This window comes from Ranitomeya variabilis, chromosome 1 (assembly GCF_051348905.1).
Source record: "Ranitomeya variabilis isolate aRanVar5 chromosome 1, aRanVar5.hap1, whole genome shotgun sequence".
NCBI classification, from domain to species: Eukaryota; Metazoa; Chordata; class Amphibia; order Anura; family Dendrobatidae; genus Ranitomeya; species Ranitomeya variabilis.
In genome coordinates, this window is record NC_135232.1 from 1,028,008,314 (window position 1) to 1,028,557,626 (window position 549,313).

Below are 549,313 nucleotides of genomic sequence, written 5' to 3' on the forward strand. Positions count from 1 at the left end.
CGGGGTATGGTGAATAGGAGCAGAGCCGGGGTATGGTGAATAGGAGCAGAGCCGGGGTATGGTGAATGGGAGCAGAGCCGGGGTACGGTGAATGGGAGCAGAGCCGGGGTACGGTGAATGGCAGTAGAGCTGGGATATGGTAAATAGCAGCAGAGCTATAGCTGGAGTATGGTGAATGGGAGTAGAGCTGGGGTATGGTGAATGGGAGCAGAGCCAGTGCTGGTGTATGGTCAATGGGAGCAGAGTTGTGGTAAGGTGAATGGGGCTAGAGTCAGACTTGTTCACTTCCGGTATTACAGATCCTGTGGAGCGACAGCACACAAGATTCAGCATTGCGGGCCGGAGGAGCAGAGCTGCCAGCGGTGAAGCCAGGAGCTAGTGGCCTAAACACAGCAGCGGTGAGGAGAGAAGCGTGATGGTCGGTGACATGTTAGCTAAGAGGAGGCCGCACTTGTTTACCACTGATCTATTTGGATTGCCAAACATTGTTGGGGTCTAAAATAGACAAGACGTTGTATATGTAGTAACTAGTGATGAGCGAATATACTCGTTGCTCGGGTGGTCTCCGAGTATTTCAACTGCTTGGAGATTTAGTTTTCGTCGCCGCCGCAAGTGAATGAATTATGGCGGTTACCCAGCCTGAGTACATGTGGGGATTCCTTAGCAACCAGGCAACCCCCACATGTACTCAGGCTGGCTACTAGCTGTAAATCAAGCAGCGGAGTCAACAAAAACTAAATCTCCAAGTAGTCACAAATACTCGGAGACAACCCGAGCGTGCTCAGGAAAACCTGAGCAACAAGTACACTCACTCATCTCTAGTAGTAACCTATGTCTTTTATCTTTGTCTTTTTTTATGTATGGTCATGCCAATAAATATAAATGTTGTTGTTTTTTCTGTGTAAATTAATAAAAATGAAATTTCTTCATTTTCTATTCTCCTTTTTCATGTTGTCCATATATCGTATCTGAATGCTCATTATCGTGATTGCAAACAAGACACATGTACTTCTGTGGTGTAATCTAGTGTTGGGGTATGATCAGCAGCGTTTTTTGCAGTGCAGAAACACTGCAGATCCGCAATTGATTTACAGTACAATGTAAATCAATGAGAAAAAAAAAAATGCTTGTGCACACGTTGCTGAAAATCCGCTGCGGAAACGCTGCGGTTTAAGTACCATGTCACTACTTTTTTGTGAATCTGCAGCGTTTTTGTACCCATTCCATTATAGAAAACCGCAGGGGTAAAAACGCAGCAAAAACGCACACAAAAAACGCTGCAGAACCGCACAAAAAACCACAGGTGCGTTTTCTGCCAGGAGAGGCAGAATCCGCACCAGAAATTCCTAAGCCTAATCCGCAACGTGTGCACATAGCCTTATACCCCCTTCACACCTCCATGTCTCCAGGACTTGTTTTCACACCTGGAGATATGTTCACCCATATGTTCACCCATATGTTCACAACAGAGATCTTCAAACCCCTGTGTTTTCTCAACAAACATGTCTGTGTGAGTTAAGGTACCTTCACACTAAATGATTTACCAACGATCACGACCAGCGATACGACCTGGCCGTGATCTTTGGTAAGTCGTTGTGCGGTCGCTGGGGAGCTGTCACACAGACGATGCCGAAGTCCCCGGGTAACCAGGGTAAACATCGGGCTACTAAGCGCAGGGCCGCGCTTAGTAACCCGATGTTTACCCTGGTTACCAGCGTAAACGTAAAAAAACAAACAGTACATACTCACATTCCGGTGTCTGTCACACGTCCCTCGCCGTCTGCTTCCCGCACTGGCTGTGAGTGCCGGCTGTAAAGTAAAAGCACAGCACAGCGGTGACGTCACCGCTGTGCTGTACTTTACGGCCGGCACTCACAGTCAGTGCGGGAAGCAGACGGCGAGGGACGTGACACAGACACCGGAATGTGAGTATGTACCGTTAGTTTGTTTTTTTATGGTTACGCTGGTAACCAGGGTAAATATCGGGTTACTAAGCGCGGCCCTGCGCTTAGTAACCCGATATTTACCCTGGTTACCATTGTAAAACATCGCTGGCATCGTTGTTTTTGCTGTCAAACACAACGATACACGCCGATCTGACGACCAAATAAAGTTCTAAACTTTCAGCAACGACCAGCGGTATCACAGCAGGATCCAGATCGCTGCTGCGTGTCAAACACGATATCGCTAACCAGGACTCTGCAACATCACGGATCGCTATCGTTATCATTGCAAAGTCGCTTAGTGTAAAGGTACCTTTAGGCTGCTCTCACTCTGGCATTATTTCAAATACATGTCCATCTGTTTTGAAATGGATGCCCATGGATCTGTTATGGCCTCCCATGCTGTCCTATGGGCACGGATTGGTCCGGGTGTCTCCGTTTTGTCAAGGATTCATTGGTGTCTGTAATTTTCATGTACCCAAAAACGTAAACTGTTCTCTTTCTGGGCTTTCTCGAAAATCACGGACAGACATGGATCCATGTCTGTCTGTAAGAAATTAACATGGAGCTCAATGGTGGACGGGTCCCTGAAAACCAACGGATCTGTGAAACAGCATGCTCAGAAGCAAGGTAGGGATAGGGATTAGTGATGAGCGAGTAGCATTGTTGCTCGGATGATCTCCGAGTATTTGTAACTTCCTGAGATTTCGTTTTCCTCGCCTCAGCTACATGATTTACGGCTTCTGGACAGCCTGAATACATGTGGGAATTCCCTAACAGGCATTCCTCACATGTATTCCACCTGGCTAGAAGCCGTAAATCATGCAGCTGAGGCGATGAAAACTAATTCTCTGAGCACATCCAAATACTCGACCACCCGATCAACTAGTATACTCGCTCATCAGTAATAGTGATCTCTGATATGTCGGCTAAGGAGGCGCACGTCATGTCGGCTAAGAGGAGGCGCACGTAATGTCAGCTAAGAGGAGGCGCATGTAAAGTCAGCTAAGAGGAGGCACATGTCATGTCAGCTAAGAGGAGGCGCATGTAATGTCAGCTAAGAGGAGGCACACGTCATGTCAGCTAAGAGGAGGCGCACGTCATGTCGGCTAAGAGGAGGCGCACGTCATGTCGGCTAAGAGGAGGCGCACGTCATGTCGGCTAAGAGGAGGTGCACGTCATGTCGGCTAAGAGGAAGCGCACGTCATGTCAGCTAAGAGGAGGCGCACGTCATGTCAGCTAAGAGGAGGCGCACGTCATGTCGGCTAAGAGGAGGCGCACGTCATGTCGGCTAAGAGGAGGTGCACGTCATGTCAGCTAAGGAAGCATACGTCATGTCAGCTAAGAGGAGGCGCACGTCATGTCGGCTAAGAGGAGGCGCACGTCATGTCGGCTAAGAGGAGGTGCACGTCATGTCGGCTAAGAGGAAGCGCACGTCATGTCGGCTAAGAGGAAGCGCACGTCATGTCGGCTACGAGGAGGCGCACGTCATGTCAGCTACGAGGAGGCGCACGTGCCCAACCTCGTAGCTGACATGACGTGCCCAACCTCGTAGCTGACATGACATGCGCCTCCTCGTAGCTGACATGACATGCGCCTCCTCGTAGCTGACATGACATGCGCCTCCTCGTAGCTGACATGACGTGCCCAACCTCGTAGCTGACATGACATGCGCCTCCTCGTAGCTGACATGACGTGCGCTTCCTCTTAGCTGACATGAAGTGCTCCTCCTCTTAGCCGACATGACGTGCGATTCCTTTTAGCCGACATGACGTGCGCCTCCTCGTAGCTGACATGACATGCGCCTCCTCGTAGCTGACATGACGTGCGCTTCCTCTTAGCTGACATGAAGTGCTCCTCCTCTTAGCTGACATGACGTGCGCAACCTCGTAACTGACATGACGTGCGCCTCCTCGTAGCTGACATGACGTGCGCCTCCTCGTAGCCGACATGACGTGCGCTTCCTCTTAGCCGACATGACGTGCGCCTCTTCTTAGCCGACACGACGTGCGCCTCCTCTTAGCCGACACGACGTGCGTCTCCTCTTAGCCGACACGACGTGCGCCTCCTCTTAGCCGACACGACGTGCGCCTCCTCTTAGCCGACACGACGTGCGCCTCCTCTTAGCCGACACGACGTGCGCCTCCTCTTAGCCGACACGACGTGCGCCTCCTCTTAGCCGACACGACGTGCGCCTCCTCTTAGCCGACACGACGTGCGCCTCCTCTTAGCCGACACGACGTGCGCCTTCTCTTAGCCGACATGAAATGCGCCTCCTCTTAGGCGACATACCAGAGTTCACTATTAGTGATGAGCGAGTATACTAGTTGCTCGGGTGGTCTCCGAGTATTTGGATGTGCTCGGAGAATTAGTTTTCATCGCCTCAGCTGCATGATTTACGGCCTCTAGCCAGGTGGAATACATGTGAGGAATGCCTGTTAGGCCTCTATCACACTTCAGGTGTCTCTGGTACGTGTAGTGACAGTTTTCACGGACCTTGTTTCCGTGTTTTCACCGACCGTGTTTCCGTGTTCAAAACACGGAGACATGTCCGTGTTTCTCCGGCAGCACGTACAGCAATACAACATGCACACGGAGAACAGTGTGCACTCTCCTCTGTGTGCACGTACCGCCCACAGGAGAGACAGCGCTACAGTAAGCGCTGTCCCCCCTGCTGTGGTGCTGAAGGCGGCATTCATCTCTTCTCCCCCGCAGGAGAGAAGAGATAAATGATCAATTTTTTGTTTTTTTTTTGTTAAAAATAAAGTTGCTGGGACCTCCTGCCTCTCATCCCCAGTGTGCCGACCTGTCCCTTGCAGAAGAAATACTCACCTAGCTCCCGCGATGTCTCCTCTCAGCGCTGGCAGCCTGTCCTGTGTGAGCGGTCACATGGGACTGCTCATTACAGTGAGGAATATGCGCATATTCCTCACTGTAATGAGCGGTCCCACGTGACCGCTCACACAGGACAGGCTACCAGCGCTGAGAGGAGAAAGGAGACATCGCGGGAGCTGGGTGAGTATTTCTTCTGCAATGGGCCGGGCGGTCCCAGCAACTTTATTTTTAACATAAAAAAAAAAATTAATCATTCATCTCTTCTCTCCTGCGGGTCCGTGTGGTCCTCAGGTGGCAAACGGATGCCGCACTTGTGCCACACTGATGTGCCACGTGAGCACACGGACACACGTACACGGATAACTCCGGTACCGGAATTATCTGGACGTGTGAAAGAGGCCTTAGGGAATGCCCACATGCCCTGTCCAGAAGCCGTAAATCATGTAGCTGAGGCGAGGAAAACGAAATCTCAGGAAGTCACAAATACTTGGAGATCACCTGAGCAACAATGCTACTCGCTCATCACTAATCCCTATCCCTACCTTGCTTCTGAGCATGCTGTTTCACAGATCCGTTGGTTTTCAGGGACCGGTCCACCATAGAGCTCCATGTTAATTTCTTACAGACGGACATGGATCCATGCCTGTCCGTGATTTTCGAGAAAGCCCAGAAAGAGAACAGTTTACGTTTCTGAGTACATGAAAATTGCGGACACCAATGGATCCTTGACAAAACGGAGACACCCGGACCAATCCATGCCCATAGGACAGCATGGGAGGCCATAACAGATCCATCGGCATCCCTTTCAAAACAGATGGACATGTATTTGAAATAATGCCAGAGTGAGAGCAGCCTAAAGGTACCTTCACAGTAAGCGATGCTGCAGCGATATAGACGATGCCGATCGCTGCAGAGTCGCTGGAGAGCTGTCACACAGACAGCTCTCCAGCGACCAACGATGCCGAAGTCCCCGGGTAACCAGGGTAAACATCGGGTTGCTAAGCGCAGGGCCGCGCTTAGTAACCCGATGTTTACCCTGGTTACCAGTATAAATGTAAAAAAACAAACACTACATACTTACATTCGCGTCCCCCGGCGTCCGCTTCCCTGCACTGTGTGAGCGCCGGCCCTAACAGCACAGCGGTGACGTCACCGCTGTGCTCTGCTTTTACTTTACGGCCAGCACTCACAGTCAGTGCGGGAAGCAGATGGCGAGGGACATGTGACAGACAGCAGAAGGTGAGTATGTACTGTTTGTTTTTTTTACTTTTACAATGGTAACCAGGGTAAATATCGGGTTACTAAGCGCGGCCCTGCGCTTAGTAACCCGATATTTACCCAGGTTACCATTGTAAAACATCGCTGGCATCGTTGCTTTTGCTGTCAAACACAACGATACATGCCGATCTGACGACCAAATAAAGTTCTGGACTTTCAGCAACGACCAGCGATATCACAGCAGGATCCAGATCGCTGCTGCGTGTCAAACACAATGATATCAATATCCAGGACGCTGCAACGTCACGGATCGCTATCGTTGCAAAGTCGTTTAGTGTGAAGGAACTCACACAGACATGTTTGTTGAGAAAACACAGAGGTGTGAAGATCTCTGTTGTGAACATATGTGTGAACATATCTCCAGGTGTGAATACAGGCAACAAGTCCTGGAGACATGGAGGTGTGAAGGGGGTATACCACTAGATTACACCACAGAAGTACATGTGTCTTGTTTGCAATCACGATAATGAGCATTCAGATACGATGTATGGACAACATGAAAAAGGGAGAATAGAAAATGAAGAAATTTCATTTTTATTAATTTACACAGAATATAAAACATCATTTATATTTATTGATATGATCATACATAAAAAAGACAAAGATAAAAGACATAGGTTACTACTAGAGATGAGTGAGTGTACTTGTTGCTCAGGTTTTCCTGAGCACGCTCGGGTTATCTCCGAGTATTTGTGACTACTCGGAGATTTAGTTTTTGTTGACTCCGCTGCTTGATTTACAGCTAGTAGCCAGCCTGAGTACATGTGGGGGTTGCCTGGTTGCTAAGGAATCCCCACATGTACTCAGGCTGGGTAACCGCCATAATTCATTCACTTGCGGCGGCGACGAAAACTAAATCTCCAAGCAGTTGAAATACTCGGAGACCACCCGAGCAACGAGTATATTCGCTCATCACTAGTTACTACATATACAACGTCTTGTCTATTTTAGACCCCAACAATGTTTGGCAATCCAAATAGATCAGTGGTAAACAAGTGCGGCCTCCTCTTAGCTAACATGTCACCGACCATCACGCTTCTCTCCTCACCGCTGCTGTGTTTAGGCCACTAGCTCCTGGCTTCACCGCTGGCAGCTCTGCTCCTCCGGCCCGCAATGCTGAATCTTGTGTGCTGTCGCTCCACAAGATCTGTAATACCGGAAGTGAACAAGTCTGACTCTAGCCCCATTCACCTTACCACAACTCTGCTCCCATTGACCATACACCAGCACTGGCTCTGCTCCCATTCACCATACCCCAGCTCTACTCCCATTCACCATACTCCAGCTATAGCTCTGCTGCTATTTACCATATCCCAGCTCTACTGCCATTCACCGTACCCCGGCTCTGCTCCCATTCACCGTACCCCGGCTCTGCTCCCATTCACCATACCCCGGCTCTGCTCCCATTCACCATACCCCGGCTCTGCTCCTATTCACCATACCCCGGCTCTGCTCCTATTCACCATACCCCGGCTCTGCTCCTATTCACCATACCCCGGCTCTGCTCCTATTCACCATACCACAGCTCTGCTCCTATTCACCATTCCACAGCTCTGCTCCTATTCACCATTCCACAGCTCTGCTCCTATTCACCATACCCCAGCTCTGCTTACATTGACCATACCCCAGTTCTGCCCCCATTCACCATACTCCGGCTCTGCTCCTATTCACCATACCCCGGCTCTGCTCCTATTCACCATACCCCGGCTCTGCTCCTATTCACCGTACCCCGGCTCTGCCCCTATTCACTGTACACCAGCTCTGCTCACATTGTCCGTACCCCGGTTCTGCCCCCATTCACCCTACCCCGGCTCTGCTCCTATTCACCATACCCCGGCTCTGCTCCTATTCACCATACCCCGGCTCTGCTCCTATTCACCATACCACAGCTCTGCTCCTATTCACCATTCCACAGCTCTGCTCCTATTCACCATACCCCAGCTCTGCTTACATTGACCATACCCCAGTTCTGCCCCCATTCACCATACCCCGGCTCTGCTCCTATTCACCATACCCCGGCTCTGCTCCTATTCACCGTACCCCGGCTCTGCCCCTATTCACTGTACACCAGCTCTGCTCACATTGTCCGTACCCCGGTTCTGCCCCCATTCACCCTACCCCGGCTCTGCTCCTATTCACCATACCCCGGCTCTGCTCCTATTCACCATACCCCGGCTCTGCTCCTATTCACCATACCCCGGCTCTGCTCCTATTCACCATACCCCGGCTCTGCTCCTATTCAACATACCACAGCTCTGCTCCTATTCACCATACCACAGCTCTGCTTACATTGACCATACCCCAGTTCTGCCCCCATTCACCATACTCCGGCTCTGCTCCTATTCACCATACTCCAGCTCTGCTCACATAGACCATACCCTATCTCAGGCTCTGCTCCTGTTCACCATACTCCTGCTGTGGCTCAGCACCTAATCACCATAGCTCAGCTCTGGCTTTGCTCCCATTCACTATACACAAGCTCTGGCTCGCATGCTTCAGCTGTGCCCCATACTCTCTCTCCCAGCCTCCAATTCATTCCTCCATCTTACAATTTTTCCCTGTGCAGTGAACACTCGTGCTTAGCCATTCACCGCCGCAGCCCTGATGCTGCTACATTCAGTCTTAGGGCTCATTTCCACATGCGAGTCACACGACCGTATCATGTGGAAACCAAGCTCTGGAACCGGCACTTGGAGCGGAGCTGTGCAGCTCCATGTGTTCCTATGCGGCCGCACGCTCCGCTCTGGAGTGCCGGCTCCACAGCTTGGTTTCCACATGCGAGACACGGACGTGTGCCTCGCATGTGGAAATGAGCCCTTACCGAGTGACCGTCCCGCAATGTTCAGCCTGCTCGCTCTGTCCTCGTCTCGCCGCTGTATGTCTTCTTCTAAAATCCCTCACAGCTGGCAGCTCTGCTCCTCCGGTCTGGTATGTCTGTCATCACTTCACAGGATCTGAGGTGAATGACCTTCACTTCCGGTTTCAGATCGGAATGACAACAGGTAAAGCCCTGGGCTACAATACAATGGCACCCAGACACGCCTACACAACTGTGAAGTGGGCGTGCCCAGTTCACAGCTAATGTGGCTACTGTATTATAGATAGGGTCGGCGTCCGACCGCAGATCTCTATGCGCAGTGCTGCCGTATTTGCAGACTGAAAGTGTCGTGCAGCCACACTTACAGTCCTGCAAATCAAAATGGCGGCACCCAGTGGCAGAAAAAAAAATGAATAAAAAAAAAACCAATAAATATTATTCACTTGAAAATAACTTATAAAAATAAGGAATTTAAAAGTTTATTTTTTTTTTTTACAACATTAAATCACGGCACCCTCCCTTTAAGTGTCCATGGTTCTTTCCGAATGGTCGACCATTTATCCACTAGCAGATATAGGTCAATATAACTATCTGTGTGACTAACTGTATATAGTGTTTTACCTTTTAGTAGACATATATTATCTGCTTTGTACAGTACATGCTCTAATTATTTAAATGGGATGGGAAGGAGACAATGACTGACATATTTGTTATAGGTATATGTGTGGTGACAAAACATCAGGGGAGAAGCTGACAAACACCTGATGATGTTGTGGCAAGTGCAAGAAGTCTTAAAGGTACCGTATGTCTAGAGGTATCAATATGTCTAGAGAGATACAGTACTTTTCACCCAACATGCAGACCTTTATTTTTATTTCATAAAAGCTTTTAAAATTCTACGTTTACAGACGCAAATGTGTGTCCTTGTGTGACACTCACTATATCTCCAAAATTGGTTTCTAGTGTTACCCAAATGTTTGAAAAACAGTAAATTACAAATTTATAGCTAGGCTTTTGTGGCTGCCATTATCATTCTTTTCCACTGTAAGACATTTTGCCTCTTCTTGTCATGTATTTGATTACAGATAATCTGCACTGACACTGGTTTTAATTACTAGTGAGTTAATATGTGATGATTTTCTAATTAGCGAGAATGAATTAACCTTTAAGTGATACCTGAAGCTCATATTCCCTTTTATTTCTTGGTGGCATTTTCTTTCTTTCTTGCACAGTGTTCACATGTGCTTTGTACACGTGTGAGCTGCATTCTTCTCTGATGCGTGTCACACAAGCTGTGGTAGAATTACACTAAGATGGTATCCAGCATGAGAACAGGATGTTCTTCTCAGTGGGCAATCACATAAGAGCCAGTAGGGACATATCGACTCGCATGGCTTTTGCATCATCGTCAGTCTAAGAATATGACGTATAGGGGCCGTGAGGTTGTCATTTTACAGGTTGTAGGTATATGAGTTGCTATAAATAAGTGAACATTCTGGCTTTGTCTGAGAAAAGTAAGCTTCAAAGAACAGATGGGATACACTTATGCCAGTTTAAAAGATTAGTAAAAGAGATACGTTTTAGGCAGAATTTGGTAGGGTTGGATTTAGTTGGAAGTCATTAAAGGATCCAATCCTTGTAAACACTTGATTAGTGGTGAAGAGTAGATAGTGTAGATGTAATCGATCTCATGGATGCTTTGATCCTCAGCAGTTTTTTGCGCCGATAGAGGGAACATTGTTGTTCCACAAGGCAAAACGCCGTTATTACCTAGCGACATCTCTCAGAAGTACTGAACACTAAGCAGCAAAGTCTTCTGGAAATAGAAATATTGCTTTGCATAACAGAACTTTTTCATTTACACTTAAACGGGTGGTCCAAATGCCAAAGTAAATTTTATCTAAATCAATACAGTGGGGAAAATAAGTATTTGATACACTGCATATTTTGCAAGTTTCTCCACTTACAAAGAATGGAGATTTCTGTAATTTTTATCATAGGATAAAGTTTTCATGTATCCTTTAATAAGATGTGTAGTAGAGGGGTTACAAGGACACTAAACTTCAGGAGGGCAAATTTCCAATGGATGAGAGAGGATCTTGGTGCAATTAACTGGGACAATATCCTGAGACATAAAAATACACACAGAAAATGGGAGACGTTTATTAGCAACCTGGATAGGACCTGTGCACAGTATATACCGTATGGGAATAAACATACTAGAAATAGGAGGAAACCAAAATGGCTAAATAGAGCTGTAAGGGGTGCAATAAGTGACAAAAAGAAAGCATTTAGAGAATTAAAGGAAGTAGGTAGTGATGAGGCATTAAATAAATACAGAAAATTAAATAAATTCTGTAAAAAGCAAATCAAGGCAGCAAAGATTGAGACAGAGAGACTCATTGCCAGAGAGAGTAAAAATAATCCCAAAATATTCTTTAACTATATAAATAGTAAGAAACTAAAAAATGACAGTGTTGGCCCCCTTAAAAATAGTCTGGGTGAAATGGTGGATGAGGATGAGGAAAAAGCCAATATGCGAAATGACTTTTTTTCATCAGTATTTACACAATAAAATCCCATGGCAGACAATATGATCCGTGATAACAAAAATTCCCCATTAAATATCACCTGCTTAACCCAGCAGGAAGTACGTCGGCGTCTAAAAATCACTAAAATTGACAAATCTCCGGGCCCGGATGGGATACACCCCCGAGTACTGCAGGAATTAAGTACAGTCATTGATAGACCATTAGTTTTAATCTTTAAAGACTCCATAATAACAAGGTCTGTACCACAGGACTGGCGTATAGCAAATGTGGTGCCAATATTCAAAAAGGGGACAAAAACTGAACTCGGAAATTATAGGCCAGTAAGCTTAACCTCTACTGTGGGTAAAATCCTGGAGGGCATTCTAAGGGATGTTATACTGGAGTATCTGAAGAGGAATAACTTCATGACCCAGTATCAGCACGGGTTTACTAGGGACCGTTCCTGTCAGACTAATTTGATCAGCTTCTATGAAGAGGTAAGTTCCGGACTGGACCAAGGGAACCCAGTGGACGTATTGTATATGGACTTTTCAAAAGCTTTTGATACGGTGCCACACAAAGGTGGATACATAAAATGAGAATAATGGGGATAGGGGAAAATATGTGTAAGTGGGTTAAGAGCTGGCTCAGGGATAGGAAACAAAGGGTGGTTATTAATGGAGCACACTCGGACTGGGTCGCGGTTAGTAGTGGGGTACCACAGGGGTCAGTATTGGGCCCTCTTCTTTTTAACATATTTATTAATGACCTTGTAGGGTCATACAGAATAGAATTTCAATATTTGCAGATGACACTAAACTCTGCAGGGTAATCAATACAGAGGAGGACAATTTTATATCACAGGATGATTTATGTAAACTAGAAGCTTGGGCTGATAAATGGCAAATGAGCTTTAATGGGGATAAATGTAAGGTCATGCACTTATGTAGAAGTAATAAGATGTATAACTATGTGCTTAATTCTAAAACTCTGGGCAAAACTGTCAATGAAAAAGACCTGGGTGTATGGGTGGATGACAAACTCACATTTAGTGGCCAGTGTCAGGCAGCTGCTACAAAGGCAAATAAAATAATGGGATGCATTAAAAGAGGCATAGATGCTCATGAGGAGAACATAATTTTACCTCTATACAAGTCACTAGTTTGACCACACTTAGAATACTGTGTACAGTTCTGGTCTCCGGTGAATAAGAAAGACATAGCTGAACTGGAGCGGGTGCAGAGAAGAGCGACCAAGGTTATTAGAGGACTGGGAGGTCTGCAATACCAAGATAGGTTATTACACTTGGGGCTATTTAGTTTGGAAAAACGAAGGCTAAGGGGTGATCTTATTTTAATGTATAAATATATGAGGGGACAGCACAAAGACCTTTCTGATGATCTTTATAATCATAGACCTGAGGCAGGGACAAGGGGGCATCCTCTATGTCTGGAGGAAAGAAGGTTTAAGCATAATAACAGACGCGGATTCTTTACTGTAAGAGCAGTGAGACTATGGAACTCTCTGCCGTATGATGTTGTAATGAGTGATTCATTACTTAAATTTAAGAGAGGACTGGATGCCTTTCTTGAAAAGTATAATGTTTCAGGTTATATATATTAGATTCCTTGATCCAGGGAACTAGTCTGATTGACATATGTGGAGTTGGGATGGAATTTTTGTCCCCAATGTGGAGCTTACTCTTTTGCCACATGGGTTTTTTTGCCTTCCTCTGGATCAAGATGTTAGGGCATGTTAGGTTAGGCTATGGGTTGAACTAGATGGACTTAAAGTCTTCCTTCAACCTTAATAACTATGTTACTATGTTACTTCAACTGTGAGAGACAGGATCAAAAAAAATTCAAAAAAATCACATTGTATGATTTTTAGAGAATTAATTTTCATTTTATTTCATTAAATAAGTGTTTGACACAATAGAAAAACAGAACTAATTATTTGGTACAGAAACCGTTGCTTGCAATTACAGAGGTCAGACGACATTTCCTGTAGTTCTTGACCAAGTTTACACACACTGCAGCAGGGATTTTGGCCCACTCCTCCATACAGATCTTCTCCATATCTTTCTGGTTCCGGGGCTGTCACTGGGCAACACTAAGTTTCAGCTCCCTCCAAAGATTTTCTATTGGGTTCAGGTCTGAAGACTGGCTAAGCCACTCCAGGACCTTGAAGTGCTTCTTACGAAGTCACTCCTTAGTTGCCCTGGCTGTGCGTTTCGACTCATTGTCATGCTGGTAGACCCAGCAATGATCGATCTTTAATCCTGTTACTGATGGAAGGAAAATGTTTGCAAAAATTTTGCGCTACATCCATCCCCCCTTCAATAAAGTGCAATCATCCTGTCCCTTTTAGAAAAGCACCCCCAAAGTATGATGGTTCCCCCACCATGTTTCATGGTTGGGACAATGTTCTTGGGGTTGTACTCATCCTTCTTCTTAATCCAAACATGGTGAGTGGAGTTGATACGAAAAAGCTCTATTTTGGCCTTATCTGACCACATGACCACCTTTTCCAATGCCTTCACTGGATCATGCAGATAGTCATTGGTGATCTTCAAATGGGCCTGAATTTGTGCTGGCGTGAGCAGGGGGACATTGCATATGCTGCAGAAGTTTAAGCCATAACAGCATAGTGTGTTGCTAATGGTAATGTTTAAGTCTGTGGTCCCAGCTCTTCAGGTCTTTGAGTAGGACCTCACGTGTAGTTCTGGGCTGATTCCTGACCATTCTCAGAATAATCATTACCATCTTGGATACAGTTCCAGTGATGCTCTTTCAGGATCGGGGCTGGTCCCTGCGCTATGCATTTTGCGATGTGCACAGTGTCAGGATCCGCTCTCTAGTTGGATCAAATCTGCAGTAAGAAGTATGCAACACGGCGGTGTTACAATATATGGCAGAGACTACTGACGTCACCTGTATTGTAACACCACTGCGCTGCTGGCACAGTCCTGTAGACTGCAGACAAGTAATAGAGGCACTGCAGACAGGTAGCAGAAGTCCTGGAAGCTGCAGGAAGACAGGAGTCCTCCTAGAGACTGCAAACAGGTTGTAGAGGTACTGGAAACCGCAGGCAGACAGGACTCGAGAACAGAAACGTATTAATACTAAGATACAGGTTTGTTTCTTGGTAAGCCTTATATAGGCCCATACAGATGATCATATGGAATCATGCTGCCCATCTGCAAAGCACAGCATGAAGCACAACAGAATTTAGCGCACCAGGGAGATGGAAGCAAAGCACGGATCCGGGACAGGTGCGTAATACATTGGTTTTGCCTTTTTGTTGCTGTTGACAATTTTGACACAATGCAGTAAAACCTGGCTGTGAGGATATGGCCATTTACTAAAGACTATAGGACAAATGGACGTAGAGCCGAGTCCACAGCTCTAAGGGTACCGTCACACATTGAAATTTTCATCGCTGCGACGGCACGATTCGTGACATCGCAGCGTCGTATAATCATCGCTCCAGCGTCGTAGACTGCGGTCACACGTTGCAATCACGGCGCTGGAGCGATGCCGAAGTCCCCGGGTAACCAGGGTAAACATCGGGTAACTAAGCGCAGGGCCGCGCTTAGTAACCCGATGTTTACCCTGGTTACCAGCGTAAACGTAAAAAAACAAACAGTACATACTCACCCGTCGGTGTCCTTCAGGTCCCTTGCCGTCTGCTTCCTGCTCTGAGTGCAGCCGTACAGTGAGAGCAGAGCGCAGCACCGCTGCGCTCTGCTCTCACTTTCCGGCCGGCACTCAGAGCAGGAAGCAGACGGCAAGGGACCTGAAGGACACCGACGGGTGAGTATGTACGGTTTGTTTTTTTACGTTTACGCTTGTAACCAGGGTAAACATCGGGTTACTAAGCGCGGCCCTGCGCTTAGTTACCCGATGTTTACCCTGGTTACAAGCGAAGACATCGCTGGATCGCTGTCACACACAACGATCCAGCGATGTCAGCGGGTGATCAAGCGACGAAAGAAAGTTCCAAACGATCTGCTACGACGTACGATTCTCAGCAGGGTGTCTGATCGCAGTAGCGTGTCAGACACAGCGATATCGTAACGATATCGCTAGAACGTCATGAATCGTAACGTCGTAGCGATGGAAATTTCAATGTGTGACGGTACCCTAAGAGATAGAGACTTTTTCCAGCACAGAGCACCGATATTGTTGTGTTTTAATAGATATTTTCTTGCTGTGTTTTATTAGTGATTTAATTGCTTGTCAGTTCATCCTCAGGAATCAATGTTCTATTCAGTGGCAGCCAGCAGAGGAAGATGAGCAGGCTAGATCTATGTATACCTAAGGCCAGGCAGTAAATTGCTAAAGTTAAATGTAAAGCAATCATCCTATCAAGGATTCACACCATTGTGCTCCCACGCCTAGTCCCATTGTGTGGATGGGAATAATAGACCCAGGGGAGCCGTCACCACAGGAGGTCTCACATCAGACTCAGGTGATGGAATATGCTTTGTTCTGTCTGCTAAAAAATAATGTTTAAGGTGAGGGAGAAATTGACACAGGGTTAAATCAAGCAGTGGTTGGAGTGACTTCGATGTGAGAAGATGTGAGCTGGGATGGATGGATGGATGGATGGATGGATGGATGGACTATGGAGTTTTGGAGATCTCAGATCTCAGACAGGAAAGTTGTGGACTGAGGACATTGTATGTTGGCCATCTAAATGGATTTGTTGTTCAGCCATGGATTTTATCGAATAAAACCAGTTGCATCGTTAACCTGCCTAGGTGATTATTACAACCCACAACCTCAGATCTTCACACTGGCTTATCACACAAAATGTAGTGCGACAAACTTACCATTTAAAGTGTATGAGGATTTCTTCACTTTATCCTGGAAGTTAATATCAGTAGAGAATGGAACGAAAAGCCATTTTGAATTTAAAAGGCCCATCTTTTGGTTCTCCCAATAGAGTACAGACCAGCTTTTTGCTGAACAAAAGTCTACCTTCCTAGTAGCGGTAACTACCCTATCATATCATATTAATTTCTCTGTAACAGCGCTCCTGCAGCTACCGGGCAATCACGTGTGCTCGCAACTTAATAGAAATTAATATTCACCTCTTTCCACTCCCATGGGCGTGAAGAGAGGTGAATATTTATTTCTCTTAAGTAGCGGCACACGTGACCGCCTGGTGGCTGACACTGTGCGCGCTACTTAATAGCAATGAATACTCACTGCCCTCCACGCACATAGTTCCGGCGTGGGGAGCGGTGAGTATTCTGGCGGATGTGCTCTGCTTGTGAGCAGCACATGACGTCCCTGCCATGCGCTGCTTACAACACAAGCATAAAGTAGCTCCAGGCACTGGAACCAGACGCTGTGAGGGTGCGCAAGAAGGTAAGTATAATGGTTTATTATTTGTATGTTTTTGATGGGGGCCAATCATACCAGGGTAAGGATGGGGTCATGCATACATGGATATGGGTGGAGCCATACATGCAAGGATAGGGATGGGGCCATGAATATAAGGATAGGGATGGAGCCATGTATACAAGGATAGGGATGGAGCCATGCATACAAGTATAGGGATGGGGGCCAATCATACCAGGATAAGGATGAGGAGCCATGCATACAAAGATAGTGATGGAGCCATGCATACAAGGATAGGGATGAGGAGCCATGCAGACAAGGATAGGGATGAGGAGCCATGCATACAAGGATAGGGATGAGGAGCCATGCATACCAGGATAGGGATGAGGAGCCATGCATACCAGGATGGAGATGAGGAGCCATGCATACCAAGATGGGAATGAGGAGGCCGTGCATACCAGGATGGGGATGAAGGGACAGTGTATACCAGGTTTATACTAGAGTGATATAATTAGGTGCCTCAGTTTATACTCGGGTCAGTTTATACTCAAGTATATACGGCATCTGTAATCTTTCTTTATGGGATTAACCCTCATCATCTGTGTAAAATAAAAAAAAGTGATATTGTATTTTACATGTCCCCTGGCTGTACTACAAGGTAAACTGCATAAGCGAAACAACTACTAAATCAATAAATTCATCTTATTGAGTTCCTGTGACAGGATGACATGATGTCTATGGCACTTTTTTCTTGCCACATCCTGTGAAAAGAAGATGTGGTACAAAATGGGACCTTTTAAAAGTGGAAGTGATCATGTAAGGTAAGGACCTATATGAGCTACAATTTAAATTTATGACAGTCTTCTATACAGAAACTTTATGGTAATCTGCATATTAAAAACATGCCAATTTGTTGTTAAATTATTTTTTTCCATTAAAATGGTTATCCACTACTAGGACTACCCCTTCTTGATCTAAATGTTTGGCCTTGATAAAATAAAAAATCTTATACTCACCTCCTGTGCTGGCGCAGTTCCAACGGGTCTCATGTGCTTGGATGACACGTCGTGTCCGGCCCCCAATCAGCGCTGATGTCACTGCCTTTGCCTTCGAACGAACCTGAGAGCAGCATTATGTAGACAAAGGGACCCTCAATCCAACGATGTATCAGTTAGTTTACTGTGTGCAGCAGTTGTGATACAATCAGAGTTTTTAGATTTAGCATTGCAGCTGAGCTGAGAAAAAAGTGGCGTTGCCTGCACCAGGCTCTCTGTGTACATAGTCTAGAGACAGTGAGCTGCCTATCACAGAAGGGGCGGAGTCGGGCGAGTGCCCCCACACCAGCTAGTCATAACAATGATAATCACAAGGTGATTAAACCTTCAGTCTAAAGGTACCTTCACACTGAACAACTTAACAACGATATCGCTAGCGATCCGTGACGTTGCAGCGTCCTGGATAGCGATATCGTTGTGTTTGACACGCAGCAGCGATCAGGATCCTGCTGTGACATCGTTGGTCGGAGCTAGAAGGCCAGCACCTTATTTCGTCGCTGGATCTCCCGCAGACATCGCTGAGTCGGCGTGTGTGACGCCGATTCAGCGATGTCTTCACTGGTAACCAGGGTAAACATCGGGTTACTAAGCGCAGGGCCACGCTTAGTAACCTGATATTTACCCTGGTTACCAGTGTAAATGTAAAAAAAAAAAAACACTACATACTTACATTCCGGTGTCTGTCGGGTCCCCCGGCGTTCTGCTTCCCTGCACTGTGTCAGTGCTGGCTGGCCGTAAAGCAGGGCACAGCGGTGACATCACCGCTCTGCTTTACGGCTGGCGCTTACAGTGCAGGGAAGCAGAACGCCGGGGGACCCGACAGACACCGGAAAGTAAGTATGTAGTGTTTGGTTTTTTTTACATTTACACTGGTAACCAGGGTAAACATCGGGTTACTAAGCGCGGCCCTGCGCTTAGTAACCCGATGTTTACTCTGGTTACCCGGGGACTTCGGCATCGTTGGTCGCTGGAGAGCTGTCTGTGTGACAGCTCTCCAGCGACCACACAGCGACGCTGCAGCGATCGGCATCGTTGTCTAGATCGCTGCAGCATCGCTAAATGTGACGGTACCTTTAGTAAACCATAGCACACATCTTAATATGTGACACATCATTGAATTCTGTGTTTTAACCTCTAACTCATTCTGTCCTAAGCTATTGAAAGGAAGCTTTGCTTACTAGCCAGGCCACAAGTAAAGGGTTAAGGGAAGTTGGAACAGTATTAAAGGAACCAATTACCATCTAGATGGCCAGAGTACTGAGACAGGAAGGAAGTAAGAAGGTCAGCTGAGGGAGGCGTAATTCCCGTAGGCAGCTAGCAAGAAGTGAGCTACAGGGCAATGTGTCAAACCGGTCCTGGAAGTGCACGTTTTAGACTTGGCTTTCATCTCCCTCATCAAAGCCAAGGCAAAATGCGCATCGGGAACGTGCGGGTCAAACAAGGGATTTGTACAGCTTGGTCAGCACTTTATTTACTGTTATGCATTAGCACTCTCTATGCAGTAGCCCTTTTTCATTCATTAGTACTTTAGTATGCTGGTTCTTTTCTCTTTATGATGTATGACATTGGTCTATTATTATATTTGATGTTAACCTGCCTTGTATCTATAATCCCTATGGGGGCTGTATACTACTAATACTGTTTTATCGCATGGTGATTTTTTTTTCTGTGCATGAATCCAGCAGCTGACCATCCCATCATTAATTTTATATAAATATGTATGATATTACTATAGCTCTTTATCTAGACACATCCATGCATTTCTATATTATATATTTTCCTTAATACACAGTTACCTGTCTGGTTCTACATTATTCATTCATTATCACTATTTTTCTTATACCAATCAATTTTACTATTAGATTGTATTATTTATTAATTAATTAATTTACATTGCATGCTTGTTTTTCCTAGGTGCATTTTTGCATTATAAATACTATTATGACTTATACGTATATGTACCCCATTTTTTTGCCCTGCACTCTTTCGCCAACTGGTGGTATTTCTTCGATATATATTATATAAAACTTGTTAATAAACATTCTATTTTCTAAACTATTTGGTTGTGCATCATATTTTTAGATATTCTAAGTCTTAGGGGATACACAACATTTGTATCTATTTGTCTATTTGTATGCTAACTATAGTCACCTTTATAAAAGACTCCTGTCCACAGACTCAATTAGTCAGTCAGACTCTAACCTCTACAACATGGGCAAGACCAAAGAACTTTATAAGGATGTCAGGGACAAGATCGTAGACCTGCACAAAGCTGGAATAGGCTACAAAACCATAAGTAAGATGCTGGGTGCTGCAATAGTAAGGGTATGTGCACACGCTGCGGATTTTGCTGCGGATCAGCAGCATTTCTGCAGCTGCGGATCCGCAGCAGTTTCCCATGAGTTTACAGTACAATGTAAACCTATGGGTACCAAAATCCGCATTGCACATGCTGTGGAAAAAAACGCGTGGAAACACATCGGTTTATTTTCCGCAGCATGTCAATTCTTTATGCGGATTCCGCTGCGGGTTTCCACCTGCTCCAATAGAAATCTGCAGGTGAAAACCCGCAGAGGAAACCGCAAAAGAAACTGCGATAAATCCACAGTGAAAACCACAGCGGTTTTTCACTGCGGATTTCTCAAATCCGCTGCGGAAAATTCCGCAATGGAATCCGCAGCATGTGCACTTAGCCTAAGAATATGGAAGAAATACAAAATGACTGTCAATCGACATTGATCTGAGACACTGTGCAAAATCTCACCTCGTGGCCTATCCTTGATCATGAGGAAGGTGAGAGATCAGCCTAAAACTACACAGGGGGAACTTGTTAATGATTTCAACACAGCTGGGACCACAGTCACCAAGAAAACCATTGCTAACACATTACACCGTAAAGGTTGTAATCCTGCAGTGCCCGCAAGGTCCGCCTGCTCAAGAAGGTACATGTGCAGGCCCATCTAAAGTTTGCCAATGAACACCAGGATGATTCTGTGAGTGATTGGGATAAGGTGCTATAGTTAGATGAGACAACAATCGAGGTTTTTGTCATTAAATCAACTCGCCGTGTTTGGAGGTAGAGAAATGCTGCCTATGACCTAAAGAGCACCAACCCCCCGGGCAAGAAAGGAGGTGGAAACATTATGTTTTGGGGGTGTTTCTCTGCTAAGGGCACAGGACTACTTCACCGCATCAATGGGAGAATGGATGGAGCCATGTACAATAAAATCCTGAGTGACAAACTCCTTACCTCCACCAGGACATTAAAAATGGGTCATGGCTGGGTCTTCCAGCAAGACAATGACCCAAAATATACAGCCAATGCAACAAAGGAGCACATTAAGGTCATGGAGTGGCCTAGCAAGTCTCCAGACCTTAGTCCCATAGAAAATTTATGGAGGGAGTTATAGCTCCGAGCTGCCAAGCGACAGCCTCAAAATCTTAATGATTTAGAGATGACATGTGCACAAACTTCATCATCAACAACAAAAAATATCTGACTGTTGTGCTTGCCAACAAGGGTTTTGCCACCAAGTATTAAGTCTTGTTTGCCAGAGGGATCAGATACTTATTTCTCACTGCAAAATGCAAATAAATTTATATATTTTATACAATGTGATTTTCTGGATTTTATTTTTTATATTCTATCAATGTTAAAATTAACTTACCCTTAAAATTATAGACTGTTCATGTTTTTGGGCAAACTTATAAAATCAGCAAGGGATCAAATGCTTATTTCCCACACAGTATATTGTGGTGTACCAACTAATGGTTTATGGAGAAATAGGTGTTTATCGCACAAACAGAAGTCTGCTGCGATCTGAATCCAGGACAGGTTGCTTGGTCTTGTAGTCCCACAAGCCTCTATTTTTAGATAAGGGCTGGATTTAGGGTTAAACAGAAGTGATGGGTGGGACTGGTTAACCACACACCTCCCAAGATGTGTGATCCTATGATGTCAGGAAGGTCCTATATGTCTTCATGGTTGCACCACAGAAAAAAAATTCCATGTGTGAGATGGGAGCTTACTGGAGCTCCTGAAAGGCCAGGGAGTACTGAAGGTATAGTCTACTAACAGGATCTCAGTGAAACCAGCCTGTGAAGCCTGCAATGCTGCTAAGCAGGTATCCCAGAGCATGGGGAATTGTCTGAACTGACAGGAGTCAGTGACTGAACTGTGCAGAAGTAACCGTGGTTGAAATGGACTTTATGTCAGGTTGGTTCTTCATTGGTTAGAAGGCCTACACTGGTTTATGAGGTGTAATAAACCAGAGATGGACTTGTTTTAATGAAGAAACTGTTGCCATGTGTTCAAATACCACCGCCAAGTGAGTTTACCCCAACCCGCTTGTGAACACTACGTCACAATATACAGGGTGGGCCATTTATATGGAAACACCTAAATAAAATGGGAATGGTTGGTGATATCAACTTCCTGTTTGTGGCACAGTAGTATATGGGAGGGGGAAAACCTTTCAAGGTGGGTGGTGACCATGGCGGCCACTTTGAAGTCAGCCATTTTGGATTCAACTTTATTTTTTCCAATGGGAAGAGGGTCATGTGAAACATCAAACTTATTGAGAACTTCACAAGAAAAACAACGGTGTGCTTGGTTTTAACGTATCTTTATCCTTTCATGAGTTATTTACAAGTTTATGACCACTTATGACCAAAATGTGTTCAAAGTGCTGCCAATTGTGTTGGATTGTCAATGCAACCCTCTTCTCCCACTCTTGACACACTGATAGCAACACCGCAGAAGAAATTCTAGCACAGGCTTCCAGTATCCATTGTTTCAGATGCTGCACATCTTCACAGCATAGACAATTGCCATCAGATGACCCCAAAGATAAAAGTCTAAGGGGATCAGATCGGGAGACCTTGATGGCCATTCAACTGGCCCACGACGACCAATCCATTTTCCAGGAAACTGTTCATGTAGGAATGCTCGGACCTGACATCCATAATGGCAGAGACACATAGCGACCCTCACATATGACACCGGTCACTGCCTCACATACCCCCCCTCTGTTCAAACTTGTGGGGTTGAACATTTGTCACCATACAGGGAGCCCGTGACGGCATCCGCTCTTTCCTGTGATTTCCCCGCCCGATGTTCCACTGAGAAACTGAAGTTTTGTAGGGACAAGAACCATCTGATGACTCGGGTATTCCTCTCTTTTGCATTTCTCTTCCAGACGAGGAGTGAATGGTCCATTACCAACCGAAACTGACGCCCGAGCAAATAGTAGCGTAGGGACTCCAATACCCATTTAATCGCCAAGTACTGCTTCTCCACTATAATTTTTCTCTGCTGGGGTCAGTTTCCGGCTCAAATAGGTGACTGGATGCTCATCCCCATTCACCTCTTGTGGCAGCACCGCTCCTAAGCCTACCTCTGAGGCATCGGTTTGCACAATAAAGGCTTTCTTGAAGTCGGGGCTGATGTGGACCGGCTGTCCACACAATGCCGACTTCGGAGACTGGAACACTTCCTCTGCTTGAGGATTCCACCGTACCATCACCGTCTTCTTCCCTCTTAACAGGTCTGTTAGGGGAGCTGTTTTCCCAGCAAAATTGGGTAGAAACCGGCGGTAGTACCCAATGATGCCAAGGAATGCCTTCACTTGTTTGGTACTCAAGGGCTTGGGCCAGTTTTGAATGGCCTCAATCTTGTTCACTTGGGGCTTGATAACTCCACGGCCGATCACGTATCCTAAGTACCGGGCCTCAGTGACACCTATCGCGCATTTCTTTTGGTTTGATGTTAACCCCGTGACTCTAAGAGACTCCAGCACTGCTTGTACCTGGGACAGATGGGTATCCCAGTCGGTACTAAAGATGACTATGTCATCCAAATAGGCCGACGTGTAATCCCGATGAGGCACCAACACAATGTCCATCAGCCTCTGGAATGTGGACGGAGCCCCATGTAACCCAAAAGGCAAGACGACGTATTGATAGAGACCCTCTGGTGTTATAAAAGTGGTCTTTTCTTTCTCTGACTCTGTTAAGGGAACCTGCCAGTAACCTTTTGTGAGATCCAGCGTGGTGAAGAACTGGGCCTCCCCCAGTCTCTCAATTAGCTCGTTCACCCATGGCATGGGATTGAGGTCAAATTTTGACACTTCATGTAACCTCCTGAAGTCATTACAGAAGCGTAATGACCCATCTGGTTTTGGATTAGGACAATGGGGCTGGCCCACCCACTTGAGGACTCCTCAATGACTCCCAACTGGAGCATTTGCTTCACCTTGGCCACAATGGCTTGCCTTCGGGCTTCAGGAACTTGGTACGGTTTCATCCACACCCTTACCCGGGGTTCAGCGACAATGTCATGCTAAATCACTGAGGTTCTCCCCAGCAGCTCTGAGAATACATCCGTATTCTGCTGCACCAAAGCTCGAGCCTCCCGTCGCTGCTGTTTTGTGAAGGCATCATTTATTTTTACCTCACACCCAGCTGTGACCTTGGCCAATGCCAGAGGGACCCCCATTTGTATGACTGGAGTTGCCTCTGTGACCAAACATTCTCGGTCCTTCCAGGCCAGCAGGTTTACATGGTACAGTTGCTTGGGTTTCCTTTTCCCGGGTTTTTTCACTTTGTAATTCACTTCGCCCACTTTCCCCATATCTCATAAGGCCCTTGCCTCTTGGCCATGAGTTTACTCTCTTGGGTGGGTACTAGAACCAACACCTGGTCTCCTTTAAAGGTCCTGACCTTGGCCCTTTTATTATACGTGAGGCTCTGAGCGGCCTAGGCATCCAGAAGATGCTCCTTTACTATGGGCCGCACGACCGCAATCCAATCCTGCATACTTGCCACATACTCGATGACACTCTTATGTGGAGTGGGCTCCTGTTCCCACATCTCTTTGGCTACATCCAGCAGTCACCTCGGGTGCCTGCCATACAATAGCTCAAATGAGGAAAACCCCATGGACGCCTGCTGTACTTCACGGATGGTGAACATTAGATAGGGCAGTAACATATCCCAATCCCTCTCATCCTTGGTGACCACCTTTTTAAGCATGGCCTTGAGGGTCTTATTAAACCGCTCCACCAACCAGTTGGTTTGTGGATGGTACAGAGATGTATGCAACTGTTTAATCTGGAGCAACTTACATAGCTCCCTGGTCACCTTAGACATAAAATGGGTTCCCTGATCCATAAGGATCTCCTTGGGTAGTCCAAGGCGACAAAACATGACAAATAGTTCACGGGCTATTAGTTTAGCCGAAGTGTGGCGGAGTGGTATCGCCTCTGGATACCGGGTGGTGTCATGGTTCCCAATGGCAAGGGAACGTAAGAAACATATAAATAACGAACGAGCTCTCGGGTGATGGAAACTCGAGTTGACCGTGAGCTAAATCTACCACACAACTAATAGTAGCCAGGGAGCATACCTACGGCTTCCTAAATGCCACGCGCCAGCCGGAGGACTAACTAAGCCTGGTAGAGGAAGAAACAGACCTGGCTTACCTCTAGGGAAATACCCCAAAAGATGATAGCAGCCCCCCACATGTAATAACGGTGAAATAAGAGGAAAAGACATACACAGTATGAAAGTAGATTTAGCAAAGAGAGGTCCACTTACTAGATAGCAGAAGGATACAAAAGAGGACTTCACGGTCAACTGAAAACCCTTTCAAAAAACCATCCTGAAATTACTTTAAGACTCCTGTGTCAACTCATGACACAGGAGTGGCAATTTCAGCCCGCAAGAGCTTCCAGCTACAGAGAATTACAAAAACTGCAAACTGGACTAAAGATACAAAACAAAAGGACAAAGTCCACTTAGCTGATCAGCAGACTAGTAGCAGGAACATGCAACCGAAGGCTCTGGTTACAATGATGACCGGCAAGGAAATGACTGGAGAGCAAGGCTAAATAGGAAACTCCCAAACACTGATGGAAGCAGGTGAACAGAAGCAGCAAAGTGCAAACAAGTCACCAGTACCACCAGCAACCACCAGGGGAGCCCAAAAAGCGGATACACAACAGTACCCTCCCCTTAAGGAGGGGGCACCGAACCCTCACAAGAACCGCCAGGGCGATCTGGATGAGCCCTATGAAAGGCACGAACCAAATCCGAGGCATGAACATCAGAGGCAGTTACCCAAGAATTATCTTCCTGACCATAGCCCTTCCATTTAACCAGATATTGAAGTCTCCGTCTGGAAATACGGGAGTCCAAGATCTTTTCTACCACGTACTCCAATTCACCCTCCACCAGCACAGGAGCAGGAGGTTCAGTAGAAGGAACCACCGGTACCTCATATCTCCGCAACAGCGACCGATGGAACACATTATGGATAGCGAAAGATGCCGGGAGGTCCAAACGAAAGGAGACAGGGTTAAGAATCTCCAAAATCCTATAAGGACCGATGAACCGAGGCTTAAATTTAGGAGAAGAAACCCTCATAGGGACAAAACGGGAAGACAACCACACCAAGTCCCCAACACGAAGGTGGGGGCCAACACGACGACGGCGGTTAGCAAACTGCTGAGTCCTCTCCTGGGACAATTCCAAATTATCCACCACTTGTCCCCAAATCTGATGCAACCGATCCACTACCGCATCCACTCCAGGACAATCCGAAGATTCAACCTGACCAGATGAAAAACGCGGATGAAACCCTGAATTGCAAAAGAAAGGAGAAACCAAAGTGGCAGAACTAGCCCGATTATTAAGAGCAAACTCCGCCAACGGCAGAAAGGCAACCCAATCATCCTGATCCGCAGACACAAAACACCTCAAATAAGTCTCCAAAGTTTGATTAGTTCATTCCGTCTGGCCATTGGTCTGAGGATGGAATGCAGACGAAAAAGACAAATCAATGCCCAACCTGGCACAGACTGCCCGCCAAAATCTAGACACGAACTGGGTACCCCTGTCAGAAACGATGTTTTCCGGAATACCATGCAGGCGAACCACATTTTGAAAAAACAGAGGGACCAACTCAGATGAGGAAGGCAACTTAGGCAATGGCACCAAATGAACCATTTTAGAAAAACGGTCACACACCACCCAGATGACAGACATCTTCTGAGAAACAGGGAGGTCCGAGATAAAGTCCATAGAGATGTGCATCCAAGGCCTCTTCGGAATAGGCAAGGGCAACAACAACCCACTAGCCCTAGAACAACAAGGCTTGGCCCGAGCACACACATCGCAAGACTGCACAAAAACACGCACATCTCGAGACAGGGAAGGCCACCAGAAGGATCTAGCCACCAAATCTCTGGTGCCAAAAATTCCCGGATGACCTGCCAGAGTAGAAGAATGAACTTCCGAGATGACTCTAGTGGTCCACTCGTCAGGAACAAACAGTCTACCAGACGGACAACGATCAGGGCTATCCGCCTGAAATTCTTGCAAAGCATGTCGCAAATCAGGAGAGACAGCAGACAAAACCACTCCATCCTTAAGGACACCAGCAGGTTCAGAATTCCCAGGAGAGTCAGGCTCAAAACTCCTAGAAAGAGCATCTGCCTTCACATTCCTAGAACCCGGTAAGTACGAGACCACAAAATTAAACCGGGAAAAGAACAACAACCAACGTGCCTGTCTAGGATTCAGGCGCCTGGCAGACTCCAAATAAATTAAATTCTTGTGATCAGTCAAAACTACCACCTGATGTTTGGCACCCTCAAGCCAATGACGCCACTCCTCAAATGCCCACTTCATGGCCAAAAGCTCCCGATTACCAACATCATAGTTTCGCTCGGCGGCCGAAAATTTTCGCGAAAAGAACGCACAAGGTCTCATCACTGAGCAGTCGGGACTTTTCTGCGACAAAACCGCCCCCGCTCCAATCTCGGAAGCATCGACCTCAACCTGAAAGGGAAGGGAAACATCAGGCTGGCGCAACACAGGGGCAGACAAAAAGCGGCGCTTAAGCTCCCGAAAGGCCTCCACGGCAGCCGGGGACCAATTGGCAACATCAGCACCCTTTTTAGTCAAATCCGTCAGAGGTTTAGCAACGCCAGAAAAACCAGCTATAAATCGACGATAAAAATTAGCAAAGCCCAAGAATTTCTGGAGACTCTTCAGAGAAGTAGGCTGCGTCCAGTCGTAAATAGCCCGAACCTTGACAGGGTCCATCTCAATAGAAGAAGGGGAAAAAATGTACCCCAAAAAGGAAATTTTTTGAACCCCAAAAACACACTTTGAACCCTTTACACACAAAGAATTCTCCCGCAAAACCTGAAAAACCCTCCTGACCTGCTGAACATGAGACTCCCAGTCATCAGAAAAAATCAAAATATCATCCAAGTACACTATCATAAATTTATCCAAATATTCACGGAAAATATCATGCATTAAGAACTGAAAGACAGAAGGTGCAGTAGAAAGGCCGAAAGGCATTACCAAATACTCAAAATGGCCCTCAGGCGTATTAAATGCGGTTTTCCACTCATCCCCCTGCTTAATTCGTACCAAATTATGCGCCCCACGAAGATCAATCTTAGAGAACCACTTAGCCCCCCTTATGCGAGCAAACAAATCAGTCAGCAAAGGCAACGGATACTGATATTTGACTGTAATTTTATTCAGGAGTCGATAATCAATACAAGGCCTCAGAGAGCCATCCTTTTTAGAGACAAAGAAAAAACCGGCTCCTAAAGGTGATGAAGAAGGACGAATATGTCCCTTTTCCAGGGACTCCTTAATATACTCGCGCATAGCAGCATGTTCAGGTACAGATAGGTTAAACAAACGACCCTTTGGAAATTTACTGCCAGGAATCAGATCTATGGCACAATCACAATCCCTGTGAGGAGGGAGTGAACCAATCTTAGGCTCTTCAAAAATATCACGATAATCAGACAAAAATGCCGGAATCTCAGATGGAATAGATGACGAAATGGGCACCATAGGAGTGTCCCCATGAGCCCCCCGACATCCCCAGCTTAACACAGACATAGCTTTCCAGTCAAGGACTGGGTTATGAGACTGTAACCATGGTAATCCAAGCACCAAAACATCATGTAAATTGTACAACACAAGGAAGCGAATCACCTCCTGATGGTCTGGAGTCATACGCATAGTCACTTGCGTCCAGAACTGTGGTTTATTACAAGCCAAAGGTGTAGAATCAATACCCTTCAGAGGTATAGGGACTTCCAGAGGCTCTAAATCAAACCCACAGCACCTGGCAAAGGACCAGTCCATAAGACTCAGAGCGGCGCCAGAGTCCACATAGGCATCCACGGTAATAACTGATAATGAACAAATCAAGGTTACAGACAAAATAAATTTGGACTGTAAAGTGCCAATTGAAATAGACTTGTCAACCTTCCTAGTACGTTTAGAGCATGCCGATATAACATGAGCAGAATCACCACAATAGAAGCATAACCCATTTTTACGCCTATAATTCTGCTGCTCGCTTCTGGACATAATTCTGTCACATTGCATATTCTCTGGCGTCTCTTCAGAAGATACCGCCAAATGGTGCACGGGTTTGCGCTCCCGCAAACGCCGATCAATCTGAATTGCCATTGTCATGGACTCATTCAGACCTGTGGGTGCAGGGAACCCGACCATAACATCTTTAACGGCATCAGAAAGGCCCTCTCTGAAATTTGCCGCTAAGGCGCACTCATTCCACTGAGTAAGCACAGACCATTTACGAAATTTTTGGCAGTATATCTCAGCTTCATCTTGCCCTTGAGATAGGGCTATCAAAGCTTTTTCAGCTTGAATCTCCAAATTAGGTTCCTCATAAAGCAACCCTAAAGCCAGGAAAAACGCATCCATATTGAGCAACGCAGGATCCCCTGGTGCCAATGAAAATGCCCAATTTTGAGGGTCACCTCGCAGCAAAGAAATTACAATCTTAACCTGCTGGACAGGATCTCCTGAGGAGTGAGGTCTGAGAGAAAGGAATAATTTACAATTATATTTGAAATTCAGAAACCGAGATCTATCTCCAGAAAACACCTCTGGTGTAGGGATTTTAGGTTCAGAAATAGGAGTATGTATAACAAAATCTTGTAAATTTTGAACCTTCGTAGCAAGATTATTTAAACCTGCAGCCAAACTCTGAGGATCCATCTTTAAACAGGTGAGCTCAGAGCCATTCAAGGATTATAAGGAGAGAAAGGCAAAGGCAGTAATTAGAGCTGAAATACAACTGATCCAACTATGGAGCAAGCATAGGGAAAAAGAAAAAAAAAAAAAATTTACAGACTTCCTTTTTCTCTCCTTTCTTCTGCCAATAAGTTTAACACATGGCCGGTCATACTGTCATGGTTCCCAATGGCAAGGGAACGTAAGAAACATATAAATAACGAACGAGCTCTCGGGTGATGGAAACTCGAGTTGACCGTGAGCTAAATCTACCACACAACTAATAGTAGCCAGGGAGCATACCTACGGCTTCCTAAATGCCACGCGCCAGCCGGAGGACTAACTAAGCCTGGTAGAGGAAGAAACAGACCTGGCTTACCTCTAGGAAAATACCCCAAAAGATGATAGCAGCCCCCCACATGTAATAACGGTGAAATAAGAGGAAAAGACATACACAGTATGAAAGTAGATTTAGCAAAGAGAGGTCCACTTACTAGATAGCAGAAGGATACAAAAGAGGACTTCACGGTCAACTGAAAACCCTTTCAAAAAACCATCCTGAAATTACTTTAAGACTCCTGTGTCAACTCATGACACAGGAGTGGCAATTTCAGCCCGCAAGAGCTTCCAGCTACAGAGAATTACAAAAGCTGCAAACTGGACTAAAGATACAAAACAAAAGGACAAAGTCCACTTAGCTGATCAGCAGACTAGTAGCAGGAACATGCAACCGAAGGCTCTGGTTACAATGATGACCGGCAAGGAAATGACTGGAGAGCAAGGCTAAATAGGAAACCCCCAAACGCTGATGGAAGCAGGTGAACAGAAGCAGCAAAGTGCAAACAAGTCACCAGTACCACCAGCAACCACCAGGGGAGCCCAAAAAGCGGATACACAACAGGGTGGCCTAGTCTACGACTACTAATATGTGCTGATGGCCCCAGGCGGATTTTATTATTGGTCCTACCAGATCCATTGCAATTCCCTCAAAAGGTACCTCTACAATGGGCAGAGGCACTAAAGGACTCCGGTAGTTCGTGGTGGGTGAAATTAGTTGGCACTCCGGACATGTGTCGCAGTACCTTTTGACCTCAACGTCAAAAAACCTCTGCAATATGTGTTCTAGCATCTTTTTTGCCCCCAAATGCTCTCACAACATGTGAGTGTGAGCCATGTCGAGCACCGCCCGATGATAGGACTGGGGCACTACCAGTTGTTCTACCACCTCATCCCTGATTTTATCAACCCTGTACAGTAACTCCTGGTTGGTCATCATCCGGGGAAACTCCTTCTCTGCATCTGGTTGTTGAGCCACCCCATTCACCTCGATTACTCTTTCCCTTGCCCAGCTCAGAGTGGGATCCTGGAGCTGGACAGTCCCAAGCTTACCAGGTGGGTTCTCCTCCACTTTTCCTGCCAATACCTCTAGGGGAACCTATTGGGATTATACTCTGTCCCTATGGTGGCGACCCCTACGGCAGATATCCCTGACTTGGGATCTTCGGATTCTGCACCCGGAATAGATTTTACCCTGAGAGGGTTAACTCCGGTCTCCCAGAGGGATCAAAACAGGGGCAAGTCTCTTCCCAATACAGTCCCATATGAAAGAGTCTTTACCACTCTCACCACATGTTTTATCTCCCCACATGGGATGGTGTCGTGGTTCTCAATGGCAAGAGAACGTAATAAAGCATACAAAAGGACTAGCTCTTGGAAGATGGGAACTCGAGCTGACCATGAGCTAAACCTACCGCACAACTAACAGTGGCCGGGTAGCGTGCCTACGTTTTATCCCTAGACGCCCAGCGCCAGCCGGAGAACTGACTGACCCTAGCAGAGGAAAATACAGACCTGGCTTACCTCTAGAGAAATTTTCCCCAAAAGGCAGACAGTAGCCCCCACATATATTGGCGGTGATTTTAGAGGAAATTGACATACGAAGTATGAAGATAGGTTTAGCAAATTGAGGTCCGCTTACTAGATAGTAGGAAGACAGAAAAGGGAACTTCACGGTCAGCTGAAAACCCTTTCAAAATACCATCCTGAAATTACTTTAAGACTCTAATATCAACTCATGACACCAGAGTGGCAATTTCAGCTCACAAGAGCTTCCAGCCTCAGAAATATTCAATCACAGAGAACTGGAACAAAAATGCAAAACAAACTTAGGACAACAAGTCCAACTTAGCTGATAGTTGTCTAGGAGCAGGAACATGCAACAGAAAGGCTTCTGGTAACATTGTTGGCCGGCATAGAAATGACTGAGGAGCAAGGCTAAATAGAAAACTCCCACATCCAGATGGAAAACAGGTGAACAGAGGAGATGAAGCACACAAGTGCAGTACCACCAGAAACCACCGGGGGAGCCCAGAAACCAAATTCACAACAGTACCCCCCCCTCAAGGAGGGGGCACCGAACCCTCACCAGAACCACCAGGGCGATCAGGATGAGCCCTATGAAAGGCACGGACCAAATCGGAGGCATGAACATCAGAGGCTGTCACCCAAGAGTTATCCTCCTGACCGTAGCCCTTCCACTTGACCAGATACTGAAGTCTCCGTCTGGAAACACGGGAGTCCAAGATCTTCTCGACAACGTACTCCAACTCACCCTCAACCAACACCGGAGCAGGAGGCTCCACGGAAGGCACAACCGGTACCTCATACCTGCGCAACAATGACCGATGGAAGACATTATGAATAGAAAAAGATGCAGGGAGGTCCAAACGAAAGGACACCGGGTTAAGAATCTCCAATATCTTGTACGGGCCGATGAACCGAGGCTTAAACTTAGGAGAAGAAACCTTCATAGGGACAAAACGAGAAGATAACCACACCAAGTCCCCAACACAAAGACGAGGACCAACACGACGACGGCGGTTGGCAAACTGCTGAGTCTTCTCCTGGGACAACTTCAAATTGTCCACCACATGCCCCCAAATCTGATGCAACCTCTCCACCACAGCATCCACTCCAGGACAATCCGAAGACTCCACCTGACCGGAAGAGAAACGAGGATGAAACCCCGAATTACAGAAGAAAGGAGAAACCAAGGTGGCAGAACTAGCCCGATTATTGAGGGCAAACTCCGCCAAGGGCAAAAAGGCAACCCAATCATCCTGATCCGCAGACACAAAACACCTCAAATAAGTCTCCAAGGTCTGATTAGTTCGCTCGGTCTGGCCATTAGTCTGAGGATGGAAATCAGACGAAAAAGACAAATCAATGCCCATCCTAGCACAGAACGCTCGCCAAAATCTAGACACGAATTGGGTTCCCCTGTCAGAAACGATATTCTCCGGAATACCATGCAAGCGCACCACATTTTGAAAAAACAGAGGAACCAGCTCGGATGAGGAAGGCAATTTGGGCAAGGGAACCAAATGGACCATCTTAGAGAAACGGTCACACACCACCCAGATGACAGACATCTTCTGAGAAACAGGGAGATCAGAAATAAAATCCATGGAGATGTGAGTCCAAGGCCTCTTCGGAATAGGCAAGGGTAACAACAATCCACTAGCCCGAGAACAACAAGGCTTGGCCCGAGCACAAACATCACAAGACTGCACAAAACCTCGCACATCTCGCGACAGGGAAGGCCACCAGAAGGACCTAGCCACCAAATCCCTGGTACCAAAGATTCCAGGATGACCTGCTAACGCAGAAGAATGGACCTCCGAGATGACTCTACTGGTCCAATCATCAGGAACAAACATTCTACCTGGCAGTCAACGATCAGGTCTATTCGCCTGAAACTCCTGCAAGACCCGTCGCAAGTCTGGGGAAACAGCAGATAATATCACTCCATCCTTAAGGATACCTGTAGGTTCAGAATTACCAAGGGAATCAGGCTCAAAACTCCTAGAAAGGGCATCCGCCTTCACATTTTTAGAACCTGGTAGGTAAGAAACCACAAAATTAAACCGAGAGAAAAATAACGACCAGCGCGCCTGTCTAGGATTCAGGCGCCTGGCAGACTCAAGATAAATCAAATTCTTGTGGTCGGTCAATACCACCACCTGATGTCTAGCCCCCTCAAGCCAATGACGCCACTCCTCAAAAGCCCACTTCATAGCCAAGAGCTCCCGATTACCAACATCATAATTTCGCTCAGCGGGCGAAAATTTACGAGAAAAGAACGCACAAGGTCTCATCACGGAGCAGTCGGAACTTTTCTGCGACAAAACCGCCCCAGCTCCGATTTCTGAAGCGTCAACCTCAACCTGAAAAGGAAGAGTAACATCAGGCTGACGCAATACAGGGGCGGAAGAAAAGCGGCGCTTAAGCTCCCGAAAGGCCTCCACAGCAGCAGGGGACCAATCAGCAACATCAGCACCCTTCTTAGTCAAATCAGTCAACGGTTTAGCAACATCAGAAAAACCAGTTATAAATCGACGATAAAAATTAGCAAAGCCCAAAAACTTCTGAAGACTCTTAAGAGAAGAGGGTTGCGTCTAAATCGCAAATAGCCTGAACCTTGACAGGGTCCATCTCAATGGAAGAGGGGGAAAAAATGTACCCCAAAAACGAAATCTTTTGAACCCCAAAAACGCACTTAGAACCCTTTACACACAAGGAATTAGAGCGCAAAACCTGAAAAACCCTCCTGACCTGTTGGACATGAGAGTCCCAGTCATCCGAAAAAATCAAAATATCATCAAGATACACAATCAAAAATTTATCCAAATAATCACGGAAAATGTCATGCATAAAGGACTGAAAGACTGAAGGGGCATTTGAAAGACCAAAAGGCATTACTAAGTACTCAAAATGGCCCTCAGGCGTATTAAATGCGGTTTTCCACTCATCCCCCTGCTTAATTCGCACCAAATTATACGCCCCACGAAGATCAATCTTAGAGAACCACTTGGCCCCCCTTATTCGAGCAAACAAATCAGTAAGCAGTGGCAAAGGATACTGATATTTAACCGTGATTTTATTCAAAAGCCGATAATCAATACACGGCCTCAAAGAGCCATCTTTTTTAGCTACAAAGAAAAAACCGGCTCCTAAGGGAGATGACGAAGGACGAATATGTCCCTTTTTCAAGGACTCCTTAATGTATTCCCGCATAGCAGCATGTTCAGGCACAGATAGATTAAATAAACGACCCTTTGGAAACTTACTGCCCGGAATCAGATCTATAGTACAATCGCAATCTCTGTGCGGAGGTAGTGAACCAAGTTTAGGCTCCTCAAAAACGTCACGATAATCAGATAAAAATTCCGGAATCTCAGAGGGAATAGATGACGAAATGGAAACCAAAGGTACGTCCCCATGAGTCCCCTGACATCCCCAGCTTAACACAGACATTGCTTTCCAGTCGAGGACTGGGTTATGAGATTGCAGCCATGGCAATCCAAGCACCAACACATCATGTAGATTATACAACACAAGGAAGCGAATAATCTCCTGGTGATCCGGATTAATACGCATAGTTACTTGTGTCCAGTATTGTGGTTTGTTACTAGCCAATGGCGTGGAGTCAATACCCTTCAGAGGTATAGGAACTTCCAGAGGCTCTAAATCAAACCCACAGCGTTTGGCAAAGGACCAAGCCATAAGACTCAAAGCGGCGCCAGAGTCGACATAGGCGTCCGCGGTAATAGACGATAAAGAGCAAATCAGGGTCACAGATAGAATAAACTTAGACTGTAAAATGCCAATTGAAACAGACTTATCAACCTTCTTAGTACGTTTAGAGCATGCTGATATAACATGAGTTGAATCACCACAATAGAAGCATAACCCATTTTTTCGCCTAAAATTCTGTCGTTCGCTTCTGGACAGAATTCTATCACATTGCATAATCTCCGGCGTCTTCTCAGTAGACACCGCCAAATGGTGCACAGGTTTGCGCTCCCGCAAACGCCGATCAATCTGAATAGCCATTGTCATGGACTCATTCAGACCTGTAGGCACAGGGAACCCCACCATAACATCTTTAATGGCATCAGAGAGACCCTCTCTGAATTTCGCCGCCAGGGCGCACTCATTCCACTGAGTAAGCACAGACCACTTACGAAATCTTTGGCAGTATATTTCAGCCTCATCTTGCCCTTGAGACAGGGCCATTAAGGCCTTTTCAGCCTGAATTTCTAAATGAGGTTCCTCATAAAGCAACCCCAAAGCCAGGAAAAACGCATCCACACTGAGCAACGCAGGATCCCCTGGTGCCAAAGCAAATGCCCAATCCTGAGGGTCGCCCCGGAGCAAGGAAACTACAATCCTGACCTGCTGTGCAGGATCTCCAGCGGAGCGAGATCTCAGAGACAAAAACAATTTACAATTATGTTTGAAATTCTGGAAGCGAGATCTATCCCCAGAGAAAAATTCAGGTAAAGGAATTCTAGGTTCAGATGTAGGAACATGAATAACGAAATCCTGTAAGCTTTGAACCTTCATAGCGAGATTATTCAAACCTGTAGCTAAACTCTGAGGATCCATATTAATCAGGTGAAATCAGAACCATTCAAGGATTAGAAGGAGAGAGAGACGAAGGCTGCAGTAAGCAGAGATGCTAGTGAATCAACTAATGAGCAAACTCAGGAAAAAAAAAAAAAAAAAATCTCTGCAGACTTCTTTTCTCTCCTTTCTTCTGCCAATTATTTTAACTCTTGGCCGGCCAAACTGTCGTGGTTCTCAATGGCAAGAGAACGTAATAAAGCATACAAAAGGACTAGCTCTTGGAAGATGGGAACTCGAGCTGACCATGAGCTAAACCTACCGCACAACTAACAGTGGCCGGGTAGCGTGCCTACGTTTTATCCCTAGACGCCCAGCGCCAGCCGGAGAACTGACTGACCCTAGCAGAGGAAAATACAGACCTGGCTTACCTCTAGAGAAATTTTCCCCAAAAGGCAGACAGTAGCCCCCACATATATTGGCGGTGATTTTAGAGGAAATTGACATACGAAGTATGAAGATAGGTTTAGCAAATTGAGGTCCGCTTACTAGATAGTAGGAAGACAGAAAAGGGAACTTCACGGTCAGCTGAAAACCCTTTCAAAATACCATCCTGAAATTACTTTAAGACTCTAATATCAACTCATGACACCAGAGTGGCAATTTCAGCTCACAAGAGCTTCCAGCCTCAGAAATATTCAATCACAGAGAACTGGAACAAAAATGCAAAACAAACTTAGGACAACAAGTCCAACTTAGCTGATAGTTGTCTAGGAGCAGGAACATGCAACAGAAAGGCTTCTGGTAACATTGTTGGCCGGCATAGAAATGACTGAGGAGCAAGGCTAAATAGAAAACTCCCACATCCAGATGGAAAACAGGTGAACAGAGGAGATGAAGCACACAAGTGCAGTACCACCAGAAACCACCGGGGGAGCCCAGAAACCAAATTCACAACAGGGTGGAGAACGTGACCTCCGAAGTCGGGTACTCTCGGAGGTCCCCATGTATGCACACTACCTCCACCTTCCATCCATTAGGACTGTCCCCAGCAACCAGGGACCTGTGTACCAGGGTCACCAAGCTCCCCGAGTCCAAGAGAGCGTCCATCTGGTACTCATTAATGAGTACCTTGCACAGCTGAGGTTCAGTACCGGCAAGGTCTGTTGTTGCAATGCAGACTGGCTGGGTATACATTGATACATGATGGGTATACCCGCAGTCCATGGGTTCTGTTGTTAGGGGGCAATTTGTCAACCACATGTCCTGGCTTTTGGCATCGCCAACACTTAACGACTGTGGCATGAGGGAACCTTGGGGCCAATTTAGGGGACATGGGTCGGTGTCACTCTTCTTCTGAGATATCCCCTCGGTACGGGCATGATCCGTATTGGCCCCGGTGGAGAGCCGTGGACTTTTCCCCGACTCCTGGGTCGGCGGGGCCTTACGTGACAGCCAAAATGGAGCAGTGTCCTGTATAAAGTCCTGAGTGGCTGTATACCGCTCTATCAGTCCTACCACCTGGTCCAGAGTGCCCAGGTCTCCTTTCCCCACCCAACGCTGTATGGCTGCTGGAAGGGCCCTCACCAGCTGGTCGACCACCACCCTCTCTACCATCTGGAATGGGGTTAAAGTCTCAGGCTGGAGCCATTTTTTAACCAGTTGTAGTAAGTCATAGGCCTGAGACCGGGCAGGGTGAGACTCAGAAAAAAACACTGGAACACCCCTTGGGCCTGCACATATGTATTAACCCCGTGTCTGGAAAGGATCTCACCTTTCAGCTTCCCATAGTCCAGGACATCATTCCGACTGAGGTCCAGGCAGGCATTCTGGGCATCTCCCAATAGAAAGCGGGCTACCACTTCAGCCCACTGGGCCACCGGCAGGCCCTCCCACTCTGCAGTGCATTCAAAGACAGTGAGGAAGGCCTCCATGTCGTCCTCAGGCGCCATCTTCCTCAGTGCTGACCGGACTTTGTACCTGGTCTCCGACTGGTACGTGGTCTCTGGGGAGGGTGCCTCTCGCGTGGCCGCTATCTGTTGCAGAATCAGCTCATTAGTTTTTTGCTGCTGCTGATACAACAATTGCTGCTGATGATTGTGCTGCTCCTGCCGTTGCTGGCTGAGGACCAACTGCTTCAAAAGCTCCTCCATTTTGTCAGCCGGCTTGAGCTGAAGCATTTGACATGCAGCACTCTTTGGGGTACGCCTCAGTTCACACTGCCCACATTCTCCACCATATGTGGTGCAGCGGTGTCCACGCTGTGCAGTGATGAGGCAGTGACCCAAGCAAGTTCAAAACAAAATGTATTTAATGTACAAAAGACTCACACAGTGCACAGCAGCCGGAAAAACAAAAGACAATCCGGAACCGGTTGCTGTGAGAGACCATACTTCCATGTAGCAGGGGTGCCAGACCTTTTGGCTCCACTTGGCCCTGTGTTGCCTCACACAGGGAGTGCTCTGCAGACAAACTCCTCTGTCTGCTCGCAAGACCAAAACTGACTCATCCAAACTCTCTTGCAGGGATTTTTCTCTCCTCCAGACTCTGTGGCCATGAGCCACTTATAAAATCTAAGCTGGAGGAAATGGACCGGCCCCACTACCTTCCTGCAGTCCGTTTCAAAAATAAAAGCCCATACCTGGTTTTCCTGACAAATTTCTTGGTCAAATAACTTGACCAATTCACACTCACTTTTATTCTGCCTTGTGACTCACAGGCAACCTGCTGTGAGCACAGGGCACTCCAGCGGACCTAATACACTTCTGAGCACATCCTGGGGGACATATAGCGACCCTCGCATATGACACCGGTCACCGCCTCACAATATATATACAGTATATGTATATATATATATATATATATATATATATATATATAATATAAATACCCCTCAGCCCACTAGTATCTGCACACGTTGTCAAAATTGTTGGTACCCCTCGTTTGATGACAGAAAAAACCACAATGGTCACAGAAATAACTTGAATCTGACACAAGTAATAATAAATAAAAGATCTATGAAACTTGAACAAACGAAAGTCAGACATTGCTTCTGACATTATCACAAGAGATTATAGACTGTAAATACTATTGTGACACATATGTTGAATAGACCATTATCAGTACAGTGTATACATATACACTATTGAGATATGTTAACAAGTCATGGCTTCTACAATTTTTTCAATCTACAGCTCTGGCAAAAATTAAGAGACCACTGCAAAATTTTCAGTTGTCTGACTTTTCTCTTTATAGGTATATTATTTAGTAAAATGTAAATTGTTCTTTTATTCTGAAAACTACTGACAACATGTCTCCTTTGGCATGGTTAAGGCCGCTTTCACATTTGCGGTTGTGTCCGCAGCGTTTCTTCCGCAAATATCTGCATGCGTTGTGTATTCCTATCTTTAACATTAACGACGCATGCGTTTTTCTATGTTCGCGTTTTGCCGCGTTTGACGACGCATGCGTCGTCTAGCCGTCTGCGTCTTGGCGCGGAAATGCAACATGTAGTAATTTTTAGAGGCGTCAATTTGCCGCCTGGAAACATATGCGGCTGATTGCGCAAGGTTTGCACCCAAAAAACGCATTGTAGTCTATGTAAACGCATGCGTTTTTCAGTACATGCGTTTGCTTGCGTTTACCGACGCATGCGTCTCAATTGAGAAAAACATGTCTAGACACTGATAAGCCACCCCCCACATACAAGGTGATAAAGGGAGGTAGTGGACATTTGCAGGTCACTAGTCAGCAGACTGCCTTGCAGACGAGACGCCCCACAGCCCCTTGGATCAGCAAACAAGCCTCAGAACTATGTGAGTATATCCTATCCAATGCATTTCTTTTCTATAATCTGTGTCTATGTGCCCTAATTTCTGTCATTCCTTTCTTTCTGCACACATCAGAATGTCTTCTTCTTCTGATGAGGAAACGCCTGGGCCTGCACAAGGGGAACATGTCAGCGAAGTGAGTATTCACCTCCTCAGATTGTATTCACTGTCACATCTACACATATGACAATGTATATTTTCCCTTTCTCAGACCACTTCTTCTACAGCGGAAGAGACTGGGCAGGAGACTGGGCAGGAGCAGCGTAGTCATGGCCGGGCAAGACGGCGGCATCGTGTAAGTATAGCTGGCTGAATGTGTATTGTATCCTCACTTTATAATTCTTGAATCTTCATTTCTTTCTACTTCTCTCTTTCTTTCCCTTTTGCTTCAGCACCAGTGTTTTTTTTTACTTCAATATTCATGCCATTCCTCTGATTCTGTTTTCTGTCTTCCGTATGTGAATGCCTCCAATATTAATGTCCTTTTTGTTGTTAGGTTCCAGAGGAGGATGAGGACCTAATTGAGAATGAACACCTCATCTCCCTGGTTCACGAGCGAGTCGCATTGTGGGACACCCGGGATCCACTGCACGCCAACAATGTGACGATCCGGAGGCTTTGGAATGAGGTGGCCGCAGCGTTGTGGGATGGCTGGGCCAATGCCCCGGCTCGGGTCCGTTCTGCATTTGGTAAGTATCGCAATGCAGTGTGATGTAGTCAATACCTTGGCCATGCTCACACAACTGTGTATGATGTGAGAAAGTCATTACTTTTTCACAGCACATACAGTTGTGTGACCATGGTCAAAAGACCATTGTCCTAACTATTATGTTTTGTTTTGCCAACAGTGTCAAAAGTGAAAACACGTTGGAGATCGATGAAGGACCGCTTCAACAAGGACCTGCGCCAAGAGAGCCGGCTTCCAAGTGGTTCTGCAGCAAGGATACGCAAATACAAGTACCACCGCATCCTTGCGTTTTTGAGACCAGTCCTTGCACGAAGAACGTAAGTATATTGGTTAAAAAAGAAAAAAAAAATGGTGTATAATGCAATTTGTTGCTGGTCATTATTTCCCATCAGTATTTGTAATCCGAAACCTTGATTGATTGATAGATGCAGCAGTGGGGTACGTGTTCTTTGAATACTTTCCCTCACATAGTTCCTCTCCAGGTTTTGGCATACCAATACTGATTTGAAATACTGATCAAATACTGAGAGTGTGACGGCAGCCTGCACAACAGATCTATACTCAGCAAGTTAGGTGTCAGAAATAATGAATTCAGGATGCCAATGGCTCCTCAATTCATTTTTCCTGACACTTGTCCTGGTGAGTATACAGGAGGCTTGTATGTCCTCTGTCGTCAATTCGTATTTCCCATCAGTATTTGTAATCCGAAACCTTGATTGATTGATAGATGCAGCAGTGGGGTACGTGTTCTTTGAATACTTTCCCTCACATAGTTCCTCTCCAGGTTTTGGCATACCAATACTGATTTGAAATACTGATCAAATACTGAGAGTGTGACGGCAGCCTGCACAACAGATCTATACTCAGCAAGTTAGGTGTCAGAAATAATGAATTCAGGATGCCAATGGCTCCTCAATTCATTTTTCCTGACACTTGTCCTGGTGAGTATACAGGAGGCTTGTATGTCCTCTGTCGTCAATTCGTATTTCCCATCAGTATTTGTAATCCGAAACCTTGATTGATTGATAGATGCAGCAGTGGGGTACGTGTTCTTTGAATACTTTCCCTCACATAGTTCCTCTCCAGGTTTTGGCATACCAATACTGATTTGAAATACTGATCAAATACTGAGAGTGTGACGGCAGCCTGCACAACAGATCTATACTCAGCAAGTTAGGTGTCAGAAATAATGAATTCAGGATGCCAATGGCTCCTCAATTCATTTTTCCTGACACTTGTCCTGGTGAGTATACAGGAGGCTTGTATGTCCTCTGTCGTCAATTCGTATTTCCCATCAGTATTTGTAATCCGAAACCTTGATTGATTGATAGATGCAGCAGTGGGGTACGTGTTCTTTGAATACTTTCCCTCACATAGTTCCTCTCCAGGTTTTGGCATACCAATACTGATTTGAAATACTGATCAAATACTGAGAGTGTGACGGCAGCCTGCACAACAGATGTATACTCAGCAAGTTAGGTGTCAGAAATAATGAATTCAGGATGCCAATGGCTCCTCAATTCATTTTTCCTGACACTTGTCCTGGTGAGTATACAGGAGGCTTGTATGTCCTCTGTCGTCAATTCGTATTTCCCATCAGTATTTGTAATCCGAAACCTTGATTGATTGATAGATGCAGCAGTGGGGTACGTGTTCTTTGAATACTTTCCCTCACATAGTTCCTCTCCAGGTTTTGGCATACCAATACCTTGTATAGAGATATGGCTTGTATTGTCTCCATCATCTCTTCATAGTTTACATCAGTTTTTTTAATCCCCAAGGACTGGTCGATGCATGCAGAAGTATAGCATGTTGTTTTATGAAACTTTTATTCCTACTGTTGAACTCCTGGCTTGCAAATTCTGATGTAAAATTCACTACAAATAGTAGTGTGACCTTTCCCTATCTGAATGTGTATCTAACTGTTCAGTTATCTTTTTGTAAATGTTTTGTAATATATATATTTTTTTTTCCGCAGCACTTGGAGCTCCACTGTTGGCCCAGGTTCTGGAGCGGTCCTTCATCAGTCAGCCACGGACCCGTCCCAGCCATCCTCCAGCGCTGCAGCAAGTGGGCCTGCCACACAACCTGGAGACCAGGAAGCTGGTCCATTAGGTGTTCCCCTTCCCCAGTCCTCTGCCTCTAGCCAATTTTTTATGGGCTCCTCCCGGCAGCGGCAGAGGGCCGCGGACAGGTCACTCATGCCCGAGTTTTTGCACTTGAGCTCGGTCTTCCATGAGGGACTCAAGGCGATGGGTGACCGACTGGATACTGCCATTAGTCATATGAGCACACGTATCCAGGAGGTAACCACAGCCCTTGCCCAAGTGAAAGCCGACCTCCAGAGGCCAGCACATCATTTTTTTAATCAGATAGAACAGGGCATGTCGGAACACCTTAGTCCTGAGCTCCAGATTACTGTTATGCAGGCCTGCAATGCTGCTTACGTGCAGGCTATGCAGCAGAGTCGGTATTTTCAGCAGACAGTGGGGACATTTCCAACAGTGCCCACACTGTCACGCTTTACATCAATGCCGACATCTGCTGCATACCACTGCACGGCCACCTCCATTCCAAACACTTCCGGACCGTATTATAGCACCACCACCATGCCCAGTGCAGTGGGTCAGCCCACCGCCACCACCATGACAACTGCTGCTCCTGCTTGGGCCTCCTCCACTGCCACCAGCATGCTGCCGCCGCCGGACCCTGCCCTGGTGTTTCCTGGCACCACCACTACCAGACTGCCGCCGCCGGACCCTGCCCTGGCGTTCTCTGGCACCACCACTACCAGACTGCCGTTGCCGGACCCTGCCCTGGCGTTCTCTGGCACCACCACTACCAGACTGCCGTTGCCGGACCCTGCCCTGGCGTTCTCTGGCACCACCACTACCAGACTGCCGTTGCCGGACCCTGCCCTGGCGTTCTCTGGCACCACCACTACCAGACTGCCGTTGCCGGACCCTGCCCTGGCGTTCTCTGGCACCACCACTACCAGACTGCCGTTGCCGGACCCTGCCCTGGCGTTCTCTGGCACCACCACTACCAGACTGCCGTTGCCGGACCCTGCCCTGGCGTTCTCTGGCACCACCACTACCAGACTGCCGTTGCCGGACCCTGCCCTGGCGTTCCCTGCCACCACGACAACGTGCCCGCGCAAAACAAGGAAGGGGAAAGGCAAAAAAAAACAAAAAACCATAGCTATCCCTCCCCCCTCACCTCCCAATGTGTCTGTAATGTCTGGTTTGTCTCACCCTTCCAGTGTGTCTCAACCCTCTCATGTGTCTAGCCCTATCCCTGAATATCCTGACCCCAGTAGTTTCATAGCGCCTTCTCCTGCCACCCCTATGTCGGCTACAGTAAGCCAGACCTCACTACTCAACACCCCACAATATCGGCACTCAACCCCAAGCAGGCGCAGTTAATTTTTTGGTTTGTGTGTGTTTAATAAACCTGTGTTTTTTGCCCCAATAAGGTTTGGTTAATTGTGTATTTCGCCACCGTCACCACACAGCATGCGCCAATAACAAATTATGCGTCAAACACATTTTTGGGGGCCACCTCCAACCTCCAGTACCTACTTAGCAGAACACTGAAGCTTGGTGTGTTTGGTTGAGAGATATGAGGTTGCCCCCAAAAATAACACTTGTATTTTCTCCAAAAACAGTTCTTTCTGTTTACTCCGTGACTTTTGGTCGCACACAGAAGACAAAATGGTGGTAATACACAGCACAACTATACTCAACAGGTCCTTTCTTATCCGAAACATTATTTATGACCCCTGACCTGCTGATTTTAGAAATGCATTGTATTACCTCCATTTTATCTTATTGGTACATATACATATATTTCACACAAAGTGAAGGAACAATGTACATGGCAAATCTATACTCACCCGGACAAGTGTCAGGAAAAATGAATTCAAGAGCAAATAGCATCATGAATTCATTAGTTCAGACACCTGACTTGATGACTATAGATCTCTGGTGTAGGCTGCCATCACACTGTCAGTATTCGCTCTGTATTTTACAGCACTATTTGTAAGCCTAAACCTGGAGTGGAACTATGTGAGGAAAAGTACATTAAACAGATATGCACCACTAAAAGAATTTAACTACCGCTCCTGGTTTAGGCTTACAAATACTGATGTTAAGTACTGGACAAATACTGCGACAATAACGGACATCGTCTATACAGTCTGCGGCAAAAAGCTAATGGTGAACCAAGACAGGACTCACGTCAACAACCTAAGCCCAAAAACCCAAAGTGGTTTGTTAAGGAAATAGATAGGAGACATGGTGAAGAAAGTAAATCACAATTATTTTATTTGAAAAAACATTAACATTCCAAACATAAATTTGCAGACCCGAAACCAGCAGTACATTTTACACCATATTGTCCTGCCATGGCACACGTCCAATGTCAGAATCAAAAAACGCTGCAAATTGGTCCCGCATGTGGCCTACTTCAACTGTTGACCGCAGCGGGTGATGACGGTAATCAGGCAAAGGGTTGGCAACAGGTTCATCAAGTTCTATGGTGGGTCGCTCCTTAGCCAGAATGAAATTGTGGAGAACCACACAGGCTTTAACTACCTCATCCACTGTCTCCATTTTTAGATTTATTGCAGTTGCTAGAATGCGCCATTTGGACACCATAATCCCAAAGGCACACTCTACTGTTCTGCGTGCCCTGGTTAGTCTGTAGTTGTAGATCCGTTTTGTGCGGTTCAAGTCCCGACTTGAATAGGGCTTCAGGAGATTTTCACTCATCTGAAAGGCCTCATCCCCAACCATTACAAATGGCAGCGGTGGGCCTTGAGTGTAGGGGAGTGGTCGTGGCTGTGGGAAATTAAAATTTTTGCCATAAACACGTCGGCCCATATCAGAGGTTTTAAAAGTCTGTGAATCGTTGCCACGGCCAAAAGCACCAATGTCCACAGCAATGAAGCGACAGTCTGCATCGGCTATTGCCATAAGAACTACTGAAAAATATTTTTTGTAGTTGAAGAACTGTGATCCCGTTCTGGCTGGTTTGGTAATCCGGATGTGCTTCCCATCCACCGCACCCAAACAGTTGGGAAAATCACAAACAGTCCAAAATTTGTCAGCAATTTCTTTCCACATGTCCTCCGTGGGTATGGGTATAAATTCCTCACGGAGAATGGTCCATAAAGCCCGGCAGGTTTCAAAAACAATTCCGGACAGCGTGGAAATCCCAAGGCGGTACTGGAAATGAAGGGATGACAAGCTCTCTCCAGTTGCAAGAAATCTGTAGTAAGAATAAATAATTTACAAAATAGGCAAAAAAACATCAGACCTGCAAAAAATTTTGGTTAGCTTTTGTTTAGAATTATTACGTACCTTAAGGTAACCAGGAGACGTTCCGCTGGTGGAATGGCTCTACGGAGCTGTGTGTCCTGTCTCCGGATGGCTCCTTGGACACGATCAAGCAAATCCCGGAAAGAGTCTTGTGACATCCTGGTATATTCTGGGAATTTTTCTGGGTTCTCATTGAGCTCGCCATACAGGGTGTGATATGTACCACGGCTCTCCCGCAGTTCTACAATGGGGTGTTGCCAAAACCGCCTACGCCTTGTCCTTCTCTGTCTTTCCCGGTTTCGGTGTTGCTCCCAAGCAAACGCACATGCCAGAAAAATCTTGATGCTCAGATCTAGTTTAAAGTAATAGCTATCCATGTGAAGATCCATCTTCTCACAGGACACAGGAGCAAAATCTGAAGATTTCAGCTGTCCTAGGGTCTATATATAGATTTCACATAATACACGCCCTCTGTAGTCCCATTGGCTGGTTCTTGCATCTAGAATTTTTCTCTGGTAAAATTTTGCGACATGCGCACAAAAAACTCAAACGCATAGAAAACGCAAGCAAAAGCATGTAAACGCTGCGTTTTAATGACGCATGCGGTAACCGTAAGCGTTTTAAAAACGCTGCGTTTACACGCGTTTTCATGCGTTTTTCGTGTCCTTGCGTTTGCGGATTAAACGCTGCAGATTCAAACGCTAATGTGAAAGTAGCCTAAAAGTAATTTTTTCATAAGTAGAAAGAGGTGTACTCTGGCTGGAATTCAACTGACACTGGAATGGAATGGCTGTCAGACATGTAGAGAAGCTGATTTTTTATAAAACTGTGCAGTGGTTTCTTATTTTTGCTAGAGCTGTATATTCAGGCGCTTCTCACAAAATTAGAATATCATCAAAAAGTTAATTTATTTCAGTTCTTCAATACAAAAAAAATATTGTCATTATAAACTGAGTGATCTATTTCAAGTGTTTATTTCTGTTAATATTGATGATTACGGCTTACAGCCAATGAAAACCCAAAAGTCATTATCTCAGTAAATTAGAATAATTAACAAAAAACATCTGCAAAGACTTCCTAAGCGTTTAAAAAGGTCCCTTAGGCCTCTTTTACACATCTGTGTCCCTGATACCTGTGGTGACAGTTTTCACACATACCGGAGTCACTGACACATGTTGACCCATTCATTCTGTGCACATGTCAGTATGTTTCTACGGACCATCTGTCCATGTGCCCCACACGTAGACTTGTCAATTTTTTACCATCAGCAAGGGCGGCAAAACGTCCCGCACACATGCACATGGAGAACACAAAATAATGTAATCCGTGTGACACGCATCGGAACCAAGGAAGAGGCGCTACAGTAAGCGCTGTTCCCCGGTGGCAGGTGCTGAAGATGGCTCTCATCATTCTCCCCTGCTGTGCAGGCAATAGACGCGAGCAGAGGAGAATGAAGAGAGTTATATTAAAGTCAGAACGATGACAGCAGTGGGGGCTTTTGGGACTATTATTACCATCATATGACACCTGCTGCCGCTAATAACAGCGACAGCAGGAGCGGATGATTGGGGTATTCCTCAGCCGCCGCCTGTGATATAACAAAATAAATAAATGAAAAACCCGGCATGGGTTCCCCTCTATTTTTGCTGAACCAACCAGGCAAAACTCACAGCTGGGGGCTGCAACCCTCAGCTGTCAGCTTCAGCAAGGTTGGTTAACAAGAATAGAGGGGTAATTAACTTTTTGATGATATTCTAATTTTTGTGAGAAGCACCTGTATATAAACTATTGCAAGATTATGGCAGTAGATCTTCACCTGTAACTATCAGCACAACCTATTTACTTACTGACTAGGGGCACATTCTGTCTGACTTACTAATGGAAGATACGTTAACACTGATAGTTTCGAAAATTTCGTTATTTACAATAGAAACAATAATTTCCCATAATAGCAAAATAAAATACCTATTTTTCCGACCATAAGACGCACTTTTTTTCCTCCAAATTTGGGAGGAAAGTGTGGGTGCGTCTTATGGTACGGATGTAGCATGTGGGGAGGGGGGCAGCAGTGAGTGGGATCGCTGCCGGGAATCAGCGCTGGGAAAACCATGTGGTCCCAATGATTAAGTGCAGTGAATATTCATTAGCGGCTCCCCGCCCACCGATCAGCTGAGCGATGAGCCAGGAGCAGCAAATGAATCCTGCACTTAAGCAGGGACACGCATGGCTTCCTCAGCGCTGATTGCTGCAGCAGCTAGGGAGATTTGTGTGTCCTGGGGAGGAGGCAGCAGCAGCAGCAGGGGCCCGAGCGGAGAGGAGATCGCTGTATACCTGCCTGCCATACCTGGATGCCGAGTGCTGTGCACAAACAGGACCTGTGTAATGTCAGGAGTGGGCGGGCTGGAGCATCACATGGCAGAACAGAGCCCTCCCTCTTCTTGACATCATCACAGGTCCTTCAGGCTCTCCACTAGAATCTGCAGGCTTCCTCAAAACCTGTGCTGTGGAGAGGCAACAAGAGGGAGGGCTCTGTGTGCCGTCATGGGATGCTTTTACCTCACCACAGTGGCTGGCAGGCTGCCACAATTAAGAGGTTAGTCTTTACAATACACAATAAAGCACTCTGCCACTCCTGTGGTGAACTATAACTCCCAGCATGTCATAGGATCTGCTGGGAGTTATAGTTCTCCCATGGCATTTTAAAGCAGCACTCCAGTGCTATTTTGCAGTGCTGGAGTGGTGCTTTCAATATCAGCCCTGTGACCCCATTCTTATACTCCAGCATCTTCATATAGTACTGTACAGACACCACACTGGTCCTGCAGCTTCCAACATAATAACATACCATTATATGTAATAACACCACATATAATAGTATGTTATTTATGTTATTAAATATTTTACCACATTTGTTTGCTTCAAATATTTTTTTCCCCTATTTTCCACTTCTAAAACCTGGGTGCGCCTTATAGTCCGGTGCGTCTTATAGTCCGAAAAATACGGTAAGTTTTTCCCTCTGTAATTGGGAGCTCTTATTGCATGTACTGAGACCAAAGGGGCAGCACGGTGGGTCAAATCCCACCAAAGACAATATCTGCAAGGAGTTTGTATGTTCTCCCCGTGTTTGCGTGGGTGTCATGAGGTAACTGCGACAGTGTAGAGCCAGAAGACCACAATGTCTGATTGCTCCTACTCATTTTAAATGTGTTTATCCCTTCTGGCAGAACAGGGGCTAATCGGCCATGTTGGAAATGCCTATGATCACAGCTGAGCTCGGTTAGCCACTCCTTTTCCCTTTATAATCTGGGCTCTGATACTGATCTTTGTCAGAGCTAGCTTTATTACTACATGGCTAACAGAGGGAGAGGAGTTCGTATGAGAAGGAGAGTTGAAGGCTTTATTAGTGACTGTTGCTTGGTTTGTATGCGTGATAATTCCTTATCCTTCTCTGTTTTGGTTTATTCCCCTACCTTCATAGATAGATTCAGTAAAATGTCTCATTTTATCACGTTACCAGCTTTACCGAATGCCAAATCCATAGTGCAAGTTTTCATCAGAGAGATAATTAGATTACATCTGATCCTGACCAATACTGTTTCTGATCAGGGGATGCAGTTTGTCTCCAAGTTTTCGATGGCATTTTGCACCCATCTGGGGATCCATTTGCCATTTTCGTCTGCTTTTCACCCACAGCCTAATGGGCAGACTGAACAGGTTAACCAGAATCTAGAGATGTATCTCAGGTGTTTTGTTTCTGAAAATCGGGAGGACTGGGTTACCAATTTACCGTTAGCCGAATTCAATGTAAATAATCTTTGTCAGAAATCGACCAGTAAGTTCCATTTTTTCGGCTCATATGGGTTCCATTGTAAGTTAAGTTCTTTTAGTGGTAATCGCCCTTCTGGATTACAGGAGCAAGAACCATTTTCATCTTCCATTTCTACCATATGGCAGGGGGTTATGAATAATTTGAGGAAGATGGGATCCAAATATAAGAGTGTGGCTGATAGGAGACATTTGGTGGGTCCAGACCTGTGTGTTGGTGACTTGGAGTGGCTGTCCTCTAGGAACATTAAGCTGAAGATTCCATCTTGGAAACTGTGTCCCAGGTTTATCGGTCCTTATAAGATCATAGCCATTGTCAATCCCGTAGCATTTCCCCTTGCTTTACCACCTACCTTTAGGATCCATAATGTATTTCATTGTTCTCTCCTCAAAAAATATGTTGCATCTTCTGTACCACCACCTCTACCACCATCTCCTGTCATTGTTGATGGTAATTTAGAGTTTCAGATTGCAAAGATTTTGGATTCTCGTCTTGTTCATCGGTTGCTTCAGAATCTGGTATACTGGAGGGGTTACGATCCTGAGGAGAAGATATGGGTACCAGCATCTGTTGCTCTTGCTGCCTCGTCCTGAGGTTGTGGAGGTCCCTCGTAGAAGACGGGGTACTGTCACGGGGTTACCTCAACAGTGTGGAGCCAGAAGACCGCAACGTCTGATTGCTCCTACTCTGATGCTGAGAAGAAGCACTTAAGTCATTTTAATTGTGTTTATTCCTTCTGGCAGAACAGGGGTTAATTGGCCATGTTGGAAATCCCTGTGCTCACAGCTGTGCTCAATTAGCCACTCCTTTCCCCTTTATAATCTGGGCTCTGATACTAATCCTTGTCAGAGCTAGCTTTATTGCTACATGGCTAACAGAGGGAGAGGAGTTCGTATGAGGAGAGTTGGAGGAGTTATTAGTGAATGTTGCTTGGTTTGTATGCATGGTAGTTCCTTATCCTTCTCTTTTTCAGTTTATTCCCCTATCTTCACACCCCCGTGCATTCCTCTCTTACATGTGAGGGAATATTTTGTGTGCCTGGAGTTTTCTGCTAACCCTTGTTTGTGTTGCCTTGCTTGTTGGGTTGGTGTACTAAGGTGCACAGTAGCGCCCCCTCTTCCCTGGGTGGGGGAAGAGAACAGATGGAGGGCTCACTCAGGAGGTAAGGCAAGGGTGGAGACCCCGGCATCTTCGCCATCTGAAGTATCTTGGGGAGCAGGGCGAGCTAGGGCGTCCCCCTAGTGTTAGGGACATAGAAGGAGCATCTGGTCCTGAGTCACCCGACAGCTGTGTCATGACAGTGGGTTTTCTCTGAGTTCTCCCATTTCCTATCACACTCCAATGACTTATTGATAGGGAAATTAGCTTGTGAGCCTCAATGGGGACAGTGATGGTGTTGTCTATGAAGTGCTGTAGAATTATTGGTGCTATATAAGTGAGGAAAATAAATCTATAGTAAGGGTTGTGAGTAGTGTTGAGCATTCCGATACCGCAAGTATCGGGTATCGGCCGATACTTGCGGGTATCGGAATTCCGATACCGAGATCCGATACTTTTGTGGTATCGGGTATCGAAACAACATTAATGTAATAATGTGTAAAAGAAAGAATTAAAATAAAAAATATTGCTATACTCACCTCTCCGACGCAGCCTGGACCTCAGCGAGGGAACCGGCCGCGTTGTTTGCTTAAAATTCGCGCGTTTATTTCCTTATTTAAAGTCCCGGCTTGTGATTGGTCGCGTGCCGCCCATGTGGCCGCGACGCGACCAATCACAGCAAGCCGTGACGTAATTTTAGGTCCTTCAGTATTTTAAAATTACGTTCCGGCTTTGTGATTGGTCGCGTCGCGGTCACATGGGCGACGCGACCAATCACAAGCCGTGACGTCACGGGAGGCTGGACATGCGCGCATTTTAAAATGCGCGCTTGTCCTGCCTCCCGTGACGTCCCGGCTTGTGATTGGTCGCGTCGCCCATGTGGCCGCGACGCGACCAATCACAGCAAGCCATGACGTAATTTTAGGTCCTTCAGGATTTTAAAATTACGTTCTGGCTTGTGATTGGTCGCGACGCGATGCGACCAATCACAAGCCGTGACGTCACGGGAGGCAGGACAAGCGCGCATTTTAAAATGCGCGCGTGTCCAGCCTCCCGTGACGTCACAGCTTGTGATTGGTCGCGTCGCCCATGTGACCGCGACGCGACCAATCACAAGCCAGAATGTAATTTTAAAATCCTGAAGGACCTAAAATTACGTCACGGCTTGCTGTGATTGGTCGTGTCGCGGCCACATGGGCGGCACGTGACCAATCACAAGCCGGGACTTCAAGTAAGGAAATAAACGCGCGAATTTTAAGCAAACAACGCTGCCGGTTCCCTCGCTGAGGTCCAGGCTGCGTCGGAGAGGTGAGTATAGCAATATTTTTTATTTTAATTCTTTATTTTACACATTAATATGGTTCCCAGGGCCTGAAGGAGAGTTTCCTCTCCTTCAGACCCTGGGAACCATCAGGAATACCGTCCGATACATGAGTCCCATTGACTTGTATTGGTATCGGGTATCGGTATCGGATTAGATCCGATACTTTGCCGGTATCGGCCGATACTTTCCGATACTGATACTTTCAAGTATCGGACGGTATCGCTCAACACTAGTTGTGAGCTAAACAGAAGTGTGCTTTCATTTTAACTAATATAAGACACAAGAGATACAATACCCTACTGGAAACATGAACTTGTGCAGGGTTCTAGCAATTGTCCAGTTATACTGTACAGCAAAGTTGTACATGGCACCTCCCTTTGTCAGCACTCTGGCTGATTTTCGGCTGCTGATAGTACAATACTGTGACTAATGTGTTTTCTTTTCCTGTCTCTCAGGGAGAAAGCTTTACCTTCCAAGCCTCATAGCTGGAAAGGCCCAATTACAAGTCTCTCCTCTTTTTGTTTATCATAGCAACCCTCCACCCCTTTACTCTGGTGTCAGCTGCTCCGAGCCATTGAATCAAGACATAAACAGGCAGCTTTCTCCTTTCTTCCAGGATCACAGATATGCAATTTTCTTTCTTTGCAAAACCATTTTACTCATTTCCAGGATTTCTTCATTTTTGGACAACACACCTAAAGACAGATTTCTAATAAAATAAGAGAAAAACGGCTGAGCCAAACCCGAATATTACAATTTTTAATTCCCTTTAGATCTGTTTTCATCAGCTGCTATTTTGATCTATTTTCCTTTTCTAGAGAAGTCGGCATATATCGGGATGCACAGATTTTTATCAGCCCTTCATATTTGTACTACTATACAGCCCTTGAATTGCATTCATTAATTTTACTTTTAATCTTTGACCATAAAGACATGAAGGTTGCAGTCTTAGACTTGGGAACTGTCTTTGCTAAATTTTTTAAATCCTCCGTATCTCCTCTAAGTCCTGGGCCAACGAGTAACCCATTTCCTCAAAGTTCTAATGCAGTGAACTCTTCAGGAACAGCAGTCCCTTCCCTGGGCAGTAAAACACCATTTTTTCTGCTTTCCGCACCACCGTCCCCTCTTCATATCCTCAGTACTCAAACCACATTGACATCTTCCCTGTCCTGTATTCCCTCTGGAAAAGCTTTGACTCCTAGTCCACACTCAGGTGGTATTTCTGCACCCAGCAGCCCTTCTCATCTGGTAAAGCCCCATCCATCAAACTCAGTATCCAGTAATGTTATACAACTCAGGCAACTCAATGAAGAAACATGGATAATTCCACAACCTACTGCTTCATCTCCCACTCCACCAACAATACTGGTACGTCCAGCACCAACAAGTATCAACATATCTCCGACAATGCCATCTAACCACTCAAGTCGGTCACCGAGGCTTCTTCAAGAGACATCTGCTACCGGGTGGAACACCAAATCGATGCTCTTTACCCTGCCGGATATTGGGGAGGAGAGCACAGATTATGAAGACCATCTCTACAGCCATGGGTGAGTTGTATTTGAAGAAGAAAGTCACATCTCTCTATGGATAACACTGAATATTCTATGGTTTAAATTAACACTGAGACTGTTTGAATTACTGAGTATTCATGCATACACATGGCTTCAGCTAGTTACACTCTATTCATGTGCTCATTGTGTCTTTCAGCAACACCTACTGTTTCACTGCAGTCTTAGTAATAGTTAGTACAAAAGCAGCCAAATGTGATGATAGGCGACGTAACAGGCTAATAACATGGCTCATTGTGTGGTCGAACAATCATGACTAGAGTAGAAATAAAGACTCGGCAAATAAAAAATAAAAGATGTCTGAGTTACATGTAACAATTGTAACTATAGTTCCATAGTGACAATCACTATATGTAAATGGGAAAAATATCATTCATTGAATCGGAAAACCATCTAATCCAAAGAAAACATTCCTTATTCAATCATCCTATCTCTATGATTGCATCTTACAAAGAATGATGGAATCAAAATATAAAAAAAATGATTTTATTGCAACAGGAATAGATTTTACAGTAATATAAAAAATATGTGTGCAGATGATCAGCTGAAACCAACCTAAGGCTAGAGAAAATCGGTCCGATTATGCTAATCACACCCTGATCAAACTCTGAATGTGACCATAGGGTGATTCGATTTTCTTTGATGAAAAGATGAAAAAAACTATTTCTCCATCTTCTCCATTCTGTCAGTACGTGAAAATCGGATTGTACTTAGATATCACCGAAGTGCAGTCCGATTTTTTTTCCTCGAACTCATTGACTTTCATCATCGAGTGCGAACTAAATATCGGATGCAAATCGAGCAAGCTGTGATTTTTTTCCTTGGCAGACACTGTCCAAGGAAAGTCGGACACGTGCACCATAGAATAACATTGGTCCAAGTGCGATCCGACGTTTTCTTGGATTGCACTCGGACTAAAAATACGATCAACTGCACGAGCCCTAACAACGTGTGTTCATGCTGTCTGTCGAAATAGGACCAAAATCTGTCACTTTTACTACCACAGAAATTTTTTTTCCCAAAAAACATTTGTCAATGAATTAAACTGGTCTTAAAATGTTGTTTTTTAAAAATAAAACTACTGTATAATTTTTTTTCCTCAATTTAAAAAAATTGTGCCATTTGTCAGATTACGAAAAATATAAAAATATTTGGCACGTGGGGAAATAAAAATCAGAAATGGGAATGTGCACATGACGTACTTTCAAAACGCGATGAGTTTTCAAGAAGACGCTTCAGGAAAGACTATCTTTTTTTTTTCTGAAGTGTCTTTTTAAGCATGTTTGGTCATTACTCTAGCACCTTTTTGATGTTTTTGACCACCAGAGGGTTTTTTGAGCATCTTAGCAGCATTTTTGTGGCATAATTTTTTACTGCTCTTTTCTGGACATTTTTTTTAACTTTGTCCAACAATAATGAGACTGTTAGCAGTTCTTAAATTATTATTATTATTATTATCAAGAACAGTGAGAAAATGCTCAAATAGATGCCGGGCATTTTGAACCTTCCCATTTATTTGTGGTATAAAGTATAAAGCATCTTCAGAGCTGAAAAAACCTGAAAAATATGAAAGTCACTTCTTTGAACCACTTGATGTCTTGGAAACCTGAAACATTGAAAAGACACTCAAAACACTGAACATATGAACATTTCTGAACATAGAAATGCATATGTTTATTCTTTTCAGTGTTTTTTGCATACTTTTTCAGGCGTGCTTCATATCACACCCACCTGAAGAAGACATTGTAGACGTATACTCTAGATTCCATCCTCCTAGGTTAGTAGGGGCGCATGCATTCTTAATTTCCTTCTTGAGTAGTTGCTCATACCCCAATCTGTGCATGTTCTGCTTCTTCTAGACTTCTATGGATGCCATTGAATTTAGCCAGTTGCCGTACATTCTCAGGTGGCAATCTTTGACTTAAGGTACCTTCACACGAAACGACTTTGTAACGATATCGCTAGCGATCCGTGACGTTGCAGCGTCCTGGATAGCGATATCGTTTAGTTTGACACGCAGCAGCGATCAGGATCCTGCTGTGATGTCGCTGGTCGCTGAATAAAGTTCAGAACTTTATTTGGTCGTCCGATCGCCGTGTATCGTTGTGTTTGACAGCAAAAGCAACGATACCAGCGATATTTTACACTGGTAACCAGGGTAAACATCAGGTTACTAAGCGCAGGGCCGCGCTTAGTAACCCGATGTTTACCCTGGTTACCAGCATAAAATGTAAAAAAAACAAACAGTACATACTTACATTCGCATCCCCCGCCGTCTGCTTCCCACACTGACTGAGCGCCGCAAAGTGAAAGTGAAAGCACAGCACAGCGGTGACGTCACCGCTGTGCCCTGCTACTGCCGGCGCTCAGTCAGTCAGTCAGTGCAGGAAGCGGATGCCGGGGGACGCGAATGTAAGTATGTACTGTTTGTTTTTTTTACATTTTACGCTGGTAACCAGGGTAAACATCGGGTTACTAAGCGCGGCCCTGCGCTTAGCAACCCGATGTTTACCCTGGTTACCCGGGGACCTCGGCATCGTTGGTCGCTGGAGAGCGGTCTGTGTGACAGCTCTCCAGCGATCAAACAGCGACGCTGCAGCGATCGGCATCGTTGTCACTATCGCTGCAGCGTCGTTTCGTGTGAAGGTACCTTATCATGGGCTTATCTGACTTAATGTTGGTCTCCCCTGGGGTGATATATGCCACATGCCTTTTACTTTACTGCACTGAACAATTTTATACATTTGGAAACTACAAGGAAAATGTAGTAAATCATGGCCACTGTACGATATTGTGGCCAATGCATGCAATTATATGTCTATCTACTGTATACAAATATAGGGTAGTACATAGAGCCTAATTCATATTCAACAAAATATTGCATTGTTGTAACTAGAGCTCAATGGTCCCCAATGCAAAATTTGGACCTCGGCCCCCACCGACATGTTGGTCAGCTGTATTAACTCTTGTAGCGTTCTAAATTCTATAAAGATATACGTATTGCCCCTCCATAAGGTAATGTTTTACATTCTGTATTAATGTCACCCATCTTGGGCCCTTTCCTAGTATAATGTCCATCAACCTGGACCCCTTCCGGTAATGATGACACCCACCAGTCTCCCTTCTAGTAAAAATGTTCCCCACCTTGGGTCCCTTGCAGTAATAATGTCCATCATCCTGCACCTCTTCCAATTAGAATGACCAGGATGAGGAACACATTCCAGTAACAATATCAAACGACATGGGCCACTTCCTGCTATAATGTTCCCCCATCCTGGGCCCTTTCCAGTAATACATGTCCTCCATCCTGGGTCCTATCCAGTGTAATAGAGTGCAGGGTTGCGTATGTCACCACGGAACAGACAGACCAACTGTTGAAGGGGATTTATTAACAGGGGTAAAATTCTCCTCGCAGGGAGTAAACGGGGTTAATAGTCAAGTAAAACAGTAAACAGTTAAGCGGAATCAAAGGGTTAACGAGTGTTCTTGTAACTTATCAGCCCAGGGAGGTCCTGACTGGAGGGTCCTTTTCCCAATGTGGATACAGTCACCAGCAGGGCTTGGGATCCTGAAGTCTCTTCTGTGTCTCCTGGAAGGTCCGGGGTTAAGTCTCTCTGCAATCTGTTCTTCGCAAAGTGAAAGTGAAACCAGGAAATAGCACAGTCTCGTTGCTTCTGCAAGAGCCTCTATGCACCAGGCTGATAGTCTCCCTGTATTAACGCTGTCACACACACTCTGGGTAGTTACTTATCACACTCAGGGATTCTTTGCTTGTCACTGCGGTCACCAGGGATTCTTTGCTTGTCACTGCGGTCACCAGGGCTGCACAGTCACTGTCTCTGATTCTGGAGGCTTCCAAATCTACACCCTCACATCCAGCCATCACTCTGGTGGGTATCTCAGCCTCAGTGCCCTCACGGGGAGCACTCTGTCATGGGGAGCGCGGCGCTGCAGCCTGCTTTCTCTCTGGCACGCTGTCCCCTCTCTGGCGCGCTCTCTCTCCCGCACTTTTCTGACCACGCCCCTCTCTTTTCCCAGCAGTCAACCTGTCCCCTCTGTCCAGGGCAGAAAGTCTTCCCCCCAACAACCCAGCTGTCTGGCTAAGTGGTTCCAGGCAAGGAGCAGGGAAAGCAACCTCCTTACATTCCCCCTCTCTTAAAGCTCGCCATTCCACGGGCGAGGACTCTTCGTGCTTCTCTTTGTTCTTCGGAGGGGAGTCAGATACCTGCGATTCTTGCATCTCCTTCTGCCTTTCTTCTTGTAGATACTCCAAGACTAAATGGTTTAGGAGCTGCTCATCAGTCAGGTTGAGATATGCTTTCTCTGCGTCATCAACAACTGCTGTCTTCTTTTTCTTCTTCTTCTTCTTAGCTTTGCCGCTAGCAGATGTCTGCGTAGATGATTCATCCTCCTCCTTGTCGTTATCGGAAACTTTAGGGACTTCTTGTTCAGGCTCCTCAGTTTGGGGGCTTAGTACACGCAATTCTTCTTCACAGCTCCCCCTCTCTTTGACAGGAGCATTCTTGTCAAACCTTGAGTCAGATGAATTAAGACCATGCAGGCCGGACTCTTTGTCATCTGCGCCGGGCTCTGCGGGCATCACTTCCCAGGTATTCTCAGCCACACGCCCTGTCTCACACAGCTGCTCCATTTCCCTTGTCCGATCAGGAACTGGTGAGCTGACAGCCAGCACATTCTTCACCTCAGGGGACGACATCAGTGGTTCCTCCTCCTCATCGGCTCGGACATTGAAAACGAGTGTCGCAGGAACACTTGGCACTTTCTCTCCTTCTTCAGGAACTCGTGCTGGACAGGGTAGTAAAGCACTTTGGTGGTCTTCTCGAGAGAACGTCACTTTCTTCCTGCCGGTCTGAGTCTCACCAGAGATGCTTGACACCTTCTCCACCTCTCCTTGGCGTCTGACATTGTGGTACTGTCTTGTCCTAGGTGGAACTCTTCTCTTCCTGCCGTACCATTCCCTCCAGGGGCGACATTCCCTCCAGTTAGCAGGACCCTCAGAGGGGTGAGCGGATCTCTGCCACCGCTCTTCTCGGGTAGGGCAATTTCTGGACATGTGTCCCACCTTTCTGCACGTCCAGCACTCACGTCTGCGTCTGTCTGGAGGGCGCTTCAGTTTGGATCGTCGACCTCGGCAGGGGACATCTCTCATCTGCGGTTGCTCTTCATCCCAGGATACGGAGTTACACTCTGGGGCCGCCACCGAAGCCTTCTTTATGTGGCGCACCTCTCCTATATCTCTTTCTGGCGGCTTCCGCACGTTACCTCGGGATATGCCGCTGGTCCCCAAAACTGCAGTAAGGGCTTTCCCCAGACTCTCAATCTCCTCCCAGATTCTTCTTATCTTCAGCTGGGAATCCCGGGTCCACATTGCCTCCTCTTCATTTTGACTGGATGCTCCGCAGTTGTAGCATCTAGGCAGTCTTCTTCGCCGAACGGCACTAGTCTCACTTTGGAGGGCGGTTTCTGCAGCAGGGATCTTCTTATATTCAGCCACCTCCTCACGGACTCGCTTAAGCTCCTTCTTCAAGTCTTCTACCCATTGAGGGGCTGTTACCTCCCTGCTCCATACCTTTCCCACTGGCACTACCACCCCTTGCTCTTGCTCGCGTGTGCGTGCCTCACTCCCGACCTCAGAGAAAGTCATATCTAGCTTTACACGCATGCGCTCTCGCAGGGCCTGTTTCATCAATACATCTCGCAAGCCTGTCACCAGTTGGTCTCGCAGTACAACGTCAATTGACCCCACACCTATGCCGTCCTTCCGTATAATGGCAGTATGAAGCTCCTGCAGTGCATTCATATATTGCGTCACGGTCTCCCCCTCTCTTTGTACCCGGCGGAACAGTCGCATGCGCAGCTCCCCTACGTCAGTGGGGTCCCCATGCGTCTCCTCAAGTATACGTAATACTTTGTCCAGGGTATCTCTCGCCTGGGGGGGTCTTAGCATAACAGAGTCCCGGGCATCCCCCTCTAGGGCCATCACAGCTATTTCCGCCTGCAGAGCCGGTGTCATAGGATGTATCCGCATCATCCCTCGGATGCGCTCCATCCAACCCCACAACATGACATTACTCCCTGAAAATTTTGGTAGGTTAGCTAACATGGCTCCCAGGGAGATGCTAGACCTGGGGCCTCCCTCAACTGCTTGGTCTGCCCCTTCCATGCTACCGTGTGACATCCTGCCGACTACGCCAAGTGTAATAGAGTGCAGGGTTGCGTATGTCACCACGGAACAGACAGACCAACTGTTGAAGGGGATTTATTAACAGGGGTAAAATTCTCCTCGCAGGGAGTAAACGGGGTTAATAGTCAAGTAAAACAGTAAACAGTTAAGCGGAATCAAAGGGTTAACGAGTGTTCTTGTAACTTATCAGCCCAGGGAGGTCCTGACTGGAGGGTCCTTTTCCCAATGTGGATACAGTCACCAGCAGGGCTTGGGATCCTGAAGTCTCTTCTGTGTCTCCTGGAAGGTCCGGGGTTAAGTCTCTCTGCAATCTGTTCTTCGCAAAGTGAAAGTGAAACCAGGAAATAGCACAGTCTCGTTGCTTCTGCAAGAGCCTCTATGCACCAGGCTGATAGTCTCCCTGTATTAACGCTGTCACACACACTCTGGGTAGTTACTTATCACACTCAGGGATTCTTTGCTTGTCACTGCGGTCACCAGGGATTCTTTGCTTGTCACTGCGGTCACCAGGGCTGCACAGTCACTGTCTCTGATTCTGGAGGCTTCCAAATCTACACCCTCACATCCAGCCATCACTCTGGTGGGTATCTCAGCCTCAGTGCCCTCACGGGGAGCACTCTGTCATGGGGAGCGCGGCGCTGCAGCCTGCTTTCTCTCTGGCACGCTGTCCCCTCTCTGGCGCGCTCTATCTCCCGCACTTTTCTGACCACTCCCCTCTCTTTTCCCAGCAGTCAACCTGTCCCCTCTGTCCAGGGCAGAAAGTCTTCCCCCCAACAACCCAGCTGTCTGGCTAAGTGGTTCCAGGCAAGGAGCAGGGAAAGCAACCTCCTTAGACCAGTAATAATGTCCCTCATCCTGGCCCCTTCCATTAATATATGTCTCTCTTACAGGGCCCCTTCCAGGAATACATGTCCCCCATCCTGGGCCTATTCCAGTAAGAATATCCCCCATCCTGGTATAACGTGCCTATCCTGCCTTCCAATAATACATGTACCTCATCCTGGGTCTCTTCCTGGTATAATGTCACAGCTTCTGAGTCCATCCTGCAATAATGCTTCTTGTTATGCCACTGTTCTCTAACACATTTTAAAAAACAAACAAAAAAAAACAATTCTTCTCACTTTCCCACGGCATCCTCTCCTATAGTTGGTGCAGACGACGGCAGCTGACATCGGTGTCACTGCTATGAAGTCAGCTGCTATGCTCCGCATGTGACTGGTACACTGATCTCAGCTGACGGCCTCTGATTGGTCGGCGGTGTGTATTGCGGTGCAGGGACCCGGCGGGCCTATGCACTGCAGTACCAATCAGCTGAATGTGCATCCTCTGAAGCAAACCTGTCTAAAATAGGCGCTAGGGTCAGCGGGCCACCTTCATGCAAGGACGCGGTTGCAGAGGTTTTTTATCTGCCAGTTGGCAAAAAATAGTCACACATAGTCAATTACAAGAATAAAACAGCCACCATGTTGTATTAGTCTATGCCTGATGAAGAGGCCTGAGTAGTCTCGAAAGCTTGCAATTTGTTACCATCTTTTCAGTTAGCCATTCAAAGGTATCAACCACGGAGGACTCTCAATTCTAAATATTATTCTGTATGGGTATATTCACTATCAGTGGATATATTGCAGAATTACTGTCAGCATATCAAATAGGGTTTTGATTTTAAATTTGCAGCACGCGCTCAACTAGTAAGGCATAGGATCAAATCCACAATAAATCCGTAATAACATTTCATTGTAAAACAGGGTGACTTTTTCCGTCACTTCTGGATCACCAGCTAAAAAACTAGATTTTATTCTTTTCAAAATGACTAGAGAAGAGCAATTCAATTCACACTACTGTCAGTCTTCACTTTGGTGCTCAGCATCTTAAGAGCCTCTGGCACTTATTAGGCCCTGTCATGTCACCATGAAGAACAGATTCTCTAAAAGACCATAAAATAAGTTTATGGACCAGGCTTAGAAGCTGGCCTGCTCCACACACAACGGGTAGCGGCTTTGTTACACAACTGACATTTTCCTGCATTTGCTGGAATCTGTCAACCCTTTTCAGTGACGGGGTGCCGATGGGTTGTCATGGTAGCGGGGTGGGTGGGGGGCATCTAACAACGTCACCCTTGTCTGCCATGGTAATATTGGTAGTAATACAGACAGGACGCAGTAGAAAAGGTTGACAAGGTGATATACTGTAATGCAGAAGTATAACAGTAACAGTGTCAAGTATCCTAGTAGGACCAAAAAACTTTAGCCCCTTCACCCCTGGGCAATTTTCTGTTTTTCATTTTTTTTTCTCCCCTGCTTTCAAGAGCCATAACTTTTTTTTATTTTCCAGCCACATAGGCTTGTTTTTTTGTGGGACAAGTTGTACTTTTGAATTACACCATACATTCTGCCACATAATGTACTGGAAAATGGAAAAGAAATTCCAAGTTTGGTGAAATTGCAAAAAAAAAACCCATGCAATTCCACAATGGTTTTTGGTTTTTTTATTTACCATATTCAATATATGGTAAAACTTACCTGGTAATATGATTCCCCAGGTTAGTATGATTATGCAGATACCAAACATATTTTTTTTAATTTAAGTAGTGAAAAAAAAATCAGAAATTTGACAAAAAATTTTCTTGCCATTTTCTGAGACCTGCAACGTTCTAATTTTTCAAGATTTGGGGCTGCGTAAGGGCTTATTTTTGCATCCCAACTTGAAGTTTATATGGATACCATTTTGAGGTAGATATGATGTTCTGATTGTCTTTTATTGCATATTATTGCATTGTTGCTTCAACCAAAAAATCATAATTCTGGAGCTTTGATTTATTTCTCTTTATGCCATCTACCGATCAGATTTATTTTCTTTTATATTTTGATAGATCGGGTGTTTCTGAACTCGGCAGTAGCAAATATGTGCATTTTTTAATTGTTTTATTTTTAATGGTGCAAAAGAGGGTGACTTTAACTATTGCATTTTTTAAAATATTTTCTAAAACTTTTTTTACTTTTTACAGTATTTAATAGTCCGCTTAGGAAACTTGATGCTGAGATCGTCCGATCGCCTGTACTATACATAGCAGTGCTTCAGCAAACCCCCACTGTCATGACAATCCATCGGCCCTCGGGATCACGTGATGAGAATGCAGATGGGTGGGATCAATAACATGCTTCCTGTCTGCATGTGTTAAATGCCGCTGTCAGCGCTGTCAGTGATTGACAGCTGCATTTAACTGGTTAACAGCTGCGGGTGGTTCTCTGATCCACCTGCGGCTGTTAGACACAATTGATGGCTGATTAAATAAAGTACGGGGAACGGTGCAGGCTCAGCTTGTGAACCCGCTTCAAAGGCTGGGACATGGCTGATGACTTAAATATATGTCATCGGTCATGAAGGGGTTAAAAACATAAAAATTTTCATAAGAATGTTAAAAAAACCCCACAAAATATAGACACTTGAATCCCTCCTTTTTCTCTTTTATAAAAAAAATCAAATGAAATAAATATAGCTTGCATTTTTATGTCCATAGAAAACTACTGAACTGCTAGTTATCCTTTAAAAAGTTGTAGTTAAAGTGTAATTTTTACCACACAGAGAATGTCGTAAATACCAGTAATGGTCGTGAAAAGTATAGTCACACAAAGTCTGCAAAGTAGAAAGAAACCAGCCCATAATACACGTAGTTGATAAGAAGCATAAAACCGTGGTACAGATTGTAGTTTCTTCAATGTAAAATGGAGAATGTAGAGCCTAGTTTCCAAGTTGCTAATTGTAGATTAAAATACAATACTTTCTATTTTCATACTGTTAACATTCAGTGACACATGGCAAAATCCAAAAATAAGAAACCAACGTGTTTTGAACTAGTAAACGTTCATGTTCCTGGTATTTTACGTAAGAGCATTTACTTGTTGGTAACGCGTTGCTTTCTTATGCATTTTTTATATTGCTATGTGTCATTAAATTTTAATGGCATGAAAATAAAAATGATTGGATTTTAATGTACAAGCAGCATTAGAAAAAGAAAACACATCATAAAGGTTTTTTTTTCAGATCACAATATTGTGGATTAAGTAGCGTCTCTGAAAAATAAAACTCATTCTGTAAAAAAAGTAAATCTTACTTACTTGTCAGTAGACAAATAAAAAGTGTAAGGCTCTTAGAAAACAGAAATGAATAACGAAACTGAAAAAAAGAAAAATAGCTGTGGCAGAAAAGGGTTGTTAGTACCTATACCTATGTAATACCGTACCTATTTGTCATCATTGTTTTATTTTGCTATTAAAACTTATCAGCAGCTGAGGACTTTTTATCTTTAACATTTTAGACACATGAATAGAAGCACTTTAGTATGCCGTTAGCAAACAAAATAAAAGTCGTTAATAACAATGAGATGAGGAAACGGTTGCAGATTCCTCTCTCGCCCTGCTGAGTTCTCCTTAGTATTGCTGATCCCTGTTAGCTCCCAGCATGCACTGCCCTTGTTTTGTCCTTTAGCACTGAAAAGAAGTTCTGAGCCTCCATAATTATAGCCTGAGTGTCGGGAGAGGGTCAGACACTAGACTATGCCATGTATCCTGTCTTTTAATTCCACATAGCGCAGAAATGTCAAACTTAACTACACAGAGGACCAAAATTAAAAGATTGGACAAAGTCGTGCGCCATCCATTTGTAAAAAAAAAATGTCTACAATTGAGGACGTTTTTCCTTATCTTCAAATATGATGAAGCTATTCATATGGAAACAAACTTAAAGGGATTCTCCAACAAATAAAGTACATTTTAATTAATAAACCTTAGCACATTGGATTAATATAATATGTCATTTAAGAGCAGAAGGGGAAAACAATTGAGTAATGCAGATGACAAAGTATGATGCCAATAAAAATGCCCCCCAAACACAGTAAGACAACCCACACAGTGAGTTGCCCCACAGTACCCTCCACAGGCACGGTATAATGACCCTAGTGTAATCCCCCACCCTTAACACACCCGGCAAAGTATGGTGACCCCCTCACAGTATCATTCCAAAACTATTCCCCACACAGTCATCCATACATATAGTGGACCCCACATATCCTCCATACAGTATAATGAAATAAACCAAAGGAGGGGCTATAAGTTCTGCCATTAATATAAGTAGGGAAACCCAAAGGAAAATGGACACTAGAGCAAGTAAAATTTCTTAAAGTTTATTACCAAATATTAAAACCAAAAATTAAATACATATTATTAAAGACAAAAACAATTAAAAAATGAGAGATGACGTCAAAGTGCCACATCAAGGAGGGAGGTATAGAAAAAATTGTCAGTAATATGCGATAGTGAGCCAACCAATCAGATTTCACTATGAATGTATATTGAATGATTTTCATATATAACCTTTATCACTAAGATTACACTTTAGATAAATTATAATACAGTATACGCACTTAATTTGTTTGAGATATATACATAATCTGATTGGTTGGCTCACTATCGCATATTACTGCTAATTTTTTCTATACCTCCCTCCTTGACGTGGCACTTTGATGTCATCTCTCATTTTTTTTATTCTTTTTGTCTTTAATAATATGTATTTAGTTTTTGGTTTAAATATTTGGTAATAAACTTTTAGAAATTTTACATGCTCTAGTGTCCATTTTCCTTCGGGTTTCCATACAGTATAATGGGCCTCACATAGTCCTACATACAGTATAATGGGCCTCACATAGTCCTCCATACAGTATCATGGGCCCTTCATTGCCTTCCATACAGTATAAGGGCCCCAAATTCTCCTTCATACAGAATAATGGCTGCAACTGGCTTTGTGGGCCAAATATACTCACCCTGCATGCCAGATTTGGGCCACGGGATAGAGTTTAAAATGTGTGATATAGCGTATATCTTACCATTATGAATACGCAAATAAGGTCTTACCTAAAACAATTTATGTTAAAAACAGGATATGGTAACCTGATGAAGTAGAAAAAATGCTTTTGGGACAGCTGATCCATGGATCACTACACCAATTGTAGATATGGGAAGAAGGAATTGTGGGGGTTTTCAGCGCTGATGAGATTGAAGACAATCCGATTCCAAGTTAATAAATTTGATGCATTTAGATGTGGTTTCTTCCTGAAGAAGAAGTGCAATATAATTCAAACTGTGTTGAATAAAACCACATTTTTATTATCTTGGAATCGGATTGTCTTCAATCTTCAGCAGCGCAGAAAAAAACGCACAGATGCTCTTTCCCAAATCAAATATAAATTCAGAATTAGGAAAAAGTCTTTACATTTCCAGGGCACATTGAAGATAGGATTCCCTTTAAAATGAATCTATCACCCTGGAAAATGTTATTTACCTGCAGATATAGGAGTAGTCAGCAGGTAAATAGAGTAGATGATGTCTGACACTGTGGAATACTATGGCACTATAAGTAAGCATAAAAAATAATACTGGTACAATGTTGTCCAGCTGCCATGCTGAAAATGAAAGAATGAACTTACCATATATACTCGAGTATAAGCCGACCCGAGTATAAGCCGACCATCCTAATTTTGCCACCAAAAACTGGGAAAACGTAATGACTCGAGTATAAGCCTAGGGTGGAAAATGCAGCAGCTATCGGTACATTTCAAAAATAAAAATAGATACCAATAAAAGTAAAATTAATTGAGATATCAGTAGGTTAAGTGTTTTTGGAGTGGCCCCCAGACGCAGGACGGCGGGGTACTCGGTACCGGGTCTATCGGTTCTGAGGATGTCACGGTGGCCTGACCCGGTCCGTGGTCCTGCTAAGGGGCACCCAATAAAAGGTGTAGGTGGTGGTGTAGGTCGCAGTAAATAATGAGGACACAGGGTTGCAGTCTCTTTACTAGTGTTGAGCATTCCGATACCGCAAGTATCGGGTATTGGCCGATATTTGCGGTATCGGAATTCCGATACCGAGTTCCGATATTTTTGTGATATCGGGAATCGGGATCGGGATGCATATTCATGTGTAAAATAAAGAATAAAAATAAAAAATAGGGATATATTCACCCTCTGACGCGCCCTGGTTGTAACCGCTGCAACCGGCAGCCTCCGTTCCTAAGAATGAGCGAGTGAAGGACCTGCGATGACGTCGCGGTCTTGTGATTGGTCGCGTAACCGCTCACGTGACCGCTCACGTGACTGCGACGTCATCGAAGGTCCTTCACTCGCTCATTCTTAGGAACGGAGGCTGCCGGTTGCAGCGGTTACAACCAGGGCGCGTCAGAGGGTGAGTATATCCCTATTTTTTATTTTTATTCTTTATTTTACACATGAATATGGATCCCAGGGCCTGAAGGAGAGTTTTCTCTCCTTCAGACCCTGGGAACCACCCAGGATCACTTCTGATATTTGTGTCCCATTGACTTGTATTGGTATCGGGTATCGGTATCGGCGATATCCGATACTTTTCGGATATCGGCCGATACAATCCGATACCGATACTTTCAAATATCGGAAGGTATCGTTCAACACTACTCTTTACCTCTTTACTGAAGGCTTCGGCATCTGCAATCCAGAGCTCTGTTAACTGGGCTGGCTGAGACTGGCCGGTCCGAAGGCACATCCAGAGTTCCCTTTGCAGGTGGAAATCAGTGCCTACCTACTAGCGCCTGGGTGTTGTAGTACTTCCCTGCTGAGCACCACGGGATAGTCCTCACAACTATTGTGTATGTTTCTGTTCTTTCTCTCCGTCCCCCAGATGATATGGATAGGACGCACCCGTATGATGGGATAGGCCTGGAGTTATTTTATAGGGACCCTAGTGACGCCCCTCTCCCACAATTGCCTCCGATGTCTTCATTAGGTGATTTAGGTGAGGCAGCCAACCTAAAATTAACTGCCCTGCCATTGGTTTGAAGTAATGCGTGGAGCCCAATACTTCCTCGGCGTTTCGGCCACCGGCTACGCGCCTCAGTAGGATGTTGCCGATCTCGGGGCACGACTCCTACTGGTTCTATCGCCTTTGTGCTGTGATCTCGTTTCTCACTTCTCCACAATATACCTCGCTTCGTGTCCTTTCTTAAGATGCCGCCGCAATGAAGTGCAGGCGCGGCTCCGTAACGATCTGTCCTTTTCGCTAGGCCTCTGCCAGGATCCCACCCCTGACAGGGACCCCCCTGAATCTTCCCAAGCAACCTCTTCTCTCACAAGGTGTTACCTGGGCAAAACCCAGTCAGCTTCTCCCTAACTTCCTATCCAGCCCCCAGTTTTACCAGAGTGTGAGGAGTGGCCTAATACATAGAACCCTTTGCTCCCCCTGGCGGCCGGAGTGTGAAGTGTAATGTGTGACTGTGATACCTGGTCAGGTGAACTCCTTTAGTGCCATCAGACGTACCATCACTCCCCTTAGTGGCGGAGCGTCAGTACTGCTACGACCAGGACTCTGGGGCGCTGCATTTTTGAATATCCATATTGAATCAGGAGCCCCATATAATGCTCCATAAGGTTAATAATTGCCCCATAAGATGCTCCATAGAGATATTTGCCTCATATAATGCTGCACAAATGTTGATTATGGCCCCATAAGTGGCTCCATAGAGATATTTGCCCCATATATTGCTGCACAAATGGTGATTATATTCCCATGAGATGCTCCATAGAGATATTTGCCCCTTATAATGCTGCACAAATGCTGATTATGGCCCCATAAGATGCTCCATAGAGATATTTGCCCCATATAATGCTGCACAAATGCTGATTATGGCCCCATAAGATGCTCCATAGAGATATTTGCCCCATACAATGCTGCACAAATGCTGATTATGGCCCCATAAGATGCTCCATAGAGATATTTACCCCATATGCTGTTGCTGCGATTAAAAAAAAATGACATACTCACCTCTCGTCGTTCAGGCCCCCGGCACTTGCAATATTCACCTGTTCCCGTTCCACCGCCGGGTGCCACTGTGTCTTCAGCGTCCTCTGCACTGATGTTCAGGCAGAGGGCGCGCACTAACCACGTCATCGCGCCCTCTGACCTGAGCGTCACAGCAGAGGATGCCGAAGACGGAGCCCAGCGGTGGAACGAGGACGGGTGAATATTGCGCAGTGCTCTCCCTCCCCATTATACTTACCTGCTCCCGCTGTGGTCCCTGGCAGCTTCCCTGATGGTCTTCTCCAGGAGCTGACAGCTTCTTCCAGCTTTGAGCGGTCACCGGTACCGCTCATTACAGTAATATTCATTACTGTAATGAGCGGTACCATGTGACTGCTCAACGCTGGAAGAAGCTGTCTGCGTCCGGAGACCATCGAATATGTAAGGAACTTGCCAGGAGCAGGTGAGTATGTGACAGCCGCCGCTCCCCCTCCCCCACTGACCACCCTGGGACATTGACTCGAGTATAAGCCGAGAGGGGCACTTTCAGCCTTAAAAATGGGCTTAAAATCTCGGCTTATACTCGAGTATATATGGTATATCCTCCTTTCAGTGAAAGAGGCGTGCACCGAGCGGTTACAGTCATCGCTGACCCTGCTGTAATTACTCTCTGACACTTTGAATGACAGCTCTCCATAGATGCGCTGCAGTACGAGCTGTCCAAGTTCTGAGGCATGCTTACAGCCGCTGCTCACTGAATACTGAGCTATGACTCTTAACTACTCCATGCACACTCCTAAGACTGAAAGCTGGCTGTATGACGCAAGCTCATGAGGTGAGCTCGCCCTATACCCAGCAGATAATGGCAGTGACCCACAGCCAGAATCTGCCTCTAAGTGCAGAGACAGACCGCCGTATTTCTCGTGTGAGAATCGCATCGCACTGCACGAACTGGCCTGGCACCTTTCCTGATCTGAGCAAGACAGTGTGATGTATTTCTATGATGCGATTATTGTACGAGAAATACGGCCGTCTGTCTCTGCCCTAAGGCTGTAAACAGACTAGCGTGTGGCATATGATGTGAGAGCATCGGATGTGTGATGCTAATGACCCTCTGCTCCAGCTCTGCTGAGAGTGTGATCCGAGTGTCGGAGCTCTGTGCTCCGATCTTCTTGCCAGAGAAATCAGAGCACAGGTGTGGAGGACATAGAGAAAGTTATTACTCAATCTCTTTCATGGCTTGAATTGGCATATATCGGACTGCACTGGGGTGACATCCGAGTGCAGTCCAATGTCTCACACGCACCCATAGACTTGTATTGGTGCAAGCAAGTCACACTGTGATTGTTTTCTCATGCCGAATCGGCATGAGAAAATAATTGTACATGTGAGGTCCCCAACAAAATAACACTGGGCTGAATGCTATGGAATGTTTTATCTCATAGCACTCGGCCCTGTTACATGAAAGAGTGACCCCCGGCCTAACAGCCAGAGCTCTGATAGCAACTATTAACCTGCTGAATACCGCTGTCACATTCTGACAGCGGCATTAATAGAGCGCCAGCATGAGATATGACAGGTAGGAGTCTGTGGAAGACCTCCATGCTTGTTGATTTTTACAATATGTAGCAATACTGTGACATTGCTGTATATAGCACAAATGATCAGATAATTGTAGGTTCAAGTGCCCTAAGAGGACTAATAAATACAGTAAAAAGATTAAAAAAATTCTAGAAAACATGAAAAAAAAAATAAAAGACAGAAAAGTTCAAATCATCACCTTTGTCACCATTACAAATAAGGATAATAAAAAACTACATATAATTGGCATCCCATGTCCAGGAAAGTCTAATCTATCAAAATATAAGAATAATTACGGTAACCCAATCGGGAAACACGGTAAACAAAAAAAAATCAAAATGCCAAAATTGAGGATTTTTTGGTCGCCGCAACACCAAAACATGCTGTAAGAAGTGATTACAATTTTACACCTGTCGCAAAATTATATCAATAAAAATGTTGTCTCTACCCACAAAGGATAAGCCCTCACACAGCTCTGTCGATGGAAAAATGAAAGCAGTACGGGTTTCAAAATATGGCAACACAATCAAATTTTGTCTTACAAATTTCTAATTGTTTTTTCACCACTACGAAATTTAAAAAAACTGGACACGTTTGGTATTGCCGTAACCCTACTGATTAGCAGCATCATATTGCCAGGCTATTTTTACCACATGATGTACTCCATTAAAAAAATTCCCAAAAATCTATGTCAGAATTGCAGGGGGTTTTTTTTTCGCAATTTCACCGCACTTGGATTTCTTTTCCGTCTTCCAGCACGCTATGTGGTAAAATGAATGGTTTCATTCAAAAGTACAATTTGTCCCATCAAAAAACAAGCCCTTATATATCTTTGTGGAAAAATTGAAAAGGTTATGACTCTTGGAAAAAAACTAAAACCCCAAAAATGGAAATAGGCCATGTCGGGAAGGGGTTAAAATGCATTTAAAGGGTGCAAAATCATTGTAAGAGCTTGCCCACCATCCTCACATACAAAATTCTGCATAAACAGACAATGTTACATCCAGTAACAGAAATATATTGTTTTTTTATGCCACGGGGAAGACTGTGGTTGTAGGCTTTCTTGGTTAAAAGCTTATTGGCACCTGAAATCTCCACATTCCCTACTGCCCATACGACGCCTGCCAATGATGGAGTGGCACAATGCGTATATGGCCTTTTCATCTTGTTGACTCTGTGACTGTACAGTACGTGTCTGTTTTGACATTTCTGCCAGAAAACCGCATGCGTTTTTTTTCGTGTTTTTTCATGCGTTTTTTACGCGTTTTTCACGCGTTTTTTGTGCGTTTTTTTTGTGTTTTTCCAAATGCATAGAATTGCGGGAAAAACACGGAAAATCCGCAAAATTAATGAACATGCTGCTTTTTTTACCGCGTGCACAAAACATGCAGAATGCATTCTAAATGATAGGATGCATAATGTATGCATTTTTAATGAGTTTTTATAGCGTTTTTATAGCGAAAAAATGCTAAATAACCTGAACGTGTGCACGTAGCCTTAAAGCCATATTGTTACATTTAAATAAAAAAATATTGTGACATCTCCTATCTACGGAGGTATATGAAAGTGGAGCGCCCCCTTAGGGCAGTGGGGTACTCGGTACCGGGTCCTTCGGTTCTCGGCGGGGATGTCACGGAGGCTGACCCGGTCCGTGGCCCTAGGGGAACGTCCGTTGTTAAATAAGGGAAAGGTGTTTAAAGGGATAATGTTCGTGACGCCACCTGTGGTATTTGGTCAGGGTGACCGACGCGGCTTAGGGGTCCACTGGGGATGATGTGATGGCAGCTAGATGGTATACCTTCCCACAGGTGAAGTGTATCCCCAGGGCTGATGATGGATGATGGATGATGTAAGGCGCAGTGAAGAACGAGGACACAAGGTTGCAGTCTCTTTACCTTTACTGAAGACTTCAGCATCCACAGTCCAGGGTACAGACCACAGGGTAGGCAGAGTCCGGCCGGTCTGAAGGCAAATCCAGAGTCCCCTTATCCAGGTGGAAATCAGTAGCCTTCCTCTAGTGCCTGGGTGTTGTAGTACCTCCCTGCTGAGCTTCTCGGTAAGGTCCTCACAACTATTGTAGACGTTAAGTCTCTTTCTCTCTGTCCCCCAATGGATAGGATAGGACAAAACCCGTATGACTGGTGGCCTGAGGCTTTTTACAGGGACTCTACCACACCCGGGCCCCCACAAGTTGCCACCGTGCCTCCTGGGTATAAGGTCGGGCAGCTAACGTGGAATTAACTGTCCTGCCAGTCTCTGAAGTAAAGCGTAGAGATCCTTACTCCCTCGGTATGCTGGCCACCGGATTCTTGCGCCTCAGAAGGAGGCAGCCTTTCACAGGGCAGAACTCCTTCTGGTTTCCTCTCCTTTTTGCTATGACTTCATTTCTCACCCTCTGCAATACACTTCTCTTCTAATGTCTCTTTCTTAGGATGCTGCCGCACGTGGGGCAGGCGCAGCTCCATGGACCCTCGTCCTCCTCAGACCGCAGTCTGGATCTGGCTGGAACTTGCTCCAGCCAGCTTCTCCCAAACTCCGTCGGGTTCTGACTAACTTTCTATCCAGATCACCAGTTTTACCTAATTGTGAGGAGTGCCCTAATAGATAGGAGCGTAGCTCCCCCTGGCGGCCTGGAGTGTTAAGTGTGTTGTGTGGATTGTGATACCTGGTAAAGAGATCTCCTTTATTGCCTTCAGACATCATGTCACTCCCCCGGTGGAACAACGACATTACTGCAACGACCAGGACTCTGGGGCACTGCAAAAGCACTCCTGCATTGCATCCTTACTGATTTTCTGATAGCCATTTACCCTACTGATCAGCTTTTATTTACTCCCAAATGTAAACACTGAATGGAGTTATGAAGCTGTATGATATATTTGTTTTCTTTTATGATGTAGTCCCATCTTGCACTTTTTTGCCAACATTCAATGCCAGGTCTTTGTGGCAATGCTATCAAACTCTAATCACTGGTTGCCAATAAATAGAGATCCCTGACTGTTAGTATGCTAGAGAACCCTGGCAGCAGCACAAGTCCACACCCAGCTTGACATTAACATAAGGGTAGTGTTATGGCACTAAGCAGTGGGCTTTGGTATTGCTGTAGAGAAGGTAGCATGCAGAGGTCTTGTGTGTTGGTAGCAGAACTTGCTGTGTATATTACAGAGGCTCAGGCAATTACAGCTGCTATGAAATGACTTGGTGGTCAGAGATAAGAAACTGTAAGGACACAGTCATCATCTGAGAAGTGCGGTAAGAGGGTATGCCATTTGTGGATAATATAACAACAAAAGATCCCTTGCCGTAACCAGAGCACAAAAAACTGAATAACGTTAAATAGCCACAAAAGAGAATCCAGTATACTGTGCCACGTAAAAATACAATTTTTATTGGAGTAAACCAAATAGAATTTATACATAAATATTTCAAAATAAATCCAAGAATCAGTAAATATCACAAGTCAGGTCACTACTTAACCTATTGTGGGGAAATAAGCCAACATGAACCTGACCTACACCCAATATATGCAGTGCTTAGTGCACTCTTATCACATGGTCCCATAGACTGTCTTATCTCAGCTGTAAACTACGTGCTCATGAGACCATAGTAAAATCTATTAGCCGATAACACTTACATTTGGGGTGGTCTATTGTATGTGGTTACCCCCTAGCGCCCCAACGTGCGTTTCGTCCCTTCATCAGGAGCGAACGCTGAAGGGAAGGGGTGAGTACCTTAAATAGGAAGGGCAGCCAATGAAGAGCCTGGTTTCGTTTTGTATCGAACTGCTTGTTGTCATACAGAGTTCACATCCGGTATATTTCGCGCGTGCGCCGCTGGTATCATCCATCTATGCGACACCGTGGTTTGCGGCCGTGGAACGCAAGCTCAACCCGGGCCGTCATGGAGACGGTGCAGGCGTCCTGCCTCCGATGCCCGCTCCCCATAGCGCCAATGGACGTAGCAGCAGAGCACACATCATACCGGAAGGAACAAGAATCCCGACGTAATCACTAACAATTTAAATGAATGAATAAAAGTGCCCAGTGCTTGATAAGGTGCTAATTAGTATGTGTAAAATATCTTATTATAGTGTCACATTACACAATAGTGCAAGAGTAAAAGCAAAAAAACGAAACCAATAACTTCTATAATATCCCGAGTCTTGTACCCCATGGATATAATAATGAGATATGTGTATAAAAAGCGCATAACAGATCCTATCTATGTATTCATTAAATATCATTATCCTCTAATTAGGTGTCATGATAGTATATTTATCCATTTGTATCTATGTATATGTGCATATCCTATAAATCCTAATAGTGCAATCTATATATATAAGAGGCATCGTGATTACTCGCTAAACCCGCCCCCTCCACAGTAGCTCCGCCCCCACACATCACCACACACAATCCCGCCCCCCCACCACATTGCCACACACAATCCTGCCCCCCCACATCACCACACACAATCCCGCCCCCCCACCACATTACCACACACAATCCCGCCCCCCCACATTATCACACACAATCCCGCCCCCCCACCACATTACCACACACAATCCCGCCCCCCACCACATTACCACACACAATCCCGCCCTCCACCACATTACCACACACAATCCCGCCCCCCACCACATTACCACACACAATCCCGCCCCCCACCACATTACCACACACAATCTTGCCCCCCCACCACATTACCACACACAATCCTGCCCCCCACATTACCACACACAATCCGGCCCCCCACCACATTACCACAGATAATCCCGCCCCCTGCACAGTAGCTCTGCCCCCCCATCACAACACATAATAACGCCCCCCCACATTACCACACACAATCCCGCCCTCCCACATTACCACACACAATCCCGCCCCACCACATTACCACACATAATCCCATCCCCCACATTACCACACATAATCCTGCCCCCCACCACATTACCACACACAATCTCGCCCCCCCTCCACATTACCACACACAATCACGCCCCCACCACATTACCACACATAATCCCGCCCCCCACCATATCACCACACGAAGCTCCGTCCCCACACATTACCACACGAGGCTCCGTCCCCACACATTACTACACGAGGCTCCGTCCCCACACAATACCACACGAGGCTCCGTCCCTCACACATTACCACACGAGGCTCCGTCCCTCCACATTACCACACGAGGCTCCGTCCCCATACAATACCACATGAGGCTGCGTCCCCACACATTACCACATGAGGCTCCGTCCTCACACATTACCACACGAGGCTCCGTCCTCACACATTACCACACGAGGCTCCGTCCCTCCACATTACCACATGAGGCTGCGTCCCCACACAATACCACATGAGGCTCTGTCCCCACACAATACCACATGAGGCTCTGTCCCCACACATTACCACACGAGGCTCCGTACCCACACATTACCACACGAGGCTCCGTCCTCACACATTACCACACGAGGCTCTGTCCCCACACATTACCACATGAGGCTGCGTCCCCACACATTACCACACGAGGTTCCGTCCTCACACATTACCAAATGAGGCTGCATCCCCACACATTACCACACGAGGCTCCATCCCCACACATTACCACACGAGGCTGCGTGTTATGACCCCAATGGCGAGGGTCTCAGAGATATCAGCAAGTCTGCGAAGTACAAAAATCCAGCTCATAGGGCAGTGGTAACTGGGTTGACCATATATCTACTCCTAACGCCAACACTAGAAGTAGCCGGGGAACATGCCTACGTTGGTCGCTAGATGTCTCGCGCCAGCCGGAGGACTAACTACCCCTAGAAGAGGAAAACAAAGACCTCTCTTGCCTCCAGAGAATAGACCCCAAAAGTTGGATACAAGCCCCCCACAAATAATAACGGTGAGGTAAGAGGAAATGACAAACACAGAGATGAACTAGGTTTAGCAAAGAGAGGCCCACTCACTAATAGCAGAATGTAGTAAGATAACTTATATGGTCAACTAAAACCCTAACAAAAATCCACACTGGAGATTCAAGAACCCCCGAACCGTCTAACGGCCCGGGGGGAGAACTCCAGCCTCCCTAGAGCTTCCAGCAAGGATAGGATACAGATTATGTACAACATAGTAACATAGTAACATAGTTAGTAAGGCCGAAAAAAGACATTTGTCCATCCAGTTCAGCCTATATTCCATCATAATAAATCCCCAGATCTACGTCCTTCTACAGAACCTAATAATTGTATGATACAATATTGTTCTGCTCCAGGAAGACATCCAGGCCTCTCTTGAACCCCTCGACTGAGTTCGCCATCACCACCTCCTCAGGCAAGCAATTCCAGATTCTCACTACCCTAACAGTAAAGAATCCTCTTCTATGTTGGTGGAAAAACCTTCTCTCCTCCAGACGCAAAGAATGCCCCCTTGTGCCCGTCACCTTCCTTGGTATAAACAGATCCTCAGCGAGATATTTGTATTGTCCCCTTATATACTTATACATGGTTATTAGATCGCCCCTCAGTCGTCTTTTTTCTAGACTAAATAATCCTAATTTCGCTAATCTATCTGGGTATTGTAGTTCCCACAAGCTGGACAAAAATGCAAAACAAAAATAATAGCAAAAAGCAAGAAAGCAGACTTAGCTTAATCAAGCAGGAACCAGGATCAGTAGACAAGAGCACTACAAATTAGCTCTGATATCAACGTTGCCAGGCATTGAACTGAAGGTCCAGGGAGCTAATATAGCAACACCCCTGACCTAACGACCCAGGTGAGCATACAAGGGATGATAGACATACCCAGAGTAAAAACACTAGTAGCCACTAGAGGAAGCCAAAAAGTAAATTCACAACAGTACACCCCCCTTAGTGAGGGGTCACCGAACCCTCACCAAGACCACCAGGGCGATCAGGATGAGCGGTGTGAAAGGCGCGAACTAAATCGGCCGCATGCACATCAGAGGCGACCACCCAGGAATTATCCTCCTGACCATAGCCCTTCCACTTGACCAGGTACTGAAGCCTCCGCCTGGAGAGACGAGAATCTAAGATCTTCTCCACCACGTACTCCAACTCGCCCTCAACCAACACCGGAGCAGGAGGCTCAGCAGAAGGAAACACAGGCACAACGTACCGCCGCAACAAGGACCTATGAAATACGTTGTGAATGGCAAACGACACCGGAAGATCCAGGCGAAAGGATACAGGATTAAGGATCTCCAATATCTTGTAAGGACCAATGAATCAAGGCTTAAATTTGGGAGAGGAGACCTTCATAGGAACAAATCGAGAAGACAGCCATACCAAATCCCCAACACGAAGTCGGGGACCCACACCGCGGTGGCGATTGGCAAAACGCTGAGCCTTCTCCTGTGACAACTTCAAGTTGTCCACCACATGATTCCAGATCCGCTGCAACCTATCCACCACAGAATCCACTCCAGGACAGTCAGAAGGCTCCACATGTCCCGAGGAAAAACGAGGATGGAAACCGGAGTTGCAGAAAAATGGCGAAACCAAGGTGGCAGAACTAGCCCGATTATTAAGGGCAAATTCAGCCAACGGCAAGAAGGTCACCCAATCATCCTGATCAGAAGAGACAAAACACCTCAAATACGCCTCCAGAGTCTGATTAGTTCGTTCCGTTTGTCCGTTAGTCTGTGGATGAAAAGCGGACGAAAACGACAAATCAATGCCCATCCTACCACAAAAGGATCGCCAGAACCTGGAAACAAACTGGGATCCTCTGTCCGACACAATATTCTCAGGAATGCCGTGCAAACGAACCACGTTCTGGAAGAACACAGGAACCAGATCAGCAGAGGAAGGCAGCTTAGGCAAAGGAACAAGATGGACCATCTTGGAGAAACGATCACATATCACCCAGATGACAGACATGCCTTTAGACACCGGGAGATCCGAAATGAAATCCATAGAGATGTGTGTCCAAGGTCTCTTCGGGACAGGCAAGGGCAAGAGCAACCCGCTGGCACGAGAACAGCAAGGCTTAGCTCGAGCACAAGTACCGCAGGACTGCACAAATGACCGCACATCCCTTGACAAGGAAGGCCACCAAAAGGACCTGGCCACCAGATCTCTGGTGCCAAAAATTCCCGGGTGCCCTGCCAACACTGAGGAATGAACCTCGGAAATGACTCTGTTGGTCCATTTAGCAGGCACAAACAATCTGTCAGGTGGACAAGAGTCAGGCCTACCAGCCTGAAATCTCTGCAACACACGTCGCAGATCTGGAGAAATCGCTGACAAGATAACTCCTTCCTTAAGAATACCCTCAGGTTCAGCGACTCCAGGAGCATCAGGCACAAAGCTCCTAGACAGAGCATCGGCCTTCACATTCTTAGAACCTGGTAAATACGAGACCACAAAGTCAAAACGGGAGAAAAACAATGACCAGCGGGCCTGTCTAGGATTCAGGCGTTTAGCAGACTCGAGATACATCAAATTTTTGTGATCAGTCAAGACCACCACCCGATGCTTAGCACCCTCGAGCCAATGACGCCACTCCTCAAATGCCCACTTCATGGCCAATAACTCCCGATTGCCCACATCATAATTTCGCTCTGCCGGTGAAAACTTCCTAGAGAAAAAGGCACAAGGTCTCATAGTAGAGCAACCAGGGCCTCTCTGCGACAAAACGGCCCCTGCCCCAATCTCCGAAGCATCCACCTCAACCTGAAAGGGAAGTGAGACGTCAGGCTGGCACAAAACAGGCGCCGAAGTAAACCGGCGTTTCAACTCCTGGAAAGCCTCCACGGCAGCAGGAGCCCAGTTAGCTACATCAGAGCCTTTCTTGGTCATATCCGTCAGCGGTTTAACAACGCTAGAGAAATTTGCGATAAAACGACGGTAGAAGTTAGCAAAACCCAAGAACTTCTGAAGACTCTTAACTGACGAGGGTTGAGTCCAATCATGAATAGCTCGGACCTTGACTGGATCCATCTCCACAGCAGAAGGGGAAAAAATGAACCCCAAAAAGGGAACCTTCTGTACACCAAAGAGACACTTTGAGCCTTTTACAAACAAAGAATTTTCACGCAAAATCTCAAAAACCATCCTGACCTGCTCCACATGCGAGTCCCAATCATCAGAAAAAACCAGAATATCATCCAGATAAACAATCAAAAATTTATCCAGATACTTCCGGAAAATGTCATGCATGAAGGACTGAAAAACTGAAGGTGCATTAGAGAGCCCAAATGGCATCACCAAGTACTCAAAATGACCTTCGGGCGTATTGAATGCGGTTTTCCATTCATCGCCCTGCCTAATGCGCACAAGGTTGTACGCACCACGAAGGTCTATCTTGGTGAACCACTTGGCACCTTTAATCCGGGCAAACAAATCTGACAACAACGGCAAAGGATACTGAAATTTGACAGTGATCTTATTTAAAAGCCGATAGTCAATACAAGGCCTCAAAGATCCGTCCTTTTTGGCCACAAAAAAGAATCCCGCACCAAGAGGGGAAGAAGAAGGACGGATATGCCCCTTCTCAAGAGACTCCTTGATATATGAACGCATCGCGGTATGTTCAGGTACCGACAGATTAAACAGTCTCCCCTTAGGAAACTTACTGCCAGGGATCAAATCTATTGCACAGTCACATTCCCTATGAGGAGGCAGTGCACTGGACTTAGACTCGCTGAAGACATCCTGATAATCAGACAAATACGCCGGAACTTCCGAAGGCGTAGAAGAAGCAATAGACAAGGGCAGGGAATCTCCATGAATTCCATGGCAGCCCCAACTTGACACTGACATAGCCTTCCAGTCCAAGACTGGATTATGGGTCTGTAACCATGGCAAACCCAAAACAACCAAATCATGCATTTTATGCAGAACAAGAAAACGTATTACCTCCCGATGTTCGGGAGTCATGCACATGGTAACCTGTGTCCAAAACTGCGGTTTATTTTTTGCCAAGGGCGTAGAATCAATACCCCTAAGAGGGATAGGATTTTCCAATGGCTCAAGAACAAATCCGCAGCGCTTGGCAAATGACAGATCCATAAGGCTCAGGGCCGCACCTGAGTCCACAAACGCCATGACAGGATACGATGACAGTGAGCAAATCAAAGTTACAGATAGAATAAATTTAGGTTGCAAATTACCAATGACGACCGGACTAACAACCTTAGTAAGACGTTTAGAGCATGCTGAGATAACATGTGTAGAATCACCACAGTAGTAACACAAGCCACTCAGAGGTAAAGGGGAAAAGAAAAAAAAATGAGAGAGAGAAAAAAAAACAAAAAACTCAGAACTTTCTTTCTTATAATCCCGCTTCTGCAATGCATTTAACATTTAATACTGGCCTGGCAAACTGTTATGACCCCAATGGCGAGGGTCTCAGAGATATCAGCAAGTCTGCGAAGTACAAAAATCCAGCTCATAGGGCAGTGGTAACTGGGTTGACCATATATCTACTCCTAACGCCAACACTAGAAGTAGCCGGGGAACATGCCTACGTTGGTCGCTAGATGTCTCGCGCCAGCCGGAGGACTAACTACCCCTAGAAGAGGAAAACAAAGACCTCTCTTGCCTCCAGAGAATAGACCCCAAAAGTTGGATACAAGCCCCCCACAAATAATAACGGTGAGGTAAGAGGAAATGACAAACACAGAGATGAACTAGGTTTAGCAAAGAGAGGCCCACTCACTAATAGCAGAATGTAGTAAGATAACTTATATGGTCAACTAAAACCCTAACAAAAATCCACACTGGAGATTCAAGAACCCCCGAACCGTCTAACGGCCCGGGGGGAGAACTCCAGCCTCCCTAGAGCTTCCAGCAAGGATAGGATACAGATTATGTACAAGCTGGACAAAAATGCAAAACAAAAACAATAGCAAAAAGCAAGAAAGCAGACTTAGCTTAATCAAGCAGGAACCAGGATCAGTAGACAAGAGCATTACAGATTAGCTCTGATATCAACGTTGCCAGGCATTGAACTGAAGGTCCAGGGAGCTAATATAGCAACACCCCTGACCTAACGACCCAGGTGAGCATACAAGGGATGATAGACATACCCAGAGTAAAAACACTAGTAGCCACTAGAGGAAGCCAAAAAGTAAATTCACAACAGCTGCGTCCCCACACATTACCACATGAGGCTCCATCCTCACACATTACCACACGAGGCTCCATCCTCACACATTACCACACGAGGCTCCGTCCCTCCACATTACCACACGAGGCTCCGTCCCCACACATTACCACACGAGGCTCCATCCCCACACATTGCCACACGAGGCTGCGTCCCCATACATTACCACATGAGGCTGCATCCCCACACATTACCACACGAGGCTCCGTCCTCACACATTACCACACGAGGCTCCGTCCTCACACATTACCACACGAGGCTCCGTCCCTCCACATTACCACATGAGGCGGCGCCTCCTCACAATACCACATGAGGCTCTGTCCCCACACAATACCACATGAGGCTCTGTCCCCACACATTACCACACGAGGCTCCGTACCCACACATTACCACACGAGGCTCCGTCCTCACACATTACCACACGAAGCTCTGTCCCCACACATTACCACATGAGGCTGCGTCCCCACACATTACCACACGAGGCTCCGTCCTCACACATTACCAAATGAGGCTGCATCCCCACACATTACCACACGAGGCTCCATCCCCACACATTACCACACGAGGCTGCGTCCCCACACATTACCACACGAGGCTCCATCCTCACACATTACCACACGAGGCTCCGTCCTCACACATTACCACACGAGGCTCCGTCCCTCCACATTACCACACGAGGCTCCGTCCCCATACATTACCACATGAGGCTGCGTCCCCACACATTACCACACGAGGCTCCGTCCTCACACATTACCACACGAGGCTCCGTCCTCACACATTACCACACGAGGCTCCGTCCCTCCACATTACCACATGAGGCTGCGTCCCCACACATTACCACACGAGGCTCCGTCCCCACACATTACCACACGAATCCAGTTTGCTTTTGATTTTACACTGTGAATAAAATGTATTAGTATTATTCTGATTTTTAATTATTATTATTGTTATTAACTTCATTTTAAGTTAATTTACCACCTGCGTAAGCACTATTGAATGTTGTCATTATTTACTTTAGTTTAATCACTAGTAGCGTTAATTAGATAGCAATGAGCATGCCGAGCGTTAGCTGGCTGGAAACAGCTAGTATTATAATAAAGTGCAAAATGCATATACAAGTCCTTAGCATATATTATGCAGTCAACAATAAAAACCACATTAATTAGAAACATTCAAGTTAAAAGAGTCCATATGATCACGCATGATACTCCAGATGTCAAGGACCAATAGCTGGTTTGTAGATTGCTCAAATGAAAAAGGTGGTCCTTATAGAGGTTAATATCTTTCTCATATATCCGTTCAGAATCCCCTTAGTCATTATCAGATCCCGTGTTTAAGCACTAATCAAGACAAGACAAAGTCTACCTAGCCAAGAAGATAAGAACCTATGAAATAATAAATATATAACTAAAATAAGATTGAATGAAATAAAGAAATTGGTGGTCAGAGATAAGAAACTGTAAGGACACAGTCATCATCTGAGAAGTGTGGTAAGAGGGTATACCATTTGTGGATAATGGATCTCACTCTGGTTTGCTGGAGTTCCAAAGCTTGAGAAATTGCCTTTTAACCTTTTCCAGTCTGATAGATCTCAATTACATTCTTTTTCATTTTGTTCCAGAATTTCTTTGGATTGCGGAATGATGTCTAGCTTTTGAGAACCTTTTAGTCTACTTCACTTTGTAAGGCACGTCCTATTTCAGTGATTTCTTGATTGAGAACAGGTGTGGCAGTAATTAGGCCTGTGTGGTGTGGCTAGGGAATTTGATATCTGCTTCCCAAAGATGTGATAAACCACAGTTACAGTGGAAAAAAGTTTTTAGTCAGCCACGAATTGTGCAAGTTCTCCCACTTAAAAAGATGAGAGAGGCCTGTAATTGACATCATAGGCTGACCACAACTATGAGAGTCAAAATGAAAACACAAATCCAGAAAAGCATCTTGTCTGATTTGGCAAGATTTGTTTTGTAAATTATGGTGGAAAATAAGTATTTAGTCATTAACAAAAGTTCATATCAATATTTTGTTATATATCCCTTGTTGGCAATGACAGTGGTCAAACCGTTTCTGTAAGTCTTCACAAGGTTGGCACACACTGTTGGTGGTATGTTGGCCAATTCGTCCATGCAGATCTCCTCTAGAGCAGTGATGTTTTGGGCTTGTTGCTGGGCAACACGGACTTTCAACTCCCTCCAAAGGTTTTCTATGGGGTTGAGATCTGGAGACCTTCATATGCTTCTTACGAAGCCACTCCTTCATTGCCCTGGCGGTGTGCTTGGGATCATTATCATGCTGAAAGACCCATCCATGTTTCATCTTCAATGCCCTTGCTGATGGAAGTAGGTTTGCATTCAAAATATCACAATACATGGCCCCATTGATTCTTTCATATACACGGATCAGTCGTCCTGGTCCCTTTGCAGAGAAACAGCCCCAAAGTATGATGTTGCCACCCCCATGCTTCACAGTAGGTATGGTGTTCTTTGGATGCATCTCCGCATTCTGTCTCCACTAAACACGACAAGTTTGTTTCTACCAAAGAGTTCTACTTTGGTTTCATCAGACCATATGACATTCTCCCAATTCTCGTCTGCATAATCCAAATGCTTTCTAGCAAACTTCAGATGGGTCCGGACATATACTGGCTTAAGCAGGGGGATATGAGTCCCTGATGGTGTAGTGTGTTACTGATGGTAGCCTTTGTTATGTTATGTTTATAACGTAGAGCCATGAAAATAAAAAAAATCAAAAAAAAATCATATTGTTCACAGATAAATCTTTTAGCTCCAAATTTTATACTTTCATAAGGGTAAAAGGAGAAATTGTTCCATACAATTTGTTGTGCAATTTTTCCTGAGAGCGCAGATACCCAAAATGTGGAGGAAAACAACTGTTTTCCCAGTTTTCCCAGATATATCGCAAGGGTAACAGGAGAAAATGAACCCAAAAATTGTTTTGCAATTTCTCCTGAGTTCACCGATACCCCATATGTGGTCGAAAACTACTTTTGAGGCACAGTGCAAAGCTCAGAATGGAAGAAACGCTGTATTACAGTGCAGATTTTGCTGGCTGGTAATTTCTGAAGACATGAAACAAGTACGGCCATTGAATGAAATAAAAAATGTTTTCCAAACCTGCAAATCCGCCCGTAAACTTCTTGTTAACCGGATTTTATGACCGGGGAGGGTAGCCCCTCTTGTCGCTAATGACAAACGCCGTGAAAAAACTCTACCCACCAGCATGACTTTACAGGCAAAAAACAATAGCCCGAGTATGGATTGCATTTGGTGGAGTGTAATTTTTTTCATGGGACAAAAACCTTCAATCATGTACGTCAGCTTCTCCACTTTTTCCGCAGGTAAACGATAAACCATGTTCACAGTGTCGATTTCAATCCCCAAGAATGACAGGGTTGTAAGTGGACCGACAGTTTTTTCCACAGATAACGGGACCCCAAATGGGTGGGCTATATCCTTGAAAAAATTCAACAACTGCAAACAAACGGTTGAATCTTTTGTTCCCACAAACAGAAAATCGTCCAAATAGTGTGTGACAGACCTGTAACCATTTCCAGATCTAACAACCCAAACCAAAAAGGAACTGAAGAGTTCAAAATAATAACAAGATATGGAACAACCCATCGGGAGGCACATGTCATAATAAAAACCATCATCCACCTGACATCCTAAAAGGTGAAAACAATCAGGGTGAACTGGTAAGAGACGGAAGGCGGATTCGATTTCAGACTTCGCCAGGAGAGCACCGTCTTCCACCTGGTGGACCAAGGCTACCGCCCTATCAAACGAAACATATGATAGCGATGCGTCCTCTGGGGAAATTCCATCATTAACAGACACACCCTTGGGGTAGGAAAGATGGTGTATAAGATGAAATGTGCCAGGTTCCTTTTTCGGAATGAAACCTAAAGGGAAAACTCTAAAGTTCCAAAAAGGAGGAGTTTTGAATGGGCCCGCAATCCTGCCTAACTTCACTTCTTTGGCGATCTTCTCGCGCAAAACCTCGGGGTGGTCCTGGGCAGATTTCAAATTCGCAGCAAATGAAGGGGACCTGCTAAATTTGAAAGGGATAAAAAACCCGTATGAAAAACCGAATCGACATTAGCCCACTGCATCTTTATTAAAATAACAGTCTAGCCAAGGGCTCATCACGGATATGCTCACCGGGGTCCTTATGTTCCCTGCTTTCAATAGAGACAGGCTTGGCTGGAAGTTTGCTCATGGGACGGGGACAGCGGGCCGCCGGATGAGCTCCTTCGCAGGAAGAGCATTCATGCTTATACTTGCATAGCCCAAAGTAACGGCAGTGTCCCTCATTGAATAACCAGCAGGCTCCAGGTCTCCGAACGACCACTGAGTTGTGACCTGCTGTTGTGGGTTGACTAGTGGCCACTGCTAGAAAGGGGGGCTGTTTTGGGGAAATCATTTACCTGATTCACACATCCGTAGCTTTTACCCCCCCTTATTTCAGGCTACAGGGCCAACCGCCTCCGGAACTCCTCATCGTAGCACCACCAGGCGGAACCGCCGTGGGCCTTATAAGAAGTGTAAATCATGTCCTAATAAATGAACAAATCAGAACACCGTTCCAGATGTTTCTGGCCCATGACACAGCCCAAAACCGCAAAAGCCTGTAACCAATTGCTCATGGTTTTTGCGACCTTCTGCCTGTTCCTATCAAACGGCCTATCATTAAGTCTCCTTTCCTTATCGATCGTATGCTGATCCACTGATACTAATGACCATATATCTTATAATCGTTTGACCATATTTTCACCATGTAAATGAGAACCAAGTGGGCTAATCCTGCAATAAAGGGAATCTTTAAATATACTGGCTAGCGGTTGCTTGACTTTTTTCCCGAATTCTTTTGATTTACTAGTGTATCGCAAACCGGCATCGCAAATTGCTCAATCAAAACCTTAAGGGCTGGTAATAAATCAGAATTGACATTTTTACCCGCAAAAGAAAAGTTGCATTCACCCAAATCTGCCGCAAGAGGAGGGACTCCACTTGATGGAGGAACTCCAGCCCCTGGATCGATGGTTGGGTGAGTAAGAGCCAGGCTGGCAGCCCTGGACGCTGCTCTCGACTTGGCCAGGCTGGATGCCCTGGAAGCTGACCTTGGCTCACTTCTCTCGCCATGAGAACGAGGCTGATAATCGGGACTCGCCGATGCGCTCGAAGACTCCAATGACGACGGAGAGCACCATCTTGAGGACCATGACCTATGACCCATCCTGTGAGATCTGGACCTCCGGTGAGCATGCGTAGAACGCTTGCTACGCCAGCATGAGGAGCGGTGTCCATGGTGACGACAATGATGTGGTGATTCAGATGATGATGAACTAGAATCACGGCGTCTACGCCTATGTGATACAACCTCGTTAGATGTGGCAGTGGCCAAAATTGAAGAAGCCCTTTGAGGCACAGCAGGGGCTACAACCACCCCAAGATCAACATTACTACCAGCAACGTGCAGGGTACGGCACCTTCAGGCAGGGGGGGCCCACCAGAAGTTTGCTGCGTGCTTACTAGTAGTGGTTCAGCAGAGTCATCTGGAGAGTCAGTAGCTGGATTATATCAGGCCAGAAACCAGCCCAGATAGCATGTGATATTCAACTGAGAATACAGAAGTGTGGATTCGTGGATCGAGATAAAAGAGCAGCCCAAAGTTAAATAAGATATTTAATGGCCTTAACGGCAAATCACTAGACAAAACACTATTGACACAATGGATATACATTCTGTATACAGTGGTCAGATACAAAAGTCAGTTATGCATTTGTTGTTAGGCCTTGGTGCTGGCAGCCACATGGGAGGAGAGGGATGCCAGTGATTTCAGGTCTCTTCCAACTTGATACATGGCGTAACCTCCCTTAGAAGACAACATCAGCCACAGCCTTTCATAAGCAATTAATCCTTTGGTAGGTCACTCCCTTTTCCGCTCCCACGATGGTCCTAGTTTCTCTCCCCTCGGGTCAGGTAGCTGAAACTCCAAAACCTAGAGATGGGTCATAACTTCTCAACAAAATTTCAAAGGGAGGCAGCTTTCGTGCCATCAGATCTGACCCACGTTATGCTTGGAGACCAAACATGGTTTTGCTACCTGCCTTCAACTAGCTGTTCTACGTGGTTCTTACCCCAGGTTGCTAGAACTGGTGGGTGTTAAACCCATTCCTGAGTTTTCGAAAAAGTAACTGGCATACGGCTAGGATGTATGATAACTCCATGCTACGCTCAGCACACGTGGATTTGTGGACCCACTGCGCCACAGGGCTGGGCCTCCTTAGAAGGGGGTTGGCTAAGCAGCTACCTGGTATTCACTAGAGCTGCTGATGGTGGAGACAGACTGGGATGCAGGTAGCGACCAGGTACTACTCCTGGGCAGATCCTGGTACTGCAGCTGCTGACCCCATGGGTCAGGTTGGCTGACACAAACTCAGGCTCCTTGCAGACTATTAGGTTTAAGTTCACTGCACAATGGTTAGCTATAGGGAGACTCAGACTGGAACTTCAGAGATAGGTTCTAGCAGTTTGGATACTTGGATACGGAAATGTTAAGTCTCTCAGGTCTTGTACTGTATAATGATTCTGGGAAAGGCCACACACGGACAGGAGGACAATGTTCTGGCACTAGCCAATCTTGGAGCAGGGACTTCGGATTCAGGATTGGCTGCACCAGGACCAGGAGACTAAGTTCAAGCACTGGCCACATCGGGACCAGGGATTCGGTTTCAGGACCCTGGCCATACCAGGACCAGGGATTTGGGTTCAGGACACTGGACGCACCAGGACTAGGGATTCGGGTTCAGGACACTGGCCACTTTGTGGAATGCCACATTGGCAATGCTAACGTAATGTCAACAGTGCTGTAGAGAATAAATGAGCATTGCAGCTCATTCCAAGTAGACGGCATGAGCTGCTCAGAGCTGGTAAGCCCATTAATTGCCTTCAGTACTGTTGATGTGACGACAATAACAATTATTGGCAGCAAAGGCGGAGACTCGGCACTGGACCTGTGGAGGGTGAATAAAGCTAATTTTGCTTTTTCAAAGAGCCTCTCGACTCCGGAAACTTGAAAACACTTTCAATATTGTGTTTGGCCTTTTAATTATTGCAGACATTAAGCCCATGTTCACAGGTTGCGGATTTAATAAATCCGCAGTGCCAAAAGTACTGCGGATTTTATCGCGTTTTTTTTGTGCGGTTTCCACTGCGGTTTTAGACACCTGCGGGTTTCTATAATGGGGCAGGTGTAAAACCGCTGCGGATTCCACACAAAGAATTGACATGCTGCGGAAAATAAACCGCAGCGTTTCCGCGCGTTTTTTTCCGCAGCATGTGCACTGCGGTTTTTGTTTTCCATAGGTTAACATTGTACTGTACACCGCATGGAAAACTGCTGCGGATCCGCAGCGTCAAAACCGCTGCGGATCCGCAGCAAAAACCGCAACGTGTGAACATAGCCTAACCAAAATTCCCTGCTTACAGTCTGTCTGAAACAGGTGTTCTTTTCCTTCATTTGTGGCATCTTAGAAAGGTGCAAATATACAAATATATAACTATCACATTGTTTTACTGAGATCACAAAGCATTGTGAGCTAAAAAAAATCTGTAAACTGTACTTTTGGATGCTATAGACTTTTACCCATATTGTGTAGATGCACTTCTGATCTCCTGTTCATGTAAATAGTTTTTAAAGAGTGAAATGAAGAATACTGTATTTTGAGGATTAGTCTAAAGGTCTTGCTTGTAAATATTTAATTATTTTTCTTCTTCGAAATGGAAATAACTAAGCTAATTAATAAGAAGTTAAAGTAGTGGTGTAGCCTTTCCTCCATCAGCGCAGTATCTTGTTCCTCCTTCAGTGTCTTTTACTTTTCTGGCAATACAATACAGGCATTTGCAGCATGAATAAAAGATTGATCTGGCATAGTGCATACAAAAAGAAAATTAGTGCACGCTAATCATCTAACAAAAGTAACAGAAAAACCAAGAGTTACAGGGACTGATATTTTCTTTAGAGCTAAGCACTTTTAGAGAATAATAAATTAAGACCGGTACCGCAAAAAACAGTACAGGTGTCAACAGTGTTTTGGACCAGTGAGTCATCAGTGTTTTTCTGGTATGGCAAAAGAAAATAAATGACAAAGCTTCTCCTGTAGTAGGTGCCATTTGTGTGCTGTCTGTGTTTTACACGGATCTATAGATTTGTATTGACCCTTGTCATCTGTACTACCGGTACAAATTGGACATATCTCTATGTGGTTTACACAGACACATGGCCCATGTAAAAACACAGATATGTGCATAGCAGAATAGGTTATGATGAGTACATTTGGTATCCGTGAGAAAAACAGCTGTCACACGAACTGCAAACACCGACATGTGAAGGAGACCTTAAAGGTACCTTCACACTAAACGATATCGCTAGCGATCCGTGACGTTGCAGCGTCCTGGCTAGCGATATCGTTTAGTTTGACACGCAGCAGCGATCAGGATCCTGCTGTGATATCGCTGGTCGTTGAACAAAGTTCAGAACTTTATTTGGTCGTCAGACCGGCGTGTATCGTCGTGTTTGACACCAAAAGCAACGATACTAGCGATGTTTTACACTGGTAACCAGGGTAAACATCGGGTTACTAAGCGCAGGGCCGTGCTTAGTAACCCGATGTTTACCCTGGTTACCAGTGTAAAATGTAAAAAAAACAAACAGTACATACTCACCTTCGCGTCCCCCGGCGTCCGCTTCCCACACTGACTGAGCGCCGTAAAGTAAAAGTGAAAGTACAGCACAGCAGTGACGTCACCGCTCTGCTGTTAGGGCCGGCGCTCAGTCAGTGCAGGAAGCGGACGCCGGGGGACGCGAATGTAAGTATGTACTGTTTGGTTTTTTTACATTTTACGCTGGTAACCAGGGTAAACATCGGGTTACTAAGCGCGGCCCTGCGCTTAGTAACCCGATGTTTACCCTGGTTACCCGGGGACCTCGGCATCGTTGGTCGCTGGAGAGCCGTCTGTGTGACAGCTCTCCAGCGATCAAACAGTGACGCTGCAGCGATCGGCATCGTTGTCGCTATCGCTGCAGCGTCGCTTAATGTGAAGGTACCTTAACCCGTTGATCAGCGGGGGTCTGATCGCTAAGACCTTCGCTGATCATCATAACTGGAATGCAGGAAGGAGCGGCCATGCACATGCTCACCTGCTGCTGCATACATTTTTCTTGCAGCCACATAGGAAGTTAATGGAGCTGAAGTTGGTTGTCTGACCTACTGCTCTATATTATGATGGAAATAAAAGTTCCTCGTCAGGAATTAAAATTCCCTTTTTTGCTAATTGGTCAAGGTCCAAGAGGTCAGACCCCACTGATCAGCAAGTTATCACCCCTGTGAATAGGTGGTGACTTGTTTTCACTGGACAACTTCCTTTAACCCCCTTAACCCCCAAGGGTGGTTTGCACGTTAATGACCGGGCCAAATTTTACAATTCTGACCACTGTCCCTTTATGAGGTTATAACTCTGGAATGCTTCAACAGATCTTGGAGATTCTGAGAATGTTTTCTCGAGACATATTGTACATCATGATAATGGTAAAATTTCTTCGATATAACTTGCGCTTATTTGTGTAAAAAACGGAAATTTGGAGAAAATTTGGAAAATTTAGCACTTTTCAAACTTTGAATTTTTGTGCCCTTAAAACAGAGAACTATGTCACACAATATAGTTAATAAATAACATTTCCCACAAGTCTACTTTACATCAAAACAATTTTGAAAACATTTTTTTTTGTTAGGAAGTTAGAAGGGTTAAAAGTTGACCAGTGATTTTTCATTTTTACAATAAAATTTACAAAACCATTTTTTTTAGGGACCACCTGACATTTGAAGTCACATTTAGGCCGGCGTCACACTGGCGAGTTTTACGGACGTAAGAGCGCAGAAACTACGTCCGTAAAACTCGCATTACATACGGCACAATGCTTCTCAATGGGGCTGCTCCTATTAGCCGTATATTACGGTTCAGTATTATACGGCTTTCTACGGCCGTACAAAATCACAGCATGCTGCGTTTGTCAGCGTATTGCGCAAAAAAATCGCTAATGAAAGTTTATGGGGGCGAGAAAAATACGGATTCCACACGGACCTGCAGTGTGACTTGCGAGAAATACGCAGCGCTGTTAGTGAAAAGTCGGTAATTCAATTGCCGGCTTTTCATTTCTCCTGCACAAACCCGACAGGATATGAGACATGGTTTACATACAGTAAACCATCTCATATCCCCTTTTTTTTTGCATATTCCACACTACTAATGTTAGTAGTGTGTATGTGCAAAATTTCAGCGCTGTAGCTGCTGAAATAAAGGGTTAAATGGCGGAAAAAATTGGCGTGGGCTCCCGCGCAATTTTCTCCGCCAGAGCGGTAAAGCCAGTGACTGACGGCAGATATTAATAGCCTAGAGAGGGTCCATGGTTATTGGCCCCCCCGTGGCTACAAACATCTGCCCCCAGCCACCCCAGAAAAGGCACATCTGGAAGATGCGCCTATTCTGGCACTTGGCCACTCTCTTCCCACTCCCTGTAGCGGTGGGATATGGGGTAATGAAGGGTTAATGCCACCTTGCTATTGTAAGGTGACATTAAGCCAGATTAATAATGGAGAGGCGTCAATTATGACACCTATCCATTATTAATCCAATTGTATGAAAGGGTTAAAAAACACACACACACATGGTTTAAAAGTAGTTTAATGCAATAAACACAGCGGTTGTTGTAATAATTTATTGTTCTCTCAATCCATCAGGAACACCCTCGCTTTGAAAAATAATAAACGCACAAGATACATACCTTCTGGTGAACCGTCTCGTCCCACGAAGTAATCCATCTGAAGGGGTTAACTAATATTACAGGCAGGAGCCCTGCTAAATGCAGCTGTGCTCCGTGCCTGTAATCCCCCGGCGAATGAATGAAATGTAGGTCATTGACCTACATTTCCTTCAGTCGCGGTGATGCGCCCCCTGGTGGATGTCCTCATATGACCTGGAGCGTGGGAAAAAGTTCCCAGGCTGCAGTTCATGAGAACATCCACCAGAGGGCGCATCACCGCAACTCAATGTAAGTACAGATCCAGCTTTCCTTTCAGCACCCGGGGATTACAGGCACGAGCGAGTGGTTTATCGCAGCTCTGCCTGTAATATTAGTTAACCCCTTCAGATGGATTACTTTGTGGGACGAGACGGTTCACCAGAAGGTATGTATCTTGTGCGTTTATTATTTTTCAAAGCGAGGGTGTTCCTGATGGATTGAGAGAACAATAAATTATTACAACAACCGCTGTGTTTATTGCATTAAACTACTTTTAAATCATGTGTGTGTGTGTTTTTTAACCCTTTCCAACAATTGAATTAATAATGGATAGGTGTCATAATTGACGCCTCTCCATTATTAATCTGGCTTAATGTCACCTTACAATAGCAAGGTGGCATTAACCCTTCATTACCCCATATCCCACCGCTACAGGGAGTGGGAAGAGAGTGGCCAAGTGCCAGAATAGGCGTATCTTCCAGATGTGCCTTTTCTGGGGTGGCTGGGGGCAGATGTTTGTAGCCAGGGGGGCCAATAACCATGGACCCTCTCTAGGCTATTAATATCTGCCGTCAGTCACTGGCTTTACCACTCTGGCGGAGAAAATTGCGCGGGAGTCCACGCCAATTTTTTCCGCCATTTAACCCTTTATTTCAGCAGCTACAGCGCTGAAATTTTGCACATACACACTACTAACATTAGTAGTGTGGAATATGCAAAAAAAAAGGGGATATGAGATGGTTTACTGTATGTAAACCATGTCTCATATACTGTCGGGTTTGTGCAGGAGAAATGAAAAGCCGGCAATTGAATTACCGGCTGTTCACAGATATCGCGCTGAATGAAATCTAAATACAGAATATATATATATGTGTCTCAATGACATATATATATATATATATATATATATATATATACTGTATATATGTTTTCCCTAACATTTGAGCACATAAATCCATTAGATGTCGGTTTTGCAAGCCTGCGCGAAAATCTCGCAGTACGGATGCCATACGGATTACATACGGAGGATGCCATGCGCAAAATACGCTGACACACCCTGACTACGGATCACTATTTTGGGAACATTTCTCCGTATTACGGCCGTAGTACGGACGTAAAAAACGGACCGTATTGTCTTACGCCGAGTGTGACGCCGGCCTTAGGGGTATATATCACAGAAAATACCCAAAAGTGACACCATTCTAAAAACTGCACCCCTCAAGCTGATCAAACAACATTCAAGAAGTTTATTATCCCGTCAGGTGCTTCATAGGAGCAGAAACAATGTGGAAGGAAAAAATGAAAATTTTACTTTTTAGTCACGAAAATGATCTTTTAGCAGCAATTGTTTTATTTTCCCAAGGGTAAAAGGAGAAAGTGGACCAGAAAAGTTGTTGTCCAATTTGTCCTGAGTACGCTGATACCCCATATGTGAAGGGGAACCACTGTTTGGACGCACGGCAGGGCTCGGAAGGAAAGGAGCGCCGTTTGATTTTTTCAACCTAAAATTGGCTGGAATTGTGATCGGACACTATGTCATGTTTGACGAGCCCCTGATGTGCCTAAACAGTGGAAACCTCCCACAAGTGACCCCATTTTGGAAACTAGACCCACTAAGGAACTTATCTAGATGTGTGATGAGCACATTGAACCCCCAGGGGCTTCACGAAAGTTTATAATGCCCGGGCGTTAAAAAAAATTTGTTTTTTCCCCACAAAAATGGTTTTCTAGTCACCAATTTTTTATTTTCCCAAGGGTAACAGGAGAAATTGAACCTCAAATCTTGTTGTCCAATTTGTCCTAAGTATGCTGGTACCCCATATGTGGGAGAAAACTACTGTTTCGGCACACGTCAGGGCTCGGAAGGGAAGTAGTGACGTTTTGGAATGCAGGCTTTGATGGAATGTTCTGCGGCCATCATGTTCCGTTTGACAAGCCCCTAATGTGCCTAAACAGTGGAAACCCCCCACAAGTGACCCCAATTTGGAAACTAGACCCTCTAAGGAACTTGTCTAGATGTGTGATGAGAACTTTGAATCCCCAAGTGTTTCACAAAAGTTTATAATGCCTGGGCGTGAAAATAAAAAATCCTATTTTTTGCCTACAAAAATGATCTTTTAGTCCCCAATTTTTTATTTTCCCAATGGTAACAGGAGAACTTGGACCTCAAATGTTGTTGTCCAATTTGTCCTGAGTACGCTGGTACCCCATATGTGGGAAAAAACTGTTTGGGTACACGTTGGGGCTCGAAAGGGAAGTAGTGACGTTTTGGAAAGCAGATTTTGATGGAATGGTCTGCAGGCATCATGTTCCGTTTGCAGAGCCCCTGATGTGCCTAAACAGGAAAAAAAAAACACATGTGACATCATTTTGGAAAGTAGACCCCCAAAGAACTTATCTAGATGTGCCCCCTTTGGAACTAATCTGTTTCCTGTAAAGTAAATTAGTAGTGCATGGAGGTGTGGTACAATTTAAAGCAATCCTTCATACACAGGCCAGGTTTTTCGGGGCAGGTGTCGCATTGATAGATGGTGTCCTTGCATATTCCCCTTTTGTAACACACTCGGCACCTTTTTTGCGGCTTACCTTTTCTTCCAGTTGGCGGGACCAACCCCGGAAAATGCTGACCTGGTACGATACGAGCACCTTCAGGTCCTGAAGTACTGGGGCCCTCTCCTTCCGGAGTGCCAAACATCAGGGCCTTAACCACTACCACCTGGAAATGAAGGTATGACGTATCGGTGTGGCGTGCACATCATGACAGCAGGAAAGCGTTGAGCATTGCCAATTGTACAATGTGCACGGACAGCTATTTGTACCACACCCTGGCCTTTCTCAAAGCACTATACAGTTGGAGGAGTTGATCGGAGAGATCAATGCCCCCCATGTTTTTGTTGTACCCCAGTACACAGGTCAGTTTGCTGACCTCTGTAGAGGTACCCCGTACAGTGCTGAGGGCGCTGCCATCACCGTGTATGGTGGTCCATAGAAGGACATCCGTCTTGTCCTTGTACTTGACCACCAGCAGGTGGTCGCTACATTGGGCTTTGCCCTCACCTTTTCTGAGCATCTGCCCAAGTAGCGTCTTCGGGAGGCCTCTCTGATTTTTGCGGACAGTACCGCAGGCTGCGGTACCTCACGCAGAGAGGGATTTGTAGAGTGGGATGCTGGTGTAAACATTATCACAATTTTCCCACTCACTCCCAGGACAGGAGGACACTCAGGCGGTCCAATCCTGGTGTCCTTCCCATCGTAGACTCTAAAGCTGTAGGTGTACCCTGAGGTGCTCTCACACAGCTTGTAGAATTTGATTCTGTACCTGGCCCTCTTGCTGGGCAGGTACTGACGGAATCCGAGATGTCCCTTAAAATGAATTTAGGACTCATCCACGCAGATGTCCCTTTGAGGCACGTACACTTCAGCAAACTTTTTGTTGAAGTGTTCGATGACCGGCCGAACTTTGAACAGACGGTCAAAGTTGGGGTCATCTCGTGCGGGACACTGTTCATTATCGTTATAATGCAGGAACTTATGGATGGCCTCAAAACGCATCCAAGTTATGACCATTCGGAACACTGGAGTGTTATATGAAATATCAACACTCCAACACTGCCAAAGTTCTGGCTTCTTCAGGATCCCCATGTGGAGGACCAGGCCCCAAAACTGCATCATTTCAACTGCATCTACAGGAGACCAGTTAGAATATGATGAACTGAGTTTTGTTCCATAAATTGACGAGCATACAAATTAGTTTGCTCCACCATGAGGATAACAAACGTCTCAGAGAAAAAGACTTTGAAAAAGTCTAGTTCTGTGAGGCCGGTGGTGTCAAAATTGATTCCTGATTCTGCCACAAAATCATGAATCAGTGGCTCATAATTTTCAGTCGGCGAGGTCCATATGGGGTCCGCAGTGGGGTGCGCTGGTTCGTCTTCGGCAATGGTGGGCGCTGTTTCATCTTCATCTTTGTCAATGATGGGGGCTGCTTCATCTTCTGTCCTGCGGCGTCTGTGTGGCGGTTCCGCAGGTCCGGAGGAGGAAGATGAGGAGGGGGAAGAGGATGAGGAAGCATTGGAAAAATAAAGAAAAGTGGGATTCTCTCCCTCGCTATCAGTGTCGAAGGCAAGGAAAGAATATGCCTCCTCCAATGAATAGCGCTGTTGGGACGAACGGGATGAGCAGCGCATTTTTTTGTGAGTATGGTGCTTGGGTGTACTTTATTGGTAACTGTGTACGTGTGGGGGGATAGTGTTTGGTGCAAACTATTCTGAAAAGAAAAAACTAAAGGAAAAAAAGCAAATAGGAAAAAAAGCAAATAGGGAAAAAAAATACATGTGAAAGGAAAAGTCTAAAACAGCAGGCCCTAGCTCTGATAAGTGAACCGCGTCACTTATCAAAGTTCAGCGGCTGCTGGGTGTGCGAACGGGGAAAATAATAATAATCTTTATTTTTATATAGCGCTAACATATTACGCAGCGCTTTACAGTTTGCACACATTATCATCACTGTCCCCGATGGGGCTCACAATCTAAATTAGGGGATATGAAAAAAAAAAGAAAACGGCAGGCATGAGAGCTTTGACAAGTGAACCGCGTCACTTATCAAAGTTCAGCGGCTGCTGGGTGTGTGAAAGGGGATGGGAAAAAAGAAAAAAAAAAAAGGAAAAGGCAGGCACAAGAGCTTTGATAAGTGATCCGAGTCACTTATCAAAGTTCGGCAGCTGCTGGGTGTGCGCACAAGTGTAGTGCAAGGGGGGGTGAGAAAAAAAGGAAAACGGCAGGCACAAGCTCTGATAAGTGAACTGCATCACTTATCAAAGTTTGGCAGCTGCGGGATGTGTGTACGGAGTTGGCGCAAAGGGGGATCAGGAAAAAAAGCGAGCACGAGTGTTGAACTGCGTCACCAATCAACGCTCGGCGGCTGCTAAACATGTGCATGTAGGCGGCACAAAGAGGGATGGAGGGATGGAGGGGGGTAAAAAGAGGGGGAAGGGGGATGGGGGGATTGGGGTGGATGAAGAGAGATCGGGTAGGGATCAGGGATAACACTTACGGTTGTAGTCTCTCTTCTTCTGTCTTTTCTAAAGCAGGGATTGTGGTATTACACAGGCTTCTGTAGCACCACAAGGCCCAGCAAGAGGAGATTTGGCTGTTTGACCGCTCTGCATGAATCCTCAGCTAGAGTGAGGACCCCTGCAGGGCGGTCAGACAGGTCACAGGCAGGTAACAGGTCACAGAGCGGTCACACCGCTGCTGTGAGCTGTCATTGGTGGGATCGCATGATCACATCGATCCCACCAATCCCTGCAGGCTCTGGTGACCATGGCAACTGCCTAGGATCGCTCCGATCCTAGGCAGGTCACAGCCAGGTCACCAGCAGGGCACACAGCGGTCACAACGTGACCGCCACTGTGCCCTGTGATTGGCGCGATCGTCGATAACATTGATCGCACCAATCAGGTCCTGCAGGCCCCTCTGGGCTTGTCCTAGGCTCTGGCCTAGGATCGGTGCTATAACAGCACCGATCCAGGCCAGTACAGGCAGGGCACAGTGTGGTAATACCACTGCTGCGCCCTGCGATTGGCACGATCGATACAATCGCACCAATCAGGGGGGGGTTTTGCCGGTGCCTGGCATTGCCAGGCACCAGCCTAGAATCGAGTACATCGGTACTCGATCCTAGCCTGGGACCTCATTGTTTCAGCCAATCTGATTGGCTGAAACAATGAGAAAGCTGTGATTGGCTGTTCAGAATTGAACAGCCAATCACAGCGATATGGAGGGTTGGGGGGTGGCGCCATACCCCAGGATGCCGAGGCCATCTTCCGTGAGGTAAGATGGTGTCGGAAATTTAATGCGATCACCGCAACTTAAGTCGCGATGTCGCATTAAATGGCATGACGTACTATCCCGTCCCAGGTCACCTCGACGGGATAGTACGTCATATGGGATTAAGCGGTTAAATATCAAAACATAAAGCAGATTAAACCTTAAAGAGTAACCATCATTATAAATTGTATGTCATAAATCACTAGTACACGTGAAAATAAGCAACTTAGTAACATACAAATCTTATCAGAAAAAATAGCTTCTTTCTCTGCCAGAACCGATCAGTCATTATCAAAATTCTCAATTTTGAGGTAGAATCTGTATTCAGTAAAGACAGACATTCCCATTACAGAGATAGGAGATGGCAGGAGCTGCTGATGAGATTCTATGTAGGTAGGAGGGGGAGGAGGAGGGAGGAGCTTTGCCTCTAGCTCCTCCCTCCTCCTATCTACATAGAATCTGATCAGCAGCTCCTGCCATCTCCTATCTCTGTAATGGTGAGAATTTTGATAATGACTGGTTAATTTTGTCAGAGAAAGAAGCAGATTTTTCTGATAAGATATATTGCAAAGTTGCTTATTTTCATGGATATTATTGATTTATGAAATTAAAATGGAAATGAGGGTTACTCTTTAAATTCTTTATTGCAACGATGATAATGTTTATTTAGGTAGGAATGTGTTTGTTTTCCAGCACATGAAGTGCATTGAGTAATCAGCTTGAGCATGGGGGGAGTGATATACTGTTAAGAAGCTCTAATGGAGGATGCGTTCACACCAACTTTTCTATCCATGTGCATAACGGACTGTGCATACCTCACTCTGACCAATGTTAGGCAAAGTGCTCACACCCTTTGACAGTTGAGATATTGTCAAACTGTTCTGGTCCTATTGTGGACAATGCAGTGTTAGTTTCAATGGCAGACAGTTCCTGCACCTGTGCGCATTGCAGATATCTGCACAAAGCTGCTCATAGACCTTGTGAGGAGCTGGCCACGGACTAAAGACTATTGGACCAATGCCCGTAGAGTGGAGTCAACTGCTCTTCGGGACGCAGACTTTTCCAGCATGGAGCATCGGTTGCATCGATATTTTTGTCTTTTATTAGATATTTGCTTGCTGTGTTTTATTAATGATTTACTTGCTTGTCAGTTCATTCACAGGAACCAATGTTTCCATTCAGTGAGAGTAAGCAGAGGAAGACGTGCAGGCTAGATCTTATCTACTATATAATTGTCTAAGGGTCACTTCCGTCTGTCTTTCTGTCTTTCTTTCTGTCACAGATATTCATTGGTCGTGGCCTCTGTCTGTCATGGAATCCAAGTCGCTGATTGGTCTCGCCAGCTGCCTGTCATAGCTGCCGCCAATCAGCGATGGCCACAGTCCGATTAGTCATTCCCTACTCCCCTGCAGTCAGTGCCCGGCGCCCGCTCCATACTCCCTGCAGTCACCGCTCACACAGGGTTAACACCAGCGGTAACGGACCGCGTTATGCCGCGGGTAACTCACTCCGTTACCACCGCTATTAACCCTGTGACCAAGTTTTTACTATTGACGCTGCCTATACAGCGTCAATAGTAAAAACATCTAATGTTAAAAATAATTTAAAAAATTAAAAATCATTATATACTCACCTTCCGCCGCCTTTCCCGCTCCTCGTGACGCTCCGGTGACCGGTCCATGCAAGCGGCAGGTTCCGGTGCTAAGGATGGTCTGTGAGAAGGACCTGCCATGACGTCACGATCATGTAACCGCGACGTCATCACAAGTCCTGCGCGCCTGTGCGAGAAGGACCTGCCGTGAAGTCACGGTCATGTGACTGCAACACGGTCATGTCACTGCGACGTCATCACAGGTCCTGCGTGCCTGCGCGAGAAGGACCTGCCATGAAGTCACGGTCACGTGACCGCGACGTCATCACACCCTGGGACCGGAAGCTGCTGCCTGCACCCCACACAGGCGACAGAACTATAATGCGCCTTCGGAAGGTGAGTATATGTTTATTTTTTATTTTTTTAACTTGTGACATACGTGGCTGGGCAATATACTACGTAGCATACTACGTCGCTGTGCAATATACTACGTGGATCTGTGCTGTATACTACGTCACTGGGCAATATACTACGTCACTGGGCAATATACTACGTCACTGGGCAATATACTACGTCGCTAGGCAATATACAACGTAACTGGGCAATATACTACGTCACTGGGCAATATACTACGTCGCTGGGCAATATACTACGTGGCTGGGCAATATTTTACGTGACTGGGCAATATACTATGTGGCTGGGCAATATACTACATCACTGTGCAATATACTACGTGGACATACATATTCTAGAATACCCGATGCGTTAGAATCAGGCCACCATCTAGTGCATACATAAGAGGGATTAGAGTGAATTTCAGTACAGCACCGCAGAATATGTCGGCACTATGGAAACAAGAACTATTAAAAGCAAAAAGAAATATTCTGTATCAAACCACATACATTCTAATAGTTCTCCAATATCTTTCAGTCAATTTAAATTACCCATGTAACAACCAGCTTGCTGTCCAGTCTACCAGTGGGCATTTCCCCTTTACCCAATGCACATGTGTGCAAGGACATAGTTTCTGGTGGTTGGAACCATCAAAAATCATATGTTGCTCTTGTTTTAGCTTCAGCATTCATCTCTAGCCTGCACCAGGAAAGCCACCAGGGCAAAAATTGGCTACGGGGAGAAATGCACAAACGTGTTTATATACAATATGTTGGATATAATAAGCTGCTGATGAGTGGATGGATGGATGGACGGATGGCTGGGTGAGTGAGTGATGAGGAGACTGTCGTGAGGTGCTCTTGTTTGAATCTAAGATCTCTATATTTACTCACTAGTAGGCACTAATCTTAATGGATCCTACTCCGAAGGAGTGTAAAACTTAGTGGTCATACACAGGTGAGGCACAGTCCTTGTCAACAGCAAAAAAAAAATAGTTAAACCTCTTCAGCATTAATCACCTCTTGGCTAAACAACAGTTGTGGTGTCTGTTATGTAGGTGAAAAGGTTAAATGATTGCATCCATCCATACTAAGTCAGAAGGGCTTATTTTGTGGTTAGAGTCACTACCCAAAACACAGTGTGTAACAATGTCATGACCCTGGTATTGTCGACGGGGTAGTCTTCTAGGAAAAAGACCCACCCCCACCCACACCTCTTCACCCACCGTGACCCCCATCTATCATTCCTATAAACAATAAAGACAAGACATCATTAATTCTTTGGAATGATATAGGCCACAGTAGCCTTTTTTATTAAACATAAACAATAAATACATAAATACAAAGCAATCAAAACATTTTTAAAGGCTAGAAGGAGTCCTCGGAGCCCCAAGAATCTGGTGATTGACAACCCATACCGTGAACGTACATAACACCAACTTTACTCCCAGCCGTTCAAAACCCTGGCTCGGGAGCACCAAAAACCCAGCCAAGGGTTCCCTGTTCACGGTAAAAAATCCCAGGAGATCCGGCCACCCCTGCCGGAACTCCCCAACCACCATTCACCAGATTCAAAAGACACCAACACCAAAACAGAGGAGCCATAAGCCAAAATGGATCCCCAAACCAATTTATTACCAACTCCCAGGACTCCCCCCAGTCGCCACGGCCACAATGACCCAAAGTAAAACAACCTTGCCATTGAATGATTGAAAACATGACACAACTATCTCCATTTTTTTTTTTTTTTTATATAGAAAAAACAGCAATAGGGCGGGAGGGCGGGACTGCTCTCGATCCAAAAGTGCGGGAAGTGACTAATCCCACCCCCCAAACTCCCATAAACCCTCAGGACAAAAGACCTTCCCTCCCCTCTCGTTAACCCCTTACCTACCCCACTCCCCCCCATTGTCATGCAGGCCTTCGCCTACGCCGTGGGGGGAGGGGGTACGGCTTGCTCCGGCCTTTCCTTGACCCTGGTATTGTCGACGGGGTAGTCTTCTAGGAAAAAGACCCACACCCACCCACACCTCTTCACCCACCGTGACCCCCATCTATCATTCCTATAAACAATAAAGACAAGACATCATTAATTCTTTGGAATGATATAGGCCACAGTAGCCTTTTTTATTAAACATAAACAATAAATACATAAATACAAAGCAATCAAAACAATTTTAAAGGCTAGAAGGAGTCCTCGGAGCCCCAAGAATCTGGTGATTGACAACCCATACCGTGAACGTACATAACACCAACTTTACTCCCAGCCGTTCAAAACCCTGGCTCGGGAGCACAAAAAACCCACCCAAGGGTTCCCTGTTCACGGTAAAAAATCCCAGGAGATCCGGCCACCCCTGCCGGAACTCCCCAACCACCATTCACCAGATTCAAAAGACACCAACACCAAAACAGAGGAGCCATAAGCCAAAATGGATCCCCAAACCAATTTATTACCAACTCCCAGGACTCCCCCCAGCCACCACAACGAGAGGCCCTTTGAACACCTCAAAGGCCCGAGACCCCACCACTCCGAAAAAATATAGCCCGTTCAATGCCCTCCTGAATAGCGAGGGCCCAAAAATCCATGCCCACCGAATTCAAATGGACCCCATCGGCCAACCAAAAGGCCCCTTCCCCTTTCTCCAGCTCGAAATGCCGAACCGCCACACCTCCATTCCTGACCACAAAACCCGATACCGCCCGATTAACCTTTATCTGGGCTTTATTCAACTTGTCCAAAGACCTCATGTTCCTCCACCACTTGCGCGGCACAATATCTGACCAAATAATGGTCAAACCGGGGTACAATACCCACAAAAGCAAACAATCCTGCTTGATATCCTTTATCAAGTCCCTAAATGGTCGGGCACCCAAGTCATTACCCCCGACGTGCAATACTAAAACATCCGGAGCCCTGTCCAGCCTAACACTATTGTTAATTTCTTTTAAAACCCTATGCCACGTCAATCCCCTAAAACCCAACCAACGGATTACCGCCACCTCGCGACCGAAGCCCAATTGCCGCCCGTCGTTCCGCACGTCAGCCCGCTGCGCTCCCCAATGGACGTATGAATGGCCGAAAATCCACACCAACAACGGCGAGGAACCTGAAAAACACAAAACGAAAATCAAAACAACACGACCAAAAACAACAGCCATCCAGCCACCCACTGTGCAAAAACGCACCTCCATTTATGGGCGCACGTAGCTCCGATATCTATCAGAGCGCCACCTACCAATGCGCTGAATTATCGGAACCCCAAGGCCCCCCAACGCCGCTTCCGTCGCCGCCCCAATCCTGAAAGAGTGAGGAGCGAAACCACCTACCTCCAGGCCCAGCAACCCAATTGCCTTTCTAAAAATCGCTGTAAATTGATACCGGGACAACAAGGAACCGTCCATGTGGCATAACAACGACCGATCACGACTAGGCCGCAATTCCCAAAAAGTTGCTAAACAGGCAACAGGGCACATAACCGAGCCTGGAACAGCACCTAACACAATCCTGCTACCCCTACCTTCCTGATCGGACTTAGACCGCCGCAGCCACAACTCGACCGACCCTGCCGATAAAAACACATCGCGAGCCAATAAACCTCCCGTAACATTCTTACTAGGTGAAACCAACTCGCCAACCCGGAATGCCCCAAAAAAGGCTAAAGAAAAAGCTAGCCGAAATAAACGCAATTCAAAACCCGACACACAAACCGAAGGCAAACCCCCGCCCAACCTTTCCAACAAGCTGAAAGACACGGGACGTCTAGCATCAATACGCCGCGGCCGCCGCCGAAAACCCTTTACCGCTTGTTTTACCAGAAAAACCTTAGTTAAATCCGATTGACCACATAATTTAAAACCAAATGCCAAACCCGACATAACACGAGACACCTTAGCAGGGGACCAGCCCTCTGCAGCTCCACGACTCAACCAAGACAACAACACCCCAGTCTGCTCCTGCTTGCTTGGCCCACAACCGACAGCCCTCAACAACTCAACCCACTCCAGCCAAATAGCCTTGTAAGCCTCCCATGTTCTGGGAGCCAACGACGACTTGATCAATGCCTCCGCGTCTCGAACACCACAAGCCAAAGCTCTGCAGGGCATTCCAACCCCACGGCCTCCGCATCTGGAACCAGTGACCGAAAACGTTCGAACTGTGAACGAGAGAGAGAGTCGGCAATGGAATTATGAGCCCCAGGAACATGTGTCGCCGTTACGTGCGCGTTCAATTTCAAACACGATAAAACCAGCTGTCTCAACACACGCACCACAGGGGGCGACGAAGCCGACAAATTATTTATCGCACAAACCACCCCCATGTTGTCACAATAAAAACGGACACGCCTGTTACGAAAAACCTGTTGCCACAAATGCACCGCCACCAAAATAGGAAAAATTTCCAAAAGTGCAATATTCCGAACCAAACCAGCAGAAATCCACGAAGCCGGCCACTGTGCTGCGCACCATTGCCCCTGAAAATACGCACCGAAACCTGAACCTCCGGCCGCATCAGTAAACAACTCCAACGACTCATTGTCAACCACTCCCTCCTGAAACAACGACCGGCCATTGTAGCTCTGCAAAAAACTACTCCACACCGTCAGATCATCCGTATGGTCAGCCGACAACCGCACAAAATGATGAGGAGCACGAACTCCTGCCGTAGCCATAGCCAACCGCCTAGAAAATACTCTGCCCATAGGCATAACTCGATAGGCGAAATTCAGCTTTCCAAGGAGCGACTGCAACTCCCTCAATGACAACTTCCGCAAACGACAAGCCCGCAGCACCTCCTCACGCAAAGCCACAACTTTGTCAATGGGCAACCTGAACTCCCACTGAATGGTATCAATTACAATACCAAGAAAAGACAAGCACGTACTCGGGCCCTCTGTTTTACCCGGAGCCAACGGCACTCCAAAACGATGCGCCACGAGTTCTATTGCTCTCAAAATCTTCCTAAACAGTCAGACCCAGCCGGGCCGACGCACAAAAAATCATCCAAATAATGAATGACAGAATCACAACCCGAAACGTCACGAACCACCCACTCCAGAAAGGAACTAAACGCCTCAAACAACGCACAAGAAAGCGAACACCCCATGGGTAAACACCTATCAACAAAAAAGCGGTCCTCCCAAAAACAACCAAGCAGCCGAACGCTATCTGGATGAACCGGCAATAAACAAAAAGCGGATTCAATATCTGTCTTAGCTAGCAGAGCCCCTCTTCCGGCTTTTCGAACCCATTCTACCGCCAAATCGAAAGACGCGTAAACCATCGAGCAAAGCCCGGGGTCAATACCGTCATTAACCGACATACCTCTAGGATACGACAGATGCTGAATCAAACGAAATTTTCCTTCCTCTTTTTTAGGCACAACTCCTAAAGGGGAAACCACCAAATCCCCAAAAGGCGGTAACTCAAACGGGCCCGCCATCCGCCCCAAAGCAACCTCCTTTCGCAACTTCTCCGAAACCACATCAGCATGCAACAAAGCCGACCGCAAATTCTTCCTAACACAAGGGACCTCAAACGAAGGGGCCGGAATTACAAAACCTTCTTGAAAACCTGACAACAGTAACACCGCTTTTTCCCTATCTGGATATCTATTTAGATAAGGGACCATCTTTTCCCACATCACCGGTGTCACCCCCATGGGTATTACTGGCTCCTGACTTTCCTCTACCCTTCTTGAAACATTTCGCCGCCCCGTGTGTGGAGCCGCTACAGTGGGAACACAAGTGTTTAAACTTACAGTTGACCCCGAATCTACACTGGCCTTCATTAAACTGCCAGCAAACACCCAACTTTTGAGCCCCTGCCTGGCTAGCGGAACCAGAGGACCCTGAGGCACCGGACTGAAAACCCTGGCCGGACCCACCGGCCCCTCCTTGATAGGGATGGCCGAACTTGTACTGCGCCATCACCCGCAACCAAAGCCCAATATCTTTTTGGTCCCAGCGAAGTGCCGGCCGAACCGCTTTTCTCTGTCTGAACTGCTCATCATACCTGAGCCACGCCTGACCACCATACACCCTATAAGCCTCATGAATAGAATCCAAGTAACAGAACAGACCTGAGCGATTCTCGGGTGCCTTCTCTTCAATCACACTAGCCAAAATGGCAAAGGCCTGCAGCCAGTTAGCAAACGTCTGAGGAATCAAGCGCCACCGCCGCTTTTCCTCATCTTCCTTCTTACCCTCATCTTTCTTTTTCTTATCTAAATTAAATTTCTCTAACGGAAGTAACGAAAATATTTCAACATACTCGTCCTTCGCAATCTTTTCCTTAACTTCCTTCTTAAGATGCGCCCCTAGGGGGCCCTCAAAACACACATAAACTTCGCCGTGAGCCCTGTCATCTAAATGCACCCTACACTCTTTTTCTTTCTCCGTCTGCACTGAAACCGATATCGGCGCAGGCGCCACCACTGGAGCCCCAACCGCCCCAAAAAACCCCACCTGCGGGCTCGACCAAGCCCCCAAATGTCTCTGAGCGGACATACTCTGCTCTAATCTAGATAACAAACCATGCACGCTACCCAAAAGCTCACGAACCCCCGCAGAAGAACCGGCATCGCCTGCCACCCTCTCGACACTACCAACCCCCTGACTACCCGTAAAAGCTGGCGATGCCAAATTAGGAGTACACAGACCCGACACAGACATATACTCACCGGGCTGCAAGGGATCTGTAGTCCCCCCAGCCGAAGTGCTGGCATCCAAACGTCCACGGCTCGCCGCGTCCACGAACGGTCCGCCTGAATCCGACCGCTGATGAGATCCCAGGGGGTCTTCAGGGGTGCCCTGTCCAGGTACAGGCACCGCAGATAAAGGTGCCAGACTCTGTCTGCCAGAGTAGAATGGTGCCTGCGTGGGTGAACTGGCAGCACACCAGCTCACATCAGCTCCAGCGCCTGCCGCCAACGCCAGCGCGCCGTCCTGCCGACCTGATGCAGGAGAGGTCCCCGCCACTGAAGAAGGAGCCAGCCCGGATCCGTCCTGCCATGGGCCGCCCGCCCTGATGTCGCCGACCGAAGCCGCCACACTTCCAGATGTGGCCGAGGCAGGCCGCGCGGCTGGAGCCTCACCGCTGCGGCCTCCCGTTCCGACAGGCCCCGCACGCTGTCCGGCGCGCCGAAGCCCCGCCCCCGCTGCACTGCAGGGTGCAGGTCTGCCAACTGCCGCTGAGCCCCGACCGGCAGACGGATTCCTCCCAGGCCGGGACCGAGCCACCGCTGAACTTACCGGTGCCCGGCCTGGAGGGTCCCGCAAGGGGCTCCTGCGCCGTCTGGGGGCTCGAGGACCGGAGTCTGGGGAAAGGCGCTCGGGGGGCCGCGTCCTCCGAGAACGCCGCTCCAGCGGTGCTGCAGCGCCGGACGGCCCCGCACCGTCCGACATGATGCGGGCCACCTGCGCCTGTAACCAGCCAGGGGGATGCGATGCTGCAGCCGCCCTGAGGGCCTCAAGGATCGAATCCACGCCAGACATCACAGGTATGTCTGCTCTCGATCCAAAAGTGCGGGAAGTGACTAATCCCACCCCCCAAACTCCCATAAACCCTCAGGACAAAAGACCTTCCCTCCCCTCTCGTTAACCCCTTACCTACCCCACTCCCCCCCATTGTCATGCAGGCCTTCGCCTACGCCGTGGGGGGAGGGGGTACGGCTTGCTCTGGCCTTTCCTGGAGCTCTGTCACATTTCTGGTGGCCTGGCACCAACCTATTTCCCTATAATTGGAGTAAGGCCACTGCTTCACTTATCTTACCAGAGCTAGACACATTCAGTGCTCTAACTAATAAGCCACAAATCCTCAAACCCCATTTGGCACCTTTCACCTCTTTCTACAGCACCACCTCCCTTAATGCTTATGTAGCAGCATGTTACATACAGGAACCCTTTATTTTACAGCAAACCTGTCAGCAGGATTGTGCTGCGTAACCTGCAAACACTGTTAGGTTGAAGACGTTATACTGATTAAAATGATACCTGGGTTGATGAAATCCGTCTTGTGGTTGTTGTTTAATCTCTATTTGTGTGTTCAGTTAATGAGATTCTCATGCTCTGGGGCGGCCTGTGTGGGTTCTTTATGTGATGCTCTAGTTACTTATTCATCTGTATGGCTTATGGCAGGTCACTGATCCCTCAGCGACCTGCCTCATATTTTACATGCTGATTATACTATTGTGGGCTTACAAAAAAAAATCTACTTCATCAAAATGGCAGAAGCAGCGCCAGCGTTGTAGCATGAAATGTGCCTATATGCATTTATGCTTTATTCCTATACTATCATGGGGTAATATCTATATATATATATTTATATATCTTCATCAAAATGGCGCCAGCACATGTGCAGTAGCATTTATCATTTTTTGATAGATGCTACTGCGCAAGCGCAGGCACCATTTTGCTGCAGAAATGATTTTTTGCCTCCATCAAAGAGTTATATTCAACTGATAACATTGAGAGCAGGTGGCCGCTGATGGGACTACTACTACCATAAGCCTACACTTGCTGCAGCTGATAACAGTGAGAGGCAGCAGCTGATAGGAGTATTCATTAGCCGCCACCTATTCTATAAATAAATGAAAAATCTGTCATGGGTTTCCCTGTATTTTTGATAACCAGCCAGGCAAAACTGACATGGCTGCAACCTTCAGCTGTCAGCATTATCAAGGCTGGTTATCAAGAACAGAGGGGTCCCTATGCATTTTCTTAAAATAAATAATTTTATTAAACGGCATGGGGTACCCCCATTTTTGACAAACAGCTTGCTAAGGCCTGTTTCACATGTCAGTGGCTCCGGTACGTGTGGTGACAGTTTTCTCACTTACCGGAGACACTGACTCACGTAGACACATTAAAATCAATGTGTCTCTGCACATGTCAGCGTGTTTTCACGGACCGTGTGTCCGTTTGAAAGACACGGAGACATGTCAGTGTTCGTGGGAGCTCACGGATCACACGGACCCATTAAAGTCAATGGGTCCGTGTAAAACACGTACCGCACACGGATGCTGACCGTGTGCCGTGCAGGAGACAGCGCTACAGTAAGCACTGTCCCCCCAGCTTGTGGTGCTGAAGCCGCCATTCATTTCTTCTCTCCAGCAGCGTTCGCTGGAGAGAAGGAATGAAAAATCATTGTCTTTTTATTTTTTTTGTGGTTAAAATAAAGATCCTTGTCACCACCCCATAGGGGTGGAGCCACATATTCATCACTGTAATGAGCGGTACCACGTGACCGCTCATACAGGAAGAAACTGCGGCGCTGAGAGGAAGCATCGAGGGGGCTGGGTGAGTATTTTATTTCCAGCGGGCGGGCGCACAGGGGGTGGGAGGGGGTGGTGACAAGGATCTTTATTTTAACCACAAAAAAAATAAAAAAACAATGATTTTTCATTCCTTCTCTCCAGCGAACGCTGCTGGGAAGAAGGAATTAATTCCGGCTTCAGCACCAGATGCAGGGGACAGCTCTTATCTCTAGCGCTGTCTCCTGCACAGTCCGTGTGGTACCCAGTCGGCACACGGGTGGCACACGGCTGCCGCATAGGTGCCACACTAATGTGACGCGTGAGCACACGGACATACGGACACAGATAACTCCGGTACCGGAGTTATCTGGACGTGTGAGACTGGCCTAAAGCTGACAGCTGGGAGAAAAACCTCAGATTTGAATGGGTATGCATTTGGACTCTAGAATGACCCATTCGAATTCCAATCTGAGGTTTTTCCAGATACATGAACTCTTACCCACGAGTATATACAGTACGTAAGCCGAGTTTTTCAGCACATTTTTTTGTGCTGAAAATGAACCCCTTGGCTTATACACAAATTATTCCCAGGGGAGGGGGAGCGGCGAAGCAGTGGGTCACAGGAGGCAGGAGCCGGAGGCTGCGGCTGAAGCCTGTGCCCACTGCTAAAGAGAAATGAATATTCACTGCACTAATAATGAATATTTATTTCTCTTATAGCGTGCACAGAGTTGCAGCCGCTGGCTTCCCGCAGCTGCCGGGCTCTCATGTGTGCCTGCTGTTAGCACCACGCCGGATCCCTGCCCTGACAGGCAGGGTCTTCGGTGTCTCTTCACTCACCCATGCTGCAGACAGTTCTTCCCTTCCCCATGCTCTGCATGCTTCCAGCCGGTCCTCTAGCCTTGTCCTTAGGGCATGTGCGCTGGCACTCCCGCCCTCTTAAAAAGCAAGCATGTGCACTCGCTATTTCCTCCCCAGCCAATGGCTGTGGGACATTATGTATATATTGCTTCCTGTGCCTGAGCAACCTTCTTGTTTACTGTCTATGTTGTGCAAGAAGGCATACCAGTGCAAGTCCTGTCTGCTGCACGCTAATGCAAATCCTGCCTGCTGCACTCGGATGCAAATCCTGCCTGCTGCACTCGGATGCAAATCCTGCCTGCTGCACTCTAGTGCAATTCCTGTCTGCTGTGCTCTAAGTGCAAATCCTGCTTGCTGCACTCTGATGCAGATCCTGTCTGCTGCACTCTGACACAAATCCTATCTGCTGCACTCACTCTAATGCAAGCTCTGCCTGCTGCTCCAACCAGTTTGTCCTTCTTGGTCCAGCTGCTGCGTGACTGTTAGTCTGTCCTGGGGTGGCAAGTCAAGTGGCATCGGAAGCCAAGTCTAACCTCACCATCAGAGGTTCTAGTGAACAGTCAGGTGATTGCTTAGTCATGCCCTTCCAGGCTTTCCGTGGTCCTTGGCACAGTGGTTCCACAAACCACAACCTTGACACCCGTTCATTAAGGTAAAGAATATTGACCTCTCTCCACTTCCATAGGTTGGAGAGAGGTGAATATTCATTACCTTAGTGAGCGGGGACATGTGATCGCCCGCTGCAGGAGATTCTGGAAGCCGGAACGAGGTGCTCCGATGGAGCGCAGGGAAGGTAAGTAGGATTTTTTTTCTTTTTTATGCTTTTCTCACGTACACATGGACCCTGATATCTCCACTACTGTTTTTTCCGGTAACGGAAATTTCAGTATTTGTGAAAAGGCCTAAGATAGTGATACTTTCACTCCAAAGGATCAGGCATATCAATCCAAAATTCCTATTCATATTAGATCACCAATGCCAAGGCGCCCAGGTATCAATGCTGCAGGGGATGCAGCACACAGCAGCTGAGCAAGACGCCAAGTTACTAACCTGTACCCACGGGACCTTTGACATGAAACAGAGTGCACAGGTAATGAACAGGACCTTAGACCATGTGACAGAGTGGGAGGAGGTAAGGGGGCGGAGCCAGACACCAGGGAAACAGGGAAGGGATAAGCACTAAAGGATAATCAAACAAGCAGAGGTCGTAGCCAGGAGATTACAAGGTACCAAAACGGAGAGACAGGGGATAGTCAGAAGCAAAGACAGGGGATAGTCAGAAGCAAAGCCAGAGTTCAGAAATCCAGGAACACAAACAGAGTAAAGCACTGAAAGCAAGATAACACTATGCAAGCCGGACACACACCGCAGAAGTCACGCATACAGACAGAAACAGAATATATAGCTGACAGAGAAACCAGGTTAGGAGGGAGTATAAATACCCCTCCTATTGTGGAAAAGAGGCTAGCAACATTAACCCTGAGCGCACAGGACATTAACCATGTCCTGACCATGACAACCAGCTTGTCCTGCTGTTGATTTGGTTGAGATTTGTTTAATATATGAGCATCTTTTATTAGGGAGAGGACAAAAAAAAAGAGCAAATTGATTCCTAATGCCGGAAAATGTGTGTTTAAAAGGGAATGAATACTCAGAAAAGGTTCTATTATTTAAATCAGTTGTTTGTTGCATTTCCGGAAATATATTTTTTTATTTGAAGATCAGTTGAGAGGGACAAGAAGACCACATGATCCTGCACTGATTAGAAGAACTTCACCATCATATTAAACAGTGCAGGTTTCTGCTAGCAGTGCAGGGGTTAATCTGTTTAGTTGAGAGCCACCCGAGTTTCCCGCTTTGATAGTTGTACAGTGTTGGCCACTCCCCTCTGCTATAAATACTTGCTTCTGGCAATCAGGGATTGTCAGTGTTAATTTCATACTGCCTGGTTTTTGGAAGTGTTGGTTGTTTCAGTAGGCATTTGGTGTGTTGTTCTGAAGACTGTTGCATGGTGATTGGTATTTTCATTTATTCCTGAACATCTTGCCTTATTAGTCTGGTTTGCGTATTTTTATACTCTACAACTCCCCAGGAGAAATTGCACAACAAATTTTGTGGTCCATTTTCTTGTTACCCTTGTGAAAATAAAAACGTTTGGGTCTAAATTAAATTTTTTTGTGAAAAAAGTGAAATGTTTATTTTTTTTGCTTCAGTTCTTGTGAATCAACTGAAGGGTTAATAAACTTCTTGAATGTGGTTTTGAGCACCTCGAGGGGTGCAATTTTTAAAATGGTGTCATTTTTGGGTCCTTTTTTCATAAAGAACCCTCAAAGTCATTTCAAATGTGATGTGGTCCCTAAAAAAAATTGTTTTGTAAATTTTGTTGGAAAAATTAGAAATCGCTGGTCAACTTTTAACTTCCTAACAAAAAAAATTATGCTTCCAAAATTGTGCCGATGTAAAGTAGACATGTGGGAAATGTTATTTATGAACTATTTTGTGTGACATGACTCTGCTTTAATGGCACAAAAAATGAAAAGTTTGAAAATTGCAACATTTTCAAAATGTTTTGCCAATTCTCAGTTTTTTTCATAAATAAACATAAATCATATCAAAGAAATTTTACCACTATCATGAAGTACAATAAGTCACAAAAAAAACTATCTCAGAATCAGCGGGATACAATGAAGTGTTCCAGAGTTATTGTCACATAAAGTGAAACTGGTCAGAATTGTAAAATTTGGCTTGGTCATTAACCCCTTCATGACCCAGTCTATTTTGACCTTAATGACCTGGCCATTTTTTGCAATTCTGACCAGAGTCCCTTTATGAGGTAATAACTTAGGAACGCTTCAACGGATCCTAGCGATTCTGAGACTGTTTTTCTGACATATTGGGCTTCATGTTAGTGGTAAATTTAGGTCGATCATTTTTGTGATTATTTGTGAAAAAATCGGAAATTTGGCAAAAATTTTGAAAATTTTGCAATTTTCAATTTTTAATTTTTATTCTGTTAAACTAGAGAGTTATGTGACACAAAACAGTTAATAAATAACATTTCCCACATGTCTACTTTACATCAGCAAAATTTTGGGAAAAAAAAGTTTGTTAGGAAGTTATAAGGGTTCAAAGTTTATCACCAATTTCTCATTTTTCCAGCAAAATTTACCAAACCATTTTTTTAGTGACCACATCACATTTGAAGTCCCTTTGAGAGGTCTATATGACAGAAAACACGCAAAAGTGACACCACTCCAAAAACTGCACCCCTCAAGCTACTCAAAACTACATTCAAGAAGATTATTAACCCTTCAGGTGCTTCACAGGAACTAAAGCAACATGGAAGGAAAAAATGGACGTTTTAATTAAAAAATAAAATGTTCTTTTAGTCTCAATTTTTCATTTTTACATGGGCAACAGGATAAAATGGATCCTAAAATTTGTTGGGCAATTTCTCCTGAGTACCCCGATGCCTCATATGTGGTCATAAACCACTGTTTTGGTGCAATGCAGGGCTCGGAAGGGAAGGAGCGCCATTTGACTTTTTGAATGGAAAATTAGCTCCAATCGTTAGTGGACACCATGTCGTGTATGGAGAGCCCCTGTGCGCCTAAACATTGGAACTCCCCCACAAGTGACCCCATTTTGGAAACTAGACCCCCCAAGGAACTTATCTAGATGTGTGGTGAGAACTTTGAACCCCTAAGTGTTTCACTGAAGTTTATAGCGCCCGGGCATGAATATAAAAAAAATCATATTTTTTCCACAAACATGATCTTTTAGTCCCCAATTTTTTTTCCCAAGGGTAACAGGAGAAATTGGACCCCAAAAGTTATTGTCCAATTTGTCCTGAGTACGTTGATACCCCATATGTGGGAGAAAACTACTCTATGGGAAAACATCGGGGCTTGGAATGGAAGTAGTGACGTTTTGGAATGCAGACTTTGAGGGAATGGTCTGCGGGTGTCATGTCACGTTTGGAGGGCCCCTGATGTGCCTAAACAGTGGAAACCCCCAACAAGTGACCACATTTTAGAAACTACACCCCCCAAGGAAATTATCTAGATGTGTGCTGAGAACTTTGAACCCCCAGGTGTTTCACTGAAGTTTGTAGCGCCCAGGCATGAAAATAAATAAAATCATATTTTTTCCACAAACATGATCTTTTAGTCCCCAATTTTTTCCCAAGAGTAACAGGAGAAATTGGACCCCAACAGTTGTTGTCCAATTTGTTGTGAGTATGCTGATACCCCATATGTGGGAGAAAACTACTGTATGGGCAAACGTCGGGGCTTGGAAGGTGATGTTTTGGAATGCAGACTTTGATGGAATGGTCTGCGGGCATCTTGTCACGTTTGGAGAGCCCCTGATGTTCCTAAACAGTGGAAACCCCCCAATTCTAACTCCAACCCTAACCCCAACACACCCCTAACTCCAACCCTAACCACAAACCTAACCCTAACACAACCCTAACCACAAACCTAACCCTGACAACCCTAAGCCTAATCCCAGCCCTAATCCCAACCCTAACCCTAACTCTGGCCCCAACCCTAACCCTAATTTTAGCCCCAACCATAACTTTAGCCCAACTCAATTTAGCCCAACTCAAACCCTAATGGGTAAACTGGGGTGGAGGGGGCGATCACTGGGGCAGTGGGGCCATCACCAGGGCAGGGAGCCATCAGCGGGGCAGGGGGCCATCAACAGGGCAGGGGGCGATCGCCGGGGCAGGGGCGATCAGGGGGTTAATCAGCCGGGCAGGGGGTGATCACTGGTGCAGGGAGGGGGTGATCACTGGGGCAGGGAGGGGGTTATCACTGGTGCAGGGAAGGGGTGATCACTGGGGTGGGGAGGAGGTGATTACCGGCCGGGGATGGGGTGACATGGAGGGGGTGATCACTAGGGAGGGGATGATCACTGGGGCAGGGAGGAGGTGATCACTGGGGAAGGGAGGGTGTGATCATGCTGTCTCCATCCCCAAGCACTGGATGGGAATATATTACTAATATTACCCTGGATTGAGGAAAGCAAGATTTACTACAAGACCAATATTTCTAATGAAACCCATGGCCTGCTGGGGTAAGTGATGGAGTCAGTGACTTTGTGCTCCATCCCAACTCCTATCAGTATGGGTGTGCTGAGAACACAGATTCTGCTAACAATGTAGTAGACCAGGCAGCCCATGAACAGACAGGGCCTTCTGGCATTTGCCAGAATTGCCAGATGGCCAGTCTGACCCAGGAAATAGCTAACTGGTATAGTATATAGTTACATGTGTGTAATAAGCCTTTAAAATGTAGACAATAAAGAAAAGGGACGCAAAAAAACCTCAGCCCAAATGTATTATAAAATAGTGGTGCAAGGATGACCATAGTGTTAAATGCATTTTTACGCATTTGTTTGTTTCCTTAATTCTAGTGTCACTAAGGATACTTTTACCAGACACTATGTTCCAATGGTTACCACACAACCACTGTATATCATTGTGTAGGTCTTCTGTAGGGTCAAATCACTTGTAGAAGCTAACCTATATTAAGTATTACTATGGGCTTGTCTTTTCTAATACAGTTATTATCTGACTTCATAATTACAGAAAATTGTATGGTAATGTACCAGGACAAGGCAAAGCAATGAAGTATGCGGCTAATCTACACTGATCTGTTGCAATAATCTCTGAAGGCTGTGTTGACCCTACTGTATCCACTACAATTACAAAATGCAATCTAAAATTACTACAGCTACAAGGATTTACAGAATAGTTTAGTGTTTGTGTACAAAGCCGATCCTATAATACTACTTTGCAGTAAACAATAGTAAAGATTGTAACTATGGACACACATCGAGACCTAAATTTGTCTATACCATGGATAACTCTTATCAAACTTATGTTTGACTCTATTTGCAACCACCTTGAATTTTCCTGTTCCCCTGGCACAATAATTCACTAGAACACTGAAAATGGGGCCATCACCAAACATGCAATGAAGGAAACACCGGGAAGAGGAGGTGAATGGGGTCCTTATGGCAAGAGATGGGAGCCGTGGCACTGCAATAAGTGGTAAAGAGGAGGTAGTTACAGGATGTACAGAAAAGCATGGTTATGACCATGTGAATAACCAGAAAGACCGGTTACTGGTGCTGTGCTCTAATAGTAGCTTGCCTGATCAAGAGACCCCCCCCTGAGGTGTAGAGTAGAGGAGCAGTGGTGTTGGTAATAGTCAAGATACTTCTCTGTGGCAGTTGGGGAAGGACCCCTGAACTTTTTTGATTGCACGTAGATGACTGCTGTTCTTGAGAGAGGAGAAAAGCTACCTTTCTTGATAAAACACAAGAGTTCATCAGCTGGTGAGGTGTGTAGATAATTCCCTGGGACATAAATATTCCTCTTGAGACTCTAGAACCAATTTGTGTACAAGAATTAATGTTTGTAATATGGAAAATGCTCTGCTTCTGTAAATACTCTGTGCTTATGTAACAAGGTGGCACGGGGTGGTAGTCGTGGGCAGGTCCACTAAGCCACAGTCCACAGTCAGTGAGCACACCGGCCCGTTACACATGAAGAGATGAGTACTCACTGTTTCAGCTATAATCCTAATTCCAGGAAGTACCACAGAGTCGCAATCTTTCTTCCAACGATTAAACTTTACTAAACGGCAAAGCATCCATCACTAGCGAAACGGGTCGGCCATTTTCAGAAGTCGCCGACTTTTGGCAAAGTCGGGTTTCATGAAACCCGACCCGACCCCTGTGTGGGGTGGGCCATGAGGTCGGCGATCTTCTGAATCTGGTATCGGAATTCCGATACCGAGTTCCGATATGTTTGCGATATCGGAAATCGGTATCGGAATCCACATTTAAGTGTAAAATAAAGAATTAAAATAAAAAATATTGATATACTCACCTCTCCGGAGGCCCCTGGACATCGCCGCTGGTAACCGGCAGCCTTCTTTGCTTAAAATGAGCGCGTTTACGGCCTTCCATGACGTCACGGCTTCTGATTGGTCGCGTGCCGCTCATGTGACCGCCACGCGACCAATCACAAGCCGTGACGTAATTATCAGGTCCTAAATTCCTCATTCTAGGAATTTAGGACCTGAGAATTACGTCACGGTTTGTGATTGGTCGCGTGAGCGGTCACATGGGCGGCCGCGACCAATCACAAGCCGTGACGTCATCTAAGGCCCTTCACGCGCTCATTCTTAAGAAGGAAGGCTGCCGGAAAGAAGCAGGGCGCGTCCGAGGGTGAGTATATACCTAATAGGAATATACTCACCCTCGGCTTCTTTCCGGCAGCCTTCCTTCCTAAGAATGAGCGCGATCAGGGCCTTAGATGACGTCACGGCTTGTGATTGGTCGCGGCCGCCCATGTGACCGCCACACGACCAATCACAAGCCGTGACGTAATTCTCAGGTCCTAAATTCCTAGAATTAGGATTTTAGGACCTGAGAATTACGTCACGGCTTGTGATTGGTCGCGTGGTGGTCACATGAGCGGCACGCGACCAATCAGAAGCCGTGACGTCATGGAAGGCCCTGAACGCGCTCATTTTAAGCAAAGAAGGTTGCCGGTTACCAGCGGTGATGTCCAGGGGCCTCCGGACGGGTGAGTATATCAATATTTTTTATTTTAATTCTTTATTTTACACATTAATATGGATCCCAGGGCCTGAAGGAGAGTTTCCTCTCCTTCAGACCCTGGGAACCATAGTATCCCATTGCACTGCATTGGGTTTCGTGTTTCGGCCGACCCCGACCCCGACTTTTTTATAGGATCGGCCGATTTCGCTCGACCCGACTTTTGAGAAAGTCGGGTTTCGTGAAACCCGACCCGATCCTATAAAAATAAAAGTCGCTCAACCCTATCCATCAAATCCAGGGGTACAGTTCACAGAGGTCAACAGTTTCTATGCTTTCCCCGCCATCTCTATGAACCATTCGGGTCCCATCTGTTCATCAGCTCCCATCCTGGTCTCGGGCCCCATATTCTGCCTGGGGATGATCCCGTTGAGCCGATGCCTGTTCCCGCTGCTCTCCAGTCTGGAGCAGCTGTATTCCCCAATCTGTACTCACTATGTGCTGTATCTGTGATCACCGATGCACATGTCCTGCCCTGGGCAAAACTGCCCGGGCTTCTGACAGAACCAGGAAATATCCTGACTAAAAAGTACTCCTCTCTGTGCTGCCCCTGCCATCAGGTTAACCCCTGTGCTGCCAGTGTATTTATCTATTCTACACTATATTAACCCTAATCTTATACACAGCATATGACAGACACATTATATAAACATTACATTACATGACATCACAGTGTATGAACATTAATAAACAGCAGGGTGCCGCATGTGAATGTGCAAACAGTATCAAGGAGAGAGGAAACACATGAGGGTCCCGCCACCTCCGTACACTCCTCCCTCCTAGAATATGGTCATCCCTGACCATGGTGGCACCAGCAAACATAAAAACAGCACATATAAAAACATTAGCAAAGTTAATACAGTGTGATAGCAGGGTGCCGCATGTGAATATGCGAACAGTATCAAGGAGAGAGGAAGAACGTGAGGGTCCCTGCCACCTCCTTACACTTATGCAATTCTAAAAGAAACTATCATTACTTGTGTTGACTTGGACTGGAACTGAGTTTGCCCTGTTGGCCACAGTAAATTATCAAGTGCAGATTAAAGATTATGTGACAGGAATATTGCAGGTTCATAGCCATGGGATGTTTAGGGACTGTGAAGGGTAGGACTCATGGACCAGGAGGATTCATGGACCAAGTAACGTGAACTTAGGGTGAAAGTCTCAAGGGGAATACAGGCAGAACAGGTTACTTCAGAGGATGACTCTTGGAGTGGCAAGATGGCATGTTTCGGCAAACTGAAGCTGAGAGTGACTTGCACAGAACTAGACCTAGGGAAAACTACTGCAGAGTCAGGAATAAAGGGAATCCCTAAACAATTTATACAATCCAGCTCATCGTTATTGGCACCTATGAATTTCAAGCATATAATGTAGAATATTTCCCGAAAAAAATGAAACAGTGAAACCGTTTTTTGTATAGAGCACTCATGTTCAATACAAAAGAGCAAATGATAAACAATAATTTAAAACAAAACAACAATGGGAGGAAAAATTAGAAAAACAAAAAGCTTGCTGTGACACTGGTATTGGCACCCTTTGCATTAAATTAGTATGGAAACACATTTTGACTCGCCTGTGGTAAATCCCAAATGAAAATCACCTGCGATTAATTGCCGGTGCCCATGTGCCATGAATTTGCCAATGAATGATGACTTCAGTGTTTTTAAAAGCCACATGGTAGGCCCTGTTCCTTTGTCACAATGCTTTCTGAGAACATCATAACTGCTACTATTAGAATAAACACAAGACTTCCAACGGGTATAAGACCATCTCCAAAGTCCTTGGTATCCCAGTTTCAATGGTGCACAATGTTATTAAGAAGTTTGTCAAGCATGGAACCATGAAGAACCTCCCTGGTTGTGGGGGAAGAGGAAAATTGACAATTTTGGTGAGAATAGTGGAAAAAACACAACATCAAACATCCAAAGATCTGAAGGCCAACCTGGAACAGTTCGGTGTCATGGTTTCAACAAGTACCATACACCAAACACTAAACCAAGCAGAGCTTTATGGGCAAAGGCCTAAGAAGAAACCATTGCTGAAGAAAAGACATAGCAAACATAGAGCTTTTTGGCAATGCAAACCAAAAGTTTGTTTACAAATGGCACAATGAAGCTTATACGGATAAGAACACCCTACCAGCAGTTAAGCATGGTGGAGGATCCATAATACTGTGGGGCTGCTTTTCTGCGTCTGGTACTGGATGCCTTGACTGTATGACAGGAATCATGAAATTAGAGAATTATCAAGAGATTTTAGAAAGAAATGTCTTGTCCAGTGTAAGGAAACTTGGTTTGAGTCGAAGATCATGGGTTCTCCAGCAAGACAATGACCCAAAGCAAACATCCAAAAGTACACAGGAATGGTTGAAAAAGAAAAAAATGGACTATTTTGAAATGGTCAGCAATAAGACCTGACCTCAATCCCATTGAAAATATTTGGGTTGAGTGGAAATCTGCCATTGGGAAAAAGAACCCTGCAGCATTCAAGAGCTTGAACAAACTGCAAAGGAAGAGTGGGAGAAAATACAAGATGAGAAGTGCAAGAAGCCTATTGATGGCTACAAGAAATGTTGGAGGCTGTCATGAATGTCAAAGGGTGTGCAACCAAGTATTAATTAGGGGTGCCTTTATTGCCGCACATGCTGTTTATTCTGTTTCTGCATCTTCTGTACCTTCAAGAGTACTCCCAGGACAGGGATACTTAAGGTCCCAATTCCAGGGACAGTTTGAGGCCTCTCTCCCTTACCGAAGACCATCACAGCGTGACATTTATGGATGAATGGACTGACCATGTGAAGGTGTTGCTGGACTTGCCTTTGAAACAGCTACAAATCTAAAATAAATTGTGTGGGGTGAAATCCTGAGGATGGATTTCATTTAATGACTGATTAATGACTTTACTATAAAGCCAAAAGACATTCAATTTCAAAATGGTTGAACTGCAACATCTGTGGCTTACTTATGGACCTCTGGTACACATCATCTAGATATTTGGCCAACTTTGGACTCCGATTAGATGGATAGTCCGAGGACTCTTAATTAGAAACATTTTGATCATAAAAGTGAAAATCTTCAACTTGGGTAATAAGAATTTCTGCCTTTGGTTTGGTTTAAGTTTTGAACTTCTGGAATGTAGAATGGGAAGGCTATAGAGGAGGCTTTTCTGCTGTCATTTTTATAGAACAAACATTTTATACTGGCCTAATCAATAAGGTGGAATGGTAACAACATAAGAAATATAACCCCTTGAAGGCTCCCATATAAGTGTATGGGTGCCTCCAAGGGGTTACATTTGTATTGTAATACCCATATCTTATATATATATAAAAACGAGTGTATGTGTGCATGTATGTGTGTATCGACGGTTATGCCATAATGGTTGCCATAGTGACAAAGATGTCATAATGGTTGCCATAGCGACGGTGATGTCATAAAGATTGTTATGGCGAAGATGATATCATAATGGTTGCCATGGCGATGATGATGTCATAATAGGTTGCAATGGTGACGGTTATGTCATAAGGGTTGCCATGGTGACTATGATGTCCTAATAGGTTGCCATAGCGACAATAATGTCAGAATGGTTGCCATGGCAAAGATGATGTCATAATGGGTATATGGGCACGGAACTATGGGATGGAGGATGTGTGATGGGTATATGGGCATGGGACTATGGGATGGAGGATATGTATGATGGGAATATGGGCATGGGACTATGGGATGGAGGATATGTATGATGGGAATATAGGCACGGGACTATGGGATGGAGGATGTGTGATGGGTATATGGGCACAGGGCTATGGGATGGAGGATATGTATGATGAGTATATGGGCACGGGACTATGGGATGGAGGATGTGAATGATGGGTATATGGGCACGGGACTATGGGATGGAGGATGTCTATGATGGGTATATGGGCACGGGACTATGGGATGGTGGATGGGTATATGGGCATGGGACTATGGGATGGAGGTTATGCATGATGGGTATATGGGCACAGACTATAAGATGTAGGATATGTATGATGGGTATATGGGCAGGGGATGGAGGATAATCATTATAGTTTGTTATAACTAACCACAGTTAGCTACTATGCCCGGGCAACACTGGGATCTTCAGCTAGTAGGTATATTAGAGCCTCCAAGTGGTTACCATTCTTATATAATACACAAGTGTACATTAGATTGTAGTGCACCAAAATGGAGGGCTTGGACGGTTCAATTTCTACAGCAGATTCAGTTGATAATCTATTAACATATCAGGTTGTAGATATACTTAGAACTAAAGGCCATGTACACATTAGAGGGATTGATGGATAGTATAATGTGAATTGGGGCTTACGATTCTCTACAACCAATGATGATAGAAAGAAAAATATGGCACAACAGATTTGCAACCATAGATCCCTTCATTCTCCTGGAGATAAGCTGATGTCAGAAGAGTCTAGCAGCGACCCATTCATAAAGGACACACAAACCCTTAGCTAAGCCAAATGTTCCTTTGTAAGGGGTACTCAGAAAGCTATATGTCAGCTGAACGATTGTTGGGCTGACATCTACTTTGTATGGGGGACTTTAAACCATTTGGATATTTTTTACTGTGCAAAAGTTTAAGGCATATGTGGAAACAATCCTGCAAAGTAAGAATGCTTTCAAAAAGAGAAGTGTTAACAATGAGTGTCTGCAGATAACAGTGAAACATGGTGGAGGGTCCTTGCACGTTTTGGGATTCATTTCAGTAAATGCAGATAGGGGTTTAGTAAAAATTAATGGTGTTCTTAATGCTAAAAATGGAGGAAGATAATTATCCATCATGTGGGAGGCACTATCAGGGAGGCATTTGATTGGTTCCAAATTTATTCTTCATAAGGACAACAAAGCCAAACATACAGCCAAAGTAATTAAGAATGATCTTCAGCGTCCTGGAAATTATATACAGCCTCCCAGAGCCTTGATCTCAACATCTTCACGTCTGTATGGGATTACATGAAGAAGCAGAAGTATTTGCAAAAGTTTACATCCACAGAAGATATGTGGATACTAGTCCTCCAAGATGTTTGACACAATTTCCCTGACGAGTTGCTTCAAAAACTGTATGTAGGTGTACCTAGAATTCATGCTTTGATATTATACTGAAGGTAAAGGGTGGACTGGTCACAGCAAATATTGATTTAGTTTAGGTTTCTTTTTTCTCCAATAATAAACTAATGAAATCTATATTTTTAAATCATTCTTACCTTGCAGTATTTTTTCTACACCTGCCCAAAACATTTGCACAGTACCGTATATAATGTGATAAAATTATCCATACAGTTCACACTGAGCTTTGGGAGGGTGTCTCATATAACTTTTCAAACTTCCACTGACATTCCAGAGAACAATTTCCTCTTTGTTCCTCTGCTGTCTCATATTTGCATAGTGATTATTACAATCCCTTCATTAATACAAGCAACAGCAACAGTCTTGTTGTGTAAAGCTTCAATAAACAGTATTATCTCGTTCCCCTGGATGGCATACAATAGTACATGGTCATGTATCTCAGGTAGAATAGAGAGACTCAAACATATGAGTGTTGGGTTACCTGATGATAACAGTGCACTATCAATTATCTTACAGCTTCTTTATTGAACATACAGTACAGCAATTAGAACAAATACCAATATGTTGAAACATTATCTCTGCTTACATGGGCTGGGTCGCTCACAGGATATTGGTGAGGTTACACAACTGGGCTTTATGCTCTTTCAAAGAATATTCTTAGCCATTATCATATGGTGGCATCACCCAAGCTGATAAGAGGTTGGTACTCAGTAAAATAGCAACAGTAGGGGTATGTGCACATGTTAAAGAGAATATCCAGGACTTTAGAAAAAAGGCATGTAGTTGCTAGCAAAGGCAACCACCTGCCTGTTGCACCTGGTGCCGGTCACTGACCGCTCCTGCCAGAGATTCAGCAACTCCCTGTCAGCAGAGCAGCAGTTTCTTTGACTGTTGACAGGGCGGGACTAGTTGTGTCACGCTGATTGACAACATTCTTCCTCCAATAAGGCAGCATGAGCCGGATGCCAATCAGCTTGACATCATTAGTCCCACCCTGTCAACAGGAGCGGAAACTCCTGTTGTTGATAGGGAGTAGCTGAATCTCTGGCAAGAGTGTTCAATAACAGGCAAATTCTCATGATGCTAGCGGGGATGTCACTGAGGTGACGGAAGTTCAGGCCAGCTGGGAATGCAACCTCAGTGTAATGATTATAAGGGATAACTCAGGAGACTCTTTGCATGGAACAAGACAACTACAGGACACAGTTTTATAAGTGGTAAAGTCTATATTATCACACGGCGATTCAAACAGGTGCAGAGAGAAACTCAAGTCCACAACACTTGGTGTAAATATTAAATGCAGCTTAACAGTCTATAGGAAACTTCAGAGGAAAATGCAATCACGCAGAAAGTCTATGAAGCACAATTATTCTTGTGAGGATACTTGACACGAATAAGTCCTTGGTAGTCCAAACACAGATAGATATGCTTATAAGGCAGTTCAAATAATATCTTAGCACAACCAGGGAGGCCTGGGTAAAAGTCTCAGGTTTAAGCAGAGCAGCAACAGCTTACATGTACAGCAAATGCAGATGGAAACAAACACAAGCAGCCAGATGGAGGATTACTGGAAACCGATGTATGCAGCAGAAACTCAGAGCTGAGTAGCAGGATCTCCACACAGGTTCCCAGGAGCAGGTGCAGGTGCAGGTGCAAAGCCAGGGAGTCATCAGGAGCTGGATGCAAGGCAGAATACTCTAGCACAGACTGAAGGCTGGGGTGGAGTTTCATAGCAGGAAGACACAGTGCACATGAGACCAAAGACACCATCTTGGAAAAGGGCAGTAATGCACAAAAGGTAATCAAAATGTTCAGAGTCCTGACACTCAGTGACCGGAGGTAACTTTGATGACATAACCGCAGCAGTTCAGTCACCAGTGGTTCTCAGCCTGGACGGTTGCATTTTGGCACTGTCCAGGTTGAAAACTATTTCTCCCCAGACATGGTTTACAGCATGGGACAGAATGACCAACAGGTGAGGGATATTTTTATTTTTTTATTTTAGTTTTATTACAGGAGAATGAGGGCTTCCGTGGAATAGGCATTAGGAGTAGTGATGAGTGAGTATACTCGTTGCTTGGGTTTTTCAGAGCACGCTCGGGTGGTCTCTGAGTATTTATGACTGCTCGGAGATTTAGTTTTCCTTGACGCAGCTGGATGATTTGCGGCTACTAGACAGCTTGATTACATGTGGGGGTTCCCTAGCAACCAGGCAACCCCCACATGTACTCAGGCTGGCTAGCAGCCATAAATCATCCAACTGCGGCAAGGAAAACTAAATCTCCGAGCAGTCATAAATTCCCCGAGACGACCCGAGTGTGCTCGGGAAAACCCGTGCAATGAGTATACTCGCTCATCACTAGTTAGAAGAGTATAACTGTGTTTGCTATTTTTAAATAAAAAAGTAAAACTGTGTTGTGTTTTATTGTTAATAAAAGACTTTACTCTGGCTGTGTCTTTATTTGCAATACAACTAAAGGATTAGTAATGGAAAGGTTTCTTATAGACACCTCTCCATTACTAAGACGTTGGCTTGCTGTCACCTGACAATACAACGGTGACATCAACCCAACAAATATTAACCTCACTTGCCACCTTTTCTGGGCAGATGCGGGCTGCTATTTTAAGGCTGGGGGCCAATATCCATGGCCCCTTACCAGCCTGAGAATACCAGCTCTCTGCTGTAGCAAGGCTGGCTGTCAAAAATGGGGGGAACCCCATGCCGGTTTTTTTTTCTTTATTTATTTAAATAATTAAAAAATACAGTGTGGGGACCCATCTATTCTTGATAACTATCTTGCTGAAGCTGACAGCTGAGGGTTGCAGCCCTCAGCAGTAAGTTTTGACTGGCTGGTTAACAAAAATACAGGGGAATCCATGCAATTTTTTTTTTTTTTAAATATTTATTTACAGCGCAGGAGTCGGCTAATGAATATACCCATCAGCCGCTCCTGCTCTGGCTGTTTTTAGAGGCAGCAGGTGTCGGATGATGATAGCAGTTGTCCCATCAGCTGACGCCTGTGAACGGAGGTAAACTTTATACCTCCGGTCACAGCTGAGTGTGCACGCTGTCTTTTGACACAATCAGAAGCGGTGGTTTGCCATGCTGTCATGCACATGACAGCATGACAAACATCAGGTGTTAAGGCAGCCGAACTCAAACAGTAACACGGGCTTCCTGGTGAAGTCCGTGTTCGGTGTCCATGCCAAAGTAGGTGTTCGGTACGGACACCGAACCTTACTGTTCGATTTTGCCCATCTCTAGTGAAGACTCACAATTCAAGGTTGGATATCAGGCAGATTTTAAGGGACTCAGAAAGAAGATAAGAGGGATCCAATGGCTTGATGTCCTTAATGACAGAAATGTGAAGGAAGGATGGTACAGGAAAGATATATATCTTTGTACCGTGTTAGCCAGTAGATAGAAAAATATTTAGATTTGAGAGTCCTCAGTGGTTGATACCTTTTAATGGCTAACTGAAAAGATGGTAACAAATTGCAAGCTTTCCAGACTACTCAGGTCTCTTCATCGGGCACAGAATAATACAAAATCTGAAGAGTCACATATTTATACACAACAAAGCATAGGAATAATGCAATAGATAAGACAAGTGACGTGAAGCAGAACTATCATTATGGGAGTGGGATAAACAGTTTTGGCACTAAATATTGGAACAGTTCATAGATAAGGAGTGTGAAAGTTTTATTCTCCTCTGACTGGGGTCTAGTTCTGTGTTATGATATCTCCATAAGGTCTGAGGAGCAAATTCCTTAGTTGTTGTAGAAAAACAAAAATCCATGCGACACATTTATTCCCGCACTGAGTGTGTCAAAGTTTGTTATAAGTTTATACTTCCACATCTTTCTGTCTCTCTGAGATTAAGGAAGGATGGGAAAATTTGAAAAATGAGATTTTTAAAGCACAATCATTAAACATCCCTAAAAGAGGGAATAATAGGAAGCATTTAAGGAAATCAGGATGGATGAACACAGAACTTAAACACATGCTGAAAATGAAGAAAGAAATGTTTATCAGATGGATAGAGGGAGGCATATCTAAAGAAGAATATAATGCTGTCTGCACAAAATACAGGGAACGCATCAGATTATCTAAAGCTGATTATGAATTAAGGCTTGCAAGAGATGTCAAAAGCAATAAGGAAGTATTTGGGGGTATGTGAAAAGTAAAAGAAAAGTCAAAGATGCTATAGTATTTTTACAGGTTGAAAATGGTAAAGCAGTAAAAAATGATGTTGAGAAAATCGAACTTTTAAATTACTATTTTGCATCTGTGTTCTCTCAGAAAGTAAATGTAACATCAACTGATCTTCACTGCACTATTGAAGGAATAAAATAATCTGCACTATCTATTAACAGAGAAATAATGAGGGAATACTTAGCTAGCATAAATGAATTCAAGTCTCCAGATCCAGATGAATTACAACCTAGGGTACTGAAGGAGATAGCAGAGGAAATTATTGAACCACTCTCCATAATTTTTGAAAATTCTTGGAGAACAGGAGAAGTCCCAGAATACTGTAGAATAGTGAATGTTGTCCCTATCTTGAAAAAGGGGACTAAGGGGGACCCATAGAAATATAGGCCTGTGAGCTTAACTACTATATCAAGAAAGATCTTTGAACAAATTATTAAACAACATGTATGTAAGTACCTGGATGAGAATTAAGTGATTAACCAGAGTCAGCATGGGTTTGTAACTAATAAGTCATTTCAGACTAATTTAATTTCCTTCTGTGACAGAATCACTGACTAGGAGGATCAGGGAAACACAGTAGATATAGTAGACCTTGACCTCAGCAAAGCATCTGACAAAGTATCTCATACCATCCTTATTGAAAAAAATGACCAACTATGGAATGGACAAGACAATTGTTAGGTGGATTCATAACTGGCTTAGTGATCGGATCCAAAGAGTGGTCATAACTAACTGCACATCCAGTTGGAAGAATGTCTCAAGTGGGGTACCACAGGGCTCTGTCCTGGGCCCTGTATTGTTCAACATCTTTATCAATGATTTAGTTGAAAGCATTGAGGGTAATCTGATTAGATTTGCTGATGACACAAAGCTAGGAGGGATAGCTAATACAAGAGAAGAGAGAGAGAGAGAGGATTCAAAAAGATCTAAACAAATGGTAACTGTGGGAAGCAACTAACAAAGTGGTTTTTAACAGGGAGAAATGCAAATCCCCACATCTGGGCAAGACAAATTTAAAAAGCATATACAGAATGTATACATGTGAAAAAAATGTGGGCATACTAATAGATTACAGACTGGACATGGGTCAAGGAGTGTGATAACAGCAGCAAAAAAGGCAAACCAATTCTGGGTTGCATTAATAGAAGCATACAGTTTTCACCAAGTGAAGCAATCCCACCCTCTACTCCTCTTTGGTCAGGCCTCACCTGGAATACTGTGTCTAGTTCTGGATACCACATAAAAAAGACATGAACAAACTGGAGCAAGTTCAGAGAAGAGTGACAAGAATGATGACCGGTCTGCAAACAATGTCCTAAGAGGAACAGTTAAAGGATTTTGGAATGTTTAGCTAGCAAAAGAGAAGACTGAAAGGAGACTTAAAGGGGTTGTCCACTACTTTCAATTAACCCCCCAATGTATCCCCTCGGGGCCCCTAATGAATTTTCTAAATACTTTATGTTGGCGTTTTAGCCTGTGAGGGGTGCTATGGCGGCGGCTGAGTCTGGGTCACATGACCCCCAGGCAGCAGCCACCACTAATTTCCGCCGACGTCACGTCAATTTCCAGACTCTGGGTTGCATTATCTATCTATCTATCTATCTATCTATCTATCTATCTATCTATCTATCTATCTATCTATCTATCTATCTATCTATCTGTAAAGGAGTGTGGGTTGGACAAATGTCCAAAAAGAGGGAGGGGTTTGGGTGTGTTTTGGAGTGAGTGTGGTAGGTTCGGGCTTAGAGGCCAGTGCAAAGCATCATGGAACTTGTAGTATTAGAGGACAATAAGTCAGGAGAAAGGAAGTTGTCGATTAACCCCATGAGAGCTGGATCCAGCACTGAAGATGTGCTGCTACAGCATGATAAAAGGTAATATTGCTAAAATAAACTCAATAGATGTTTTCAGTGGCACATAATAGCAAGATTTATGAAAAAAAAAAGTTATTGTAGTGGCCAACTTCTTTAATAGCTGTCTACAAATATCTCAAGGGCTGTAGAGGGATCAGTTTTATTCTCATTTGCACAAAGAAAGACTAGAAGCAATGGGATAAAACTTAATGGGAGAAGATGCAGATTAGATATTAGAAAAAACCTTTTGACAGGGCAATCAACGGGTGGAACAGGCTGCCATGAGAGTTTGCCTTCAATGGAAGTCTTCAAACAGAGGCTGGACGGACATCTGTCTGAGTTGTTCTGCAGTGAGCAGGGGGTTGGACCAGATGACCCAGGTGGTCCCTTCCAACTTTCCAACTCCAACATTCTATGATTCTATGATGTAATTTGTGGGTGATAGGGTAAAGTTTTGCCTTGTGGAGAGCTTCAAGTAGAGAAACTTATAGACCATGCTATTACACCTGTCAAAAGCCTCTCATCCAGGCAACTAGCTCTCCTAGATTGCACTGATGAGATGCCAAAATTGATAAACAAACCTACATATTGATATTCTGTAGGGCTTTTTATTAGTGACCAATATTGACTTTTAGGATTGCTACTTCCAATAGGTGGCACTAGAGATACTCTACTGTTCTTCTCTTCTGTGAAGAGGCTATTTACATGTGTGATTTGTAGAAGCATGCTGCTTCAGCCTTAAGGTACTGTCACATTAAGCGACGCTGCAGCGATATCGACAACGATGCCGATCGCTGCAGCGTCGCTGTATGGTCGCTGGAGAGCTGTCACACAGACAGCTCTCCAGCAACCAACGATGCCGAAGTCCCCGGGTAACCAGGGTAAACATCGGGTTACTAAGCGCAGGGCCGTGCTTAGTAACCCGATGTTTACCCTGGTTACCAGTGTAAATGTAAAAAAAAAAAACCACTACATACTTACATTGCCGTGTCTGTCGCGTCCCTCGCCTTCAGCTTCCCTGCACTGTGTAAGCACCGGCCCTAAAGCACAGCGGTGACGTCACCGCTGTGCTTTGCTTTACGGCCGGCACGGACACATTCAGTGCAGGAAGCTCTGAGCAGCAGCGCAGACACCGGGGGACGTGACAGACATCAGAGGGTGAGTATGTAGTGTTTTTTTTTTTACTTTTACAATGGTAACCAGGGTAAATATCGGGTTACTAAGCGCGGCCCTGCACTTAGTAACCCGATATTTACCCTGGTTACCATTGTAAAACATCGCTGGCATCGTTGCTTTTGCTGTCAAACACGACGATACACGCCGATCTGATGACCAAATAAAGTTCTGGACTTTCAGCAACGACCAGCGATATCACAGCGGGATCCAGATCGCTGCTGCGTGTCAAACACAACGAGATCGCTATCGAGGACGCTGCAACGTCACGGATCGCTATCGTTATCGTTGCAAAGTCGTTTAGTGTGAAGGTACCTTTAGGCTTCATTTCTATTGCCTTATGAACATGCAGTCCATGTTAGAGCCACCTATAGTATTTAGTGCCCAAAATTGGATCCAATCGGATGAAAGCAGCAAAGCCCTACTGTTTTCCAAGCTATCAACTACCTTTACTGTATGGAATTCTGTGCTATTAATCTGGTAAAATACAAACAGTAAAATATACACTGTATAGTAGATTTATATAGAATATAATCCATGACAGCAATTTACTGGTTATTACATGCCTTAATCATCCATCTTTCAGACAGTGCCCACTGAATGATATCCGCTCAAGGCCCCACTCTCCTTTGTTCTGCCTTTCCCTACACCCTTTGTTATTTCCTTTAACTATTTTATTGAAGCACAAAAAATGTACAGAAAAAAATGCATGAAAGCTCCAAGGTTGGAAAGGATCCAGTGCTGAAGCATGAAAGAAGCACCTCCACCTCTTTGGTAATTACTGCCTGCTACTCCTGAGCAAAAGAAACCATATGCATGTGCACTGGACAAAAAGGACAAACAGGGTAGGACCATTGTTAGCAAAGCCGACAATTCATGTGATATTTTTGGATGAGTGAAAGGCTTCTATTAACAGCCTAATCACATGCTTGTTATTTTCTCAGGCTATGAAAAAAGCCCTACCCATTATATGCTGTGCTTTGCAGGGTTAGGCAGAAATAAATACATTTCAAAGTATTCTACTGACATAATTTACAAAACATATTAGACTCCAGTTATTTAAGTTGTAATTTTTTATCAGTGCTTGTAAAAAAAAATTTTTTATGACGTCCTTGATCTGCTGGCCCTTCTGGTGTTCATTTTATCACAGAGGCGCTAACTTTGTGCCATGTAATTTGATGCTGCTTATCCCCCCGGGAAAAAGGATGCATAGGCTATCTGACAAATATTTCAATGATATGAACACCTTCGGGAGGGAGGTACCTAAAGTTATCTATTTTAACTGAAACTATCAGTTTTAGACAAAAAAAATTACATGCATTTAAACCCCTCCCAACATGCGCCGTACATGTACTGCTCTGCAAACAGCAGTACATGTATGGCGGCACGATCGCACAGCCTCACGCTGAGCGCCATGGTGAGAGCTGACACCCCGCAGCTGTAGTGACAGTTACATAGAGGAGTGTCGCGCAGGGAATTAATTCCCTGCTCGCTTCCATCAGGACAACGTGATGCGATCGCAAAAAAAAATAATAATAAAAAAAAGGCAAAAAGCAATGCTTTATCATACGCCAAACAAAAAGTGCAGTAGAACGCGTTCAAAAAGATGAATGTAGATAGAAATGGTACCGCTGAACGTCATCTTGTCCCGCAAAAAATAAGTTGTCATACAGCTCTATCAGCAGAAAAATAAACGTTATAGCTCTGAGAATAAAGCGCTGCAAAAATATCTATAAAATAGATTTCATTGTGTAAAAGCTCCAAAACATTAAAAAACTATACAAGTTGGGTATCGCTGTAATCGTACTGACCCAAAGAATAAAGCTGCCTTACCAATTTTGCCACACGCGGAATGGTATAAAAACAAACAAACCAAAAAGCAATTCCTAAATTGATGTGCCACTGTTTAGGCACATCAGAGGCTCTCCAAACATGACATGGCGTCCCCAAATTATGTCAGCAAACTTTACATTCAAGAAGTGAAATGGCGCTCCTTCCCTTCCGAGCCCTGTCGTGTGCCCAAACAGTAGATTTCCCCCACATATGGGGTATCAGCATGCTGAGGATAAGTTGCACAACAAATTATATGATCCATTTTCTCCTGTTCCCATTGCGGGGGTATAAAAAAATTAGGTCTAAAGGAAATTTTTTGTGAAAGAAAAGTAATTGTTTATTTTTTCCTTCCACATTCCAAAATTCCTGTGAATCACCTGAAGGGTTAATATACTTCTTGAATGTGGTTTTGAGTAACTTGAGATGTGCAGTTTTTAGAATGGTGTCACTTCAGGTATTTTCTGTCCTTTAGACCACCCAAAGTCACTTCAAATGTGAGGTGGTCCCTAAAAAAAACGGTTTTGCAAATTTTGTTGTAAAATAAGAAATCACTGGTCAACTTTTAACCCTTATAACTTCTTGAGAAAAAACATATGTTTTAAAAATTGTGCTGATGCAAAATGGACATGTGGGAAATGTTATTTATTAACTATTTAGTGTGATATGACTCTGATTTAGGCCGGCGTCACACTAGCGAGTTTTACGGACGTAAGAGAGGCGCAAAAACAACGCATTGCACACGGACCAATGATTCTCTATGGGGCAGCTCCTATCTGCCGTATATTTCGCAGCCGTATTTTACGGGGTAAAATATCGCAGCATGCTGCGTTTGTCAGCGTATTGCGCAAAACATCCGCCAATGAAAGTCTCTGGGTGCGCAAGAAATACGGATTACACACGGACCAGCAGTGTGACTTGCGAGAAATATGCCAGACATCTCCAGGTGCCAGGAAATGTGCCAAGCCCTCAATCAGGAAGCGCAGACATGCTAATTAGCTGAAAAAGCCAGAGAGACATCCTGGAAGTCTGGCGCACGCCTCCACGGAGTTGCAAGCAGCATGGCAAACATAATCAATGTGGATATGCTCCTGGTCCTGGTCCAGGAAAGTCCCGAGATTTGGGACCAACGAGATGCCAATTATGCAAACCGGGCAAGGAGAGAGGTTGCTTGGAGGAGCATTTGTGGGATCCTTTTCCCAAATTTTGACCAGCGGCCACGTGAGGGACAGAGGCAACTAAGTAAGTACACTCCTGATTATCAAGTATTTCATATTGCAAACTGCTGTAAGAACAATATTTGTTCACAATTATATTTATGTTAGCCTGATTTTGAATGTATATTGCAGCATTTATGTAATGGTGCAGGACATGATAAAGGGGTTACGTACAGCATTTATAAATGTCGCTTACAGTTAGCAAATTGACAATGACAGACTGGTATAGAAGGGACAGGACCCTGTTCTTGCGTACTTACAATCTATGGTGTCCCCCTTTTATGGGATATTTGTAATTGTGTGTTTATTTTGCTAATTGCAGATATTAAATAAAAAATGCAGCTTAGAATAGGGCCTAGTATAATCTGTGAAATCACTGACACCTTGTGTTACCAATGTGTACAATGTCCTTATACATTATTTTCTTCTTTGTCATTACTAGTGTTGAGCGATACCGTCCGATACTTGAAAGTATCGGTATCGGAAAGTATCGGCCGATACCGGCAAAGTATCGGATCTAATCCGATACCGATACCCGATACCAATACAAGTCAATGGGACTCATGTATCGGACGGTATTCCTGATGGTTCCCAGGGTCTGAAGGAGAGGAAACTCTCCATCAGGCCCTGGGAACCATATTAATGTGTAAAATAAAGAATTAAAATAAAAAATATTGCTATACTCACCTCTCCGACGCAGCCTGGACCTCACCGAGGGAACCGGCAGCGTTGTTTGCTTAAAATGCGCGCGTTTCCTTCCTTCCGTGACGTCACGGCTTCTGATTGGTCGCGTGCCGCCCATGTGGCCGCGACGCGACCAATCACAGCAAGCCGTGACGTAATTTTGAGGTCCTGGATGCCTAATTCTAGGCATTCAGGATTTTAAAATTACGTTCCGGCTTGTGATTGGTCGCGTCGCGGTCACATGGGCGACGCGACCAATCACAAGCCGTGACATAATTTTAAAAATGCGCGCGTCTCCTGCCTCCCGTGACGTCACGGCTTGTGATTGGTCGCGTCGCCCATGTGACCGCGACGCGACCAATTACAAGCCGGAACGTAATTTTAAAATCCTGAATGCCTAGAATTAGGCATCCAGGACCTCAAAATTACGTCACGGCTTGCTGTGATTGGTCGCGTCGTGGCCACATGGGCGGCACGCGACCAATCAGAAGCCGTGATGTCACGGAAGGAAGGAAACGCGCGCATTTTAAGCAAACAACGCTGCCGGTTCCCTCGGTGAGGTCCAGGCTGCGTCGGAGAGGTGAGTATAGCAATATTTTTTATTTTAATTCTTTATTTTACACATTAATGTTGTATTTTACACATTAATGTTGTTTCGATACCGATACCCGATACCACAAAAGTATCGGATCTCGGTATCGGAATTCCGATACCCGCAAGTATCGGCCGATACCCGATACTTGCGGTATCGGAATGCTCAACACTAGAGTTGAGCGACTTTCATTTTTTTAAGATCGAGTCGGGTTTTGTGAAACCCGATTTTGTCCAGAGTCGAGTCGAGTGCAGTCGGCCGATTATCGCTAAAAGTCGGGGATCGACCGAAACACGAAACCCAATGCAAGTCAATGGGGAAGCATAGTCGGCAGTGAGTGGAGGCCAGGAAAACACCTACAGTGCCCATTTTAATGCCAAAAACATCCATTCTTGTTTCTGAAGCTTGTCAATCTTAATTAACTTTATAATAATAGTTGGGCATAGGGAATTGGGGGTCATTTGGCAAAAGTTGTGGGGGGAGTAGGGCCGGCTCAAGTTTTTCGTGGGCCCAGGAAATGTGGACTACGTCACGGCGGTGTTGCAGGGAAAGGTAAGTATTTCAACGTTGCAAGTGCTGTGATCCTGAGCAAGCAGGGGGGGCCCACTCGTTCGCATTGGCACTGGCACAGGGCCCCTCAAAGTACAGCGATGTGTGTTTGCATGGCGGGGGCGCCTCCCACCAGCAGCGACACTTTTGCGTACTCTGAGGGGCCCTGTGCCAGTGACGTCGCCAACGAGTATGCCCCCCCACCTGATGAAGGAACCTGCACTTTCATCTGCACCTTCCTCTCTGTCCCTGTGTAAGGTGGTATAACATGCGGGAAGGGGAACCTTACTTTCAGCAGGGTCAGATTCTGGCTGTGTAGAGTATAAGGGGAATGTAGTGGTCTAGGTCAATGTACCAGCAGACTCATCTAGCAGTGGCTGGGCAATGGGCAGGATGAGGAGGAAACAGATATAGGGCCAAAGAATAAAGTAGGCTAAATGCAGTTCAAAATTGGTAACAGGACTAAACAGGCGGCATTGCTTTGTTCAGTGGAGTAGCAAACCCAAGAGCAGCAGACACTGTTTCAAGGGCATAACCACACTAGTAGGCCAAATGCCGTTTAATATCTGATAGTATAGGGCGAAAGCCAGAATGTGGAAGCTCAGCTTTGTTCAGTTGAGGACAACACCAGGCAGGGGCAGACAGACACCTTTAGTAGGCCGGAACAGCCAATTGCATTTTTAAAAATGGTAATTTGGAACTGAAGGTTGAAGCTCAGCTTTATTCAGTTGAGGACAACACCAGGCAGGGGCAGACAGACACCTTTAGTAGGCCGGAACAGCCAATGGCATTTTTAAAAATGGTAATTTGGAACTGAAGGTTGAAGCTCAGCTTTATTCAGTTGAGGACAACACCAGGCAGGGGCAGACATTCACCTTTAGTAGGCCGGAACAGCCAATTGCATTTTTAAAAATGGTAATTTGGAACAGAAGGTTGAAGCTCAGCTTTATTCAGTTGAGGACAACACCAGGCAGGGGCAGACAGACACCTTTAGTAGGCCGGAACAGCCAATTTTTAAAAAAAACAGCAGTTAGTAAGAGGCAGAAGGTAGAAGCTCAGCTTTATTCAGTTGAGGACAACACCAGGCAGGGGCAGACAGACACCTTTAGTAGGCCGGAACAGCCAATGGCATTTTTAAAAATGGTAATTTGGAACTGAAGGTTGAAGCTCAGCTTTATTCAGTTGAGGACAACACCAGGCAGGGGCAGACATTCACCTTTAGTAGGCCGGAACAGCCAATTGCATTTTTAAAAATGGTAATTTGGAACAGAAGGTTGAGGCTCAGCTTTATTCAGTTGAGGACAACACCAGGCAGGGGCAGACAGACACCTTTAGTAGGCCGGAACAGCCAATTTTTAAAAAAAACAGCAGTTAGTAAGAGGCAGAAGGTAGAAGCTCAGCTTTATTCAGTTGAGGACAACACCAGGCAGGGGCAGACAGACACCTTTAGTAGGCCGGAACAGCCAATGGCATTTTTAAAAATGGTAATTTGGAACTGAAGGTTGAAGCTCAGCTTTATTCAGTTGAGGACAACACCAGGCAGGGGCAGACATTCACCTTTAGTAGGCGGGAACAGCCAATTGCATTTTTAAAAATGGTAATTTGGAACAGAAGGTTGAGGCTCAGCTTTATTCAGTTGAGGACAACACCAGGCAGGGGCAGACAGACACCTTTAGTAGGCCGGAACAGCCAATTGCATTTTTAAAAATGGTAATTTGGAACAGAAGGTTGAAGCTCAGCTTTATTCAGTTGAGGACAACACCAGGCAGGGGCAGACAGACACCTTTAGTAGGCCGGAACAGCCAATTTTTTAAAAAAACAGCAGTTAGTAAGAGGCAGAAGGTAGAAGCTCAGCTTTATTCAGTTGAGGACAACACCAGGCAGGGGCAGACAGACACCTTTAGTAGGCCGGAACAGCCAATGGCATTTTTAAAAATGGTAATTTGGAACTGAAGGTTGAAGCTCAGCTTTATTCAGTTGAGGACAACACCAGGCAGGGGCAGACATTCACCTTTAGTAGGCCGGAACAGCCAATTGCATTTTTAAAAATGGTAATTTGGAACAGAAGGTTGAGGCTCAGCTTTATTCAGTTGAGGACAACACCAGGCAGGGGCAGACAGACACCTTTAGTAGGCCGGAACAGCCAATTGCATTTTTAAAAATGGTAATTTGGAACTGAAGGTTGAAGCTCAGCTTTATTCAGTTGAGGACAACACCAGGCAGGGGCAGACAGACACCTTTAGTAGGCCGGAACAGCCAATGGCATTTTTAAAAATGGTAATTTGGAACTGAAGGTTGAAGCTCAGCTTTATTCAGTTGAGGACAACACCAGGCAGGGGCAGACATTCACCTTTAGTAGGCCGGAACAGCCAATTGCATTTTTAAAAATGGTAATTTGGAACAGAAGGTTGAGGCTCAGCTTTATTCAGTTGAGGACAACACCAGGCAGGGGCAGACAGACACCTTTAGTAGGCCGGAACAGCCAATTGCATTTTTAAAAATGGTAATTTGGAACAGAAGGTTGAAGCTCAGCTTTATTCAGTTGAGGACAACACCAGGCAGGGGCAGACAGACACCTTTAGTAGGCCGGAACAGCCAATGGCATTTTTAAAAATGGTAATTTGGAACTGAAGGTTGAAGCTCAGCTTTATTCAGTTGAGGACAACACCAGGCAGGGGCAGACATTCACCTTTAGTAGGCCGGAACAGCCAATTGCATTTTTAAAAATGGTAATTTGGAACAGAAGGTTGAGGCTCAGCTTTATTCAGTTGAGGACAACACCAGGCAGGGGCAGACAGACACCTTTAGTAGGCCGGAACAGCCAATTTTTTAAAAAAACAGCAGTTAGTAAGAGGCAGAAGGTAGAAGCTCAGCTTTATTCAGTTGAGGACAACACCAGGCAGGGGCAGACAGACACCTTTAGTAGGCCGGAACAGCCAATGGCATTTTTAAAAATGGTAATTTGGAACTGAAGGTTGAAGCTCAGCTTTATTCAGTTGAGGACAACACCAGGCAGGGGCAGACATTCACCTTTAGTAGGCCGGAACAGCCAATTGCATTTTTAAAAATGGTAATTTGGAACAGAAGGTTGAGGCTCAGCTTTATTCAGTTGAGGACAACACCAGGCAGGGGCAGACAGACACCTTTAGTAGGCCGGAACAGCCAATTGCATTTTTAAAAATGGTAATTTGGAACAGAAGGTTGAAGCTCAGCTTTATTCAGTTGAGGACAACACCAGGCAGGGGCAGACAGACACCTTTAGTAGGCCGGAACAGCCAATTTTTTAAAAAAACAGCAGTTAGTAAGAGGCAGAAGGTAGAAGCTCAGCTTTATTCAGTTGAGGACAACACCAGGCAGGGGCAGACATTCACCTTTAGTAGGCCGGAACAGCCAATTGCATTTTTAAAAATGGTAATTTGGAACAGAAGGTTGAGGCTCATCTTTATTCAGTTGAGGACAACACCAGGCAGGGGCAGACAGACACCTTTAGTAGGCCGGAACAGCCAATTGCATTTTTAAAAATGGTAATTTGGAACAGAAGGTTGAAGCTCAGCTTTATTCAGTTGAGGACAACACCAGGCAGGGGCAGACAGACACCTTTAGTAGGCCGGAACAGCCAATGGCATTTTTAAAAATGGTAATTTGGAACTGAAGGTTGAAGCTCAGCTTTATTCAGTTGAGGACAACACCAGGCAGGGGCAGACATTCACCTTTAGTAGGCCGGAACAGCCAATTGCATTTTTAAAAATGGTAATTTGGAACAGAAGGTTGAGGCTCAGCTTTATTCAGTTGAGGACAACACCAGGCAGGGGCAGACAGACACCTTTAGTAGGCCGGAACAGCCAATGGCATTTTTAAAAATGGTAATTTGGAACTGAAGGTTGAAGCTCAGTTTTATTCAGTTGAGGACAACACCAGGCAGGGGCAGACATTCACCTTTAGTAGGCGGGAACAGCCAATTGCATTTTTAAAAATGGTAATTTGGAACAGAAGGTTGAGGCTCAGCTTTATTCAGTTGAGGACAACACCAGGCAGGGGCAGACAGACACCTTTAGTAGGCCGGAACAGCCAATTGCATTTTTAAAAATGGTAATTTGGAACAGAAGGTTGAAGCTCAGCTTTATTCAGTTGAGGACAACACCAGGCAGGGGCAGACAGACACCTTTAGTAGGCCGGAACAGCCAATGGCATTTTTAAAAATGGTAATTTGGAACTGAAGGTTGAAGCTCAGCTTTATTCAGTTGAGGACAACACCAGGCAGGGGCAGACATTCACCTTTAGTAGGCCGGAACAGCCAATTGCATTTTTAAAAATGGTAATTTGGAACAGAAGGTTGAGGCTCAGCTTTATTCAGTTGAGGACAACACCAGGCAGGGGCAGACAGACACCTTTAGTAGGCCGGAACAGCCAATGGCATTTTTAAAAATGGTAATTTGGAACTGAAGGTTGAAGCTCAGCTTTATTCAGTTGAGGACAACACCAGGCAGGGGCAGACATTCACCTTTAGTAGGCCGGAACAGCCAATTGCATTTTTAAAAATGGTAATTTGGAACAGAAGGTTGAGGCTCAGCTTTATTCAGTTGAGGACAACACCAGGCAGGGGCAGACAGACACCTTTAGTAGGCCGGAACAGCCAATTGCATTTTTAAAAATGGTAATTTGGAACAGAAGGTTGAAGCTCAGCTTTATTCAGTTGAGGACAACACCAGGCAGGGGCAGACAGACACCTTTAGTAGGCCGGAACAGCCAATTTTTTAAAAAAACAGCAGTTAGTAAGAGGCAGAAGGTAGAAGCTCAGCTTTATTCAGTTGAGGACAACACCAGGCAGGGGCAGACAGACACCTTTAGTAGGCCGGAACAGCCAATGGCATTTTTAAAAATGGTAATTTGGAACTGAAGGTTGAAGCTCAGCTTTATTCAGTTGAGGACAACACCAGGCAGGGGCAGACATTCACCTTTAGTAGGCCGGAACAGCCAATTGCATTTTTAAAAATGGTAATTTGGAACAGAAGGTTGAGGCTCAGCTTTATTCAGTTGAGGACAACACCAGGCAGGGGCAGACAGACACCTTTAGTAGGCCGGAACAGCCAATTGCATTTTTAAAAATGGTAATTTGGAACAGAAGGTTGAAGCTCAGCTTTATTCAGTTGAGGACAACACCAGGCAGGGGCAGACAGACACCTTTAGTAGGCCGGAACAGCCAATGGCATTTTTAAAAATGGTAATTTGGAACTGAAGGTTGAAGCTCAGCTTTATTCAGTTGAGGACAACACCAGGCAGGGGCAGACATTCACCTTTAGTAGGCCGGAACAGCCAATTGCATTTTTAAAAATGGTAATTTGGAACAGAAGGTTGAGGCTCAGCTTTATTCAGTTGAGGACAACACCAGGCAGGGGCAGACAGACACCTTTAGTAGGCCGGAACAGCCAATGGCATTTTTAAAAATGGTAATTTGGAACTGAAGGTTGAAGCTCAGCTTTATTCAGTTGAGGACAACACCAGGCAGGGGCAGACATTCACCTTTAGTAGGCCGGAACAGCCAATTGCATTTTTAAAAATGGTAATTTGGAACAGAAGGTTGAGGCTCAGCTTTATTCAGTTGAGGACAACACCAGGCAGGGGCAGACAGACACCTTTAGTAGGCCGGAACAGCCAATTGCATTTTTAAAAATGGTAATTTGGAACAGAAGGTTGAAGCTCAGCTTTATTCAGTTGAGGACAACACCAGGCAGGGGCAGACAGACACCTTTAGTAGGCCGGAACAGCCAATTGCTTTTTTAAAAATGGTAATTTGGAACTGAAGGTTGAAGCTCAGCTTTATTCAGTTGCAGCTTCTTGGCAATAATATAAAGAAGACGAGACAGGACAACACTCGTTGGATGCCATATCTGTGTTTTCACTGGAAAAAAAACTGTCAGTTAACTACTTGTAGGAGAAAGTTTTTGTAGCTGGAGGCCACTTTTTGTATTGTACCAGTTTTCTGTTGTATGTTTGGAACTGAAGGTTGAAGCTCAGCTTTATTCAGTTGAGGACAACACCAGGCAGGGGCAGACATTCACCTTTAGTAGGCCGGAACAGCCAATTGCATTTTTAAAAATGGTAATTTGGAACAGAAGGTTGAGGCTCAGCTTTATTCAGTTGAGGACAACACCAGGCAGGGGCAGACAGACACCTTTAGTAGGCCGGAACAGCCAATTGCATTTTTAAAAATGGTAATTTGGAACAGAAGGTTGAAGCTCAGCTTTATTCAGTTGAGGACAACACCAGGCAGGGGCAGACAGACACCTTTAGTAGGCCGGAACAGCCAATTGCTTTTTTAAAAATGGTAATTTGGAACTGAAGGTTGAAGCTCAGCTTTATTCAGTTGCAGCTTCTTGGCAATAATATAAAGAAGACGAGACAGGACAACACTCGTTGGATGCCATATCTGTGTTTTCACTGGAAAAAAAACTGTCAGTTAACTACTTGTAGGAGAAAGTTTTTGTAGCTGGAGGCCACTTTTTGTATTGTACCAGTTTTCTGTTGTATGTTTGGAACTGAAGGTTGAAGCTCAGCTTTATTCAGTTGAGGAAAACACCAGGCAGGGGCAGACACCTTTAGAAGGACGGAACAGCCAATTTTTTTAAAAACAGCAGTTAATCAGAGCCAGAAGGTAGAAGCTCAGCTTTATTCAGTTGAGGACAACTTGAACTAGGGACTGCAGACAGACTTTGCAGGCTGTCCCCTGTGTGGACCATGCATCCAATACATTAACCCATTTAGCCACAAAGGACACGTAACCTTCCGTGGCCAGGCCTACAGGTCCATGTGTCTGTTGTCAGGTATACCTTTGGACTGACAAATTGACAGAATGCAAGGACAATGCGGTCTTTAACATGCAGGTGGAGGGGTGGGATGGCTTTTCTCGCAAAAGAATTGTCAACTGGGTAGCTCATAGCGTGGTATATCGTAGTTCATCCTGGCTTTATTAATATTAAATTAAATAAAAAAATAGGCTCTAGGCACTTTATTATTGGTTCCAGGGGTACACGGGCAGCAGTGGTCAGGTGAGTGGAGGCCTAGTGGAAGGAGGGACCTTAGACAGGCTTCGAAGGCCTAACATAATAAAATGGGCTGGCTGTAGGCACTTTATTATTGGTTCCAGGGGTACACGGGCAGCAGTGGTCAGGTGAGTGGAGGCCTAGTGGAAGGAGGGACCGCAGACAGGCTTCGAAGGCCTAACACAATAAAATGGGCTGGCTGTAGGCACTTTAAAATTGGTTCCAGGGGTACACGGGCAGCAGTGGTCTGGTCAGTGGAGGCCTAGTGGAAGGAGGGACCGCAGACAGGCTTCGAAGGCCTAACACAATAAAATGGGCTGGCTGTAGGCACTTTAAAATTGGTTCCAGGGGTACACGGGCAGCAGTGGTCTGGTCAGTGGAGGCCTAGTGGAAGGAGGGACCGCAGACAGGCTTCGAAGGCCTAAAATAACAAACAATAGGCTCATGGCAGTTTTACAGCTGTTACATGGATACACAGGCAGCTTGGTGGTGAGTGGAGGAGTATTTAAAGTAGGGACCGCAGACAGGCTATCAAAGGCCTAAAATAACAAACAATAGGCTCATGGCAGCTTTACAGCGGTTACATGGATACACAGGCAGCTTGGTGGTGAGTGGAGGAGTATTTAAAGTAGGGACCGCAGACAGGCTATCAAAGGCCTAAAATAACAAACAATAGGCTCATGGCAGCTTTACAGCGGTTACATGGATACACGGGCAGGCAGCTTGGTGGTGAGTGGAGGAGTATTTAAAGTAGGGACCGCAGACAGGCTATCAAAGGCCTAAAATAACAAACAATAGGCTCATGGCAGCTTTACAGCGGTTACATGGATACACAGGCAGCTTGGTGGTGAGTGGAGGAGTATTTAAAGTAGGGACCGCAGACAGGCTATCAAAGGCCTAAAATAACAAACAATAGGCTCATGGCAGCTTTACAGCGGTTACATGGATACACAGGCAGCTTGGTGGTGAGTGGAGGAGTATTTAAAGTAGGGACCGCAGACAGGCTATCAAAGGCCTAAAATAACAAACAATAGGCTCATGGCAGCTTTACAGCGGTTACATGGATACACAGGCAGCTTGGTGGTGAGTGGAGGAGTATTTAAAGTAGGGACCGCAGACAGGCTATCAAAGGCCTAAAATAACAAACAATAGGCTCATGGCAGCTTTACAGCGGTTACATGGATACACAGGCAGCTTGGTGGTGAGTGGAGGAGTATTTAAAGTAGGGACCGCAGACAGGCTATCAAAGGCCTAAAATAACAAACAATAGGCTCATGGCAGCTTTACAGCGGTTACATGGATACACAGGCAGCTTGGTGGTGAGTGGAGGAGTATTTAAAGTAGGGACCGCAGACAGGCTATCAAAGGCCTAAAATAACAAACAATAGGCTCATGGCAGCTTTACAGCGGTTACATGGATACACAGGCAGCTTGGTGGTGAGTGGAGGAGTAGTGCAAGGAGTGTCTGTCCCAGTACTCCCAAAATATAAATAGATGTTAATGTCTCGCAAAACAACCAAAACAAAAAAAAGGTGGCATACTTAGGTACAGGGGTGGGCTCATCTACTGAGTTTCTGACATAGTAATTTGGCAGTAACTATTTAATGGTGCCAATATAGGACACAGACACAGACTACTTTAAGTTGCATCATAGATGTCTACAAATTTGTATTGTCAGTGCCAGACATTGAATGATGTCAGCGAATAGACTAAAGATTGGTGGAGCTGTGCGACATAATTTTGCACGTGGTAGAGCACATTTTGAGCTGGGGTAGGGGGGAACTCTCTTGAGGCCGGCGGGACCGCCCCAGGGCCCCTCATGTTACAACGGTGTGTCTGACGTTGGGTGCGCACCACCACCGCCAGAGACACTACATTGTACTATGAGGGACCCAGTAGCAATGCCGTCAACCAAAAGCGAGCACACCCACCTCTTCAGACAAACAGCAGTCTCACGGGTGCTTGCGCCAAGTCGCGATACCACGGCCCCGTGTGGGGAGTTTTGCCATTTAGGGAGGTGTAAACATGTCGTATGCTGTACAATCAGCTGCAGCAAATTAGACATTAGAAAAGTAATTCACAGGCAAGAGCTTTTCATAGGAAAGCTAGGTGTCGGCCGGGCAAGGTGGGGCAAAAGATTTCGAAATCCAGTTGTGGTTCATTTTAATGAATGTTAGATCGTCAATATTTTGGGTAGCCAGACGAGTCCTTTTTTCGGTTAATATTGAACCTGCAGCACTGAATACTCTTTCTGATAGGACACTTGCTGCCGGGCAAGCAAGCTCCTGCAATGCATATTCTGCCAATTCTGGCCAGGTGTCTAATTTGGAGGCCCAGTAATCAAATGGGAATGACGGTTGAGGGAGAACATCGATAAGGGATGAAAAATAGTTAGTAACCATACTGGACAAATGTTGTCTCCTGTCACTTTCAATTGATGCAGCAGTACCTGTCCTGTCTGCGGTCATAGCAAAATCACTCCACAACCTGGTCAGAAAACCCCTCTGTCCAACGCCACTTCTGATGTGTGCACCCCTAACACTCCTAGTCTGCTGCCCCCTGGAGCTCGTGTGAGAACGATCACGTGCGCTGTGTGCTGGGAATGCCTGAAGCAAACGGTCAACAAGAGTTGATTGTTTGGTTGCTAATATTAGTTCCAAGTTCTCATGTGGCATAATATTTTGCAATTTGCCTTTATAGCGTGGATCAAGGAGGCAGGCCAACCAGTAATCGTCATCGTTCATCATTTTCGTAATGCGTGTGTCCCTTTTTAGGATACGTAAGGCATAATCCGCCATGTGGGCCAAAGTTCCAGTTGTCAAATCTCCGGTTGTGATTGGTTGAGGGGCAGTTGCAGGCAAATCTACGTCACTTGTGTCCCTCAAAAAACCAGAACCCGGCCGTGACACGCAACCAATTTCCTGTGCCCCCGGGAAAGGTTCGGCATTAAAAATATACTCATCCCCATCATCCTCCTCGTCCTCCACCTCCTCTTCGCCCGCTACCTCGTCCTGTACACTGCCCTGACCAGACAATGGCTGACTGTCATCAAGGCTTTCCTCTTCCTCTGGTGCAGACGCCTGCTCCTTTATGTGCGTCAAACTTTGCATCAGCAGACGCATTAGGGGGATGCTCATGCTTATTACGGCGTTGTCTGCACTAACCAGCCGTGTGCATTCCTCAAAACACTGAAGGACTTGACACATGTCTTGTATCTTAAACCACTGCACACCTGACAACTCCATGTCTGCCATCCTACTGCCTGCCCGTGTATCCTCCCACAAATAAATAACAGCACGCCTCTGTTCGCACAGTCTCTGAAGCATGTGCAGTGTTGAGTTCCACCTTGTTGCAACGTCTATGATGAGGCGATGCTGGGGAAGGTTCAAAGACCGCTGATAGGTCTGCATACGGCTGGCGTGTACAGGCGAACGTCGGATATGTGAGCAAAGTGCACGCACTTTGAGGAGCAGGTCGGAGAACCCAGGATAAGTTTTCAATAAGCACTGCACCACCAGGTTTAAGGTGTGAGCCAGGCAAGGAATGTGTTTCAGTTGGGAAAGGGAGATGGCAGCCATGAAATTCCTTCCGTTATCACTCACTACCTTGCCTGCCTCAAGATCTACTGTGCCCAGCCACGACTGCGTTTCTTGTTGCAAGAACTCGGACAGAACTTCCGCGGTGTGTCTGTTGTCGCCCAAACACTTCATAGCCAATACAGCCTGCTGACGCTTGGCAGTAGCTGGCCCATAATGGGACAACTGGTGTGCAACAGTGTCATCTGCCGATGGAGTGGTTGGCAGACTGCGTTCTGTGGAAGAGCTGTAGCTTCTGCAGGAGGACGAGGAGGAGGAGGAGGAGGGGGTGCGAACGCCTACAGCCAACTGTTTCCTAGACCGTGGGCTAGGCACAACTGTCCCTAAATTGATGTCGCCTGTGGACCCTGCATCCACCACATTCACCCAGTGTGCCGTGATGGACACATAACGTCCCTGGCCATGCCTACTGGTCCATGCATCTGTAGTCAGGTGCACCTTTGTACTCACAGATTGCCTGAGTGCATGGACGATGCGCTGTTTAACATGCTGGTGCAGGGCTGGGATGGCTTTTCTGGAAAAAAAGTGTCGACTGGGTAGCTCGTATCGTGGTTCAGCGTACTCCATCAGGGCTTTGAAAGCTTCGCTTTCAACTAACCGGTAGGGCATCATCTCTAATGAGATTAGTCTAGCTATGTGGGCGTTAAAACCCTGTGTACGCGGATGCGAGGATAAGTACTTCCTTTTTCTAACCAGAGTCTCATGTAGGGTGAGCTGGACTGGAGAGCTGGAGATCGTGGAACTTTCGGGTGTGCCGGTGTACATGGCAGACTGAGAGACGGTTGGAGACGGTATTGTTTCCGCCGGTGCCCTAGATGCAATATTTCCTCCTACAAAACTGGTGGTTCCCTGACCCTGACTGCTTTTGGCTGGCAAAGAAACCTGCACAGATACTGCCGGTGGTGCGGAAAATGGTGGCCTTACAGTGACGGAAGGGATGTTGCGTTGCTGACTAGCTTCATTGGCCGAGGGTGCTACAACCTTAAGGGACGTTTGGTAGTTAGTCCAGGCTTGAAAATGCATGGTGGTTAAGTGTGTATGCATGCAACTAGTATTTAGACTTTTCAGATTCTGACCTCTGCTTAAGCTAGTTGAACATTTTTGACAGATGACTTTGCGCTGATCAGTTGGATGTTGTTTAAAAAAATGCCAGACTGCACTCTTCCTAGACTCGGATCCCTTTTCAGGGATTGCAGACTGAGCTTTAACCGGATGGCCACGCTGTCCTCCAACAGGTTTTGGCTTTGACACGCGTTTTGGGCCAGATACGGGCCCGGCAGATGGAACCTGTTGCGATGTTGATGCCTGCTGCGGCCCCTCCTCCACCTCCGCTTCTGAACTACTGCCGCCTGCACCCTGTTCCCCCAATGGCTGCCAATCGGGGTCAATAACTGGGTCATCTATTACCTCCTCTTCGAGCTCGTGTGCAACTTCGTCTGTGTCACTGTGTCGGTCGGTGGTATAGCGTTCGTGGCGGGGCAACATAGTCTCATCAGGGTCTGATTGTGGATCTGTACCCTGAGAGGGCAATGTGGTGGTCTGAGTCAAAGGAGCAGCATAGTACTCTGGCTGTGGCTGTGCATCAGTGCACTCCATGTCAGAATATACTTGTAATGGGCATGGCCTGTTAAATGTTTCACTTTCTAAGCCAGGGACGGTATGTGTAAAGAGCTCCATGGAGTGACCCGTTGTGTCGCCTGCTGCATCCTTCTCTCTTGTTGTAGTTTTTGCTGAGGAGGACAAGGAAGCGACTTGTCCCTGACCGTGAACATCCACAAGCGACGCGCTGCTTTTACATTTACCAGTTTCGGAAGAGGAGGCAAAAGAGCTAGAGGCTGAGTCTGCAATGTAAGCCAAAACTTGCTGTTGCTGCTCCGCCTTTAAAAGCGGTTTTCCTACTCCCAGAAAAGAGAGCGTTCGAGGCCTTGTGTAGCCTGACGACGAAACTGGCTCCACAGCTCCAGACTTAGGTGGAATATTTTTATCCCCACGACCACCTGATGCTCCACTACCACTACCATCATTACCAGCTGACAATGAACGCCCACGACGACCTCTTGCACCAGACTTCCTCATTGTTTTAAAATCTTAACCAAAGTAACTTTATTTGTTGCTGTCAAACAACTTACACGGTGAGCTATAACTTCAGTATGATTTCAATATCCCTTAACAGGTTGGTGAGACCACAAGGAAAATCAGGCACAATGTTACACACTCTGTTTTCTGTGGCACAAAATCACAGAGATGACACACACGCAGGACTGTCACTCAAGCACTAATGTCAATATTAATCTCCCACCTAATTTATTTTTTTTTTTTTTTCAGGGAGACTTTAGAAACCAAATAATATTAAAAAAACCAAAAAAATAAATAGCCTTTCTATGGCCCACTGAATGAGAGAGGTGGCACACCCAGGAGTCAAGACTGGCACACAAGCTGAAAGGGCAATATTACTCTCCCACTGTTTTTTAAGTTTTTTTTTTATTATTTTCAGGGAGACTTTAGAAACCAAATAATATTAAAAAAACCAAAAAAATAAATAGGCTTTCTATGGCCCACTGAATGAGAGAGAGGTGGCACACCCAGGAGTCAAGACTGGCACACAAGCTGAAAGGGCAATATTACTCTCCCACTGTTTTTTTTTTTTTTTTTTTTTTTCAGGGAGACTTTAGAAACCAAATAATAAGAAAAAAAATAAATAAATAAATAGGCTTTCTATAGCCCACTGAATGAGAGATAGCACACACAGCAGTGGCACACAAGCCCTGACTGAGGCCAATATTTTTCTCCCACTGATTGATGTAGTGTTTTTGTGTTGAGGTAGATTTTAGAACACAAATCAAGGAAAAAAAAAAAATGCTTTCTATGGCCCACTGAATGAGAGAGGTGGCACACCCAGGAGTCAAGACTGGCACACAAGCTGAAAGGGCAATATTACTCTCCCACTGTTTTTTTATGTATTTTTTGTTTTTTAAGGGAGACTTTAGAATCCCAATAATATTTAAAAAAATAAATAAATAGGCTTTCTATGGCCCACTGAATGAGAGAGGTGGCACACCCAGGAGTCAAGACTGGCACACAAGCTGAAAGGGCAATATTACTCTCCCACTGTTTTTTTATGTATTTTTTGTTTTTTAAGGGAGACTTTAGAAACCCAATAATATTTTAAAAAAAAAATAAATAGGCTTTCTATGGCCCACTGAATGAGAGAGGTGGCACACCCAGGAGTCAAGACTGGCACACAAGCTGAAAGGGCAATATTACTCTCCCACTGTTTTTTTATGTATTTTTTGTTTTTTAAGGGAGACTTTAGAAACCCAATAATATTTAAAAAAAAAAATAAATAGGCTTTCTATGGCCCACTGAATGAGAGAGGTGGCACACCCAGGAGTCAAGACTGGCACACAAGCTGAAAGGGCAATATTACTCTCCCACTGTTTTTTTAAGTTTTTTTTTTATTATTTTCAGGGAGACTTTAGAAACCAAATAATATTAAAAAAACCAAAAAAATAAATAGGCTTTCTATGGCCCACTGAATGAGAGAGAGGTGGCACACCCAGGAGTCAAGACTGGCACACAAGCTGAAAGGGCAATATTACTCTCCCACTGTTTTTTTTTTTTTTTTTTTTTTTCAGGGAGACTTTAGAAACCAAATAATAAGAAAAAAAAAAAATAAATAAATAGGCTTTCTATAGCCCACTGAATGAGAGATAGCACACACAGCAGTGGCACACAAGCCCTGACTGAGGCCAATATTTTTCTACCACTGATTGATGTAGTGTTTTTGTGTTGAGGTAGATTTTAGAACACAAATCAAGGAAAAAAAAAATGCTTTCTATGGCCCACTGAATGAGAGAGGTGGCACACCCAGGAGTCAAGACTGGCACACAAGCTGAAAGGGCAATATTACTCTCCCACTGTTTTTTTATGTATTTTTTGTTTTTTAAGGGAGACTTTAGAAACCCAATAATATTTAAAAAAAAAAATAAATAGGCTTTCTATGGCCCACTGAATGAGAGAGGTGGCACACCCAGGAGTCAAGACTGGCACACAAGCTGAAAGGGCAATATTACTCTCCCACTGTTTTTTTAAGTTTTTTTTTTATTATTTTCAGGGAGACTTTAGAAACCAAATAATATTAAAAAAACCAAAAAAATAAATAGGCTTTCTATGGCCCACTGAATGAGAGAGAGGTGGCACACCCAGGAGTCAAGACTGGCACACAAGCTGAAAGGGCAATATTACTCTCCCACTGTTTTTTTTTTTTTCAGGGAGACTTTAGAAACCAAATAATAAGAAAAAAAAAAAATAAATAAATAGGCTTTCTATAGCCCACTGAATGAGAGATAGCACACACAGCAGTGGCACACAAGCCCTGACTGAGGCCAATATTTTTCTACCACTGATTGATGTAGTGTTTTTGTGTTGAGGTAGATTTTAGAACACAAATCAAGGAAAAAAAAAATGCTTTCTATGGCCCACTGAATGAGAGAGGTGGCACACCCAGGAGTCAAGACTGGCACACAAGCTGAAAGGGCAATATTACTCTCCCACTGTTTTTTTATGTATTTTTTGTTTTTTAAGGGAGACTTTAGAAACCCAATAATATTTAAAAAAAAAAATAAATAGGCTTTCTATGGCCCACTGAATGAGAGAGGTGGCACACCCAGGAGTCAAGACTGGCACACAAGCTGAAAGGGCAATATTACTCTCCCACTGTTTTTTTAAGTTTTTTTTTTATTATTTTCAGGGAGACTTTAGAAACCAAATAATATTAAAAAAACCAAAAAAATAAATAGGCTTTCTATGGCCCACTGAATGAGAGAGAGGTGGCACACCCAGGAGTCAAGACTGGCACACAAGCTGAAAGGGCAATATTACTCTCCCACTGTTTTTTTTTTTTTTCAGGGAGACTTTAGAAACCAAATAATAAGAAAAAAAATAAATAAATAAATAGGCTTTCTATAGCCCACTGAATGAGAGATAGCACACACAGCAGTGGCACACAAGCCCTGACTGAGGCCAATATTTTTCTACCACTGATTGATGTAGTGTTTTTGTGTTGAGGTAGAATTTAGAACACAAATCACGGAAAAAATAAATAGGCTTTCTATGGCCCACTCAGTGAGAGATGGCACACACAGGGATGGCACTGTAGCAGAAATGCCAATCTTAATCTCCCACAAAAAAAAAAAAAAACAGGGACTGTCCTACAATTACTATCTCCCTGCAGTAATCTAAGCCAGGTATGGCAGGCAGCAATAGGAGTGGACTGATGCACAAATTAAATAAAAAGTGTGGACAAACAAAAAAGATAGCTGTGCAGAAAGGAACAAGAGGATATGTGCTTTGAAAAAAGCAGTTGGTTTGCACAGTGGCGTACACACAGCAATACAGCTATCACGGAGCCTTCTAGGGCAGCCCAATGAGCTACAACGCTGAGGAAAAAAAAAAAAAATAGCTTCCACTGTTCCTGCACACCGAAGGTGGTGTTGGACAGTGGAAATCGCTACAGCACAAGCGGTTTGGTGGTTAGTGGACCCTGCCTAACGCTCTCCCTGCTTCTGACGAAGCGGCAGCAACCTCTCCCTAAGCTCAGATCAGCAGCAGTAAGATGGCGGTCGGCGGGAACGCCCCTTTATAGCCCCTGTGACGCCGCAGACAGCAAGCCAATCACTGCAATGCCCTTCTCTAAGATGGTGGGGACCAGGATCTATGTCATCACGCTGCCCACACTCTGCGTTCACCTTCATTGGCTGAGAAATGGCGCTTTTCGCGTCATTGAAACGCGACTTTGGCGCGAAAGTCGCGTACCGCATGGCCGACAAGCACAGGGGTCGGATCGGGTTTCATGAGACGCCGACTTAGCCAAAAGTCGGCGACTTTTGAAAATGATCGACCCGTTTCGCTCAACCCTACTCAACACTAGTCATTACAGTGGAAGATGTTATGAGACGTTGGAGAAGCATTCGGGACCAGTACCAAAGAGAAAGGCAGCAGCGGTCCAGGAGTAGCTCATCTGCTCCAGCAAAACAAAAATACATTTATTTTGACCGGCTGTCCTTTCTAGATCCCAGTATGGATCTCAGACCGTAAGTACAAACCTCACATCACAATACACATATGTTAGGAATGGTCATAGATGATTGTAATTTTTTTTTTTTATTTTTCGAATAACAGAACTCAATCCAACCTCACTGAGAGGGAGACAACAGGTTCAAATTCAGAGGCACTCATAGATCCTGTTGGTGAAGGAGAAGAGGTGGCTGGACCATCTATGGCTCCTTCTATGATTCTCCCTCTGGATCCATCTTCGGCTGCCCCTCATGCTTCCCAACCACCTGGTCCTGATGCTGCAGCACCACCCACAGATGCACCAGCTTCACTGATGCCCAAAGATACTGGCCACAGCAGCAGCCCCACTGTTCCGCTTGAGACCTCACCACAGCCTGCTGTGACCTCACGCCGTGGCCGCAGAAGGAGAGAGATTAGTGCAAGCCGAAATGTGGACACTGGTGTCTTAAATTATTTGGCCAGGGCTACTCAGGATGAGGGTGAGGAGTCACTTGCGCGTAGCGTGGCCCGGTATCTCCGTCCCATTCCCCGTGAGGTGCAGCTACGTGTGAGAGGGTGCATGCAGATCCTTCTTGATGCATGCACCCTCCCAAATGACCCTAATAATTTGTTTGAGTACACTGAGAGTTGGCAGATGTCACCATGTAACCTCTTACGTATGCCAAGAAATCAACCAGTGCATGCTCAAGAGGGATCTGAAGCACCTCCTCCACGTGAGCCTACACCTCAACCCTATCCCCAACAAAACCCACCAATGTCAACTTCACAAACCCTATCCCCAACAGAACCCACCAATGTCAACCTCACAACCCTATCCCCAACAGAACCCACCAATGTCTACAAATTACCAAATGGCATCCTTCCAGCAACCTTACCAATATGGCCACTTGTCTAGACCCAGTGTTGGAGGCTGGTCCCAACCTGGGTTTGGATGACATGGTCATATTGGTGGGGGTTATGACTCACACGACTTCTATTATCGTCATGATGCCCATAGTATGAACCCTTATGGCTAGTACTCAAGTGGGCAATCTGAGCAGGGCCAGATTTTGGGGCAGGGCCAACAGAGATCACACCAACAGGGTGAAGGGCAATTGAGCCAACAAAGGCCACAAGAGCAGCAACCTGAACTGCCGCCATCACCTCCACCAACATATCAGAATCTATAAAAACTGGTTGATTCTTGTTGCAAATTGTGTGTGATATACACATAAATTGCTAATCTGCTGTAATAGCAATGTGTTTTTGTTTATTATTTTGCTCTGGCCAAGTTTTAATGGCCACAAAAGCCATATGCTGGCAATATGTTTTTGACAGTTAAAAATTGGCTAAAAATATCATTTATAAAAACAAGTTTGAAAGCCAATTTCTTTGTGTTTTTCCAATCATTATGACATCATATACAATCATATTATGTCCATCTAAATCTATTAATTAAGTCAAATCAACACACATAGTTCAGTAAGTAAAGTAATTTTTTTTTTCCAGATAGTATAGTAATAAAGAAAACAATTGCAACTGAGATACAGCATAATCCTGCCAGGGAGTAGCACCCTGAGGAGAAACAAAATAATTTTTTAAAATATCCCTCACTTTTAGGCCAGAAAGGGGATGCCGCGGAGGAGGTCCATGTGGTGTAGGACTACCCACATTAGTCAACATGTCTTCACCACTAGCAACTGAGGAGCAATCATGATGTCTCGTAAAATTGTGTAAAACAACACACCCTTTTATCGCTTCGTTAACATTAGCCTCATTCAGCTGAATGGCAGCCTGGAGAACACGCCATTTGGCACACAGACTCCCAAAGGTGCACTCCACCAGTTGCCGCGCCCTGGAAAGCCTCAAATTAAACATCCACCGCCAGTGGTCCAGGTTGCGCCGGGGATTAGGCCTCATCACAGGCCTCGTCAATTGGAAGGCCTCATCTCCCACAAGAACATATGGCACTGCTTCAGCATTGGAACCTGGGAGTTGTCGTGGTGGGGGGGAGGTCAAACTGGTTTTCATGTAGCCACCGACCCATAATGGACGAATTGAAGACCCTAGAGTCTTAGGCCCCAATATCTACAATTATAAACCTGTAGTTACTGTCAACTACAGCTAACAGAGCTACAGAGAAAAACTGCTTATAATTGAAGAATTGGGTCCCCGAGTTCGGCGGATTACGCACCCTGATATGTTTCCCATCCAGGGCTCCTATGCAGTGAGGGAATTGACAAGTGTCATTAAAGCCATGGGCTATTTTGATCCAATCATCCATTTTGGGCTCAGGCATGACAAGATCGTGGAGTTTTGCCCATATTTCCATACATGTTGCACGCACAATGCCAGAAATAGTGGATCATCCAAAGAGAAACTCCAGATGTAGGCCGCCATAGGACAATCCAATTGACAGGAAGCTGAAAGCACAGAACAAATAATATTAGCTAAGTAAAAAAACTTCACCAAAACCAGAGTTAACACAAGTAATTTATACTAATCTACACTGGGTACGTATTGAACATTGTAAATACATATTTTGGACCAGCTTTGGCTATAATGTACACATATAATTTTATGAAGCTGGTAAGAAACAAAATAAAAATGAAAACATCATCAACATACAGTATGTGAGGATGGTGAATACATACAGTAAGGTAAGGAGAAGACGCTCCTCTGCGGATATGCATTTTCGCATCCTGGTGTCCTGAAATGTTATTCCTGGACGTAATGTCTCCAACAAGATGTCAAAGGTTGGTATTGTCATTCGACAGGATAGATAAAATGTTTCAGGATGTGCCAGCAGAGCTCTATACAGCCTCTGAAAATGTCCTTTAGTGACGCGTTGTCTCAAAAGTGGATGCACCCACATTCTTCTCCTCCTTTGCGGATCCACTATCACGGGGTATGGCTGGCCAAAGCGACGAGACAACACCCAGTTAAATAACACCCGCTGAGTTGGGGTGAAATGCAGCAGCTCAGACATGGTGGCAACGTAACAACAATACACCAACAGATGCACACCAACAAAATGGCCAGATGGGAGTGTGCCACCTGTTGTAGAGGCTTTAAATAGGGTTGGTGATGATGATTTAAATAAAATTCAGCCCTGAAAACCATTAAATGTCCATTTTGTAAGGTTGCGAGAAAAAAAAGCATTACGGATGTCATACGGATTACATACGCAGAAGTACATGTGCAAAATACGCTGCCACAACATGCCTACGGATGACATACGGATCACTATTTTGGAAACATTTCTGCGTATTACGCATGTAAAATACGGATCGTATTTCCATACGCTGAGTGTGACGCCGGCCTTAAGGGCATAAAAATTAAAAGTTTGAAAACTGCAAAATTTTCAAAATGTTTGCCAAATTTCCGTTTTTTTCACAAATAAATGCAAGTCATATCAAAGAAATGTTACCACTATTATGAAGTACAATATGTCATGAGAAAATAATCTCAGAATCAGTGGGATCCATTGAAGCATTCCAGAGTTATGACTTCATAAAGTGACACTGGTTAGAATTGTAAAAATTGGCCTGGTCAAACAGGTGAAAACAGGCTTCGGGATGAAGCAAAAAAAATGCCTCTTCCCTCCAATGCCCCCCGTCAATATCACCTTGGACATTTGTAGCATATTCACATGATATGCCATAAATATCTGATAAGTTTGAGTCCCATTTGCGGAGCCCACACTTATCCCATTTCACGGAGTGGAGTGCAGGCTGTGTAATGTGGCGTTTGATGGTAGCCATGTAAGCTGTGGACCGGGGTGGGCTACGCAGGATACAGTGAAGCTGTGTACAAGGAACGCTGTAAAGACTAAACTTGTCAAATTAATTTTTACTGTTAGACCGGGGTCACACTTCCGAGTGCACATGTATTTCTAGGCAGCTGAACGCTCCAGTCCCGAGTGACAGTGGCAGTGGCAATGCCGGGTATTGATGCGAACGACTCGCACGAGTTTCTCTCACTGCACTCGGAAGTGTGACCCCAGCTTTAGGGCTCCTTCTCACTTGCGTAAAATACCTACAAGTCTTGCAGGTTAAAACCCGGCTCTGTCTTCGGCGCTCCAGAGCGGAGCGTACGGCCGCACGGCAATGCATGGAGCTGCACCCTCCGCTCCCAAGTACCGGCGGCAGAGTTGGGTGTTACCATGCGAGACTCGGACATATTTCACTCAAGTGAGAAGGAGCCCTTAAAGTCAGACTGGTTATGCTTCCACCAGCCAACAAAATAATAATAATCATTTTATTTATATAGCACCAACATATTCCGCAGCGCTTTACAAATTACAGAGGGGATTTGTACAGACAATAGACATTACAGCATAACAAAAATCACAGTTCAAAATAGATACCAAGAGCAGTGAGGGCCCTGCTCGCAAGCTTACAATCTATAGGAAAAAGGGAGACATGAGAGGTGGATGGTAACAATTGCTTTCGTTGTTCGGACCAGCCATATTATAAAAATTGGGTGTTCATGTAATGCTGCATGAACCAGTTAACAGCCTAAGTATGTAACAGTACAGACACAGAGTGCTATTAACTGCATGAAATATATGAGAACATGAAGTGAGGAACCTGATTAAGGTTTAAGGTCTTTTTTTATTTTAATGGGCCACACAGGGATAGTTAGGTTAATGCGTTGAGGCGGTAGGCCAGTCTGAACAAATGCATTTTTAGGGCACGCTTAAAACTGTGGGGATTGGGGATTAATCGTATTAACCTGGGTAGTGCATTCCAAAGAATTGGCGAAGCACGTGAAAAGTCTTGGAGACGGGAGTGGGAGGTTCTGATTATTGAGGATGTTAACCTCATGTCATTAGCAGAACGGAGAGCAGGGGTAGGGTGGCAGACTGAGACCAGGGAGGAGATGTAGGGTGGTGCTGAGCCATGGAGTGCTTGTAACAGGTTAATTCACACACATCCGGTCAGAACTGATAGGGAATACTGTTCTGTGTCACTCAGCAGACACGGAAATGTTGACTATGTTAATATAAGTTACCTAGTTGCGCAGCACTGCAGATTACAAACTTAAAACAACTCTACATCACCTAGGTAGAACCCATTTACTGAATTATACACCATCGGGATGATGTTAAGGACCATGTGAATACAATGGACTGCTCCTCAGAACACCTATATATACTACGGTAGATCCTCTATAATACTGTAGCCTCTGTAAGTCAATAGTGGTTCAGCAAGCTGAGTCTGATGAGCACTGATGCATTCAAGTGCCTATATCTGCCTGTCTGTGTTTGGTGCCAAACTAACTATATGTGCGTAGACGCTGCCACCGTAATCTTTGTAGTGGGCCTGAGCTCAGGACTTACTATCCTGTGACTGGTCGTTGTGTCATTGGAGAGATGAGCCCACCTAGACAATGGCTGGTTGAACAAGGAATGACGAGTTCCTAACTGGTGTATGGTAGCACAGCTGACTTGCGGGAGGGCTCTCCGAGTGCATGACGGATGTCGGATCCTGAGGATTTTGATTCCGCGGATGGCGCTCTGTTAGCACCATGCCAGAGTCCTGCTCTGACAGGCAGGGTCTCCGGCGTGTCACTTCACTCACCCCTGATGCAGTCAGTGCTTCCCTTCCACATGCTCTGCATTTTTCCATCCAGTCCTCTAGACATGTCTTTAGGGCACGCGCGCGTGCACTCCCACCCTCTTAAAGGGTCAGTGTGTACACTTGCTATTTCCTCCCCAGCCAATAGCTGTGGGACAATATGTAAATATTGCTTCCTCTACACTTGGGAGGTGCCTGAGCAACCTTCCTGTTTTGAAGTAGAAGCTGTGTAAGGTTGCATACCTGTCCCTTCTGCACTCTGGTGCAAATCCTGCCTGCTACACTGTGATGCAAATCCTGCCTGCTGCACTCTGATGCAGATCCTGCCTGCTGCACTCTGATGCAGATCCTGCCTGCTGCACTCTGATGCAGATCCTGCCTGCTGCAGTATGATACAAACACTGCCTGCCCTGCTGCACTCTAGTGCAAATCCGGCCTGCTGCACTCTGGTGCAAATCCTGCCTGCTGCACTCTGATGCATATCCTGCCTGCTGCACTCTGATGTAGATCCTGCCTGCTGCACTCTGATGCAGATCCTGCCTGCTGCACTCTGATACTAACACTGCCTGCTGCACTCTTGTGCAAACTCTGCTGCATTCTAAATCTAACTCTGCCAGCAGCTCCCTCCAGTCTGTCCTCTGGGTCCAGCTGCTGTGAGTCTGTTGGTCTGTCCTGGAGTGGCACCTGGCGTTCATCGGGAGCCAAGTCTAACCTCACCATCAGAGGCTTTAGTGAACAGTCAGATGTTCGCTTAGTCACGCCCATTCTGACTTTCCATGGTCCGTGGCACAGTGGTTCCACAAACCACGTCCGTGACAGTTTGCTCAGGCCATGGATCCCGCTGGACCCCAGACAGTCTGCTTGGTTCAAGATCCAGTTCCCCGACTCGCAGCTCTACCACATTTTGATGGCAATCTGAAGCTCTGCCCCGGGTTCGTCAATCAGGGCCTGCTACACTTTGAACTCCTTCCTCATCACTTCCCTTCAGATCGAACAAAGGTGGCATTATGACACATCTTGGTGGTGAGGACCTGGTGTGGTTGAATCTATTATGGGAGAAAGAGGACTCTATCATCTCCAATTTGTCCATATTCTTGGAAGCCTTTTGCAAAGTATTCAACGAATCCGGGTGAACCACCTCTGCATCTTCTGCTCTTATTCGCTTACGCCAGTCCAAGTCGTCTGTGGGACAATATGCGGTATGATTCCGTACTCTGGCGTCCAAGCCTGGTTGGAATAATGAAGCGTTGGTGGCAACATTCTGGGAGGGCCTCTCTGGAAACATAAAGGATGAGCTAGCTGGTCGAGACTTACCAACTACCTTTGACAACCTGGTCTCCCTCGCCATCCGTATAGACCTTCATTTCCGCGAGCATGCCTGTGAGGTGGCACATGAAAGGACCGCGGTGCCTGGTTCTGTCTTTTCAAAGGCCGCTTGTTCCTTTGCCCTCCCTTGTCGAGGACTCATCTGGACCCATGCAAGTGCCTGTATTGTGGAGACATGGGTCACTGCATTTGAGTCTGTCCGGGTAAGCCGGAGAAGCTCCGGCATCTAGGGCTGGTTGGAGAGGCCTCCCTAGATGGAAAAGATATCTCCCTACCCCTAACCCTTACTGTGGCCGTGACAACCAGTGAATCCTAGTTTGTTGAGTCGGCGTATTTGGATTCTGAGGCAGCTGGAAATTTTATACTCCAGGCTGTAGTGGATCAGTTCCAAATCCCAGTTTATCCCCCTAAGAACCCCCTGGCAATAACATCTGTCGATGGGAGAACTCTTCGGGAGAAGGTTCGTCTGGCTACTGAACCGCTTGAGGTCCATATTAGGATGCTTCATACTGAGAGGATTGCCTTCTATGTTCTTTCCCACGTGTCTCTTTTTTTAGGCCTACCATGGCTACGGCAGCACGAAACTGTGTTGGACTGGAGAACTGGAGAGGTGCTCTGCTGGGGACATTCCTGTCATGAGAAGAGTCTGGCTCTAGTATGTCTGGCTAAGGCCCCGTCTTTTCCAGCATCGCTGCCCGGTTTGCCATCAGCCTATTGGTCCTTTGCCGATGTTTTTGACAAGAAAAAAGCAAAGACTTTGCCGCCCCACAGGGTGTATGATGCCCTATCGATTTGATTCCCGGACCTACACCCCCTAGAGGCCGAATTTACCCTCTGTCCCCAGCTGAGACTCAAGCTATGTCAGACTACATTCAGGAGAATTTGGCCAGGGGGTTCATTCAGATATCCTCCTCTCCTGCTGGGGCCGGGTTTTTCTTCGTTAAGAAGAAGGATGGATCACTCCGACCCTGTATTGACTATCGAGGTCTCAACCAGATTACGGTAAAAAATAAATACCCTATCCCACTGATTCCTGAGTTGCTTGACTGATTAAGAGGTGCCAGGATCTTCACCAAACTAGACTTAAGAGGTGCCTACAATCTAATCCACATTCGCCGGGGAGACAAATGGAAGGCGACTTTCAACACCAGGGATGAACATTATTAATACCGAGTGATGCCCTTTGGTCTTAGTAATGCACCGGCAGTTTTTCAAGAAATCATCAATGACATCTTCAGGACTTGCTTTATTCCTGCGTTGTCGTGTATCTGGACGATATTTTGGTATTTTCCCCGGATCTGACCTCCCACAGAAGAGCAGTTTGGCAGGTTCTTCAGCATCTGAGGGAGAATCGCCTCTACACCAAGTATGAGAAATGCATTTTCAAACAGTCCTCTCTTCCCTTCCTGGGTTACATTAACTCGGATACCGGACTCAGGATGGATACCGGACTCAGGATGGATCATGAGAAAGTCTTTTCCATCCTTAAATGGCTGCTGCCCATGGGAGTCAAAGCAATTCAGCTATTCCTTGGCTTTGCAAATTATTATCGGCAATTCATTCCTCACTTCTCTACGCTGACCGCTCCCATGTCGGCTATAACCTGAAATGGAGATGATCTGAAGAACTGGTCCTCCGATGTTGAAGAGGCCTTCCGCTCTCTTAAACGGTCCTTCTCAACCGCTCCTGTTCTGCATCGCCCGGATTTGAAGAAACAGTTGTTCCTAGAGGTGGACGCATCCTCGATAGGGGCTGGAGCTGTGCTCACCCAGAAGTTGTCCTCGGTTCGCCGCATGTCTCTTCTCTAAGGCCTTCTCCACTCCTGAGCGTAACTACTCTATTGGGGACCGAGAGTTACTCGCCATTAAGATGGCTATGGAGGAGTGGCGATACCTGCTGGAGAGCGCAGTCTATACAGTGGTCATCTACATGGACCATAAGAACCTGGCGTATCTCCAGTCCGCCCAGAGACTTAATACGTGCCAAGCTAGGTGGTCTTTGTTTTTTGCCCGCTTTAACTTTCTTTTACATTTCAGGTCCAGTGACAAGAATGTCAGAGCCAATGCCCTCTGTCACTCTTTTCTGTCCATGGATCAAGAGGAGGATCCACAATTTATCATTGAACAGTCCAAGATGGTCACTGTCGCTCCAGTCAGTCTGTAAAGAGTTCCCCCAGGGAAGACTCTTGTGGCTGGATCTGAGGAAAGATTTTTGTCTTGGGGCCACTCGTCCAAGGTGGCTGATCAAACAGGACAAAGGAAGACTCTATAGTTGATTTCTCACCACTAGTGGTGGGCGTCCATGAGGAGAGAGATATATGCTTACATAGCTGCCTGTCCGATTTGCGCCCGCAATAAAGTCCCCAGTCGACTTTCTGTCAGTTCTCTTCTGCCGTTACCCGTACCATCTGGTCCATGGCAGCACATAGCTATGGACTTCATTACGGATTTGCCAGTATCCGAGGGTTGCCCATCATCTGGGTAGTCGTGGATCGCTTCTCCAGAATGGCGCATTTTACCCCATTGTCTGCTCTTCCTTCCGCTCCTGAACTGGCTGACAGCTTTATTAAACATATTTTCCGCCTGCATGGATTTCCTCGTCACATTGCATCCGATCGAGGTTCACAGTTCACTTCCAGATTCTGGGGAGCTCTCTGTAAACATCTGGATATCACCTTGGATTTCTCATGGGTCTATCACCCCCAGTCCAATGGGCAAGTGGAGCGTGTCAACCAGGTCCTGGGCAATTACCTGCGACACTTCATTAATGCCCACCATAATGATTGGGTGAAATTGCTTCATTGGGCTGAGTTCTCGTACAACAATCACGTTGGTGAAGTCTCGGGAGAATCTCCGTTCTACATTGTGTTTGGTCCGCAACCTCTGGTTCCCCTCCCGGTGACGGTTCCTTCTGATGTCCCTTCAGCAGATGTCCTCTCCAAGGATTTTGTGAAGTTGTGGGAGGATACCAAAGCCACTTTAGAAGCGTCCTCCGCCCGTATGAAGATACATGCAGACAAAAGGTAGACGCATCCGTGCTTCCTTTCTGGTGACAAGGTATGACTCTCATCCAGGTACATCCGGCTGCAGGTTTCTTCTTACAAGTTGGGTCCTTGATTTATCGGACCTTTTGAGGTGTTGAAGTGGATCCCTGAGGTCTCCTATAAATTGAAGCTGCCTCCTTCTTTATGAATTCCTTCCACATATCTCTACTAAAGCTGGTCATCCTGAGTCCCTTCTTCAAGGATCCCAGTACCACGCCCATGCCAACAGCCTCTGATGATATTTTTGAAGTGAACATCTTGGCCATGAAGAAGGTGAGAGGCAAGACCTTCTTCCTCGTTGACTGGAAGGGATTTGGTCCCGAAGAGAGATCCTGGGAGCCGAAGGAGAACATTCACTCTCCGATTCTCCTCTAGAAATTCCTCGATGGCCTGAAGAGGAGGGGGCTTAAAGGGGGTACTGTTAGCACCACGCCGGAGTTCTGTTCTGACAAGCAGGGTCTCTGGCTTGTCACTTCACTCAACCGTGCTGTGGTCAGCTCTCTCCTTCCACATGCTCTGCATGTTTCCAGCTGGTCCTCTAGCCATGTCCTTAGAGCATGCCCTTGTGCACTCCTGCCCTCTTAAAGGGTCAGCACGTGTACTTGTTATTTCCTCCCCAGCCAATAGCAGTGGGACATTATGTATGTATTGCTTCCAATACAGGGGGGGGGGTGCCTGAGCAACCTTCCTGTTTTGCAGTCTGAGTTGTGTAAGGTTGCATACCTGTCCCAGCTGCACTCCGGTGCAAATCCTACCCGCTGCACTCCGGTGCAAATCCTGCCTGCTGCACTCTGATGCAAATCCTGCCTGCTGCACTCTCATGCAGATCCTGCCTGCTGCACTCTGTTGCAAATCCTGCAAGCTGCACTCTGGTGCAAATCCTGCTTGCTGCACTCTGATGCAGATCCTGCCTGCTGCACTCTGATACAAACACTGCCTGCTGCACTCTGGTGCGAACTCTGTCTTCTGCACTCTGATGTGAACTCTGTCTGCTGCACTCTGACGTGAACTCTGTCTGCTGCTCTCTGGTGCGAACTCTGTCTGCTGCACTCTGGTGCGAACTCTGTCTGCTGCACTCTGATGTGAACTCTGTCTGCTGCACTCTGATGCAAACTCTGCTGCATTCTAAATCTAACTCTGCCAGCAGCTCCCTCCAGTCTGTTCTCTGGGTCCAGCTGGTGCGCGTCCGTTCGTTTGTCCTGCAGTGGCACCTGGCATTCATCGGGAGCCAAAATACAATAGGAACAGCTGACAGCATTTCAGATATCAGAATACACGTTGAGAATCCATAGGACCCAATAGGAAAAATGTATACCAGAAAATCAAGAAGAACAACATCCAATCTGGGTGAAAAAAACAAAAATACCTCTTTATTTTGCCATAATGCGACGTTTCGACCAATTGTAGGTCTTTTTCAAGCATGCTTGAAAAATACCTACAATTGGTCAAAACGTTGCATTATGGCAACATAAAGAGGTATTTTTGTCTTTTCACCCAGATTGGATGCTGTTCTTCATGATTCATCGGGAGCCAAGTCTATCCTCACAATCAAAGGCTCTAGAGAACAGTCAGGTGTTCGCTTAGTCATGCCCTTTCAGGCTCTCCATGGTCTGTGGCACAGTGGTTCCACAAACTTTGTTCGTAACACGCTCAATGGAGACGTCACATGCTTCCTCCTTCCAGCTCACACCAAGCTCTCCAAAGATGGCCACCGAACCAACCCCTTCCTGTCAGGCACTTCCTCCCAATTGCTTGCACTGCCCCCTAGCCTGGGGCTTTTTCTGGTTCTGTCCAAATTGCAGTTCAAACCAGCAGAACAGAGTCTATTTAACATAACACCAGTCTCTGCCAATAGCTCTTTCTATTTCTTCTCACAGAACTGCAGTAACTGCCTCTGATTACAAATCCTGCACAAACCAGGTTAAGCCATAGTCATCAAGCAGTTACAGGGGAAACAGTGGCCTCCAGTGGCCGGTGTTCAGTATTGCAGGCAACAGTATTCTCAATGTATTCTCTATGTACATTACCAACAAAATAGAACAGCAGCTGCAAATTACATACAAACGATTAATTTTAGGCGACGGTCAGTGGCATATTATCTATCACCTCACAGCCATGGGCGAGGTACTCATCTCCTGCACCTCGGCATGTTATATGAAAGCAGGGGTCCTGGCTGGGTGTGTGGACCTTTGTCTTAGGGGCAGTGCTCCTGTGCAGGTTGCATGTAACCGATGATGCTGATTTGCCCAGACCAGATGTTAACTAGATCATGAAAGAAGACCGCCATTTCAAATTAAACTTCATTTTACTGAAGAATACCTCAATATGAACTATATACAGCACGTTTCTTTAACCACAAACGAAATGAACACACATGTGCTTCTTCTCTGAAAACACTCTTTTTTGAGCTTTCTTCCTCTACTCTTTGCATATCCCAGAAAACTATCTTGGGAACTTCCATTTTCCTCTGTGGGGACCGCACGGGACGAGGTGTTACGCTCATAGTTACTCTCAGTTTCCAGTCCACTAGAGTCATAGACTCCATCCTGTAGCAACGCGTTTTGTGATTTCTCCGTAGAAAACGATGTGTCCCAATATGATGATACCAGACTTTCTTTACTGTAGATGCTTAGTAACTACAATGACATACATGTTATCTTCCTTATTCTTTCCTTTACTTTTGCCTTCTGTAACATCTCTGACGAAGACTCCATACCATCCTGTTAGGCTTCCTGCCCCAGGCCATGATATTCTTTCTCTGACTTTCTCTGTCGCGATTCCGGACTGCCACTCGCTTCTCGTCTCTGCTATCTGTTCTCTTACAGGCTCTTATTAGCTGCTCTGCTAGTTTCCCACAGGGACACCTACTGCATGCCGCAATGCTCACATGAGACCCGAGGTCTTTACTCTGCACCCTCTGGGCTCTTTCTGACTAACTACCAGGAAGTCCTTTTTGATCCTGCTGTATTGTCTTTCCCTCTCTGGGCTAAACTCTGGACTTAAGTCTATCTTACTACTCACTGTCTGTTGCTGGGCAGACTATAACAGCGTTATTGCCATCTTGTGGCCATTATACTTAACATCACATAACCTTTATGTATCATACAGTACGCACCACACATTACACTGTACAACATTACATGAAGGTTTCTCAAGGGGCGTGGGCAATGTACCCATCCCCCTACAGCTGCACAAATGTTGTTCTCTGATAAATTCTGTAAGAGCTCTGAAATGTAAGCATTTACCCATGAAACTAATTTACGTCAAGCAAGCCTCATCATTTTAAATTTTATGCAGACATACCCCAACAGTAATGTAAAAAGAGTCAAGCAAGTATAAAAACAACAATCCAAAATATAAATGTAAAGATTCACTGCTCCTTATAATCTCATAATGCTTTACCAAAGATTCTGTCCTTAAAATGGGTCATCTATGTCAGATCTGTGGGGGCCCTACACCTGCTACAACCAGCTGCTTTTAGCTGTGGCTTTGGCCAGCTGGAAACAGTGAACTTAGCTGGAGCAACATGGCTTTATATTCCCATCATGCCAGATTTGGCTTGGGCAGTGGAAATAGAATAACACAGAGAAATCACAGAGCCCCATAGCAGTTTGATAGCTGTGAAGCATCCATACACATACACAGTGTGATGCACCCATAAGTCATCATGTCCCCCATGAATACTGTCAATACAAAAAAATACTATTCGCCGTCCACTGTTCCCTCAAAGTCTACTCCGGTAAGTGCACAGTGCAGACTATGGCTCCGTCTGCACAGCAGGTGCGGTCCAAGGATGCCAAGGCGCCTGCTTTGCTGAGTCAATCAGATGCACAGCCTGAATAAAACAGCACAGAGCTGATGCCTCCCTGTTGCATCATTTCATTCAATGGTATCTGCATAGTATGGATGCAGATACTGTTGAAATAGCAACAGCAGGCAAAGGTGAGGGGGCAGTGTCACTCTGCCGTGGTCCTCCCCAGATTACTGGACCCATAGGGGCCTCATGGTTTGCCGCTATGATGGTACACCCTTAGTTGGGAATGACAAATATCAGAACCCCACATATATGATATTGATGACAAAATATTAACTATAAGATTAGAAAAAAACAATGACAACTAAGACCAGTTAAAAAATGCACAATAAATATGAATTACCTCGCATCGTTTGACATTTTGGACATTTATTGCTTTACTGATTTTTTTGTCTGTTCGCTCCTGTCTTTTTCTATCATCTTACATGGAAGAAATTCTTCCATGTAAGATAATAGATTGCTAAAGGCAAGATTCAAATATATACTGGCACGTATGAATGTATATATGTATGGTTTAGCCCAGAGTGACATGTTTTGTCCATAGTTGTAGGCTGGTGGCCCAAAAGTGGCATGTATGGTAGAGTAGGACCCATCAGAGGGAGATCACCTTGCCGTGGTTGATGGACACACATGAATTAGCCAATTTATGCGCTAAGAATCTTGATTTCATCTATTACTGTAAGTTTTATGAAAAAAAAATTTTTTTGAAAAAAATTTGTGAAAAAATATTTTTGAGAAGTATAATTCATATTGAATATTTGTCTGTGTTTTCACATGGCCTAGATTCATGTACATGTGCTGCTGTGTTCTTTTTTATCTATATGATGCAGTTTGCAGCTTGCATTTGTTCACATTAGGAGTGCTGGTTGGTTTTTTTTTTTCTCTTTTTTTCTCTCTTTTTTTCTCTCTATATATACATACAGTTGAAACCAGAAGTTTACACAATACACCTTTTCCTTTTTAGGTCAATTAGAATTACCATAATTATTAATATTTGCAAAATGCCATTATAATGAGAGAGACAGAATGTTTAAGGCATTTTCATTACTGCAAAGTCAAAAGTTTAATACACTAAGATGCCTTTAAACAATTCTGGACTGCGCATATGATATCATGTGTTTGGAAGCTTCTGATTTTTTAGCAACATCTGACTTAATAAGAGACACACCTGTGGATGTATTTTAATGCACATCTGAAACACACTGCTTCTTTGTGTAGCATTGTGGGAAAGTTTCAAGAAATCTGCAAATATATCAGGAAGAGAATTGTGGACTTGCACATGTCTGGCTCATCCTTGGGTACAATTTCAAGATACCTGAAGGTCCCTCATTTATCTGTGCAAACAATTATACGCTAGTACAAACAAGATGGGAATGTCCAGCCATCTTACCACTCAGGAAGAAGACGGGTTCTGTGTCTCAGAGATGAACGGGATTTGGTCCAATATTTGGATATCAACCCAAGGAAAAAAGCAAAAGACCTTGTGAAGATGATGGCAGAAGCTGGTAAGATTGTGTCCATATCCACAGTGAAACGAGTACTGTATCATCATGGGCTGAAAGGCCACTGACAGGAAGAAACCATTACTCCAAAAGAAACATAAAGAAGCCAGATTAATGTTTGCAAATGCACACACACACAGACCTTAATTTTGGGAGACATGTCCTGTGGCCTTATGAAACTAAAATTGAACTTTTTGGGGCATAATGACCATCGTTATGTTTGGAGGAAAAAGGGAGAAGCTTGGAAGCTTAAGAACATCAACCTAACTGTGAAACACGGGGGTGGCAGCATCATGTTGTGGGGTCGTTTTTCATCAGGAGGGACTGGTGCTCTTCACAAAATAGATGGCATCATGAGAAAAGAAGATTATGTGGCTATACTGAAGCAACATCTAAAGACATTAGTCAGGAAGTTAAGGCTTGAGTGGAAACGAGTCTTCCAAATGGACAATGACCTGAATCATACTATTAAAATGGTAACAAAGTGGCTTAAGGATAACAAAGTTAATGTTTTGGAGTGGCCATCACAAAGCCCTGATCTAAATCCATTTGAAAATTTATGGGCAAAGCTGAAAAGGCAGATGCACGCAAGGCGACCTACAAACCTGGATCAGTTACACCAGTTTTGTCAGGAGGAATAGGCCCAAATTCTGAGCAACTATTGTGAGAAGATTGTGGAAAGATATCCCAAACATTTGACCCAAGTCATTCAGTTTAAGGGCAATAGTACCAAATACTAATGAAATGTAGGTACATTTTTGTACATTTTTGACTTTGCAGTAAGTATTAAAAATGCCTTAAAACATTGTCTCTCTCATTATTCTGACGCGTTTTGAACAAAGTTCTTAGTCATAGGCAATCTTTTCCTTTTATTAGCCAGTCTCAGATAAGGCTTTTTCTTTGCCACTCTGCCCTGAAGGAGAGCATCCCGGAGTCGCCTCTTCACTGTAGACATTGACACTGGTGTTTTGCGTGTACTATTTAATGAAGCTGCCAGTTGAGGACGTGTGAGGCGTCGATTTCGCAAACTACAGACTCTAATGTACTTGTCCTGTTGCTCAGTTGTGCAGCGGGGCCTCCCACTTCTCTTTCTACTTTGGTTAGAGCCTGTTTGTGCTCTCCTCTGAAGGAAGTAGTACACACCGTTGTAGGAAATCTTCTGTTTCTTGGCAATTTCTCGCATGGAGTAGCCTTCATTTCTAAGAACAAGAATAGACTGTCGAGTTTCACATGAAAGTTCTGTTTTACTGGCCATTCTGAGAGTTTAATGGAACCAACAAATGTAATGCTCCAGATTCTCAACTAGCTCAAAGGAAGGTCAGGTTTATAGGTTCTCTAATCAGCCAAACTGTTTTCAGCTGTGATAAAATACTTGCATAAGGGTTTTCAAGGGTATTCTAACCATACATTAGCCTTCTTACACAGTTAGCAAACACAAAATACCATAAGAACACTGGAGTGATGTTTGTTGGAAATGGGCCTCTATACACCTATGAAGAAATTGCATTACAAACCAGACTTTTGCAGCTAAATTAGTCATTTACCACAGTAACAATGTATAAAGTGTATTTCTGAATCATTTAATCTTAGCTTTATTGGAAAAAAACTGTGCTTTTATTTAAAAAATAAGGAAATTTCTAAGTGATCCTAAACTTTTGAATAGTAGTGTATATATATATATATATATATATATATATATATATATATACACTGCTCAAAAAAATAAAGGGAACACTAAAATCCCACATCCTAGATATCACTGAATGAAATATTCCTTTTGTAAATCTTTATTCATTTCATAGTGGAATGTGTTCAGAACAATAAAACCTAAAAATTATCAATGTAAATCACAACTAATATCCCACGGAGGTCTGGAGTTGGAATGATGCTCAAAATGAAAGTGGAAAATGAAGTTACAGGCTGATCCAACTTGAGTGGAAATGCCTCAAGACAAGGAAATTATGCTCAGTAGTGTGTGTGGCCTCCACGTCCTTTATGATCTCCCTACAATGCCTGGGCATGGACCTGATGAGGCTGTAATAGAGTGCAGGGTTGAGTATGTCACCACGGAACAGACAGACCATCTGTTGAGGGGGTTTATTAACAGGAATAAGATTCTCCTCGCAGGGAGAAAACAGTAGGATATAAACTAATAATATAACCGTGCAAATATATGGAAAGTAGTATAAGTTCCCAGACAGTCAAACAGTGTAACAGTAGTAAACAGAATTTCTTGAGAATACACTTATCAGTCTGATGAGGACTTGCTTGTAGGGTCGTCTTCTCCAACGTAGGTGCCAAGAAACAGCGGCACTTGTCGTCCCTCTGTTATTTGTGGGCTGTGTAGTCTTTGGGAACCTGCAACCTGGGGTTTAAGGGGTTACTGTGAGGGACAGAAGGGATGGTAGGCAAACGGGGTCCCCTCTGCTCTGAATCTTTTACTTGAACAGTACAGCCTATCCCGGGAGAACAATGCTCAGTCTATTATTGAGTCTCTCAACAGGAATCAAGGGCTCTGCACTAATACCGTGGGTCCCAGGGGCCACTATCTCTGCACGGGCCACTGTCTCTGCATGGGTCACTGTCTTTGCACGGGTCACTGTCTCTGCATGGGCATCAGGACGCACCTCTCCAGTCACAGCAGAGTCCGCTTTCACGTACCTACAAGATGCAGGCTTTCTGGACAATCTCCCTGTATTCGTCCTCCGACCTGGAGCTCTCTCTCCTCTCCGGAGCACAGCTGCATGCTGTTCTGATCACTGTACATGCTGCTCTCCTCACTGCACCCACTGCTCTCTCCGCTGCACACCATGCTCTCACTCTCGAGCGTGCACCTTTTTTCTCTCTCAGCCCGGCTTCCTTCCTGTCCCGGTCCCTAAGTCTGCCCCCATGGAAACCTGCTGCACAGCCACATGGTTCCAGGCACAGAGCAGAGAAGGTAACCCCCTTACAAGGTGGCGGATGGTCTCCTGAGGTGTCTCCTCCCAGACCTTTACTTAAGCATCCGCCAACTCCTGGACAGTCTGTGGTGCAATGTGACGTTTGGTGGATGGTGCGAGACTTGATGTCCCAGATGTGTTCAATCAGATTCAGGGCTGGGGAATGGGCAGGCCAGTCCATAGCTTCAATGCCTTCATCTTGCAGGAACTGCTGGCACACTCCAACCACATGAGGTCTGGCATTGTCCTGCATTAGGAGGAACCCAGGGCCAACCACACCAGTATATGGTCTCACAAGGGGTCTGAGGATCTCATCTCGGTACCTAATGACAGTCAGTCTACCTCTGGCAAGCACATGGGGGGCTGTGCAGCCCTCAAAAGAAATTCCACCCCACACCATTACTGACCCACTGCCAAACCGGTTATGTTGAATGATGTTGCAGGTAGCAGATCGCTCTCCACGGTGTCTCCAGACTCTGTCACATCTGTCACATGTGCTCAGTGTGAACCTGCTTTCATCTGTGAAGAGCACAGGGGGCCACTGGCGAATTTGCCAATCCTGGTCTTCTGTGGCAAATGCCAAGCATCATGCATGGTGTTGGGCTGTGAGCACAACCCCATCTGTGGATGTAGGGTACTCAGACCATCCTCTTGGAGTCGGTTTCTAACCATTTGTGCACACACGTGAACATTTATGGCCTGTTGAAGGTCAATTTGCAGGGCTCTGGCAGTACTCCTCCTGTTTCTCCTTGCACAAAGGCTGAGGTAGTGGTCCTGCTGTTGGGGTGTTGCCCTCCTACAGCCCCCTCCACGTCTTCTGGTGTACTGGCCTGTCCCCTATTAGCGCCTCCAGCCTCTGGACACTACGCTGACAGACACAGCAAACCTTGCCACAGCTCGTATTGATGTGCCATCCTGGATGAGCTGCACTACCTGAGCCACTTGTGTGGGTTGTAGAGTCAGTCTCATGCTACCATGAGTGTGAAAGCACAACCAACATTCAAAAGTGGCCAAAACATCAGCCAGAAAGCATTGGTACTGAGATGTGGTCTGTGGTCCCCACCTGCAGAACCACTCCTTTATTGAGTGTGTCTTGATAATTGCCAATAATTTCCATCTGTTGTCTATTCCATTTGCACAACAGCATGTGAAATTGATTGTCAAACAGTGTTGCTTCCTAAGTGGACAGTTTGATTTCACAGAAGTTTGATTTACTTGGAGTAATATTCTGTTGTTTAAGTGTTTCCTTTATTTTTTTGAGCAGTGTATATAAAACTGTGGCCAAAAGTATTGGCAACATTGAAATTGTTCCAGAAAATGAAGTATTTCTCCCACAAAATTATTGCAATTACACATGTCTTGTTATGCACATGTTTATCTCTTTTGTGTGTATTACAGCAACACAAAAAGCTGAAAAAAGGCAAAATGGACATAATTTCTTGATTTGGTTGCGCTCTGTGCTTAAAAGAACATCAAGATCTCTGAACATAGACTTGTAACCTTGAGATTGTTGATATTGTTCAGACCGTTCTCTTCTAATCTTTCTGTTCCCCATGCTTAGTGTGGCACACAGAGAAACACAATGCAGAGATTGAGTCAACTTCTCCCCTTTTATCTGGTTTCAGGTGTGATTCTCATATTGCTCACACCTATTACTTGCCACAGTGAGTTTGAGCGAGCATCACATGCTTCAAATAAAGTTGTTTACCTACAATTTTGGAAAGGTGCCAACTATTTTGTCATTTTGGGGGTTTTGTATGAAATGATTTTCAATTTGCCTGTTTTTCTATGTTGTTTTATTTTGTTCCAATACACACAAAGGAAATAAAGATGTGTATTACAGAATGTGTAATTCCAATAATTTTCTGGGAGAAATGCTTCATTTATGTATATAAAATATCAGAATATCCTCACATACAACCAGCGACAGTTTTACTCAGATTCCTACCTGTTGTCACAAACGGGCTTCTACCTATTCCTTTCTTAGAAAAAAAGCTGCAAATTTATTTTCAGAATAAAAAAAAAATCTCTTTCTCTATATATGTATGTATATATACGGATAATTATATGAAGATATATATATCATCAGAAGCACTCATAAGGTTGTTACATGTAGTCTATGTAGTCTAATTATGAAGCTAATGCGATATGCACTGTGTATTTTCAGTTCTACGGCACGTTAACTTCAGGTAGACTTGTCTGGACAGAAGCGCCACCTGCTGTCTATTTATTGGAAACAGGAAAAATATATATTTTTGTACCGTGATAGCCAGTAGATAGAATTTGAGAGTCCTCAGTGGTTGATACCTTTTAATGGCTAAATGAAAATATGGTAACAAATTGCAAGCTTTCAAGACTACTCAGGTCCCTTCATCAGGCATGGAAAAGACCTGAGTAGTCTCGAAAGCTTGCAATTTGTTACCATATTTTCAGTTAGCCATTAAAAGGTATCAACCACTGAGTACTCTCAAATACTTATTGGAAATGCATTTATTTACACATTCTTTCATTTTACTTTTTCAACTTTAATTTCAATCAATGCATCTTTTCATGAATATCATACTTTTTGCTATGTAAAAAAAAGAGAAAATGCCTTTTTACAATATAATGTTACTAAATGTAAAATTATGAAAACTCTTTGAAAATATCAAATTATTCAAGTATTATTGAAAAAAATTAGCAAGTAGTCTATAACAGTTTTAAATAGTTCCCAATATGCCTCTCTATAAATATTGCAAGGAATTCATTTTGATTTCAAACCTCATTTCTTGTGTTTTAAATGCTCAAAAAAAATGGAGAATTCATGTTATCGCTAGAGATGATGGTATCGTTTGAAATTCTAAATTCGCAGTGTTTTCGCTGCGTGGATTTGTCAAGAAACCTAAAGGGATTCCTGAAGCCAGCAAAGTGAATGAGAATCTTGAAATGTTATGCACAAGTTGCTTATTTTTGACTTGCAGATTTGAATTTGATGCAGATTCAAATCTACAGCATGACAATTAAGGAAGGGTGAACCCGAGCGGAAAAGCTGTCAACTTTATCTTGGCTGGTTAGATAAATGAGAGGAGTCCCACAAAGTTTTTTAAAATTATTTACATAAATAATGTTAAAAAATGGCGTGGACCACCCCCTTTTTTGATAACTAGTCACGCTACAGCAGACAGCTGGGGGCTGGCATTCTCAGACTCGGAAGGGGCACTGGATGTTGACCCTCTGGAACCTAAAAATAGCAGCCTTCAACCGCTCCAGAAAAGGTGCATCTATTAAATGCGCTAATTCTGGCAATTTGCCCGGGTTCTTCAAACTTGACCTGGTGCGGTGGCAGGTGAAGTAATAGTTTTGTGGTTGATATCAGCTGATTTATGTCTGCTGACACTAACCCAGGGGTTAGTAATAGAGATGCGTCCATCAGACGCTCGCATTACCCCCATTACTAAATCAATTGTCAAAAGTAAGAAAGACACACAGACACAAGAAAACGTCCTTTAATTGAAATAAACATAATAATGTAAAAATAAAAAATCACAGTATTCCTCACCTGACTGCCAATAACGAATATGTACAATGACGTTCTCCAACTCTGCTACATCTGAATGCATTGTTGAGCAGTGGCATGATGCGCCCGCTGAGCCCTGTATCCAGAATACACTGAGCTGAGCATGAGAACAGCTGCCTGTGACTAGCAGTAATCTTAATAATGTCACCACCAGTCACATGCAGCTGCGTTCTCATACTCAGCTCAGTGTGAGCCCGCTGGTGTGGTGAGAGGTCACATCACTGATGACCACTCACCAAACCATCTGGATCGGCATGAGACATCAGTAGTAAGGGTTATCGGCAGAGAGGTCAGGAATACTGTGATTTTTTAGGGTTTTTTTTGTTAATAAATGGGTAAAAGGTAATTATTGTGGGGGAGTTTTTTTTTAAATAAAGGACTTTCTCTGCATATGTCTTTATTATTTTTGACTATGGGGTTAGTAATGGGGGTATCCTATAGATGCCTCTCCATTACTAACCCCCTGGTCTTGATGACAGCTAAGAGAAGAGCTGAGTGTTATGTGCTACGCAAAGAGACACCGCAAGACTGGTACCAAACCAGCAAAAGCACAGCCACAGATGCACTTGGAGCAAGCTGCTCAGCTAGGAAGGCCCTTGAGGGCCAGGAATGCTCTTCACCCTGCTCCATGAGGTGGAAGGGGGACTTTGGCAGATCCCTTCCAAGGACCACTGTCGCTTGGCAGCTGGCATCTGTGACACGGTTGTTACCTAGTCAAGAACCACAAGAACCAGATGGGTACCTATGCAAGAACACCTTGGAATGAAGCACAAAGAGACAGGGAGAAAAATTCTAAGGAAAACCCTGAAAAGATAGCTACCAATATTGCCAGCACCCCTCACCTCCAAAGCACATAGGAACTGCAATAAACAGCAATAAACAACAAAGGCCTGAGTAGGTAGCAGGGTTAAATAGCCCGCCTGATGCTGAAGTAACTGATCAGGTGTTGTCTACCTCCCAATGATCCCCACCGTTCCCTGCTAACTTGCACAGCATAATGGAAACAATACCACCACTGTCTAGTACCAGATACAGCAGCGTCCTGCATTGCCTGGTGACCGGGGAACATAGCCGGGCAGAGAAATCTGTGGGAGATATGGTGTCCCGCATCATCATACATCCAACTACTCCAGAATGCAATGCTCTAGGAGATTGGAACGGTTTCTCTACATGCGTGGTAGCTAAGCTTCAAGGGTCAGTACAATGGTGGCACTTGTGACCGGAGTGGCGTAGCACTGGACCCGAACCATTCCCATGTGAGTGCACAGAACCACAATTCCTAACACCGAGGCTAAGTGCCTGATTGTGCGCATCTAATGGATGCGCCAATTTTGGGACTGCTGAAGGCTTGTGTTTTTAGTCTGAGAGGGGGCCAATATCTATGGCCCGCAGCGCTGATTGGGGTAACTTACCGGTAATCAGAACTGCTTTTCCCACACTGTCACACACATGATAGCATGGAAAAAGCTGGATGTTTGGGCCCCCCATTCACTTGAATGAGGTCCGGGTTCTGGTTCGAGTTTGGGTACTGTTCTGGTACCTGAACCACACTATTTTTTAAAGTTTGTCCAAACCCGATTAACCAAAACATTCATGAGTCTGTCCATCACTAATGTCAATTCTTTCAGCATTTTTGCAGTGTTTTTTCACCCATTGACTTCAATTAAATCAGTCAAAAAAGTTAAAAAAGAGCAGCATCGCCGCACCCCTTCCACCTCCGACCTCCAGAAGAAACGATCCTGCTTCCTGTGACCCCGCTCTCCTGCTGCCATCTCATAAGTAAACTACAATTAAGGCCTCTTTCACACGTCCTGATATTTCCGGTCCCGGTTTTTCCGGTACCAGAGATATCCGTGTCCGTATGTCCGTGTGCTCAAGTGGCACATCAGTGTGGCACACGTGCGGCATCCGTGTGCCGCCCGTGTGCCGCCTGAGGACCACACGGACCGTGCAGGAGAGACAGCGCTACACTAAGCGCTGTCCCCCCCGCATGTGGTGCTGAAGGCAGAATTCATCTCTTCTCCCCCAGCGTTCGTTGGAGAGAAGACATGAAAGATCGATTTTTTTATTTTTTTTTGTGAAAAATAAATTTTGCATGTGCCCCCCGCCTCCCCCCTCAGTGCGCCGCCTGGCCCCTTGCCGCAGAAATACTCACCTAGCTCCCGCGATGTCTCCTCTGTCCTCTCCACGCTGGCAGCTTCTCCTGTGTGAGCGGTCACGTGGGAGCGCTCATTACAGTCAGGGAATATTCACTGTGAGTGTCCTCCAACACACTCAGGGAGCGCTATCTAACAATATACTTATAACGGTACATTTTACCATACTACCTTGCTACCATTCACCCAGCAGTCAGTCACTGAGGACTGTCCCTATCCGTGACCTTGGAATGAAAAAGAAAGTTCGCAGCCACCACCCACATGCAAAAACATTAAAGGGGCACATTTCCAGTCTGCTGGTTGTAGAAATTATGCTGTTTAAGCTTGTGAACACGTGCGATTAGTTACTGAAGCAGCAGTATCCTGCTGCTGGGGCTCGGTGAGCAGAAGAGAGGGGGCCCGCGCTGATGGTGGCCCTGGTAACCAGCAAAGGTAAAATAGACAGCTGGGAGCTTACATTATCAGGCTGGAATGGTCCATGGCTATTGGGACCTTCCCAGTCTAAAAACACAAGTCCGCAGCCGCCTGAGAAGTGGCATAGATGAGCCAATTCTGACACTTCACCTTGGCTCTGCCCAATTGCCCTGGTACATTGGCAATCGGGGTAATGGGTCTTGGGATTGATGTCAGTTGTGTAGTGTCCAAAAACACAGCTGACATCAAGCCCTGGTGTTAGCAATGGAGAGGTGCAAGCCAGTAAGTAAGATAAAAACACACACACTCAGATCTGATGCAGTCCAGCGAATGGAAAACTGAACAACATAAACAGGGAGAAATTAAAACAAGACACTGTCCTTCGTTCACCATTTTATTAGGAAAAAAGTTCCCATACAGGTCTGACACAGTCCAGAATGCAAAGTGAGCAGGAACGTCTAAAGAGCAGTGATGTCATCACTCTTCATAGGCGCCGAGTCTCGCACAGCACAGCAGGAGCCAACAGTGGCTGCTTTCAAAGCCTATTAAGCCTCAGAATGAGGCTTCATGGGCCGTAGACAAAAGATTTTGGGACCTTTATGGGAATCGCTGGATTACGTTCGACCTGTGTGGGAACTTTTTTTTCTATTAAAAAGGTGAATGAGGGACAGAGTCTTGTTTTTGTTTCTCTCTGTTTATATTTTTCAGTTTTCCATTTGTGAACTGCATTGGGTTCCCTTGACTACGTTGGTCCTGGTGGCTTTTTTTTTACAAAAATGATGAACCAGGGAAAGTGTGCGTATTGTTTCTTTTTACTTACTGGGTTAGTAATGGGGATGTCTGATGGACACCTCTCCATTACTACCATGTGAGTGTTATGGCTCAGTTATAACATGATGTCATTGTGCTGCACCAGGACTCTGACGTTGTGTTCGGCGCCAGCGATATATCAGCATGTTGATCTGCAAGGCACTAGTCACGATCCTGGATTAGGGGAGTATATCATATTTTATTTTAAATAAAACTTGCACTGTGATTGTGGGGGGAATCATAAAGTATAGATAACTCTCAGGTGTGAGGGCTACTGTGGGGGACCCTGAAACAATGTTAGTGGCCTTCATAGTTTGTAGGGGGGTACTTAATAAAGTATGGGTGCCATTATACATTGTGAGAGCTAATACGGGAGCCAGTATACATTTTGGGGTCTCATGTGTGCTGTATTATTTATAGTAAATGTCTACAATCAACAAATCAGAAAAATATATTTATGTTATAATCTGCTATATGCGCCATGACCTTCAGCCTTGTTTTTCTGAAATCACTAAGGGCACAGGATATCCATGTGTGCTTGGTTAGCATCTGTTCCTTTTCTCTAGAGGCTTCTACAGGACCTTTCAGCAATTAGTTCCTTCTGTATATGTCTCCAGACACATTCTGTATTGTCACTAGTGTAATTGAGGGTTACCGAGCATTTCAAGAAAACTGCAGTTTCATCTCTTCCCACTACTAAGCATAAAAAAAATCATCCAGGGCAATTTACAATGGTAATTCTAAATATTTGTACATAATACACATTAGACCGGAGGTTGGCAGTGCAAGAGCTGGGAAGATTTTATCATTGTAATTTGGTAAGGTCCTAACATCCACTTAGTAAAGTGTAGTAAAAGGACCATTGGGTATTGGGGTGCACACTTGAGTTGAGTCTTGTAAGGAATGTGTTGCAATTTTTATTTCAATAATTATTGATTATATATCATTTATTTTTTAATAAAAAAGGAAACATACTGTTTTGATATTTATTTACTTTTTTTTCTGTAGCCATTGGGGGCTGCAATTTTTACTTTCTGGTGTGTAACTGACTAAGCATGACACTATAGGGCAGCCCCAGGCCATATGTGACTGCAGTCAGTATCCACCTCTCATATACTGTGGCTGCCTCAGCTGTAAACTGTGCACACTCCCTGGGCTGTTTAGTTCACAGCTGTGGGGGCAATCAGACGCCATTTTATTGTAGCCCAGAGTTGTGTTCTGAGCTACAGCTTTCTTCTGTCACCACTTGTGCAGTGTTCAGCATCGAGTAGTGACAGAAGGTCTGAGCAGTGGCGGTAGTATGAGCACCAGTGCAGTAGCAGTGAGGCATAGTTTGACAGCCTGGCATTGTACTACTAATACCAGTCTACCAAGCTGTTGTCACCGCTTGAAGAAGTCATCTCCGAAGTCCTCTTCTCTGTGGTGCGAGCAGGGCTGAAGTGGTGACTTCTTTAAGCCATGAGAATGGTTTGTAAGCCTGGTATCTGTAGTACAATGTCAAGTTGCCGACCTGAGCTCACCGCCACTGTCACTGCAGTATTCAAAGCACAGTATTGAAATCATCACACTGCTGTGCTCTCAGCACTCACTAAGCTCTGTGTAGTCAATGTAATGCCTCCATTGAGCCATGTATCTAATCCCATCACATGTGACACTGTCCACTGAGCTATGTACCTAATCTCATCATATATGGTACAGTCCACTGAACGATGTATCTAATCCCATTGTGAAATACAGCCACTGAGCCATGTATCTAATCCCACTCTGCGTAATAGTCTGCTAAGCCATGTATCTAATTCCATCATATGTGATGCAGTGCACTGAGCTCTATATCTAATCCTATCACATATGATAAAGTTTGTTGAGTCTTGTATCTAATCTCATCACATATGATACAGTCTATGTACAGTATCTAATTCTATTATGTGTGATACAGTCCAGGTATTTAATCATATCATGTGTGATACTGTCCGTGTAGCTAATCCTATTCTGTGCGACAGGTTGTGTATCTAATCGTATACAGTGCACTCAACCATGTATCTAATCCTATTCTATAGGGGCTCTTCAAACATAACATGATGTTCACTATCAATTTCAGCATTCCAAAAGTCAAAAAGTGCTCAACATATAGGATATCAACATACTCAGGAGACATTGCACAACAAACTGTATGGAATGTTTTCTCTTTTTTACCCTTGTGAAAATTAAACAGTTGTGGGGAAAATTATGATTTTTATTTTCTAGGCTCAACGTTATAAATTCTGGGAAGCACCAGGGTGTTCAAGGTGCTCACCACATATCCTGATATATTCCTTGAGGTGGTTAGTTTCCAAAATGGGGTCACGTGTGGGGGGGTATACACTGTTTAGGCACATCAGGGGCTCTCCAAACGAGACAAGGTATCCACTATCGATTTCAGCCAATTTTGAGTTTGAAAATGGTGCTCTTTCCCTTCCGAGCCCTGCCGTGCACCCAAGCAGTAGTATTCCCCCACATATGGGGTATATCAGCATACTCAGGATAAATAGCACAACAAATTGTACACTCCATTTTTCCCTGTTAACATTGTGAAAATACAAAATTTGCGGCTAAAGTAAAAAATTTTGTGAGAAAAAATAAAATGTTAATTTTTTGCGTTCATATTGCTTTTGTTTCTGTAAAGCAATTGAGGGATTAATAAACTTCTTGAATGTGGTTTTGAGCAGTATGAGGGAGGCAGATTTTAGAATGTCACTTTTGGGTATTTTCTGTCAAATAGATCTTCAAATGGGATGTGGTCCCAAAAAAATGCTTTTATAAATTTTGTTGGAAATTGAGAAATTGCTGATCAACTTTGAACCCCTCTAACTTCCTAACTAAAAAAATTATGTTTAAAAAATTATGGTCATGTAAAGTAGATGAGCTAAATGTTATTTGTTAACTATATTGTGTGGTATAACTATCTGATTTAAGGGAATAAAAATTCAAAGTTTGAAAACTGAAATTTTCTTTTTTTTCTCCAAATTTTTGATATTTTCATAATCACAAATAATATCGATCAAACTGTACCACTGTCCTGAAGTACAGCATGAAAAAAATTCTCAGAATCACTGAGATATGTTGAAGCATTCCAGAGTTACTACCTCATAAAGTGACGTTGGTCAGATCTAAAAAATAAAGCTTGGTCATTAACGTACAAAGTTGCTCGGTCCAATGTAAAAACCCCTTGAAAGAGAACCTGTCAGTCAATTCATGCTGACCAAACCGCAGGCAGCAAGAATTGCAGCCTGGCCGCACGAAATAAGCCAGGCATAGTAACACTGGAGCGTTTCAGAGAAAATATAGTTTGATGATATGGCCAGCTCTTCCCAGGTCTCTCCCTCGTCCGTATAAATGAAGAAATGAAGAATTCTGTCAATTACATCTCGCAGAGCTAGGAAGAGCTGGACAGGGCAGAGTCTGACTAATCTCCTCTCCGACTATGCTCTTCATGCATTTTAGAGAAAAACTTACCTGGCTGAAATTTTGCAACCAGGTTTTGGATTCATGCTGTTTGCAGATTGAGCAGCATGAATAACCCAAGGAAAGGAATGACACATACAATGTTTCTAAAGGTTCTGAGAATTGCAGATTGAAAAGATAATGTAGCCATCCCTGAGCAGGTATCACTGAGCATCCAAGCATCCTAATGCTCGGATGCTCGTTTCGAGTAATGAGCATAATGGGCGTCAATGGGAAGTCTGAATATTTTTCCGGCAGACCCTACAAGGAAGTCTGGGGGGCAGTGAAAATGTTGAAATGGATGGAAAAAGTGCTGAATGGAAGGAGACGAGCATGGGGAAGACCCCTGGGAGCATCTTTGACTCCCAGATCGCTGATGAGAACAATGGTGTCAGACTTTTACTCCACTTTAAGGACTTACAATTAAATAATTCAAAATCAAAAGAAACTTGGAGGTTACAGAAAAGAAAAATGTTAAGAACTATCTTTCCTGTATAATGAGTTGTGTATATAAGGCAAAATTTAAAAAGATTTAAAAAAAATAGACGTTTAAGTTAACCAAAATTGATTTTTTTTATTAAAAAAATTGGAAATTTCAGTGTAATTTATGAATGAAGCAAAAAGTGCCAAAAATAAGGAACTCAGAGGTACTTAGATACACCTTGTATTAGACATAAAGACTGGTCTATCGCCTCAACATACATATCTAACTATCCGTGTTTTGCCCATACAAAATTTTTGTCAAAACCAGGACCCTTGTATCATCTATTGACATACCCTACATGCACTTAATAGCCCTTTGTGTCCATACACATACTTGTTGGTGACTGGTTCATGCTGCAATACATGAACACCCTATTTATTATATTGATGGCTGGACCATACAATACAAGCAATTGCTACCATCCACATTTTATATCTCCCCTATTTCCTCACAGATTGTAAGCTTGCGAGCAGGGCCCTCACTCCACCTTGGTATCTTTTGATTTATGTGATTATTGTTATTCTGTAATGTCTTTTACTGCCTGTAAAAGTCTCCTCTAAAATCTAAAGTGCTGTTAGCGCTATAGAAAGAAAATTATTATTATAATCATAAAGGAGGGCATCATACACATTCTGTTTACATTGCCATTTGTGGTACTCCTAGACTCATAAAGGCTATGCACTAAGTGCAAAGCCAGGAAAAAATTACAAGCAGGGTCATCCATACACACTTCAAGGCACCAACTGTAGTACCTCATTCAAATATTAAGAAAGTGTAGTTGGGGAACCTCTACAATCGTAAAGGCTTTGAGCACAGTGTAAAGCCTGCCACAAACTAAAATCAGGGTCATCTGGAGAGCCCCAGACGCATGGCCGCGGGGTACTCGGTACTGGGCCTCTCTGTCTCGGTCCTGGGGTTGTCACGGTGGCTAGACCCAGTCCGTGACCCTGCTAAGGGGCATCCAATGAAAGGTGTGATGCTGGTGCGTGGTGCGATGAATAACGAGGACACAGGGTTGCAGTCTCTTTACCTCTTTACTGAAGGCTTCGGGATCCGCAATCCAGAGCACTGCTAACAGGGCTGGCTGAGACCGGCCGGTCCGAAGGCACATCCAGAGTTCCCTTTGCAGGTGGAAATCAGTGTCCTTCCTACCAGCGCCTGTGTGTTGTAGTACTTCCCTGCTGAGCACCATGGGATAGTCCTCACCACTGTTGTATCTGTTTCTGATGTTCTTTCTCTCTCCGTCCCCCAGATGATATGGATACGATGCACCCGTATGACGGGGTAGCCCTGGAGCTATTTTATAGGGACCCTAGAGACGCCCCTCTCCCACCATTGCCTCCGTTGTCTTCATTAGGTGATTTAGGTGAGACAGCCAACCTATAATTAACTGCCCGGCCGTAGTTTAAAGTAATGCGTGGAGTCTCTTACTTTCTCGGCGTTCCGGCCGCCGGCTACGCGCCTCAGAAGGATGTTGCTGATCTTGAGGCACAACTCCTTCTGGTTCTATCTCCTTTGTGCTGTGATCCCGTTTCTCACTTCTCCACAATATGCTTTGCTTCGTGTCCTTTCTTAGGAGTCTGCCGCTATAAGGCACAGCTCCGTAACGATCTGTCCTTTTCTAGGCCTCTGTCAGGATCCCACCCCTGACAGATCCTCTCTCAAGCTCTTCCCAGCTACTTTCTACTAACTTCCTATCCAACCCCCAGTTTTACCCAAGTGTGAGGAGTGGCCTAGTGGATAGGGCCTTTTGCTCCCCCTGGCGGCCGGAGTGTGAAGTGTAATGTGTGTCTGTGATACCTGGTCAGGTGAACTCCGTTAGTGCCATCAGACATACCATCACTCCCCTTAGTGGCGGAGCGACAGTACTGCAAGGACCAGGACTCTGGGGCGCTGCACATCCATACACCCTTCAAGGCACCAAATGTAGTACCTCATTCAAATATTTAGAAAGTGTAGTTGTGATATTTCTACACTCACAAAGGGAAAAATTATAAGGAGGGTCACCTAGTCTTCCATAGATTCTTGAAATCAACAACTGGCAGGCCTCAATAAAATATTTTTAAAGTGTAGTTGATGTACTCCTATACTCAAAGGCTTGCACATATTGCAAAGCCAGGAAAAACTTATAAGTAGGGTCACCCAGTCATCCATAGACCCTTGAAGGCCGCAAGTGATGGGCCTCATTAAAGTATTGAAGTTTAAAAATACTTTATGTGCTGCTGTCATCTGGTGGTGTGGAAAAGTTGGGGCTAACCCAGTCTTTACATATTTATCAAAGTTACCCCATATTGGAAACTAGACCCACAAGGAACTTATCTAGATGTATTGTGAGAACTTTGAACCCCCAAGTGTTTCACTACAGTTAATAACGCAGAGCCGTGAAAATAAAAAATAATTTTTGTCCCACAAAAATGTTTTTTAGCCCCCCAAATTTTTATTTTGCCAAGGGTAACAAGAGAAATTGGACCCAAGAAGTTGTTGTCCCATTTGTCCTGAGTATGCTGATACCCCATATGTTGGGGTAAACCCCTGTTTGGGCGCACGGGAGAGCTCGGAAGGGAAGGAGCACTGTTTTACTTTTTCAACGCAGAATTGGCTGGAATTGAGATCGGACGCCTTGTCGCGTATGGAGAGCCCTGATGTGCCTAAACAGTGGAAACCCCCAATTCTAACTGAAACCCTAACATAAACACACCCCTAATCCCAACCACACCCATAACCCCAACCCTTACCACACCCCTAACTCCAACACACCCCTAACCCTAATCCCAACCATAACCCTAACCCCACCTCTAACCCTGACACACCCCTAACCCTAATCTCAACCGTAAATGTAATCCAAACCCTAACCCTAGCCCAAACCCTAACCCTAGCCCCAACCCTAACCCTAGCCCCAACCCTAACCCTAACCCCAACCCTAGCCCTAACCCTAGCCCTAACCCTAACCCTAGCCCTAACCCTAACCCTAACCATAGCCCTAATCCTAACCCTAGCCCCAACCCTAATCCTAGCCCTAGCCCTAGCCCCAACCCTAACCCTAACCCTAGCCCTAACCCTAATGGGAAAATCAAAATAAATACTTTTTTTATTTTTCCCTAACTAAGGGGGTGATTAAGGGGGTTTGATTTACTTTTATAGTGGGTTTTTTAGCGGATTTTTATGATTGGCAGCTGTCACACACTAAAAGACGCTTTTTATTGCAAAAAATATTATTTTGCGTTACCACATTTTGAGAACTATAATTTTTCTATATTTTGGTCCACAGAGTCATGTGAGGTCTTGTTTTTTGCGGGACAAGTTGACGCTTTTATTGGTAACATTTTCGGGCACGTGACATTTTTTGATCGCTTTTTATTCTGATTTATGTGAGGCAGTATGACCAAAAACCAGCTATTCATGAATTTCTTTGGGGGGGCGTTTATACCATTCCGCGTTTGTTAAAATTGATAAAGCAGTTTTATTCTTTGGGTCAGTACGATTACAGCGATACCTCATTTAGATTATTTTTTATGTTTTGGCGCTTTTATACGATAAAAACTTTTATGGAAAAAATAATTATTTTTGCATCGCTTTATTCTGAGGACTATAACTTTTTTATTTTTTCACTGATGAGGCTCTATCATGGCTCATTTTTTGCGGGACAAGATGATGTTTTTGATCGTGTGCTATTCCACTTTTTGTTCGGCGGTATGATAATAAAGGGTTGGTTTTTGCCTCGTTTTTTTAAATTTTTTTTACGGTGTTCACTGAAGGGGTTAACTAGTGGGACAGTTTTATAGGTCGGGTCGTTACGTGGCAATACTAAATATGTGTACTTTTATAGTTTGTTTTTTTATTTAGATAAAGGAATGTATTTATTGGAACAATATATATATATATATATATTTTATTTATTTAAGAATTTTTTATATTTTTTTACACATGTAAATATTTTTTTTTTTTACTTTGCCCCAGGGGGGGACATCACAGTAAAGTGACAGATCGCTGATCTGACACTTTGCTGTGCACTGTGTCAGATAAGCGATCACACAGGCACAGCAGGGAGGCTTCCCGGCGCCTGCTCTGAGCAGGCGCTTGTAAGCCACCTCCCTGCAGGACCCTGATGCAGCCCCACAGCCATTTTGGATCCGGGGCCTGCAGGGAGGAGACGCTCGGTACAAGGTGAGCACATCGCCTTGTACCGAGGGTCTCAGGGAAGCCCGCAGGGAGCCCCCTCCCTGCGCGATGCTTCCCTATGCCCCCGGAACGCTGCGATCATGTTTGATTGCAGTGTGCCGGGGGGCGGTCCGTAACTGCTCCTGCAACATAGTGCCGGATGTCAGCTGCGAGTCAGCTGACACCCGGCCGCGATCGGCCGCGCTCCTCCCGTGAGCGCGGCCGATCGCTATGACGTACTATCCCATCGGTGGGCATACAGGCCCACCCCACCTCGACGGGATAGTACGTCTAATGTCAGAAAGGGGTTAAAAAAATGTAAATGTACAGTACAGACCAAAAGTTTGGACACACCTTCTCATTTAAAGATTTTTCTGTATTTTCATGACTATGAAAATTGTACATTCACACTGAAGGCATCAATACTATGAACTAACACATGTGGAATTATATACTTAACAAAAAAGTGTGAAACAACTGAAAATATGTCTTATATTCTAGGTTCTTCAAAGTAGCCACCTTTTGCTATGATGACTGCTTTGCACACTCTTGGCATTCTCTTGATGAGCTTCAAGAGGTAGTCACCAGGAATGGTTTTCACTTCACAGGTGTGCCCGAGTAAGAAAAAATGCAGCAGCACTCACCGATCCTTGAGGCCAGTCTCACACGTCCAGATAATTCCGGTACCAGAGAAATCGGTACCGGAGTTTTCCATGTCCGTGTGCTCATGTGGCACACGTGCGGCAGCCGTGTGCCGCCTGAGGACCACACAGACCATGCAGGAGAGACAGCGCTGTCCCCTGCGTGTGGTGCTGAAGGCGGCATTCATCTCTTCTCCCCTGCAGCGCTCGCTGGAGAGAAGGGATGAAAAATCAAGTTTTTTTTTGTTAAAAATAAAGTTTGGGGTCACCTCCCGCCTCCCACCCCTCCCCACCCCCCGCGCGCCCGCCCGCAGAGAAATACTTACCCAGCTCCCGCAATGCCTCCTCTCAGCGCCGGCAGCTTGTCCTGTGTGAGCGGTCACGTGGTACCGCTCATTACAGTGATGAATATGTGGCTGAGAGGAGGCATCACGGGAGCTGGGTGAGTATTTCTCTGCTAGCGGGCGGGCGCGCGGGGGTGGGGAGGGGTGGGGTTAGGGGTGGGAGGTGACCCCAAACTTTATTTTAAACAAAAAAAAACTTGATCTTTCATCCCTTTTTTACTGCAAGCGTTGCTTTCAGCGGAGCAGGACAGAAGGGATGAATGCCGGCTTCAGCACCACACGCAAGGGACAGCGGTTAACTGTAGCGCTGTTTCTCCTGCGGCGGTACGTGCACACGGAGGAGAGTGCACACTGTTCTCCATGTGCACGTGTGCGGGACGCTTTGCGGACTGTGCCGCCGGAGACAAACGGGCATGTCTCCGTGTTTTGCACACGGACACACGGTCCGTGAAAACACGCAGGCATGTGCATAGACCCATTCATTTGAATGGGTCTACGCGTGTCAGTGTCTCCGGTACATGAGAAAACTGTCACTACTTGTACCGGAGCCACTGACGTGTGAAACCGGCCTGAAGTTGTGTGGTTCCTTTATTCAATCATGATAAAAACAATATTACCATCCACGAGTAAGAAAAAATGCAGCAGCACTCACCGATCCTTGAAGTTGTGTGGTTCCTTTATTCAATCATGATAAAAAGCCTTCACGGCTCGGGGGTGTGCAATACAAAGAAGTGTGCAGGTACCGATGACGGCCATTTCGCGCCTGTCACAGCGCTTCCAAGGGTGCGAAACGGCCGTTGTCGGTACCTGCACACTTCTTTGTTCTTACTCGTGGATGGTAATATTGTTTTTTCCATGCAAGCACCCGACATCCGAAGGCGAATTCCTGGCAAACACCAAGCATGATTGATGCCCGATATCTGGTAAAGCTGGTGGTGCTACCTTCATTTTTTTTTTTCCCACGCTCGAGTTCATATGATGACATCCAGCAGGGGGCGCATCACCGCGAATCAAGGTAACTACAGGACATTCCCCTGCACTCCATTCATTCACAACATTTTACAGACAGGAGCGGGTGCATGGCCTCATAGAACCCATTCATACAATAAAAACACAAAACGCTTTAATTGTGGATAAAAATGGCCGTGTAGTTTATTTAGGGTTACATAAATTAATTAATCACCAATAAATAAACTCCATAAATTATAAAACCAAAGTACCAAACTTTTCCAATAAACCAATCCACCCAGACATGGGTGATTTTCCCACAAGTAAACTACACGACAGTAAAATTACAAGAATTCAGGGGAGGGAGGGTGGGGTCTTCTTTATCTTCTTCCGCTGACAGAATGACCAGATACCACAAAACAGGTGTTTATATATTCAAAAAAAGAGCGGCAAAGCTGCTAACAGCCAATAGAAAACCGTTACAATAGGCACCAAACATACCAGAAAAAACTGGATAAAACCAGTGTCACACTTTCAGAGATGACTGACCTGACCTTTGTTTGACCTTTCTTCTGACAGAAAGCCATATTAAATGACAGGGTCCATGAGGCCATGAGACCCCCGCTACATTTCTTTCAGGTTTACGCGGGGGGGCTAACATGGCCTCATAGAACCCATTCATACAATAAAAACACAAAACGCTTTAATTGTGGATAAAAATGGCCGTGTAGTTTATTTAGGGTTACATAAATTAATTAATCACCAATAAATAAACTCCATAAATTATAAAACCAAAGTACCAAACTTTTCCAATAAACCAATCCACCCAGACATGGGTGATTTTCCCACAAGGCCATGACTCAGCGAGACATGGCCCCCCCCAAACCACACAGCCATTTTTCAATGATAGATTGTAAGTCCAAATTAAAAATATCAAGGCCAATATCAGATAAATGAGCCAAATCAGGCCTATAAAGGCCCGGTAAAAAAAAACCTCCAAATCCAAATGCCAGAATGAAAACCCTGAAATTAAAAGAAAAAATTTTTCCATGGATTTATTGACCCTTCTCCGGATTTTATCTAAAAAAGAAAATTGATTGTCGTGCCACAAAAGTCTGGGAATAATCTTGAAAAAACGAAGTTTGAATCAGGCTGAATTTGCTTAAGATAAATAATATCGGATCGAATGGCCGATAATAAGTCAAGAGTCCTGATTTTTCCGAGATCATTCCCAGCTACATGAAATATAATGAAATCAGGGGAAGGAAATTTAATTAGCCATTTCTTCACTTCAGCAACCAGGCAATGCCATTTCAAGCCGCGAACTCCATGCCACCAGACCTGAATATCAGAAGGATTAAAGGATAAATTTTCAGTATAAGATCGTTGGCTGGCCCTCTTCCTGGCCCAGAAGATAAAAGAATGTCCGACTATCCAAATGACTAGCGGACCTGAAAGAAAACCAACAATTAAGGCCGGCCTCACACTAGCGAGTTTTACGGACGTATGAGCGCATAAACTACGTCCGTAAAATACGCATTAAACATGGCCCAATGATTCCCTATGTCCCAGCTCCTATCTGCCGTATTTTACGGATCCGTAATATACGGTCTTGTACGGCCGTAGAAAATCGCAGCATGCTGCGTTTGTCACCGTGTTGCGCAAAAAAATCGCCAATGAAAGTCTATGGGTGCGTGAAAAATACGGATTACACACGGACCAGCAGTGTGACTTGCGAGAAATACGCCAGCCAACGCCAGGTGCAAGGAATTGAGCCAAGCTCTCAATCATGAATCCCAGACATGCTAATTAGCTGAAAACGCCACACAGACATCCCGGAAGTCTGGGGCTCGCCTCCACAGAGTTGCATGCATCATGGCCAGTCTAATTAATGTGGACATGCTCCTCATCCTGGTCCAAGAAAGGCCAGAAATATGGGACCAGCGGGATCCAAACTACTCCAACCGGGCCAGGAAAGAGGCAGCTTGGAGGGCCATCTGTGGCCTCCTATTCCCTGATTATGCCCAACGGCCACGTGCGGACCAGACAAGACTAAGTAAGTACACTCATGTATTCCCCAGATTTGACTTTACAAGATGCTTTCCCTACATGATGACTTGAAGAATCATTTTTAGATATCTGTGTCATTTATGTCCATTTTGTCAAATCCCAAAGCTGATTAACAAGGCCAAGTGTTTATGTACATAGGTAATCTTGATGTTGCGCGGATAAATATTTCTTGGTACTCATACCTCGCCCAGAGGGGTGTTGCCCCTTGTCTTTATTTGTCCTAAATTGTCACATTAGGCTAATTCTTGCAGAAGGCATTTTTATTTCACATTCACAATCCGACCTAATGTATGTTTGCAAGAACAGGGTTCTCTCCCCTCCCAGTCTGTGACTGTAAAGTTTCCAACTGTGACCGATATATAGACCACTGCATGTAACCCCTTTCACATCTGCTGCACCATGTAAATAATGGTGCAAGAAACCCCCCCCCAAAAAAACAAACAAAAAAACAAAAACAATGACAACTGTAAGAAGCTATGTTCCTACTGATCTTGCTCAATATTTTTGAACATGTAATTGCAGTGGATGATGTAATGACACGATGGCGCAGCATCCGGGACCAATACCGGCGTGAAAGACAGCAGCGGGCAAGAAGTGGGTCATCAGCCCCACTCAAGAAGCGGAAATATATCTACTATGACCGTCTTTCATTTTTGGATGTCAGTATGAATCTGAGGCAGTAAGTAATAACCTCTCCACACATTTTGATTGATAATCAATCTTATCTTGTTATTTTTACGGTTCTTACATTGCCAATTACATGTAAGGATGTGTAAATATAGTGCAAAATATAATGTAAACAAGGCTAAATTCAAAAAGGATCCTGGATGAGAGAGGACTCTGCCCGCCAAACATCACTACCTACTACAAGGGATGGATGAGAAGGTAGTAGGCGAGATTAGAAATGTTCATGCAGTGGTTTGTTAGTTGGTTTGTTACTGGATGTTCTGTGATTGTTTGAAGATGTGGGTCTTCCTGTTTTTGTTTGAGCTTGAAATGTTAGGCCACATTATGATGTGTTGTGATAGTGTTGTTAACCTTTGGTGTGATCCCACAGAAAAATCTGGTATATTCATGTGTGAATTTGAGATAAGAGTGGAGTAGATGTTGGTCTGATATGAGGTTGTGTGTATGTTTTTTGACACAATATAGCTCACAGATGTGTAATTAAACAATGGGCAAAAACTAATCCCTTTTTTTTTGGCTTTTTATTAACAGAACACAGTCTAACCTCACAGAGAGGGAGACCGGGTCGGAATCGGAGGCTCTGATCGATCCTGTAAGTGTTGATGAAGAGGTGGCAGGCCCATCTTTCCAAGCTTCAGCATCCATCCTTGAGGACCCATCAGCATCATCATCACAGCAGGCAGCAGCAAGTGAGGAAGATGCAGCAGCACCACCACCCTCAGCACCACATGATGCTGAAAGGCCTGAGGAACATGCCCAGAGCAGCAGCCCTCCACACCCACTGGTGTCATCCCCACAGGCAGCTGGGCCTTTACGGAGAGCCCGCCGAAGGAGAGAGCTGCAAGCAACAAGAAATGATGTTGACGCTGGGGTCCTCAATTATTTGGCCAGGGCAGCAACGGATGATGGAGAGGAGGCCTTTGCCCGCAGCCTTGCCCGTTACCTTAGACCCCTTCCCCGTGAGGTGAGGCTACGTGTGAGAGGGTGTATGCAAATCCTGATTGATTTAAGCACAGCTCCAAATAACCCCTATGAGGTGTTTGAATATCTTGAGCGAAGGCAGCTTTCCCAAACCAACCTCTTGCGCCTTCAATTCCCTCAACAGGAGCAAGATCAATCAGGATTTGCAGCACCTCCTCCACGTATGCCTCCACCTCAACCCCTCCCACCACCAAATATACAAAGGCCATCAGTCTACCAAATGGCAGCCTACAACCCCCAATCCCAATATGGCAACTTTTCCAGACCCAGTGATGTAGGCTGGTCCCAACCTGGGTTTGGACAACATGGCCATTTTGGGCTTGGGTATGATGCAAGCCAATATGTCCGTCAGCATGAGGCACAGAGACAATTGGCTTATGGACACCACCCAACTGGCCAATATGGACAAGGCCAGTATTCTGTGCCACAAGCCAGTGCATCCTCACAGGATGAAGTCACATTGGCCCAACAAAGGCCCCCTGACCAGGACCCAGAGCAGGCACCATCTCCCCCGCCAACTTACAGGGATTTGTAATGTATTGTTGTTTTGTGGCCTAATCTTTATATTTGTGAGCTGCCTACCATGGTTTTGTGTTATTTTTGGCACCATTTAACCTTTTCTGTTTTTTCTGGTTTTAAACTTCACCCTAAAAAAGGAAAACTAACATATGAAAAAAATATGTTAACAGGGAAACCAAAAAAGGCTGGTTCTTTAAGTAAAATGTTTTTGAAAAAGCTAAATGATGTTTTGGTCAAAATCATTATTGCATCACACACATATTCTAGAAACATAAACATAGGGTCAATAAGGAAACACAACACACACAGTACTTTTTCTGGGGCATAAAAAATTATATTTCACAAAGACATCAAGAAAATAAGAAAATTACAACTGAGAAACAGCATAATCTTGCCAGGGAGTAGAACCCTGAGGAGATACAAAATAATTTGTCAAAACATCCCTAACTTTGACTCCAGAAAGGGGACGGCGCGGAGGAGGGCCATGTGGTGTTGGCCTAATTACACTACGCAACATGTGTTCATCATTACCATCTGCAAAGCAATCATGTATGCGGGTAAAGTTGTGCAAAATGACTGATGCTTTGATAACTTCAGTGACGGTAGCCTCACTGAGCTGTATGGCAGTCTGGAGGACACGCCATTTTGCCACCAGAATACCAAATGCACACTCAACCAGTCTCCGCGCCCTAGAAAGGCGCAAATTAAATATCCTCCGACGGTGGTCCAGGTTGCGCCGGGGATAAGGCCTCATGAGGTGTCTGGTCAGTTGGAACGCCTCATCACCCACCAAAAAAAAAGGCATTGGTTCTGCAGTGGAGCCTGGGAGTGGTTGTGGTGGTGGGAGATGTAACTGGTTGTCACGTAGCCGCCGACCCATTATAGACGAATTGAATACCCTAGAGTCTCCAGTTCGGCCATAGGCCCCAATGTCTACAATTATAAACCTGTAGTTACTGTCAACTACAGCTAACAGTACTACAGAGAAAAACTGCTTATAGTTGTAGAATTGGGAGCCCGAGTTCGGCGGCTTACGTACCCGGATATGTTTCCCATCCACCGCTCCAATGCAGTTTGGGAAGTCACAATTCACCTGGAACCCATGGGCTATTTTGAGCCAATCAGCCTGTTTTGGCTCAGGCATCACAAGGTCCTTGAGTCTATCCCATATTTGCCGACATGTTAAACGCACAATGCCAGAAATGGTTGATTGGCCAATCAAAAACTCCAGGTGGAGTCCCGCAAATGACAATCCAGTGGCCAGGAATCTGAAAGAGAAACACATACCAAAAAATTACATATGGGTCAAGAGTGCACACAAAACATTTCTCATAAAAAAATCCCAAACAATGCTGGGACAAACCAAAATTACAAAGGGAGCTTAACTAAAATATTTTATGATCTTTGTCACATCTGCTTGTGACCTAATGTACACATATTCTGGGTCAAAAATAAAGGAAACCCATAAATACAACAAAAGGTATGTGAGGATGTAGAATACATACCGTAATGTAAGGAGAAGACGTTCCTCGGCGGAGATGGCTTTGCGCATCATTGTGTCCTGAAATGTTATTCCTGGGCGTAATATCTCCAACAATCTGTCAAATGTTTGGATTGTCATGCGGCAGTAGAGATAGAACTTTTCTGGATGTGCCCGCAGAGCTGTATATAGCCGATGAAAATGGCCTTTAGTGAGGCGTTGGGTCAACAGAGGATGCACCCACATTCTTCTGCTCCTCCTTCGCGGATCCACAATCACAGGGTATGGCTGGCCAAACCGACGCGACAAGACCCAGTTAAACAAAACCCGCTGTGTTGGGGTGAACTGCAGGTGGTCAGACATGGTACAAATGTTAACCCAACACTCCAACAGATGGCAAACCACAAAATGACCATATGGGAGGGAGACACCTGTTGTAGGGGCCTTAAATAGGGTTGATGATGGTAATTTAAATCAAGTTCAGCCTCAAAAACCGTTAATTGTCCATTTTGTCAAGTTGCGTGAAAAAAACGCAATACGGTGGACATACGGATTACATACGCAACATTACCTGCGCAAAATACGCCACCACACCTTGCCTACGGAGTTCGTACGGATCACCGTATTTCGAAGCTTGAGGCGTATTACGGCCGTAAAAAACGGACCGTAATTTTATACGCTGAGTGTGAGGCCGGCCTTTGGAGTTCCATCTTCCCAATTCCTTTATCCCTGAATCGGAAAGCCCGGCCCTAGAGGCCTCTGTAGCTGCTCTGATTCTAAACGAATGAGATGTGATTTTAAGGTGTTTTTTACCCAAAAAGCTTAAACATTTCTTTAGGACAAAATTAAATTGAAAGACAGTAACCGGAGAAAAATCTCTATGAATGAATAATGGGCCCTGTCCCATAGGTCTGACCTTAATCCAATTTGCCATGTTATCAACAGGGCAAATGATAGAGACATGGATCGTTAGCTGATGAAATGTCAGAAATTGCAGCACTGTGTACAGCTGATGTGACAGCTGATGTGACAGCTGATGTGACAGCTGATGTGACAGCTGATGTGACAGCCGGGGGGGGGGGGGGGGGGAATAGCTTCTCTTAAAGTTTCAGCTAACACTTTCTTTATGATGTCTTTTAAATGTGAGTGTGGAACAGACAAAGGAACATTGAAAGTCTCACCCCTCGATGAATGCTGGTCGTTTCTCTGCTCCATACAGCAGCTGGAGCTCGAGCCCTCCATGTTGGGCAAGCTCATATGGGAAGCTGCTGTAAGCGGCGTTTCTTCATCCTCTTCTGAGTGTGACGACAGGGGGTCCTTCTGAACCGGTGGTCTGGACCGCAGCTGCAGAAGCCACCGCTGTTGTAGAATCCAATGACACCGCAGCGCTTTTACGGCTGCGGTGTGTTGAAGGCATCCCGGCCACTTCAGATGAAGCGGTCGGCGCTCTGTCATGACGCTGGCAGTGGAAGTCTCGCGCTGGGCTGCGAGACTTCTGAGGAGGGCGGCGCCGTGACTTCCTTCTTCCTTCTTGGACACTGCGGCTGGAAGCAGACAGCGACTTCGGAGAGTATGGGGTCCTTTGCCTCCTGCGCCTCCCTGAAGCGGTGGGTGTCGGCAGGACCGGAGAGGCTTGACACGGCGACCAAAGGGTATCTTCTGGAGGATGAGGGACAGCATCGGCAGGCGCTAAGATAGGTTTCATAGCCAGGCACTGCCTCAGCCAGTCCGCTCCATCCTCGCCGTCGGCTCTAGTCAGGAGCTGTTGCAGGAGATTCTCCATCCTGGGGTATGTGTCTTCTTTATCTTCTTCCGCTGACAGAATGACCAGATACCACAAAACAGGTGTTTATATATTAAAAAAAAAAAGAGCGGCAAAGCTGCTAACGGCCAATAGAAAACCGTTACAATAGGCACCAAACATACCAGAAAAAACTGGATAAAACCAGTTTCACACTTTCAGAGATGACTGACCTGACCTTTGTTTGACCTTTCTTCTGACAGAAAGCCATATTAAATGACAGGGTCCATGAGGGCATGAGACCCCCCGCTATATTTCTTTCAGGTTTACGCGGGGGGGGGGGGGGGGCTAACATTAGCACAGCTCCTGGCTGTAAAATGATTTAACCCCTTCAGATGGATTTACATCGTGGGACTGATGGAACGACGGAAGGTATGGAATATTGTTGTTTGTTTTGTTTAACTTTGTTTCAGGTGACAAGGGTCTTCAGGTGGATTACCAGTATAATAAAATTTTAAAACACCCTGTGTCTTTATTTCATTAAAATACTTTTAAATAATGTGTGTGTGTTTTATTAACCATTTCGTACTATTGGATTAATAATGGATAGGTGTCTTATTGACGCCTCTCCATTATTAATCTGGCTTAATGTCACCTTACAATAGCAAGGTGACATTAACCCTTCATTACCCCATATCCCACTGCTACACGGGAATGGGAAGAGAGAGGCCAAGTGCCAGAATAGGCGCATCTTCCAGATGTGCCTTTTCTGGGGTGGCTGGGGGCAGATGTTTTTAGTCAGGGGGGGCCAATAACCATGGACCCTCTCTAGGCTATTATTATCTGTCCTCAGTCACTGGCTTTACCACTCTGGCGAAGAAAATTGCGCAGGAGCTCACGCCAATTTTTTCCACGATTTAACCCTTTATTTTACAAGCTACAGCGCCCAAATTTTGCACATACACACTACTAACATTAGTAGTGTGGAATATGCAAAAAAAAGGGGATATGAGATGGTTTACTGTATGTAAACCATGTCTCATATCCTGTCGGGTTTGTGAAGGAGAAAGAAAAAGCCGGCAATTGAATTACCGGCTTTTCTATAGAACACCGCTGCGTATTTCTCGCAAGTCACACTGCTGGTCCGTGTGTAATCCGATTTGTTCTCGGCCGAGATACGCTGACAATCGCAGCATGTGTCTCTGTAGACCCATGCGCACACCCTGCAGTGTATCTGTAGACCCATGTGCACACCCTGCAGTGTCTCTGTAGACCCATGCGCACACCCTGCAGTGTCTCTGTAGACCCATGCGCACACCCTGCAGTGTCTCTGTAGACCCATGCGCACACCCTGCAGTGTCTCTGTAGACCCATGTGCACACCCTGCAGTGTCGCTGTAGACCCATGTGCACACCCTGCAGTGTAGATGTAGACCCATGTGCACACCCTGCAGTGTAGATGTAGACCCATGTGCACACCCTGCAGTGTCTCTGTAGACCCATGTGCACACCCTGCAGTGTAGATGTAGACCCATGTGCACACCCTGCAGTGTCTGTGTAGACCCATGTGCACACCCTGCAGTGTCTCTGTAGACCCATGTGCACACCCTGCAGTGTCTCTGTAGACCCATGCGCACACCCTGCAGTGTCTCTGTAGACCCATGCGCACACCCTGCAGTGTCTCTGTAGACCCATGCGCACACCCTGCAGTGTCTCTGTAGACCCATGCGCACACCCTGCAGTGTAGATGTAGACCCATGTGCACACCCTGCAGTGTAGATGTAGACCCATGCGCACACCCTGCAGTGTAGATGTAGACCCATGCGCACACCCTGCAGTGTCTCTGTAGACCCATGTGCACACCCTGCAGTGTCTCTGTAGACCCATGTGCACACCCTGCAGTGTCTCTGTAGACCCATGCGCACACCCTGCAGTGTCTCTGTAGACCCATGCGCACACCCTGCAGTGTCTCTGTAGACCCATGCGCACACCCTGCAGTGTCTCTGTAGATCCATGCGCACACCCTGCAGTGTCTCTGTAGACCCATGCGCACACCCTGCAGTGTCTCTGTAGACCCATGTGCACACCCTGCAGTGTATCTGTAGACCCATGTGCACACCCTGCAGTGTCTCTGTAGACCCATGCGCACACCCTGCAGTGTAGATGTAGACCCATGCGCACACCCTGCAGTGTAGATGTAGACCCATGTGCACACCCTGCAGTGTAGATGTAGACCCATGCGCACACCCTGCAGTGTAGATGTAGACCCATGCGCACACCCTGCAGTGTCTCTGTAGACCCATGCGCACACCCTGCAGTGTCTCTGTAGACCCATGCGCACACCCTGCAGTGTAGATGTAGACCCATGCGCACACCCTGCAGTGTCTCTGTAGACCCATGTGCACACCCTGCAGTGTCTCTGTAGACCCATGTGCACACCCTGCAGTGTCTCTGTAGACCCATGTGCACACCCTGCAGTGTCTCTGTAGACCCATGTGCACACCCTGCAGTGTCTCTGTAGACCCATGTGCACACCCTGCAGTGTAGATGTAGACCCATGCGCACACCCTGCAGTGTAGATGTAGACCCATGCGCACACCCTGCAGTGTCTCTGTAGACCCATGCGCACACCCTGCAGTGTAGATGTAGACCCATGCGCACACCCTGCAGTGTAGATGTAGACCCATGCGCACACCCTGCAGTGTCTCTGTAGACCCATGCGCACACCCTGCAGTGTAGATGTAGACCCATGCGCACACCCTGCAGTGTAGATGTAGACCCATGCGCACACCCTGCAGTGTCTCTGTAGACCCATGCGCACACCCTGCAGTGTCTCTGTAGACCCATGCGCACACCCTGCAGTGTAGATGTAGACCCATGTGCACACCCTGCAGTGTATATGTAGACCCATGTGCACACCCTGCAGTGTATCTGTAGACCCATGTGCACACCCTGCAGTGTATATGTAGACCCATGTGCACACCCTGCAGTGTCTCTGTAGACCCATGTGCACACCCTGCAGTGTATATGTAGACCCATGTGCACACCCTGCAGTGTCTCTGTAGACCCATGTGCACACCCTGCAGTGTCTCTGTAGACCCATGTGCACACCCTGCAGTGTCTCTGTAGACCCATGCGCACACCCTGCAGTGTCTCTGTAGACCCATGCGCACACCCTGCAGTGTCTCTGTAGACCCATGCGCACACCCTGCAGTGTCTCTGTAGACCCATGCGCACACCCTGCAGTGTAGATGTAGACCCATGTGCACACCCTGCAGTGTAGATGTAGACCCATGCGCACACCCTGCAGTGTAGATGTAGACCCATGCGCACACCCTGCAGTGTCTCTGTAGACCCATGTGCACACCCTGCAGTGTCTCTGTAGACCCATGCGCACACCCTGCAGTGTCTCTGTAGACCCATGCGCACACCCTGCAGTGTCTCTGTAGACCCATGTGCACACCCTGCAGTGTCTCTGTAGACCCATGTGCACACCCTGCAGTGTCTCTGTAGACCCATGTGCACACCCTGCAGTGTAGATGTAGACCCATGCGCACACCCTGCAGTGTAGATGTAGACCCATGTGCACACCCTGCAGTGTCTCTGTAGACCCATGTGCACACCCTGCAGTGTCTCTGTAGACCCATGTGCACACCCTGCAGTGTCGCTGTAGACCCATGTGCACACCCTGCAGTGTAGATGTAGACCCATGTGCACACCCTGCAGTGTCTCTGTAGACCCATGTGCACACCCTGCAGTGTAGATGTAGACCCATGCGCACACCCTGCAGTGTAGATGTAGACCCATGTGCACACCCTGCAGTGTCTCTGTAGACCCATGTGCACACCCTGCAGTGTCTCTGTAGACCCATGTGCACACCCTGCAGTGTCTCTGTAGACCCATGTGCACACCCTGCAGTGTAGATGTAGACCCATGTGCACACCCTGCAGTGTCTCTGTAGACCCATGTGCACACCCTGCAGTGTCTCTGTAGACCCATGTGCACACCCTGCAGTGTCTCTGTAGACCCATGCGCACACCCTGCAGTGTAGATGTAGACCCATGTGCACACCCTGCAGTGTAGATGTAGACCCATGTGCACACCCTGCAGTGTAGATGTAGACCCATGCGCACACCCTGCAGTGTCTCTGTAGACCCATGTGCACACCCTGCGGTGTCTCTGTAGACCCATGTGCACACCCTGCAGTGTCTCTGTAGACCCATGTGCACACCCTGCAGTGTATCTGTAGACCCATGTGCACACCCTGCAGTGTAGATGTAGACCCATGTGCACACCCTGCGGTGTCTCTGTAGACCCATGCGCACACCCTGCAGTGTCTCTGTAGACCCATGTGCACACCCTGCAGTGTCTCTGTAGACCCATGTGCACACCCTGCAGTGTCTCTGTAGACCCATGTGCACACCCTGCAGTGTCTCTGTAGACCCATGTGCACACCCTGCAGTGTCTCTGTAGACCCATGTGCACACCCTGCAGTGTCTCTGTAGACCCATGTGCACACCCTGCAGTGTCTCTGTAGACCCATGTGCACACCCTGCAGTGTCTCTGTAGACCCATGTGCACACCCTGCAGTGTCTCTGTAGACCCATGTGCACACCCTGCAGTGTCTCTGTAGACCCATGTGCACACCCTGCAGTGTCTCTGTAGACCCATGTGCACACCCTGCAGTGTATATGTAGACCCATGTGCACACCCTGCAGTGTCTCTGTAGACCCATGTGCACACCCTGCAGTGTAGATGTAGACCCATGTGCACACCCTGCAGTGTCTCTGTAGACCCATGTGCACACCCTGCAGTGTAGATGTAGACCCATGCGCACACCCTGCAGTGTCTCTGTAGACCCATGCGCACACCCTGCAGTGTCTCTGTAGACCCATGTGCACACCCTGCAGTGTATATGTAGACCCATGTGCACACCCTGCAGTGTCTCTGTAGACCCATGCGCACACCCTGCAGTGTATATGTAGACCCATGTGCACACCCTGCAGTGTATATGTAGACCCATGTGCACACCCTGCAGTGTCTCTGTAGACCCATGCGCACACCCTGCAGTGTCTCTGTAGACCCATGTGCACACCCTGCAGTGTAGATGTAGACCCATGTGCACACCCTGCAGTGTATATGTAGACCCATGCGCACACCCTGCAGTGTAGATGTAGACCCATGTGCACACCCTGCAGTGTCTCTGTAGACCCATGCGCACACCCTGCAGTGTCTCTGTAGACCCATGCGCACACCCTGCAGTGTCTCTGTAGACCCATGTGCACACCCTGCAGTGTCTCTGTAGACCCATGCGCACACCCTGCAGTGTCTCTGTAGACCCATGCGCACACCCTGCAGTGTCTCTGTAGACCCATGTGCACACCCTGCAGTGTAGATGTAGACCCATGTGCACACCCTGCAGTGTATATGTAGACCCATGCGCACACCCTGCAGTGTAGATGTAGACCCATGTGCACACCCTGCAGTGTCTCTGTAGACCCATGCGCACACCCTGCAGTGTCTCTGTAGACCCATGCGCACACCCTGCAGTGTCTCTGTAGACCCATGTGCACACCCTGCAGTGTATATGTAGACCCATGTGCACACCCTGCAGTGTCTCTGTAGACCCATGTGCACACCCTGCAGTGTATATGTAGACCCATGTGCACACCCTGCAGTGTCTCTGTAGACCCATGTGCACACCCTGCAGTGTATATGTAGACCCATGCGCACACCCTGCAGTGTAGATGTAGACCCATGTGCACACCCTGCAGTGTCTCTGTAGACCCATGTGCACACCCTGCAGTGTCTCTGTAGACCCATGTGCACACCCTGCAGTGTCTCTGTAGACCCATGCGCACACCCTGCAGTGTCTCTGTAGACCCATGTGCACACCCTGCAGTGCATGCTTCCGATCTGTCAGACACTGTCACCCCGGCCTAGTCTATTATCCGCAGACTGAGGGTGGGATCCGCTGCTGCATCCTGCGTCCATGTTGGCTCTGGGCCGATCCGTGCGGACGGCTGGGTGCAGGAGGGGACTGCTGATGGTGCCGGAGCGCCCTGACAGAACCTCAGCACAGGTAACCACCTCCTTCCTGACAGGGGGGATCCAGAGGACCAGCAGCCTCTCTAGTCACAGGCGGCATTAACCCCTTCCCCCCGCAGCCCTGGCTCCGGGAGTGGCTGCCTGTGCTGGCTGACGGCGATCACATCACATAGAGGGACATGAGCGCTGCCTTCCATTGTGCCCGGGCGGGGACCAGTCTGTATCAATGCCCACAGCTGCCCGCTGCTCCGGCAGAGTGAAGGGGGCACATCGCCGGCAGCAGCAGCCGCACAATCTCGGTCCTGACACTCAGCTGGTGGTCATTGGGTAAGTGACAGCGCCGTGTGCCCAGTGCCCGAGGGCTGAGCCCTGCCACCTGTGCTCCTGGTGTGGCAGGGGTACAAGCATGCTGCTGTTATCTCTGAGCAGACATTGCCTGGCGTGGGCATTGCTCCTGGGGTCAGATCTCTGCCACATATAATGAAGCCATGCACAGTGTGAGCAATGACTGATAGGTATCAAGTATCACCACAGTTAGTACATGTCTGCGCCAGGCTGCGAGATCAGCCATAAATCATTGCTTATTAGTCACTGAAATACCTTATTGTCTTCATTCACATTCACATAGTTACATGTAATAATTGGGTGTTTCCTAAACTGTAAAGCGCTGCGGAATATGTTGGCGCTATATAAATAACGATTATTATTATTATTATTATTATACACATGCATTGGCACATGCCCATAAAGTGTAGGAGCTTGTTCACACGGCTTGGCGACTCTGCAGGTTTCCCACCATGATGTTCTCCATGAAGCATTCCCTGCGTATTCTAGTGCCAGCTTTGTGGATGTCCTGAGAGACTCATTTGCCCAACACTGCGGATGGAGGATATTTCCAGATATTCCCACTGCGGACCGGCTGTGGAAGGTGTACAGGGCCGGACTGGCCATAGGGCAGTTCTGGCAAATGCCAGAAGGGCCGGTGGCAGTAGTGGGCCGCTCGAGTGTGCCGCTGTCGGCACACTCCCCACGCTGTCGCGGCACACTCCCGGCCCCGCATTCAACTATACCGGCGTCATAGACGCCGGTACAGTTGAATGCAATGATGGAGGAGAGAGCGTCTGTCTGCTGACGCCCCCTCTCCCATCATTCCCCGCTCTGCCTGCCGCTGACACTGCGGGTGCGCGATGACGTCATATCATCGCGCACCTGCTGTGTGACCGGGCGCCGGGCAGACTGCATCTGCTGAGACCGGAGCCAGGAGCAGCGCGGGGCACGAGGAGAGAGGTGAGTAGAGTGTTTGTTTTTTTTTTATCAATGAGTGATGACTGGATTGTGGAGCTGGGGGGGGGGCTGCCTGCCTGCCTGCCTACCTACCTACCTGCATTACATTTTATGGGGGCTGCCTGCCTGCATTACATTCTATGGGGGCTGCCTGCCTGCATTACATTCTATGGGGGCTGCCTGCCTGCATTACATTCAGTGGGGGCTGCCTGCCTGCATTACATTTTATGGGGGCTGCCTGCCTGCATTACATTCTATGGGGGCTGCCTGCCTGCATTACATTCAGTGGGGGCTGCCTGCCTGCATTACATTCTATGGGGGCTGCCTGCCTGCATTACATTCTATGGGGGCTGCCTGCCTGCATTACATTCTATGGGGGCTGCCTGCCTGCATAACATTCTATGGGGGCTGCCTGCCTGTATTACATTCTATGGGGCTGCCTGCATTACATTCTATGGGGGCTGCCTGCCTGCATTACATTCTATGGGGGCTGCCTGCCTGCATTACATTCAGTGGGGGCTGCCTGCCTGCATTACATTTTATGGGGGCTGCCTGCCTGCATTACATTCTATGGGAGCTGCCTGCCTGCATTACATTCTATGGGGGCTGCCTGCCTGCATTACATTCTATGGGGGCTGCCTGCCTGCATTACATTCTATGGGGGCTGCCTGCCTGCATTACATTCTATGGGGGCTGCCTGCCTGCATTACATTCTATGGGGGCTGCCTGCCTGCATTACATTCTATGGGGGCTGCCTGCCTGCATTACATTCTATGGGGGCTGCCTGCCTGCATTACATTCTATGGGGGCTGCCTGCCTGCATTACATTCTATGGGGGCTGCCTGCATTACATTCTATGGGGCTGGCTGCATTATATTCTATGGGGCTGGCTGCATTCCATTCTATGGGCCTGTGCTGCATTATATTCTATGGGGCTGGCTGCATTCCATTCCATGGGCCTGTGCTGCATTACATTCTATGGGGCTGTGCGGCATTATATTCTATGGGGCTGTGCTGCATTACATTCTATGGGGGCTGTGCTGCATTACATTCTATGGGGGCTGTGCTGCATTACATTCTATGGGGGCTGTGCTGCATTACATTCTATGGGGGCTGTGCTGCATTACATTCTATGGGGGCTGTGCTGTATTACATTCTATGGGGGCTGTGCTGCATTACATTCTATGGGGGCTGTGCTGTATTGCATTCTATGGGGGCTGTGCAGCATTACATTCTATGGGGCTGTGCTGTATTATAGTCTATGGGGGCTGTGCTGTATTACATTCTATGGGGACTGAGATGTAATGCTGGATACAGCTGTAATTATATGTTATATAGTCGTGTTACACTCCCCTCACTTCTTGTAGCCTACAAGTGTACAAAGATATTATACAGTCACCAGGCGACAAGTGGGCCTGTGTAACTGCAAATGCCAGGGCTGAATTTTAGTCCCAGTCCGGCCCTGAAGGTGTATATCAGATACGCCCGCTGTGACCAAACCTGAACACTGGATTTACAAATGCCGATTTCCAACCAAACCCCCTAGGTCCTTCGCTTACACAAATTGCACCAAAAGCTGCCTGTAAAATCTCCTTGTGACTTCACCCTTTGGGTATTGGCACACATTGCTTTGCTTTGTGGCATTCCTGCTGATGCTTTTTTAACAATGTCTTAATTCAACAAGCAATGCGTCCAGATGTCAGACTGTGTTCACATGCGCACAGAAACGTGTGCGAACAGTGCAGCTGCTGCTTTATGATGGCCTGTAAAATAATGGACGCCGTGGCACAAACCATACGGATCCCATTACGGCCGTCAGGTGTCACCGCTGTCAGTCAGATGATGGATTTTTACACTTCTTGGGCATCTTCTTTTTTCTCGGTGCATGAAGCTCTGGCTAACGGAATTTTTACTTCTGTTTATGACAGGGAAACACCGAAAATTACATATATGAATAAAACTTACCAAAAAGCTTATAAAACCATAGGTGACGTGTCTGTGTCAGAGATTCTTTGACAGCGGCTTCCATAATTGTGAGACCAGTAATATTACCGTAATAGTCTATAAAATCAGGACACCGTGTTATCCTGTATTAGCCACGGAACGGAAAATAGCACGATTGTCTGAGAAATGGAAATGCCCTCCATGATTATTATTGCACTTTGTGTTATTGTATCATTGAGTTTTCTAAGTGTCAGCGCTATGAGTCTGTTACTGCTCTATTACTCTCATTTTTCGTTACATATTGTGATGCACAAGCCTTACCTTAGGGGTTTTCTGGTCTAGGGGGCAATATTGGGCCAGGATTATAGCATGCTGGATCCTAACGGACGGGGTGTGTTCCACACACCATTAGGATTCAGCTCTGCATCCCAGATTGAGTGGTCTTCGATTTGCAAATTTGAGATCGATGTACATTGAGAGAAGCAGGAAGGGAAGCTCACAAGCAAATGACTACTAGTATGCAAATCACATACTTGCTCATGTAACGACCACTCAATCTGGCAAGCAGAGCCCAATCCTAAGGGCTCATTTCCACTGGCGAGAGACAAATCGGTCCGTAATCTGGACCAAAAAAACGGATGTAACCTATGCGATTGTCATGCGAGTGTCATGCGAGTGCAATGCGATTTTTAATCGCATCATCCGTATGACATCAGTATGACATCCGTATTGCTGTCCAATTTTTACGCACCAGTGTCCTTTGAAAAGCCGGCAATTCAGCGCCGTGTACAGTAAAATCACACTGACAGGTTAGAATAGAGTAGATATATGCACATAGAATGTGTATATATACATATATACATGTCAGTGAGACACCTATATATGTATATTTATATTTAATGCAGCGCTAGATAGCTTAAAAGCCTCTAATTCAATTGCCGGCTTTTTCCTTCTCCTTCACAAACCCGACAGGATATGAGACATGGTTTACATACAGTAAACCATCTCATATCCCCTTTTTTTTTGCATATTCCACACTACTAATGTTAATAGTGTGTATGTGCAAAATTTGGCCGCTGTAGCTGCTAAAATAAAGGGTTAAATGGCAGAAAAAATTGGCGTGGGCTCCCACGCAATTTTCTCCGCCAGAGTGGTAAAGCCAGTGACTGACGGCAGATATTAATAGCCAGGAGAGGGTCCATGGTTATTGGCCCCCCGTGGCTAAAAACATCTGCCCCCAGCCACCCCAGAAAAGGCACATCTGGAAGATGCGCCTATTCTGGCACTTGGCCACTCTCTTCCCACTCCCGAGTAGCGGTGGGATATGGGGTAATGAAGGGTTAATGCCACCTTGCTATTGTAAGGTGACATTAAGCCAGATTAATAATGGAGAGGTGTCAATTATGACACCTATCCATTATTAATCCAATCGTATGAAAGGGTTAAAAAACACACACACACATGATTTAAAAGTATTTTAATGAAATAAACACAGCGGTTGTTTTAATATTTTATTGCTCTCTCAATCCATTTGCAGACCCTCGCTTGGCAAAACAATAAACACACAATATACATACCTTCTGCTGACCCGTCACGTCCCACGAGGTAATCCATCTGAAGGGGTTAAAATAATTTACAAGCAGGAGCCCTGCAAATGCAGCTGTGCTCGTGCTTGTAATTCCCCGGCGAATGAAGGAAATGTAGGTCATTGACCTACATTTCCTTCAGTCGCGGTGATGCGCCCCCTGGTGGATGTCCTCATATGACCTGGAGCGTGGGAAAAAGTTCCCAGGCTGCAGTTCATGAGAACATCCAGCAGGGGCGCATCACCGCGACTGAATGTAAGTATAGATCACTCTGCTTTCCTTTCAGCACCCGGGGATTACAGGCACGAGCGAGTGGTTTATCGCAGCTCATGCCTGTAATATTAGTTAACCCCTTCAAATGGATTACCTCGTGGGACCTGACAGTTCATCAGAGAGGGTATGTATATTGTGTGTTTATTGTTTTGCCAAGCGAGGGTGTTCCTGATGGATTGAGAGAGCAATAAAATACTAAAACAACCTGTTTGTTTCTTTCATTAAAATACTTTTAAATCATGTGTGTGTGTTTTTTAACCCTTTCAGACAAATGGATTAATAATGGATAGGTGTCATAATTGACGCCTCTCCATTATTAATCTGGCTTAATGTCACCTTACAATAGCAAGGTGGCATTAACCCTTCATTACCCTATATCCCACTGCTACAGGGAGTGGGAAGAGAGTGGCCAAGTGCCAGAATAGGCGCATCTTCCAGATGTGCCTTTTCTGGGGTGGCTGGGGGCAGATGTTTGTAGCCACGGGGGGCCAATAACCATGGACCCTCTCCTGCCTATTAATATCTGCCCTCAGTCACTGGCTTTACCGCTCTGGCGAAGAAAATTGCGCGGGAGCCCACGCCAATTTTTTCCGCCATTTAACCCTTTATTTGAGCAGCTACAGCAGCCAAATTTTGCACATACACACTACTAACATTAGTAGTGTGGAATATGCAAAAAAAAAAGGGGATATGAGATGGTTTACTGTATGTAAACCATGTCTCATATCATGTCGGGTTTGTGAAGTAGAGAGCAAAAGCCGGCAATTGAATTAGCGACTTTTATGCTATCTAGCGCTGCATTAAATATAAATATACATATATAGGTGTCTCACTGACATATATATATATATATATATATATATGTATATATACACATTCTATGTGTATATATCTACTCTATTCTAACCTGTCAGTGTGATTTTACTGTACACCGCGCTGAATTGCCGGCTTTTCAAAGGACACCGGTGCGTAAAAATCGGACAGAACTCGCATGGTGCGAGTGCTGTGCGATTTTTTTTCTCGCACCCATTGACTTGCATTGGCGAGTCTCGTCCGAGACTCGCAGCAAATCGCAGCATGCTGCGATTTTTTTCTCAGTCCGATTTCGGCCGAGAAAAAAATCGCAAATGAAAAGACACCTATTGAATTACATTGGTCCGAGTGCAATCCGATTTTTTATCGGATTGCACTCGTCCGTTTTCCTCGCCAGTGGAAATGAGCCCTTACAGTGTGTATATGTTATGTACTGCTAGGATTCGACGTGCTGCTGTGCTTGCTTCAAATTTGCTTTGGCTGGGAAAACACCTTTAAGTAAGGGAATCTGTGAGCAGGGTTTCATCCTAAAAACTATTTATATGCGTATGTAGCCCTTTCAAAGACAAGTCCAGCAATACCTTTACATGTTCAGTCTGTTCTGCCATTACTGACAAATCAGTGTTTGAAATGATATGCAAATGAGGCTGTAGATCTGAAGCCTGTGTATGAATTGATATGCAAAGATGCTGAAGGACTATGGTAGATCTGAAGCCTCTGTCACTACAGCTCTTTTCCTCACCCATCACTTCCTCCTTCTATTTGACTAACTGCTTTTATGCTGTGTGACTTCAGGCAAAGGAATCATCAGTCACACAGGAGGAGGCGGCACTGAGCATTGAATAGAGCTGGAGTGACAAAGAAGCCATATCTACCATAGCTCTCATCTTTGAACCTCAATTTAATACCTGATTTCTCAGTAACAGAGGATCAGACTGGCCATGTAGAGATATTGCTGGACTTGTCTTTGAAGGAGCTACATGTGCATATTAACAGTTTGAGTTGTAAAATCCTGCTGACAGTTCCTCTTTAAACTCCAAGTAGCAGCGCATGTATTCCATTGTGTGCAATATTATGCCCCTAGTTTTTCATGCCACCATGTTTAGCTTTCTAGCTGTTACACAGTATTGACAATACTGATGTCATGGCGGCATTATTAAAACGTCACATCCAAAGTTCTGTATGTGACTCGTGGGTCATCACTATGGAGCGATGTGAGTGGATTCACATTTTTCCGAATAGTGCGAAAGAGAGCCAAACGTTTACCCCACCGACAGTCAGTATTCTTGAATGATGCGTTCAACAGGTCAAACTGAGCCAGTATTTGCCCTTAGTTTACGCCACTCCTTTGTCATAACCATCCTACCACCCCAAGTGCTTGGAACCATAGATGCCCTCACAAAAAGGGGCAAACTGCTGCCCCAGACCATATTAGTGTCCATCTTTGTACCTATCTCAGTAATAGTGACTCCTTTTGTGTCCCACACAGTAATAGTACCACCAACACAGCAATTGTGCTTTCCTCTCCTCACACAGTAGTAGTGCCATCCCCACAGACAGTGATAGGGTCTCCTCACACAGTGAAAATGCCCCCTAAGGCTGGTTTCACACTTGTGTTTTGATCTGCAGCGTTTTTAAAAAAAACGCATGTGGTGAAAAAACGAATGAAAATGCATGCAAACGGTGCGTTTTTTTGACGCATGCGTTTTTGCGCCCCAAAAAAAAAATCACGGCAAAACGCGGCATTTTCCCGTGTTTACATGCGTTTTTTCCCACGTTTGCGTTTTTGAAACGCATGCTGAGAAGTGTGTAACAGCTGCCAAACATCAAAATCAACTAGAAAACACTATTAATAGAATTAGCTAGGGTTAGGGTTAGGGTTAGGATCCCTAGGGTTAGGGTTAGGGGTAGCTTTTTATTAGAATGTCCTGGTCACCAGGTCACTGATAAGCCACCCCCCACCATCAAGGTGATAAAGGGATCCAAACCCTAACCCTAACCATAACCATAACCCTAACCATAACCCTTGGGATCCTAACCCTAACCCTACCCCTAACCATAACCCTGACCATAGGGATCCAAGCAATAACCCTAACCCTACCCCTAACCCTACCCCTAACCATAACCCTAACCCTACTCCTAACCATAACCCTAACCATAGGGATCCAAACCCTAACCCTAACCATAACCATAACCCTAACCATAGGGATCCAAACCCTAACCCTACCCCTAACCATAACCCTAACCATAACCCTTGGGATCCTAACCCTAACCCTAAGGGTTAGGATACTAACCCTAAGGGTTAGGGTTAGGATCCCTAGGGTTAGGGTTAGGGTTAGGATCCCTAGGGTTAGGGTTAGGGTTAGGATCCATAGGGTTACTAGGGATCCTAACCTTAGGGTTAGGGTTAGGGTTAGGGTTCGGATCCCTATGGTTAGGGTTAGGGTTAGGGTTTTCTTGTTTTCTGTGTGTTTTCTTGTGTTTTTCTATAAAAACACATGCGTTTTTAACGCAAACAAACGCATGTGCTTAAAAACGCATGCGTTTACATAGACAGCAATGCATTTTTTGCCGCGAAAAAACGCATGCTTTTTTTGCGGCAAAAAAACGCCGCTAGAAATTACTACAGGTTGCATTTCTGCAAATGAACGCATGCATCAAAACGCGTCAAAACGCATGCGAAAAAACGCATGCGTTTTTAATGTTAAGTATAGGAAAAAATGTGCGTTTTTTAGCGCTATAACGCAGCTTACAAAAACGCAAGTGTGAAACCAGCCTTAGTGTTTCCTCACTTTAACGCTGCACCCACACTGCCATACACAGTAATAGTATCACATCCATGCATGGTACAATTAAAATGCCTCCCCTTAGTGCTCCCATACAGAAAAGTGTCCTGAAAAAGGTTCTCCTCACTCTTCTGCTAGGGGTCTAGCTAATTAATACCATTGGTATTCCTCAGTGTTTGGCTCAGATGGAGCTCGAGTAGATGCCACACATTTTTCTCTGCCCCATGTGCCAAGCAGCTTGGTTTTCCTAGGAATTGAGGATCTCCTGCTGCAAGAGACCCACGTCCATCTCATCATAGTGATACTGCTCCAATGGAGAGCAGCACAATGGTCATACGGTGGGCATACCAAGGAGCCGATGTCTCCCTGCTTCTTCATTCTTTTCAGCTGCATCAACATCCAGAAGACGTGGATACAGTTGAAATGGACCCAAGAACTTGTTGTATCTGGATCCTATATATAGACAAGGATAATGATTAAACTTGATGAGTTATTTAGTGCAAGAGCTCAGTGTCAAATTGTGATTTTCATGACTATATCAGCCAACACGTTCATCATATGTGTTCATTAATTTTACATCACAATGGACGGCTGCCTTTCATCTTCAAGTGGTTATTTAATACGCCTTTATTGTAGACATCTGCACAATTGTAACTTTTTCAAGTTCCAAGTTCTTCTTACAGGATTTCCTTAATTAATATAACCTTCATTATTTATTAACACTAAGGATTCTGGCAGCTATTGACATGTAGGACATCTGTCTAACAACAAGTTTCTGCCCTGGGGCAATTTAGGACAATTGGGGACTAATTGTAACATGAATACACATATGTACAGTATATATTGCCATCCAATTTTTTTTCCAAATTGTGTCTGATCTGTGAATTTTAGGGATTCCATTAGTTATAATGTAGCAGGAACATGGCAAAAAAAAAAAACAGTTTTCCGTCACAAAAACACAGCTATGAGTGTGAGAAGTTGTTATAGAACTAGTGATATCATTAATGAAATCATCCCTGGCTTCTCAGCTTGCCCACTGACATTGACCCATATTCTGCTACTTTAAACATTGGTGTAAAAGTTTAAAGAATAAATGAAAAGAAGAAAAAAAATCAAGAACAAACTGTCACTTCTCTCATTCCATGTATGTCAATGTCCAGGTGAATAAAATGGAGAAAAAACTAAGGACACAGTCACACTAGGTTAAAGGGAACCTGTCACCATAAAAATGCAGATAATCTGTAGGCTCCCTGTTATAGAGCAGGAGGAGCTTGCCAGATTGATATACAGTTTTGTGAGAACAAATTCAGTATAATCTGTGTTTTAATCGTTTAAACCCCTGCTTTTTTTTTGGGGGGGGGGGGGATTTTTGGTCCAGTGGGCGGTCCTATAAATGACTGACAGCTTTCATTGTATAAGTGTGCGTGCAGATATAGCTGATAGGACCGCCCACTGGACTGAAAATCCAAGCAAGAGCAGAGGTTTAAATGGTCAGAACACAGAATATACTGGATCTGTTCTCATTCAACTATATATCAGTCTACTCAGCTCCTCCTGCTCTATAACATGCTGCCTGCAGATTAGACTGTATTTTTACGGTGAAAAGTTCCCTTTAAGCAATGATAGGACCTAGTGTATCAGTTATACCCCTTATGTTCTGCTGACTAGTGAGAATCTTTCTATATTCCATTAATTGTCCATTGTTCTGATGGAGATAGTTTTCAGATTTTAGCTATCTCCGTCAGTATAAAAAACAATTGCCCTTATTCATCATTGTGTTTGCTGCTGTTTTTTGTCTAATTTTGTGAGTTTTGCACATTTTTTTTTGCTTGCACCTAGTTTGAAATCTATTTTATATGTTCTTGGTTGTTTTTGTTCTCCATTTTATAGATAGAGTTTATTGATTACAAATGTTTTCACCTGATTCAACAGTTTGGCACAACTTTAATTCAGCCACCCCACATACCCTGGTTATTTGCACATTTTTCAAACAGGCACATCTTTTTCTTCAATTTAAAAAGATGCAGCATTTTGCAAAAAAGTTGCAAAAAAGGTTAATGACTTTTGACCGTGTGTGCAATTTTGATGAATTCAGCACAATAAATATCAGTGAATATTTCAAGACAAAAAAAGAAAAGTAACTTAAAAACCATCACAAATGATGAATCAGGGCTGAAGAACTCAGCAGAAGCCATACTTGCCAACAGTGTCAATTTTTGGGAGTTTTGAGGGAGTTCCCTTGTGTGCCCATGTACATGGAATAATTGTCCCAAATTAGGGCTAGGGTTAGGGTTATGTGGCGCCCCAGGGTCCTGGTTGTCACAGTAGCATTGCTTTCCTCACGGGGAGAGTGATGTTACGTTTGAAAGCGATGAAGGATATCTTTTATCAGGTAACCACCATGCATACAACATGTTCACACTCCAGGCCAGAAGGGGGAGCTCTAAGCCTAGTTTAGGGTGAACTCCCCTATAAATAAATTCTGATCTGGAGGGAAAGGAGTTCAGTTCAGAAAGTTACAGACAGAGAAGAAAGGTCTGAAGGGGCCGTGTAGTCTGATGAACTACAGCTTCTGGAAAGAGACATACAAAAAGCCAAACATTGTTCAGTGAGCCTGAAGGAGAGCGAAGCACAGGAGAGTAACATTAGGGGAGACCAGCTAAGAGCAGGCTGCCTCCCTCTTGAGGCGCAGATAACCGGTAGCCGGACCACCGAGGTTGTAAGGGACTCTACGACTTACATCAGAGACCGGCAGGACAGCTGAACTGCAAGTTACCTGTCCGCCACACACACCTGAGACAAAGTAACACATAGAGCCCGGGGCGTACTAGAGTCCCTGTAAAAAGGCTCGAGTTACCTGTCATGCAGTTATTGTCCTATCCTATATGGGGGATAGAGAGAAGAACTGTGAGAACCTTATCTGAAGCCATAGGCAGTAAGAGACTACAACACCACCGCGCTAGGGGAAGGCATTTAACTCCACCTGGTAAAGGGGACTCTGGATTCGCTTCCAAGCCGGCCGGACCCTGCCTGCCCTGTAATCTGGTACCCTGGACTGTGGCTGCCTGAAGTCTTTAGTAAACCAGGTAAAGAGACTGCAAACCTGTGTCCTCGTTCTTTACTGCGCCATTCACCATCTTCCATCTACACACCGGGAGCCCTGGGGATATACTTCACCTGTGGGAAGTTATACCATCTAGCTGCCATAACATCACCCCAGAGGACCCCTTAAAGCAGCGTCAGTCCACACTGGCCAAATACCACAGGTGGCGTCACGAACATAAACCCTATTCACTAAATCCCTTTAAAGACTTTCCCCTTTTACATGGGCGCCCAGGGCCACAGACCGGGTCGCCACCGTGACGTCCCGCTGTGAACACCGGACCCGGTACCGGGTACCCCACGGCCCTGGCGGGCGACACAGTTGCCATAATGTAACAGTACATGGTGTGTGATTTCCAAGCTATTCTGTTGTGGGACAAAGGACCCATGTTCTAATGATCGACTGGGCACTCAATGGACAGATATTTATGGGTTAGGACAATCACCTTTAGGCCATGTTCCCACATTAAGTATTTGGTCAGCATTTTACGACAGTATATGTAACCCAAAATCACGAGTGGAGAAATCAGTGGAAAAGTTTATTAGAAACATGTCACCTCTTCTGTATTTATCAGCTTTGAGAAAGAACAAGCTGTTGTTCGAAACACATAATCTGTTACTCATTATCATGAATTCATCCTACTGGACTTCATGTTTTATTCACAATAAATTTGGAATTTTTTTGGAAGTTGGATTTTCCCTTTTTTTTGCTACATCTGTATTTATCACCCACTCCTGGTTTTGGCTCATATATACTGAGGAAAAATACTGACCAAATACTGAACATGGAACGTGGCCTTAGTTTTGTGCTCCCAGCGGATAAAAGTTCATCTTTGATCAGATAAAGATGCAGTGGACAGTTATGATAAAGCCTTTGTTAGGTCTAGGGTTACACCATATTTTTGCTTCCTTCTGAGAGGTAGTGTGTCCTAAGTTGAGAAAAAACAGAATGTTGTCTAAAGCAGGGGTGTCAAACTGCATTCCTCAAGGGCTGCAAACAGGTCATGTTTTCAGGATTTCCTTGTATTGCACAGGTGATCATTTAATCACCTGCACAGAATGATTCCAGCACCTTGTGCAATGAGAAGGAAATCTTGAAAACACGCATGGTTTGAGGCCCTCGAGGAATGCAGTTTGACACCCCAATAGTACAGAAAAAGGAGCCCACATTGGTTTTGGTGTTCTGCTGCTTTCCGTTTTATCAATATAAATACGTTTTATAAATTAATTTGTCCAAAAAGAAAATTAGTGCCTTTCGGTTGGATGCAAAGACTTGACGTGAACAGGACCTGTGTATCCATCACATAACCAGTAGAAACTATCATCCAGTGGTGTAGTGTGGGTTGTCAGGGCCCTGTCTAAGGCAAGTGTAGAGCGTCTCCTAAGCCATGGAACTTCCTGTATGGCTTTGCTCTGAGTAGACCTCGGCCCAAACACACCAGAGTCCCTCCCCAAATTGTAATCTTCTAATATGATCCTGAATGCAGCTCAACAACCTCTCCCTACCCAGATTGTAATATTGGTCCTTTGCAAAGCGCATCAGCTAAGATGATTTTGTCACCGGCTGCTGTTCTCTGCACAGGCTGTGTCCAAAATGACAAAGCTCAGTTAAATGAAGTATTGAATGTGAACAGCGTGCGCACAATCAATACTTCATGATACTGGTTTCTTTTTCGCCGTCTGATCAGGGCACAATAGCCACTGACAAAGTCATCTCTACTGCTGCGCTCTGCATGGAAAGTGACCTGAGCCACCGGAAAAACTAGACATCAACTTTGCGACTCGCAGTGGGAGAAGTCCCAGTGTCAGTTCATTTGACAGAAATGTTGCGCCTTCGCCATCACACTATGCTACGTATATTATTTTCTGGAAATAAAACTGTAAAGTTACTACTGAATGACTGCAGTGCAGAGACCTTGCAGAGTGTAAGGCATTGAAGTAAGTAAGAATATAGAGAAATGTAATACTAATGTACCTTTTCATTATACAAAGAATAATACTCGTTTACTGAAATCATATATGCTCTGGATGTCATTACATTTATGGGTTACATTAACCAACAGGCAAGGACGCACACAGTCAGAAGAGGGCCCCTGTACAAGAACAATATATGGACTCTATGCAGTACAATAAATCATTATAGTACACAATTCCACCTGCTTTAGTGGTAAAAGGGGGCTCCACTAATTCTTGGGCCCCTTTGCAGCTGCTTGCACCAACGGTATGCCCACCTGGCCCCTGCCAACATTACCTTTCAGGATATTATACATAGTAGGTTGACTGTGGCTGAAAGGACTTTGGACAATGATTTCGTTAAATTTTGAAGGACACAACAGCTGTAAGCAGTTAATAATTCCTATTCTGGCTGAATTGATAAGCTGCTAGTAATGTTAATGATTGAGCTGGGGAATTTAGCGCTGCTGTTTATTTGGAGTAAATTACTGTTTCCCAGGCCAAAAAGTAGTTATCCTTAATGTTATGCTAAAAGCTGTAAAATTGAAGTATTTTTGATTATACTTGTGATAACTGAAAAGAATCTGTGCTGCCAGAATTGCTTTGACAGTGTTCACGCATGATGGTTTACTGCAGCAATCCGAATCACCGCCATTGTTACCGTGAAGGACAAATAAAGTGTGCACGCGGGCTGCTTTACAATTAATGGGAATATATAGTTTAACTTGATATAATTTTAATTTAATTTATTTATCTTGTCTTCGCTTTTTCAGAAGGGGATTGTCACGAGGAAACACAGGCCGTCGGCTATCAGCCAAAGGAGGCGATCCTCTACCAGTACATTTTACGCGGCCTGTACAGGAAGCCATCCATAACTACACCTGGTACAGTATGGGCTTTATTCCTCTAGTGATAAGATATCAAATGAGTTGTGAAAATAAAGATTAGAACAATTCCATTAAAGAAAATTAAAAACTAAACATCGCGAGTAGTGTTGAGCATTCCGATACCGCAAGTATCGGGTATCGGCCGATACTTGCGGTATCGGAATTCCGATACCGTTATTCCGATACTTGCCGCGTATCGGATACCGGAATCGGAAGTTCCCAGATTCAAAATGCACAAATTCATCCAATGAGAATGATTCCAAGTGTGGGCACATCCTGTTCAGCATGGAGGGCATGAAACTACTGGCATGGCTGTGATTGGCTGCTGAAATGATGTCATGATGCAGTTTAAAAGTCGCTGGCGCCATTTTGCGATCACTCTGCTGTGAATTCAGTTAGTGACAGGACGCTGTTTGCTGACTGAGGGACAGTTTAGAGATAGCGATTTGCTTCTTTGTGCTTTCCAAAGGCTAATTTAGCAACCTACTATTCACCTTGCTTTTGCCTTGTAGCGCTGTTTTCACAGCGATCTGCAAGGTCTGTGTGTGTGTGTGTGTGTGTGTGAGTGCAGCCCACTCTCTAGTCTGAGTGCAGCCACATAGGCCATCCATAGCTGGTTGTATTCAGTTCAGGGAGTTTGGTTCATTGCCTCATACTGTTCTTTTTTTTTTTTTTTCCAAGTAGTGTAGTCTGCTGCTAATTTTTTCAAAAAAATTCTATTAGTGTCTTTCCACCCGTCTCCAGCTAATTTGTGGAAAAACACTACATAGGATAACGTAGAGGAGGGTTTTTGGGCCTTGCAGCGCCGTTTACGGCTGTCTGCACGGTCTCCGTGTGACTGCAGCTCGCCCTGTAGTCTGTGAGCAGCCATAGCCTGGTTGTCTCCAGCTCAGGGTTCTTCACTGCGTCATACCGCCAAATCAATTTTCATTTTGTTTTAAGTAGTGCAGGCTGCTGCACATTTTTTCAAAAAATTCCTATTAGTGTCTTTCCACCCGTCTCCAGCTAACTTGTGGAAAAACACTACATAGGATAACGTAGAGGAGGGTTTTTGGGCCTTGCAGCGCCGTTTACGTCTGTCTGCACGGTCTCCGTGTGACTGCAGCTCTATCTGTTGTCAGTTCAGCCCCCCAAAAATAAATAAATAATAAAGTTCACCAAACACACCAGTGACACCACTTTACATTTGTGTAGGCCACATTAGCTCATATTAAAGTCTAGTCCACACTTTAGAAAATTAGTGTTTCTTATACCTGTTAGGAGGAGTTGTTCAGGAATAAGCACACAAATCCGTTAGTACTTTTCTGCTTATCTTTATCAGTCAACCAAGATGAAGAAGGCAGTGAGTAAGGCACGTGGGCGTGGGCGTGGGCGCGGAGCAGGGAGGGGACGTGGGGATTCTGTGCCTGCTGCGGGCACCGGTGACTCATCAGCACCCACTTTCACCAGGGAACAGTCATTCATGCACAGCTTTGTGGCAGAGCGCCGTACACCGCTGCTGCGTGAAGAACAAATTGAAGCCGTTGTCGGATGGATGGCAGCTAATGCATCAACTTCAATTAGTGCCACATCCTCTCAGACACAGAGCACTGGAGAGCAGCCATCTGTCTCTTCACCACCTGCCAAATTGCCCAGGCAGACAGAGAGCCCAGGACAGGAGCCGTCTCTACTTCTGTTCTCTGAATCTCTTGGCTTGGAAACAGGGGGCCAGCCAAGCAGCACTGGAGAAATGGAAGAAGAGGCAGGGTGCAGTGATGCCCAACAGCTTTTTCTCTCTTCCTCTGAAGAGGCGGGTGGGCCAGTGGCTCCGTTCACCACATCGCAGGCCGCATCAGCTGATGATGACACTCAGGTGCCACTTACTGGTGCGTGCTCTGCTGCTGAGACTACCCAGGAGGAGCAGTTGGGGGCAGAGGGTAGTGTAGATGATGAGGTCCTTGACCCATCTTGGCGTGAGGGACAGGAAGGTTGTGGGAGCAGCTCTGAGGAAGAGATTCCCCGTACGGCCCAAAGAGGGAGAGGGAGGGGGAAGACTGCGGATCCTGCAGCCTCCGCTTTGGCACCCGTTAGGAGCATGTCTCTTCCAAAAGCCAAAAAGGGCGCTCCCAAGACTTGCAGTGCCTGGTCCTTTTTTGACACAGTTGCAGATGACATTTGCTATGTCAAATGCAAGGTGTGTCATCACAAAGTAAAAAGAGGTCGAAATGTCAGCAACCTCAATACCTCCAACATGTGGAAACATGTGCGCAACAGGCACGCGGCGGAGTTACAAAAACACACTGAAGAGCTAGGCCAACCAACAGCGGCAGCTACCACCTCTTCAGCTCGTGTTGCCTCTTCCTCCAGCTCACACGCAGCTGGTTCGGCTTCCTCCCAGGATCCCTGTGGAAGAACCTCTGGCTCTGTTGTCCAGAGACCCGCTGTAATTCCACCCGCAGCACCACTTTCCCAGTCATCCACACACTCCCAGCCCAGTCTACAGCCATCGGTAGTACAGGCATGGGAGAAAAGGCGGCCTTTCTCGTCAAACCACCCACGAGCCCAGGCTCTGACTGCAGGCATTGCCAAACTTCTGTCACTGGAAATGCTGTCATTCAGGCTGGTGGAGACTGACAGCATCCGTGACTTGATGTCATTGGCAGTCCCACAGTACAATGTGCCCAGCCGCTTTTACTTCAGCAGGCAAGCCGTCCCTGCCCTGCACAAGCATGTGGAGGGACACATAAAACACGCGCTACTGAACGCCGTCAGTAGCAAGGTCCACCTCACCACCGATGCGTGGACCAGTCAACATGGACAGGGGCGATACCTTTCCCTCACTGCCCATTGGGTTAATGTCATTGAGCCGGGTACAGACCGTGCGAGTGGCGCAGGACGTGTCCTGCCCACTCCAAGGATTGCAGGAATCCATTCTGTACGCATTGACTCCTCCTCCTACACCAGTTCCTCAGAATCATCGCTGCAGGAGCCGTCACAGTCCACCTCCACATGGACCCGTGATGAACGTGTACCTGTTACTACCGACATGAGCACAGCCGTGGCCAAACGTCAACAGGCCGTCTTGAAATTAATTTATTTGGGGAATCGAAGCCACACAGCGCAGGAGCTCTGGAATGCCATCAAGCAGGAGAGCGATGTGTGGTTTGTGCCAGCGAATCTCCAGCCAGGCATGGTAGTGTGTGATAATGGCCGAAATCTGGTGGCAGCTCTGGGCCTCGACAACCTCACTCACATCCCATGTCTGGCACGTGCTCAATTTGGTCGTGCAGAGTTTTCTGAGGGACTATCCGGATCTTGATGCACTGCTGCACAAGGTCCGCCTAGAGTGTGCTCACTTGCGGCGTTCCAGCACGGCAAAAGCGCGCATTGCGGCTCTGCAGCGCCGACACCGCCTGCCGGAACATCGCATCATATGTGACCTACCTACCAGGTGGAATTCCACGTTACATATGTTGGAGTGGTTGTGTGAGCAGCAGCAAGCTGTAATGGAATACCAGCTGCTTCAGGCGCAAAGAAGTCGCAGTCAGCGCCGTACAGACTTCACAACCACAGAGTGGGCCACTATGAATGACGTCTGCCAGGTTTTGCGTCCCTTTGATTATTCCACGCGGATGGCGAGTGCAGATGATGCACTAGTCAGCATGACTGTCCCCCTTATCTGCCTGCTTGAAAAATCACTGCAAGCGCTAAGGGATGATGTTGTGGAAGAGGTGGAGGATGAGGATTCAGCATTTCCATCATCTTCTGGACAGTCAGCGCCACGTGGTTCCTCACAAACGCGTAGGCAGGGGACAGTTTGTGACGAGGATGAGGAGGAGTCAATGGAGGAGGAAGACATCCGTCCAGAGGAGGGAGTTACACAATTGTCCAGTACTCAGTGTGTACAGCGAGGGTGGGGTGATGACGAGCGGGCAGAGATCACGCCTCCAGCAGGGGACAGCGTTTCTTGGGCAGTTGGCAGTCTGCAGCACATGGTGGATTACATGCTGCAGTGCCTGAGAAACGACCGCCGCATCGCCCACATTCTCAACATGTCTGATTATTGGGTGTTCACCCTCCTCGATCCTTGCTACCGGGACAACGTAGAAAGCCTCATCACACCGTTGAACCGGGAGCGAAAAATGCGGGAGTACCAAGACACACTGGTGAATTCCATCATCTTCTCCATTCCAACTGAGAGAAGTGCTGCTAGTGCATTCCAAAGCAGCTCAGTGCGTCCAGGCAGTGGTGGAGGCTCTGCACAAAGAGGGAGCAGAAGCAGTGCCTCTGCCCAAGGCAAGACCAGTATGGCCCAACTGTGGCACAGTTTTCTGTGCCCGCCACAAAAGTCTACACCATCACAGACGGCTCCAGTCAGCAGGAGGCAACGGTTCCGTCAGATGGTGACAGACTACATGTCTTGCCCTCTTGCTGTACTCCCAGACGGCTCTTCCCCTTTCAAGTTTTGGGTCTTAAAGCTGGATACATGGCCAGAGCTAAGCCAGTATGCATTGGAGGTGCTGTCTTGCCCTGCGGCCAGTGTATTATCGGAACGTGTCTTTAGTGCTGCAGGTGGTGTACTAACTGACCGTCGCATGCGACTATCCTCCGATAACGTTGACCGGCTTACTTTCCTGAAAATGAACAAGGCCTGGATCTCGCAGGAATTTGCCACTCCTCTTCCTGATTAAATAATTAGGTGACCGTCTACAGTATCCAGGTCTCCTGTTGTGTTCATCTTTCTACCACCTGAACTTAAATTCCTGGGCTCCAACACCGCCAGTTGAGGCTCAGAAGTGCCGTCTGCACAGTCAAAACATACGACCCAGTGTTATTGGGTTTCAGTAACGTCAGCTGATCCCCAGCTGTGTAGCCGGCAATGTGTCCTGCGACCGCCACGCTGACACAACAACTGAAATGTAAGGGAACCTGTCCCCCCCCCCCCAAGGCGTTTGTTACTGAAAGAGCCACCTTGTACAGCAGTAATGCTGCACAAGGAAAAGGTAGCTATTTTTGTTTAGCTCCTTGCACACGCAGAACTTAACACTTATAAAATGTGTCCACTGATACCGTAAAACCGTCCCGGAGGTGGGACTTTCCTTCGTAATATGACGCAGCACAGCCGTCATTCCTACCCCCTTGGCGCCGTGCCCCGGCTCCTCAGCGTTGTTTGATTCCGTCCCGGAGCCTGCGCTGTTAAGTTATCCCTTGGCCAGGCACACTTAGCGCTGCCCGTCTTCTGACATCATTTGGTGTCAGGATGGCTGCACCTGTGCGGCCGCGCTGGCCGAGAGCCCGCCTCGCAGTGTCTTCTGATTTAATCCCACTGGGGGCCTGAGATCCATGGACATGCGCAGTGCATATCTGAACCTCCACCTCTCACTCATCTCCCTACGGCTTCTTCAGACTGTGCGGTGTCAGCTGGTCCCTAATAGCATGCCACGGCCGTGACACCGCACAGTCTGAAGAAGCCGTAGGGAGGGGAGTGAGAGGCGAGGATATGCACTGCGCATGGCCACGGATCCCAGGCCCGCGGTGGGATTACATTAGACGACACTGCGAGGCGGGCTCTCGGCCAGCGCGGCCGCACAGGCGCAGCCAGCCTGACACCAAATGATGTCAGAAGATGGGCAGCGCTAAGTGTGCCTGGCCAAGGGATAACATAACAGCGCAGGCTCCGGGACGGAATCAAACAACGCTGAGGAGCCGGGGAACGGCGCCAAGGAGGTAGGAATGACGGCTGTGCTGCGTCATATTACGAAGGAAAGTCCCACCTCCGGGACGGTCACACGGTATCAGGGGACACATTTTATAAGTGTTTAGTTCTGTGTTTGCAAGGAGCATCATGAAAAGAGCCACCTTTTCCTTTTGCATCTTTTTTGCTGCACAAGCTGGCTCTTTCAGCTACAAACGCCTTGGGGGGGGGTTAAAGGTTCCCTTTCGACTTTCTCCAATCAGGCTTCGGCCTACATTGTGTTCCTCTGCTTCTCCTCCTGTCCCTGGGCTCCAACACCGCTAGTTGTTGCCTGGTAGTGCTGTACGCACAGTCAACAGTCCCTCCTCTGTTATTGGGGTTCAGTAACGTCAGCTGTTCCCCTGCTGTGTGTGTGGCAATCCCTCCTACCTCCTACCTCCTGCACCTCCTCCTGTCCCTGGGCTCCAACACCGCTAGTTGCCGTCCAGAAGTGCTGTACGCACAGTCAACAGTCCCTCCTCTGTTATTGGGGTTCAGTAACGTCAGCTGTTCCCCTGCTGTGTGTGTGGCAATCCCTCCTAACTCCTCCACCTCCACCTCCCCCTCCTGTCCCTGGGCTCCAACACCGCTAGTTGCCGTCCAGTAGTGCTGTACGCACAGTCAACAGTCCCTCCTCTGTTATTGGGGTTCAGTAACGTCAGCTGTTCCCCTGCTGTGTGTGTGGCAATCCCTCCCATCTCCTCCACCTCCACCTCCCCCTCCTGTCCCTGGGCTCCAACACCGCTAGTTGCCGTCCAGTAGTGCTGTACGCACAGTCAACAGTCCCTCCTCTGTTATTGGGGTTCAGTAACGTCAGCTGTTCCCCTGCTGTGTGTGTGGCAATCCCTCCCATCTCCTCCACCTCCACCTCCCCCTCCTGTCCCTGGGCTCCAACACCGCTAGTTGCCGTCCAGAAGTGCTGTACGCACAGTCAACAGTCCCTCCTCTGTTATTGGGGTTCAGTAACGTCAGCTGTTCCCCTGCTGTGTGTGTGGCAATCCCTCCTACCTCCTCCTACCTCCTCCACCTCCTCCTCCTCCACCTGTCCCTGGGCTCCAACACCGCTAGTTGCCGTCCAGAAGTGCTGTACGTACAGTCAACAGTCCCTCCTCTGTTATTGGGGTTCAGTAACGTCAGCTGTTCCCCTGCTGTGTGTGTGGCAATCCCTCCCATCTCCTCCACCTCCACCTCCCCCTCCTGTCCCTGGGCTCCAACACCGCTAGTTGCCGTCCAGTAGTGCTGTACGCACAGTCAACAGTCCCTCCTCTGTTATTGGGGTTCAGTAACGTCAGCTGTTCCCCTGCTGTGTGTGTGGCAATCCCTCCCATCTCCTCCACCTCCACCTCCCCCTCCTGTCCCTGGGCTCCAACACCGCTAGTTGCCGTCCAGAAGTGCTGTACGCACAGTCAACAGTCCCTCCTCTGTTATTGGGGTTCAGTAACGTCAGCTGTTCCCCTGCTGTGTGTGTGGCAATCCCTCCCATCTCCTCCACCTCCACCTCCCCCTCCTGTCCCTGGGCTCCAACACCGCTAGTTGCCATCCAGTAGTGCTGTACGCACAGTCAACAGTCCCTCCTCTGTTATTGGGGTTCAGTAACGTCAGCTGTTCCCCTGCTGTGTGTGTGGAAATCCCTCCTACCTCCTCCTACCTCCTCCACCTCCTCCTCCTCCTCCACCTGTCCCTGGGCTCCAACACCGCTAGTTGCCGTCCAGAAGTGCTGTACGCACAGTCAACAGTCCCTCCTCTGTTATTGGGGTTCAGTAACGTCAGCTGTTCCCCTGCTGTGTGTGTGGCAATCCCTCCCATCTCCTCCACCTCCACCTCCCCCTCCTGTCCCTGGGCTCCAACACCGCTAGTTGCCGTCCAGTAGTGCTGTACGCACAGTCAACAGTCCCTCCTCTGTTATTGGGGTTCAGTAACGTCAGCTGTTCCCCTGCTGTGTGTGTGGAAATCCCTCCTACCTCCTCCTACCTCCTCCACCTCCTCCTCCTCCACCTGTCCCTGGGCTCCAACACCGCTAGTTGCCGTCCAGAAGTGCTGTACGCACAGTCAACAGTCCCTTCTCTGTTATTGGGGTTCAGTAACGTCAGCTGTTCCCCTGCTGTGTGTGTGGCAATCCCTCCTATCTCCTCCACCTCCACCTCCCCCTCCTGTCCCTGGGCTCCAACACCGCTAGTTGCCGTCCAGAAGTGCTGTCCGCACAGAGCCAAACACCTCGCCAATGTGTTAGTGGGGTTCAGCACCGCCAGCTGTTCCCCTGCTGTGCAGCCGGCAACGTGTACTGCGACCGCCACGCAGGCACAACAAGTTAAATTTAAGGGAACCTGCCCCCCCCCCCAGGCGTTTGTTACTGAAGGAGCCACCTTGTGCAGCAGTAATGATGCAAAGGGAAAAAGTGCCTCTTTTCGTGGTGCTCCTTGCACATGCTGAACCTAACACTTATGAAAAGTGTCCCCTCCTACCGTGATACCGTCCGGTAGGTGGAACTTTCCTTTGTGATGTGACGCAGCACAGCCGTCATTCTTACCCCCTTGGCGCCGTGCGCCGCCTCCTCAGCGTTGTTTGAATCAGTCCCGGAGCCTGCGCTGTTAGGTTAGCCCTTGGCCATGCACACATTTTGCGCTGCCCGTCTTCTGACATCATTTGGTGTCAGGCTGGCTGCGCCTGTGCGGCCGCGCTGGCCGAGAGCCTGCCTCGTACTGTCTTCTGATTTAATCCCACTGGGGGCCTGAGATCCATGGACATGCGCAGTGCATATCTGAACCTCCACCTCTCACTCATCTCCCTACGGCTTCTTCAAACTGTGCGGTGTCAGCTGGTCCCTAATAGCATGCCACGGCCGTGACACCGCACAGTCTGAAGAAGCCGTAGGGAGATGAGTGAGAGGTGGAGGTTCAGATATGCACTGCGCATGTCCATGGATCTCAGGCCCCCAGTGGGATTAAATCAGAAGACACTACGAGGCGGGATCTCGTCCAGCGCGGCCGCACAGGCTCAGCCAGCCTGACACCAAATGATGTCAGAAGACGGGCAGCGCAAAATGTGTGCATGGCCAAGGGCTAACCTAACAGCGCAGGCTCCGGGACTGATTCAAACAACGCTGAGGAGGCGGCGCACGGCGCCAAGGGGGTAAGAATGACGGCTGTGCTGCGTCACATCACAAAGGAAAGTTCCACCTACCGGACGGTATCACGGTAGGAGGGGACACTTTTCATAAGTGTTAGGTTCAGCATGTGCAAGGACCATAATTAAAAGAGCTAAGTTTACCTTTTCCAGCATTAGTGCTGTACACGATGGCTCTTTCAGCTACAAACGCCTGGGGGGGGGGTTAAAGTTTCCCTTTCAACTTGCTCCAGTGCAGGCTTCGGCCTACACTCTGCTCCCTCTCCTCCTCCTGCTGACCCTGGGCTCTAACACTGCCAGTTGGGGCCCAGATGTGCTAGCTGCACAGAGCCAAACACCAGCCAATGTGTCAGTGGGGTTCAGCACCGCCAGCTGTTCCCCTGCTGTGTAGCCGGCAACGTGTCCTGCAACAGCCACGCAGACACAAGAACTGAAATTGAAGGAAACCTGTCCCCCCTCCCACAGGCTTTTTACGTTTTACAGCCACCTTGTACGACAGTAATGCTGCATGTGTGCAAGGTGGTTCAGAAACTTATTCTCCTTGCCCATGTTGAAGTGAACACGTCTAAAAATGAGTCCTCTGCGACCATTAAAACGTCCCTCAGGTGTGATTTTCCTTTGTATTGACACGCAACAAGCTCCTTGGTAGCATCATTGTTTGGCTGCCTGCGCCTCTGCGGCCGCCTTGCCCCACACAACGCCCCTCGGTGTCTTATTTATTGGGACTGCGAGGGTGTGATTGATGGGCATGAACGGTGCATTTCTTCGCCTGTCCCTCATCTCCTTCCGCCTTCTTCGGACTGTGCGTCTTCATGGCCGTGGCATGCGATAAGGGATCAGCTGACGCCGCATAGTCTGAAGCGGGTGTAAGAACCCAAGCGGGAGGCGAACATATGTACTGCGCCAGGCCATGAATCCCAGCCCCGCAGTGTTTTAACAATGTTAAGACACTGGGGGGCTGGGATTCATGGTCATCGCAAACTGCAACGGCCGACATAACATGATGTCAGAGGATGGGCAGCGCTAACAGCGCAAGGCCAAGGGATAACACAAAAGCGCAGACTCCTGTGCAACAAATAACGATGCTCAGGAGGCCGCGCAAAGCACCAAGGTGGCATTTTTGCCAGCTGTACTGCGTCTCTTTACGAAGGGAACTCACGCCTCAAAATCAGTTTGACTGTGTAAGGGCCTAAATGTTATACGTGTTCCTTTCAGCGTGTGCAAGGAGCAAAATTAAAAGAGCAACCTTTGACTTGTGCAGCATTACTGCTGCATAAGCTGTGGCTCTTCTACTTTGTAACACCTGAGGGGGGTTAAAGGTTACCTTTGAAATTGGTTCAATTAGGCTTCGGCCTACACTCTGCTCCCCCTGCAGAGCCCGGGCTCCAACACCGCCAGTTGGGGCCTGGTACTGCTAGCTGCACAGAGAAAAACACCAGCCAATGTGTCAGTGGTGTTCAGCACCGCCAGCTGTTCCCCTGCTGTGCAGCCGGCAACGTGTCCTGCAACAGCCACGCAGGCACAACAGACCCAAAGCTGCCGCCAGTGCAGGCTTCGGCCTACACTCTGCTCCATCTCCTCCTCCTGCTGACCCTGGGCTCCAACACCGCCAGTTGGGGCCCGGTACTGCTAGCTGCACAGAGAAAAACACCAGCCAATGTGTCAGTGGGGTTCAGCACCGCCAGCTGTTCCCCTGCTGTGTAGCCGGCATCGTGTCCTGCAAAAGCCACGCAGACACAAGAACTGAAATTGAAGGGAACCTGTCCCCCCTCCCCCAGGAGTTTGTACGTTTTACAGCCACCTTGTACAGCGGTAATGCTGCATGTGTGCAAGGTGGCTCATAAACGTATTCTCCTCGCACATGTGGAACTGAAAACACGTCTAAAATGTGTCCTCTGTGTGACCATTTAACCGTCCCGGTGGTGTGACTTTCCTTTGTAATGACACGCTGCAACCCCCTTGGTAGCGCTGCCCGTCTTCTGGCATCATTGTTTGGCTGCCTGCGCCTCTGCGGCCGCCCTGACCCACACAACGCCCCTCGGTGTCTTATTTATTGGGACTGCGAGGGTGTGATTGATGGGCATGAGCAGTGCATCAGTTCGCCTGTCCCTCATCTCCTTCCGCCTTCTTCAGACTGTGCGGCTTCATGGCCGTGGCATGCGATAAGGGATCAGCTGACGCCGCACAGTCTGAAGCGGGTGTAAGGACCCGAGTGTGAGAGGCGAACATATGTGCTGCGCCAGGCCATGAATCCCAGCCCCGCAGTGTTTTAACAATGTTAAGACACTGCGGGGCTGTGATTCATGGGCATCGCGAACCGCACCGGCCGACATTAAATGATGTCAGAAGATGGGCAGCGCTAACAGCGCTAGGCCAGGGGATAACACGACAGCGCAGACTCCTGTACAGCAAATAACAACGCTCAGGAGGCTGCACCCAGCACCAAGGTGGGATTCTTGACATCTGTGCTGCGTCTCATTACGAAGGGAACTCGCGCCTCCAACACAGTTTGACTGTATAAAGGGCTAAATGTTATACGTGTTTCATTCAGCGTGTGCAAGGAGCAAAATTAAAAGAGCAACCTTTGACTTGTGCAGCACTACTGCTGCATAAGCTGTGGCTCTTCTACTTTGTAACACCTGAGGGGGGGTTAAAGGTTACCTTTGAAATTGGTTCAATTAGGCTTCGGCCTACACTCTGCTCCCCCTGCAGAGCCCGGGCTCCAACACCGCCAGTTGGGGCCCGGTACTGCTAGCTGCACAGAGAAAAACACCAGCCAATGTGTCAGTGGGGTTCAGCACCGCCAGCTGTTCCCCTGCTGTGCAGCCGGCAACGTGTCCTGCAACAGCCACGCAGGCACAACAGACCCAAAGCTGCCGCCAGTGCAGACTTCGGCCTACACTCTGCTCCATCTCCTCCTCCTGCTGACCCTGGGCTCCAACACCGCCAGTTGGGGCCCGGTACTGCTAGCTGCACAGAGAAAAACACCAGCCAATGTGTCAGTGGGGTTCAGCACCGCCAGCTGTTCCCCTGCTGTGTAGCCGGCATCGTGTCCTGCAAAAGCCACGCAGACACAAGAACTGAAATTGAAGGGAACCTGTCCCCCCTCCCCCAGGCGTTTGTACGTTTTACAGCCACCTTGTACAGTGGTAATGCTGCATGTGTGCAAGGTGGCTCATAAACGTATTCTCCTCGCACATGTGGAACTGAAAACACGTCTAAAATGTGTCCTCTGTGTGACCATTTAACCGTCCCGGTGGTGTGACTTTCCTTTGTAATGACACGCTGCAACCCCCTTGGTAGCGCTGCCCTTCTTCTGGCATCATTGTTTGGCTGCCTGCGCCTCTGCGGCCGCCCTGACCCACACAACGCCCCTCGGTGTCTTATTTATTGGGACTGCGAGGGTGTGATTGATGGGCATGAGCAGTGCATCAGTTCGCCTGTCCCTCATCTCCTTCCGCCTTCTTCAGACTGTGCGGCTTCATGGCCGTGGCATGCGATAAGGGATCAGCTGACGCTGCACAGTCTGAAGCGGGTGTAAGGACCCGAGTGTGAGAGGCGAACATATGTGCTGCGCCAGGCCATGAATCCCAGCCCCGCAGTGTTTTAACAATGTTAAGACACTGCGGGGCTGGGATTCATGGTCATCGCGAACCGCACCGGCCGACATTAAATGATGTCAGAAGATGGGCAGCGCTAACAGCGCTAGGCCAGGGGATAACACGACAGCGCAGACTCCTGTACAGCAAATAACAACGCTCAGGAGGCTGCACCCAGCACCAAGGTGGGATTCTTGACATCTGTGCTGCGTCTCATTACGAAGGGAACTCGCGCCTCCAACACAGTTTGACTGTATAAAGGGCTAAATGTTATACGTGTTTCATTCAGCGTGTGCAAGGAGCAAAATTAAAAGAGCAACCTTTGACTTGTGCAGCACTACTGCTGCATAAGCTGTGGCTCTTCTACTTTGTAACACCTGAGGGGGGGTTAAAGGTTACCTTTGAAATTGGTTCAATTAGGCTTCGGCCTACACTCTGCTCCCCCTGCAGAGCCCGGGCTCCAACACCGCCAGTTGGGGCCCGGTACTGCTAGCTGCACAGAGAAAAACACCAGCCAATGTGTCAGTGGGGTTCAGCACCGCCAGCTGTTCCCCTGCTTTGCAGCCGGCAACGTGTCCTGCAACAGCCACGCAGGCACAACAAACCCAAAGCTGCCGCCAGTGCAGGCTTCGGCCTACACTCTGCTCCATCTCCTCCTCCTGCTGACCCTGGGCTCCAACACCGCCAGTTGGGGCTCTAGGAAGACAAGCTTGAATAGGTCCCCATCCTGGTTCCAGCACCGTCAGCTGGTTCCGGGCAGAGCCTTTGGCTTAGGTGCCTCCCTCTGGGTATCCGAGTTCCACCAACGCCAGGTGGTCCTTGGTAGTGCTTTCAGGCACGGGTACCTCCTGCTTAGTAACCGGGTTCCAGTAACGTCAGCTGGTCCTCGGTCGTTCCATTGTCTCTTGGACCTTCGGCTACCCATCCGGGTTCCAGCACCGTCAGCTGGTTCTCGGCAGTGTCTTTTGCTCTTATACCTTCTGCTCCCCATCCTGGTTCCAGTACCGTCAGCTGGTTCCGGGCAGAGCCTTTGGCTTAGGTGCCTCCCTCTGGGTATCCGAGTTCCACCAACGTCAGGTGGTCCTTGGTAGTGCTTTCAGGCACGGGTACCTCCTGCTTAGTAACCGGGTTCCAGTAACGTCAGCTGGTCCTCGGTAGTTCCATTGGCTCTTGGACCTTCGGCTACCCATCCGGGTTCCAGCACCGTCAGCTGGTTCTCGGCAGTGTCTTTTGCTCTTGTACCTTCTGCTCCCCATCCTGGTTCCAGTACCGTCAGCTGGTTCCGGGCAGAGCCTTTGGCTTAGGTGCCTCCCTCTGGGTATCCGAGTTCCACCAACGTCAGGTGGTCCTTGGTAGTGCTTTCAGGCACGGGTACCTCCTGCTTAGTAACCGGGTTCCAGTAACGTCAGCTGGTCCTCGGTAGCTCCATTGGCTCTTGGACCTTCGGGTAGCCATCCGAGTTCCAGTTCCATCAGCTGTTTCTCGGCATTTTCTCAGCCTTCTTGTACCTTCTGCTACATTTCCAAGTTCAAGAGACTAAACACGATGAGCCGGAAGACCACCCCTAAGATGACGACGACACCAGAGGCGACAACCACCGTGATGACGACGACCCTGGAGACGATGACCCTGAAGACCACCCCGATGACGACGACCCCGGAGACGACGACCCTGCAGACGACGACGACCTGGAAGACCGAGAAGCAGAAGAACAAGAGGCTGCAGAACAAAGAGCAGAAGAACATTAAGCATAAGACTAAATATCAGAGCAAAAGATATTATCTAAATTATAAGCAGAAGAAGACTAAGCAGTGTATGGGGGTGAGTCCGTTCCTCCTCGTGGTGCCCCTGGATAAAGCCTGATGCTGCAGGCCAAACTGAACGCGGACAAATGTAACTGTTTTGTGACAGGCAGAACGGAAGGTGTAATCTTCAAACTTTTATAGATAACAACTACGGGAATGCCTGTCACAAATAAGAATATGATGAAGAAGTTGAATATGAAGAAGATAATAGTAAAATAAAAAGAATATGAACAATGTAACAAAAAAAATAATAGGTAGAAGATGAAGAAGAAGATGAATAAGGTGAAGAAGTTGATGTCAAAGAAGCTGATGATGAGGATAATGAAGAAGAAAGTGTGGGAGAAGTAAAAAAGAAGGTGAAGGGCGTGGAAGTAGTGAAACATCAATATCTGACAAAATAAAATAAAAAAAAATAACATAGTCAAAATCTTTCTAACGCCGAACGTCATAAAAAAAAATAAAAATCCTGCTATTCTATTTGATTGGGCTAAACCTCTGTGCCTTTAATGTCTCCGCCACCTCCCCCAATACATCCTACATTATTCTTAGTTGTTTTCCTTCATGTAGAATGAACCTACAAGTTTATAAAGGGTTTATTTTAATTCCGATATTTTCGTCCCATTGACTTGCATTGGGATCGGGTATCGGTATCGGATTGGATCCGATACTTTGATGGTATCGGCCGATACTTTCCGATACCGATACTTTCCGATATCGGAAGGTATCGCTCAACACTAATCGCGAGTGATATATAGAAGATCCTAATGTTCACATGCAGTACTAGCAATGTTCCAAAAAGACATGTCCCTTTAAATGGCAAAACTGCACACCCTAATAATTTTTTTTACACGGCTTTCCCTATTTATATAGAATAAATCTGTATTAAAACGTTAGTCACTTTGTAAAAAGATCAGATTGTGTGATGTTTGGGGCGGCATGTGGCCAGACTGGTAAACATGGACATTGGTATTAGTGCTGAGCTGACGCCATTGATAAGCTGCCCGTTATAGTGGCGCTGATTGATTCTCCTGCTGTATCTTGGGTATCATTCTGCTGTGAACCTTTCACATTGAGTATGCTGGCCGATATCCAGGCTGCAATATTTTTACTTTTTTTATGTTTCCACAGTGAATCAGTCTCGTCGTTGTCGTCCAGTGGACAAACTACTCCGACAGACTTAAATCATTCCTGGTCAGGAATACAAAGCTATACTACTGGACTGTCCACAGAAAGGAGCTCAGTCTACTCCTGGAGAGATGATGTATGATCCTTCTTATTGCTGACCATTAGTTTCTCAATCAATTTCCTCCCCCCCTAAACTCAAATGCTAACAGCTCTTAATGCCTGATGCTATAGGTCTTTATGGGGGAACCACAGAAAAACGTTTTTTACAGTTCTTTTTGTGAATTGTAACAGATGTGAATGGTCCTGTCAAGCATATTGATCTACATTGAAGTACATTTATGGCATATGTACCAGATATGTATGATACAGGTGCTTCCCACATAATTAGGATATCATCAAAAAGATATAACCGAAATAAACACTTGAAATAGATCCCTCTGCCTATAATGACTCTATATAATATGAGTTTCACTTTTTGTATTGAAGAACTGAAATTAACTTTTTGATGATATTCTAATTTTGTCAGAAGCACCTGTACATGTGGGACCCATGTCTGGAGAACGGGAGCCTGATATGAGGGGCTGCACATGTGTGGCTTTCTCTATTCACTTGTATTTGAGTTCACAAAATGACCAAGTGTGCCCTTTAATCAGTGCATATGCTATAAACTTAAGAGATGGGAAAATCAATCAGTTTATGACATCATTTTATGATTAGTGTGGGTTTCACCTCTGTGGTGTCCATCAATCCTGAGATCGAAGAACCTTTCTGTATTAATTCCTGCACCATGGCACCTCTGACCACCAGGTTATACAGATCCCAAATAGTTGGAAGGAGCTGCCCTGTGGTTCCCGGCCGGTGTCCTTGGCATCAGTGACCAGGGAAAGGCTGAACAGGCCGTGGCTCTGAATCATCTGTGTGGCCTCTTCATTTCCACAAATGCTGAAGAGTCCCAGAGGAAGGATCACCACCAACTATAAAGTGATGGCATATCCAAGGGACTGAAACACTACTTTAAAGTGATTCATTATTTTTGGTTCTCTACTTTCCTTATTTCCTTAAAGAGACACTAATGTAAATATTGATATTGTGTTGCGATGGTAGCATCAACAGACCAATTTCCTATTTAGACGAATTAATGATCCGCTTGTCTAAACAAGCTGGCAATCACCAGACAAATTAGCAAAATGCTAGATCGTCCGGGGCAATGATTTTATGTCAGCTTAAGAATACTTATTGGCAGCACATCATGTAAAAGGGTGATATGCTGCCGATAACATGATATTGTAAGTGCACAAAGCAACTGTATTAATGATCGTTCTGTGTGTATAGAAATGTGGACAATGATGAAATGATCTCCAACCAGTTTGTATACAGCAATTTCACATTTAGGTGTTTAGTAAAAGCTTATACAGACATTCATACAGATTGGTCCAAAATCGGACCGCTATGCACATACTGGATACTCTCCCGATCAGCATGAATAATTAAACTTGAATCGGCTGAGGCTCAGCTAGTCCGTGAATTGTGGTCTGATCTCATACCGATTTGCACAGACGACTGCATGAGTGCTAAAAAGGGGCATACCGTCATTCTTTTGTGGCCATACTATCACGTAATCTCCACTGTCTGTTGAAACTAACTACTGTGGCAACCTTACCACTTTTCAACCCTTTTAGTTTATTTATGACACCTTGCTATTACCCCGTGCCACTTTATCTGACACAAACCATAATTTGTGTTTAATTGTGTGTAATAGCATTTGTAAATCAGCTGATTAATATTCTAAACTGAATGTGTTCTGCCCTTTAGAGTTTTGATCAGTGATGTGGCTGATGAGGCTTTGTGTTAGAGCATTAGTCTGTATTTGATATCCTGTAATGTTGCACATTAATGATAAAAAGGGACTCCGAAGCGCTGATTTTCAGGGGATTTATGCTGTGGGTTCAGGTTGTTTCATATTCTGTTTAGGATATATTAAGTATTTGATTCAGACATTTCAGCCTCTCTTGGCAGGAAAAATGATGCATAGGTGCATTTTTTATGCGATTTTTACTTTTATATCTGCCCCAAATCTGCAAGGAAAATTAAGCATTGTGTGCATGAGACATTTAGGGATCTCATTAATTTTACTAGAATCAGTGCTAACCACTGACTCACTAAAACTCTTTTGGGAAGCTGATCCTCGGGCAAATTTGTCTGCCACAAATTGGCAGTGGATTTTGCTGCTAATATGTGGCAAATCCTTAGCTAAATCAGTATGAATGCCATATGGATTTGCTCTGGACTTCACCCCGGTGTATTGAAAGAGATGAAATCCACAGTGAAGATATACAGCAGAAATTGACATGATGAAGACTTAAAGGAGTATTCCCATCTCCAAGATTCTACCCCAATATGTTATAAATACAATAATAATAATAGTCGCAAATATCTCCAATTAGAAATGTAGTATAGTTGATTCGCTATGTCGCTTCCCCATGTGCATGGCATTGCAGTAGCTTAAGTATCCATTAATGGACATGAATACTTGTCTTTAGACAGTGCCACTCTTATGGGGAGGTAGACTAGCTAAAATAAGTCATCTATTTTCTAGGAGACCTTGAACCCTGAGAGAAAGCTGACACCACCCAAGTCTTATTAAGAGATTTCTGGTTGTATTATTTGGGAGCTAAATTGCAATCATACAGTATTTGGCACTATATGGTTGAAGAATATTGCACCATAAGGCAGTATTATCTTTGGCAATATATACTGTAGCAATATAACTGTCTTATATGGGTTGAAATTATGAGTAACTGAAATGAAGAAGACCTTGAGATTGATAGATACTATATTATATGGACAGAGCAGACAATGAATAAAGTGATTAAAATGGATGGCTAATAACATTGCTGTATACAAACTATACATGATGATAAAATAATTGACTCCACTCTGCGTTGTGAAGTAGAATAACAAAGCGAGACATTTCTCTTCCACACAAGATGCTATTCACACATGTCTGGTGGTGATGACTGTAATCATTTTCCCATTCTAACTACATCTGGCAGGAGTTTGATAAAGCCAACACACAGAGAGTGCACCAGCTATTCTGGGATGTGGACGAGATGCTTTTTGAAGGCAATGTCACTTCTCAAAACAAGAATTTACAAACAGAGTGCAAAGACTGGACCAAGAGATCTCTTCATCTTAGGTAACATGATCTAATAGCATCGTACCAGCGTCATGAGCTAAAAGTTGTTTCTTTCATTGTCACAATGGTCACTGTATGTTGTTGTGTTACGTGTTTTATATGTTTATTCTCCACTCACCTCTCACCTCTGACCTTGGTGTGGTGCCTGAGGAGGCACAAAGTCTGCTTCTGTCACATAAGAAGATGCTAGTATTACTCTGCTGTGTGATAGGTATATCTGAAACCCCTTTTAGCCTTCACTTGTCCTGGTGATTCTGGTACTGGAAAAATCAGTACTGGCCAGATCCGTGGTCCGTGTTCGTGTGACATCCATGTGTACATGTGTGACATTTGTGTGTCCGTGCGCTGTCAGTGTGACACGTATGAGATGAAATGTAGCGTATAAATTTAAGAGTTTTATCTATTAAAGATGTTCAAAGATAGAGATAGATAGCGATGAGGAACATGGTATATACAGTAAATAGATAGATAGAAATATGTCAGTGTGATTTCTAATCACTGCTTTGCGTGCCTTTTTTGTACTTGTATTTATTGTTTAAATAAATAAAATGGCTTGGGGTTCCCCTTAATTTTCATAACCAGCTGAGGGAAAGCTGACAGCTGGGGGCTGATATTAATATTCTGGGAATGGGCCAATAGCCATAGAGGTTCCCAGGCTATTAATATCAGCTCACAGCTGTTTGCTTAGCCTTTACTGGTTCTTATAGGGTGAACCCCCCCAAAAAATAAATTACATGGTGTCACCCCTATATTTACTAACCAGCAAAGGCTAAAAAGACAGCTGCAGGCTGATATTAATAGCCTAGGAAGGGACCATGGATATAACACCCCCTCCCAGTCTAAGAACATCAGCCCTCAGCCTCCCCAGAAATAGCACATCCATTAGAGTTGCCAAATCTGAATGCACCATTCCTAGGACGGCTGAGGGCTGATGTTCTTAGTCTGGGAGAGGACCAATATTTATTTCCCCTTCATAGGCTATTAATATCAGCCCGCAACTGTCTATTTAGCCTTTGCTGGTTAGTAAATATACTGGGGTCCCCACGTCATTTTTTGGATGCCCTCCCCTCTAATAATCAGTAAGGGCTAAGCAAACAGATGTGACCTGGTATTGATAACCTGTGAACCTTTATGGCTATTGGCCCTTTCTCAGAATATTACCATCAGCCCCCAGACAACAGTCTTTTCCTCAGCTGGTTAGGAAAATGACGGGGGATTTCACGCCATTTTATTAATTTAATACGCGCTATACAGTGGGTGATGACTACAAGTCTCATCAGCATCTCCTGGTCTCGCTGATCATAGGGAGACCAGGCAACAATAATTAATTTCATTCAGCGCCTGGCGCCTGGGAACAACAATAACTGTATTGCTTTTCCCAAATGTGGGAGCATGCCGCTGGAGCTTTTCATTCTGGTATATTTCAAACTGATGACACATGGATGTCATCAGTGTGTTATCAGTGTCCACATGTACGGCACACATGTCCGTGGTGCATGAAAAATATGTACATGCCTGCAGGTTTTTCACAAGATCACACGGTTCGTGTGAGAAGCCTGACATGTGCACACCACCATTGAATAAAATGGGTGTGTGTGTGTCCGTATTTGCAATCCTTAAACAACGGACCGCATACGGACATAAAAAAGGGACGTATGAAGAAGGCCTAATATGTTATTTAATTTGCCCTGGTTTATGCCTAATAAAAGGCTTGGTCCCTACCTCCCTACCTGATGATAGTCATTTAATACCAGATATAAAGAATCCATCACTACTCTGACTCTGCACTAGAGTATTACTACTGTCAAAATTTTCTGTAAGAGCTCTGTCCACACCTCCCCAACATACCTCAGACGGAAGACTAAGCTATCCCATATTTATGGCGAACATTCAACAAAGTGTTAACAGAGTCTCAGTTTGTCTTATACAATTCATTAAATACCAGTGTCAGTTTATTATTATGACCTCTACTTTTTGGTCAAATTTTTCATTTAAATTGTTTGTAACATTGAAAACTATAAAATAGAAGTTTATTCTAATTTTTTTTCTTACTTTTGTATTTTAGAATATTAGGAAATCAACTTATATTTCCAAAGGATGAAGGTTTCCAGCACTTTCAGAGTGGGACTTCAAGTTCCTCTTCAAGTTTTTCTACAGGTTCACAAAGTATTACTGAGAGCTCCAGCTCCTTGAGGCAGTAAGTAGAGCAATATTCCATTCTTCATTCCCTCCTTCCCCTTGTTCTTCAGGTGTCTCTTCACACACTGTTTATTAATCTTCATCCTTCTGTTTGGAGTGTGACCTTGAGAAGAAGAAGCTGGCCCCATAATTCTGTCCGGGTGACAGATCACTTGCAGTGAAGCATCAAGTATGAGTTATGGGACTACCATGAAATTTAATATGTCTGTGATATATATAGCCAAGACTACATAAATAATCTGCAATATAGAGCTTTGTACCGGAGCTTGCAAGGATACATTCAACTATATAGATGGTGCGATGCAGTAACCCATGTTACAGCCGGGGGCGCTGTGTGTGCGCTTCAGGATGCGCTTGGAGGCATAATTATGATGGTAAATTAGGGACTGGCATTATTGTAAATGGCCGATATGTGTCGCAGGTTCTCTGCTCTGTAAGCCCAAAATTATTTGGTTATGTTGGGACTTATCGTTCCACAAGAGTTTGTTGTGTTTACTTATAATGGGGGCTTATAGAGTTTGTCAAAGAGCTGGCTGGGAATTGGCTAACCACACATACACCTCCCACCATTGGGGGTGGTTACAGCTACATAATGTGACCAGGGTTTGGTCACATGGTGGAGAGTGTTTGGATCTGTATGGTCCATGTACAAGGTCCTGGTAAAGCCTATGTGTTGGGAGTGCTATCTCCCTGAATAGCACATGGTGGGGCTTTGGACCTGGTGGCCTGGGTGTTGGACGAACGTCCTGAATAGCACCCGGACAGGCCACATGTGTGTGTGCAGAGCCGGGGACCCCCCTACACTGAGAAAGACGCCGTCCTCTTGAGCACCTTGGACTGACGAGGAGTCAGTCTGTGGAGCAGGAGCTCCTGAGAGGTATGGGGAAAGAACTATGTGCACTGACAAAGGACAGTTCCTGAACTGTGCAGTCACCCGGTGACTGGACAGAGACATCCGTGACTAGTGAATGCTTTGTAAAGCCGTATCTGATTAAGTAATGGACTATGTGTAAGCTTCTGATGTGCAACCTGGCTTACAATGCGGTTTATGACTCTTAAATAAACCATATGGACTGTTTTGTGTGAAAAACCGTGCCTGACTATGTTAAGCTGCTGCCAAGCGAGTGTCCCCCAACACAAACAGTGGCGCAACGCCACAATGGGTTATATAGTGCACTGCCTGGTACCTTACAATTGTGGCACAAGTATACTGGCAGCTAATTGACTTGAAAAGACACAGCACAGCAGCATAATAAAAGTTAGCAGTTTTTAGCAATTTATCTTTATTATGTTCTTTAGCTTCTATAGTTAATCCCGGAGTAGAAGGCACATATCTCTTTATTTATGGATTATATTGTATATTTATTTATGAAGCAACTTTTACTATTTAAATGACTTGTCTATTCTTGGTAATCCTTACTTCTAAGGGCCTCCTAAAAATAGGCTGGTCACAAGGCATCATAATGCTGGTGCCCCCGTGGTCAGTTGGGAAGTGCAGGGAAACCTGACAGCATGTGCGGTGGTGCAGTTGCCGGTTGGAAAATGAAGCACTACATTAATGGTCTAGCTGTCCGTCACATGACACTACTGTCACGAACAGCGTGGGAAGACTAAGTGCCACACGAAGGGATGAGGGGAAGGAAGCCCAGACACTAGGGAAAGGGTGAGTGGAGACCACTAGGCAAATCCGATAACACCCTACCTGCCCTACCATCCCTAAATAGTTTCCTCATCACCGAGCAGGAACCTAAGCCCTGTATCTCCCTAGAGCTAGGGCCCTGGATAGGGAGGGGGATGGGAAGTGCAATGGTCAATCCCCACTGTAAACTAAAGACAAAAAGGTAGACAGACAAGGGGAATAAACTTAGCTTGAGCAGACGCAGAGAAGTAACACCAAACGTCCTCAAACAGCTCCAGAGAGGAAGTGAGTCGACTGCTATAGCTCCAAGCCTTCACAATGGAAAAATGTGAATATCACCGGCAACTCTTTGCAGCAGACTGGGGATATATAAACCCCCAGGTCCAGGTCTGTCAACTAGGGAGGTTGCCGCTGGGTCCAAGAATGAGAAGAATTAAGGAGGCATCTGTAATGCCAAACCCGGAGAACTTCTGCAGCCAAATGCAGAGCGACAGTCTGTTGCATCTGAATAATGATGACTAGTGATGAGCGAATATACTCCGGTACTCGAGATTTCGCGAGCACGCTCGGGTGTCCTCCGAGTATTTGTAAGTACTCGGAGATTTAGTTTTCAGCGCCGCAGCTGAATGATTTACAGGCAACCCCCACATGTACTTATGCTGGCTAAGAGATGTAAATCATTCAGCCGAGGTGAGGAAAACTAAATCTCCGAGCACTAAAAAATACTCGGAGGTCACCCGAGCGTGCTCGGGAAATCTCGAGTAACGAGTATATTCCCTCATCACTAATGATGACATCATGAATGATGGATTTTCCTTGTAATCAAAGGGTTTACTGAGATCAACAAAAAATTGCTTGGTTTTGTCTTAAAAAGAGCACAATTCTATTACTCTGCCAACTGCAGCACCAGAGTGATGTGAATTTGTGGATTTTCAGGACAATGGACAATTTGTTTTGAAAATACAAGTAGTAATGACAATGGGGGCTAAAAACATTTCAAAAATCTAATCTAAAAAAAGAAATCTTAAAGAATTCTAGCATTGACTTTAAGCTTCTGGTATTTGGAAAACTTGTAAAAGTCTATATATGGTGGCGCTAAGTATCAATGTGCTAAAGTCCTTGCAGCGACACCGACAAATCTCCACAAATGGTTAGTGCAAAGTACGTAATATTTAAGATAGTATACACCAAAATGTATACAGGTACGCGCTGAACAGTAGCAGATGGAAAAATAATAATATTAATATGGGTGTCTCTTATATATATAAAAATGTACTCAAATGCCAGAGATTATAGCCTATTATAATAACTACATAAATGTACTTGTTAGAGAGATCGTTTAGCTAAATTCCAGTGGCTGGAGGAGAAAAGAACAGAGTACCTACACGGAGATAGTCTGGCTAGATTCCAGTAGCCAGAAGGGAAAAAGTACATGCACGTGTGCCTACCTCCAGTGCTGAATCCTTGGAGCGCTGAAGTCCAAGCAGGTGGCTGCTCTGGCCGGTAGCAGCCGCCTAAAAACTAACCTCCAGGGAGAGGGCAAGATCATGTCGGTCCGGCCGCCGCGTGTGATGAGAGCGGTGAGTCCGGATTGTTTGCAGGACCTTTCCGACGTCACAGAACACGTGACCGCTTGCCCGAGCCCGAGAGCGAAAGTGAAAGTGAACGTGAGTACGGGGTGCAGTGAGAATCAGTCTCTACGCGTTTCGGAGACGCCTGTCTCCTTCCTCAGGAATGATCCCTGCTCCGTACTCTTATTCCTTATATAGATTATTGAAATCCAAAAAGTTCTGTGCCCATATTCAGGCCTCTTGGCGCAATAGTATCCAGCATAAAAATCCATTTTGTCTCAATTCTGGACATGGCTTTGATATAATCTCCGCCCCTCCAATGTCTATATACTGTGGCTATGCCAGAGACTTTCAATTGTCGTGACAGTCCTTTATGATGTTCTACGAAATGCTGAGAGAGAGGGTGACCCATGAAATTATTATTAATGTTTCTAATGTGTTCACCTATTCTTGTTTTCAACGGTCGCTTCGTCCTCCATTAACACTAACAGAAAAATTACAGTATACATTTTGGTGTATACTATCTTAAATATTACGTACTTTGCACTAACCATTTGTGGAGGTTTGTCGGTGTCGCTGCAAGGACTTTAGCACATTGATACTTAGCGCCACCATATATAGACTTTTACACGTTTCTTTCTTTTCCACTTCTTTTGGGTTGGCAGCAGTATCATTGAAATATGTGTGATCTTTGGACTGACAGAAAGGATAGGATCACCAATATCCAAAGATTTTTTAATCTATCACAACATACAAACACCTTAGACCCTGAGAAAGAAGATATTACACATATCAAAGAATCACTAAAAACTTTAGAACAGCTACTTTTGAAAGAAATGCGGGATATGTGGGAGGTGGCCACTCTAGAACGTTATATCACCTATGACTGCATTCCCAGGGGTCTTAAGGTGTTTAAAGCACTCTCAGGGGATATTGGAGACCCAGATACACTTTTACAGTGGAATGCTATGTTTAGATCTTTTTCAAAACAGGCAGTAGAGTTTATCATAGACAAAAGGAGGAAACAATTAATGAGCAATAAACATTCAATTTCCAAACTCTGAGACCATTAGACCTTTTAAAAATCACCCAGAAATTATCAAATTGTCCAATAGCATTCGGATTAGAATCAAACAGAAGGAACAGGAAATTATTGAGAGAAAAAAGAAAAAATTCGGTAGGGATGCAGTTCCTGCATGCACTTTTAGGGACACCCTACTTAATGAATCAGCTTTTGAAACCATTGATCAGATAGAGGGCAGTATTACGGAATCTAGTTCCGTTCTAGAGGATTACTCTATACACCCAACCCCCCCTTCCTCTCCCTCGCCAACCACGCATAATTTGATTCAGGATGATATCAGTCCCCCCAGTTCTCATATTGATATTCAGGAGGCTCAACAATCTCAGGCCATCTTCCCTTCCACCTCTACAGCCACCCTTAATCATTTTCAAACTTTGGCTGACATCTGCCAATCACCATCAAATGACACATGCAACTCCCCCATGGATGGGGGACAAAGAAAAGGGGCTAGCTCCAGAAGTGGTGCCAATCAATCGAATCAGAAACTTAGAAGTATGAATAATACTAATAACAACAAAAAAATTACTAAACATCCTTTTTTTCGTGTAGCCGGAAAAAAACAAGGAAAAGGGGCTGTAGAGGCGGGAAACTCGCCAAAAAGAAAAGGCCAGTAGATACATCTGATAGTAATATTCCTAAAATTTTTAGCTTGAGTAAACAACATTTGGGGGCGGATGCTCTATCACTATTACGGAAAGGTCTGAAATATGCTCCGGCAAGTAAATTCAATAAATTTGAGGCCTATATTGGCATCAAATTATTTATGAGAAAACTAGCCATTAAGAGACACTATATAAAAAATCCTGTGGTCAATAATATGGAATCTGCTCAAAACAGTATTTATATTCATACTAACCTTAAAAATCCATCAAAATTCCATCCTATAAATGAATACTCTGAACAAATGAACACGTTTCAGACCAACGTAACTGATGAAATCAGAAAAATTAGTGATAAAAAATGTGGTAAATTTAAATTTAATCTATCCAAGAATGAAAGGAAAGCTATTATCTCTCTACAACATAACAAGGAATTAATCATTCGTCCAGCAGACAAAGGAGGGGGGGTGGTTATACTTGATAAAGAAGCCTATCATAAAGAAGCACTTCGTTTACTCGGTGATTCCTTGACTTATAAGAAATTAAATAAAAATCCCACTGATGCTTACATTAAAGAAATGAAAATACTTACAAAAAAAGGCCTAGATATGGGTTTTATCAACAAACAAGAGTTTGATTTTATAAACTGTGGACCTCCTAGATTGGCAGTATTTTATTATCTACCGAAAATACATAAGGATGCTAATAATCCGCCCGGTAGACCGATTGTCTCGGGCATCCAATGTCTGACAGCCAATATGTCTAAACTTGTGGATTCACATCTACAACCTATTGTACCATCACTGCCATCACATTTGAAAGATAGCTCACATATCCTCCAACTTCTACAAAAAGTAATTTGGAAAAAAGAATATAATATGGGTACTTTGGACATAACCTCATTATATACGGTTATTGACCATAAGAAAGGTTGTGAGGCTGCCAAATATTTTTTAAATAAATTGTCTGTAGTTCCTCCAGAACAAATCGAATTTTTAGGTGAACTCATGCAGTTCATTTTAACCCATAACTATTTCTTATATGAAGAGGACTACTACTCCCAGCAATGGGGTACCGCTATGGGGACCAGGTTCGCGCCCAGTTATGCTAACCTCTATGTAGGCAGGTGGGAGGAACATCACATATACCCGGGGGGTCACCTGTGCGCGAACCTGGTCCTCTGGAGGCGTTTTATCGATGATATTATTTTTATCTGGTCTGGTGGTTGGGACACTCTTAATCAGTTTTTAATGGATATAAATAAAAATCAGTATTTTTTAAAGTTCACTTCCACCACCAGCACCACTGAGATCAATTTTTTAGATTTGAAAATTTTTATTGAGGATTTTAAAATTCACACATGCACCTTCATGAAACCCACGGACACCAATAGCTATATCCCTCTGGATAGCTGTCATCTCCCTAGCTGGCTGCTCAACATCCCGAAAAGCCAGTTTACCAGGATTCACCGTAACTGCTCTAGGCCCCAGGATTTTGAACTAGAAGCATTAACACTAACAGAAAAATTCTTAGAAAAAGGCTACGACAAAAAAATGTTAGAAAAATCGAAGGAAATGGCCCTTACTAAATCGAGAAAGGAGCTAATTAATCCAGCCCCCAGGCATATAGAAAACTTGGACTTTATTCCTATCATAACCAAATATAACACCAATTCTAACATTTTGCGCAAGATAGTCAGCAGATATTGGCACATCCTAAAAAATGACAAGATCCTGGGGGATAGGATCACGGATAAGCCCCGCTTTGTATACAAAAAATCTCAAAATCTCAGAAATCTGATTGCCCCCACTGTACAGAAAAAGTCCTCTCTGATACAGTCCTCTATATTTCATACGAAGTTACAAGGTTTTTTTCCATGCCTTAGATGCAATATGTGCAAACAGACTATCACACGGAAATGCACTGACATTAAAAAAGGGGATATGAAGATTCAAATTAAGGACTTTATAACATGTTCCACTACAGGGGTAATCTACACTATAGAATGCCCCTGTGGGAAACTATATGTGGGGAGGACGAAGCGACCGTTGAAAACAAGAATAGGTGAACACATTAGAAACATTAATAATAATTTCATGGGTCACCCTCTCTCTCAGCATTTCGTAGAACATCATAAAGGACTGTCACGACAAATGAAAGTCTCTGGCATAGCCACAGTATATAGACATTGGAGGGGCGGAGATTATATCAAAGCCATGTCCAGAATTGAGACAAAATGGATTTTTATGCTGGATACTATTGCGCCAAGAGGCCTGAATATGGGCACAGAACTTTTTGGATTTCAATAATCTATATAAGGAATAAGAGTACGGAGCAGGGATCATTCCTGAGGAAGGAGACAGGCGTCTCCGAAACGCGTAGAGACTGATTCTCACTGCACCCCGTACTCGCGTTCACTTTCACTTTCGCTCTCGGGCTCGGGCAAGCGGTCACGTGTTCTGTGACGTCGGAAAGGTCCTGCAAACAATCCGGACTCACCGCTCTCATCACACGCGGCGGCCGGACCGACAGGATCTTGCCCTCTCCCTGGAGGTTAGTTTTTAGGCGGCTGCTACCGGCCGGAGCAGCCACCTGCTTGGACTTTCTTCAATCCACTTGGATCCTTCTTAGAAGTACGACGGCATCCATAGAGTCCTCCAGCGCTCCAAGGATTCAGCACTGGAGGTAGGCACACGTGCATGTACTTTTTCCCTTCTGGCTACTGGAATCTAGCCAGACTATCTCCGTGTAGGTACTCTGTTCTTTTCTCCTCCAGCCACTGGAATTTAGCTAAACGATCTCTCTAACAAGTACATTTATGTAGTTATTATAATAGGCTATAATCTCTGGCATTTGAGTACATTTGGAAAACTTCCCTATACTATAATTTGTTGGTCGGTTGAGATTAGGAGCCAGATCATTGAGATTCCCATAGATTCAGGGGCTGAAGAAAGTTTATTTTGTTGGTCACGACTCACAATTGCTTAAAGAAACATAGTCAATGAAGAAACTTCCTTTTGTAAATTGGTTAATGTGATCTTGGGGTCCTTGTTATCCCGACAGGAGTGGACTCCAGAATTGAGAGCCTTACTCGTGTATGGAACGTCCAGTAGATATGCTAGAAATGTGTATGATAGCTATATCTCTTTAACATATGATTTATAAGTTTCCAACAGTGACCAGTAGTTTATTTGTGCTTTATAGTACTATATTGAAAAAGCATTAACACTTCAATATAATATCTAATTTATTTCAGACTGTGTGTATCTGGATCACGACTTGTCCCTACAGTATCACCTTTACAAAGAACTGAGGAGTCCACATCTAGCGCTAGTTCTTTGGGTTCTGATTCATCAGTTTATTCCTTCCTGGAGGAAGAGATCTATGATGTGGAAGGCACTATTGAGGAGTACCTTGCCTATGACAGCAGAGAGCAGTAAATAGCACATTTTCTTATATTAGTCAATAAGACTTTGACTATTAGCAAACATTACAAATAAAAGATCAGTTTAAAATGAACAGTCTTCAAATTGCTGATTACGGCAGGCTAAAGGGCACCATGCATACTAGACTAATGTAAGCTGAACCTGCCGATATCGTCAGGTTATGCCGACGCTATAATGTGTGCGGGGGAGATGTCCAATTTCGGACTGCCAGCCACCGTGTTCTCTTGGAAATAAGTCTACTGCAAAGATGTCTCATAGAGAACACGGGAGAGCTTAGCTGAGTGAGTACTTCTTTGTATGGGAGAGACAGCCAAAGTGTCTGTTGGCCAAAGCATTGTTCTGCCGACAGCCATCTAATGTGTATGGATATCTTAAACCGTCAGCACATAAACTTCATCTTTAAATCTTAACCTGCATATGAAATATTGATGTTTAAGAAATGTAAAATTAAGTCTTCTTCAACCATTAGTGATGATGAAGGTATGGATCAAAAGAAAACGCAACTTCATCAAAAGAGGACTAAGCGGGGCATTCCTCCTGTGTCGCCCAATGATTGCATGAAGGATACTATTGCTGCAGAAGTATTTGATGATACTTGGAGGACTATTGTGGAATCAGTGCAAGAGCTCCTCATTAAAACATGGGAAGTCACTTCAGGTACAACAATGAAGACAGAATGGGACATTACTCTTCTGTCGGAGTGTACAGTAGATTGTAAAATGTGTTTTGGGACAACTGTATACCCACTTCTGATATTTTCGTGCTTATGTTTTGCATATGATGAAGGTACCATGACAGTAAACCTACAATTCAAGTACATGAACACAAATTAAGTTATTATCTACAGGGAACAGTGGCAGGTGGAGAGTTTATCTGAGGCAGTACAACTTTCAAACCGTAATGCAGGTGTGCTAAGGCGAGCTCAGGGTGGCCAGAAACCTCCCTGTTCTCCAGATCTGGGCCAGGCATTATTTTCTGCAGTCAATCTGATGGCAGCTTGCCAATTCCTAACAGTGCAATGTGATATAATAGAACATTGAGAGGAGCACGAAAAGAGAGAGTTGGCACTTGACCGCCGTTCCAGCAGGAAAACAGAGTGGACTCCTGACTGCATATTGCATGCTGTTAAGATTTGGCAAGCTGCAGTCAGACTGACTGCAGAAAAAAATGTCTGTCCTGGAAACCCCTTTAATCTAAGGTTAGTCTTTTACACGGCAGTAATTATTTATTATTATTATTATTATTTATTGTTATAGCGCCATTTATTCCATGGCACTTTACATGTAAGGAGGGGTATACATAATAATAAAGTACAGCCAAAATGTATCTATGTGCAGAATGTCATTGTCAATGTAAAACATATAATTAGCCAATGTAAGAGCTGATCACCTTCTAGTTGACAGATACAACTGAATTTACATTTTGTTTCACATTATTTAACCATTTCTCAATATAGTATAGCATTAAACATGTCAAATAAAAAAAAACTCCCAAAAAACAGCATATCCACGTCCGATAGGCAGGACATTTCTTGTTGGGCTCATTATTCTTGCGGCATTGAGCATCTGAATTATATCACCCAACCTTAACTTACTTATTTAGTGGGGGAAGATTGACGCCTTTTAAGCCTTACCATGTATGAGGCAGTATTTTCGGCAATGTTTGGACCAGTTCGGCAACAGAGGATTTGTCAGGCAGGATTCCTTGATCTCAGGAGGTCCAGCATTACCATATTCTTTTACAGGGCTACAGTGGAAAAAACTTTAGTTTTCATTGTAACTAATGGGGAATCTCGAATTTCAGTAGAAATAAAGAAAGCAGGAAGGATCCATAATTCGACTAACCACTACCATCGGCTTCCGCTTCCACGGATAACATCAGGATCAACAGGTGTTCCTCCATCACGAGGCTCGGAGGCACGGAGCATTTCCTTTGGTGCTTATGTTTTCACATCACAGGTACAATCTATGATAACGCAGCTGTTCCTCGCACCGTCCCAGCCTTTATTTCTCATTGCATCTAATACTATGTCAAATGTCATTTTGATCATTTCCTACTGTTTTGCAGACAAGTCGTAACTTCAATAGTGACTTGAATGGAGTGATGACAATACAAGCCAAGCCTCTTCAGCACCGCCATGCTGGCCTAGTAGAGAAGACACAGTATGTATGCTTCATTACTTGGCACATTACTCTGAAAACATTAGACACACTGGAATAGCCAGGATGAGTTTGCCAACTGCATTCTTCTGTTGTGTTAGGCTACGTTCACATTTGCGTTGCGTCGGGCGCAGGTTCGGCGACGCATAGCGACGCATGCGTCATGCGTCCCTATATTTAACATGGGGGCGCATGGACATGCGTTGTCTTGCGTTTTGTGACGCATGCGTCATTTTTGGCGCAAGCGTCAGGGCGCACAGGACGCTACATGTTGCATTTTTTTTGCGTCCAAAATCAAGCCAAAAATGGACACATGCGTCACAAAACAATGCGTTTTTGCATGCGTCTTGCATGCGTTGTGCGTTGCGTCGCCGACGCAACGCCCAACAATGCAAATGTGAACGTAGCCTTATAAGTTAACTCACAGGAACAAAATATGTCAAAACATTTTGGCAGTGGGTCAGAACTTGTGTGTGCCCATTTGACTCTTAAGTTTTCCTAAAGTCGAGGCAAAAATTGTAGTGGTTATAGTCTATCAGTGAGGCACTGTCTTAATAGTTTTGTTACATGCGAAAATTGAGGCACTGTTTCACCATAGGAGGAGCAGTGTGTAAGTTTGGAGCTTAAATTTGTAGTTATACTAAGAGGCCCAGAATTTGAGGATTATACTACTAAGAAGGATGGAGATTGGTGGTTATACTACTACTAAGAAGCATGAAGTCTTGTAGTTATGCATCGATAAGGCACAGAGCTCGATAGTTGCTTCATAAGAGGAACAGTCTGTAGTCTTGGCGCTTGCATTTATCTGAACCACACACCTTGGTGGTTATACTTATAAGAGGCACAGAGCTTGGGAGTTACACTACTAAGAAGCATGGAGCTTGGTGGTTATACTACTAAGAAGCATGAAGGTTAGTGGTTATTGTCACGTCTCTTGATTCAAACCCTTGGTTCTGTGGTTGGAGTCGCTTTCTGCCGAGCCACAACAGAGTCACCTTTTCTTTGGGTGTTTCAGTTATGTTATCCTTGTTTCTGTCGGTTTTGAGTAACAGATGATTTTCATTTACTCTGTTTGTCTGCCCTTTACTCTGTTTGTCTGCCCTATCACCTTTCGGGTGTAATAGAGTGCAGGGTTGAGTATGTCATCACGGAACAGACAGACCAACTGTTGAGGGGAATTTATTAACAGGAGTAAGTCTCTGTACTGATACTGCGGGGACCAGGGGATCGAAGTCTCTTCTCTGTTTCCTGGGAACTGGAAACTCCGGGGTTAAGACTATTCTCCAAGTGAAGCTGCAAGCAGGAAATCACACAGCCACTCTGCGAGTCTCTGTACACCAGGCTGACAGTCTCTCTCTCTCTGCAGCAAGAATACACAGACACTGAGCAGTTTCCTTAGTCACACTCAGGGGTCCTGGCTTGTCAGTGCGGTCACCGGGGCTGCGCTCTCAGGTCACTGTAAGCGGATACGTAGTCTCTGATTATGGAGGCTTCCAAGTCCCCACTCTCACTCCAGCCTTAGTGCCCTCACGGGGAGCACTCTGTCATGGGGAGCGCGGCGCTGCAGCCTGCTTTCTCTCTGGCATGCTGTCCCCTCTCTCTGGCGCGCTCTGCTCTCCCGCACTTTTCAGACCACACCCCCCTCTCTTCCTCTCTGCTCCCAGTCATCACATGGTCCCTTCTGTCCAGGGCAGAACGTCTTCCCCCCGACAACCCAGCTGTCTGACTAAGTGGTTCCAGGTAAGGAGCAGGGAAAGCAACCTCCTTACACGGGTGCAGCTTTAAATATCTTCCACTAAAGATGTTTCATGTTGGTGATAGACTTTATTGGATTCATTCACTTTGCTGTAGTTTGTGTTGATTGCAGTTGTTTTGTGTGTGATTTCTTTATGCCTTAGGGCTTTTTCCTAGTCTGAACAGGGACTTGTCAGGGTCAGGTATTTGTCTTCCTGATTTCTACGTTACCTGTGTGAATGTGCTTTGGCAGTCATAACAGTTATCCTTCTTAGAGGCTCAGAGCTTGGAAGTTGCAGAATAACAGTAAATCTCTTCCACTCTAACAACAGACAATTCTCATCAATAACTATCTCAGCCAAGCTTTCTGGGGCTTACAGGAAACTGTCATAGCACAGCTTGCACTGCTACACTAGTTAATTGTATGACTCATTCTTACAAAAATTCTCTCTCAGCCCAGGTCTCCAAAAAAGACCACAGTTTCTGGTCTCCAAAAAAGACCACCGTTTCTGGTGTGTTTAATTTCTTTCCACAATTTTTTTTAAATAAAATAGTTATAGTGTAACCATGTTTTTAATAGGAAGAAAAAAAGCCATACTTATCACTAGAATCTGCCTGCTGCTCTAACAGTCTCTGCTGGACCAGAGATGATGACATCCCTACTAATAGTCACCTGATCCTGCACACAGTCAGTAGCCTCATCGGTTAACTCTGGTAGTCACTTCCAGTCTGGTGGAGACTGTTGGATCAGCAGCGCTGGAACAGAGGAGGATCTCAGTGGTAAGTATGACTTGTCTTCTTTCTTTTGTAGGCATCCCTACATTAAAATGAGCATAAACCTTCTAAGGGTATGTGCACACATTCAGTATTAGGCAGCGCTTTGGATGCAGCACATGCCCACTGCTTCCAAAGCGTTGCCGTCTTTTGAACGCAGGTAATTCCGCATGTGATCATTGAACCGTGCGGAATCACCACACCCAATACATTGTACAGGTGACACTTATCCTGCGGAGGCTCGCGTCTCAAGATAAATAGACATGCTGTGGTCTGGAAAGACGCACCGCATGTCCGTCTCCGCAGATAAGACGCCGGTGCACAAACAGTGGAGATGGGATTTCTTGAAATCCCATCCACTATGCTGTAACATCTGGCCGTTGCAGGTTGGACGCTGCGGATGTATGTAGCGTACAACCCGCAGCGTTTACTGACCGTGGGAACATACCCTGACTGTACAATGTTGCACTGTAAATAAATATATATGCTGAGTATGCAACTTATCGATAGCTGTAAAGAATTTGACTTTATGGAAACCACCATGATATATATGGTACTCCAGAACAGTCACACTTTGCCTACCATTCATTTACAAGGAAAGTGTATACTTTAAATTTCCCTGTTAAATGAAGTCACGGTATTTGCATGTATTGGAGAGATGTTGTTGTACAAAGCATATAGTTTCCAAATTATGTGTATACATGAGAAACTATGTGCAGTTCAAACATGCACCATAAATCCAATAGTTGAAACATGATTTGCTGATGTTTTTATGAATTAACATCCAGGAAAAATAACTGTCTATTTCCATTTTATTTCAAGTGATCAAGAAGATAAAAGTTTATCTGTTCTGCCGAGGGTTTTAAACTCTGCACGTAATCGACATGGAAGATTGAGTGACAACAGTATTTTTTCATCCTCTCGGATTCTACACACTCCTTCTAGGAAAACAGCCACTCAGCGAAGACTGCCTTCTCTTACATTAGATCCAACACAGGCCAAAGGACCCAATGTTTACAGTGATGAAGTCCTCAGGGGTACAAAGCTGTGAGTATGTGCAGGGAACATGCAGTTCTTGTTATTGGTGCGCGGCACATTTCTAGACGGTTTGTTTACCACCAGTTTTGCACTGGAGAACAAGACAACATGACATATTACTGCAGGTACAACACAGGTCCTATTCTTACTACTCACCACTTTAGCATGTAGCAGGTATCAGACACTGGCTGTATGCTCACAGCATGGTATATTTGACTCTGAAATACTTCAGCGTTTCAGAAAAAAAACATCCTAAAAGCCCCTGAACAAGCAGGTCTTCGGCAGCTTCTCCCCATTCGCTGATCGTAGTTGAGAAGTCTCTGCCTATATACGCACCATGGTCGCCCCCTGACGAAGGAATTTATTTCTGAAACGCGCGTCGGGTGTGTGTGCGTTTACAGGATGGTGAGGCACCCTAAGGTACTGTTCCATTAGTATGTTCCCCTGGAAGGTCCCCGGGGTCACTTTTTTAGCACATCGCACCTTGTTATTTTGCAGCATTGCACAGCTCCCAGGGGATTTCACTATGCACATGTGAGGATTCCTCCCTAAATCTATTTCTGCACTTAAGCACTTTATTTTTACTTTTTGCAATTTTGCACAGTTTCTGTGTGATCTTCATTCATTTTTATATACGTTGTTTAAATATTGCTTTTTATTCATTTTTTATTTTCTTGCACCATGGCACGTATATATATATATATATATATAAATAATTGTAGTATTGGATTATATTGTCTTTCACTTTTAAGAATAGTTTTAGGGAATTGTCCATATTCCTTAAGGGGGATTCATTACCTTGCACATGCCCATTGGTGGCACTTATATAAATTGTGTTTATGGGTTTACTTTTATCATACATACTGTCCTGATTCGCACACAGTCTGTTTAGTAATTACATTTTTATACTTTTCTGTATTGCCACTACTAGTTAATAAAGATATTATTCTGAATTACATGATCCAGTCTGGTCTCCCTGGTGTATCCATAATATTGGTGTTCGGGTTGTTTCTAGATTATATATAGAAAGTGTGCATGTATATGTTTAACTACATCATAAAAAAATATGCTGCAATCATACCCGCAGATTATATGATTAATACAGACCTGTTATTTGTGATTCAGTTCTAGAAGAGTTTGCTTTAAATCTCTATTGCCGGTACACAAGTAATTTTTTGATTTTCTATTTCAGACACACTGGACTAGACAGGCTATCTTCACCATCCATCCAGGCCAGCAGGAATAAATTACCACCTATTAGCTCATTGGAAACAGTGGATCAGCAATTATCAGTGCCCGGATCTCGGCATTCTGCTGTACGATTACAATGTTCTCTTGTTCTTAGAGTTTTATTCGATATACATGCCTTTACCTACAAAAAAAAAATATGGTGGCATTGTAAAGTACCCAAGCTAGGTAGTCGTGGGCGAGCTGCTGCTCCTTTTCGCACTGGCACTACACGGACAACACGTGTGCCCGTCCCAGTGCGCTGCTGTGTGGGGGGTGCATCACACTTACTTCTAACCCGCAGGCCTCCACTGGCTCCAGGTTTTCCTCTTCTGGGACCTTGGCAGCAATCAATCCAGGGGACACAGGATTCGTAAAACCAATCAAACTTTTACTTGATAACTGGCAGTCTTTACAAATAAGCATATAGGATAAGGCCCAACGGGTTGTCGTCTTTCTCACAGGTACCGGACATAAATTCAGCCCTGGCTCTCGGTCTGGATAGAGCATCTGTCTTGCTAACTTCTCTAGCACTAGGAATTCTTCTCCACCAGTAGCAGTACACCCAGATTGCATCACCTCCCGCCTCTTACAGTTTGAGTTCATCTTCCCTTGTAACTTCACACGCTGAGTGCGCCCAAGGGCCCCGATGTCCATCTTGAGGTTCCCTAGGCTGGCAGATGGAATCACATGGAAGGGTATTTTTGACAATTCACTGCCCCGAATATTAGGCCCATGTTGTCCCTGGCAGCCTATTATATGAGACTGCTGTTGTCACTTCACACTACTGTTCTCCAATGAACTATCACTTCCTGAACTCTCAGTTCCTCTTCTCCAAACTTGGCCGGCCATTACAGTTAACTTTGCCTCGGCTAAACTGCTGCCCCAGTGGGTGTTACCTATGACAAAATGCATGACTATAAACTACAGTTAACCCCTTAGAATGTCAGGGAGCAGACCATCAGCTCCACCACTCCTGCAGCTTTCACCCTACATGCTGGAATACAACTTCTGTTTATTCCTTCAGTGAAAATAGAAAAAATTGGCTCAACAGGACTGGATTTTTCTTTGCTTTTTTTTTTTTCAAAAGAACATATGGTGCATACAAAAGAAAAATGTACATGGTTGACATGATCCAGTCAACGCGTTTCGACTGCACTAGGCAGTCTTATTAATGAGTCACGTTGCATTCGGCGGGCACGTCAAAACGACGCACGGGGACGCATCCGCATACAACGAATGTCCCTGCGTACACAATGTTAAATATAGGTACTCAAGACGCATGCGGATCTTAAGGAAAGAAGAACGCAGGCCTACGCTGTGCACAGAAATGCTAATGTGAAATCGGCCTAATTCTAGACTGTGCTAGTGCACCGGAGCGATTTTACACATAGACCTCAGATCTGCGTGGAACAAATTGCAGCAGGTCCATTCCATCCCATAAATAATTTTCTTCTTTTCAGTAAATATATAGTCAAATAAAGGGTGTCATTTAAAACTTCTACAGATCATGAAGCTATGTACAGTAGATGGAAGAAAACAGGTAGTGCAATTGGCAGGTGTGGTGAAAAAAATGACAGCAAACTTGCTATGGGACAGGGATAACATGCCCTGATATAAGACAGACAACTGATTTTATAAGGGGCATTTATCAGGCTTTGTTTGCAAGGCTGTATATTCTGCCCATGTGGGGTCTGTAATATCCACACTAAGGCCACGGTCACACGTTCATTACTTGGTCATTTTTTTACCTCAGTATTTGTAAGGCTACGTTCACATTAGCGTCTTTGGGCGCAGCGTCGTCGACAGATACCGACGCATGCGTCATGAGCCCCTATCTTTAACATGGGGGTGCATGGACATGCGCCGGTATACGTTGTCAAGCGTTGTACGACGCATGCGTCATTTGGGCACACCAGACAGGGCGCGTCCGACGCTACATGTTGCATTTTTCCTGCGTCAAATTTCCGGTAAACAACGCATGCAACACACTTGCATCGTAAATGCGCCAAAAAACCACATTACTGTCTATGTAAAACGCATAGGGCGCAGGTGCCTGCGTTGACCCGCGTTGGTCGACGCATGCACCTTTTGAGTAAAAAACAAGTGATGAAGTATCTAGACAGTGACAAGACCACCCCATAGATATAAAAAAGGGTGATGGCATTGTATTTCACTTGCCTGCACGTCTGGAAACAGAGAGTACATGAGACACAGCTCTGCCTTCAAGAGATGTAAGTATATAATTTCTCTGCCCATTTTTATTTTTTGTTTGTTGTTTTTTTTTTTTTTTTTTATGTGTGTGATTTTTTTATTTATTTTTTCTTGCAGTTTATGGTGGTTTATTTAATTTTTATTGGGTTGTTCTGCGTTGACCGCATGCGTCAAAAAACGCTGCGTTGTGTATTGCGGTTTGGGTTGCGTCGACGACGCTGCACCCAAGGACGCTAATGTGAACGTAGCCTAAGCCAATACTAGGAGTGGATGAAAATTGCCAAAGTGGTGACTTGTTTCTATTATACTTTCCCTCTGATTGTTCCACTCCTATTTTTTTCCTTCAAATACTGAGGTAAAATAATGACCAAATACTGAACATAGAATGTAGCCTAAAAACACGTCTCTTCACAAGAAAGCAGAATCTATTTAGATTAGCAGTAAAGTACTGAATGTGGCCTGTTTTTTTAACCTTATGTTTATAAAGATTAAAGGGGTTTTCCACTTTTAAAGAAATGGTCCCCAAACCCTCCCCTTGGTTCAGCACCGGCTGCTGCGGTGATATATACTGCAGGGATTATGTCACTGCTGCAGCCAAAACACAGAGACCGGAGCAGCAACAGACAGCAGGCGATAGACCAGGGGAGGGTGATTACTATGTCTTGTAAGGCCGGCGTCACACTCAGCGTATGAAAATACGGTCCGTATTTTACAGCCGTAATACGCAGAAATGTTCCAAAAATAGTGATCCGTATGTCATCCGTAGGCAGGGTGTGTCAGCATATTTTGCGCATGGCATCCTACGTATGTAATCCGTATGGCATCCGTACTGCGATATTTTCTCGCAGGCTTGCAAAACCGACATCTAATGGATTTATGTGCTCAAATGTTCGTTAAAACATATATACAGTATATATATATATATATATATATATATATATATATATATATATATATATGTCATTGAGACACACACACATATATATATATATATATATATATATATATATATATATATATATATATATACTGTATTTATATTTAATTCAGCGCAAGATATGTGAAAAGCCGGTAATTCAGTTGCCGGCTTTTTCTTTCTCCTTCCCAAACCCGACATGATATAAGACATGGTTTACATACAGTAAACCATCTCATATCCCCCTTTTTTTGCATATTCCACACTACTAATGTTAGTAGTGTGTATATGCAAAATTTGGGCGCTGTAGCTTGTAAAATAAAGGGTTAAATGGCGGAAAAAATTGGCGTGGGCTCCCGGGCAATTTTCTCCGCCAGAGTGGTAAAGCCAGTGACTGAGGGCAGATATTAATAGCCTAGAGGGGGTCCATGGTTATTGGCCCCCCCTAGCTACAAACATCTGCCCCCAGCCACCCCAGAAAAGGCACATCTGGAAGATGCGCCTATTCTGGCATTTGGCCTCTCTCTTCCCACTTCCGTGTAGCGGTGGGATATGGGGTAATGAAGGGTTAATGCCACCTTGCTATTGTAAGGTGACATTAAGCCAGATTAATAATGGAGAGGCATCAATTATGACACCTATCCATTATTAATCCAATAGTACGAAATGGTTAAGAAAACACACACACATTCTTTACAAGTATTTTAATGAAATAAAGACACAGGGTGTTGTAATATTCATATGCTCGGTGTTACCAAACTTTACATGAACTTTAGTTATGTTTGTTTCTTTCTGTTACAGGAAATCTCTAATGGTTTATTTTCCATCCAACAGAACAGAGCAAAGCAACCGCACAGCCGGGTGTCCAGTGCCGTACCTGACACTACGGGACGGCGACCCCTGCGTGAGAGAACGGTGGTAATGGAGCAGTTCTCACGACCCAACACAACACACACCTTCAGGGTAAGTACAAAAGGGTTATAGATATCATTGACAGTACACAAATTTACGATGACGACATATAAGCCTACAAAAAACTCCAGAGCATCCAAAAAAAATCACAAAAATGCACAATGATTTGTTATAATATGAATGCCTTTGATAAAATCTATACAAAAGAAATGGCAAAAAAAAAAATCAGTTACAAAGCTCCAATAAGAAGAGGAGGGAGACTCACTCCACAAAGTGCACATATAATATGATGGACAGAAATTGCACCAATAGGCCACTAGGTGGTGCACAAGAATTCGATACATTGTAGAATACATAGTAGTTGGGCTAATCTGATGCCAGAATATATGACAATGCAGTAAGCCATACAGTGAGGGTTACCGAGAACACAGGACTGTAGAAATAATGTATGAAATGAACAAAAATATTAATCACCTGCTAGTGCGGACATCCTAGGCACGTGCTCACACGCTTCACCTCCTGGCATTGTGTGGAGGACACTCTATTATTATATATTATAGTTTTTTACAGTATTGAATAATTGCTCATGTGATAAATGTTTTATCCAGCTGTCATGTTAAACTAGTTTTTAGACAAACAGAAATAGCAAATGGCAGCATGGCAAGCGATTACTGCATTACTGGCATATATCATGTTCCTGTGGCGCCATCTAATGTGAAATCTGTGTATTGCTGAAGTTACCAAGCTTCATCTTACACTACTGTAATGTTTTTTCTGCATCATAACACATTGTAGTATTATTGTACATTGTGTCAGATCTCATCTCTCATACATCAATACTTGCCTATGAATATGTGACACATATTTATTAAAAAAATAGGTATTTCACCACTGGCATTCCTAAAGGGTTAGTCACTAAAGAAAGTTATCCACTAACCATTGATACGGAATAAATTATCTGATCCATAATGATATAGAGAAAGGGCTCTGGAACCCAAAATCAAGAATGCACAACCTTTCTTTAATGAAGGGGAGGTGCACATGCTCGATCTCTGCCCTATTCATTGTCAGTGGGGCAATGGAGAACAGGTGAAGTATGTGCACCTCCACTCCAAGAAGGGGTCTACATTCCTGGTTTCTGGGTTCCAGAGCCCCTGCATTAGGATCGATGGAAGTCCCAGCATTCAGACCCTCCGCGATCAGTATGTTATTCTCTATATATCGTGTAGGGGAGAACTTCGTATTTGGGGAATAACTCCTTAATTCTGTTTTGAAATAAATTTACTTAATCAGGATCCGTCATTAGATTCATGCTAGTCGAACCAAAGGTGCCATGAGTAAGAGACTGGATGCACAATTGCAGCCAGGTATGTTTGTCTCTGAAATGCCAGAGCATGTCTACATAGGGTGAGACCTGTCAATCAACTAGAGCATGCAGGGAATAGACGGCTCTTTAAACTTCCTTATTTTTTGGACTATAAGACACACACCGGACCAAAATGCGCACCTAGGTTTTAGAGGCATAAATCAGGAAAAAAAATTGAAGCAAAAAATGTGGTCAATTCTATACTAATGTCCCCAATCCTGGTATATTTGGTCTTCTCATCCCCATCCTGGTATGCATTGATCCCTCATCCCTATCCTGGCAGGAATAATCGCCTTCATCCCTATACTAGTATGCATGGCCCCATCCCCATCCTGGTATGCATGGCTCCTCATCCCTATCCTGGTATACATGGCTCCTCTTCCCTATCCTGATATGCATGGCTCCTCATCCCTATCCTGGTATACATGGCTCCTCTTCCCTATCCTGATATGCAGGGCCCCATCCCTATCCTGGTATACATGGCTCCTCATCCCTATCCTGGTATACATGGCTCCTCATTCCTATCCTGGTATGCATGGCTCCTCATCCCTATACTAGTATGCATGGCCCCATCCCCATCCTGGTATGCATGGCTCCTCATCCCTATTCTGGTATACATGGCTCCTCATCCCTATCCTGGTATGCATGGCTCCTCATCCCTATCCTGGTATGCATGGCTCCTCATCCTTATCCTGATATGCATGGCTCCTCATCCCTATCCTGGTATACATGGCTCCTCATCCCTATCCTGGTATGCATGGCTCCTCATCCCCATCCTGTATGCATGGCTCCTCATCCCTATCCTGGTATGCATGGCTCCTCATCCCTATCCTGGTATGCAGGGCCCCATCCCTATTCTGGTATGATTTCCCCCAACCCTGGTCCTGGTATGCATGATCCCATCCTTATAATTGGCCCCCACCCCATCCCCATCCTGGTATGCAAGGCCCAGTCAGAAAACATTTTAAAAAACAAACCATTACACTTACCTACCAGGCGCTCCCTCGCAGCATCCTGCTCTGATGCCAGCAGCTGCTTAATGCTTGTAATCAGCGCATGGCAGGGACATCATGTGTTGCTCAGAAGCAGAGCACTATTGCCGGAATACTCACCGGGACTGTGTGCTCAAAGAGTAGTGAGTATTCATTGCTCTTCAGTAGCACGCAGTGTCAGTCAGCGGCTTCCTGCAGCTGCCGGCGGTCACATGTGCCGCTACTTAAGAGAAATGATATTAAAGAGAAATTAATATTCATTGCCTTCCACAATTGCCATTCACTCATTGGCATGGAATTCAAATGAATATTCATTTCTCTTTAGCATCAGGAACAGGAGTTAGCTGCAGCCACCGGCTCCAGTCTCCTGTGACCCGCTGCTCCGCCGATGCTGTTCCCCCACCTCTCCACCACAGCCAGACTATACACCGTACATCCGGACTATAAAACGCACCCCCCCATTTTCCTCCACATTTTTGGAGGAAAAAAGTGCGTCTTAGGCTGTGCACACGTTGCGTTTTTTTCGCGTTTTTCGCTATAAAAACGAGATAAAAACACAGAAAAAACGCATACATATGCATCCTATCATTTAGAATGCATTCTGCAATTTTTGTGCGCATGATGCGGTTTTTTTCCACGAAAAAAATGCATCGCGGTAAAAAACGCAGCATGTTCATTAATTTTGCGCTTTTTCTCGTGTTTTTCCCAGTATATAATGCATTGGGAAAGCTCCGGAAAAAAACGCGAAAAAAACACAGTAAAAATGCGAAAAATAACGCATGCGGATTTTCTTTCTTGCAGAAAATATCCGGTTTTCTTCAGGAATTTTCTGCAAGAAATTCTTACGTGTGCACATACCATATTTTTCAGATTATAAGGGTATGTTTCAAAGAAAAACGTACCTGTCCGTAATCGTGCTGCCAGGCTCTGATATAAGGTGTGCTGTCTGTAGTTTGGGCAGCATTAATCGAGTGGCAGGTTTAATTTAATGTAGCACTGGCCATTGAGATGAATGCATGGGTAAACTGAGGGGCACTGACACAGACACAGAGACCAGGGAGGGCATACGGACCAGGGCTATCGTGATGAGACCTGACTGCTTTTACAGCAGGTTTTAGCTTAGATCTTCCCTGTACTGTAGCTTATATTTGTATCGTCTATGAGAGATGAAGCTCACTGTAAATGCAATGTGATCCGTTAATCATTAGCAATAAGTGCTGTATGTGACTCCATTATTGTCATATTTACTGCAGTCAGAGACATCGCACAGAAGATCCTTTACTCCATTGGATTTTGCTAACCACACGTGGACAGGACATTCTTTCCTGACAAGTAAGAAGCTTTTTCACTACCGGGGTCCATGGTAACACAAAACCCATACTTAATTAAAATAAAGACACAAAGCCTCAAATTGGAAATCAATGGCCGTGGTGTTTATTCAGGGTGACATGAATAAATTAATTGAATATTACCAATAAATATCTTAATAAATAAATTTAATACCAAGAATTTAATAAATTAATTAAATAATACCAATAAATAACTGAAACAATCCACCCATTAGTTGGGCGATTTTACCCTCAAATAAACAACCACGACAAGGAAAGGAACGCAACAAAATAGGGAGAGCGGGCGGGATCTTCTCTCTTCATAAACGATATGAGGAAAACTGAGGGAAAACTGCCTATTTATAGACAAGATTCTTCCCAGTTTTTTACAGCTGACCAATGAAAAGGCATAAAAAGAGCGCCAACAAAAACCAGAAATAACCAGCTCATGTTACCACAGCTTTACACATTAATCATTTAATCCTTAAAATTCATATCAGAAACCATCCAAATATAAAACAAAGTGATATTAAAGTAAGAAATGAACAAATAAACTGTAGGGTCTGTGTTCCCATGAGACCTCCCCGAATACTTGGCTTCAGGGGAGGGCTTCCATGACCAATGTCAACCTTTTTAGTCCCATGTAGTAGAGAAGAAAGTTCTATAAACTATGTTGCTTAAGGTTACTGTCACACAGTGCAATTTTGATCGCTACGACGGCACGATTCGTGACGTTGCAGCGTCGTATGATTATCGCTCCAGCGTCGTAGACTGCGGTCACACTTTGCAATCACGGCGCTGGAGCGATGCCGAAGTCCCCGGGTAACCAGGGTAAACATCGGGTTACTAAGCGCAGGGCCGCGCTTAGTAACCCGATGTTTACCGTGGTTACCAGCGTAAAAGTAAAAAAAAACAAACCGTACATACTCACCATCTGATGTCCGTCAGGTCCCTTGCCGTCTGCTTCCTGCTCTGACTGAGTGCCGCCGTACAGTGAGAGCACAGCACAGCAGTGACGTCACCGCTGTGATCTGCTCTCACTTTCCGGCCGGCAGACAGTCAGAGCGGGAAGCAGACGGCAAGGGACCTGACGGACATCAGATGGTGAGTATGTACGGTTTGTTTTTTTTTACTTTTACGCTGGTAACCACGGTAAACATCGGGTTACTAAGCGCGGCCCTGCGCTTAGTAACCCGATGTTTACCCTGGTTACCAGCGAACGCATCGCTGGATCGCTGTCACACACAACGATCCAGCGATGACAGCGGGAGATCCAGCGACGAAAGAAAGTTTCAAACGATCTGCTACGACGTACGATTCTCAGCAGGGTCCCTGATCGCAGTAGCGTGTCAGACACTGCGATATCGTAACGATATCGCTAGAACGTCACGAATCGTGCCGTCGTAGCGATCAAAATTGCACTGTGTGACAGTACCCTTACACTTTTCTAACTTCATCATGATCTAATCATGTACATGTAAGAAAGACCAAAGATAACTCTGCTTTTCTTCTGGAAACATCCATAATATCAGCATCAGATTGTGCAGATACAAAGTTAAGGTCTACATTGTAAACTGAGGAGTAAAGTGCAAGTTATGTGATTCTGAGCCAGGAGCCACGTGGCACAGATATGGTCCTTTGCTGCGTCCTATAGCAAAGATCACCCAGTTCCTTGCCAATACCAAGTCATCTAATTAATCCTAAATCCTAATTAGGATCCTAATCCTAATCTGTCAGCAGGTTTTTGCCACCTAATCTAAGAGCAGCATCCTGTACAGACAGAGTCCCTGATTCCAGAGATCACGTACTGGGCTGCTTGCTGCAGATTTGATAAAATCAGAGTTTATCACCAGGAGATTAGTACTGGAGGACCAGTAATAGTCCATCTGCTAAAAAGGACCAATGATAGTCCTTCAGCCAGGTAGTCCTCCATATTCATGTGTGCACTGTGCATGGGCAGAAAGCTGCCAATCAGTGTTGTGAGCGAGGCTATACAGAGCTTAGGCTTCAGAGAACTGCTAGATCTGCAGCAGAGGAAAGAAACAGGGATTTTATAAAAATGACAGCCACAAGCTCAGTAAGTGAAACAACACTGGAGTCAGGGTCTTTTCCCCTACATTGTGCTGCTTTCTGATGGGTTGAACCAACATAAAGAAAAGAGAAGTGCCAATAAGGTATAATAAAATAAACATTTTATTAATATAATTTAAAAGATTTATATAAATATTAGAAAAAATATATCCAACAAACAGACTACTCCTGTAAAGTGGTGCCAGAGCACATATGCAGTATGAGTCTCTCGCATCGATACCTGGCACTTGGGACCAGAGCGTGCAGCTACACGTTTCGCTCAAGGCTTCGGGGAATTGTGTGTTCGGGCTTTGTGGGCCAGAGCACATGTACCCTACCCCCCTCCAGATTGACATACTATCTCTATGTAAGTATTCATCATTTTTTTTCTTACTGAGACTAGTCACAGCATCATGTCTTTTGACTAAGGGTATTTAGTATCGGATCTTAAACCCCCTTTTTTACACTTTCTCTTAAACACTTTTATATGGTATATTGTTATGATCCGGTGACCTTGGAGTTCTTTCATCAAAGAACGAACAGAATTCCTCTGAGACAAAACGGCCCCTGCCCCAATCTCAGAAGCATCAATCTCAACCTGAAACGGAAGAGAAACATCTGGTTGGCGCAACACCGGAGCAGAAGTAAATCGGCGTTTAAGCTCCTGAAAGGCAGAGACAGCCGCAGAGGACCAATTCGCCACATCAGCGCCTTTTTTCATCAAATCAGTCAAGGGTTTAACCACGCTGGAGAAGTTAGCAATGAACCGGCGATAAAAATTTGCAAAACCCAAAAATTTCTGAAGGCTCTTCACGGATGTGGGTTGAATCCAATCATGAATGGCCTGAACCTTAACCGGATCCATCTCCATAGATGAGGGAGAAAAAATAAAGCCCAAAAAAGAAACCTTCTGTACCTCAAAGAGACACTTAGACCCCTTCACAAACAAGGCATTATCACGAAGGATCTGAAATACCATCCTGACCTGTTCCACATGAGACTTCCAATCATTGGAAAAAATCAAAATATCGTCCAAATATACAATCATGAATTTATCAATATAAGTCCGGAAGATATCATGCATGAAGGATTGAAAAACAGATGGAGCGTTAGTGAGCCCGAATGGCATCACAAGGTATTCGAAATGGCCTTCGGGCGTATTAAACGCAGTTTTCCATTCATCACCCTGCTTAATACGAACAAGATTATATGCCCCCCGAAGGTCAATCTTCGTAAACCAACTATCCCCCTTAATCCTAGCAAACAAATCGGAAAGCAAACGTAAAGGGTATTGAAACTTGACCGTGATCTTATTCAAGAGGCGATAATCAATACAAGGTCTCAAGGAGCCATCTGTTGTGAATTCCGTCTGGGCTCCCTCTGGTGGCCTTTAGCGATACTGCGGGTCTGGAGCTGGGCTCAGCTGCCTCATTTCCTGCTATGCTGGTTCCTATTTAACTCCACCTGGACCTTTACTTGTTGCCTGCTGTCGTTGTATTCAGTACTGGTTCTGACCTCTCCTGGATCTCCCTGGTGACCTGTTTCTTTCTGAGAAGCTAAGTCTTGCTAGTTCTTTTTGCTCATTGTTTCTTTGAATATGTTTCTCAGTATATGATGTGTTCAGTCCAGCTTGCTTATATGTGATTTTTCGCTTGCTGGTAGCTCTGGGGTGCAGAGTGCGCCCCTCACATCGTGAGGCGGTGTGGGGGTTCTTGTACTTTCTGCGTGGATAGTTTTTGATAGTTTTTGTACCGACCGCACAGATCCCTTGCTTTCTTCTGTCTATTTAGTGTTAGCGGGCCTCATTTGCTTAAACCTGTTTTTCATTCCTACGTTTGTATTTTCCCCTTAACTCACCGTTATTATTTGTGGGGGGCTGTCTAAACTTTGGGGTTATTTCTCTGAGGCAAGTGAGGCTTTGCGTTCTCTCTAGGGGTAGCCAGTTTCTTAGGCTGTGAAGAGGCGTCTAGGTTTTTAGGTAACGCTCCACGGCTGCCTTTAGTGTGTGTGGATAGGATCAGGATTGCGGTCGGTATAGTTCCCACATCCCCGGTGCTTGTCCTACAGTTCAGGTTTATCTATCAGGTCAGTTTTGTGATCCTACCACCGGATCATAACAGTACAGCAGGCCGGTAAAGTGTTATTGCATCGCAAAAGAGGGATAAGAGAAATCCTGAGTTCATTTTTTTTTTTTCCTCTGCAGTGTGTCTAGCCTCTCTCCTCCCCTTAATCTCTGGGTGGTTCAGAATTCAGCTGCAGCTATGGACCTTCAGAGTCTGTCTTCTAGTGTGGATCATCTCACTGCTAGGGTACAAGGCATTCAGGATTATGTAGTTCACAGTCCTATGTCAGAGCCTAAGATACCTATTCCTGAGATGTTCTCCGGAGACAGATCTAGGCTTTTGAATTTTAAAAATAATTGCAAATTATTCCTTTCTCTGAGACCTCGTTCCTCTGGTGATCCGGTTCAGCAAGTTAAAATGAGTATTTCTTTGTTGCGTGGTGACCCTCAAGATTGGGCATTCTCTCTGGCGCCAGGAGATCCTGCATTGCAAAATGTGGATGCGTTTTTTCTGGCGCTTGGAGTGCTTTATGAGGACCCTAATCTGGTAGACCAAGCAGAAAAGGTTTTGCTGGCTCTCTCCCAGGGTTTGGATGAAGCAGAGGTTTACTGTCAGAAGTTTAGGAAATGGTCTGTGCTCACTCAATGGAATGAGTGTGCCCTGGCAGCGATTTTCAGAAAGGGTCTTTCTGAAGCCATTAAGGATGTTATGGTGGGGTTCCCCACGCCTGCGGGTCTGAATGAGTCAATGTCTTTGGCCATTCAGATTGATCGGCGTTTGCGGGAGCGCAAACCAGTGCACCATCTGGCGGTATTTTCTGAGCAGAAGCCTGAGTCTATGCAATGTGACAGGATTCTGACCAGAATTGAAAGGCAAAATCACAGACGTCAGAATGGGTTGTGCTTTTACTGTGGTGATTCTGCTCATGTTATCTCAGATTGTTCTAAGCGCACAAAAAACTTCGCTAGGTCTGTCACCATTGGTACTGTACAGCCTAAATTCATTTTGTCTGTTACTTTGATTTGCTCTCTGTCATCCTACTCAGTTATGGCTTTTGTGGATTCAGGTGCTGCCCTGAATTTGATGGATTTGTCTTTTGCCAGAATTTGATGGATTTGTCTTTTGCCAGGCGCTGTGGTTTTATCTTGGAGCCTTTACAATTCCCTATTCCACTAAAGGGAATTGATGCCACGCCATTGGCCAAGAATAAACCTCAGTACTGGGCTCAAGTGACCATGTGCATGACTCCTGCACGTCAGGAGGTGATTCGCTTTCTTGTGTTACATAATTTGCATGATGTTGTCGTGTTAGGTCTGCCATGGCTGCAGGCTCATAATCCAGTCCTGGATTGGAAAGCAATGTCTGTGTCAAGTTGGGGTTGCCAGGGAATTCATGGCGATGCTCCTTTGGTGTCAATTGCTTCTTCTACTCCTTCTGAAGTCCCTGAATTTTTGTCGGACTACCAGGATGTATTTGATGAGCCCAAGTCCAGTGCCCTACCCCCTCATAGGGATTGTGATTGCGCCATAAATTTGATTCCTGGTAGTAAGTTCCCTAAGGGACGACTTTTTAATTTGTCTGTACCAGAACATGCCGCTATGCGGAGTTATATCAAGGAGTCTTTGGAGAAGGGGCATATTCACCCGTCCTCGTCCCCTTTGGGTGCGGGGTTCTTTTTTGTGGCCAAGAAGAATGGTTCTCTGAGACCCTGTATAGATTATCGTCTTCTAAATAACATCACAATCAAATTTCAGTATCCTTTGCCACTGTTGTCCGATTTGTTTGCTCGGAGTAGGGGGGCCAGTTGGTTCACCAAGATAGATCTTCGTGGAGTGTATAATCTTGTGCGTATAAAGCAGGGCGATGAATGGAAAACAGCATTTAATACGCCCGAAGGCCATTTTGAGTACTTGGTGATGCCTTTTGGGCTTTCTAATGCCCCTTCTGTGTTCCAGTCCTTCATGCACGACATCTTCCGAGAGTATCTGGATAGGTTTATGATTGTGTACCTGGATGATATTTTGGTCTTTTCTGATGATTGGGAATCTCATGTGAAGCAGGTCAGGATGGTATTTCAGGTCCTGCGAGCCAATGCCTTGTTTGTGAAGGGCTCTAAATGTCTCTTCGGAGTCCAGAAGGTTTCCTTTTTGGGCTTTATTTTTTCTCCTTCTACCATTGAGATGGATCCAGTCAAGGTCCAGGCTATTTATGACTGGACTCAACCTACATCGGTAAAGAGTCTTCAGAAGTTCTTGGGTTTTGCTAATTTTTACCGTCGCTTCATCACTAATTTTTCTAGTGTGGTTAAGCCTTTGACGGATTTGACCAAGAAGGGTTCTGATGTGACGAATTGGTCTCCTGCGGCCGTGGAGGCCTTTCAGGAGCTCAAACGTCGGTTCTCTTCGGCTCCTGTCTTGCGTCAGCCGGATGTCTCTCTGCCCTTCCAGGTCGAGGTTGATGCTTCTGAGATTTTTAGCAGGGGCTGTCTTGTCACAGAGAAGCTCTGATGGCTCTGTGATGAGGCCATGTGCTTTCTTTTCAAGAAAGTTTTCGCCTGCCGAGCGGAATTATGATGTTGGTAATCGGGAGTTATTGGCAATGAAGTGGGCATTTGAGGAGTGGTGACATTGGCTTGAGGGAGCCAAACATCGTGTGGTGGTCCTGACGGATCACAAGAATTTGACTTATCTCGAGTCTGCTAAGCGGCTAAATCCTAGACAGGCTCGATGGTCGCTGTTTTTCTCCCGTTTCGATTTCGTGGTTTCATACCTTCCGGGTTCGAAGAACGTGAAGGCTGATGCTCTTTCTAGGAGCTTTGTGCCTGACTCTCCGGGAGTTTCTGAACCGGCTGGTGTCCTCAAAGAAGGTGTGATTTTGTCTGCCATCTCCCCTGATTTACGACGGGTACTGCAGGAATTTCAGGCCAATAGACCTGATCTTTGTCCACCGGAGAGATTGTTTGTCCCGGATAGATGGACCAGTAGAGTCATTTCCGAGGTTCATTCTTCGGTGTTGGCGGGTCACCGTGGGATTTTTGGTACCAGGGATTTGGTGGCTAGGTCCTTTTGGTGGCCTTCCTTGTCGCGGGATGTGCGTTCCTTTGTGCAGTCCTGTGGGATTTGTGCTCGGGCCAAGCCTTGCTGTTCTCGTGCCAGTGGATTGCTTTTGCCTTTGCCTGTCCCGAAGAGGCCCTGGACGCATATTTCCATGGATTTTATTTCGGATCTTCCAGTCTCTCAGAAGATGTCTGTAATCTGGGTGGTTTGTGATCGTTTTTCTAAAATGGTCCATTTGGTGCCCTTGCCTAAGCTGCCTTCCTCCTCCGATTTGGTTCCACTGTTTTTTCAGAATGTGGTTCGTTTGCATGGTATTCCTGAGAATATTGTGTCTGACAGAGGATCCCAGTTTGTGTCCAGGTTTTGGCGGTCCTTTTGTGCTAAGATGGGCATTGAATTATCTTTTTCATCGGCCTTCCATCCTCAGACGAATGGCCAAACCGAACGAACCAATCAGACCTTGGAGACTTATCTGAGATGTTTTGTTTCTGCTGATCAGGATGATTGGGTGACTTTTTTGCCATTGGCTGAGTTCGCCCTCAATAATCGGGCTAGTTCTGCTACTTTGGTTTCGCCTTTTTTTTGCAATTCTGGTTTTCATCCTCGTTTTTCCTCGGGTCAGGTTGAGCCTTCTGACTGTCCTGGGGTGGATTCTGTGGTGGATAGATTGCAGCAGATTTGGAACCACGTGGTAGACAATTTGACGTTGTCACAAGAGAAGGCTCAGCGCTTTGCTAACCGCCGGCGCTGTGTGGGTCCCCGACTTCGTGTGGGGGATTTGGTATGGTTGTCTTCTCGTTATGTTCCGATGAAGGTTTCCTCTCCTAAGTTCAAGCCTCGTTTCATCGGTCCTTATAAGATTTTGGAAATCCTCAACCCTGTGTCATTTCGTTTGGACCTCCCAGCATCATTTGCCATTCACAATGTGTTCCATAGGTCATTGTTGCGGAGATATGTGGTGCCAGTGGTTCCTTCTGTTGATCCTCCTGCTCCGGTCTTGGAGTATGTGGTGGAGAAGATCTTGGATTCTCGTGTTTCGAGACGAAAGCTTCAGTACTTGGTTAAGTGGAAGGGCTATGGTCAGGAGGATAATTCCTGGGTTGTCGCCTCTGATGTCCATGCGGCCGATTTGGTTCGTGCCTTTCATTCGGCTCGTCCTGATCGGCCTGGGGGCTCTGGTGAGGGTTCGGTGACCCTCCTCAAGGGGGGGTAATGTTGTGAATTCCGTCTGGGCTCCCTCTGGTGGCCTTTAGCAATACTGCGGGTCTGGAGCTGGGCTCAGCTGCCTCATTTCCTGCTATGCTGGTTCCTATTTAACTCCACCTGGACCTTTACTTGTTGCCTGCTGTCGTTGTATTCAGTACTGGTTCTGACCTCTCCTGGATCTCCCTGGTGACCTGTCTCTTTCTGAGAAGCTAAGTCTTGCTAGTTCTTTTTGCTCATTGTTTCCTTGAATATGTTTCTCAGTATATGATGTGTTCAGTCCAGCTTGCTTATATGTGATTTTTCGCTTGCTTGTAGCTCTGGGGTGCAGAGTGCGCCCCTCACATCGTGATTCGGTGTGGCGGTTCTTGTACTTTCTGCGTGGACAGTTTTTGTACCGACCGCACAGATCCCTTGCTTTCTTCTGTCTATTTAGTGTTAGCGGGCCTCATTTGCTTAAACCTGTTTTTCATTCCTACGTTTGTATTTTCCCCTTAACTCTCCGTTATTATTTGTGGGGGGCTGTCTAAACTTTGGGGTTATTTCTCTGAGGCAAGTGAGGCTTTGCTTTCTCTCTAGGGATAGCCAGTTTCTTAGGCTGTGAAGAGGCGTCTAGGTTTTTAGGTAACGCTCCACGGCTGCCTTTAGTGTGTGTGGATAGGATCAGGGTTGCGGTCGGTATAGTTCCCACATCCCTGGTGCTTGTCCTACAATTCAGGTTTATCTATCAGGTCAGTTTTGTGATCCTACCACCGGATCATAACAGCCATCCTTCTTAGCAACAAAAAAAAAAACCTGCTCCCAACGGTGAAGAAGATGGCCGAATATGCCCTTTCTCCAAAGACTCCTTAACATAACTCCGCATGGCGGTATGTTCAGGCACAGACAGGTTGAAAAGTCGGCCCTTAGGAAACTTACTGCCTGGAATCAAGTCAATCGCACAATCACAGTCCCTGTGCGGTGGAAGGGAACTGGACTTGGGCTCATCGAATACATCCTGAAAATCAGACAAAAACTCTGGAATTTCAGAAGAGGAAGAAGAGGAGATTGACATCAAAGGAACATCATTATGAACCCCCTGACAACCCCAACTAGTCACAGACATAGATTTCCAATCCAACACAGGATTATGTACCTGCAACCACGGGAAACTCAGCACGATAACATCATGCAAATTATGCAACACCAGAAATCGACAATCTTCCTGATGGGCTGGCGCCATGTGCATGGTCACCTGTGTCCAAAACTGGGGCTTATTTTTAGCCAAAGGTGTAGCATCAATCCCCCTTAAAGGAATAGGGTTCTGCAAAGGCTGCAAGGGAAAACCACAACGCCTGGCAAACTCAAAATCCATTAAGTTCAAGGCGGCGCCTGAATCCAAAAACGCCATGACAGAAAATGATGACAATGAGCAGATCAAGGACACCGATAACAGAAATTTAGGTTGTACAGTACTGATAGTAAATGAACTAGCGATCCTTTTTGTCCGCTTAGGGCAGACTGAAATGACATGAGAAGCGTCGCCAAAATAATAACACAACCTATTCTGATGTCTGAATCCTTGTCGTTCCGTTCTAGACAAAATCCTATCACACTGCATTGGCTCAGGACTTTGCTCTAAGGACGACGCCACAGCGCGCACAGCTTGACGCTCCCGCAAATGCCGATCAATCTGAATGGCCAGAGACATAGAATCACTCAGACCGGAAGGCGTGGGAAACCCCACCATAACATCTTTAACGGATTCAGAAAGACCCTTTCTGAAAATTGCCGCCAACGCATCATCATTCCATTTAGTCAACACAGACCATTTTCTAAATTTCTGACAATACAATTCTGCCGCTTCTTGACCCTGAGACAGGGCCAACAAGGTTTTCTCCGCTTGATCCACAGAATTCGGTTCATCATATAATAATCCTAAAGTCTGAAAAAAGGAATCTACATTAAGCAAGGCCGGATTCCCTGATTCCAGGGAAAATGCCCAATCCTGTGGATCGCCACGCAGCAGGGAGATGACAATTTTAACCTGCTGAATGGAATCACCGGAGGATCGCGGTCTCAGAGCAAAAAACAGTTTACAATTGTTTTTAAAACTCCAAAATATGGACCTATCACCAAAAAACAAATCAGGAGTAGGAATCTTCGGCTCTAAAGCAGGAGTCTGAACAATATAATCAGAAATATCCTGTACCCTAGCAGCAAGCTGGTCTACACGAGAAGCTAATTCCTGAACATCCATGCTGGCACAAGACTCCTCAGCCACCCATAAATAAAGAGGGAAGAGAAGACAAAACAGACTGCAGAAAAAAAAATGGCTCAACACCTTTCTTCCCTTCTTCTGAGATGCATTTAACTCATTATTGGCCAGTTGTACTGTTATGATCCGGTGACCTTGGAGCCGCATGAAAACTTTCTCTGGAGTCAGTGGAACCTGTACTGACCGCAAATCCTGAACTAACACCGCAACTAGAAGTAGCCGTGGGGTGTGCCTAACAAACCCTAGACACCTCGACACAGCCGGAGGACTAAATACCCCTATAGATGGAAATAGGAATGCTATCTTGCCTCAGAGCAGACCCCCAAAGGATAGGCAGCCCCCCACGAATAATGACTGTGAGTAGGAGAAGAATAGACACGCAGGTAGAAAACAGGATTTAGCAAAAGAGGCCACTGTAGCTAAATAGGAAAGGATAGGACAAATTACTAGGCAGTCAGTATTAAAACCCTTCCAAAAATATCCACAACAGATAATACAAAAAGTTCCACAATCTAACTAAAGACATGGAATGTATATCTGCCACTCCAGAGAATCCAGCAAGACTGAGAAAATACTGACACAATCTAAGCTGGACAAGAAAACACAAAGAATAGCACTGAATTGTGAAGCACACAGCATGTGTGCCACAGGAAGAAAAAACCAGACACTTATCTTTGCTGATTTGGCAGAATGACAGGAGGAACCAGGCAGAGGTCCTACACCTCCCAACAACAATTGACAACTGGCAAGGACTAATGAATCCTGCACACCTAAATACCCCAGTCAGAACTGCAATCCGCAGACACACCTGACCAGGACTGCAACCCAGGGACAACTGCATTACCACCTACTACCACCGGAGGGAACCCAAAAGCAGAATTCACAACAGTATATACTGCATATGTGCTCTGGCAGCACTTTACAGGAGTAGTCTTCTTGTTGGCTATATTTTTTCTAATATTTATATAAATCTTTTAAATTATATTAATAATTATTTTATGTGACCTTAGTGGCACTGCTCTTTTCTTTATGTCGGTTCAATAATCTTTTCATAGAGTGTGTCTCTTGAATGTTCTCTTTTTTTTCTACTCAGTCTTTGTCGGCATTTATTATTATTATTATTATTATTTGCTCTCAGATGGGGTAGCAAAAATCTAGTGACAGATTCCCTTTAATTCTTTCATCAAAATAATTCCTTACAGCCATCATATCATAGTAATGATGATAATGCAGGGTTCTCTGGTGTATATCTTTTCCTAATCAGTCTTCCGGTAGAAGTTTTTTTCCCTTCAATGACATTTTGCACCATGAATTATCAGTATGAACTTTATACTGTGGTCCTTGTGCTTTGTACAAATAGATAAGAGTTCTATTTTAGTGATAGTTATTTTCTTATAAACATGAACTTTCCTTTCATTAAAGCATTAGGGTTAAAGTTCCAACTTGGAGATAATATAATATTTCCAGTTTCCAGAGTGAATAATCTCACAAGAAGCAAAGTGATGAAGTAAACTAGTATATGGCAATATTGTAAAGTAATACAAAAAAATGTCCTTGGTAAAAACAGCGAAGTGTAGCATGTACTGTATGTCAAAGTATCTGGATATAGAGTCTGTTTTGAGGCTGTCACAGTGGAGTTTGAGCAAACTCTCCTTCATTGATGTATGTGCAGGCAAAGTCTTTTTTTACAGCCTCTTCCACTTGGAATCTCAATGAAAAACGGCTGCAAAAAGAGGAACTTAATGCACAGCAATGTAAAAAAAACACTGCCATGAACCTACTCAGTCTTTTGTTGCTTCATTAACCAATTCAGGGTCCGTAAACCATGAAGCCGATAAAAGAATTAGCATTTTCATTATTTGGACGACCTCTGCTAGATATCCACCCTCTAGTTATAGTTTAAAGGGGTGGTTCGATACCTAAAATATCCTTTCTAAAATACCTATCTTTACACCCTAACCACTTTTTAAACTAGATTTATTGTACAATACCCTACACTTAACCCTATATATATATATATATATATATATATATATATATATATATATATATAATCACTTAATGTGTTTTTTTTGTACTGCACTTGCTGTGACATTTTGTTTGAGAAGAGTCTACAACAGGATGTGACTGAAAGCAGGAGCTGCACTCACTCCCCACAGCGCCCCTACTGGAACAGGACGTCATCAGGGTGCACTGTAGCAGCCACTTACTATAGTTTCTTGCATTGCTGCCCTCTGAAGATATCCTGGATCCATGATGATAGACACTGTTAGAGAGGTGAGCGTACTTCCCACTTATATCTCTGCCGCGGCATCTTCTAACTGTGAAAGAAGTTGTTAGGTGCAAAGATCAGCAGCGTCACCCCACAGCTTCTGTCATAGTCCTCAAAACATTCGACATCAGGGAGCGGTGCTGGTGTCACTTACTGCTTTATACACTCTCTCGGGATGATAATTTGTTTGTGGGCGGAGCTAGAAACTGTGAGATGGTGCTGATGTCAATCACGGACGACTCTTCTTTCACAATTAGAAACAGCCACAACGGAGATAGAAACAGAGTGCCGGCGCTGCATTCACCTCTGCCGCAGTGTCTATCACCATGGATCCAGGACATTTTCATAGAGGGCAGCCATGCAGGAAACTGTAGTAAATGACTGCAGTGCTGCTCCCTGACGTCCTGTTCCAGGAAGGCCATAAGACGCAGGGAAGTGAGTGCAGCAATGATCAAAGGTATGTGTGGAGATAAAAGGGCATAGAATTTCAGGAAAAGAACATCTCGCCAACCATTAATCTTGGGGGTGGATCAATCATGTTTTAGGGTTGTGTTGCAGCCAATGGCACGGGGAACATTTCACAGGTAGAAGGAAGAATGGATTCAATTAAATTTCAGCAAATTCATGATGCAAACATAACACCATCTGTAAAAAAGCTGAAGTTGAAAAGAGGATGATTTCTACAAATGAACAATGATCCTAAACACAAGTCAAAATCCACAACAGACTACCTCAAAAGGCGCATGCTGTAGGTTTTACAATGGGCCTCACAGTCCCCTGATCTGAGCCATCAAAATTTGTGGCTAACAGCATTTACAAGCTGTGATACTTGCAGTAGGAGGTGCTACTAGGTAGTAACCATGCAGGGTGCCCAAACTTTTGCATAGACCCATTTTCTTTTTTGTAATTTTGAAAATGTAAAAGATGAAGAAAAAAAAAGAAAAACTATATATATATATATATATATATATATATATATATATTTATATATATTATATTTTTTTGTTTTGCCAAAAATACGAAGGAAATGTGTCATCTTTAACTTTAGCCCTTCTAGAGTTAATTTAATCTTTAACTTGCTTAACTTCTCACAATAACAATAATTTTGACAAGGGGTGCCCAAACCTTTACATTCCACTGTATACAGTGGGTAATCCTGTAGAAATTGGCAAACAGACATCACCACACGCACATCTTTCCCATTACTTGGTCTTCATCAGGCCCACTGACTTTGCATACTAATAAAATATATTTTACTTATTTTTTTAAGTAATTTTTATATATAAAATATAAATCGCAAAGAACTGAGTGATTGTTTGTATTGCTTGCTTGAATAACTTCTTTTCTTTTTTTTTTATTTTACAAAGGTTCACAGTATCAACCAAAATCCTTTCAGAGGAATCCACCAAATACAAGGCGAAAATTCACAGTGCCATCTTAATGGGGAGTGATGAAGGACAATAGGACGTGTTGTTTTTGATATCGTTAGCCATGTTTACACACATGCTCCTTTTTTATCCAAACAATGCTGCAGATTTGTCGCAAAGCATGGGGAGCATTTTGTGGCAAAATCAGGATAATACTGCTGTAAAAAAATCTGCTGTACGTGGGCTTCCCCAATAGGCCACCTGGTGGGCCCAAATGTTTTTGCAACTCAACAAATCACTTTTGTGTTTTAAATCATATATACCTCACATATCATATAATATCATGCTGAATAACCGCGTATCCTATTTCCCAGCATCTGCGCTGCCTACATGCCAGGTCCCATCATAGCAGATGAGTGCGCCAGTATTCAGTGCCCTACAGGCTAAAGAGCATTTATGGGGAAGAAGTAAGTTTTTTTACCCAGTCTCACCGGTCTTAGTTCCTTGACTTAGTGAATATCACTTTATTTGACTAAATACTGTAGCTGACTACAATATACAAGTTATACATTAAATATTGAACTACGGTTTACCATTAAGGAGTTGTCTCCTGTCCTTGAAGATATGGTGGTGGTCCAATTAATATAATAACAGACTCTTTGCATAGAAAAGTGTTTTACTATTTTTTTTCATCTTCCAAACTTTTTTATATAAATCCTGCATGCTGATAGAACTGACGCAACAATGGCTCCATTTGTCCTGTACATTTTGTTTTACAGGGTGACATCAAGCAGATGAAAAGACGTCTAATAATAATGATAAATATGGGTAATATGAATCATGTATGGGGAAGTCTACCTATTTTTGCTTGTATTTGAATGAACCCTAAATACTTGGAAAGTAAAGGTTATTACATGGGATGATGCACTTTAAATTGCTGCACAAAAATACACACAATTTATTGTATCATATCCGGTTATGTGTGAGGATAATTTATAATGTTTATAATCAGATATATTATATTTTTCTATCAGTGCAGTAATGTAATATACCTGTACATGATTGTTATTGGGACAGTACTAAAGAAATTGTCTCGTGAAGTCACATTATGTAATCCGTTTCTGATTGAAGCGAGTTTAGGAATGACGTCAGGAATTTTTCGACAGTCATACCCGGTCATTTTTAAGTGTACTTATCATTTAAAGAAAATTTTTCATATATTGTAGGGACGTAATAGAGTTGCATGCACAGAATGGTGTTCAGGCTCGAGTCTATAAGTCTCTGTCGGAGCTCTTCAAGTGGAGGAAGAGTTATCATAGATGCTTAATTGCAATTTTCCTTACCTTAAGTACACAGTCAGGCAGCCGTATTAATCGGACCAAGATTCGACCACAATGCACAGACGGGCCGTGGTTGCTCGGGACCGCAGAGCCACAGGTCAGTCCGGGCATTCCAGTCCAATGTCGGTCGGATTCATACGGCCGTGTAATGAGCCAATAATTGAACAGACATTGATGAATATTGTTTATGGAATTTCCTGTTTTCTAAGATTATCTTTTCTTGAACAGTCAGACTTTCAAATTTCTCCAAAGTTTCCTATGTGTTGTTACAGCATACATTGGGATGAAAAGTATTAATATTGCTAATAGCGGCATATCAAATTTCCCAGTATAATTTGCTTATTTGCTTTATTCCGTTTTCACATGTCGACCCCTATAAACATGTAAAGATAATATATCCAATAAACCATATAAATGTATATATAAACATATAAATGTTATTCAATGCCAATGTCCTATGCTGCAGCTAATAACCAGATATTAATTTCCATTTGTTTTATAACATCAATAAAAGGTGCTGAATTCACTCATATGATGCAAAAAAAAAAAAAAGAACAATTACCGTAATTATGAATTACAAATAAAAGCAGTGCAAAACCAGCACATGATCATGGCCTAAAACGGTATAAAGTCATAGGATATCACTAAGAGATGACATCTCTTTCTGATCAGTGTGGGTCTGACCTCCAGACTCTCCAGCAATGAAGGGGTCACCACATTTGTGTAGCACTGCATCCCCTTTCAACTTTTTCTATACGGTCGCATTTCCGCACACCCGGATTTACAGGAAACTGTTGTCAATAACATTTATTTGATTGGGGCCAATCTGCAGTTTCCTGAACTGTGGGTGGTCAGGGTACTATTTGCAAGAAACAACAGTAAAGTAGTGACCCCATCATTTGTAGGATAGGTTTCAGGGTCTCGAGGTTTAGACCCCACTAATTATAAGGTGATGGCATATCCAGGTTAGGTACCATTCATTTATCAGATGGGTAAGACATTTTCAGACAAGAATAATACACATGCGTTTTTTTTATAATGTAGCCCACAAATCCTGACATTGCAAATGGTGATAATCTGATTTACAGAGTATATTAGAAAATAATTCCTTCTGGCTTCCATGACTCTTTATGTTAGCTCTGGATCATGGATTATTTGTGATATTTTAGAAAATCATACACTTACTGTACACTGTTACTTGAGCACTTTCTGCAGAAATAATCCAAGTAGGATCAATGAAAATGCAGAAGTGATTTAAAAACATTATGGGGTGCAGATGTCAAGTTCCGGTAGAAATGTATACAGTTTGTCATTTTGTGGCTCATGGACCATATTTTCATGCATGCCAGAGAGATGTTACATGGGCCCAGTATAGCAGTATTCACACTACGCAGTAAGGTCGTTCCCCTATAATCCTAACTTTGCTATGATTTATGTACTAATGAAATCCTTGACGTGCGTTCATTCTTACTACCTAATCATTGTGTGTATACAAAATGTATATCCTTGTAATTACTTGCCAAATGATATTTTTATACCCAATTATGGAAAATATTCATTTTTTTATATTATACATTACGGTCAGTTATGTATTTAGTTGAGAATGTTTCCAATACTACTCTGTATTACTTTATCTGAATAAACTGGAAATAAATTGTTGAGTTTGCTTTATTTTTCCACCAGTTGTTGGTTTCTTTTTATTACCAAGGAAATGTATATTTTTTTTTCTGAAGAATTGACAATGTATAATTTTTAAATGCTGAAGCTATCCGGTTGCAAAGGTAGTTATCACAACCAGAACCGCCATGCAAATGGTCTCATAAGAATTTGGAATTATTATTTATTTATTATGCTCACTTAATAGTGCCATCATTTTCCGCAACAAATTTACCTACATTATCACTGTCCTCAATGGGGCTCACAATCTAAACTGCCTATCAGTACGTCTTTGGAATGTGGGAGGAAACCAAAAAACCTGGAGGAAACCCACGCAAACACGGGGAGAACATAAAAACTCCTTCCAGATGTTTTCCTTGGTGCAATTTGAACCCAGGACCCCGGCGCTGCAAAGCAACAGAGATAACCACTGAGCCACCGTGAATAAATTTGTAATTTAATTACATAACTAAACAAATCTTTTATAAGGCGCTCATCTGATAGGAAAGGCCAATACTGACCATCCTTAGTTTTATACATGTTTTTTATCAAGGCAGTATTTACATAAAAATCATAGAGAAAAATACCTTATGGAAGCAACATACAGTGGGACCCGGCATGTCTTTGTGTCTATACTATCAAGCTGTAGGTACATTATGTGCCATCCGACATAACGTCTGTTTATACGGACCAACCGGTCGCTAGATACGATTGTAGATGCTTAAACTTTTCCGATCGGCAGTTGATCAAAACACACAAAGGGCACAGAATAATCTATATTAGATCACTCAGTGCGCGTAGGCTGCCCTGGTTCTCAGCAGCACGAATCCTGCTTACACAGGACAATGCGCCACCGAGAATGTTGATCTTTTATTCGATGCAAAACATCATTTTTCCCAGTGAACGAGCATTGTGTTTAATAATAATAATAATAATAATAATCTTTATATAGCGCTAACATATTCCGCAGCGCTCTACAGCTTTGCACACATTATCATCGCTGTCCCCAATGGGGCTCACAATCTAAATTCCCTATCAGTATGTCTTTGGAATGTGGGAGGAAACCGGAGAACCCGTAGGAAACCCACGCAAACATGGGGAGAACATACAATCTCCTTGCAGATGTTGTCCTTGGTGATGAACCCAGGACTCCAGCGCTGCAAGGCTAACCACTGAGCCACCGTGCTGCCCTAATAGGGTGATTGGCAGCCTGTTTACTCAGCAAGATAATCACGAAACAAGCTTTTTTCAACTTATGTGATGAAGTTTCAGTTTCTATTTAACCCCTTCACCCCCGGAGCTTTTTTCGTTTTCGTTTTTCGCTCCCCTCCTTCCCAGAGCCATAACTTTTTTATTTTTCCGTCAATATGGCCATGTGAGGGATTATTTCTTGCGGGACGAGATGTACTTTTGAACGATACCATTGGTTTTACCATGCCGTGTAACAGAAAACGGGAAAAAAATTCCAAGTGTGATGAAATTGCAAAAAAAGTGCAATATCACACTTGTTTTTTGTTTGGCTTTTTTGCTAGGTTCACCAAATGCTAAAACTAGCCTGCCATTATGATTCTCCAGGTCATTACGAGTTCATAGACACCTAACATGTCTAGGTTATTTTTTATCTAAGTAGTGAAAAAAAATTCCAGTTTGCTAAAAAAAAAAAGAAGAAATTGCGTGATTTTCCGATACCCGTAGCGTCTCCAATTTTCATGATCTGGGGTCGGGTGAGGACTTATTTTTTGCGTGCCGAGCTGGCGTTTTTAGTGATACCATTTTGGTGTAGATACATTCTTTTGATCGCCCGTTATTGCATTTTAATGCAATGTCGCGGCAACCAAAAAAACGTAATTTTGGCGTTTTGATTTTTTTTCTCGCTACGCCATTTAGCGGTCAGGTTAATCCTTTGTTTTTATTGATAGATCGGGCGATTCTGAACGCGGCGATACCAAATATGTGTAGGTTTAATTTTTTTTTAATTGTTTTATTTTGATTGGGGCGAAAGGGGGGTGATTTGAACTTTTATATATTTTTTATTTTTTTATATTTTTAAACACTTTTTTTTAATTTTTATTTTGGCATGCTTCAATAGCCTCCATAGGAGGCTAGAAGCATGCACAACTCGATTGGCTCTGCTACATAGAGGCGAAATACAGATCACCTCTATGTAGCAGAAATCCAGGTGTACTTTGAGCGCCGACCACAGGGTGGCGCTCAAAGCGCTCGGCCATCAACAACCATAGTGGTCTCAAGGAGACCTCTGGTTGTTATGGCAATGCACCGCTGACCCCCGATCATGTGACGGGGGTCAGCAGTGCGAGCACTTCCGGCCGCGCGGTCGGGAGCGCTAGTTAAATGCTGCTGTCAGCGCTTGACAGCGGCATTTAACTAGTTAATGGGCGCGGGCGGATCGCGATTCCGCTCGCGCTCATTGCGCGCACATGTCAGCTGTACAAAACAGCTGACATGTCGCGGCTTTAAGGTGGGCTCACCGCCGGAGCCCACCTTAAAGCAGGGGATCTGCCAGCTGACGTACTATTCCGTCAGCTGGCAGAAAGGGGTTAAATACCAGTGAAATTTTTTTTTAAACTGGATCTTACCAAAAAATAGACCTAGAGTCCTGTACAGAGTAATGAAAGCTTCAAACTCTGTGAACTGGACAATAATTATGATCTGTTTGTTTTCTGGCTCTAGTTTAGATCCCATGCTATAATATTAGATATTTTCTTATTATTTCATAATTATTTTTTTATTTTATTTTTTACAACAATATAATTGGACTGTTACGGGTGTTTTTAGTTTTTTTAGTTTCCTGAGTTTTCTAAAATCAATTCTATTTTAGACACATTCAACCCCTCCCTTTACACTCCCAAGCCTATATTTACCTTAATGACCAGGCCAAATTTTACAATTGTGACCAGTGTCACTTTATGGGCTCATTTCCACATGCGAGAAACACGTCTGTATCTCGCATGTGGAAACCAAGCTCTGGCGCCGGCACTTTGGAGCGGAGCGTGCAGCTCCATGTGTTCCTATGCGGCCGCACGCTCCGCTCTGGAGTGCCGGCGCCAGGGCTTGGTTTCCACATGCGAGATACGGACGTGTGCCTCGCATGTGGAAATGAGCCCTAAGAGGTAATAACTGTGGAACGCTTCAATGGATCTCACTGATTCTGTGAACGATTTTTCATGACACATTGTCCTTCATGGTAGTGGTAAAATTTTTTCGATTGCGTTTATTTGTGAAAAAAATAAAATTTTGAAAATTTCGCAATTTTCAATCTATTAATTTTTATGCCCTTGAACCAAAGTGTTATATGCCGCACAAAATAGTTAATAAATAACATTTCCCACATGTCTACTTTACATCATTACAATATTTTAACGATTTTTTTGTTATGAAGTTAGAAGTGTTAAAAGTTGACCAACGATTTCTCATTTTTCTAATAAAATTTACAGAATCATTTTTATTTCAGATATTTACATGTCAATCTCCAGTGTGAACACTCAGCGTAGAATGCAGGATAAATGTGAGCTGAGCTTTAGTGCCATCTTTGGGAGACAGAATAAACAATCAATAGCAGGTGTAGAATTAGTTTGGGTTTTTATTACGCTGTTCCTCATGCTTGTGGTAAGACAACTTTATTCTTCCGGTGAGTGTGATTACATCGATTTTGAGAGCTATAATTTTTCCATATTTTGTCCAACAGAGTCATGTGAGGACTTGTTTCTTGAGTCAACGAGTTGATGTTGAAGTTTTTATTGGTATCTTTCTTAGGCAAATTACATTTTTTGATCACTTTCTATTCTAACTTTTTGGAGGCAGGATGAACCAGCAATTTAGGAATTGTTTTTTGGGTATTTGTTTTATTACGTTCCGCATGTGGTAAAATTGATAAGTCAGCTTTATTCTTCTGGTCAGTACGATTACAGCGATACCACATTTACTGTATTTTCCGGTGTATAAGACGACTTTTTAACCCCTAAAAATTGTCCCAAAAGTCGGGGGTCGTCTTATACGCTGGGTACAGGTGCTGTCATGGTTCTCAATGGCAAGAGACCGTAGTAAAGCATACAAAAGGACTAGCTCTTGGAAGATGGGAACTCGAGCTGACTGTGAGCTAAACCTACCGCACAACTAACAGTGGCCGGGTAGCGTGCCTACGTTTTATCCCTAGACGCCCAGCGCCAGCCGGAGAACTGACTGACCCTAGCAGAGGAAAATACAGACCTGGCTTACCTCTAGAGAAATTTTCCCCAAAAGGCAGACAGTAGCCCCAACATATAATGTCGGTGATTTTAGAGGAAATTGACATACGAAGTATGAAGATAGGTTTAGCAAATTGAGGTCCGCTTACTAGATAGTAGGAAGACAGAAAAGGGAACTACACAGTCAGCTGAAAACCCTCTCAAAACACCATCCTGAAATTACTTTAAGACTCTAATATCAACTCATGACACCAGAGTGGCAATTTCAGCTCACAAGAGTTTCCAGCCTCAGAAATATTCAAACACAGAGAACTGGAACAAAAATGCAAAACAAACTTAGGACTACAAGTCCAACTTAGCTGATAGTAGTCTAGGAGCAGGAACATGCAACAGAAAGGCTTCTGGTAACATTGTTGGCCGGCATAGAAATGACTGAGGAGCAAGGCTAAATAGACAACTCCCACATCCTGATGGAAACAGGTGAACAGAGGAGATGAAGCACATAAGTGCAGTACCACCAGAAACCACCGGGGGAGCCCAGAAACCAAATTCACAACAGTACCCCCCCCTCAAGGAGGGGGCACCGAACCCTCACCAGGGCGATCAGGATGAGCCCTATGAAAGGCACGGACCAAATCGGAGGCATGAACATCAGAGGCTGTCACCCAAGAGTTATCCTCCTGACCGTAGCCCTTCCACTTGACCAGATACTGAAGTCTCCGTCTGGAAACACGGGAGTCCAAGATCTTCTCGACAACGTACTCCAACTCACCCTCAACCAACACCGGAGCAGGAGGCTCAACGGAAGGCACAACCGGTACCTCATACCTGCGCAACAATGACCGATGGAAGACATTATGAATAGAAAAAGATGCAGGGAGGTCCAAACGAAAGGACACAGGGTTAAGAATCTCCAATATCTTGTACGGGCCGATGAACCGAGGCTTAAACTTAGGAGAAGAAACCTTCATAGGGACAAAACGAGAAGATAACCACACCAAGTCCCCAACACAAAGACGAGGACCAATACGACGACGGCGGTTGGCAAAATGCTGAGTCTTCTCCTGGGACAACTTCAAATTGTCCACCACATGCCCCCAAATCTGATGCAACCTCTCCACCACAGCATCCACTCCAGGACAATCCGAAGACTCCACCTGACCGGAAGAGAAATGAGGATGAAACCCCGAATTACAGAAGAAAGGAGAAACCAAGGTGGCAGAACTAGCCCGATTATTGAGGGCAAACTCCGCCAAGGGCAAAAAGGCAACCCAATCATCCTGATCCGCAGACACAAAACACCTCAAATAAGTCTCCAAGGTCTGATTAGTTCGCTCGGTCTGGCCATTAGTCTGAGGGTGGAAAGCAGACGAAAAAGACAAATCAATGCCCATCCTAGCACAGAACGCTCGCCAAAATCTAGACACGAATTGGGTTCCCCTGTCAGAAACGATATTCTCCGGAATACCATGCAAGCGCACCACATTTTGAAAAAACAGGAACCAGCTCGGATGAGGAAGGCAATTTAGGCAAGGGAACCAAATGGACCATCTTAGAAAAACGGTCACACACCACCCAGATGACAGACATCTTCTGAGAAACAGGGAGATCAGAAATAAAATCCATGGAGATGTGAGTCCAAGGCCTCTTCGGAATAGGCAAGGATAACAACAATCCACTAGCCCGAGAACAACAAGGCTTGGCCCGAGCACAAACATCACAAGACTGCACAAAACCTCGCACATCTCGCGACAGGGAAGGCCACCAGAAGGACCTAGCCACCAAATCCCTGGTACCAAAGATTCCAGGATGACCTGCTAACGCAGAAGAATGGACCTCCGAGATGACTCTACTGGTCCAATCATCAGGAACAAACAATCTACCAGGCGGGCAACGATCAGGTCTATCCGCCTGAAACTCCTGCAAGACCCGTCGCAAATCTGGGGAAACAGCAGATAATATCACTCCATCCTTAAGGATACCTGTAGGTTCAGAATTACCAGGGGAATCAGGCTCAAAACTCCTAGAAAGGGCATCCGCCTTCACATTTTTAGAACCCGGTAGGTAAGAAACCACAAAATTAAACCGAGAGAAAAATAACGACCAGCGCGCCTGTCTAGGATTCAGGCGCCTGGCGGACTCAAGATAAATCAAATTCTTGTGGTCGGTCAATACCACCACCTGATGTCTAGCCCCCTCAAGCCAATGACGCCACTCCTCAAAAGCCCACTTCATAGCCAAGAGCTCCCAATTACCAATATCATAATTTCGCTCAGCGGGCGAAAACTTACGAGAAAAGAACGCACAAGGCCTCATCACGGAGCAGTCGGAACTTTTCTGCGACAAAACCGCCCCAGCTCCGATTTCTGAAGCGTCGACCTCAACCTGAAAAGGAAGAGTAACATCAGGCTGACGCAATACAGGGGCGGAAGAAAAGCGGCGCTTAAGATACCCGAAAGGCCTCCACAGCCGCAGGGGACCATTCAGCAACATCAGCACCCTTCTTAGTCAAATCAGTCAACGGTTTAGCGACATCAGAAAAACCAGTTATAAATCGACGATAAAAATTAGCAAAGCCCAAAAACTTCTGAAGGCTCTTAAGAGAAGAGGGTTGCGTCCAATCACAAATAGCCTGAACTTTGACAGGGTCCATCTCAATGGAAGAGGGGGAAAAAATGTACCCCAAAAACGAAATCTTTTGAACCCCAAAAACGCACTTAGAACCCTTTACACACAAGGAATTAGAGCGCAAAACCTGAAAAACCCTCCTGACCTGTTGGACATGAGAGTCCCAGTCATCCGAAAAAATCAAAATATCATCCAGATACACAATCAAAAATTTATCCAAATATTCACGGAAAATGTCATGCATAAAGGACTGAAAGACTGAAGGGGCATTTGAAAGACCAAAAGGCATTACTAAATACTCAAAATGGCCCTCAGGCGTATTAAATGCGGTTTTCCACTCATCCCCCTGCTTAATTCGCACCAAATTATACGCCCCACGAAGATCAATCTTAGAGAACCACTTGGCCCCCCTTATTCGAGCAAACAAATCAGTAAGCAGTGGCAAAGGATACTGATATTTAACCGTGATTTTATTCAAAAGCCGATAATCAATACACGGCCTCAAAGAGCCATCTTTTTTAGATACAAAGAAAAAACCGGCTCCTAAGGGAGATGACGAAGGACGAATATGTCCCTTTTCCAAGGACTCCTTAATATATTCCCGCATGGCAGCATGTTCAGGCACAGATAGATTAAATAAACGACCCTTTGGAAACTTACTGCCCGGAATCAGATCTATAGTACAATCGCACTCTCTGTGCGGAGGTAGTGAACCAATTTTAGGCTCCTCAAAAACGTCACGATAATCAGATAAAAATTCCGGAATCTCAGAGGGAATAGATGACGAAATGGAAACCAAAGGTACGTCCCCATGAGTCCCCTGACATCCCCAGCTTAACACAGACATTGCTTTCCAGTCGAGGACTGGGTTATGAGATTGCAGCCATGGCAATCCAAGCACCAACACATCATGTAGATTATACAACACAAGGAAGCGAATAATCTCCTGGTGATCCGGATTAATACGCATAGTTACTTGTGTCCAGTATTGTGGTTTATTACTAGCCAATGGCGTGGAGTCAATACCCTTCAGAGGTATAGAAACTTCCAGAGGCTCTAAATCAAACCCACAGCGTTTGGCAAAGGACCAATCCATAAGACTCAAAGTGGCGCCAGAGTCGACATAGGCGTCCGCGGTAATAGACGATAAAGAGCAAATCAGGGTCACAGATAGAATAAACTTAGACTGTAAAGTGCCAATTGAAACAGACTTATCAACCTTCTTAGTACGTTTAGAGCATGCTGATATAACATGAGTTGAATCACCACAATAGAAGCATAACCCATTTTTTCGCCTAAAATTCTGTCGTTCGCTTCTGGACAGAATTCTATCACATTGCATAATCTCTGGCGCCTTCTCAGTAGACACCGCCAAATGGTGCACAGGTTTGCGCTCCCGCAAACGCCGATCAATCTGAATAGCCATTGTCATGGACTCATTCAGACCTGTAGGCACAGGGAACCCCACCATAACATCCTCAATGGCATCAGAGAGACCCTCTCTGAAATTCGCCGCCAGGGCGCACTCATTCCACTGAGTAAGCACAGACCACTTACGAAATTTTTGGCAGTATATTTCAGCCTCATCTTGCCCTTGAGACAGGGCCATTAAGGCTTTTTCAGCCTGAATCTCTAAATGAGGTTCCTCATAAAGCAACCCCAAAGCCAGGAAAAACGCATCCACATTGAGCAACGCAGGATCCCCTGGTGTCAAAGCAAATGCCCAGTCCTGAGGGTCGCCCCGGAGCAAGGAAATTACAATCCTGACCTGCTGTGCAGGATCTCCAGCGGAGCGAGATCTCAGAGACAAAAATAATTTACAATTATGTTTGAAATTCTGGAAGCGAGATCTATCCCCGGAGAAAAATTCAGGTAAAGGAATTCTAGGTTCAGATATAGGAGCATGAATAACAAAATCCTGTAAACTTTGAACCTTCCCAGCGAGACTATCCAAACCTGTAGCTAAACTCTGAGGATCCATATTAATCAGGTGAAATCAGAACCATTCAAGGATTAGAAGGAGAGAGAGACGAAGGCTGCAGTAAGCAGAGATGCTAGTGAATCAACTAATGAGCAAACTCAGGAAAAAAAAAAAAAAAAAAAATTCTCTGCAGGGTTCTTTTCTCTCCTTTCTTCTGCCAATTATTTTAACCCTTGGCCGGCCAAACTGTCATGGTTCTCAATGGCAAGAGACCGTAGTAAAGCATACAAAAGGACTAGCTCTTGGAAGATGGGAACTCGAGCTGACTGTGAGCTAAACCTACCGCACAACTAACAGTGGCCGGGTAGCGTGCCTACGTTTTATCCCTAGACGCCCAGCGCCAGCCGGAGAACTGACTGACCCTAGCAGAGGAAAATACAGACCTGGCTTACCTCTAGAGAAATTTTCCCCAAAAGGCAGACAGTAGCCCCCACATATAATGTCGGTGATTTTAGAGGAAATTGACATACGAAGTATGAAGATAGGTTTAGCAAATTGAGGTCCGCTTACTAGATAGTAGGAAGACAGAAAAGGGAACTACACAGTCAGCTGAAAACCCTCTCAAAACACCATCCTGAAATTACTTTAAGACTCTAATATCAACTCATGACACCAGAGTGGCAATTTCAGCTCACAAGAGCTTCCAGCCTCAGAAATATTCAAACACAGAGAACTGGAACAAAAATGCAAAACAAACTTAGGACTACAAGTCCAACTTAGCTGATAGTAGTCTAGGAGCAGGAACATGCAACAGAAAGGCTTCTGGTAACATTGTTGGCCGGCATAGAAATGACTGAGGAGCAAGGCTAAATAGACAACTCCCACATCCTGATGGAAACAGGTGAACAGAGGAGATGAAGCACATAAGTGCAGTACCACCAGAAACCACCGGGGGAGCCCAGAAACCAAATTCACAACAAGGTGCATAGAGCGATCCTGGATGGTTTCCAAGGTCTGAAGGAGATGAGACTCTCCTTCAGGCCCTGGGATCCATTTTCATGTAAAAAATAAAGAATAAAAATAAAAAATATGGATATACTCACCCCTCCGACGGACTCTGGACCTCAGCGGTGCAAGCGTCTGCCTCCGTTCCTAAGAATGCAGTGAGTGAAGGACCTTCGATAACGTCGCGGTCACATGAGCGGTCACGTGAGCGGTCGCGTGACCGCGACGTCATCGCAGGTCCTTCACTCACTGCATTCTTAGGAACGGAGGCAGACGCTTGCACCGCTGAGGTCCAGGGTCCGTCGGAGGGGTGAGTATATCCATATTTTTTATTTTTATTCTTTACATGAATATGGATCCCAGGGCCTGAAGGAGAATCTCCTCTCCTCCAGACCCTGGGAACCACACGCCGTATAAGATGACTGGGCGTATAAGATGACCCCTGTCTTATACGGCGGGTATATCCCAAATTCCATATTTTATATGGAAAAGTTGGGGGTCGTCTTATACGTCCAGTCGTCTTATACACCAGAAAATACGGTATATATTTTTTATGCTTTGCTGCTTTTACACAATAAAACTATTTTATAGAAATTATTATTTTTGCACCACTTTATTCTGAGAGGTGTACCTTTTTTATTTTTATGCTGATGGAGGTTTATTGCAGATTGTTTTTTGCCGGTCAAGACGATGTTTTCAGCAATATTATTTTTTTACATTTGGCTTTTTGATTGCGTTTTATTCCACTTTTTGTTTGGCAGTTTGAAAATCCATTGTTCTTTTGCTCCGTTTTTTAATTTTTTTTAAGGTGTTCACTGAAGAGGTTAACTAGTGGGACAATTTTATGGGACAGGTCGTTTCAGAAGCGGAGATACCAAACGTGTACTTTTTTTTACATAAAAATAGAAATTTATCTGTACAATATATTTTTATTTTTTTCTTTATTTTCTGAATTTTTTAAAAATATTTTTACAATTTTTTTTACTTAGTCCCAATATGGGACTCTCATCTCTGTTATAAACTATTGCAATGCATGATCATTGCAATGGTTTAAAACTGTCAGTGCTGCACTGGCACAAATTAGTTAGATCATGCACTCAGCATGTTCTAACTAACTTGCTAGAGCCTGATGACCCAGATGTAATCATGGCTACATCGGGTCACCATGGCAAAGATTGGGCCCCGTGATGACATCACGGGGTCGTGAGGGGGCCATGTATACCAGGGTAGGGATGAGGGGGCCATGCATACCAGGATGTGGATGAGGGAACCATGCATACCAGGATAGGAATGAGGAGGCTATGTATACCAAGATGGGGATGAGGAGGCCATGTATACCAGGATAGGAATGAGGAGGCCATGCATACCAGGGTAAGGATGATGGGGCCATGCATACCACGATAGGGATGAGGATGCCATGTATACCAGGATAGGGATAAGGAGGCTATGCATACCATGATAAGGATGAGGAGGCCATGCATACCAGGATAGGGATGAGGAGGCTATGCACACCAGGATAGGGATGAGGGGACCATGCCTACCAGGATAGGGATGAGGAGGCTATGCCTACCAGGAAAATGGATGAGGAGGCCATGCATACCAGGATGTGGATGAGGGAACCATGCATACCAGGATAGGAATGAGGAGGCTATGTATACCAAGATAGGGATGAGGAGGCCATGTATACCAGGATAGGGATGAGGAGGCCATGTATACCAGGATGGGAATGAGGGGCCATGCATACCAAGATAGGGATGATGGGGCCGTGCATACCAGGAAAGGGATGAGGGGGCTGTGCATACCAGGGTAAGTATGAGGGGCCATGCATACCAGGATAGGGATGAGGGGAACCATGCATACCAGGATAGGGATGAGGGGGCCATCCATACCAGGAAAGGGATGAGGGGGCCATGCATACCGGGATAGGGATGAGAGGGCCATGTATACCAGGGTAGGGATGAGTAGGCCATACATACTAATATAGGGAGGAGGGGGCCATGCATACCAGGATGGAGATGAGAGGATACTAGGATAGGGGATATTAGTAGAGAATTTACCATTTTTTTTTCTTCAATTTCCTCATCTAAAACCTAGGTGCATCTTATGGTCTGATGCGTCTTATAGTCCGAAAAATATGGTAATATATGATGTAGTCAAAAATTTGTACATTTAACTTTTGATCAGTGAGGTTAAAGTTTTAAAATGAATAATTTAAAATAAATTGTGGTGATGTTCAGTTTGGATGGAATGGCCCATAAAAGATACTGATATCAATACAGCAGTATGCACTATATGCCCATGAGTCATAATCATCATATGACATAAATTATTTATATAATAAGAACAAAATAAAATTAATGTGTCTTGTCATTTCCTTTATATTCATCTTCTAATTCTGCATATTACTTCTCCAACCTTGCCCTTAGATCATTTGACTGGACACCTCTGCAGAACTTGATGATGAGTAACAAATTATGTTGTTTTTGGAATCACGTTGCGGCAGTCACTGTGGATGTACAGTACAGACCAAAAGTTTGGACACACCTTCTCATTTAAAGATTTTTCTGAATTTTCATGACTATGAAAATTGTAAATTCACACTGAAGGCATCAAAACTATGAATTAACACATGTGGAATTATATACTTAACAAAAAAGTGTGATACAACTGAAAATATGTCTTATATTCTAGGTTCTTCAAAGTAGCCACCTTTTGCTTTGAGGACTGCTTTGCACACTCTTGGAATTCTCTGGATGAGCTTCAAGAGATAGTCACAGGAAATGGTTTTCACTTCACAGGTGTGCCCTGTCAGGTTTAATAAGTGGGGTTTCTTGCCTTATAAATGGGGTTGGGACCATCAGTTGTGTTGAGCAGAAGTCTGGTGGATACATAGCTGATAGTCCTACTGAATAGACTGTTAGAATTTGTATTATGGCAAGAAAAAAGCAGCTAAGTAAAGAAAAATGAGTGGCCATCATTACTTTAAGAAATGAAGGTCAGTCAGTCCGAAAAATTGGGAAAACTTTGAAAGTGTCCCCAAGTGCAGTTGCAAAAACCATCAAGCGCTACAAAGAAACTGGCTCACATGAGGACCGCCCCAGGAACGGAAGAACAAGAGTCACCTCTGCTTCTGAGGATAAGTTTATCCGAGTCACCAGCCTCAGAAATTGCAGGTTAACAGCAGCTCAGATTAGAGACCAGGTCAATGCCACACAGAGTTCTAGCAGCAGACACATCTCTACAACAACTGTTAAGAGACTTTGTGCACCTTCATGGTAAAATAGCTGCTAGGAAACCACTGCTGAGGACAGGCAACAAGCAGAAGAGACTTGTTTGGGCTAAAGAATACAAGGAATGGACTTTAGACCAGTGGAAATCTGTGCTTTGGTCTGATGAGTCCAAATTTGAGAGCTTTAGTTCTAACCACCGTGTCTTTGTGCGACGCAGAAAAGGTGAACGGATGGACTCTACATGCCTGGTTCCCACCGTGAAGCATGGAGGAGGAGGTGTGATGGTGTGGGGGTGCTTTGCTGGTGACACTGTTGGGGATTTATTCAAAATTGAAGGCATGCTGAACCAGCATGGCTACCACAGCATCTTGCGGCGGCATGCTATTCCATCCGGTTTGTGTTTAGTTGGACTATCATTTATTTTTCAACAGGACAGTGACCCTAAACAAACCTCCCTCCAGGCTGTGTAAGGGCTATTTGACCAAGAAGGAGAGTGATGGGGTGCTACGCCAGATGACCTGGCCTCCAGTCACCAGACCTGAACCCAATCGAGATGGTTTGGGGTGAGCTGGACCGCAGAGTGAAGGCAAAAGGGCCAACAAGTGCTAAGCATCTCTGGGAACTCCTTCAAGATTGTTGGAAGACCATTCCCGGTGACTACCTCTTGAAGCTCATCAAGAGAATGCCAAGAGTGTGCAAAGCAGTCATCAAAGCAAAAGGTGGCTACTTTGAAGAACCTAGAATATAAGACATAATTTCAGTTGTTTCACACTTTTTTGTTAAGTATATAATTCCACATGTGTTAATTCATAGTTTTGATGCCTTCATTGTGAATGTACAATTTTCATAGTCATGAAAATACAGAAAAATCTTTAAATGAGAAGGTGTGTCCAAACTTTTGGTCTGTACTGTATATACGTCAAAATTTCATTATTGCTTAACAGAAAGTCATGGGATGTGTTTAAATTTGAAACCATTTCTCTTATTCTCTGTTGTGCTGCTGTAAGAAAATGATGTTCAGATTAGAGCGAACTTGTTCGAAAAACGTTCACCAATCTCAAATTCCATTTATGCTTTTGTTAAGATCTTGGTTAGGACAGTGGTTTTGTATGAGTGGAGGTAATGTGTTTGAAGAGGGGAGGTGTTGGAGACTGGGGAGATGTCTAAGTAGCGGCAGACTGTATTTTTTTTAGGAACTTAATGTGTCTACATTCCGGCAGCCAATCAGGGTGCAGAAACCACCAACAACATTGTGATACAAGGGCTTCGGTCATTGCCTGCCAAAATCACATGTCCCTTTTCATATAAAAAGCAGATATGTTGTTTTGCTGGGTCCATTTTCTCAGTGTAACAGTGCAGAGAGGCCGCTCCTGCTGCTGCTGAAAGTTAATTTGTCATATAATTATATAGCATCCTGTCCTGTGTGACTACACTCACCGGCCACTTTATTAGGTACACCATGCTAGTAACGGGTTGGACCTCCTTTTGCCTTCAGAACTGCCTCAATTCTTCGTGGCATAGATTCAACAAGGTGCTGGAAGCATTCCTCAGAGATTTTGGTCCATATTGACATGATGGCATCACACAGTTGCCGCAGATTTGTCGGCTGCACATCCCAAAGATGCTCCATACAAGGCAGGATGGATCCATGCTTTCATGTTGTTTATGCCAAATTCTGACCCTACCATCCGAATGTCGCAGCAGAAATCGAGACTCATCAGACCAAGCAACGTTTTTCCAATCTTCTACTGTCCAATTTCGATGAGCTTGTACAAATTGTAGCCTCAGTTTCCTGTTCTTAGCTGAAAGGAGTGGTACCCGGTGTGGTCTTCTGCTGCTGTAGCCCATCTGCCTCAAAGTTCGACGCACTGTGCGTTCAGAGATGCTCTTAGGCCTACCTTGGTTGTAACGGGTGGCGATTTGAGTCACTGTTGCCTTTCTATCAGCTCGAACCAGTCTGCCCATTCTCCTCTGACCTCTGGCATCAACAAGGCATTTCCGCCCACAGAACTGCCGCTCACTGGATTTTTTTTCTTTTTCGGACCATTCTCTGTAAACCCTAGAGATGGTTGTGCGTGAAAATCCCAGTAGATCAGCAGTTTCTGAAATACTCAGACCAGCCCTTCTGGCACCAACAACCATGCCACGTTCAAAGGCACTCAAATCACCTTTCTTCCCCATACTGATGCTCGGTTTGAACTGCAGGAGATTGTCTTGACCATGTCTACATGCCTAAATGCACTGAGTTGCCGCCATGTGATTGGCTGATTAGAAATTAAGTGTTAACAAGAAGTTGGACAGGTGTACCTAATAAAGTGGCCGGTGAGTGTAGTTTGTGCTAATAGCGTTATGCATTCAGGAGTCCACATTTCCTACTCAAAATCGTCTGGGGTAAAACTGTGTTGCAGTCAGGACTCAGGAGGCCCAATTTGCTAATCAAAATCGTTAGACCTAACATTGGGGTTCAGCCGGGAGGCCCCATTTGCTAATCACAATCGTTAGGGCTAATAGTGTTGTGCAGTCCATAGTCCACATTTCCTACTCAAAATCGTGGCTAATACTGTGTTGCAGTCAGGACTCAGGAGCCACAATTTTGGTGTGTTGCAATAATTGTTTGCACTCCAAGCTGGGTCTCTTTCATGTGTGTTGACTGTAGAAGTAGGGCTCCCAGACCTGCAAGCCTGCACTTACTCTCAGTCAGCTACCTGTGTTACTAGCCTTACTTTTTTCTACCAATAGTAGTCTACAATGCTGATATTTGTGCCACCTGAATGTGGCTGGGATAAAAACCAATTTGAGCTGCTGCATGAGTTATCAGGGTCATAGCAACAGCGATACGCATTGGGTCCTCCCTCTACCTTATCCTGTTCCCTTCACTGTCTTCTCAGTGTGCTCACACTTTCTGTGGATCATTTGGTCATTTTTGAGCAGCATCACATAGTAACATAGTTATTAAGGTTGAAGGAAGACTTTAAGTCCATCTAGTTCAACCCATAGCCTAACATAACATGCCCTGACATGTTGATCCAGAGGAAGGCAAAAAAAAACCATGTGGCAAAGAGTAAGCTCCACATTGGGGAAAAAAATTCCTTCCCGACTCCACATACGGCAATCAGACTAGTTCCCTGGATCAACGCCCTATCAAGGAGTCTAGTGTATATACCCTGTAACATTATAATTTTCAGCTGTCGTCACACATGCGAGTTTTACGGACGTAAGAGCGCAGAAACTACGTGCGTAAAACTCGCATAACATACGGCACAATTATTCTCAATGGGTCTGGTCCTATCAGCCGTATATTACGGATCCGTAATATACGACGTTCTACGGCCGTACAAAATCGCAGCATGCTGCGTTTGTCAGCGTATTGCGCAAAAAAATCGCCAATGAAAGTCTATGGGGGCGAGAAAAATACGGATTCCACATGGACCAGCAGTGTGACTTGCAAGAAATACGCACCGGTGTTAGTGAAAAGTCGGTAATTCAATTGCCGGCTTTTCATTTCTCCTGCCTAAACCCGACAGGATATGAGACATGATTACATACAGTAAACCATCTCATATCCCCTTTTTTTTTTGCATATTCCACACTACTAATGTTAGTAGTGTGTATGTGCAAAATTGTAGCTAAAATAAAGGGTTAAATGGCGGAAAAAATTGGCGTGGGCTCCCGCTTAATTTTCTCCACCAGAATGGTAAAGCCAGTGACTGAGGGCAGATATTAATAGCCAGGAGAGGGTCCATGGTTATTGGCCCCCCCATGGCTAAAAACATCTGCCCCCAGCCACCCCAGAAAAGGCACATCTGGAAGATGCGCCTATTCTGGCACTTGGCCACTCTCTTCCCACTCCCTGTAGCGGTGGGATATGGGGTAATGACGGGTTAATGCCACCTTGCTATTGTAAGGTGACATTAAGCCAGATTAATAATGGAGAGGCGTCAATTATGACACCTATCCATTATTAATCTAATAGTACGAAATGGTTAATAAAACACACACACATTATTAAAAAGTATTTTAATGAAATAAACACACAGGTTGTTTTAATATTTTATTGCTCTCTCAATCCATTTGCAAACCCTCGCTTGGCAAAATAATAAACGCACAAGATACATACCCTCAGATGAACCGTCACGTCCCACGAGATAATCCATCTGAAGGGGTTAATTATTTTACAGCCATGAGCTGTGCTAATGCACTCGCTCGTGGTTGTAATCCCCGGGGAATGAAGGAAATCTAAGTGATCTGTACTTACATTGAGTTGCGGTGATGCGCCTTCTGGTGGATGAACTAATGAACTGCAGCCTTGGAAAAGTTCCCACGCTCGAGTTCATAGAGTTTCACAGATATCGCGCTGTAGTAAATATAAATACAGACTATATATATATATGTGTCTCAATGACATATCTATATACACTCACCGGCCACTTTATTAGGTACACCTGTCCAACTTCTTGTTAACACTTAATTTCTAATCAGCCAATCACATGGCGGCAACTCAGTGCATTTAGGCATGTAGACATGGTCAAGACAATCTCCTGCAGTTCAAACCGAGCATCAGTATGGGGAAGAAAGGTGATTTGAGTGCCTTTGAACGTGGCATGGTTGTTGGTGCCAGAAGGGCTGGTCTGAGTATTTCAGAAACTGCTGATCTACTGGGATTTTCACGCACAACCATCTCTAGGGTTTACAGAGAATGGTCCGAAAAAGAAAAAAAATCCAGTGAGCGGCAGTTCTGTGGGCGGAAATGCCTTGTTGATGCCAGAGGTCAGAGGAGAATGGGCAGACTGGTTCGAGCTGATAGAAAGGCAACAGTGACTCAAATCGCCACCCGTTACAACCAAGGTAGGCCTAAGAGCATCTCTGAACGCACAGTGCGTCGAACTTTGAGGCAGATGGGCTACAGCAGCAGAAGACCACACCGGGTACCACTCCTTTCAGCTAAGAACAGGAAACTGAGGCTACAATTTGTACAAGCTCATCGAAATTGGACAGTAGAAGATTGGAAAAACGTTGCTTGGTCTGATGAGTCTCGATTTCTGCTGCGACATTCGGATGGTAGGGTCAGAATTTGGCGTAAACAACATGAAAGCATGGATCCATCCTGCCTTGTATGGAGCATCTTTGGGATGTGCAGCCGACAAATCTGCGGCAACTGTGTGATGCCATCATGTCAATATGGACCAAAATCTCTGAGGAATGCTTCCAGCACCTTGTTGAATCTATGCCACGAAGAATTGAGGCAGTTCTGAAGGCAAAAGGGGGTCCAACCCATTACTAGCATGGTGTACCTAATAAAGTGGCCGGTGAGTGTATATATACTGTATATATGTTTTCCCGAACATTTGAGCACATAAATCCATTAGATGTCGGTTTTGCAAGCCTGCGAGAAAATATCGCAGTACGGATGCCATACGGATTACATACGGAGGATGCCATGCGCAAAATACGCTGACACACCCTGCCTACGGATCACTATTTTGGGAACATTTCTCCGTATTACGGCTGTAAAATACGGACCGTATTGTCTTACGCCGAGTGTGACGCCGGCCTTCAAGAAAGGCATCCAGTCCCCTCTTAAATTTAAGTAATGAATCACTCATTACAACATCATACGGCAGAGAGTTCCATAGTCTCACTGCTCTTACAGTAAAGAATCCGCGTCTGTTATTATGCTTAAACCTTTTTTCCTCCAGACGTAGAGGATGCCCCCTTGTCCCTGTCACCGCTCTATGATTAAAAAGATCATCAAAAAGGTCTTTGCACTGTCCCCTCATATATTTATATATTAAAATAAGATCACCCCCCACTCCGTGGATTATATTTGCAAATCCACAGGCGGCGCTTCTATATTATTCCTGTTTCAGGGATTATTTTATCCTTGCTGCACGCTGATGCACTTTACATTAGGGGGTTTCTGTTCTTTACCCTGCTGCACCCTGGTGGGTCCCCAGTGCACTCATTATTCATTTGAATTGACCATACATGATAGGTGCTTCCTAACAATTGTATGTTTCCTGAGTGCCATGTGTCTCATCTAGTGGTAATTATCAGGACTGACCATATATCTTAGGTGTCTCTCAACAATTTTGTGTTACTTTCTGAAGTGCCATGTGTTTTATTTAGTGATATACTGTATTCCTCAATATTATTGACTTGTATGGGAGCAGCATCAACGAGGGAGATGTTTTGCTCTGTTTTTAATTGTTTTTACCATTGTTATCAATAAAGCTTGCCTATTTTCACTTATTTATGGGTGGTGTGCAGGTTTTATAGTGGCTCCTTCTTCTCTCTTTATTATTGCTGTCACTTATCCACCTGTTACTGAACAATGTTTCAGCTGGAAATGCTGGTCCAAGCCCTGTCCCATGCATCCATGCTACACAATTATACTATATGCACTCTTTGTCAATTGATGCCACTCTTCCTGGTGTTAGCCCCTAATTTGAAAAAAATGTGAAAAAAATCCCAAATTTGTAAAAGAAATAAAGGTACCATTTTTGAAACCTATAGTGTCTCCATTTTTGGGGATCTGGGGCTAGGTGAAGGCTTATTTTTTGCATGTCAAGCTGATACAATGTTTTGATCATCTGTTATTGAATTTACTAGATGGTGGCCCGATTCCAACGCATCGGGTATTCTAGAATATGAATGTAGTTTATTTATGAAGTTTTCAGAATAATGCAATTTATACACAGGATTCGGCCGGCCGCGACCAATTAGCGAAGTATGGTTTAAATTCTGCGCCAATTTGCGAGCGGACTGCTCCTGTCACTGCTTGTTCGCGGCCGGGCATGACCAAACAGTGAAGCCAAGGCCGGCTCCAGGTTTTTGAGGGCCCCCGGGCGAAAGAGTCTCAGTGGGCCCCCTCTTTAACACATACCACAATTCATGATGCACAGATATATAACACAGCCACGTAGTATATAGCAGGGCCACATAGTATATAACACAGCCACGTAGTATATTGCCCAGCCACATAGTATATTGCACAGCCACATAGTATATAACACAGCCATGTAGTATATAACACAGCCATGTAGTATATAGCAGAGCCACGTAGTATATAACACAGCCCACGTAGTATATAACACAGCCACGTAGTATATAGCAGGGCCACGTAGTATATAACACAGCCACGTAGTATATTGCCCAGCCACATAGTATATTGCACAGCCACATAGTATATAACACAGCCATGTAGTATATAAACCAGCCACATAGTATATAGCAGAGCCACGTATTATATAACACAGCCACGTAGTATATTGCCCAGCCACATAGTGTATTGCACAGCCACATAGTATATAACACAGCCACGTAGTATATAGCACAGACACGTAGTATATAACACAGCCACGTAGTATATAGCACAGACATGTAGTATATAGCACAGACACATAATATATAGCACAGACACGTAGTATATAGCAGACACATAGTATATTGCCCAGCCACATAGTATATTGCCCAGCCACATAGTATATTGCTCAGCCACGTAGTATATAACAGCCCACATAGTATATAGCAGAGCCACATAGTATATAACACAGTCACGTAGTATATTGCCCAGCCACATTGTATATACTGTAGCATAGCCCACGTAGTAAATAGCACAGCCCACATAGTATGTAGCACAGCCCACATAGTATATTGCCCAGCCACGTAGTATATAGCACAGCCGCATACTATATAGCACAGACACATAGTATATAGTACAGATCATGTAGTATATAGCACAGCCCATGTAGTATATAGCACAGCCAAGTAGTATATAGCACAGCCACATAGTATATAGCACAGCCACGTAGTATATAGCACAGCCCACGTAGTACATAGCACAGGCCACATAGTAAATATCACAGACACATAGTATATTGCCCAGCCACGTAGTATATTGCCCAGCCACATAGTATATTGCCCAGCAACGTGGTATATTGCCCAGCCACGTAGTATATTGCTCAGCCACGTAGTATATTGCCCAGCCCATATAGTATATAGCACAGAGATGTAGTATATAACACAGCCCATGCAGTATATAACACAGCCCACGTAGTATATAGCAATGTGGGCACCAAATCTCTGTTAAAAAAAAAAATTAAAATAAAAAATAGTTATATACTCACCTTCCGTTGGCCCCCAGATCCAGCCGAAGCGTTTACCGATGCTCCTCGCGACGCTCCGGTCCCAAGAGTGCATTGCGGTCTCGCGAGATGACGTAGCAGTCTTGCGAGACCGCTACATCATCATCTCGCGAGACCGCAATGCATGGACCGGTCACCGGAGCGTCGCGAGGAGCGGGAAAGGCCTGGGCTGGATCCGGAAGGTGTATATAATGATTTTTTATTTTTTTTAATTATTTTTAACATTAGATCCCACGCCACTGTCGCTGATTGGTCGCGCCGGCTGAAGCAGCAGCGAAACGTACGTTGGAGTGGGGTGTGCAGGGGACAGTGTGAGCTCCAGACTGGTGAGCATTGTGGCATTATGTGACCTTTATTGATTCATAATTTCCAGGACCATTGTTTCTTTGATCACTTGATCACATTTGAGGCATTTATTATTATTATTTGCCTCTATTTATTTTTGTCTAATTTTTTTGCAAGTTTGTTATTTAATTATTTAATGCACATTCGTTGATCACATGACATGAATTTTTTGGTGTATCACTATTGATTGATTTTTTCACCAATTGTTTATACATTTTAACATTTACTCACTCCTTTATTATATAAAATCAATTTTTTCACTTCATTTATACACATATATTTTTGTATATTGATGGTTTTGGATAAAAAATATAGTAAATTATATACCTACTGCTACATGGTCTGTTGCTCCCTGTCCCCTGTGCAACACATCTATTTCACATATTTATATATATATGGATTTTTCCATATTTGTATAATTTTAAATATATATATATATTTTATATATTAAAATTGGTTCATTGGACATTAATTGTTTTTAATTTATTTCTAATAAAATTCTTGTGCATTGTGCGGCTTTTATGATTTATTTATAAGTATTTTATTTCATGGTTTTGTGTATAATCATGATTTGATTGTCAATAAAATAAAATTTAATCAGTATATTTTCTTCTATTCTTTTGAATACTTTTTTTGGGGTACATATTATTGTTTTCAGTATTCATAGTATTTTATAGCCTTATAACGGTGGTATTTCTTTTCTGTATAGGTTTTGTGTAGCAGGCACACACTGTTGAAGCTGCTGTATTCCAGGCAATGATAATCACCTGGTGATAAAACTTCATTGTAAGTAAACAACAGCGCACAGCCCGACATGTGACACATCTTTGAATTTTGTATTTTGACCCCTACTTCATGCTGTTCTCAGATTACATAGCAAAAACCTGCTGACAGATTCCCTTTAACCCTTTGGATTGACCGACAGCATTGTAGTTGTTCAATAATAGGCAATGCAAAATAAAGAGATTAATCAACAAAAATACGAATTGTCTAACAATTGTGCTCACGGTATCTATGACATGATGGACTACATGTTTTCTCTGCCTCTGCACCAACCTGATGCTCATCATTGAACATACATGCACCACCTGGCTGGTGTCGTACCCGGACCGAGTCCTTTTTCCGGAAAACATCCAGGATTGTGATGTTTATTAAACCAAAACTATATTGAATCACACTAGAATAAAAGCTGTTTGGACCTTATTCAGGTCCTTAGTTATAGTCTATGACAGATGCGCCTCTGCAGCTGATCCATTAAAAAAAACCAAACAAGCCAGTGTAAAGAAAAAGACGTTTTTGTTATATTGTTAGAATACGGTAAATAGTAATTCCCCTGCCGCCCTTATTTCCAAACGTTATTCATGCTCTGTGGATATAAAGTTATCTACTTTAAAAAAAATAATAATAATGTGTATTAATATCGCTTAGCTGCTTATTGTTAGATTTACATATCTGGACTGTTATCAAATAAGCTTTTACAAGACTATACAAAGTGTAACAAGATATATACAAATAGCAGAAACAGATGACAAATATGTCACTAGATGCGGCTGATACAATATTGCCAGTGCGTATGGAGCTGGTAGTGTAAAGTACACGGCAGCGTGGAATACTGGAGGAGAGGCCTGTATTGCAGCAATGTGTCCGCCCGCCCCTCCGGCTTTGTGCTATTGTGAGGAAGCAATATCTCAGTGCTAACTGGCTGAGAATATCCAGGGCAAACAGAATACAGGAAGCAGAGGATCATACAAACACAAGCAGACACGTTCACCACCACCATCATCATCATCAGTGTATAGCCTTCCCTGGCAGTGCTGTGCAGGGGGACATGGAGTTGCTGAGGGCAGATGTGCTGGTCTGGGTCACTGCAGCTGTTCTGCTGCTATCCCTCCTACTCTTCTCTACTGTCCCTTTCCTCACTGACTACATTCAGAAATGGAGAATAATGAAGCCAATCCCAGGAGTGGGCCCCAACTATCCTCTGGTGGGGGACGCACTGATGCTGAGGCCAAATGGTGGAGGTAGAGTATGCATTGTATAATATAGTAGGTTACTCTATAGTTCTATGCGGAACAACAAGCAGGTAATCCACGACAAGTTGTGACGAGCGACAGACCCATGAAGATCACTGTAACCTTCGGTAAGTTTAGGTCAGGGCATGCTGTACATTGGCATTACTATTGTGCAATCTGTACTCTCACCTGGAGTAGAAGGTCCTTCGCTATCTATTAGTTTGGGAATAGTTACTAGCATGTGGAATGCACTGATCATAAACCTGAACTCTTCCAAATAAGTATAAGGAAACAATAAATAAAGACGTTCTATCTATATAGTGTTCTGTTACACATAGAGGGGTAACTAAAAGTTTCTTAGCCCCCCCGGTAAAATTTGTTATGGGACCCCTGCCTGACATCTGTTATTTATAAATCTGATGTCTTCTTATGGGGTAGTGCCCTCATAGTTCCTCAGGCAGTGGGGTCTGAGTGCAAGCGCTACCATTATACTCCTGTTGTTATTCCCCTGCTTTTACTGATATTTTACGGAATTACTTAATGAACAATGTAATTAGTAGAGTTGGTGCATTTGGGAATGGAAGCTTTTTTCAATCATTTTAATAATAATTGACTTGCATAGTGGCAGGCCCTTCCGATTCCTTCTCGCAGGACTCTTTTAGCACAATAGCGCCTTTCAACAAAACAAATAATGTATGTTGCAAAAAAAGGATGCTGTCACCCAATTTTACTTTTACCTTGTAGTAAATACACAATTCTAAGCTATGACACAAAACAAATGTTTAATAGCTGAATATCCCGTCTTCCTCAAATAAGACAAAAAAAAAAATAGAAGCATTTTAATCCCTTAATGACCGAGCCAATTTTGACCTTAATGACCTAGCCAAATTTTACAATTCTGACCGCTGTCATTTTAGGTTATAACTTTTGAACACTTCAACAGGTCCCGTGATTCTGAGATTATTTTTTCATGACATATTGTACTTTATGATAGTAGTAAAATGTCTTCGATATGACTTGCGTTTATTTGTGAAAAAAAAAACGAAATTTGGAGAAAATTTTAAAAATGTCACAATTTTCAAACTTTTAACTCTTATGCACTAAAATCAGAGTCATGTCACACAAAATTGTTAATAAATAACATTTTCCACATGTCTACATCAGCACAATTTTGGAAACATAATTTTTTTTCTTAGGAAGTTAGAAGGGTTAAAAGTTAACCAGCGATTTCTCATTTTTCCAACAAAATGTACAAAACCATTTTTTTGGGGACCTCATCACATTTGAAGAGACTTTGAGGGGCTTACATGACAGAAAATACTCAAAAGTGACCACATTCTAAAAACTGCACCTCTCACGGTGCTCAAAATCACATTGAAGAAGTTTATTAACCCTTCAGGTGCTTCACAGGAACTGAAGCAATATGGAAGGAAAAAATGAACTTTTTTTTCACAAAACATTTACTTCAAACCCAAACTTTTTATTTCCACAAAGGTATCAGGAGGGAAGCAGAGGCTGGACAGACATCTGTCTGAGATGTTTTAGTGAATCCTGCATTAAGTAGGGAGTTGGACATGATGACCATTGAGGTTCCTTCCAACTCTAACATTCTATGATTCTTGAGGAGAAAATGGACCTCAAAATTTGTTGTGAAATATTTCCCGAGTATGGAGATACCTTATTTGTGGGGGAAATCTACTGTTTGGGCGCACGGTAGTGCTCGGAAGGGAAGGTGCGTCATTTGACTTTTTGAATGTAAACTTTGCTGGAATAATTAGTGGATGCAATGTTGCTTTTGGAGAGCCCATGCTGTGCCTATACAGTGAAAACCCCCACGAGTGACCCCACTTTGGAAACCAGACCCCTCAAGAATTTTACACAGGAGTATAGTGAGCATTTTGAACCCAGAGGTACGACACATAATTTGATAACATTACGTTGTCATATTGAATATGTGGTCATTAGTGTTGAGCAGCAGTGCTCGCTACTACAGTTTGCATCGGATGCTCGGGTATGCACCAGACATCATGGGTGTTCGAGTGACATGCTCAATTCCCTGGCCCACATGTTTTGCGGCTGTTGGACACTCAAAACAAAACATGCGGGGATCCGCGATACTCCATGCATAACATAGCACCTGATGCAAACTCAAGTAGCGAGCATTTGCGCTCCACACTAGATATAATATAGTCATTTTTTTTACTTTTGAAAACCCCCCAATTCTAACTATAACCCCAACCATACCCCTAACACAACTCTAACCCTATTACGCCTCTCACCCTAACACAACCCTAACCCTAACACAGCCCTAACCCCAACCCTAACTCTAACCCTAACCTTAAGCCCAACTGCAAAAGAATGGAAAAAATAAAAATATATATTTTATCATTATCTATCACAGTGATCAAAAGTAACTAATAGGAAAAATTCCCTATTGTTGCTGGGTAATGGCTGGCAAATTTTGGTCGGCGAACTGCGCATGTGCCCGCCATTTTTTCCTCCAGGAAGATAACGCCAGGTCGGGGGGCTGATCTGCAGGGGAGACCGTGGGATGGTAGAGGTATAGGGGGTTCTTGAGGGCATCATTTCTCTCTCCTCTGACAAGTACATAGGACATTGTAATTACAGACAGAGCTTCCCCTTAGTTAATTGGTGGAATAGTTGTCAGTCACTTGAGTTGAATGGTTTTCCACCAGTCAGAGCTTTGAAACAGTTGTATGCCTACTGTGGTTGTTCTTTTTAGAGCTTGTCATGTGCATATTGTCTCTTTAGAGAGGAAGAGGACTTGAATTCTAGTGTCACCTTTTGAGAGTAGCAATCCTAAAAATTAATATCGGCCCTTTAGCGAGCCTTGCAATATGACTTAGGATAAAAGCCAATCAGAATTGACTTGTAGGATTGTTGCTTCCAGTAGATGGCAATAAAGTTAAAGTCCTCTTCCTCTCTAAAGACACAATTTGCAAAATATATTGTAAGAGTTGTATCCACAAGTTCCCAATGGCATTGGTAGTGCGCCGAGTGGCCAAGTGGTCAGATTGCTCTGTAAATTCATTTTGTTTTACCAGAAAATAGACTTGTCAGCTGATGGACTTCTGAATTCCTTCATACTGAATTCCACCATTTGGCAGATGGATTGGAATAAAGTTTATAGCATGAGGGTAACAGAATATGGCTACTGTAGATTTTGGGAAATGGAATATTGTATTCTGCATAGTATCATAAAAACATTCATTTATATCAACCACTAAATACCACGGGGTCTATATGGTTATACTTCATTCATAATTCTTCCATTTTCCATTGTCTTGTGGTTAGTGTTGAGCATTCCGATACCGCAAGTATCGGGTATCGGCCGATACTAGCGGTATCGGAATTCCGATACCGGGATTCCGATACTTGGCGCGTATCGGATACCGGAATCGGAAGTTCCATGATTCAAAATTCAGAAATTCAGCCAATGAGAAAGATTCCAAGTGTGGGCACATCCTGTTTAGCATGGAGGGCATGAAAGTACTGGCAAGGCTGTGATTGGCTGCTGAAATGATGTCATGATGCAGTTTAAAAGTCGCTGGCGCCATTTTGCGATCACTCTGCTGTGAATTCAGTTAGTGACAGGACGCTGTTTGCTGACTGAGGGACAGTTTAGAGATAGCGATTTGCTTCTTTGTGCTTTCCAAAGGCTAATTTAGCAACCGCTGTGTTCACCTACTATTCACCTTGCTTTTGCCTTGTAGCGCTGTTTTCACAGCGATCTGCAAGGTCTCTCTGTGTGTGTGTGTGTGAGTGCAGCCCACTCTCTAGTCTGAGTGCAGCCACATAGGCCATCCATAGCTGGTTGTATTCAGTTCAGGGAGGGTGGTTCATTGCCTCATACTGTCCTTTTTTTTTTTTTTTTTTGAAGTAGTGCAGGCTGCTGCACATTTTTTCAAATAATTCCTATTAGTGTCTTTCCACCCGTCTCCATCTAATTTGTGGAAAAACACTACATAGGATAAAGTAGAGGAGGGTTTTTGGGCCTTGCAGCGCCGTTTACGGCTGTCTGCACGGTCTCCGTGTGACTGCAGCTCGCCCTGTAGTCTGTGAGCAGCCGTAGCTTGGTTGTCTCCAGCTCAGGGTTGTTCACTGCGTCATACCGCCAAATCAATTTTAATTTTTTTTCAAGTACTGTAGTCTGCTGTTAATTAATTTAAAAAAATCCTATTAGTGTCTTTCCACCCGTCTCCAGCTAATTTGTGGAAAAACACTACATAGGATAAAGTAGAGGAGGGTTTTTGGGCCTTGCAGCGCCGTTTACGGCTGTCTGCACGGTCTCCGTGTGACTGCAGCTCGCCCTGTAGTCTGTGAGCAGCTATAGCCTGGTTGTCTCCAGCTCAGGGTTGTTCACTGCGTCATACCGCCAAATCAATTTTAATTTTTTTTCAAGTACTGTAGTCTGCTGCTAATTAATTTAAAAAAATCCTATTAGTGTCTTTCCACCCGTCTCCAGCTAATTTGTGGAAAAACACTACATAGGATAAAGTAGAGGAGGGTTTTTGGGCCTTGCAGCGCCGTTTACGGCTGTCTGCACGGTCTCCGTGTGACTGCAGCTCGCCCTGTAGTCTGTGAGCAGCCGTAGCTTGGTTGTCTCCAGCTCAGGGTTGTTAACTGCGTCATACCGCCAAATCAATTTTAATTTTTTTTCAAGTACTGTAGTCTGCTGCTAATTAATTTAAAAAAATCCTATTAGTGTCTTTCCACCCGTCTCCAGCTAATTTGTGGAAAAACACTACATAGGATAAAGTAGAGGAGGGTTTTTGGGCCTTACAGCGCCGTTAACGTCTGTCTGCACGGTCTCCGTGTGACTGCAGCTCTATCCGTTGTCAGTTCAGCCCCCAAAAAAGAAATAAATAATAAAGTTCACCAAACACACCAGTTACACCACTTTACATTTGTGTAGGCCACATTAACTCATATTAAAGTCTAGTCCACACTTTAGCTAATTAGTGTTTCTTATACCTGTTAGGAGGAGTTTTTCAGGAATAAGCACACAAAGCCGTTAGTACTTTTCTGCTTTTCTTTATCAGTCAACCACGATGAAGAAGGCAGTGAGTAAGGCACGTGGGCGTGGGCGCGGAGCAGGGAGGGGACGTGGGGATTCTGTGCCCGCTGCGGGCACCGGTGACTCATCAGCACCCACTTTCACGAGGGAACAGTCGTTCATGCGCAGCTTTGTCGCCGAGCGCCGTACACCGCTGCTGCGTGAAGACCAAATTGAAGCCGTTGTGGGATGGATGGCAGCTAATGCATCAACTTCCATTAGTGCCACATCCTCTCAGACACAGAGCACTGGAGAGCAGCCATCTGTCTCTTCACCACCTGCCAAATTGCCCAGGCAGACAGAGAGCCCAGGACAGGAGCCGTCTCTACTTCTGTTCTCTGAATCTCTTGGCTTGGAAACAGGGGGCCAGCCAAGCAGCATTGGAGAAATGGAAGAAGAGGCAGGGTGCAGTGATGCCCAACAGCTTTTTCTCTCTGAGTCTGAAGAGGCGGGTGGGCCAGTGGCTCCGTTCACCACATCGCAGGCCGCATCAGCTGATGATGACACTCAGGTGCCACTTACTGGTGCGTGCTCTGCTGCTGAGACTACCCGGGAGGAGCAGTTGGGGGCAGAGGGTAGTGTGGATGACGAGGTCCTTGACCCATCTTGGCGTCAGGGACAGGAAGGTGGTGGGAGCAGCTCTGAGGAAGAGATTCCCCGTACGGTCCAAAGAGGGAGAGGGAGGGGGAAGACTGCGGATCCTGCAGCCTCCGCTTTGGCACCCGTAAGGAGCATGTCTCTTCCAAAAGTCAAAAGGGGGGCTCCCAAGACTTGCAGTGCCTGGTCCTTTTTTGACACAGTTGCAGATGACATTTGCTATGTCAGATGCAAGGTGTGTCATCAAAAAATCAAAAGAGGTCAAAAAGTCGCCAACCTCAATACCTCCAACATGTGGAAACATGTGCGCAACAGGCACCCGGCGGAGTTAGACAAACACACTGAAGAGCTAGGCCAACCAACAGCGGCAGCTACCACCTCTTCAGCTCGTGTTGCCTCTTCCTCTAGCTCACACGCAGCTGGTTCGGCTTCCTCCCAGGATCGCCGTGGAAGAACCTCTGGCCCTGTTGTCCAGAGACCCGCTGTAATTCCACCCGCAGCACCACTTTCCCAGTCAACCCCACACTCCCAGCCCAGTCTACAGCCATCGGTAGTACAGGCATGGGAGAAAAGGCGGCCTTTCTCGTCAAACCACCCACGAGCACAGGCTCTGACTGCAGGCATTGCCAAACTTCTGTCACTGGAAATGCTGTCATTCAGGCTGGTGGAGACTGACAGCTTCCGTGACTTGATGTCATTGGCAGTCCCACAGTACAGTGTGCCCAGCCGCTTTTACTTCAGCAGGCAAGCCGTCCCTGCCCTGCACAAGCATGTGGAGGGACACATAAAACATGCGCTACTGAACGCCGTCAGTAGCAAGGTCCACCTCACCACCGATGCGTGGACCAGTCAACATGGACAGGGGCGATACCTTTCCCTCACTGCCCATTGGGTTAATGTAGTTGAGCCGGGTACAGACCGTGCGAGTGGCGCAGGACGTGTCCTGCCCACTCCAAGGATTGCAGGAATCCATTCTGTACGCATTGACTCCTCCTCTTACACCAGTTCCTCAGAATCATCGCTGCAGGAGCCGTCACAGTCCACCTCCACATGGACCCGTGATGAACGTGTACCTGTTACGACCGACATGAGCACAGCCGTGGCCAAACGTCAACAGGCCGTCTTGAAATTAATTTTTTTGGGGAATCGTAGCCACACAGCGCAGGAGCTCTGGAATGCCATCAAGCAGGAGAGCGATGTGTGGTTTGAGCCAGCGAATCTCCAGCCAGGCATGGTAGTGTGTGATAATGGCCGAAATCTGGTGGCAGCCCTGGGCCTCGGCAACCTCACTCACATCCCATGTCTGGCACATGTGCTCAATTTGGTCGTGCAGAGGTTTTTGAGGGACTATCCGGATCTTGATGCACTGCTGCACAAGGTCCGCCTAGAGTGTGCTCACTTGCGGCGTTCCAGCACGGCAAAAGCGCGCATTGCGGCTCTGCAGCGCCGACACCGCCTGCCGGAACATCGCATCATATGTGACCTACCTACCAGGTGGAATTCCACGTTACATATGTTGGAGCGGTTGTGTGAGCAGCAGCAAGCTGTAATGGAGTACCAGCTGTATCAGGCGCACAAAAGTCGCAGTCAGCGCCGTACAGACTTCACAACCACAGAGTGGGCCACTATGAAGGATGTCTGCCAGGTTTTGCGTCCCTTCGATTATTCCACGCGGATGGCGAGTGCAGATGATGCACTAGTCAGCATGACTGTCCCCCTTATCTGCCTGCTTGAAAAATCACTGCAAGCGCTAAGGGATGATGTTGTGGAAGAGGTGGAGGATGAGGATTCACCACTTCCATCATCTTCTGGACAGTCAGCGCCACGTGGTTCCTCACAAACGCGTAGGCAGGGGACAGTTTGTGAGGAGGATGAGGAGGAGTCAATGGAGGAGGAAGACATCCGTCCAGAGGAGGGAGTTACACAATTGTCCAGTACTCAGTGTGTACAGCGAGGGTGGGGTGATGACGAGCGGGCAGAGATCACGCCTCCAGCTGGGGACAGCGTTTCTTGGGCAGTTGGCAGTCTGCAGCACATGGTGGATTACATGCTGCAGTGCCTGAGAAACGACCGCCGCATCGACCACATTCTCAACATGTCTGATTACTGGGTGTTCACCCTCCTCGATCCTCGCTACCGGGACAACGTAGAAAGCCTCATCACACCGTTGAACCGGGAGCGAAAAATGCGGGAGTACCAAGACACACTGGTCAGTTCCATCATCTTCTCCATTCCAACTGAGAGAAGTGCTGCTAGTGCATTCCAAAGCAGCTCAGTGCGTCCAGGCAGTGGTGGAGGCTCTGCACAAAGAGGGAGCAGAAGCAGTGCCTCTGCCCAAGGCAAGACCAGTATGGCCCAACTGTGGCACAGTTTTGTGTGCCCCCCACAAAAGTCTACACCATCACAGACGGCTCCAGTCAGCAGGAGGCAACGGTTCCGTCAGATGGTGACAGACTACATGTCTTGCCCTCTTGCTGTACTCCCAGACGGCTCTTCCCCTTTCAAGTTTTGGGTCTCAAAGCTGGATACATGGCCAGAGCTAAGCCAGTATGCATTGGAGGTGCTGTCTTGCCCTGCGGCCAGTGTATTATCGGAACGTGTCTTTAGTGCTGCAGGTGGTGTACTAACTGACCGTCGCATGCGACTATCCTCCGATAACGTTGACCGGCTTACTTTCCTGAAAATGAACAAGGCCTGGATCTCGCAGGAATTTGCCACTCCTCCTCCTGATTAAATAATTAGGTCACTGTATACGTTATCCAGGTCTCCTGTTGTGTTCATCTTTCAACCACCTGAACTTACATTCCTGGGCTCCAACAACGCCAGTTGAGGCTCAGAAGTGCCATCTGCACAGTCAAAACATACGACCCAGTGTTATTGGGTTTCAGTAACGTCAGCTGATCCCCAGCTGTGTAGCCGGCAATGTGTCCTGCGACCGCCACGCTGACACAACTGAAATGTAAGGGAACCTGTCCCCCCCCCCCCCCAAGGCGTTTGTTACTGAAAGAGCCACCTTGTGCAGCAGTAATGCTGCACAAGGAAAAGGTAGCTATTTTCATTATGCTCCTTGCACACGCAGAACTTAACACTTATAAAATGTGTCCACTGATACCGTAAAACCGTCCCGGAGGTGGGACTTTCCTTCGTAATATGACGCAGCACAGCTGTCATTCCTACCCCCTCGGCGCCGTGCCCCGGCTCCTCATCGTTGTTTGATTCCGTCCCGGAGCCTGCGCTGTTATGTTATCCCTTGGCCAGGCACACTTAGCGCTGCCCATCTTCTGACATCATTTGGTGTCAGGCTGGCTGCGCCTGTGCGGCCGCGCTGTCCGAGAGCCCGCCTCGCAGTGTGGTCTAATGTAATCCCACCGCGGGCCTGGGATCAGTGGCCATGCGCAGTGCATATCCTCGCCTCTCGCTCCACTCCCTACGGCTTCTTCAGACTGTGCGGTGCCAGCTGATCCGTAATAGCATGCCACGGCCGTGGCAGCGCACAGTCTGAAAAAGCCGTAGGGAGGGGAGCGAGAGGCGAGGATATGCACTGCGCATGGCCACTGATCCCAGGCCCGCGGTGGGATTACATTAGACCACACTGCGAGGCGGGCTCTCGGACAGCGCGGCCGCACAAGCGCAGCCAGCCTGACACCAAATGATGTCAGAAGATGGGCAGCGCTAAGTGTGCCTGGCCAAGGGATAACCTAACAGCGCAGGCTCCGGGACGGAATCAAACAACGATGAGGAGCCGGGGCACGGCGCCGAGGGGGTAGGAATGACAGCTGTGCTGCGTCATATTACGAAGGAAAGTCCCACCTCCGGGACAGTTTCACGGTTTCAGGGGACACATTTTATAAGTGTTTAGTTCTGTGCTTGCAAGGAGCATAATTAAAAGAGCCACCTTTTCCTTTTGCATCTTTTGAGCTGCACAAGCTGGCTCTTTCAGCTACAAATGCCTTGGGGGGGGGGGTTAAAGGTTCCCTTTCTCCAATCAGGCTTCGGCCTACATTGTGTTCCTCTGCTTCTCCACCTGTCCCTGGGCTCCAACACCGCTAGTTGTTGCCTGGTAGTGCTGTACGCACAGTCAACAGTCGCTCCTCTGTTATTGGGGTTCAGTAACGTCAGCTGTTCCCCTGCTGTGTGTGTGGCAATCCCTCCTACCTCCTCCAACCTCCTCCTACCTCCTCCTCCTCCACCTGTCCCTGGGCTCCAACACCGCCAGTTGCCGTCCAGAAGTGCTGTACGCACAGTCAACAGTCCCTCCTCTGTTATTGGGGTTCAGTAACGTCAGCTGTTCCCCTGCTGTGTGTGTGGCAATCCCTCCAACCTCCTCCAACCTCATCCAAACTCCTCCTCCTCCACCTGTCCCTGGGCTCCAACACCGCTAGTTGCCGTCCAGAAGTGCTGTACGCACAGTCAACAGTCGCTCCTCTGTTATTGGGGTTCAGTAACGTCAGCTGTTCCCCTGCTGTGTGTGTGGCAATCCCTCCTACCTCCTCCAACCTCCTCCTACCTCCTCCTCCTCCACCTGTCCCTGGGCTCCAACACCGCCAGTTGCCGTCCAGAAGTGCTGTACGCACAGTCAACAGTCCCTCCTCTGTTATTGGGGTTCAGTAACGTCAGCTGTTCCCCTGCTGTGTGTGTGGCAATCCCTCCAACCTCCTCCAACCTCATCCAAACTCCTCCTCCTCCACCTGTCCCTGGGCTCCAACACCGCTAGTTGCCGTCCAGAAGTGCTGTACGCACAGTCAACAGTCGCTCCTCTGTTATTGGGGTTCAGTAACGTCAGCTGTTCCCCTGCTGTGTGTGTGGCAATCCCTCCTACCTCCTCCTTCCTCCTCCACCTGTCCCTGGGCTCCAACACCGCCAGTTGCCGTCCAGAAGTGCTGTACGCACAGTCAACAGTCCCTCCTCTGTTATTGGGGTTCAGTAACGTCAGCTGTTCCCCTGCTGTGTGTGTGGCAATCCCTCCAACCTCCTCCAACCTCATCCAAACTCCTCCTCCTCCACCTGTCCCTGGGCTCCAACACCGCTAGTTGCCGTCCAGAAGTGCTGTACGCACAGTCAACAGTCCCTCCTCTGTTATTGGGGTTCAGTAACGTCAGCTGTTCCCCTGCTGTGTGTGTGGCAATCCCTCCTACCTCCTCCAACCTCCTCCTACCTCCTCCTCCTCCACCTGTCCCTGGGCTCCAACACCGCCAGTTGCCGTCCAGAAGTGCTGTACGCACAGTCAACAGTCCCTCCTCTGTTATTGGGGTTCAGTAACGTCAGCTGTTCCCCTGCTGTGTGTGTGGCAATCCCTCCAACCTCCTCCAACCTCATCCAAACTCCTCCTCCTCCACCTGTCCCTGGGCTCCAACACCGCTAGTTGCCGTCCAGAAGTGCTGTACGCACAGTCAACAGTCGCTCCTCTGTTATTGGGGTTCAGTAACGTCAGCTGTTCCCCTGCTGTGTGTGTGGCAATCCCTCCTACCTCCTCCTTCCTCCTCCACCTGTCCCTGGGCTCCAACACCGCCAGTTGCCGTCCAGAAGTGCTGTACGCACAGTCAACAGTCCCTCCTCTGTTATTGGGGTTCAGTAACGTCAGCTGTTCCCCTGCTGTGTGTGTGGCAATCCCTCCAACCTCCTCCAACCTCATCCAAACTCCTCCTCCTCCACCTGTCCCTGGGCTCCAACACCGCTAGTTGCCGTCCAGAAGTGCTGTACGCACAGTCAACAGTCGCTCCTCTGTTATTGGGGTTCAGTAACGTCAGCTGTTCCCCTGCTGTGTGTGTGGCAATCCCTCCTACCTCCTCCTACCTCCTCCACCTGTCCCTGGGCTCCAACACCGCCAGTTGCCGTCCAGAAGTGCTGTACGCACAGTCAACAGTCCCTCCTCTGTTATTGGGGTTCAGTAACGTCAGCTGTTCCCCTGCTGTGTGTGTGGCAATCCCTCCAACCTCCTCCAACCTCATCCAAACTCCTCCTCCTCCACCTGTCCCTGGGCTCCAACACCGCTAGTTGCCGTCCAGAAGTGCTGTACGCACAGAGCCAAACACCTCGCCAATGTGTTAGTGGGGTTCAGCACCGCCAGCTGTTCCCCTGCTGTGTATACGGCAACGTGTACTGCGACCGCCACGCAGACACAACAAGTTAAATGTAAGGGAACCTGACCCCCCCCCCCCCCAGGCGTTTGTTACTGAAGGAGCCACCTTGTGCAGCAGTAATAATGCAAAGGGAAAAAGTGCCTCTTTTCGTGATGCTCCTTGCACATGCTGAACCTAACACTTATGAAATGTGTCCCCACACAGCGTTAAACCGTCCGGTAGGTGGAACTTTCCTTTGTCGTGTGACGCAGCACAGCCATCATTTTTACCCCCTTGGCGCCGTGCGCCCACTCCTCAGCGTTGTTTGAATCTGTCCCGGAGCCTGCGCTGTTAGGTTAGCCCTTGGCCATGCACACATGTTGCGCTGCCCGTCTTCTGACCTCATTTGGTGTCAGGCTGGCTGCGCCTGTGCGGGTGCGCTGGTCGAGATCCCGCCTCGCAGTGTCGTCTAATGTAATCCCACCGCGGGCCTGTGATCCGTGCCCGTGCGCAGTGCATATCCTCTCCTCTCACTCCCCTCCCTACGGCTTCTTCAGACTGTGCGATGTCAGCTGGTCCCTAATAGCATGCCACGGCCGTGACAACGCACAGTCTGAAAAAGCCGTAGGGAGGGGAGTGAGAGGACAGGATATGCACTGCGCACGGGCACGGATCACAGGCCCGCGGTGGGATTACATTAGACGACACTGCGAGGCGGGATCTCGGCCAGCGCACCCGCACAGGCGCAGCCAGCCTGACACCAAATGAGGTCAGAAGACGGGCAGCGCAACATGTGTGCATGGCCAAGGGCTAACCTAACAGCGCAGGCTCCGGGACAGATTCAAACAACGCTGAGGAGTGGGCGCACGGCGCCAAGGGGGTAAAAATGATGGCTGTGCTGCGTCACACGACAAAGGAAAGTTCCACCTACCGGACGGTTTAACGCTGTGAGGAGACACATTTCATAAATGTTTGGTTCCGCATGTACAAGGACCATAATTAAAAGAGCTAAGTTTACCTTTTCCAGCATTAGTGCTGTACACAATGGCTCTTTCAGCTACAAACGCCTGGGGGGGGGGGTGTTAAAGGTTTCCTTTCAACTTGCTCGAGTGCAGGCTTCGGCCTACACTCCGCTCCCCCTGCTCCTCCTGCTGACCCTGGGCTCTAACACCGCCAGTTTTTGCCCAGATGTGCTAGCTGCACAGAGAAAAACACCAGCCAATGTGTCAGTGGGGTTCAGCACCGCCAGCTGTTCCCCTGCTGTGTAGCCGGCAACGTGTCCTGCGACCGCCACGCAGACACAAGAACTGAAATTGAAGGGAACCTGTCCCCCCTCCCCCAGGCGTTTTTACGTTATCCAGCCACCTTGTACAGCGGTAATGCTGCATGTGTGCAAGGTGGCTCAGAAACGTATTCTCCTCGCACATGTGGAACTGAAAACACGTCTGAAATGTGTCCTCTGTGTGACCATTTAACCGTCCCGGGGGTGTGACTTTCCTTTGTAATGACACGCTGCAACCCCCTTGGTAGCGCTGCCCGTCTTCTGGCATCATTGTTTGGCTGGCTGCGCCTCTGCGGCCGCCCTGACCCACACAACGCCCCTCGGTGTCTTATTTATTGGGACTGCGAGGGTGTGATTGATGGGCAGGATCAGTGCATCAGTTCGCCTGTCCCTCCTCTCCTTCCGCCTTCTTCGGACTGTGCGGCTTCATGGCCGTGGCATGCGATAAGGGATCAGATGACGCCGCACAGTCTGAAGCGGGTGTAAGGACCCGCGTGTGAGAGGCGAACATATGTGCTGCGCCAGGCCCTGAATCCCAGCCCCGCAGTGTTTTAACAATGTTAAGACACTGCGGGGCTGGGATTCATGGTCATCGCGAACCGCAACGGCCGACATTAAATGATGTCAGAAGATGGGCAGCGCTAACGGCGCTAGGCCAGGGGATAACACGACAGCGCAGACTCCTGTACAGCAAATAACAACGCTCAGGAGGCTGCACCCAGCACCAAGGTGGGATTCTTGACATCTGTGCTGCGTCTCATTACAAAGGGAACTCTCGCCTCCATTACACAGTTTGACTGTATAAAGGGCTAAATGTTATACGTGTTCCATTCAGCGTGTGCAAGGAGAAAAATTACAAGAGCAACCTTTGACTTGCGCAGCACTACTGCTGCATAAGCTGTGGCTCTTCTACTTTGTAACCCCTGAGGGGGGGTTAAAGGTGACTTTTGAAATCGGTTCAATTAGGCTTCGGCCTACACTCTGCTCCACCTGCAGAGCCCGGGCTCCAACAACGCTAGTTGCTGTCCGGAAGTGCTGGCTGCACAGAGCCAAACACCTCGCCAATGTGTCAGTGGGGTCCAGCACCGCCAGCTGTTCCCCTGCTGTGTAGCCGGCAACGTGTCCTGCAAAAGCCACGCAGACACAACACACCCAAAGCTGCCGCCTGTGCAGGCTTCGGCCTACACTCCCCTCCCCCTGCTCCTCCTCCTCCTGCTCCTCCTCCTGCTGTCCCTGGGCTCTAACACACCGCCAGTTTTTGCCCAGATGTGCTAGCTGCACAGAGAAAAACACCAGCCAATGTGTCAGTGGGGTCCAGCACCGCCAGCTGTTCCCCTGCTGTGCAGCCGGCAACGTGTCCTGCAAAAGCCACGCAGACACAAGAACTGAAATTGAAGGGAACCTGTCCCCCCTCCCCCAGGCGTTTTTACGTTATCCAGCCACCTTGTACAGCGGTAATGCTGCATGTGTGCAAGGTGGCTCAGAAACGTATTCTCCTCGCACATGTGGAACTGAAAACACGTCTGAAATGTGTCCTCTGTGTGACCATTTAACCGTCCCGGGGGTGTGACTTTCCTTTGTAATGACACGCTGCAACCCCCTTGGTAGCGCTGCCCGTCTTCTGGCATCATTGTTTGGCTGGCTGCGCCTCTGCGGCCGCCCTGACCCACACAACGCCCCTCGGTGTCTTATTTATTGGGACTGCGAGGGTGTGATTGATGGGCAGGATCAGTGCATCAGTTCGCCTGTCCCTCCTCTCCTTCCGCCTTCTTCGGACTGTGCGGCTTCATGGCCGTGGCATGCGATAAGGGATCAGATGACGCCGCACAGTCTGAAGCGGGTGTAAGGACCCGCGTGTGAGAGGCGAACATATGTGCTGCGCCAGGCCCTGAATCCCAGCCCCGCAGTGTTTTAACAATGTTAAGACACTGCGGGGCTGGGATTCATGGTCATCGCGAACCGCAACGGCCGACATTAAATGATGTCAGAAGATGGGCAGCGCTAACGGCGCTAGGCCAGGGGATAACACGACAGCGCAGACTCCTGTACAGCAAATAACAACGCTCAGGAGGCTGCACCCAGCACCAAGGTGGGATTCTTGACATCTGTGCTGCGTCTCATTACAAAGGGAACTCTCGCCTCCATTACACAGTTTGACTGTATAAAGGGCTAAATGTTATACGTGTTCCATTCAGCGTGTGCAAGGAGAAAAATTACAAGAGCAACCTTTGACTTGCGCAGCACTACTGCTGCATAAGCTGTGGCTCTTCTACTTTGTAACCCCTGAGGGGGGGTTAAAGGTGACTTTTGAAATCGGTTCAATTAGGCTTCGGCCTACACTCTGCTCCACCTGCAGAGCCCGGGCTCCAACAACGCTAGTTGCTGTCCGGAAGTGCTGGCTGCACAGAGCCAAACACCTCGCCAATGTGTCAGTGGGGTCCAGCACCGCCAGCTGTTCCCCTGCTGTGTAGCCGGCAACGTGTCCTGCAAAAGCCACGCAGACACAACACACCCAAAGCTGCCGCCTGTGCAGGCTTCGGCCTACACTCCCCTCCCCCTGCTCCTCCTCCTCCTGCTCCTCCTCCTGCTGTCCCTGGGCTCTAACACACCGCCAGTTTTTGCCCAGATGTGCTAGCTGCACAGAGAAAAACACCAGCCAATGTGTCAGTGGGGTCCAGCACCGCCAGCTGTTCCCCTGCTGTGCAGCCGGCAACGTGTCCTGCAAAAGCCACGCAGACACAAGAACTGAAATTGAAGGGAACCTGTCCCCCCTCCCCCAGGCGTTTTTACGTTATCCAGCCACCTTGTACAGCGGTAATGCTGCATGTGTGCAAGGTGGCTCAGAAACGTATTCTCCTCGCACATGTGGAACTGAAAACACGTCTGAAATGTGTCCTCTGTGTGACCATTTAACCGTCCCGGGGGTGTGACTTTCCTTTGTAATGACACGCTGCAACCCCCTTGGTAGCGCTGCCCGTCTTCTGGCATCATTGTTTGGCTGGCTGCGCCTCTGCGGCCGCCCTGACCCACACAACGCCCCTCGGTGTCTTATTTATTGGGACTGCGAGGGTGTGATTGATGGGCAGGATCAGTGCATCAGTTCGCCTGTCCCTCCTCTCCTTCCGCCTTCTTCGGACTGTGCGGCTTCATGGCCGTGGCATGCGATAAGGGATCAGATGACGCCGCACAGTCTGAAGCGGGTGTAAGGACCCGCGTGTGAGAGGCGAACATATGTGCTGCGCCAGGCCCTGAATCCCAGCCCCGCAGTGTTTTAACAATGTTAAGACACTGCGGGGCTGGGATTCATGGTCATCGCGAACCGCAACGGCCGACATTAAATGATGTCAGAAGATGGGCAGCGCTAACGGCGCTAGGCCAGGGGATAACACGACAGCGCAGACTCCTGTACAGCAAATAACAACGCTCAGGAGGCTGCACCCAGCACCAAGGTGGGATTCTTGACATCTGTGCTGCGTCTCATTACAAAGGGAACTCTCGCCTCCATTACACAGTTTGACTGTATAAAGGGCTAAATGTTATACGTGTTCCATTCAGCGTGTGCAAGGAGAAAAATTACAAGAGCAACCTTTGACTTGCGCAGCACTACTGCTGCATAAGCTGTGGCTCTTCTACTTTGTAACCCCTGAGGGGGGGTTAAAGGTGACTTTTGAAATCGGTTCAATTAGGCTTCGGCCTACACTCTGCTCCACCTGCAGAGCCCGGGCTCCAACAACGCTAGTTGCTGTCCGGAAGTGCTGGCTGCACAGAGCCAAACACCTCGCCAATGTGTCAGTGGGGTCCAGCACCGCCAGCTGTTCCCCTGCTGTGTAGCCGGCAACGTGTCCTGCAAAAGCCACGCAGACACAACACACCCAAAGCTGCCGCCTGTGCAGGCTTCGGCCTACACTCCCCTCCCCCTGCTCCTCCTCCTCCTGCTCCTCCTCCTGCTGTCCCTGGGCTCTAACACACCGCCAGTTTTTGCCCAGATGTGCTAGCTGCACAGAGAAAAACACCAGCCAATGTGTCAGTGGGGTCCAGCACCGCCAGCTGTTCCCCTGCTGTGCAGCCGGCAACGTGTCCTGCAAAAGCCACGCAGACACAAGAACTGAAATTGAAGGGAACCTGTCCCCCCTCCCCCAGGCGTTTTTACGTTATCCAGCCACCTTGTACAGCGGTAATGCTGCATGTGTGCAAGGTGGCTCAGAAACGTATTCTCCTCGCACATGTGGAACTGAAAACACGTCTGAAATGTGTCCTCTGTGTGACCATTTAACCGTCCCGGGGGTGTGACTTTCCTTTGTAATGACACGCTGCAACCCCCTTGGTAGCGCTGCCCGTCTTCTGGCATCATTGTTTGGCTGGCTGCGCCTCTGCGGCCGCCCTGACCCACACAACGCCCCTCGGTGTCTTATTTATTGGGACTGCGAGGGTGTGATTGATGGGCAGGATCAGTGCATCAGTTCGCCTGTCCCTCCTCTCCTTCCGCCTTCTTCGGACTGTGCGGCTTCATGGCCGTGGCATGCGATAAGGGATCAGATGACGCCGCACAGTCTGAAGCGGGTGTAAGGACCCGCGTGTGAGAGGCGAACATATGTGCTGCGCCAGGCCCTGAATCCCAGCCCCGCAGTGTTTTAACAATGTTAAGACACTGCGGGGCTGGGATTCATGGTCATCGCGAACCGCAACGGCCGACATTAAATGATGTCAGAAGATGGGCAGCGCTAACGGCGCTAGGCCAGGGGATAACACGACAGCGCAGACTCCTGTACAGCAAATAACAACGCTCAGGAGGCTGCACCCAGCACCAAGGTGGGATTCTTGACATCTGTGCTGCGTCTCATTACAAAGGGAACTCTCGCCTCCATTACACAGTTTGACTGTATAAAGGGCTAAATGTTATACGTGTTCCATTCAGCGTGTGCAAGGAGAAAAATTACAAGAGCAACCTTTGACTTGCGCAGCACTACTGCTGCATAAGCTGTGGCTCTTCTACTTTGTAACCCCTGAGGGGGGGTTAAAGGTGACTTTTGAAATCGGTTCAATTAGGCTTCGGCCTACACTCTGCTCCACCTGCAGAGCCCGGGCTACAACAACGCTAGTTGCTGTCCGGAAGTGCTGGCTGCACAGAGCCAAACACCTCGCCAATGTGTCAGTGGGGTCCAGCACCGCCAGCTGTTCCCCTGCTGTGTAGCCGGCAACGTGTCCTGCAAAAGCCACGCAGACACAACACACCCAAAGCTGCCGCCTGTGCAGGCTTCGGCCTACACTCCCCTCCCCCTGCTCCTCCTCCTCCTGCTCCTCCTCCTGCTGTCCCTGGGCTCTAACACACCGCCAGTTTTTGCCCAGATGTGCTAGCTGCACAGAGAAAAACACCAGCCAATGTGTCAGTGGGGTCCAGCACCGCCAGCTGTTCCCCTGCTGTGCAGCCGGCAACGTGTCCTGCAAAAGCCACGCAGACACAAGAACTGAAATTGAAGGGAACCTGTCCCCCCTCCCCCAGGCGTTTTTACGTTATCCAGCCACCTTGTACAGCGGTAATGCTGCATGTGTGCAAGGTGGCTCAGAAACGTATTCTCCTCGCACATGTGGAACTGAAAACACGTCTGAAATGTGTCCTCTGTGTGACCATTTAACCGTCCCGGGGGTGTGACTTTCCTTTGTAATGACACGCTGCAACCCCCTTGGTAGCGCTGCCCGTCTTCTGGCATCATTGTTTGGCTGGCTGCGCCTCTGCGGCCGCCCTGACCCACACAACGCCCCTCGGTGTCTTATTTATTGGGACTGCGAGGGTGTGATTGATGGGCAGGATCAGTGCATCAGTTCGCCTGTCCCTCCTCTCCTTCCGCCTTCTTCGGACTGTGCGGCTTCATGGCCGTGGCATGCGATAAGGGATCAGATGACGCCGCACAGTCTGAAGCGGGTGTAAGGACCCGCGTGTGAGAGGCGAACATATGTGCTGCGCCAGGCCCTGAATCCCAGCCCCGCAGTGTTTTAACAATGTTAAGACACTGCGGGGCTGGGATTCATGGTCATCGCGAACCGCAACGGCCGACATTAAATGATGTCAGAAGATGGGCAGCGCTAACGGCGCTAGGCCAGGGGATAACACGACAGCGCAGACTCCTGTACAGCAAATAACAACGCTCAGGAGGCTGCACCCAGCACCAAGGTGGGATTCTTGACATCTGTGCTGCGTCTCATTACAAAGGGAACTCTCGCCTCCATTACACAGTTTGACTGTATAAAGGGCTAAATGTTATACGTGTTCCATTCAGCGTGTGCAAGGAGAAAAATTACAAGAGCAACCTTTGACTTGCGCAGCACTACTGCTGCATAAGCTGTGGCTCTTCTACTTTGTAACCCCTGAGGGGGGGTTAAAGGTGACTTTTGAAATCGGTTCAATTAGGCTTCGGCCTACACTCTGCTCCACCTGCAGAGCCCGGGCTACAACAACGCTAGTTGCTGTCCGGAAGTGCTGGCTGCACAGAGCCAAACACCTCGCCAATGTGTCAGTGGGGTCCAGCACCGCCAGCTGTTCCCCTGCTGTGTAGCCGGCAACGTGTCCTGCAAAAGCCACGCAGACACAACACACCCAAAGCTGCCGCCTGTGCAGGCTTCGGCCTACACTCCCCTCCCCCTGCTCCTCCTCCTCCTGCTCCTCCTCCTGCTGTCCCTGGGCTCTAACACACCGCCAGTTTTTGCCCAGATGTGCTAGCTGCACAGAGAAAAACACCAGCCAATGTGTCAGTGGGGTCCAGCACCGCCAGCTGTTCCCCTGCTGTGCAGCCGGCAACGTGTCCTGCAAAAGCCACGCAGACACAAGAACTGAAATTGAAGGGAACCTGTCCCCCCTCCCCCAGGCGTTTTTACGTTATCCAGCCACCTTGTACAGCGGTAATGCTGCATGTGTGCAAGGTGGCTCAGAAACGTATTCTCCTCGCACATGTGGAACTGAAAACACGTCTGAAATGTGTCCTCTGTGTGACCATTTAACCGTCCCGGGGGTGTGACTTTCCTTTGTAATGACACGCTGCAACCCCCTTGGTAGCGCTGCCCGTCTTCTGGCATCATTGTTTGGCTGGCTGCGCCTCTGCGGCCGCCCTGACCCACACAACGCCCCTCGGTGTCTTATTTATTGGGACTGCGAGGGTGTGATTGATGGGCAGGATCAGTGCATCAGTTCGCCTGTCCCTCCTCTCCTTCCGCCTTCTTCGGACTGTGCGGCTTCATGGCCGTGGCATGCGATAAGGGATCAGATGACGCCGCACAGTCTGAAGCGGGTGTAAGGACCCGCGTGTGAGAGGCGAACATATGTGCTGCGCCAGGCCCTGAATCCCAGCCCCGCAGTGTTTTAACAATGTTAAGACACTGCGGGGCTGGGATTCATGGTCATCGCGAACCGCAACGGCCGACATTAAATGATGTCAGAAGATGGGCAGCGCTAACGGCGCTAGGCCAGGGGATAACACGACAGCGCAGACTCCTGTACAGCAAATAACAACGCTCAGGAGGCTGCACCCAGCACCAAGGTGGGATTCTTGACATCTGTGCTGCGTCTCATTACAAAGGGAACTCTCGCCTCCATTACACAGTTTGACTGTATAAAGGGCTAAATGTTATACGTGTTCCATTCAGCGTGTGCAAGGAGAAAAATTACAAGAGCAACCTTTGACTTGCGCAGCACTACTGCTGCATAAGCTGTGGCTCTTCTACTTTCTAACCCCTGAGGGGGGGTTAAAGGTTACCTTTGAAATTGGTTCAAGTAGGCTTCGGCCTACACTCTGCTCCCCCTGCAGAGCCCGGGCTACAACACCGCTCGTTGCTGTCCGGAAGTGCTGGCTGCACAGAGCCAAACACCTCGCCAATGTGTCAGTGGGGTCCAGCACCGCCAGCTGTTCCCCTGCTGTGTAGCCGGCAACGTGTCCTGCGACCGCCACGCAGACACAACACACCCAAAGCTGCCGCCAGTGCAGGCTTCGGCCTACACTCCCCTCCCCCTGCTCCTGCTCCTCCTCCTTCTCCTGCTGTCCCTGGGCTCTAACACACCGCCAGTTGGGGCCCAGATGTGCTAGCTGCACAGAGAAAAACACCAGCCAATGTGTCAGTGGGGTTCAGCACCGCCAGCTGTTCCCCTGCTGTGCAGCCGGCATCGTGTCCTGCAAAAGCCACGCAGACACTTGCTCTTGTACCTTCTGCTCCCCATCCTGGTTCCAGTACCGTCAGCTGGTTCCGGGCAGAGCCTTTGGCTTAGGTGCCTCCCTTTGGTATCCGAGTTCCACCAACGTCAGGTGGTCCTTGGTAGTGCTTTCAGGCACGGGTACCTCCTGCTTAGTAACCGGGTTCCAGTAACGTCAGCTGGTCCTCGGTAGTTCCATTGGCTCTTGGACCTTCGGCTACCCATCCGGGTTCCAGCACCGTCAGCTGGTTCTCGGCAGTGTCTTTTGCTCTTGTACCTTCTGCTCCCCATCCTGGTTCCAGTACCGTCAGCTGGTTCCGGGCAGAGCCTTTGGCTTAGGTGCCTCCCTCTGGGTATCTGAGTTCCACCAACGTCAGGTGGTCCTTGGTAGTGCTTTCAGCACGGGTACCTCCTGCTTAGTAACCGGGTTCCAGTAACGTCAGCTGGTCCTCGGTCGTTCCATTGGCTCTTGGACCTTCGGGTAGCCATCTGAGCTCCAGTTCCATCAGCTGGTTCTCGGCATTCTCTCAGCCTTCTTGTACCTTCTGCTGCATTTCCAAGTTCAAGAGACTAAACACGATGACCCGGAAGACCACCCCTAAGATGACGACGACACCAGAGACGACAACCACCGTGATGACGACGACCCTGGAGACGATGACCCTGAAGACCACCCCGATGACGACGACCCCGGAGACGACCCCGATGACGACGACCCCGGAGACGACGACCCTGGAGACGACGACGACCTGGAAGACCGAGAAGCAGAAGAACAAGAGGCTGCAGAACAAAGAGCAGAAGGACATTAAGCATAACACAAAATATCAGAGCAAAAAATATTATGTAAATTATAAGCAGAAGAAGACTAAGCAGTGTATGGGGGTGAGTCCGTTCCTCCTCGTGGTGCCCCTGGATAAAGCCTGATGCTGCAGGCCAAACTGAACGCGGACAAATGTAACTGTTTTGTGACAGGCAGAACGGAAGGTGTAATCTTCAAACTTTTATAGATAACAACTACGGGAATGCCTGTCACAAATAAGAATATGATGAAGAAGTAGAATATGATGAAGATAATAGTAAAATAAAAAGAATATGAACAATGTAACCCAAAAAATAATAGGTAGAAGATGAAGAAGAAGATGAAGAAGGTGAAGAAGTTGATGTCAAAGAAGCTGATGATGAGGATAATGAAGAAGAAAGCGTGGGAGAAGTAAAAAAGAAGGTGAAGGGCGTGGAAGTAGTGAAACATCAATATCTGACATAAAAAAAAAAAATAACATAGTCAAATTCTTTCTAACGCCGAACGTCATAAAAAAAAAAAAAAAATCCTGCTATTCTATTAGATTGGGCTAAACCTCTGTGCCTTTAATGTCTCCGCCACGTCCCACAATACATCCTACATTATTCTTAGTTGTTTTCCTTCATGTAGAATGAACCTACAAGTGTATAAAGGGTTTATTTTAATTCCGATATTTTCGTCCCATTGACTTGCATTGGGATCGGGTATCGGTATCGGATTGGATTCCGATACTGTGACGGTATCGGCCGATACTTTCCGATTCCGATACTTTCCGATATCGGAAAGTATCGCTCAACACTACTTGTGGTGTATTGTTAAACCTAAAAAACAGGAAATTTTTCATTCAAAACCAGTATATCTGTGCAAATAATAACTGTGTCTGGAAAGCAGTGCGCATGACCAACATGGCCTTATCCAGACTACTTTTTGATTTCATGCCGACACTTTTGCTGCAGTGTGAAAGTTCTGTTGGTAACTACTTTCACACTGTATTATTTGCAGTAATCTCTAAGTATTGGAGTCAATAACACTCACAGCACAATTTCCCTAAGTGGAGTGTTTGATAATACATTTTTTTTTTCATTTTAACATACCATTGCAGAGAGCATTGTAATCTGCAATATTATAATACAATAAAAGTGAAAAAAAGTGCATTGGAAAATATTTTCCAAGTAAAACTTCAAGACAAGCTTTGTGAATATGGCCAAATATAACACAGGAAGGAAATCTAGGCAAGTTCTGATTGATTCCCTTTTTAGCTACTGTTTCGGTCAGGTAATGTGCATATTTTGTTTTTTAAGAATAAATAGTCCTGAATGACAGTAGAAGGATACAGAGTAATTACTTCATAGAAGTTGTTTCAAGAGCAGGCTGTCTGGGATTTGTTTGCCTCTTATAATAAATGTTTTTTTTTTCCAGATTTCTTTCGGCAAATGATTGAATTCACCGAGACGCTGAGACATCTTCCACTGATCAAACTTTGGCTTGGCCCTGTGCCTTTCTTGATATTGTACCATGCAGAAACCATAGAGGTTAGTAATATTTTGGGTGTATGACTTTTTATTTCCCCTGAAGACGATTTAGGCTGGAATCAGATTTGAGCAATTTGAGAGAAGTTATTTTAAGTCGAACACAGGAGCTGATATATGGCACCGTATTTAAAGAATCCCTCCTCCTCCCATCAAAGTTTTTATCCTCTGAATATATTGCAGTCATCACATTATACAGCACTGTGTACTTACAATTGCACATTTTGCCTTTCTACCCAGCTAATTCTTCTCTATGTAGAAACATGAAGTATCTTTTCCCTGCATGAGTCATCCCTCTCTTCACCTCCTGACCAAGCTGATCCCTCCTCCCCCCTGCCAGGGACTTTTGCTCTGACTTATGTCTCACATAAGGAAAACTGACCTCCTGTTTCTACATAGAGCTTAGAAGGATATAGCTAGTCAGTGTTTAATCATGTGATGTCATAGACCCAATGGAAAAGAGAAGCATTATCTGGGTAGAAAGAAAAAATGAGCAATTGTAAGTACACAGTGCTATATAATATGATGACTGCAATATATTTTTAGAGGATATAAGCTTTTATGGGAGTATTTCTTTCAATCACCCTTGTACCTTGCCAATTATTGCTCCTTATGATGATATTATGGGATTGATTCTTTGTGTTCTGAACTGACACCTGTACTTTGACTTCTCTTCTGATTAACCCTGTAGATGTCTTTCCTGTCCCTTGCCAGTTATTGCATTATACTCTATTTCACCCAGTGTAACAGCAGAGGGTGGTTTGAGCTATTACAAGCTGTAGGTAGAGCGGGTTATATGGTAGCATGCTTCTTACTGATGCTGGTAATCTGAGCAGAGCAACTTGTTTCTGACTGGTATTGGGATAATATAGGCCTAACATGACTGCAATGTTAATCATGTGCTATATTCAGCAGGTTCGGCCTGGTAAACATACAAGTACTTTGAAAAACATTACATATAAATGTTTTCTATTAATATATTTTGCTGCCACATTAAAAAGTTAAATGAAAGATGTGCAGGAGCTGAATTTGCAATTTAACAGTATGGGATTCCATCATGTTGATGGTGAATTTGTTCAGGTGAGGAGTTAACGGGTTATATTTTGCAAAGTTTAAAAGTTTCAAGTTATAACCCATCCACAGGATTAATGACAACCTGCTCATAAGTGAGATCGTAATCAAGGCTCTGAAATTCCTCATCTGTACACCACTGCTCCATTTATTGACTATAAGACAACCAGAGAGAACCCGGTGCTGAGTAGTGGACAACCTCTTTAAACACTCATATTAATAAAATATAAGTTTTATTACGACCAATAATATCAAATTACAAATATAGTACTACCGTGTTTCCCCGAAAGTAAGACAGTGTCCTACATTCTTTTACCACTCAAAAGTCCCACTATGTCTTACTTTCGGGGTATGTCTTATATTGGAAAATTGCGCCGTATATTGCGATTGCGCCGTAAGTAGTGTTGAGCGATACCTTCAGATACTCAAAGGTACCCGATACCAATGCAAGTCAATGGGACACAAGTATCGGAAGGTATCCAGGATGGTTCCCAGGGTCTGAAGGAGAGGAAACTCTCCTTCAGGCCCTGGGATCCATATTCATGTAAAAAATAAAGAATTAAAATAAAAAATATGGATATACTCACCTCTCTCTGTTGCCTTTCCACAGCACAGGTTATGAGGAAGCTGCAGATTATAGTGGGGAGCCTGAAGGACCTGTGATGATGTCAGGAAGAGGGAGGGCTCTGAGCTGCCATGTGACACTCCAGCCCGCCCACTTCTGACATCATCACAGGTCCTGTTTGTGCACAACACTCGGCCTCCAAGCATGGCAGGCAGGTATGCAGCGATCTCCTGGCCCCTGCTGGTGCTGCCTCCTCCCCAGGACACACAAATCTCCCTAGCTGCTGCAGGAATCAGCAGCTGAGGAAGCCATGTGTGTCCCTGCTTAAGTGCAGTATTCATTTGCTGCTCTTGGCTCACCGCTCAGCTGATCGGTGGGCGGGGAGCCGCTAATGAATATTCACTGCACTTAATCATCGGGACCACGTGGTTTCCCAGCTCTGATTCCGGGCTGCGGAAAAATACGGTAATGCAGCAAAAGGTACCGGTACTATGGCTTATATTTTTCCAACGTACAGTTTACTATGTCTTACTTTCGGGGTGCGTCTTACATTAGCCGACCCCACTAAAACCCCCACTACGTCTTACTATCGGGGGGTGTCTTACTATCGGGGAAACACGGTAGCACGTATGCCAAAATAAGGTGTGGAGGAAACAAATAGCCTTGGAGCTACATAGGATTATAGTATCTGCCTTATGAGTCCTTAGTTATTTTTGTATCTTTAGCAGCACCAGGGATGTAATGAATTTCTCTCCTGCTCCTCAGTATACCATTTGTTTCCTCCACACCTTATTTTGGCATACATGCTAGTACTATATTTGTAATTTGATATTATTGGTCATAATAGAACTTATATTTTATTAATATGAGTGTTGGGATGTTTATACTCCTTTCTCTTGTTCAGTATGTATTTTGGAGTGTCCTAATTTGTCCTATAGATTTGGGCAAAAATATTGGGAGAGGCATATTGATCTACTCTCGGCCACAAACGGATTATAGGCTTTGTGAGTTTTGTGTTGAACCTCTTTAAACACCAGTCTCTGAAGCACACACCACTGATAAGATGCCCCTGAATCATTAAGAATCACATGCCATTTAAAGGGAATCTGTCACCTCCTGGGACGTATATGACCTATTAATATGGGCATACAGGTAATAGAATTGTTACACTAGTCCTACCTGTATGCCTCATATTAGCGGTCTTGTTGTTGAGAAATCTTATATTCTGTCTGTATGCTAATGATTTCTTACTGGTGTTCGCTGCCTGTAAGAAATCCCTGCCTCCTGTCCTCATTATAATACTATCCCTTCCTATGCACATCAGTTCTAGCCCCAGAATCCTGCACCTGCACCCTGCACTCCCTCCACAATCTGTACCTTTTCCTCTCTTTTATGGGTACTACATTCAGGAATCTTCTGCACAGGTGCCGGTGAGTCTCTGTGACTTCCATTGTACATGACTATAATGTGCTCTCCCCACTTTCTCCTTACATAGTCATCGCTAGGAACCATGTGTACATACAGTACAGACCAAAAGTTTGGACACATCTTCTTATTAAAAGATTTTTCTGTATTTTCATGACTATAAAAATTGTATATTCACACTGAAGGCATCAAAACTATGAATTAACACATGAGGAATTATATACTATACTAGATGGTGGCCCGATTCTAACGCATCGGGTATTCTAGTATATGTATGCTCACGTAGTATATTGGCCAGCCACGTAGTATATTGGCCAGCCATGTAGTATATTGGCCAGCCACGTAGTATATTGCCCAGTCACGTAGTATATTGCCCAGCCACGTAGTATATTGCCCAGCCACGTAGTATATTGGCCAGCCAAGTAGTATATTGCCCAGCCACAAAGTATATTGCCCAGCCACGTAGTATATTGCCCAGCCACGTAGTATATTGCCCAGCCACTTAGTATATTGCCTAGCGACGTAGTATATTGCCCAGTCACGTAGTATATTGCTGAGTGACATAGTATATTTGCCCAGCCACGTAGTATATTGCCCAGTGACATAGTATATTGTCCAGAGCCACGTAGTATATTGGCCAGTGACGTAGTATACAGCACAGAGCCATGTAGTATATTGCCCAGCCACGTAGTATATTGCCCAGCCACGTAGTATATTGCCCAGCCACGTAGTATATTGCCCAGCCACTTAGTATATTGCCTAGCGACGTAGTATATTGCCCAGTCACGTAGTATATTGCTGAGTGACATAGTATATTTGCCCAGCCACGTAGTATATTGCCCAGTGACATAGTATATTGTCCAGAGCCACGTAGTATATTGGCCAGTGACGTAGTATACAGCACAGAGCCACGTAGTATATTGCCCAGCCACGTAGTATATTGCCCAGCCACGTAGTATATTGCCTAGCGACGTAGTATATTGCCCAGTCATGTAGTATATTGCCCAGCGACGTAGTATATTGCCCAGTTACGTAGTATATTGCCCAGTGACGTAGTATATTGTTCAGAGCCACGTAGTATATTGCCCAGCCACGTAGTATATTGCCCAGCCACTTAGTATATTGCCTAGCGACGTAGTATATTGCCCAGTCATGTAGTATATTGCCCAGTGACGTAGTATATTGCCCAGTTACAGTATATTGCCCAGTGACGTAGTATATTGTTCAGAGCCACGTAGTATATTGCCCAGTTATGTAGTATATTGCCCAGTGACGTAGTATATTGCCCAGTTACGTAGTATATTGTCCAGAGCCACGTAGTATATTGCCCAGTTACGTAGTATATTGGCCAGCCACGTAGTATATTGGCCATCCACGTAGTATATTGGCCAGCCATGTAGTATATTGCCCAGTCACGTAGTATATTGCCCAGCCACGTAGTATATTGCCCAGCCACGTAGTATATTGTCCAGCCACGTAGTTTATTGTCCAGCTACGTAGTATATTGCCCAGCCACGTAGTATATTGGCCAGCCACGTAGTATATTGTCCAGCCACGTAGTATATTGCCCAGCCACGTAGTATATTGGCCAGCCACGTAGTATATTGGCCAGCCACGTAGTATATTGCCCAGCCACAAAGTATATTGCCCAGCCACGTAGTATATTGCCCAGCCACGTAGTATATTGCCCAGCGATGTAGTATATTGCCTAGCGACGTAGTATATTGCCCAGTCACGTAGTATATTGCTGAGTGACATAGTATATTTGCCCAGCCACGTAGTATATTGCCCAGTGACATAGTATATTGTCCAGAGCCACGTAGTATATTGGCCAGTGACGTAGTATACAGCACAGAGCCACGTAGTATATTGCCCAGCGACGTATATTGCCCAGCCACGTAGTATGTTGCCCAGCCACGTAGTATATTGCCCAGCCACGTAGTATATTGCCCAGCCACGTAGTATATTGCCCAGCCACGTAGTATATTGCCCAGCCACTTAGTATATTGCCTAGCGACGTAGTATATTGCCCAGTCACGTAGTATATTGCCCAGCGACGTAGTATATTGCCCAGTTACGTAGTATATTGCCCAGTGACGTAGTATATTGTCCAGAGCCACGTAGTATATTGCCCAGTGACGTAGTATATTGCCCAGTGACGTAGTATATTGCCCAGTGACGTAGTATATTGTCCAGAGCCACGTAGTATATTGCCCAGTTACGTAATATATTGCCCAGTGACGTAGTATATTGTCCAGAGCCACGTAGTGTATTGCCCAGTGACGAAGTATATTGCCCAGTGACGTAGTATATTGCCCAGTGACGTAGTATATTGTCCAGAGCCACGTAGTATATTGCCCAGTGACGTAGTATATTGCCCAGTGACGTAGTATACAGCACAGAACCACTTAGTATATTGCCCAGTGACATAGTATATTGCCCAGTGACGTGGCCCAGTGACGTAGTATATTGCCCAGCCACGTAAGTGACAGGTTAAAAAATAAAAAAATAAACATACTCACCTTCCGATCCGAAGTCCCCTTGTAGTTCCAACATACTCACCATACTTGTAGTTCTGTCGCCTGTGCGCAGTACAGGCTGCAGCTTGCGGTCCCTGGGTGTGCTGACGCCGCGGTCACATGACCGTGATGTCATGGCAGGTCTTGTTCGCGCAGGCGCAGAGGGCCTGTGATGACGCCGCGGTCACATGACCGTGACGTCATGGCAGGTCCTTCTGCCATGCGCTAAGTGGTACCGGAATCTGCCGCTTGCACAGAGCGGTTACCGGAGGGTAGCGAGGAGCGGGAAAGGCAGCGGAAGGTGAGTATATAATGATTTTTTATTTTTTTTAACATTAGATCCTTTTACTGTTGACGCTGCATAGGCTGCATCAATAGTAAATCTTGGTTACACAGGGTTAATAGCGGCGGTAACGGAGTGTGTTACCCGCGGCATAACTCGGTCCGTTACCGCTGCCATTAACCCTGTGTGAGCGGAGGGGTGTATGCGGACGCCGGGCAGTGAGTGCGGGGAGTAAGGAGCGGCCATTTTTTTCCGGACTGTGCGCGTCGCTGATTGGTCGTGGCAGCCATGACAGGCAGCTGCCGAGACCAATCAGTGAACGAATAACCGCGACAGAAGGACAGAAAGACGGAAGTGCCCTTAGACAATTATATAGTAGATACTAATTATATAATTATAACAAAAAAGTGTGAAACAACTGAAAATATGTCTTATATTCTAAGTTCTTCAAAGTAGCCACCTTTTGCTTTGATGACTGCTTTGCCCACTCTTGGCATTCTCTTGATGAGCTTCAAGAGGTAGTCACCGGAAATGGTCTTCCAACAATCTTGAAGGAGTTCCCAGAGATGCTTAGCACTTGTTGGCCCATTTGCCTTCACTCTGCGGTCCAGCTCACACAAACCATCTCGATTGGGTTCAGGTCTGGCGTAGCACCCCATCACTCTCCTTCTTGGTCAAATAGCCCTTACACAGCCTGGAGGTGTGTTTAGGGTCATTGTCCTGTTGAAAAATGAATGATGGTCCAACTAAACGCAAACCGGATGGAATAGCATGCCACTGCAAGATGCTGTGGTAGCCATGCTGGTTCAGTATGCCTTCAATTTTGAATAAATCCCCAACAGTGTCACCAGCAAAGAACCCCCACACCATCACACCTCCTCCTCCATGCTTCACGGTGGGAACCAGGCATGTAGACTCCATCCGTTCACCTTTTCTGCGTCGCAGAAAGACATGGTGGTTGGAACTAAAGATCTCAAATTTGGACTCATCAGACCAAAGCACTGATTTACACTGGTCTAATGTCCATTCCTTGTCTTCTTTAGCCCAAACAAGTTTCTTTTGCTTGTTGCCTATCCTTAGCAGTGGTTTCCTAGCAGCTATTTTACCATGAAGGCCTGCTGCACAAAGTCTCCTCTTAACAGTTGTTGCAGAGATGTGTCTGCTGCTAGAACTCTGTGTGGCATTGACCTGGTCTCTAATCTGAGCTGCTGTTAACCTGCGATTTCTGAGGCTGGTGACTCGGATAAAATTATCCTCAGAAGCAGAGGTGACTCTTGGTCTTCCTTTCCTGGGGCGGTCCTCATGTGAGCCAGTTTCTTTGTAGCGCTTGATGGTTTTTGCAACTGCACTTGGGGACACTTTCGAAGTTTTCCCAACTTTTCGGACTGACTGACCTTCATTTCTTAAAGTAATGATGGCCACTCTTTTTTTTATTTAGCTGCTTTTTTTCTTGCCATAATACAAATTCTAACAGTCTATTCAGTATTCAGCTGTGCATCCACCAGACTTCTGCACAACACAACTGATGGTCCCAACCCCATTTATAAGCCAAGAAATCCCACTTATTAAACCTAACAGGGCACACCTGTGAAGTGAAAACCATTCCCGGTGACTACCTCTTGAAGCTCATCAAGAGTGTGCCAAGAGTGTGCAAAGCAGTAATCAAAGCAAAAGGTGGCTACTTTGAAGAGCCTAGAATATAAGACATAATTTCAGTTGTTTCACACTTTTTTGATAAGTATATAATTCCACATGTGTTAATTCATAGTTTTGATGTCTTCAGTGTGAATGTATAATTTTCATAGTCATGAAAATACAGAAAAATCTTTAAATGAGAAGGTGTGTCCAAACTTTTGGTCTGTACTGTAGCTATGACTATGCAGGGAGGAAGTGGAGAGAGCACTGGATCGGAAGCCGGAGGTCACTGGAGCGGAAGTCGCCAGCACCTGCGCAGAAGATCCCTGAATGAAGTGCCCATGGAAGAGAGAAAAAAGTAAGTATTATGAAGGGAATACAGGGTGCAGATGTGGGATTCCGGCTCCACAACTGACGTGCATGGGAGGTGGGTAGTATTGTAATGAGGACAGGAGGCAGGGGTTTCTTCCAGGCACCTCACGTCCCGGAGCCTGGATGAAATCAATAGAATAAGGAAAGAATATAGGATTTCTCAACAACAAGACAGCTAATACGAGACATACAGGTGGGACTAGTGTACCATTTCTATCACCTCTATGCCCATTTTTAAAGGTCATATACGTCCCAGGGAGTGACAGATTCCCTTTAAATGGCATGTGCTTCTTAATGAATCAGGTGCACCTTATTTCACCATTCATTGAGACTGGGGTGTATAATGATTCAGAGCTTCAGCTTACACCACCTATTATGTGGCTTAATTCATAACAAAAACGAAAGCCACTTTTTTGGGCACATGGAGTCCAATGATAACCCATGCACCTTTTTAGTGTAATCATTCCCTTAGTTAAACAAGTTGGAAAAAGTGTGTAAAACACATCAAAAATATGGTGAGAGTCATGAAAGACAGATTTTTGTTGCAATTTACTCCAGAATTCCGGTGTATGTAGCTTGATAAATATTCCTTGTTGAGTTATAACAGGATCTGTAGACTCACATTTTGCTCATTACGATCTGCGTAACACTCATTTGTAGAGCCATGCAATCCCTTTACACCAGTTCTTTATGGTTACATAAAAGCAGTGGCAAGAGAGAAGCAGAATAATTTCCCATGGGTATACAGTATATAACTAGTGTGTGTTAGAACTTGGCAGAAACACAACTGCACTGGCAGCCAATAGAGAAAAGGTATGGGAGCAGATTCATTAGAGTATTCATCACAGTCTCATTTGATATTTTCCAGTCTTTTTAACACTTTCTGGTTTTGATTTTCGTGGATCGTGTAAAACTGCCTTAACACTAGAAAAGTGTGTATGTCTAGTACAATTATACCAATAATTTGTTGAAGATTTATATCAGGCAGAACAGAACTTTTGAAAAGATGCTAAACTAGTCACTTCATTTACGCTTCTCAGTGGGAACCTGTCACCATTTAAATGCCTTCCTATCTGCAGGCACCAATTTATAGCAGAAGGATTACAACTTTTTGTGAGAAAAGATCCAGTATAACCTGTGCTTTAACCATTTAAACTTCTGCTCTTTCAGGGACTTTGAGTCCAGTGGGCGGTCCCATCAGTGACTGACAGCTATATCCGCATGCACACTATACAGTGGGGCAAAAAAGTATTTAGTCAGTCAGCAATAGTGCAAGTTCCACCACTTAAAAAGATGAGAGTCGTCTGTAATTTACATCATAGGTAGACCTCAACTATGGGAGACAAACTGAGAAAAAAAAATCCAGAAAATCACATTGTCTGTTTTTTGATCATTTTATTTGCATTTTATGGTGGAAAATAAGTATTTGGTCAGAAACAAACAATCAAGATTTCTGGCTCTCACAGACCTGTAACTTCTTCTTTAAGAGTCTCCTCTTTCCTCCACTCATTACCTGTAGTAATGGCACCTGTTTAAACTTGTTATCAGTATAAAAAGACACCTGTGCACACCTGTCATGATTCCCAATGGCAGGGAATTTGTCAACATAACACGGGCAAAAACAGGACGAGCTCTAGGGTGATGGAACCTGAGCTGACCGCGATCCTGAACCTCAACACTCAACTAACAGTAGCCGGGGGACGTTCCTGGGGGGCCCCTAGACGTCTCGCGCCAGCCGGAGATCTAGCTTCCCCTATCAGAAGAATAACAGACCTCACTTGCCTCCAGAGAAATATTCCCACAGAGATAGCAGCCTCCCACGTATAATGACGGTGAAATGAGAGGAAGGCACAAACGTAGTTATGAAAACAGATTCAGCAAAATGAGGCCCGCTTAAGCTAGATAGCAGAGGATACAAAAGGTGAACTGCGCGGTCAGCTGAAAAACCCTTCAAAATACCATCCTGAAATTACTTGAACTCATGTGCCAACTCATGGTACATGAGTGGTAATTTCAGCCCACTAGAGCAACCAGCAGCAGAGAATTACATATCTGCAAGCTGGACTAAAAAACATGAAAGCAATCATGAAACAGGGAAATACAGACTTAGCTTGTCTTGAAGGCCTAGGAGCAGGTAACAGAGACACACACTGATACATTGATAGCCGGCAAGGGAATGACAGGAAAGCCAGGTTAAATAGGAAACACCCAGCCACTGATGGACAGGTGGAAACCAGAGACCGCAACCCACCAAAGTCACCCAGTACCAGTTGTAACCACCAGAGGGAGCCCAAAAACAGAATCCACAACAGTACCCCCCCCCTTGAGGAGGGGTCACCGAACCCTCACGAGAACCCCCAGGGCGATCAGGATGAGCTCTATGGAAGGCGCGGACCAAATCAGTCGCATGAACATCAGAGGCGACCACCCAGGAATTATCCTCCTGACCATAACCCTTCCACTTAACCAAATACTGGAGTTTACATCTGGAAACACGAGAATCCAAGATCTTCTCAACAACATACTCCAATTCTCCCTCCACCAGCACCGGAGCAGGAGGCTCAACCAAAGGAACAACGGGCACCTCATACCTCCGCAATAACGACCGATGGAACACATTATGAATAGCAAACGATGCTGGGAGATCCAAACGAAAAGATACAGGGTTAAGAATCTCCAAGATCTTATAAGGACCGATGACCCGAGGCTTAAACTTGGGAGAAGAGACCTTCATAGGGACAAAACAAGAAGACAACCACACCAAGTCCCCAACACGAAGTCGGGGACCCACGCGGCGACGACGATTAGCAAACTGCTGAGCCTTCTCCTGAGACAACTTCAAATTGTCCACCACCTGATTCCAAATCTGATGTAACCTATCCACCACCACGTCCACTCCAGGACAATCCGAAGGCTCCACCTGACCAGAGGAAAAATGAGGATGAAACCCCGAATTACAAAAGAAAGGAGAAACCAAAGTAGCAGAACTAGCCCGATTATTAAGGGCAAATTCGGCCAGTGGCACAAAAGGCAACCCAGTCATCTTGATCAGCAGAAACAAAACATCTTAAATAAGTTTCCAAGGTCTGATTAGTTCGCTCCGTCTGGCCATTCGTCTGAGGATGGAATGCAGACGAGAAAGACAAATTAATGCCCATCTTAGCACAAAACGTCCGCCAAAATCTAGACACAAACTGGGATCCCCTGTCCGAAACGATATTCTCCGGAATCCCATGCAAACGAACCACGTTCTGAAAAAACAAAGGGACCAACTCAGAGGAGGAAGGCAACTTAGGCAAGGGCACCAAATGAACCATCTTAGAAAAGCGGTCACACACAACCCAGATAACGGACATTTTCTGTGAGACAGGGAGATCTGAAATAAAATCCATGGAAATGTGCGTCCAAGGCCTCTTCGGAATAGGCAAGGATAACAACAACCCACTGGCCCGAGAACAGCAAGGCTTAGCCCGAGCACACACTTCACAAGACTGCACGAAGGTGCGCACATCCCTTGACAAGGAAGGCCACCAAAAAGACCTGGCCACCAAGTCTCTAGTACCAAATATTCCAGGATGACCAGCCAACACAGAAGAATGGACCTCGGAGATGACTCTACTGGTCCAATCATCCGGAACAAACAGTCTTTCTGGTGGACACCGATCAGGTCTATCCGCCTGAAACTCCTGCAATGCACGTCGCAAGTCTGGGGAGACGGCGGACAATATTACCCCATCCCTAAGGATGCCAGTAGGCCCAGAGTCTCCAGGAGAGTCAGGCACAAAACTCCTGGAAAGAGCATCTGCCTTCACATTCTTTGAACCTGGCAAGTATGAAACCACAAAATTGAAACGAGAAAAAAACAACGACCAACGAGCCTGTCTAGGATTCAAACGTCTGGCAGACTCAAGGTAAATCAGATTTTTGTGATCAGTCAAGACCACCACACGATGTCTAGCACCCTCAAGCCAATGACGCCACTCCTCAAATGCCCACTTCATGGCCAAAAGCTCCCGATTACCCACATCATAATTGCGCTCGGCGGGCGAGAATTTTCTAGAAAAGAACGCACATGGCTTCATCACCGAGCCATCGGAACTTCTCTGTGACAAAACCGCCCCCGCTCCAATCTCGGAAGCATCAACCTCAACTTGAAAAGGAAGTGAAACATCTGGTTGACATAACACAGGAGCAGAAGAAAACCGGCGCTTAAGTTCCTGAAAGGCCTCCACAGCCGCAGGAGACCAATCAGCAACATCAGCACCCTTTTTAGTCAAATCAGTCAAAGGTTTAACAACACTGGAAAAATTAGAAATGAACCGACGATAAAAATTAGCAAAACCCAAGAACTTCTGAAGACTCTTAACAGATGTAGGTTGTGTCCAGTCACAAATCGCCTGAACCTTGACGGAATCCATCTCAATAGTAGAAGGAGAAAAAATGTACCCCAAAAAAGAAATCTTCTGGACTCCGAAGAGACATTTTGAGCCCTTCACAAACAGAGAATTGGCCCGCAGAACTTGAAACACCTTCCTGACCTGTAGAACATGAGACTCCCAGTCATCAGAAAACACCAAAATATCATCCAAATACACAATCATAAACGTATCCAGATATTCACGGAAAATATTGTGCATAAAGGACTGAAAGACTGAAGGAGCATTAGAAAGTCCAAAAGGCATTACCAAATACTCAAAATGGCCCTCAGGCGTATTAAATGCGGTTTTCCACTCATCACCCTGCTTTATCCGCACAAGATTATACGCACCGCGAAGATCTATCTTAGTGAACCACCTAGCCCCCTTAATGCGAGCAAACAAATCAGTCAATAATGGCAATGGATACTGATATTTGACTGTAATCTTATTCAGAAGGCGATAATCTATACAAGGCCTCAGGGAACCATCTTTTTTAGCCACGAAAAAAAAACCTGCTCCCAGAGGGGACGAAGATGGACGAATATGTCCCTTTTCCAAGGACTCCTTAATATAATTCCGCATATCAGTATGCTCTGGCACTGACAGATTAAATAAACGACCCTTAGGGAACTTACTGCCAGGAATTAATTCTATAGCACAGTCACAATCCCTATGAGGAGGGAGCGAATTGAGCTTAGGCTCCTCAAAAACATCCTGATAGTCAGACAAAAACGCAGTGACCTCAGAAGGAGTAGATGAAGCAATTGAAATCAGAGGTGCATCATCATGAACCCCCTGACATCCCCAGCTTAACACAGACATTGTTTTCCAATCCAGGACTGGATTATGAGTTTGTAACCATGGCAGACCAAGCACTAGTACATCATGTAAATTATACAGTACAAGGAAGCGAATCACCTCCTGATGAACGGGAGTCATGCGCATGGTCACTTGTGTCCAGTACTGTGGTTTATTCATAGCCAATGGTGTAGAGTCAATTCCCTTCAAAGGAATAGGAACTTCCAGAGGCTCCAGACTAAAACCGCAGCGTTTGGCAAAAGACCAACCCATAAGACTCAGGGCAGCGCCCGAGTCCACATAGGCATCGACGGAAATGGATGACAGTGAACAAATCAGAGTTACAGACAAAATGAACTTAGACTGCAGAGTACTAACGGCAAAAGATTTATCAACCTTTTTTGTGCGTTTAGAGCATGCTGATATAACATGAGCTGAATCACCACAATAAAAACACAATCCATTTTTCCGCCTATAATTTTGCCGTTCACTTCTGGACTGAATTCTATCACATTGCATAGTCTCAGGTGCCTGTTCAGAAGACACCGCCAACTGGTGCACAGGTTTGCGCTCCCGTAAACGCCGATCAATCTGAATGGCCATAGTCATAGACTCATTCAGACCTGTAGGCGCAGGGAACCCCACCATAATATCCTTAATGGCCTCAGAAAGACCATCTCTGAGGTTTGCAGCCAGGGCGCACTCATTCCACTGAGTAAGCACCGACCATTTCCGAAATTTTTGACAATATACTTCCGCTTCATCATGCCCCTGAGAGAGGGCCAATAAAGCCTTTTCAGCCTGAATCTCCAGGTTAGGTTCCTCATAGAGCAATCCCAGTGCCAGAAAAAACGCATCCACACTGAGCAATGCAGGATCCCCTGGTGCCAATGCAAATGCCCAATTCTGAGGGTCGCCCCGCAGGAAAGATATTACAATCTTGACCTGCTGAGCAGGGTCTCCAGAGGAGCGAGATTTCAAAGAAAGAAACAATTTACAATTGTTCCTGAAATTCAGGAAGGTAGATCTATCTCCAGAAAAAAACTCTGGAATAGGAATTCTAGGTTCAGACATAGGAGTGTGAACAACAAAATCCTGTATATTTTGAACTCTTACAGCAAGATTATTCAGGCTGGAAGCCAAACTCTGGACATCCATGTTAAACAGCTAAGGTCAGAGCCATTCAAGGGTTAAGAGGAGGTAAGAAGCAGCTAGACAGCAATTAAGGGCTAGGCAGCAAAACTCTGAGGGGGAAAAAAAAATAAATTTCCCTTCAACACTTCTTTTTCTCCTGCTTCAGCCCAAACAATTAACACTTTGTGGGCCGGCTATACTGTCATGATTCCCAATGGCAGGGAATTTGTCAACATAACATGGGCAAAAACAGGATGAGCTCTAGGGTGATGGAACCTGAGCTGACCGCGATCCTGAACCTCAACACTCAACTAACAGTAGCCAGGGGACGTTCCTGGGGGGCCCCTAGACGTCTCGCGCCAGCCGGAGATCTAGCTTCCCCTATCAGAAGAATAACAGACCTCACTTGCCTCCAGAGAAATATTCCCACAGAGATAGCAGCCTCCAACATATAATGACGGTGAAATGAGAGGAAGGCACAAACGTAGTTATGAAAACAGATTCAGCAAAATGAGGCCCGCTTAAGCTAGATAGCAGAGGATACAAAAGGTGAACTGCGCGGTCAGCTGAAAAACCCTTCAAAATACCATCCTGAAATTACTTGAACTCATGTGCCAACTCATGGTACATGAGTGGTAATTTCAGCCCACTAGAGCAACCAGCAGCAGAGAATTACATATCTGCAAGCTGGACTAAAAAACATGAAAGCAATCATGAAACAGGGAAATACAGACTTAGCTTGTCTTGAAGGCCTAGGAGCAGGTAACAGAGACACACACTGATACATTGATAGCCGGCAAGGGAATGACAGGAAAGCCAGGTTAAATAGGAAACACCCAGCCACTGATGGACAGGTGGAAACCAGAGACCGCAACCCACCAAAGTCACCCAGTACCAGTTGTAACCACCAGAGGGAGCCCAAAAACAGAATCCACAACACACACCCTCAAACAGTCTGACTCCAAACTCCACTATGGTGAAGACCAAAGAGCTGTCAAAGGACACCAGAAATAAAATTGTAGCCCTGCACCAGGCTGGGAAGACTGAATCTGCAATAGCCAACCAGCTTGGAGTGAAGAAATCAACAGTGGGAGCAATAATTAGAAAATGGAAGACATACAAGACCACTGATAATCTCCCTCGATCTGGGGCTCCACGCAAAATCCCACCCCGTGGGGTTAGAATGATCACAAGAACGGTGAGCAAAAATCCCAGAACCCCGTGGGGGGACCTAGTGAATGAACTGCAGAGAGCTGGGACCAATGTAACAAGGCCTACCATAAGTAACACACTACGCCACCATGGACTCAGATCCTGCAGTGCCAGACGTGTCCCACTGCTTAAGCCAGTACATGTCCGGGCCCGTCTAAAGTTTGCTAAAGAGCATTTCGATGATCCAGAGGAGTTTTGGGAGAATGTCCTATGGTCTGATGAAGCCAAACTGGAACTGTTTGGTAGAAACACAACTTGTCGTGTTTGGAGGAAAAAGAATACTGAGTTGCATCCATAAAACACCATACCTACTGTAAAGCATGGTGGTGGAAACATCATGCTTTGGGGCTGTTTCTCTGCAAAGGGGCCAGGACGACTGATCCGGGTACATGAAAGAATGAATGGGGCCATGTATCGTGAGATTTTGAGTGCAAACCTCCTTCCATCAGCAAGGGCATTGAAGATGAAACGTGTCTGGGTCTTTCAACATGACAATGATCCAAAGCACACCGCCAGGGCAATGAAGGAGTGGCTTCGTAAGAAGCATTTCAAGGTCCTGGAGTGGCCTAGCCAGTCTCCAGATCTCAACCCTATAGAAAACCTTTGAAGGGAGTTGAAAGTCCGTGTTGCCAAGCGAAAAGCCAAAAACATCACTGCTCTAGAGGAGATCTGCATGGAGGAATGGGCCAACATACCAACAACAGTGTGTGGCAACCTTGTGAAGACTTACAGAAAACGTTTGACCTCTGTCATTGCCAACAAAGGATGTATTACAAAGTATTGAGATGAAATTTTGTTTCTGGCCAAATACTTATTTTCCACCATAAAATGCAAATAAAATGATAAAAAAACAGACAATGTGATTTTCTGGATTTTTTTTCTCAGTTTGTCTCCCATAGTTGAGGTCTACCTATGATGTAAATTACAGACGCCTCTCATCTTTTTAAGTGGTGGAACTTGCACTATTGCTGACTGACTAAATACTTTTTTGCCCCACTGTATATATATGCTATATATAAGAGTGCAGGCCCCAACCACGGATCTCCGCGCTGACGATCTGGCCAATTACTTCAAAGAAAAAATTGACCACATTCGACAGGAAATCATTTCCCAATCTCTTCATACCATGCACTGTCCTCCCTCCCCCACTGCATCTAGTTCACTCTCTGACTTTGAACCAGTTACAGAAGAAGAAGTAATCAGGCTCCTTGCATCTTCTCGCCCAATCACTTGCACCAGTGACCCCATTCTGTCACATCTCCTCCAGTCCCTTTCTCTGGCTGTCACCTCTCACCTAACAAAAATATTCAACCTTTCTCTCACTTCCAAGACTTTTCCATCCTCATTTAAGCATGCCATCATACATCCATTACTTAAAAATCCATCCCTTGATCAAAACTGTGCTGCTAATTATAGACCTGTCTCTAATCTTCCCTTCATCTCTAAACTCCTCGAACGCCTGGTCCACTCCTGTCTTACCCGCTATCTCTCAGATAACTCTCTTCTCGACCCTCTTCAATCTGGTTTCCGCTCTTTACACTCCACTGAAACTGCCCTCACCAAAGTCTCTAATGACCTACTAACAGCTAAATCTAATGGTCACTACTCCATGCTAATTCTCTTGGATCTCTCCGCAGCATTCGACACTGTGGATCATCGGCTCCTCCTCACTATGCTCCGCTCCATCGGCCTCAACGACACCGTTCTCTCCTGATTCTCCTATCTCTCTGACCGCTCTTTCACTGTATCTTTTGCTGGTTCCTCCTCCTCTCACCTTCCCCTTACTGTTGGGGTTCCTCAAGGATCAGTCCTAGGCCCCCTTCTCTTCTCTTTGTATACTGCCCCTATTGGACAAACAATCAGTAGATTTGGTTTCCAGTACCATCTCTATGCTGACGACACCCAATTATACACTTCTTCTCCTTTTATCACGCCAACCTTTATAGAAAACACCAGTGATTGTCTTACTGCTGTCTCTAACATCATGTCCTCCCTCTATCTGAAACTGAACCTGTCAAAAACTGAACTCCTCATGTTTTCTCCCTCTATTAACCTACCTTTGCCTGACATTACCATCTCCGTGTGCGGTTCCACCGTTACTCCAAAGCAACCTGCCCGCTGCCTTGAGGTCATACTTGACTCTGAGCTTTCATTCACCCCCCACATCCGATCACTGGCTCGCTCTTCTTATCTGCATCTCAAAAACATTTCTAGACTTCGCCCTTTTCTTACTTTCGACTCTGCAAAACCTCTTACTGTTTCACTTATTCATTCTAGTCTGGACTATTGTAACTCTCTTACTAATCGGCCTCCCTCTTACCAAACTCTCCCTGCTCCAATCTGTCCTGAATGCTGCAGCCAGGATCATATTCCTCACCAACCATTACACCGATGCTTCTACCCTGTGCCAGTCATTACACTGGCTACCCATCCATTCCAGAATCCAGTACAAAACTACTACCCTCATCCACAAAGCACTCCATGGCTCAGCACCACCCTACATCTCCTCCCTGGTCTCAGCCTACCCGTGCTCTCCGCTCCGCTAATGACCTCAGGTTAGCATCCTCAATAATCAGAACCTCCCACTCCCGTCTCCAAGACTTTACACGTGCTGCGCCGATTTTTTGGAATGCACTACCTAGGTTAATACGATTAATCCCCAATCCCCACAGTTTTAAGCGTGCCCTAAAAACTCATTTGTTCAGATTGGCCTACCGCCTCAACGCATTAACCTAACTATCCCTGTGTGGCCCATTAAAAAAAAAAACATAATCAGGTTCCTCGCATCATGTTCTCATACACTTTATGCAGTTAATAGCCCTCTGTGTCTGTACTGCTACATACTTAGGCAGTTAACTGGGTCATGCAACTTTACATGAACACCCGAGCCTTACACTATGGCTGGTCCAAATAACTAAAGCAATTGTTACCATCCACCTCTCGTGTCTCCCCTTTTTCCTCATAGATTGTAAGCTTGCGAGCAGGTCCCTCATTCCTCTTGGTATCTATTTTGAACTGTGATTTCCGTTATGCTGTAATGTCTATTGTCTGTACAAGTCCCCTCTATAATTTGTAAAGCGTTGCGGAATATGTTGGCGCTATATAAATAAAATTATTATTATTATTTATTATCTGCATACAAAGAAAGCTGTCTGAAAATCCTGGAAATAGAAGTTTAAATGATGAAAACAGGTTATACTGAATCTTTTTTCATATAATTTTTTATCAATCTACTCAGCTCCCCCTGCTCTATAACAGACTACCCTTATGACAGAGACTAAACTGCTTCTTCTCGCAGCACGGGAGAGTGCTCAGGTCAGGCTGGAGGCTCAGCCATGCCACTGCTCTGAACTGACAATCATCAAGAGCACACCGTTCCTCTGCCTCCCGGCTTTCTGCCTGCCTGGTGGCGGTGCGCTCCTGAAGATAGAAGACAACCCCTCTAACATATCAACTACTGCAGACTTCTCTCTTGTGAAAGGTGGTATGTCTGTGCAGGGCTTCAGCCTCTGCATGTAAAAAAGAATACCACCACAATTCTGATGACCATCACCATCAGAAACACTAAGAGATCCAGAAAATGTATAAATTTTATTGATAATACTTTAAAATTTAACAATAGCGTCAAAAAATAAAATAGCAGAAATGTCTCACACTGAGAGATGCCACATAATAAATGCAAATTAAATATTCTATAAAATGTGTGAGTGTAACCAGGTATTCCTGCCTAAAGACAGGATCTACAGTTAGGTCCATATATATTTGGACAGAGACAACATTTTTCTAATTTTGGTTATAGACATTACCACAATGAATTTTAAACAAAACAATTCAGATGCAGTTGAAGTTTAGACTTTCAGCTTTCATTTGAGGGTATCCACATTAAAATTGGATGAAGGGTTTAGGAGTGTCGGCTCCTTAACATGTGCCACCCTGTTTGTAAAGGGACCAAAAGTAATTGGACAGATTCAATAATTTTAAATAAAATGTTCATTTTTAGTACTTGGTTGAAAACCCTTTGTTGTCAATGACTGCCTGAAGTCTTGAACTCATGGACATCACCAGACGCTGTGTTTACTCCTTTTTGATGCTCTGCCAGGCCTTCACTACGTTGGTTTTCAGTTTCTGTTTGTTTGTGGGCCTTTCTGTCTGAAGTTTAGTCTTTTACAAGTGAAATGCATGATCAATTGGGTTGAGATCAGGTGACTGACTTGGCCATTCAAGAATATTCCACTTGTTTGCTCTAATTCCTGGGTTGCTTTGGCTTTATGCTTTGGGTCATTGTCCATCTGTAGTATGAAACAATGACCAATCAGTTGGGCTGCATTTGGCTGGATCTGAGCACACAGTATGTCTCTGAATACCTCAGAATTCATTCGGCTGCTTCTGTCCTGTGTCACATCATCAATAAATACTAGTGACCCAGTGCCACTGGCAGCCATGCATGCCCAAGCCATCACACCGCCTCCGCCGTGTTTTACAGATGATGTGGTATGCTTCGGATCATGAGCTGTAACACGTCTTTGCCATACTTTTTTCTTTCCATCATTCTGGTAGAGGTTGATCTTGGTGTTATCTGTCCAAAGAATGTTCTTCCAGAACGGTGCTGGCTTTTTTAGATGTTTTTTAGCAAAGTCCAGTCTAGCCTTTTTATTCTTGATGCTTATGAGTGGCTTGCACCTTGCAGTGAACCCTCTGTATTTACTTTCATGCAGTCTTCTCTTTATGGTAGATTTGGATATTGATACGCCGACCTCCTGGAGAGTGTTGTTCACTTGGTTGGCTGTTGTGAAGGGATTTCTCTTCACCATGGAGATTATTCTGCGATCATCCACCACTGTTGTCTTCCATGGGCGCCCAGGTCTTTTTGCATTGAAGAGTTCACCAGTGCTTTCTTTCTTTCTCAGGATGTACCAAACTGTAGATTTTGCCACTCCTAATATTGTAGCAATTTCTCGGATGGCTTTTTTCTGTTTTCACAGCTTAAGGATGGCTTGTTTCACCTGCATGGAGAGCTCCTTTGACCACATGTTTACTTCACAGCAAAACCTTCCAAATGCAAGCACCACACCTCAAATCAACTCCAGGCCTTTTATCTGCTTAATTGAGAATGACATAACAAAGGGATTGCCCACACCTGTCCATGAAATAGACTTGGGGTCAATTGTCCAATTACTTTTGGTCCCTTTAAAAACAGGGTGGCACATGTTAAGGAGCTGAAACTCCTAAACCCTTCATCAAATTTTAATGTGGACACCCTCAAATGAAAGCTGAAAGTCTGAACTTCAACTGCATCTGAATTGTTTTGTTTAAAATTCATTGTCGTAATGTCTATAACCAAAATTAGAAAAATGTTGTCTCTGTCCAAATATATATGGACCTAACTGTATATATATATATATATATATATATATATATATATATATATATATATATACCATTAATAAATCCCAGCTGGTACAAGCAGTCCCCAAATGCTGAATGAGCAAAGAGAGCTAACGGTGAGGAGAGAAAGACAGTGCAGCCAAAACATCAGATATATATACAGTGGGGCAAAAAAGTATTTAGTCAGTCAGCAATAGTGCAAGTTCCACCACTTAAAAAGATGAGAGGCGTCTGTAATTTACATCATAGGTAGACCTCAACTATGGGAGACAAACTGAGAAAAAAAAATCCAGAAAATCACATTGTCTGTTTTTTTATCATTTTATTTGCATATTATGGTGGAAAATAAGTATTTGGTCAGAAACAAACAATCAAGATTTCTGGCTCTCACAGACCTGTAACTTCTTCTTTAAGAGTCTCCTCTTTCCTCCACTCATTACCTGTAGTAATGGCACCTGTTTAAACTTGTTATCAGTATAAAAAGACACCTGTGCACACCCTCAAACAGTCTGACTCCAAACTCCACTATGGTGAAGACCAAAGAGCTGTCAAAGGACACCAGAAACAAAATTGTAGCCCTGCACCAGGCTGGGAAGACTGAATCTGCAATAGCCAACCAGCTTGGAGTGAAGAAATCAACAGTGGGAGCAATAATTAGAAAATGGAAGACATTCAAGACCACTGATAATCTCCCTCGATCTGGGGCTCCACGCAAAATCCCACCCCGTGGGGTCAGAATGATCACAAGAACGGTGAGCAAAAATCCAAGAACCACGCGGGGGGACCTAGTGAATGAACTGCAGAGAGCTGGGACCAATGTAACAAGGCCTACCATAAGTAACACACTACGCCACCATGGACTCAGATCCTGCAGTGCCAGACGTGTCCCACTGCTTAAGCCAGTACATGTCTGGGCCCGTCTGAAGTTTGCTAGAGAGCATTTGGATGATCCAGAGGAGTTTTGGGAGAATGTCCTATGGTGTGATGAAACCAAACTGGAACTGTTTGGTAGAAACACAACTTGTCGTGTTTGGAGGAAAAAGAATACTGAGTTGCATCCATCAAACTCCATACCTACTGTAAAGCATGGTGGTGGAAACATCATCCTTTGGGGCTGTTTCTCTGCAAAGGGGCCAGGACGACTGATCCGGGTACATGAAAGAATGAATGGGGCCATGTATCGTGAGATTTTGAGTGCAAACCTCCTTCCATCAGCAAGGGCATTGAAGATGAAACGTGTCTGGGTCTTTCAACATGACAATGATCCAAAGCACACCGCCAGGGCAACGAAGGAGTGGCTTCGTAAGAAGCATTTCAAGGTCCTGGAGTGGCCTAGCCAGTCTCCAGATCTCAACCCTATAGAAAACCTTTGGAGGGAGTTGAAAGTCCGTGTTGCCCAGCGAAAAGCCAAAAACATCACTGCTCTAGAGGAGATCTGCATGGAGGAATGGGCCAACATACCAACAACAGTGTGTGGCAACCTTGTGAAGACTTACAGAAAACGTTTGACCTCTGTCATTGCCAACAAAGGATGTATTACAAAGTATTGAGATGAAATTTTGTTTCTGACCAAATACTTATTTTCCACCAGAATATGCAAATAAAATGATAAAAAAACAGACAATGTGATTTTCTGAATTTTTTTTTCTCAGTTTGTCTCCCATAGTTGAGGTCTACCTATGATGTAAATTACAGACGCCTCTCATCTTTTTAAGTGGTGGAACTTGCACTATTGCTGACTGACTAAATACTTTTTTGCCCCACTGTATATATAAATACCTGGAATACAACAGAATGGTGACTCCCCAACCCTGAAACTTGAAATAGATCACTCTGTAATGACTCTATATAATATATGAGTTTCACTTTTTGTATTGAACAATTGAAATAAATTAATTTTTTGATTATGTTCTAATTTTGTGAGAAGCACCTGTATATACCAAAGAAATGTACTCCAGACCATGGAATAGTTTATGGGTGAGAAATTTAATACCAATAAGGGTATATGCACACGTTGAGTCAAATTGTTGCACCCTTTCTGCATCTCTTGGCAGGAAAAACCTAGCTCCAAAAACGCACGTTTTTGCTGCGTTTTTGGTGTTTCTTTTGCTTGTGTTTTTGGTTGATTTGAGTAAAGTGAATGGTGAAAAATGCAGGACAAAAACTCACAGAGAATTGACATGCTGTAGATTATTTTCTACATCAAATCTGCAAGTCAAAAATACTTAAAGTGTGCATGACACATTAGGTTTCTCATTCACTTTGCTGTCATCAGGTTTTGTCACAAATCTACGCCAAAAAAAAAGCTATAAAAACTAACCAAATCTGTAACATGTGCACACAGCATAAAACAAGTTGTTGGAGGCTTATATAGCAGTGAACTGTACCAAAGAAGATGTAATACCCTATGTGTGAGCAATATAATGCTGAAAAAGTTTGAACAAGGTTTTGGAGCCTTTTATAGCAACAAAATGTACCCTATGGGTGATCTATATGATACCAACAAATGTCAAAGTTGCTTGAGGCTTATACTGTATATGAATGAAATATACTCTAGACCGAGGAATATTTAATGGGTGATCAATGTAATAATGATAAAATTTTGAAAATGTTTTTGGAGGGTTATATATCAGCGAACTGTACCCAAGAACACGTAATACTGTATGTCTGAGAGATGTACCCCAGCAAAAATTTGAAACTTTTTATTTTCAGTCTTGCATATCCCAAAAATGTATCCCAGAACATGGAATAGTGTATGGGCAAGAAATGTGAAGAAACAGGCCACATTTTCAAATGCTTTTCTCTACTGTTATATACCGCAAAAATGTGACATAACGCATGCAATACTGTATGGATGAGTAATCTAATCCTGAACTATTTTTTTACACTGTTTTACATTTTACATACCATCATAATGCAACAATAACCATGTTAAACTGTATGGATGAGTTATTGAATTCATAACTACATTTTTACCGAAAATATTTAGAAAGTGTAGTTGATGTACTCATACAGTTAGTATACAGTGCCTGTCTCCTGTCTCTTATGACCCCACTGGAGGCACTAAATACCTGCTCAGACAAGACACTAGTGGCAGGGCAGCATGACACCTCCAAGGCATAGAGGAACAGTTCATGCCAGATGCCCAGCTTTGAGACCCAGTAGTTAAAAGTTGCAGCCAAATTAGTGAGTATGCTGGTTTGGTCAACCAGGTATTGCTTGACTATCTTTAAAAACATTTCCTTTCTTGTCAAAAATACCTGGTTATCAGGCCAGCGCCTTTTCTGGGGTGGCTGGGGATAGATGTTTTTAGCCAGGGGGGCCAATAACCATGGTCCCTCTCTAGGTTATTAATATCTGCCCTCAGTCAGTGGCTTTCCCTCTCTGGCGGAGAAAATTGCACGGGAGCCCACGCCAGTTTTTTCCGTGAATTAGCCCTTTAATTTAACACCTAGAGCTCCCAAATTTTGCACACACACAATACTAACATTATAAGTGAGGGATATATAAAAATCTAACGGATATGCAATGGTTTATTGTATGTAAACCATGTCTCATATCCTGTCGGGTTCGGTAAGGATTTACCAAAAGCCGACAATTGAATTACCGGCTTTTTTGCTATCTAGCGCTGTATTAAATACAAATCTAATATATAAAGCTGAATGTGTCTGTGTGTGTATATATGTATGTATGTATGTGTGTATGTCCGGGATTGGCATCTGCACCGTCGCAGCTAGAGCCACAAAATTTTGCACAGTCACACGCCTGGACCCCGAGAGCGTCATAGGCTATGTTGTGAGGCAAAATTTTAACCCCGCACATTCAAATTCACGAAACAATTTAGCCCCTATCTACATAATGGGGAAAAAGTGAAAGGAAAAGTGTTGGAGGCAAATTGACAGCTGCCAGATGTGAACAAGGGGGACTTAAAGAATGAGAGCGATGGCGTCAAAGAATATATACCGTACAGTTGCTAAGGTGGGGCCCCGACATGGGATACTCACAATACACAGGGATATGAACACACAAACAAAATGTGCCACACACTACCACGTGCTTGAACACATATACCACCCTCTGCACACATTTCGCCACACATACACCAACCTCGCCACATAAAAGTTGAAACACAAAAGTCGCCACACGCAAAATTAGCCACATGCAAAACTCGCCACATGCAAAACTAGGCTCACTCAAAACTCACCACACGTGCAAAACTCACCTCATGGAAAACTCACCACACGCAAAATTTGCACACGTGGAAAAATTGCCACATGCACAAAAGTTGCAACACATGCAAAAGTTGTCTCACACAAAACTTGCACATACTCAAAAAGCACCACACATAAAACTCGCCATGCACAAAACTCACCATGCGCAAAACCTGCTGCACACAACTTGCTACACTAACCTGTCACATGCAACTCGACACACAAAAAGTTGCTACACACATGTCGCCACACAGAACTCATCTCACAAAAGTCGCTACATGCATGTCGCCACACGCAACTCAACACACACAACTTGACACATGAAACTCGCCCTAAAACACACACAAGTCTGGTATTATCCTTCAAAAATAAAAATCTGATTAATAAGCAGACAAACTACAGGAGCAACAAATGTACCATATAGGAAATACGGCAGCTGTCAGTCACATGACCTGTCTATTATGTGTATATGTGTATGTGTGAGCTAATACATGCTGCCAGGGGGGAGGGCTTCCTGCTGGCTGGGGATTTATCAGGCTGCCAATAGCAACCAATCACAGCTCAACTTCTATTTTGCTACAGTTAATTAATCTGAGCTCTAATTGGTTAATATAGGCAACAAAGGACATTCTTAGTATAACAAAGCTTGTGTGAGGTAATAGCATGTCAGTTAGGGTGTGTTGGTGGAAAGGCTGATGTCAGTCACATTACCCCTATGTGAGAGGATATAGAAACTGCCAGTTACAGACTATTTTTACCACAATAATGCCTCATAAGAAAAGGAATTCCATTGCACGAATGTCAGCTGATGCGAAAAGAAAAGCTGTATTACGGGCCAATGAAAAATGTGAAGACCGAGAAACAAGGCTGACAAACATGAGAACAGCAGCTGCTTCCTTAAGAGCCAGTGAACTTTCTGAGGAGAGGGAAGTGAGGCTTGCAGACATGAAAACAAGAGCTGGTTCCTCAAGGGCCAATGAACTTTCTGAGGAGAGGGAAGCGAGGCTTGCAGACATGAAAACAAGAGCTGCTTCCTCAAGAGCCAATGAACTTTCTGAGGAAGGGGAAGCGAGGCTTGCAGACATGAAAACAAGAGCTGCTTCCTCAAGGGCCAATTAACTTTCTGAGGAGAGGGAAGTGAGGCTTGCAGACATGAAAACATGAGCTGCTTCCTCAAGAGCCAATGAACTTTCTGAGGAGAGGGAAGCAAGGCTTGCTGACATGAAAACAAGAGCTGCTTCCTCAAGGGCCAATGAACTTTCTGAGGAGAGGGAAGTGAGGCTTGCAGACATGAAAACAAGAGCTGCTTCCTCAAGAGCCAATGAACTTTCTGAGGAAGGGGAAGCGAGGCTTGCAGACATGAAAACAAGAGCTGCTTCCTCAAGGGCCAATGAACTTTCTGAGGAGAGGGAAGCAAGGCTTGCTGACATAAAAACAAGAGCTGCTTCCTCAAGAGCCAATTAACTTTCTGAGGAGAGGGAAGTGAGGCTTGCAGACATGAAAACAAGAGCTGGTTCCTCAAGGGCCAATGAACTTTCTGAGGAGAGGGAAGCGAGGCTTGCAGACAAGAGAACAAGAACTGCTTCCTCAAGAGCCAATGAACTTTCTGAGGAGAGGGAAGCAAGGCTTGCAGACAAGAGAACAAGAACTGCTTCCTCAAGAGCCAATGAACTTTCTGAGGAAGGGGAAGCGAGGCTTGCAGACATGAAAACAAGAGCTGCTTCCTCAAGGCCAATGAACTTTCTGAGGAGAGGGAAGCGAGGCTTGCAGACAAGAGAAAAAGAACTGCTTCCTCAAGAGCCAATTAACTTTCTGAGGAGAGGGAAGCGAGGCTTGCAGATAAGAGAAGAGCTGCTTCCTCAAGGGCCAATTAGTCATCTGAGCAGAGAGACTTGCCACTAAGAGAATTGCTATTTCTTCCACCAGGGCACAGGAAATGGTTGGAGATTTGAAACATGCTGCCTTTTGTTACCAGTCAGACATAAACTATCAGGATAATCCTAAAGTTCAGATAGGAAAAATAAATGTGGTCTGCTTGTACTGCAGTGCCCTTAAATGGAAAGATGAACCGCCACGTTTATGCTGTGCAAATGGCAAGATAAAACTTCCACCTCTCCTGTCACCACCAGATCCCCTAAAGTCTCTGATGACAGGTACCAGTACAATATCAAAGCATTTCTTGGACAACATCAGGAAGTACAACTTCTGCTTCCAAATGACATCATTTAGTGCAACAAAAGAACATTCAACTCCACTTCAAAAATTCTGGCTGGCTGTGTGAAAGGGCTATTCTAGCTCCCAAAAATGACAGCGTCAACAAGATCAATCTTCAAATTCTAAATCTCCTTCCAGGTGTGTGCACAACCTACAAGTCAGTGGATACAGTAATAGACCCTGCTCAAGCATTATTTTATCCAACTGAGTTCCTCAAATCCTTGGAGCCACAAGGACTTCTTCCTCACAACCTCTTTCTAAAACCTGGAGCACCTATTCTGCTATTGAGAAATTTGGATCCACCAAAGCTGTGTAATGGAACAAGACTCTCGATTAATTAAGAACCTGTTTCCACATGTAAATGAGGCAACCATTTTGACAGGATGTGCCACAGGAGAAGATGTTTTCATTCCAACAATTCCTCTCATCCCATCTGATTTGCCTTTTGATTTTAAACGCCTCCAGTTTCTTTTTCGACTGGTATTCGCTATATCCATCAACAAGGCTCAGGGAAAGTCTTTGAAAGTAGTTGGAATCGATTTACAATCGTCATGCTTTTCTCATGGTCAACTTTATGTGGCCTGTTCAAGATGTTGGAACAGGCAAAAATCTGTTCGTCTTTGCACTTGAAGGAAAAACTAAGAATGTCGTTTATCAAAAGGCTCTCGAATAAGTAGTAGAAGATTACTTTACATTACTTGGCCAGTTTAGTTAAATCTGTGTGGAATATCTCTGGTGTTGAAATATATGTTGTGAAATGCTTCTATTAGCTTAGTTTTTGCCTTTTAATAATTACATTTTGTATCTATTTGTTTTGCGATTTTTGTGTGCAGAATAAATTTTTGTTAACACATTCTATTTTGCTAACAGCAGTTATTAACCCAGGCGAAGCCGGGTAGTACAGCTAGTATATATATATATATATATATATATATATATATATATATATATATATATATATAGATTCAAAAAAGAAGACAGCACTCCATTTTTCTTTACAAAGGTGCAGGATTTTAATCAGACCCACGTGTCTGTGCGACGTTTCGGCTCTGCATGAGCCTTTCTCAGGCTTGAGAAATCAGACATGTGGGTCTCATTAAAATCCTGCACCTTTGTAAAGAAAAATGGAGTGCTGTCTTCTTTTTTTGAATTTATGGACTTTGGATAACCAGTGGACAGGTTGCCTGGAGGCTTTGCACCCAGAGATAAGTAAAAAGTGTTGTGCTGTTCCTTTTTTGTGAATATATATATATATATATATATATATATATATATATATATATATATATATATATATATACATACAGTATATATATATACAGTATATATGTGTGTCAATTACATATATATATATATATATATATATATATATATATATATATACCTATTCTATGTGTAAACATGTATTTTAGCTATTCTATTTCTATACCTGTCAGTGTGATTTTACTGTACACCGCACTGAATTGCCGGCTTTTCTATAGAACACCGATGCGTATTTCTCTCAAGTCACACTGATGGTCCATGTGGTGTGCGAGTTTTCTCGCACCCATAGACTTTCATTGGCGTATTTCAGGCGTAAGGCCGGAGACACACTGGTGCGAGAGACGGCCGAGTCTCGCTGGTTAAAAGCAAGCTGTGGCACCTGCATTCCGGAGCTGAGCGTGCAGCTCCATGTATTGCTATGGAGCCGCACGCTCCGCTCCGGAGTGCAGGTGCCACAGCTTGCTTTTAACCAGCGAGACTCGGCCGTCTCTCGCACCAGTGTGTCTCCGGCCTAATACAGTGACTGACAATCACTGCAATTTCACTCACATGTGTAATACGGCTGAGAAAATAGATTAACATTGGTCCAAGTGCTATGCGATTTTTTATCGCATAGCACTCGTCCGTGTTAGAGAAACAGAATTTTAATGCACACTACAGAACAGTGTATGGCTGAAAAATGCAGACTAGGAAAATGTTTTAGCGATTTTTGGGTTTGTTATATAACAGAAAAAAGGACCTCAAAGCACATAATACTTGATGGATCAAAATATATTACATTTTTTGAGCTCCACAAAATTAAAATGCAGCTTTGCCAGCGGACTGCACAGGCCTAATCCCTGTCTACAGACTGGATTCTGTCACTCTCCCTGCTCCTTCGACTCTCTCTCCCTCCGGAGGCTAAATGCAGATTGTATGTGATACAAACGATTATCCCTTAGAAAGGCTGTTAGTATAATGGCTCAGCTTCAGCACCAGTATCAACACTATATGGCCTCTGATTCATTACATTGTGCATACACAGGTTTAGGCCGGTGTCACACTTGCAACTGCAATGCGAGAAACTCGCGAGAGTCTCTCGCTTCAATAGCAGGCACTGCCATCAGCACTCGGAACTGGAGTGTGCGGCTGCATGTATTTCTTTTCACGCAAGTTTCTCGCATTATAGTTGCAAGTGTGACATTGGCCTTAGTCAACCACTCTCTCCCTCTAATATGAAGTGTCACAGAGCTGTGCAATGGCATCAGTGGACCGAGCCGGGCAACGCCTGTCCTTTTATAATCTCTGATGATGTCACCCGGCCAGCCAATCACAGTAATGCCACAATCAAGAAGGCTATGGCATTACAGTGACTCACAGGCAATCCATGCATGCTTATTGGCTGCATAATAGGCATCAAAGATGCGGGCTGGAATTCGAGTTTTCACTCGCACACCGCTTATTACTCGCTGAGTAACGAGCACATCTGAGCACCATGATACTCGAGTGATGACCGGGTATCTCTGAGCATGTTCACTCATCCCTAGTCATTGCTAATAGAGAAAGTTCGGTGATGTCAGGTTCCCTTTCGAATTGTTCATATGTAATTGTTTTGAAAACCAGATGATGTTCTGGTGGTTGTCTACAAAAGCCACCTGGTGTTGGGTCCTTCTATTTGTCCCCATGATAAGACTCTTTTACTTTATCAGTATAGCCAAAATGATATTATAATATATTCTTGTTACCAGAAGGGTGGGGTAATTTATTAGCCATATTCACACATTCAGTATTTGGTCAGTATATTACCTCAGTATTTGTAAGGCAAAACCAGGAGTGGAGGATAAATACAGAAGTGGTGACGTGTTTCTATTATAATTTTTCTCTGATTGTTCCACTCCTGGTTTTAATTTACAAATACTGAGGTAAAATACTGACCAAATACTGAAGGTGGGAATGTGGCCTTATAGGAGAGTGAAATAGGAAGAACAGAAAAGTTTATCATACGCTTGTTTTTATGTGTTTATCTTCTGTTTTGTAGCCCATACTGAGTACTTCAAAACACATGGACAAATCATTTGCTTATAAGTTTCTTCATCCTTGGCTCGGTTTAGGTCTCCTAACAAGGTAAAAAAATATGAATAATTTACTTGTTCTATTGGATAAGTGTTTTAGCCTGCACAATTTCAAGGATAGAAATGCAATAGAAACATTTTCTACATTATGTGGTAATGGCTCATGTACTGTCTATCCTACTTCATTGGCGCAACCTGTAGCCCAAGGTTTAACCCCTTAATGACCCGAGGTATTTTTAGTTTTGCATTTTTATTTTTGCTACCTTTCTTCCCAGAGCCATAACCTTTTTGATTTTTCTGTCAATATGGCCATGTGAGGGCTTGTTTTTGTGGGACAAGTTGTATTTTTGAACGCCACCATTGGTTTAACCATGTAGTGTAACAGAAAACAGGAAAAAATTCCAAGTGCGGTGAAATTGCAAAAAAAGTGCAATCCCACACTTGTTTTTTGTTTGGCTTATTTACTAGGTTCACTAAATATTAAAACTGACCTGCCATTATGATTCTCCAGGTCATTACTAGTTCACAGACATCAAACATGTCTAGGTTCATTTTTATCTAAGTGGTGAAAAAAATTCCAAACTTTGTTAAAAAAAATACATAAAATTGTGCCATTTTCCGATACCCGTAGCGTCTCCATTTTTTGTGATCTGGGGTTGAGTGAAGGCTTATTTTTTGCGTGCTGAGCTGACGTTTTTAATGGTACCATGATTGTGCAGATATGTTCTTTTGGTCGTGAGTTATTGCATTTTAATGCAATGTCGTGGTAACCAAAAAAAAGTAATTCTGGCATTTTGACTTTTTCCTCGCTACGCTGTTTAGCGATCAGGTTAATCCTTTTTTTTTACTGATAGATCGGGCGATTATGAACACGGCGATACCAAATATGTGTATGTTTTTTTTTTTAATGTTTTACTTTGAATGGGGCGAAAGGGGGGTGATTTGAACTTTTATATTTTTCTTAGTGTTTTTATATTTTTAACAACATTTTTTTTTCACTTTTGGCATGCTTCAGTAGTCTCCATGGGAGACTAGAAGCTGCCATAACCCGATCAGCTCTGCTACACGCAGGCGATGATCAGATCGCCTGCACCTGGTGGCGCTCATAGCAATCCGGCAGTGACAACCATAGAGGTCTCCTCTGGTTGTAATGACAGCCCATCGGTGACCTGCGATTACGTGACAGGGGTCACAAATGGGCGGATTTCCAGCGTGATTGCCGGAAATGCATGTTAAATGCCGCTGTCAGCGTTAATAGACACGGGAGGATCGTGATTCCTCCCGTGGCTGTTAGCGGCACATGTCAGCTGTTCAAAACAGCTGACATGTGCAGGGAAAGATGTGGGCTCACCGCCGAAGCCCACATCAAAGGGAGGGAGTGCGACGTGGGCGTATTATTACATCCAAAGTCGTTAAAGGGTTAATAATAGTAAGATATGCACATATATTTATATTTACAAACTCCCATTCATGGAAAGATTGATTACAAAATGAGTTTATTGATGACATCTAGTGGTCATATTACTAACTGCATGAAGATTTATAAAAAATACAAATACTTCTCAAAGAGGTTGTTCTATGATTAGTTACTCAATTTTTTGCTAAATTTAGCAAAACTAAACAATATTTCTTAGTAAATAAATGCCTGTTTGTCTAGATTTTGCCTTACATATTTGTTATAATGTTTTGATATTCTCTTCTAAAAGGACAAAGCTGCTTATACTCCGCTGATTCTTATTGACTGGCCTGCACAATAGCAGTGAGGGAGCTACCAGTCTTATATGCTTCTGTGTTTTTTAAAATGGTTATTATTGAAATATGTTTAAGTGATCCATAGAAGTGTAACATTTCATTATGGGACATCCCCTTTAAATCAGATTTTACAGAACAAATTAAAATGGGTCTTTTATTCATTGTTGAAATTTTTAGAAATGGATAACACTGTTGGGGCCTATTTATTAATTCTTTCTAATTCCTAGACATTGAGACTTAGACTAGACAGTCTTAAAATGCAGATTTAACATTGGCCATCTTTAGTGGTTCTTGCAGATTAATTATAATATATTATACATTTTAAGACAGTTTGATCTAATTTTTTATGACTTAACAATCAAGTGGGGGTGGCCTTGATGGAAATGGGTGTGGTTTACATAAAATGGGTGTGGCCGAATGTGCTAACCTGTTTGGCAAAATAATGCGCCAATATTGTGGCCATAATTTTGGCTTACACTAAGCCTCACGGTAAGTCTACTAATAGAATTACGACAAAGTGATTCAGCATCAGCCTCAACAAAAATGTTGAACGGGCCTACTGTTTTTTTCTGATGTGTTTCGAGTCTGACTGTTCATCATGGATAAATACAAAAAAGGCTTATGCACTGTTTAACCCCTTTACCCCCAAGGGTGGTTTGCACGTTAATGACTGGGCCAATTTTTGCAATTCTGACCACTGTCGCTTTATGAGATTATAACTTTGGAACGCTTCAACGGATCCTGATTATTCTGACAATTCAATTCTCAATTCTCAATTCAATTCTCGTGACTAGTGTTGAGTAGTGTTGAGCATTCCGATACTGCAAGTATCGGGTATCGGCCGATATTTGCTGTATCGGAATTTCCGATACCGAGATCCGATACTTTTGTGGTATCGGGTATCGGGTATTGCAACAACATTAATGTAATAATGTGTAAAAGAGAGAATTAAAATAAAAAATATTGCTATACTCACCTCTCCGACGCAGCCTGGACCTCAGCGAGGGAACCGGCAGCGTTGTTTGTTTAAATTTCGCGCTTTTACTTGGTTACGTGAAGTCCCGGCTTGTGATTGGTCAGGGCGGCCATGTTGCCGGGACGCGGACCAATCACAGCAAGCCGTGACGAAATTACGTCATGGCTTGCTGTGATTGGTCCGCGTCCCGGCAACATGGCCGCCATTAACCAATCACAAGCCGTGACGTCACGGGAGGCTGGACATGCGCGTATTTTAAAAAGCGCGCGTGTCCAGCCTCCAGTGACGTCCCGGCTTATGATTGGTCACGGCGCCATGTTGCCGGGACGCGGACCAATCACAGCAAGCCGTGACGAAATTACGTCACGGCTTGCTGTGATTGGTCCGCGTCCCGGCAACATGGCCGCCATTAACCAATCACAAGCCGTGACGTCACGGGAGGCTGGACATGCGCGTATTTTAAAAAGCGCGCGTGTCCAGCCTCCCGTGACGTCACGGCTTGTGATTGGTTAATGGCAGCCATGTTGCCGGGACGCGGACCAATCACAGCAAGCCGTGACGTAATTTCGTCACGGCTTGCTGTGATTGGTCCGCGTCCCGGCAACATGGCCGCCCTGACCAATCACAACCGTGACGTCACGGGAGGCTGGACATGCGCGTATTTTAAAAAGCGCGCGTGTCCAGCCTCCCGTGACGTCCCGGCTTGTGATTGGTTAATGGCGGCCATGTTGCCGGGACGCGGACCAATCACAGCAAGCCGTGACGTAATTTCGTCACGGCTTGCTGTGATTGGTCCGCGTCCCGGCAACATGGCCGCCCTGACCAATCACAAGCCGGGACTTCACGTAACCAAGTAAAAGCGCAAATTTTAAACAAACAACGCTGCCGGTTCCCTTGCTGAGGTCCAGGCTGCGTCGGACAGGTGAGTATAGCAATATTTTTTATTTTAATTCTTTATTTTACACATTTATATGGATCCCAGGGTCTGAAGGAGAGTTTCCTCTCCTTCAGACCCTGGGAACCATCAGGAATACCGTCCGATACTTGAGTCCCATTGACTTGTATTGGTATCGGGTATCGGTATCGGATTGGATCCGATACTTTGCCGGTATCGGCCGATACTTTCCGATACCGATACTTTCAAGTATCGGACGGTATCGCTCAACACTAGTGTTGAGCAATACCTTCCGATATTCAAAAGTATCGGTATCGGATTGGATCGGCCGATATCCCAAAAATATCGGATATCGCCGATACCAATACCCGATACCAATACAAGTGAATGGGACACAAATATCGGAATGTAAATCAGCCCTTTCTGTCCTTCTATATGCTGTTCTGGAGGGGGGAAGAGTGTGGGCGGTGCGTGGGCGGACACTGACTGTCTGTGTGTGCGGGGTCTGTGCGGGCCTGCCAGGGATCTAATTCTATGCGGCCGGCACTGTATCCGGGCTGCCCAGGCTCTATGCGGCGTGCCGGGGCTCGAAGCGGCGTGGGGGGGTCTCTGTGCGGCGTCGGGGGTCTCTGTGCGGCGTGGGGGGTCTCTGTGTGGCGAGGGGGGGGTCTCTGCGGCGTGGGGGGTGTCTCTGCGGCGTGGGGGGTGTCTCTGTGGCGTGGGGGGTCTCTGCGGCATGCGGGGGTCTCAGTGCGGGCATCGTCCGATGGGACTACAAGTCCCATCGGACGATGCCTGCTACACTGTCAGTGATTGACACATTAGCCAATGATGGGACAGTAGTAGTCCCATCATCCGGCTAATGTGTTGAACGAAAAAATAAATACAAATACTCCATACATGCTACATACATACATACATACATACATGCTACACATGCTACATACTACATACATACATACTACATACATACATGCTACATACATGCTACATACTACATATATACATGCTACATACATGCTACATACCTGCTACATACATGCTACATACATGCTACATACATACATACATGCTACATACATGCTACATACATGCATACATGCTACATACATGCTACATACATACATGCTACATACATACATGCTACATACTACATACATACATGCTACATACATACATGCTACATACATACATACATACATACATGCTACATACTACATACATACATGCTATATACTACATACATACATGCTACATACATACATGCTACATACATACATACTACATACATACATACATACATGCTATATACTACATACATACATGCTACATACATACATGCTATATACTACATACATACATGCTACATACATACATGCTACATACATACTACATACATACATACATACATGCTACATACTACATACATTCTATATACATACATGCTATATACTATATACATACATGCTACATACATACTACATACATACATGCTACATACATGCTACCTGCTACATACATACATACTTGCTACATACATACATGCTACATATATACTGCATACATACATGCTACATACATACTACATGCATACATACTGCATACATTACATACAATACATACATATAGACATACAGTACATTAAACATAGATTACATACTCACCATTACTTGTCATTTTGATCCCCGAAGCCAGAGTCATCTGTAAAAAATGTGAAAAAAACAAACAACCAATATACTCCCTGTCCGCAGAAATCCACGAGTGTCCCACGACGATCTCCCGTGGAGAGCAGCAGCAACAGCTGTTGCAACCGCTCTCCAGGGGCTCCAGGAACACAATGACGGGAGGAAGGTATCCTTCCGCCACTGTAAAAAAAAAAGTCCCTAGTCTCACTTTATGGCATTGCTGGCTGACAAATTTTCTCAGGCAGCAATTGTCATAAAGTGACACTTTGAACTCAGGTAACCTCACTGATGCACTGCAGGAGCCATTGTCTCCTGTCAGTGTGTCACTGAGGGTCCTATAGAGCAGTGACATCACCCGATGTCACTGTTCTATAGAGGAGACCATCGTGGGACACTCGTTATTAATTGGACTACGGCGGACAGGTAGTATACGGTTTATTATTTTACGTTTTTTGCAGGCGCTGAAGTATGGTAAGTATGGTGAAATGAAGAATAGTAAAATACTTTTTCCTAATGTGTGCGTGTTTTATTAACCCTTTTCTTACTATTGGATTAATAACGGATAGGCGTCTTATTGACGCCTCTCCGTTATTAACCCGACTTAATGTCACCTTACGATAGCAAGGTGACATTAACCCCTCATTACCCCATATCCCACCGCTACACGGGAGTGGGAAGAGAGGGGCTAAGTGCCGGAATTGGCGCATCTTACAGATGCGCCATTTCCGGGGCGGCTGCGGACTGGTATTTGTAGCCGGGGGGGCAATATCCATGGCCCCTCTCTAGGCTATGAATATCAGCCCTTTCTGGCTATAAAATATAGGGGGACCCCACGTAATTTTTTTGGGGGTCCCCCTATTTTAATAGCCAGTAAAGTCTATGCAGACAGCTGCGGGCTGATATTCATAGAAGGCTACAAATATTGGCCCCCGGCTGTCGGTTTTCCCCCTCTGGCGCAGAAAATTGCGCGGGAGCCCACGCTGTTTTTTTTTTTTAAATTCAACTGTTATGATCCTAGTGGCAAGGATCGCAAATCTGACTAGCTAAGAAACTGAACCAAAGACTAGCTCTGGGGAAGTGGTAACTGGATTGACCGCAACCTGATCCTATCCACACACAACTATAGGTAGCCGTGGAACGTTACCTGGAAATCCTAGACGTCTCGTCACGGCCTGAGAAACTGACTATTCCTAGAGAGAAAGTAAGTCCTCACTTGCCTCAGAGAAATGACCCCAAAGATATAGAAAAGCCCCCCACAAATATTAACGGTGAGTTAAGGGGAAAGCACATACGCAGAGATTAAATAGATTTAGCAAATGAGGCCCACTAACACTAGATAGCAGAAAATAGGAAGGGAACTGTGCGGTCAACAAAAAACCCTATTCAAAATATCCACGCAGAGTTTGCTCAAGCCCCTGCACCAACTAACTGTGCGGGGGAAGCAACTCCGTACCCCAGAGCTTACCAGCAGCAAGAAATCACATATTAGCAAGCTGGACTAAACTCATCATAAACAGAAATCATATTGCAGACAGATGAGCAAAAAATAATCAAACAGAACTTAGCTTCTCATGAAGAGACAGAAAACGAAGATAGTCAGGAGTAATCAGAATAGCACTGAATACATTGACAGCCGGCAACAAGTGGAGGTGAAGCAGAGCTAAATAGGAACCTCCCTAGTGAATAACGAGGCAGCTGATCCAGCCACAGACCCGCAAGATAACAAACAAAGCCACCAGGGGGAGCCCAAAAATAAAACTCACACAATACCACCTGTGACCACAATAGGGAGCCCGAAAACAGAGTTCACAACAGTACCCCCCCCTTGAGGAGGGGTCACCGAACCCTCATCAAAACCCCCAGGGCGATTAGGGTGAGCCACATGGAAGGCATGAACCAAATCGGCCGCATGAACATCAGAGGCGACAACCCAGGAATTATCCTCCTGACCATAGCCCTTCCACTTAACCAAATACTGAAGCCTCCGTCTAGAAATACGAGAATCCAAGATCTTCTCCACCACGTATTCCAATTCACCCTCAACCAGCACAGGGGCAGGAGGCTCAACCGAAGGAACCACAGGCACCACATACCTCCGCAACAACGACCGATGGAACACATTATGAATAGCAAACGATGCTGGGAGGTCCAAACGAAATGACACAGGGTTAAGGACTTCCAAAATCTTATAAGGACCGATAAACCGAGGCTTGAACTTAGGAGAGGAGACCTTCATAGGAACAAAGCGAGAAGACAACCACACCAAGATTAAGAGGAGGAGAGAAGCTAGACACACAGCAGCTAGACACACGGCAGCAAAAAAAAAAATTTCTCTAGGCTTCTCTTCTCCTGCTTCTGCCATGCAATTAACACTTTATGGGCCGGCTGTACTGTTATGATCCTAGTGGCAAGGATCGCAAATCTGACTAGCTAAGAAACTGAACCGAAGACTAGCTCTGGGGAAGTGGTAACTGGATTGACCGCAACCTGATCCTATCCGCACACAACTATAGGTAGCCGTGGAACGTTACCTGGAAATCCTAGACGTCTTGTCACGGCCTGAGAAACTGACTATTCCTAGAGAGAAAGTAAGTCCTCACTTGCCTCAGAGAAATGACCCCAAAGATATAGAAAAGCCCCCCACAAATATTAACGGTGAGTTAAGGGGAAAGCACATACGCAGAGATGAAATAGATTTAGCAAATGAGGCCCACTAACACTAGATAGCAGAAAATAGGAAGGGAACTGTGCGGTCAACAAAAAACCCTATTCAAAATATCCACGCAGAGATTGCTCGAGCCGCCGCACCAACTAACGGTGCGGGGGAAGCAACTCCGTACCCCAGAGCTTACCAGCAGCAAGAAATCACATATTAGCAAGCTGGACTAAATTCATCATAAACAGAAATCATATTGCAGACAGATGAGCAAAAAATAATCAAACAGAACTTAACTTCTCATGAAGAGACAGAAAACGAAGATAGTCAGGAGTAATCAGAATAGCACTGAATACATTGACAGCCGGCAACAAGTGGAGGTGAAGCAGAGCTAAATAGGAACCTCCCTAGTGAATAACGAGGCAGCTGATCCAGCCACAGACCCGCAAGATAACAAACAAAGCCACCAGGGGGAGCCCAAAAATAAAACTCACACAATACCACCTGTGACCACAAGAGGGAGCCCGAAAACAGAGTTCACAACATTCAACGCTCATAAAGGCCTCTTTCACACTTGCATCGGTACGGGTCCTGTTGTGAACTCTATTTTTGGGCTCCCTCTAGTGGTCACAAGCGGTACTGTGTAGTGTTGTCTTTCTGCAGGTTGGCAGCATCAGCTGGTTCGTTATCCTTGGTTGGTTTCCTATTTAGCTCACCTGGATACTCAGTTCCTTGCCTGCTATCAATGTATTCAGTGCTCTTCAGATTCCTTGTGACTACCTTGCTCCCAGTCTCTCCAAGACAAGCTAAGTTTTAGTTTGTTCCTTTTTTGATTATCAGCATTCATCATGTTTCTTGTCCAGCTTGCTAAAATGTGATCTCCTCGCTTGCTGGTTGCTCTAGGGGACTGAGTTTCTCCCCCCACACCGTTAGTTGGTGCGGGGGTTCTTGAAATCTCAGGGTGGATATTTTGTAAGGGTTTTTACTGACCGCACAGACCCCTTTCCTATTTTCTGCTATCTAGTATTAGTGGGCCTCATTTGCTGAATCTGCTTTCACCCCTGTGTATGTGCCTTCCTCTTACCTCACCGTTATTATATGTTGGGGTCTTCTATATCTTTGGGGATTATTTCTCTGGAGGCAAGAGAGGTCTTTCTTTCTCTCTAGGGGTAGTTAGTTCCTCAGGCTGGCTCGAGACGTCTAGGATTTTTAGGCACGTTCACTGACTACCTCTAGTGTGTTGGATAGGTTCAGTTTTGCGGTCAGTCCAGTTTACCACCTCCCTAGAGCTTGTCCTATGTTTGTTACTTAGTTGGAGTAATTTGTGATCCTCAACCACTAAGGATCATAACAGGGTCCCTCGCTATGCGTCGTGCCGACGTCGTACTGATGCACGTTGTGAAATTTGTACACGACGTGGGCAGCGGATGCAGTTTCTCAACGCATCCGCTGCCCATTCTGAAGTGCGGGGAGGAGGAGGCAGAGTTTCTGCCGCGCATGCGCGGTAGAAAATGGCGGACACGACAGACAAAAAAACGTTCACTTGAACGTTTTTTCGTGCAGACGGTCCACCAAAACACGACGGATTTGTTGCACGACGGATGCGACGTGTGGCCATTCGTCGCGATCCGTCGCTAATACAAGTCTATGGGAAAAAAAACGCATCCTGGGAGCACATTTGCAGGATCCATTTTTTTCCGCGGGATCCGTTTATTCCGTCGGATCCGTTTTTTTCCACCGGATCCGTTTTTTCCACCAGATCCATTTTTTTCCGCCGAATCCGTTTTTTCCTGCCGGATCCGTTTTTTTCCGCCAGATTCGTTTTTTTCTCATAGAGTTGTATTAGCGCCGGATTGCGCCTGATGGCCACACGTTTCATCCGTTTTTTGCAGGATCCGTCAAAAAAGCTGTTTCCGCCGGACTGAAAACACATAGGAACGGGTTTTTGTCTGTTTTTTTCATGCATGTTTCCATTCAAATCATGCACATTTTCCATTTATTTTTTTCCAAAAACCTCATCAAAACCTGCATCAAAACTGGACCAAAAACTGCATCAAAAACCGCACCAAAAAGCTGCACCAAAAACTGCACCAAAAACTGCATCAAAAACCGCACCAAAAACCTGCACCAAAAACCGCATCAAAAACCGCACCAAAAACCTGCATCAAAAAAGCACCAAAAACTGTATCAAAATCAGCATAAAAAACAGCACCAAAAACCTACATCAAAAACAGCACCAAAAACTGCATCAAAAACTGCACCAAAAACATGCACCAAAAACGGCATCAAAAACCACATCAAAAACCTGCACCTAAAACTGCACCAAAAACCTGCACCAAAAACTGCATCAAAAACAGCACCAAAAACTGCATTAAAAACCGCACCAAAAACCTGCACCAAAAACTGCATCAAAATCAGCATCAAAAACCGCACCAAAACCTACATCAAAAACAGCAACTAAAACAGCACCAAAAACTGCATCAAAAACATGCACAAAAACTGCACCAAAAACGGCAATTAAAAACCGCATCAAAAACCTGCACCAAAAACTGCATTAAAAACCACACTAAAAACCTGCATCAAAAAAGAACCAAAAACTGCATCAAAAACCGCACCAAAAAGCTACATCAAAAACAGCACCAAAAACTGCATCAAAAACCGCACCACAAACCTGCACCAAAAACTGCACCAAAAACCGAACCTAAAACCGCACCAAAAACTTGCATCAAAAACAGCATCAAAAACAGCATAAAAAACCGCATGAAAAACCGCATCAAAACTGCAGTTGGTGCGGTTTTTTATGCTGTTTTTGATGCAGTTTTTGGTGCTTTTTTATGCAGGTTTTTGGTGCGTTTTTGATGCAGTTTTGATGCAGTTTTTGGGGCAGTTTTGATGCAGGTTTTGATGCGGTTTTTGGAAAAAAAATAAACGGAAAATGTGCATGATTTGAATGGAAACATGCATGAAAAAAGAGATTCAGGCTATGTTCACACGATCGTTTTTTTCCTGCGGATTTTTCAGGTCCTGATTTTGAGAACCCGCAGTGCAAATCCATGGTGGTTTTCCACTGCGGTTTTTTGTCCTGTTTCTACTGCGGATTCCACTGCGGGTTTCCAACTGCAGTTTCCTATTGGGGCAGGTGGAAACCCGCAGCGGAATCCGCAGAAAGAAGTGACATGCTACTTCTTTTTTTCCGCAGAAAATCAGCGCGGATTTTCGAGCGGAAAAAAGGATCGTGGGCACAGCGGATTTTGTTTTCCATAGGGTTACATTGTACTGTACCCTGCATGGAAAACGTCTGCAGATCCGCAGCTGCAAATCCGCTGCGGATCCGCAGCAAAAAAAGGATCGTGTGAACAAGCCCTCAGAGGCCGGATTCATCATTTCACATCTCAGTTTCATACGTTTTTTGCCGGATCCATCGCTGTGCGTGTTTTCGCCGGACAGAAAAAGCGTTCCTCTGTATGTGTTATCCGTCAGGCAGAAACAGCTTTTTTGACGGATCCGGCAAAAAAACGGATGAAACGTGTGGCCATCAGGCGCAATCCAGCGCTAATACAACGAGAAAAAATAGATCTGGCGGAAAAAAACAGATCTGGCAGAAAAAACGGATCCGGCGGTAAAACATGGATCCGGTGGAAAAAAATGTATCCTGCAAATGTGCTCACAGGATGCATTTTTTACCCATAGACTTGTATTAGCGACGGATCGCGACGAAAGGCCACAAGTCACGTCCGTCGTGCAATGGATCCGTTGTGTTATGGAGGACCGTCGGCACGAAAAAACATTCAAGTGAATGTTTTTTTGTCCGTCGCATCCGCCATTTTCTACCGCGCATGCGCGGCAGAAACTCTGCCCCCTCCTCCCCGGACTTCAGAATGGGCAGCGAATGCGTTGAAAAACTTCATCCGCTGCCCACGTCGTGTACAAATTTCACAATGTGCGTCGGTACGTCGGCCCGACGCATAGCGACGGACCCGTACCGACGCAAGTGTGAAAGAGGCCTTTATGAGCGTTGAGTTTTAAAAAAAAACAGAAAATAACGGAGTGGGCTCCCGCGCAATTTTCTGCACCAGAGGGGGAAAGCCAACGGCCGGGGGCCAATATTTGTAGCCTGCTATGAATATCAGCCCGCAGCTGTCTGCGTAGCCTTTACTGGCTATTATAATAGGGAGACCCCCCAAAAAATGACGTGGTGTCCCCCTATATTTTATAGCCAGAAAGGCTCCGCAGACAGCTGCGGGCTGATATTCATAGCCTAGAGAGGGGCCATGGATATTGGTCCCCCTCAGCTACAAATACCATTCCACAGCCGCCCCAGAAATGGCGCATCTGTAAGACGCGCCAATTCCGGCACTTAGCCCTTCTCTTCCCACTCCCGTGTAGCAGTGGGATATGGGGTAATGAGGGGTTAATGTCACCTTGCTATCGTAAGGTGACATTAAGCCGGGTTAATAACGGAGAGGCGTCAATAAGACGCCTATCCGTTATTAATCCAATAGTAAGAAAAGGGTTAATTAAACACGCACACATTAGGAAAAAGTATTTTAATATTCTTCATTTCAGCATACTTCAGCGCCTGCAAAAAACGTAAAATAAACCGTATACTACCTGTCTGCCGTAGTCCAATTAATAACGAGTGTCCCACGACGATCTCCTCTATAGAACAGTGACATCGGCTGATGTCACTGCTCTATAGGACCCTCAGTGACACACTGACAGGAGACAATGGCTCCTGCAGTGCATCACTGAGGTTACTATAGTTCACTGGTCTCACTTTATGGCAAAAAGCTGCATGGGAACTTTCTCACACAGCAATGCCATAAAGTGAGACTAGGGACTTTTTTTTACAGCGGAGGAGGAATACAGTGGCGGAAGGATACCTTCCTCCCATCATTGTGTTCCTGGAGCCCTTGGAGAGTGGTTGCAACAGCTGTTGCTGCTGCTCTCCACGGGAGATCGTTGTGGGACACTCGTGGATTTCTGCGGACAGGGAGTATATTGGTTGTTTTTTTTTCATATTTTTTACAGATGACACTGGCTTCGGGGATCAAAATGACAAGTAATGGTGAGTATGTAATCTATGTTTAATGTACTGTATGTCTATATGTATGTATTGTATGTAATGTATGCAGTATGTATGCATGTAGTATGTATGTAGCATGTATGTAGTATGTATGGATGTATGTAGTATGTATGTATGTAGCATGTATGTAGTATGTATGTATGTATGTAGCATGTATGTAGCATGTAGTATGTATGTAGCATGTATGTATGTAGTATGTAGCATGTTTGTAGCATGTATGTATGTAGTATGTATGTGGCATGTATGTAGCATGTAGTATGTATGTAGCATGTATGTATGTAGTATGTAGCATGTTTGTAGTATGTATGTAGCATGTATGTATGTATGTAGCATGTATGTAGTATGTATGTATGTAGTATGTATGTGGTATGTATGTATGTAGCATGTATGTATGTAGCATGTATGTAGCATGTAGTATGTATGTAGCATGTATGTATGTAGTATGTAGCATGTATGTAGTATGTATGTATGTAGCATGTATGTATGTATGTAGCATGTATGTAGTATGTATGTATGTAGTATGTATGTATGTAGCATGTATGTATTGTAGTATGTATTGTAGTATGTAGCATGTATGTATGTAACATGTATGTATGTAGCATGTATGTAGCATGTATGTATGTATATAGTATGTATGTAGCATGTATGTAGCATGTATGTATGTATGTAGCATGTATGTAGCATGTATGTAGCATGTGTGTAGCATGTATGTATGTATGTAGCATGTATGGAGTATTTTATTTTTTTTTACATTCAACACATTAGCCGGATGATGGGACTACTACTGTCCCATCATTGGCTAATGTGTCAATCGCTGTCAGTGTAGCAGGCATCGTCCGATGGGACTTGTAGTCCCATCGGACGATGCCTGCACAGACACAAAGACCCCCGGCAGTCCGCACAGACCCACCGGCAGGCAGTACAGACCCCAGAGAGGCCGCACAGACCCCCCGGCAGGTCGTACAGACCCCGGAGAGGCCGCACAAACCCTCCGGTAGGTCGTACAGACCCCAGTGAGGCCGCACAGACCCCCCGGCAGGCCGTACAGACCCCGGAGAGGCCACACAGACCCCCCGGCAGGTCGTACAGACCCCGGAGAGGCCGTACAGACCCCAGAGAGGCCGCACAGACCCCCCCGGCAGGCTGTACAGACCCCAGAGAGGCCGCACAGACCCCCCGGCAGGCCGTACAGACCCCGGAGAGGCTGCACAGACCCCCTGGCAGGCCGTACAGACCCCGGAGAGGCGGCACAGACCCCCCGGCAGGCCGTACAGACCCCAGAGAGGCCGCACAGACCCCCCCGGCAGGCACGCACACTCGCACAGACCCCGCCCACTTCATGCAGTCTCTGCCCACGCACCGCCCACACTCCATTATAGTGATTTTTGCACTGTGGGGACTTCCGATTCCGATTTCCGATATCGCAGAAATATCGGAACTCGGTATCGGAATTCCGATACAGCGAATATCGTCCGATACCCGATATTTGCAGTATCGGAATGCTCAACACTACTCATGACATATTGTACTTTATGATAGTTGTAAAATTTCTTTGATATTACCTGCATTTATTTGTGAAAAAAATTGAAATTTGGTGAAAATTTTGAAAATTTCGCAATTTTCCAAATTTGAATTCTTATACCCTTAAATCACAGAGATATATCACACAAAGTACTTAATAAGTAACATTTCCCACATGTCTACTTTACAGCAGCACAATTTTGGAACCAAATTTTTTTTTTCTTAGGGAGTTGTAAGGGTTAAAATTTGACCAGCAATTTCTCATTTTTACAGCACCATTTTTTTTTTAAGGACCACATCACATTTGAAGTCACTTTGAGGGGTCTATATGATAGAAAATACCAAAGTATGACACCATTCTAAAAATTGCACCCCTCAAGGTGCTCAAAACCACATTCAAGAAGTTTATTAACCCTTCAGGTATTTCACAGGAATTTTTGGAATGTTTAACAAAAAATGAACATTTAACTTTTCTTCACAAAAAATTTACTTCAGCTCCAATTTGTTTTATTTTACCAAGGGTAACAAGATAAATTGTACCCGAAAAGTTGTTGTGCTATTTGTCCTGAGTTTGCTGATGCCCCATATGTGGGTGTAAACCACTGGGCGCATGGCAGAGCTTGGAAGGGAAGGAGCACCATTTGACTTTGCAATGCAAAATTGACTGGAATTGAGATAGGACGCCATATCGCGTTTGGAGAGCCCCTGATGTGCCTAAACATTGAAACCCCCACAAGTGACAACATTTTGGAAAATAGACCCCCTAAGGAACTTATCTAGATATGTGGTGAGCACTTTGACCCACCAGGTGCTTCACAGAAGTTTATAATGTAGAGCCGTAAAAATAAAAAATCATGTTTTTTCACCAAAATGATCTTATTGCACCCAATTTTTTTTTCCCAAGGGTAACAGAAGAAATTGGACACCAAAGGTTCTTGTGCAATTTGTCTTGAGTACGCTGATATCCCATATGTGGGGGTAAACCACTGTTTGGGCGCATGGCAGAGCTCGGAAGGGAAGGAGTGCCGTTTGACTTTTCAATGCAAAATTGGCTGGAATTGAGATCGGACGCCATGTCGCGTTTGCAGAGCCCCTGATGTGCCTAAACAGTGTAAACTCCCAATGCTAACTGAAACCCTAACCCAAACACACCCCTTACCCTAATCCCAACCCTAACCATAACCCTTACCACACCCCTAACCCCAACATACCCCTAACCCTAATCCCAACCCTAAACACACCCCTAACTCCAACACACCCCTAACCCTAATCCCAACAATAACACTAACCACACCCCTAACCCTGACACACCCCTAACCCTAATCCCAACCGTAAATGTAATCCAAACCCTAACCCTAACTTTAGCCCTAACACTAACTTTAGTCCCATCCCTAACCCTAATTTTAGCCCCAACCCTAACCCTAACCCTAATGGGAAAATAGAAATAAATAAATTTTTTTAATTTTATTATTTTTCCCTAACTAAGGAGGTAATGAAGGGGGTTTGATTTACTTTTATAGCGGGTTTTTTGGCGGATTTTTATGACTTGCAGACGTCATACACTAAAAGACGCTTTTTATTGCAAAAAATAGTTTTTGCGTCTCCACATTTTGAGAGCTATAATTTTTCCATGTTTTGGTCCACAGAGTCGTGTGAGGTCTTGTTTTTTGCAGTACGAGTTGACGTTTTTATTGGTAACATTTTCAGGCATGTGACATTTGTTGATCACTTTTTATTCTGATTTTTGTGAGGCAGAATGACCGAAAACCAGCAATTCATGAATTTCTTTTGGGGGGGGTGGGTGTTTATACCAATCCATGTTTGGTAAAATTGATAAAGCAATTTTATTGTTCGGGTCAGCGCTTTTATATGATAAAAACTATTTTATATAAAAAATAATTATTTTTGCATCGCTTTATTCTGAGAACTATAACTTTTTTATTTTTTTGCTGATGATGCTGTATGGCAGCTTGTTTTTTGCAGGACAAGATGATGTTTTCAGCAGTACCATGTTTTTTATATCCCTCTTTTTGATCTCGTGTTACATTCCACATTTTGTTCAGCAGTATGATTATAAAGCGTTGTTTTTTGCCTCTTTTTTTTTTTTTTACGGTGTTCACTGAAGGGGTTAACTAGTGGGACAGTTTTATAGGTAGCTCAAAAAATTGATCAACTATTTGCTAAATATCTCATATTTGAAATACAGTCAGAATTTATTATGTGCATGTGCACTTTAGATATTGTGTTTTGACCTTCAGCAGTGCTGGCTTCTCTTCTTTTTTTGCTTCAGTTTTATAGGTCGGGTCGTTACGGACGCGGCGATACTAAATATGTGTACTTTTATTGTTTTTTTTATTTAGATAAAAAAATGTATTTATTGGAACAATATTTTTTTTTTTTCTTTATTTAGGGGTTTTTTTAAACATGTAAATATTTTTTTTTTACTTGTTTACTTTGTGCCAGGGGGACATGACTATATAGTGTCAGATCGCTGATCTGACACTTTGCAGTGCACTGTGTCAGATCAGCGATCTGACAGGCACTGCAGGAGGCTTGCCGACGCCTGCTCTCAGCAGACGCTTGCAAGCCACCTCCCTGCAGGACCTGGAAGGAGCCCTGTGGCCATTTTGGATCCGGAGCCTGCAGGGAGGAGGAGGTAGGAGACTCAGGGAAGCACGCAGGGAGCCCCCTCCCTGTTCAATGCTTCCCTATGCCGCCGGAATGCTGCGATCATGTTTGATCGCAGTGTTCCGGGGGTTAATGTGCCAGGCGGTGCCATGTAAGCTGTGATAGTCTGCTGACACCCAGTCCCGATCGGCCGCGCTCCCCCCATGAGCATGGCTGATCGGTGATGATGTACTATCCCATCGGGGCCCATACCACCTCGACAGGATAGTACATCATATGTCAGAAAGGGGTTAAAAGCACTATGCTGAATAGTGAAAGAAACATTACCTGTTGACCACTTCTTACAGGCTGAAAATGGCTGAAGCAAGCTGTGAAAACAAAATCTACAATGGATATAAAGGATACAAAATCTACAAGAAACAAAATGAGCAAAAACCCTTCTGTAACTAGATAAGTAAAAAGCAAGTACATTTAAATAACACAGAGTTCTCAGTAATACTCTTTTTGATCAAAAATAGAATAAAAGCCATCCCACCATCGACAAGGTAACTCTGATCTGGACGGTCCTACACTGTCTAATATTAAAAACCTTACCATGTGTAGACAGTGTAGGACCGTCCCGATCAGAGTTACCTTGTCGATGGTGGGATGGCTTTTATTCTATTTTTGATCAAAAAGAGTATTACGGCACACGCCGTACCCGGTATATAAGACAACCCCTGACTTTTGAGAAGATTTTCAGGGGTTAAAAAGTCATCTCATACGCCGGAAAATATGGTATTTAGTTACAGCAGGGTTTTTGCTCATTTTTTTTCTTGTAGGTTTTGTATGCTTTATGGCCAATGTGAACATGAGTTTATGTGCTGCATGTATACTAACTCAAACCAAGCTAAAATTTTGTGTTTTTTTCAATGGATATAAAGGATATAAAACTGTCACATAGTGTGTATACATATGGCAAACAGCAAACACTTAGGCTATGCCTAAATATGACCATATGAAATTTGCACCACATTACTACTATATAGAATATAATTATAAAAATGAGGGTACTTAGCATATAAATCGTCCAATTCTCGAGAACCCACCTGTCATGACAAGGCGCAACTTACTATGATTGGACCCCTGACCTAATATTTATCAAATATGCCTCTTCCAGGCAAAAAGCTTATAAATATAAAGGGAAGGTAGAATCCAACAATAATTAAAAATAGCTTTAGGCTAAGTTCACATATCCAGTAATTATCCGTGGGTACAGTCACAACTTTTTTGTCCAGATGAAAAAAATGATTTCAACTGGATTTGTTTATTTTAACATAGAAGTTTATGGAAAATGGAACAATTAAATAGCCATCCACTTCCTTCCAATTGAAAAGTGTTTTTTAGCTGGACAAAAAAGTTGTGTCTGTACAACTTTTTTGTCGATGGATTGCTGCTGGATTCGTTCTAATGGATGACTAGAACACTTAGAACACGGATGACATGTACACTTAGCTTTAAGCCTCCTTCGCATGTCCGTTTTTTGTGTCCGTATGGGGTCTGTTTTTTACAGACCACAAATACGGACACCAGAACACCCATTGTATTCAATGGTGGTACGCACATGTCAGGTGTTTCACATGGACCGTATGTCCGTGTGAAAAACCCACAGACATGTCAGTTTTTATCAGCTTCTTTAGAGTATCAAGTACAAAATGATCTTGTTTTTCACACTGAGAACATTATTTTTTATCATCAGCATGGACAAAATGTATCATCAGTACAAAATTATCTTGTTTTTCACACTGAGAGCATTATTTTTTTATTTGCAGCATGGACAAAATATGTCACACACACTGTACCGGCGCCTTGGCAGAAGCGGAGCAGTGCACGCTGTTCCCAGGCACCAGCTGCTGAAGGCATCATTGTCACCTGGTCTCCCTGTAATCAGGGTGACAAGGTAACAATGATGGAAGTTGAATTCAGTACCCACCTGTTGTGAATTCCGTTCTCGGACTCCCTCCTGTGGTCGTGAATGGTACTTTGTTGAGTTCTGTTCGTGGCCTCCCTCAGGTGGCTTTGAGTGATACTGCTGGTCTTTAGCTGGGCTCCCAGCTGCCTCGTTTTCTGCTGTGCTGGTTGCCTATTTAAACTCCACCTAGATCTTTACTTGTTGCCAGCTGACGTTGTATTCAGTATTGGTTCAGATCTCTCTGGGACTTCTCTTGTGACCTGTCTCCTCCTGGAGAAGCTAAGTTCATGCTAGTTCATTTTTGCTCATTGCTTTTGGAAAATGTGTCTCAGTATATGATAAGTTCAGTCCAGCTTGCTTATATGCTATTTTTTTGCTAGCTGGAAGCTCTGGGGAGCAGGGTTGCTCCCTCACATCATGAGTCAGTGTGAGGGTCTTTTTGTATTCTCTGCGTGGATATTTTTGTAGTATTTTATACTGACCGCACAGTTCCCTTGCTATCTTCTTACTATTTAGTACTAGTGGGCCTCCTTTGCTAAAACCTGTTTTCATTCCTATGTTTGTATTTTCCTCTTAATTCACCATCATTATTTGTGGGGGGCTGACTTTACTTTGGGGAAATTTCTCTGAGGCAAGTGAGGCTTTTGTTTCTCTCTAGGGGTAGCTAGCTCTCAGGCTGTGAAGAGGCGTCTAGGGAGAGTTAGGTACGCTCCACGGCTGCCTATAGTGTGTGTGATAGGATCAGGGTTGTGGTCAGTAAAGTTCCCACGTCCCCAGAGCTTGTCCTATATTTCTGGTTTACCTATCAGGTCATCCCCAGTGTTCCTAACCACCAGGTCCATAACACCCACCACCTACTGTGTCCCTCCTGTGTAAAATAAACGGCGTTGGCTCCTGTGCAATTTTTATAACAACATAACAAGAATAAAATCCTTTATTTGAAATAGAACTCAACACCCTCATTTACACATTTATAAAGCACTAGATGGTAGCCCGATTCTAACGCATCTGGTATTCTAGAATATGTATGTAGTTTATTTATGAAGATTTTATAATAATACATTGAATACACAGGATTCGGCCAACCACGACCAATTAGCGAAGCGTGGTTCAAATCCCGCGCCAATTTGTGGCCGGACTGCGCCTGTCGTTGATTGTTCGCAGCCGGCCACGTAGTATATAGCACAGCCACGTAGTATATAACAGCCCACATAGTAAATAGCACAGCCATGTAGTACATATCATAGCCACGTAGTATTTTGCACAACCACGTAGTACATAGCACAGCCACAAAGCATATAGCACAGCCCACGGAGTATATAGCACAGCCACGTAGTATATAACACAGCCAACGGAGTATATAGCACAGCCCATGGAGTGTATAACAGCCCACATAGCATATAACACAGCTACGTAGTTTATAACAGCCCACATAGCATATAACACAGCTCTCGTAGTATATAATAGCCCACACATGCAGTATATAACACAGCCCACGTAGTGTATAACACAGCCCACGTAGTATGTAACTGCCCACGTAGTGTATTACACAGTCCATGTAGTATATAGCACAGCCATGTAGTATTTAACAGCCCATGTAGTGTATAACACAGCCACGTAGTATATAGCACAGCCCACGTAGTATATAGCACAGCCCACGTAATATATAGCACAGCCACGTAGTATATTGCATAGCCATGTAGTATATTGCACAGCCCAGCACGTAGTATGTTGCACAGCCCACGTAGTATATAGCAATGTGGGCGTCATATCCCTGTAAAAAAAGGAATTAAAATAAAAAATAGTTATATACTCACCTTCCGTTGGCCCCCGGATCCAGGTGAAGCATTTACCTATGCTCCTTGCGCGCTCCGCGAGACCGCTATGTCATCATCTCGTGAGATCGCAATGCATGGAGCGGTCACCTGAGTGTCGCGAGGAGCGGGAAAGGCCTGTTCCTGATCCGGGGGGCGGACGGATGGTGAGTATATAAGTTGACAAGCCAGAGCTGCTATGTCACTCTCCACAATGAAAAACCTTACCTCTCGGACCTCAGTCCAGAGCCTCTCACCTAGCCAAATCAGTTCTCATGCTTCGCACTGACAAGGGCCAACAGCCCGAAACACCATGTCTGCAAATTGAGATACTGATTTGGCTTTTATCCTAAGTCATATTGCACAACTCGTTAAAGGGATGATTGTGACTTGTAGGATCGCCACTACTTCCAATAGGTGGCGCTATAGAGTTCAAGTCCTCTTTTTCTCTGAAGAGGCAATTTGCATATACTGTACACATCTTAGCGTTTACAGTGTGCTTCTGTATCCTCTTGTTTGTGCAGTTATAGCAGCTTCCACCTGTTCACACTTGCTTTATTCTCTTCTGAGGTGCTAGTCAATTTTTTTTTCAAATATGACCATAAGCACCAACCATAAGGTGATGTCCAATCTGAACAATGTAACATTTTGTCAATTTGTCTGGTCTGACCACAAACAACTATCTGAAAAATGCATCAGTGTGAACAACATATCACTTGGAACTGGTTTGATGGAAGTAAATTTTGATAAATCACAGTTCAAATTAGTTTCATTTCAATCCTAACATTATTGCACCAGCTCCAGCCATATGACCCAAGACGACATCTGCACGCTATACATTTGTATTTCTATCATCGCCAGCAAACCACACACTAGATGCATAGAAAATCTTATATACATGAAAGAATGGAGTAAAAAAATACAAAATAAAGTGAAAAAGATAATATATTTTAATCAATACATATAAGGTGATACAGGATAAAAGATCATATCAATGAAACTATTTTAGCCAAAAGTCAGGTGCAACAAGTGTAGTATGGTGCAACACCACAGATGTAGTGTAGAGAGAGCCTAGTGAGAGAACCTGTATATACACAATGTGACAGTGAACCAAGTCCACTCAAAGTACTCTGAGAGACTCATGTGGCCGCATCAATGCAAGCAAGTAAGTGGTACATATATTAATCACCATATTAAAACAATAGCATTGACTGCAGCAGCACGAGTCCCACATTAAGTATTTGCTCTTACCCATATCTGACTTTGTGGTGTCACACATGATGCCCCAATGCGTGTTTCGCGTGGGCTTCCTCAGGGGGCTGTTCAAACATGTTAACATGTCAGCCCAGATTGTCTCAGTTGTGTATACACAGCGGAGTGAAGGACAATGATGTAAAAGCATATGTGCAGCTATATTGATGTAGATGGCATCTGTCATGATTCCCCAATGGCATGGGAACATCAGAAACACAAAAATAACAGACTAGCTCTCGGGTGATGGAAACTCAAGCTGACCGTGACCTAAATCTACCACACAACTAACAGTAGCCAGGAAGCATTCCTACGGCTGCCTAGATGCCATGCGCCAGCCGGAGAACTAACTACGCCTGGAAGAGGAAGGAACAGACCTGGCTTACCTCTAGAGAAATTCCCCAAAGATGATAGTAGCCCCCACGTATATTAACGGTGAGTTCAGAGGAAAAGACATACACAGTATGAAGGTAGATTTAGCAAAGCGAGGTCCACTTACTAGATAGAGGAAGGATACAAAAGAGGACTTCACGGTCAGCTGAAAAACCCTTTCAAAAAACCCATCCTGAAATTACTTTAAGACTCCTGTGTCAACTCATGACACAGGAGTGGCAATTTCAGTCCACAAGAGCTTCCAGTAACAGGAAATGACAAAACTGTAAACTGGACAAGAAAAACAAAACAATAAGGACAAGAGTCCACTTAGCTGATCAGCAGACTAGTAGCAGGAACATGCAACTGAATGACTCAGGTTACAATGATGACCGGCAAGGAAGTGACTGGAGAGCAAGGCTAAATAGGGAACTCCCAAAACTGATGGAAGCAGGTGAGCTGAGGCAGAAAAGCACACACAAGTCTCCAGTACCACCAGCCACCACCAGGGGAGCCAAAAAGCGGATCACAACAGGCATCCGAAGGAGAGTAAATGGGAAACACAGGGAAGATATAACAATTAGTTATATTGCCACAAATAAATATATATCTAAATTGTTATAAGATCACATTGTGATTTTTGCAATGACTCTTAAATTATAACTGTTTAAACATAGTTAGTATGTTCAAAGTCATGTCTTTCAGTTATTTCTACTTTTTCATATTTCTTTTTACATATTTGGTCTACTCCAGCACTGGAGATAAGTGGAGGTCCAGAAGAAAGATGATAACACCATCCTTCCACTTTGCTATTCTTTCGGAATTCCTCGAAGTTATGAATGAACAGTCAAAAATATTGGTGGAGAAGCTCAATGGTCGTGCTGGCAAAGGGACTTTCAACTGCTTCATGGATGTAACGCTTTGTGCTTTGGACATAATATGTGGTAAGAGCTGGGGACGACATTAAAGGAATTCCCCTGTTAAAACATTCTAAATATTGAGATTTGCTAAATATTGTAGATATAAGTAGATGAAAAGTAAATAACACATACAACAAAAAAGCGGCACCATCACATAAATATATGGGAAAGCTGGTACTATATCATGTATTGATAATTCACACTCAAAGAATGACAAAAACGATATGCACACAAGTAGAGTAAGAGGGGAATATTTTACTGATACACCCAACACACATAAACAATAATTTCACCTAAAAAACCTCCATAAAAAGCACCATTGTGTATATATTACACTTCTAGGGGATAGCCATGATAAGATGCCCCAACCTAGTTATTCCCCAATAACTCACTATAATTAACCGGGCAATATGGTGTGTTCTCAAATATTAACCACAGAGAATAATAAATAATCGCAAATATTTAGCTAACAATAATGCACACCTAAAACATATCAGATGAAAGAGGTAATTCCCTAATAATGAAGGATATGAAGATGAAGCAACATATCTCTACACTAATACATAAAATAACCCTAATAAGCAAATGTTAAAACCAAAGTGCTCCTACTAGCAATATAGTTATATTAGTTATTCCTCCGACTAGAATTGTACTAAAATTATTCACAGGACTCTGGTCCATCAACCTAGTCGGTAATCAATGGCTGCTAGACTAGAGCCCTGAAAACCTTCTGCTACTTGTCACAATCCTTGTCACCTCTTCTGATTTGTAAGCCCAGAGTAACTTCCTGATGATGACTAATCAGAAGATTCATTGGGGATCCCAGTAGGTAGTAGGAGATAGTAGGAGTGGCCTCGGACAACTGATGTTCATGATGGACCAGGGTTCTGCAAATTTTTTTGCTCAGTTCCACTGCGGCAATGTTCATCTGGATCAGGCATATAAAGGGGTCTGGGGCTAACAGTGGCATTTAAACGCTCTGTTATTGACACCACTGAATAACGAGGCAACTGAGTTCTGAATTTTTTTTTGCTCAATTCCACTGCGGCAATGTTCGTCTGGATCAGGCATGCAAAGGGGTCTGCGGCTAACAGTGGCATTTAAACGCTCTGTTATTCACACCATTAAAGAACGAGGCAACTGCAGGCCAGCTACAAATGTACTTATCTAAAATCAAATCAGTATACTTGATCTGTCCCCACATGAGGCGAATGGAGGTGTTATTGTTTAATAGGGGTTGTGAGAGATTCGTACCTACTGTTTCCTCCATGCAGAGCAGACAGGACCAATGCTGTTCAGCATCCAGAGAGATGATGCACACCAGGGATTGTGCAATCCAAACTTGTTTATTTGTAAATCTGGACATACAACGTACGATGGTTATACAGTAACTTCTCCAGAGTTGAGCCAAGTACAGCAAGTGTATTTGTGACAGCGAGTGGTCGAAAGACTGATGCCTTCCTAAGCAAAGTTCAAGTGTATCCTCTCACAACAGCAAGCAGGCTAAAAATGAAATGGCTGCCAGCTGGTAGAAGAAGTCGTGACCCCTGAACCAGAAGTGGAAGGCGTGCCCATAAAATTAATGAATAACAAGCTGCCATATGGAAAAAGGCTATTGGGCGGCAGCAGGGCTGAAAAGTAAAAACAGATACCATACATAGAAAATGAAGAGCATAACTTACATGGAACAGCACACTCCCCGTCTGAAATTCCTTAAGGGATTTCACTATATTAATGTCCTTGAAATAAAGTCCAACAACATAGAAATGAAAACATAACAAAAACATGCATGCAATGCAATAATAACAACTTCAAATGAGATGGATGAATGTCTTTAAGTCAGTCCCTTAGATAATCCAAAGGAAACCCATCTTCGGATCAGAGAAGCCGCACTAGGCAAAACTATCTCCGACCCAACAGTAATCCAATGGACAAAATACTAATGCGGTGTTCTGCTCATCATTCATCCTACCGGAATGTCCTCAGAAGAGAGTGGTTTTTGGCAGGCGTGCCAACCATGACAGTCTTTGTCTCCATGTGACCTGTGATAAGATCTCGCAATGTGGACTAACCTTGCGATAGTTGGAGTTTCATCCAATTGGAGAAGTATTGAAAGCTCTGGCAACTGAGGCTGGAGGTTGGTTTAGCGTTCGTGGCCAGAGCACTGACCTCGGAGCAGACTTCTGGATCATCATCCGGATCCTGAATGCTGAAAACTTCCTGAAAACATTCACTTCCCTTCTGTTCCAGCTGAAATTTTGGACCTGAAAGCCAAGAAGAGTTAGCAAGAGAATTTATAGACATAGGTCTAGTGGCATGGTTGGCTGGATTAAGTTCAGATGGGATATAGTGCCATGGTGAAGGCTTGGAAGACCTCCTTATTCTCTCGATGCGGTTACTGACGTACACATAGAAGTGCCTTGTTTGGTTGTAGATGTAACCTCAGATGACTTTACTGTCACTTTAGTATTGTATGTCATCTGTGTCGGTGTCCAGCTCATGCTGTATAAAGTCTGCAAGTTCTACTGCAAGCACGGTCCCATAGAGTTCAAGCCTGGGAATAGTGTGTTCTGGCTTGGGAGCCAACTTAGCCTTGCCAAAAACGAACCCAACATGATCTTGATTGTCTGATCCCATCACCATCAGGTAGGCAACAGCTGCAATAGCCTCCATGGATGCATCCGAGAACACATGGAATTCCGTCCTGGTGCTAGCAGCAAGTGAGATTCTGGCATAGCATCTCGGTATGTGGATTTCATCCAAAGCACACAAAGGCTGCTTCCAGGTTTTCCATTTTGGTTCCCTATCAGGAGGGAATGGGGCATCCCATTCCTTGACGGTTTCAGAAAGCTGTCTCAGAAGGGATTTACCTTGTATGGTAATTGGTGCTACGAATCCCAGTGGATCATATAAGCTATTCATCACTGACAGGACACCACGTTTAGTGAATGGTTTGTCTGCACAGTTGATTTGGAAACTGAAGGCGTCGACTGACAGGCCTAAGCTTCTCTGCACAGGCGGACAATCTGGTCCCATGTCTATGTCCTTGAACCCTGGTGCGTGGTCACTAGTGTTGAGCGATACCTCCCGATATTTGAAAGTATCGGTATCGGATTGGATCGGCCGATATCCAAAAAATATCGGATATCGCCGATACCGATACCAATACAAGTCAATGAGACACAAATATCGGAAGTGATCCTGGATGGTTCCCAGGGTCTGAAGGAGAGGAAACTCTTCTTCAGGCCCTGGGATCCATATTCATGTAAAAAATAAAGAATAAAAATAAAAAATATGGATATACTCACCCTCGGACGAGCCCTGGCTGTCACCGCTGCAAGCGTCTGCCTCCGTTCCTAAGAATGCAGAGTGAAGGACCTTCGATGACGTCGCGGCTTGTGATTGGTCGCGTGACCGCTCATGTGACCGCTCACGTGACCAATCACAAGCCGTGACGTCATCGCAGGTCCTACACTCACTGCATTCTTAGGAAGGAGGCTGCCGGTTGCACCGCTGAGGTCCAGGGTCTGTCGGAGGGATGAGTATATCCATATTTTTTATTTTGTATTCTTTATTTTTTACATGAATATGGATCCCAGGGCTTGAAGGAGAGTCTCCTCTCCTCCAGACCCTGGGAACCATATGCACCGCACACGCATGGGAACTTATTGGAACTTCTGATTCCGATTTCCGATATCACAAAAATATCGGAACTCGGTATCGGAATTCCGATACAGGGAATATCGGCCGATACCCGATATTTGTGCAGCGCCCCAGAGTCCTGGTCGTTGCAGTACTGTGGCTCCGCCACTAAGGGGAGCAATGGTGCGTCTGATGGCACTGAAGGAATTCATCTGATCAGGTATCACAGACACCAATACATTTCACAGTCAGGCCTCCGGGGGGAGCTAAGGGTTCTATTCACTAGGCCACTCCCCACCATAGTGGGTAAACTGGGGGTCAGGCAGGAAGTTAGATCAGAAAGCTGACTGGGTTGGAGCCAGGCAACACCTTGTGGCAGAGGGTGTTGTGGGGAAGATACAGTAGGGTCTCTGTCAGGGGTGGGATCCTGACAGGGGCTTGGCAACTTGAACGAACGTAACGGGACCGTGCCTGCTCAGGATAGCGGCGGTGCCCAAGGAAGGATCAGAAGCGAGATAGATTGTGCTGAGTGAGAAACGAGATCAAGCAATAGGAGAATACCAGTAGGGGTCGTGCTGTAAGACCGAAGCAACACCCTACTGAGGCGCACTACCGGTGGCCGGAATGCCGAGACGGGATTTCAACATCCAGCTTCAAGCAATACCCTAAACAGCGGCAGGACAGTCAGTCTAAGGCGGGCTGTCTAACTTAAATCACCTATGCAGTCTTGGGGGGCAACTTGTGGAGAGGGGCGACTCTAGGGTCCCGGAAGAGCTCCGAGCCTACCCGTCAAACGGGTGCCGTCCCAACCAGAACACCAGGGAGGGACGGAGGATTAGCAGAACATCATCTAATCGAGTTGTGAGGGAACTTAGGAAACAGACACAACAGTTGTGGGGACTTTCTGTAAGCACAGCAGGGAAGGACCGCAACACATAGCGCTAGAAGGAAGGCACAGATTTCCACCTGCTAAGAGAACTCTGGAGGTGCCATTGGACCGGCCGGACTTGCGTAGCCTGGTTATCCGGATTCCGGACTGAGGACCCAGAGATCTTCAGTAAAGAGGTAAAGAGACTGCAACCTGGTGTCCTCGTTATTTACTGCACCGCACCACCACCACTATCTACATCTATTACTGTACGCCCCTCGGCAGGGTCACGGACTGGGCCTAGCCACCATGACAACCCCAGAGTAGAGACTCAGAGGCCCGGTACCGGGTACCCCTCAGCCCTGCGGCAGTGGGGGCGCTACAACTTGGCGTCACGAACAGGATCTACTTAAGCCTGAAGAATCAGGTCATGTGTGCCTTGGAACTGTGATTTACTGTGCTTGGACTGTACTTTATTGCAAAGACTGTGGATTGTCACTTGCCGCCAAAAGTTCGCGCCAAAACCGCCGCCATTACAGCGCTAAGGAGAGCGCAGGAGAAGAAGAAGGGCGTGGAAGTGGGCGTGAACAAGCTGAAGAGCGCGAAAGACAATGACCGCCCAGTCTAAATATCTCGGCCCCTTGAGGACGTGTCCGTCAGCAGCCGAGATCCGCCTCCTGATCCTCAATGGTGGGCAGAGACAGAGAAAACGAAACCGCCCACGAAGGAGAGAGCGGGAAAAGGACCTGGAAGAAGAAGTCAGCGACATGGAGGGCGCCATGGCGAGTCACCCGGAGCCGGAGCGTGGGGTCAGAGCCGAGGACTCCCCCAGCTACCCAGAGAGGCACCGCAGCCAGACCTCCACAGCTGACGCTGACCTCCAGCAGACCAGAGCGGACGGGCTGATCCGCCAACCCCTGCAGACGCAGCTGAGCACTGAGGCCAGGTGGAAGAAGACCATCATTGGGAGCCTCGCCAGACGTCTGTCGGTAGCCTCGTCTGGTCCGGAGCAAGAAAGAAGTTCCAGCGCTCCGAAGCCAGAAGGCAAGGCCCTGCCGGAAAGCGAGATGCTGCAAACGGAGATGACAACGCCACAGCTCAAGGCCCCGCAACCAGCGTTCCAGACCCCAGCAGAGGCGGAGCAGACCGGCACCGGTGGGACCACGTCTGAAGCAGGTATGAAGGACGACCCTGCCCTGACGACCGACACCACTCCAGTGACTGCTAGTGCCACAGCTGCTGATTTTGTTCCAGTGACTGATCTTGCAGCAGCCGCTACCTCTGCGGCAGCAAATGCCCCTACTCAAGCTGCGCAGACCTCCATCGCTGCGCATGATTTAACTGTACATGAAAGACGAATTAACGGCGTTTGTCCAGCACTGGGTGTAACCCTGGACCTCACTTTGCCCAGGCCAAGAAGGGTTAAATGCCAGGTGCAGCCCTGGAAGCCGTCCAACTAAACCTCGGAAACCTGAAACTGTACATAGTTAACTGTTTGTTTCCCTGCTTTTTGCTACTTTAAACCCGACCTGGGTTATTCTTAAAGGGATCCCTTTGTTGACCCGGGATCCCTATTGTTTTGTTTGTTTTTCTAAATTTTTTACAAGTTTCCAGAACTGCCGCAATCATGAACAGTGCATGATACAAACTTTTTGTAAATAGTTTGCACCTTGTTAAAGGTGCTCCCTACTGGTTTTACTTCAAAAAGGACTCTTTGTGAAGATACCACACTGGAACCTTTGCCGAGTATGGACTGGTAGCTTGAGAAGATATGCTACCTCATAGAGACTTGGTCCCTTCTTAAAGGGGATGTTCATTTGTTGCGCTTAAATGGTGATATTGCTTTAAGACAGGTGGCAATAATGTTTGATGAAAGAAAGTGATGATAATGTTTATATGAGAAAGTTATATGTATCCAACTAGTTAATTGTAAAGAAATGCTGATAATGTTGATAGACAATGAGGATAGAAGGTGAACCCTGAGTCCTCCTAGGAGCCATATAGAGATGGCTCAGTGCTCTTAAACTGAAAGTAATGTTATGCTCTATACTGTGTATAGTAGTTGTAAAGGCAGTAGGCCCGGGCTGAACGGGGCGGTCCTGTAACAGAAAGGAGAGGCAGAAGGTCTGGTGCCGTTAGGACAGGCGGTCCTGCAGATTTAAAGTAGGAGAATGAAAAAGTTAAATTGCCTTATAATGTGATTATAAGAAGGTCTTTAGTGGATTCAGAGTGTATGTCCTTAAAGGCAATGTTAAATTATTGTTCAACAATTTTGCACTTAGTAGAATACCCGGTTGGGTAAAAGCAAGTTATTTATAGCATGTTGCTATGACAGTTAACTATGTTTGTAACGTTCAAGTGTCCTCACCTCCCATAAAGGGAAGCTCTGTTTAAGTATACTTATTGTTATTGCACTCAACAAAACTGTATGTCTTTTTGCTAACTTGTATTGTTGTTTTCTTCTCAGTCCCGGAGTACTGTGTTTAACCAGGGGGGAGTGCAGCGCCCCAGAGTCCTGGTCGTTGCAGTACTGTGGCTCCGCCACTAAGGGGAGCAATGGTGCGTCTGATGGCACTGAAGGAGTTCATCTGATCAGGTATCACAGACACCAATACATTTCACAGTTGGGCCTCCGGGGGGAGCTAAGGGTTCTATTCACTAGGCCACTCCCCACCATAGTGGGTAAACTGGGGGTCAGGCAGGGAGTTAGATCAGAAAGCTGACTGGGTTGGAACCAGGCAACACCTTGTGGCAGAGGGTGTTGTGGGGAAGATACAGTAGGGTCTCTGTCAGGGGTGGGATCCTGACAGGGGCTTGGCAACTTGAACGAACGTAACGGGACCGTGCCTGCTCAGGATAGCGGCGGTGCCCAAGGAAGGATCAGAAGCGAGATAGATTGTGCTGAGTGAGAAACGAGATCAAGCAATAGGAGATTACCAGTAGGGGTCGTGCTGTAAGACCGAAGCAACACCCTACTGAGGCGCACTACCGGTGGCCGGAACGCCGAGAGGGTATTTCAACATCCAGCTTCAAGCAATACCCTAAACAGCTGCAGGACAGTCAGTCTAAGGCGGGCTGTCTAACTTAAATCACCTATGCAGTCTTGGGGGGCAACTTGTGGAGAGGGGCGACTCTAGGGTCCCGGAAGAGCTCCGAGCCTACCCGTCAAACGGGTGCCGTCCCAACCAGAACACCAGGGAGGGACGGAGGATTAGCAGAACATCATCTAATCGAGTTGTGAGGGAACTTAGGAAACAGACACAACAGTTGTGGGGACTTTCTGTAAGCACAGCAGGGAAGGACCGCAACACATAGCGCTAGAAGGAAGGCACAGATTTCCACCTGCTAAGAGAACTCTGGAGGTGCCATTGGACCGGCCGGACTTGCGTAGCCTGGTTATCCGGATTCTGGACTGAGGACCCAGAGATCTTCAGTAAAGAGGTAAAGAGACTGCAACCTGGTGTCCTCGTTATTTACTGCACCGCACCACCACCACTATCTACATCTATTACTGTACGTCCCTCGGCAGGGTCACGGACTGGGCCTAGCCACAGTGACAACCCCAGAGCAGAGACTCAGAGGCCCGGTACCGGGTACCCCTCGGCCCTGCGGCAGTGGGGGCGCTACATTTGCAGTATCGGAATGCTCAACACTAGTGGTCACTTGACACAAAGGCTCTCATGACAGCCAGGCTGTTTGAAGCAATTTTGTGCAGTATAAGCTTAGCTCGGTACAACATACCTTGGGTCCTCTTAAGTAGGTTGATCACCGCTTCTTCTGTTGGTAGAGATTTTAGTCCATCATCTACGCAGAAGTCTTTCTCTACAAAGTCTCTGTTGTCTGTTCCATATTTGGACTCTCCTTCTTGTGCGGTCCTCCGCAGGCCATAGGTTGCCACTGTGGGCGAAGGGCTGTTCCCAAATATGTGCACCCTCATGCGATATCTCTTTGCTGGGGTCATTGTCCTTGTACCACAGGAACCTGAGGAAAGTTCTGTGGTCCTGTCTGACTATGAAACAGTGGAGCATCTGTTCAATGTTGGCGGTGATGGCAATGGGCTCTTTCTTGAACCTCATTAACACTCCTACTAGGTTGTTTGTCAGATTAGGACCCATGAGGAGGACATCGTTGAAAGATACGCCTTCATGTTTGGCGCTTGAATCAAACACAACTCTAATTTGCTGGCTCCGCATGGTTATTATGGAATATTTTGCCCATAAAGGTGACGACGATATGTTCTTTCATCTCTGATTTGTTGCTTAGTGTGCGCTGGAGAGAGTTGAATCTGGACAAGGCTTGTTCACAATTGTTCGGGAGTCTTAAGGTACCTTCACACTAAACGACTTTGCAACGATAACGATAGCGATCCGTGACGTTGCAGCGTCCTGGATAGCGATATTGTTGTGTTTGACACGCAGCAGCGATCTGGATCCTGCTGTGACATCGCTGGTCGTTGCTGAAAGTCCAGAACTTTATTTGGTCGTCAGATCGGCGTGTATCGTCGTGTTTGACAGCAAAAGCAACTATGCCAGCAATGTTTTACAATGGTAACCAGGGTAAACATCGGGTTACTAAGCGCAGGGCCGCGCTTAGTAACCCGATATTTACCCTGGTTACCATTGTAAATGTAAAAAAAAAACAGTACATACTCACCTTCTGATGTCCGTCAGGTCCCTGGCCGTCTGCTTCCCGCACTGACTGAGCGCCGGCCGGCCGTAAAGCACAGCACAGCGGTGACGTCACCGCTGTGCTCTGCTTTTACTTTACGGCCGGCGGGAGCTCACAGTCAGTGCGGGAAGCAGACGGCCAGGGACCTGATGGACATCAGAAGGTGAGTATGTACTGTTTTTTTTTTACATTTACAATGGTAACCAGGGTAAATATCGGGTTACTAAGCGCGGCCCTGCGCTTAGTAACCCGATGTTTACCCTGGTTACCCGGGGACTTCGGCATCGTTGGTCGCTGGAGAGCTGTCTGTGTGACAGCTCTCCAGCGACCACACAGCGACGTTGCAGCGATCGGCATCGTTGTCGATATCGCTGCAGCGTCGCTTAATGTGACAGTACCTTTACCCTGGTAGCTCGGAAGGGTAGGGGAAAAACCCAGTGATTAGTCTCATCCTTAAGGAACTCATTGTCCATAATCCTTACTAAATCCTTGTATTCCATTGACGGGGCTACTTTATTGTCATCCTTAGTTGTACGAAACACCAATCTTCCTAAGTCATCTGCATAGGGAGAAGGTGGTGGACTTGCTGTGAGTCTGTGGCTTCCCGCCATGGCTTGTAGTGGGACTAGAGGTAACTGCGACTGCTGAATCGCTGGTGGCTGAGGCTGGGTGCAAGGCTGATGGGTGTCTGTCGCTATGACATTCTTCACACTTAATGGCAGATTTAAAGTCATTGGCCATGTGTTCTGAGGAGGTGCAGTACTTGAAACATACCCCAAGTTCACTGAGGATTTTCTTGTGCTCCTGCATGTTTTAGGACCTGAAGTCTCTACATTTTTTCAGTGAATGTGTTTTTTTGTGAAAGGGACACTCACGATTGAAAGACTTATCCATCAACGGAATAGTGTACTGTTTGTCGGCAGGTGGTGGCAGGTTAGTCTTTCTGACGCTTACACTGTTCCTCAAGTCCTTGCGTCTATGTTTGACGCTTTCATACCTTGATGACGGTGTTGCTGGAGTTGCAGTGTTAGACTCCAGGAAGTCGAGGCTAGGATCATTCCTCATTTGGGCCTGTTCGTCGATGAACTTGCAGAACTGAATGAATGGAGGAAAGGTGACGTCACGTGACGTACCTGGAGACGCACACTGTCCACTTCTCTTGCAGACTGTGTGGCAGCCTTGAGACGATTGGGTTCACCCCATGGGCACTGTCCAGGTAGCACAGTCCAGACAGACGAGGGTCTCTTTTAGCAAGTTCCAGCTCCATAAGCAGATAACTTAAGTCCAGAAGCTTGTGGGCTTCCTTAAGGTTAATCCATGGCACATTCTGCAGTCTCTTGAATAGGGATTTTTTTATGGCTTCAGCGCAGCCGTAGGTTCTTTCGAGTCTCTGCCAGGCAGCAGCAAGACCTGCTTCACCTTGCCCCACATAGACTCTTGATACAGTTTGTGGATTTAGGACCCAACCATTTGACCATGAGGTCGAGCTCCTGCTCCACGGATAGGTTAAGATCAGTAATGGCGGCCTTGAAGGTTGCTTTCCAGGCTCTGTAGTTCTCTGCACGGTCGTCGAATTTCAAGAGACTGGTGTTGATTAGCTCTCTGCTCACCATGAACCTGGCAACCTCGGACATGTCTGATCCTTCACTCCTTGTTACCGTTTTAGCTTGTGGTGCCCCTTGGGCGTATAAGCTGTGTGGTGTGGAAGGGTGAATTGTTCCCGGGTAAAATGATGTTGCTGCAGTGTTGAGCTGTGGTTTAGCCTCTGGAGATTCTGATGACTGCTGCTTGAACTGTGGAGGTGGGCTGGAGTGCGCCTTGTGGTCGTCTTGCGGTGATTGCTGCTCTTGATGGGACACATCATGGTATTGGTTTTTGATCTCTGTGGAGGCTGTGGGTAACACTGGCACTGTAAGTTGGGCTGACTTGGACGTTTCCGCAATGTTGGGTTAAACGTCACTGGAGAAGGTGTGTGCTTCAGGTATCTGTTTCTGCACATAGTAGCTGGTACGCACAGCTGGGTCATCTTCTTCCTGTGGTGGTAGCCAAATTGGGTCGAGGTTTTGCTTCAATGCTTGCTCGAGTATTTTTGCTTCAGCTAGCGTGATTTCTTCCTCCATTTCTGTTTGAAGAATCTTTGCTGGAGCCTCTGCTTCTGCCTCTGCTTTCTTACCTTCTTCTTCTGCTTTCTTTTCTGTGTAGTAATATCTCAGTTTGGATTGCTCTACGTTTAAACGGGCCTCTAGGATTCTGTTGCTGATGGCTGAAGTTCTTGAGCAAGATGATCTACATGACCGAAGAGAGTGTTTAGACGAGGCTGACCTGTTCGATCTAGATTCTTGCAGATGGGCGATACGAAGCTCCACTTTACCTTTGGCATCTTGCATGGTGGCATCCCATTCTCTGTCTGTGGAATTTTCTTTGCTTAACTCTGACAGTGCTTAGTCAATTTTAGTGTCTTTTAGGAAGGCGGCGTCCCTTGCGGACAGTCTCTTATATCTTCGGTGGGCCGTGTCTAGCCGCCTTATAGTGTCCTGTAAACTCGCTGCATCATCTTTGTGGCATTGGACGCTTGACATGAGGGAGGCGACTCGTTCCCATAGTTCGTCCAGGTTGTCATTGAACTCATTCCTTTTGGAACTATAGTTCTCGACGACCTTTAACGTTAGCTTGAGGGAACATACTGGTCGTGCGTCTTGGTCTGTTTTGGGAGTGGGCTCTGCTTCCCAGTCTTCATAATGGACAGTATCGGGTTGTATTTGCTCTGTTTCAGCAGTGGGAAACTGTGCAAGCTGCCAATGAATAACAAGCTGCCATATGGAAAAAGGCCATTAGATGGCAGCAGAGCAGAAATGTAAAAACAGATACCATACATAGAAACTGAGGAGCATAACTTACAAGGAACAGCACAATACTAAGTGGACATATACCTCTCTAAAAACATGTTAGTGTCATCTGATTGGATGAGACCTTTTCTACTACAATGAAAGATCTGCTTATAACTCTACCCCATACCTGTAAGAATAGTTTCTGAGCATTATTATTATTATTATTATTATTTATTATTATAACGCCATTTATTCCATGGCGCTTTACATGTGAGGAGGGGTATACATAATAAAAACAAGTACAATAATCTTGAACAATACAAGTCACAACTGGTACGGGAGGAGAGAGGACCCTGCCCGCGAGGGCTCACAATCTACAAGCATGCTCAAAGTACGAAGCTTGCACACACCACATTTCTTAGAGGATGTAGGGAACAGTTCTCAGGCTTGCTTTTTAGGAAGCTGTTTTCTGGCTCCGGGACAAGCTCCTGCACATGTCCAACTAACATGGCAGATAAATCGGAACAATTCCATTCCATTTGAAGGTTTAGTTAACTACAACACCGCACCAGACATGTTCAGAGGGCCTAAACCCTATACCTACATCTCAGAGAATATAAGCTATAGGTATAAGAACAAAGTATATGAACATGCACACTTTTGCAAACTCCTCCAAAGTAAATCTGGCATTTTATTTTTTTTACATAATTTACTCTACATGATAAATAAAATAATATAATAATTCTGACATTTACAGAGGGGGCAATGGCAATTATGTTCATTTTTTTACACAATTATTTAGGTATTTTTTACAATTTTTTCATGTGAAAACATCAGTGACCATATTTCTTTAGTTACTGGTTCCAAGATAAGGAATGAGTGGTTTGACATTTAGCTCGTAAAATTGTAAAAAGGCCTTCTACCCTCTCAGGTCTCTGTGCATTCTCATTTGCCAGGTTCTGTAATGTGATAATAGCCTTTTGTTCTCTCTCTTGAAGATTCAGATTTCAGTCTTATTTTATAGCATGTAAATCGATCACTAGAAACTATCAGGGTAAAACCCGAAATAGGTGTTTGATTTTATGACATTTATGAAGCGCTAATTTTGGGGAAAATAAATTGATATCTTTCACATCTTGTGAAAGCCCAGAGCCCCCGGCAGTCATTTTCCCGTAGTCCAGTCCACCGCATAGTAAACCATGTAAGTGCAGGGGCTCTGGGCTTTCACAAGATGTCGGCAGAGCCCCCGCAGCACCAATCACCCGCAGTGGCATGCCGCACCGCACGTCCGAACACCCCCTCATCCCAGACTGCGGCCTGCAGCAACGCTCCACTCTTGCCTTCTCCAGCGGTGACCCTGGGACCCCGCTTCACCACAGTCACCTCCCCCGGTAAGCAATAAGACGAATGGATTATAAAAAGCACCACCATTTTATTAAAAAAAAGTTTTTTTTCCTATTTTTCTCCTCAAAATTTGGGGTGTGTCTTATAACACGCAAAATACGGTACTGTAAATCCATTAACGAGGATCTACTGGAGGGCAAGTCTGGTGCCAGCAGTAGTGATAATTTCAGCTCTAGTAGTGTACACTAATGTCTCCCACGAGTACCACATACTCACGTGTTACAGTGATACTGCGAATGGACATTAAATGAGTACATTTTGCCAGATTTTATGAATTTCTGTTTACAAATCACCATAAAAAGCACGAATCTGTCAATGGTTGTATGGTAAAAATCTTTCAAGTTCTGCACTGTGAAAAAAATGTTTGTGACCAGAATGAACACTTATTTCCAGCAGATGATACATATATAAGATAGCAAGAAACAGAACAAGATGGCAAAAAGCAATATCTTGATTTGGCCTCTGAGAAAATTTGGGGACAAATTTAAAAGGATTGTAAAGTCGTATAGACTTGAAACAGTTTGGAAGATGAGGCCCTCTCCAATTACTACCTTCGTACCCACAGATTATACAGTGAAACTGCGAATAGTCATTAAATGAGTTTGCTTTTATGAATCTCTGTCTACAGATCACCATAAATGCATGAATCTCTCAATAAGTGTATGGAAAAAGCTATTAAGTAATGGACAGTGGAAGAGATGAATTACAGACACATTCCACCAGGCTGCATTTCAGGCATGGTACAGCAGCCTGCATTACGGTCACACTGCATCAGGCTGTACTATGGTCACACTACACCAGCAGCTCCACGTCCCTTATTTGATGCTCTCATTATTTTTTTATGTGTTTTTTTTAGGCACAATACTCTCACAGATATGGGTGCAGATTAGAAAAATTTGTTTTTACATACAGTACTCCCACAGACATGGGTACATAGTAGAAAAAATTGTTTTCAGACACACTTCTCCCACTGAGATGGGTGCCGCTTAGAAAAATTACTTTTCGCACACAACTTCCACAGCCTTGGTGCAGAGCAGAACCATTCATTTTTACGTACAGTACTCCCACATTTTTACGTACAGTACTCCCACAGACACAGGTGCAGATTAGAAAAATTAGTTTTTACGTGTAAGCAGGTTGCGAGATGCTTTACTCACGGACAAGGAGTGCACAGCACCTTGCTCTCTGTTATTCACCGGGCACACACTGAACATCTCTCTCTCTGGTCCCCACTGTTGTGGCGGAAGATGGCGGACGCCAAACTCCTGGCTGCTGCATGTGCTTTTCCCTTCATAGAACTCCGCCTCCCCGGGTCAAGAGGTTTGTCTGTCTTCTTATTTCTTCCCCCAGGCAACAGGGGATGCAGCCTCGACAGTTCCAGACCCGGCACGCTGGTACCCACGGTCCAGTCATTCCCCTTAGGCTAGGGTCACATTGCGTTAGGGCAATCCGTTAAGCGCATAGCGCTAGAGGATTGCGCTAACGCAATGCTTCTCAAGGGTCCGCGTTCGGCGTCCCCGCTAGCGCAGATCCCTGATCTGCACTAGCGAGGAACGGACCTCGGGCGTGCCGCGGACACTGCAAGCAGCGTCCGAGGTCCGTCACTCAAATGACGCGACATCGCTAGCGCACGCCCAATGTGGGCGGGCGCTAGCGACGCGTTCACCATTAGGGGCAATGGCGGCGTTAACGGACTACGTTAACCCGCGTTATGCCGCGGTGTAACGTAGTCCGTTTAACGCGGTCACATTAACGCAATGTGACCCTAGCCTTACATACGTACACTACTTTCACAGACACGGATGCAGGGTAGAAAAATTTATTTTTATTCGCGATACTCCCACAGACATGGTGCAGATTAGAAAACGTACAGTTGCAGAGTACATATACAGGCTTTTTCGAAGAGTGTGCACACACAAAACCTAACACTGTCCCTTACTCCAGCTGTGTCTGGTCCCTACGTTATTCAGAGCAGAATGGTAAGGCACCCTTGATCCAGCATTTATACAGGATGGATCATGTAGTGTGCTAATCAACCACAGTCATGCCAATACTTGACATGGCTTTGATGGCTCCAGAAGTGCCCACAGACTAGTAAATTGTTGGCTGGCTGCGGTGCAGTCTTTCAACAAACTTTATTTGGCATTAAACCTGAACAGTAAACTGGACTTCCGGTAAAAAGTTCATGTCTGGGGTTCGGTACCGGACATTAGATATCCGGTACAAACTCTGAACTGTAAAATTTTGCTCATTACTAGACAATACCAACTATGTTCGTTTTCATCTTATGTATTTTTTTTCATAAAGAAGCACTCCCATTATAATATATAATAATAATAATTTTTATTTATATAGCGCCAACATATTCCGCAGCGCTTTACAACTTATAGAGGGGACTTGTACAGACAATAGACATTAAAGCATAACAGAAATCACAGTTCAAAATAGATACCAGGAGGAATGAGGGCCCTGCTCGCAAGCTTACAAACTATGAGGAAAAGGGGAGACACGAGAGGTGGATGGTAACAATTGCTTTAGTTATTTGGACCAGCCATAGTGTAAGGCTCGGGTGTTCATGTAAAGCTGCATGAACCAGTTAACTGCCTAAGTATGTAGCAGTACAGACACAGAGTGCTATTAACTGCATAAAGTGTATGAGAACACGATGCAAGGAACCTGATTATGTGTTTTGTTTTTTTTTTCTATTTTTAATAGGCCACACAGGGATAGTTAGGTTAATGCGTTGAGGCGGTAGGCCAGTCTGAACAAATGCGTTTTTAGGGCACGCTTAAAACTGTGGGGATTGGGGATTAATCGTATTAACCTAGGTAGTGCATTCCAAAGAATCGGCGCAGCACGTGTAAAGTCTTGGAGACGGGAGTGGGAGGTTCTGATTATTGAGGATGCTAACCGGAGGTCATTAGTGGAGCGGAGGGCACGGGTAGGGTGGTAGACTGAGACCAGAGAGGAGATGTAGGGTGGTGCTGAGCCATGGAGTGCTTTGTGGATGAGGGTAGTAGTTTTGTACTGGATTCTGGAGTGGATGGGTAGCCAGTGTAATGACTGGCACAAGGTAGATGCATCGGTGTAACGGTTGGTGAGGAATATTATCCTGGCAGCAGCATTCAGGACAGATTGGAGCGGGGAGAGTTTGGTAAGAGGGAGGCCGATTAGTAGAGAGTTACAATAGTCCAGACGGGAATGAATAAGAGAAACAGTAAGAGTTTTTGCAGAGTCGAACGTAAGAAAAGGGCGAATTCTAGAAATGTTTTTGAGATGCAAATAAGAAGAGCGAGCCAGTGATCGAATGTGGGGGGTGAATGAAAGCTCGGAATCAAGGATAACCCCAAGGCAGCGGGCATGTTGCTTTGGAGTAATGGTGGAACCACACACGGAGATGGCAATGTCAGGCAAAGGTAGGTTAGTAGAGGGAGAGAACACGAGGAGTTCAGTTTTTGACAGGTTCAGTTTCAGATAGAGGGAGGACATGATGTTAGAGACAGCGGTAAGACAATCACTGGTGTTTTCTAAGAAGGTCGGAGTGAAAGCAGGAGAAGAGGTGTATAATTGGGTGTCGTCAGCATAGAGATGGTACTGGAAACCAAATCTACTGATTGTTTGTCCAATAGGGGCAGTATACAAAGAGAAGAGGAGGGGGCCTAGGACTGATCCTTGAGGAACCCCAACAGTAAGGGGAAGGTGAGAGGAGAAGGAACCAGCAAAACATACAGTGAAGAATCGGTCAGAGAGATAGGAGGAGAACCAAGAGAGAACGGTGTCCTTGATGCCGATGGAGCGGAGCATAGTGAGTGTAGTGTCCACACTTTGTAAGTAATCCACACTAGTAAATCTTCATTATCTTTATTTCTCTTTAGCACGTTGCATGAGCTTGTCTCTGCATGCATGACAAAGTGAAAGTAACTTCTCCCCCTCCTCTCTGTAACTACCCACAATTCTCTACATCTCATCTTTCTTAAAGAGACAAGGTACAAGATTTAATTAATACATATTACAACATCCCCCTTTTTTTTTTTTTTTTTAAACGAATAAAACTAAAATAAAATAACATGAACTAATGATGCAACAAGAAAAATGTCCAAGAAAACGTATGTCCATTTTGCCCTGTTAAAGAAAAGAAGTCACGCTTCTTCAATAAGTCTGGATGGAGCCCTTCTCTCTCTTGATGGATAACGTCTGGGCTCAGCGATGGTGTCCATTAATGAAGAACTTGTTGCCTCCTGGTGATTCTCTCCACTGTTGAGTGCCGAATCTTCCCCCAGAGAATGTCCATTGTCATTATTTTGAGGAATAATTTTGAAATGTGAAGAGTTTCGAGTTATGGAGTGTCCATCCCTCTCAGCCGTGACCATGCTGCCTTTCTTGTCAATAACGTTATATTTTGCAGGACAATATGCAGCTGAAGTCTTGTTGGTTGGTCTCTGACGCACCACAACGACGTCACCTCTTTTGATAGCATTTGGCTGTGCCCTTCGCCTTCTGTCTGCATAGTGTTTCATGGTTTGTTTGTTGGAAGAGTCTGCTAAGCGCACAGAGGAGTCACTTGGTACAGGACGACTGACTATGTCAGGGATTCGTATATGCAGAGTTCTGCCAAACATTAGATGCGCTGGAGCAGCATTGGTAGTAGAATGTGGCGTATTGCGGTAATTGCGCATGAATTTGTACAATGACTGTTTCAGTGGGGTGTGCTCCAGGCTAGCTGCCTTGATTCGTTTCCCCATGGTGCGCATGAAGCGTTCGACTATTCCATTTGCTTGCGGCCAGCACGGTGTGATTTTTCTGTGACTGAACCCCAAGTATTCAGCAAATTGTGTGAACACGTGTCCATTGAATGGAGGTCCATTGTCCGTTTTGACCACTCTTGGAATGCCATATGCTGAAAATATGTTATCCAGTTCTGGTATCACACTAGTAGCAGATGTTGAAGAGATAAAAGAAATGACAGGGTATCTGGAATATTCGTCAATTGTTACTAGAATGTATTGGACATTTGGTAACGGTCCATATATATCGACTGCCACCTCCTCCCAGACAGCAGTGGGTAGAGGTGACATTTGTAAAGGCTCCAGCTGTGATGATGGAGTGATAACTTGGCAGGTGGAACAGTGTTTAACCTTCTCTTCCACCAATTGATCCATGTTTGGGAACCACACTTTTTCTCTGAGTAATTTCTTTGTGCCAACAATTCCCAGATGACCTTCATGCGCTATCTGTATTACTAAGCTGCGCAGAGTCTTAGGTACAACCAATTTGGTACCTCGAAGGATGAGGCATTCCTCAGTGACAGATAGTTCATACCGTACACTTGAGAATAGTTTTAATTCTGTCAGATCAATCTCAGGATCGGGAAATTTTTCTCTTTGAATTTCATGCCACCTTCGATTTCGGATGATTTGTATTAAAGCACGTAGTGTCTTGTCACTTGTTGTGGCGTTCACAAAGTGATCAATGGAAAGAGCTTTTGGTACTGCATGGGCTGTAATGAAGCATATGTATTCTTCAATGGCGGAATGCTCAGGTAGATCATCAGTCATCGGATGTCTTGACTAGTGTTGAGCGATACTTTCCGATATCGGAAAGTATCGGTATCGGAAAGTATCGGCCGATACCGTCACAGTATCGGAATCCAATCCGATACCGATACCCGATCCCAATGCAAGTCAATGGGACGAAAATATCGGAATTAAAATAAACCCTTTCTTTCCTTGTAGGTTAATTCTACATGAAGGAAAACAACTAAGAATAATGTAGGATGTATTGGGGGAGGTGGCGGAGACATTAAAGGCACAGGGGTTTATCCCAATCAAATAGAATAGCAGTATTTTTAATTTTTTTATGACGTTCGGCGTTAGAAAGAATTTGACTATGTTAATTTTTTATTTATTTTGTCAGATATTGATGTTTCACTACTTCCACGCCCTTCACCCTATTTTTTACTTCTCCCACACTTTCTTCTTCATTATCCTCATCATCAGCTTCTGTGACATCAACTTCTTCACCTTATTCATCTTCTTCTTTTCTACGTATATATATATTTTTTTTTTTACATTGTTCATATTCTTTTTATTTAACTATTATCTTTTTTATATTCAACTTCTTCATCATATTCTTATTTGTGACAGGCATTCCCGTAGTTGTTATCTATAAAAGTTTGAAGATTACACCTTCCGTTCTGCCTGTCACAAAACAGTTACATTTGTCCGCGTTCAGTTTGGCCTGCAGCATCAGGCTTTATCCAGGGGCACCACGAGGAGGAACGGACTCACCCCCATACACTGCTTAGTCTTCTTCTGCTTATAATTTAGATAATATCTTTTGCTCTGATATTTAGTCTTATGCTTAATGTTCTTCTGCTCTTTGTTCTGCAGCCTCTTGTTCTTCTGCTTCTCAGTCTTCCAGGTTGTCGTCGTCATCTCCAGGGTCGTCATCTCCAGGGTCGTCGTCATCGGGGTCGTCGTCATCGGGGTCGTCGTCATCGGGGTCGTCTTCAGGGTCATCGTCTCCAGGGTCGTCGTCATCTCGGTGGTTGTCGTCTCTGGTGTCGTCATCATCTTAGGGGTGGTCTTCCGGGTCATCGTCTTTCGGGTCTTGAACTTGGAAATGTAGCAGAAGGTACAAGAAGGCTGAGAAAATGCCGAGAAACAGCTGATGGAACTGGAACTCGGATGGCTACCCGAAGGTCCAAGAGCCAATGGAACTACCGAGGACCAGCTGACGTTACTGGAACCCGGTTACTAAGCAGGAGGTACCCGTGCCTGAAAGCACTACCAAGGACCACCTGACGTTGGTGGAACTCGGATACCCAGAGGGAGGCACCTAAGCCAAAGGCTCTGCCCGGAACCAGCTGACGGTACTGGAACCAGGATGGGGAGCAGAAGGTACAAGAGCAAAAGACACTGCCGAGAACCAGCTGACGGTACTGGAACCCGGATGGGTAGCCGAAGGTCCAAGAGCCAATGGAACTACCGAGGACCAGCTGACGTTACTGGAACCCGGTTACTAAGCAGGAGGTACCCGTGCCTGAAAGCACTACCAAGGACCACCTGACGTTGGTGGAACTCGGATACCCAGAGGGAGGCACCTAAGCCAAAGGCTCTGCCCGGAACCAGCTGACGGTACTGGAACCAGGATGGGGAGCAGAAGGTACAAGAGCAAAAGACACTGCCGAGAACCAGCTGACGGTACTGGAACCCGGATGGGGACCTATTCAAGCTTGTCTTCCTAGGGCCCCAACTGGCGGTGTGTTAGAGCCCAGGGACAGCAGGAGGAGGAGCAGGGGGAGGGGAGTGTAGGCCGAAGCCTGCACAGGCGGCAGCTTTGGGTGTGTTGTGTCTGCGTGGCTTTTGCAGGACACGTTGCCGGCTACACAGCAGGGGAACAGCTGGCGGTGCTGGACCCCACTGACACATTGGCGAGGTGTTTGGCTCTGTGCAGCCAGCACTTCCGGACAGCAACTAGCGTTGTTGGAGCCCGGGCTCTGCAGGTGGAGCAGAGTGTAGGCCGAAGCCTAATTGAACCGATTTCAAAAGTCACCTTTAACCCCCCCTCAGGGGTTACAAAGTAGAAGAGCCACAGCTTATGCAGCAGCAGTGCTGCGCAAGTCAAAGGTTGCTCTTGTAATTTTTCTCCTTGCACACGCTGAATGGAACACGTATAACATTTAGCCCTTTATACAGTCAAACTGTGTAATGGAGGCGAGAGTTCCCTTTGTAATGAGACGCAGCACAGGTGTCAAGAATCCCACCTTGGTGCTGGGTGCAGCCTCCCGAGCGTTGTTATTTGCTGTACAGGAGTCTGCGCTGTCGTGTTATCCCCTGGCCTAGCGCCGTTAGCGCTGCCCATCTTCTGGCATCATGTAATGTCGGCCGGTGCGGTTCGCGATGCCCCTGAATCCCAGCCCCGCAGTGTCTTAACATTGTTAAAACACTGCGGGGCTGGGATTCAGGGCCTGGCGCAGCACATATGTTCGCCTCTCACACTCGGGTCCTTACACCCGCTTCAGACTGTGCGGCGTCATCTGATCCCTTATCGCATGCCACGGCCATGAAGCCGCACAGTCCGAAGAAGGCGGAAGGAGAGGAGGGACAGGCGAACTGATGCACTGATCCTGCCCATCAATCACACCCTCGCAGTCCCAATAAATAAGACACCGAGGGGCGTTGTGTGGGTCAGGGCGGCCGCAGAGGCGCAGCCAGCCAAACAATGATGCCAGAAGACGGGCAGCGCTACCAAGGGGGTTGCAGCGTGTCATTACAAAGGAAAGTCACACCACCGGGACGGTTAAATGGTCACACAGAGGACACATTTCAGACGTGTTTTCAGTTCCACATGTGCGAGGAGAATACGTTTCTGAGCCACCTTGCACACATGCAGCATTACCGCTGTACAAGGTGGCTGGATAACGTAAAAACGCCTGGGGGAGGGGGGACAGGTTCCCTTCAATTTCAGTTCTTGTGTCTGCGTGGCTTTTGCAGGACACGTTGCCGGCTGCACAGCAGGGGAACAGCTGGCGGTGCTGGACCCCACTGACACATTGGCTGGTGTTTTTCTCTGTGCAGCTAGCACATCTGGGCCCCAACTGGCGGTGTGTTAGAGCCCAGGGACAGCAGGAGGAGGAGCAGGAGGAGGAGGAGCAGGGGGAGGGGAGTGTAGGCCGAAGCCTGCACAGGCGGCAGCTTTGGGTGTGTTGTGTCTGCGTGGCTTTTGCAGGACACGTTGCCGGCTACACAGCAGGGGAACAGCTGGCGGTGCTGGACCCCACTGACACATTGGCGAGGTGTTTGGCTCTGTGCAGCCAGCACTTCCGGACAGCAACTAGCGTTGTTGGAGCCCGGGCTCTGCAGGTGGAGCAGAGTGTAGGCCGAAGCCTAATTGAACCGATTTCAAAAGTCACCTTTAACCCCCCCTCAGGGGTTACAAAGTAGAAGAACCACAGCTTATGCAGCAGCAGTGCTGCGCAAGTCAAAGGTTGCTCTTGTAATTTTTCTCCTTGCACACGCTGAATGGAACACGTATAACATTTAGCCCTTTATACAGTCAAACTGTGTAATGGAGGCGAGAGTTCCCTTTGTAATGAGACGCAGCACAGGTGTCAAGAATCCCACCTTGGTGCTGGGTGCAGCCTCCCGAGCGTTGTTATTTGCTGTACAGGAGTCTGCGCTGTCGTGTTATCCCCTGGCCTAGCGCCGTTAGCGCTGCCCATCTTCTGGCATCATGTAATGTCGGCCGGTGCGGTTCGCGATGCCCCTGAATCCCAGCCCCGCAGTGTCTTAACATTGTTAAAACACTGCGGGGCTGGGATTCAGGGCCTGGCGCAGCACATATGTTCGCCTCTCACACTCGGGTCCTTACACCCGCTTCAGACTGTGCGGCGTCATCTGATCCCTTATCGCATGCCACGGCCATGAAGCCGCACAGTCCGAAGAAGGCGGAAGGAGAGGAGGGACAGGCGAACTGATGCACTGATCCTGCCCATCAATCACACCCTCGCAGTCCCAATAAATAAGACACCGAGGGGCGTTGTGTGGGTCAGGGCGGCCGCAGAGGCGCAGCCAGCCAAACAATGATGCCAGAAGACGGGCAGCGCTACCAAGGGGGTTGCAGCGTGTCATTACAAAGGAAAGTCACACCACCGGGACGGTTAAATGGTCACACAGAGGACACATTTCAGACGTGTTTTCAGTTCCACATGTGCGAGGAGAATACGTTTCTGAGCCACCTTGAACACATGCAGCATTACTGCTGTTCAAGGTAGCTGTAAAACATAGAAACACCTGGGGGAGGGGGGACAGGTTCCCTTCAATTTCAGTTCTTGTGTCTGCGTGGCGGTCGCAGGACACGTTGCCGGCTACACAGCAGGGGAACAGCTGGCGGTGCTGAACCCCACTGACACATTGGCTGGTGTTTTTCTCTGTGCAGCTAGCACATCTGGGCAAAAACTGGCGGTGTTAGAGCCCAGGGTCAGCAGGAGGAGCAGGGGGAGCGGAGTGTAGGCCGAAGCCTGCACTCGAGCAAGTTGAAAGGAAACCTTTAACCCCCCCCCCCCCCAGGCGTTTGTAGCTGAATGAGCCATTGTGTACAGCACTAATGCTGGAAAAGGTAAACTTAGCTCTTTTAATTATGGTCCTTGTACATGCGGAACCTAACATTTATGAAATGTGTCTCCTCACAGCGTTAAACCGTCCGGTAGGTGGAACTTTCCTTTGTCGTGTGACGCAGCACAGCCATCATTTTTACCCCCTTGGCGCCGTGCGCCGCCTCCTCAGCGTTGTTTAAATCTGTCCCGGAGCCTGCGCTGTTAGGTTAGCCCTTGGCCATGCACACATGTTGCGCTGCCCGTCTTCTGACCTCATTTGGTGTCAGGCTGGCTGCGCCTGTGCGGGTGCGCTGGCCGAGATCCCGCCTCGCAGTGTCGTCTAATGTAATCCCACCGCGGGCCTGTGATCCGTGCCCGTGCGCAGTGCATATCCTCTCCTCTCACTCCCCTCCCTACGGCTTTTTCAGACTGTGCGGTGTCACAGGAGGTTGGAGGAGGTAGGAGGAGGTAGGAGGGATTGCCACACACACAGCAGGGGAACAGCTGACGTTACTGAACCCCAATAACAGAGGAGGGACTGTTGACTGTGCGTACAGCACTTCTGGACGGCAACTGGCGGTGTTGGAGCCCAGGGACAGGTGGAGGAGGAGGAGGTTGGAGGAGGTAGGAGGGATTGCCACACACACAGCAGGGGAACAGCTGACGTTACTGAACCCCAATAACAGAGGAGGGACTGTTGACTGTGCGTACAGCACTTCTGGACGGCAACTGGCGGTGTTGGAGCCCAGGGACAGGTGGAGGAGGAGGAGGTTGGAGGAGGTAGGAGGAGGTAGGAGGGATTGCCACACACACAGCAGGGGAACAGCTGACGTTACTGAACCCCAATAACAGAGGAGGGACTGTTGACTGTGCGTACAGCACTTCTGGACGGCAACTGGCGGTGTTGGAGCCCAGGGACAGGTGGAGGAGGAGGAGGTTGGAGGAGGTAGGAGGAGGTAGGAGGGATTGCCACACACACAGCAGGGGAACAGCTGACGTTACTGAACCCCAATAACAGAGGAGGGACTGTTGACTGTGCGTACAGCACTTCTGGACGGCAACTGGCGGTGTTGGAGCCCAGGGACAGGTGGAGGAGGAGGAGGTTGGAGGAGGTAGGAGGAGGTAGGAGGGATTGCCACACACACAGCAGGGGAACAGCTGACGTTACTGAACCCCAATAACAGAGGAGGGACTGTTGACTGTGCGTACAGCACTTCTGGACGGCAACTGGCGGTGTTGGAGCCCAGGGACAGGTGGAGGAGGAGGAGGTTGGAGGAGGTAGGAGGGATTGCCACACACACAGCAGGGGAACAGCTGACGTTACTGAACCCCAATAACAGAGGAGGGACTGTTGACTGTGCGTACAGCACTTCTGGACGGCAACTGGCGGTGTTGGAGCCCAGGGACAGGTGGAGGAGGAGGAGGTTGGAGGAGGTAGGAGGAGGTAGGAGGGATTGCCACACACACAGCAGGGGAACAGCTGAGGTTACTGAACCCCAATAACAGAGGAGGGACTGTTGACTGTGCGTACAGCACTTCTGGACGGCAACTGGCGGTGTTGGAGCCCAGGGACAGGTGGAGGAGGAGGAGGTTGGAGGAGGTAGGAGGGATTGCCACACACACAGCAGGGGAACAGCTGACGTTACTGAACCCCAATAACAGAGGAGGGACTGTTGACTGTGCGTACAGCACTTCTGGACGGCAACTGGCGGTGTTGGAGCCCAGGGACAGGTGGAGGAGGAGGAGGTTGGAGGAGGTAGGAGGAGGTAGGAGGGATTGCCACACACACAGCAGGGGAACAGCTGACGTTACTGAACCCCAATAACAGAGGAGGGACTGTTGACTGTGCGTACAGCACTTCTGGACGGCAACTGGCGGTGTTGGAGCCCAGGGACAGGTGGAGGAGGAGGAGGTTGGAGGAGGTAGGAGGAGGTAGGAGGGATTGCCACACACACAGCAGGGGAACAGCTGACGTTACTGAACCCCAATAACAGAGGAGGGACTGTTGACTGTGCGTACAGCACTTCTGGACGGCAACTGGCGGTGTTGGAGCCCAGGGACAGGTGGAGGAGGAGGAGGTTGGAGGAGGTAGGAGGAGGTAGGAGGGATTGCCACACACACAGCAGGGGAACAGCTGACGTTACTGAACCCCAATAACAGAGGAGGGACTGTTGACTGTGCGTACAGCACTTCTGGACGGCAACTGGCGGTGTTGGAGCCCAGGGACAGGTGGAGGAGGAGGAGGTTGGAGGAGGTAGGAGGGATTGCCACACACACAGCAGGGGAACAGCTGACGTTACTGAACCCCAATAACAGAGGAGGGACTGTTGACTGTGCGTACAGCACTTCTGGACGGCAACTGGCGGTGTTGGAGCCCAGGGACAGGTGGAGGAGGAGGAGGTTGGAGGAGGTAGGAGGAGGTAGGAGGGATTGCCACACACACAGCAGGGGAACAGCTGACGTTACTGAACCCCAATAACAGAGGAGGGACTGTTGACTGTGCGTACAGCACTTCTGGACGGCAACTGGCGGTGTTGGAGCCCAGGGACAGGTGGAGGAGGAGGAGGTTGGAGGAGGTAGGAGGGATTGCCACACACACAGCAGGGGAACAGCTGACGTTACTGAACCCCAATAACAGAGGAGGGACTGTTGACTGTGCGTACAGCACTTCTGGACGGCAACTGGCGGTGTTGGAGCCCAGGGACAGGTGGAGGAGGAGGAGGTTGGAGGAGGTAGGAGGAGGTAGGAGGGATTGCCACACACACAGCAGGGGAACAGCTGACGTTACTGAACCCCAATAACAGAGGAGGGACTGTTGACTGTGCGTACAGCACTTCTGGACGGCAACTGGCGGTGTTGGAGCCCAGGGACAGGTGGAGGAGGAGGAGGTTGGAGGAGGTAGGAGGGATTGCCACACACACAGCAGGGGAACAGCTGACGTTACTGAACCCCAATAACAGAGGAGGGACTGTTGACTGTGCGTACAGCACTTCTGGACGGCAACTGGCGGTGTTGGAGCCCAGGGACAGGTGGAGGAGGAGGAGGTTGGAGGAGGTAGGAGGGATTGCCACACACACAGCAGGGGAACAGCTGACGTTACTGAACCCCAATAACAGAGGAGGGACTGTTGACTGTGCGTACAGCACTTCTGGACGGCAACTGGCGGTGTTGGAGCCCAGGGGCAGGTGGAAAAGCAGAGGAACACAATGTAGGCCGAAGCCTGAGAAAGTCGAAAGGGAACCTTTAACCCCCCCCCCAAGGCGTTTGTAGCTGAAAGAGCCAGCTTGTGCAGCACAAAAGATGCAAGAGGAAAAGGTGGCTCTTTTCATCATGCTCCTTGCAAACACAGAACTAAACACTTTTAAAATGTGTCCCCTGAAGCCGTGAAACCGTCCCGGAGGTGGGACTTTCCTTCGTAATATGACGCAGCACAGCCATCATTACTACCCCCCCGCCGCCGTGCCCCGGCTCCTCAGCGTTGTTTGATTCCGTCCCGGAGCCTGCGCTGTTATGTTATCCCGTGGCCAGGCACACTTAGCGCTGCCCATCTTCTGACATCATTTGGTGTCAGGCTGGCTGCGCCTGTGCGGCCGCGCTGGCCGAGAGCCCGCCTCGCAGTGTCTTCTGATGTAATCCCACTGGGGGCCTGGGATCCATGGCCATGCGCAGTGCATATCCTCGCCTCTCACTCCCCTCCCTACGGCTTCTTTTTCAGACTGTGCGGTGTCACGGCCGTGGCATGCTATTAGGGACCAGCTGACACCGAACAGTCTGAAGAAGCCATAGGGAGATGAGTGAGAGGTGGAGGTTCAGATATGCACTGCGCATGTCCATAGATCCCAGGCCCCCAGTGGGATTAAATCAGAAGACACTGCGAGGCGGGCTCTCGGCCAGCGTGGCCGCACAGGCGCAGCCAGCCTGACACCAAATGATGCCAGAAGACGGGCAGCGCTAAGTGTGCCTGGCCACGGGATAACATAACAGCGCAGGCTCCGGGACGGAATCAAACAACGCTGAGGAGCCGGGGCGCGGCGCCGGGGGGGTAGGAATGACGGCTGTGCTGCGTCATATTACGAAGGAAAGTCCCACCTCCGGGACGGTTTTACGGTATCAGTGGACACATTTTATAAGTGTTAAGTTTTGCGTGTGCAAGGAGCAAAACCAAAATAGCTACCTTTTTCCTTGTGCAGCATTACTGCTGCACAAGGTGGCTCTTTCAGTAACAAACGCCTTGGGGGGGGGGGGACAGATTCCCTTACATTTCAGTTGTTGTGTCAGCGTGGCGGTCGCATGACACATTGCCGGCTACACAGCTGGGGATCAGCTGACGTTACTGAAACCCAATAACACTGGGTCGTATGTTTTGACTGTGCAGACGGCACATCTGAGCCTCAACTGGCGGTGTTGGAGCCCAGGAATTTAAGTTCAGGTGGTAGAAAGATGAACACAACAGGAGACCTGGATAACGTATACAGTGACCTAATTATTTAATCAGGAGGAGGAGTGGCAAATTCCTGCGAGATCCAGGCCTTGTTCATTTTCAGGAAAGTAAGCCGGTCAACGTTATCGGAGGATAGTCGCATGCGACGGTCAGTTAGTACACCACCTGCAGCACTAAAGACACGTTCCGATAATACACTGGCCGCAGGGCAAGACAGCACCTCCAATGCATACTGGCTTAGCTCTGGCCATGTATCCAGCTTTGAGACCCAAAACTTGAAAGGGGAAGAGCCGTCTGGGAGTACAGCAAGAGGGCAAGACATGTAGTCTGTCACCATCTGACGGAACCGTTGCCTCCTGCTGACTGGAGCCGTCTGTGATGGTGTAGACTTTTGTGGCGGGCACAGAAAACTGTGCCACAGTTCGGCCATACTGGTCTTGCCTTGGGCAGAGGCACTGCTTCTGCTCCCTCTTTGTGCAGAGCCTCCACCACTGCCTGGACGCACTGAGCTGCTTTGGAATGCACTAGCAGCACTTCTCTCAGTTGGAATGGAGAAGATGATGGAACTGACCAGTGTGTCTTGGTACTCCCGCATTTTTCGCTCCCGGTTCAACGGTGTGATGAGGCTTTCTACGTTGTCCCGGTAGCGAGGATCGAGGAAGGTGAACACCCAATAATCAGACATGTTGAGAATGTGGTCGATGCGGCGGTCGTTTCTCAGGCACTGCAGCATGTAATCCACCATGTGCTGCAGACTGCCAACTGCCCAAGAAACGCTGTCCCCAGCTGGAGGCGTGATCTCTGCCCGCTCGTCATCACCCCACCCTCGCTGTACACACTGAGTACTGGACAATTCGGGAACTCCCTCCTCTGGACGGATGTCTTCCTCCTCCATTGACTCCTCCTCATCCTCCTCACAAACTGTCCCCTGCCTACGCGTTTGTGAGGAACCACGTGGCGCTGACTGTCCAGAAGATGATGGAAGTGGTGAATCCTCATCCTCCACCTCTTCCACAACATCATCCCTTAGCGCTTGCAGTGATTTTTCAAGCAGGCAGATAAGGGGGACAGTCATGCTGACTAGTGCATCATCTGCACTCGCCATCCGCGTGGAATAATCAAAGGGACGCAAAACCTGGCAGACATCCTTCATAGTGGCCCACTCTGTGGTTGTGAAGTCTGTACGGCGCTGACTGCGACTTTTTTGCGCCTGATACAGCTGGTACTCCATTACAGCTTGCTGCTGCTCACACAACCGCTCCAACATATGTAACGTGGAATTCCACCTGGTAGGTAGGTCACATATGATGCGATGTTCCGGCAGGCGGTGTCGGCGCTGCAGAGCCGCAATGCGCGCTTTTGCCGTGCTGGAACGCCGCAAGTGAGCACACTCTAGGCGGACCTTGTGCAGCAGTGCATCAAGATCCGGATAGTCCCTCAAAAAACTCTGCACGACCAAATTGAGCACATGTGCCAGACATGGGATGTGAGTGAGGTTGCCGAGGCCCAGGGCTGCCACCAGATTTCGGCCATTATCACACACTACCATGCCTGGCTGGAGATTCGCTGGCTCAAACCACACATCGCTCTCCTGCTTGATGGCATTCCAGAGCTCCTGCGCTGTGTGGCTACGATTCCCCAAAAAAATTAATTTCAAGACGGCCTGTTGACGTTTGGCCACGGCTGTGCTCATGTCAGTCGTAACAGGTACACGTTCATCACGGGTCCATGTGGAGGTGGACTGTGACGGCTCCTGCAGCGATGATTCTGAGGAACTGGTGTAAGAGGAGGAGTCAATGCGTACAGAATGGATTCCTGCAATCCTTGGAGTGGGCAGGACACGTCCTGCGCCACTCGCACGGTCTGTACCCGGCTCAACGACATTAACCCAATGGGCAGTGAGGGAAAGGTATCGCCCCTGTCCATGTTGACTGGTCCACGCATCGGTGGTGAGGTGGACCTTGCTACTGACGGCGTTCAGTAGCGCGTGTTTTATGTGTCCCTCCACATGCTTGTGCAGGGCAGGGACGGCTTGCCTGCTGAAGTAAAAGCGGCTGGGCACACTGTACTGTGGGACTGCCAATGACATCAAGTCACGGAAGCTGTCAGTCTCCACCAGCCTGAATGACAGCATTTCCAGTGACAGAAGTTTGGCAATGCCTGCAGTCAGAGCCTGTGCTCGTGGGTGGTTTGACGAGAAAGGCCGCCTTTTCTCCCATGCCTGTACTACCGATGGCTGTAGACTGGGCTGGGAGTGTGTGGTTGACTGGGAAAGTGGTGCTGCGGGTGGAATGACAGCGGGTCTCTGGACAACAGGGCCAGAGGTTCTTCCACGGCGATCCTGGGAGGAAGCCGAACCAGCTGCGTGTGAGCTAGAGGAAGAGGCAACACGAGCTGAAGAGGTGGTAGCTGCCGCTGTTGGTTGGCCTAGCTCTTCAGTGTGTTTGTCTAACTCCGCCGGGTGCCTGTTGCGCACATGTTTCCACATGTTGGAGGTATTGAGGTTGGCGACTTTTTGACCTCTTTTGATTTTTTGATGACACACCTTGCATCTGACATAGCAAATGTCATCTGCAACTGTGTCAAAAAAGGACCAGGCACTGCAAGTCTTGGGAGCCCCCCTTTTGACTTTTGGAAGAGACATGCTCCTTACGGGTGCCAAAGCGGAGGCTGCAGGATCCGCAGTCTTCCCCCTCCCTCTCCCTCTTTGGGCCGTACGGGGAATCTCTTCCTCAGAGCTGCTCCCACCACCTTCCTGTCCCTGACGCCAAGATGGGTCAAGGACCTCATCATCTACACTACCCTCTGCCCCCAACTGCTCCTCCTGGGTAGTCTCAGCAGCAGAGCACGCACCAGTAAGTGGCACCTGAGTGTCATCATCAGCTGATGCGGCCTGCGAGGTGGTGACCGGAGCCACTGGCCCACCCGCCTCTTCAGAGGAAGACAGAAAAAGCTGTTGGGCATCACTGCACCCTGCCTCTTCTTCCATTTCTCCAATGCTGCTTGGCTGGCCCCCTGTTTCCAAGCCAAGAGATGATTCAGAGAACAGAAGTAGAGACTGCTCCTGTCCTGGGATCTCTGTCTGCCTGGGCAATTTTGCAGGTGGTGAAGAGACAGATGGCTGCTCTCCAGTGCTCTGTGTCTGAGAGGATGTGGCACTAATGGAAGTTGATGCATTAGCTGCCATCCATCCCACAACGGCTTCAATTTGGTCTTCACGCAGCAGCGGTGTACGGCGCTCGGCGACAAAGCTGCGCATGAACGACTGTTCCCTTGTGAAAGTGGGTGCTGATGACTCACCGGTGCCCGCAGCAGGCACAGAATCCCCACGTCCCCTCCCTGCTCCGCGCCCACGCCCACGCCCACGTGCCTTACTCACTGCCTTCTTCATCTTGGTTGACTGATAAAGATAAGCAGAAAAGTACTAACGGCTTTGTGTGCTTATTCCTGAGCAACTCCTCCTAACAGGTATAAGACACACTAATTTTCTAAAGTGTGGACTAGACTTGAATATGAGCTAATGTGGCCTACACAAATGTAAAGTGGTGTGTAACTGGTGTGTTTGGTGAACTTTATTATTTATTTATTTTTTGGGGGCTGAACTGACAACGGATAGAGCTGCAATCACACGGAGACCGTGCAGACAGCCGTAAACGGCGCTGCAAGGCCCAAAAACCCTCCTCTACTTTATCCTATGTAGTGTTTTTCCACAAATTAGCTGGAGACGGGTGGAAAGACACTAATAGGATTTTTTAAAATAAATTAGCAGCAGACTACACTACTTTGAAAAAAAAGAAAATTGATTTGGCGGTATGACGCAGTGAAAAACCCTGAGCTGCAGACAACCAGGCTACGGCTGCTCACAGACTACAGGGCGAGCTGCAGTCACACGGAGACCGTGCAGACAGCCGTAAACGGCGCTGCAAGGCCCAAAAACCCTCCTCTACTTTATCCTATGTAGTGTTTTTCCACAAATTAGCTGGAGACGGGTGGAAAGACACTAATAGGATTTTTTAAAATAAATTAGCAGCAGACTACACTACTTTGAAAAAAAAGAAAATTGATTTGGCGGTATGACGCAGTGAAAAACCCTGAGCTGGAGACAACCAGGCTATAGCTGCTCACAGATTACAGGGCGAGCTGCAGTCACACGGAGACCGTGCAGACAGCCGTAAACGGCGCTGCAAGGCCCAAAAACCCTCCTCTACTTTATCCTATGTAGTGTTTTTCCACAAATTAGCTGGAGACGGGTGGAAAGACACTAATAGGAATTTTTGGAAAAAATGTGCAGCAGCCTGCACTACTTCAAAAAAAAAAAAAAAAAGGACAGTATGAGGCAATGAACCACCCTCCCTGAACTGAATACAACCAGCTATGGATGGCCTATGTGGCTGCACTCAGACTAGAGAGTGGGCTGCACTCACACACACACACACACACAGACCTTGCAGATCGCTGTGAAAACAGCGCTACAAGGCAAAAGCAAGGTGAATAGTAGGTGAACACAGCGGTTGCTAAATTAGCCTTTGGAAAGCACAAAGAAGCAAATCGCTATCTCTAAACTGTCCCTCAGTCAGCAAACAGCGTCCTGTCACTAACTGAATTCACAGCAGAGTGATCGGAAAATGGCGCCAGCGACTTTTAAACTGCATCATGACATCATTTCAGCAGCCAATCACAGCCTTGCCAGTAGTTTCATGCCCTCCATGCTAAACAGGATGTGCCCACACTTGGAATCTTTCTCATTGGCTGAATTTCTGAATTTTGAATCATTGAACTTCCGATTCCGGTATCCGATACGCGCCAAGTATCGGAATCCCGGTATCGGAATTCCGATACCGCTAGTATCGGCCGATACCCGATACTTGCGGTATCGGAATGCTCAACACTAGTCTTGACAGATAGTCAGCGGGATTGCTGAATTTTCCAGGCTTGTGGACAATTTTGTAGTTGTAGTCCTGTAGACGTAGACCCCACCGTTCTATGCGTGCAGGCATTTTAGCTCTGGGATTTCCAAAGATCGTAAGGAGTGCTTGATGATCTGTGACAACAGTGAAGGGAGCTCCATACAGAAATAAGTGAAAATGTTCGCATCCCCAGACAACTGCCAAGCTTTCTTTTTCAAGTTGTGAATATTTCCGTTCCGTGCTTGTTAAGCTTTTACTTGCATAAGAAATAATCTGAGGATTTTGATTGTTATCTTTATATTGTGCTAAGATGGCACCCAGCCCCACGGGACTGGCGTCCACAATTAGCTCAGTTTGGAGAGCTGGATCAAAATAGGCCATTGTGGTTGTTGAGCAAAGTTCAGTTTTAATTGTTTCAAATGCATTTTGACAGTCTGGAGACCATTGAAAAACACAACTCTGTTTTGTAAGTTCCCTTAATGGACTGTTAATTGTTGAGAAGTTTGGAATGTATCTAGCACAATAACTGGCCATTCCAAGAAACGAGCGTACTTCACTGGCATCTTGTGGAATTGAGGCTGATTTAATGGATTCCACTTTCTTGGGATCAGGTTGTACCCCTTTTGCCGAAAAAATATGACCGTAAAACTCTAATGAATTTTTATCAAATTCGCATTTTTCCTTGTTTAAGGTGAGTCCAGCAGAGAGGAGGCATTCAAAGACGGCATATAGAGCACGATTGTGTTCAGCTTGAGTTTTGCCAAACACCAGTATGTCATCACTGTAATTAAAGGCATTTGGAATGTTCTGAATAACGCCCCTTATTGCATCCTGAAAAATTTCCGCTGCAGAGCAGACCCCAAAAGTCAATCTTTTATATCTTCTGAGGCCCACATGTGTGGAAAATGTTGTCAAATATCTGGATTCTGGACTCAGCTCTAACTGGTGATAGCCCTTATTGAGATCGAGTTTTGAAAAGACGGTCGCTCCATTTAACACATGAATGATGTCATCAATTGTGGGTGAGATATGTCTTTCTCTCTGAATGGCAGTGTTGGGTAGGCGCATGTCAACACACAATCTCACCTGGTCAGGAGCCTTTGGTTTAGGAACTACCACCAGTGGTGAGACCCAGGGAGTGGGCCCAGTAACGGTTTCGATAACGTCCTCGTCCATGAGGAATTGGAGTTCTTTTTCTACTTTCCTTCTCAGGTGAAATGGAATGCGCCTATGTGACTGGGCCACTGGGCGAACACTATCGTCCACATGAAGATGTACTTGAGAGTCTTTTAGTTTCCCCAAGCCACTAAATAGGGAGGGAAAATTATTCACCATGGTTTGTATATCCATGTCCGCAGGATCAGTTATGGTATGGATAATTTGGATGAGACCTAGCTTCAAGGCAGTGTGATAGCTGAGAAGACAGCCTCCTGATCCTTGTAACGCATGAAAGGTAGTTCTCTGCTTATTGTCTTTATAGCTCAGTTCAACATCAAACTGCCCTCTGGTAGTTAGAGGTATTTTAGATCCATATGGGAAGATTTTAGTATGTACTTGCTGCAAAACTGGCTTTGTCTTCAATTGCTCATAGGTAGTGCTGTCTATGATGTCCACTGACGCTCCCGTATCTATTGTAAACGTGATATTGGTGTCGCAGATTGGGAGTGTGATACAGGGGGACTGTACAGAGCCAGTGGCAGAGGTGGTGAACACGTAGTTTTCTGCTCCAGATGCTTCTTCTGTATCCTGATTTACCATTTTTACATCTGCAGGCCGTGTCATAGGCAGAGAAGGCTTGTATTGTGCTGATCTGCAGACAGCTGCCAAATGGTTCCCTTTTCCACACTTATTGCATGTCTGTCCTATAGCTGGACATCTGTCCAGGCGGTGAGGGAACTCCTGTCCACATCTATAGCATTTTTTCTGTTTCGGGGTTTGCTTGTCTTGTGTATTTTTATGCACGAGATTATGTACCTGTGACTTTTCCCCATTCTCCATTGTAGTAGCCTGATGATCTGCTATTTCCGTAGCACGGGCTATTTTGAGTAATTCATGTAAAGAGAGATCTTGCTGCAGAGCTTTGCGCCTTATTTTGTTAGATGAGCAGGTGACGATTACCTGAGTTAGGATTTCATCATCTATATCTGTGAATGCACACCCATGTGCTAGCTCCCTCAGTCGTGTGACATAGGTGTCTATGGATTCTTCGGGAAGCTGCTTAGCAATTCTGAATTTGTATCTCTCATATCTGATGTTTTGTTTGGGATTGAAGTAATCAGTGAGAGCTTTGCTGCAATCGCTGTATGTATCTGTCTCAGATGCAGGTAATGTGCAGTAGATATCATAGACTCCTGTGCCTGCATAATGTAAAAGTAATGCTTTCTTTCTTTTCTCCTCTTTTATATCTATGGCTTCTAGAAAGTTCTCAAATCTGCTCAACCATTTTCTCCAGTTATGGGAGAGATTAGTGACATCAGTCATATCAAACTGTGGGAAACTGTGTAAGTATTCAGCCATGATGAAGTTTTTCAGTGTTGCAGCCGTGTGGATCAGTAAAATAGGGATTAGTACTCACTGCAGCAGAAGATTTTCATCCCATCCTCGTCGCCAGTTGTAGTGTCCACACTTTGTAAGTAATCCACACTAGTAAATCTTCATTATCTTTATTTCTCTTTAGCACGTTGCATGAGCTTGTCTCTGCATGCATGACAAAGTGAAAGTAACTTCTCCCCCTCCTCTCTGTAACTACCCACAATTCTCTACATCTCATCTTTCTTAAAGAGACAAGGTACAAGATTTAATTAATGCATATTACAGTGAGGAGGAGCTGATGATCCACAGTGTCGAATGCTGCGGAAAGATCCAATAGAATTAGCATGGAGTAGTGACCATTAGATTTAGCTGTTAGTAGGTCATTAGAGACTTTAGTGAGGGCAGTTTCAGTAGAGTGTAAAGAGCGGAAGCCAGATTGAAGAGGGCCGAGAAGAGAGTTATCTGAGAGATAGCGGGTAAGACGGGAGTGGACCAGGCGTTCCAGGAGTTTAGAGATGAAGGGAAGATTAGAGACAGGTCTATAATTAGCGGCACAGTTTTGGTCGAGGGAGGGTTTTTTAAGTAATGGATGTATGATGGCATGCTTAAATGAGGAGGGAAAAACACCGGAAGTGAGGGAAAGGTTGAATATTTTTGTTATGTGAGAGGTAACAGCCGGGGAAAGGGACTGGAGGAGATGTGATGGAATGGGGTCACTGGTGCAAGTGGTCGGGCGAGAAGATGCAAGGAGCCTGCTTACTTCTTCTTCAGTAACTGGTTCAAAGTCAGAGAGTGAACTAGATGCAGTGGGGGAGGGAGGACAGTGCCTGGTATGAAGAGATTGGGAGATGATTTCCTGGCGAATGTGGTCAATTTTTTCTTTGAAGTAATTGGCCAGATCTTCAGCGCGGAGATCTGTGGTTGGGGCCTGCTCTCTTGGGTTGAGTAGGGACTGGAAAGTGTCGAAGAGACGTTTAGGGTTATTGGACAGTGAGGTGATGAGGGTGTTGAAATAGGTTTGTTTGGAGAGATGAAGGGCAGAGTTGTATGTTTTTAGCATGAACTTATAATGGATGAAATCTTCGGGTAGATAAGATTTTCTCCACAGACGTTCGGCGCACCTGGAGCATCGCTGCAGGAAGCGTGTTTGCAGCGTGTGCCACGGTTGTCGCCGTCTATGTCGAGTTGCTCTATGTATAGGAGGAGCAGCTTCATCCAGGGCACTTTGCAGGGTTTCATTGTAATGGTTCAGAGCAGAATCAGGACATGAGATGGAGGAGATTGGGGCCAATGAGGACTGCAAGTTCTTCATAAGTTTCTGGGTGTTAATGGCCTGTATGTTTCTATAAGTGTGGAAAGTGGGGGTGACCTGAGCGGGATGGCAGTTCTTGATAGAGAATGAAAGAAGGTTGTGGTCAGAGAGCGGGAGAGGGGAGTTTGTGAAATCATCCACTGAGCAAAGCCGGGAGAAGACCAAGTCAAGGGAGTTTCCATCTTCATGCGTTGGAGAGTTAGTATGCTGCTAGAGGCCGAAAGAGGAGGTTAGAGATAAAAGGTGAGAAGCAGATGGGGAAAGGGGAGAAGCAATGGGGATGTTGAAATCACCCATGATAAGGGTGGGAGTGTCACAGGAGAGAAAGTGTGGAAGCCAGGTGGCAAAGTGATCCAGGAACTGATGAGAGGGGCCAGGAGGACGATACACCACCGCCACTCGCATGGAGAAGGGGACGTAGAGTCTGACAGCATGGACCTCAAAGGAAGGGAATACAAGTGAGGGTACTTGGGAGATAACTTGGAAGGTACATTTGGGTGAAAGGAGCAGCCCAACACCTCCACCTGCTCTGTTGTCTGATCTTGGGGTATGAGAAAAGTGTAGTCCACCATAGGAGAGAGCAGCAGCAGCGGTTGTGTCTGACTGCTGGATCCAAGTTTCAGTAAGAGCCAGGAGATTAAGAGCCTTAGAAAGGAAGTAATCATGGGTGAAGGAGAGTTTATTACACACAGAGCGAGAATTCCAAAGAGCACAATTGAAAGAGACCGTAGGCATGCATGGAATATTAATAAGGTTAGAGGGGTTTCTGGGTGTAGCAGTTGGGAGGTTTGACTGGCTATAACATGGGGGGCCGGGGTTTGGAGAGATGTCTCCAGCGACTAGGAGAAGGAGGATAGAAAGAGTGAGCAGATGGTTAAGTGATTTGTGAGAGCGTCTTTTGTGTTGGATGGTGGGACTGAATGGATCTGTGCTGTTAAGCAAAGTGAATAGAGCATGAGTGCTATACATAGGAGAGGCAAGGACAGAGGGGCCGATATGGATGGAGTGTAAAGAGTTTATGCAAGGGCGGTGAGTGAATGCAGCAGCCAGGATATAGATTATACAGATACATATGGTGAGTATTTGTTCTGTTTCAAGTGAATAGGGAGTAGATTTAGATTGTCTTTCCTGTCTCCTGCCCTGTCTAACTGCCATGTTATAACTGCGTCATACTTAGAAAAAAATATACTTTGAAAAAAAAGTACACGAATAATAGTGCACGAATGCACCCTTGCATGAATGCATCCCCAAGTTATGTCCACATTTATAGACGGCTAGCTCTTAGATCTCGCTTTTTTTTTTTTTTTTTTGTGGGAAAAGGGTGTTTCTCCCCCTCTTGTTACCAATCAATCTAACTCAATTGAGACAGCAGGACACAATAAATGTAGTGATCAGATAAACAAATGTCCAGGTCTGCATGGATCATAAACCCCTTTGAAAAAGTTATATGATCTCTCTACATAGGGACAAGCAAAAGTGTGTTAAATATCTATAAACACAAACAAATGCATAATAAGATGACTAACATATATAGCTATATGCAGGATTCAATGCCGAAGATAGAATGAATCAGATACCATCCAAGCCGCTTGCTGTCAGGGAATGGAGCAATAGACATGCAGGATATTTCAGTTCAGGGAATGAATGATATGTTTACCATCCAAGCCGCTTGCTGTCAGGGAATGGAGCAATAGACATGCAGGATATTTCAGTTCAGGGAATGAATGATCTGCATGTCTATTGCTCCATTCCCTGACAGCAAGCGGCTTGGATGGTAAACATATCATTCATTCCCTGAACTGAAATATCCTGCATGTCTATTGCTCCATTCCCTGACAGCAAGCGGCTTGGATGGTAAACATATCATTCATTCCCTGAACTGAAATATCCTGCATGTCTATTGCTCCATTCCCTGACAGCATTAAAGTTAATATATTGCAATCATCATATGCATACCTCCCAACTTTCGGGGAAGGGAAAGAGGGACAAAGTCAGCGGCGCGCGTAGAGCGCCGCGCCAAATTTTAGGCCACACCCATTTCACAACTAGCCACGCCCCAACCACACCCATTTAGCACTTCTGATCACAATGTTTCATTAACAATAATTATGAACAAAAAAATATGGCCACACACGACGCTCCATATTGTACAATGGCCACACACGACGCTCCATATTGTACAATGGCCACACACGACGCTCCATACTGTACAGTGGCCACACACGACGCTCCATACTGTACAATGGCCACACACGACGCTCCATACTGTACAATGGCCACACACGACGCTCCATACTGTACAATGGCCACACACGACGCTCCATACTGTACAATGGCCACACACGACGCTCCATACTGTACAATGGCCACACACGACGCTCCATACTGTACAATGGCCACACATGATGCTCCATACTGTACAGTGGCCACACACGACGCTCCATAGTGTACAATGGCCACACACGACGCTCTATACTGTACAATGGCCACACACGACGCTCCATACTGTACAATGGCCATTGGCCACATTATGCTCCATACTGTATAATGGCCCCACATGATGCTGCGTACAGTATACTTGCCCCACGTGATGGTCCATACAGTATAATGGCTCCACATGATGCTTTGTACAGTATAATGGCCCCACACGATGCTGGGTATAGTATAATGGCCACACATAATGCTGGGTACAGTATAATGGCCCCACACAATGCTGGGTGCAGTATAATGGCCACACATGGTTACCCCACCCCCATCATTGCCTTCTCCATCACTACACACAAACACCTTTCAGCGCGCCCTTGCAGCAGCCGGCAGCTTCCACTCCCACGGCGCTGAATGGTGTCATACAGCTGCGCCGCTGACTGCTCACGTCGCTGCAGCTGTGATACGCCACTGATAAAGACCTCCGTGTCTCCTGTGCCAGTCAGTGTCAGAGCGAGGAGCAATATCTGCTCCGATCCGACACAGCCAGCGTCCGCTCCGTACACCTCGTACACATGCGACTCCGCTCCATACACCTTGTACATACATGACTCTGCTCCATACACCTTGCACATGCGGCTCCACTCTGTACACACACGGCTCCGCTCCGTACACCTCATACACACACGGCTCCTCCCCATACACCTTGTACACACACGGCTCCACTCCATACACCTTGTACACACACGGCTCCGCTCCGTACACCTCATACACACCCGGCTCCACTCCGTACACATCATACACACACGGCTCCTACCCATACACCTTGTACACACACGGCTCCACTCCATACACTTTGTACACACACAGCTCCGCTCTATACACCTCATACACACACGGCTCTGCTTCGTACACCTCATACACACACGGCTCCTCTCCATACATCTCGTACACACACGGCTCCACTCCGTACACCTCGTACACACATGGCTCTGCTCCATACACGTCGTACACACATGGCTCTGCTCCATACACGTCGTACACACATGACTGCACTCCATACACCTTGCACATGCGGCTCCACTCCGTACACCTCGTACACACACAGCTCCGCTCCGTACACCTCGTACACACACGACTGCGCTCCATACACCTAGCACACGTGGCTCCGCTCCGTACACCTCATACACACGCGGCTCTGCTCCGTACACCTCATACACACACGGCTCCACTCCGTACACCTCGTACACACACGGCTCCGCTCCGTACACATTGCACACGCTGCTCTGCTCCGTATACCTTGCACACACACGGCTCCGCTCCGTACACCTCGTACACATACGGCTCCTCTCCGTACATCTCGTACACACACGACTCTGCTCCATACACCTCGTACACACATGGCTCCGCTCCATACACCTCGTACACACACGGCTCCGCTCCATACACCTCGTACACACACGGCACCACTCCGTACACCTTGTACACACACGGCACCACTCCGTACACCTCGTACACACACGGCACCACTCCGTACACCTCGTACACACATGGCACCACTCCGTACACCTCGTACACACACGGCTCCGCTCCGTACACCTCGTACACACACGGCTCTGCTCCATACACCTTGCACATATGGCTCCACTCCGTACACTCCGTACACACATGGCACTGCTCCATAAACCTTATACACACACGGCTCCGCTCCGTACACCTCGTACACACACGGCTCCGCTCCATACACATTGCACACGCTGCTCCGATCCATACACCTTGTACACACACGACTCTGCTACATCCACACTGTAAACACCTCCTGACCTCACACATGCTTACTTTCCAGCATCATGACAACCAGCAGAGTCCTGTACACGGAGGTCCTCCCGATCATGTGACCCCCTGACTCCTCCCATCCTATGACTTCATCACAGGTCCTGAGCCTGTGTGCACAGAGCAGCCAATATGCTGCAGTTCTCTAGGCTGCGGGCGGGTGCAGGGGCTCAGGGACTGGGTGATATGTACACCTCCCAACCAGTGCGGGACAACTAATGTCCCTCCCGGGATCCCGGGGCTGACTGTCAAAATCAGGACAGTCCCGCGGGATCCGGGACGGTTGGGAGGTATGCATATGATATAACATTGGGTACTTACATTTTCTCATTTTGACTTTTCACACAGCTAATTCTTCTGTTTTTACGACGCTATGTAGAAACACAAAGTCTCTTCTCCCTGCTTTTATCATTCCCCTCTTCACTTCCTGACCCAGCTGCTCCCTCCTCCCCTGCCAGGGAAGTTTCCAGTGACTCATGACTCATACAGGAAAAATTGACTTCCTTTCTCTACATACAGTAGAGCCTAGAAGTATTCAGCTAGTCAGAAAACAGAAGAATTAACTGGGTAAAAGGGCAAAATGAGCAAATAAGCAATTGTAAGTACATAGTGCTATATAATATGATGCCTGCGATACATTAAAGGGTTTGTTTGGTCTAAATTGATAAGTATACAATCACTTTGTGTGACTGCAGACTTATGAATTTCCCCAGTGCACGTACTGTGTACTGCAAGGATTTGTCGGTTTCTGAGCCAAGACTGGTGGGTACGTATGCGCTATGCATTCTCCTGGGCAGAGCCCGGCTAGTGAGCGCGGCCTCGCTCTATACACTTGTATTGAGCAAGGCTGTACCACGTCTAGTGACATGGCTGTCCAGCGGGTGCAACTGATGAATGGACGTGGCATCACGCTATACAAGTGTATGGAGTGAGGCTGCGCCCACTACATGCATACGTGCCTGCCGGTCCCGGCTCAGACACTGGCAAATCCTCGCAATGCACAGTGTGTGGATTGGAAGGGTTGTTACCGGCATCTGGTGAGAATTTCATGTCAATAGCACCTTTAGAAATATATTTACTTAGAAAATTGGTGACATGTTCAATATTTATTTTCACCCCTGTAAATAGCATCATTAATTCAACAACGCTATGCAGACACTATCATCACTGTCACCATTGAAGCCCATATTCTATATTTCCTATCAGTATGTCTTTGAAGAGTGGGAGAAAACCAGGGATCCCAGAGGAAACCCTTGCTATTACGGGGAGAACATACAAACTCCTTGCAGATGTTGTCCTTGGTGGGATTTGAAGCCATGAATCATGGAATTGCTGGGGGGAGTCATAAGTCTGCAATCGCACAGAGTGAATGCAGACTTATCAATTTAGAATGATCAAGAGGATAGAAATTTTGATGGGAGTTCTTCTTTACAAACAGGAAAATAAACTGGTTTAAAAAAGCGTTAAAAAATATAAAATAACCCAGGTTTTAAGGGGTTACGAACCTGTGATTCTCCAATTGCTTGTACAATATTCAGTAATATTTCAATAATGCGTGTCAATTGTTTACCATTCTCTTATGTATCTCTACCTGTGCCAAGGCTTTTAGGGAGGACTAACAAGGCAGTAACGGCGCCTTATTTAGTTCCTTGGATGCTATGATAGAATATTAGCACCCCACAACCATGGTTCAGGGGTTCCAATGGGGTGACGAAGGAGAATTTTTCTTACTGTATGTCTAACTATATAAATTACATGGTCGCTATTCACCATGGCATGTAAGACATTAAACCACATTCTGAATCACCTCTGATGTTTTCATCCTTGTCTTGAGGGTTCTGCAGTTAATTCCTTGTTCTCTTTTGTTAAAAAGAACTTTAATATGTTAAAACTTCATTGAACTCTGTTCAGTCCTCACTAACTTCACCAAAGTATCCGCTTAAGTAAATGGGGATAGTTATGAAATAGTTTGACATTGAGCTTGCAAAGTTTTAAAAAAGGCCTTCAACCCTCTCACGTCTCTGTGTTTTCTGACTAACTAGGCTTTCAATGCAATAATAGCTTTTTCTTCTCTTTTTAGTTGACTATTCAGATCTTAGTCTGAATTTATAGCATTAAATGAGATAACTAAGTAAAGTCTTGTACATGTATAAAATAAAAAACATAGTTTCTGGTTTCTAACCTTCCTAAGGTCAGGCTGCTACAGTAATTTGAGATTTTCTAGGGCAAATATACAGCAGCTAAAGCAGATATGTCACCACCAGATTTCACAACGTGATAATTATTGTTTATTTTAAAGCCTCGTCAATTCCAGGGCAGGGTACTGCACATGTGAAGAGGGTTTACATATATAATAATAAATATCTAAAATATGAGTACAATACATAAACTAACAGAGACAGAGAATTTAGAAATATATACTGCATACATTTTCTTAAATACATGTTTTAAACTTGAAGAGGCAGGTGTACTTTAAAAAAAAAAACATGTCAAAATGGCTGCATAATCCTCATATTAATACGAGAACGTATTAGGCAAGCACATTTTCACAAAGGACCTTGTGGTTGACAGGTTAGCAGCCCTACAGGGTCAGGGGTATGCTGAGCTGTCAGGATTGTGAGTGACAGGTCAGCTGCCCAATCTGAGGCAGGGACATGCTGAGCCGTCAGTATTGTGAATGACAACTCAGCTGTTCAACCTGCAGGTTTTCTTCAGGTGTTCCCCATTGTGTGCAATTACCTGGCTTGTTAGCTGCCTGGCTACTACCAGACTTTGAGTTGTAGCTTAGTTGAAGTGTTGTGCGTTTGCTCTTTGATCTGAGTTCATATATTCTGATGTTTGTTGCCCTACCTTGGATTCACCATTGACCATCCATTTGTCTAGCCCATTTGTCTTGGTCTGCTACCTTCTTGGAATTCTGGGACCTCACTACTCCTTTGTCTCACACCTCTGTTTTTGACATGCCCTCCTGGCTTATAACTTCTGTCTAATTTACTTCCCCTACCTTTCCCGTGAGAAGTTGACATTTGTCTATTCATCATTCCTTCATGTACAGGAAGTTTGCCAGTGCGTATGCTGAAACACACCAAAACGGCTCCACACCATGATGTTCCCAACTCCAAACTTCACTGTTGGTATGGTGTTTTGGGGGTGAAATACAATGCCTTCTGGTCTCCAAACAAGGTGTGTTTTATGGTATCCAAAGAGTTCAATTTTGGCCTCATCTGACCAGACTATATTGTTCCAGTATTTCACATGCTTGTCTAAATATTGTTGAGCAAACTTTAAAAGCGCTTGAACATAATTTTTGTTTAGCAATGGAATCTTGCGTGGTGAGTATGCATACTGGTCATGGAGTTTGAGTGCATTATTTATAGTTTTCTTTGAAACAATTGTACTTGCTGGTTCCAGATCTTCTTGTAGCTCTCCACAGTTGGTCCATGGCTCTTGGATAACTCTTATGATTATTCTTTTCACTCCTGTGTCTGAAATCTTGTGGAGAGCACCTGGTCATGGCCAATCTATGGTGACGTGATGTTATTTCCACTTTTGGATTATGGCCCCAACAGTGCTCACTGGAACCTTCAATAATTTTGAATTTCTTCTGTAACCAATGTCATCAGTATGCAACAATAAGGTTGCAAAAGTCTTGAGACAGCTCACTTATTTTACCCATGATGAGATGTTTCTTGTATGGTATCTTGGTAATGACATATCTTTTTATAGGTCAGCAGTTGAACCAGTTGATATTATTTTTCACTAAGTGGCAGGATAGCTTTCTAATTTCAGATACATTTCAGCAGGACTAAAATGTTATTATTACAAGGATTTTTCAAAGTCAGCACACATGGATCATCAGGTCATATAGAACTATTTAATAAGGTATTCAGTTAGTATTGTGAAATCTGGTGACATATCCATTAAATACTAATTTATTTGATTTATTATGTAGTCTTAGTATAACTGTAAAAAAAAATATCGCCTAGTTAGCTCAAGATAATACAGAGTAGATATACAACAGTATTCAAAAATATAAAAAAATAAAGTTGCAAAAGGTCATAAATGGTACCTTTCATGTGTAAAATGGATTCTGACCTGCAGGCAGGATTTTATAGAGCAGGAGGAGCTGATGAGATGGATATACATTGGGAAAAGTTTCAGTAAAGGCCCCGTCTCACATAGCGAGATCGCTAGCGAGATCGCTGCTGAGTCACAAGTTTTGTGACGCAACAGCGACCTCAGTAGCGATCTCGCTATGTGTGACACGTACCAGCGATCAGGCCCCTGCTGTGAGATCACTGGTCGTGTCGGAATGGCCTGGACCTTTTTTTGGTCGTTGAGGTCCCGCTGACATCGCTGAATCGGTGTGTGTGACACCGATCCAGCGATGTCTTCACTGGTAACCAGGGTAAACATCGGGTTACTAAGCGCAGGGCCGCGCTTAGTAACCCGATGTTTACCCTGGTTACCAAAAAAAACAAACAGTACATACTCACCATCTGATGTCCGTCAGGTCCCTTGCCGTCTGCTTCCTGCTCTGACTGAGATCCGGTTGTACAGTGAGAGCACAGCACAGCAGTGACGTCACCGCTGCGCTCTGCTCTCACTGTACGGCGGCACTGTCAGAGCAGGAAGCAGACGGCAAGGGACCTGACGGACATCAGAAGGCGAGTATGTACTGTTTGTTTTTTTTTGGTAACCAGGGTAAACATCGGGTTACTAAGCGTGGCCCTGCGCTTAGTAACCCAATGTTTACCCTGGTTACCCGGGTGCTGCAGGGGGACTTCGGCATCGTTGAAGACAGTTTCAACGATGCCGAAGTCGTTCCCCTGATCGTTGGTCGCTGGAGAGAGCTGTCTGTGTGACAGCTCCCCAGCGACCACACAACGACTTACCAACGATCACGGCCAGGTCGTATCGCTGGTCGTGATCGTTGGTAAATCGCTATGTGAGACGGGGCCTTAAAACTTGTATTTTATTATTCAAAAAGGCTGGTGTTTACATGCATGAGCCCAGTGGGTGGTCCTACACAGTGATTGACAGTTTTCTCTTTATAACTGTGTATGCAGAGATAGCAGTCAATCACTAGTAGAACTGCCCACAGGACTCATTCTTACAAACATCCCAAATTTCAATGAGTAAAACACATGTTATACTGAATCTAATCCAAAAAAGCTCACATCATTCTACTCAGCTTCTCCTTCTCTATACTGTTCTGTCCACAGATAAAACATGACTGGTTCATTTTTTTAACAAATAGGACAAACAAGAAGACAAATCAAAGCATGGTCCATGTTGAGTGTGGTACACACCATGTCACCAAACAGCACAGTGAGTATCTGTAGCCCTATATACAGGCCACTCACTGATTCCAAGATTGTAGACACCTGTGATGCTAATTAGTGGACACACCTTGATTTAACATGTCCCTTTTGTCACATTATTTTCAGGGGTTCCATCATTTCTGTTCAGGCCTATTTCATGAGTTTTTTTTTTTTTAAATTGTTCTGTGGAAGCATGGTTGAAAAGCAATGTCTGACTTTCATTTGTTCATTTTCATAGATTTTGTATTTATTATTACTTTTGTCAGATTCAAGTTATTTCTGTGACCATAGTGGGTTTTTCTGTCATTAAACGAGGGGTACCAACAATTTTGACCATGTGTGTATGTGGTGGTTTATCGGTAAAATTATTTGGTATGCATTAAGATCATATATTTTTTTCATAGCCTGTTTTTTCAAAGATTTCTTTCCTGAGTGTAGTAATGATACACATTGTCTTATGGCAGAGCCAGAGCCAATCAGTCTGTTATCTATTAACCACTGATATATCTGTTATTAGATATTTAATGTAAATATGATTTTTCTTCTCCTCAGAGACAGCTATGGGAAGGAAAATTCAAGCACAGAGCAACAGCGATTCTGATTATATTAGAGCAATTTATGAGTGAGTATATGTATTAAATTTAAAGGGCTGATCCCACAATTCCTAATTACTACATTTATTGTCTATGAGACTGAAGAAACCGGCTGAGCACTGTAGATTTTCCCAAACATACTGTACTGATGAAATTATGCAATTAAAGAAGAAACAGTTAATACTGAATAACCTACTGCTAGTACTAAGGAAAAAAGTGGATTACTGTGCACACGTCTTGTTAAACCCACAACTTCTCAACATTTTTCTACTGGGGCCTTACCAGACAGAGCAAGATGATATTGGGGGCTCACCATCTGTAGTGGAAGTCTGGACTAAAGCTAAAAATATTTCTTAATTTTCCCTTATTTGCCTCTAGAAATCATTGCAGCAAAAATGTTAGTAATGTTGTTAAACTAGAGATTTCTGCAGACATAAAAAGGACTGGGCAGCATTTGGTTTCTTCTATAAAAGCCACCTTCTCTGTTGTGCCTCACCAACAACTATCTAGCACCTCACTGGAGAGGCCAGAGTCACAGATTGAGAAGCACTGCTCTCACCTACTTAGGATGTAATAAGTATCTGATTTCCATGGGTCCAACTACATGACCACTAGTGTCATGGGAACATGAATAATTATACCCCAATTAATCAAAGCAATTGCATCAGAATTGTAGCGTAAATTCTTTTGAAAATGTGCAAAGTTTTGGCGCAGCTCAGGGGTGAACAAAATATTAGTGACTTTTGGCATTTTCACGCCAGTTTCTTCCAACTTGGTCGAAATGGTCCAAGTTGAGGCAGGATGCCACAGCTTGTCTTATTTGTGACACTGGATTGGACTGGGGGACTGGAGTAAAGTTTCTGGTATGGTGCATGCCATTTATCAGACACTCCTAAATCATGAATCAGGAATGTCTGACTCCACATGCCCCCTCATCAAGATCAGTGAAAAAATTTTCTAAGTACCGTACACACGTGGTCAAAATTGTTGGTACCCCTCGTTTAATGACAAAAAAACCCACAATGGTCACAGAAATAATTTGAAATCTGTGAAAATGAACAAATTAAAGTCAGACATTGCTTTTCAACCATGCTTCTACAGAATTTTTAAAAAAGGAAAACTCATGAAATAGGGCTGGACAGAAATTATGGTAACTCTGAAAATAAAGGGACAAGTTAAATCAAGGTGTGTCCACTAGCTAGCATCACAGGTGTCTACAATCTTGGAATCAGTGAGTGGCCTGTTTATAGGGCTACAGATACTGACTGTGCTGTTTGGTGATGTGGTGTGTATCACACTCAACATGGACCAGAGAAAGAGAAGGAAAGAGTTGTCTCAGGAGATTACAAAGAAAATTATAGACAGACATGGTAAAGGTAAAAGTTATAAGACCATCTCCAAGCAGCTTGATGTTCCTGTGACTATAGCTGCACATATTATTCAGAAATTTAAGATCCATGGGACTGTAGCCAACCTCCCTGGACGTGGCCGCAGGAGCAAAAATGTTGACAAATCAAAGAGATGGATAATACGAATGGTAACAAAAGAGCACAGAAAAATGTCCAAACAGATTAAAGGGGAACTTCAAGCTCAAGGAACATCAGTGTCAGATTGCACCATCCGTCATTGTATGAGCCAAAGTGGACTTCATGGGAAACAACCAAGGAGGACACCCTTGTTGAAAAAAAATCATAAAAAAGCCAGATTTGAATTTGCCAAACTACATGTTGACAAGCCACAAAGCTTCTGGGAGAATGTCCTATGGACAAATGAGACAAAAATGGAACTTTTTGGCAAGACACAACAGCTCTATGTTCACAGATGGGAAAATGAAGCATATCAAGAAAAGACCACTGTCCTTACTGTGGAACATGGAGGAGTCTTATGTTCTGGGGTTGCTTTGCTGCTTCTGGCACAGGGTGTCTAGAATCTGCACAGGGTACAATGAAATCTCAAGACTGTCAAGGGATTCTAGAGAAAAACGTGCTGCCCAGTGTCAGAAAGCTTTGTCTCAGTCACAGGTCATGGGTCTTTCAACAGGATAATGACTCAAAACACACAGCTAAAAACACCCAAGAATGGCTAAGAGGAAAACATTGGACTATTCTGAAGTGGCCTTCTATGAGCCCTGACCTAAATCCTATTGCGCATATTTGAAAAAATCTGAAACAAGCCGTCTGGAAAAGGCCACCTTCAAACATGAGACAACTGGAGCAGTTTACTCTTGAGGGGTGGGCCAAAATACTGTGCAGGCCTATTTCATGATTTTTTTTTAAATTCTGTGAAAGCATGGTTGAAAAGCAATATCTGACTTTCATTTGTTCATTTTCATAGATCTTTTATTTATTACTTTTGTCAGATTCAAGTTATTTCCGTTACCTTTGTGGATTTTACTGTAATTAAACGAGGAGTACAAACAATTTTGACCATGTGTGTATATACTCGAGTATAAGCTGACCTGAGTATAAGCCGAGGCACCTAATATTGCCATGGAAAACTGGGTAAGCTTATTCACTCGAGTATAAGCCAGGTATGCATTGTCCCCTCATCCCTGTCCTGCTATGTGTGGCTCCCCCCGTCACTGTCCTGGTACGCATGGCTGCACCGTCCTGTCCTGGTATGCGTGGCTCCCCTGTAGCTGTCCTGGTGTTATGGACCTGGTGGTTAGGAGCACCTGGAATGACCTGAAGGTTAAACTAGAAATAAAGACAAGCTCTGGGGAAGTGGGAACTCTGCTGACCGCAAACCCTACTCCTATCACACACACTAGAAATAGCCGTGGAGCGTACCTAACTCTCCCTAGACGCCTCTTCACAGCCTAAGAGCTAACTACCCCTAAAGATAGAAATAGAAGCCTTACCTTGCCTCAGAGAAATTCCCCAAAGGAAAAGGCAGCCCCCACATATATTGACTGTGAGTTAAGAGGAAAGTCACAAACGCAGGAATGAGACAGGTTTTAGCAAAGGAGGCCAGTCTTCACTAAATAGTCAGAGGATAGAAAAGGGAACTATGCGGTCAGCACAAAAAGCTACAAAAACCACGCAGAGTATGCAAAAAGACCTCCACACCGACTCACGGTGTGGAGGTGCAACTCTGCACCCCCAGAGCTTCCAGCTAGCAAGGAAATATGATAGCAAGCTGGACTAGAATTTAGCAGTACTAAGAAATATATTCAGGCAGCAGTAACAACAAATGAACTCGCAGGGACTTAGCTTCTGCTGGAGTAGACAGGTCATCAGAGAAGTCCAAGAGAGATCTGAACCAATACTGAGACATTGACAGCTGGCATGAAGTAACGATCTGAGTGGAGTTAAATAGGGAAGCCAGCCTAGCAATAAACGAGGGAGCTGAGAAAGCCAACCTCAAGGACCAGCAGTTCCACTCACAGCCACCAGAGGGAGTCCAAGAACAGAACTCGCCAAAGTACCATTCATGACCACAGGAGGGAGTCCAAGAACGGAATTCACAACACCTGGTATGCGTGGCTTCCCCCATTGCTGTCCTGGTATGTGTGGCTACCCCCCGCAGCTGCCCTGGTATATGTGGCTACCCCCTGTAGCTGTCCTGGTATGTGTGGCTCCCCCCTCCCGTCCTTGTATGCATGCTTCCTATTACAAAAAAAGCAAACATCCTACTCACCCTCCAGCGTGCCCTCGCAACACCTCCGGCACCAGCAGCTCTTCCTGCCTTCCGAGTTACCACGTAGCACCACTCATTAAGGTAATGAATATTTCCTCCACGCCTGGGAGTGGAGACGCGTGCATATTCATTACCTTAATGAGCGGTGCCACGTGATCGCTCAGCACAGGAAGAGCTGCTGGAAGCCAGAACCAATGAGATGCTGCGAAGGTGCCGGGTCCAACGAGATGCTGCGAGGGTATGCTGGAGGATGAGTAGGATGTCTTCTGTGCGCGCTATAAGAGAAATGAATATTCATTTTTGTTTAGCAGTGGCACAGGTGTTAGCCACAGATGCCGGCTCCTGCCTCTGTGACCCACTGCTCCACTGCTCTCCCTTCCCCACCAGCTTTCTGGGACAATTGACTCGTGTATAAGCCGAGGGGGGCATTTTCAGCAGAAAAAAATGTGCTGAAAAACTCGGCTTATACACGAGTATGTATGGTATATATTTTTCTAAAGGTGCTACTGTCATGAAATTGTCACCAGATTGTCGGTAACAACCCATCAAATCAGCAAAGGCAAATAAATCAAACCATAGATGTCCATAAATTAAGTTATGTGTAAAAATGAGAAATTCCATGGGGAAAAAGTATTGAACACATGAAAAAAGTGTGGTGCAAAAATTCATGGAAAGTCATGACACCTGCTCAAATTTATCAGGGATTAGAAAGCAATCATTATTGAAATGTATTTAATACTGTGTACAAAAACCTTTGTTGGTGATGACTCCTGTATGGAGAAACTAGTTACATACATTGCTCAAGTGTGATTTTGATCCATCCTTCCATAGAAACACTCTTCAAATTTTGAAGGTTCCATGGGCTCCTTCTATGAAGACTGAACTTTAGTTCCTTCCACAAATTTCCCACACAGGGGCATAATTAACAAGTGGTGGGTGGAGTCACTCGTTATTTATCATATATGTAGGAGAGGGGAGTCATCTACACCACACAGCATCTGTCTATTGTACCTCCTGATGATCCCTGGTGGTGAAATGCATTGAGGTTTAGATGAATCTACCTGGATAAGTACCCCTATTTCTTGTTTCCCAGACTGTCTATTTGCACTGCTTAGGCTGTATAATTAATATAATGGGCTGTACATCTATTGGTGTTGGTGCAATTTTTGGGGGGCCTTATCTCTGATGGCCTGATGAATGATGAGGTTGTAAGTTGTTCTCTATTAGAGGAGGCTTTTTTTTACCTGTTTTCTTTATTGCTGTCATCACTTTTTGATGCCGTGTATGGGTTTTACATCATAGACCTATATTCCTGCGGACATACAGGATTTTTTCCCATAGGCAAGCTGATCTGAGATTTGGTTCCTGGTCGTTAGTATATAATACTATTTCTACAGGGTTTCCAAGGGACAGCTACCGAGGAGCGGGGACGCCATAAACACTGACAAGTAGGGTACCAACCTCCGCTGGCTAGGCAGGTGTTCAACTATTAGGAGACAGTCTAAGATCACATTTAGGGGTCTTTTATACATCTATATGTATCTATTTCATTGTTTGACATCACTGTTATGCATCTAGGTGTATTCATAGCCTACCCATGTGGTCAGTCCATGCTTTATGCAATTCATCTTTGCTGCCACTAGTGTCATTGCTGCATTTCCTTTTCAATTAGCAGTCAGTCAATTGGTTTCTTATCAAGAATGGCTTGTGTCTGAGTGTTATAATCACATGTCTAGGGCTTTCTAGGGCAGCAAGGGATAGCGGTTGAGCGGAGGTGCCAATTATGCTATCAAAGGGTGCCAACCTTCGCTTGTAGGCAGGCAACAGCATATGTATTAATTTATAGGGTTACCTAGCTTTGCACCTTTTTGTTTTTTGTTTGTGTGTATCCATGATTGTTGTTAGTCTTTTTAATTGCTTAATAAAAGTTAATTTTTAATCATTAAGAACCCTTTTGTTATAAACTTAGTGCTAAGTGCAGTGGAGATCAGTATCATGGGTCAGAAATGAGGCCGAGAGACAACAGGTTAAGAGTTCAAGAATATTTATGATGGTATGCAGGTAAACAGCTATGACACAGCAGGTTAGTAGCAGAGAGAGCTGGATAAGCAGTAAGCACGTGTACAGACCGTGGAAGTCCAAGTATGTCAGGTCCAGAGACCTGGAGACCAGGCCAGGCCTCCTAGCAGGGAACAGTCCAGCAGCAGAGACGAGTGCAGAGCAGATCCAGGGAAACAAGTCTTATGATGAAGAGACGTAGATCCGGAGACAGACGGGGTATCCCAAGGTAACGAAGAAACCAGCAAGATAGCAGTTCTTCCAGCTTGATCACAAGTCCAGGAACAAGATACTCAAGCAATGAATAATATACAGAGCTCCCTTATATACACCACAGATAGGAACAGGGAAAGTCTGACAGGAAGCAAGATGGCCCCCGTGAGGCCAGTGACTCCATCTTAGGTAAGGGCAAAAGTAACCGAACTGAGGGCAACAGCAGACAAAAACAGATGTACAGTCCAAATCCTTACACCTTTGATTTATTATTAATGAAATGTCCACCCTCATTTCATCTTCATCATCCTGGTAAATAGCAGTAGATTTTTATCAAGAATATCTTGGCACATGTCATGATTCAACCACTCATGGTGTCCTATGGACATTGTGATTGACAGCTCAGCAGCCCTGTAGGATCAGGGGCATGCTGAGCTGTTAGTATTGTGAATTAAAACTTAGCTGTCCAACCTGGCCAGGCCAGATGTCGCCCATTCTGTGCAATTACCTGGCTTTTTAGCTGTCTGGCTAGTATCAGACTTTGTGAGTTGTAGCTTAGCTCAGAGTTTACTCTGTCCTCTGAGTTCATATATTTTGATCTTTTGTTGACTGACCTTGGATTTGCCTTGATCATCCATTTGTCTAGCTGGGTGATATACAATACTTTATAGTCTCCAAACATGATGTGTGTTGTGAATTCTGTTGTGGGTTCTGCTCTTGGGCTCCCTCCTGTGGTTATAAGTGGTAGTGCTGCTGTTTGTCCTTCACAGCAGTCATTAGGTGCGTCCACTTTGGACGGGGCTATTTAGTCTGGCCTCACCCTTTGGTGAGTGCCAGTTGTCCATTGTTTTCTGGAGGATTTACATCTCTGCTTGGTTTCTCCTGCTGGATTGTCCAAATCATCAAATATAAGTCCTGGCTTTGTTTTTGCAGTCCACATGCGGTGGACTTTATAGTTCAGTGAATTGCTATGTTTTTTTCTTGTCCAGCTTTGTCTGTGTAAGAATTTATTCAGCCAAGCTGGAAGCTCTGGATTTGCAGAGTTACCCTCCATGCCTTTAGTTAGGTGTGGAGATTTTTGTATTCTCTGTGGTGGATTTTTGTAGTATTTTAATACTGACCGCACAGTACTCTGTCCTGTCTTTTCTTTCTAGGTAGCGTGGCCTCCTTTGCTAAATTCTGTTTTCAGTCTGCGTTTGTAATTTCCCTCTCCTCTCACAGTCAATATTTGTGGGGGGCTGTCTTTCCTTTGGGAATTTTCCCTGAGGCAAGATAGTTTTCCTGTTTCTTTCTTTAGGGGTAATTAGTCCTCCGGCTGTGACGAGGTGTCTACGGAGTGACAGGAACATCCCACGGCTACTTCTAGTTGCGGTGTTAAGTTCAGGGTCTGCGGTCAGTATAGAGGCCACCTACTCCAGAGCTCGTCCATGCTGCTCCTAGGCCACCAGATCATAACAGATGTGTATTATGGAATCCAAAGAGTTCAATTTTGGCCTCATCTGACCAGACTATATTCTCCCAGTATTTCAGAGGTTTGTATGTTGAGGAGCAAACTTTAAACGTGCTTGAACCTAAATTTTGTTTACCAATGAAGTCTTGCATGATGAGGGCGCACACAGGTCATGGGGGTTGAGTGCATTACTTATAGTTTTCTTAGAAACAATTGTACCTGCTGGTTCCAGGTCTTCCTGTAGCTCTCTACAGTTGATCCTTGGCTCTTGGGCGACTCTTCTGATAATTCTTTTCACTCTTGTGTCTGAAATCTTGTGGAGAACACCAGGTCGTGGCCAGTCTATGATGACATTTTGTTATTTTCTCTTCCGTATTATGGCCCAAACAGTGCTCATTGGAACCTTCAATAGTTTAGAATTTTTTCTGTAGCCAATGCCATCACTATATTTTTCAACATTAAGGTTACAAAGGTCTTGAGACAGCTCATTTGTTTTACCCATGAGGAGATGTTTGTTGTGTGGTACCCTGGTAATGAGACATCTTTTTATAGGACATCAGTTGAACCAGTTGATAATATTTTTCACTAAGTGGCAGGATTGTTTTATAATTTCTGATAAATTTCAGCTGTGTCATGAGTTTCCATGGCGTTTTGCACCTCTCTTTCTTCACTTGTACAATACTTTTTCCCTGTGTCATTTCTCATTATTATTCATAACTTAATTTATGGACATCTATGGTATTAATTCTTTGCCTCTATGCATTGGATGGGTTGTTACTGACATTTGGTGAGAATTTCATGTCAATAGCACCTTTAGATACATATACTGACAAACAAAAGAGTAACAATGTTTTGAACGTTTGAATTCAGGTTCCATATCTCATCATTCACCACTGCTTCAAACGTGAGACTACCATCATTTTATAAACAATCATCTTGGATATTTCATACATAAATTTGACTTGCAACTAATTAGCATTTAATTAATTATGCAGATTCTTTTCATGTCACTGAATTGTTATTGTTTTGCTCCAAAAAAAAAATAAAAAATTTATTTGAATTATTTTGTTAGTTTCAACTTTTAGCTTTCAATACTGCCTAAATCCCAGGCATGCTCTAGCGAGATTCAACCATGTCTTGACCGAAATCTGATCCCAGGTTTCTTCTACATGCTGCCAAACTTGGTGTATACTGGTTGATTTACTTGGGTATGTTTGCAGCTAATTCTTCAACTCTACCCACACGTGTTTGATTCAGTTGAGGTCTGGGGACTATGGGGGCCAAACCAGCACCTCTACTTAATTGTGACTGAACAATTTCTTTCCCAATTTTGACTTCTGCTTTGATTTGTTGTCTTGCTGGAACACTATGTCATCCTTTTCATACCCATAGTACTTGAGTGTACAAAGTATCTAGTCTTGTAGGATACTCACGTATAGCTCAACACTGACACCACATCAATCCTGGTCAAGTACGCCATGCCTTTCATTGTGAAACAACTCCATATCATCAGGCTTCCTCCAGCGAACATGACAGTTCCTTCAATTTCTTGATCCATTAGTCCCTTTTTGCCTTGCTTCTTCCAGACCCATTTGCACCCATCAGAGCCTAGTCTATTGTCTTATGTTATGGCTCTACATCACCCGCTTCTGATCATCTGCTGTCCACCTTTCTAACATTTTTGCAAACTCAGACCGACGCTTCTTATGACTATATTGAAGTCGAAACTTCACATTTTTTTGGTCCACCATTCTGCACAGTGCTTGCATGGACATCTGTGATCTCACTATTACGCAGCATACGAGCTACCTACATTGCCATATTTGTAGCTCCAGAACTGATAGACCTTGTAATGTGCTGATTTGTTTATTCTAATATTTTGCCTGGATGTCCACCTCTTGAGTTTTCCTCCAACTGTCATGGCACTTACATGATGCAATTTAGCAATTTTCTTGGCATAGAGACAGCTATCGATGAGCTGGATGATGCTGTTTCTCTTTTCTTGGGAAATCTTCTTCATGACTGTTCCTCAATTCAAACCAGTGACCTTTCGCTTGGTAATCAGCCTAATAACTGTTAACTGTTACGCTCGTGCCCTGCCTGATTGGCGCGAGCGTGGGGGTGAGGCCCCACTGTGCCACAAACCAGACTACCCTGGAAAGGGCATGACTAAGCAGCTACCTTGGTGTTCACTGAAGCCTCTGATGGTGAGGTCAGGCTTATGAGGCAGGTAGCTGCCAGGTACCTCTCCAGGGTGGTGTCTGGCTGTAGCAGCTGATCCCTCTGGGGAACGGAACGCTAGGACAGGTACGGGCGACAGGCTCAACTGGCAGACAGCCAGGTACTCTGGTGAGCAGGCGGGAATGGCAGGTACTCTGGCAGGCAGGCGGGCATCGCTGAGACACTGGCAGGCGGGCACAGCTGAGACACTGGCAGCCGGGCACGGCTGGGACAGAAGGGGCAGGAACTGACTTGGGAAGGACAGAGACACGGAGTAGAATGAATGGAATATTGGAAGCGGTAGAGACCTGTTCAGACTAGATGAGCTGAAAGTGATTCAGAGAGGACAGATGCACGGACAAGTATGAATGGTATATGGGAACTGGTAGGGACCTGTTCAGACTAGATGAGCTTAACCGCAGGGTGCGGTGCAGGGCAGAACCACAAGGTGTGGAGCAAAGGGCGAAGCAAAGCTGCAGGGTGCGGAGCAAAGAGCGAGGCAAAGCCGCAGGGTACAGAGCAAAGAGCGGAGCAGAGCCGCAGGGTGCGGATCAAAGAGCAGAGCCGCAGGGTGTGGAGCAACGAGTGGAGCAGAGCCGCAGGGTGCAGAGCAAAGAGCGAAGCAGAGCTGCAGGATGCGGAGCAAAGAGCAGAGCCGAAAGGTGCGGAGCAGAGCCGCAAGGTACGGAGCAAAGAGCGGAGCAGAGCCGCATGGTGCGAAGCAAAGCGCGGAGTAGAGCTGCAGGGTGCGGAGCAAAGAGCAGAGTAGAGCCGCAGGGTGCGGAGCAAAGAATGGAGTAGAACCGCAGGGTGCGGAGCAAAGGGCGGAGCAGAGCCACAAGGCAAAGTCACGGGATGCAGAGCAGAGTGCAGAGCAATGTCACAGGATGCAGAGACCACAAGGAAACACACAGCAGAATAGGAAAGGCAACAGACAGGGATACAAATGCACACAGGTAAAGGACTCAGTTCAGACAAGGTCAGGTGTGGGATAAGGTACAGGAATAGGATGCAGTACAGACAAGGGCCAACTCAGGAACAAATGCAGGACAAGGATTCTGGCCTAAGTATGCAGTCCTCAGGGAGGCGGGAACACAAGACACATATAGCACAGTAACAGGTCTGGGAATGCAGCCCAGAGGGAAGGCAGAAAACAGGGACAGGACCTGGCAACACAGCAGCAAGTCACTGACTGAGAGAAATCGTTGCTCAGGTGTCCTCCAATGGGCAAGGATGCCTTAGGTACCTGAAGCCTCTTGGCAATTAGCTGGGGACACCTTAGGAAGGTGCACACTAACCCTATAAGAAACAGGAAGTGCCGGGGCCGCCGCCCTAAGCACACAGCCAAGAAGCATGAAGCCAGCTAGCAGGAGACATGAGGTTTCACAGCAAGGAGCCGGCAGAGGACAGAACACACAGCATGGCCCAGAGTAGTGAGTAATTTGGTGTGTAAGGCAGGTGGGGGATGGGAGGCCATGCAGTGATGCCGACAGGGTTGTTACACTAACACATTGAGCTATTAGGGAATGTGAGAACAGGTCGTAATTTGTAGTATACAGAAAGTAAAATATACTTTCACCACCAGAAGCTAAACAGTAACAATGCAATGACAGCACAAGAATTTGAATAAGTAATCATATGCTAAATAGTTGCAAGTCAAAATTATGTATGAGATAGCCAAGATGATTGTCTATAAAATGATAGCAGTCTCATGTTTGAAACAGTAGTCAATGGTGAGACATTTAGCCTGTAAGTCAAAAGTTCAAAACATTATTACCTTTTTGTTCAGTGTATCAACTTAGAAAATTGATGACATTTTCAATACTTATTCCACCCGCTGTATATAGTGCTTTACAGATCCCCTATTCACTATCCCCATTGAGACCATTCCCTATCTGTATGTCTTTGGAGTGTGGGAGAAAACCGAAAAACTCTGATGAAACCCTCGCAATTACAGGGAGAACATACAAACTCCTTGCAGATGTTGTCTTTGGTGGAATTTGAAGACATGAATGGTGGGATTACTGACCTATTTGTTAATTTTATTTGAAGAGAAACTGATGCTTTAAAATGTTCAATGGGTAAAACATGTATTTTTCTTTGTTTTCCCTATTAGAATGAGTGATATGATACAACGTCGTCAGATGATGCCTTGGCTGTGGCCAGATTTTATTTATTATCATTTAAAAACTGGAAAGAGACATAATGAAAACTTAAAAATTCTCCATTCATTTACTGACCAGGTTAGTGGTGGTGCCTGTATTATATGTAACACTGGTTTAGAAATGTCTGTCTACTAATCTGTGTGCCCACGATAGGTTTTTGTTGAGTCTTTGACTCTGCAGATTTTTGCTGCATCAAAAATGCAACATCTTACAATTACAGCAAAGTGGATGGAATTTATAAAAAATTTCATGCCCACTGTGTTGTTTTTTTTTCACTGTTGTAAACAAACCCTCGGTGCGTATTTCATATCGCCAGCATGTCCATGTTTTCTGCCCAGGTTTTACACATAGAATTACATTAGACATGGAAAAGCTGCAGGTAAAAAATGCAATAAAAACGCATGCAAATAAATATACTAAAAAATGCAATGAAAAACTCAAGTAACCTAATTTACTTGGTAGGCGCAGAAATGCAGCAGAAAGCTTTTTGTGAGAACAATGTCTTACAGATAGTTCAATGCACATAATTTAGAGCAGTCTGTCTGCATAAACAGGCTTTTAATGACCGTCGATTGGTTTAGTACCTCCAATTGGCTCATTTAAATGGACCCTTAGTTTTGAACATAAATCAGCAAATGCCACAGAGATTTTATCTCAGATGATAGTTTCCCATCCCATTTTGTGCTGAAAAGAAGGTAAGAAACTGATCCTCACCCAAGGATCACATCATATATAAATCTGGGCTCTGACTTATTTTGCTCTATACTATATAATTATTTTTGGTATACAGTTACCCGGTTGCATTGTGTTAGACATTATGATGTGGCTACAGGTATTTTACTTTAATACAAAAAAACTTATGTCATATTCTGATGGCTAATACCAAGGTGTCACTGAAATATATTGTTTTTTAAAATCTATTACATTTTTTGTGCTTTAGACAATTTTAGAAAGAGCCCAGGAACTAAAGAACGTCAAATCCAATGTTGACCAAGATGATGATAGTGATGCTAAGAAAACCAAAAAAAGGAGTGCCTTCCTAGATATGCTTCTGAAAGCAACTGATGAGGCAGGCAACACAATGAGCCATAAGGATATCCGTGAAGAAGTGGATACATTCATGTTTGAGGTATAAGCATGATAGAAAGTTATTGTCACTTTGTCTTTTTAAATCTAAACATATTGTGACATTCACAACACTTACAGGTGCTCCTTACAAAATTAGAAGATCATCAAAAAGGTAATTTATTTCAGTTCTTCAATAAAAAAATCAATCTCATATATTATATAGAGTCATTACTAACAGATTGATCTATTTCAAGTGTTTATTTCTGTTAATGTTGATGATTATGCCTTTTAGCCAATGAAAACCCAAAAGTCATTATCTCAGTAAATTAGAATAATTAACAAACAATAATTGCAAAGGCTTCCTTAGCATTTAAAAAGGTCCCTTAGTCTGTTTCGGTAGGCTCCACAATCATGGGGAAGACTGCTGACTTGACAGATGTCCAGAAGACAGTCATTGACACACTCCACAGGGAGGGTAAGCCACAAAAGGTCATTGCTAAAGAAGCTGGCTTCTCACAGAGTGCTGTATCCAAGCATATTAATGGGAAGTTGAGTGGAAGGAAAAAGTGTGGTAGAAAAAAGTGCACAAGCAACCGGGATAACCGCAGCCTTGAAAGGTTTGTTAAGAAAAGGCCATTCAAAAATTTGGGGGAGATTCACAAGGAGTGGACTACTGCTGGAGTCATTGCTTCAAGAGCCACCACACACAGACGTATCCAGGACATGGCTACAAGTGTTGCATTCCTTGTGTCGAGCAACTCATGACCAATAGACACCGCCAGAAGCGTCTTACCTGGGACAATGAGAAAAAAGAACTGGACTGTTGCTCTGTTGTCCAAGGTGTTTATTCAGATGAATGTAAATTTTGCTTTTCATTTGGAAATTAAAGTCCCAAAGTCTGGAGGAAGAGTGGAGAGGCACACAATCCAAGCTGCTTGAGGTCTAGTGTTTCCAGAATCAGTGATGGTTTGGGCAGCCATGCCATCTGCTGGTGTAGGTCCACTGTGTTTTATTAAGACCAAAGTCAGTTCAGCCATCTACCAGGAAATTTTAGAGCACTTCCTGTTACCCTCTGCCAACAAGCTTTTTGGAGATGGAAATTTTATTCTCCAGCAGGACTTCGCACCTGTCCACACTGCCAAAAGTACCAATACCTATTTCAAAAACAACAGTATCACTGTGCTTGATTGGTCAGCAAACTCGCCTGACCTTAACCCCATAGAGAATCTATGGGGTATTGTCAAGAGAAAGAGGAGACACCATACCCAACAATGCAGACAAGCTGAAGGCTGCTATCAAAACAACCTGGGCTTCCATAATACCTCAGCAGTGCCAGAGCTGATGGCCTCCATGCCACACCTCATTGATGCAGTAATTGTTGCAACCAAGTATTGAGTGCTTTAACTGAACATACAATTCAATAGGCCAACATTTCGGATTTTTAAATCATCTTTCAAGCTCGTGTTATAAAGTATTCTAATTTACTGAGTTAATGACTTTTGGAATTTGATTGGCTGTAAGCCATAATCATCAACATTAACAGAAATGAACACTTGAAATAGATCATTCTGTTTGTAATGGATCTATATAATATATGAGATTCACTTTTTGCATTGAAGAACTGAAATAAATTAACTTTTTGATGATTTTCCAATTTTGTGAGAAGCACCTGTACATTACAACATTTAGCTTTTAAATATTTTTTATGCATTTAAAAGGCCAATAAAATGTGCAGTGGAAACAAAAAATTGTGCAGCAGAAACAAAAATTAACCCCTTAACGACCGCTGATACACCCTTTAATGGCGGCAGTTAAGCGTACTTAAACCACAGCGCCGCTTTTTATTGGCACTGAGGAATAAGTGTATAGCACCCCCAGAGTAGGAATTTCTCCAGGGTCTCAGCTACCAGGGTAACCGAGACCCCAGATAACATAATTCGGGTCTATTTTTACCGACCCCGGTGTTGCGATCAGCATTATTAAGGGTATAAATAAAAGGACGACTTTCCATTCATTTTCTCTCTCCTCTGATGTGATCGCACATCATCGGAATTAGAGAAACAGCTACCAAAAGAAGAAATGATGTACTAGTCCAAATTTAAAACAAAAAATGAACACTTTATTGAATATTATAAAAATTGGCACAAATGGGAATAGGGATAATGAAAAACATTCACACCATGATTGTTGACATATAGCTGTACATATACGCCATTAAGAAAAGGGCACACCCACCCCACAAGTACACTGCACCAGAAATTGATGGAAACAAAATTACAGCATGTAAGTAGAAAATATAAGGGTAAGCGCCATATCAATTAACCAATATTCCCCATATTGAGTAGAAGTATTGGAACTGCACAAAAACAAGACCAAATACCTAATGGGCATAGGTCCCCAAAAATTGTCCTCAAATTTAATGAAACAGCTTATGTCACTTGACACAATTCAATCAAATAATCCATGTGCAGAGTGCGCAGCTTCCGATGCAGGTCCAGAGGGGTATCAGGGGATACACACAACCCATCTCCTGTGCTTCTTTTAACCTAAATGCGGTGACTACTGCTAGTCCGAGGACGGCGTCACGTGACCGGTAGTGACGTCCCCGGCCGTGATGACACGCGTGCTGCCATGCCTACCATGACGCTTCCCAGAGTCACACGGTGGGTGGTACCTAATGCCAATCACATCACAAAAGATGCCGAGAGCTGAGAGGAGGCACGGAGGCAACACAGCCATGCTCGTGAAGGCATAGGGAGCACAGCCGGCAAACAAATTGCACACTGTAAAAATAAACTATCCGGACTTAGACAAAGGGGTGAACCTAGCCACACTGCTGCCTGAGGCGAACTTCAAAACGGCGCCCCCCCAAACACATATGCAGTACAGCCCCCCTATAGGGCTCCCATCTTATATACAGTCCCCCCATACATTACATGAGTGATAACTATTGTACATTCTACAATAGGTCATAAATCAGACAGTATAGTCCTCCATACTGTATTTTGGGCACCACAGTGCTCCATACAGAATAATGAGCCCCATATATTGCTCCATACAGTATAATGAGCCCCATATATTACTCCATACAGTATTGTGGGCACCGCACCGCGCCCCATACAGAATAACATGCCCCATATATTGGTCCATACAGTATGAGCCCCACATGATGCTCCATACAATATAATGACCACACAGTGCTCCATACTGTATAATGGCCACACATAATGCTCAATACTGTATAATGGCCACACATAATGCTCCATACTGTATAATGGCCACACAGTGCTCCATACTGTATAATGGCCACACATGATGCTACATACTGTATAGTGACCACACATGATGCTCCATACTGTATAATGGTCACACATGATGCTCCATACTGTATAATGGCCACACAGTGCTCCATACTGTATAATGGTCACACATGATGCTCCATACTGTATAATAGCCACACATTATGCTCAATACTGTATAATGGCCACACAGTGCTCCATACTGTATAATGGGCACACATAATGCTCCATACTGTATAATGGTCACACATAATGCTGCATACTGCATAATGGGCCCACATGATGCTCCATACAGAATAATGGGCACACGTGATGCGCCATACTGTATAATGGGCACACATAATGCTCCATACTGTATAATGGCCTCACATGATGCTCCATACTGTATAATGGTCCCACATGATGCTCCATACTGTATAATGGCCACATATAGTTACTCCTACACACACGGCTGTGCTCCGTACACCTTGCACTCACGGCTCCACTTAGTACTCACGCGGCTCCGCTCCATACACCTCGCACACACCCAGCTCTGCTCCATACACCTCATACACACCCGACTCTGCTCCGTACACCTCATACACATTTAAACAGGAACACGACAAAAGACAGCATAATACAGATATCCCCAGAAAAAAACCTAATACAATAAAGAAAAATATAGTTCTTACCGATAACGGTATTTCTCTGAGCCCATGACGGCACCACGGAGAGAGGGGATCCGCCCACCAAGGACAGGAAACCTACAGATAAAAAGGGCGGTACCACTCTCCCGCATCAGTTGTTTACTAGAGAACGATGGGAGACTATGGAACAGCTTATTAGTTTCAATATTACTTAACTTAATTGAGATACCGCGTGACCTATCATAAAATAAACTATGGCACTATATTAACGTGCACACCCATGAGTGAAGGGAGGGAATGTACGGGTGCCGTCATGGGCTCAGAGAAATACCGTTATCGGTAAGAACTATATTTTTCTCTGTCGCCCATGACGGCACCACGGAGAGATTTCATAGATTTGTACATTCAGGGAGGGACCACCGCTTCCAGAGCCCTTTACCGAAAGTAAGGTCCGAAGAGGAGATAAGGTCCAATCTATAGTGCCTATAGAATGTGGAAGGTGATGACCAAGTAGCAGCTCTACATAACTGGTCAATCGAAGCTCCGGCCTTCTCGCCCAAGAAGCTGCCACTGCTCTCGTTGAGTGAGCCTTGACCTCCCCGGAAATAGACATTCCACTTGATGAGTATGATAGGCTGATAGCATCTGTGATCCATCTCGCCAGAGTAGCTTTGGAGGCTTTTTTCCCCTTCCAGGGATCCTGAAAGCACACAAAAAGAGAGGCATCCTCCCTATTCTCTCTGGTGGCTTCTAAGTACTACGTGAAGCATCTCCTGACATCTAGTGTATGCAATGATTCCTCCTCCCTATTTTTAGGGTTAAGACAAAAGGAGGGAAGAGATATCTCTTGAGATCTGTGGAACCGGGATGCCACCTTCGGGAGGTATGCAGGATCTATTTTGAGAGTAACCCTATTCTCTAAAAACCGTGTATGAGGAGGGTTAGAAGATAGTGCCTGTATGTCGCTTATTCTACGAGGAGATGAGAGGGCGACGAGCAGGGATGTTTTGAGGGATAGGAGTTTTAATGGGATATCCTCTAAGGGTTTGAAGGGCGGTTTAGACAGGGTTTTAAGGACCAAAAATAAATCCCATTGAAGGGAACTTTTACTGGAAGTGGCCTCGAACAACCTGCTGCCCTGATAAACCTGGGAACCCACCGATTCATAAAGTGATGTTTTAAGGGACAGATTCCCAGAGAAACCTCTGACCGGGGTTCAAAAGGAGGTTTGGATAGGGATATAAGATCCAAGTTTAAATTCCAAGGAGGAGTAAACCGAGAGGGGATGGGTCTAGACCTGGCCAACGCTTTGATGAACCTGGATATCCCCGATACCCAGCCGGGTCAGAATTGTACAGGGCCCTTAAAGCCAAGACTTGAACTTTTAAAGTATTTGTGGCTAGCCCCTGTTCCAATTCCTTGCAGAAACTCTTAGACAGCTGTTATTGGAAACTCCCTCTTCTAACTTGGAACCTGAAAGGTGGTTCCTATATGGTCTACTCCACTCCTGGAAACATTCACAATGAATATTATGGCTAATATTCTGAGGAGATGCCCAGAGAAGTCTGGGTGCCATTTCCACATATTAGGCCTCAGAGTACCGGCCCCCGACCACCTGCTCTATATTTCCACGAGGAGGGGACTTGGAGAAGCAACATGTGCCTGTTCAGACTGGATTACCCAGTCATGCACCGCGGCGTCTGCTTGTGTCATAAGGGCGCGCTCTCACCCCGCGCGTGCCACTAGCCTCCGGTCCTGGACTGCGGGAAGATCAAACCAATAACAGTTAGTACATGAATAATGGCAGAGCATTAGGATGTACACACATTACTCATCCAGGAGATCACGTCTATTCCGAATCCTTAGGTGTCTAAACCCCAAACAAGGGTTGGATATTATTGCAACTAAGGAATACACAATCCGGCAGGTAATATTTCCTAACATTACCAGAGTTGGCCTCTCATTAGAAACGCTGAAAGGGAAACGTGGATCATCGCTCCTATTTTACCGACATTACACACATATACATATCCTAAAAGGCAAGCTTGTCAGTGTTATCAGCCATGGAGGGAGTAGCCATACTCTATGGCTAGAGAAAAACAGGATTCTTCCCACCAGAGAGGTGCTGATTCGCCACACGGTGCCAAAGGCAGACATGCCGTCCCTGGTAACCATAGTACAATAGACTTATGGGACGAGAATCTGTCTACTGGATGTTAATCGAGGAAACCAGCCTGATTGTCATATGTGGTAATTGGTAAGGATTTTTTCCTTCCACCTCTTGGTATTTTCTGCTCCCAGGACAGTAGTATGTCCCTTTATAGGTTGAGAAAAACTGTTCCATACAGAAGAACTGCTAATTTACTCAGCCAATTCAAGCAAAGCTCAGCTAAGCCCTGTTGTAAAGAATGAATCAACAGAAGTTGGAACTGGGTATAAAACCGCTAGGACTCTATAAGCCAGAGTTGGGGCCCAAGACAAAAATGTGAAATGGTAGATCCACGATATACCTTGTGCGTGGCTGCATAACCTAAATCAGAAGGTCTAACCCAGAGCCAAAAAAGAAAATACCAAACCCGAAGTACTAGGAAGCACAGAGGTACTATGATACTAATGATACCCCCTAAGGCACAGGGGCACTGAAGCAATAAGATGCCCGTAAGCACACATTTTGATGCATCAATGTGCAATGTGAAGCAAAAAAGCACAATGAAGCACCACGATGCAATATAATGCAATACAATGCATAAAGGCAATATGAGGCACTAAGATGCGACATGAAGCAACATGATGCACAGAGGCACTGTGAACCATGATGCACAGAGGCAATATGAAACACTATAATACAACATGAAGCACAGAGGCACTATGATGCAATATGATACACAGAGGCACTCGATATGATGCATAGAGGCACTAAGATGCAACATGATGCAGAGGCACTCAATATGATGCATAAAAGCACAATGATGCAATATGAAGCAGAGATAGTCAATATGATGCATAAAGGCACTACAATGCAACATGCTGCACAGCGGCACTCAATATGATGCATAGAGGCACTGATGCAACATGAAGCACAGATGCACTCAATATGATGCATAAAGGCACTATGATGCAACATGATGCACAGAGGCTCTCAATATGATACGTAGAGGCACAATAATGCAATATGAAGCACAGAGGCACTCAGTATGATGCATTGATGCACTGTGATACAATATGACACCCAGAGGCACTCAGTACGATGCATAGAGGCACCATGATGCAATACAACACGCAGAGGCACTCAATACGATGCCTAGAGGTACTATGATGCAAAATGCTACATACAGGCATGCAATATAATGCATAGAGGCACCATGATGTAATATGATACGTAGAGGCATGTAATATAATGCATAGAAGCACTATGATGTGACATGATACAGGGACACACGACATAATGCATAGAAGCAATATGATACACAGACACGCAATATAATGCAAAGAGGCACCATGACATGCAGGGGCACTCGGTAAGATGCATAGAGGCTCTAAGATGCAATATGACACACAGAGGCACTCAATACGATGCATAGAGGAAACATGATGCAATGTGTTGCACTCAATATAATGCATAAAAGTATCATGATGCCGTATGATATGGGGCAGCACAGTGGCTTAGTGGCCAGCCCTGCAGCGCTGGAGTCCCGGGTTCAAATCCCACCCAGGACAACATCTGCAAAGAGCCCGCATGCTCTCTCCGTGTTTGCGTGGGTCTCCTCCGGGCACTCCGGCCTCCTCCCACACCCCAAAGACACACCGATAGGGAATTCAGACTGTGAGCCCCACCGGGGACAGCGATGACAAGGTCCGCAAAGCGCTGCGTAATATGTTAGCGCTATACAAAAATAAAGACCATTATTATTATATGATGTTCAGCCACACACACACACACAATATAAAGCATAGAGCTACAGTCATGCTTGAAAATTGGCACATAGTTACAAGCAAAAGAGCAATCTCTCAGAGATACGGATAAGCCTCCACTCTGAATAGTACATCTCATTTGTCAGACTGACCCCACCCGAAGGAGCTAACTAATGAGTCGCAGCTGAAGGGCAGTCTTCATGGAGGCAAAGTGCTCCATTAACACTATATGTCCTCCCAATGCATAGAGTAGTTAAGTTGCAAAGAAAAGTGAGACACCTGTTTATCAGACCCCCCTCACAAAAAAAAAGTGAAAACCATGCTTCCAAAGGTCACTTTGAAGTCTCTGCGCAGACAAGACATGCAACTAACTTAAGGCAAATCATGAGATGTAGCCTGGACATATGGCCTTATTATAGCCTAGAGGTCCAAGGTCTGCCTGTGTATATGTGAAAACATACCTCACATATGAAGCTCTAGCACAGCTTTGCACAAAGGCATGAGCTATCAACAGAACATTCCACCATGCACTTACCTGTGCTGGCTCCATACCTGCTAAAAAAACAGGGGGAGCTGGTGACGCCGAGAGCCCATCATAAGGGGAAGCGGCGTCCCATCAGGAGTGCTGCATTGCTGTCAATGATATTCTCTCCCCCATGAGGTCCAGGCCTGGCAACTGAAGTAGGCTGAGCTCAGGTGTTTCCCTGGAGAAGATTCAGGGAGAGGCAGCATGCAGCTTTTTTTTTTTTTTTTTTTTCCCTTGCACACCGGGGGCCCCGGCTTTTGCAGATTGCAGGCTTATGCTTCAGGGGGGAGAGCGCCACTCTCCCCGTAACCACAGAGGGACCCCCCTGTATGTTTATCGCTGCTGTGGCATTTTTTTTTTTTGTGGCTAGTGCTGCGGTTTGCGCTGCGGCCTGTGCCGCGGCTCGTGCTGCGGTTCCTTTACCGACGGATTACTGAAGCAGCCTCTTTTTATGCAGCGGCGATTCCCACCGCTTGATTCAATTATGCGCCAGCGCAGAAGCTCCTCTTCCGGCGCCTGCGGAGTGTGCCATCCTGCAGCCTGCACTAACGCGCGGTCCCTGCACGCCGTTCGGCTATGCAGAGTGCAGGCTGATACTTCCAAAGGGAGAGCCGCGCCGCTCCTCCCGCAACCACAGAGGGACCCCCCTGGATGTTGCCGCTGCTGCATCTTACCTAGGGAGGTGACCGCGAACTCCATGTCACCTCCCCCGCACACCCTAGAGGCCCACTAGCCCCAGCGGTGGCGCTTCGGGTGACCACACCAGCCGAGGCAGAGGGACCCCAGCTGCCTGAGTCGGACTGATTGGCCCCGGAATCCCACGACTATCTTCCTTCTGGTAAGTCTGTAGGTCTCCCATCAAGGACAGGAAACCAACTGATGCGGGAGAGTGGTACCGCCCTTTTTATCTGTAGGTTTCCTGTCCTTGGTGGGCGGATCCCCTCTCTCCGTGGTGCCGTCATGGGCGACAGAGAAAAATATGGCTATGCTGATAAACGTGAGGACTAAATGAACGAACTAGTCGCTAATTATATTAACAAAGAGGAGTGGGTCAGAGACCCAAAAACGACCCAAAATTCACAAATACCAATATATAAAAATAGTCTTTATTAGAAAACATTTTTTAAAATGAAAACAGGTAGGGGCATGGCGCCGCATGGCGCACAAACCACACCGCACAGTCATGTATAGTTACCAAGGGCGCACGGAACCGTGCCCCCTGAGGAAGGTGTGTTACCGAAACGCATGTCGGGGTGGGCGCACGGACCCTGGAAGTCTCGCATCCTATTTAGAAGTAATGAGCACTCCTTATACATTATGGTATTTACATTGAGATAGTGCATCCATTTTGTAGCATGTTATACTATACATTACATGTTAACTTACCCATTACGGGGAATACAGCTGTACAGGTCCTTCTCAAAAAATTAGCATATAGTGTTAAATTTCATTATTTACCATAATGTAATGATTACAATTAAACTTTCATATATTATAGATTCATTATCCACCAACTGAAATTTGTCAGGTCTTTTATTGTTTTAATACTGATGATTTTGGCATACAACTCCTGATAACCCAAAAAACCTGTCTCAATAAATTAGCATATCAAGAAAAGGTTCTCTAAACGACCTATTACCCTAATCTTCTGAATCAACTAATTAACTCTAAACACATGCAAAAGATACCTGAGGCTTTTAAAAACTCCCTGCCTGGTTCATTACTCAAAACCCCCATCATGGGTAAGACTAGCGACCTGACAGATGTCAAGAAGGCCATCATTGACACCCTCAAGCAAGAGGGTAAGACCCAGAAAGAAATTTCTCAACAAATAGGCTGTTCCCAGAGTGCTGTATCAAGGCACCTCAATGGTAAGTCTGTTGGAAGGAAAAAATGTGGCAGAAAACGCTGTACAACGAGAAGAGGTGACCGGACCCTGAGGAAGATTGCTGAGGAAGCAGTGGACTGAGTCTGGTGTGGAAACATCCAGAGCCACCGTGCACAGGCGTGTGCAGGAAATGGGCTACAGGTGCCGCATTCCCCAGGTAAAGCCACTTTTGAACCATAAACAGCGGCAGAAGCGCCTGACCTGGGCTACAGAGAAGCAGCACTGGACTGTTGCTAAGTGGTCCCAAGTACTTTTTTCTGATGAAAGCAAATTTTGCATGTCATTCGGAAATCAAGGTGCCAGAGTCTGGAGGAAGACTGGGGAGAAGGAAATGCCAAAATGCCTGAAGTCCAGTGTCAAGTACCCACAGTGATGGTGTGGGGTGCCATGTCAGCTGCTGGTGTTGGTCCACTGTGTTTCATCAAGGGCAGGGTCAATGCAGCTAGCTATCAGGAGATTTTGGAGCACTTCATGCTTCCATCGGCTGAAATGCTTTATGGAGATGAAGATTTCATTTTTCAGCACGACCTGGCACCTGCTCACAGTGCCAAAACCACTGGTAAATGGTTTACTGACCATGGTATTACTGTGCTCAATTGGCCTGCCAACTCTCCTGACCTGAACCCCATAGAGAATCTGTGGGATATTGTGAAGAGAAAGTTGAGAGACGCAAGACCCAACACTCTGGATGAGCTTAAGGCCGCTATTGAAGCATCCTGGGCCTCCATAACATCTCAGCAGTGTCACAGGCTGATTGCCTCCATGCCACGCCGCATTGAAGCAGTCATTTCTGCCAAAGGATTCCCGACCAAGTATTGAGTGCATAACTGAACATTATTATTTGATGGTTTTTTTGTTTGTTATTAAAAAACACTTTTATTTGATTGGACGGGTGCAATATGATAATTTATTGAGACAGGTTTTTTGGGTTATCAGGAGTTGTAGGCCAAATTCATCAGTATTAAAACAATAAAAGACCTGACAAATTTCAGTTGGTGGATAATGAATCTATAATATATGAAAGTTTTATTGTAATCATTACATTATGGTAAATAATGAAATTTAACACTATATGCTAATTTTTTGAGAAGGACCTGTATATGGTTCTCTGCTGAATTGTAGTTTGTTTATGGATGTTTGGTTTCTCGGTTCCGTGCGCCCTTGGTAACTATACATGACTGTGCGGTGTGTTTTGTGCGCCATGCGGCGCCATGCCCCTACCTGTTTTCATTTTAATAAATGTTTTCTAATAAAGAATATTTTTATATATTGGTATTTGTGAGTTTTGGGTCGTTTTTGGGTCTCTGACCCACTCCTCTTTACTTCATACACATGCAGCTCTGCTCCGTACACTGAATACACACCTGGCTCCGCTCCGTACACCTCATACACATGCAGCTCAGCTCCGTACACCTCATACACACCCGGCTCCGCTCCGTACACCTCATACACATGCAGCTCTGCTCCGTACACTGAATACACACCTGGCTCCGCTCGTACACCTCATACACATGCAGCTCTGCTCGTACACCTCATACACATGCAGCTCTGCTCTGTACACCTCATACACACCCGGCTCCGCTCCGTACACCTCATACACACACGGCTCTGCTCCGTACACCTAATACACACACGGCTCTGCTCCGTACACCTCATACACACACGGCTCTGCTCCGTACACTTCATACACACGGCTCTGCTCCATACACTTCATTCACACCCGGCTCTGCTCCGTACACTTCATACACACGGCTCTGCTCTGTACACTTCATACACACCCGGCTCTGCTCCGTACACCTCATACACACCCAGCTCCACTCCATACACCTCATACACACCCGGCTCTGCTCCATACACCTTATACACATGCAGCTCAGCTCCATACACCTCATACACACCCGGCTCTGCTCCGTACACCTCATACACATGCAGCTCACCTCCATACACCTCATACACACCCGGCTCTGCTCCATACACCTCATACACACGGCTCTGCTCCGTACACTTCATACACACCCGGCTCTGCTCCGTACACTTCATACACACGGCTCTGCTCCGTACACTTCATACACACCCGGCTCTGCTCCGTACACCTCATACACACCCAGCTCCACTCCATACACCTCATACACACCCGGCTCTGCTCCACACACCTTATACATAGGCAGCTCAGCTCCATACACCTCATACACACCCGGCTCTGCTCCGTACACCTCATACACATGCAGCTCACCTCCATACACCTCATACACACACGGCTCTGCTCCGTACACCTCATACACACACGGCTCCGCTCCGTACACCTCATACACACACGGCTCTGCTCCGTACACCTCATACACACATGGCTCTGCTCCATACACCTCATACACACACGGCTCTGCTCCATACACCTCATACACACACGGCTCTGCTCCATACACCTCATACACACTCAGCTCTGCTCCGTACACCTCATACACATGCAGCTCAGCTCTGTACACCTCATACACACCCGGCTCTGCTCCGTACACCTCATACACACCTGGCTCCGCTCCACACATCATACACACCCAGCTCCGCTCCGTACACCTCATACACATGCAGCTCTGCTCCGTACACCTCATACACACCCGGCTCTGCTCCGTACACCTCATACACACCTGGCTCTGCTCCGTACACCTCATACACACACGGCTCTGCTCCATACACCTCATACACACCCGGCTCTGCTCCATACACCTCATACACATGCAGCTCTGCTCTGTACACCTCATACACACACGGCTCCGCTACATACACCTCGCACACACACTTACCATGGCAACCAGCACAGCAGAGTCCTGCAATCCATGGAGGTCCAGATCATGTGACTTCTGACTCCTCCCCTCCTGTGACCTCATCACAGGTCCTGTTTGCACAGAGCAGCCAAGGTGCAGGGATGACCGGCTGGTGGGTTGTGAGCAGGGGCGCGCTAGTGACTGCAAGTGTCAGGGATTATGGAGAGTCGGCACCAGGTGTTCTGACTGCTGCTCTGCCGCCCCGTCTTTCAGTGACGACTGCCGCCTGAAGCAAAGGGCTCAACTTGCCCCATGATAGCGGCGCCCCTGCTTAGACAACACTTAAATGGGTGCTCAATGGCGCAGATAATAAACCCTACAACATAATGATACAACCTTTAAAATAAAGTATTAGCAATATAGCTAACAATCATTCAATTAGATTGATTAAATCTTCGTGCGGCGATTCATCATTTATCATCCTGGGAAACAACTGTCCAATAACCTTTCTGTATCAGAAGGTCATCCAAATGGAAACACTAAAGCTATTAAAACTAGCACAAGAGACAAACAACCAAATTAAAAACCAAAATAAACAGCATATATTTACAAACAATATTTACACCATGTAATCAAAGTATGTAACTGAACAGATGATCATAGGAAAGGAGCATAACTTATATTTTCATTCAGCCCAGATGGTTGCAATGTGCCCAAGGTCCAGATCCATCTGGACTCTATCTGAGCTAATTTCCTCAAGACATTACCCCCCCAGATATTGACATCAACCATATCAATCCCCCTCACCCTCAAAAGGCTACTGTTACAGTCATGGTAAAGTTTAAAATGACGGGGGATTGTTTTAACCCCTTCACCCCCGGAGCTTTTTCCGTTTTTCCGTTTTCGTTTTTCACTACCCTCCTTCCCAGAGCCATAACTTTTTTATTTTTCCGTCAATTTGGCCATGTGAGGGCTTATTTTTTGCGGGACGAGTTGTATTTTTGAACGACATCACTGGTTTTAGCATGTCATGTACTAGAAAACGGGAAAAAAATTCCAAGTGCAGTGAAATTGCAAAAAAAGTGCAATCCCACACTTGTTTTTTGCTTGCCTATTTTGCTAGGTTCACTAAATGCTAAAACTGACCTGCCATTATGATTCTCCAGGTCACTACGAGTTCATAGACACCTAACATGACTAGGTTATTTTTCACCTAAGTGGTGAAAAAAAATTCCAAACTTTGCAAAAAACAAAACAAAACAAAATTGCGCCATTTTCCGATACTCGTAGCGTCTCCATTTTTCGTGATCTGGGGTCGGGTGAGGGCTTATTTTTTGCGTGCCGAGCTGGCGTTTTTAATGATAGCATATTGGTGTAGATACGTTCTTTTGATCGCCCGTTATTGCATTTTAATGCAATGTCGTGGCGACCAAAAAAACGTAAATCTGGCGTTTCGAATTTTTTTCTCATTACGCCATTTAGCGATCAGGTTAATGCTTTTTTTTATTGATAGATCGGGCGATTCTGAACGCGGCGATACCAAATATGTGTAGGTTGGGCGTTTTTTTTATTGATTTATTTTGATTGGGGCGAAAGGGGGGTGATTTAAACTTTTATATTTTTTTTATTTTTTTCACATTTTTAAAAACTTTTTTTTTTTACTTTTGCCATGCTTCTATAGCCTCCATGGGAGGCTAGAAGCAGGCAAAGCCCGATCGGCTCTGCTATGCAGCAGTGATCATAAGATCGCTGCTACACAGCAGATTTGCAGGTGTGCTGTGAGCGCCGACCACAGGGGGGCGCTCACAGCCACCGGCAATCAGTAACCATAGAGGTCTCAAGGACCTCTATGGTTACAATGGATGAGCATCGCCGACCCCCGATCATGTGACGGGGGTCGGCGATGCGCTCATATCCGGCCGCACGGCCGGATGCGGTAGTTAAATGCCGCTGTCTGCGTTTGACAGCGGCATTTAACTAGTTAATAGCGGCGGGTGATCGCGATTTCACCCGCCGCTATTGCGCACACATGTCAGCTGTAAAAAACAGCTGACATGTCGCGACTTTGATGTGCGCTCACCGCCGGAGCGCACATCAAAGCGGGGGTCCCGACATGTGACGTACTATTCCGTCACATGTCGGGAAGGGGTTAAATGTGGATGAGCCCTCATGGGTTGCCGCAGCAGTAATACCCAACACGTGTTCTCTTATGCGCACTGTGTGCAGTGACCCCTGTTACAGGTAGGGGGCACTACATGGTCTTCCCAGAAAATGCATGGAGGCGTATTGAGGCCATAGGAATGTATGGCAATCGCAGGCATAACAGTGGTAATGAGTCAAATTATTGTGAATGGCCAGTATGTGTTTCACAGAGGAAGACACTCTGCACTGCCAGCCTGAAGTAAGGATGTTCTTGGACCTGTAGTCCTACAAGTAAATTGTGTTGTTTTAGAGGGAGACTGGCAGGGCTAGTTCTGTGAGCTGGGTGGGTCAAACCAGCCACACACACATACCTCCCACCTGTGGGGGTGGTTAGAGCTTTATAATGTGACCAGGGTGTGGGTCACATGGGTTGAGAGTGTTTGGACCTGAATGGTCTGTGCTGAAGGTCCTAAAAACCCTATGTGTTGGTAGTGCTACCTTCCTGAATAGCACGTGGTGGGGGTTTGGACCTGGTGGCCTGGGTGTTGGTCGAACATCCAGAATAGCAACCAGACAGGGCTACATACCTGTGTGTTGGACGGTCCCAGGTGGGGACAGATGTCCTGAATAGCGCACAGGGAGACCGTGGTCCTGGATGGTCTGTGTTGGAAGTTCTTGTGAGTGGGGTCTTCGTGGAAGCACCTGAGAGACCGTGGTCTGTGTTGGGGAAGCTACCGTCCTTTGGTGGGTCTGGACTGACTGAGGTGTGCCTGCCAGGCAAGTTGGTGATCCCCATAAGGCAGGTTTCCCAGAAATACAGGACTGAAAGGGAGTCAGCGTGAGGTGCGGAGCTCCTAGAAGGTAACTCCAGACAAGAGGATTGTAATATATGGCAGAGAAGTGTATCTGCTATATGTACTGTACGGTCACCCACGGCAACTGGTCATAACCGGACCAGTGTGTTTAGTTTCCGCAAACTAATGTTGTGAAGTCTAGACTATTTTTTTATAAATAGACTATTTTGTGTTAAAAACTGTGCCCGTTTGCATTTATGCCATTGCCAAGCGAGTATCCCCCAACATATGCAGTGAGTGCAATCTTACAGCACTTTAAATTGACGTGTGGTTAAACCAACATAGATTTTAGCGCAGGGACAAGCAAAGAAATTTTTCCTATTGGTTCATTTTGATCACTGTAAGAGACCTAAAAAAAAAAAAAAAAAAAAAAAAATAGTAAATAAGATAACCTTTTAGTTAGGTAAAAATAATGAAATTAAAAAAATATTTATTTCCATTTTTCCATTAGGGTTAGAGTTGGGCTAAAGTGAGTTGGGCTAAAGTGAGTTGGGATAAAACTAGGGTTAGGGTTGGGCCAAAGCTAGGGTTAGGGTTGGGCTAAAGCAAGGGTTAGGGTTGTGCTAAAGCTGGGGTTAGAGCCGATCGAGTTGTGCCAGCTCCTAGTCTCAGTGAAGCATGGCAAAAGTAAAAAAAAAGGTTTTAAAAAAATTAAAAAAGTATAAAAGTTTAAATCACCCCCCTTTTGCCCCATTCAAAATAAACCAATAAAAAAAAATCAAACTTACACATATTTAGTATCGCCAAGTTCAGAATTGCCCGATCTATCAATTTGGTCACCGAGACATTGCATTAAAATGCAATAATGGGCGATCAAAAGAACCTTATCTTCACCAATATGGTATCATTAAAAGCATCAGCTCTACACGCAAAAAAAGAAGCCCTCAGCCAATCCGAGATCACAAAAAATGGAGACGCTACGAGTATCGGAAAATTGCGCATTTTTTTTTTTCAGCAAAGTTTGGATTTTTTTTCACCACTTCGATAAAAAAGAACCTAGACATGATTGGTGTCTTTGAACTTGTAATCACCTGTAGAATCATAATGGCAGGCCAGTTTTAGCATTTAGTGAACCTAGCAAAGAAGCCAAACAAAAAACAACTGTAGGATTGCACTTTTTTTGCAATTTCACCGCACTTGGAAAGTTTTTCCCATTTTCTAGTACGCGACATGTTAAAACCAATGGTGTCGCTCAAAATTACAACTAGTCCCGCAAAAAATAAGCCATCACATGGCCATATTATCTGAAAAATGTAGATGCAGACACGGAAGCCTCAAAAGCACCGATACATCAGAAAGTGGAGAAACTAAAAAATGAAATGACCTCAACGTGAAGTGCACCAATCTGAAGTTACTTTCACTGTCTGTAATTGGATATGAATAGCTGAAATTGTTGAGCCATTCAAAGACGTTAACTACAGGGAGGTTTGGAAAAAAGCTCCGATCATGAAGAGGTAAACCCTTATAACTTCCTAACAAAAAAAATTTTGTTTCCAAAAGTCTGCTGGTGGAAAGTAGACATGTGGGAAATGTTATTTATTAACTGTTTTGTGTGACATATTTCTCTAATTTAAGGGCATAAAAATTCAAAGTTTGAAAATTGCTAAATTTTCAAAATTTTTGCCATATTTCCATTTTTTTCACAAATAAACGCAAGTTATATCGAATAAATTTTACCACTTACATGAAGTACAATATGACACGAAAAAACAGTCTCAGAATCATCTGGATCCATTAAAGAGTTCCAGAGTTATAACCACATAAAGTGACAGTGGTCAGAATTGTGAAAATTGGCCTGGTCATTAAGTACGAAATTGGCTCGGTCACTAAGGGGTTAAGTGTTTCTTAATTGTTTATGACAAACAAACATAAAAACTTAGATTTCTTTATCACCTTATTAACTTTAAGCCATTTTTAGAATATATTTTTACATTATCTGGCTTGGATTTCCAATTTTCATATTGTCCTCCAGATACAAATTATAAATATTTTCAATGTTGTTGTAGTAAGAATGAATCTTAATAGATACTGGCAGGCCATGGGTTCACATGGATCAGATTAACAAATCCAATATGTAATTACTGCATGATCCGTGGAAGAAATCTGTGGATGTCCACAAATCCATGCAAGGTTTATCCACAATGGATATTTTTCCATGATACAGCCAATAGTTTAAACTACTTGGTAATGTCTTATACCATGCAAAAGGGATTACAACTAGCCTATTTACATGTATAGGATGGGGAATGTTTGGGCTTTTAAACCTATCTTAGCATGTAATCTGTGATGAAATTCATGTGCAGCCCACAGTGTGTGAACAAGGCATAAATGGGGAAGTAAAACTCTAATAAGTCCCAGTATTGTAGCCATAATAACTATGCCTATGCAATATGCCTTTTTCTCCTCCATGCTCTCTCTTTTCTATCTCCGGTCCTCTACTTCAATGAATAAAGATGTGATGCCCATTGAGACATCATATGATCATATCATCCTCAGACACAGATCACTTGGTGGCAAGATGTTTTTTATACAAACTAATACAAAACTCTTCATAATCAAATGAAGTGTTTAAAGAATTAAGGCCCTGATTCATCAATTTTTTTACACCAAAAAGTGGCGGAAAAGCTTTGAAAAGTTGCAAAATTTTGTGAAACTCAAGAATTGCACCAAAATCTTGTAATTTTTGGTGTTTTCAATTCAGTTTCTCTCTGCTCTTTTGAGTTTTAGGTATAGAATCCTGATAACAGGGTCATTTTAATCAAACACCAAAGTGTAATCAGTTATTTAAAGGCATTATGTAATGAAGACACCCACCTTTCCATAAAACCGATTGCATTTACCCTCTCAGAATTCCCCTCAGTGAAGCAGAATCTGAATCTAGTGGACTTGACTGTCCTTATAGTAAAATGAATAGCAGCCACATAAAATTGTGCATAGTTGGCTGTGGTTTCCACAGAATGAAAGGGAACCTGGCGAATCAAATGAAATCAGTGGTCTCTGGCGAGATAATTCTTTTGTAATTATTTATCTGATAAATGGATTTAAAATAAGAATAGTTGATAATTGATGTCCTCAGTATTGCAAATTGAAATACTGCTATGTAAAAAGGGAACTAATATTAGACTTCCACTGACATTTTATGGTGGGTAAATATCCCAAGTTGTAATAGTACTTTAAGGGCGTGTGCAAGCCTTAAAGGGAATATGCCTGTGGGCTGAACTCTCCTAAGCCATCTACATAGGCATGCAGTTCATAAAAAGCTGAATAAAATACTACCTTGATTTGATGTCTTATTCCAGAGAAATCCATATTTTTCTTATAATGTACATGAGCGTTAAGTTCCATAGGTGGGTCATAGATCTCCCTGAGAATTTGCCACCATAGAGTATTGTAACTGGAAGGGGGCATTATCTGTGTGAGACATGTAATGGCTGACAGTATGCTCTTCTGATCTACATGTCTCACACTTCCAATGCTTCCTCTCATTTAAAATAATCTCTGGAGGTAAAATCTCAGGGAGATCTGTGTCTGACCTGTAGATCTTAAAAACAAATTTACATATTAAGAAAAATTAGCATTTTTCTGAAATAAGACATTGGTTTGCAGGTATCATAGTAATATTTTATTCAACTCTCTATAACCTGCATGCCTACATAGGCATAGGAGGGTTGATCCTACAGACATAGGCCCTTTATTTATTTTCAGTGGAAATTTCTGTGCCAAAAATAAATTTCTTGGCAGGAAAAAAAATAATTCTGCTAGTTGGTTAATTCTTACAAATAAGTTTTGCTTTATAAACAATTTGCCATTTTAGTGGTAATATAATCCAACAATGCAATAACTGTCTTATAATTTTATATTCAGGGCCATGATACCACTGCTGCTGCACTTAACTGGGCCTTGTTTTTAGTGGGATCTCATCCTGAAGTTCAGAAGAAGGTACACAAAGAGCTAGATGACACATTTGGTGAGACCAGTCTTCAATACATGATTTCTTAGGCAGTTATTAGTTACTAGACTGTGGCCCGTTTCTAATGCATCGGGTATTCTAGAATATGCATGTCCCCATAGTATATGGACAATGATGATTCCAGAATTCGCGGCAGACTGTGCCCGTCGCTGATTGGTCGAGGCAACCTTTATGACATCATCATCGCCATGGCAACCATTATGACATCTACGTCGATACTGTGCCCGTCGCTGATTGGTCGAGGCGAATTCACGGCAAACTGTGCCCGTCGCTGATTGGTCGAGGCAACCTTTATGACATCATTGTCGCCATGCTGTGCCCGTCACTGGCGGCCTCGACCAATCAGAGACGCGGGATTTCCAGGACAGAGAGACAGACAGACGGAAAAACCCTTAGACAATTATATACCGTATTTTCCAGCGTATAAGACGACTGGGCGTATAAGACGACCCCCAACTTTACCAGTTAAAATATAAAATCTTCTTAAAAGTCGGGGGTCTTCTTATACACCCTATGTCGTCTTATAGGGCCGGTGAATATGTGCCTTTTGGGGGGGGGGAGTGGTCCTGATGACGACAAGGGGGCGTCTCACAGGAAAGTGAGTATCCCCCATTACCTCATCATAGCGCTGCAGCGTGGGGTCTCTGTCCTGTGGGGCGGCGGCTCCTCTTCTGCAGTGTGGGGCCTCTGGTGCCATGGGGCGGCGGCGGCGTATCTTCATGCAGTCGGGGCTCCTCCGGCATCTCCGTAAAGCTCGGAGGCCCCGCGGCGCTGGCAGCTCCATCGGTACAATGCGGTGGCCTCCGGGAAAATGGCCGCTGCTCAGATTCAGATCTCGTCCCGAGATCTCGGGAGACGAGATCTGAATCTGAGCAGCGGCCATTTTCCCGGAGGCAGCTCAATAGGTGTGATGCGGTGGCCTCCGGGAAAATGGCCACTGGGGGCGGCGCATGCTCAGATTCAGATCTCGTCCCGAGATCTCGGGACACGAGATCTGAATCTGAGCAGCGGCCATTTTCCCGGAGGCCACCGCATTGTACCGATGGAGCTGCCAGCGACGTGGGGCCTCCGAGCTTTACGGAGATGCCGGAGGAGCCCCGACTGCATGAAGATACGCCGCCGCCGCCCCACAGCACCAGAGGCCCCACACTGCAGAAGAGGAGCCGCCGCCCCACAGCACAGCAGCCGCCGCTCCCAGCACAGAGACCCCACGCTGCAGCGCTATGATGAGGTAATGGGGGATACTCACTTTCCTGTGAGACGCCCCCTCGTCGTCATCAGGACCACTCCCCCCCCCACCCACCATATACACCCGGCGTACAAGGCGATACCCGGCGTATAAGACGACCCCCGACTTTTAAGAAGATTTTCAGGGGTTAAAAAGTTGTCTTATACGCCGGAAAATACGGTATATAGATTTGTTAGTCAACAACATGAGTCTCTGTCATTCCCAGTCTATTAAATAGCTCAGCCTGTGATGCATGTATGTCTAATGGAGAAAAATTCAAATAAAAAAAAATATAGTTAAAAGGAAGAAAGTTACCAGAAAAGGTGCTGTCTGGTTTTAAAGTAAAATATCCTAAAGAATTGATCAGCTTTAAAGTGAACTTGTCAGCAGGATTTTAGTAAATAAAGTACAGACAGGGCCATATTGGCTTTGTCATACTGAGTAAAATGATACCTACAGTAAGGTGCTTGCACAGATTAAGCTCTTGGAAGTGTTTAGGAAAATGGAGCCAGTGGCTGCGCATGCGTTGAATGCTCAGTGCAACAGGTGCCATTTTACTGGAGCCCGCCATTATTTCTAGCCATGGGCTATGCTTGCGCAGATTGATCTAAAGTCAAGCTTCAGTGTACACTGAGCAATCTGTGCGTGTGCAGCTGCCGGCACCATTTTCCTGAAGACTTCCAAGAAGTCAGTCTGCGCAAGTGCTGCTCATGGCTAGAACGGCGTCGGCTCGAAATCTGAATACAAGGAAACTTCTTACAAACATTAAATAAATTCTACTTAACAGATTTCTTCACCTGAGGTATCATTGTAATCAATATGAAAGCACCAATATAAAGCTGTACTTTAATTAGTACAATTTTGTTGACAGGTTCTCTTTAAGTTAGCAGCCAGATTCATGACCTGCAAATTCTGTGACAGGCAGCTAATTGATGCTGTATGACTGGCTAATGCCACAAGACTGACAAGATAGCAGAATAGAGTCTGTGCAGGGAGGCGTTCAAATAAAAGCTCTATATAGCGCTCAGGGAAGCCTGATTAGTATACAGGATCTTTGTGAACTATTATTATAGCAATATTTACTGCTCTCCATTGCTGCTACCCTGTATTTGTCCACCCTCCTGAGTCTTTGCTGACAAATCTGCAGTGGTGACATCCCGACTCCAACATGTGACCACTGAAACCAATCATTGGGCTTAGCGGGCATGCTGACGAAGATGACATAAGACTGCTGAGAACAGTAATTGGCTGTAACATTCTGGTGTCACCGGTGCAGCCATAATAAGCAGCAAAGAATAGGCACTGAAATCGTACAGACTCTTTGTTGCTACCTTGTCACTCCTGTTCTATTAGACAATCATGTACATGAGCTAACTGCCTGTCACAGAAGCTGCAGGACATGTATCCTAATTCTACCCTGTAGCAGACAAAGTAAAAGAAAGAAAAACCGACCAAAAAGTCCAAAGAAATATATTTTATTGCTTGCGAAAAAGTTAAAATCAGACACAATAATGGAAGAATAATGTGTGCAAGGACAATACCAAATTGTAAAAATACAAGGATGCACATTAAAAAGATAAAAAAGTGTAAAATAAGGGGTGACAAAAATGTATAAAAATATATAAAAAGTATATACAGGTATTGCGTAAATAAAGCAATATAAAATTAGAAAAATGTGCACCATAAAATACTGAGTGCAAACATGTGAAAAACAGAGCAGATCATTGCTTAATAATCAAGTGTGCAAAAATAAAGTACCCATATGTTAGCAATGCTAATAAAGAATGAAGGGACCAAGCTTCAGTGAATAAAAGTATAGTACACAATTAAGCGCCCATAAATGAGCTTACACAAATGATGCAGTCTCGCTGTTTATGGCGTACCGACCCAACATGCATTTCGGCTTACTGTATAGCCTTCTTCAGGGGCTGAACTGGCCTATGGAAAATTGGTATAATACACTTGAATAACCATGTACAAACAAGGACAGTATATCAAACCATGTACAAACAAGGACAGTATATCATCATTCAGACATATAAACTACCCAGTGTATTTCATAGATTCCTAGGCAAATTTGTGAATGATCACAATGTAATATTTGCATAAAGTTGAACAATAGGATTCCAACACCAAAGTTAATGGTTGGCCGTTGATTTCCCAGTCTAAAACTGCCCAGTAGTTAGTATTTTATCCATTCTTTACAAAAATAAGTTTTAGCTTTATAAGCCTTTTAGACTATTAGTGAGCACAGTAAAGTTTGTAAGTGAAGAGATCTTGTTTGCTTGACATTACAGCTTCTTCAATGATCTGCGTAGTGATAAAAACTAGCAGAAAAGCAAGCTGACCTTCAATATGAACAGGACTAATGGCATTGACAAGTGCCTACTGGGCAACAAGTGGTTCATTGAGTAACTAAGGCTGATTTAGATAATGTGCCCAGAAATCTTCTTTAACCACTTGGCACAAAATTGCGCATCTGTGCATCTTTAGTGGGAGATAATTCTTACAGAATACCATAAATGTTCAGCATGGTAATTTAATTCACAGCTGTGCCCATGCAATCAATAACATAAGGGCGATTGTGATTGACTGAAGCTGACAACAGTGTCGACCAGCTCACCCCTAAACATTATAAATCTCAGCAATTCCTGTTGGAGTTAATATAATCATGACTGGTGCAGTACGTTTTGAAGATCAAGAAAAAAAATGCCATGAATAATGACACATTTATCAAAATATTTCCCATTGCTTGATAGATTTTATGCTCCCAAGACATGTTAGAAGCCTTTCTCTCCTAATCGCTCATGTAAATAGACACCAATATTTTCCGACAAAAAACGAAGCACATTTTTAATAAATTTGCCACCATATAAAACATCCATAAGCGATGCACTTTTTACAGACACTTTGCAAAATGTTCGGAGTACAGGAAAAAAACAATATAACTCCACTTTCTAGGTAGTGTTTCCACATTGCTTCTTCTGGCAGAGTATTTATGTGATTTGTAAAGATCAGCACGGAAAAGCCAGTAAAAAATGGCTTTGACCACTTTACTAGCTCACTTAAGGTATGTGCACACGATGACTTTTCTAGGCGTCTATACTATGTCTCCTGCCTGAAAAAGGATATGCTAAAAAGAACATTCACATTCATTTCTGTGTAAAAACTACTTGCTAAGTAGATGTTCAGCATTTTACCTGATTAAAGGGGTTGTCCAGTACTGGGAATATCCCTTCTGAATCTCTATTTTTAACCTCAATAAAATATTAACACTTAAACTAACCTCCGGTGCTGACGTCGTTCCAGTGGTGTTGACACAGACTCTCTGGGGGGCTGCATGACATAACCCTGCAGCCAATCAGTGCTGGTGCAGCGCCCCAGAGTCCTGGTCGTTGCAGTACTGTGGCTCCGCCACTAAGGGGAGCTATGGTACGTCTGATGGCACTGAAGGAGTTCATCTGACCAGGTATCACAGACACCAATACATTTCACAGTCGGGCCTCCAGGGGGAGCTAAGGGTTCTATTCACTAGGCCACTCCCCACCATTGTGGGTAAACTGGGGGTCGGGCAGGAAGTTAGAAAAGAAAGCTGACTCGGTTGGAACCAGGCAACACCTTGTGGCAGAGGGTGTTGTGGGGGAAGATACAGTAGGGTCTCTGTCAGGGGTGGGATCCTGACAGAGGCTTGGCAACTTGAACGAACGTAACGGGACCGTGCCTGCTCAGGATAGCGGCGGTGCCCAAGGAAGGATCAGAAGCGAGATAGATTGTGCTGAGTGAGAAACGAGATCAAAGCAAGAGGAGAAATACCAGTAGGAGTCGTGCTGTAAGACCGAGGCAACATCCTACTGAGGCGCACTACCGGTGGCCGGAACGCCGAGGGAGTATTACAACATTCAGCTTCAAGCAATACTCTAAACAGCGGCAGGACAGTCAGTCTAAGGCGGGCTGTCTCACTTAAATCACCTATGCAGTCTTGGGGGGCAACTTGTGGAGAGGGGCGACTCTAGGGTCCCGGAAGAGCTCCGAGCCTACCCGTCAAACGGGTGCCGTCCCAACCGTAACATCAGGGAGGGACGGAGGATTAGCAGAACATCATCTAATCGAGTTGTGATGGAACTTAAGAAACAGACACAACAGTTGTGGGGACTTTCTGTAAGCACAGCAGGGAAGGACCGCAACACATAGCGCTAGAAGGAAGGCACAGATTTCCACCTGCAAAGAGGACTCTAGAGGTGCCATTGGACCAGCCGGACTTGCGCAGCCTGGTTATCCGGATTCCGGACTGAGGACCCAGAGATCTTCAGTAAAGAGGTAAAGAGACTGCAAACTTGGTGTCCTTGTTATTTACTGCACTGCACCACTATCATCATCTATCCACATCCCTCACTGTGCTGCGCCCCTCGGCAGGGTCACGGACCGGGGCCTAGCCACCGTGACAACCCCAGAGCAGAGACTCAGAGGCCCGGTACCGGGTACCCCTCGGCCCTGCGGCAGTGGGGGCGCTACACTGTCTTCGCTTTTCCTTCCGACAAATCAAGACATCCGGAGGAAGAGATAGCCACTGCTGCTCTCACTTTCTCCGGATGTCAATTACGTCTGAAGGAAGGAAAAGCGAAGCCAGCACTGCATGACGGCAGTGATCGTGTGAAATAACAATGTCAGGCAATCCCCAGGAGAACCAGTGCCCACACTTCTGTAATGGTGTTGACATCAGAAATGAGTGTAAGATTTATTATTTTACTGGGGGGGGGAAATATAGGGTTCCAGAAGGGATAATCCTAGAAGTGGACAACCCCTTTAATTCTTCAAATAAGGCAATGCAAATTAATTTAACTCTTAATGTGTTAACTGATGCATTATGTTATTCTCTTTAGGTCAGTCTGACCGGCCAGTGACAATGGAAGATATGAAGAAGCTGCGATATCTTGAAGCAGTTGTTAAAGAAGCCCTTCGAATTTTCCCTTCAGTGCCATTCTTTGCACGGACCATTACTGAAGATTGCACCATCAGTAAGGAACTTTATCTAATGGGGAAGTGTGTCACTTTGAAAATATTTGCATAAGTGGGAATAAACAGTTTATTTTTGCATACAATTAAGCCTAATATAGGGAGTTGTAAAATTAGAGGACTTGAAACAAAGTAGAGTGACTTCTGTGTTATGTTGGTGCCGGTCCACATACAGTATAACTATAGTCTATGTTGCCATGTATGATACCAATATTTGTAAGACTTATAGACTTATGTTTGATACTACAGGAGGATTTACTGTACCCAAAGGTGTGAATGTAGTTATTGTGCCTTATGCTCTACATCGGGATCCAGAATATTTCCCTAAACCTGAGGAATTTAATCCAGAAAGGTTTTTCTCTGAGAATGCAAGTGGGCGTAATCCATATGCATACATACCATTCTCTGCTGGTCTCAGGAACTGCATCGGTAAGTGGCAATATTCCAAACACTAGTAAACACTATACATGTATTCAGCCTCCTGTAGATGTGCATGTTCACCATTTCTTATTTGATAGAGTCTAAAATCTGAGCATATGAATTAGTAGAGAGCAAGATCTGTTGATAGGCACATTCCAGTAACTTTGAGGAAATCTTATAATGCAACCCATCAGCTTCCATGACACAATATTGAACTAAATCGAATTAACGATTACGGTAAACGTTTATCACCTTTTAATAGGAGGAGTGATAAATGTCTGCTTGTTGGAAGTCCTACCGCTGGGATTCATTGGAACAAAGGTTACAATCCTTCTTTCATCTTTCCCACTTCTGGGAGTGAATGGAGCGGCATGGGTAGACATTTTATTGAACTGAAATACATAGTCAAGTGTTATAGTTGGCTATTTCCATCCGTACCAATGATTTGATTGACAATGTGCATGCTTGACCATACCTCTCCATTCATTACTTGAAGCAGTGAGAAAGATTAGAAGATCATAACCCTTGCTTTGGTAATCAAGGGGTCACAGCAATTAGATATTAATTATCAATCTTATTGCTCATTTTAAATAAATAAACCTCTCTAAAGTAATTATAAGAGTACATTTATTCAGTATTGAATTATATTAGGCATCTTTTTTGGCTGAAACCAATATACAGTATTATGCAAAAGTTTTAGGCTTGTATGTAAAAAATGCAAATGCTGAAAAGTAAGAATTCTTTAAAAAAATAGAAGTGTTAATACTTTATTTTTATCAATTAACAAAATGTAAAGTGAGTGAAGAAAAGAAAAATCTAAATTAAATAAACATTTGCTGTGACAACCATTTGCCTTAAAAACAGTATCTATTCTTATAGGTATAGTTAAGGGTTTTTGAAGGAAATCAGGAGGGAGATTGTTCCAAACAATTGGAGAACAAACCACAAATCTTCTGTGCATGTAGGCTTGCATGAATCCTTTTGTCTCTTCATGTGGGGTCTAAGGGGTAACGTTTCTCCTTATGGAGAGTGACATACCATCTCTGGCTTGTCAAGGTAAGGAGGCTTATTCGCCGTCCAATGCTCCTCTGGGAATTTAAATATGTAAATTGCCTCTTCCGAGAAAAAGAGGACTTTACTCTATAGCGCCACCTGTTGGAAGTAGCGATCCTACAAGTCACAATCAACCCTTTAACAAGCCAGAGATGGTATGTCACTCTCCATAAGGAGAAACGTTACCCCTTAGACCCCACTCCAGAGCCTCTCACCTAGCCAAGTCAGTTCTCATACTTCACACTGACGAGGGCCAACAGCCCGAAACACCGTGTCTGCGAATTGAGATACTGATTTGGCTTTTATCCTAAGTCATATTGCACGACTCGTTAAAGGGTTGATTGTGACTTGTAGGATCGCTACTTCCAACAGGTGGCGCTATAGAGTAAAGTCCTCTTTTTCTCGGAAGAGGCAATTTGCATATTTGTCTCTTCATGTCATCTGAGACAGAATCAAAGATGTTGATCTCAGGACACTGTGGGAACCATATCACTTCCAGGACTCATTGTTATTCTTTTCACTGAGGATACATCTTAATGACATTGGCTGTATGTCTGGAGTCATTGTCAGGCTTCAGAATACTATACAACCAGTCAATTGCCTCGCTGATGGTATTGCATGATCTTCTTGTATTTCTCAGCATTGAAGACACCATTAATTGCCAATGTTGAGGATTGCAGTAGCTGCAGTAGCTGAAAGACAAATCATGCTTGCTTCCTTTTCGAAATGGAAGATGTAGCTGCCAATTCTGAGCTGATGGCATTGCTGGACAAGTAGGACCCAGATACACTCATCTAATGTTGAGAGAAGTTTGTCCAGAAGTGGTTTTCATAGAAGAACTGTAGCCAAAAATCCATACCTTTGACTGACATGGAAACAAGATCAAGTGACTCAACTTTGTACAAAAACCTAGGAACTGTGCTTTAAAAAGTGGCAGCAGGATCTCTGGACTGATGAGTCAAAATATGAAATATTTGGCTTTAACAGAAGACAGTTTGTTCACGGAGGGCTGCAGAGCGGTAGAGTAATTAATGTCTTCAGGCAACTACGAAGGATGGTGAAAAATCAATGCAAATTTGGGGCTGCACTTCAGCAAATGGAGTTGGGAATTTGGTAAAGAATAATGGTGTCCTCAAAGTTGAGAGATGCAGGCAGATACCTATCCATCATGCAGAAACATCAGGGAGACACCTTATCGGCTCCATATTTCTGCAGCAGGACAATGACCCCAAACACACAGACTTATAGGACAGGAATGCTCCTCTGGACATTTAAATATACAAATAGCCTCATTAGAGAGGAAGAGAACTTAAACTCTAATGCCTCCAAGAAGGTGTTTCTTGAAGAATTGTTGTTTGATTCTGTTTAGAAGGCAAATGGTGGTTATATAAAATTTTTGATTGATTTACATTTATCATTTGTTCATTCATTTTGCATTTTGTTAATAAAAATAAACAATTAACATTTTTATTTTTAAAGATATTTTATCCTATCAGCATTTTTTTTATACCTGTCTAAAAGTTTTGCTCAGCACTGTATTTGAGGAAAAAATAGCACAGCATGCAGTACGGTTCTTCCATTCTAAATGACGGACACTAGAACAGAAGCAGATAGACCCAATTGAAAGCAAAGGGGAATGTCAAATGCCATTACTGTCAAATCAGTTTCTGGAATAAATAAATAAGTCATTAAGTTGATGATCATGCCTCTCCTGTTTTAGGCCCCCTTCACACATCCATATAATACTGGTGCAAGAAAAAATGGTACCGTTGTCATCAGTGTTTTGGATCAGTGAGCCATAAGTGTGTCATCAGTGTGCCAGCCATGTGCCATCCTTTTTTTTCCCTATATGGCTTAAGAGAGATTGATTGAAAAGCTTCTTGCATACTTTTCAATGTTAAACATGTACAGCATACGGATGGCACACAGATGACAAATAAATGAAAACCATGTGCCATACATGTTTTACATGGACTCATAGACTTGTATTGGCCCTTGTCATCTGTGTTGCTGATGAAAAGCAGACATATCTCAGTGTGGTATGCACAGACACAGGCCTGTTATGGTTCTCAATGGCAAGAGAACATAGCCCAGCAAAAATAAGAACTAGCTCTTGGAAGGATGGAAACTAAACTGACCATGAACTAAACCTGCCGCACAACTAACAGTAGCCGGGTAGCGTAGCCTGCGTTTTATCCCTAGACGCCCAGCGCCAGCCGGAGGACTAACTAATCCTGGCAGAGGAAAATATAGTCCTGGCTCACCTCTAGAGAAAATTCCCGAAAGGCAGACAGAGGCCCCCACAAATATTGGCGGTGATTTTAGATGAAATGACAAACGTAGTATGAAAATAGGTTTAGCAAAATTGAGGTCCGCTTACTAAAAAGCAGGAAGACAGAAAGGACACTTTCATGGTCAGCTAAAAACACTATCAAAACACCATCCTGAAATTACTTTAAGACTCTAGTATTAACTCATAACATCAGAGTGGCAATTTCAGATCACAAGAGCTTTCCAGACACAGAAACGAAACTACAGCTGTGAACTGGAACAAAATGCAAAAACAAACAAGGACTAAAGTCCAACTTAGCTGGGAGTTGTCTAGCAGCAGGAACATGCACAGAAAGGCTTCAGATTACAATGTTGACCGGCATGGAAGTGACAAAGGAGCAAGGCTAAATAGCGACTCCCACATCCTGATGGAAACAGGTGAACAGAGAGGATGATGCACACCAGTTCAATTCCACCAGTGGCCACCGGGGGAGCCCAAAATCCAATTTCACAACAGTACCCCCCCCTCAAGGAGGGGGCACCGAACCCTCACCAGAACCACCAGGGCGATCAGGATGAGCCCTATGAAAGGCACGGACCAAATCGGAGGCATGAACATCAGAGGCAGTCACCCAAGAATTATCCTCCTGACCGTATCCCTTCCATTTGACCAGATACTGGAGTTTCCGTCTGGAAACACGGGAGTCCAAGATTTTTTCCACAACGTACTCCAACTCGCCCTCAACCAACACCGGAGCAGGAGGCTCAACGGAAGGCACAACCGGTACCTCATACCTGCGCAATAATGACCGATGAAAAACATTATGAATAGAAAAAGATGCAGGGAGGTCCAAACGGAAGGACACAGGGTTAAGAATCTCCAATATCTTGTACGGACCGATGAACCGAGGCTTAAACTTGGGAGAAGAAACCCTCATAGGGACAAAACGAGAAGACAACCACACCAAGTCCCCAACACAAAGCCGAGGACCAACCCGACGCCGGCGGTTGGCAAAAAGCTGAGTCTTCTCCTGGGACAACTTCAAATTGTCCACCACCTGCCCCCAAATCTGATGCAACCTCTCCACCACAGCATCCACTCCAGGACAATCCGAAGATTCCACCTGACCAGAAGAAAATCGAGGATGAAACCCCGAATTACAGAAAAAGGGAGACACCAAGGTGGCAGAGCTGGCCCGATTATTGAGGGCAAACTCCGCTAAAGGCAAAAAAGCAACCCAATCATCCTGATCTGCAGACACAAAACACCTCAAATATGTCTCCAAGGTCTGATTCGTCCGCTCGGTCTGGCCATTAGTCTGAGGATGGAAAGCAGACGAGAAAGACAAATCTATGCCCATCCTAGCACAGAATGCTCGCCAAAATCTAGACACAAATTGGGTACCTCTGTCAGAAACGATATTCTCCGGAATACCATGCAAACGGACCACATTTTGAAAAAACAGAGGAACCAACTCGGAAGAAGAAGGCAACTTAGGCAGGGGAACCAAATGGACCATCTTAGAGAAACGATCACACATCACCCAGATGACAGACATCTTCTGAGAAACAGGAAGATCCGAAATAAAATCCATCGAGATGTGCGTCCAGGGCCTCTTCGGGATAGGCAAGGGCAACAACAATCCACTAGCCCGAGAACAACAAGGCTTGGCCCGAGCACAAACGTCACAAGACTGCACGAAGCCTCGCACATCTCGAGACAGGGAAGGCCACCAGAAGGACCTTGCCACCAAATCCCTGGTACCAAAGATTCCAGGATGACCTGCCAACGCAGAAGAATGAACCTCAGAAATGACTTTACTGGTCCAATCATCAGGAACAAACAGTCTACCAGGTGGGCAGCGATCAGGTCTATCCGCCTGAAACTCCTGCAAGGCCCTCCGCAGGTCTGGAGAAACGGCAGACAATATCACTCCATCCTTAAGGATACCTGTAGGTTCAGAATTACCAGGGGAGTCAGGCTCAAAACTCCTAGAAAGGGCATCCGCCTTAACATTCTTAGAACCCGGCAGGTAGGACACCACAAAATTAAACCGAGAGAAAAACAACGACCAGCGCGCCTGTCTAGGATTCAGGCGTCTGGCGGACTCAAGATAAATTAGATTTTTGTGGTCAGTCAATACCACCACCTGATGTCTAGCCCCCTCAAGCCAATGACGCCACTCCTCAAAAGCCCACTTCATGGCCAAAAGCTCCCGATTCCCAATATCATAATTCCGCTCGGCGGGCGAAAATTTACGTGAGAAAAAAGCACAAGGTCTCATCACGGAGCAATCGGAACTTCTCTGCGACAAAACCGCCCCAGCTCCGATTTCAGAAGCGTCGACCTCAACCTGAAAAGGAAGATCAACATCAGGCTGACGCAGCACAGGGGCGGAAGAAAAGCGGCGCTTAAGCTCCCGAAAGGCCTCCACAGCAGCAGGGGACCAATCAGCAACATCAGCACCCTTCTTAGTCAAATCAGTCCATGGTCTAACAACATCAGAAAAACCAGCAATAAATCGACGATAAAAGTTAGCAAAGCCCAAAAATTTCTGAAGACTCTTAAGAGAAGAGGGTTGCGTCCAATCACAAATAGCCTGAACCTTGACAGGATCCATCTCGATGGAAGAGGGGGAAAAAATATATCCCAAAAAGGAAATCTTTTGAACCCCAAAAATGCACTTAGAACCCTTCACACACAAGGAATTAGACCGCAAAATCTGAAAAACCCTCCTGACCTGCTGGACATGAGAGTCCCAGTCATCCGAAAAAATCAAAATATCATCCAGATACACAATCATAAATTTATCCAAATAATCACGGAAAATGTCATGCATAAAGGACTGAAAGACTGAAGGGGCATTTGAAAGACCAAAAGGCATCACCAAATACTCAAAGTGGCCCTCGGGCGTATTAAATGCGGTTTTCCACTCATCCCCCTGCTTAATTCGCACCAAATTATACGCCCCACGGAGATCTATCTTAGAGAACCACTTGGCCCCCTTTATGCGAGCAAACAAATCAGTCAGCAGTGGCAACGGATATTGATATTTAACCGTGATCTTATTCAAAAGCCGATAATCAATGCACGGCCTCAAAGAGCCATCTTTCTTAGCCACAAAGAAAAAACCGGCTCCTAAGGGAGATGACGAAGGACGAATATGTCCCTTTTCCAAGGACTCCTTTATATATTCTCGCATAGCAGCATGTTCAGGCACAGACAGATTAAATAAACGACCCTTAGGGTATTTACTACCCGGAATCAAATCTATGGCACAATCGCACTCCCGGTGCGGAGGTAATGAACCAAGCTTAGGTTCTTCAAAAACGTCACGATATTCAGTCAAGAATTCAGGAATCTCAGAGGGAATAGATGATGAAATGGAAACCACAGGTACGTCCCCATGCGTCCCCTTACATCCCCAGCTTAACACAGACATAGCTTTCCAGTCAAGGACTGGGTTATGAGATTGCAGCCATGGCAATCCAAGCACCAACACATCATGTAGGTTATACAGCACAAGAAAGCGAATAATCTCCTGGTGATCCGGATTAATCCGCATAGTTACTTGTGTCCAGTATTGTGGTTTATTGCTAGCCAATGGGGTGGAGTCAATCCCCTTCAGGGGTATAGGAGTTTCAAGAGGCTCCAAATCATACCCACAGCGTTTGGCAAAGGACCAATCCATAAGACTCAAAGCGGCGCCAGAGTCGACATAGGCATCCGCGGTAATAGATGATAAAGAACAAATCAGGGTCACAGATAGAATAAACTTAGACTGTAAAGTGCCAATTGAAACAGACTTATCAAGCTTCTTAGTACGCTTAGAGCATGCTGATATAACATGAGTTGAATCACCGCAATAGAAGCACAACCCATTTTTTCGTCTAAAATTCTGCCGTTCACTTCTGGACAGAATTCTATCACATTGCATATTCTCTGGCGTCTTCTCAGTAGACACCGCCAAATGGTGCACAGGTTTGCGCTCCCGCAGACGCCTATCGATCTGGATAGCCATTGTCATGGACTCATTCAGACCCGCAGGCACAGGGAACCCCACCATAACATCCTTAATGGCATCAGAGAGACCCTCTCTGAAATTCGCCGCCAGGGCGCACTCATTCCACTGAGTAAGCACAGCCCATTTACGGAATTTCTGGCAGTATATTTCAGCTTCGTCTTGCCCCTGAGATAGGGACATCAAGGCCTTTTCCGCCTGAAGCTCTAACTGAGGTTCCTCATAAAGCAACCCCAAGGCCAGAAAAAACGCATCCACATTGAGCAACGCAGGATCCCCTGGAGCCAATGCAAAAGCCCAATCCTGAGGGTCGCCCCGGAGCAAGGAAATCACAATCCTGACCTGCTGAGCAGGATCTCCAGCAGAGCGAGATTTCAGGGACAAAAACAACTTGCAATTATTTTTGAAATTTTGAAAGCAAGATCTATTCCCCGAGAAAAATTCAGGCAAAGGAATTCTAGGTTCAGATATAGGAACATGAACAACAAAATCTTGTAAATTTTGAACTTTCGTGGTAAGATTATTCAAACCTGCAGCTAAACTCTGAATATCCATTTTAAACAGGTGAACACAGAGCCATTCCAGGATTAGAAGGAGAGAGAGAGAGAGAAAGGCTGCAACATAGGCAGACTTGCAAGGATTCAATTACAAGCACACTCAGAACTGAAGGAAAAAAAAAAAAAAAATCTTCAGCAGACTTCTCTTGTCTCTCCTTTCTCTGTCAATTAATTTAACCCTTTTGGGCCGGTCAAACTGTTATGGTTCTCAATGGCAAGAGAACATAGCCCAGCAAAAATAAGAACTAGCTCTTGGAAGGATGGAAACTAAACTGACCATGAACTAAACCTGCCGCACAACTAACAGTAGCCGGGTAGCGTAGCCTGCGTTTTATCCCTAGACGCCCAGCGCCAGCCGGAGGACTAACTAATCCTGGCAGAGGAAAATATAGTCCTGGCTCACCTCTAGAGAAAATTCCCGAAAGGCAGACAGAGGCCCCCACAAATATTGGCGGTGATTTTAGATGAAATGACAAACGTAGTATGAAAATAGGTTTAGCAAAATTGAGGTCCGCTTACTAAAAAGCAGGAAGACAGAAAGGACACTTTCATGGTCAGCTAAAAACACTATCAAAACACCATCCTGAAATTACTTTAAGACTCTAGTATTAACTCATAACATCAGAGTGGCAATTTCAGATCACAAGAGCTTTCCAGACACAGAAACGAAACTACAGCTGTGAACTGGAACAAAATGCAAAAACAAACAAGGACTAAAGTCCAACTTAGCTGGGAGTTGTCTAGCAGCAGGAACATGCACAGAAAGGCTTCAGATTACAATGTTGACCGGCATGGAAGTGACAAAGGAGCAAGGCTAAATAGCGACTCCCACATCCTGATGGAAACAGGTGAACAGAGAGGATGATGCACACCAGTTCAATTCCACCAGTGGCCACCGGGGGAGCCCAAAATCCAATTTCACAACACAGGCCTGGTTGCAGGCACACCCTCTGCAAACTCGATTAATACATTCCTGGTTTCAATCAACTTCTCTACAGAAGGGCTTCAGATACTCACTGTGCTGTTTGGTGACATGGTGAGTATCACACTCAACATGGACCAGAGGAAACAAAGGAAAGTGTTGTCTCAGGAGATTAGAAAGAACATGATAGACAAACAAGTTAAAGGTAAAAGTTATGAGACCAACTCCAAGCAGCTTGATGTTCCTGTGACTACAGTTGTACATATTCAGACAATTAAGATCCATGGAACTGTAGCCAACCTCCCTGGACGTGGCCGCCGGAGGAAAATGAATGACAAATCAAAGAGACAGATAACACGAATCATAACAAAAGAGCCCAGAAAAAACTCTAAACAGATTAAAGGTGAACTTCAAGCTCAAGGAACATCAGTGTCAGATCGCACCATTCGTCGTTGTCTGAGCCAAAGTGGACTTCATGGGAGATTACCAAGGAGGACACCATTGTTGAAAAAAAATCATAAAAAATCCAGATTGGAATTTGCCAAACTACATGTTGACAAGCCACAAAGCTTCTGGGAGAATGTCCTATGGACAGATGAAACACAAATGGAACTTTTTGGCAAGGCACATCAGCTCTTTGTTCACAGATGGAAAAATGAAGCATATCAAGAAAAGAACACTGTCCCTACTGTGAAACATGGAGGAGGCTCTGTTATGTTCTGGGGCTGCTTTGCTGCATCTGGCACAGGGTATCTAGAATCAGTGCAGGGTACAATGAAATTTCAAGACTATCAAGGGATTCCAGAGAGAAATGTGCTGCCCATTGTCAGAAAGCTTGGTCTCAGTTGCAGGTCATGGGTCTTGCAACAGGATAATGACCCAAAACACACAGCTAAAAACACCCAAGAATGGCTAAGAGGATAACACTGGACTATTCTGAAGTGGCCTTCTGTCAGTCCTGACGTAAATCCTATTGAGCATCTTTGGAAAGAGCTGAAACATGCCGTCTGAAAAAAGGCAGCTTTCAAGCACGAGACAACAGGAGCAGCTTGCTCTTGAGGCATTGGCTAAAATACCTGTCGAGAGGTGCAGAAGTCTCATCGACAGTGGTGGGCACCTCAAAATGTTGTGTGTTGTGAACTCTATTTTTGGGCTCCCTCTTGTGGTCACAAGTGGTACTGTGTGAGTGCTGTCTTTGGGCTCCCTCTGGTGGCTCTTTGTGTCTTTCTGCAGGTTTGTGGCTGGCATCAGCTGTCTTGTTATCTGGTAGTTGGTTTCCTATTTAGCTCACCTGGACTTTCAGTTGTTGCCTGCTGTCAATGTATTCAGTGCTATTTGGAGCTCTCCTGCATTCCTTCATTATCAGTCTCTTCAAGAGAAGCTAAGTTTTTGTTTATTCATTTTTTGATCACCAGTGTTCAATATGTTTCTTGGTTGGTGATTAGTCCTTGTCCAGCTTGCTTATATGTGATTTCCTCGCTTGCTGGTAGCTCTAGGGGGCTGAGTTTCTCCCCCCACACCGTTAGTTGGTGTGGGGGTTCTTGTATTCTCAGCGTGGATATTTTGCATAGGGTTTTCTACTGACCGCACAGTTCCCTATCTGTCTTCTGCTATCTAGTATTAGCGGGCCTCATTTGCTGAATCTGTTTTCATTTCTACGTTTGTATTTTCCCCTTACCTCACCGTTATTATTTGTTGGGGGCTTCCTATATCTTTGGGGTTATTTCTCTGAGGCAAGTGAGGTCTTATTTTCCCTCTAGGGGTAGCTAGTTTCTCAGGCTGCATCGAGACATCCAGGATTTTAGGCACTTTCACCGGCTACCTTTAGTGTGTTTGGTTAGGATCAGGTTTGCGGTCAGTCCAGTTACCACCTCCCTAGAGCTCGTTTCTATGTTCAGTAACTTAGCTAGTCCGTTTTGTGATTCTCAGCCACTAAGGATCATAACAGTACAGCAGGCCAAAAAGTGTTTAATGCATCGCAGAAGTGGGATAAGAGAAGTCCTGAGTACAATTGTTTTTTTTTCCTCTCCCTTTGCTGCAGTCTGTCCAGCTTCTCTCATCCCCTTAATCTCTGGGTGGTTTTGAGTTCAGCTGCAGACATGGATATTCAGAGTCTGACTTCTAGTGTGGATCATCTTGCTGCAAGGGTGCAAAGCATTCAGGATTTTGTTGTTCATAGTCCTATGTCAGAGCCAAAAATACCTATTCCTGAGTTGTTTTCTGGAGATAGATCTAGGTTTCTGAATTTTAAGAATAATTGTAAATTATTTCTATCTTTGAGACCTCGTTCCTCTGGTGATTCCGCTCAGCAAGTTAAAATTGTTATCTCCTTGTTACGTGGCGACCCTCAAGATTGGGCTTTCTCCCTGGCGCCAGGAGATCCTGCATTGCTGAATGTGGATGCGTTTTTTCTGGCACTTGGACTGCTTTATGAGGAACCTAATCTTGAGAACCAGGCAGAAAAGGCTTTGCTGGCCCTCTCTCAAGGTCAGGATGAGGCAGAGGTGTATTGTCAGAGATTTAGGAAGTGGTCGGTGCTTACTCAATGGAATGAGTGTGCCCTGGCTGCAAATTTCAGAGAAGGTCTTTCTGAAGCCATTAAGAATGTTATGGTGGGGTTCCCCACGCCTGCAAGTCTGAATGACTCAATAGCTTTGGCCGTTCAGATTGATCGGCGTTTGCGGGAGCGCAAATCTGCGCACCATCTGGCGGTGTTTTCTGAACAGAGACCTGAGTCTATGCAATGTGACAGAATTCTGACCAGAAGTGAGCGGCAAAGTCATAGACGTCAAAATGGGTTGTGCTTTTACTGTGGTGATTCTACTCATGTTATCTCAGCATGCTCTAAGCGCTTAAAAAAATCGCTAAACCTGTCACCGTTGGTACTATACAGCCTAAATTCATTTTGTCTGTTACTTTAATTTGTTCTTTGTCATCCTACTCGGTTATGGCTTTTGTGGATTCAGGTGCTGCCCTGAATCTGATGGATTTGTCGTTTGCCAGGCGCTGTGGTTTTGTCCTGGAGCCTTTGGAATTCCCTATTCCACTGAGGGGAATTGATGCTACACCATTGGCTGAGAATAAGCCTCAGTATTGGACTCAAGTGACCATGTGCATGACTCCTGTACATCAGGAGGTGATTCGCTTTCTTGTGCTGCATAATTTACATGATGTTGTAGTTCTGGGTCTGCCATGGCTGCAGGCCCATAATCCAGTTCTGGATTGGAAAGCTATGTCTGTGTCAAGTTGGGGTTGCCAGGGGATTCATGGCGATGCTCCTTTGGTGTCAATTGCTTCTTCCACTCCTTCTGAGGTCCCTGAGTTTTTGTCGGACTACCAGGATGTGTTTGATGAGCCCAGATCCGGTGCCCTGCCTCCTCATAAGGATTGTGATTGTGCTATAAATTTGATTCCTGGTAGTAAGTTCCCTAAGGGACGACTTTTTAATTTGTCTGTACCAGAACATGCCGCAATGCGGAGTTATATAAAGGAGTCTTTGGAGAAGGGACATATTCGTCCATCCTCCTCCCCTCTTGGTGCAGGATTCTTTTTTGTGGCCAAGAAGGATGGTTCTCTGAGCCCTTGTATAGATTACCGTCTTCTAAATAAAATCACGGTCAAATTTCAGTATCCTTTGCCATTATTGTCTGATCTGTTTGCTCGGATTAAGGGGTCCAGTTGGTTCACCAAGATAGATCTTCGTGGTGCGTATAACCTTGTGCGTATTAAGCAGCGGGATGAATGGAAAACAGCATTTAATACGCCCGAAGGCCATTTTGAGTACTTGGTGATGCCTTTTGGACTCTCTAATGCTCCTTCTGTGTTTCAGTCCTTCATGCATGACATCTTCCGAGAATATCTGGATAAATTTATGATTGTGTATCTGGATGACATTTTGGTCTTTTCTGATGATTGGGAGTCCCATGTGAAGCAGGTCAGGATGGTATTTCAGGTCCTGCGTGCTAATGCCTTATTTGTGAAGGGCTCAAAATGTCTCTTCGGAGTACAGAAGGTTTCCTTTTTGGGTTTTATTTTTTCTCCTTCTACTATTGAGATGGACCCAGTCAAGGTCCAGGCTATTCATGACTGGACTCAGCCTACATCCATTAAGAGTCTTCAGAAGTTCTTGGGTTTTGCCAATTTTTACCGTCGCTTCATCGCTAATTTTTCTGGCGTGGTTAAGCCCTTGACGGATTTGACCAAGAAGGGTTTTGATGTGACTAATTGGTCTCCTGCGACCGTGGAAGCCTTTCGGGAGCTGAAGCGCCGGTTCTTTTCAGCTCCAGTCTTATGTCAGCCTGATATCTCTCTTCCTTTTCAGGTCGAGGTTGATGCTTCTGAGATTGGAGCAGGGGCTGTTTTGTCGCAGAGAAGCTCTGATTCCTCTGTAATGAAGCCTTGTGCTTTCTTTTCAAGAAAGTTTTCGCCTGCCGAGCGGAATTATGACGTTGGTAATCGGGAGTTGTTGGCTATGAAGTGGGCATTTGAGGAGTGGCGAAATTGGCTCGAGGGAGCTAAGCATCATGTGGTGGTCTTGACTGATCACAAAAATCTGATTTATCTCGAGCCTGCCAAGCGGCTGAATCCTAGACAGGCTCGTTGGTCGTTGTTTTTATCCCGTTTCGATTTCGTGGTCTCGTACCTGCCTTGTTCGAAGAACCTGAAGGCTGATGCTCTTTCTAGGAGTTTTGTGCCTGACTCTCCGGGAGCCGGCTGGTATCCTCAGAGAGGGAGTGATTTTGTCTGCCATTTCCCCAGATTTGCGACGAGTGCTGCAGAAATTTCAGGCGGATAGACCTGACCGTTGCCCACCAGAGAGACTGTTTGTCCCAGATAGATGGACCAGCAGAGTTATTTCCGAGGTTCATTCTTTGGTGTTGGCAGGTCATCCTGGGATTTTTGGTACCAGAGATTTGGTGGCTAGGTCCTTCTGGTGGCCTTCCTTGTCGCGGGATGTGCGTTCCTTTGTGCAGTCCTGTGGGATTTGTGCTCGGGCTAAGCCTTGCTGTTCTCGTGCCAGCGGGTTGCTTTTGCCTTTGCCTGTCCCAAAGAGGCCTTGGACGCACATTTCCATGGATTTTATTTCGGATCTTCCAGTATCTCAGAGAATGTCTGTCATCTGGGTGGTGTGTGATCGTTTTTCCAAAATGGTCCATTTGGTGCCCTTGCCTAAGTTGCCTTCCTCCTCCGATTTGGTTCCTTTATTTTTTCAGAATGTGGTTCGCTTACACGGCATCCCTGAAAATATTGTGTCTGACAGAGGATCCCAGTTTGTGTCCAGATTTTGGCGGATCTTTTGTGCTAAGATGTGCATTGATTTGTCTTTTTCGTCGGCTTTCCATCCTCAGACGAATGGTCAAACCGAGCGAACTAATCAGACCTTGGAAACGTATTTAAGATGTTTTGTTTCTGCTGATCAGGATGATTGGGTGACTTTTTTGCCATTGGCCGAATTTGCCCTTAATAATCGGGCTAGTTCTGCTGCTTTGGTTTCGCCTTTTTTCTGCAATTCTGGTTTTCATCCTCGTTTTTCCTCGGGTCAGATTGAGCCTTCTGACTGTCCTGGGGTGGATTCTGTGGTGGATAGGTTGCAGCAGATTTGGAACCATGTGGGGGACAATTTGAAGTTGTCACAGGAGAAGGCTCAGCGCTTTGCCAACCGCCGTCGCGGTGTGGGTCCCCGACTTCGTGTTGGGGATTTGGTATGGCTGTCTTTTCGGTATGTGCCTATGAAGGTCTCCTCTCCTAAATTCAAGCCTCGCTTCATCGGTCCTTATAAGATTTTGGAAATTTTTAACCCGGTGTCTTTTCGTTTGGACCTCCCAGCGTCGTTTGCCATTCATAATGTGTTCCATAGGTCTTTGTTGCAGAGGTATGTGGTGCCTGTGGTTCCTTCTGTTGAGCCCCCTGCTCCGGTGCTGGTTGAGGGCGAATTGGAGTACGTGGTGGAGAAGATCTTGGATTCTCGTGTTTCTAGACGGAGGCTTCAGTATTTGGTTAAGTGGAAGGGCTATGGTCAGGAGGATAATTCCTGGGTTGTCGCCTCTGATGTTCATGCGGCCAATTTGGTTCGTGCCTTCCATGTGGCGCATCCTGATTGCCCTGGGGGTCTTGATGAGGGTTCGGTGACCCCTCCTCAAGGGGGGGGTACTGTTGTGAACTCTATTTTTGGGCTCCCTTTTGTGGTCACAAGTGGTACTGTGTGAGTGCTGTCTTTGGGCTCCCTCTGGTGGCTCTTTGTGTTTTTCTGCAGGTTTGTGGCTGGCATCAGCTGTCTCGTTATCTGGTAGTTGGTTTCTTATTTAGCTCACCTGGACTTTCAGTTGTTGCCTGCTGTCAATGTTTTCAGTGCTATTTGGAGCTCTCCTGCATTCCTTCATTATCAGTCTCTTCATGAGAAGCTAAGTTTTTGTTTTTTCATTTTTTGATCACCAGTGTTCAATATGTTTCTTGGTTGGTGATTAGTCCTTGTCCAGCTTGCTTATATGTGATTTCCTCGCTTGCTGGTAGCTCTAGGGGGCTGAGTTTCTCCCCCCACACCGTTAGTTGGTGTGGGGGTTCTTGTATTCTCAGCGTGGATATTTTGCATAGGGTTTTCAACTGACCGCACAGTTCCCTATCTGTCTTCTGCTATCTAGTATTAGCGGGCCTCATTTGCTGAATCTGTTTTCATTTCTACGTTTGTATTTTCCCCTTACCTCACCGTTATTATTTGTTGGGGGCTTCCTATATCTTTGGGGTTATTTCTCTGAGGCAAGTGAGGTCTTATTTTCCCTCTAGGGGTAGCTAGTTTCTCAGGCTGCATCGAGACATCCAGGATTTTAGGCACATTCACCGGCTACCTTTAGTGTGTTTGGTTAGGATCAGGTTTGCGGTCAGTCCAGTTACCACCTCCCTAGAGCTCGTTTCTATGTTCAGTAACTTAGCTAGTCCGTTTTGTGATCCTCAGCCACTAAGGATCCTAACAGTTGTGCAACAAAATGTTAAGAGTACCATCATTTCTGTCCAGGCCTATTTTATGAGTTTGATTTTTTTTTAAATTCTGTGGAAGCATTTTTGAAAAGCAATGTCTGACTTTCATTTGTTTATTTTCATAGATTATTTATTTATTATTACTTATGTCAGATTCAAGTTATTTCTGCGACCAATGGTTTTTTTTCTGTGATTAACACCTTAACTCGCAAGGGTGGTTTGCGCGTTAATGACCAGGCCAATTTTTACAATTCTGACCACTGTCACTTTATGTGACATATTGTACTTCATGATAGTGGTAAAATTTCTTTGATATTACCTGCATTTATTTGTGAAAAAAATGGAAATTTGGCAAAATTGTTGAAAATTTTGCAATTTTCCAATTTAAAATTTTTATGCCCTTAAATCACAGAGATATGTCTACTTTACATCAGCATAATTTTGGAACCAACATTTTTTTGTTAGGGAGCTATAAGGATTAAAATTTGACCAGCAATTTCTCATTTTCTCATTTTTACAACACCATTTTTTTAGGGGCTACATCACATTTGAAGTACCTTTGAGGGGTCTATATGATAGAAAATACTCAAGTGTGACACCATTCTAAAAACTGCACCCCTTAAGGGGCTCAAAACCACATTCAAGAAGTTTAATAACCCTTCAGGTGTTTCACAGGAATTTTTGGAATGTTTAAAAGAAATAAACATTTAACTTTTTTCACAAAAAATTTATTTCAGCTCCAATTTGTTTTATTTTACCAAGGGTAACAGGAGCAATTGGACCCCAAAAGTTGTTGTGCAATTTGTCTTGAGTACACTGATACCCCATATGTGGGGGTAAACCACTGTTTGGGCGCATGGCAGAGCTCGGAAGGGAAGGAGCGCCGTTTGACTTTTCAATGCAAAATTGACTGGAATTGAGATAGGACACCATGTCGCGTTTGGAGAGCCCCTGATGTGCCTAAACATTGAAATCCCCCCATTTTGGAAAGTAGACCCCCTCAGGAACTTATCTATATGTGTGGTGACTTGTGTTGAGCATTCTGATACCGCAAGTATCGGGTATCGGCCGATATTTGCGGTATCGGAATTCCGATACCGAGTTCCGATACTTTTGCGATATCGGGAATCGGTATCGGGATCCATATTAACCCCTTCACCCCCGGAGCTTTTTCCGTTTTTCCATTTTCGTTTTTCGCTACCCTCCTTCCCAGAGCCATAACTTTTTTATTTTTCCGTCAATTTGGCCATGTGAGGGCTTATTTTTTGCGGGACGAGTTGTACTTTTGAACGACATCATTGGTTTTAGCATGTCGTGTACTAGAAAACGGGAAAAAAATTCCAAGTGCTGTGAAATTGCAAAAAAAGTGCAATCCCACACTTGTTTTTTGCTTGCCTATTTTGCTAGGTTCACTAAATGCTAAAACTGACCTGCCATTATGATTCTCCAGGTCACTACGAGTTTATAGACACCTAACATGACTAGGTTATTTTTCACCTAAGTGGTGAAAAAAAATTCCAAACTTTGCAAAAAACAAAACAAAACAAAATTGCGCCATTTTCCGATACTCGTAGCGTCTCCATTTTTCGTGATCTGGGGTCAGGTGAGGGCTTATTTTTTGCGTGCCGAGCTGGCGTTTTTAATGATAGCATTTTGGTGTAGATACGTTCTTTTGATCGCCCGTTATTGCATTTTAATGCAATGTCGTGGCGACCAAAAAAACGTAAATCTGGCGTTTCGAATTTTTTTCTCATTACGCCATATAGCGATCAGGTTAATGCTTTTTTTTTATTGATAGATCGGGCGATTCTGAACGCGGCGATACCAAATATGTGTAGGTTGGTTTTTTTTTTTATTGATTTATTTTGATTGGGGCGAAAGGGGGGTGATTTAAACTTTTATATTTTTTTTATTTTTTTCACATTTTTAAAAACTTTTTTTTTTTACTTTTGCCATGCTTCTATAGCCTCCATGGGAGGCTAGAAGCAGGCACAGCCCGATCGGCTCTGCTATGCAGCACCGATCATAAGATCGCTGCTACACAGCAGAATTGCAGGTGTGCTGTGAGCGCCGACCACAGGGGGGCGCTCACAGCCACCGGCAATCAGTAACCATAGAGGTCTCAAGGACCTCTATGGTTACCTTCCTGACACATCGCCGACCCCCGATCATGTGACGGGGGTCGGCGATGCGCTCATATCCGGCCGCACGGCCGGATGCGGTAGTTAAATGCCGCTGTCTGAGTTTGACAGCGGCATTTAACTAGTTAATAGCGGCGGGTGATCGCGATTTCACCCGCCGCTATTGCGCGCACATGTCAGCTGTAAAAAACAGCTGACATGTCGCGACTTTGATGTGCGCTCACCGCCGGAGCGCACATCAAAGCGGGGGTCCCGACATGTGACGTACTATACCGTCACATGTCGGGAAGGGGTTAATGTGTAAAATAAAGAATAAAAGTAAAAAATATTGATATACTCACCCCTCCGGAGGCCCCTGGACCTTAGCGCTGTAACCGGCAGCCTCCGTTCCTAAGAATGAGCGCGTGAAAGACCTTCGATGACGTCGCGGCTTGTGATTGGTCACGTGAGCAGTCATGTGACCGCTCACGCGACCAATCACAAGCTGCGACATCATCGAAGGTCCTTCACGCGCTCATTCTTAGGAACGGAGGCTGCCGGTTACATCGGTATGGTCCAGGCTCCGTCGGAGGGGTGAGTATATCAATATTTTTTATTTTTATTCTTTATTTTACACATTAATATGGATCCCAGGGCCTGAAGGAGAGTTTCCTCTCCTTCAGACCCTGGGAACCATCCAGGATACCTTCCGATACTTGGTGTCCCGTTGACTTGTATTGGTATTGAGTATCGGTATCGGCGATATCCGATATTTTTCGGGTATCGGCCGATACTATCCGATACCGATACTTTCAAGTATTGGAAGGTATCGCTCAACACTAGTGGTGAGCACTTTGACCCACCAAGTGCTTCACAGAAGTTTATAATGTAGAGCCGTAAAAATAAAAAATTATATTTTTTCACAAAAATGATCTTTTTGCCCCAAATTTTTTATTTTCCCAAGGGTAACAGAAGAAATTGGACCCCAGAAGTTGTTGTGCAATTTGTCCTGAGTATGCTGATTCTCCATATGTGGGGGTAAACCACTGTTTGGGCGCATGGCAGAGCTCGGAAGGAAAGGAGTGCCGTTTGACTTTTCAATGCAAAACTGACTGGAATTGAGATAGGACACCATGTCGCATTTGGAGAGCCCCTGATGTGCCTAAACATTGAAATCCCCCACAAGTGACATCATTTTGGAAAGTAGACCCCCTAAGTAACTTATCTAGATGTGTTGTGAGAACTTTGAACCCCTAAGTGTTTCACTACCGTTTATAACGCAGAGCAGTGAAAATAAAAGATCTTTTTTTCCCACAAAAATGATTTTTTAGCCCCCAAGTTTTTATTTTCCTAAGGGTACCAAAAGAAATTGGACCCCAAAAGTTGTTGTCCAATTTGTCCTGAGTACTCTGAAACCCCATATGTTGGGGTAAAGCCCTGTTTGGGCGCATGGCAGAGCTCAGAAGGGAAGGAGCACTGTTTTACTTTTTCAATGCAGAATTGGCTGGAATTGAGATCGGATGCCATGTCGCATTTGGAGAGCCCCTGATGTGCCTAAACAGTGGAAACCCCCAATCCTAACTCCAACCCTAACCCGAACACACCCCTAAACCTAATCCCAATACTAACCATAACCCTAACCACACCCCTAACCCGAACACGAGGAAATGCTCGGAAACAACACGATCACATTGCCTTGTTCCAATGGTCTCAGGGAAGCACGCAGGGAGCCGCTTCCCTGGTCGATGCTTCCCTATGCCGCCGGAACTCTGCATTCATGTTTGTAATGATCAGCTGACACCCGGTGGTGATCGGACGCGCTCCCCCCGTGAGCACGGCCGATCGCCTATGACATACTATCCCGTCCCTGGGAATTAAGTCCCAGGTCACCTCAACGGGATAGTACTTCATATGGGATTAAGGGGTTAAACGAGGGGTACCAACAATTTTGACCATGTGTGTACATTCTCTGCTGGACTTCCTCTACGTTACAAAATAGACACAGTAGGATAGTCTGATCCAGCCTTTAATGATGTAGAAATGCTGCCCCCATAAAGTTCTCCCTCAACCTGGATAAAAGTGACCAAAATGACCAATCTCTTTTACTTCCTTCCAGTCATAGCTTTTTTGCCTATGTTGAGCTTACTCATTTACATCTCTTCTTTATGTCTTGTCATACACAGGCCAGCGCTTTGCTCTAATGGAGGAGAAGGTGGTGTTATCGGCGATTTTGAGAAACTTCACTGTAAAGGCAAGTCAGAGCCGTGATGATATTTGTCTAGTGGGAGAACTCATTCTTCGCCCACAGGATGGAATATTCATCCAACTGGAGAAAAGGAAACCAAACTCTGCTTTATAAACCTTGTAAAACAGCCTCTCTGTTTGAAAACACAGAATTTATTTAAAATTTGTATTAATTGTAAATAGTTCAGAGAGTTCCTGATGATGTTAAAAATTTTCCTACTGAAAATTAGCTGGATATTTCATTAACATACCAGTTTGATTCTGCAGGCTATGTACATCTTCATACAGAATTTTTTTTTTGTATTGTTCATTTGCTAAATGCAAGGTTCAGAGATTATCTAGATAGTCTTGAATAAAACTGCTGCAAAAAAGTTCTGGTCTGTGCTTTCTAAAAAATTTGTACAAATCGGATAGAGCTCCTATTCCTTGTTCTAACAGTTCTCTCTGGTCTCCTGCTGCATTATCTGCGTGTGAGAAATAATGGGAAGACAAAAGGGATTGTATATAGAACTGGACGAGGAAGAAAGCATATGCATTGTCAGGTAGACTACAGAAAACATTACAATTAAGGAGGGACGCATATGTAGAGAAAATACATTTTGGATAGAAGCTGTGCTGATATTTAGCTAAATAAACACCTTACAGCCAAACAGACTTCACATTCAACCTATATTACAAGGAATGCAACTCCAACAATGTAAAAAAAAATAATTTAAGTTAGACTGCAAACTGCATATGAGAGGATTGGTAAATACAGTGAGGAAAGAAAGTATTTAGTCAGCCACCAGTTGTTCAAGTTCTCCCACTTAAAAAGATGAGAGAGGCCTGTAGTTGACATCACAGATAGACGACAACTATGAGAGTCAAAATGAGAAAACAAATCCAGAAAATAACCTTGTCTGATTTGGCAAGGTTTATTTAGCAAATTATGGAGGAAAATAAGTATTTGGTCATTAATAAAAGTTCATGTCAATATTTTGCTATATATCCTTTGTTGGCAATGACAGAGGTCAAACGTTTTCTGTAAGTCCTCACAAGGTTGGCACACATTGTTGGTGGTATGTTGGCCCATTCCTCCATGCAGATCTCATCTAGAGCAATTATGCTTTGGGCCTGTCGCTGGGCAACATGGACTTTCAACTCGCTCCAAAGGTTTTCTATAGAGTTGAGATCTGGAGACTGTCTAGGCCACTCCAGGACCTTCATATGCTTTTTACGAAGCCAGTCCTTCATTGCCCTGGTGGTGTGCTTGGTATGATTATCATGCTGAAAGATCCATCCACGTTTCATCTGCAATGTCCTTGCTGATGGAAGGAGGTTTGCACTTAAAATCTTGCGATACATGGCCCCATTCATTCTTTCATGTACACGCAGCAGTCGTCCTGGTCCCTTTGCAGAGAAACAGCCCCAAAGCATGTTGCCAGCTCAATGCTTCACAATAGGTATGGTGTTCTTTGGATGCAACTCAGCATACTGTCTCCTCCAAACACGATGAGTTTTGTTTCTACCAAACAGTTCTCCTTTGGTTTCATCAGACTATATGACATTATCTCAATACTCTTCTGGAAAATGCTCTCTAGCAAACTTCAGACGGGCCCGGACATGTACTGGCTTAAGCAGGGAGACATGTCTGGCACTGCAGGATCTGAGTCCGTGGCGGCGTAGTGTGTTACTGATGGTAGCCTTTGTTACGGTGGTTCTGGGATTGTTTGATCATTTTGACCCCATGGTGTGAGATCGAGGGAGATTATCAGTGGTCTTGTATGTCTTCCACTTTCTTACTATTGCTCCCACAGTTGATTTCATCACACCAAGCTGCTTGTCTATTGCAGATTCAGTCTTCCCAGCCTGGTGCAGGGCTACAATTTTGTTTCTGGTGTCCTTCGACAGCTCTTTGGTCTTCACTATAGTAGAGTTTGGAGTGTGACTGTTTGAAGTAGTGGACAGGTGTCTTTTATACTGATAACAAGTTCATACTTCTTCCCATCTTCCTCCCAACTGTCCTCCCATCTCTCTTCTTGCCCCCTCTTTGACCGCTTACAATCTGGCTTCCGGTCACACCATTCCACTGAAACTGCCCTAACTAAGGTCACCAATGACCTCTTAACCGCCAAGAGCAAGCGACACTACTCTGTTCTCCTCCTCCTCGACCTGTCGGCTGCCTTTGACACAGTGGACCATCCCCTATTATTACAGACCCTCTCATCCCTTGGCATCACAGACTTGGCCCTATCCTGGATCTCCTCATACCTAACAGACCAGACATTCAGCGTCTCCCACTCACACACCACCTCCTCACCTCGCCCCCTATCTGTCGGAGTCCCACAAGGGTCAGTCCTTGGGCCCCTACTCTTCTCCATTTACACCTTTGGCCTGGGACAGCTCATAGAATCTCATGGCTTTCATTATCACCTCTATGCTGATGACACACAGATCTACATCTCTGGACCAGATATCACCTCCCTACTAACCAGAATCCCTCAATGTCTGTCCACTATTTCATCCTTTTTCTCCGCTAGATTTCTCAAACTTAACATGGACAAAACAGAATTCATCATCTTTCCCCCATCTCACGCGACCCCCCCCAACGAACCTATCCATTACAGTAAATGGCTGCCCACTCTCCCCAGTCCCACAAGCTCGCTGCCTCGGGGTAATCCTTGATGCTGATCTCTCCTTCAAACCACATATCCAAGCCCTTTCCACTTCCTGCCGACTTCAACTCAAAAATATTTCACGAATCTGTTCATTCCTCAACCAAGAATCTGCAAAAACCCTAGTCCATGCCCTCATCATCTCTTGCCTTGACTACTGCAACCTCCTGCTCTGTGGCCTCCCCTCGAACACTCTTGCACCCCTCCAATCTATTCTAAACTCTGCTGCCCGACTAATCCACCTGTCCCCCCGCTATTCTCCGGCCTCTCCCCTCTGTCAATCCCTTCACTGGCTCCCCATTGCCCAGAGACTCCAGTACAAACCCTAACCATGACGTACAAAGCCATCCACAACCTGTCTCTTCCATACATCTGTGACCTCGTCTCCCGGTACTTACCTACACGCAACCTCCGATCCTCACAAGATCTCCTTCTCTACTCCCCTCTTATCTCCTCTTCCCACAATCGTATACAAGATTTCTCTCACGTATCACCCCTACTCTGGAACCCTCTACCACAACACATCAGACTCTCGCCTACCATCAAAATCTTCAAAAAGAATCTGAAGACTCACCTCTTCCGACAAGCCTAAAACCTGCAGTAACCACCGATCAACCAAACCGCTGCATGACCAGCTCTACCCTCACCTACTATATTCTCACCCATCCCTTGTAGATTGTGAGCCTTCGCGGGCAGGGTCCTCTCTCCTCCTGTACCAGTCATGACCTGTATTGTTTAACATTATTGTACTTGTTTTTATTATCTATACCCCTCCTCACATGTAAAGCGCCATGAAATAAATGGCGCTATAACAATAAATAATAATAATAATAATAATAATAATACAGGTGCCATTACTACAGGTAATGAGTGGAGGACAGAGGAGCCTCTTAAAGAAGAACTTACAGGTCTGTGAGAACCAGAAATCTTGCATGTTTTTAGGTGACCAAATGCTTAGTTTCCACCATAATTTGCCAAATAAACCTTGCCAAATCAGACAAGGTGATTTTCTGGATTTGTTTTCTCATTTTGACTCTCATAGTTGTGGTCTACCTATGATGTCAATTACAGGCATCTCTCATCATTTTAAGTGGGAGAACTTGCACAATTGGTGGCTGACTAAATATTATTTTCCCCACTGTAAATTAAGGAATAGTGTTGAGCATTCCGATACCGCAAGTATCGGGTATCGGCCGATACTTGCGGGTATCGCAATTCCGATACCGAGATCCGATACTTTTGTGATATCGGGAATCGGTATTGGGATTAATATCAATGTGTAAAATAAAGAATTAAAATAAAAAATATTGATATACTCACCTCTCCGACGCAGCCTGCACCTTACCGAGGGAACCGACAGCCTTCTTTGCTTAAAATGCGCGCGTTTACTGCCTTCCGTGACGTCACGGCTTGTGATTGGTCGCGTGCCGCCCATGTGACCCCGACGCGACCAATCACAACAAGCCGTGACGTAATTTTCAGGTCCTGAATGCCTAATTCTAGGCATTCAGGATTTGAAAATTACGTCACGGCTTGTGATTGGTCGCGTGCCGCCCATATGACCACGATGCAACCAATCACAACAAGCCAAGCTAGAATTAGGCATTCAGGACCTGAAAATTACGTCACGGCTTGTGATTGGTCGCGTCGCGGTCACATGGGCGGCACGCGACCAATCACAAGCCGTGACGTAATTTTCAAATCCTGAATGCCTAGAATTAGGCATTCAGGACCTGAAAATTACGTCACAGCTTGTTGTGATTGGTCGCGTCGCGGTTACATGGGCGGCACGCGACCAATCACAAGCCGTGACGTCACGGAAGGCAGTAAACGCGCGCATTTTAAATACTTTCAAGTATCGGACGGTATCGCTCAACACTATTAAGGAATCAATATGTGCATGAGATATATAATCAGTGCTTTGTGTGTGTAGTTTACTGTACATGCTTTCTTTAACCAGCAAAGGCTAGGCCAAAATCCATGGTCCCTTTCTTGGCAATTAATATCAGCCCATAGCTGTCTGCCTAGCCTTTGACGGTTTTTAATTATAGGTCCTATGTTATTTTATTTTTGAGTGTCCCCCATTTAAAAATAGCCAGGAAAGGCTAAGTATACAGCTGTGAGCTGCTATTAATAGCATGGGAAGCTCCATGGGTATTACGCCATTTCCTTGCTATAAACATCTGCCCCCAGCTGCCCACTTTCCCTCTGCAGGATAATAAAATGTCTGGGGATCCAACGTCTTTTTTTTTCTGAAATAAATTTATTTGCTAAAAAAAATATGTACAGTAAACTACACAAGCATTGTGCTAATTATATATTTCACTGATATCTTTATATTTATCTATTCTATGTGTATATATGTATTCTATCTATTCTGTTTTGTCAGGTCAGGCTGTAATTTTACTGCACGCGGCTGCTGAAATGTCGGGTGTTCAAGGACATGGATGAGTAAAAATCGGATGGCACTCGCATGGTCCGAGTGCTGTGAGATTTTTTCTCGCACCCATTGACTACTATTGGTAAGTGCGATCCGATTTGCGCATACAATTGCAGCATGCTGCGATTTTTTTCCAAGTCTGATCGCGATCCGATCCAAGCTGGAAAAAAAATCGCAGTTGAACACACAATCATAGAATAAAACTGGCTTGAATACAATCCGTTTTTAAACCGGATTGCATTTGTCTGATTTAATCACAAGTGGGAGTGAGCCCTTTAGCTGCTATGCGCGCTGGACACTGGACCACTGGGCGGCGCTCATAGTTATATGGCAATGACAGCCACAGGGGCTCCTGCTGACCTTGAGTTGTCATGACAATCCATCGGCGACCCGCGGTAATGTGACACGGGTGCTGATGAGTGCTGTTTGTGATGCTTTTCTGGTGCGGTCATGCTAAATGCCGCTGTCAGAGATTGACAGCGGTATTTAGCATGTTAGGGGCACATGAAATCAGCGAACATGTGCTGCAAAAGTTGCATTTAAGGAGACTTGTAATGGGCGAGAGGTCATCAGAAGTAAAAAACACTGATCCAGCATCAGAATCTTCTATTAAAAGCCAAATGTTATTGTGCAAAAATAGAGAAAGGAAATCACAACTTCATCTCTGAAAACCATTAAAAAATTATGCAAATGCGTTTCAGACTGTCTTACTCATTGCATGTTGTTGCTGCTGACATGGATGGAAATCTCACGGCCTGGACCTCATTTAACACTAAAAAATTTGAAATGCATTGAGTTTATGTAATCTGCAGCCGTCACTTTCTCTTGCGGTTAATATGTGTTTTATTTGTGGGTTTTCCCTAAAGAATTTAATGAGATGCAGAAAATCAGCATATAAAAATATGTTTCTATTGCGTTTCTGCAGCAAAAATGGCCGTAATCCACATGGCATTATCAATAAAGCTGAAACAGAGCTCAGCAGACAGGAAGCTGACAAAACAAAGTAGTTCTATTTAAAACACGAAATCCAAAAAGAAACAAAAGCGAAAATGAAAAAGTAGAAAAGTGATACAAACACATAAAATAAACACTCAAAAATGCAACAAAGACCCACTGGTACCAAATGGAGCTAATTACAGTATGAAATACTGAAGAAAATCTGCAGTGCCAAAACTAATCAAATAATTAATGTGGAAACATGGCCTTAGGGGGTAGTTCTGCTGATTGTTAGACTGGAGGATTAGAGACAAGTCTGTTGCCAATGGGAGAAAATTTTTGGTCTGAGTTATGGGGGTTCTACAGCTAAAAAAATAATAAAAAAAACCTCAACAAAATATTTTGATATAGCCTCTGGAAGGATACTAGGGAATATAGGGGTATCCTTAGTCGTTGACCCTCGTGGTCAGTGTAGTTACATTTCTTGCTCTTGCCTCTAATAAAAAGGCAGCACTCTGTGGCACCATAGCATGCAAATATGAAACATGAAAATTGAATTGCATTACTGCTCTAGAAATATGAAAAATTGAGAAAACTTAGAGCATTATTGGCTAATTCATGTGTTCCTGGAAGCCACGTTCAGGCGTTTCTCATTTCCAGGACCTAACAATGCCATTCCTCTCTTAGAATATAGTCTTTATCTGTATGGGAACATTAATCCTCTCTTGGACTAAAATCTATATTTCTGTGGAGGGGTAGTGGTCCTGTTGTGATTAAAAACACCTGTAGTTAAAAGGCGGAGTGCTCAGTCAGAAGGCTAATGAATATATACAGGGTGGGCCATTTATATGGATACACCTAAATAAAATGGGAATGGTTGGTGATATCAACTTCCTGTTTGTGGCACATTAGTATATGGGAGGGGGAAAACTTTTTCAAGATGGGTGGTGACCATGGTGGCCATTTTGAAGTCAGCCATTTAATGATCCCAAGCACACCGCCAGGGCAACGAAGGAGTGGCTTCGTAAGAAGCATATGAAGGTCCTGGAGTGGCCTAGCCAGTCTCCAGATCTCAACCCTAGCGTTGAGCGAAACGTATCGGTCATTTTCATAAATCGGCGACTTTTAGGCAAAGTCGGGTTTCATGAAACCCGAACCGATCCTAGTGTGGGATCGGCCATGCGGTACACGATCAGAGCGCCAAAGTCGCGTTTCGCATGACGCTGTTACCGCCGTTTTTCATCCAATGAAGGAGGACGCAGAGTGTGGGCAGCGTGATGACATGGGTCTCTGTCCCCACCATCTTAGACAAGGGCATGGCAGTGATTGGCTTGCTGTCTGCGGCGTCACAGGGGCTATAAAGGGGCGTGCACGCCGACCGCCATCTTACTTCTGCCGATCTGAGCATAGGGAGAGGTTGCTGCAGTTAGTCAGAAGCAGGAACAGAGTTAGGGAGGAAATATAAACCCCAAAACCGCTTGTGCTGGAGCGATTTTCACTGTCCCACACCACCTTTTTGTGCAGGGACAGTGGAGGTCGTTTTTTAGTGCAGCAGCTGCATAGCTGTGTGCATGGTGCTGTGCAAACCAACTGCTTTTTTCAAAGCAAAAATCCTGTTGCTCCTTTCTGCACAGTTACCTGTCTTGTTTATTTGTCTATCAATTTTTTTGTTCAGCAGTCCTTTTTATTGCTGCCCTACTTGTCCTTTTATCATTGAAGGAAGCTTGTTATTGCAGTTTTTTTTTCTTTATAATAATTACAGCCACTTTCTGCCACGTTATTAGTGTTGTGTTATACCACTGTGCCAGAGTTGTGGTTCAGTTTCTCCCGCAAAAGTGAGATACTAATTCTCACACAGTTTATATTCTGCTGTACTGCTAGCGTGTCATATATCAGGCAGCCACTTTCTGCCACGTTCATAGTGTTGTGTTATACCACTGGGCCAGAGTTGTGGTTCAGTTTCTCGCCCCAAAAGTGAATAGTATTTCTCACACAGTTTATATTCTGCTGTACTGCTAGTGTGTCATATATTAGGCAGCCACATTCTGCCACGTTCATAGCGTTGTGTTATACCACTGGGCCAGAGTTGTGGTTCAGTTTCTCCCCCCAAAAGTGGGATAGTATTTCTCACACAGTTTATATTCTGCTGTACTGTTAGTGTGTCATATATCAGGCAACCACTTTCTGCCACGTTCATAGTGTTGTGTTGTATCACTGGGCCAGAGTTGTGGTTCAGTTTCTCCCCCCAAAAGTGAGATAGTATTTCTCACACAGTTTATATTCTGCTGTACTGCTAGTGTGTCTTATCTGGCAGCCACTTTCTGCCACGTTCATAGTGTTGTGTTATACCACTGGGACAGAGTTGTGGTTCAGTTTCTCCCCCCAAAAGTGAGATAGTATTTCTCACACAGTTTATATTCTGCTGTACTGCTAGTATGTCATATATCAGGCAGCCACTTTCTGCCACGTTCATAGTGTTGTGTTATACCACTGGGCCAGAGTTGTGGTTCAGTTTCTCCCCCCAAAAGTGAGATAGTAATTCTCACACAGTTTATATTCTGCTGCACTGCTAGTGTGTCATATATCAGGCAGCCACTTTCTGCCACGTTCATAGTGTTGTGTTATACCACTGGGCCAGAGTTGTGGTTCAGTGTCTCCCCCCAAAAGTGAGATAGTAATTCTCACACAGTTCATATTCTGCTGTACTGCTAGTGTGTCGTATATCAGGCAGCCACTTTCTGCCTTGTTCATAGTCTTGTGTTATACCACTGGGCCAGAGTTGTGGTTCAGTGTCTCCCCCCAAAAGTGAGATAGTAATTCTCACACAGTTTATACTCTGCTGTACTGCTAGTGTGCCATATGTCAGGCAGCCACTTTCTGCCACATTCATAGTGTTGTGTTATACCACTGGGCCAGAGTTGTGGTTCAGTGTCTCCCCCCAAAAGTGAGATAGTAATTCTCACACAGTTTATATTCTGCTGTACTGCTAGGGTGTCGTATATCAGGCAGCCACTTTCTGCCATGTTCATAGTGTTGTGTTATACCACTGGGCCAGAGTTGTGGTTCAGTGTCTCCCCCCCAAAAATGAGGAAGTCTTGTGGAAGAGGCCGTGGGCGGGGGTTGCCAGCTAGTACTGATGGTGGTGGTGGTGCTGCATCTGGTGGTAGCGGCAAAAGCACAGTAGAACCTAAGGCTGGAGGTGTTGAGCCTGTGTCATCGTCTGGCTACACAAGGCCTCGAAGGCTCCCTTACCTGGGAGTAGGAAAACAGCTTTTAAAGCTGGAGCAGCAGGAAAAAGTTTTGTCTTTCCTTGCTGACTCAGCCTCTAGCTCTTTCGCCTCCTCTTCCCAAAGTTCAAAATCTAAGAGCAGCCAGTCATCAGTGGATGCTTCCAGTTCGGAAAAAGACGTTTCCTTGTGTCCTTCTCCCAAACCAAAAGTGAAGGATGCGTCAGGCGACACTACAGGTTACTCCATGGAGCTCTTTACCCATACCGTGCCAGGGTTAGAAAGGGGAATTGTACACTGCCCATTACAAGAAGAATCGGACATGGAGTGCACTGATGCACAGCCACAGCTAGATTATGATGCTGTTCCATTGACTCAGATCAGTACATTGACCTCGCAGTTTCCTGAGCCAGAATCTGACCCTGATGAGACTATGGTGCCCTGTCCCGAACGCTATAGCACCGGCTTACACGGTGACACTGAGGAAGGTGCACATGACATTGTGGAGGAGGAGGTGAGAGATGACCCAGTTTTTGACCCAGATTGGCAGCCATTGGGGGAAGAGGGTGCTGCTGGCACTAGCTCACAAGTGGAGGAGGGTTATCCGCAGCAACACCAATCTACATCGCAACAGCTGTCATCAGCCAGGCCCGTATCAGGCCCAAAACGTGTGACAAAAACAGTTTTAGGACAGCGTGGCCAACCGCTGAAAGTTGCACAGCGTGCAATGCCTGAAAAGGAATTCCATAGTAGGAAGAGTGCAGTGTGGCATTTTTTTGACCAAGATCCTAATGATCAGTCTAAAGTGATCTGTAAGAAATGCTCAAAGACCTTTAGCAGAGGGAAGATTCTTCAAAATTTAAATACAACGTGCATGCGTAGACATTTAACCAGCAAGCACTTGCAAGCCTGGGCTAATTACCAAACGTCCAGTACCGTTGGTGCACCTGGTCAGAATGAAGGTAATCAGCAACACTACATTGCTCCCCTCGCTGTAAGCCCACCGGTTCGGACACCACCAGCAGCAAATGTGGAGGGATCGTCACAAGGCCAAAGCAGGCAGGGAATCAGAAGGTTATTGGTGGGAAGCACTGTATGTAAGCCAACATCACCAACTGTCTCTCAATCCGCCATGTCCACCACCACCAGTACTATTTCCAACATCTGCACGTCTCCTGTCCAGCTCACCCTAGAAGAGACTCTCGTGAGGAAAAGAAAGTACTCATCCTCTCATCCGCGTACACAGGGTTTGAATGCCCACATTGCCAGATTAATCTCGTTAGAGATGATGCCCTACCGGTTGGTCGAAAGCAAAGCTTTCAAAGACCTGATGGCCTACGCAGTACCACGCTATGACCTACCCAGTCGCCACTTCTTTGCGAGAAAAGCCATCCCAGCCCTCCACCAGCATGTCAAAGACCGCATTGTCCATGCACTGAGGCAGTCTGTCAGTGGAAAGGTGCACCTCACCACAGATGCATGGACCAGTAGGCATGGCCAGGAACGTTACGTGTCCATCACGGCGCACTGGGTTAATGTGGTGGATGCAGGGTCCACAGGGGACAGCCATAGTGGGACAGTTCTGCCTAGCCCACGGTCTAGGAAACAGTTGGCAGTAGGCGTTCGACACCCCTCCTCCTCCTCCAGAAGCAACAGCTCATCCACAGAGCGCAGTCGCCTGGCAACTCCATCCGCAGCTGCCAGTGTTGCACACGAGGTGTCTCATTATGGAACAGCTAGTGGTAAGCGTCAGCAGGCTGTGTTGGAAATGAAGTGTTTGGGCGACAACAGACACACCGCTGAAGTACTGGCCGAGTTCCTGCAGCAAGAAAGTGAGTCATGGCTGGTCAGTGTACATCTTGAGGCAGGCAAGGTAGTCAGTGATAACGGAAGGAATTTTATGGCTGCCATAGCCTTTTCACAACTTAAACACATACCTTGCTTGGCTCACACTTTGAACCTGGTGGTGCAGTGCTTCCTGAAAAATTATCCGGAGTTACCCGCCCTGCTCCTGAAGGTGCGAAAACTTTGTTCGCACATCCGCCGGTCGCCCGTACACTCCAGCCGTATGCTGAACCATCAGCGATCGCTAAATCTTCCACAGCACCGCCTAATTATAGATGTTGCAACAAGGTGGAACTCCACACTGCACATGGTTCAGAGGCTGTGTGAACAGAGGCGTGCTGTCATTTATTTGTGGGAGGATACGCATACACTGGCAGGCAGTTGGATGGCAGACATGGAGTTGTCTGGTGTGCAGTGGTCGAAGCTACAAGACCTCTGTCAAGTCCTTCAGTGTTTTGAGGAATGCACACGGCTGGTAAGTGCAGACGACGCCATCATAAGCATGAGCATCCCACTTATGGGTCTGCTGATGCAAAGTTTGACGCACATTAAGGAGCAGGCATCTGCAGCCGAGGAGGAGGGAAGCCTTGATGACAGTCAGCCATTGTCTGGTCAGGGAACTGTCCAGGACGAGGTGGCGGACGAAGAGGATGAGGAGGAGGATGATGGTAATGAATATGTATGGGAGGAGGGAGCTTCTCAGGGGGCAATAGAAACTGGTGCCGTTGCAAGGTCTGGTACAGGTTTCTTGCGAGACACTTGTGATGTAGATTTACAAGAAAGTGCTCCTCAACCCAGCAGAAGCAGTGAATTGACACCTGGAACATTGGCCCACATGGCTGAGTATGCCTTGCGTATCCTAAAAAGGGACCCCCGCATTGTCAAAATGATGACCGATGACGATTACTGGTTGGCCTGCCTGCTGGATCCACGCTACGAAGGGAAATTGCAAAATATCATGCCACATGAGAACCTAGAGCAAATATTGGCTACCAAACAAGCAACTCTTGTAGACCGTTTGGTTCTGGCATTCCCAGCACACAGCGGCGGTGATGGTTCTCACATGAGCTGTAGGGGGCAACATGGCAGAGGTGCTAGCGGTGCAGAAATCTGAAGTGGACAGAGGGGTTTTATGACAAGGTTGTGGAGTGATTTTTCAATGACCGCTGACACGACAGGGACAGCTGCATCGATTCAAAGTGACAGGAGACAGCATTTGTCCAGTATGGTTACAAACTACTTTTCCTCCCTTATCGATGTTCTCCCTCACAGGTCATTCCCCTTTGATTACTGGGCATCTAAACTAGACACCTGGCCTGAATTGGCAGAATTTGCATTACAGGAGCTCGCTTGCCCTGCTGCCAGTGTGCTATCAGAAAGAGTCTTCAGTGCTGCAGGCTCAATACTGACCGAAAAAAGGACACGTCTGGCTACCCAAAATGTTGATGATCTAACCTTCATTAAAATGAACCAATCATGGATTTCAAATTCTTTTGCCCCACCTTCCCCTGCTGACACGTAGCTTTCCTTTAAAAAGGTCTTGCTTTTTGAATCCTCTTACTGACTGCTCCAATTCCTCCATTTGCTGCTGCTGAATGTCCACCATAGGCCATTTTTAACACCTCCCTAAATGGGCTGACTCCCCCCATGGGCCCGTGGTCACCACTTGGTGCAAGCACCCGTGCGAGTGCCGTTTGACTGGAGAGGTGTGTGTGCCCACTTTTGGTCGATGGCACTGGCACAGGGTCCCTCATAGTATAATTAAGTGTCTCTGGTGGTGGGGGTGCACACCCAACGTCAGACACACCGTCGTAATATGAGGGGCCCTGGGCCAGTACCACCGCCCATAAGAGAGTGTTTCCCCCCCCAGCTGAAACAGTGCTCCACCGCTGTTTTGTCGGTGATGTTGAATCCTTCAATGGCACTGGCAATACAAATTGAGAGATGATAGTAAATATATACAGGGACCATGCCCTCCATTTTGACCGGTGAATACTGTGCGCGAACTACCGCTATCTGGTACTCAGCAGAGGAACCCACCCCTGTACGTTGCTTTGCCACCTGTTTATTAATGAACATTTTTTTTTGCAGACATTTAGCCCGCTTTACTATTTAGGACAACGTACTGTGTCAGCCACTTATTCCAGTTGTCCTCCACCGAACAAAGCAGTGCCACCAGTTTACTCCTGTTACCAGTTTACAACTGCATTGAGCCTACTTTTATATTTTAGGCCTAGTAAGTCTGTCTGCGCCACTCCTAGCAATCGTCCTCCACTGTCCAAACCAATGCTGCCTGTGTACCCCTGTTACCCATTATTAACTGCATTGAGCCAACTTTTTTATTTTAGGCCTAGTACGTCTGTCTGCGCTACTCCTAGCAATCGTCCTCCACTGTCCAAACCAATGCTGCCTGTGTACTCCTGTTACCCATTATTAACTGCATTGAGCCAACTTTTTTATTTTAGGCCTAGTACGTCTGTCTGCGCTACTCCTAGCAATCGTCCTCTACTGTCCAAACCAATGCTGCCTGTGTACCCCTGTTACCCATTATTAACTGCATTGAGCCAACTTTTTTTATTTTAGGCCTAGTACGTCTGTCTGCGCCACTCCTAGCAATCGTCCTCCACTGTCCAAACCAATGCTGCCTGTGTACCCCTGTTACCCATTATTAACAGCATTGAGCCTACTTTTATATTTTAGGCCTAGTACGTCTGTCTGCGCTACTCCTAGCAATCGTCCTCCACTGTCCAAACCAATGCTGCCTGTGTACCCCTGTTACCCATTTGGAACTGCATTGAGCCTACTTTTTTATTTTAGGCCTAGTAAGTCTGTCTGCGCCACTCCTACCAATCGTACTCCACTGTCCAAACCAATGCTGCCTGTCTACCCCTGTTACCCATTATTAACAGCATTGAGCCTACTTTTATATTTTAGGCCTAGTAAGTCTGTCTGCGCCACTCCTAGCAATCGTCCTCCACTGACCAAAACAATGCTGCCTGTGTACCCCTGTTACCCATTTTGAACTGCATTGAGCCTACTTTTTTATTTTAGGCCTAGTAAGTCTGTCTGCGCCACTCCTACCAATCATACTCCACTGTCCAAACCAATGCTGCCTGAGTACCCCTGTTACCCATTATTAACTGCATTGCGCATACTTTTTTATTTTAGGCCTAGTAAGTCTGTCTGCGCCACTCCTACCAATCGTACTCCACTGTCCAAACCAATGCTGCCTGTGTACCCCTGTTACCCATTATTAACAGCATTGAGCCTACTTTTATATTTTAGGCCTAGTAAGTCTGTCTGCGCCACTCCTACCAATCGTACTCCACTGTCCAAACCAATGCTGCCTGAGTACCCCTGTTACCCATTATTAACAGCATTGAGCCTACTTTTATATTTTAGGCCTAGTAAGTCTGTCTGCGCCACTCCTACCAATCGTACTCCACTGTCCAAACCAATGCTGCCTGAGTACCCCTGTTACCCATTTTGAACTGCATTGAGCCTACTTTTATATCTTAGGCCTAGTAAGTCTGTCTGCGCCACTCCTACCAATCGTACTCCACTGTCCAAACCAATGCTGCCTGTGTACCCCTGTTACCCATTATTAACAGCATTGAGCCTACTTTTATATTTTAGGCCTAGTAAGTCTGTCTGCGCCACTCCTAGCAATCGTCCTCCACTGACCAAAACAATGCTGCCTGTGTACCCCTGTTACCCATTTTGAACTGCATTGAGCCTACTTTTTTATTTTAGGCCTAGTAAGTCTGTCTGCGCCACTCCTACCAATCATACTCCACTGTCCAAACCAATGCTGCCTGAGTACCCCTGTTACCCATTATTAACTGCATTGCGCATACTTTTTTATTTTAGGCCTAGTAAGTCTGTCTGCGCCACTCCTACCAATCGTACTCCACTGTCCAAACCAATGCTGCCTGAGTACCCCTGTTACCCATTATTAACAGCATTGAGCCTACTTTTATATTTTAGGCCTAGTAAGTCTGTCTGCGCCACTCCTACCAATCGTACTCCACTGTCCAAACCAATGCTGCCTGAGTACCCCTGTTACCCATTTTGAACTGCATTGAGCCTACTTTTATATCTTAGGCCTAGTAAGTCTGTCTGCGCCACTCCTACCAATCGTACTCCACTGTCCAAACCAATGCTGCCTGTGTACCCCTGTTACCCATTATTAACAGCATTGAGCCTACTTTTATATTTTAGGCCTAGTAAGTCTGTCTGCGCCACTCCTAGCAATCGTCCTCCACTGACCAAAACAATGCTGCCTGTGTACCCCTGTTACCCATTTTGAACTGCATTGAGCCTACTTTTTTATTTTAGGCCTAGTAAGTCTGTCTGCGCCACTCCTACCAATCATACTCCACTGTCCAAACCAATGCTGCCTGTCTACCCCTGTTACCCATTATTAACTGCACTGCACATACTTTTTTATTTTAGGCCTAGTAAGTCTGTCTGCGCCACTCCTACCAATCGTACTCCACTGTCCAAACCAATGCTGCCTGTGTACCCCTGTTACCCATTATTAACAACATTGAGCCTACTTTTATATTTTAGGCCTAGTAAGTCTGTCTGCGCCACTCCTACCAATCGTACTCCACTGTCCAAACCAATGCTGCCTGAGTACCCCTGTTACCTATTTTGAACTGCATTGAGCCTACTTTTATATCTTAGGCCTAGTAAGTCTGTCTGCACCACTCCTACCAATCGTACTCCACTGTCCAAACCAATGCTGCCTGTCTACCCCTGTTACCCATTATTAACTGCATTGAGCCAACTTTTTTATTTTAGGCCTAATAAGTCTTTCTGCGCCACTCCTAGCAATCGTCCTCCACTGTCCAAACCAATGCTGCCTGTGTACCCCTGTTACCCATTTTGAACTGCATTGAGCCTACTTTTTTATTTTAGGCCTAGTAAGTCTGTCTGTGCCACTCCTACCAATCGTACTCCACTGTCCAAACCAATGCTGCCTGTCTACCCCTGTTACCCATTATTAACTGCACTGCACATACTTTTTTATTTTAGGCCTAGTAAGTCTGTCTGCGCCACTCCTACCAATCGTACTCCACTGTCCAAACCAATGCTGCCTGTGTACCCCTGTTACCCATTATTAACAACATTGAGCCTACTTTTATATTTTAGGCCTAGTAAGTCTGTCTGCGCCACTCCTACCAATCGTACTCCACTGTCCAAACCAATGCTGCCTGAGTACCCCTGTTACCTATTTTGAACTGCATTGAGCCTACTTTTATATCTTAGGCCTAGTAAGTCTGTCTGCGCCACTCCTACCAATCGTACTCCACTGTCCAAACCAATGCTGCCTGTCTACCCCTGTTACCCATTATTAACTGCATTGAGCCAACTTTTTTATTTTAGGCCTAATAAGTCTGTCTGCGCCACTCCTAGCAATCGTCCTCCACTGTCCAAACCAATGCTGCCTGTGTACCCCTGTTACCCATTTTGAACTGCATTGAGCCTACTTTTTTATTTTAGGCCTAGTAAGTCTGTCTGTGCCACTCCTACCAATCGTACTCCACTGTCCAAACCAATGCTGCCTGTCTACCCCTGTTACCCATTATTAACTGCATTGAGCCAATTTTTATATTTTAGGCCTAGTAAGTCTGTCTGCGCCACTCCTACCAATCGTACTCCACTGTCCAAACCAATGCTGCCTGAGTACCCCTGTTACCCATTATTAACAGCATTGAGCCTACTTTTATATTTTAGGCCTAGTAAGTCTGTCTGCGCCACTCCTAGCAATCGTCCTCCACTGACCAAAACTGTCCTTCACTGCACAAAGCAGAGCCTCAATTTGCTGCCGATATCACATATTAAAGTGCATTTGGCCTACTAGTTTGGTTGGGCCTACTAACGGTGTCTGCCGTTCCTTGGTATTCTCCTGTGTTTTTCTCCTGAGCTTCAATCTTCAGGCTTTTGCCTATAGGAATGTTAAAACTGCATTTGGCCTACTGGTTTGGTTGGGCCTACTAATGGTGTCTGACGCTCGTTGCTGTTCTCCTCCACTGAACAAAGCAGTGCTGCCTGTTTACTCCTGTTACCAATTTTTAACTGCATTTAGCCTACTTTATTCTTTGGGCCTATATCTGTGTTTCCTCCTCATCCTGCCCATTGCCCAGCCACTGCTAGATGAGTCTGGCGGTACATTGACCCAGAACACTACATTCCCCTTGCACTCTACATAGCCAGTATCTGACCCTGCTGAAAGTCTGGTTCCCCTTCCCGCATACTATACCACCTTACACGGGGACAAAGAGGAAGGTGCAGATCAAAGTGCAGGTTCCTTCAACAGGTGGGGGGGCATGCTCGTTGGCGACATCACTGGCACAGGGCCCCTCATAGTACGCAAAAGTGTCTCTGCCGGTGGGGCCCCCGCTGTCAATCACAACGCCGTACTTTGAGGGGCCCTGTGCCAGTGGCACACGAGTGTGCCCCCCCTGCTTGCTCAGGATCACAGCACTTGCAAAGTTGAAATACTTACCTCTCCCTGCTCCATCGCCGTGACGTAGTCCAAAATTTCCTGGGTCCCTGAAAAAGTTTAGCCAGCCCGAATCCCCCCACAACTTTTGCCAAATGAGCCCCAATTTTCAATGCCTAACTATTTTTATAAGGTAAATTAAGATTGACAAGCTTAAGTAACAAGAATTGATGTTTTTGGCATTAAAATGGGCTCTGTTGGTGTTTTCCTGTCCTCCACTCACTGCCGACTTAGATTCTCCATTGACTTGCATTGGGTTTCGTGTTTCGGTCGGATCCCCGACTTTTCGAAATAATCGGCTGATTTCACCCGACCCGACTTTTGACAAAGTTGGGTTTAGCGAAACCCGACTCGATCCTGAAAATGTAAAAGTCGCTCAACCCTACTCAACCCCATAGAAAACTAGCGACAGGCCCAAAACAACACTGCTCTAGAGGAGATTTGCATGGAGGAATGGGCCAACATACCACCGACAGTGTGTGCCAACCTTGTGAAGGCTTACAGAAAACGTTTGACCACTGTCATTGCCAACAAAGGATATATAACAAAATATTGAGATGAACTTTTGTAAATGACCAAATACTTATTTTCCACCATAATTTGATAAATAAATCTTTCCAAATCAGACAAGGTGATTTTCTGGATTTGTTTTATCATTTTGCCTTTCGTAGTTGTGGTCAGCCTATGATGTAAATTACAGGCCTCTCTCATCTTTTTAAGTGGGAGAACTTGCACAATTGGTGGCTGACTAAATACTTTTTTCCCCACTGTATATAGACAGAAAGCAGGCCAATCAGTAGTGTGAGTGGGGTTATACAGAGATCAGCATTCAGAGAACTGCTAGATCTGAAGCATATAAAATAGGGATTTTATTGAAACGGCAGAGAGCAGCCCAGTAAGTGATACATCACTGGAATCAGGGTTTCTGACCCTATGTCACACTGTTCTCAGATGGAGTAGCAAAAACCTGGTGATAGATTTCCTTAAATCCTCAACAAGGACTAATCATCATCTGTGATATTTTGCCTACCTTATGTTCCTCTGCCTCTTTTAATCCATGGCAAAAATGATGTAATCATGACCTTAGAATGCTTACCTAGCTACCTCAAATAATTCAAATTAAAATATATTTTATTTTTTTTACAAATCAAGTAGAATGAAACAATGATGACTAGTGTTGAGCGATACCGTCCGATACTTGAAAGTATCGGTATCGGAAAGTATCGGCCGATACCGGCAAAGTATCGGATCCAATCCGATACCGATACCCGATACCAATACAAGTCAATGGGACTCAAGTATCGGACGGTATCCCTGATGGTTCCCAGGGTCTGAAGGAGAGGAAACTCTCCTTCAGGCCCTGGGATCCATATTACGACCAATCACAAAGCCGGAACGTAATTTTAAAATACTGAATGCCTAGAAGGACCTGAAAATTACGTCACGGCTTGCTGTGATTGGTCGCGTCGCGGCCACATGGGCGGCACGCGACCAATCACAAGCCGTGACGTCACGGAAGGAAGGAAACGCGCGCATTTTAAGCAAAGAACGCTGCCGGTTCCCTCGGTGAGGTCCAGGCTGCGTCGGAGAGGTGAGTATAGCAATATTTTTTATTTTAATTTTAATTTTAATTCTTTCTTTTACACATTAATGTTGTTTCGATACCGATACCCGATACCACAAAAGTATCGGATCTCGGTATCGGAATTCCGATACAGCAAATATCGGCCGATACCCGATACTTGCGGTATCGGAATGCTCAACACTAATGATGACGTTTCTTTGAAATGTGAATTTTTTAAATTATTACTGTCCTTGTCTAAGACTGGAAATCAGCCTGAAGGTAAAGGGCTCTGGGAGATGTAGTAGCCTCCACTGGGATATTCACAAAATATGTTACCAAAAAGAAATTAATGCACTAGTAACACAAGGTACTTTATAATTAAAAAAGTATTAAAAGAAAGGTGCTAAATCATTAAAAAAGGGACTCCATGCCATGGGGTGTCGCGTAACACAAGCTATTCATAATAGCAACCCAATGCTAAGTGATATATACTAAATCAGAGGTCTCAAACGGTATTCCTCAAGAGCCGCAAACAGGTCATGTTTTCAGGATTTCCTTGTAATGCACAGGTGATAATTTAGTCACCTACACACATAATGATTACAGCACCTTGTGCAATGCTAAGGAAATCTTGAAAACACGCATGGTCCGAGGCCCTCGGGGAATGCAGTTTGAGACCCCTGTACTAAATCCTGAACAAAATACAGGGCTGGAAAATGCACAATAATAAAATAATAATCTTAATAATAGAAATAAACCAAACTACCAAACCAGCTACAAACAAATAAATACAGTAGTTTGTTTTATTTCTATTATTAAGATTATTATTTTATTATTGTGCAGATATATGCACGTCCAGGACCTGCAGTAATAGTCAGGCAACCAATAGTGGTCATTTGATTGGTCCAGGAATACTTATAGTAACTGCTAAAACTCACATTAAACCAAGCATTGATTAAGATCGGACAAGATCGAAACGCGTCGCTCTCATTTTGGCACTCTAGCATTCGCATATATGCAAGGATATATCTGTATCAAGATTTTAATATATAAATAAAGCATCAACAATTTTATGGAGCTGGAACACTCCTCTTTCTTCTGCTGCTATTACCACTCGTCCAGGTCCTAGACGAAGTTCCGAGCACCTGCATGGATCGGTGAGCTGGCTGCGGTCTAATTTCATTAGCCGTCTCATTTTATTTTGTATCTTCATCACATAGAGATGGAGATCAAGACGAAGGTTTTCCATCACAGCCCGTTCTATAGCGGAAAAATAATATTGCACCGGTCAATTAAGGTCGGCTTCCAGGCGGTCAAGGACGTCCTGGAAAAGTGTGATCAAGTGAGTGAACCCACTATACAGTCTTTCTACAGTCACCTTCATCCCAGCCTGGAAGACCGAGCTTAACTGAATAAACTCGGGCATGACTGACCTCTCACAAGCCCTCTGCCGCTGGCGAGCAGACCCAAGTAAAGTAGTGGCAGAGGGCTGGGAGAGATGAAAACCTGATGGACCAGCTTCCTGTTCCCCAGCCTATGAAGCCTGCCTGGTTGCTCCATCGCTGGTGGATGGTTGGGCCTGTTCGTTGGCCACTCCAACAGGTCCTAGACGAAGTTCTGAGCACCTGCATGGATCGGTGAGCTGGCTGCGGTCTAATTTCATTAGCCGCATCTAGTCTTGAGCATTCCGATACTGCAAATATCGGGTATCGGCCAATATTCGCTGTATCGGAATTCCGATTCCGAGTTCCGATATTTTTGTGATATCGGAAATCGGAATCGAAAGTTCCTATAAGTTCCCAGGCGTGTGTGGTGCGTATAGTTCCCAGGGTCTGGAGGAGAGGAGACTCTCCTTCAGGCCCTGGGATCCATATGCATGTAAAAAATAAAGAATAAAAATAAAAAATATGGATATACTCACCCTCGGACGACCATGGACCTCAGCGGTGCAACCGGCAGCCTCCGTTACTAAGAATGCAGTGAGTGTAGGACCTGCGATGACGTTGCGGCTTGTGATTGGTTGCGTGAGCGGTCACATGAGAGGTCGCTCGACCAATCACAAGCCGCGACGTCATCGAAGGTCCTTCACTCTGCATTCTTAGGAACGGAGGCAGACGCTTGCAGCGGTGACAGCCAGGGCTCGTCCGAGGGTGAGTATATCCATATTTTTTATTTTTATTCTTTATTTTTTACATGAATATGGATCCCAGGGCCTGAAGGAGAGTTTCCTCTCCTTCAGACCCTGGGAACCATCCAGGATCACTTCCGATATTTGTGTCGGTATCGGCGATATCCGATATTTTTTGGATATCGACCGATCCAATCCAATACCGATACTTTCAAATATCGGAAGGTATCGCTCAACACTAGCTGCATCATTTTATTTTGTATATTTGTACTTTTGGACTTTGCCGTAGTCTCCTGATCATATCCTGCTTATCAATTTTATTGCGAATGCTATAAATAAGATTGTGAAGCCATCATGAGTACTACAAACAGATCAGCTAAAGCTGCACAGGTCTTTGGCAGATTCAACAGCATCACAGCTGAAAATCCTGATTTTTCCCTGCAGTTGATAGAGCTGGAAAAACTATCTATACATGAAATTAAAGTCTGGTGGAATAATACCACATTGCAAAATTACCTGGCTAAAGATATGGTCCCACGGGGGCTAAGAATTAAAAAAGTACCCACTGTGATGTATTCTGAGGATTTTAAAAAAGAATGGAATCAGGTGCTAACTAATTGCTCTTTAAACTTAATAAGACTGTTAATAAAATATGAGGAATCAAAGTTGAATGAAATTCATAAGAACATAGAAGAATTGAATACCACTATCAACAAATATAAAGATCTATCGCAATTTGAATCAGCATTAAGAAAAATGAAACACAATATTGGCACACTGGAAACTGAGATTATGGCTCGAAAAAAACGAAAGTTTGAAAGGGATCTAAACGATTATGCCTCAGATAAAGTATACGAATGGGCCAATGGGATACAATTTATAAATCCCCAAGATCCATACTCAAAACCAGCTCAGCTCATAAAAAAATGATCAATAAATCGCAGGTGAACTTCACTTCGTCAGATGCAGAATCATCAGACACCAACCTCAGTACATCAGACATATCCTTGGAAAGCAACACGTGGGAAAATAGAAGAAGATCATATAATCTGCCAAAAAACGGAAGAGACGGGGCGGGAGAAAACATAAAAAACACGCCAAGAATTTCCACCAGATACAAGGGAAAACGGAAGTAACAACGGAAAATAATGTTATAAATCTTTCATCACAAGAACTATCAAAGGATCAATTGGATGTTCTATCCTTAGGATTAAACTTTGTTCCAGATAGTGAGTTTAATTTGTTCATGACCATATTGGATGTGAACAAATTTGTCCGTAATTTAACAGTGAAAAAACATTTTGCCATTAATAATGAAGAGACAATTACAGAAATTGAAGATCATATAATAAATGAATATGAAAATATGGACTTTAAAGAACAACTTGCACTTACATGTCTACAGAGTCTATCCACACTAGATGTTGAAAATAACCTTAAAGATTATCAGTCTGTATCATTCAGCACATAAAATCCTTACTTCTACCCTATTCAATCTAGGGTGGATTGTATGGACAAATTCCAAGAAATGATTGAAAAAGATCTAAAATCACTAAAAGATGGTAAAAAGACAATAACAACAAAAAATAAAAAACAAAATAATCTTTCATTTAAACAAAAAAAGCCCTTGCAGAATTAAAAGAAATAAAAAAAAACATTGTCATCAAAAGAAGTGACAAGGGGGTGCATGATAGTAGTTATCAATAAGGAGGATTATAAGGATAAAATGCTGGATTTACTAAAAGATAATAAAACATATGAAAAATTAAAGGGAAATCCTTCAAAAAAATATAATGAAGAAATTAACATCTTTGTAAATGAAGGTTTAAATCTTGGTGTTCTTAGTAAGAAACAGGAAGATTACATATATATTCCACATCCTAAGATGCCCATATTATATGGTCTACCTAAAATACACAAAGGGGATGGTGTGCTGGCAATGAGACCCATTGTGTCGGGCATAGGATCAATGAGTGAGCATTTATGCGAGTGGGTAGATTCCATCTTGCAACCTCTCGTAGTTAAACTGCCAGGTTATATTAAAGATTCTAGGGAGGTGTTAAAAACCTTCTCAAATAAAATATGGCATAATAACTACTCATGGCTCAGCTGCGACGTTATATCACTATACACCTGTATACCACATACTCTAGCAATGGAGGCGCTTCAATTCCACTTAGAACATCACAGCTCTTGCACTCAAGACCTTATAAATTTTGTTTTACAAGTTACTTTTTTTCTTCTCAAACATAATATTTTTTCTTTTGAAAATGTGCTTTATGAGCAAAAGACAGGAGTCCCGATGGGGGCCAAATATTCCCCCTCTTTGGCAAATCTCACAATGGCATATTGGGAACGTAAATATATTTACAGTGTGAACAATCCTTTTATTGAATCTATAGTCTGGTACGGCAGATACACAGATGACACACTGATAATTTGGGGGGGTGATGTGTCTGCCATACCAGACTTCATTAAATACATCAATAAAAATGAATATGGTATTAAATTCACCTATGAATGGGACAGCAATCAAATTTCTTTTTTGGATCTAGATCTAGTGGGGACTATTAGTCAGGTTATAGGGAATAAAACACACCTAAAACCTCTAAGTGGAAACACTGTATTACATGCAAAAAGCAGCCATCCCAAACACACCATCAAATCTATTCCGGTAGGAGAATATACAAGACTGAAAAGAAATTGCAGTGATAATATAGATAGAAATAATGAGTTCAATGACTTAAGAAATAGACTACAAGAACGTAAATATTCCAAATGGCACATCAAATAGTGAATAATAAATCTAGGGACAGTTTGCTCACACTAGATGTGGATGGTAATAAGGCTAAAGAGAATAGGAAAAATAAACCATATGTCTGTTTTCAATACAGTAGTCAATTCAATGTAATTAAAAATATAATTTTAAATAGATTACCCATTTTACAGGAAGATGATAGTCTTGCAAATATCTTAAAAGACGGATTAAATATAGTGGCTAGGAGAGCGCCATCTATAGGCAGCTCATTATCCCCAAACTGTTTTGTACATCAACCTGTATCTAAAACATGGTTAGAATGTAAAGGTTTTTTCAAGTGCGGTACCGCCGCATGCAGTACATGTCGCAATGCAAAAACAAATAGTACCTTTCAGAACACAGAGGGAACTAAAATTTATCAAATAAAAGAATTTATAAATTGTCATACAAATAACGTTGTATACAAAATAGACTGTACCTCTTGCAAGGTTTCTTACGTAGGATGCACAATGAGGAAACTGAAAATCAGAATATCGGAACATCTCAGGGATTTAGTTAGTAATCTCACTACAAATCGCAATATTTCAGCTGTTGCTAGGCATTTTGTTACGTGTCATTCAGGTGATTCTATGATGACAATACAGGGTATCGAACGGATAAAATTCTCCCAAAGGGGAGGAGACATAAAAAGGCAGCTTCTCACTAGAGAAGCTTTCTGGATATATACCTTACAAACAAGATATCCTTTTAGCCTAAATAGAAAGAACAAAATCATGTATTACTATGCTTAAAATATTGAGAATTTTATTTATTGTATGTGTTAAAGGCTTTTTTTCTTGGTTTGTATTTATTTGTTTGTAGCTGGTTTGGTAGTTTGGTTTATTTCTATTATTAAGATTATTATTTTATTATTGTGCAGATATATGCACGTCCAGGACCTGCAGTAATAGTCAGGTGACCAATAGTGGTCATTTGATTGGTCCAGGAATACTATATAGTAACTGCTAAAACTCACATTAAACCAAGCATTGATTAAGATCGGACAAGATCGAAACGCGTCGCTCTCGTTTTGGCACTCTAGCATTCGCATATATGCAAGGATATATCTGTATCAAGATTTTAATGGATAAATAAAGCATCGACAATTTTATGGAGCTGGAACACTCCTCTTTCTTCTGCTGCTATTACCACTCGTCCAGGTTCTAGACGAAGTTCCGAGCACCTGCATGGATCGGTGAGCTGGCTGCGGTCTAATTTCATTAGCCGCATCATTTTATTTTGTATCTTCATCACATAGAGCTGGAGATCAAGACTAAGGTTTTCCATCACAGCCCGTTCTATAGTGGAAAAATAATATTGCAGCGGTCAATTAAGGTCGGCTTCCAGGCGGTCAAGGACGTCCTGGAAAAGTGTGATCAAGTGAGTGAACCCACTATACAGTCTTTCTACAGCCACCTTCATCCCAGCCTGGAAGACCGAGCTTAACTGAATAAACTCAGGCATGACTGACCTCTCACAAGCCCTCTGCCGCTGGCGAGCAGACCAAAGTAAAGTAGTGGCAGAGGGCTGGGAGAGAGGAAAACCTGATGGACCAGCTTCCTGCTCCCCAGCCTATGAAGCCTGCCTGGTTGCTCCATCGCTGGTGGATAATTGGGCCTGTTCGTTGGCCACTCCAACAGAGGACGATCCAGGTTCTGTGGTGCTGCACCAGTTTATGTGTGGAAAATAAAGGAAAATCATTAGTAAACAAATTAAAAGTTTAAATAATAGTAAGTTGTGACGCCCAGGAGACCGAGGTACCCAGCACCAGATCAATGAGGTCTGTCTCTTGAGGGGGGATGTCACTAGTGGCTTGACCCGGTGCTGTGGCCTCAGGCGATGCACATTGTAAGGGATATCATGAAGGAACAGACACTCACTTGATCAGCAGCAGGTCCTCCCAGCTGTGATGACCCCGATCCTGGATCGATGGCTATTGTCCAAATGAAAGACTGAGGCGCTGAAACGTTTAACCAGTTTACTTCAACAAAAAGGGATTTGCAACCAATACGGTCACCGGAGTCTGTATAAGAACTCTGAATTACTTTGACCCTGTCAAGATTTCCACCTCTTATGCGCAGTTTCTGTATGGCCCTGCTGCTGTATGTGAACTGGCTGCTGACCCAATCTGTCCCTTCTGTGCTCTGGTTCGACGGACAACCCGAGTCCTTTTTGTCGGCTTACCCCCTCTGGGAGTACCGCTGAACTCTGTATCTGTTGCTGCGTCTTACCCTAGTGAAGCTGATATCACCTCACGTCCTTCCGGTTGCTGTATTATATATAATGAATATAGCCACGGATCCGGTATCCGTCTCTGCGCCTATTCTGGGTAGTGATTATTGCTACCCGGTTCTCACAATGTCCTTTTTCTCTATTCCTCTTTTCCTACTATGGGTACTATGGGCCTATAATCCATCATAGGGCTGTTAGGAGTTCAGTTATACGACCTCTCACTTTCAGCTCCTCAGCCCAACTGCCAGTCCTTTTCTCAGACCGGAATAGATCAAGGGGAGTCTCTGGAGCTCCCCCTTCTGGCCGGAGATGGTAGTGCAGTCTTGCTCTTTTAGTATTTGTATTTGGTGTCAATAACTATTTTTGTGGCAAATACCCCTAGGGGCGCCACATTCCCCCTTAGTTAAGAACAGTACTCCGGGACTGTGGGGCGATAACATTTTGAAATAACAATTGATATGTACAGAGTCTTAAAAATGAAAAGTTACAAAAACCGCTCAAAGAAACAAAAAAAATGGAATTCTGTAAAAAGTCACTTCAAATAGCGTCCATTAATACAGTTCTATCCTTGATGGTACTAGGAAGCAAAGTTCACAAAGCAGTCTTTCCGGAGCTTTGATTTAGTGTTTCCGGGCTGATAAAAAGTTCAAGAATATGCAAGAAGTTCATACAGGTAAGTCTCTGTAGGTACTGGGCTTAAACGTTGCAGAACGATAACAATGACTATAGTCTTATAGTTGGTAATCCGCATACCTGGCCGGTAATTGACCCTGGGTACTATGCTGGGATCTACGTAATAGCGGTGTCTCTTTATGTGGTGTACTACTGTCTACTGCGGATATAGTATCTGCCCTCTCTGCTAAAGATAATTCCACCACTATGGGGTTGGCAAGTCCACCGTGAATGGGTTGAATAACTTCTGGTTCTGGCTGGACAACTTCTGGCTCTTTCAACGTTTCCGGACATAATTTAAGATTGTCTCTTGACACTAGTACAGATGTTAAACCTCCGTTTTTGCTAATGAGACACATTTTAGGATTATCCATTCTTGTTGGTAAAACTGTGTAGGGTACGGCTTCCCATTGATTATCCAGTTTATTGGTTTGACGATTCCTCCTGAGTACTTGGTCACCCGATCTTAATGGAGTTGCTAGAGCATTCTGGATGAAAGTTCGCTCTTGTCTTTCTCTGGTTTGCTGAAGGCTTCTTTCCAAACTCTCTTGCACTTGGCGATACTGCTTTTGCCGTACGACATCCCAATTGGAGTCTTGAACTTCTGCATCTGGTTTCAGAATTCCCATTTCTAGATCGAATGGTAATTGGCCGGGTCTTGCACGCATAAGTTAAGCTGGGGTACAGTTAGTAGAGCTCACCGGAACATGATTATATAGATCCAGCAAGTCAGGCAATTTCTCTGGCCATTGATTCCTTTCCGTTTCAGGTAAAGTCTTTAGTAGGTCTATCACAATATGGTTCATCTTCTCACATAAGCCGTTTGTTTGTGGATGATAGGCCGTCGTCCGGATCTTTTTGCAACCATACATATTACAGAACTCTCTGAAGATCTCTGATTCAAAGGCTGTACCCTGATCGGTGAGAACCTGTTCCGGATATCCATGGGGTCTACAAAAGTACGTTTGGAATGCTTTGGCTGCTGTTTTTGCTGTCAGATCTTTTACGGGTACTACTACCAAGAAGCGTGAATAATGGTCCACGATGGTTAAGGCATAAACATAACCGGACCGGCTCGGTGTCAACTTCACGTGGTCCATGGCTACAAGTTCAAGCGGTTGTTTGGTGATTATGGGCTGCAGCGGTGCTCTTTGGCTCTTTTGATCGTTCCTTCTGAGGTTGCACGGACCACAGTTTCTACACCACTGTTCGATTGATTTTCTCATCCCGACCCAATAAAATCTTTCTCTCAGAATTACTTCTAGCTTTTTCCAACCAAAGTAACCAGCACCATTGTGGTAAGCCTCGAGGACCATTCTCACATCTTGTTTAGGCACGATAATCTGCCAAACCAATTCATGTGTTTTCGGAATGGTGTATCTTCTACAGAGTTTCCCTTGATACAGGAACATTTTGCCTCTCTCTTTCCAGAGTTGATGAGTCTCTTCTGGGGCATCCTCATCGGGATATGCACTTTGCTCAGTCAACAGTTCTTTCACCAACTTCACAGCCGGATTGCTATCTTGGGTGTCAGCCCATCTATGGTGTGCTAACGGATTAAAATTCACTTCTTGTTGTTTCTGATAGGTACTTGACTGACGATGTTTTGCCTTGGGCTGATGGAAGGCTGGTAGTTCAATTTCTTCAAGCTCCCCCGTTTCTTCTTCTACATCTCTCAAGTGTGGCATCCGGGATAGGGCATCGGCATTTCCATTCTTGCGACCTGCTCGATACTTGATCATGAAGTTGTAATTAGATAACCGGGCTATCCATTGCTGTTCTAACGCACCTAATTTAGCCGTGTCTAGGTGGGTCAATGGATTGTTGTCAGTATAGACAATAAATTCTGCACCGGTCAAATGGTGTTTGAAACGTTCAGTCACAGCCCAAACTACTGCCAGTAGCTCCAATTTGAAGGAACTATAATTTTCAGAATTTCTTTCAGTAGGCCGGAGTTTTCTACTTGCAAAGGCGATGACTTTCTCCCGACCTTCTTGCTTTTGTGACAGCACCGCTCCCAATCCCACATTACTGGCATCGGTGTAGAGGATGAAAGGTTGATGGTAATCCGGGTACGCCAGAACTTCTTCTCCGGTTAGTGCCTTCTTTAGTTGTTCAAAGGAATCTTCTCTTTTGTCGTCCCACTGAAAAGGAGGGTTTCGGTTAGAAGGTTTCTTCATCTGCCCTATCAAAGCATCTTGCAAGGGCGCTGCCAATTTGGTAAATCCTTTTATAAATCTACAATAGTAACCCACTAATCCCAAGAATTGCCTCACTTCTTTTGCGCTGGTAGGTCTTGGCCAATCCCTTATGGCAGTTATTTTCTCGGGATCCGGTGCTACTCCTTCCAAACTCACGATGTGTCCTAGGTATTGTACCTTTGGCTTGAGAAGGTGACATTTGGATGGCTTGATTTTCATGCCATACCTGGATAAGGCTTCGAACACCTCTGCCAGGTCTTTTAAGTGCTGTTCGTAAGTCTTTGAGTAGACGATCACATCATCTAGGTACAGGAGGACGGTCTCGAAGTTCTTATGTCCGAGGCAGCATTCCATCAGCCGCTGGAAAGTACCGGATGCGTTGCAGAGTCCAAACGGCATGCGATTAAATTCGCATAGACCCATTGGTGTGGTGAATGCCGTCTTTTCCTTATCTCTCTCAGCCACAGGGACTTGCCAATACCCGCTTGTTAAGTCTAAGGTGGAAAAATAATTAGCAGATTTCAAATCAGTCAAGGACTCTTCTATCCTAGGCAAGGGATAGGCGTCTTTATGGGTGATGATATTAATCTGCCGGTAGTCTACGCACATTCTCATGGTTCCGTCCTTTTTTTTGACAATCACTAGAGGGGCCGCCCAGGGGCTACAGCTATCTCTTATTACCCCGGCCTGTTTCATCTCCCTCAGCATATCCTTCGCACATTGATAGTGAGCGGGTGGTATGGGTCTATATCTTTCTTTTATTGGGGGATGGTCACCAGTGGGGATTGTATGTTCTACCCCTTCTATCCGTCCGAAGTCCAATGGGTGTTTACTGAAGACTTGTTCATATTCCGTCACTAATCTATACACCCCTTGTCTTTGATGGGTAAGTGTTGAATCTATGCCCACGTCTAGCTGTTGGCACCAATCCTCCAACACTCCCTTTGAGCCGTTGCCTTCCACCTGGCAGGTTGATTCCAAGGGCTCAATGGTCATGATGGCATTGTTGTCAACATTATATAGCTTTGCCACTGTGGCATACCTTGTCAAAGTGACCTCTTCCTCTCCACAGTTCAAAAGTCGTACCGGCACTCGTCCCCGATGTACCTCGACTACCCCTCGTGCTGTGAGTATAGTGGGCCTACTGTCAGTGTACACTGGTTCTATTAAGGCTTGATAGTCTCGTCCCTTAGTACCAATGGCCGCCCTACACCATACCAGCATTTCTGTTTTTGGTGGGATTATAATGGATGTTGGATCACTTACCCTCACACTACCAATTTCTCCACCTGCAACTTCTATCTGTTGCTTTAACATCAACACTTTTATTTCTCTCCGGAGAACTCTCTGCTGGCAGGATTGGGCAGTTTCAGCAATTTGCTGTAAGACAGAAATAACTTCGGAAAAGCAGTTCTCTAACACATTCATTCCTATCAATACAGTTGGTTCACAGTTCCGCCGGTCAACATCGACGACAATCATACCCTGTTTCTCCAATTCTACTTTACCAATCTTTATGGTCATCTCCTTGAATCCTAGCTTCGGTACCAACTTACCATCACTGGCCCATATATCTAGTTCAACATCAGAGGGCCCTTTATCAATATCTGCATCGGCCCAATACCTCTTATAAAGGATATACGGTATAGATGAAATCTGGGAACCTGTGTCCAGCAAAGCGTTGAGGGGAATTCCGTCCAGCACGATAGGGATAATGGGTCGTCCCCCGATGTACCTGTCGTGCCAGGGTGTTGGGCCTTGAAAATTCATTCCTGCGAAGCGGCCCGCATGCCCAGGGGATTCCTGTTGTGAACTCTATTTTTGGGCTCCCTCTAGTGGTCACAAGTGGTACTGTGTAGTGTTGTCTTTCTGCAGGTTGCAGCATCAGCTGGTTCGTTATCCTGGTTGGTTTCCTATTTAGCCCACCTGGATACTCAGTTCCTTGCCTGCTATCAATGTATTCAGTGCACTTCAGATTCCTTGTGTCTACCTTGCTCCCAGTCTCTCCAAGACAAGCTAAGTTTTTGTTTGATCATTTTTTGATTATCAGCGTTCATTATGTTTTTAGTCCAGCTCGCTAAAATGTGATTTCCTCGCTTGCTGGTTGCTCTAGGGGACTGAGTTTCTCCCCCCACACCGTTAGTTGGTGTGGGGGTTCTTGAAATCTCAGAGTGGATATTTTGTAAGGGTTTTTTACTGACCGCATAGATTCCCTTTTCTATTTTCTGCTATCTAGTATTAGTGGGCCTCATTTGCTGAATCTGCTTTCACCCCTGTGTATGTGCCTTCCTCTTACCTCACCGTTATTATTTGTTGGGGGCTTCTATATCTTTGGGAATTATTTCTCTGGAGGCAAGAGAGGTCTTTCTTTCTCTCTAGGGGTAGTTAGTTCCTCAGGCTGGCTCGAGACGTCTAGGATTTTTAGGCACGTTCACCGGCTACTTCTAGTGTGTTTGGATAGGTTCAGATTTGCGGTCAGTCCAGTTTGCCACCTCCCTAGAGCTTGTCCTATGTTTGTTACTTAGCTGGAGTAATTTGTGATCCTCAACCACTAAGGATCATAACAGTATAGCAGGCCAAAAAGTGTTTAATGCATCGCAGAAGTGGGATAAAAAGAAGACCTGAGTACATTTTTTTTTCCCTCCCGCTTTTCCTTTGTTGCAGTCTGTTTAGCTTCTTTCATCCCCTTGAACTCTGGGTGGTTTTGAGCTCAGCTGCAGACATGAATGTTCAGACTCTGACTTCTAGTGTGGATCATCTTACTGCACGGGTGCAAAGTATTCAGGATTTTGTTATTCATAGCCCTATGTCAGAACCAAAGATACCCATTCCTGAGTTGTTTTCTGGAGATAGATCTAGGTTCCTAAATTTTAAGATTAATTGTAAGTTATTTCTATCTCTGAGACCTCATTCCTCTGGTGATTCCGCTCAGCAAGTTAAAATTGTTATCTCCTTGTTGCGTGGCGACCCTCAAGATTGGGCCTTCTCTCTGGCGCCAGGAGATCCTGCATTGCTTAATGTAGATGCATTTTTTCTGGCTCTTGGACTGCTTTATGAGGAGCCTAATCTTGAGAATCAGGCAGAAAAAGCGTTGCTGGCTATCTCTCAAGGTCAGGATGAAGCAGAGGTGTATTGTCAAAAATTTCGGAAATGGTCGGTGCTTTCTCAATGGAATGAGTGTGCCCTGGCTGCAAATTTCAGAGAAGGTCTTTCTGAGGCCGTTAAGAATGTTATGGTGGGGGCGTGGCCAAGACGCTGAGGAGAGAGGTCGCACGCTGCTGAGCTCCTGCCAATAATGGCACAAATACCGGCGTTTTCTCCCACCGAACTGACCGTTAGAGGCTGGAGTGGTGTGAGAAGCACCCCCCGGAGAAGCGTAGACCGCGTCTGGTCCAGGCTACAAAGCAACTGCAGAGCTGTGGCAGCGGCAGGCTCAGCGTGCTGGAAGCCGACAGACACCAGATCTGCACAACCGAGGACTCACCTGCAGTTCGGCTACTCGGTGAGTTGAAGACAGCGGTGGGGCTGAGGGGAGCGTCTGGAGGCTGAACGCTAGGTCCAGATCCCCTGAGGCGGTGGAGGGTCTGTGGCGGGAAATAAACAGAGGAACAGCGGCCATCTTGGGAGCCCTCAACACGTGGAGTAGGTAGGGAGACTAAGTGTGCCGGAGCCCTGGATCTGGACTTTTGCAGCGGCCGGAGAGCTGGGTGTGGCTGGCTAGAACGGGAGTTAGCTGCTGTTGTCTGTAGAGGGTAAATATTCTCTCCTTCCCCCTGCTGTTGTTTGCTGATGCGATCTGATATTCCCGGCCAGCGTGTACAGATTCAGTGAACTTGCAGATCGCAGCTCTCTGCTGCCACCTTGTGCCCTTTTCATGTATTGTGCTAAATCCATATACACCTGAACCATCTGTGAGAGATTTGGGCCTCGGACACAGAGGAAGTTGCTGCCCCCCCCCGGCGGAGGGGCTGGCGCCGCAGTGGTCTCCCGGCTCCCATAAGTAGCCTTCGGCTCCGCCAGTCCTGCAGGCTCCAGCCGGTATTCATCCGGGTCCCGGAGGCCCCCCGCACAACAGGGTCATACTGAGCGGAGGAGGGGGGGCTAGTGAGCGATCCCCTAACCACCTGGGCTATCTGTGAGAGGGCCTCGACAGTGACATTAAGGCCCGCTGCCTTCCCTGACTGGGCGCTGCAGAGCTGTCTGAAACCTGAGTCGGGAAGGTGGACCGACCCCTGCTGAGGCTCCCCTGACTTAGGCTGGCTATTTACCATCATACCAACCCTCCCATTGCAGTTGATATTTATCTCTGACAATCCTCCGCCACGCCTCCACCCCAAATAGGCCCAGCTTATAATACACCTTAAGACTCTTGTAATGCTTTAAAGTGCCCCCCCTATATCCGCTAGGGGTCGCTCTGCAATATGCCCTCCTTCTGACCCTCTTTCCTTGAAAAGGAAAAGCACCACGGAGCCCCTTTCCTACTCAACTCGCCCTCATGCCTAAAGCACGCAGAGCTAGCTCAAAACAACCCAGCAACAGATTTGCCGCTTTAACAGATCTGGACGGCGATATGTCCTCGGGCCTCCTCTCCCAGTCAGAATCCTCTAATTCGTCTATACCTGACGGTGCGGACTCTGAAATGATTCCAGCTTTAACAACCAAGACCCCTAATACTTCAACCTCAGATCAATCTGCCTTACTATCACAGTTTCAATCAATCTTACACTCCGAATTACTCAAAATGTCAGAAAAATTGACCAAGGATTTAACTAAGGAGATCAGAGAACTTGGTTCCCGTACCTCTGACCTAGAGGACAAAATGGACGCTACCCATTCAACCCTTGCTACTCACGAGAAAGACATCGAGATGCTACACGACGAAATTCACACCCTTAACAACAGACTGGAGGATTTCGAAAATCGAGCCCGCAGGTGCAACATCAGAATCAGGGGCATACCCGAAACAATCACCGATCTCCAGTCCACGGCGACGGCTCTCTTTCAGGAACTATCACCAGGAATCCTTATAGAACGCCTAGAAATGGACCGAATTCATAGAGCCCTGAGCAAACGCAAACCGGAAGGTCCACCAAGGGATATCATCCTTAAATTACATCATTACAAAACCAAGGAACAGCTCTTACAAGCAGCTAGAAATTCGTCACCACTGGTATTTCAAGGCCACTCATACGAGCTGTTCTCCGACTTGGCCCCCTCTACCATCGCCAAAAGACGTGCTATGAAACCATACCTGGAGGTCCTACGCTCCAATAATATCAAGAAAAACAAAGAAAACCCAGACAAAAAAGTCCAAAAAGTGTGAAATAACAATATTTATTAATGAATAAACAGTGGATCGGTGGGAAAAATACCAAAGCAGCACAAAACCAGGGACATATAAATAGTACAAAATGACTAAAACAACGTATGATGATGAATATACGAGTTAATACATCGTTTAAAGGGACCATATAGCAGTATAAAAAAACAGATGAAAATATTAATATATCATAAAGTGCATATGCAAAGGTGTATGTAAACAATGGGCTGGCTAAAATAACCAGAAGGCCAGATAAGTGTAAAGCCAATAGTGGCCAGTGCTTATTAGCAAACAGAATGAAGGCCAAGAGTATCAAGAAGCCAGATAGATAAGGAGCAGCATAGTGGCAAGTGCCAAGACAGACTGGAGTGCTACTGTAATGAAGCAAAAACAGCCATGAGTGTTACCTGCTATATGGTAAATATGTCCCAGGGATGTGCCGGACCCCGACGCGCGTTTCGGCGTCTGCCTTCGTCAAGTATCAAGTACCGCTGGGGCTTCCCATTTAAACTGATCTTCTCTCATCTCGATATGGTCCATACAGTTCTCTCCCCTGAAGGAGCGAGCCGCTGCTTGTCTAAACTACAACTCATGGACCTCCCATCATCCCCCCCACCTTCTTCCTCGAGGCCCCAACCTGCGACCCTCCGTCCCAGACCACGTGATCCTCTGGCTCCCCCATGACGTGCTGGATATCCACTAATTTTAGCTCGTGCCTATACTACTCTACAGGCTTCTCTTCAGGACAATCTCATAGCGTAGTCCCGGATACAACACGCTATACCTTATAATGTTCATTGGAACAAACAGTTCATATGTGTTTTTTTCCAGTTTATTGTTACAGGTGTTCTTGGAGCGTTCAGCTCCACTACCTACCCTACAGAAGCCGTTGCAGCTTCCGCTTCAACCGAACTTCCAGACTGTCAACGCCATTTGACTTGCTCTTCACTTCAGACAAGTGACTATGTTTATTACACGAGTTTTCACAGTGTTCTTCTTTGTTTTTTTTTTCTCTTTTCTCCTCTTTATAACGTGTTAAGTTGTAGAATTTTATCAGGCCTTTTAAATGGGCAGCCAGGTTTCAATTATCTCACTAGACCATATTAAGTCGTTAATTAACTATGTTTAATATAATGGTTATTTTCAGGTCTTGCATTACGCCCCCTATCCCTAATTCCCATGGCGCTATGAAAAGCCCACTCCTAGCCTGCAAAATTGAATTTCCAGTTTAACTTAACCCACTACCTAGCTTTCACTCCCGTTCTTCACGACATTTAAATATGTTTCATTGCGCCCCCTAGCGGACCCTCATGACCCCACAGTGTCCTTGTACACTGATGCTTCGCTCTATGTGCTTAGCCAACAACAGTCCCCCCCCCCTCCCCAAAGAGTTCTTCCTACCCAGTCCTAATCATAGTTATTGTTCAACCTACCCTCCCTTCCATCCATACTACTCGCCCGAGTACACTCTACCAATTTGGTCCACCTAACAATAATTTCTCTAACTCTGCCAACGACCCAAAACTTACTGCCAACATAAGCAAATTCAACAACCATTTATCATGCCATTAAAGATCCTATCACACAATGTGAGGGGCCTAAATTCCCCTCACAAACGCACTAAGGCCTTTCGTTATTATAGATCCCAACAGGTAGACGTGGTTTGCCTCCAAGAGACGCACTTCTCAACCAGCTCCTACCCCAAATTTATGTCCACTTCTTATCCACTTTTCTACATGGCGAACGCCTCAAATAAAACCAAAGGAGTCGCGGTCTGTTTTAAAAAATCTGTCCCCTTCGTTTTTAAGTCGTCAGTAGCTGATAAGGAAGGACGCTATATCATGGTGACAGGTTCGATATCAGATGAACTGGTCACTTTTGTCTCGTATTATGCTCCCAACTCCCACCAAGCTGCCTTCTTTTCCCAGTTATTGGAATTAGTCTCCGAACATGCCCAAGGCACCACAATACTATGTGGAGACTCCAATTGCATACTGAAAGCTAGCCTCGATAAATCCTCGAACCCACATTCCTCTGATCCCCCGCAGCCTTACTCTTCTGCGGATTCAACCGCTCTTAATAAGCTTCTCGCCCAACACCACTGGGTGGACTTATGGAGGGAGATCCACCCCTCCAATAGAGAATACACGTACTTCTCCGCACGCCACTTAGTGTACACTAGAATCAACCACATATTCGCTAACCCATCCTTTCTCCCAAACATCTCTAATATATCCATTCTTTCTACACCCTGGTCGGATCACTCCCCAAATCTCCTCACATGCTCGACGCTCCACCCAAGGCCCTGTTCATTCAACTGGACTCTGAATGACTCACTGCTCTCCTATCCCGATATTTCTCAAAGGCTGAAAAATCACATTGACGATTATTTCTCCTTGAATCAACATTCAGCTTCATCGCCAATCTCCCTTTGGGAAGCACATAAAGCTGTGCTAAGAGGTCTCTGCATTCAAGAGGCCTCTCGCAAGAAAAAAGACAGGAACGCGAAGATAGCTGAACTGGAGGGCAGGGTGTTAGCCTTAGAGTCTCAGATGAAAAATAACCCTTCACCAACTACGTATCGCGACCTTCTCCATGCTCGCACTGAATTAGATCTCAGTCTTTCTGAGATAGCAGACCGGGCCATACGATGGTCACAGCAACGCTTCTATGCTCTCAATAATAAAAATAACTCTAATTTAGCCCGACGCTTAAAATGCCTACCCTTACCCAGGCCCCCTATTCGAATACGTACACCTACAGGTATCACATCTAACCCACAACAAATTTCCCACTTCTTCCAACAAAAACTCAAACAGCTGTACAGGGCCCCAACTACCTCGAACTCAGAAACGATAGAGAAATTTTTAGATTCTATTCCCTTGCCGGCTCTCGGCTCTGATTTGATTGAACTCCTCAACCAACCCGTAACGTCAAGTGAAATTGAACTAGCCATTCAACAACTGAAAACCAACAAAAAACCTGGCCCCGATGGTTTTACGGCCCTCTATTACAAGAAATATGCTCCAATTCTGATCCCCCACCTCACTAAATATTTCAACTCCCTGAGAGAAGGTAATAAGCCAGGTGCAGCTTCTCTAATTGCAGCAATATCTATGATACCTAAACCCAATACAGACCACCTACTCTGGTCTAACTATAGACCAATATCCCTTATCAACATAGATCTCAAACTTTTAGCCAAAATACTATCCCAAAGACTGAACTCTGGCCTAGGTACCCTAATCTACAAAGATCAAGTGGGTTCCCTCGGAGACAAGCTTCAGACAACGTACGGAGGGTCTCCCATCTGTTGCACCTCTGCAAACATCGTGACATACCAAGTATGCTACTGTCATTAGACTTCAAGAAAGCCTTTGACTCTATCTCATGGCCATATTTGTTTGCTGTGCTGCGGAGATGGAAGTTTCCCGACCACTTTCTTTCTTGGATTCACGCCCTTTATAGCTCCCCTTCGGCCTACGTACGTTACAATGGCTTTTCCTCTACATACTTCCCTATTGGTAGGGGGACCAGGCAAGGATGTCCCCTTTCACCCCTGTTGTTTCTTTTGGCGCTTGAACCTTTAGCTATTCATATGCGCCTTAATTCTGAGATTCAGGGAGTGGAAGTGGCCTCAGTTTCTCACAAACTTCTGTTATTTGCTGACGACATGCTATTACTTTTGTCGTCCCCTAAGACATCCTTGCCGGCCCTCTTACTTACTCTAGAAAGCTTTGAAACTATATCAGGCCTCCACTTAAACACCAGCAAATCCTACGCTATGAACATATCCCTTTCGCGACCTACTGTATCATTTCTTCAACACAACTTTCCGTTCCAGTGGGCCACTGACCACCTGGACTATTTGGGGATTAAACTAACAGCTAACCTAGACTCCCTTTATGCGGCTAATTATCCTCCTATGCTTCGGAAACTTCGCCTCCTGCTCCAATCATGGGAGAAATTGCATCTCTCTTGGTTGGGCCGTGTACGTGCGCTAAAAATGACAATCCTCCCCAAACTGCTCTATTTATTTCGCGTTCTGCCTGTACCTATCCCCTCACACTTTCTCAAAATGGCCCAAAGATCTATAGACACCTTCGTATGGAGGGGAGGCATCCCGAGGGTTAACAAGGCTACTTTATACCGTCACCGCCTGAAAGGGGGTTTGGGAGTCCCCAACCTTTTGAAATATTACCGCGCAGCACAATTAGGCCAACTGACTTTATACCATGCTTATAACGAACCCCCATTATGGCTATCCCTGGAAGCATTCGAAATGCAACCTAGTACGCTTGACACAGTACTATGGATCCTCCCAATTCAACGCAAACACATCTCGAACCCCATTATAAAGCATTCTCTTACAATCTGGGACACTCTAAAATATTCCTCACAACTGATCTCACCCTTTTTACCCCTAGCTCCCATTTGGGGTAATACCCTATTCCCCCCAGGCGTGGGATCTATCAAAAGTTTTTATAGATGGATCGAAGCCGGCATAACTAAGGTTCACCAACTGTTCAATATCGACGGGATTATCCCATTCCCGGCCTTACAGGAAAAATACCACTTCCCCCCCGGAGAAATCTTTCGTTACTTACAATTAAAGAATTTTGTCAACTCCTTATTAAAAAATTCTACCCCTCCTTACTCCATGACCCCATTTGAACAAAAGTGTCGCCAAAACCCACATGCCTCGGGGATTATTTCTCTCCTCTACTCATACATTAATGCCCCTTCCCATAGGCACAGTTTGAAATATACCTTTCGTTGGGAGTCGGACATCGGATCTACCCTGACTGATTCGGAATGGTCTCAAATTTGGTCCTCTTCTACTGGAGGAATGTTAAATACACTCATGCTGGAAACCAACTACAAAGTGCTAACCCGATGGTATCTGACCCCTGCTAGAATAGCTAAAGCTGTGGCTAACCACTCCCCAAGTTGCTTCAGGGGATGCAATTCTACAGGAGACATGTTCCACATATGGTGGCTTTGCCCGATTGTCAGAAGGTTCTGGATTAGGATATACCATTTGGTTTTTTCCATAGCGAACATCAACCTTAAAAAAAACCCATGGGAGGCGCTACTCAACAAACGCATCCCCAATATCCCTAATCATACCCGATCCCTTATCTCATTTATATTTTTGGCAGCAAAACAAATCATTGCTTTGGCATGGAAAAAACCAAACTTAGACTTTTCCGCGGTCAAAACACGCCTCACCTGGTACATGATCAACGAGAAATTGTCGGCTATTTTAATGGACAAAGTTGGCAAATTCGAGAAAATATGGCTCCCCTGGGCGGAATACACCAACCATACCCCTTTTGCCACACCGGTACTATACCTAACTAACTACACCCAGTCGGATTTAGAATAACCTACCATACCCCTCAGACGCTATACATTCCTTCACTCGGGCTCCCCTCCCCTACTCCCCCTTCCCCTTACTTTGGTTAGGTTGTATGATTGCATGTCAGTTAACCACATGCATTATTGTTCAGATTGTATGTAAAGACTTATTCTGATTTTTTTTTTTTGATTACCTTAATTATATCTTATATGTAAACCGAAAACTTTCAATAAAAATTTATTGTTTAAAAAAAAAAAAAAAGAATGTATTGGTGGGTTTCCCACCCCTACAAGTCTGAGTGATTCTATGGCTTTAGCCATTCAGGTTGATCGGCGTTTGCGGGAGCGGAAATCTGCTCATCCTTTGGCGGTATTTTCTGAACAGAGACCTGAGTCTATGCAATGTGACCGAACTCTGACCAGAATTGAGCGACAAAGTCATAGACGTCAAAATGGGTTGTGCTTTTACTGTGGTGATTCTACTCATGTTATCTCAGCATGCTCTAAATGCTTAAAAAAAATCGCTAAACCTGTCACCATTGGTACTATACAGCCTAAATTTATTTTGTCTGTTACTTTGATTTGTTCTTTGTCGTCCTACCCGGTTATGGCTTTTGTGGATTCGGGTGCTGCTCTGAATCTGATGGATTTGTCGTTTGCCAGGCGCTGTGGTTTTGTCCTGGAGCCTTTGGAATTTCCTATTCCTCTGAGGGGAATTGATGCTACGCCATTGGCTGAGAATAAGCCTCAGTATTGGACGCAAATGACCATGTGCATGACTCCCGTACATCAGGAGGTGATTCGCTTTCTTGTTCTGCATAATTTGCATGATGTTGTCGTTTTGGGTCTGCCATGGCTGCAAGCTCATAATCCAGTTTTAGATTGGAAAGCTATGTCTGTGTCAAGTTGGGGTTGTCAGGGAATTCATGGCGATACTCCGTTGGTGTCTATTGCTTCTTCCACTCCTTCTGAGGTCCCTGAGTTTTTGTCTGACTACCAGGATGTATTTGATGAGCCCAGGTCCAGTGCCCTGCCCCCTCATAGGGATTGTGACTGTGCTATAAATTTAATTCCTGGTAGTAAATTCCCTAAGGGACGACTTTTTAATTTGTCTATACCAGAGCATGCCGCGATGCGGAGTTATATAAAGGAGTCTTTGGAGAAGGGACATATTCGCCCATCCTCTTCCCCTCTTGGTGCAGGATTTTTTTTTGTGGCCAAGAAGGACGGTTCTTTGAGACCTTGTATAGATTATCGTCTTCTGAATAAAATCACAGTTAAATTTCAGTATCCTTTGCCACTATTGTCTGATTTGTTTGCTCGGATTAAGGGTGCCAGTTGGTTCACCAAGATAGATCTCCGTGGTGCGTATAACCTTGTGCGCATTAAGCAGGGAGATGAATGGAAAACAGCATTTAATACGCCCGAAGGCCATTTTGAGTACTTAGTGATGCCTTTTGGACTCTCTAATGCTCCTTCTGTGTTTCAGTCCTTCATGCATGACATCTTCCGAGAATATCTGGATAAATTTATGATTGTTTATCTGGATGACATTTTGGTCTTTTCTGATGATTGGGAGTCCCATGTGAAGCAGGTCAGGATGGTGTTTCAGGTCCTGCGTGCTAATGCTTTATTTGTGAAGGGCTCAAAATGCCTCTTCGGAGTACAGAAGGTCTCCTTTTTGGGTTTTATTTTTTCTCCTTCTACTGTGGAGATGGACCCAGTCAAGGACCAGGCTATTCATGACTGGACTCAGCCCACGTCTGTTAAGAGTCTTCAGAAGTTCTTGGGTTTTGCTAATTTTTACCGTCGTTTCATCGCTAATTTTTCTAGCGTGGTTAAACCTTTGACGGATTTGACCAAGAAGGGTTCTGATGTGACTAATTGGTCTCCTGTGGCCGTGGAGGCCTTTTGGGAGCTGAAGCACCGGTTTTCTTCAGCTCCAGTCTTATGTCAGCCAGATGTCTCTCTCCCCTTCCAGGTCGAGGTTGATGCTTCTGAGATTGGAGCAGGGGCCGTTTTGTCGCAGAGAAGCTCTGAGGGCTCTGTGATGAAGCCATGTGCTTTCTTTTCAAGAAAGTTTTCGCCTGCCGAGCGGAATTATGATGTTGGTAATCGGGAGTTGTTGGCTATGAAGTGGGCATTTGAGGGGTGGCGACATTGGCTCGAAGGAGCTAAACATCGTGTGGTGGTCGTGACTGATCACAAAAATCTGATTTACCTTGAATCTGCCAAGCGCCTGAATCCTAGACAGGCTCGTTGGTCATTGTTTTTCTCCCGTTTCAACTTCGTGGTCTCATACCTGCCTGGTTCGAAGAACGTGAAAGCTGATGCACTTTCTAGGAGTTTTGTGCCTGACTCTCCGGAAGTTTCTGAGCCGGCTGGTATTCTCAGAGAGGGAGTGATTTTGTCTGCCATTTCCCCAGATTTGCGACGGGTGCTGCAGAAATTTCAGGCGGATAGACCTGACCGTTGTCCACCAGAGAGACTGTTTGTCCCGGATAGATGGACCAGCAGGGTTATTTCCGAGGTTCATTCTTTGGTGTTGGCGGGTCATCCTGGGATTTTTGGTACAAGAGATTTGGTGGCTAGGTCCTTCTGGTGGCCTTCCTTGTCGCGGGATGTGCGTTCCTTTGTGCAGTCTTGTGGGATTTGTGCTCGGGCTAAGCCTTGCTGTTCTCGTGCCAGCGGTTTGCTTTTGCCTTTGCCTGTTCCGAAAAGGCCTTGGACGCACATTTCCATGGATTTTATTTCGGATCTTCCAGTATCTCAGAAAATGTCTGTCATCTGGGTGGTGTGTGATCGTTTTTCCAAGATGGTCCATTTGGTGCCCTTGCCTAAGTTGCCTTCTTCCTCCGATTTGGTTCCTCTATTTTTTCAGAATGTGGTTCGCTTGCACGGCATTCCTGAAAATATTGTGTCTGATAGAGGATCCCAGTTTGTGTCCAGGTTTTGGCGGACTTTTTGTGCTAAGATGGGCATTGATTTGTCTTTTTCGTCGGCCTTCCATCCTCAGACTAATGGCCAAACCGAGCGAACTAATCAGACGTTGGAAACTTATTTGAGATGTTTTGTTTCTGCTGATCAGGATGATTGGGTGACTTTTTTGCCTTTGGCCGAGTTTGCCCTTAATAATCGGGCTAGTTCTGCTACTTTGGTTTCGCCTTTTTTTCTGCAATTCTGGTTTCCACCCTCGTTTTTCCTCGGGTCAGGTTGAGCCGTCTGACTGTCCTGGGGTGGATTCTGTGGTGGATAGGTTGCAGCAGATTTGGAACCATGTGGTGGACAATTTGAGGTTGTCACAGGAGAAGGCTCAGCGCTTTGCCAACCGCCGCCGTGGTGTGGGTCCCCGACTTCGTGTTGGGGATTTGGTGTGGCTGTCTTCTCGGTATGTTCCTAAGAAGGTCTCCTCTCCTAAATTCAAGCCTCGCTTCATCGGTCCTTATAAGATCTTGGAAATCCTTAACCCGGTGTCTTTTTGTTTGGATCTCCCAGCATCGTTTGCCATTCATAATGTGTTCCATAGGTCTTTGTTGCGGAGGTATGTGGTACCTGTGGTTCCTTCTGTTGAGCCTCCTGCTCCGGTGCTGGTCGAGGGCGAATTGGAGTACGTGGTGGAGAAGATTTTGGATTCTCGTATCTCTAGACGGAGGCTTCAGTATTTGGTTAAGTGGAAGGGCTATGGTCAGGAGGATAATTCCTGGGTTGTCGCCTCTGATGTTCATGCGGCCGATTTGGTTCGTGCCTTCCACGTGGCTCATCCTGATTGCCCTGGGGGTCTTGATGAGGGTTCGGTGACCCCTCCTCAAGGGGGGGGTACTGTTGTGAACTCTATTTTTGGGCTCCCTCTAGTGGTCACAAGCGGTACTGTGTAGTGTTGTCTTTCTGCAGGTTGCAGCATCAGCTGGTTCGTTATCCTGGTTGGTTTCCTATTTAGCCCACCTGGATACTCAGTTCCTTGCCTGCTATCAATGTATTCAGTGCTCTTCAGATTCCTTGTGTCTACCTTGCTCCCAGTCTCTCCAAGACAAGCTAAGTTTTTGTTTGATCATTTTTTGATTATCAGCGTTCATTATGTTTTTAGTCCAGCTCGCTAAAATGTGATTTCCTCGCTTGCTGGTTGCTCTAGGGGACTGAGTTTCTCCCCCCACACCGTTAGTTGGTGTGGGGGTTCTTGAAATCTCAGAGTGGATATTTTGTAAGGGTTTTTTACTGACCGCATAGATTCCCTTTTCTATTTTCTGCTATCTAGTATTAGTGGGCCTCATTTGCTGAATCTGCTTTCACCCCTGTGTATGTGCCTTCCTCTTACCTCACCGTTATTATTTGTTGGGGGCTTCTATATCTTTGGGAATTATTTCTCTGGAGGCAAGAGAGGTCCTTCCTTCTCTCTAGGGGTAGTTAGTTCCTCAGGCTGGCTCGAGACGTCTAGGATTTTTAGGCACGTTCACCGGCTACTTCTAGTGTGTTTGGATAGGTTCAGATTTGCGGTCAGTCCAGTTTGCCACCTCCCTAGAGCTTGTCCTATGTTTGTTACTTAGCTGGAGTAATTTGTGATCCTCAACCACTAAGGATCATAACAGATTCCCGTTTAAATCACAATTTCGTGCAAAGTGGCCTGGCAACGGCGGCAAATGGGCTGTCCATCCGGTTGGTAGCGGTCACGGGGTCGTCCTCTCCATGTCGGGTATCTCCGGGACCTCATCCATGGGACATCCTTTCTACGGTTTGCCAACTCCATCTTGGGTTCTCTCATCTCCTGCATGGTTTTAGCCATTGAAGCAACAACATCAGTTAAAGAGTCAAGCTTTTGCTGAAGAGCCTCATTAGTAATGGGCCCCAGGGACTTAGCACTGGCACCGGACATAGCTGATGTCACTGGCATTCCCCGTTGCTGAAGTGCATCTGCCATGGGTTGTGTGAGATCCCGATCCCGAGGTGCCTCTGCCAGCTGGAGACGTATAGCGCTCTCCTTTCATTGGGCAAATGTCAATTCAGGGTTCTTAAAAACAAGCATGCTCACATGCCCCCGGTGAGAAGGGGTGTAGAGTCCCTCAATAAATTGATCTCTTAGCAGTTTATCCGCTCCTGTGTTAAAAATGGGTTCAGCCAGTGTAAGTGATTTAAGGGCTTCCTGCAGGTTTAAGGCAAAATCTCTCACGCCCTCATTAGCTTTTTGTTTGCAATTAAAGAATCGTACTTTAGCTTTGCTGCTGGCAGTGGTTTCAAATGTAGCTTTTAATCCAGCAAATATGCGTTCATCAGTACCTTTTAGATCAGTTGCCCATGCCGTGACTTCTCGCTTAGCATGACCACCTAACTGCATCATCAGGAGACTAACACGCTGAGCTTCACCCACGGGGAACATATCAAAATGAGCCAGCATCTTTTCCCTGAAACCGTCAAGGGTATTAGGTTCACCTTCATACATTGGAAGCCACGGGCCACCCGGGGTATATGGCATCAACACCGGCATATGATGGGTGCCACTCCTTGCACTGCTGTGCTGCCGGGCTCTCTATTGACACTCTGTCTTTCAGCTGCATTAGCGTCGCCGGGTGCTGCGGCGTCTCCGTGCTGCGACATACTGTACCCCCTTAGTTAATCTAGACCCTTCCAGTCTCCGCTTCCGTCCAGATAATGTAGATTCGTTCCTCTGTGCAACAGGATTGGTTTTCCCCTCGCTCTGATGTCAGAGCACTCTGCTTGGTACCACTCACAATGACACGCCCCCCGCTGCCTCTACCTGCCGCACGCTCTGTAATGGTGGATTTTGAAGTTTTTCAGTTAGACTGGGGCTTGGGTAATGACTAGTGTTGAGCATTCCGATACTGCAAGTATCGGGTATCGGCCGATACTTGCTGTATCGGAATTCCGATACCGAGATCCGATATTTTTGTGATATCGGGTATCGGTATCGAAACAACATTAATGTAAAAATGTGTAAAAGAGAGAATTAAAATAAAAAATATTGCTATACTCACCTCTCCGACGCAGCCTGCACCTTACCGAGGGAAGCGGCAGCGTTCTTTGTTTAAAATTTGCGCTTTTCTTTCCTTTACGTGAGTCCCGGCTTGTGATTGGTTGCGTGCCGCCCATGTGACCGGGACGCAACCAATCACAGCAAGCCGTGACGTAATTTCAGGTCCTTCAGGATTTTAAAATTACGTTCCGGCGTTGTGATTGGTTGCGTCGCAGTCACATGGGCGACGCAACCAATCATAGCAAGCCGTGACGTAATTTCAGGTCCTTAAGGATTTTAAAATTACGTCCCGGCTTTGTGATTGGTTGCGTCGCAGTCACATGGGAGACGCAACCAATCACAAGCCATGACGTCACGGGAGGCTGGACACGCGCGCATTTTAAAATGGGCGCGTGTCCAGCCTCCCGTGACGTCCCGGCTTGTGATTGGTTGTGCCGCGATCAACCAATCACAAGCCGGGAGGCTGGACACGCGCGCATTTTAAAATTTTAAAATGCGCGCGTGTCCAGCCTCCCGGCTTGTGATTGGTTGACCGCGGCGCAACCAATCACAAGCCGGGACGTCACGGGAGGCTGGACACGCGCCCATTTTAAAAAGCGCGCGTGTCCAGCCTCCCGTGACGTCACGGCTTGTGATTGGTTAATGGCGGCCATGTTGCCGGGACGCGGACCAATCACAGCAAGCCGTGACGTAATTTCGTCATGGCTTGCTGTGATTGGTCCGCGTCCCGGCAACATGGCGCCGTGACCAATCATAAGCTGGGACGTCACTGGAGGCTGGACACGCGCGCTTTTTAAAATGGGCGCGTGTCCAGCCTCCCGTGACGTCCCGGCTTGTGATTGGTTAATGGCGGCCATGTTGCCGGGACGCGGACCAATCACAGCAAGCCGTGACGTAATTTCGTCACGGCTTGCTGTGATTGGTCCGCATCCCGGCAACATGGCCGCCCTGACCAATCACAAGCCGGGACTTCACGTAACCAAGTAAAAGCGCGAATTTTAAACAAACAACGCTGCCGGTTCCCTCGCTGAGGTCCAGGCTGCGTCGGAGGGTGAGTATAGCGATATTTTTTATTTTAATTCTTTCTTTTACACATTTATATGGATCCCAGGGCCTGAAGGAGAGTTTCCTCTCCTTCAGACCCTGGGAACCATCAGGAATACCGTCCGATACTTGAGTCCCATTGACTTGTATTGGTATCGGGTATCGGTATCGGATTGGATCCGATACTTTGCCGGTATCGGCCGATACTTTCCGATACCGATACTTTCAAGTATCGGACGGTATCGCTCAACACTAGTAATGACTAGTGTTGAGCGATACCTTCCGATATCGGAAAGTATCGGTATCGGAAAGTATCGGCCGATACCGTCAAAGTATCGGATCTCGCCGATTCCGATACCCGATACCAATGTAAGTCAATGGGACGAAAATATCGGAATTAAAATAAACCTTTTCTTTCCTTGTAGGTTCATTCTACATGAAGGAAAACAACTAAGAATAATGTAGGATGTATTGGGAGAGGTGGCGGAGACATTAAAGGCATAGAGGTTTAGCCCACTCAAATATAATAGCAGGAATTTTAATTTTTTTTAAGACGTTCGGAGTTACAAAGATATAGACTATGTTAAGATTTTTTTTATATTTTGTCAGATATTGATGTTTCACTACTTCCACGCCCTTCACCTTTTTTTTTTTTACTTCTCCCACACTTTGTTCTTCATCATCATCAGCATCTTTGACATCAACTTCTTCACGTTATTCATCTTCTTCTTCATCTTCTACCTATTATTTTTTTTTACATTGTTCATATTCTTTTTATTTAACTATTATTCTTCTTCATATTCAACTTCTTCATCATATTCTTATTTGTGACAGGCATTCCCGTAGTTGTTATCTATAAAAGTTTGAAGATTACACCTTCCGTTCTGCCTGTCACAAAAGAGTTACATTTGTCCGCGTTCAGTTCTGCCTGCAGCATCAGGCTTTATCCAGGGGCACCACGAGGAGGAACGGACTCACCCCCATACACTGCTTAGTCTTCTTCTGCTTATAATTTAGATAATATCTTTTGCTCTGATATTTAGTCTTATGCTTAATGTTCTTCTGCTCTTTGTTCTGCAGCCTCTTGTTCTTCTGCTTCTCGGTCTTCCAGGTCGTCGTCGTCTCCAGGGTCGTCGTCTCCGGGGTCGTCGTCATCGGGGTGGTCTTCAGGGTCATCGTCTCCAGGGTCGTCATCATCTCAGTGGTTGTCGTCTCTGGTGTCGTCGTCATCTTAGGGGTGGTCTTCCGGGTCATCGTCTTTAGGGTCTTGAACTTGGAAATGTAGCAGAAGGTACAAGAAGGCTGAGAAAATGCCGAGAAACAGCTGATGGAACTGGAACTCGGATGGCTACACAGCAGGGGAACAGCTGGCGGTGCTGAACCCCACTGACACATTGGCTGGTGTTTTTCTCTGTGCAGCTAGCACTTCGGGGCACCAACTGGTTGTGTTAGAGCCCAGGGTCAGCAGGCGGAGCAGAGGGAGCGGAGTGTAGGCCGAAGCCTGCACTGGCGGCAGCTTTGTGTCTGCGTGGCTTTTGTAGGACACGTTGCCGGCTACACAGCAGGGGAACAGCTGGCGGTGCTGAACCCCACTGACAGAGTGGCGGGTGTTTTGTTCTGTGCAGCCAGCACTTCTGGGCACCAACTGGCGGTGTTGGAGCCCGGGCTCTGCAGGAGGAGCAGAGTTTAGGCCGAAGCCTAATTGAACCAACTTTAAAGGTAACCTTTAACCCCCCCTCAGGGGTTACAAACTACAAGAGCCACACCTTGGGCAGCAGTAATGCTGCACAAGTCAAAGGTTGCTCTTTTAATTTTACTCCTTGCACACGCTGAAAGAAACACGTATAACATTTAGGCCCTTATACAGTCAAACTGTTTTGGAGGCGTGAGTTCCCTTCGTAATGAGACGCAGCACAGCTGGCAAAAATGCCACCTTGGTGCTTTGCGCAGCCTCCTGAGCATCGCATTTTGCTGGACAGGAGTCTGCACTGTTGCGTTATCCCTTGGCCATGCGCTGTCCGTCTTCTGACATCATTTAATGTCGGCCGGAGCGGTTTGCGATGCCCATGAATCTCAGCCCCGAAGTGTCTTCTCATTTATTCACACTGCGGGGCTGGGATTCATGGCCTGGCGCAGTACATATGTTCGCCTCTCGCTCGGGTCCTTACACCTGCTTCAGACTGTGCGGCGTCAGCTGATCCCTTATCGCATGCCATGGCCATGAAGCCGCACAGTCTGAAGAAGGCGGAAGGAGATGAGTGACAGCCTGGTGAAGATATGCACTGCTCATGCCCGTCAATCACACCCTCGCTGTCAAAATAAATAAGACACCGAGGGGCGTTGTGTCGGGCAGGGCGGCCGCAGAGGTGCAGCCAGCCAGACAATGATGTCAGAAGAAGGGCTGCGCTACCAAGGGGGTCGCTGCGTGTCATTACAACGGAAAGTCACACCTGAGGGACGTTTTAATGGTCTCAGGGGACACGTTTTAGACGTGTTCTGTTCCACGTGTGCAAGGAGAATAAGTTTATGAGCCACCTTGCACACATGCAGCATTACTGCTGTACAAGGTGGCTGTAAAACATACAAACACCTGGGGTAGGGGGGACAGGTTCCCTTCAATTTCAGTTCTTGTGTCTGCATGGCGTTTGCAGGACACAATGCCGGCTACACAGCAGGGGAACAGCTGGCGGTGCTGAACCCCACTGACACATTGGCTGGTGTTTTTCTCTGTGCAGCTAGCACTTTGGGGCACCAACTGGCGGTGTTAGAGCCCAGGGTCAGCAGGAGGAGCAGAGGGAGCAGAGTGTAGGCCGAAGCCTGCACTGGCGGCAGCTTTGTGTCTGCGTGGCTTTTGCAGGACACGTTGCCGGCTACACAGCAGGGGAACAGCTGGCGGTGCTGAACCCCACTGACACATTGGCTGGTGTTTTTCTCTGTGCAGCTAGCACTTCGGGGCACCAACTGGCGCTGTTAGAGCCCAGGGTCAGCAGGAGGAGCAGAGTGTAGGCCGAAGCCTGCACTGGAGCAGGTTGAAAGGGAACCTTTAACCCCCCCCAGGCGTTTGTAGCTGAAAGAGCCATCTTGTACAGCACTAATGCTGGAAAAGGTAAACTTAGCTCTTTTAATTATGGTCCTTGCAAACGCTGAACTTGACACATGAAATGTTTCCCCTTACACCGTTAAACCGTCCGGTAGGTGGAACTTTCCTTTGTCATGTGACGCAGCACATTCTTACCCCCTTGGCGCCGTGCGCCACCTCCTCAGAGTTGTTTGAATCTGTCCCGGAGCCTGCGCTGTTATGTTATCCCTTGGCCATGCACACTTAGCGCTGCCCGTCTTCTGACATCATTTGGTGTCAGGCTGGCTGCGCCTGTGCGGCCGTGCTGGCCAAGATTCCGCCTCGCTGTGTCATCTAATGTAATCACTCTGCGGACCTGTGATCCATGGGCATGAGCAGTGCATATCCTCGCCTCTCACTCCCCTCCCTACGGCTTCTTCAGACTGTGCGGCGTCACGGCCGTGGCATGCTATTATGGATCAGCTGACGGCGCACAGTCTGAAGAAGGCGAAGGGAGATGAGTGAGAGGCGGAGGTTCAGATATGCACTGTGCACGCCCATGGATCCCAGGCCCGCAGTGGGATTAAATCAGAAGACACTACGAGGCGGGATCTCGTCCAGCGCGGCCGCACAGGCGCAGTCAGCCTGACACCAAATAATGTCAGAAGACGGTCAGCGATAAGTGTGCATGGCCAAGGGATAACATAACAGAGCAGGCTTCGGGACAGATTCAAACAACGCTGACGAGGCGGCGCACGGCGCCAAGGGGGTAAGAGTGACGGCTGTGCTGCGTCACATTACAAAGGAAAGTCTCACCTCTGGGATGGTTTTACGGTATCAGTGGACACATTTTAAGTGTTAAGTTCTGCGTGTGCAAGGAGCTAAACAAAAATAGCTACCTTTTCCTTGTGCAGCATTACTGCTGCACAAGGTGGCTCTTTCAGTAACAAACGCCTTGGGGGGGACAGGTTCCCTTACATTTCAGTTGTTGTGTCAGCGTGGCGGTCGCAGGACACATTGCCGGCTACACAGCGGGGGATAAGCTGACGTTACTGACACCCAATAACACTGGGTCGTATGTTTTGACTGTGCAGACGGCACTTCTGAGCCTCAACTGGCGGTGTTGGAGCCCAGGAATTAAAGATCAGGTGGTAGAAAGATGAACACAACAGGAGACCTGGATACTGTAGACAGTCACTTAATTATTTAATCAGGAAGAGGAGTGGCAAATTCCTTCGAGATCCAGGCCTGGTTCATTTTCAGGAAAGTAAGCCGGTCAACGTTATCGGAGGATAGTCGCATGCGATGGTCAGTTAGTATACCACCTGCAGCACTAAAGACGCGTTCCGATAATACACTAGCCGCAGGGCAAGCCAGCATCTCCAATGCATAATGGCTTAGCTCTGGCCATGTATCCAGCTTTGAGACCCAAAACTTGAAAGGGGAAGAGCCGTCTGGGAGTACAGCAAGAGGGCAAGACATGTAGTCTGTCACCATCTGAAGGAACCGTTGCCTCCTGCTGACTGGAGCCGTCTGTGATGGTGTAGACTTTTGTGGCGGGCACACAAAACTGTGCCACAGTTGGGCCATACTGGTCTTGCCTTGGGCAGAGGCACTGCTTCTGCTCCCTCTTTGTGCAGAGCCTCCTCCACTGCCTGGATGCAGAGCTGCTTTGTAATGCACTAGCAACACTTCTCTCACTTGGAATGGAGAAGATGATGGAATTCACCAGTGTGTCTTGGTACTCCCGCATTTTTCGCTCCCAATTCAACGGTGTGATGAGGCTTTCTACGTTGTCCCGGTAGCGAGGATCGAGGAGGGTGAACACCCAATAATCAGACATGTTGAGAATGTGGGCGATGCGGCGGTCGTTTCTCAGGCACTGCAGCATGTAATCCACCATGTGCTGCAGACTGCCAACTGGCCAAGAAATGCTGTCCCCTGCTTGAGGCGTGATCTCTGCCCGCTCGTCATCACCCCACACTCGCTGTACACACTGACTGAATTGTGTAACTCCCTCCTCTGGACGGATGTCTTCCTCCTCCATTGACTCCTCCTCATCCTCCTCACAAAGTGTCCCCTGCCTACGCGTTTGTGAGGAACCACGTGGCACTGACTGTCCAGAAGATGATGGAAATGGTGAATCATCATCCTCCACCTCTTCCACAACATCATCCCTTAGTGCTTGCAGTGATTTTTCAAGCAGGCAGATAAGGGGGACAGTCATGCTGACTAGTGCATCATCTGCACTCGCCATCCGCGTGGAATAATCGAAGGGACGCAAAACCTGGCAGACGTCCTTCATAGTGGCCCACTCTGTGGTTGTGAAGTCTGAACGGCGCGGAGTGCGACTTCTTTGCGCCTGATGCAGCTGGTACTCCATTACTGCTTGCTGCTGCTCACACAACCGCTCCAACATATGTAACGTGGAATTCCACCTGGTAGGTAGGTCACATATGATGCGATGTTCTGGAAGGTGGAATTGGCGCTGCAGAGCCACAATGCGTGATTCTGCCGTGCTGGAACGCCGCAAGTGAGCACACTCTAGGCGGACCTTGTGCAGCTGTGCATCAAGATCTGGATAGTCCCTCAAAAAACTCTGCATGACCAAATTGAGCACATGTGCCAGACATGGGATGTGAGTGAGGTTGCCGAGGCCCAGAGCTGCCACCAGATTTCGGCCATTATCACACACTACCATGCCTGGCTGGAGATTCGCTGCCACAAACCACACATCGCTCTCCTGCTTGATGGCATTCCAGAGCTCCTGCGCTGTGTGGCTTCGATTCCCCAAAGAAATTAATTTCAAGACGGCCTGTGGACGTTTGGCCATGGCTGTGCTCATGTCGGTCGTAACAGGTAAACGTTCACGGGTCCATGTGGAGGTGGACTGTGACGGCTCCTGCAGCGATGATTCTGAGGAACTTGTGTATGAGGAGGAGTCAATGCGTACAGACTGGATTCCTGCAATCCTTGGAGTGGGCAGGACACGTCCTGCGCCACTCGCACGATCTGTACCCGGCTCAACAACATTAACCCAACGGGCAGTGAGGGAAAGGTATCGCCCCTGTCCATGTTGACTGGTCCACGCATCGGTGGTGAGGTGGACCTTGCTACTGACGGCGTTCAGTAGCGTGTGTTTTATGTGTCCCTCCACATGCTTGTGCAGGGCAGGGACGGCTTGCCTGCTGAAATAAAAGCGGCTGGGCACATTGTACTGTGGGACTGCCAATGACATCAAGTCACGGAAGCTGTCAGTCTCCACCAGCCTGAATGACAGCATTTCCAGTGACAGAAGTTTGGCAATGCCTGCAGTCAGAGCCTGTGCTCGTGGGTGGCTTGCCGAGAAAGGCCGCCTTTTCTCCCATGCCTGTACTACCGATGGCTGTAGACTGGGCTGGGAGTGTGAGGATGACTGGGAACGTGGTGCTGTGGGTGGAATTACAGTGGGTCTCTGGACAACAGGGCCAGAGGTTCTTTCACGGCGATCCTGGGAGGAAGCCGAACCAGCTGCGTGTGAGCTGGAGGAAGAGGCAACACGAGCTGAAGAGGTGGTAGCTGCCGCTGTTGGTTGGCCTAGCTCTTCAGTGTGTTTTTCTAACTCCGCCACGTGCCTGGTCCGCACATGTTTCCACATGTTGGAGGTATTGAGGTTGCTGACATTTCTCCCTCTTTTGACTTTGTGATGACACACCTTGCATTTGACATAGCAAATGTCATCTGCAACTGTGTCAAAAAAGGACCAGGCACTGCAAGTCTTGGGAGCGCCCTTTTTGGCTTTTGGAAGAGACATGCTCCTAACGGGTGCCAAAGTGGAGGCTACAGGATCCGCAGTCTTCCCCCTCCCTCTCCCTCTTTGGCCCGTTCGGGGAATCTCTTCCTCAGAAATGCTCGCACCACCTTCCTGTCCCTCACGCCAAGATGGGTCAAGGACCTCATCATCTACATTACCCTCTGCCACCAACTGCTCCTCCTGGGTAGTCTCAGCAGCAGAGCACGCACCAGAAAGTGGCACCTGAGTGTCATCAGTGGATGCGTCCTGCGATGTGGTGACCGGAGCCACTGGCCCACCCGCCTCTTCAGACTCAGAGAGAAAAAGCTGTTGTGCATCACTGCACACTGCCTCTTCTTCCATTTCTCCAATGCTGCTTGGCTGGCCCCCTGTTTCCAAGCCAAGAGATTCAGAGAACAGAAGTAGAGACGGCTCCTGTCCTGGGCTCTCTGTCTGCCTGGGCAATTTGGCAGGTGGTGAAGAGACAGATGGGTGCTCTCCAGTGCTCTGTGTCTGAGAGGATGTGGCACTAATTGAAGTTGATGTGTTAGCTGCCATCCATCCGACAACGGCTTGAATTTGTTCTTCACGCAGCAGCGGTGTACGGCACTCTCCGACAAAGCTGCGCATGAAGGACTGTTCCCTGGTGAAACTGGGTGCTGGTGAGTCACCGGTGCCGGCAGCAGGCACAGAATCCCCACGTCCTCTCCCTGCTCTGCGCCCACGCCCACGTGCCTTACTCCCTGCCTTCTTCATCTTGGTTGACTGATAAAGATAAGCAGAAAAGTACTAACGGCTTTGTGTGCTTATTCCTGAACAGCTCCTAACAGGTATAAGAAACACTAATTTTCTAAAGTGTGGACTAGACTTTAATATGAGCTAATGTGGCCTACACAACTGTAAAGTGGTGTGTTTGGTGAACTTCATTATTTATTTATTTTTGGGGGGCTGAACTGACAACAGGGAGAGCTGCACTCACACGGAGACCGTGCAGACAGCCGTACACGGCGCTGCAAGGCCCCAAAAACCTCCTCTACGTTATCCTATGTAGTGTTTTTCCACAATTTAGCTGGATACGGGTGGAAAGACACTAATAGGAATTTTTAGAAAAAATGTGCAGCAGCCTGCACTACTTAAAAAAAAGGAAAATTGATTTTACAGTATGACGCACTGACGAACCCTGAGCTGGATACAACCGGCTATGGCTGCACACAGACTGCAGGGCGAGCTGCAGTCACACGGAGACCATGCAGACAGCCGTAAACAGCGCTGCAAGGCCCCAAAAACCTCCTCTACGTTATCCTATGTAGTGTTTTTCCACAATTTAGCTGGATACGGGTGGAAAGACACTAATAGGAATTTTTTGAAAAAATGTTCAGCAGCCCGCACTACTTAAAAAAAAGGAAAATTGATTTTACGGTATGACGCAGTGACGAACCCTGAGCTGGATACAACCGGCTATGGCTGCACACAGACTACAGGGCGAGCTGCAGTCACACGGAGACCGTGCAGACAGCCGTAAACGGCGCTGCAAGGCCCAAAAACACTCCTCTACGTTATCCTATCTAGTGTTTTTCCACAATTAAGCTGGATACGGGTGGAAAGTCACTAATAGGAATTATTAGAAAAAATGTGCAGCAGCCTGCACTACTTGAAAAAAAAAAAAAAATAGAACAGTATGAGGCAGTGAACCACCCTCCCTGAACTGAATACAACCAGCTATGGCCTATGGCTGCACACAGACTAGAGAGTGCGCTGCACTCACACACACACACACAGACCTTGCAGATCGCTGTGAAAACAGCGCTGCAAGGCAAAAGCAAGGTGATTAGTAGGTGAACACAGCGGTTGCTAAATTAGCCTTGGAAAAGAACAATGAAGCAAATCGCTATCTCAACTGGCCCTCAGTCAGCACACAGCGTCCTGTCACTATCTGAATTCACAGCAGAGTGAGCGCAAAATGGCGCCAGCGACTTTTAAACTGCAGCATGACATCATTTCAGCAGCCAATCACAGCCTTGCCAGTAGTTACATGCCCACCATGCTGAACAGGATGTGCCCACACTCAGAATCATTCCTCATTGGCTGAATTAGTGCAGTTTGAATCCTGGGAACTTCCGATTCCGGTATCCGATATGCGGCAAGTATCGGATCTCGGTATCGGAATTCCGATACCGCAAGTATCGGCCGATACCCGATACTTGCGGTATCGGAATGCTCAACACTAGTAATGACGTAGCTCGATTAACAGTTTTGTGTCTGTTATGAGATGATTACCTCAGGGGATGGCGGACATTTTTACCCCATTATAACCAATGGAGAAAAGTCACTTTCAATAGTTTTCAATGGGGAACGGGATTTTCTTTAACAAAGTCAATTTCCAAGATTTTTCATCCAAATTTTCACAGTTTCAGACTCCAATTATGGCACACAATACCCGGTGTACGGGCTGGCCTGATCCTGTTCGTGACGCCAGTTGTGACGCCCAGGAGACCGAGGTACCCAGCACCAGATCAATGAGGTCTGTCTCTTGAGGGGGGATGTCACTAGTGGCTTGACCCGGTGCTGTGGCCTCAGGCGATGCACATTGTAAGGGATATCATGAAGGAACAGACACTTACTTGATCAGCAGCAGGTCCTCCCAGCTGTGATGACCCCGATCCTGGATCGATGGCTATTGTCCAAATGAAAGACTGAGGCGCTGAAACGTTTAACCAGTTTACTTCAACAAAAAGGGATTTGCAACCAATACTGTCACCGGAGTCTGTATAAGAACTCTGAATTACTTTGACGCTGTCAAGATTTCCACCTCTTATTATGCGCAGTTTCTGTATGGCCCTGCTGCTGTATGTGAACTGGCTGCCGACCCAATCTGTCCCTTCTGTGCTCTGGTTCGACGGACAACCCGAGTCCTTTTTGTCGGCTTACCCCCTCTGGGAGTACCGCTGAACTCTGTATCTGTTGCTGCGTCTTACCCTAGTGAAGCTGATATCACCTCACGTCCTTCCGGTTGCTGTATTATATATAATGAATATAGCCACGGATCCGGTATCCGTCTCTGCGCCTATTCTGGGTAGTGATTATTGCTACCCAGTTCTCACAATGTCCTTTTTCTCTATTCCTCTTTTCCTACTATGGGTACTATGGGCCTATAATCTGTCATAGGGCTGTTAGGAGTTCAGTTATACGACCGCTCACTTTCAGCTCCTCAGCCCAACTGCCAGTCCTTTTCTCAGACCGGAATAGATCAAGGGGAGTCTCTGGAGCTCCCCCTTCTGGCCGGAGATGGTAGTGCAGTCTTGCTATTTTAGTATTTGTATTTGGTGTCAATAACTATTTTTGTGGCAAATACCCCTAGGGGCGCCACAAAGACAACACAAAAGATACTCACGTTCGCTGAGCAAGCGCAGGCCTCAGAAAAAAAAGCAGCTGATGGTCCTTATATTTTCTGACTTTTTTGAGCAGCACCACTTCAAACCCAAATCTCCTCTCTCATGTCCTTATTGAAGCGATCCTTCATCAAGCGCCAACAAACTTTTACTCTCTTCACTGTGAAGGGGGAAGAAAAAAAAATTGTTGTAAAAAGACACCAACATTTACAGCAAAACCAACGCGTAAAAGACCACATTGCAATACTTACGAAAATCTTTTCTGACTTGTGGCCTTTCATGGTCCCAATCATCCAACAGCAATCTGGCCACTTCTTCCCAGAGTCGGATCAAGGCTGAGTCGGAATGATTCCATTCACGGGTGTCCCACAACGCTGCTCGGTCTTGCACAGCTTGAATAAGTATGTCGTTATCTATGTCATGCTGTCCTTCCTTACATTGTGGAACCTATAGATGAAATACAAAAAAAAAATTTGTAAGTTAAACTGAAAACAAATTCAATGGCAACTCTGATAAAGGCTACTTACACCCCGTCTTTCCTTCTCAGCAACTTGAGGCCGACGACCCTGGGAAGAATCATTTCCACTAGACTGCTCCTGCTCTTCTGCACTGTCTAGTATTGACAGTCAATACATACCAATCAGTAAATCAAATGTGATTGATTACATAATCTGTGTCATGCCCATTTTCGGAAACTTCAGTGGAGGACATGTTGGAAGAGCAGGCATGAGTCAAGTGAAACACTAAAGAAAAAAAAAGACAAATGTAACTTGGTAGAAGCCAAACACAATGTAGCACAAAAAAATGGACACCAATACTTACTTTACAGGCAGTAGTCCAACAACACAGCAGTCAGGCACCACCAGGACAGCAGCACCAGGATGGCAGCCACACCAGGAAGGCAGCAGCACCAGGACGGCAGCAGCACCAGAATGGCAGCAGCACCAGGATGGCAGCAGCACCAGGATGGCAGCAGCAAACAGTCTACAAGGATAAGAAAAAAATTAGTTCAGAGAACACAGGATGGCTGCAACAGGACTGGAGAAGCAAACAGTCTACAAGGAACCTGAAAAAAATAGTACAGAGAACACAGGATGGCAGCAACAGGACTGGAGAAGCAAACAGTCTACAAGGAACCTGAAAAAATTAGTACAGAGTACAGACTGCAAAGAGAAACAGACATTTTCAAAGCTTCTATACTTACACCCAGCAGCACCAGGACGGCAGCAACAGAAAGACGGCAGCAACAAGAAGAAAGACAGAAGCAGACCTTCTCTGCCTCCCTTATTACCTTAGGAGCTGTGCTAATTATGGGCAGCTATCACTGGCCATGTCACTGTCCATTGTAACAATGATCAGTTGCACGTGACCACATTCCTTATGATCCCCAAGCTTCTCCCCATCCTCCCATTTCCTCAGGAGCTGTGCTAATCATGGGGAAGCTACTACCGGCTATGTCACCTTCCGCCGTGACACTGGTCAGCTGTATGGGACCACTTGCCTTGTGATCCCCGTGCCTGTCCCTTAGCACTTATGTTGGCTAATTTTAGGGGATCCTCAGCAACATCACCCAACAGCGTGAAGTGGCTGAGTTATCCCTTATCACAGAACACATTTTCCTTATGCATAACATTCACAGTATTAACCTTTGCAATGCATGACATGTCAAATTTTGGAGGGTTGTTAGGAAAATTTTGGGTAATCAATCATCACAGATCAGTTCCCAATAACACATTTGTTGGGAGATTCTTGGACACCCCCACTTCACGTATCCCTCTCCTTGCACCCCAATCCAGCAAAACCAGGGACATCCATAAGGGAAGCTGAACAACCCCAAATCCGGGGACAGTCAGGGTCTTCCCAGAAATTAGTTCTTACAGTTGCACAACCTCAGGGTGGATGAGGGTGCGTTCTGTGTCAGTGTCTGTGAGCCCAACAGTAATGGTGTTGCACACTGTAGCCAATTGCAAATTTTCATGGGCCATCCAAACCACCCACTCCACAAAGAGAAAAGCTGCATCAGGCCCCTTGGCCTCAGGTGGGGGTTCATCTTCTGCCTACCTGAGAAGACAAAGCTGATCTGATCGATTCTGTTGCAGGTATAGAACCATCAGGAGTCAGTTGCAGGCCATGTACTGGAAAATGGACTAAGGCCCCCTTGATTGCTGGCTGTCAGGGTCATTTATGGTGGTTGTCATCTTACCCCCTTTTCAGCTGGCAGTAGCTGACATCCGTACCTACGGTATATGATTGACCTCATAGGTGAAGGAACTGGCCTTTCACCTTCAGGTACCGCAATTCCTCAAGGTGGTAACTGTGCTAAATCTACTGCATTAATGTTCTGAGCCTATCCAGCACATCACTGTAGTTGTCATGTGCTCTATGCTGGAGGGCCCGGAACTTTTTGCGGTACACCTCATAAGTCAGTTGATACTTTTTTAACATGGTCTGTATGACAGCTTTGTAGCCTCCATCTTGGTCTCTAGGGAGAGAAGTAAACACCTCCAGAGCTTTTCCTCTGAGTCCTGGGGATAAATATCGGGCCCACTGGTCCTCAGACAGCTGGTACGGTCTTCAGGCTCTTTCAAACCCCAGCAGAAATATGTCCAAGTCCTTGTCCTTTTACATTACAGGACAGGGTTTAAAGCAGTGGACAACCTTGGACTCACTGTTCCATGAGCTGGTTGGCTCCTTATGGATTTGGACTAATTTCAGCTGGTACTGATGCTTATTTTGTCTCTCAGGAGCCTCTCAGTTGGCTTGGGCCTGTCGTTCAGCAGCCTCTCGGTTGGCTTGGGCTTGTTGCTCTGCTCCCTTCTGGAAGTACATAATCAGCTTTAGATGTCCCTAACAATAATCTGTGTCAAGTTGCACCAAGGCCATCTGCAGGAGGGGGTCAGTGCTACCCTGATTGTGTGTATGGCTGTCATTCACAGGTAGGACCTCTGCAGCTGCATCACCTGCGCCTTGGCTGGACTCCCCTTTATCAGGGCTCAGGTGACGGACTGGCTGTGCGTCACCTTGCAACAGTTCAGCAATCATTTGGGGCTTGATTTTGCCCATGGGGTCAATCTGTCTCATTGTACAGATGGGAATAAAAGTATTCTTGGTCTGCTTGGTCTGCTGGTTATACCTGTGCTCACTATGCATAGCCCTCATTGCCAAACAAAAGCTAGGACAGAAAAACAAGAGAAGGGGATGGGTGTAACTACTACATGTACAGTATTGTCCCAGATAAAAAGAAATAAATACTGAGTTTGATTTCTCAAAACTCCACACATAATTCTCCCAAGAAGCACACAAGTTTTCAGTGAAAGGAATGATTTCTCAAACCAGATCACTGATGATCTGTAATAACCTACCGCTGCCACCAATTGTCAAAGATTGCAGACTGGGAAGTCAGCAGATCCACCCACTGTTATCTTTGGAGCGAAGAGCTCTTTGATGCCCCCTATCTTCTGGAAAATTACGCAATTAACAGAGGAGGCCGCAAGCTGTTTCCACTAATAGACTGGTTATCGGGAAACTAACAGTGAGTATATACACCTCTGATACCCAGCATCTGTAGTTACCCCTGATACGACCATGGCTATCTCCACGATAACCCAAGTACTACTTGCTCCCATCATCAGTTGTGTTTTCTACAGGCTGACTGGAACGCTGGTTCTGGAAGCATATGGCTTCGGGGTGTGTGTTATCAAACAAAAGGAACAGAACTATTACATTTTATCTGTAATCCAAAACAATGGACAGTGTTTATAAAAAAATGCATGAAAGGTTCAACAAAGGGGACAAAACAGTACAGCATATTCAGTTACATAACATAAAACAGGACTGACAAAAGACCGTACTACACTGATCACAAAGATGATTTAGTTTAGCGATTGAGAGCGCTTTGATTGGAGGCATTCAGAGAATGTGATTTTGCATACACACTGTGTATCCCTCTACAGGAACACACTGTCATGTCGGACGCTATTCACACTAGGGCGTCCGACATACAGCGGTAATTCCGCATTCGTCCACTATGCGCTCAGTGGCGTCGGCTAGATTTCATCTAGGTTGTCCGGGGTTAATCTAGCTGGTACTCGGATTGGAGGCTGGGTCACGCCCACGGCCTTTAAATAGTTCTGCTGAACTTTGGGCGTCCCCGATTATAGCTTGTGTCTTGTGCCTGGTGATCTTGGTTTGGAATGGTGGTCTAGGAGAGGAAATATCGTATCTGGTGGTGTATTATCCTTCGTCATATTTCTCCTTCCTATATTTGTATTTGTTTTGCCCTGTGCACATTATAGTGTTTTCCTGTGTGTCTGCGGCGTGGTGCATTTTTTAGTTTTCCCTGTCTGTGCTTTCTGTAGGGGTTGGTGTGAGGTTTTATCACTGGGTGGCGGGTGGAGGTTTCAGCTTAGTACTGAAACAGGAGTCAGGGTCAGGCCTGGCGGCCCAGACATGCACACCTTCAGTGTAAACTCTGGGAGAGGGACAGACAGGGTGTAACAACTCTGCTGGCATCACAGCATGGCCTCGCATCTCTCACACTATCTTACCCACTGCTCCAGGTCATGATGTGGTTTCTGTTTCTTGCCAGCTCCATGTTCTGTGTCTCTGCTCTCTGCATGTTTCATGGTTCTGTGTATAGAGGGGCTGCACCTGAACTCTCTGGTTCTTATAGGAATCAGGTGCATCTGTCCAATCTGTTTCTGACCAATTGCCAGGAGACCTCCAGTATTTAGTTTAGCTCCACCCAGTGGTCTGGGCCTGTGCAATGTGTTTGCTCAGTTAGTGTCTAGCTGCTGAGTTTCCCTGGCCTTGCTCTATATTACTCCCTTGCTGGAGGCTCTACTCTGTATTCTTGCCTTGTTCTTGTTGTCCGCCCTCCAGGCGGCAGAATATCCTGGTCCCTGTGTCTTTGCCCTTGTGTTTTGTTCCATTGCCTTGTCTGTACTTAGTCTTATCTCTGTCTCTTTGTCTGTGGCTTCCTTCCCTGCTGTGTCTTTCCTTGTGTTCTCTGTCTGCTTATGCTCTGCACTCCTGCATCTCAACCTGCTCTATACCTTTCTGGCTTTTACCTCTGCAGCTCCTCTCCGCTTTCCTTGCGGTTCTGCTCCATTCATCTCTGCTCCGTTCCCGTTGCTGTAAGAATCTCTTTCTGCAGCTTCTCTCCGCTTTCCTTGCGGTTCTGCTCCATTCATCTCTGCTCCGCTCCCGTTGCTGTAAGAATCTCTTTCTGCAGCTCCTCTCCGCTTTCCTTGCAGTTCTGCTCCATTCATCTCTGCTCCGCTCCCGTTGCTGTAAGAATCTCTTTCTGCAGCTCCTCTCCGCTTTCCTTGCGGTTCATCTCTGCTCCGCTTCCGTTGCAGTAAGAATCTCTTGCTGCAGCTTTTCTCCACATTCCTTGTGGTTCTGCTCTGCTTTGCTTTTATTGCTGCGCAATCTCTTGCTGCTCTACCGCTCCTATCTGCAGCCTTGCGGTTCTCTTCCTATGTGAACAGGTCCCAACCTGTTCCTCTCATATTTCATATCTGTTCCTGCACCTCCTGTGTGAACAGGTCCCTACCTGTTCCTTTCATATTTCATATCTGGTCCTGCACCTCCTGTGTGAACAGGTCCCTTCCTGTTCCTCCATACTACATTTCCGTACCAGCACCTCTAGTGTGAACAGGTCCCTACCTGTTCCTTCATAAACCACTTCAACCAGTCCTGTGTTCTCTGCCGTGCCTTCCTATCCAGTGTTCCTGCCAATCCAGCCGTTCCTGCCGTGCCTTCCAGTCCTGTGTTCCTGTCGTCCCTGCCAGTCCTGTGTTTCCTGCCATCCCTGCCAGTCCTGTGTTCCTGCCAGCCCTGTGTTCTCTGCCGTGTCTCTGATAGCCCTGTGTTCTCTGCCGTGTCTCTGCCAGCCCGGTGTTCTCTGCCGTGTCTCTGCCAGCCCGGTGTTCTCTGCTGTGTCTCTGCCAGCCCTGTGTCTCTGCCGTGCCAGCCTACTGTGTCTCAGCCGTGCTCTTCTGCCAGTCCTGCCTGATGCCCGCACCAATCCTGGTGTCCCTGTCTCTCAAGTGGGATCAGCAGCCACAGCCAGACACCACCCTGGAGTAGCACCTGGCAGCTGCCTGCTGCACAAGCCTAACCTCACCATCATAGGCTCCAGTGAAAACCCAGGCAGCTGTCATAGTCACGCCCCTTCCAGGGTAGTCTGGTTTGTGGCACAGTGGGGCCACATACCCCCGCGAGCTCACGCCCACCAGTCAGGGCGTGAGCGTGACACAGGGTTTCCCTAGTCTGAGGGATATTGCAGGGGCCCGGGTAATCAGCTGTAGTCTATCCAGTACCCGCGTGACACACAGATCCTAATTTGTCTTGACCTTTTATTAGCACCTGAGTTACATCTACACAGCCCCCCGAGATGACCTCACGTGGGCCGGGTTGTGGGATGTCCTTAGCCCTTCATTTCATGAAATTCCCAACAAACGCGGAACTTCGTGATTGCTGACATATTTTTTTTATCAAGATTTTACCATTACCCAGAGACCAAACATGACATGGATGTTGTCAGCAATCTGCCCACTATTGACTTGAGGCTTATAGTCAGGGGTTACAGTTGTGGAAAAATATGCATCTTCTTCTCCGATTCGTCCTGAGGCTGAAAATGTATGTCTCATCACTATCGGATCTATACAAGCCCCAATATTCATAATTTTTTTTCATAGACTGCAAGTCTGAGGGGGACAATAGCATCTTCCACTTCTCTATCTATGAGTAAGCAAATGAACCTTAGTTATCCAACCCTCTGGAAAAACCCTTCCTGCCTTACTTAACTGTCCAATCTATATACCTTTGTCAATTCACAATAGATCTCCTGGTTGGTGCTGCCAGGATCTAATGCTTCAAAAAAGGAGATGCCTGCATGCCTGTTGAGATTATATAATGTATTACTATAATACAATATTATCAAAATAGACATAATCACCTAATTAATTACAAAATAGTACGGACCTATGCCTCCATTGCAGGGCCGAATAAAACACAAGTACAGTGGGTACAGATAGTATTTAGACCCCTTTAAATTTTTCATTCTTTGTTTCATTGCAGTCATTTGGTAAATTCAAAAACGGTCATTTTTTTTCTCATTAGTGTACACTCGGCACCCCATCTTGACTGAAAAATACAGAAATGTCGAAATTTTTGCAAATTTTATTAAAAAGAAGTATCTGGATACTAGTATCAGGAATGCATACAAAAAAAATTGGAGTATATAATACAGGATGCAATATAAAAGTATTTTTTTCATAGATAGACATGCAAGGCAAAAAATAGTAATAAAATATGTATCAAGAAACAAAGTAATTCAAATAGGAGAGCGGGTACCAATAATAGGGGAGTGTTGGTATCCCACAAATTGAATAGGGTGAAGAGGAAGTAAACAGTAGATTACAATTTTTGTATAAAGTGACAGTGCAGCATAATATTAGCATTAAGTCTACGTTCACATTTGCGGTGTGCGCCGCAGCGTCGTCGCCGCAACGCACAATGCAAACAAAAACGCAGCAAAACGCAAGCACAACGCTGCGTTTTTGTAAACGCAGTTGCGTTTTGAACAAAAAAACGCAGCGTTTTGCGCCGCATGCGGTTTTTGTGCAGTGAGTCATTCTTCACCCCCCTCCCCAAAAAAAGTGTCTACACAATAGATAAGGACCACCAATGGCTAGAAGAGGGTTGGTGTTTATGTAATTGTGTATATATACCCTGGCAGAGATGAATTCCTCCCATTTTGCTGGTATTCATGATGGAGCGTCCCATGGACAGTATCTACATGGATATGGAGATGGAATTTGCCTTGGCTCATGCCTATGCTGTCGCCTGTTTTCATCAAAGGGAAAGGGAAAAACGGAGATGGAGTCGTCGCCGCTTTTGGATACACCCTATCGTGGAAGTCCGGGAGAGCCGTGGAGCATACCATTGCTTGTTTGGCGAACTGAATGACAACCTGGAGAAATAT

The 549,313-nt window shown here is 45.4% G+C and overlaps 3 protein-coding genes across 4 annotated transcripts; all 3 read left to right on the top strand.

Moving 5' to 3' along the window:
- The first annotated feature begins 189,932 nt into the window (after nt 1–189,932).
- Nucleotides 189,933–191,846, top strand: LOC143793048 (uncharacterized). Its single transcript, XM_077279635.1, has 2 exons — nt 189,933–190,184; nt 190,724–191,846. The coding sequence occupies exons 1-2, from the start codon at nt 189,982–189,984 to the stop codon at nt 191,706–191,708; spliced, it is 1,188 nt and encodes a 395-aa protein (XP_077135750.1). The 5' UTR covers nt 189,933–189,981; the 3' UTR covers nt 191,709–191,846.
- A 9,032-nt stretch (nt 191,847–200,878) lies between these two features.
- On the top strand, nt 200,879–275,513 carry FAM149A (family with sequence similarity 149 member A). 2 transcript variants are annotated; one of them, XM_077279633.1, is made up of 14 exons: nt 200,879–201,287; nt 215,475–215,585; nt 230,957–231,089; nt 234,007–234,149; nt 236,215–236,346; nt 244,498–244,677; nt 245,157–245,344; nt 246,491–246,645; nt 246,755–246,849; nt 250,177–250,401; nt 251,585–251,708; nt 255,584–255,712; nt 259,273–259,351; nt 273,636–275,513. In XM_077279633.1, the coding sequence occupies exons 1-14, from the start codon at nt 201,187–201,189 to the stop codon at nt 273,707–273,709; spliced, it is 1,869 nt and encodes a 622-aa protein (XP_077135748.1). In that variant the 5' UTR covers nt 200,879–201,186; the 3' UTR covers nt 273,710–275,513. The 2 variants fall into 2 exon arrangements, with proteins under 2 accessions (XP_077135748.1, XP_077135749.1); XM_077279634.1 differs by having other exon boundaries at nt 201,062–201,287; nt 246,494–246,645.
- A 24,162-nt stretch (nt 275,514–299,675) lies between these two features.
- CYP4V2 (cytochrome P450 family 4 subfamily V member 2) lies at nt 299,676–484,551 on the top strand. The gene is made up of 11 exons (XM_077279636.1): nt 299,676–300,130; nt 323,531–323,643; nt 354,163–354,248; nt 377,537–377,727; nt 424,535–424,604; nt 436,272–436,398; nt 437,261–437,449; nt 457,259–457,361; nt 463,473–463,607; nt 463,855–464,034; nt 484,126–484,551. The coding sequence occupies exons 1-11, from the start codon at nt 299,938–299,940 to the stop codon at nt 484,299–484,301; spliced, it is 1,563 nt and encodes a 520-aa protein (XP_077135751.1). The 5' UTR covers nt 299,676–299,937; the 3' UTR covers nt 484,302–484,551.
- Nucleotides 484,552–549,313: the final 64,762 nt, after the last annotated feature.

Coding starts and splice junctions, on each gene's coding strand:
- LOC143793048 (XM_077279635.1), top strand. CDS start 189,982: ATGTTCCTACTGATCTTGCTCAATATTTTTGAACATGTAATTGCAGTG. Junction 190,185..190,723: donor GTCAGTATGAATCTGAGGCA/GTAAGTAATAAC, acceptor TTTTATTAACAG/AACACAGTCTAACCTCACAG.
- FAM149A (XM_077279633.1), top strand. CDS start 201,187: ATGCCCACAGCTGCCCGCTGCTCCGGCAGAGTGAAGGGGGCACATCGC. Junction 215,586..230,956: donor GCCATCCATAACTACACCTG/GTACAGTATGGG, acceptor ATGTTTCCACAG/TGAATCAGTCTCGTCGTTGT. Junction 244,678..245,156: donor GCCTATGACAGCAGAGAGCA/GTAAATAGCACA, acceptor TTCAACCATTAG/TGATGATGAAGGTATGGATC.
- CYP4V2 (XM_077279636.1), top strand. CDS start 299,938: ATGGAGTTGCTGAGGGCAGATGTGCTGGTCTGGGTCACTGCAGCTGTT. Junction 354,249..377,536: donor GGTTTAGGTCTCCTAACAAG/GTAAAAAAATAT, acceptor GGTCTACTCCAG/CACTGGAGATAAGTGGAGGT. Junction 457,362..463,472: donor AGAGCTAGATGACACATTTG/GTGAGACCAGTC, acceptor TATTCTCTTTAG/GTCAGTCTGACCGGCCAGTG.